General features: G+C 40.9%; 2 protein-coding genes, 7 long non-coding RNA genes and 1 pseudogene across 30 annotated transcripts; 5 read left to right on the top strand and 5 right to left on the bottom strand.

The window, feature by feature from the left end:
- Nucleotides 1-8,989: 8,989 nt before the first annotated feature.
- LOC144291964 (uncharacterized) lies at nucleotides 8,990-16,818 on the bottom strand. The gene is made up of 3 exons (XR_013359510.1): nucleotides 16,387-16,818; nucleotides 15,818-15,936; nucleotides 8,990-9,114 (listed from the first exon to the last, which is right to left on the bottom strand). It is a non-coding gene; the product is annotated as an uncharacterized LOC144291964 (long non-coding RNA).
- Nucleotides 16,819-79,615: 62,797 nt separating this feature from the next.
- On the bottom strand, nucleotides 79,616-89,080 carry LOC144290000 (uncharacterized). The gene is made up of 3 exons (XR_013357887.1): nucleotides 89,001-89,080; nucleotides 83,885-84,077; nucleotides 79,616-80,180 (listed from the first exon to the last, which is right to left on the bottom strand). It is a non-coding gene; the product is annotated as an uncharacterized LOC144290000 (long non-coding RNA).
- Nucleotides 89,081-119,377: 30,297 nt separating this feature from the next.
- LOC144291607 (dolichol-phosphate mannosyltransferase subunit 3-like) lies at nucleotides 119,378-125,553 on the bottom strand (annotated as a pseudogene).
- A 14,322-nt stretch (nucleotides 125,554-139,875) lies between these two features.
- LOC144289996 (uncharacterized) lies at nucleotides 139,876-143,074 on the bottom strand. The gene is made up of 3 exons (XR_013357882.1): nucleotides 142,711-143,074; nucleotides 140,323-140,452; nucleotides 139,876-140,121 (listed from the first exon to the last, which is right to left on the bottom strand). It is a non-coding gene; the product is annotated as an uncharacterized LOC144289996 (long non-coding RNA).
- Nucleotides 143,075-206,389: 63,315 nt separating this feature from the next.
- LOC144289995 (uncharacterized) lies at nucleotides 206,390-209,669 on the top strand. Its single transcript, XR_013357881.1, has 5 exons — nucleotides 206,390-206,557; nucleotides 206,679-206,762; nucleotides 207,714-207,884; nucleotides 208,623-208,745; nucleotides 209,495-209,669. It is a non-coding gene; the product is annotated as an uncharacterized LOC144289995 (long non-coding RNA).
- A 5,726-nt stretch (nucleotides 209,670-215,395) lies between these two features.
- On the top strand, nucleotides 215,396-222,761 carry LOC144291956 (uncharacterized). Its single transcript, XR_013359500.1, has 2 exons — nucleotides 215,396-215,603; nucleotides 220,563-222,761. It is a non-coding gene; the product is annotated as an uncharacterized LOC144291956 (long non-coding RNA).
- A 50,098-nt stretch (nucleotides 222,762-272,859) lies between these two features.
- On the top strand, nucleotides 272,860-292,122 carry LOC144289990 (uncharacterized). Its single transcript, XR_013357880.1, has 4 exons — nucleotides 272,860-273,147; nucleotides 280,032-280,134; nucleotides 290,542-290,683; nucleotides 292,052-292,122. It is a non-coding gene; the product is annotated as an uncharacterized LOC144289990 (long non-coding RNA).
- Nucleotides 292,123-305,539: 13,417 nt separating this feature from the next.
- TMEM232 (transmembrane protein 232) lies at nucleotides 305,540-551,629 on the bottom strand. 20 transcript variants are annotated; one of them, XR_013359432.1, is made up of 19 exons: nucleotides 549,708-551,627; nucleotides 549,051-549,121; nucleotides 547,249-547,330; nucleotides 544,592-544,755; nucleotides 530,252-530,387; nucleotides 517,277-517,388; nucleotides 515,761-515,866; nucleotides 513,200-513,357; nucleotides 509,082-509,181; nucleotides 505,391-505,557; nucleotides 497,819-497,973; nucleotides 487,207-487,330; nucleotides 485,917-486,169; nucleotides 460,833-461,011; nucleotides 443,965-444,209; nucleotides 321,493-321,622; nucleotides 321,167-321,305; nucleotides 317,447-317,571; nucleotides 305,540-306,101 (listed from the first exon to the last, which is right to left on the bottom strand). XR_013359432.1 is itself a non-coding variant. In XM_077861718.1 (18 exons), the coding sequence occupies exons 6-18, from the start codon at nucleotides 530,368-530,370 to the stop codon at nucleotides 337,311-337,313; spliced, it is 2,004 nt and encodes a 667-aa protein (XP_077717844.1). In that variant the 5' UTR covers nucleotides 530,371-530,387; nucleotides 543,360-543,434; nucleotides 544,592-544,755; nucleotides 547,249-547,330; nucleotides 549,051-549,121; nucleotides 549,708-551,624; the 3' UTR covers nucleotides 336,880-337,310. The 20 variants fall into 20 exon arrangements, 15 of the variants coding, with proteins under 15 accessions (XP_077717844.1, XP_077717817.1, XP_077717811.1 ...); XR_013359436.1 differs by lacking the exon at nucleotides 321,167-321,305 and adding an exon at nucleotides 341,126-341,219 and having other exon boundaries at nucleotides 305,541-306,101; nucleotides 549,708-551,624; XR_013359433.1 differs by lacking the exon at nucleotides 305,540-306,101 and adding an exon at nucleotides 313,798-314,099.
- On the top strand, nucleotides 318,991-403,075 carry LOC144291937 (uncharacterized). Of its 3 annotated transcripts, none has more exons than XR_013359489.1 (4): nucleotides 318,991-319,355; nucleotides 336,539-336,655; nucleotides 343,124-343,267; nucleotides 377,081-377,453. It is a non-coding gene; the product is annotated as an uncharacterized LOC144291937 (long non-coding RNA). The 3 variants fall into 3 exon arrangements; XR_013359490.1 differs by lacking the exon at nucleotides 377,081-377,453 and adding an exon at nucleotides 344,498-344,762; XR_013359484.1 differs by lacking the exon at nucleotides 377,081-377,453 and adding an exon at nucleotides 401,409-403,075 and having other exon boundaries at nucleotides 318,993-319,355.
- Nucleotides 551,630-552,659: 1,030 nt separating the features above from the next.
- On the top strand, nucleotides 552,660-575,760 carry SLC25A46 (solute carrier family 25 member 46). The gene is made up of 8 exons (XM_077861671.1): nucleotides 552,660-553,021; nucleotides 556,132-556,174; nucleotides 557,500-557,557; nucleotides 560,173-560,250; nucleotides 560,706-560,806; nucleotides 567,952-568,008; nucleotides 569,272-569,329; nucleotides 571,821-575,760. The coding sequence occupies exons 1-8, from the start codon at nucleotides 552,742-552,744 to the stop codon at nucleotides 572,397-572,399; spliced, it is 1,254 nt and encodes a 417-aa protein (XP_077717797.1). The 5' UTR covers nucleotides 552,660-552,741; the 3' UTR covers nucleotides 572,400-575,760.
- The last annotated feature ends 956 nt before the right edge of the window (nucleotides 575,761-576,716 follow it).

The raw sequence follows: 576,716 nt of genomic DNA, 5'->3' as shown, positions 1-576,716 counted from the left end.
TCCCCTCCCGGGCCTGTGTCTGTCCCCCAGCCCCAGACCGCGGGGAGGACCTATTTCCTTGACAGCTGAGCTATGTCGAGGGGGCGCCGGGGGCACAGACCACAGGTCATTCCGGGGATCCGCCGGCCTACCGATCCCTGAGCTGCAGTCACTGGGGGGACGGGACGGTGCTGCAGTCCCCTGCCTGCCATGTGGGTGCCCGGCGGTGGGGCCAGGGTCTGGGGTCTGGGGTCCGGAGTCTGGTGTCTGGGTCCAGGGTCCGGGGTCTGGGGTCCAGGGTCTGGGTCCAGGGTCCGGGCCAGGGTCCAGGGTCTGGGGTCCGGGTCCGGGGCAGGGCTGCACCCAGATGCCTGGGCAGCAGGGTGCAGTGTGTGCCCCCTGAGCTCGCTCCTGGGCCGCGGGGCACCTGTCTCCGGGCAGCTCCTGTTCTCGGGGGCGGCCCAGGTCCCAGGGGTGCAGCGGTGGCCTCGGCTGAGGCTGTGCAGGCCGCCTGGGCGGCGACAGAAGGCGGCAGCGAGCTGGTGCTGGTGTCTGGGGGTTGCGCACCGACAGGAGCCAACTACTGGTGTGGAGCAAGCATAGAATTAGTGACATGAAGGGTCCTCTAGAAGCTTCTGACCCCTGCCAGGCGGCTCACAGGGGAGCCCAAATGATGCCGATGAGGCCATAACCGCGTCGGTGGTGGCGGTGGTGTGGGGCGACTCCTGCCTCACGGGGCACCAGGCATGGTCTGGGGGGTGGCTCCCGTCCTCAGGGCCCGTTGTCACAGCAGCAGCGTCCTCTTTGGAGGATGAAGCGGCTTCTGGGGGCAGGAGGCCGTGCGCTGCTAGGCAGAGCTGGGACAGGTCAGCCTCCAGAGGGGTGGAGGCCCTGGGCCTGCCCAAAATGCATGCAGGCAGGGCCACGCGGGCACACGGGGGCACTCGCGGGCACATGGCCACCCGGCCTGCAGCCCAGGCCCCGGGGGTCAGCAGATCACCTGCTAACTGGCCTTAGGAGGAGCCCGGCCTTGGAGGCCCGCCAGTGCGTGCTGCGCTGCAGGGGGCTCCCCAGGCAGCGCGGGTCCCCCAGGCCGGGGCCCGACCAGGTGGGCTCCGGGGCCCGCGGCTCGGGGTGTCTTCCAAGCCTGGGGTGGAGGCGTCGGCAGAGGCTGGTGTGGGGCCGGGGACAGCAGTCCCCTCCGCGGGCCCCCATGGGAGGGCCGGCAGCCCGCCTGCTGCTCGTGAGCAAGACGTGAAGAAAGGCAAAGAAGGCACCCAAGACGGAAGTCACCTACTCCTGAGGGTGGCGCCCCCCTCACCTCTGCGCCCTGCTCGCCAGGAGCGAGTCCCCGAGTTGGGCAGAGTCAAGGAGAGGGGGTTACACAAGGGCACCATCGCTGGCACCATCGCTAGGGGGTGAGGCGCGGGGATTGTTTCCAAGCTGCCCACCGACCACCAGCCCCACCCGCTGAGACCCTCAGCACCCACGTCTCTGCTTGCACACTCGCCTATGGGAGGCTTAGTCAATTTGAGGCCAATGTTTCCATTTGACTTTTGAGATCCCTGAGACGGAATCAAAACCAGCTCTCAGAGTGGGCCTGTTTCGCTTGTGGCCGCCCAGCTTCTCCTTCCTTCCTGGGGCTGGTCCCTCACCTTTCCTGCGGAGGCCCGCTCTTCCTCCGTCTTTGGTCTAGATTCAGGTGGGCAAAGGGCCTCACCACGGGCAATCAGAATTTGGCGTCTTCTTGCTCGCAGGGATTGCTTACGGAAGGGTGCGTTCCTCAAGCGGGTCCAGTGTACACACCCTGAGATCGCTTTTCACCATTTCCGTGAACCACCTCCCTTCTCTACCTTGGGAGGCGCCCTCTACCTTTAATGTGTTCTCGAGGGCCAGCCAGGCTCATCCTTCTGAAGACCAGTCTTGGGCGACGCCAAGCACGTTGCCCCAGCCACAGACACCTGGAGGTGTTGGACAATTTATACTACGCGCCCCCTGTTTTTGTTTTCATTTTTCACGATTTTGACCAGCTTTCTAAAAAAAAAATGATAATAATTGAGCTGTAAGTCACGTATCCTACACGTCAGCCATTTAAATGTACAGTTCGGTGGTTGTTACATGTTCACAAACGCGTGCAGCGATCACCACGATTTTCGCACATTTTCATCACCTCAAAAGTAACACACGCACTCTTTAGCCACCACCCTTGTATCCGTCGTCCGCCCCTGAGCGATTGCTAATCAACTTTGTGCGTCTCTATACTTGCCAATTCTGGACATTCCACATGAACGGGGTCAAACGTGGTGTCCGGTGACAGGCGGCCTTCCCCGAGCGTAAGGTTTTGGAGGTTCGGCCACCGTGTTGCGTGCTTTATTCCTTTTAGGGCTTTATTCCTTTTTGTGGTCGTATAAACTTCCATCTTTCGGTCACACCACATTTTGTTTGGATCATTTCCACTTTCTGGCTGCCACGTCTAATGCTGCTATAAACGTGTACGTACGTGGTTTTCTACGGACAAGTGTTTCCATTTCCCTCGTACACATACTGAGGAGTAGGAGCCATAAGGCCATAAGTCGTGAGTCATAAGTCGCTGGGTCATAAGGTAACTGGATTTTAATTGTACAAGGACTTGCAGGACCACTTTTTGAGGTGACGGCACAGCATTTCACCTTCTTCTACCCTCAGTGTGTCTATCATGGCGGTTCTGATTTTCCCACGGCCTCACCAACGTTTGTTATTATGTGGCTTTCTCTGGTTCTCGTCATCCGAGTGGGTGGAAGGTGGTATCTTATTGTTTTATTATTATTATTTTTATTATTTTTATTTATTATTTTATTATTTTTTAATTTATCTTTATTTTTTAAATTTTTTTCATTGTGGTTTTAATTTACATTTTCCTTGAGGACCGATGATGTAGAACAGTATTTTTTTTTTTTAATGCACGTACTGGCCGTATGTGTATCTTTCTTGGAGAAATGTTTACTGAGGTCCTTTGCCTACTGCTTAGGTTGGGGTCCCCCACCCTGTTGACACCGTTGGGTGTAAGAACGTGAAGCTTAGCTGCAATCTCTTAGGCTAAGACAACTCTGAGGCAGGCCTTTCTCCCCACAGTTCCTTGAAAGAATCGGGTGGAAGCCAACACCCTGAGACTTCTGACAACCCTTCCCTATCAGACCCCTCGGGGAACATGCGGTGCTTGTCTTGAAAAACGCCTGCCTACCTTCAGCTCCTTCCCTGCCTGTGTGCACGTCCTTCCTCCTCGGGAGGCAGAGCGTGTGCCTCTACTGGCCTGAATCTGGGCTGACTTGTGACTGCTTTGTCCAACCCAGAAGTGGCGCTGCCCACCTGCAGACCTAGAATTGAGACTGGCAGCAGGTTCTACAATCGCTCTTGAATAATTGCCTAAGAAGTCCGAGGGGTGGTTGGAATCTTATCCACCCTCTGGGGTTTCCTTCTGAGTTTTCAGACCAATTCTGTTTTTATTTTACTACAAAATATTTTCTCATTATAAACTACAGTTTCTCATTGGAGCAAATTGGGGGGGGAACCCCAAAGTTATATGGGAGGGGGCAGGGAGAGGGATGAAATGTTAACTTGGAGGATTTCTAGGGCAGTAAAAACACCCTGTATGTAATATGACGATAGGAATGTGTCATTGCACACTCTCCCAAACCCTTGGGATGCACAACACCAAGAGGGGATCTGGGGTAAACTATGGACTTTGGATGATTATCATGTATTAAAGTCCAGTCATCAGAAAAAAATGCATTGCATTACTCTGGTGGGGGCTGCTGATATCGGGGGAGGTGATGCTTATTGGAGGCAGGGTATGTCTGGGAAACCTCTGTACCTTCCCCTCAATTTTGCCGTGAGCTTAAACTGCTCTAAAAAAATGATTTTTTTAAAAGCATACATAAAATAATAAAAATCATTGGAAATATACTCCTCAGTGACAATTGCTGCTAATGTTTTGCTATATATTCTTGCAATTCTGCATTGCTAATAAATCCATATCTGGCCATCATTTGTCTACCAATCAATTTATCTTTATGTATTTTATCAAAAATGTGCAGCTTGATTTATAGGTACCTTTCCAAACCCTGCCAAGTTTCTGACCAGGGTCGTTATTCTCATGGTCTTAGAAGCCTGGGACACTCTGACAAAGGACAATAAAGTATTTGGCTCCAGGAGTTATAAATTAAGAAAGAGAGCTTGGAAGAGAGAGCATTGTGGAGGAGGGATGGGGAAGAAAGGTCACAATTTCCCCCTGAATAATATATCAAGATCTCTGACCCTTAGCATAGCCAGGGTCCTTATATTTTATTATTATTATTTTTTTTGGGGGGGGTCTCCATCTTTTAATGCTCAAAACCTTTTTGTTTTGTTTTATCATTTCAGAGGACCCACTTTTGTTAAGGGGATGGAATGGATGAGCTACAGAAAAAAGTTCTCCAGGTTAAAGCACTTACTCAGTGGAGGCCCCATCATCGCCTGAAACACTTCACCTCATTCAAAGAAGAGATAGCCCACATCTACCTGCAAGTTTTACATGATGGGACTTTAAGGTAATGGGTTCTGCCTCAGGTAACACAGGTAGAAATAGAATCGCAGGAGAGGATTCTCGAATGCTGACCACAAGGCGTGGGGGTGAACTGCCTGGGTCGGGGGGGGGGGGCGGGCGGCGAAGGGCTGGGATAGAACAGGTGGGATGCTGTCCAGCTAGAGGTCCCTCGGAGGACAGCTGGTCCAGCAGCGGCACGTCACAAGCAAAGCCCACGCATCATTTGTTGCTCTAGAGTAACATAAAATACAAGATACAGCATCTGCTCTAGTAGGGTGGTGAGGGAGGGAGGGGGCACTGACGAGTACCAGCTATTGTCACTATGAAGAACCAATAGAAGGTGGATTGCAAATAGATCCCCACTGGGAGTCATGTAAAATTCAAGAAAATCTGCTTTGGCACCGTCTTGCGACAGCATACGTATGCAGCAGATGAGTAAAAGTGGCGAGTCCTTCTGGGAATGCAGTGGTTACCTTTCCCCACCCCATGGATATCGAAAATGTCACTTGTTACACCCAAGCCCGGGGGAGCGGAGGGAAGCGGCTCGCCCTGCAGCATCTGCTCTCCCTGCCGGCCTCCCGCCTCGCTGGCGGAGGCTGCTTCCGAGGCTTGCAACGCCCGACGCTCCCATGCCTGTTCCGTGGCAGTGTCGAATGGTGTAGGTGCCTACAACCCAGTGTGTCCGAGCTTCCCGCCGTTAGCCACCAAAGGCTACCATCTTCACGTTTCTGAAATAGGATTTAATGAATTTATATCCATTGAAAGAAACCCCTTTCCCTGACTGCGGCGATGCTGGAAAAGGAATACGTATTTGTGGCAACTTATCTGATCCAGTGCAGTTCCGCACAAAACAATAACTGCCTCGATTCCAGCACCACCTTTTTTTTTTTTTTTCCTCCTGGAGTGCATTTTTGCAAATCAGGGATTGCGGCAGCGTTAATTAGAGAGACCTTTGACTTTATTAGATGGCAGCCATTGACCTTGGTTGGCTTCCCAAGCTGAACTGAGTCCAAATGACTGGTTGACGGGCTGGGTGTTGTGACAGATTTCTTGACTGTGCCGGTTTGCCTCAACGAACGTCAGCATTGGGACAAAACAATGTTACGTGCAAAGTCAACAGGTATGTGTTAGAAAACGGTGAAATGGAGACACACAGACTCTTTCCAGGGAATAAATTCCAATCATAAATATTGGACCTTACAGACTGGATTTCGGATAACAAAATACAGGCCACGTGGTTCTCCCCATCGTTGCGCGTCGGCGCCCCTGCTCCCGGAGTGCCCACCGCAGCACCCTCAGGTATAGCAGCAGGGGCTGCCACCTCTCAGATGGGACTGCGGTGGTGGGGATGAGGAAGAGGGATCTGATGGGCGGATTCCACAGAGGAGCCCCCTGAGAGTGATTCCATGTAGGGGCGGAAGGATTTGGAAAACTGAGCTTTTCCTCTTGGAGACAGCATTAACGGAGCGCTGGGCATGTTCAGCTCAAGGTGCCAGGTGATGTGAAGGTGACAGAAAGTGAATGGTTGAGCATGGTATCCTGATGGAAGGGAGCCGCGGCCTGAAGATGTCCCTCGGCCCCCAGAGAAGCAGGACTGAGCCTCCGGGCTGGGGGTGGCCGTGGGATCCCAAGGCCAGTTGCTGTCCGGGCCTGGACTCGGTGTGTGCATGTCTCGGGGACACTGAAGAGACACTAACGACTGGGGGGAGGCACAGTAAAAGGCCAGCAGGGTGTCAAGACCCATATGGGAGCTCATTCCAATGTACCTCATTTGCAGAAGAAACTTGGGGTGTTCTGAAGACCAGCTTGATCTGGGAGCCTGCGTGGCCCGTCCTGGTCAGTTGGTGGCACACGCCGTCTCCATGCCTGGGGTTCCTGCTTCTCCCGGGGCTGCACCTGGCAGCTCGTGTGTCCACGCCACACGGATGCAGGCTGCTGGGCCCTCGGGTGCCCACAGAGCCACGTCTCTCTGAGGCCGCTGTACTGCATGGTGCCAGCCCCAGGTCTTCTCCGGGTGCCCAGCGGCGTGGGTCCCCGCCCAGGGGGACCCTGTCCTGCATGCGCCGCCTCCCCCCGGCTCCCCTGCAGCTGCTGTCAGGTGGCCTCCTCCAGGGGGCCCGGGGTGAAGGACCCCGACTCCAAAAATCCCACAGGCTTCTTGGTTCGGTCCTTGCCCCGTACCTGCCCTGAGGCAGCGAGAGAAGCACAGAGCTGGGGACCTGCTTGGGCTGCGACCTGGGGTGGGGATGGGGTGGAGCAGGCACACAGGAAGTTCTGGGTTTGAGAGCCAGCGCCCCAAAGCCTGGGGACCCACAGGCTGGGCCAGGTGGGGGGAGGCGGGGCCCAAGATCGCTCCTTCCTCGGTGCTGCCCTGGCCGCAGGACGCTTGGCTCCTGCAAATGCAGGGAGGGGGACGCATGGATTTCCCACTTCGACATTTCCTTCCAAGGAGCTGACACAGTAGAGGTTTACGCTCAAAAGGAGATTGGGTTTCCCTTGCTTTCTGTAGAGTGATCTGGCCTTGCAGGCTGTACCCCCCCCCCCGCCCTCCCCTGCAGGCCCCAGGTACACGGGCTGCCCCCCCCCCCCCCCCCGCAGGCCCCGGGTGCACAGGCTGCCCCTCCCCCCACAGGCCCCAGGTACACAGGCTGTGGGCCAGTGGGGATGCGGGGGCTCCCGGCCGGCGGTGACAGGCTGATGCAGCATAGAGGACACAGCCTATGGTGCTCTTCAAAATAAATCCGTATTCTGGGTACCGGAAGGGAAACCAGGCCTGAGGGGCTTGCAAGGCAGGCTGAGCAAGGATGCAGCCCAGGAGGGTGGGAAGCGCCATGGGGTCCTGGCCCTGACTGAGGGAGGCTTTTCCCTGAAGACTGCTGGCGAGGAGGGAAGACAGGGGTGGGGTTGGGGGGACAGCACCCCCTCCGGGCGCCCCATTCTAGTGTGGCCTGCCCCGCCGCGTGTGCACGCAGAGGAGATCCAGAGGAGGAGCCGGGAGCGGGTGAAAGTGGTGGCTCGGGGGCTCTGGGGTGACGGGCGGGGGCCCGGGCGTCGGAGGAAGGAAGCAGCGCCGCGGGGCTGCGAGGGGTCGCTCGGGCGTGGATGCCACCCTGGGGTGGGCTCAGGCTGGCGGAAGGGCCTGCTCTCCGTCCCTGCCAGCGGCGTCTAGAAATGTCACGGGGCCTGGGCGCAGGGCTAGCTTCCCTCCCCGCTGTGGGTGTGCAGGGGGTCCCGCAGGTGACGGGGTGACGGGGTGACGGGGTGAGGGCCCTAGCAGGTGCAGCCAGCGCCCACCACTTGCGTGGCCTCGCTCGGCCCTGGGTGTCTCGCCTGCACGATGAGGATGGCCTTTGGAGCTGCGGGATTAAATGAGGTCACCTAGCGATTTATTCGTTAAGTCATTCCTCTTTGTCCCCCTTGGGTAGCGAGGACACCAGTGTCGGGGGACAGTCTGCCTCCACAGAGGGTACAGACCACAGACAGCTGGATGTGGACATACAGAAGAGAGGGTCAGGCCCTCATCAGCGTCCGAAGCGGGTGGAGGAGACACGGTGATGGGGTGTGAGGCAGGGCCTCCTGACTAAGGGGGTGTTTGGGGAGCTGGGGAATGAGCGCTGGGAACAGGCCATGCCTCTCCCAGAGGGAAGAGCGCGCCAGGCTGTGGGGCAACAACAGAGGAAACTCTGAGACGGGAGCCCACTTGGCGCACTTGGGCAACGACCGAAGGCCGGTGGGACAGGGAAGGGTCGTGGGAGAGGAGGCCCGAGGAGGGGTGGCTGACGCAGGGCCTCGTTGGGGATGCGAGGCCCTGACATGTGCAGAGGCCGGAATTAAAGTCTACAGAAGGCGCTTGGTGTGTGTCGGCTCCGTCCTAGAGCCTCCCTAACTCAGTCCTCGCACGGCCCCGAGCTGGGCCCGGGACTGGGACGCTGCGTGAGCTGCCGGCCGGGAGCGGGGCCAGGTCTGAGCCGTCACTGCCGCCTCGGCACAGCCTGGGCCCCGCAGCAAGCAGGTTGCCCCGCTGTGTGCAAACCTCCAAGGACAAGGGAACCCACAAAGCAAAGCCCTTGACGGCTTCTCAGCGTCCCAGGAAAATATCCCTACCCCTCAGTAGGGTCCGTGGGGCTCGTGCAGAGGCCGCTGCCTCCGCCTGGAATGCTCTTGGCCCTCAGAGCCCCGCTCAGGGTTGCTCTTCCCGGGCGGCCCTACTGACCCCACTTCTCGGAGCTGGTCCACCCTCCAGTGATTTGCTTTCTTGGTTTCTTGTTCCTTCATGGCTCGCTTCACCCGGCGATGCTTTCATTTGTTTATTTACTCATTATTTTTATCTCTGTGTCTCCGTTCCCCTTGACCCTAAGCTCCATAGGAGTAGGCGCAATTGGCTAAGTATTCCTGGGGCCAGCACTGAAGACGTATTTTTTTGAATAAATTAATAAATGGACAAATTAATATTTTTTGAGCAGATTTTATGGGAAATTTCAATTTTTTTTCTTTTTAAACAATATAGCCATTTGGAGATGGCTTGATTGAAGAGTCACAGTCACTTACATCAAAGTGTTCGTGGTTTTTCTTTTCTGTAGATGAGAAGGGACAAATAGGACTTTGATGTACCTCCCATTATTTACATCATTAATTTCATGTATTGTTTATGGTTTTTTATGTGGCTGCTGCTTATGATAGGTTTCTTTCTAAGGGGGAGTATTCTAAAAGCCAAGAGGCATCAAAATGATGATTCTTTTTTAGCCTGAGCAGGTACTATTTACATACGAATATTTGGAAATATGGGAAATTACATGAATATACATGATTCTTTAATCATTAATTAAGGCATTGGTTCAAACAATAATTGAGCACATCTACACAGCTGACAATGTGGTACGTCCCGGAGCAAAAAGATAAAGAAGTCAAAGTCTTTCTGTCTGGGGAGTCTATAATTGAATGAGAAAGACAGCTAAACACAACGAAAACCCATTTCGACAGGTTCTACGCTAGAAGGAAGCCCAAGGCATAAGGGGAACCTCATCCCGTCAGGGGGCATTTGTCAGGGAAGGCTCCCTCCATGGGTAAGTTGCCTGGGAAGGAAGGCAAAGGACCAGAAATGGGATTCCTGGCTGAGGGAATAGTGTGTCCAAGGGTACAGGGGCATGAGGGGGCCTGGAACATTCTAGGGGCTGCAGGCAGAGCCATTAGAGTCCGTCCTACGTGGATATCCTGAAAAGGCTCCATACTGGTCACACGCAGGCTCTATCCCCCGACGTGCAGATTTCTCCCCAGGTTTACCCCCCTTTCCCCTGATAGCTGTCTTCCCCTCCGTTCAGGGTTAGCCTGTATACTCCATACTTACTCCAACCCACAAGTCCTCTCTCATGATGTCCCTAATCCCTAGGATCTTTCCTAGTCTCTTACGGCAAGTCGAGCTCTTCGCTGCCCTTCACGGCCTGTCTCCACTGCGGCCCCTTCCAGAAAGATTTCTCCAACTGCAACCTGTCCGTGGTGATCTCTCCCAGCTTTGAAATGATTTCACCCTTAAGACAACACCCTTAAGAGTCTATTCTATCATCTTCCATCATCTTTCAGGTATTTCAAGTGTTAAGTTCGCATTCCCGACTCATTCATGAGTTTAGCAATGGTCAGAACCCCTTTGTGACTTGAATTTATCTAGCTCAGTTGTGGGACACGATGAACACGTGTGGACATACTACAGTTTGGTAAATACTAGCTGACGCCTTTTTTCCCCCCGAGGGCATGGCTGTGTGCTGATTGTGGTTTGGCGTGCCTCGCCTCGTGAACCTGGGTGGTAAAATGAGCACCGGTGTGTCCTGTGACCTTGGGCAATTGAGAAGAATCAACTAGATCTGTATATGTCAATATGTACACGTCACCCAAATGTTGACGATGTTGAGTGGAGATAGCAACTTGCACAAAGGTACAGGATGACACTATCTGGGTAAATTAAAAATATATATATATACTATATCATATTTTCTAATGGTCATATATACTAAACATATTTAAAAACATGTACATACAATGGAATATTCCTCAGCCATTAGAAACGACAAATACCCGCCATTTGCTTCGACGAGGATGGACCTGGAGGGTATTATGCTGAGTGAAGTAAGTCAATCGGAGAAGGACAAACATTATATGGTCTCATTCATTTAGGGAATATAAAAAATAGTGAAAGGGAATAAAGGGGAAAGGAGAGAAAATGAGTGGGAAATATCAGAAAGGGAGACAGAACATGAGAGACTCCTAACACTGGGAAATGAACTAGGGGTGGTGGAAGGGGAGGAGGGCGGGGTTGGGGTGACTGGGTGACGGGCACTGATGGGGGCACTTGACAGGATGAGCACTGGGTGTTATGCTATATGTTGGCAAATTGAACACCAATAAAATATAAATTTATAAAAAAAATAAAAATTAAAAAATTAAAAAACGTATACATATATAAATATATACATACATATAAATACATACATACATACATACATACATACGTATTTTCTGATGGCCATATATATGTGTGTTAGAGTATACCCGACATCTACACATGCCAATTCATGTTCGTGGATTCAGAGGGCAAGGGTCAAAGATGATTGCAACGTGATCTATTTTAGTTTTAAAAAACAAAAAAATCCTGAAGCACGGAAAACATTTCCAATAGTTAATACGTTGCAGGGTGGTTTGTTGTATTATTTCTTCTACTTTTTCCCTATTTAAGGATTTTCCTCGAATGCGTGAATATGTATGCGCACATAGAAATTGCACGTGTGCTCAGGAGCTGCAACGTCCAGGAGGAACGGAGGCCACTAAGGTGCAGGCCTACAGCTTGAGCAGCTCTGTCACTGTGAGGAGGACGTTTTTCTCATAAAATATTCAAGCCCCTGTGTCTCCCCCATTATTGCACCTTGTAGCTCTGGAGATAATTCTTGTAAAAATAACTTCTGTGGCCTCTGCATGGTGTTTGGTTTTGCAGGAGGCTTCGTGAGGCGATGTGGGAGCTGTCCCAGGGGACCTCAGCTAGCTCGCTCTGAGTGAGCCGAGGCCTTCTCTCCACCTGCTCGGAGCTGGGATTTCAGGTGAGGCTAATGCGCTTTAGTTTTGCCGGTAGGTGGACTCCACGGGGCCTGGATTTTAATGCATGAGCCCCTGACGTCCCACGGTGAAGAGTGACTCAGGAGAGTTACTAACAGGGAGAAAGCGTCAGGGCCTGCTGTTAGGATTCCCGTTAGAACTGAGGGGGTGGGCTGGGTCGGGAGGTGGGGGCCACCCAGGGACCCCAGGACAGCGCCAGCTTCCGGGGTCTGAGCTGCTCTTGCTTAAACTCACGTCAGCGGCAACGACGGGAAGACCTTGAATGAACAGACTGAGCCGAGTCAACAAGGCGGTGCGACCTTGCAGCCCAGCAGCCGGCGGAGACCGCGGAGACGCGTGGCTCCTGACGGCAGCGCCAGGGTCTTACCACCAGCTCACAGACGGGGAGGTTTCCTTGAGATCCGCGGTGGCCTGGGTTCCCAAGGGTAGGCCTTGAGGTGCGCATCCCAAAATCTTGGAAAATTGTGCCCGTGGACCTGTGTGTACGTGCATGTGTGCGTGTGGAGATGCCAGTACGGCAGCGCCTGTGATCAAGCAACGGAGCAAAGCAGCACGTGGCACATGGCAGCTACTAAATTGCAGGTTCCTGTTGATGTTGTTTTTTTTTTTTTTAGGATTTGATTTGTTTTTTCATGAGAGACAGAGAGGGGCAGAGACACAGGCAGGGGGAGAAGCAGGCCCCCTGCAGGGAGCCCCATGTGGGACTCGATCCTGGGACCCCGGGGTCACGCCCTGGGTCGAAGGCAGATGCTCAACTGCTGAGGCACCCAGGTGTGCCCCCACTATTGTTATTATTTACAATATGGATGACATTTGTTGGTTTAAACTTAGAGGGGGAAAGCGCACCGAGGGGGGCCTCGGTAGAGGCGAAATGGTCCGCCCTAGTGCACACACCTGACTCACACACTGGCGGCACGGAAGGTCCCCTGGAAGCGGCCCCCCCCTTGGCTGTTGAACAAAGGCGTTGAGCTTCCACGGGGCTCGCTCCACAGTGCTCGCTGCCTTTCTCCAGTGCTTACACTGACCTTGCAGCATGTCGTGACCACCACCCCTCGAGAGCTTCAGAAACTGAGGCGCAGTGAGGTGAAGTAACCTTCCCAAGGCCGCAGAACGACCAAGTGGCAGGTCTGGGATTTGGGCACAAGGGCGGTGTCCCTGCACCCACATTGTGCAATGAGGTTGATCCGTAACCCCCTGGATGGTGCTCGAGCAGACCTCGTTTTGTCTTTGAATGAGCGGTTTCTCTCCAAACAAAGATTTCTCATTCCTGAGGGGGCCCACGTGCGCCTTTGTCATCGCGGATACACTCGCAGAAGGAAGAGAGCCGAATGGTCAGTGTTAACAGCTGATGTGCATTTGGCACCTACTGTGAACCGGGCACTGCTTTCGGGGCTGCCCCTGTGTCAGTCTTTCAATCACTTGATCCTTGCGATGCCCCCCGAGGTAGGTGCCACCATTACCCGGTTTTACAGTCGAAGAAGTGGGGCGTTTGGGGGCAGAGCTAGGATTTCAGCCCAGGAGTCCAGTGGAGGCCGACTGGCTGCTCGTCGCCCTGCGGGCTTTAGGTCACGGCGACACAGTCGTGCGCAAAGCCAAGCGGCAGTTGGCGGAAAGCGTTCCCTCTGCCTCGCAACCCAAGGGCTCTGCTTCCCAGAGTGAAAGACGTGCCCCCCCCAGGACGTGTCGCCGGCATCTAACGTCGGAGCAGTTAGGCAGCAGCAGGCATTCTAGCCCATATTTACTGAAATCAGGTTAAATGTCTGCCCGGTCTGTGATCTTGGAAATCTACCTGGCGGTGACGACCTGCTAAGCGGGTACAGTGTCCTGGCGGGATCACAGAGTGCCGTCTCCGGTGGCTCTGCACAGGCGGGCTTTTGCGATGTTATTTTTATGGAAAGTCGTGTTTTTGGTTGTCTGATTATGCGCACTCCCGGCTTCGCTTATGTTCCACGTTTTGCTTGTTCTCCTTTCACAAATTTGCCTTCCTTGTGACGGGACAGCGTATTTTGGGTTCCAATGGGTACGGTAGCCTGGGACGCTGCAGGCCCCAGGAGGCCTCAAGTAGTCAGAGAGAAACAGGTGGAGGGGGTGGTGGTAAGAAGCACGCAGGGGAGCACAGATGCTAAGTGTCATCCTGCTCATCACCCTTCCTCGCGCACCTGGAGGCAGGGCTTGGGCCCCGCGTGCGGCGGGACGGCCGGGGCTCCTGGCGCTCCAGCGGGGCTGCGGAAGCCAGCGGCCTCGCCCTTTCTCCCCACGGGGCGTCTGTGGTGCCCGCCGGGGCCCATCCGCTGCTCTACAGTCGCCCGGGGCCGCGTCCAGGGAGCCGCGGGTGTTTGGAGACCCGCCATCCGTTACCGGGCAGATGGGGATCCATGGAGCCGTGTTCCCTTGATGCCACGGTCTTTACCCTCAGATGGCGGAGGTCAGGAGGGCCTTGCCGGAGGCACAGACAGCTGCACGCGCACGCGAGGTGGGGACGTGGGTGGGCTGTGCCGTGTTGAGCTCCTCCGACGCGCACGCCCTGTTCCTGGGAGGACGAGGCCGCCGGGGGGGAGCGTGCCCACGGCCTCACCTTCCTGCTCCTCTCAGATGTGGGACTTGTGAGAATAATTCAAGACAATCGCTTGCAGTCGTGGGTGACCTGTTTATTTAGATGGTGTTCCGGGGCATCTGCATTTTAACCCAACTTCAATCTTCCTCCAAGGGCATTGATGCATTCTAGAAGGAAGAAACTGGGCAAGCAAGGGCAAGCAAGCCTATTTCTGGAACTGGACATTGCTTCCCGGTGCCCCTGAACCCACAAATGGCCGCATCGGCTGCATGCGTTGGGGACTGAGTGTGCGTAGTGAACACTCACGTGTAGAGGCGCCTGAAATGTGTGCCGAGACTCTGTCAACTACCAGACACAAATTATAGCAGTGACTGTAGCTCTTTCTTTCTTTCTTTCTTTCTTTCTTTCTTTCTTTCTTTCTTTCTTTCTTTCTTTCTTTCTTTCTTCTTTCTTTCTTTCTTTCTTCTTTCTTTCTTTCTTTCTCTTTCTTTCTTTCTTTCTTTCTTTCTTCTTTTTTCTCTTTCTTTCTTTCTTTCTTTCTTTCTTTCTTTCTTTCTTTCTTTCTTTCTTTCTCTTTCTTTCTTTCTTTCTTTCTTTTAAAGATTTTGTTTATTTGAGAGAGCCAGAGAGCGAGCAAGCACAGGTGAGCACAGGTGAGTCAGGGGAGGCAGTGGCAAGGCGGCAGCAGGTGGCCCAAGGGGCTCCAACCCCAGGACCCCGGGGTCATGACCTGAGCCCCCCGGCGCCCCCATACGTAGCTCTAGCTTGAAGGACCCACGCGACCAGGAGGGACTGCAGAGGACTAAGCCCTGGGCTCCCTCACGTCTCCGGTTGCTGGAAGGACCGTGCGGCCCTTCTCTTGGGGGCCCGGGCTGTCACCCCTTCCTGGCTCTGGGGGCCATGCCCGCCCGTGTGCTTCTGGCTGGGGGCACGTCACCACTGAAAATCATTCCCATGACAAGCCCACGTCGGGCAAGGGCCGCAGGACAGAGCTGTCCCCGGCGTGATGTGCCCCCTGGACACCCGCAGAGCTTGTGGAAGTGCAGACTGCTGGGCTCACCCCGAGTCCTGCGTGCTGCTTCCCGGGGGGCCCGCGTGGGTCTTTCCTGCTTTGAGAAACCTGACCCAGGCCTGCCTTCCATTCGCGGTGGCCAACACGAGCCTGTGGGATAACCCCCCCGGGCTGAGGTTAGAGAGTCCGGCCGCCCGAGAGCCCAGGGCTGACCCCACAGCCGCTGCCCCTGGCGAGCAGCACCCGTTTCTCATCTGAGTTCAGATCTTTGTGACAAAGATGATAACACTATGGGCAGGAGGGCTCCTCTGTCCTCCCTCATGAGACGTGACCTTTTTGGAAGCAACGCACCTCCTCTCGTAATGATGAATGAGAGGCAAGGCACCTGGAGGGGAGGTAGGAAAGGAGATGGGGGGTAGGGGTGTGGGGGGTTAAGGGCCAGCCCAGGGAAGCCCTGACAGCTTCCAGCAGGATGACCCACCAGCTGGGCCTTCGGGTAAGGTCCACGGGCTGGCCAGGGCCACCCACAGGGGTAAAAGGTAGGAGGAGACCTACCATGAAGCCTTGTCCAGAGCAAAGCGATGGAGAATGTTCCAGAAGGATAAACACTTACACTAATGCCTGAACGATTAGCCCTGGGATGGGGGCCCTTGTCACAGCTGCAAGAGCAGTGGTCGCCTGAAATGGGACTCCTCCATGGGAGTGAGGACGCAGCCGAACTGAGCTCCGGATCTGTGGATGTAGTGGGAGGAGAGTCTTGAGTGACGGGGGAGGTGGAAATGCAGACAGAGCACAAGACAGAACCCAACCACGTGCAACAGGAAGCACGTCTGCGTGTGGGGCTGGGGAGATGAGCGCCCCTCGGTGATCAACACAGAGTACAGAATAGGTGCATTTATATGTGGAAAAACCAACGCCATAGCCTAAAAGCTTTTTTTTTTTTTTTTCTTAATGAAAATTTGGAAATTTGGACTAAAGTTGGTGTCCCAGAGCATGGTTTTGAGAGAGGCCATATTCTGTATCCTTTCAACTTTGGGCTCTTTCAGTAAATTTTGGGGATAAGAAAATTTAGTCGTACCCTTGGTCAGGTCTCCCCACTTCTGTTAGTTCCCAATACAAAGTCACAGGATGTTTAAAAAAACAAAAAAAACGAAACGCGACACGGTCAGTCGGCGTACTCACTGTCTTGCCATCTCTCCATCCTTGGCTTGGAAGCCTGCTCGCCCCCACGAACCTGTCCGTCCGGTTCCTCCCAGGTGCCTGTTCAGTACAGGGCCTTGCACACTCCACCTGGTTTTGAAACAGTAGTGATTTCCATAGTTTCTAGGCTTCCTTCCCAACCAGACGAACTCCCTGGTTCCAAGCCCGAGGCTAACACGGGTCTAAGAGCAGCTCTGGGGAGAGGAGGGGCGGCAAAGAGGGTAGACTAATGTCTAGGGCGGGTGGGCAGGGGTAGCATCCCTGTCTACACCACAGCTATCCCGGCTACAGGCTTCCTGCCTCTGTCCTCCGAGCGACAGAGCAAAAGATTCAGATCAGTACATCCTCTCCCTTTCGCCCCCATAACGAACGATCGTGCTGTCGTGAAATGATAAGATCTGACGCGTTCTCTGCAGACCACGTCTTCCCAGGCAGGCATCTGCCTTAAAGCCATCTGTCCGCTTCTCTTCCTTATCTGTCACGTCTCCGAGAAACCAGCTGCGGAGTCTACTTCATCCTGAAAGGCCATGAAATATTATTGATCAGAAATTGGAGAGCATGAGGCTTAGTTGCTCCGTCTCCATCCATACAGTGTGGAATAAAATAAAGCATGGTGAATTCGATTAATTTTCATCGGTATAGAAAGCCAAATGAGAAAACTCATTCCTCAGGGTGTAGTTTTCTTTCTTTCTTCTTCTTCTTCTTCTTCTTTTTTTTTTTTTTTTCTATGTCTCTCCCTTTTCTTCTAGTTAGTTGGTGGGAATTCTCATCTGTTTTATGTCCTGGTACTGATTAGGATACATATTTTGGCCTAATTATTTTTACTTGCTTACTTGTCATAACTTCTGTGCACAAAGAGGTGATTATTCACCCAAGCCACTTAATCCTAATCCTTTCCCAAACTTGAAGTTTAATCTAGAGGGTGGTTTATTTTTTATTTTTTTATTTTTTTATTTTTTATTTTTTTAGAGGGTGTTTTGAAATTAGCATCAGAGAAAGAGCACTGGCTTTTTGGTCCGATAGCCTAGCATCGAGATTGGTTCTTATACTAACTTGCCCTGAAATCTGGGTAGGATATTTTGACACGATTTACTTTTTTACATATAATTTAAAACGAAATGACCTAATATATTCATTAATTAATGATCATTCAATCATGTACCCACCCATCTTTCCATTTATCTATCCCACCAAAAATTTGTTCTTTCAAAAGATATTATTTATTAGAACATGGGCCAGGAGGTAGGGGGAAAGCAAACTAACCAGAAAATGTCTGCTCTTGTAAAGCTTAAAATCTAGTAAAGAAAAAAGAAAACAGGTTACAGATAGTCATACAGTGTGTCCAATGATCATGGGGGCTATGGAGAAAAATTAAGTTGGAATGTGCTAGAGAGTTATGATTTTCAATTGAGCAAGCAGGGAAGGCTTCCCAGAGACGGTGGCACTTGAGCCAAGACCTAAAGGAGGTGAGGGAGTGAGTCATACAAATATCTGGGTACAAAGTGTTTCAACCAAAGAAACTAAAATACCTGAGGCAGGAATGCACCTGCCATTTTCAAGGAAAATCTGGAAATCAGTGTGGCTGGACTGGCTTGGGGAGGGGGCTGAGGGCGGAAGAGCGGGGAGACAGTGGGGGCGGATGACATAGGGTCCCACAGGCCACTGAAAGGATTTTGGGTTCATTTCTGGAGGAGATGGGGACTCACGGGAGATTTGGGACCAGGGAGGGACATGATCTGACTAGGGTTTTGGGGTCTGTGCTGAGAACAGGCTGTGCTGGGTGGGAGGTGGACGCAGAGAGAGTCGTCAGGGGAATAGGCCGGGGAAGTAGTGGTGAGGTCCCCGGTGAGAAGTCATAAATTCTGATGTTTTGAAAGTCGACCTGGGTAGATTTGCTATTGAGTAGTGCAGTTGCTGGGTCATGGGTGACGGGCACTGAGGGGGGCACTTGATGGGATGAGCACTGGGTGTTAGACTCTATGTTGGCAAATCCAACTTCAATAAAAATGAATTTTAAAAAATTAAAAAAAATGCTATTCAGGAAGGGGAAAAAAAGAGAAATTAGGGACATTTATAGGATTTGGGCCTGAGGGATTTGAACCATAAGCTGCCCGGTACCGGGATGGTAGCATGGGACCAACAGGAGGGAGGAGCAACTGGACGGGGTGAATCAAGAGGCAGGTGCTGGACTGATGGGCTTGAGATACCTGCATCCCGTCATGCTGCACGCTGGAGCCCAAGCACGCTGCGTCCTTGGGGGGGGATGGGCAGGGGAGCCAGCGGCAGGGCCGACGATGGGGCAGCCTCCCCAGGCCTCAGAGTCCTCATTCCTTATGAGCCTGAGTACCCATAACCACGACCAGTGGACACAGTGGCCCAGGCTGCAGGAACGAGTCATTTTTACCCAGAACTTTCCTCCAGGATACAGATGGGCAGCCCTCCCCGTAGCCCAGACTTTCCATCACTCATTCAGCTTTCAGACCAGGCACAGATGCCACAGCTCGTCTGATCCCAGTCCCTCTGTGGACACCGTGGGGCACGAGACTGGGAGACCCTCTCTGGCCCCATGCACACCTGCACGCCACACCTTGATGGGGATGCAATTAGGTACCTAAAAGTTTCAGGTGAAATCAAATCCCCCTGCTGGTATTTCTGATGTCCGCCTTTTCATTCTATGTATTTTTGCCCAATTTTTCGCCTGAAGCTAGGAGTTGTGCAGATTAAAGTGTGTATTCGCCAGCACGCCAACAGAAAAGAAATCGTTTTGCCACCATGCGCGATGACCACGGAGACCATGTGTTTTTGGAAAATTGTCTAAGATTGGTTTTGAATGAAATAAAGGGGTATCAAAAATATAGTTAGGGCAATTTATTTTATTTCTTTTGAAGATTTATTTATCTGAGAGAGAGAGAGAGAGAGAGAGAGAGAGAGAGAGAGAGATGGGGGGAAGAGGAGTGGAGATGGGGGAGCCAAAGAGAGAATCTCAAGCAGAGTCCCTATGGAGAGCAGAGCCTGACGTGGGGCTCGATCCCATGACCCTGAGAGCGTGACCTGAGCCAAAATGAAGAGTCAGGTGCTTGACCCACTGTGCCACCCAGGTGTCCCTACTCCAGGCAGTTTAAAATTCATGTCTACATCTGAGTGAACTCCTCTAAGAATTAAAGTAAATGTGCTGGGTGGTAGATTATAAGTGTTTTACTTTTCTCTTTTCAAGGTTTTTATTATTTGAAGATATACAGGAAAAAAAATACCCATTGCCATAGTTGTGTATTAGGTTGATAGCATGTGCTTGAATATTTGATATTTGAATATTTCCTGGAACCCCCAGGAAGAGGTTTAGAAGCAACATGCGGTCAAGAGCAGGAACAATGAGAAGGCATCTTTTTCGTTTCCTGGGGGGTCTCCTGTCCTGTGGGGTTTGGGGCTTGAGGTTTTTTAGAGAGTCTCTCTCTGTGTGTCTGTCTTTGCTGGATGCTCGTAAGACAACTTGGGCTCTGTAGACTCGGACCGTGATGGGCTCACTGAGGAGAGAGAGCTCGTGCTGCCCACCCCGGTCTCTGGCTCGCCCCAAGCTTGGAGAGGACAGCAGGTGCAGGAATAACTGTTGTGGCCTCTTCACTAATAGCACTCACTTCCCCAGCTAACTGGTTCTTTTCCACTCAGCGTGATTTTGCAAGAAATGGTACCCACAGCTCTTACGTCTCGGGCCTGACTGGGGGGTCTGTGGACCAGGCCTTACACAATCCATGTCCTGCGCTGCAACTGAGAGGACCACCGCCCGCACAGACAGGACTTCAGGGCCGCAGGTGCCCCAGACTGTGGGAGGTAGCAGATGGGATGAGGTCAATGAGGACAGAAGCCAGGTGAGAAATAGGGCCAAGTGGAGTGGATGGGGTGGAGGCAGTGAGAGTACGTTACCTCGTCTCAGGCCTGCGTCCCTCGGACTCTCCACCGCTTCCCTTCTGTCCTTCAGGTCTGGGATCCAGTAAATCACCTTTAATTTTTTTTTTAATTCTTTGAATTTTGCTGCTGTTATTTTTAGCCAAATAATAGAGGTGAAGACAGTGAGATGGCCACTTTGTTCTGGAAGTCCGAGTCCATGTCTCTAACATAGGCAGAGGCAGGCGAGAGAGAGAGTAAGAGAGAGAGAGAGAGAGAGAGAGAGATGGTGCATATGACTGGAGGTTTTCTGTGCTGATTTTTTCTTCTTTCCCCTCCCTTTCTCCTTCCCCTTCTCTCTCCTCCTCCCCTTTCCTTCCTTTTTCTTCCTTTCTTTTCTTCTTTTCTTCCCTTTCTTTCATCTTCCCTTTCTCTGTCTCCTCTCCTCTCCTCCCCTTCCTTCCTCCCTCCCTCCCTTCCTTTCTCCCTCCCTTCCTTCCTTCCCTCCCTCCTTCCCTCCCTCCACTCCTCCCTCCTTTCTTTCCCTCCCTTCTTCCCTCCCTCTGTTCCTTCCTCCCTTGCTTCCTTCCCTCCCTCCTTCCCTCCCTCCTTCCCTCCCTCTCTTCCTTCCTTCCATCCATCCTGAAATTGAGCATAAGAGGGCAGAAGTAGATGAAGACCCCGATAGTAGCAGAGGACACATGGTAATTAACTGAGTTAATCACATTTACTGGACTTACTAATAACTGTTTAATGTACAGCGTCCAATTTAAGCGAGGATTTAATGAAGTAGAAGCATTCGAGGGAGGAAGGGGCCTATGGTCGATGGGAAGGGGCCTATGACGTGGTCGACGGGAGCTAGACGCTCTGTATCCTTCGCCTTGTTCAGGTTTATGAGGGGCTCTAAGTAACCCTATAAATTACGTGTGCTTCCTGACCTACCTTAGGTGAGAAAGAAAACCTATTGGCTCCCATAATTGACTAACTCCAAGCTGAGAACTGATTTTGGGAGGGGCTTCACTCAGTGCTTAGGTGACGTCATCAGATCCATGTGTGGGTCAGGGCCCTGTGTCCTGTGGCTCCGGGCCCAGGGGTAATCACGTGGGTGGTGCTCCCTGGCCTCGAGCAGCTGTGCCCTCTCTTTCCCCTCACGTTGCCCTTGCTGTTCGGCCTACTGGGCGCACCCTGGAACCTGGAACCTGAGGTTCCTATTATGCCAGCGTCTGTAGAGGAGACTCGGTTTCCATTACAGCACGAACCAAAGTCCTAGAACTGAGCCTTGTTAGCCTTTCTCTACATTTGCAAGAACAGTTCAGATTATTGCAGTTCTTTGGAGCCGGACCACGGTGATGCTAAGTCCTGACACTGGCTGTGTGACCTGAGGTATGTCCTTGAGTTCTCTGAACCTCAGACATGGTCAGAGCCTTCCAGCTAAAATTGAGTGCCAGGCGTCTGCTATGAGATAATGAGCATCATATAACCTGATTTGTTTTCGTAGAGATCCGAGCAGCCAACACTTGGGGTCAGGACCTACAATATACTTAACTCAGGAAACTTGGTGCCTCGATTCTTCTGCTGACTTCAGATAGATTTTATTTTTTTCATCTTTAATTTGCCTTTGATTTTTATTCTTAGCAGTAGCCAGAAGACAACCTATTGAAAGACAAAGGTTATGGTTGCCCAACTTTTGCCTGAGAGACTCGACTCTGATGTTTTCTTTCCAAGTAGAAAGAAGCTTTTAGTAATTCATTCTAAACTTTTCTCCTCTCCTCAAAATCTGAAACTTTTGTATAATTAGCCCCCCCAGGTTGTTCTAACACTGATTTCAATTGTACACGTTTATTTTATTTATTTTATTTTTTATTTTTGTACACGTTTATTTTATTTTTTTTTATTTTTTTTTTGTACACGTTTATTTTAAAGGACACTATGGAGACTGTGATTTTTCAGTCTTGTACATGCTTATTTTAAAGGATCGCTATTTCTGTTTTTCTTAGATTTTTAGCTTTCCAAAGGCTACATCCATGGTAACGACGTATTAAAAACTGGACTCATATCTGTCATATGTGAAATTATACACAGGGAGGGACAGTAAGTAGCTCCTCGGCCCTCTCTAATCTCCAGTGTGCCCGTCCTGCCCAGAGAGGTCCCTGATGCTCAGGCTGTGTGACACATATCGTAAGGTGGGGTAACATCCCTTTTGATAGGAACGATCACAGAAAGATATTTAGCACAAACAAGTATGCTCTTGGGATTCATTTTGAAAAATTAGGGGGAATTTAGCATTTGTCATCTTAGATTCCCTTTGAAGTGAGTTTGGGTTATGAGAACACATACTCATCAACAAGGCTGAAGTAGCCGAGGCGCACCGTGAGGCTGGGAACTCACACAACATTGATGTAGTTCAAAGGTGGAGACGCGGCTTCTGCCCACTGAGGCATCCTCGTGTGTAAACGCTTCGGGGATCCAGTTCTGTGAGCTTGGAAGATTATCTTTCATTGTCAGAACTTTCATGTTCTTAGGACATAACCATAAAAAAGAGGAGATCTTCAGGCCTCCTTCCCCGCCTTCTGGTAGAGTCCTACATCACCGACAGTATCGCACACTTTGAAACCAGGCACATTCCCCTGTGGGGAACGTGGGCAGCTTTTTGTGAAAAACATCAGGGACTTCGGGCTTAGAGGAGATAGGAGAGCTGCCCCCAAATATTTGGTGAGTTTTCAAGTGAAGAGGGCCCCCAACGGCCAACCGGGTGGAAGAAGAACCGGTTGGATGGCAGATTTTAGAGGACGCCAATTGAATGAGAAGTTTCCTAAGACTTGTAACGGTTCAACAAAAGAACAAGTGTCCCCAAGGTCTTCAAGGAAGGGGGCCACCTGATATCAGCCAGGGGTAGAGGACAGAAGCAAGAGGTTCAGCCTAAGGTTCACGGGCCCTCAGCATCTCCTGAAAAGAAAGGATTCAAGTAATTTCTTGGTCCTGTTGGCTACATTGACATTCTGAGTTGTGAAGAAGGTCGTTTATCCTGTCCCAGTCTCAGAATCACCTCCGTGTATTATTTTTCCCCCAAATAGTGGAATGTAAATACCCCAAAGGGCACAGGGGGTTTGCGGGAAGGAAACATGAACAAAACGAGTCAGATGGGCATTGGGATAAAATGGAGCTAAAGTCTGTTGAGAAGGGCTTGTACCTCCTGCTTCCTTTTGCCATGTGGAAATTGAGACCCAGGGTTGCCAACTCTGAATTTTCAAGGAAAGCAGGAAATAAAGGTTTTTTTGTTTTTGTTTTTTGATGTGAAAGCTCTTGATCTTTGAAATGTTGGTGACTAAAAAACATTCAAAACACTGCAGGATTGAAGGGGGGGCAGGGTTTCAAACTGCAAAGCCAGTTTAGCCCTCAGGTCCCTTTCCTGTGACATCTGGAACAAGCAGGGAGATAATAAAGTGAATGAATAAGTAACTATCTTGGTCACAAATGAGAGCCACAGATGAGACTTTGTGATTTTTCAGTCTTGTATCACTAACTTTGTCATCATTTATGCCATGTGATACCTTAATCGTGGGGCTTGGGTCTCCTAAACACATTCGCTGTCCTCAGAGCAGGAAAGAGATCTCAGGAGTGTAAAAATATTCCAGGTGCATGTATGTAGTCAGGGCTCCTTTGCAGAATATCGTCAACAGCGTACCATATTGGGGGTATGATGGGGTGGTGCAGTTGGAGAGACTTGAGGTGACATTCCTATGTCCTCCTCACCAGTGGGTGACAGTGGGAAGGTCACTTAACCTACTTGAGTCCTAGGTTTTGGGCCCAAAAGTTGGGGAATAAGATACATACTCACAAGGTGGGTGTGGGTTTGAGTGGAAGGAGGTTTATGAAGCACCCAGCAGAGGGCTTGATGCAAAGTTGAGTTCCCTAAATTTTTCTCTGGAATCTTCCCTCTCACTCATTTAGAGGATTTTCTATTGAGGGGCATCTGGGTGGCTCAGCGGTTGACTGCCTGCCTTCGGCTCAGAGTGTGATCCCGGGATCCAGGGATCGAGTCCCGCGTCGGGCTCCCTGCATGGAGCCTGCTCCTCCCTCTGCCTGTGTCTCTGCCTCTCTCTGTGTGTGTCTCTCATGAATAAATAAATCTTTAAGAAAAAAGAGATGATTTTCTGTTGAAAAATATGAGCATTGTCGGAGTTCCTCCAGGAAAAACAAACGAATGAATCAAATAAAAACAAAGGACATAACCAACACAATTCATGTGATGGTTAATTTTATACATCTTAGCCGGGCCACAGTGCTCGTATTTGGTCAGACATTATTCTGCATGTATCTGTGGAGTTGTTTTTTTTTTGGGTAAGTCTAATATTTAAGTCGGTAAACTTTGAGTAAAGCAGATTTACCTCCATGATGAGTGTGGGCCTCACCCAATCAGTTGAAGATCTTAATAAAACAAAAGCTGGCTTTCCCAGAGCAAGAAGGGATTGTGCAAGCAGAGAGCCTTTGGGCTCCGACTGTGTATGTAGACAATACATGTGGATGTGTGTGCATCTCTACCCATCCCACTGGCTCTGCTTCTCTGCAGATCCTCGCCTGATAGGACCAGCAATGCCTCGACCTGCAGTATAGGATGTATAAGAGGGTAATTGATCCATTTCAAGTGGTGATGACTTATGCAGGGGCTTTGTTTTGTGATATTTTTGTGTCCTGAACTGTGTACCCCCACCTATGGTCCTGGAAGTAGGGCCAGATGCGTCCAGTGCCAAGTGCTTTGTTAGTGTGACTTCACTAAAAGTCCCAACCAGTGGGAAATACAGAAGACAGAGTCGCAGCTGCTGCCCATTGGATGACTCATCTTTCAAATCCTCCTTCCCCAGTGCTGGGGAAGAAGAAAAATTCCTGCTCTTGGTAGTTTATATCCTCCCCCTTCAGCAAAGGCTCCTAATGTTGCCGGGAGGGAGCGTGCAGAGTTGAGCTAGTTAGGATTTCACGTGCACGTGCTCACGAAGTCTCCATGTGAGGGAAATCTAATAACTGCAGAAGTTTCACATGGGGTCCTTTGGGGCCCATATATTGTCATGTTTTGTGTTTGAGCAGATTTCAGCAGTGATGATACTAACGGGATCTGCCTTATCCTGACTGCATTCAAAGTAAAAACGGGCGTGGGTGGACAGTCATCCAGGAATCATGCCATTGACACGGTGCTGAGACATCACAGGGTGAGGAAACGACAGTCACTTCGCTGCCACCACTAAACACACCCGTTTGTCCCACACCCACGCTACAAGGCATGGCTGGGTGACGCTCCTCACATGTAACCTGAACTAGCTATGGGTCGTAACCCAGGGCCTCCTTCCCACCGTGAACAGGATTGCACCAATCAACATTCGTTCTGTAGTTTATGGGGGATTGAATGTCTCATCGTTTGGGGGCTGGACGGGGATGACACTGGAGGTGGGAAGGAGAACCTTACCTTTCTTTCATAAAATGAGAGCAGCCCTACGGGGAAGGTGGATGTGTATAAACTCTTGAAAGAAAAAAGAAAGGCTGGCCAGGCGCTTGTAGAAAACCAGAAGGTGTTGAGGGGGTCATCAGGAGGTTCTTGGGGCTGAAAGAGGGTCTGAGTCTCTTAACGGAGCGAACCTTCAGTTTTGAACGTCGCTTACAATCCAGGGGCATCAGAGCCCCTTGACATGCCACGCAGGGCCTCCAGCTCCCAGCTGGACACCTACAGAGCCCTTGGAGCAGCGGCGCCCCAATAGGGATTCAGACCTCTATTAACTGGAAAGGCCTGGAAAGTTGCTCCCACCAGATGTTGGACGGCACCCATTAACTGAAAGCAATGGCTAGTCACCATTTTTACGTTAAGGCCTTATTAAATAGATTCTTCACTCTTTCTTCCTTCTGATGCTGCTTTTACACAAATTTCATCTCACATAATTCATTCCTCCTCAATTTCCTCCCATAATGTCAAGATTTTTCAGACATTTCTCTTAGTTTTGTTTTATTTTTTTCAATGTCTTCAACTCCTTCCACATCACCATGATAGGTCTTTTGCTTTGAATGTGGCTCATCATTGTAGCATCAGTCTTCTAAAATATCCGTACGAGGACCTTTTACTCACAGAGGAACGATCATCTACATTCAAATGTCTTCTCATACTTTTTACATCTTTTGCAAGAGGGTAAAAGAAGAGAGTAAACAGTTGTATCCGGCCTTGGCTTCGCTGTGTCTGTGGCGGTGCAAGCTGGCACACCCAGATGTGCACACCCCAGGCTTGGTCCATGGCTCCCGCCGTTCACCCAGTCACCCAACACAGCCACCCAGGCCTGAGCCCACTCCCTTGTTCCCCAAGTACTCCGTAACCCTCTTCCTGGACGCGGTTGGCTCCCTGATGTCTCTGTATCAGCCTCCAACCCTGCTGCAGGTGCCATGATGGGAAGATCCTAGGGATCTACCCCGCCCCCCGGACTATTTCAGCTGCCTCCTGTTTCTATCTCGCCTCCTCTATTTATTCCATGAATATTCTTGAGATTCCCTACCATCCGCTGTGTTGGGGCGCTCATCATGTTGGGCAAGACTGACGATCACACCGTAATGGATGTTCCAGTTAACGAGGGGAGGGAAACGTGAATTCTGTGATCACAAAAATGTGTGAGCATAGAGTCTCGGCTGCCACAGTACCCACTGCATCCCCACCACACCCAAGTCTCTTCCCAGTGTTTACAATCCTCTAGTACCTTCCCATTGCCTTTAGGATAAATCCCAAACCTAGTGAAGTGCATGGCATGTGTGTCCTCCGTGCTCTGGTCCCTAAGGTCTTTCCGACCGCTTCTCCCCACACCGGCATCCCCAGCGGCCTGCTTTGGCTTAGGCTCTTTTTGCTGCTTGAATGTTCTTAGCTGCACTAAAACTGATGACTTTCCTAGACTCAACTCAAACATCAACTTTAATTTTTGAAAGCCTTCTTACCTTTTGCATATCCTTTTTGTTTCTCCAGCATGTGACATGACCTACCTTTGTGTCCCTCTGTCCCTATTTATTTTTTTAAAAGACTTTATTTATCCATGAGAGACTCACAGAGAGAGACACAGAGACACAGGCAGAGGGAGAGGCAGAGGGGTCCTGCTGGGAGCCTGATGTGGGCCTCGATCCCAGGTCTCCAGGCTCATGCCCTGAGCCCCCCAGGTGCCCCCTCTGTACCTATTTAAAGGTGCATCTCACCCCGCAGCACTTCATTGCTCTTGCACATCCACGTGAGCACCTGACCCAGTAGATGAGAAATGCGGCGCGGTCCCAGGCCCTCCTTCATTCTGCACCTCTGCATCCTCGGGGCCGGCTCCTATGACTGACACCTGGCAAGATAGCTCACTGCAGACGAGCATGTGAATGAGTAATACAGCGTCAGCAAGGGGTGGCACGTGCTTGTTCTGCACACATGGTATCCATCCTGCCATCAACCCAAAAGGAAGGGTTGCCCATTCACAGATGGGCTCAGCAGGCCACACACGTGTAGGGGACGGAGCTCGGCCGTGAGCAGGAGTGAACGACTGAGCTCATCAGTGACTCAGGGGAGCAACTCAGGAAATCTACGATCGCGTCCTGAAGTTCAAGTGGTCTTTCTTCTGTGGCTTTGGCGGAAATGATCTGTAGTTGGGGCTGCTCCGACTCTACCCAACCGGCCGTGTGGGCAAGGCCTTTGGTCCTCATGTATCAATGAGGAGGCCGTGGCATTGCTGTCCCAGGTTTTCGGCGAGGACCGACCGAGATCCTGCATGGAAGGTGCTTTGCACCGCGGCAGGCACGTGGGGAGGGCTACAGGGCTGCAGCTCCCACTCTCACCTGCCCTCACGCCAGGCATTCTTTTTTTCCCCCCTCCTTCTAAAGTTTTAAAGAGAGTGCAGAAAACACTAACACAGACCTCGGTGCACACACAGGAACCCAGTGCAAATCTCATTTACAGATGGAGTCAGAACATCACAACACTTTACAGTTATTGCTGCAGTCGTCTTGTGCCTCCCTTCCCAGAGGTAAGGCCTCTACTGATGTTGGAGCTTGCTCTTCCTCTTAATTACTTTTTATACTTTTGTCACTCCTGTGTTTATGGAAGGACGATGTACACAATCGTTCTCTACGTGCCACTAAAATCTGTGTAAAAGAGTTATATTCTGTCTTTTTCCTGCAGCTTGCTTTTTCATGTTACACTTCTGAAGTTTACCTATGTGGGCACATCTGTCACTGGCTCGTTTATTCTATGTTGTGGAGATGCTACCAATTTACCCATGACGTGAACATATATTCATGGATATACATTTTTTAAAAATATTGGCTATTAAAACTCATTGACTATCCTCAATATACATCTTACTGTGCACATATGAAAGAGTTTCTTTTCGTCCTTTTGCAGCTAGGATTTTGGGGGAGAATTAAGCCTCCTCTAAGGCCTCTGTCACATGTAATGAATGAATACGCTCCTACGAATCTAGAATGGAACCAGCGATGTACTTGGGTGAACAGACAAAATTGTTACCCAAATTATTTTTCTATAGGACAGTTTTCTTACAGAACCCTGACTGAGAGGGGCTATATACAGAAAGAGAAATACTAGGTTATAGGGTATATATTGGTTCAACCATGTGAAATTGTCAATATGTGATCACCTCTGATCTTACAAAAACGGCAATTTTATATAACTTGACACGCATGCCTTTAACTCTGAAACACTTTGCCTGTCTGATGAGATGGCATTTTATTGTTTATGGTATTTTATTGTTTTAATTTGAATTTACTGAATTACAAGAGAGTCTAAGAATCTTTTTATATATTTACAATTTGGCTTTTCTTTTCTATTTATTATAATTTTTGCCTCTCCCTTCCTCCCCGCCCCCATTTCTCTAACCTTTTGCCTTTAAACATGCATATATGTATGTGATAGTAAATATCTTCTTTCTATCTTTGGGCCTTTACAATTTTTGTACATGGTATCATTTTATGCAGAAGTTTAAATTTCACTATGATCGAAATTGTCATTCTTTTCCTTTAGAAGTTTTTCTTGTTATTTAAGACTCCTTTTCTTTGAGGTCAAAGTCTTTTTCTGTATTTCCCCTAACAGTTTCAAAGTTTTGCTTTTTTATGTTGTTTCTTAAAATATTTAGACTTTAATTTTGTTGGTTCTTAAAATATTTAGACTTTGTTTTGTTTGGGATTTGGTAGTGATGTAACATAAGTTTTTCCTGCCACCCCACCTTGCCTCCTCAAACCCACTCACAATCTAGAAATTAAAGGATTAATATCTGACACACCCAGGGGCTCTGGGATCAGTGCCAGAGCCCTTCTGTGTGATAAGTGCCCTTGCTTTTTGAATGTTTGGGCTCACGTTCCAACCAATACTCACTATCTTCAGTGATAGTTTAATAATTTCTTAATATGTGGGAGAAAAATTGCCCATGCTATGTTGTTGGTCTTCAAAATTGTCACACAACTTCTTTGCTTTTTGTTCTGTAAATTTTTAAGATCAGTTTATCAATTAAGTTCCACCTAAAAAACATCTAGAGATTTTTAAGAAAATGGTTTGTTATTTGGATCAAAACTGAAAATGGAAATGATAATTTTTTTTTTTTTTTTGGTCCCTGTGTGTCTTTGAATCTGTAGGTCTTCTCTTGTTTGGTTCCTCTTGAAATGTATTTATTAGAACAACCACCACCACAACAAAACAAGCAAATGTGTTCTGTGTACTGTTCCTCACGAAAACAGACTGTTGTTTTCTGGTTGCGTTTTCAAGGCATCCTTCGACATGTTTCTCTGGCCCTGGTATTTCCTATAAATTGCTTGTTAGAGCTGAATGATTGATCAGATTCCGGCTTGACTTCTTTTCTTCAGTTGCATGACTCCATCAAAGACAGGACTATAAACTTTAATCAAGAAACAGAATGTGTTGTTACTTCCCTTATGCCATGGCATCAGCTTTGATGATTTTTGCCCAGATCCTGAATTGAACAGAGGTGGAAAAATGGTGATATTCTAATTCTATCTCATTCTTCCTTCATTTATGAGCCAGAATGCAACCATCGAGAAGAGCTTTCCTTTCCCAACTATTTGATTACTCTGAAATGCAGTTTGTGTACAAAAGGCAAGATGAGGTCTTAACTTTTTTTCCCTCTTGTATCAGTTTCCAAAACAATGGGTTGGTTATCTAGCAGACCTCAAGGAGATCTTTAGCATCATTTTTAACTCAGGGCTTTAAACATATTTGATATGTCTTAGTCCATTCCATTTTATCATCATCATTGATATCTAAACTGTCACTGAATCCTCATAATGGCTCCATCAGGGCTGGCTTCATCAGCACGTGGCCTGTGCAGTCCCACGGGTCCCCACACTCAGGAGGGTCCTGCATTAGTCTCCTGTGCCCGATATAACAAAAGACTACACGCTGGAGGTCTTACAACAGCACAAGTTTTATTTTCTCACAGTTCTGGAGGCCAGAAGTGCAAAATCAAGGTGTTGACTGAGCTGTACTCCCTCCAAAGGCTCTAAAGGCAAACCTTCCTTGCCTTTTCTGGCTTCTGGAGGCTCCAGGTGTTTCTTGGCTTGGGACTATGTAACTCTAATCTCTACTTCTGTCTTCACGTGGCACTCTCCTCCCCGTGTGTCTCATAGAGGCACAGTTGTCACTGGATGTGGGGCCCACCAGGATAATCCAGGATGATCTCATCTCAAGATCCTTAATTACACTGGCAAAGACCTTTTCACTAAAGATGACTATATTCGCTGGTTCTAGAGGTCAGGATGTGGGCCTGTCTTTCTGGAGGGCTACTCTTCACCCCACCATGGGCCATACGCTTGGGTTAATCTCAGTGTGGCTACATTTTATCATTGTTTTTCTCTAGGATGAGTGCCTTTTGTGTCCTATTTTAGGAAAGCTTCACTTTTTTTTTTTTTTTGGAAAGCTTCACTTATTCATAAGTCGTGAATATATATTCTATGTTTTCTTCCAAACATTTTGCTTATTTTGGCGTTGGATCTGCAATCCACCTGAAAGTATTTTTTGTGTAAAGTGGGAGATTGCATTCTACATTTGTATTTTAGTATATATTAATTTGCCTGACACAGTTTTTTGAAAGATCGTTCATTCTTCTTGTGCTACACTGTCATCTTCAGGAGTCATGGCACTGACTCTATTCTAGTCCACTGGCCTATTTGTATATCATAATTGTTTTTGAATCTTTGAGTAGAAGTTCCCCAGTGTTCATCTTCTTCAGGATTGCCTTGGTTTGAGCACCTGGGTGGTTCAGTCAGTTAAGCGTCTGCCTTCAGCTTAGGTCATGATCCGAGGGTCCTGGGATTGAGCCCCGCATTGGGCTCCCTGCTCTGTGGGGAGTCTGCTTCTCCCTGTCCATCTGCCCCTCTCCCCTGCTTATTCTCTCTCTCAAATAAATAGTCTTTTTTTTTTTTTTTTAAAGATTGGCTTGGTTTTGTAGGGTCTTTGCGCTTATATGTATATTTGAGAATATATGTGAAATATAGAATTTTAGAAGCCTGTTAATTTGCATGATCTGAGGGGATTTTGTTTGGGAGCAAACCATATCTGCAGATCAATTTTGACATTACTGACATTCGCAATGCCGAACTTTACAAAACTTGTATGGGATAAATCTCTCCATTTATTTAGAATCTTATTTTGTCATTGTATCATTCATTTTAGTGTAGAAGACTTTTGCAATTTTCTAGATATAATCCTAGGCATTTGATATATTTTAGTGCCACTGTAAATAGTATTGTTAAATTTTATTTGTATTAGTTTTCTATTAAATATGGCCAAGTGGCTCCTAAGATTTGCTTGCCACTTCTCTACAACCCCGATCAGCAAGCAAATGAAGCCAAACTGGATGTAGACCGTTTATTGGTCGTGGCACATGTTACACCACTTTCCTCAGCCACGTCCCTCCCCAGCTCCCCATCAAGTCCATGCAGGGGGTGGCAGTGGGGCCAACGGGAATTCAGCCCACATGGGCCTGTGTGGCAGCTGAGCAACACTGAGCATTGGCAACTCCTCAAATCTAATGAAACCTGCCCATTCTCCCTGCAAGAGATTAGGTTTATTATCCACGAGTGTAAGCAAATGGATCCAGAGAGATACATCTCCAAATCTCTCTAGAACCATATTTTACTCCCTCCAAAGTCTTTGCTATTCACACTTGCCTCCTTGCTTAGCACGTCAGGACTACGCAGAAATGAAGCCATTCATGGAAGATTTTTTATCAAATCTATGTAAATTCACTTAAGAATTCTAATTGTTGGTGGATTTTCAGTTGATTAATTAATTGAATTTTCTATACACACAATCATATCTTCTGTGAATAATGGCAGTTTTATTTTTCCATTTCCAATCGTTAAGCCTTTGATTTCATTTTCTCGCCTCACTGCATTGCTTGGAATCTCCAATCAGGGTTGCGTAGAAATGGGGATAGTGAGTCTCCGGGTTCATTCTTCACTTCAGGGAGAAACTATTCATTATGTGTGTTGTTAGGCTGTTGTAGATAACTTATGTCAGATTCAGGAAGTCCTTTTTTTTTTTTCTAATTTACTCACAGTTTTTTTTAAAGATAATAAATGGGTATTGAATTTTCATGGAATGCTTTTTTTTTTCCTCTATTGACAGATAATTATATAATGTCTCTACTTTTTGCTCTTAATATGGTAAATTACACTGATAACATTTCTGAATGTTAAATCACTTTTGCCCACCTGAAATTCCATTTGGTAGTGATGTATTAACCTTTTTATGGGTGAAATTTTCTAATATTTTGTTTGGGATTTCGCATCTAAGCTCATTAGATAATATATGGTCTATAATTTTCCCGTCTTGTAATGATCTTTTCAGATATTGATATCAAGGTTAGGCTGCCCTCAGGAAATGAATTTGAAAGCATTTACTATTTCCCTTTTCTGGAGGTATTTGTATGAGTGTGAGTTTTTTAAATATTTGAAATAATTCACCAGTGAATCCATCCAGACATGGGGTATTCTTTTTGTGGGAAGGTTTTAATGATGAATTCAATTGTTTTAATAGATATTAAACTAGTATTTCTTCTTCTTTTTCTCAGTTCTGATCAGTCTCTTTTTAAAGAAAATCATTCATGTATATTTTAAAATTCATTGAATTTTGAATGTATCTTTACTAAGTTCTTCCTATTTCCTTTGGGGTTGAGTTGCTTTATTTTATTTATCTTCTTTAATCAAAAGATCAGAATGTTGCTTTTTTTTAGCCTTTTCTTTTTAAGTATCTTTTTGAAGATTACAAATTTCTTTATTTTGAAGACTGTTTTAGTTGTATCCTTCAAGTTTCCAATTTTGGTAAATCGTGTCTTCATCATCATTTAATTTACAATCTGTTCTGATAATCTTCACGTTTTGTTGGAGGAGATAATGGATAAGGAGCACCTGCTGGTTGACCCTGGACCTGCACCTGGGCAGTTAGAGGCTCCCAATCCTCTGCACCTGCCCTTAGACTGTTGGCTCTGCCCACGTTTGCACGGGAAGAACCATTTTAAAGGATGCAGGCTTGAGTGAACACAGTGTTGCTGAGACTCTGGGGACGGTGTGTGTGAGGGAACCCAGGTAAGACTCCCATAAAAATTTTTAAGATTTGGCGGGGGGGAGATGCAGTCGTCTTATGACGCCCTCAACAAACCTCCAAAGTTCCCTTGCTTCTAAAAACTGGCGCCAACCAACGTGAAGCGGCGTCCCACTTTCTTCCATCTCCTTGCCCGCCAGGTGCAGGGCCGGTTTGCAAACCTACAGTTTTCTTTTTGATTTATGAGCATTTACAAGTGTGCTGCTTCGTTTTCAAGCAGTGAGGGGTTTTCTAGTTATGTTCATGTGATTTTTTTTTCAAGCCATTTGATTTATTTCTAGCTTGACCCCATGATGGGGAAAAAATGCTGAAATTATTTAAATCCTTTGCAGTTTGTTGAGATTTGTTTTATGGGGCAGCATATGGTCTGCCTTTGTAAATATTCCACCTGCGTTTCAGAGATCTTGTATTGTTCACTTGTTGGATGCAATGTTCTACATATATCAGTATCCCTACTGATTTTTTTTTATCTGCTTATTTTATCGCCTAAGATTGTACAACTAATTCTTCTTTATTTTGCTACATTTTTTTTTCAAATGTCAACCTGTGGGGGAGGGGCAAGACGGCAGAAGAGTAGGGTCTCCAAATCACCTGTCTCCACCAAATTATCTAGAAAACCTTCAAATTATCCTGAAAATCTATGAATTCGGCCTGAGAATTGAAGAGAGAACACCTGGAATGCTACAGTGAGAAGAGTTCGCGCTTCTATCAAGGTAGGAAGACGGGGAGAAAGAAATAAAGGAACAAAGGCCTCCAAGGGGGAGGGGCCCGCGAGGAGCCGGGCTGAGGCCGGGGCGAGTGTCCCCAGGACAGGAGAGCCCCGTCCCGGAGGAGCAGGAGCTGCACCGACCTTCCCGGGCGGAAAGGGGCTCGCGGGGAGGTGGAGCAGGACCCAGGAGGGCGGGGATGCCCTCGGGCTCCCGGGACACTAACAGGCACCTGCGCCCCGGGAGAGTGCGCCGAGCTCCCTAAGGGCTGCAGCGAGCACGGCGGGACCCGGAGCAGCTCGGAGGGGCTCGGGCGGCGGCTCCGCGGAGGGGGCTGCGGGGGGAGCAGGTCGGGGGGCTCGGGGACGGCTCCGCGGAGGGGGTTACGCGGCCCGGGAGCACGAATCCACCAGCGCAGGCCCCGGGAGCACAGGGCGCCGGGACACAGCCCAGGATCCGGCCTCCCCCGGGACAGGCAGAGGCCGGGAGGGCCCAGGACAGCGAGGACGCTCCTGCCCCAGCTGAGCAGATCAGCGGCCCCGCCCCGGAGCCTCCAGGCCCTGCAGACGGAGAGCTCCGGGGTGACTGCGGGGGCTGACTCCAGGGCTACAGAGCTGGCCCCGCCACTAGGGCTGTTGCTCCTGGGGCCCACGGGGTAAACAACCCCCCCTGAGCCCTGCACCAGGCAGGGGCACAGCAGCTCCCCCAAGTGCTAACACCTGAAAATCAGCACAGCAGGCCCCTCCCCCAGAAGACCAGCTGGACCGACAAGTTCCAGGGGAAGCCAAGGGACTTAAAGTACACAGAATCAGAAGATACTCCCCCGTGGTTCTTTTTCTTTTTTTCTTTTTTTTTTTTTTTGTTTTTTTTTGTTTTGCTTTTTGATTTGTTTCCTTCCCCCACCCCCCTTTTTTCTCCTTTCTTTTTCTTTCTCTTTTTCTTTTTTTTTCGTTTTTTTTCTTCCTTTTTTTTCTCTTTCTCTTTTCTTTCCTTCTTTCTCTCCTCTTTTTCTCCTTTTCCCAGTACAACTTGCTTTTGGCCACACTGCACTGAGCAAAATGACTAGAAGGAAAACCTCACCTCAAAAGAAAGAATCAGAAACAGTCCTCTCTCCCACAGAGTTACAAAATCTGGATTACAATTCAGTGTCAGAAAGCCAATTCAGAAGCACTATTATACAGCTACTGGTGGCTCTAGAAAAAAGCATAAAGGACTCAAGAGACTTCATGACTGCAGAATTTAGAGCTAATCAGGCAGAAATTAAAAATCAATTGAATGAGATGCAATCCAAACTAGAAGTCCTAACGACGAGGGTTAACGAGGTGGAAGAACGAGTGAGTGACATAGAAGACAAGTTGATAGCAAAGAGGGAAAGTGAGGAAAAAAGAGACAAACAATTAAAAGACCATGAAGATAGAATAAGGGAAATAAAAGCCTGAGGAAGAAAAAACTACGTTTAATTGGTGTTCCCGAGGGTGCCGAAAGGGACAGAGGGCCAGAATATGTATTTGAACAAATTCTAGCTGAAAACTTTCCTAATCTGGGAAGGGAAACAGGCATTCAGATCCAGGAGATAGAGAGATTCCCCCCCCCCCTAAAATCAATAAAAACCGTTCAACACCTCGACATTTAATAGTGAAGCTTGCAAATTCCAAAGATAAAGAGAAGATCCTTAAAGCAGCAAGAGACAAGAAATCCCTGACTTTTATGGGGAGGAGTATTAGGGTAACAGCAGACCTCTCCACAGAGACCTGGCAGGCCAGAAAGGGCTGGCAGGATATATTCAGGGTCCTAAATGAGAAGAACATGCAACCAAGAATACTTTATCCAGCAAGGCTCTCATTCAAAATGGAAGGAGAGATAAAGAGCTTCCAAGACAGGCAGCAACTAAAAGAATATGTGACCTCCAAACCAGCTCTGCAAGAAATTTTAAGGGGGACTCTTAAAATTCCCCTTTAAGAAGAAGTTCAGTGGAACAGTCCACAAAAACAAAGACTGAATAGATATCATGATGACACTAAACTCATATCTCTCAATAGTAACTCTGAATGTGAACGGGCTTAATGACCCCATCAAAAGGCGCAGGGTTTCAGACTGGATAAAAAAGCAGGACCCATCTATTTGCTGTCTACAAGAGACTCATTTTAGACAGAAGGACACCTACAGCCTGAAAATAAAAGGTTGGAGAACCATTTACCATTCAAATGGTCCTCAAAAGAAAGCAGGGGTAGCCATCCTTATATCAGATAAACTAAAATTTACCCCAAAGACTGTAGTGAGAGATGAAGAGGGACACTATATCATACTTAAAGGATCTATTCAACAAGAGGACTTAACAATCCTCAATATATATGCCCCGAATGTGGGAGCTACCAAATATATAAATCCATTATTAACCAAAGTGAAGAAATACTTAGATAATAATACACTTACACTTGGTGACTTCAATCTAGCTCTTTCTATACTCGATAGGTCTTCTAAGCACAACATCTCCAAAGAAACGAGAGCTTTAAATGATACACTGGACCAGATGGATTTCACAGATATCTACAGAACTTTACATCCAAACTCAACTGAATACACCTTCTTCTCAAGTGCACATGGAACTTTCTCCAGAATAGACCACATATTGGGTCACAAATCGGGTCTGAACCGATACCAAAAGATTGGGATCGTCCCCTGCATATTCTCAGACCATAATGCCTTGAAATTAGAACTAAATCACAACAAGAAGTTTGGAAGGACCTCAAACATGTGGAGGTTAAGGACCATCCTGCTAAAAGATGAAAGGGTCAACCAGGAAATTAAGGAAGAATTAAAAAGATTCATGGAAACTAATGAGAATGAAGATACAACCATCCAAAATCTTTGGGATGCAGCAAAAGCAGTCCTAAGGGGGAAATACATCGCAATACAAGCATCCATTCAAAAACTGGAAAGAACTCAAATACAAAAGCTAACCTTACACATAAAGGAGCTAGAGAAAAAACAGCAAATAGATCCTACACCCAAGAGAAGAAGAAGGGAGTTAATAAAGATTCGAGCAGAACTCAACGAAATCGAGACCAGAAGAACTGTGGAACAGATCAACGAAACCAGGAGTTGGTTCTTTGAAAGAATTAACAAGATAGATAAACCATTAGCCAGCCTTATTAAAAAGAAGAGAGAGAAGACTCAAACTAATAAAATCATGAATGAGAAAGGAGAGATCACTACCAACACCAAGGAAATATAAACGATTTTAAAAACATATTATGAACAGCTATACGCCAATAAATTAGGCAATCTAGGAGAAATGGACGCATTCCTGGAAAGCCACAAACTACCAAAACTGGAACAGGAAGAAATAGAAAACCTGAACAGGCCAATAACCAGGGAGGAAATTGAAGCAGTCATCAAAAATGTCCCAAGACACAAGAGTCCAGGGCCAGATGGCTTCCCTGGGGAATTTTATCAAACGTTTAAAGAAGAAACCATACCTATTCTCCTAAAGCTGTTTGGAAAGATAGAAAGAGATGGAGTACTTCCAAATTCGTTCTATGAGGCCAGCATCACCTTAATTCCAAAACCAGACAAAGACCCCACCAAAAAGGAGAATTACAGACCAATATCCTTGATGAACATGGATGCAAAAATTCTCAACAAGATACTGGCCAATAGGATCCAACAGTACATTAAGAAAATTATTCACCATGACCAAGTAGGATTTATCCCTGGGACACAAGGCTGGTTCAACACCCGTAAAACAATCAATGTGATTCATCATATCAGCAAGAGAAAAACCAAGAACCATAGGATCCTCTCATTAGATGCAGAGAAAGCATTTGACAAAATACAGCATCCATTTCTGATCAAAACTCTTCAGAGTGTAGGGATAGAGGGAACATTCCTCGACATCTTAAAAGCCATCTATGAAAAGCCCACAGCAAATCTCATTCTCAATGGGGAAGCACTGGGAGCCTTTCCCCTAAGATCAGGAACAAGACAGGGATGTCCACTCTCACCACTGCTATTCAACATAGTCCTGGAAGTCCTAGCCTCAGCAATCAGACAACAAAAAGACATTAAAGGCATTCAAATTGGCAAAGAAGAAGTCAAACTCTCCCTCTTCGCCGATGACATGATACTCTACATAGAAAACCCAAAAGTCTCCACCCCAAGATTGCTAGAACTCATACAGCAATTCAGTCGCGTGGCAGGATACAAAATCAATGCCCAGAAGTCAGTGGCATTTCTATACACTAACAATGAGGCTGAAGAAAGAGAAATTAAGGAGTCAATCCCATTTACAATTGCACCCAAAAGCATAAGATACCTAGGAATAAACCTAACCAAAGAGGTAAAGGATCTATACCCTCAAAACTATAGAACACTTCTGAAAGAAATTGAGGAAGACACAAAGAGATGGAAAAATATTCCATGCTCATGGATTGGCAGAATTAATATTGTGAAAATGTCAATGTTACCCAGGGCAATATACACGTTTAACGCAATCCCTATCAAAATACCATGGACTTTCTTCAGAGAGTTAGAACAAATTATTTTAATTTAAGATTTGTGTGGAATCAGAAAAGACCCCAAATAGCCAGGGGAATTTTAAAAAAGAAAACCATATCTGGGGGCATCACAATGCCAGATTTCAGGTTGTACTACAAAGCTGTGGTCATCAAGACAGTGTGGTACTGGCACAAAAACAGACACTTAGATCAATGGAACAGAATAGAGAACCCAGAAGTGGACCCTGAACTTTATGGTCAACTAATATTCGATAAAGGAGGAAAGACTATCCATTGGAAGAAAGACAGTCTCTTCAATAAATGGTGCTGGGAAAATTGGACATCCACATGCAGAAGAATGAAACTAGACCACTCTCTTTCACCATACACAAAGATAAACTCAAAATGGATGAAAGATCTAAATGTGAGACAAGATTCCATCAAAATCCTAGAGGAGAACACAGGCAACACCCTTTTTGAACTCGGCCATAGTAACTTCTTGCAAGATACATCCATGAAGATAAGAGAAACAAAAGCAAAAATGAACTATTGGGACTTCATCAAGATAAGAAGCTTTTGCACAGCAAAGGATACAGTCAACAAAACTCAAAGACAACCTACAGAATGGGAGAAGATATTTGCAAATGACATATCAGATAAAGGGCTAGTTTCCAAGATCTATAAAGAACTTTAAACTCAACACCAAAGAAACAAACAATCCAATCATGAAATGGGCAAAAGACATGAAGAGAAATCTCACAGAGGAAGACATAGACATGGCCAACATGCATATGAGAAAATGCTCCGCATCACTTGCCATCAGGGAAATACAAATCAAAACCACAATGAGATACCACCTCACACCAGTGAGAATGGGGAACATTAACAAGGCAGGAAACCACAAATGTTGGAGAGGATGCGGAGAAAAGGGAACCCTCTTACACTGTTGGGGGGAATGTGAACTGGTGCAGCCACTCTGGAAAACTGTGTGGAGGTTCCTCAAACAGTTAAAAATAGACCTGCCCTACGACCCAGCAATTGCACTGTTGGGGATTTACCCCAAAGATACAGATGCAATGAAACGCCGGGACACCTGCACCCGATGTTTCTAGCAGCAATGGCCACGATAGCCAAACTGTGGAAGGAGCCTCGGTGTGTCCAACGAAAGATGAATGGATAAAGAAAGATGAATGGATAAAGAAGATGTGGTTTATGTATACAATGGAATATTCCTTAGCTATTAGAAATGACAAATACCCACCATTTGCTTCAACGTGGATGGAACTGGAGGGTATTATGCTGAGTGAAGTAAGTCAGTCGGTGAAGGACAAACATTATATGTTCTCATTCATTTGGGGAATATAAATAATAGTGAAAGGGAATATAAGGGAAGGGAGAAGAAATGTGTGGGAAATATCAGAAAGGGAGACAGAACGTAAAGACTGCTAACTCTGGGAAACGAACTAGGGGTGGTAGAAGGGGAGGAGGGCGGGGGGTGGGAGTGAATGGGTGACGGGCACTGGGTGTTATTCTGTATGTTAGTAAATTGAACACCAATAAAAAATAAGTTAAAAAAAAAGAAAGTATAATCAGCATAAAAACAAAACAAAACAAAACAAAACAAAAAAACAAATGTCAACCTGTTATTGATAGCCAGACTATCAGTAAGTATTTGGAACCTCTGTTGTTGAAGGAATACAGATTTAGAACTATTATATCTTTCTGGTGGATTGGCTCATTTATCATTATAAAATACACCATTAATCTCTGCTAATGCTTTTGCCTTAAAATTTTCTTCACCTGACTCTGCTTAGGTTTCCATGGTGCATCTTTTGCCATCCTATTGCTTTCAACCTTTTCCTGTCTTTACACTTTAAATTTGTCTCTTGAAGCAACTTAAATACTGTATTTTTAAGTCTTAGACTATAATCTTAGTCTTTTAATGGTAGCATTAAATCCCTTTATGCTAATATGACTACATATATATTTGTATTTAACATTTTATTTGACCTCTCTGCTTTATATTCCTTTTTGCTTTTTCTTTTTTAAACCTCTCCTTCTTGGATGAATCAAAGATATTTTTATTATTTTTTTCTCCTCTACGGTTTATTCTTTTTCATTTTCTAGAGATTAAAGCATGCATATTCATTTTGATATAAGCTAATATTATTTTACTACTACTTTAAAACTGTATAACCTTAGAACACTTTAATTCACCCTTTTCTGTATTATTTTTGTCATTTACTTATTTTTAAAGATTTTATTTAGAGAAAGAGCACACATTATCCGGGGAGGAGCAGAGGGAGAGAGACATGTAGACTCTGCTCAGCCCCTCACCCTCCCTGCAGGGCTTGATCCACATCCTTGAGATCATAACCTGAGCTGAAATCAATAGTAAGATGCTCAGCCCACTGAGTCCCCCAGGTGTCCCTAGTTTTTGTTATTGAAAGTCTATTGGAAATGCTTTTTTTTAAACTTTGTAATAAGGGACACCTGGGGAGCTCAGTGGTTGAGCTGCCTTTGGCTCAGGGCGTGACCCTCGGGGTCTTGGGATCAAGTCCCTGCAGGGAGCCTGCTTCTCCCTCTGCCTGTGTCTCTGCCTCTCTCTTTCTCTGTGTGTCTCTCATGAATGAATAAATAAAATCTTAAAAAAAAAAAACCTTTGTAATAAAAATGTTTTTATTTTACCTTTGTTTTAAAATATTCTAGGTATAGAATTTTAAGTTGACAGTGTATCATTACTTTGTTTTCTGGTTTTCATTATTTCTTTGGAAAAATAGCTTCAATCTTTTCATAGCCACCTTTGAAGATGAAATTTCTTTTTTCAATCTGAATAGTTAATATTGTCTTTTTTTTTTTAGCACTTTTTAAATAGCCTGGCTTTAAAATAAATTCTTTTCAAAAGGATTTTTATTTTCTTCCCACTTTCATCTTCCACTAACCTAAGGTAAAGATATGTCTTTTAAATGTTTTGGGAGACAAAAACTTAAATCTCTGGAGCTGATGTTTAATTTATGGGTAGAGCTTTTAAAATTTCTCGTGTAATTTCTTTGTTATTGGACAACACAGGCTTTATTTTACTTATTCAGGTATCTGTTTTGGCAATGTATATTTTTCTATAACCTTTTATCTGGGTTGTCAGATTTACTGTTAAATGGTTCTTCGTATTTCCACCCTCCCTCCTTCCGTCTGTTTCCCCCTTTCTCTCTTCCTCTGCATTTTTTTTCTCTTTGCTTTTTCTTTGTAGCTCAGTTGTATGGTTACAATTTTTAAATATATTTCTATATAGCATTTCTAAAAATTTATTTTGCTAGGGAAGGCCATGTAACTCCAGTAATCTTAGTAATTTAATAGTCCTGTAACCAACAGTAACCAGGTTGCTGGAAAGTCAGACCCAGGCAGATTCAGCAGGACACTTTCACACTCTCAGGAAACAAAGCACAACTAGTTGTATTACTTTCCCAAACAACAAAGTTCCTTTTGTGAGATGGTTGTGGCTTATAATTTATTTATTTTCCTATCCTAATTCTTTTTTTATTGCTCTACGTTTTCATCTCTGTTTATTTTCCTCCTCTATTTTGGGGAGAACACAGGGGCATTTTCAAATACCTGCCATTGTAGGAAAAAGAATATACCTTTGGCCATTCCAAAAAATTAAGAAACATTAAATATGTCAAGATAATATGTTTCATCCAAACAGATGCATACTGTAGAGATGTTGTAATACTTTTTCTGATCTATTGTATTTTTAGCAAAATTTGTCCTGCAGTTTGAATAACTCCTCCCCATGTGCCCATGGGAATCCATCTGCATTGCTTCTCTTCTGAGAGACGACTTTTTTTCATACCTAGAAGGGAGCCAATTGTGGGCCAAAGGCTAGAGACAAGCTACCTAGTGATTCTTTTCCTTGGCTTTGCCATCCTAACAAACCTTGTTATTACGCAGAAATGAATCCCTTCAATAATCCTTTAGGGGCTACAAACAATCTTCCCAAACTATGAGAAATCATATTTTCTTACTTCTTTACCTATTTCTTAATTTTTGAATGGATTGTGGACAATTTTATGTTGATGAATACAGTTTCTTTTGGTCTTCCTTTAGAAAGTTTGACAGGTCAGTAAGCTACTTTTAGATTCCTCTGAGAATTATTTCAAAGCTTTTAGAGTATATCTAGAAGAGCTTTTATTCCAGGGCCACTTTAGTCCTACTTTTAAGCAGTGACACATCTGGGATCTCTGTTGAGTCCCTGGGTGGTCTCCCTAAGCTAAATGCCAGAATTAAAATATCTCCCAGAGCTGGGATCTGAGAATTGTTGAACTTCCTGCTTCCTTGCTGGCAGTTGTCCTCGATTCTTTACCCATTGGCAGTCTCCATCGGTGCATACACATCTAGAGATGCAGCCGAAGCCCCCAAGAGGACACCTGTGCACATATGTAGAGCTCATCCTCTGCGTTTCTGTTCTGCCTCACAAATCTCCCTGCATCCCTGACCACGGCCTTTCTGCTTTCCCAGCGAGGTGAGACCACCATGGTTGCTTGCATTCTGTCTTCCTGAACCCTGGTTTGCAAAGTGCCTCCTTGTAGGAAGCTCTAGGGATATCTCCAGGCTTCCTTATTTGTTCCTCCTCTTGTGGATCACATACTGGTACCACCTACTGTTCAATATCTGTGTATATTTGCTTCATCTATTTTGTTAAGTTTTTCGGTTGTTGATGCAGAGTTAAGTCTGATGGCCATTTCTTTGTCATGGATTGAAACAGAACCATTGGCCAGTATGATTCAAAGTCAACTAAGAATTTATTTTTCCTTGACTTCGGGAGGGAATTCTGTTACATTCTCCAAGGATACTTGGAAATACAAAATGAATTCCACATATGATACGAAAATGGATGAACTATAATAAAATTCATAGGTCAGGCAAACTCTTTAACAGTGTTTTCTTGCCTCTAAATCTTAATGGATACATGAACGGAATTCTTTCTCCAGTGAATGACCATCAGACTTTTTTTTTTTAATAGAAGGCCAGCTGTTAGCAATAGAATGGATATTGATTGAACTCAGTATTTCCCTTAGCAAACTATCAAAGAATTGACAAAACTAAAACCATGTTAAAAATATACATGTACAGCCCAGAGAACAGATGGAATAAATAACAGAGGAATTTAGAAATAATTTTTAAAATCCTTAGTGACTGTATTTCTCATGCTTCAGAATTGCCAATCATACTCCCTAAATCACAGTAATATTGAACTTAAAATAAAATCTGGTTTGCATATCTTTTCTATCTGATATGACACACTGTAGTTAACATGCCATTTGCAAAAAAAAACAAACATACTATTAAATAAATTGAATTAGTCATCCAGATAGCATCTACCTATTTCTTTCCTGAAACTTCGAAGAAGAGAAAGAGGAGATGGAGATATGAAGTGATAGCCCGGCTCTTCCTGGATGACAGTAGATCCATACCACACTATTACCCTCCCAACTCCTTAGCTGTATTATTTAGAAGAATATCGGTGTTAGGTCACAGGACTCTATCCACAGTTTGTTCTTGATTATCTAGTTGACTTAAGGGCTACTGAATATTGTCCTCTTCACTATTTTTCTAGCAGCCTGCCGAGGGCTTCCCATCATACAGACGCTAAGGGTTAAAGATCCCTATTAAATCGACAACATCTTGATAATTGTTGAAGTGAAGGGCTCATGGGGTTAGGTTCCCCTCTTGCTCCATATCAGCCTTTTGGTCTTCCTTTCTCTGCTTCAAGGGTTTTCCCTTTCCGCTGAGGCCTCATTATTCCCGGAGCTCCATAACCCTCTCCCCGTGTAACTCCACTCGTCAGTCTCTCCATTCTCCGATGACAATTCCTGGTCTTCGATGTCGTCCTCTTCCCTTCATCATTGAGAACCTACAGTTTGCTTCATCATGAACTCCAGCTTTGCCATGAACTCCTTGCCCCTTCTCAGGGTCCATTGTCCCTTTCAGCACCCTTTGTGTGCACTCATGTCTTATAGCCATTCACAGAAACCTTTATTAGAATCTTCCAAAACCTCAGGCCTGTGCTGTCTGGTTTCTTTATGTCTGATCTGTGTGTTGCTGAGGAAAATGTCTCCTGCACACTCACGCTAATTGTAAACTGGGTCCTTGCAGCTCTTTGGGAACCTATTAATTCATCTCCTTTGACTGGCAACTGTTCAGACACTGACCCTACTACTGATTTCCTTATTCCTAAAAAACTGCCTTATCTCTCACTTTAAAGATATCAGATGAATGAGCGTAAATTCTCTCAACTTTCATTTTTCTTTGTCAATTTCTCTGCACTGTTTTTCTTCCCCCCACCCTTTCTCTGTGTTTTAGAATGAGAGCCCTTCTCCTTTCTAGGGATAGATCCTCCATACACTGCTTGAGTCTTTAACAGTCTTCAGAACCCCCTCCGCAAACCCAGCTGCCATCTCCAGACAATGCTTTATCCAAATCTCTGCTTCTCGAACACATAGTACATATATACTTCTTGGTCCTTTGGTCACCTGGGGGCTCTTGGTCATCATATATAGTAACCCAGATCGTTGTTATCATTGGTGCTATTGACTTTCTATTCAGAACTTTTTTCCTTTCTACTTTTTTAGTGCCTGAATCTTCCCTGACTTCATGAAGGAATTGGCGACGGGCAAGAAGAACACTAACAAGGTGGCCAGACAAGGCTGTGATGAAATAGGCTGATTGTATTCACGACCCTGGTGCTGCCTGGGAATTGGAAGTGCGGGCTCCTGGGAGTCTGGAAGGCCACCTGCTAAGATAAATTTCAAATCTGAGGACACAAAGGAAGGATCATAACTGGAGTTACAGAGCCAATAATTTAGAGCTGGGAAGACTCTATCACAGCAGAAGCAGCTGGAACTGGACAGGGAATGTGGAGTTGGGGGAGTTCGTCCTGAATGACAGCTTGCACCCTGGCTGGTGTTTGAGGATTGCCTTTGTGAGCTGCCAGGGGCAAGATGCTTGGGCAGACCTGTCTGGTTCTAAGGCCATAGAAGAATCTACCGCCTAACTTTTCTGAGACTGTCACGGGCAGGGTTGGGATGGCCTCACCTTATGTGTTCCCAGTAGAAAGCCTTGATGTGGCCTAGTGCATTTTTAAAATAATACTTGTTCCCAAAAAATCCTTGAGCCCCTGTGTTTTTTGGTTGGTCCAGGTATTCGTGAATTAAAAATAGCCATCACTGCCAGATCTGGGTCCCTATTTCTTTCTGGTCGAATGGGCTGAATGTGGGTCTATATGTTCTTCAAAAGACAACCAAGTGAGGTTGAGGTCAGGTTAAGGGTAAGTTGCAGATGCATATTACCCGCTCACAGGGATCTCTCCCTTAGCACCTCAACTGAGGATGTCGTGTGCATCAAGGAGACACACCAGGGAAGGATATCATCCCTTATTGATCTGGGCGGTGGTGAGAGAACTGGAGGGATTGGATGAGAAGGCTGGCTGATTGGGCTCAGTGTGATGTGTTGTTCCACGACACTTCCTTATGCTCTTGATTTCCCCACTGGGTGTGAGGCCCTCATTCACTCAATTCCAAAGACCTATAAAATCTGGCCTCTGCCCCACTGGCAGCAACTAGCATTCACTGATCGGGAATGTACACTGGAGCCTGATGGCCTCCCCCTTTACCCATGGGCGGCATTTAAATGTGGGCGATATGTTTGTGTGTGGTTCCTGTTCCATGATTTCTTCCTGACTTTTTGCAAGCATTTTCTATATTACTGTTGTGCTCTTTGATAGCAGTAACCCTGACTTCTTCGTTCAAGTGAAGATTTTTTTTGTCACTCTGACAACAGTAACTTTGGTGTTCATCGGTCATTCTGGACACGGGGTTAGTGTGCATGAATGTGCTGTGATTTGATCAGAGGTAAAGAAAATAATCTTGCTGATAACCTTAGTCTCAAACACAGGTGAACCTCCATTTCTGAATTTTCAGTCTTTGTGTCAGTTTGTTCCCTTAATACATACTATTGTCTCCCGCCCCCCCCCCCCCCCCCCGTTAGATTCCTATGCAACCACCTGAAATGACTCAATGACTGTTTGATTGCCCAGGGCTATCCAGTGGTCCCATTGGATTATTTTATGTCCTTGGATTGATTTCCTTTGTTGCTGGTAGTGCTGCAGGTTCTCCTGTTCCCTTTCCCTTACCGTTGCCTCACATTAATTTGATTACCCAAGGTGGCTTTGTTGAGAGTACTATATACAATAAGGTGTATTATTAGCAGTCGTTTTTAAAATCATTTGGAAGCAAATTGCTATGTCAATGCCCCATAATAACATTGACGAGTTCTGTTCTTCGCAAAGTCCTTCTTATCCTTCAGAAATAAGTCCTACTCTTAAGAACTTTGGCTCTAAACTAAAATATGAGCCAACAGGCATCATCCTAGAACACCCTCCAGGGTAATAACATTATTTCCATCATAAGGTGACTGTACATTTAGTAGACCTAAGAAAAAGAGCCATTCTTCATGTTAGGGTTGTGTTCTAGTCTTCTCATTTTAACTTTTTTCCACTCTGTTGATGAGTGTGAGGCTTGTGTTTGAATTTGGAAGGACATTTCTGAGGACATTTCTTTGCTCCCTAATCCCTGTGTGAGCTGCTCGTGTCAGCCGTGCGGTCCCGACTCGTAGTTTATTGCCTTCATTCATCCAGCTTTGTTCTCTCAGTCCCTTTAAAACCTCTAAATTCTTTAAAGCACACAGTTCTGCTCCTACTCTCCTTTCCGTATGATAGCATCAAAAAACCCAAAGTGGAAATATTTTCCTTTCTAGGACAGCCTTTGAGTATCAGTAGAACAGGGGTAGAGGTCATGATAATGTGTGAAGTCAGGGTGAATTAGATTAAATTTCCTCAATTTGGGCTTCAGCTGACTCTTCAAGAACCATTGTGGGCAGAAGGGGGAACAACGTCCTCCCCTGGATCAGGAGCCCACGTCAGGCAAAATATATGAATTCAGCTTTGGGGAGTGAAGACAGACAGAATTTTAATTTGCCTCAAGAAGACTACCAGCTTGTGCCTAGTGGGAAATTGCATTTTTGACACTTTTGTAATGATCAGATCCTGCCTTGAGTTGCTTTCTAATAATAGGTTCCATTTGTTGAACTCCTATGATCCAGGTCTATATAAAAGTGCCTTCCGTATGTAGTGGTTGTGAATTTTAGTCTATAACTCAAATGTGCAAACACAGATCTATTTTATTGAGCTAATTCACATATCACAAAATTCACCCTTTTTAAAAGTGTATAATTTGGTGGTTTTTTAAATTATTTTCACTAAGTTGTGCAATCAACACCACTATCTAATTCCAGAAAATTTTCATCACCCCAATAAGAAACCCCGTGCCCATTAGTGGTCACCCTTTACTTCCCCTTTTCCTCAGACCCTGGCATCCACTAATCCACCTTCTGCCTTAATGGATTTGCCTTTTTTAGACATTTCACACAAATTGATCACACAGTATTTGAGCTTTTGTGTCTGTCTGGCTTTCTTAGTGTAACGTTCATTGCTATTACAGCATGAATCACTACTCCATTCTTTTTTATGGCCAAGTAATATTCCATTGTATGGATGTATTACAGTTTGTTCATTCGTCACTTGATGGACATTTGGAGTCTTTCCACGTTTTGTGGAAATGGATAATGCTGCTATGAAAATTTGTGTACAAGTTTTTGAACATTCGTGTACATATGTTTTCATTTCTCTTGGGTGAAATAGAATTTCTGGGCCATATGGTAACTACATTTAACTTTTCAAGGAATTGCCAAACTGTCTTCCCAAGCAGCTGTACCATTTACATTCTCATCAGCAACGTACGAGGGTTCCCCAATTGCTCCACATCCTCGCCAGTGCATCTTATCTTTATTATAACAATTATATCTTTATTATGTGTGTGAAGAGTATCTAATTGTAGTCCTTGTAGATCTTATGATCTTCAAGTCAACTTATTTTCTACTGTAAGCTTCCATCCTGCCAGGCTTAAGCTCAGTGATTCTCCGTGTTTGCTAACTGAGGTCACATCAAGATCCTAGGAGACTTCTACAATACCTGGATTTTGGCAGGTGATGAATGAAGCTATCTGGTCACTTGAATTACCCACACAGGTAACTCCTAAACATCCAGAGGTTGGGTCCACATGGCCAGGATGTGTACACAGTCATCTCGATCCCTCTTAGGACACTCAGACCTTTCGTGAGGGGACCAAGGGTTACGTCTGCATACGGACATCATGAACCGTGTATTGCTTTGTTTTACTCTGCCCATCGTGGAGTTTGAGTGGTTGAGTTTGAGTACACATCCCCCCTACCCAAGGATCTCTATAGTTCTCCTTTAGTCCCAAAGGAATCTAGCCTGGGGGAAATTTTTTTTCCCTTCATGTTATGTTTCTCCCACCCAAAAAAAAAAAAAAATCTTTTTTTTCCCCACTCTCCACTCAGGGGCTTAAAATTATATAAACAAAAACCATGAAGGCAAATGACTTATAAGCAAAAAAAAAACAAACAAACATTTCTGCCATGCTATCTACTTCATCTTAGGCAATAAGCATAGAGGCCATTCCCTGCTTTTGCAGGGGTGAAGGGGGGAATGAAACATTTTAGGGTAGGATAGGCCTTCATCTGGCTTCACTCTGCAGACCACTACCTAACACATAGACAACTAAATTTGCCATCTCAAAATGTTATCTGGTCACTGATGCAATTTATTATTGGATTCTCTTAACGTGAGGAGTGGGGATTATCACCCCTTTTGCAGATGGGGAAACTGAGAGCCTAAGTAGCCTATTAGGCAGATAATAAATATTGGTGTAATAATGACTTGGACTTAAACAGAGTTAACACAGTTCATAAGTGATAAAACTGAGAATGAAAACTCAAGCTTTCCACTCAGCCTCACTATTTAAACTTATTTGAGAGGTTGGTTCCGGATGACTACTTGCAGTCTAATAATGAATTTTGTCCCTGAATTCCCTAGACAGTGTAGTATTTCTTCTCTTTTGTACTGGAAACAAGGGTGATCAGTTGTACTATAGACATGAGTCTTCAGTCCCTCCTGTGCTGCTTCAAGTCAGGAAAAATGTAACCGGACATATGTGCGAAAACCATGGAATCTGGATTTTTGTTATGTGGTTATAGTGGTGGTGGTTTTAATCTCCCAAGAACAAACTTTGCCACCAGGGCTTGATTTGCAAAAGGCTGAATTGAACCCAACGTAGGAGCGATTAAGTGTGGCATTTTCCATCTGTGGGGAATGACTGCCTTGGTCACTGGAATTTGGGATGTTGGTGTTTTCTGAGACTATTTCCTGTTCCATCCTCTCAATAGCTGTGGCCAGTGACTTATGTCCCACTGCACTTGGCTCAAAAACCACACCCTCTCCTCAGAGTTTACCTTAACCACCGTGAAGCCAGGTATTACTGGCAAGCAGGTGAATTTACCTTTTGCAGAGGATGCCTTTTCTTTCCATACTTTAATTCCAGGAGTTCCATAGGCCCTCCTCTGCCCATATTTCTCCCTGACCAAAATGTGTGGGGTGCCTGGGTGTTCAGTGAGTTAAGCCTCTGCCTTTGGCTCAGATGGTAATCCCAGGTCCTGAGTTCAAGTTCCACATTGGGCTCTCTGAGAGGGGAGGCTTTTCCTCTCCCTCTGTCCCTCCTTCACCCTGCCATTCTCTCTCTCTCTCTCTCACTCTCTCTCTCTCTCTCAAATAAAATATTTAAAAAAATGTGCTCCTCAAAATGCTATCATCCATCATTCATACCTTCCATCAAGTCCCCTAAGGTTACTAGGAATGTGTTTGTGTTTTGAGAAGCTTTATTTTGATTTGGGAGTAAAAGACTTGTTTATTAGCAGAATTTTAACTTCAGTGCAATAGACTACCTTGTGGTTGGATTTTCTAGAAATAAGGCTTATGTTGAGGGTGGCAGTGAATGCTGGTATTTAGAGAAGACTTAACTCCAAGCCAGGAGAGAACTAATGCCTTCTATGTTTTACGTCATTTAACAAGAACAGCCCTTCGATGTAGGTATTATTGTCATGCTATTTTACAGATGAGAGCATTGAGGCTTAGTAATACTAAGTGATTCTTCCACGGTTACTCCATTAATAAGTGATGGGGCTAGAAATTTGATGCAAGGATTTCTGACTCCAAATATTCCTTCTAGCTGGCTGTTGACTCTTTTCATGCTTGCTTTTGAGATCTCAAAGACCGATCAGAGTGCTGAACCTGGAAACCAATGAATTCCCAGGAAAGGCAGAGCACCTATAGATCACGTAGAAGAGGTGTGGAGTATTATTTAAGAGTTACATGAGGACCTCTTATGGACTGAATATTTGTGCCCCAGCCCCAAATTCATACATTGGGCCCCTAACCCCCCAGTGTGATGGTATTAGGTTGGGGCTTTTGAGAGGTGATCAGGTTTAGATGAGGTCATCAGGGTGGAGCCCCAATGATGGGATTAGGGCCCTTATAAGAAGAGGAAGACACCAGAGCTCTCTTCTCTTCTCCAGGTAAGGATACAGAGAGAAGCCATCTGTTTGCAAGCCCTCACCAAGAACTGAATCTGTTGGCACCTTGATCTTAACTTCCTAGCCTCCAGAACCATGAGAAATAAATTCCTGTTGTTGAAGCCACTTACTGTGCAATATTTTGTTATAGCAGCCTTGGCTGACTAAGTCAGTGCTCCATCTGAAAATATCGCCAGCCCCAAATTCCTCTTAGCTCCCCAAGGAATGATTCAGGATTATATTCTTGGGTGCCGGAAGGTTTTGGATGCCCAGTGTTCATATTCCCATGTGTCTGCACATTTGTGTGTATGTTCATAGTAGGGCCCATCACGCCAATGGCCATTACCAGCCAGCTAGCTGCCACTGTAGCTGCGATTAATTTAATAAAAACCAGTGCTGAAGAAACGGAACACAGACAGACTTACCCTCTGAGGCAAGACGGGTAGAGGGTGAAGAGAGTACAGGGACTAGTGCGAAGTGCATGCACCCTCCGGGAGGCTGCCCTCTGCTCTACTGACTTGTCTATTGCTACAGACCATTGCAAGAGTAGTCTGAGGACTGACAGAGAATTTTCTGTAGACCTGTCAGGGTTGCCTGCCTTGCAGTGATGAGAATAGAATCTCTCATGAGTGCTGAGGTTTCTGCAGAAGCAGAGAGGTAATTTGGGGGGAGAGGCAACATAATGATAAGTTGTTGTATTTTCAGCCTAATCTTGTTTTAGCTTCTTTGCATTCTACAGCCCGACCCAGTTCTCCATCCTATAGAAAACTCCTTTGAAGGCTATAGACACGTAGGTCCTTTTTCCATAGTTTCCCTCTACTTGCTTGCTTCTCTTTGGACTCCTCATCCCCTTATAATTGGGCTTCTGGCTTCATTCTACGAAGGTGAGTGTCACTGAGAATATTCAGAAACAAAATACAACCAGACTCTGGAGAGTTAAGTCCAAAGGACATTTTCCCATCTCCTGCCACCATAACCATCTGCAGTATTTGGCTCTTGGGATTGTACCTTCCTCGAATTTCTCCTCCTCATGCTCTTGTAGTACTTTCTTCATTCTCTTTGGTTCAACACCTTCATATGTTTATTCATTCTATGTGTTAGTTTCCTGGGCTGCCATTACAAAGTACCTCAAACTGGGGGACTTACACAACAAATTTGTTATCTCACAGTTCTGGAGGCTGGAAGCCTTAAATAAAGGTGCTCCCAGGGTTGGGTCCTTTTGAGGGCTGTGAGGGAAGGATCATTCTAGATTTTTATCTTGGCTTGTAGATAACCATTTTTCCTTTGTGAATCTTCATATTGTCTTGTTTCTATGCATGTTTATCTATCTCTGTGTCCAAAATCCCCCTCTATATCAGCACAGCAATCATATTGGATTAGGGCCCACCCTAATGACCACATTTAACTTGATTACCTCTATCAAGACCCTGTTTCCAACTAAGGTCACATTCCAAGATACTGGCAGGGCTATGGCATATCTTTTTTTGGGGAGAGGACACAATTCAACCTACAACATTCAGTCAACTAGATTTGGTTGAACGTAATTTGCCTGACATTGAGCTAGGAGCTGGGGGTTTGGATCTTAAATGATGGATCCAATGATGGATGATCTTGGAAAGACTCAGAATCTAACGGGGAGATAAACCCAGACCTCGGGTTGTGTTGGGGGCTCAACAGGTGGTAGATTAACGTAACCTGCTATCTGGTTCCACAGCCCAACCCTGGAGATTTCCTAGAAGTAAAGGAACATCCGGGGTTCTAAAGAATGAAAGCAAAGCCTGAGAAACCCTTGGAAGGAGGATTGTGATTCTGACATTAAGTGTTGTTAGTGACAAAGGCAGAGAGAAGAGGTGCCACAGGGGGAGTCACAGTGTTGCCCCCTTCTCTCCATCACACTGCCTGGAATGCCTAATGGGCACTTCTGTCTCACCATGATGGGATAGGAAAACATTCCAACATCAGCTCAGTTGGTAGGGCAAAGGGGATTGTGGGATAATCTCAACCTAGGAGAAGAGTAGGTTAGGAGCAAAAAACATGGATGCAGGCTGATTGGCTTATTTTCAGGCATTTTCTTCTTTTACCCCCTTTTTACCTCACGTCTCCAGGCTGTTAGAGCTAAGGGTTTATGGCTTTCAGAGAGGAGCAGTGCTTGGGGCCAAGAAATGGTTTCCTCAGGTGCAGGATCACTTGATAAGCAGAAACCAGTCAGGGGTATGCTCAGACCAGGCTGCGAATATATTTCCAGTCAAGACAGTTGATCCCAGCAGAGGAGGAAAAAGTCACAGCCCAAGTCATCAAATAGTGGATAGCCTAACCAAGAAAAAAAAGATAAACGGTGAATATCCTATACAGCACCAGAATAAATGGACCAGAGATAAAAACTTTTAAAGATACGTAGTATCGTCAAGGAAGTGAGAGAAAGCGCTGTAATATGAAGCAAGGACAAGCATGGCTGTGTGTGGAGGGAACCCGGGTGCCCATTACTACGGGAATGGGAAGTTTAAATGAGATAGGTCTACCGGTAGCAAGCTCTAGCCAAGTGGGGAGCCACTAATTTGATGTAAAACACCCATTTGATTCTTACAAGAGAAAAAGAGCATTCAGTGGCCAAAGTAGAAAATAAGATTTTCACACCATGTTTATTAAAACTAAAAGCTCATATATTGATAAAACAAAAGTATACATTTTATAAAAAGCAGAGCGTGTATGAGATCGTGCGCGGAACACATTGAATGACTGTCTATGCGACATTTGTTGGGAAGGAGAGTGGAGATCTGGGAGAGAAGGTGAAAAAGTAAAAAAGAAAAAGAGAGGGACTCAACTCTGTGTCTTGAAATAAAACCCATTGCTCCCAGCTCTGTGGCCAGTGCTTCAAGGTTTCTGCCCTCTTCCCTTTCCTTCTTACCACTCCTTGGAATCTCGATGTTCCAGTCACTGGTAAGGACTTCCACTGTAGCTGAGGCATCAGCGCTAGCCGGTTGCTGCTGGGCGGCTCCAGCCTCCTCTGGTCTCCTCTCTGGTCCTAGAATTCCAGCTCTTGACTGTTCCACCCCGTGTCTTTAGACATGCCAGGCCCAGCTCCATGCTCCTGGACCTCGCAGAGAACATGGTGTGTGGAAATGGTGACCAAATGCTTGTTTGGGTTTCCCATCTTCTAAACTTGACTGTGGCCTCCTATGTGGTTCCTGATGGTGAAATGGTGCCAGGGAGGAGAAGGAGGTACAATCCTGACAGAGGTCAGACCATCTGATGGCTTTCTAATAGTTCTGAGACTTCCTACTGCCCCAGAAATGGGATTAGGAGCTGAACTTCTAGGACTATCTCTTTAGGGCTTTCTACACAGTTGTCCTCATGTTGTCCCAGTTGGTCTTAGGACTAGTTTGTTATAACATGGCCACAATCTGCTTGAAAACAGAAGTATGGAAGCATTTGGAGGTGAAGTAAATATTAGTCGGCATGGAATTTTATAGTTCTCAAACTCTATAGAGCCTCATGGCCTCCTGTGAAGCCCTAGAGACAGGCTTGTCACCTGCCCACATCACTTCACAGGTGCTTTGGTTGAGAATGGAGCGGCTGAGTGCAGACCCTGTTGTCTCAGATCTATGGCTCTCAGACTTGGAAAAGTTTCTTGACCTCTCCGTTCTTTATTTCTGCCTCTGTAAAATAGAATTTATAACCAGACTTAACCTCATAGGGATCTGTGAGGATTAAGACGAGGGAAATACACATGAAACATTTAGAACCAAGTCTCCCGCAGAGCATATGCTCAGTGAGCATTCTTGTTGTGACTTACTTCAGATAATGGGACTTGGGGTAAGATTTGACTTGACAAAGGAGTTTTTAAGAAAGTTTAGGACTTCTGCTTTTTAGTTCTTTCTGTAATTTCACAGATGGAAAGACTATGACTCATTCATAATCACCCAGTTAGTAGTAGAGTGTGAATAATGTCTTGCCCGCCCCCCCACCCCCAGCACCGTGCTCTGTGCCCGCCTCTTCTCCCATCAGCTACTTTGGATGTCTTCACTTCCTTCCTGTGTTAGTCATTTCCCCTGGGTCACAAGCAACAGAAAACAATGCCAACTTGCTTAATCAGAATAAAGTTTTATCTAGCTTTGGGGACCCCTGTATCCAGATCTACTAATTCTTATCTCCTTAGCTTCTCCTATCCTCCCTCTTCCCAATGAAAAGGTCTTTCCTCCTAATTATGGGAAAAATCCAGTGACACACTCATGCTCTCATTAGTCGGGTGTGTGGTATGTGTGCCCATTTTTGACCCAGATTTTGTGACCAAGGGGCCCACATGCTCTGGCTAGGAATGGATCAGATGTCTGATCCTGGAGTTGGAGATGAGTAGCTAAGTCCTCAGCACATTCTACAGTGGCTTTGAGTGGAAGGGAAGACGCTCCCAATGGAGAGTTGGGAACAGAGGAATGATTTCTGGGAAGACAGCAATGACACAGGTCCTCATTTCCAAAACTTGACTTAACTCCCACAGAACTGACTACCTCAAAGTAAGCATCTTATAGCTTATAGGAGCTGGGCCATGTCAGTTTACATTACCAAACAGTTCACTGCTGGTTTAACTCCATGCACCCTCACCCTTTGCTCCCCTTGGTGGTTGCCATTTCTTTTCTGCCCCCATGGCTCTCCTGATTTCTTGTTCCTTTCCCCTTTTGGGGTGGGGAGGGGCAGAGGGAGAAGGAGAGGAAAAAATCTTAAGCAGACTCCACACCCAGCATGGAGCCCAGTGTGTGGCTCAGTCTCACAAACCTGAGATCATGACCTGTGCCAAAATCAAGAGTCAGATGTTTAACCACTCAGGTGCCCCATCTTGTTCCTTTCTTTTTAATCAAAGATTCTCAGGTGGATGCTTTTGGAGACGAGTATCTAAACTTTAGACTGGGAAAGTGTGATTGGCATGGAACCTCTTAGGTGACTTTACATTGCCAACAGTGTCCCCTCGGTCTCTGAGTTTTTAGTTATAATTTGAGTGACAGTGTTGGGCCCTAGAGATCCTATGGGAATGTAGCATGTCCCCTATGGCCGCTAAGTGGGGTGAGCTACCTGCCCCGGTGAGTCAGGCAGCCTTTTCTGTGCAACTTTAACTAAGACACTGGCCTCTAAGTCCCTAAACAACCCCAGTCTTAGAAATTGCACCTCTTCCCATGTGCACCATCTCAATTAGCATGACTTGAAGCATTCCAGCTACAGTTTAGAAATTCAGGCTTCAGGAAAAGAACTGCAGAGGCTTCCTATGGAGGGTCCTCATTTGTGGAATCTTCTCTGCCTGCCCTGATTGCAAAGCCCCAGTGAGAAAAGCCTTCATTTTATTATGGGAAGTTATTGATGCTAATATATGGCAGTCGGTGTTGTTTGCAATCTATTTAAACATTATTTTGTACTGGCTCCCCAAGAGTCTGTATTGCAAAAAAAAAAAAAAAACACACAATTTCATAAATCTAATAAACAACTAAACAAATACATGCCTTTGCGGATTGACACCACGTGGAATGGCTGCATTTTGGTTAGTTTGTTCAATAGGATTGCGAAGACAGCTATTTGTACTTATTTGTGCATGAGTAATTCCTGTTTCCTTGGAAGTAAAGCCAAAGGCAGACATTGGCTGCTTCTCTGCGCATCTCTATGTGTACACGGGGATCTATAAATATGAATGCGCCTATTTCCAGAGTTTGAAAATAAAACGACCAAATATTTTTTGAATGAAACTGGTCTTGCTTTTAATTCATACCAGCTCTCTGGAACACATGCTAATAAAACCACTGCAACCATCGTGTGTTTCTTTGGAAACCTCCGTGTAATTAGCCCTTTCAAGAAGGGAACGAAACGGATTGGAAACCTCAATTTGAAATACAGTGAAGCCAAATACAGTGTCTGATTACTGTGATCCAGTTTTTTCCCTGTGCTTTGATTCCCCAGCAAGTCATTATTTTAGGCCTTTGTCCCCTTTCAACGACAGTGATAGTCCTGGCATAAATTTTGCCAGGTAGCTGAGAAACTTCCAATCCGGTGGGCGTGTTTCTTATTTTCTTTCTTTCTTCATTCTTTTCCTCCTTTCTTAGGGTATTCTTAGAAGTAACCAACCAGGTGGTGTGCTTAGAGGGTCACCCCTGGAAAGTCAGGAGTCCCTCTTGAGCCAGGCTCCAGACAGACCTTTCCAACTCTTCCCCTTCGTCTGTATCCCAAGATACTCAGACCCTTGAGTCTCCTCTTCCCCCTGGTTGCAATCCCTTCTGCTGAAGGGAAGGATTATATTGGGGTGAGCTTTCATGGTAGAGACCTTGGAGGAATCTGGGAGGGCTGATAGAGGTACCTCCTGGAAGAGTTGAGCTAGAGTCCTCAGCTGCCTCCTCCATGGGCTTCTGTCATTTGAGCTTTGTGTATGGAATGAAATCTTTTGTGTCCTGTGAAAGGAATCCCTCTGTGAGCCGATGGGAAAACTCTTCGTGCCTTGGGAGTCTTCCTCTGGGGGAAGGGAACTAGAAGAACAAATACCAAAAGCATAATAAATCCTGCCACTGAAAGCTGGAATTTCCAAGTGACTGCTCTGGTTCTCCTACGGGCTCTTGGGGTTAGGCCTTAAAACGCTTCGCTATGCACCTGACTCAGTGACTACCCTGAGGGAAGATTTGTTCTGACTGATTGAATTAGATTTGCCTGATTTACCCCAAAAGCATGCATTGAGTTGAGCAACGAGGATCCTCCATACCCCAGTCTCATTCCACCATCACAATGTCTAAAGTAACCCTGTTTCTACTATTACGTGGATTTCCACCCATTGCCATAGGATCTCAATGAAGGCTCTTACTGCAGATTATGGACTGTAGAGGAAAAACCAAACAGGTGGCAGCACTGAATTCAATTTATAGGAAACCACTCCTTTCAGGTTCTCCTTGTAATTAGTTTTCGTCAAATATGGCAATGGATTGCAAAATCTCAAATGAAAATTATGTTTGAAACCTGTCTTGAGACCCAAAGTACCATCATCCGTAGGAATTCTCTTTCCTCTGGAAATGATAATAGATGTCCTAAGCCGGTAGCTTCTGAGGCACTTGGGATAAACCTGAAATAATCGACAGTGGTTTCCCAGGACTTCAGCACCAGGCCCCGCCTGACACTTGGCCTTGTCTTGTTCTCACCTACTGGTCGGTGTGGCTTCTCCGTGCCCACAGTCTACCCTGTTTGTCTTGCTTCTGGGGGTAAGTGCTATTCCCTTAGGCTGGAGCACTCTGCACCCCCCTGTTCACCTGGGAAATCTCACTTTCCAGATTTCCTGTTAAACATGCTGTCCTCTCCTGTACTGCAGAAGAGGTCAGTTCCCTTGTCAGCTGTGCCTGAATTACAGGGGGCCCATCCTCCCATATTTGTGGTTACTTTTTCAGTATCTTTGTCATCAGAACAGAAGCTTCCTGAAGGCAGGCACTGTATAGATTTCTTTCTCTTATTTGCAAATTTGCAGCTGTCAGCACTAGCTTTGGTGTCTAGCAGTTACCTGGTAAATCTGTGTTGGACAGATGTATGCCTGGGACAAGAATTTACTGTATGTAAAACTTTTTCTCTGCTCTCTTTTTAAAAAGAGCACACACTGCACTCTGCATCATTTCTGTATGAGAGCTAATAAATTAAAAACCATGGCGTCATTTTCAACGTAATTAGCTCAAAATAGGCTCTGTTCTCTTTCAGGCATGATCTAGGGCCTCATGGGTTGCTCACAGGGCCTCTTGGTAGTTATTTCCAAGTTCCCCAGTATGAGCCCAGTAATAGATATCCCAAGAATGGGCTTTGACTTCACATTGGTCCTTTTCTCTGGTGTGTGTTGGAAACACTAATCTTATCCCCTCCACCCTCACCTCCAAACTCCAGGATATTCAGTTAGGTCTGGATAGAATGTTCTAGAAATTTTGACTGGAAAATGAAGTAGAGACGGAGCAGAGATGCTTAGTCCTCATTCATTTGATTATAATGGCACCAGACTCCCAGGACATCTAGAGCATAAGGAAGTCAAACTTTAGTAAATCCCGGGCATCCAACTCTTCGACCCTGGGAAGGCTGGCATGGAATGTTCTCACCAGGCTTGTGTCTCCACACTGACCACTTCCACAGCAGCTGCCTTGCGCCCGTCCCAGGAGTCAGGCTGAGGGCCCGGGCTTCCCTTTTGCTGGAAGATGAGCCATCCCAGCTGTAAAGAAGGACTCCCTTTACTCCTGATTTAACCTTAATGCTTTCTTAAATCTTTGCTGTGTACTCTTGGAATCCTCAGAACTTTTCATTCGTAATGCAGTTTTATTTTGGACCATTAAACTGCCTGAATTCTAATCAGCATTTAAAAATTATTAACTTCTCAGCTTCTAAAATGTTTTGAGGCACGTGGGTCTTGAGTCGTCTATACATAGCACTAAATCTCCATAGGCGGTGTGCACACAGAATCAAATGATGGTTTTTAATGGAAAGTTACACCTTTGAAAATTTACATAGGAAATAATTTTTTGATCAAGTGAAGGATATATGTTGTAATGATTTCTTTGGGTGGCACAAAACTTTACGGCCGTAGGAAATCTTCCCCCTGCCTTCCCATCCAAGCGTATCGTGGTGTTAATGACTTCTTTGGGAAGGGTGAAGTCTGGAACCAATTTATGAGAACTTCATCTTTGCAGCACTTATTGAACTTGCTCCGAGAAGTTAGAATCTTTTCAGGCTAAGAAAATAGACTTTCAGACAAACATCAGTTTACCAGTGAAGCATTTCCTAAGAATGGTACCCATCTACCCATTATAAAACCGTTGAACACAAGTTTCTTCTGCCTTCATACTTTCCTGGATTGGTTCTAGCCATGCAGGGCCAAGTCAACAGCTTCAGGGATAACCGGGAAAGGGCAAAGACTGTGTTGATGAAGGTGGGAGCTTTCTGACTGAACGGACTGTCTTCTGGATCCCCTTCAGTTTCCTAACGTTCAGCGTTGATTAAGCATTGCCTGTGTGCCCGGTGCTGTCTCGGGCTTTAGAAGGCTGCAAGGTGTATAGGTGCAGTCCTTGCACCCAGAGTTCCTTGCTTCTAGTCTTCTGAAGGCGTTCAGAGTAGGCCTTGTACGAGCACAGGTAATGGGGTATAAAATGAGGCCTGAGAGTACCTGGTGCGACCTCCCTGAGTTACCCTAAAGGGCATAAAGCCACTTTAGAGGTGAAGAAAGTTTTGGTTTAGGATTGGAAACACGAGCTTGAGGAATTCATCTCAAAGTTAATGTCTGAAGCTGGCAGCAACTTCTCTGGCCTTCGCTTCAAGTTTCCTCTGGGATGAGTTGCAGACTCTGTCTCTGAGTTAGCTCATTACCACAGTGGTGTCTGGGTTATTACTTCACCACTTCTTCCTCCTTTTAATCACGGCAGAGAAAGGACAGAGTGGCAGCCGGAGTGCAGAGACAGCTCCTTAGCATGAGGAGGTTGATAAAAAAAAAAAAAAAAAAAAGGCAAAATGTTAAGTCAAAAACATAAAAGCACCTTTCTTTATGAAAAATTCAAGTTGCACAGGGCCTTCTGGAATTAAACAATTGCCTATGTTTGTCAGTGTCTGGATTTATTCATTGATGCCCTGCCTTTTTCTAGAATGATCTCAAGTAGACTGAAGCACCGCGTGAAATACGCCAAAATAACACAGGTGAAAGTGGGAGAGAAGGGGACCTACAGACGGGTGAACGCAAGGTGCTTTTGGAATAAGCACCCGACAACATTCTTAGCACGTGGTGGGTGCTGAGTACACACTGGCTGGCAGGCCAGGAACATGAGGAAGTTAGGAAGTGTAAACCCAGGCATCTGCCAAGTTGGAGCAAGGGCTAATGGTTTTGTTTAGATGATCAGGGACATTCCGGGATTCCAGCAGATTGCAGTTTGCAGCGTTATATATACAATGAAGGTAGACTTGCAAATAAAAGTAAATATATTCCTAGAAATCACTTAGCGATTAATAAAATTAGGTACTAGTCACTCATAAAACTCTAGCATATAGCATTTTATTTTATTTTATTTTATTTTAATTTAATCTTTATTTTTATTTTTGCATGTAGCATTTTAATACGTCTTAAGAAAACCTCAATAGAGCTGGTTTTCACAATAAATTATTTTTTAAAAAGAAGGGATCCCTGGGTGGCGCAGTGGTTTGGCGCCTGCCTTTGGCCCAGGGTGCGATCCTGGAGACCTGGGATCGAATCCCACGTCGGGCTCCCGGTGCATGGAGCCTGCTTCTCCCTCTGCCTGTGTCTCTGCCTCTCTCTCTCTTTCTCTCTCTGTGACTATCATAAATAAATAAAAATAAAAAAAAAATAAAAAGAAAGCGGCTCATAAAAACCTGGTTTAAATTTTCTAGAAGGCAGAGCCGGAAGGAACCCTCCAGAATGCTTCATGTGCCCCTATCTCCCACCCTTGTTCTGCAGGTGAAGAGGCAAATCAGGGAGTTGACAGTTCTTGCTTAGGTTTGTGGAAGAGTCAGGTGGTGGCTCTGAGTAACTTTCCCTCTGATCCAAGCCCAGCCCGACCACCATTTCGTTGCCCCAGTTTGGTTGGCTGATGTGTGGCTCAGAAAGTAAAATGGAATAAAGCCTCGGGAGGTGCATGAGGGGATGCTGAAAACGTAAGGGTCTGTGTAATTGTTTGGCGAATTTTACCAGCGGTGATAGATCAAGATTTTAATTTGCCTGGTGATGCGTCTGCTCCCCCGTAAGCCGTATCCAGCTTGAATTTGATAGGATTTACTACCAGTGGTGATGACTTTGATTCAATAGCTGATGTATTTACAGAAATTCAGGAACAGGTGTTTGTGATTCGGCAATGGCTCCAGCACCTCATTCGATATGCAAGTTAGTAGGGCATGTATCATACTTATAAGAACCCCGTTACATTCCTAATAGGGGGATTTTTTTTTCCCCTGGGCAAAATCTTGAAGTTCATCGGGGAAGTTACTACATATTCGTGGCCATGTACGCGAAAGTTGGTGAATCTGAACTTAAATTTCCCTCCCTTTGTTCTTTCTGAATTATCTTGCTGTCTGAGAAGGAAAGCATGGAGGAGCTTTTACTCTCTAAATTCTCAGCTTTGTTTTCTAGCGGCCCAGTGGTGAGAGGTAATGCGTTAGGAAGTGCTTGGAAGTGATGTTAAGTGAAAATCTTGGCACCTCAGGAGAGGGGCCAGTAGGACATTTAGTAAGGCCTGAGTAATGCCGCTGGATGTTGGGATAAAGAGCTCATTCGGTCTCCTGGGTCTCTAGGCCTTGTTCTTGCTCCGGGGCTGTGAACAAGATGCTAAAATACATCGCTGATCCCCTGCCGCTGGGAGCTGCATCGAGGCTTAAGCTTGATTTAAGCACACAACACCTGGAAATGTTTTTATCCTCTTCACTCCAGGCTGGATTTGAACTGCTGACTCGGAGATGAAGTGTCCTACCGTCCGGATCCAATCCCTACCGTCAATCAAGCTCCTTCCTCAGACGTTTTCTATTGTGCTGGGTCCAAAAAGGTGATATTAAGTGGCCCTGCGGAAAAGCAGGAGGTTGCCGCTATGGTTGGCATCGATGGTTAATATTGACGTGCCGTGGTTTGGCTAGAGTTCTTTTATTAAAATAAAAAGTGAAAATGAGCTTGTATACCGTAAACCCAGACCAGAAAGACAGGCCATGGTCTGTGCAAAGAGGACAGTTTGTACCGTTTGGCACAAAAGAAACAGATGTATTTTTCCGAAGGGGCTTGGCGACCCCACACCTCGTGACCATGTGCACCACGGATGGTCTAATTTCTCATTTACGTGGGAGGCCACGCTGCTTTTCCACACTACTTCCCCTTCTGCCGAGTTTTGGATGAGACAGCGAGGTGGCCTTGCAGTCCCGAGGCCTGCTCGTCTTCCACATCGCTTCTGTCTTCACGACCAGTGTTTTATTGTCACTTCTGATAGGATTCCTAGTTTGTTCAGTCCGTTGTCTGTCTTTGCAGAGTTCACGAGTTTCCATGAAGCTTCTGAGAATAATTTTTAGACCCTTGAGTTATCCCGGCTCTTCAAAAGTGAACTCTATTCCTTTATGCGTGAATAAGACAGACTGGAAACAATCCTGTGACCTATTCATGTGCATTGGAACGCAATAATTTACGTCCGAATAATGTTTCCCTTTGTGCATATTGATCCATAAAACTGTTACAGTCACTTGGTTAGACAGGTAAGGCATTTGTTCATTCATTCGTTCATGTATTCAGCACCGACTGGGCATTGGGCTAGGTTCTAGGGATACAAAATATGAAAAGGAACCATCCCTGTCTTCTGGAAGCTTCTAGATGCTCCCTTCTAGTGAGTACTAACAAAATCTAATGCTGGAAAGTATATACAAAGCATAGATGGAGAAACAGGGAAGGATTATTAAAGTCTATTGGGAGGAAGAAGAAAAGACTTCATAGGGAGCACAACTTTAGGGTAAGATGTGTTAAAAAAAAATGTCTTCCAGACTGGCCAAGGGAGGATAGTGAAGTAGGGGTGCTATTACCATTGTTTTATAGATGAAGTAACTGAGGCTAGCAAAATTGCAAGACTTGCTACAAGGTATGAACCAGTAGATGAGAATTCAGGTAATTGAACTGAGATCTTCCATTCTGTTTTCATTATACCCCAGTTACCAATCAACAACTTAACAGATGGATTTTTCAAATTTCCATAATTCTTTTAAGAGCCAGAGTGCTATACACATTTGTCGTCTTTGAATATGCAAAAGCATTGAGGTCTTAGGCAGAGAGAGAAAAATCTAATTTCTATTTATAATTTTAATTTGTATATTATTTTTACTGATGTATGAACCATATATAATGTATAGCTTGATGAACTCTTAGAAAATGGACATACCCATAATCAAACACTTGAATACTACAAGCCCCCCACAGCCTCCCTCATGTCAACTCTTAGTAATTATACCCCCTATAAATTAACCATGATTTTGTCATCTATACAGACAGGTTTTTGAGTTTTAGAACTCAATACACACACACACACACACACACACACACACACATATATATATATATATAATTTATATATATATTTATATATATATAAAACTATACCCCTGTATAATGGGGTAAAAGTGTGCTTTTCCCTCATACGTGTGTAGTTGATCTGGTGCTATTAATTGAAAAGAGCATCCTTTCATGACTGTATTGTTTTGTCAATACAGTGGCACTTTTGTCAAATGTACTTTGCCAAATATATGATTTTTGTCATATAAATGTGAGTCTGATTCTGGATTCTCTGTGTCACTAGTGTCTAATTATCTATATATATGCCAAAACAATGCCCCCTTAATTACTGAAGCTTTATGATGTCTTAATATCTGGCACTATAAGCCCTGTCATTTTGTTGCTGTTCTTCGGGTAGTCTTTCCTATTCTTGGCCTTTGCCATTTCTACATAGAAAGCTGCATTTTAATTAGGACTCTACTGAACCCATTTGGGAAGAAAAGTTTTATAAAAATAGTCCAATCCATAAATGTGATTTATCCTTTTATGTACTTAAGTGTTCTTAAATTTCTTTCACTATGGTTTTTATTTTTATATGTAGAGGTTTTACATAAGTTTTATTTTTTTCTAGGTATTTGAGGATTTTTTTTTAAGAGAGCAAGTGAGTTGAGGGGTGCAGAGGGGGAGAGAGAGAGAGAATCTCAAGCAGGCTCCAAACCCAGCACAGAGCCTGATGTGGCTCGATGTCATGACCCTGAGATCATGACCGAGCTGAAATCCAGTGTTGGGCACTCAACAGACTGAGCCACCCAGGTGCCCCTTAAGGATTTTTGATGCTATTATAAAAGTTCTGAATTTAAAAACTTTCCTAATTTTATGCTATTTCTATCTATCTCTGTCTATCATCTATCTCTGTATCTACCTATCTACCTATATACCTACCTATCTATACAGGTAAAATGTATTGATTCTGAATTTCAATTAAGAAATCTTGTTCAGCAATCTTGGGGTGGAGTCTTTGGGGTTTTCTATGTACAGAATCATGTCATCTGCGAAGAGGGAGAGTCTGACTTCTTCTTTGCCAATTTGAATGCCTTTAATGTCTTTTTGTTGTCTGATTGCTGAGGCTGGGACTTCTAGGACTATGTTGAACAGCAGTGGTGAGAGTGGACATCCCTGTCCTGTTCCTGATCTTAGGGGAAAGGCTCCCAGTGCTTCCCCATTGAGAATGATATTTGCTGTGGGCTTTTCGTAGATGGCTTTTAAGATGCTGAGGAATGTTCCTCTACCCTACACTCTGAAGAGTTGTGATCAGGAATGGATACTGTATTTTGTCAAATGCTTTCTCTGCATCTATTGAGAGGATCATATGGTTTTTGTTTTTTTTTTCTTGCTGATATGATCAATCACATTGATTGCTTTACGACTGTTGAACCAGCCTTGCATCCTGGGGATAAATCCCACTTGGTCATGGTGAATAGTGAAAGGGAATAAAGGGGAAAAGATAAAAAATGAGTGGGAAATATCAGAAAGGGAGACAGAACATGAGACTCCTAACTCTGGGAAATGAACTAAGGGTGGTAGAAAGGGGGGTGGGCGGGCGGTGGTGGGTGACAGGCACTGAGGGGGGCACTTGATGGGGTGAGCGCTGGGTGTTATTCTATATGTTGACAAATTGAACACCAATAAGAAATAAATTAAAAAAAATTCCAGTTCTAAACAAACAAAAAAACATTGTTCAAATCATTTACTAATGTCATTCAAGAAGTTTCCAGTATACATAATTATATTATCTGAGAATAAGAACACTTTCTTTCTGCTACAGACTAAATGATTGCTTCCCCCTGCCCCCTCCCTGCAAATTCATATGTTGGCTCTGGGTGGCTCAGGATGCCTGGGTGGCTCTGAGGTTTGGCATCTGCCTATGGCTCAGGGTGTGATCCTGGTGTCCTGGGACCGAGTCCCATGTTGGGCTCCCCACAGGGAGCCTGCTTCTCCCTCTGCCTGTGTCTCTGCCTCTCTCTGTGTGTCTCATGAATAAATAAATAAAATCTAAAAAAAGAAATTTAACCCTCACTATGATAAAATTAGGAAGGGCCTTTGGGAGGCGGGTGGAGCCCTCATGAGTGACGTTAGTGCCCTCATAGAGGAGGTCCCAGAGACCTCCTTCTCTCCTCTTCCATGTTGAGGACACAGTAATAAGACAGCTGTGTACAAACCTGAAAGCGTGTCCTCGCCAGACACCAGTCTGCTGGTCCTTTGGTCTTGGACTTCCCAGCCTCCAGAGCTGTGCGAGAGAAACTTCTGTTGTTTATAAGCCACATAGCCTATGGTCTTGTTAGAGCAGCGTGGATAGACTAAGATGTTTTCCAGGACTTAAAAGAGTGTATTTTTATTTTCTGTTGCACTGTCTAGCACCACCAGTACATGAGTCAGTGATAACTGACATCCTTGTCTTGTTCCTGATCTTCGGCAGAGAAAATTTTAACATGTCACTATTGAAACTCCTATTAAATATGACATTAGTTATAGGAGTTTTCCATAACCTATAATCAGATTAAAGATGTCTGCTTCTATTCCTAGCTTGCTAAGAATAGAGTACCTACAAGGTAAATTGCTCCTCTCCTTCAGGGAGGAGGAGGAGGAGGAGATGGAAGTTGGCGAGAAGTTCTGGAAATGTCCCAATATGAGCCCTGGCCAGTGGCACCTGGGGGAATGGGGGCTTTGCCCAGAACAAAAAAGTAGAAGAGCAGAGAAAAGGCTAAGTAGGGATAGATACAAAGCAATTTCTTCTCTCTGTGATTTTTCTCTCCTGAGTCACATTTCTCCTGTCATGAGCCTCTCCATTGATTTGACTTCTCTCCTGATTCTTTTACAGACTGTAGTTCACATATGCCCTTGCTATTTTAAACAGATCTGCACCCTTTACCCATTCCCCTGTTCCTTTTACCTGGGAAACTACTTCTAATTTGTAGTGTGAGTGACTGGTGACCAGCCCAGCCAGTCCTGTCCCATGAGCCACAGTAGCAGATGTCTACTGACCTCACGTTTAGGGCAACGAGGTAAGCTCTGGTGCTTTGCAGCTCCCTTCTGGAACTTTCTGCCCCAACCCCTCCTATTTTCTAGCAACAGCTGTGCCATTGGAGTCTTGGTGATTAACAAAGTATCAAACCATTCCCGTGGAACCCTCTAGAATTGCCTCTCATGGGGAATCTACTGGATCTCTACCTCACAGATGGTTTATCAGTACATCAAGTAATAACTTGCTCTTCTGTCTCCATTCTCCTGGGTACATTTTAGAGAAAAAAAAATCTCCAGGTCTTATGATAGGTGTTTCATCTTAGTGAACACAAGCACCTGGTAATGAATCTTTATAATATTAGCTGCGTGCTGAACCAGCCCTATCCCTGAATTCACTTGGACATCCTATAACTCTACATTTGCTTTAGCTTTCTTACAAAAGCTTGAGATTATTTATTTTCTCTGTGTGTATTCTTGGCATATTTCTGCCTAGAGGAAGAGCAAAATCAATAAGTCCTACAGTTTTATTAAGTTTCTTAAAGAGCACGGTATCTGATCTGCCGGCTTAAGTTGGTTAATCACTATCCTGTATGAATCCATCTTTGGATGGTGGTTTTTTTTTTTTTTCTGCATGTTTTTAAGTTGTCTTCAGTAATAATGTTGTCTAACTTGCTAACCTTATTTAAAGAATTATTGTGGCTCCTAGCAGTGAGTATATAGCCTTTGGATGTAGCCCAAAGCAGCCAGAGGTAAAGACTGTCTTCCTACAAGCACATCCTTTTGCCCTTCAGCCTGCTGCACTGTCGTTCAGTTTCTCTTCTCTTTCCTCCTATGGGTCTAATTGTGGCTGCCACTCCTCCCACCCCAGTTTGCAATAAAAGTCAAGTGAGATGACATGATGTGTATCCAATTTCACTCTAGCATGGAGAGTCATGTACACGGGGCTTGGGATAAACGAGTCCGTCCCCAGGTTACCGTGCTCCACTGGGGGAAATCCCCCAGCTAGTTGCACAGACTCTTCTGTCTCAGCCCGACTCTTGGGGCTGCTTAGAGTCCTGCCTCACACAGCTGGCCAGCTGCTACTCCCTTTTGGCTCAGTAGCTATTCCAGATGTTCATTACTTTCTTCAGATCCCTTCCCTCGGCCCTGGCTTCACTTGCTCTTGGCATATGATCCTGCCTTCTCCTTCGCTCAGAAAGACGAGGAGTGATACACCCTCACAACCCAAACCACCCATAGAATGCATTTCCATCAAGACCAAGCGCTCAGTCCTTCTTGTTTTCTGTACAGGACTGTCCGTCCCACCATGAGGGTCTCCCTTATCTACCCAACCCTGCGCTGGAGTCTGTCCTCTGCCTTGACAGAGACCTGGGGCCATCCGCTGTCCACTTTGTATTGTTTGCTCCCTTCGACATATGAACATGCTCTCTCTCTTGATGCCCTCTGACCATGTGCCACCCTCTGGCTAGTGTTGTAGATCTCTTTTCATTTGCAGCCAAACTTATAAAAGAGCCATTTACATTTCCCAAGTCCCTTCCTCACCGGCCATTTACTGCTCAATGGACAGCAGTTTGTTTTCTGGCCCCAAAACAGCAATGAAATGATTTCCACCACTTCATATTCTTAAACCTGATGGCTATTTTCTTTTTCCTCTAATTATTTGGCAGTGCTAATTATGTTCAACCTCTTCTAATTTTCATAACATTTTTCTTCTCTGGTTGTCCTTTTATGTCTCTGGATACTCCTCTCAGTCTCCCTCATTGGTTCCTTTTCTTGTGATCCCTCTAAATGGTGGTGGTCACAAAGGTTTCCTCCCACGTGTGGGTCCGTTTTTCCATGCTGACTTCTACAACCACTTAGATACGGCTGACTCATAACTGTAAATATACAGCTCATTCCTCTCTGCAGCATTTCAGACTCACATTCACCTGACTCTTAGTCACCAGAACTCAACATCTCCAGACTAGTCTTATTGTCTTTTTTCCTAAGCAGGCTGCTTCTACATTATTCTTAAAGAAGAGCGCCCGGAGGCCTAGAAGGAAACCTGAGTCATCCTTGAATTTTCCTTCTTAGCCACTACATCTTTGTATGCTTTATCTTCTAGATGTAGCATAAATCTGTGTTCTCATTGTCACTGCCTTATCCTACCTAATTGTCTGCATAGCTTTCTAGCTGGTCTTTTAAAAATTCAGTCTGACCCCAGAAAACCTAATACACTTGCTTTTGCTAGAATGATGCTTCTGAAATGTGGATCCATGTAAATTTCACCAAAATTTATCTATAGAGTTGAAGCAAGTCCAATAAATATTGTGGACTTTTTTTTTTTTATGGGTTTAAAAAAGTGACCAAAGAGCTAGGACCAACCAAAACATTTGTGAGGAAGATTAGGATGGACACAATTTATTGATATAAACGTTTATTCTAAAGCCATAATTAAGGCAGTGTGTTACTGTCTTATGGATAGACGATCGACCAGTGATGTATAATAGAAAACTGAGGAAGAGACCCACTTATAAATGGAACTGTGATCTTTGACTGAATGAATTAGGGAAAATGGAAACTATCCCATATTCTAAGTATGAAGGATTAAAACAAGGAAACAGGAATATATAGATTATTGAAGGGCTGGAAGGGCAAAGGTGTGGGACACAGTGGTGGTGTTAGCTTTGCAATTCACAGCCACAACCATCAAGAGTGTCAATATTTGGCTGCTACTCAGAGGTCAGCAAACTACAGGACAGTCCTACTGAAGTCATGGCATCCCCACGCCTGACAACTAGCATAGGAATTCTGAGTTCATCAGGCTCCTGAAAATCCTCTTATACACCCACATCTGTATTTATTTTGCCATTGTTGCTGGGAATGAATTGTTTGTACCTCCCCACTGGTTTCCAAATTTGCATAAGTGCTTTTCTCTGACAGTATCTAAACTGCACCTCAAAGCTTGCTGGTAAAGAAGGTTTGAAAAGTCAATTCCTAGGTTTTCTAGCCTTTGTGATACTGGGGAGAGCAAGAAGAGGGAATCAATGGGTGCCAAGAGCCACAGAAACATCTAGCATAGGGAGCATTGAAGATCAATGAAGAAAAGAAGAACTATTCAGTAAATAGTGCTAGGACAACTGGATATCCATTCAAAAAACTGAAATTGAATTCCTGCCTCATGCTAGTCACAGGAGTCAACTCAGAGAGAGAAGGACTTTGCAAAAAGAAAAACTTTAGGAAGAAAATGCAGAAGGATATTTTTCTAGTTATGGGGTAGGGAAAGTTTGTCAAATAAGATATAAGAAGTTTTAACCATAAAGGAAATTATTAATTCGATTATAATAAGTTGTTTACCAAAAAACAAAGTGAAAAGGCAACAGAGTGATAGAACATATTCATCACACAGATAACACAGAAGTTTAATACCCAGAGTATATAAAAAAAGAAATTCAGTCAATAAGAAAGACACACACACACACACACACACACACACACAAATAGAAAAATGGGCAAATGACATGTTAAGTATATGGCCATGAACACAAAAAGTATTTAATCTCTTGTTAATCAGGAAAATAAAAATGATCAAACTTAAATACTGCACTTAACCTATTGGTAAATATTAATAAGTAAATATTGAGTCCTCCTGAATTCTTGTCCTTACCCATCACATCTTTGCATGTTTAATTTCCTAAATGCAACCTGTATTTTTTTTTAACATTTTCACCATGTTAACTCACAAAGTGTTAACTTTCCTATGGATCAATAGGAATTCTTATATAATGGCCTTGAAGAGGTAAATTAGCAAATCACTTTGGAAAAACCATTTGGAATCAGCTTGGGAATCTGAACATGGAAACACCACATAACTGAGTAATTTTGTGCCTAATAGAGACTCCAGAGAAAATTCTTGAACACAGGCTCATCAGGCTCCTAGAAAACAATTTGTAATTGCCAAGAGTTAGAATTCTTTAGAATCCATTCTTAAGAGAATCGTTGTACATGTTGTACTACATTTATATGATGGGATATTATATGGTGGTGAAAATGGAAGGATCCATGGCTATACTCAGTAACTTAAAAATCATGGAAATCTAATGTTGAATTTGAAAAAGTCTTAAAAGACATAATCACTATGACACCATTAAGATAATGCTCAAACACAACAATTAAGCAATATAGTTAGATATACACACACATATGTAATAAAGCTATTTTTAAAAAGCAAGGTAAAGATAGATGTGGAATTCAGAGTATCTTTGGCTTAGTGGGGAAGGGATGAGAGGAGGTAAAGGGAAAGTTCTTATTCATTTTGTGTTCTCTGGATGGTAGGGTCATAAGAATTTCCTATATTATGCTTTTCAGCATGAATGTAGGTGAATAAACTATATCGTATGTGTGAGAAATAACATGAAAAACTCAAAAGTAATCCATATTTTAAGAAATTTAGCTTAAGAACAAGAGCTATTCTACAATCTTTCATTTTTGATGTTCAGTAAATTAATTAAAACCTGTTCTCTGTCATATGTCTCCATTGCACATATGACCACACAATTGCTAAAAATATTAATTTTAGCTTCGTACCAGAACAGCTTTCTGCCCACCAAAATGTAAAGCCGTGTACGGAAAGCAAATAAACTCTGATTTACTAAACTGGAGGAGATGTAACCTACATTGAAAAGCACCTGGGGATTTTATGTGCTCACATGCAGCAAGGGAAGCAAACCTGTGAAAATGACAAAGCAGAGTTGGGATCAATCACTGTGGGTTTTGGTTTTCTTTTGAAATCTTAGCACATTTCACTGTTGGAAGTAGGGATGGGAAAAAGCCAAAAGGAAATAAAAGATGAAATTGCTCATTGTCTCTCTTTTTAATCCTCCATTATCTCCCTGTTCCTCTTTGGACAAGGCTCCGACGCCTTAGCTGTACACACAAGCCCCCTCCTCATAGGGTGTCACCTTCTCCTGCGGGTCCCGCCTTCACTACTCCTTACAAGCCACGTTCCCGGCCCCGGGGTGGGCCCTCTGTGTCACGCTCTGTGCCTCTGTCCAGGCTGTTCGCTTGTCCACTCCCCTCCCCTCCCCTCCCCTCCCACCGGGAGTCTTGTGACTGACCCTTCAGCGTGAGGCTCTGGGCCCTCGTGTAATTCTCACCGTACTCCTCGTGCCCCATGCAAGTTAATTTTCCTATCTTTTTTTTTTTTTTTTTTTTTAATGACACAGTGCCACCCGGTACTTAACACAGCGCTTTACAGTCGGTGATGTTAACTGAATCAACGTGTTTGGGGAAAGTACTATTTTGGGCTTAAACTTCTTTACCGCATTGAGCGCTCTCTCCTCCACTGCTCTTTCCAAGGGCTGGAGTCCTCCTCCCACTTACCTCACCTACGTATCCCTGTACTCATTTTCTCAGGAATCTTTTAAGATTTTATTTATTTATTCATGAGAGACACAGAGGCAGAGACACAGGCAGAGGGAGAAGCAGGCTCTATGCAGGGAGCCGATGCAGGACTCGATCCCAGGATCCTGGGGTCACACCCTGAGCCAAAGGCAGATGCTCAACCGCTGAGCCACCCAGGCGTCCATCTCAGAAATCTTTTATTTCCATGACTAGGTGATGTTCCCCTGTGTGTGCCCTTCATAGGACACTTTTACTCTCGTTGCATTTGTACCTTTATGTCAACTTGTTCTCTGAGTAATGTTAAGTATATGGCCATGAACACAAAAAGTATTTAATCTCTTATTAAACAATCAGGAAAACAAAAAGGATCAAACAAATAGTGCACTTAACCTATTGGTAAATATTAATAAGTCTCACTAGACTGTAAGCTCCATGAGGGTAGGGACCAGGTCTGCTTTTGTTTAGTATCTCACTTCCGTATGGCCTAGGGTAGAGCTGCAATAAGTACTGACTGACTGAATGAACGAGCTCTGGGCAAGGCTGGAATTCAGGACACAAGGGGCATGTGTGATGCACTGGGAGGGAACGTGCAGTCACCTGTTCCCTGAGTGCACGGCGAGCAGATGTGGCCTATTCCAGGATGGTTCCCGTGGGTACCCACAGGAAGGTGAACACGGGGAGTCCAGCATGGTACTTGTTTTAGGTGCCGTTCTCCATTTCTGGCCCGTGGACTTGCATCTGAGTCTAAAGGAGAGGAGGTTTACAGGCAGAGGGTAAGGGATCCACGAGGGAGACTGAGGTGAAGAGGAACGCGGCTGTGAGGCCCCGCTGACAAAGTCCTACAAGTGGGAGGGGAGGAGAAAATCCCCTGGCTGCTGCGGAGTCCAGGGCGGTGCTCTGGGTGGAGGGTGATTGGACGGCACAGGCTGGAAGCCAGGGCAGCCTTAGCTTGACCCTGAGGCCTCCCTCTGTGACGTCAGGCGCACCCCCAGGGCCAGACTTAGGGCAGCTACCTAGAGTAAAGGTGCGGGGCTGGGGTGGGGAGGAGAACCCTACGCACTTCTAGGAGATGACCCGAGGCAGAAGTGATGAATATCACGGAGCCCTAGGAATCCTGCCCTTTGCGCGTGGGGCATATGGCAGTGTAATTAGAAGGTTATAAAATTTTGAAATGTTGAGCCTTTTAAATCCGTAGGGTGCTGAGGTCTGGAAAAGTCAGGATAGGTCACCAGAGTTCTCGGTGTTTCCAGGTAAGAGCTAGGGTTTCTGAATTATTTGAAGTTTTACGCTGGATCTAGTTTCTAGCCTCAGTCTTTAGTGATGTGTTTTACTGGCCAATTTACATAGTTTATAGTCTGACTTGTAAAAAGAGCCCTCTAGTTTGACCATCTGGAAGTAGTACAAATTATTGATGTTAATTACTCCTCTTCCATATTCTATTTTTGTGATCCTCTCAGTTTTCAGCCTTTGGTGATACATATGACCATCATTAATATTTCATGTCACATAAGACAGCCTCTAGGTCTTCATTAAGTGAGCTTATATTGCCAAATAAATATGTTAAATCTGGGAGAACAAAGGCATTTATTGCCCCAGAGTTTTTGCCCGAACCGGCTTATTTTTTTCCATATTATCTTCACATTGAACCTCCTTTTATTCTTAAGCCTTCCATTACTCTGAAAGCAATCTTTATTATCTACAAGATACTTGACGCGGACAGACTTTCCCCTGCACGTGCACTTCAATCCAGTTATCAAGGACAGCGCCTCCCTCCTTCTCCAGATGGCAGGAGAGGGAACCCGAAATGTTGCTGGGGGAGGACACCCATGCCCACGCTGTCCTTAGGGGGAGCTTTGATGTGTTTCTGGCTCGTCCACTGACTCTCTGGGCCTCAGATCTTCCCCCAACAGTGAAGTTGATGACTGATGTAATCAAGCAAAACAGAACAGATCAGCACTCGGTAGTGGTAGGAAGGTCAGGACAGACACTGCAAAAACTCAATAAATACACGCAATGGACACACACGCGCACACCCCAAGTATGGAGAAGGCTGGATGCATTTCAACGTGGTGGAGGAGGCTGTGGCCCGGACCTAGAGTTTTGCTGTGGGGCTAAGTGGGTCCAAGCAAGTCTTACGCTGTTGCCTTCTCTCCCAGCTTCTATCCACAGAGAAATCCCATAGTTAAGCTAATCCTTCATACCTCTTCTTTCTCCCTCACTGACCTGCTTTCCTCCTCTGGCATCTCTTAGGTAGGATACTTTCCACTCTAGCTTAGACTTCTCTCTTCTCATGTATTTGAACCTACAGCCTCAAGTAGTTTGGATAAAGCTAGTCCTGGTTTAGTTCCCACGGGTCCCTGTGACCTTCATGAGCTCCATGTCAGTTGTGTCAGGCCATCAAGCCTACCATCTACCTTCAGAAAATCCAGCCACAGTGAATGCTCACTTGTTGGATCTTTCCAGAACCCAGTGGTCTAGAATTTCCGGCGCATGAACATTAATGTTCACTAAGACTCAGATTCACAAGCCCCAAGGGGGAACCCTAGCAATGAGTAGGAGATGAGAAGCTTTCCTCCTGTTCTAGTGCAGCCACCACTCCACCAGCGAGACCTACCAGCCCGAGTGGAGGCCTGAATTTAATAAGAGCATCTGAAGATGAATGTTAATTTTTTAGTGTTCACATTACTTAAACCCCACACCGAGGAAGGGATGTTTCCCTTCTTACGAGCCCTGTTCTTTAGAAACGATGGTCTCTGGCTATTGCTCTGCTGAGTATTGGGTTGTCGCATGTCTGCTCTCAGATCTGGAGGCACCAGCAAAGTCTTCAAGTGGGTTTAGTTAAATTATTTTAATTTTAAGCTTCTCTCTGGGAGGAGATCTATTGGTACTTTATTTTTTATCAGTTTCTTTATTTTCCACTTTCTCCATTATCTAATATTTTCCTTTACAACAAATGAAAACATGATATAAATGCTTTTTTAATGAACCAGCTTGGTTTTCACATAGATAGCATTTTGTTCCAACAATTTTCTGTGTAAGTTGTTCTAGTATTCCATAGATTGTATGTTCTATATTTATTTACCACATTCCGGATTGTTGATCACTTAAAAATACAGGCACATTTTAAAATCTGTCTTTGGGTGTATGATTTTGATATCTGCTGCACAATGTATATATAGTTCCATCACTTGGGTGACTCATGTAATTCCTGTGTTTGACTTATGCTCACCCAAGGTTCGGAGCTGTCTCATGCTATTGGTTTAAACTGACCCAGTGCCTCCCCTTTTAATGCAAAACTGGGATTCTTTCCCTCTCTTGGTCACCTCCATCGAAGGGAAGCCCGTAAACAGCTGAAATTTCCCGGGAAAGCTTGAATTCTGACCTATCTCATAGGGCCCGGGATGAGAATTCAATTTTCATAGTATTCAGTTTCCTGTTCTAGAAACCTGACACGTAAAAAACTCATCCCTGCAAACCCATAGGCAACAGACCAGTTGCGTTAGTTTCCTGGGGCGTCATAACCAAGACCCAGACTGAGTGCCATAGACTGAGCTCAACACGAGAGCCTCCTTTGGAGACCCTGTTCCGTGCCCCTCAATGACGTGGTGGTCGTTGGCAATCTTTGGCATTCCTTGGCTTCGGGTAAATTATTCCAGCCCCCGCCCTGTCTTCCTGTGCCATTCTCCTCTACATGTCTCTGTCCAAAATTCTCTCTTGTTAAAAAGATACAAGTCAAATCAGATTTCTGTCAAGCATTCCCCTGATCCAGTATTACTTCCTCTTACCTTGATTATATCTACACAAATTCCATTTCCAAATAAGGTTGCATTCGCATGTTCTGGGTACATACAAACTTGGGGGGACAATATTCAACCCCGTATGCTAACCAGCTTTCATTTGGCTTCTCTTCTTGAGGGCTGGGGGAAAGGGAGAGGGAGGATTTCTATCTCTCCCAGTTTTTAATGGATAACTCCTCTAAAAATTAGAAATAGAATTGGATGTAAGTCAAAGAAAACCCAAAGAACATTTTTTTTTCTTAGTATGTGACAGGAAGTCTGGAGACAGATGGTGCAGAGTAGGTACCGTGGCTCACAGCGCCAACTGGGAGCCAGGTGCTCCCTGTCTTCCTGCTCAGTTGCCCTTAGCATGTGGATTTTGACCTTATGCTTCTGCCTTTGGTCACATGATGATGACAACTCCGCTTCATCACAGTTGAACAAAAGGTACCCAACAACGGCTTCTTTTCAGAGAGCTTTCTCCTAGAGGTCCTATGAAGGGCCTTCCATGAAGATCTCATTGTTCAGAGACAAACTTATTTGCCAGGAAGATGGGAAAAGCTTTTTTTTTTTTTTTCCTAATTATTATTATTTTTTAAGAGCAAAATGACTGTCCTAGAACAAATTATGTTTCAGTTAGTAAGGAAAGAGGGAAGATAGATAATGCAAAAGTAAACTAGTACCAGCCACTGAATCCGAGTGAGGACTCTGGTTCTCAGTGAGGGATTAGGGCTGTTTGCAGGGGTCAGTGTCCACGTGTGTGAACAGACACGCACATGCGCGATATGGACCCACGACTGGCTCCTTACAGATCCTGGCTGGACATGCTGTTACCTACCACCTAACAACCACCTGTACAAGCTTCAGAGACCCCAACACTGTCACAGCTTGCTTAGGAGGCCCGTGTTCTGAGGGACATGATGCTGTAACTCAAAGCCACAGACCTCAATCACTGGTTGTGTGGTCTTCCGGTAAATGTATATTATACTGTTGATGGAGCCAGACCCCCTTTAGTGGACTTTTATATTCTGATAGATTTTTTGTCTTGCATGATTTTCTAATTGGGTGACTTTCAAAGTTGCCTCTGTGGTCCTGTAAGACTCAACTGTGTAAAGCTGAGATGTCTAGAGGGGCTTGATTTTATCCGGACTGGTGTCAACCTGGGTGGGATGTACTGAATTGTTCTATTTGGGTGCAGTGCTGTTCTATGCTGTTGGTGTGCAGGTTTAACCAGGCAAGGAAGCAGTGGCTGGGAGTCAACAGGGAACTGATAGGAGAGTAAAGGGAAGAGAATATTCAACAGTCCTCCTTTTCAGTTTTCCCTTTGTGTCTCCCCCCATGCTTGGCTTTGGGCCCAGTCGTCCTTCCCCATTATCATCATGTTACCTACCTCTACAATCACCCCAAAGGTCTTAGTGGGTAGTTAATTCTTTAAGGCAGGTTTTTAAAAAAATGAGTCTTCGCCACCAACTGCATTTCATCTCCTCCCCTCTTCAGCTCCTTTGATGCTGACACAACCAGCTGACCCCGTGCTTCAGACTTGGGCTCGGGCATCCAACAGACGCTGGGCTTTTCTGTATCTTTCTTCCCTTTGTTCCCGGGCATGTCTGCCAGGGACTGACTTCTAAGGCAGGAAGAAGCCCAGCATTGCACCTTTTCCCAGACCGCACGCAGCATACTAATGCTCGCTCCCCGGGCACTTGTAATTGCAGATATGGACTGTTTATGTCAGGGATGAAAGTGGGTGAACAGCTGCAGCTGCCAGGCAAGAGATAATGCAGGGATGAGACTGTCAGAGCAGCTTTCCTGGGCCTTAAATTAACCTCGCTTGTTTCCCTTCTCTCGCTCTCTCTCCCATTCAGTCTCTCCGCCTTGGCGTTCCCCGCATCCTTCCCCAGACGCACATCTGTTCTGCGGCCCTCACGGAGTTGGCTGCTGCGGACGGCCTGGCAGCCCTTGTGGGAGGGGGCGGGTAGAGTGTGGTGTGGGGGGCCGGCAGGTGGAGGTAGGCTGGGAGGGTGCTGAAGGAGAGTCTATCACGGATCACAGCACCTCGCTACGGGCACTGACGAGAGCACGTCTGCGATGGTACTTCTGTCCGGGTGCTCCCCCTCGGCCAGCACGTCGAAGGATACGCGGCACGGCTCCTGATGCGATGCCCACCCGGAATCTTAATACTGGCCGGTTGTACCTGCCTCCAGGGATTAAAATGAATGATGCGTTGCACAAGCAGTGAGGTTTTCTCCGCCCTCCTGCTCTGCACGGTGGGAGCGCAGCTCATCTGGGCACCCCTGGCTTGCTGACGTTTTATTCTTGCTCCGCCAGTCCTCGTCCCCCCTTATCGGGCAGGAGGAGAAGTGGCTATTTGTTCCTCTCTGTGCCTTGCAGCCCAGCACTGAGATAATTCACCCTTCCCGTCCTCACTGACAGACACACACGTCACTCTGGGAGCGGGGACAGAGACGAGCTAGCTGGCCGCTGCCCGAGCCTGACCTGGCTCCGTGCGGGAGGCCTGGCAGAGGTGCTCTGGGAAGCTCCGCGGGCCCCCCATCAGCGGCCCCTCCGCTGGTGCCTCCAATAGCTCTGCTCCCCCGTGACCTGGCCCTTTGACAGCACCATTTGTTGTCATCGATTTCTTGATGCTCGGAAGGCTGGTGCAATCCACAGGCAGCTGCTTAAACCTTAGAGGAAAGGCTGTGGACTAACCCTGGTGGGACCCGCGGGCTTTCATGGCTGGAAAGAGGCCCATCTAGGATCCGAGTAAGCCCACAGCAGTCGGATCCATTTATTTCCGCAGATATTTATTGAGAAGTTGCTTGAAGTCAGATGTCACGCGAGGCAGGACAAGGCATGAAAGATGAATGGGACCCCGGCCTCCTCCTCTGGGAGCCCCTCAAGGCCTGGCGAGGGTGAGAGTAAGACCCCTTCGTGAACAGCTCGCGGGTCTGACCACAGCCGGAGTCCTGCGATGCCTTGCACTTTGGGGAGACTGAACGTGGTACGTTTGCTCCGCCTGGGAGAAGAGCCGGGAGGTTTGAGAAGGCGGTGACGTGAGGAATGGAACCGGGAAGAATGTGTTCAGCAGGAGTGGGTGTGGGCATGCGGTAGGCAGGCCGGCGGGTATGAAAGACGGTGTTCCAGAGGGGAAGGGCAGGAATAAAGGGGCTTCTCGAGGATTGAATCCTGCAGGTGTGTGTGTCTTAGCTTGAGCTACCATAGCGAAATACCATACGTGGGAGCTTGCACGACAGACATTTATTTTCTGTTCTGGAAGCTGGAGGTTCAACATCGGGGTGCCAGCATTGGGTTCTGGTGAAGTCTTTCTTTTTGGCTTGCGCTTGGTTGTATCTTCCCTGCCATGTCCTTAACATAGGAGAGAGAGAAAGAGAGAGGGTGAGCTCTCTGGTGTCTCCCACAGGGGCACTAATCCCATCGGACTAGGGCCCCATCCTCCTGAGCTCATCTAAATCTTACTTCTTCCCAAAGGACCCATCTCCACAGAACCTTCATACTGGGGGTAGGGCCTCAACATAGGAATTCTGGAGGGACACAGACATTTGGTCCATCAGGATGGTTCAGAGACACCAATTTATTTTTTTTAATATAACTTTTTCCAGTGACTTACATAAAATAACCTAGACTATCCTGTAATCAATATAACACCGCTCTTTGCTGAGCATTTCTATCCCCCCTATACCTTCCCTAGGGTTTCTATTCTTAGAAAGCGCTGCTCTGTTCCATAGGTTTTGGAGTTGTACAACGGTGATGGAGGGCACCACTTTGCTCCCTCTGGTCAGCTTCTCTGGGTCTCAGTTATATACTTGAAAAATGAGAGAGTGGCACTAAGTAACTCCGTGGGCAACCGAATTCTTCTCCCTTCTGCCCTTTCCATCCCTTCTACCTTTTCTTTCTCCTTCCCTCCTTTTCTTTCTTTGAACAAATACTTGTTGAGCACTCAAGAAAAATTGGGTATTATGCAGTTGGTAATGGGATAGCGCTGCCGTGGTCATCTTGCTGTCCAGGTGAGCTTTTTGGAAGGACACATCGGTTGTGTAGCACCTTGTCTGACCACCTCTATCTAGTCCATATGCAGAGGTGGCCAGGCTCATTTCCTCCAGGGTCCACACCTTCCGTCTTTCAGTCTGGCTTTTGCTAGTCTTCTTACTGGGTGGAAATCTACTTTAGCCCATAAAGAAGAAGCCAGGAGAATCTTTTTCTGTGCATGCTGAGTTAATGGATTGGAAGACACACAATCTCCTCTGATGGTCTGCATGATCATGGAGTAAGAAGACTCCATTTCTCCATCGGCAGACTTAGAGATTAATCCCCTCCTATTAATTATCCAGGGATGAGCCTAGGCTGACAACTACAAAATATTAAGAAAATACAGCCTTTGTGGGTCCAGTGGTACATATGGGACGGGGTCACTAAGAAAGTGAGTGAGTTTTGTTAGAGTTACATCTAGTAGTGGCTGGTGCCTCAGTCCCCTCTCTCTTCCTGTGACACTCCCCTCCTAGACTTAGGTGGGACATCTTTACTTTCCTGTACATGAGTTTTCTAGGTAGACAAAACTTTGAGTTTCTGGTGTCTTAGAATTTTTCTGGACTGTCAGGAGGTGATTGCGCTGATGGCTACTACCTTCTCTAAAATGGGTAGTGCTCAGTACATCAGTGCCATTTCCACTCAGTTGAGATAAACCGAACTCAATTAGCAGGAAGGCTTGAGAATTCCAAGAGATTTTTCTTGCCAGTTTTGGCAAACAAAGTGGAAGAGCAAATCTGCACGACACATCCACGATGGCGCATGTATGAGGCTCTTTGGTCTTCATGTTGCCCATCTGCTCCGGGATGCCCCGTGGGAGCAGGGAGCCAGTGGAGACCTCTCTGTCCAGATCCTTCTCTCTGAAGAAGGAGGACTCCAGACACAGTTTGGTTTTACTCTTATCAGTTGCTGAAAACTCGTGATTAGCTGGAGACTGTCAATCATCTGCACCCCGGTCTCTTTTGGCACCACTATAGTCTTCTTGTTTTGGATCCGTCTCACTGCCCGAGGTTATTATGCCCTGGCTACTCATTACCCAAAGTAAAGCTCTTTCCAGCTCCCATTACTTTAGATCCCCTCTTTCATGGCTACTTTAAACACACAATTACTAGGGAAGAAGAGGTGGCTTTGAGGGATAATGTCAACATCGACACCTTGCTCTCACAGTAGTGTGACAGTGTCTACCTCGCAGAATTACAGGTTCTGTTTTGATAATATGGTTTCATCTGGTTTATTTTATTAATCTGAAATTTTGTATACATTTGCACACACACGTACACATACTTTCAGGACACCACGTACACAGGAGACCACAATAATGACATTTTTTATTGAACAAAATAGAAACCACATCACCTCTCAATGACTGGATAAGCAGTGAGCAAAATCATCTACCAGATAGTTTTTGCTTATACAGAATCTGATTATTCCTAATAATAATGATAATGACAATATCACTTGTTGAGTGTTATATGCTGGACACATTTCTAGGCAGTTGAATGTATTAAACTCATTTAAAGACTCTAAATCTGAAAAAATACTTAATGTAGGCACTGTTTCAGATCATCAATACTGTACTTGGAAATTTATAGGTCTTAAGTCTTAGGTTTTCAGGATAAGTTCTCTCTCTCTCTTTCTCTCTTTCTTTTTCTTTTTCCACAGGACTTAGACGTAGGTTGAGCAGAAAGGGCCTCCCTGAGGAGTCAGCTCAGCATGTGGCCCCGTCTCCCCCTGACAGGAGCCCCTCCTCACTGGTGCACACGGACATGTGTGTACTTCATCTTCCCCACGTCCAGTGCCCTGCAAAATGCGGCCCAAGTTTCGTGGCAAAACATGATGTGGCAAATTTGCAGTCCCCGCCCCCCTGCTTGTTTACCCTTGGTCTCCCGGCCACCACCCTTGAGGGTTTTACCCCGGATAGATAACATGGAAGGTCTAAGTGCCTGTGCCAGCCCATGTGGGAGTTAGCTTGTGGGTTGTCCTTCCCCAGAGCTCCAGCGATCTCAACCTGTGCTTTCCTCTCCTACTTTCTAGGATGTTTGTGGCTCCCGCAGCGCTGGGATTAGGGAACGGGATGGGAAGTAGGAGGTAGGTGTGTGTATGTGTACATTCTCACTGACTGACGTTGTCGTGTGTTGGCCTCGGCATGGTGTGGGTCACATTTGTGGAGCTTTCAGGGCCCTCTCCCGCACTGTCCCCGAGAAGGGCTCTCCTCGCACCTCACCTCCGTATTGGCAAGTGAATTTTTCAGGGAAGTTCCTTCTTATTCCTCAGCCACAAGGCATGTCGTCATGCACTTTCAGCTTTCCTCTACTGGGACTACTCTACCTCTACAACAGGGCCTCCGGAACAAGATGTAAGACCACCTCAAGCCTGACCTTGTCATACGCATGGACCACTTCTGGTCCAGAGAAATCTGATCCAATAAATTCTTTGTTCATGAAGATCTGGGAAAGGGCTTCCTTGTCATCGGCCTGCTGAGTGGCTGGCTACCCCTAGTAACCTCCTTTAGATTTCCCGGGAGTGATTGAGACCTCAGGCCCCTTGGTCCCTAAGACGTGGATTCAGTTTCAGGTTAGGGGAGGGTGTTTTTAAAGACCTTATCACTATTTTTGAGCAAGAGAAATGTGTCTTCAGTTCCTACATTTCCCTTGTCTCTCCTCCAAATCCCCTTCATTTCCACTCTTTCTCAGCCTTTCCAAGTTCTTTTAAGGGTTAGAGATAGATCTTCATCTAAATATCCCCAAACTGGTTCTCATCCACCTACTCTGAAAGTCCTGCTTTTGCTTTCTCATGGCTCATCTGTAAGTTGCCTCGATCCCACATCTTACGGCCCTGGTCAAAAATGTGCTGCAGTGGTTCCATTCGAACATTCTGTTTCACCTCCATCCAAACAGAATGCTGGCAAAAGTAATGACTAATCAATTCATAGATGCATTCATGTAAAGAGCTAACACACGTCGTACAAGATGCTCCGCATAATTATATAATCTTGGAAATGTGATCAGAGCAATTAGATAACATACTTATTTATCACATCGGTGGGACGTAAATGATGGAAAACAGCCAGTATGAGTGGCATCTAGGAATGTGAAGCACTGTTGGTAGGGTGTGCGTCGGTATAGTCTTCTCTGGAGAGCCCTCCGTCAGTCTCCATTAGGAGAAGAAAAGTGCACGTTCTTTGAGCGATCGCTTTATACCTCACTTTGTACCTTGTACCTACAAAGACGGGTGAAAAGACATTCGTCGCAGCATTACCTATGAGAACTAAACCTGGAAACAACCAGCCTATCAGTGGGCTATTATTTAACTATTAATAGTTAAATGAGCAATTTCCAAATCCCCCTCGAAGTTATTAGCATAACAATCGTGGAGGTCACGTGGGTCACTTCTAGGCTACATCCTTTTAAAAAGTAGAGGTGTCTCCTCTAGGCTCCTCTACTGGATGCAGATGACAGCAAGACCCTGGGAGGTGGCCAGCAACCGGGGGAAGGACTTGGCTCCTGAAAGGAGGGAAAGCTACCTCTTGGCCTGCATTACTCTCACGGGACCTGTAGGCGAAGAAGACATAAACTTCTGTCCCAAAGCCATTGATTTTTTGGGGGGATCTATTTGTTAAAGTAGCTACTGTTACCCTAATTTAAAAAAAAAAGTAACAGTTGTTAACTGGAAATCGATGACTATGTCTTGATTGAATTTTATTCCTATTAAAGAACACATTGCCTAATACAGGTATAAATGCACAGGAAAAGTTCCGGAAGGTAAAAACCAAACTAGTGATAATGGATTCCTCCAAAGAGGGGAGTGGGATGGAGTATGGTGGTCACTGGGGACTTCTGCTTCATGTTACTGAAATTTTTATGAGGAGGATATTTCTTGAATTACTTATGTAATTAAAAATCATAAAAGAAATTGGATTGCCTCCCTGGGCAATTGCTTGGCTTTAAGAACTCCTTTTTGTGTCTGTTCTCATTTATGTGAAGGAAATAGATAAAAACTTTTCATCCTGGCCCGTTCACCGATATCCCGTAATCGTGAGAGATTATTGGGAATAATTCCCAGATTAGGGTTTTTGGCAGTTATGAGGAAATTCATCGAAAATTTTTTTAAAAACCCCACAGAACACCCTAAAAGGACTTAGAAGAAAAATGCTAACAGATCAACCATGATAGCAAGAACAACTGTGTGCAAGTCTAGATATATTTCGGTGCGACTGGCAAGGTAGTGCGAGTGAATTCATAAATAGGTCTTTTAAAGAAAACGACACTCAACGGAACCGTCCCCCTTGGTGGTTGCATGAGCAGTCCTGGACAGCACCTTTAAGCTGGTGGCCTGAGGCGTCACTTAGGATGGCGCGTGACAGCAGTGGACTGCGAGCGAGCAGGAGCGCTGGGCCTCCGGGGAGTCATCAGGGCGCCTTGTGAGGCGGTAAGAATGGGGCAGGTGGCGGCCACGAGTGACCAGCAGTCAGCAGAACAAAGTGCCACCTCCTGTCCCAGCGCTCGGCTGTCAGGCCCTGGATGGCCCACTGTTTGCCGCTGTCATCGGCGTGTCCTCGGTGACCCCTTGGGCTCCGGAGGTGACTGCCTAGCCTCAGGTCCCTTGGGGAAAAAGCAGGGTGGCGGCCTTGGAGGCTGTGTGGTCTAGAAGCTGCTGGGCGCCTCCGCTGGGCACCCTTGGGTGCACGGCCCGCGGGCCCACCATGCCCACCATGCCCCAGGGTCACAGCCTGTTCCCAGGCCCAGGGAAGCCTCACCTTCCTGAGCCGGGCGCCAGCGGGCTTCCTGCTGCTGGTTTCCTTCCTCTTGGGGTGTCGGCCCTGCAGTTCCCACTGCACTTAGGGACCTGCAGGCTGGAGCTCGGGCCCCAGGGTGTTGGCCCCCCAGCTGCCACTGTCGCGCTTAGGGACCTGCAGTTGGGCCTTCGCGTTTCCAGAGCTGGGACATGAACCGGAGCACTTGCAGGAGCTCAGCAACCTCGCTGGCTCCTCGCGGTTCCTGGTGCCTTAGGTTCCGTGGGTGGGTTTTCCCCACTTGTCACCCCATCGCCTGCCGCCCTCGTGTTCCCGAGTTGGGGTCTCACGGCGCATCTCCCCGCCTGAGCCCCCGGCCGCCGCCTTCCCTTACCGGCCCTGTCACTGCCTCTTAGGGTCCCCGCGGGAGCGAGCCGGCCTGCACCCAGCAGGTGGCAGCCGAGATGTAGTGGGGTCACCAACGGGGAGCCCGGGAGCCGGGGCGGACGCGGCCTAGTGCGGAGGCTCTGGTGCCCGGGACCGCCCGGCGGGAGGCAGGCCTGGTCGCCAAAGCCCTTCAATTCCAGCACATGACAGCTGCGATGAGGGTCAGGGGAGAGCGGCAGAGAGGCTGTGCCTGGGATCCCCTGGTGCGGGCGGCGTCCCCGTGGGCCAGGCCTTGCCCCGCTCCTTGGGCCTCTGCTCCCCCCGGCCCAGGCTGCCTGAGGCCCAGAAGCGCGGGTGCCTGGGTGCTCTGGTGCCTCAATGCCTCGGTGCCTCAATGTCCTGCTGCCCCGCTGCCTTGCTGCTGGGTTCCTCGATGTCCTGCTGCCCAGTTACCTTGACGTCCCACTGACTCAGTGCCTTGATGCCCCGATGCCCCAGTGCCCAGGTGCCTCCATGTTCTGCTGCCCAGGTGCCCCGATGTCCCACTGCCTCAGTGCCTCGATGCCTGGGTGCCTTGATGTCCTGCTGCCCTGCTGCCCGGGTGCCTCGACGCCCAGGTGCCTTGATGTCCCGCTGCCCGGGTGCCTGGGTGCCCGGGTGCCTCGGTGTAGGGCCTCCTGCAGCTGCCGAGAGGCCGGCCGCCCCCCAGGCCCCTGCTCCTCGGTTCCCTTCCTTGAGAGAAACTCCACCCCCCCGCCAGGACCGCCCTGCCCGGGGGAGCCCCTCCCAACCTCTGAGCCACTGGTGCCTCCAGGGCTTCGGGAGCTCCTCGGTTGTCTCCCTGCCCCTGCCCCTCTCTGTGTCCTTAGTAATTTTAACACTTTGTGCATTTCTTTCTCTTCTGCCCTCTTGGGACTCGGGTGAACGACCCCAGTCTCCTCCTCCTGGGTTCAGCTCAACGCTGACATCGTCCCGATCTCCGTCTGCCCAAGTTCCATCCACTCGAGGGTCAGCTCGAAAGCTCTCGGTGTCCGTGGCCTTCCCTGATCCTGGCAGCGGGAGCTACGAGTCCCCAGCCTTCTCCGGGTGCCTGTGCTCCTTTACGCGTATGATTTTATGCTTTTAAAATGTTTGATCTTAAATGATAGCTCATGGTTCCCCTTGTTTAAAAAATAAGATGTTGAAGGACAAGAACTATGTCGTCTTCATATTTGTTATTTCTACCAACCGTGTCCCAGAACCTCACTTTACACTCGGCACGCGGAGCGCGCTTAATAATGTTCATTTGGAGACTGAGTGATGATGCTTCTTATCTTTCTGTGTCCTAAACTATGAGATCTAAATCTCAAGAGCTCCAGGAACTCTCTGGATCCCTGGATCGCTTCTGCGATGCTGCTTTGGGTTATTCGGTCATATTTCCAATCCCTGGAGGTTGTAGGTTGAGCCGTGTCCTAAACGGTGGTGAATGAGAGAGAGCGTGTTCTCCCTGGCCCAGCACGCAGCCAGTCTCCCACCCCTGCCTGGGGCTAGGCAAGGGGGGACCCCGCCGCCCCCTTGAACCGCGTCACCTGACTAGGCTTATAAATTAGGGGCAGGGGAGGCCCCAAAGAAGGAACATGTGTCGCCCACATTTCCCCCGCTCAGTTCCTTCCCTGTCTTCAGAGCCGCCCCTTCAGTCCATCTGAACAAGTCCTATTTTGTTGAAAATCCTTCCGTGGCTTTCTGCGTTAGGTTCAAGGACCCACTTGAGCAGATCCAGCTTTCTTGGGCTTCCTTCCTCTTTCACTAAGCCACATGTATGCCCACCCTTTAATCATGCCAGCCTCCTTTTAGTTCTTAAACCTGGCATGCTATCTTGAGCATCTGTGATTTCTTCACTTCTTATGTTTTTTTTTTTTCTTTCTAAAATGGTTTCCTTCTTTCCTCCCGCCCCCCCCCCCCCCCGCTAACTCCCCCCGGCCCATTTCAACCTAGTATGTTAGCCAGCTCAGGCTGCCATAGCCAACCACCCAGTCACCACCGACGGGGGGGCTTAACCAACAGACATTCGTGTCTCCCGCTCGGGGGGCTGTGAAGTCCAAGATCAAGGTGCTGACAGATGCCGTTCTTGCTGAGAGCCCTTCCAGGCTTGCAGACAGCTCCCATCTCCCCGGGGGCTTGCATGACCTCCTCTGCGTGCACTTGGCAGGGAGGGAGAGCACACGAGAGGGTGAGAGCGCAAGGACACTAATCCCCCTATAGGGACGCAGGCCGCGTGACCTCCCGCCTCCTAATACCATCTCAGTGAGGGTCAGGGCCTCAACATAGGAATTCTCTTTAGGGGTTGGGGTGGGGGCAGACATTCCATCTTACAGACTTTTCACCCTTTACACTCAGTCTAAGGATTGTCCTGGCAGTCCCCCGTTGACGGCCCTATTTAAATATCCCCTCTCCGTTCTCACATCACTACGTGGTTTGCTGTGTCAGAGCACTTGTCACACCCCCAGTAACAGTCTACATGTCTAATTTCATTTTACTCTGTGTCCTTCTGTTTTGTTCAGGTTTTATGTCCTCAGCACAGACTGAAGCCTGGCTCATATTAAGAACTTAGTAGCTTGCTTGTTTTATTATTTATTTATTTATTCATTCATTCATTCATTCATTCATATTTTTATTTATATTTTATTTATATTTTATAGTTTATTTATAATTTATTTTATTTTTTAATATTTAATTTATTTATTTTTAATAAACTTATTTTTTATTGGTGTTCAATTTGTCAACATTACAGAATAACACCCAGTGCTCATCCCATCAAGTGCCCCCCTCAGTGCCCGTCACCCAGTCACCCCCATCCCCTGCCCTCCTCCCCTTCCACCACCCCTAGTTCATTTCCCAGAGTTAGGAGTCTCTCATGTTCTGTCTCCCTTTCTGATATTTCCCACTTATTTTTTTCTCCTTTCCCCTTTATTCCCTTTCACTATTATTTATATTCCCCAAATGAATGAGACCATATAATGTTTGTCCTTCTCTGATTGACTTACTTCACTCAGCATAATACCCTCCAGGTCCCTCCACGTCGAAGCAAATGGTGGGTATTTGTTGTTTCTAATGGCTGAGGAATATTCCATTGTATACATAAACCACATCATCTTTATCCATTCATAAAGATGATGTGGTTTATGTATTTTTATTTTTATTTATTTATTTTTATTTATTATTTATTTATATTCACATTTATAGAACTTAGTAGCTTTAAAGGGTTGGACTCTCAGAGCTTTTTAGGTCCGTCCACTAAGTCCAGAACAAACCATCGCTTCGTTTATTTACCTTCCTCACTTTCGGAACTGTTGCTATTGGGCAGGTCTATCAGTTGGTTCTAGAATTTTGTGAAACGTCGTATTCCTTTCTGTTTGGATGACTATTGTGTTTGCAGTTGGATGATGATGAAGAGTCTAGTTGGATGATGACTAAGAATGATGACTATGCTGCTGTCGCCGCACTTGCAGGACGCACTGATGCCAGGCAGTCATGAGCTCGCTGTCGGTCGCGCTGGGTGGTGAGGCGCCCCTGGTGGGGTGCACGCCTCCTCGTTGTTGCGCAGCCAATGCCCGGCTCACTGAATGTTCACTAAAGGAGTACGAACACACGCCTCGGTTTTCCAGCGAGGTCCCCGCCGCCTTGAACTGAAATCAGCTCCCCTCCTTTTCACAGTCGCGGGTCCTACGTCTCTGCGGCCGTCAGGAGCTGCTGCCTTCACGGTTATCCCCCTCGTGTCTAACTGGGAAACCGAGGCACCGGGTGCAGCACGTGCTGAGGAAGCTCCACCACCTACGGGGCTCGGCTGGACACAGGGAGGTGCCAGGAACCCCGTGGGGCGACACAGTGGCTGCTGGCCCCGAGCACACGGCGCTGCGGGCTCTGAGAGTCCGGGCCGGACGGCGCAGAGGCCAGGGGCCCGTTTGGCCAGAGCCTCTGTGGCCGCCCTTGCTCTGCTGTTGAGGGTTAGGAGACGCCGTGCCTGAACGGACGGCCCTGGAGTAAGAGGCCGAAGGTGGGAGTCTCAGCAGCAGGTTTCTGGGGGCTTCTTTCTGCCTTGATGCCAAGTGTTGAGCAAGTCCCGAGCCTTGGGCCCCGTATCTCTGGTGTGGGGCGGTCGCACCTGCACCTCGCCTCACAGGCTTGCTTGTAGGATCAATGAGATAAGGGCTGTGCAACCAGCTGCAAGTCATTAATCCATTTATCAGTGTTAGAGCCGTTTCGGTCACAGCTGGTTTACAAAGAGGTGGCCTTGTCGCGGAGTTCCCGGGTCTACAGAGGGGACGACACTGCCTGCTTTGCAGGCTCCTACCACCTCCTGTCCTCTTCCGAGGAGGGGGTTTCGTCTCGTTCGACAGTCGCAGGGCATAAATGGCCGTCTAGGGTGTATTTCTATTTTTCCCTCTTCTTTTCTCTTCAGATTGAGTCTTTTCTCTTTTTTCTCTTTTCTTTTCAGATTGAGTCTTTTTTCTTTTCTCTTTTTTTCTTTCTCTTTTTTTTCTTTTCAGATTGAGTCTTTTTTCTCTTTTCTCTTTTCTCTTCTCTTTTTTTTCTTTTCAGATTGAGTCTTTTCTTTTTTCTTTTTTCTTTTCCTTTCCTTCTTTCTTTTTTCTTTTCTTTTCTCTTTTCTCTTTTCTCTCCTCCCTCTCCTCTCCTCTCCCTCTCCTCTCCCTCTCCTCTCCCTCTCCTCTCCCTCTCCTCTCTTTCCTTTTTCCTTTTTCCTTTTCAAGGTATTTGAGAGAGCCCGTGCACACAGGAGAGCACCAGTCAGGGGCAGGGAGGGGCAGGGGCAGAGGGAGCAGCAGAGTTCCCCGCTGAACAGGGAGCCTGATGCAGAACTCGATCCCAGGACCCCGGGATCATGACCTGAGCTGAAGGTGGCCCCTCACCGACTGGGCCCGTCTGGTTTTCAAAAGGTTTTACGTACATTGCAAAGGGAGGAGAAAGTGCTCCCAAGTTTTCTCAAGTGAAGGTCGGAGAAGAAGGAAGGGAGGAGACTCTGCCCTTATTTTCAACAGGGAGAATGAAGCCTCTTATTTCAGATTTTTATTTGTCCTACACAGGGCGCTAATGTAAGGATTGCAAAAGTGGAAAAATGTTCGCCTCGCAAAGACGCCGCGGGCAGTGTGCCCTCCTCACTAAGGGGTCAGCGCGCGGGGAGTTCAGGGCGCCCTTTACTCGGCAGCCCTGGCGTGTGTCTTAACAGGGTCGTCTTTCCGACTTGGAAGTTCGTGGTACATGTTAGTGCCCCAAACCACGAAGGCTCCTCGCCCCCCAGAAACTGGGGGCCCAGCTTCAGTGAGATTCCATCTATTGAAAGTGTTAAAATTCCACCCTATAAGCAAATAAGTGCCAGGCCCCAGAGCTGGGTGCTCCCCAGCCCGCGCCCCTTCTGACTTGGGACTTAGGGGTCGTCCAAATAGTGGCGGTGGTCACGGCCATGTCCTAACCCGATAGTGTCCCAGCCTCCTAACCTCGCCCCTCGCGAGTCCTGGGCCCGGGATGCGGTCGGTGAACCTTGGCTGGTCCAGTAGGTGCATGGGTGCAGGGGGCGATGTGTCTATATGGGGCCACTGCAGGGCTGCCCGGCTGACCACCCCCCGGCCCCTGCTGGCTCCCTGGGGATGGGCGCCTCGGCCTTCTCCTGTCCTTGGCCTACCCTTGGGGAGCTTCTGGGGGTGGGTGCACGGCCCCAGGAGGGTCCACAGCCTCGGGGGATCCACAGCCTTGGAGGGTGCACAAACTTGGGGCGCCCAGGGCCTCAAGGGGTGCACGCCTGGGGGGCGTCCACAGCTTCGGGGGATGCACGGCCTGGGGGGGTCCATGGCCTTGGGGGGGTGCATGGCCTTGGGTGGGGTTCCACAGACTGGGAGGGTGCACGACCTCAGGGGGTGCACGCCTGGGGGGGTCCATGGCCTCTGGGGTCCACGGCCTGGGAGGGCGCATGATTTGGGGCACCCATGGCCTCGGGGGGCGCATGCCTGGGGGCTCCACGGTCTTGGGGGGGCTCCATGGCCTTGGGGAGCTTCCGGGGCGCACAGCCTCAGGGGGCCCACGGCCCCAGGGGGCATGCCTGTCCCCACAGCCCCTCCTGCATCCACAGGGGGCGATCGCTCCCAGTTCACAGGCACGTGTGGGTAATTGCTGAGGGCCTCAGTTTCCCGTTTTGAAAATCGCAAAAGCCGATGAACATGGAGTTGCCTCGCGGGGACTCCCCAGGACTCTGCATAGACAGCTTAGCATTGAGCCGTCCCGTGGCGTCTGTGCCATTCTCACCCCGACTGGTGATGCCCGCCCTGCACCGCGGGTTCGAGCCCTCCCGGGGAGATGTGTGTCATCCTGCGGATGGGGATACAGGGACACCTTCACCCCCGTGATAGGGACACGAGGACACCTTCACCCCCCCCACCCCTGTGCCGGGGCTCAGAGCCTGTCTGGGCTTGGCCGACTGGGCTTTCGCTCTTAACCAACAAAACGGGCTTGAATCAGTCGCGTGTGGAGCGTTGCGTGAACCCGATGAACCAGGTGTAAACCAGGAAACGGATGCGGCAGGTGAACCGAGCAAGGACCACTGCTGGTCCCGGGGAACTGGTCCTGGGGAACTGGTCCTTTTAGTGACGACTCTTCAACATGGTTCTTGTTCTGCCTTGTAGGGTTTCTCTTCTTTGCCTTTTCCCCCCTGTGGAACCTGATGGCACGTCAGGAGCGGAGCAAAGACCATTGGGTCCTGGCCTCCTGACACAAGCCAGGTGTGCTCCGGGAGGAGGCGGGGCTGCGGCAGGTGACCCGGGCACCTGGTGCTCCTGGGGGGTAGTGGCACCCATGCCCCGGGGGAGAGGGGCACAGCACCCATGCCCTGGGAGGGGCTCCCAGTACAAGCCAGGTGTGCTCTGGGAGGAGGCGGGGCCACGGCAGGTGACCTGGGCACCTGGTGCTCCTGGGGGAGTAGCGGCACCCATGCCCCGGGGAGGCCCTGCCAAGGCCCATTGCCTGGCTCCCTAAGCCCGGGGCCGCCAGCAGCCGAGCTCCGCCGGGTACCGGGCCTCGGAGCCCCATGAAACTGTGTCATTCAGCTGCTTTCATTCACCCTGAAGACACCCTCCTCTATAGGTTATGCATGAATTTCTCCCATTTGTGGGAGTGAAGCACAGAAGCCAAAAGTCATCCATGTTTTATAAACTGTGACTAATCCCCTACATAGTCTCCCCCCTTTCCTACTGTTCAGTTGTAGGTTCTTTTTTCTGTATTTCCTGATACTCAGCTGCTGCTTTTCAGTGTTGTTATTGGTATTATTATTTTTTTATTTTTATTTTTTTTGGTCACTCGAGACCATGGCATACCCTGAGGTTTAGGATTGATAGGGTTATTAGGATAGCCTGCTCTCCCAAGCCTTTAGGTTGCTTTGAAATATTTTGCTTGAAAATAGCAACAAGTAAGGGCAGCCCAGGTGGCTCAGCAGTTTAGTGCCCCCTTCAGTCCGGGGCATGATCCTGGAGACCCGGGATCGAGTCCCACATCGGGCTCCCTGCATGGAGCCTGGTTCTCCCTCTGCCTGTGTCTCTGCCTCTCTCTCTCTATGAACAAATAAAAAAAAAAAGTAAATAAATCTGACGCTCTGCCTTCCGGAAGCAGCCACGTGGCGTATGTCCAGGGTCCTCCTGGTTTTCCGTGAGCTGTTGCTCGTGGGTGTTCAGCAGGTCACCGTAATGAACGTGGCAAGGACGGACGGGGCCGGCGTGTTTTCTTCATCGAGCACCATTCAGCACAGAGAGGCCTCTCCGCCGTTTGGGCAGATGACTCCTGAGAAGGGGAGGGCAGCGGGGCCCCGGCCCACAGAGCGCCGCGCTGCACCTGCTGAGGGAGTCGCTGCCGCCGCCCCGGCCGCCTCGAGCACAAGCGGGGCCCAGGGCACAGGGGGTCCTCCGCTCTCGTCCTCCAGGGTTTCGGTGGAAGGCTCGCCCGTCCCTGCCCGGCGTCCTCCGGGTTCCCAGGGCCCGGCTGCAGGGGGGCCGGGGCCATGACCCCCATTGCCAGGACGGTGGAGACCTCAGCCGCGGTGCCCCTGGCTTGGGGCCCGGGTCACATACGCGCTCCTGACATGCCTGCAACTCAGACGGGCTCCCTGCGTGGCGCCTCCACGGGAGGTCTAGCCGCCAGACGTGGTCCTGGGCCCGATTCAGAGACGAGTCGTCGGAAAGGGAAGCCCGTCTGAAGGGAGTTCCGAATGTAGTCAGTCTTCTAAGAAAACATCAGATGGGAAGCGGAAGGAGGAGGAGATGCACGTGAAAGCACATGTAGACGCAGCAAAAGTCCTGCTCGGCCTTTGTGGTTCTTGCAGCCTCTGCACCAAGGGCTGATGGCGCCCCGACTCCCCGTCAGGTGGTCTCTCCCGGCCGAGGGTCCCCCCAGCACAGCTCGCAGGCCAGAGCCACCGGCTGTTCCCGTGTCCTACCCTGCCTGTGCTTTTTGTTCTGTTACTGTTCAGTCCTTAAAAAAAAAAAAAGCATATATATATATGCATATATATATACACACACACACGCATATGATATATAGATTATATAATACACATAAATCAGGAATGTCTTTTTTGGTGCAAACCCTGTTTCCCTGGAGTTTCCCTGGAGTTCTTCCTGGTTCCCCCTCTTGACCCTTGCCCGAGTGCCGCAGGTTTCGGGAGCCGTCCTTGCTCCGTCGTTGAGAGGACAGAGGAATTCTCTTTCTCAGGAGAAAGGCTAGGAATACTTATATTGTGATAATTTTTTAATGGCTGCAGCCTTGTCCCTGGAGACACATGACCTTCTAAAAATAAGAAAATTGTACTGTTCTCTGCCTTTCAGTAGAGCCGGGGGGATGGGGGGGAGTGTCAGGTGTTTCATATGGTGCAACGTATCCCCCGAGACCTTTATGACTGGAGGTGGATGGAGTTAACAAAGAGACTTAGGAAGAATGAAGGCTTTTTCATATCATTTAACTGTGTCATTTAATCCTTAGATATAATTTTTTTAGAAAAGGTTTTATATATTGAGAGAGCACGGGCAGAGGGAGAGGGAGAAGCAGGCTCCCCGCTGAGCAGGGGGCCCGACACAGGGCTCGATCCCAGGACTCTGGGATCATGACCTGAGCTGAAGGGAGGTGCTTAACTGACTGAACCACCCAGGTGCCTCTGAAATATAATTTTGTGTATTTTGGTCAATGAATCACTCTATCTTCGTCTGTAAGAGTTGAACATTTTATTTTATTTTATTTAAAGATTTTATTTATTCATGAGAGACTGAGAGAGAGAGAGAGAGGCAGAGACACAGGCAGAGGGAGAAGCAGGCTCCATGCAGGGAGCCCAACACGGGACTCGATCCCAAGAATCCAAGGTCACGCCCTGGGCCAAAGGCAGGCGCTAAACCGCTGAGCCACCCAGGCTCCCAGAGTTGAACATTTTAAATAAACATTCTCGAAGCCTATGGATTTGGTTACTTGGTTGCTAAATGGTTCCGAGGACCAAGAAGTCCTAACCTCTTCCAACAGCGTTTGTGGGGGTGAGGACCCCTGACCTCCCGGAGAGCTTCCTTCGTGTCAGGTGCGTCTAGCAACTTTCCGAGTATGGATTAATGTGATCTTCATGACAACCTCGTGAGGAGCTTCTCTTAATTCGACTTCTCGTTGCAAGAAGACCGAGAAGCCTCTGTACCTGGTCAAGTGGGTTTGGTGCCAAGGTGCTCGCGCGGCCCCAGCACAAGCCGTGCCTCGCTCCTTAATAAACGGCCAAACGGAGCTTCTCCCAGGGCTGCCTTCGTGGGCTGTCAGCCAGCCCGCCGCCTCTGCTCCCCATTTATCTCTATTAGAAACACAGATTGCAAAGTTGCCACTGGCTTCTGATGTCAGATGGTGTGCCATCCAACTACACATTAATAAATAAGGACAGAAAATAGAATCAGAGCTTTGGGCCTATCTGTGGCAGGCAGACTGGCCCCGCGGGCACCCAACTGCTGAACAAATTAAAGGAATTGCTATAGAATGACGGTTAGCAGTCTTCAAATCTGAGCATCTGCTATTTTGTGCCCAGTCCTGTGCTGGATAAAGATAACAGAAAACACAAAAGAAAGAGAAAAAGACTATTATCGGCCTTAGAGCCAGCTGCAGTTTCATCGGGAAGACGGGCCGTCGCACTGGAAACGGATAACGGGACACGGTCTGTTCGAGGGGAGGTTCGGGGTCATCCACGAGCCCCGGGAAGTCCACGAGGTCATCCGGTGGTCACACCTTCAAGACCTTTGAATGTGGCCGGACTCCTGGTGTGGAGGCGCAGATCGGCCTGGAGTTTTCCCCCACGTTTGCTTTGGACTCTCCGGTGATGGAAGAATTCGAATCGGCAACGAGAAGTGTGGCGCGACCCCTCGAAGTGTCTTCGCCACTTGCCGGGAAGGCCTGGGCCGTTGTGCTTCTTTGGCTCTGCAACGTCCGGTGACACGGCGTGACCCAAAGGGCTCAGACGGGCCTGCGCTCGTTCCCGGAGTCCCTAATTAGAAGTCGCTTCTGTGGGCCCGGTTGGCAGCTCGCCTTCTCCGATTGCAAGTTCTAGGAAGAGAGAGCAGCGGAATTCGGGGTTGGGGACTCTGGGTTCTAATCCTGGCTCCGTCCTCAATTTATCGTGAGGCAGTGAAAGTCAATTTACCTGCCTTGGCTCCAACTCCCCATTTGTGAGAAATTGGCTACATCCATTGTTTACCGACTGTGCTCCACGGAGTTTGGTGATTCTTTCTCAAGGTTGCCTGGGGGATATTCTAGAACAACCGGGAGCAGCGCCTCACCCTTCCCCTCATCCCCTGTACAACAATTTGGGGTGGTGTCGTGGGGGATTTGTTTGCTCTTGGCATCTAGTGTAGAGGCCACGGGTGCTGCAAGAGGTGGCCCCCACCGCAAAGGATGATGTGGCCCTAATGCCCGTAGCGCCCGGGCTGAGAAACCCCACTGGGGGAGGTGTGTGGGAGAGTGTAGGGGCCTGAGCTGGTGAGGTACGGGGGCCCCCAGCCCACTAACCCCGAAGCACACCTACTTGTATTTGCCGGGTGCAGCAGGTGCACATTTGTCAGGCAGTGAACAAATGTGCAAACGGTACATCCTATAGCTGAGCTTAAATTCTGTCTTCGTTCCCCCACTTTGGTTCTCAGTCGATTCCGAGTCTACGCTAAGGGATTTCAAGGTTCTCCCCCTTTCTCTTTCCCTCTTCAGCTCTGAATCGGTCTCTGGGGCTTAAAACCCATGTCGGCATTGGGGACGGGCCTGTGGGTCCCGTCCCGCTGCCCCTTTGATTCTACACCCTTACCTGCTGTCACCCCTCCCAATCTTCAGCCATTGGGGCTTCTGTTCTCTTTAAGATTCAGTTTTTTTAGAGCAGGTTGAAGGGGTAGAAGGTGTAGAGACTTCCCACGGAGCCTCCCCCACCATCAAGCTCTCCCACCGGGCAGCATACTCGTTGCCGTGAACCTGCAGTGACCCATCAGTCCCCCTAGGGTCCAAGGTTTACCTTAGGGCTCCCCCTCGATGTTGTGCATCCTGCGGGCTTGGACAGACGCACGGTGGCCTGTACCCGCATCCCCCATCAGGGGCCATCCAGAGCGTCTCCACTGCCCTAAAAATGCCTTGATGCACCTGTTAGTCATCCCATCTCCTCCTCAGCCCCTGGCAGCCGTTGGTCTTCTTGCCGTTTCCGTCGTTTCTCCTTTCCCGGGTGCCCTGGAGTTAAAATCAGGTGGCCTGCAGCCCCCTGGGGCTGGCCGCTTTCACCCTGTGAGCCGACCTCCCTGTCCTCTGTGTCCTTCCCCACGTGACAGCTCATTCCCTCCTAGTTCCCAAGGACCCTCCCTCCCTAGGTATACGGCGGCTGGTGGCTCCTCACCTGCTGAGGGACGTCCCGGTGGTTTCCAAGTTCTGGGGGTGCAGGGGGAAAGCCCTGTTTGTCGTCCGTGTGCGCGTTTCCCTGTGTTCCCAAGTGTGCAGCCTGCGTCGCCCTCCTTCCGTCTTGCAGCTCTGTCCCTGACCTGCCGTGACCACTAGCTCGGGCCCGCTGCATGCACACCTGCACACCTGCACGCTCCCCCACGCTCGTCTGGTTCGTTCTCTCCCCACCTGCGCTCCCGTTTGGAGGTGTCCCTGGCAGTTCTCAGATTTGTTCTGTTACCCTTGAGGCTGTGGGTCCTGGGGTCGGGCTCTCCCAGCTCCTCCCGGCCCACCCCTGACCTGCCACCGTTTCTACTCCAGGTTCTGGTCCCAGCCTGGGGAGGAGGACTTCTCTGTGAGGCTCCCCAGCCCCCTTGTGGGGGCTGAGAAATGGGCACATTTTTCTCCAGCTCTCGGACTCCCCGATCCTGTCTAGATTTCCTTTGCGGGGCCCCGCACCAGCAGCCCTCTGTTGTTATTATTCCCCTCCTCCATCCCTTCCTGCTCCCAGCTGGTTGAAGCTATCTCTCTGTAAGAGTAGCAAATGCCTCCTACAAAATCTGGCTCTTTTTTTTTTTTCTAACCTTATTGTATATAGCATAAAATTAATGCTCTTATTTTCTTTTTTATCAAAACTGCTATTTCGATAAATGCTTTCTTTCAGAATCCTTCCTCTCAAAACAGACAAATTTTGTCTTTTAAGCTACGAACTCTACCATGAATTTCAAAGCCCCAAATGTAAGAATTGCCTTCTTTGAAGCTCGGCAGTGTCCGGCCTCTCCTAATGATATGAAGTGCCACTGACTCGGTGGATGGGTACGGTTTCGGTGCGCTTAAAAAATGTGATTTGATGCTTAAAAAAGGGAAAGGAAGAAGGGTGGAAGGAAGGGTTGGGAAGATCAGGTTTAATTTATTCTTGCTGTTTCATCCTAAAGTGGTTTGAATCCGTGCAGAGCCTGGGTCTGTCGTCTATGCCTGTTGCCGTCCTTCCTCCATGTGTATGCTTCTTCCCGAAAGGGACCGTGGGAATACAGGCCTCTGGAGTTTCCCTAGGAAAGTGAGGAGATCCACCCAGAATTTTTCCTTTGAAACTCACTGGGGAAAACAAGATTGGATAATCAGAAACATTCTACATCTACATTAGTCTAAATGCTACTTGTATATTATTTCCACCCAGAGGATTTGCTTCTGATCACCTGGAAATATTCCAAGAGAGAAAACGATTTTTCCTAAATGGGGAAAAATAATATAATTTCCCAAACTTAGGGATTAATGAATCACTCTATCTTCCTGAATCTTGAATCTCTCTTTTTATCAGGTGTCCTATTACTCTGCCATGATATATCTACTGAATATTAGGTATAGGTGGTGATTTCTGCCTATTATTTAGGAGACCAAGATGTAGGTCTCCAAGCGGTGGGGCAAGAGTTTATTTGAAAGGCACTGCATTTCATTCATTCATTACAAAAATATTTATTGAAAGTACACCCGATGGATAAACCCTTTGGCCTGGTTGGATGTTAGAAGACTAGGGCCTGGTCCTGCCCGGGTTATTAACGGGTGATCTGATCCTGAAAAAAAGTCATTTACTCTTTATATGGCTCAATTCTCAAATCTTTAAAACCGAGGGCTCTTTCTGTAGTCCTGTTTTAATGGTTAGAAATGTGTACCTTTTTCCACTCAGTACCCTACAATATACACAGCTTTCATGAAACCTAATGTGCGCATGAATGTAACTCCTACGGTTAATGATTTAAACTGTCAATGGTTAAATAGTCAATCAGTTCTTTTTTACCCGTGTTATCTTACTTAGCAATAATTATCTGATCAACCGCACAGCAAGTAACAATTACCGATCTAATGAATGGAAGCCATTGGAAACCCAGGAACTCAAATCCATTTTGACTACAAACAAACTTTCTGCATTTCAGATAAAGTCTAAACAAGAACATGTAAATTTTTATTTAAAGTAATCTGACAAATAAGACACTTGGGCTGAAAACCTAGTAAACCCAATCTTATTTTCCCTTTTCTTTCCATTTAATTTTCTAAGTTGGGCAAAATTTAATCAATGAAGGGTCATGTTGAAAGCTAACACATTTATCTGGTGGTCAGGCTTCTGATTAAAGAAGGAATATTGAACCTGTAGTCAGGACAACATTCTGGGAAATGCAGCTCTTCAGTCATGTTGTATCTGCTGTTGGAATCATTTATTATGAAATTCATTCATTTAAAAGAAGGTGCAGATAATTAGATTTTTTCGCCTCAAAGCTTTGCTGTCAGGTGGGAGCTAACATTTTTAAATTGAGGGGACTTTGGGAAGGGCACATTCATATGGGGATTGCTAGAGTTCCGAGGAAAAATAATCTACGTGCCATTGCCAAACCACATGGCATGCTATGAAAATGCTTCCCTGGGGGTTTTCCATCTGTGTTAATGCCATATTCCTATGAGCATTATAGGACTTGAGAAAGGGACTATCCTGTTATTGATCCTGGGTGATGATTCTCAGAGTTGGCATGTTCACATTTACCTTCAAATTAGAGTAGCTAATAACTCTACTCATTTTCCCCGGAGTTCTGGTTTAAGATAAGACCTCACTTGCAATCTCCAGATGGAACAGGTGCTCGTGTTTGAAAGTACGTGCATGTGTGTACTTGTGTATGTGAGAGGCAGAAATAGTGCACCAGGAGCGCAACATAGACCTTGCTGTAGATCCCGTTCTTATCCTTCCCACAGTCTAATAGATTGATCGCAATGCTGGTCTGAAAGCTGGCTCTACGTTGGGTTATTGTGAAATGCTGGCCAAGGCACTCACTTCCTCTCTCTTCCTTGCCAAAGTGTTTGTTGAAGACATTGATGGGCTCCAAAGTAATTTCTGTTGCTACTAGTCAACATGGAGTAAAACCCTAGTCTACTACTTTTTTTTTTTTTTTTTTGCAAACATGAACAAGCCAGGAGTTCCACCCTTTAAAAATTGACATGGCTTTAAGATGAATAAGCAAACTGACTTTGTCATATACCGCTGTCATCTGAAATTTCATTTGTGGCAGGGACTGTTGCAGTGTTTCTGTTACTACAGGCTCCATATTGCCTGGGTTGCATCTGGACCCCTATCGCCCAGCTATTCTGCGGGTGAGGGATAGAAGAACATTGGCTGGGTCACTCGGCTGCTGCTGCTGCTGCTTTACATAATCTGCTTTTATGCAGAGCTCTGAGTGCCTTGGTATTTAAAGTGAGCACAACCAAGGATCCTCTTTAGAACTAATAAGATCTAATCTCTGGAAGACTAAGCCTGCATTTGTTTCTTCTTCCCAAATGTTCAGAGAAAAAAAAAAAAAAACAGGGCAGAGAGTTGATGGATCCTCCGAAGCATGTCAGGACTGTTCGACGTGGAGTGGCATTTGGGGCCGCGTGCTTTCCATCGTGCAAAGGATGCCAGCAGGAGGTGGAGGCAGTCGGGGCTCCTCTGGAGGTGACCTGTGTGGCACGGGTCCGGCTGCCGCCCGCCGAGGTTTGCACGGCAGGAGGAGCTTGCTGCTGAGGGTCTGGTGGCTTCCGCAGAGGCCTGGCCGATGCGGCGCAGGGACGAGGTCTCGGGCACTGGCTCCTACCACGGGGCAGAGTGTTCCAGGACCTTGTGCTTGTGTGGCACCTGGCTCTGGGGCCCTCGCAGCACCCCCGCAGCGTCAGGGGGCCGGGTGCAAGCAGAGGCCAGTGGCGGCCGGCCCACTGGGGCAGGTGGCTCGGACTGGCCAGCGGGACGGCCTCTAGTCGCATGCCCCACTGAGTGCAGAGCTGGGCTCCAGGGGAGGAGGGCGGCCACGGTTGGTCATATTAAAAAAGATGCTGGGCTGTGTGGGTTCCCATCAAGAAGCCGACTAAGAGATCAGTTATCAAGAGGACGGTTGTCCGGCTCGTTGAGTCGGTCTAATGGCCACTTGCTCCCACCTGCCAGTGGCCCGACACGTGGGAGGGAGCTCTGCTCGTGGTGGCCTGTGTGGTTGCCAGGCGCTGCGTGGGGGGTGTGTGACCCAGGCGGAGGACACCTGCGGCCCAGGGGCCATCGTGAGTGTCCAGGTCCCCGGGCATTGGTAGGTCTCCCAGGTCAGCAATCTAACACACTTATTGGGAGTAATGGGAAGCACCTCTACATCACAGGGATGTGTCCTCAGTCTCCCACATCGTATTCCCTGGACAAGGAGTCGCAGTGTGTCCGCTGCTGTGCTGTGAAGCGGACAAGGTCCTTAGAGCCCAGAAAAGCACGTGGCTGAGATTTCCACTCAACAGTAATGGCCCAGTCTAGACGCTTACAACAAACTAATGATACTGATGTTGCTGCCCATCCCCTGCCCCCAACCATCACCACCACCTTTTTTCCTGGCATCTGGCACATGGGCTGAGGGCAACGATCCCTTATCTCCTTGACCGGCCTGGCCTGATATTTACAGGTGCAATGAGAATCCTCTCCTCTTCATATGTCAGAAGACCCAGCTAAACCTTTAGGAACCAAAGCATGATTAGGACATTGATTTGTATATATTTTTAAGATGTTTTTATTCATGAAAGACAGAGAGAGAGGCAGAGACACAGGCCTAGGGAGAAGCAGGCTTCCCTGTGGGGTGCCCAATGTGAGACTCAATCCCAGGACCCTGAGATCACGACCTGAGCTCAACCACCGAGCCACCCAGGTGCCCCTGGACATTGATCCATATTGAATGTCTTGCCAATATATTGTCATCACTCTCAGAGGGAAAGAATGGAATGAAATTCATAACTGTGGGTCATTATGACTGGAATAGGGACACTTCAGGTCTTTTTCTTCAGTACTCAGAATGAATGAATGTATAACAGACCAAAGACCATCTTAGACCTCAACAACTGTGACTCTTGCTCTAGGCTCGGGGGTTAGTAGAACCCCCTCTAGTCTTGTTCACTCCTCATGGGAAAAGAAGTGCCTTGAGGGCCAAGGGAACCTGTCTACTTAAAACCTGCTCTCCCCTTATAGACCATGTCCTAGGTACCCATGGTCTGCTATCAACTGGCCCCAGATCCACTTCCAGTGATTTTGTGTGCCTTTTTCTGAGAGGTCTCTGAGGATAAGGGACAGTTGTTTGAGGTGTGTGGATGGAGCTTGGGTTTCTGGGTTGCATGTCCCGGGTGTGCTTGTGAGGTCCTGCATCATGTGATCACGAGTAGTTAGTTACGAGATGGGGAAGCGGATGTCCTGTGAGCTGGGTCGCTATTGGTACTCTTGCCCTGTACCCTGCAAATAGTAGGTGTGGGTGAGTGTAGACACATGCCAAACAAACTCGGTCCCCTCCGCCATGTCTATCAGTATACTTCCTTAGTGAATTTCAGGCTTCTGGCTATAGAAGTTGAATTTTTACTTTTTTTCTTGAATTGCTTCAAAGCTTTGGCCCTCTTCCTTTTTGTTAAAACCCAAAGGCCAACCTCAGATTACATTCTACTTTTTCAATCATCTTAAATCTTTGTAGGGACAAAGAATGCCAAAGGCAGCACACATATACTCAATCAAGAAAGTAATTTTGGAAATGATGGTCTGCACAAATGGATAAGGCAATTAGGTAAGATGCCAGTAGGCACGGTTTTAATGCTCAGGGTGAAACTATGTTGAGGCATTTTGTGTATGTGTATCACTGATTGCCCCCTGGCCAGCTTCATTCCCTGCTTGTTGGAAATGGTTTTCATATCCTGTGTTTTCCGTCAATGCTTTCTTTCCTGTCTACATGCAAGTGTGAGTCTGGCAAGACTCAGTATCAGCAGGACTCCGAGATGAGTAGATAGAGTGGCTGTTGGGGGATAGCCACGTCTGTCCTCGTTTCAATCTAGGGCCTCTCCTAATCTGCAGTTCATGCCTTGGGAAGTGGGGGTACGGGACGGCAAAGGGAGCAGAAATGGAAGGCTCTGGGGACTTGAGAGAAGGGAAAGGGGATCAGTGAAGAGGCATGGAAGGGGGATGGCAACCAAACTTGGTCTTTGATAAAATTTTAACAAGGAGAGGCGTGGCAAAGTGAATACTTGTTTATAAATAATATCATAAGCATTTAGAATAATTTTTAGGGCGGATTTCCCAGAGTGAGCATAAGTGGGTCAGAGGATAGCAGTGTTTTGAGGCCCTTCCTGTCTTTGTCAGACGGTAACCTGCACTCCAACCAGAAATGTCTGAGGGTTCCTGTTCTATTGCATCTTTGCTGGTGTTAGCAATCGCTTCTTTCTTTCATTATTTAAAAAGTATTTTGCTTCATAGCCAAAACGTTACCTTACTATTTTCATTTTGTCTTCTACTATTATTAGTGAATCAAATGGCTTTCAAGCTGCCCGTTGCCTTATATTTTCTCTTTTAAAATTATTTGTTTACTTGACGGGATGAGCACTGGGTGTTGTGCTATGTGTTGGCAAATTGAACTCCAATAAAAAATATACAAAAAAAATTGTTTATGGGGCTACAGAGAAAAAAATTATCAATAAAGTGAAAAAAAATACTTTCTAACTTTGGCCATCAGGAAAAAAAAAAACTTTTTGTGTAGGTCTTTTAGTTTAGTATTTCAGTTAGGTAAAACTTCCTTTTAGATACCAAATGGCACAAGTAGTATATCTATGTACAAAACAGCGTGCCATGCAAAGTTCTATAAAGTGGTAAGATATCAAACGGCACAGCTAGTGTATGTATGTAAAAAGCAACCTATGTAATGTATTTTCAACCCAATGAACTTTTTTTTTTTTGATGTGTATATGCAGGCATGGTCTTTCCTATTATTATTTTTTTTAAAAATTCATTTGAGATATTATAGCAGTTGCATGATTTAGGATGAGGATAAAACTGATTTTGTCCCATTAAAAGACTGTTTTTAAAGACCGGTCGATTAAAATCCAGCCAGAAGTGACTGTAGGTCATCGACTGATTATAACTGTAGCTAATTCTAACTTGTTTTTAAATCAGCTAACAAATGCTTTTCATGTAAACATTGACATGTGATACATATAAGGTGATTTTCTGAGCAGTGAAAACATAAATTCAAAGAGCTTTTTGCTCCTTTGGGAAATAATACAGAGAGATCTGTTAAGAGGGAGGGAAGCTTGTGCCAAGGACTTTCCTCTGGTCCCCAGAGACAGTAGAAATGAAATGGCTACTTGAATCCATCTCCATCTGCTACAGGAGTTTATAATGAAACCCTCTTTCACTTAATTTTCTGGACTAGATTATTTCTAAATCATTCTTTTTCTTTTTCTTTTTTTTTTTAAATTTATTTTTTATTGGTGTTCAATTTACTAACATACATTCTTTTTCTTTAAAAGAATAACACCACATACCATGGGTGAAGAATGGTAAGACATGGTAAAATGTACTTGTATCTCAAACTAAATCAAAATATTTTCTGGATGGTTCCAAAGGTTACTTTTTTTTTCATTCATTTTTTTTTCATTTGTTCAATTAGTATTTATTGAGCTTTGTGCTTAAGGCATGAAGCTAAGGGTAATGGGGATAGAAAAACAAATAACTCAGGACGTTGCCTCGGCAGCATGTGTGGTTGAGTAGGTATGATGCGTGACACATTCTTAAACTGAAATAATCTAAGTAAAAGTCATAAACACAGAAGAGGTTCAGCCAAAGTGCCCGCCCTGGAAGTTCAATTGTGAGGAGAGTGTCCAAATAATCCTACCTGGACCAGACTTTGGAACTGTTGCTTAGTGTTCCATTTCCTTGAGCTTGTGAAGTCTGAGCAGCTACACTGCAAATAAAGAACTTCCTGGGTATGAAGCTCGACTGCCTGGTAGTCCAGCAGAGGATCCCTCTGTGGTTAAAGCAGACAATTGATGTTTTGTGGCAAGGTAGCATATTTTTCTTCTACTTTGCAATTGGGATATTATTTCTTACCCATTGAGTATAATCTGATGGTGCTGCATTAGGAATGTTGTCCTTCTTAGCTAAATTTTTAAAAAGATTTTATTTTTATTTATTCACGAGAGCCTCAGAGAGAGAGGCAGAGGGAGAAGCAGGCTCCCTGCAGGGAGTCCGATGAGGGATTCGATCCCAGGACCCTGGGGTCATGACCTGAGCCAAAGGCAGATGCTCAACCGCTGAGCCACCCAGGCATCCCCTTTTTAGCTAAGGGGACACATTAACCAGGCTACACTAAATCTGTAAATCCACTCTAGAATTTGAGTCTAGAATAAAGTGACAGAAATCATCCTCCTTGGATTATTCCTACAGTTCCTATTTCCAGTTTGGTTTCTCCTCATTTCTGAGTCTGGTTCTCTAACCTTCCTGAGGTTACATTTCAAAATCTTCACCTGAGGTAGGCTAGCTAGAGTTGAGTTTTTGGTACCATATGGAATATCTGCTGTTTCCTGTTCTGGACCCATTTGACTCTTCTCCACTTTTTCTATGTGTCGGTCCAGGAGGCTGACTTGAATGGATTGTATCAAGAAACTTCTCTTTGCCTCTGGTTTCTGACTGAGTTTTGACAGAGAGGAGTTTGTATAGGAGTCAGAAGGAGAGTGAGATATCTCTTGATCCCGTCCTTATGAGGTTAACCTTGGGTTACTGTGTCCACTAGGTTCTGATTATAAGAGATGAAGAACTGCCATGCTAAGTAAACACACAACACCGCAAATCTCTTATGCTAAAGGGGTGAGACCCTGAGTAATTGAACAGGATTAGACATGAACAAGGCTGAGAAAATCTTACTTCTGGTTTTCCCAGAATGCCTTCTTGAAGATGGAGCCTACTCTTACTCTTTTTCCATCTGAGGGAACTAGCTCTCCTCTGCTTAAAGTTTCTCAAGGATTGCCCTTGGGACAGCATTTCAGTTGCTTCAGAAGTTGATAACCATCTTCTTGAGCATTCACCCACCCACCCGCACATTTCCTTATGGTCATTGAAAAGATATCTCAACATTGACCAGAACTGCTTAAAAAAAAAAGAAAAAGAAAAAAAGCCTGTAAAGCCTAGTAAGAGTAAATGGCCTTATTAAATGAGTTTGGGAGTATTCTTTTTTTAAATTTCTTGAGTTTTAGAAAGCTTCATGTTGATTATTTTTAAAATGTTTGGTAGAATTTACCAGTGAAGCCATTCGGTCCTGGGTTATTCTTTGTTGGGAAAGTTTTTTTTATTTTATTTTTTTTATTTTTAGTACTTTATTTATTCATGAGAGACGCACACAGAGAAAGGCAGAGACACAGGCAGAGGGAGAAGCAGGCTCCATGAAGGGAGCCCTATGTGGGACTTGATCCTGGGACTCCAGGATCACGCCCTGGGCTGAAGGTGGCACTAAACCGCTGAGCCACCTGGGCTGCCCCAATTTTTTAATTTTTGATTCAATCTTCTTTTTAATTATTGGTCTGTTTAGTTTTTCTGTTTTCATAATTCAGTCTTATTAGGGTGTATATTTTTAAGAACTAACTTCTTCTAGGTTATCCAATTTGTGGTGTGTAGTTGTACAGAGTACTCTCAGCATTACTCTGATATCAAAATGAGACAAAGTTATTACAAAACAAGCAAATTAACAAACTGTAGGTGAATACCCACAATAAACATAGATGCAAAAATCCTCAACAAAATGCCACATTTGCTACATTAAAAGGATATCATATACCATAACCAAGTAGGATTTCATCCTGGGATTCAAGTAAGGTTCAACATACACAAATCAACTATCGTGATATACCACCTTAATAGAATGAAGGGGAAAAATACAAGCTACATGACCATCTCAATAGATACAAAAGAGCATTTGATAAAATCCAGCATCCATTTATGACAAAAATGAGGCATAGAAGGAATTCACCTCAACATAATGGAGTCCATATATGAAAATCCCACAACTAACATCACACTCAAAGGTGAAAAATCAAAAAGCTTTCTTTTAAGATTATGAAGAAGGCAAGGATGCTCACTCTCACCACTTGAATTAAACATAGTGCTGGAAGTCCTAGCCAAAACAGACAATAGCAAGAAATAAAAGGCATACAAATCAGAAAGAATTAAAATTATCTGTTTGCAGATGATGTGATTTTTATATACAGGAAACCCTAAAGACTCCATGAAAATAAAAACAGAATTAGATAAATTTGTAGAATACAAAATCAACATGCAAAAGTGAGTTTCTGTACACTAAAAAGGAATGATTCACAAAGGAAATTAAAGTCATCCCACTTATAATAGTACCAAAAGGAATAAAAATACTTAGGAGTAACCTTAACCAAGGGGATAAAAGACTTGTACATTGAAAACTCTAGAACATTCATGAAAAAAATTTAAAGACACAAATAAATGGAAAGATATTCAACGCTCACAGGTTGAAAGACTTAATATTAAAATGTTCATACCACCCGAAGTGATATACAGATTTGATGCAATCAAATCCCAATGACTTTTTTTTTTACAGAAATAGAAAAAAAAATCCTAAAATTCATATGGAGAGGCAAAAACCTAAAATAGCCAAAGCAATCTTAAGAAGAACAAAGATAGAGGCATAAAAACAGGCATATAGACCAATGGAACAGAATAGAATCCAAAAATAAACCTATGCATATAGAGTCAACAGATCTTTAACAAAGGTGCCAAGAATGTGTAATGGGGAAAGGATTGTCTCTTTAACAAATGGTGATGGGAAAACTGGCTATCCATATGCAAAAGAATGGAATTGGAACATTATCTTACACTGTACACAAAAATCAATTCAAAGTGGATTAAAGACTTAAACATAAGACTGAAACTGTAAAATTCTTAGAAGAAAACATAGGGGAAGGCTTCACGATATTGGTCTGGGCAACTATTTCTTGGATATAACACCAAAGGCACATGGAACAAAAACAGCAAAAACAGACGAGGGATTATGTCAAAGTAAAATGCTTTTGCTGAGCAAAAGAAATAGTCAACAGAGTAAATGGCAACTTAGGAAGTGGAAGAAAGTATTTCCAAATTGTGTATTTGATAAAGGGTTGATATTTTAAATGTATAAGGAACTCCTACAACTCAATAGCTTAAGAACCAATAATCTGATTTTAAAGGAGGTGAAGAACTTGAATAGACATTTTTCTAGAGAAGACCTACAAATGGCCAACAGATACATGAAAAGATGCTCTCATTGTTAACCGTCAGGTAAGTGCAAAGCGAACCACACTGAGGTATCACTTAACACTTAGGATGGTAAAATATTAAAAAAAACAAACAAACAAAAGGCAGCAGGTATTGGTGAGAATGTAGAGAAGTTAGGACCTTTGAATGCTTTTGGTGGGAATGTAAGATGTGCAGCCACTATGGAAAACAGTATGGAGGTCTCTTAAAAACCTGAAAGAATTATGGTATGAAATTTGCTAGAAAATATGCAATTGCTGGATCATATTTTCTATTCTCTCTGAGGATGTGTGTGTGTGTGTGTGTGTGTGTGTGTGTGTGTGTGTAAAGATTTATTTCTTTTAGGAGACTGCGAGCAGGAGGAGCAGAGGGGGAGGGAATCTCAAGCGCCCTCAGCACTGAGCACAGAGTCTAGCTCAGGGCTCCATCCCAGGGCCCTGAAATCATGATCTGAGACAAAACCAAGAGTTAGGTTCTTAACCAACTGCACCATGCAGGTGCCCCACGTCTGACTATATATTGAAATCAGGATTTTTAAAAAGATATTATTTATTCATGAGAAACACACAGGCGGAGGGAGAAGCAGGCTCCCTGCAGGGAGCCCGATGAGGGACTTGATCCTGAGACCCCGGGGTCACGCCCTGAGCTGAAGGCAGATGCTTGATGACAGAACCACCCAGGTGTCCCTGAAATCAGGATCTTAAAGAGGTACCTACACTGCCATGGTCATTGCAGAATTACTCACAATAGCTAAGATACAGAAGTAACCAAAATGTTCATTGATAGATGAATGGATAAAGAAAATATGGTATATAAATACATTATTCAGCCTTAAAAAAAAAAAAAGGAAATCCTGCCTTATTCAATAACATGGATGAATGTGGAGCACGTTATGCTAAGTGGGATCAACTAGTCCCAGAAAGACACATACTGCATGATCCCATTACTGTGAGGTAGCTAAAATACTCCGATTCCTAGAAACAGAGTGGATTGGTGGTTGCAGGGCCTTCAGGGGAGAAGGAAATGGGGAATCGCTATTCATTGCATATAAAGTTTCAGTTATATAAAGTAAATTGTGAGAACTGCTGGACAACATGTGTCCATAGTTAGCAATAGTAGATTGTGCACTTCAAAATTTGTTAAGATAGTTCATAACTGTTCTTACCACAATTATTAAAAAAAAAAGTTTGCTTCCAAACAATAAATACGTATTTCATTATCTGGGGAAAAATAATTATAGAGGATATTATCAGGACAAGTGGTGGATTTCAAATACAGATTAATGAATTATATCACCGGGTGTATCTAAATCAAATTTTCTAGTTTTGGTAATTGTATAGTGGTTATGTAAGAGGATGTCCTTGCTCTCGGGAAATACATACAGAAGTATTTTGGGGGTAACATTGCACGATGTCTGCAGTGTCCTCAGATGGCAAATGATTCAGAAAAAAATGGTGAATGAGGATGTTTACATAGAGAAAGAAGGAAGATTATAAATTGGGCAAAAGATTAATGCTCATTGAATCTAGGTGAAGGTTGCATTAAAGTTCTTCATACCATTCATGCAACCATAATGTGTTCTTGAGGTTGTATCTCCATAAAATAAATGAAGAAAAATACATTTGCCAAAAACAATACACAAAACCCCCACAAAACAACAAAATGGCCTTGCCATTCTCTATCATTGGGAACCTGGAAAGTAAGGTATGAGCGGTTTCTTGGTAGGTTTAAGCAACACTGATGAAATGTAATCAGAGAAGGCTAAATCCGTGGAAATGCATATACTCATTTGGGATTCAGAACGTAATATTTTGGCTTCAGTACTTGGTAGAGACATGAGTAGTTGCTGGACTGATTGATCTAAACTTGTACCCAAAGTTGGCTTCCAGTTAATAAGGTTAAAATGCTAGCTCGCTCCAGGTCTGCATTGTGAGGAGGGGGGAGTCTGTGCTGCAGGAAATGGGAGGGTCGGGACGGGTTTGTTACGTGCAAACAGCTCAGCCGCTTGCAATCACACATTCTGGGAAAATGTGGAGGGTGCTGTCTTCGTTGAAGCTTTAGGAAATCATTGGTAAGGAGCACACCACCATCTTTGAAGACTTCTGACTTAACCGGTTGTACTCTGTAGGTCGCATACAGTGTAGAGACATTTTAGTGGAATTTTTTTTTTTTTTATCTCAATGGGAATAATGTCATATGGAGTCCTAGAGAACAGGTGGTAGTACAATTGCTGCAAGAAAATCATGTCTAAAATGGTAATTAGAGGATTTTGACCTGCAGGAGTTTCTAGCAATTTCTCCTTAGAAATGATCTAGGTGGGCAGCCTGATAGAATGCTTTTTGAAATATTCTTTCAAAGATTTTATTTATTCATGAGAGACACAGAGGCAGAGACACAGGCAGAGGGAGAAGCCGGCTCCCTGCGGGGAGCCCGACGTGGGACTCAATCCAGGGACCCCAGGACCATGCCCTGACCTGAAAGCAAACACTCAACCCCTGAACCACCCAGGGGCCCACTTTTTGCAGTATTTGTAAATACAGAACAACAAAAAAGTGTATGTGTGGGGGGCTGCCTGGGAAGAAAACAGTTACCTACGATGGGATTTCTCCATTTCCTAAGTGAGAGCGCAGCCCTGAGCCCCTTAAGTGAAGGTGAAGTGAAATCCCCGTGAGAAGCAAGCATGTAACAGACCCACAAGCCTTTTGCAGAGATTCCTGGAGCTATTTTCCAGGGTGACTGTGCACGAGGGAGAGTGGAGCTCAGCTCTTTGGGGTTTGTTGGGTCCTGGCTCTGAGCTTAGGGTGCTCCCGGACCCCATAAGGATATGGTAATTCACCCATTGTAAGAGGAGCCCTGCACGGGCCTATTAGGGGGTCCAGGTCCAGGGGAATAGGACCCGGGCTGAGGGTTTTCCCCCAGTCATAGGACATAAGCTTAGTCGCTGGAAACCCTCAGTGGTGGCTCCCTGACTTGTGGATGGAGGAGGGGAGAGCGAAAGCGCCTGTGTCCGTCCGTGGGGGTGGCCGGAGGCTGGCGCTGCATTGACCCCACTCAGGACACGGGAGATGCTGGAGCAGAAGTCCCCCGTGGGCTGAGCCCGCTGCGGAGCACCTGGCGGTTCATCCTGCGTGACGAGGGGACAGCCTAAGGTATAGGCCTTGGTGGCTCGTGGGCAGCCGCTAGCGGGCCAGGGGACTGATGCTGGCTTGGGAGGTGACAGCGGCTCCCGGGAGAAGGGGCCTGAGCAGGTGTCCCGGGCCCGGTGCAGTGTGTGCAGGTGCCCAGGTTCTGCACTGCGTGCCTCAGAGGGTGCCCACCGCAGGGCTGGACGAGACGCTGTCCCCCAGCCGCTGATCTTTGTCCCTCGGTCGCCTTCCCCTAACCCTGTGAGTACAGCTCCCCGGTGTGTAGCGCCGGGTGGGAGGCACACACGGCTCACAGTGTGGTCTTCCCTTCGGGCGGCTGCTGTCGCTCCTGACCGCCGGAACCATCCACAGGATGCACCGACGCTGAATTCCTGAGAAGGCACCACTGTGTGTCTTTTTTTTTAATTTTAGATTTATTTATTTGAGAGTGAGCAAGAGAAAGAGAGAGAATCTCAAGCAGACTCCCCATGGAGGAGATTTGATGTCAGGGCCCTGAGATCACAGCCTGAGCCAAAAGCAAGAGTTGAGTGTGCCATTTTCAAGGGAGGCCCAGCAGGCCCCCCGGTGGCATAGTGGTTATCTGGGACCTCTCATTAGATAGGGAGGGCTTTCTCCTTACGGTGGTTGAGTCGCATTTCCGGAAAGCTCAACCCACCATCCACGTGTCTGAGGAGCTTTTTCCTCATTGCGGGGTTTACCAGATGGCCTCACCTCTAGCCAGGGCACACTTTTCACAGTAGAGGAAGTGCAGAGACATGGGCACGTGATCACACCCTGTGCCCCCCTGAGAAGCTGAGAGGCGCGACTTGGCTCCGTGGACTGTTGGGATGGTCTGCTGGAAGGTCACTTATGTTTCTAGCTAGGAAACATTGTGAGGCTGAGGTGCTACATGATAGGGTGCGGATAACAGAAACGGCATTGCCCTGGGGTATTCACACACTAGCTTCCCTGATAGCCGGAATACCTGCCTCCTGACCCAAAAAGCGAAGGAGAGAGAGAGTCTGACCATGACATGTAACAACCCATTTGGGAAACGTTTGCTCCTGATTGCTGCAATTTTGGCCTTGGTTGTTTTGGGGAACTTAGGGTGAAAAGGAAGAACTGTTGTAATGTAGGGGACACTCTGGTCATTTAGGTTTCCTTGTGGCAGAGAAGAGCAGCATTGTCCTATCTGGGGTGATGGTCCCAATTACCAGGAAGCAACATGATTTCTGAAAATCAGTGAGAGCAGAGAGTAGCAGGGGACCCAGGGAATTTCATGGGGGAATTTCTTGTACAATCAACAATATGCTTCAATAGTAGTTCTGGTCAATGGAAAACTAAAACAAATCCAATGAAAACTGCTGAAACCTTAGATTTTGTAGAAATAGTTTGGGTCACACTGTCATGTACAGCTTTGTCTAGTTGAAGTCCTGGTGGAGATGATGGCCCCATAGGATGGGAGATGATTATCAATTCAGGTTTTACGACCAGGTACTGAAGCAGCAACTGTAGCGTCATGTTTTGTTCTGTTTTTCTTCCCTCCTTTCCTCCTCTTCCTCATTCGATGGACAAAAATAGTGACTGACATTTTAATTTTGAGTAGCACTTGACTAAATAGATATGGGCCTACCGAGTGCATTAACGGAAGAGACCTCCTGTAACAACTGTACTGGGGACAGAGGACTTGAAATTTTTTTGAATTTAACTTTATCGAGGAAGAATTGATAAATATAATCCTACATACGTTAAGCCTTCAATGTGATGAAGTCTCCAATGTGTGGAATGATTACCAAGATCAAGATAATTAATACATCTATCATCTCACGTAGTGACTCTTTTCTTTCCTCCTGTGATGAGGATGATTAAGATCTACTCTAAGCAACTTTCAAGTATGTGAGTATTATTAATAGAGTCACCATGCTATCCATTAGAGCCTCAGAACTTATTCTAAAACTTATTACTAAAAATTTATACTGACATCACCCCATTGCCCTCTTTCCCAGCCCATGGCAACAGCCATTCTATTCTCTCTTTCTAAGAAATTAGCTTTTATTTATTTTTAGATTCCATCTATAAGGGATCATACTCCACAGTATTTGTCTTTCTCTGGTTTATTTCCCTCTAGTTGCATCCGCGTTGTCACAAATGCCAGGATTTTCTTCTTTATAGTTCTGAATACTATTCCGTTATATATCTATATACTTATATATGTCACATTGTCTTGATCCATCAAAGGCCATTTTAGGTTTTTTCCATATCTTGGCTGCTGTGAATTTGCTGTGGTGAAAATGGGTGTGCAGGTATCTTTTTTAGATACTGGTTTCACTTGCTTGGAATATATACCCAGAGGTGGGATCGCTAGATCATGTGGGATGGCTAGATCATTGAATTTTTAATTTTTTGAGAACCTGTCATACTGTTTTTCCAAAATGGCTGACACACTTTTTATCTGAATAAAGGAAAAGAGTAGAAGCTGGTGGAGAAAAAGGGAGGATCATTCTAAATATCTTCTGATATCTCCCCGGAGTCTCTTCATTTTTCTCCATCCTAGTGTCTACCTCAGAAGGCCATGACTTCCAGTTTGTTTCAGCCATTAGGAGTCTCTGTAGGATGGCTTCCGGTGTGCTGGTCCCTTGACTAGGGGTGGCCTCTTTTACACAGCTCCCTTCTTCCAGGTTTGGTTAACCCGTCTGTCTTTGTTATTGCACTTTCCTTTGTGGTCCTTCTGCGCTGACCCACAGCCGTGTGACTAGCTTCTGGACCTTCCTTGACATATTCCAGAATATGTTATCCATTTCTTGTCGAGTCCCTGACTGATAGAGTTGCTTAACACAATACAGTGGCAAATACAATAAACCACAATCCTAGTGTGCATCTACCTCCCCTTCATTTATATGTTGACCCTATGGTGACTACTGACCTTCTGAGTCATCAACAAGATTAAATTATGTGTAGTAAAAGTTTAAGATGTGAAACACTTTGATATCACATGCTTAATACATAGGATATTATTTTAGTACTTTGATAAACTTTAGAAATATTTTATAACATCTTAAGAACTGAGGAAATGGAGCCAGAAATGTTTTTTTAAATATTTTGTTTAAATTCAGTTTGCCAACATAGTCTAACACCCAGTGCTCATCCCGTCAAGTGCTCCCCTCAGTGCCCGCCATCCAGTCACCCCCGCCCCCCCACCTCCCCTTCCACTACCCCTTGTTCATTTCCCATAGTTAGGAATCACTCATGGTTTGTCTCCTTCTCTAATTTTTCCCATTCAATTCCCCTCCTTTCCCTTATGCTCCCTTTCACTATTTCTTATATTCCCCATATGAGTGAGACCATATGATGATTGTCCTTCTCTGATTGACTGACTTCACTCAGCATCATACCCTCCAGGTCCATCCACGTCGATGTAAATGGTGGGTGTTCATCCTTTCTGATGGCTGAGGAATATTCCATTGTAGCTATAGGCCAGATCTCCTTATCCATCATCTGTTGAAGGACATTGCGGCTCCTTCCACAGTTTGGCTATTGCAGACGTTGCTGCTGTGAACATTGGGGTGCAGGTGTCCCAGCGTTTCCTGCATCTGTATCTTTGGGGTAAATCCCCAGCAGGACAATTGCTGGGTTGTAGGGCAGGTCTATTTTTAACTTCTTGAGGACCCTCCACACTGATTTCCAGAGACAGAGCCAGAAATATTAAGAGACTTTAGCCAAAATGTGGAAGTAGTACCAGAAATGTGACTAGAATCTTGTGCTTTTCTTAGAATAACCTCTCTTCTTTGGCTCGTGCAATTTCAAAACCTTGGTGTTTTTATTTATCCTCGTTAGCAAGGCTTTTCCATAATTCATTTAGATCGGTTTGTTCTGTCTTTATGGATATAGTACAATTACTACAGTCAAGTCATTGGAAATGATTTCACAGAATCTTTAACAAATCTAGTGAATTTTAGATTGTAATTTTATATTTGTTTTTCAAATTATACACTGAACTTCCTGAGGTCTAGACTTTGATTTTGATTTCTGTGCACTGAATGCTTACTGTAACGTCTATCACTATACTAAGCATTAAGTATACTCGGATCTATTCAGTATAGTAGATTGTTGAATAAATAAGTGTCCATCACTAGCTGGGTAAAAAGTTGGATAAGTCTTTCCTGAATGGCCAGCTTTCCCTGTCTTTAAATGGTATAAAATCTTTTAAATTTGTTTTTCTGGACGTGCCGAATGTGGAGCCAAGAGCCTATGCTTTTATAAAGTGTCCTTTTCATCTTCAAAGTTTAGATCACAGCGCTGCAGTCAGCATTGTCTTATAACCAGGAACATACCTTCTTATTTAAGTTCCTCCTCATTCCCCAGGAGCTTTCTGTGACTTCACCCTCCGCTCTGTAATTATAGAATCAGGAAGCACGTCTTTGCAATTCCGAACTTGCTCTTCAGGCGGTCTGTTGGGACATCCTCAGGTGTTTATGTATGGTGAGATTTATTGATAAAATCCCCTCTACTTTCCTAGAGAGACGGAGAGCCTGGCCAGGCCCATACAGCCAGGGTTCTGCGTCAAGGGCAGGAGTCCCCTGAGGATACACGTTCTGGAGACTGAGGCACGCCAAGGTCATTTGCAGCCTGTCCCTGCAGGTAGCAGTGATATACATGCACACAAGCTGAGATTGTTAGAAGAGGGACCTGATACCTAATATAGTTCAGATCACTTAATTTTGGAACTTCTCGTCTTCAAGTGCAAAGGAGTAAAACGAAGCCTTTAGACCCTGTGTGTTGGGCTACCAGAGGCAATTGTATTTAGTGATCGCATGTACAGTCCACGTGAGAGTGCGTGTGTGAACATGTGAGGGAAGGACCTGCAACCCCATTAAATCCTAACAATCCAAGAGGCTGGGGAACACACGAGCGTGTTTTTGTTTTTGTTTCCCACCCCCAACCAGTCTTTGTAGCGCCTCTCACAATACATGAGCGTGCTGTGTTTCCTCACGGCAGCTGCCTAATATTGTTCTGTCTCTGCAGAGTCCCGGATAAAGGAATTGCTCATTCTTTTCAGTTTTCACTTTAAGCTGTTAAATTGCATCTTCCAGGAAAGGGAAAATGACAGTTGCTAAGAAGTGGCACCATCCTATGACTTCTTGATTTTCTTAGCCTGGTGCCGTTTAGGAGTCAGCAGCTGAGAGCGGCGGCAGGGAGTGGGGCGGCAGAGGGCGGCCGAGACCAGCGTTGGCAGGCCCGTGGGACCTTAGACAGCGCCACGCGGGGGGTTCACGCCTGGAGGAAAGGAAAGGACTCTGAGTGCTTGCAAAAGGGAAAACTAAAGTGTATGAAGAGTCATTCGGGGGGGAAAAGAAGTTGTTTCTGCTTTTGATGTTTGACCCGGAGGTCGTCAACTTGTGTGTGGCCGCTAGGACGTGGAGGTCCTTTTCCTGGCATTTGGCAGGGTAGGGGGGTGGGGGGATGAAACGGATATTGCTACTCGTCCGTAGAACCGACAGTAGGGGGTTCAGAAGGATGGGGACAAATGGCTTTCCCAGGTACACCTGCTGCTGTGTGCTTGCCGTGCCGGCGGGATGGAGTGAGCGGCGGAGGCGAGGCGCCCTCGCTGGAGGCAGAGGACGCGGGGCAGGCCACGCTGCTGGCCGCTGGAGGGGGCTGGGCTGGCCCGTCTACTTTCCAGGACCTGTTTGTTTGTTTGTTTGTTTGTTTGTTTGTTTGTTTTTTTAAAGATTTTATTTATTTATTCATGACAGACACAGAGAGAGAGGCAGAGACCCAGGCAGAGGGAGAAGCAGGCTCCTCGCAGGGAGCCCCACGTGGGACTCGATCCCCAAACTAGGATCATGTCTTGAGCCAAAGGCAGACGCTCAACCACTGAGCCACCCAGGCATCCCCCCTCCCTTTTTCTTTTTTTTTAAAGACCCAGGACCTCTTTGTCTTTGGTTTTCTCCTCACGTTCACAGCTGTGCACAGTGACATTTGGAAACCCCAGTTGGCCTCTTCTCTGGTTTGGGTGTCCATGGAATGCCAATGGCGTGAGGGGATGGGCAGTCCTGACACAGGTCCCCGGGCTGGTGGCTGCTCCGTAGGTGGAGGTTCCCACTGATGTGTTTACCATATGACCCCAGAAGGTGGCCCTGCCCCAAAGGGACACTCATGCATTGGGGCACCTCCAGGGCGGCGGCCGGCCTGGTGGGCAGAGGGCATGGCCCAGGCCGCTGTGGCTCATGGACAGCGGGCAAGGCGGTACCTGAGAGTGAGTCCAGAACCGGCCCATCCCTCGACTCCCCCAGCTAAAACCCTGGCCTCTGGGGACTCCGGCGTCCCAGGCACCGTTGCTGCCTTTGTGCGTCAGTCACTCGTGAAGTTGAGCCAGGTCTTCCTGACCCAGGACAAGGCTGCAGCACTGGGTGAGGATGGGGGAGCTCCAGAGAGGGCCGGGCGTGCAGGGAAGAAGGCTTTTTTTAGGGAAAATTTGGTTATTCCCTCATAAAATAGACAGGGATCCGTGGCTCTCCTCAGTCTATTCTTTCTACCTTATTTTTCACTCATTCTTTTATCAATCCAACATTTATGGAAAACCTACTTGGTCACCAAGTACGTAGAGACACATGTAGATGAGATTCACCATTGGAGTGTCCTGGGGTTCCAGGCACACACCTACTTCTCTATCAAAAATACTTGACCCCAGCTATGTGGTTGGCCAGTTCCTGAAGCAGTCTGACGAATTGTGTGTGTGTGTGTGCGCATGCGTGCAGAGAAGACCCATAATCATTCTAATTGTTGTTCCTGGCAATTTGAGTAGACACGGGGATGTGTTTGATTAAATCGGCAGATTTTAGACACACAGAGAAGCCAAAAATGGACAAACTAAAAGAGGTCACAAAACAGTTGTGCAAGAGTATCTAACTTCCGCAGAGCAGAGACTCTTGTTCACGCACTTCACTGGGCAACTGGGGCCTTGTAGAAGAAGTGATCGCTCAACACGTTGCACAGATAAATACCGCAAAACCGAAGAATTGGATTCACTGTCAGCCACTGCTCTACTTTCTACAAATCTAGCTATTTTTTAGTCATTTTATAACTTTCCTTTGACTTTTTAGAAACTAGGATGTTCTTTGAAGTCCCCGTTGTCTATGCTCCAACTAAACAATGTTGGAAAATAAACTTCTCTTTAACGGGCCGCGGGAGGAAAGGCTGTCGGGTAGGAATGGGCTGGGGTGTCAGAAGCGCATCCCCCTGCGGGCTAAGTCGGTGCGGGCCTCCTGGATCTGGCTCTGCAGCTCGCGGGTGGCGTCCTCACAGTTGTGAAAAGTGGCCACGCGGTAGCCCACCGTGCCCAGGGCATAGCAGCCGGCGGACACTAGCAAGTAGGCCGGAGTGGCCACAGTACCTCCCGGCATGGCGAGGGCAGCTCCAGGCCCAGGGCCCCCGTGGTCAGGGCCGCCCAGGTGGAGCCCAGGAGTGCCAGTCCCCAAAGCCACTGCAAAAAACAAAACAAAAAAAAAACCAAAAAAACTTTTTTTTTCAAGGTTAATACTTTTTATTAAGTCACTGCAAGCTTTGGCTAGGAAGGAAACTTGAAGAAATGAAGACATGTGGAAGAATATTTCCACATTATCATCTGTTATCTGTGTTTTCGCAGTATAGGCGTAGTCAAGGAACGCCTTCACGGCTTTGGAGGACAGGTTAGTGATGGTGACACTCCCACCGTCTCTCTCATGTTTACCTCAAACATAGCCCTGAAAAAGTCACCGCACGCTGCTAAGACACAGCGATGACATGGGATTATTTCATCTTTCATGATGATTTCGAAATCATAAAAGACATTTTGTTCTCTAAAATTCTGCAGTACGCTTAAGATTTTCTGTCCATGATCTTCGGACACAAGGAAGTTTTGCTACAGTTTACCGTCTAGGGATATTTATTGTTGTGATCTATTTTAAACTTTGCAGTATAAATAATCAATGTAATTCGGGATGACAGGCAGCAAAGTACTGACCTGGCTACTTCGCTGTTAGAAAAACATAACCATTGTTGACTTAAGAGTAGAAAAAGTCACAAATTATAAAATGTCTCCAATTTTATTTACCACCTTTATTGACATTATCTTAAGTTTCATGACAACCCTATTAGATAAGAACTGCTATCCCTGGATTACAGACGTGACACTGATGCTTAATTACGTTCAACCTGCTTTGAAATTATTAGCTATGCTTGACATTAGATAACCAAAGCAGATGGGTCCCCTTATTAGTCAAATCTAAATATAACATTTGCTGAATGTTTTATCTAATGTATTAAATATAGATGGCTTTACTGCATGCAAAAATCATGAGTTTTCAATACTGTGTCAACACAATCTTTGATTAATAAATGTGTAGTCAGTGTTCCTTGTTGAGCACACTTACCTTTTTATGCCTTTGTTCTGTTGGATCAGAATGTTGCTAGATTCAGCAGTTGCCTATCACAGAATTTTAGAGTAGATAGAAATGCTAGTGGTATTTTTAGGAAGCTAACAAAAACGCTACCATTTGCCAGGTGTACAGCAGGTGCTTTACACGCATGAACATGGACTTGTAAAAACAAGCCTTTGTGGTAGAAAATATTTCAGAGGAGGAAATTTGTGTTCAGAAAGTTGAAAACCTTTTTAAAGTTACTCAATCCATGAGATGTTCACCTGAGATTTCAGTTTAAATCCTTTTGATTCGAAAACTCCTCCCGTTACCCATGAGCTCTTCTAGGAGCAAATTTAGAGGAGACACTGAAAAATGAAGTTAACTGCTATGACTCTCACATTAGTTATCTGCCCACTGGGTCACGTGTTCTCCTGGAGACCAGTGATGGAAAGGCAATGCCAGCCCAGGCTGATAGAAACTGACCGAAGACATGCCTGTTGCTGATTTGTCTTTCCATTTCCTCCCCGAGAGTCGATGTAATGACTGCACAAACACTATCCAAATGTGAAGAATTGTTTAGGGTCACTCAAAATGAATAGCCACTATTAGTCTCTGACTCAAGAGGAGCAGGATAAAGTTGGCAAGTTATCTCTGCTCCTGTTCTTTGGCCCTGAAAGTCATCATCCCCAAAAGCATTGGTGCCTCAGTGACTATTGACACTACCGTTCTGAGAGGACTGCTGTCTGTAGAGGGTGGAGACACTGAAGCATCTCTTGAAGGATCTCGAGTAGCACTATGAGGTTTAGCAGAATCAGTAATTCCATATTTGAGTCTCTGAATATAGTCTTCAGGCGATTCCGTGTACGTGGGTGTTATGTGTGTTTATGCCTAGGTCATATTGACACACAAAAACACATGCCGTATATCAAGAACTAACGTTCACCAAATAAGGCCTACTTCTGAATATGCTGTATTTATGATCTTGATATTAAATCTGATCTTGATATTAAATCTGTAAGACATTATCATCCCAATTTTATAAATGAGTAAACTGAGTCCCATGAAAACTAATATTCCCCAGACCCCCTAGTACACTATTTTAGTCTACTGTGCTGCCTTAGACACTAAATGCATTGTTTGGTGCGGACCCAGATACGTACATGTAAACCCCCTTATGGATAATGTCAGGGACAGAACTTTTAAATTTATGTTTCAGAACAATGTCATTAGAATAAGTAGTCCTATATAATAAAAATAATTTCTATTTCTTCAATTATTTTTTATTTAACTAGTTTGCCTGAATCCATAGCAAAGTGGCAAAAGCATCGAATTTCAGTGATCAATTTGACATGAAAAGTTGAAAAAGAGATGAATTATTTTAATAAAAATGAAAAAAAATCCACAAACCCTCTCCATGACAAGTCATTTTCTTTAAAAGGGAAAAAAGAACGAGGGGTCTTTTTGCCTTGTCCTCTCTGAGGACACCTGTGAAATGTAAAGGTGCCTATGTGACAGGTATAGTGAGCTAATGTGCTGCAGATTCTATGACGGAATCTATAATTGCATTTTCCCTTTTTATTTCTTTAGAAAGAGAACTATAGACAGCTTTCATGTGTGAAATCACGTAACAGGGTAAAAACTTCATCTCAGAGATCTGAGCACAGAGAGAAGGTATTTGATATTGAGTGTTGGAAAGGAGGTTTGAAATTTCTACTTACACCAGGGGCAAGAAAGAAGTAGGAAGGAAGAAGGCCCAGCTTAGCCTGTAGTGGCCAAAGGAAGAATTTCATCCTTTAGTTTGTTAATATAAGGAGACCAGCTGCCTGATTACAGGAGCACGTACCATCTGCACTCCTCACTCGGTTGGTTAGCTGTGGAAAGATGCCTCTTTCCGACGCAAGCCCTGGATTCCCTGGGCTCAAACCAACAGGAGCAGGAATGGCAAACTCAAGGGCATGAGGAGGTCACACAGGGAGCTGCAGTGTAGGAGGAAACCTAGGATGGATTCCTCAGGGAGCCACATGGGCCTCCTCAGCCTCGCTCTTCTGGGTCCTGTGTTCTTTCTGAATGGAGAAGACCAGTGCCCACCTCATGACAGTACAGTAGTTAGCCGGTGGCCCTGCTACTTAACCTACCTGTAGTGGGTAGCTGCTGTCTATGGGATTAATTGGATTATTGTTTCTTGGTGTGAACATTAAAACAACAACAAAAACATCTTCTCCAAGTGGCGTCTGATTCTGTTTTTCTATTTTTTTTTTTTTTCTTGAGAGAGAGAGAGAAAACGTGTGAGTGGGGCAGGAGCAGAGAGAGAGGGACAAGCAGACTCCACACTGAGTGCTGAGCGCAACCTGGGGCTCGATCCCATGACCCCGAGACCATGACCTGAGCTGAAACCAAGAGTCAGACACTGGACGGACTCCTGGACATACAAAAAGAAGAGGAAAACATAGACTTGGTTCTTTGGAATAACTCATAATTCTCACCACCGCATATGGGATACCATGCACAGAGCCTGCGGTACCTTAACCTTCACAGTATCCTTGTGGGGTGGATATTGCATAATGGTCCCTGGCAGTTACTGTGGGCTCCGGGGTCTGGGCCAGTCGTGCAGGGTCTTTTGGCAAGTGACCTAACTTTTCTCAGTGTTTTCACTGAACACCTTCAGTGTTTTCGTATGGGGATAACAGCACGTACCTTGTAAAAGTAACCTGTGAAATGCCTCGCACAATGCCTGGCACAGTGGGAACTATTCATTGTTAGTTTTTATGACAAATACGGAAAGCTTAAACAATTTAGTCAAGGTCGCAAAGGTAGTGTGTGGCAGAGGAGAGATTCCCGTGCAGTTCTGGTTGGCTCCAAAGCTCCTTTTGCTCTCTGTGCCACCAATCGCATTTATTTCTTTGCTTTGAAAAATAAGACGGTTTCTTCTGAAAACCAAAACTCATGTGCAGAGATAGAGGGATGCTTTCAAATGGTACAAAATTCCAGATCTAGATTAGATATCAAACGCCATCCTTGGCCTCAGTGCTGAGAAAGGGAAAGAGACAGAAACAGAGACACAGAGAGAGGAGAGAAAGGGAAGGAGAGAGGAAGGAAGAGGAAGTTCATATTTAACGAATCCTATCCTAGGGCACAAGGATTCACTAGAAATGGCTTAGAAAGAATAATGAGGAACAGAGTCCTCCTAACCAAGCAGAATGCTTAGGAGGAAAGTTGTAGCTGACACAGATCTACTTCTCGCCACCTTGGGCAAAAAAGAGGGAGTTTGTGGGAAGGCTTTGGGAGTAAGGCATGTGCTCACATGTTGTGTCGAACAGGGGCAGTGATCCTTCTGTGCTCCAGCAACAATTGAAACCAGTAACCAGATGACACCAGAACTCCTTTGGGATGTTTCCCATCATCTTCAATCTGTATTTCAGCTTTATTCTGATTTTTAAATACAGACTTGTGGAGACCATGGCTGCGGACAGTGTCCACACACGTACGGCCTTGCTGCTTTCATCACAGTAGAGCCTAAATAAAGAAATTGGTCACCATTTCAAGTCCCAAGGAAGACCTCCAATGACCCCCTGAGGTCCAGCAGAAGGGCTGCGGGACCATGGCAGTAAGAACCCTTTAGAATTAGGAGAAGAGCAGCTCTTTACAAAATGGAGACTTGCAGATCGACGACTCTCCAGCTACATCAGGAAGCTGGAAAGCAGAAGACCATTTGTGTTCAAAACAGGTTCACCAAAGTGTAAACTTATGATTTGTGAGGCTTACATATGGGCATACATGTTTAAAATATGTGTGTGGGGACTCTTTTCTCGGAAAACTTAAAACATCATACTATTCTTGAGCAGATTTTCCTAAAATGCGTGACAATCAAACTATCTTGCTCATCTCATTTTGCAGACTTTTATTCTCGAAACGTACAGTGGAACTCTGCAAGAAGCCAAAGCATTGGGGGAGATGGGGTTTAACTTTTAAAGATAATGGTAAAAAGCACGGTTACATTTTTCTAAAACATGCCGCTGAGGTTTCAAATCCCAAACTTGATCGATCCAGTAACATACCTGTTGAAGCTCTTCTGTTTATTTGAAAATGCACACAAATTACCCCTGATCTTCTCTTTTCCTTTTTCCTGTTAATTCCCATCACTAATTGCCTCCTTTATGGGCATGTAGAACTGGTGTTTTCCAGAACCCCAGTTTACTCCAAATCCATTATATTTTTAAACCTGAGCTTTCCCCTAATGAAAAAATTAAAGTCAGAATGTGGTCTTTCCTTTTTCATCTTCTTCCTAAATGTGGATATTTCCCCAAAAGTGTTTGTTTTCATCCTTTTTTTTTCTCCTGTCTTTTGGTAAATGTATTAACTCCCATTGTTCTAACAATTCCCTTTTATTGGTTGACTCCCAAATCTACAACCCTACCTTTTCTCTGTTTCTCTGTCTTTCATATCCAGGGTCCATGAGTCTATCCACATCTACAGCTCAAGACATGCAAGGTAGGTTCTTCCTCAAGTTATGACTACTAATTGCTCAGTCACTGATGCTTGGGTCAGACTCTCAGATGACCCCTCGGCCCCCTACCAACCTCAGTGAGCATCGGATTCTTACCAGTTCTGCTTCTTGTTCTCCCAGTTCTCAAAGCCATCACCCTGGTTCAGAGCCCTATCTTCTCTTGCCTGGACTTAAGGAATAAAAGAAAACCTAAAACCTTTTTTTTTTTTTAAAGATTTTATTTATTTATTCAAGAGAGAGGGAGAAGCAGGCTCCATGCAGGGAGCCCAACGTGGGACTCGATCCCGGGTCTCCAGGATCATGCCCTGGGCTGAAGGCGGCGCTAAACTGCTGAGCCACCCGGGCTGCCCCAAAACCTTTTTATTTGAAATAAGTCTAGGCTTACAGAAAAGTTACATAAATAATAGAGATCTTACATCTTTCGTTCAGCTTTCCTAAGTTGACAACTTGTCTAACCACGATGCGGATATCAAAATTAACATGGGTCACCATGTTATCACCTGAACTATAGCCTGTATTTGAATTTCACCAGTTTTCCCATTAACGTCCTTGATCTGTCCCAGGATCCAATCCCGGATGCATACCGCACTTAGTTGTCATGAATCCTTCATTCTCAACAACCTGTCACACTTCCTCAGTCTTGTCTTTTATGACCTTGACCCTTTTGAGGAGGCCACTTATTTCATAGAATGCCCTTTCATCTGGATTTGTCTGATTGTTTTTCATGATTACATTGGGGGTGTGCATTGTGTTGCGGCCTGTACTTTTGCAGCCACCCTTTAAAAGGCTACTTTGCTTCTAGTTCCCGTTCCAGCTTCTTTATCACATTGCATATGCAGTTATGCTTTTGAAGTATGCAATTTATCCGTCTCCTTACTCTTGCACAAAATCACTTTTAGGGATATCCTATCATTTTTTAGATGAAGTCCACATCTTTTAGCCTGACATTCAAGGCCATGTATAGATGATCCCAAGCCATATTTCCAGACTACTCTTGACTCATCCTGAGCTGGTGATCCTGAAGGCAGACTGATCTGACTTTTCCATTTTCTGTGCTGGTCTCTGTGGCCTTGAGTCTCCTCCCTCTTCATGCTTAGCCTATATGATATATATTATTATTAGCCTCATTTTACAAACGAGGAAACCAGAACTCCGATCCATAAACTTACCCCAGGTTAACAACCAGACTTGATATGCAAACTCAGATTATTTCCCCTTCAGAAGTCAGGGGATTTAGCTTTTCTGCTATACTCTAAGCCCCGTTAGTAAAAACCCTAGGTCTTACTAATCTTGAATTTTCTCACAGAATCCAATACAATGTCTTGTCCATAGTATGGCTCCAATAGATGTTGGCTGAATGGATGAAGGAGTAAATATTGGATTTCAGGATTAAAAAAATATACAGTTGTGATTGTGAAGGGTGGAAAAAGAATCAGAAATTGCTTATATCAGCATTACACTCCAATAATGATTTATTGTCATGCGTCCTGCACAGCAGCCATGTTTCCTCACTAGCAAGGTGCATCCTGAAGCTGTGTCTATACTTAGTTCTTTCTCTAGTCATCTTTGGAATTTAAATTATTTGTAGAAGTCTGCGTATTTTCCTAATCACACTCGCTCTCAGCACAGTCCCTGGTGCATGACTGGCAGCTTGGTGACTCCCAGCAGTTGCCATGTTGGAATGGAGAATGGGCTTGCAGAGCTCCAGCAGAAAGATGCCTCAGCCTCTCCGTTCAGGCTGGGAGCCGGGAGCTGCTGGAAAGAAAGGGCTGGAAGGTAGAGGATGTTGATACCCCTGCAGGGAGCTGACCCTCTACCCTTTCTTTGTGTGCTGGCTTGCATTGAAACGTAGCTTCTGAGTGGCCTCAGGCCTGCGGGGGCTGTGGAGCACAGCGTGTGGGTGCAACCCTTCAGCGGCTGGCGGGCACTAATGTTTCCCTCAACAATTTTGATTTGTGTTTTAATTTTCCTTCAGAGAGCGTGTAATATATTTTCGGAGCTGGTTAATTCTCAAAACCTCTGGGTGCTATTGAAAAGTGGCATTTAAATACTCTGCTTTCAAAAGAGCAGTGCTTTCTCATTTTCAAACTTTCAGGTATCAAAGACCCAGCGAGGGTATTATAAACGCTGTCCTCTCGATGGCACCTTTGTGAGCAAATCTGTCCCCCAAATTAACAATGTGTTGACATTGGGTGAGAGAGAACATTGTACAATATATTTTACATCTACTCAGTGAATCGCCTTTTTGATTTTATGATTCTCCCCCAAATAAAAACTTGTTTGGGAGTCTATTGGCAGTGACATTTGTAATCGACCAAAATCAAATTTTCAAAAGTTATTCCTTTCCAGTGGAAACAAAGTTCATAACCCTGTATTAAAATGAGATTTGGTTTTGTGCTTGAGAGAGAATAATATTTTTCTTTTTTTACCTCATCATTTTGAATTTTTAGAAGCAGGAACTGTTATTGATAAACTGGGCAAGGTATGTTCGGATTCAGTCTAAATATCATCAAACTATTTGCTTTATTATTTTTTATTTTTTTATTGGCGTTCAATTTGCCAACATATAGCCTACACCCAGTGCTTATCTGTCAAGTGCCCCCCTCAGTGCCCATCACCCAGTCACCCCAACCCCCCACCCACTTCCCCTTCTACGACCTCTTGTTCGATTCCCAGAGTTAGGAGTCTCTCATGTGGTGTCACCCTCTCTGATATTTCCACTCATTTTCTCTCCTTTCCCCTTTATTCCCTTTCACTATTTTTTATATTCCCCGAATGAATGAGACCATATAATGCTTGTCCTTCTCCGACTGACTCACTTCACTCAGCATCATACCCTCCAGTTCCATCCACATTGAAGCAAATGGTGGGTGTTTGTCGTTTCTAATGGCTGAGGAATATTCCATTGTACACATAGACCACAGCTGCTTTATCTATTCATCCTTCGATGGACACCGAGACTCATTCCTCAACTCTATGGGCAACTGATATTTGACAAAGCAGGAAAGACCATCCACTGGAAAAAGGACAGTCTCATCAACAAATGGTGCTGGGAAAATTGAAAAGCCACGTGCAGAAGAATGAAACTAGACCACTCTCTTACACCAGACACAAAAGCTATTTGCTTTAAAAGGTGAACTATAATTGATGACTCAGTTGCTGGAGCTACCTCACTCCCGGAATTGCAAAACAAAGAAGAATGTGCTTCCAGTGATGCCTCATGGAAGATTCACATTAAACTAGATCAAATATCATTCAATGATCATTTATGGATTTTTTTCCTCACAGATACCTGTCAATTCAGCCTCTTCTTTTTATCCTGTGGTTGCTTTGATGATCCACGTTAACCTCTCCTCTACTCTGCTTGGTTGCAGCCTCCCATTTGGTCTCCTGCTTCTACCCTTGTTTGTTCTTACAGTCTTTCTCCGTGACCCCAGCCTCATCACCCTAACAAAATGCAATTCTGATCTATGTCATATGTCTGCTTAAAACTCTCTAAGGGGTTCCATTGTTTTAAAAAATAAGGGCCACAGTTCTTTTTCTTTCTCTAGCTTTATTGACATGACTGACTAATACCATATGTGTTTAAGGTGTATGAGGTGATGTTTTGGTATATGAATACGTTGCAAAAGGATTCCCCCGGTTGACCTAAATCACCTATCCATCACCTGTTTAGCTTTTTTTTGGGGGGGGTAATGAGACTTTAATATCTGCTCTCTTAATGCATTTCAAGCATTCAATGGATTATTAAACATGATTAAATATGATCTCCACACTGAACATTATACCTCCAGAATGTATTCACCCTAGAACTGAAAGCTTGTATCCTTTGACCAATATCTCGTTCCCTCCACTCCTCAGCCCCTGCCAATCACTGTTCTATTCTCTGTGAGTTTAGCTTTCTATTCATTTATACTTTTAAAAAAATATTTATTTATTCATTAGAGACACAGAGAAGCAGAGACATAGGGAGAGGGAGAAATAGGCTCCCTCTGGGGAGCCTGATGTGGGACTCGATCCCAGGACCCTGGGGTCACGCCTTGAGCCAAAGGCAGATGCTCAGCATCCCAAGTTCAGCTTTTTAGACTTCACATACAAGTAAGAGCATGCAGTATTTGTCATCATTGTTTAGTTTATTTTACTTAGTGTAACATTTCTTTCATTCATCTTGTGGCAAATGGCAGGATTTTCTCCTTTTTATGGCTGAATGATCTTCCGTTGCATATGTATACTACATTTTATTTATCTATTCATCTGTCAGTGGACACTTAATGAGATGGTTTCCAAATATTGGCTCTTATGAATAATGCTACATGAACATGGAGTACAGATATCTCTTCAATACATGGTTTCATTTGCTTTGAATGTATTTTTGAAGGTGGGATTGCTGAATCATATGGTTATTCTATTCTTAATTTTTTGAAGAAACTCCATTGCTTTCCGTGGTGGCTGTACCAATTTACGGTCTCACCAACAGTTCCAGCTTCCCCACATTCTCGCCAACACTTGTTAATTTTTGACTCTTTGATCATAACCATCCCCACAGGTATCAGAAGATATCTTATTGGTTTTTATTTTCATTTCCCTGACCATTAGTGATGTTGAATGCATTTTTATGGACTTGTTGGCCATTTGTATGTCTTCTTTGTAAAAATGTCTATTCAGGTCCTTTGCCCATTTTTTTTTTTAGTTAATTTGTTTTTTGCTATTAAGTTGTATGAGTTTTTTAAAATATAATTTGGATATCAGCCCTTTCTTGAATATATGGTTTGCAAATTTTTTCTCCTCTTCTGCAAGGTGCTTTTGTATTTTACTGATGGTTTTCTTTGCTGTGCTTTGCTTGGTTTGTTTGTTTGTTTTTTTGCTTTTGTTTCCAGTTCTTTTGGTGTCATATCTGAAAATAATTGCCAGTGCCAACATCAAGGGGATTTCCCACTATGTTTTCTTCTAGGAGTTTTAGTTTTAATTGCTATGTTTAAGTCTTTAATCAGTTTTGAATTAATTTTTGTGTGTGGGATGAGATAAAGATCCAGTTTCATTCTTTTGCTTTTAGATCTCCAGTTTTCCCTGTGCCATTTACTAGAGACTGTCCTTTCCCTAGTGACACAAATAAATGGGATGATGGCCCATGGTCACATAGATTGGAAGAATTGAGATGTCCGTACTATCCAAATTTATCTATAGATTCAGTGCAATCCCTAATAAAATTCTAGTGATATATTTCACTGAAATAGGAAAAAAAAATAACCTAAACTTCACATAATCCTTGTTTAGAACAAAGCACCTAATTAAAGTCAGTTTTTTTTTTTTTTTTGGAGAGGGGCGGTGCTTAACTTCATATTAATTTTGATGTGTAAAGTGTTTCCATTTGTTTATTGGTTCGTTCAACAACATGTTGAATGAATACCTACTATATGCCACATTGTGTCTCATCAGTGCCAGAAATGAAAGCAAACTAGAAATAGTATCCAGAGAGTACTTTAACATTTTCAAATTGCTTATACATAAATGAACTTATTTGATCCTTAGCACAGCCCAATGAAGAGGAAGCAGGAGTTTCTGGCACTATAGTGAGGTCAGTATTAAAAATGTTAACTTTGAAGATCAAGTTGGAGAGGGATGTAAGTTAAATGCATAACTGGAGTGACAACCTGATGAATTTAGACGAAGTGAGGGCAAAGAGTAAAGAGATGAGAGACACAAATGCGGAGGGGAGTGATCAGAGGGAAGAATTTGTCAGTCTCACTATAACCCCAAAGACCACAGACTCCAACGGCTCTTGAGTTTAATGGCTCAGGCTACCTTATAAGCAAGTGGCATTTCCATGGTGAGCATGGTGTTACTTGTAGTCTTCTGGAAGCCTAAGAGTCACTCACATTGGGATTCTGGTGTCCCAGGGAGATGTATGGCCTGCTTCATAGTCCACTTCTTAGCCTGGTCTGTTTATAAACTCTAGGAGTTTAGACATGAATAGGAATATGGTAATGGATTTTTACTGGTGTTACTCAAAACCCAAGAAATCAAAGGGTTAAAATGAGAAGAAGTAGCTTAATCTATCAACTTATTTTCATTTTAAGTTTCACCTAACATCCTTTTCTCAACTGATAAAAACCTATTCTATTTTAAATTTCTCCAAGCTCTTATGAGTGGTGGGGGAGGTGACTTTCTTGAAATGGGCAGGTGTGCTCCCATGACCTGGTGTGTAGGAAAAGTAAATAGTATTCTGATGTCAACATTTAGGTCAATGACTGTATCCAATAACGTGTTGACAATATACTTTCATTACTTAGTAGAACTCCTAGGGTGATACTGACCTATTAATAACAGCCTTGAGTTGTCTTTAGGTTGTCTGTGGTCAGACCACATTTGCCTATTCATTGATGAATATGCCAGAGGGGATGAAATCTAAGCCTCAGTAAAGTCAAAATATATTATCACTATCCGTTTTCGGGATGTCTCACTCTGTCAGAGAACATTAAGGTAGCCTGACCAAACATATTCTAAACATTACCCTGATCTTATTTTTCCCTAACTGTCCAAAAATGGGTCTTAGGATGATCTTTCCCAGTATCTTTTCAGTCCAGACCTTCAGGTGAATGCTCAAAATTAGCTTTTTTTTTTTTTTTTTTTGAGAGAGAGAGTGTGTGTGCGCACATGAGCTCATATGCACGGATGAGAGGGGAGGGGCAGAGGAAGAGGGAGAGAGAGAATCCCAAGCAGGCTCCACACCTAGGGCCAAGCCAGTGCAGGGCTCGATATCATGACCCAAAGATCATGACCTGAGCCAAAATCAAAAGTTGGACACTTCACTGACTGAGCCACCCAGAAACCCTTAAGTTAATTTTGTCTTTTCATGTAATTCAGGGATCTATGAGTGAATTATAAACATGGGATTTAGCAGAACTTTTCTCTGAATTTTTCCACCTGGGCCTCACCAATTTAATGGGGTAGATTTCCTCAGTGCCTAAATCAAAACTTTAAATGTTGCCCTTCATACCAAAGATGACACTTCCACAAGTCTATCCATGGAGGTTGAATTCTGAGTTTGTTTTCTCAGTACTATGTTACTGAATTTGCTCTGGTCTTGCTACATACTTTGCCCAGTATCCTTGTGACCATGGTGCATTGTTATGAGATGGTTATTAAGCCCCACTGTGACCTAGCCTACGCAGGCACAGATAAATTGATGCACTAACCACCTACGCAAATCACACGTAGCTAAGTTACCCCAAGTTAGGAAAGGAAAATGATAATGTTTGCCTAATGAAGCATGAACATATCCATTATTTAATATGTATAAAGAGCCAAAATTGGTATATATCATTTTTAGGAATGAGTATTTCAACCAAAATGCTTAGAATCAAGGGGAAGAGACCATAATAATATATGAGAAACAAAGAAAAACATATGATGCATATACTCGTGGCATGCAGAGATATTCTAATAGTAGTGGCCAGGTTTTAAAAAAAATAAACTGAGGAAGGAATGGGGTTGGTGTAATGCAGGCAGTTTCACAAAGGCACTATGACCTGAATCCCCAAAGAGGGAATAGAACTTATGCAAATCTAAGGGAGTAAGAAGAGTCCACATATTTTTACTATGGAAACAACTGCTTTGTTTTCCTTCTTATTTTCTGCTTCCCTAGAAGGACCCAACCCATTCTGGGGAATGCACTTCACTGCACACACCCCACCAACAGGGACAGATGCAAATATTTTCCCTCACCTCAGGGGAGTGTTTGAAAACACTCTCTTGGAAAGGAAACTAATTTATTTGGTCACTAATTATTTTGGCTCTGGTTTTAATGAGCCATCCACTGTAAAAGATAAAGAGGATAATAAGGTTTTTCCCTGTCTCTCTTTCTCTTTTTGGTAAAGTGATTAAAAGAGTATGGATGGGTATCATGTAGTGTTTAAAGTCATGGACCCTGGTGCCAGACTCTCTGTGTTTCTATCCCCACTTATTAAATGTGTGACCTTAGGGAAATTGTTTATCCTGTCTGTGCCTTAGAGTCATTGTCTATAAAAAGAATAATAATGACACCTATCTTAAAGATTTGTAATGAGGATGTAAACTGTGGTGATTATTGTTGTTGTTATTATTTATTGTTATATTATTGTTGGCTTGCAACCCTGAGAAAGGATGGGGAATAGATGGTATGGACAGATGAGACCACAGCACCTTCAAAATGATCCCAGTGAAATTGCCTATAGTGTGTGTGTGTGTGTGTGTGTGTGTGTATGTGTGTGTGTGTTGGGGAAGGATAGGCTAGGCAAGAAGCAAACTGTTGCCTGGAGAGTGTCTGTTGAGTGCACTAGAGAAGGGCTCCATGAAGAACACTATTATGGTTCCCAATCAGATTTATTCCCAGCAGCCAACTGCTTTGTCTGAGTCTAGTAGAGAATCTACTTTTGTCTTCACCTGGGATCCAGCCAATGGATCCCACAGCCTCTGAGGGAAGGAATATTATTATATCTGCTGTTTTCACCAGTGTTTTCTTGATCACTTGGTCATCTCACAGAAGCGAGGGTCACCAGTACTACTCGTAGAATCGGGTTTGCCTCCATCTGATTAACCTGGGGTGGACAAGTATGAATGTTGCAAAACAAACAGTAAAGCAAACCAACCAACAAAGAATGGAACACTTATCTCAAACGGGGGTCCCCTGGATCTGTGAAAGAGTTGGAGGAGTTCCTTTAAGCCCGTACACCTAGGGTGTCTGAATTACACAAGCTTGAGACCCTTCATATGCAATAGTATTTAGCAAATACCAACTATTAGCAAATAGCAAAGTCTTGAAATTGCAAAAGGACCTATTTTTAGAGAACTACTTGTTCTATGGAAGCTCCTCAGACAAGTACCTCAGGGAGTACCAAGTAGGGTGGCCCTTGGACCAGCAGCATCAGTGTCAGCTGGAAGCTCATAAGATATGAAGCACTCCAGCCTCCACTCTAGACCTGCCAAGTCAGAATCTCCCTTTAAAAGGTCCCAGGGTACCCTAAAAACTACAGAACACTCCAGAAAGAAATTGAGGAAGACACAAAGAGATGGAAAAATATTCCATTATCATGGACTGGAAGAATTAATATTGTGAAAATGTCTATGCTATCCAGGGCAATGTACATGTTCAATGCAATCCCTATCAAAATACCATGGACTTTCTTCAGAGAGTTGGAACAGATCATCTTAAGATTTGTGTGGAATCAGAAAAGACCCCGAGTAGCCAGGGGAATATTGAAAAAGAAAACCAGAGCCAGAGGCATCACAATGCCGGATTTCAAGCTGTACTGCAAAGCTGTGATCATCAAGACAGTGTGGTCCTGGCACAAAACAGACACAGAGATCAATGGAACAGAATAGAGAATCCAGAAATGGGCCCTCGACTCCGTGGTCAACTAAGATTCGACAAGGCAAGAAAGACTATCCACTGGAAAAAGGATAGTCTCCAATAAATGGTGCTGGGAAAATTGGACAGCTACGTGCAGAAGAATGAAACTGGACCATTCTCCTACCCCAGACACAAAGATAAACTCAAAATGGATGAAAGATCTAAATGTGAGACAAGAATCCATCAAAATCCTAGAGCAGAACACAGGCAACACCCTTTTTGAACTTGGCCACAGCAACTTCTTGCAAGATGCATCTATGAAGGCAAGGGAAACAAAAGCAAAAATGAACTATTGGGACTTAAGATAAAAAGCTTCTGCACAGCAAAGGAAACAGTCAATAAAACTAAAAGACAACCTACAGAATGGGAGAAGATATTTGCAAATGACCTATCAGATAAAGGGCTAGTTTCCAAGATCTATGAAGAACTTATTAAACTCAACACCAAAGAAACAAACAATCCAATCATGAAGTGGCCAGAAGACATGAACAGAAATCTCACGGAGGAAGACATACACGTGGCCAACAAGCACATGAGAAAATGCTCCGTATCACTTGCCATCAGGGAAATACAAATCAAAACCACAGTGAGATCCTACCTCACACCAGTGAGAATGGGGAAAATTAACAAGGCAGGAAACAACAGATGTTGGAGAGGATGCGGAGAAAGGGGAACCCTCCTGCACTGTTGGTGGGAAGGTGATCTGGTGCAGCCACTCTGGAAAACTGTGTGGAGGTTCCTCAAAGGGTTAAAAATAGACCTGCCCTATGACCCAGCAATTGCACTGCTGGGGATTTACCCCAAAGATACAGATGCAGTGAAACGCCGGAACACCTGCACCCTGATGTTTATGGCAGCAATGTCCACGATAGCCAAACTGTGGAAGGAGCCTCGGTGTCCATCGACAGACAATGGATAGAGAAGCTATGGTCTATGTGTACAGTGGGATATTCCTCAGCCATTAGAAAAGACAAATACCCACCATTTGCTTCAACGTGGATAGAACTGGGAGGGTATGATGCTGAGTGAAGTGAGTCAGTAGGCAAAGGACAGACATTATATGGTCTCACTCATTCGAGGAAAATAAAAAATAGTGAAAGGGAATAAAGGGGAAAGGAGAGAAAGTGAGTGGGCAATATCAGTGAGAATGACACAACATGAGAGACTCCTAACTCTGGGAAACGAACAAGGGGTAGTGGAAGGGGAGGAGGGCGGGGGTGGGGGTGACTGGGTGATGGGCACTGAGGGGGGCTCTTGATGGGATGAGCACTGGGTGATATGCTATATGTTGGCAAATTGAACACCAATAGAAAAATATTCAAAATGAAATAAGAGGTCCCAGGAGATTCATGTGCACGTTCAACTTTGGGAGGGTCCGCTCCAGTAGACTCTAATGGGTCACACATCCTTTTAGAGGCTCTAGTTCATCATCCCGACGTAACAAAGCATTGTGAGAGAATGTGGTTAATCCCCTCCCAAAATCCAAGGAAAAATACCCCCAGAAAGCAGAGGTAACGCCAATACGGATGGCAATTGCAAGAGAATCGTCTCCTTTGACTTAGCAGTTGAAGGCATATCCCCAGAAATGTGTGCAGTCCTTCATTTTAGGACCTTTTAAACCCTCAGACGACTTGAGGTGAAAGACGCCTCTGGAATGCAGCACAAGACTCCGATCCCTTAGAAATTCAGATCAAAGGTGAGAGTCATCAAAGTGTGTGTGGCCTCCAAGGCAGAAAGGCATCAGTCGTGAAATACAAGAGTTGTGTTGAGACAGCTACTGTCCCTTTGTGCATCTTTAGGAGGAAAGAGTGCTTCTTGAGGCTTTGAACCCTGGGGACCGGCCAATGAGAGAGGCAAAGGCAGCATGTCCCTTCAAGCTACAGGTTGCCTTCTGCTCAGATCCTCCAGCGTCAAGGTCGGGCCCTGGTCAGAGTAGAGTAACTGAATGCTAATTGACTCACCGAGAATTAATGTGCATTATCTTGTTTACGCCAACGTTTTGCTGGCAGTTTGTAAATCATTCTCGCCGGCAGGCTCTGACATGGACTTGGAGCTTGTTTGTGTTTTATGGGACTCGGCTTCATGTCTAGCTGTGCTGGAGGGTTAGAGAAATTAGATGGGATGAGAGAGGGGGACCTCTTGCCTGCGCGCTCCTGCATCACGAATGATCGTTAGAGCTGACAGGACTTGGGGAGAACGCATTTGCCTCCAGGTAAGAAACACACTGGCTGCGTAATGATGCCAGCCCTTTCCGGGGAGACCTTGTTGTCGTGGTTTTACCTTTGCTAAGTGTACACAGGCTGCTGCTTGCTTGAGCATCCCCTTGGCAGCACAACGATGCACATGGACACACATGCGCACATGCACACAAGCACATGCACATGAACACACGCGCATGCACACGCACGCACATGCACGCACGCACATGCACATATGCACACGCAGTCCCAGAGTGGCCGGCAGGCTCCTGGAGCTCACCGAGGTGGCCTCGGCATTGGCGCGGCCCGGCAGGTGGGGTGGGGCAGCCTTCCCAGGGCCGCCCTCGGGCAGCAGCCGCCTGCACTTGGGTGAACCCCAAGAGGAGACACACGTTTCCCTCCTGGTCCCACCAACTCCGTCCCACAGTTGTTTGCTTCCCTGGCCACGTGCTGGGAATTTGGGGTGAGTCTCTGTGGTTCATCTTCCTTCTGCAGCCCGCGAGGCTGCTGTCCTTGGCGGCCTGGCTGCCCAGTGCTTCTCCCCTGCCCAGGGCACCTGCGGGGGGCCACGGGGTGCAGGGAAGCTGGGGGCGCTCCTGGCCCCAGGCCAGGCTCTGGGGGTCCTCAGTGTGTCCCCATCCAGGGGAGACGAGCACCGGCTCAGGACCCCACATGCTGCGGGAGAGGGTGCGGGTACAGGCGCGGGCAGGCGCTGTGCAGGGCAGGAGCTGGCCCGTGTGCGGGTTCGTGTCCAGGTTGGTCGCCCGGGCCTGGCCACGTCAGCATCACCGCACCGGAGCGTCTGGGGGAAGGTGTCGGGCACGTGGGGTGGACATGGAGCTGGATCCGAGAAGCCCTGATCCAGAGTCAGGGGCATCTTCCTGCCTCCTCCACCCAAGAGCTGAAGATTGGCTGCGAGCAACAGGACAGCCGTCCTTGCAGCCGACCCCTGAAGTGGCTCCGGGCCCGACACCGCCTCCGAGGGGACATCGTCCCGTGGCCTTCTTCTCGAGCCCGACAGATTCATGACTTTCTTGCCCACGTGTTAAATGGAAGGACTCTCCGACGCGGCCGTTAGATGTGAACTTCCCGAGGACTGTGTATCTCCTGGGAACGGCCCAACTCGGGTTGCATTTGGTCCCCTTGCCAACTTTAGCCAGGGCACGGTTGAACTGTATCTTTGCCCCTTGGAGCGCTGCAGCCGGTAGTAGAGGGTGGAAGGCAAGGCTAGAGGAAGCAGAGCTGCAGCACGATGGGTTTCTACTTGGACAGTCTCGTTGCCCTTAGAGCAAGTCTGCAGCTGACCCTAGTAATATTCTGTGGTTCCTGGGCAACAGCGGTGGGATGAGTACCTGGGGTTGATGCAAATTGCTTCACAGGTGACAAAGGCTGAGGTTTGGTCCTTCCCTTCGCTGATCCGGCCCCACCGTGTCCAGGGATAGACTCGAGCTAGGTATTTATTTTAGAGCCACGATCCCAGGCAGGTGCCCATTAAGGACCCCAGGGGAAGCGGCAGGGGTGGAGGTGGGAGGAGAAAACAAAAACAAAAACAACCCCATCTAAAATACATGATGCAAAATTAAAGCAGCAAAGCAAACTCTCAGGAGGTAGACTTTTTGTCTTTATTTATCTCACTTTAGTTTTTCAGTGAAATAAGATAAGAACATCTGTCTCCTGCTAAAGGAGCCACATTCTTTCAGGTAAGAATGAGAATGCTGGGGGAGCACATTTTTGCAAACTTGCCTTAATCTGTTTCTGGGGTAATGGACTTTCACAGCAGCCTCGAGTGCTGCTCTTAATAGCTTCTTGCTCCTTCCAGCAGAAACACACTCGAGCTGCTTTCAGATGTGTGTTCACTTTGAGGAAAAGAACAACAGAACCTTCTCAGAGAGAAAGATTAAACCTTTTCTTTAATCTAGCAGGAAAGAAGAAGAAATTACCTCAGTGCGTGTCCCTACTGCTCTAACCCGCCGTCCTGGGGGAAAAGCTGCTTTCCGCGTGACTGAAGAACATTTAGGACGCAGAACTTGGTCCCCAGCTCCTCTCTATGTCCCCGGCTACTTTAATACAGTGAGCTCCAGACTCCAGGGAGAAAGCCTAAAAATACTAGAGCCTATTTGTTCAAAAGCAAGTACCAAAAGATGGCAAACACCTGCTTTTGCCTCAAAGGAAGAGAGGAATATAAATTCTTAATGTTTTTATTGTTAGACCCTAAATCAAAGTCAGACCTTGGAATATTGTTGTTCATTTTTATTTTAACAGGCAAGGTGAAGACCAGGCGACACAGATTCCAGTAGCACAAAAGGAAATAAGTTGTAAAGTCCCTGTTTCTCCCAGGGCTCCTGTTCCCTCCCTTGAGGCCACCTCTGATGCTCTTTTCTCAGGAAACCTTCCAGGGATGTTCCCTGCACACTGTGCATGAGCACGCGCATGTACAGGGCTCCTTCTCCCTTCTTTAACACGAATACTTTCATTGTGCACAGTCTCCTGCCCCTATGCTCTTTTCCCTGTAAAAGATGTCTTGGAGATGATTTCCTATCAGGCCAGAGAGACCAACCTTCATTCCAATCCCTCCTTAGGAGCCCACTGAGGTGTGTGTCATCATCCCCTTAACCAGCCCCGCCTGATGGGGGTTTAGGCCCTTGTGATCCATTCACCAGTACAGTGTTGGAATGAATATTCTTGCGTCTTAAAGCACAGAGTATTTTTGAATCATGAACGGACATCACATCCACTGGTTCCTACATCTCTCCTCTTGTGTGGGTGCAAGTTTCTCCCAGGCCTGGCAGAAAAACTTGAGCAGCCTTAAAATTGTATTTTATTTTTGAAATATTAGCTACAGACCGGAGCACAGCGCTGATTTCTGCATGTGGGATTTCCCTCTGATTTAGGTTAGCTGCTACCAACCTAGCCAGGGAAGACGCGAGAGCTGCTCCCACAAAGCTACCGGATCAGTTACGGAGCAAATAAGAGCCTCTCTGCTACAATAGTAGGGTCACAGAAGTCATCCTAACAGCCTGAGGAAATCAATTCCAGCAATAGTCTAGGAACCACCTCTGACTCAGGGCTTTCTGGATGCACAGAATTCCTGCCTCTGCATTGATAAGGTCATACATATGTATGCACCAGAACCCAGGGCTCCCCAGGGCTCTGCTTTTCAACTCTGAATAAACAGAAACTGGAGCACATTTGGAATGAAGACTGAAGGCTCTGGGAATATTGGAGCTTTGTACTTTTATTTTTTAAATAGCAGGCATGTTTTGGGGATGGATAAATTGGGAGCTAGCTACGCAGGGATGGTGAGGTAATCCTTCTACCCATCAGATGCAGCGCCATGCAAAGATAACCAAGGTCGTCCTTAGAAGCTACAAGCTTCCTATTCAGGGTACAATTGCCGGAGAAGATTTGTTCTTTGATTTGTTCTTCGATTGATAAAGGAAAAGGAAAACAGCACTGGGGAGGGGCAGGCAATACCTAGGGAGTGAGAAGAACACAGGTTGAGAGTTAGATGACCTGATGTTATCAGTTCAAGCAGTGCACGATTTCCTTGGAGTCAGAAAGCCCAGGTCGCACTTGAGTAAAAAAAAAAAAAAAAAAGACACGTATTCATTCTACATGATTACATGATTGTCTTGACTGGGATATAGAAGCATCATGCAGCCAGTCTCTCTTCACCTTTCAAGCTTTTGTCTTCTCCATGTTGGCTTTATTCTCAGGCTCCAAATGGTGTATTCTGGGCACCAGCAGCTCCTGCCCTGAATCTTCCCAGGCTCAAGGCTCCCAGACAGGAGAAGCTCCTTTTCCCCTAAGAGTTTAAACAGATGGCTAAGGGTCTAAGGTCAGAGTGCTCTTACCAAGTTCATGGGGGAATGGATATGGGGTGCCCCTGGATTTATAACTGCCCAAACCAACCTCTGAGGAATAGGCATATGGCTTTGGTTCAGCTAACTTCTTATTGTCTGACTTTCTCGTTTGTAAAGTATGGTCAACCTGGATCTTTTTTTGTGAACAGCTCCAGTTCTAAATTAATTTCCTTTCTTCTATGCATCCTTTGCATTTTCACTTATATTGAGCATTGATCCTAGACAGGCAATCTCCTGGTTCCTGTTCTTGACTGTTTGTATTTTAATACATATAAGAAACAGACGTGTACCTAAAAAACCTATGTCATCTAGGAGGAGCAAGCATAAAGGGCATCAGGACCATAGAGGAGAACAGCTAATTCACTTGTGATCATAGCATTTGAATCTAGTTTGAAACTTGACTCCAACACTAGGAGGCTGCATACATGGAAGAGAAGGGCAAAGTTGGAATTACTGGCAAGGAGGAAAGTGCATTGAGTTACTAGAGTCCTCTACACTGTTCCTCCTGGTGGTGTCCACAGGGGGTTGAGGAAAAACATAGAGATGAATCAGAGACGTCCACCAAATAAAGAGTGGACAAGCATGATTTCTGAGCATGAAGAAACTGAGTTAGGAAACAAATGCTCCAAGATAATTAGGTTATCCTATCTATAATTATCCTGTAATTATTATTCTAATAGGAGATTGTCAAGGAACAAAACAAATCCCACTTCATTAAGCCCAACTAAACCATGTCAACCACCGTCACACCAGGAAACAGCATAGCCCGTTGTATGAAGTTGGAAATCGACTGACAAGGGAGATTGGAATTTTTTTTTCCCCTAAAATTTTGAAACCGAAGAGAGTCTCCCTTGTGATGGATTGTGTGTTCATACCTGAAGTCAGACGAATAAATTAGAAGACCTCTTAAAGTCCTAGGGTCCTCACATTCTAATATTTGGTTTTACCTCAATGGCTGTTCTATGAAGTGACTTTACCCCAAATGAAAAATTGCTGCTGTTTAGTGGTTGATGCTGATGAAGGAGACGTGGGCCTGGGAACTATTTTAAAGAATACAAAGAGAATTCCATTCCCTCTAAATTGTGGCAGAAAATAACAACCAGAATTATCAGAAAAAAATAACATTTATCTTCTTGAGCATATTCTCGTCGAGAATGCCAGAAGGCATCCCAGGGAGGATCGCTGCAAAGACAGGAACTGTGGGAACAGAAGGGAGTTAATCAGGGTTGAAAGATTGAGTCTTCCTACTCTGACTTCCCTTTCTAATCCAGTTCTCCAGAGCACATTCTTAAGAGAATATATATATATATATATATATATATATATATATATATATATTCCTTTTTCTAGGCAGAGTTAATTGCAGTTTTATTTAGGAATAAGAGAGTGCCTTACTTTACCCTTTAAAGTTCCTTCTAGGACTATTGTGATTCTATTAGAATGCCTTAGGCATTAAATAGAGGCAGGAAACTAAATATGTGTTCTTGGCTCTCACATAAAAAGGAGAAAAATTGTTTCAAAGACAAGAAAGGGAAAAAAGGAAGTCTTTCCTCTTCAGTGTTTACTTTTCACAGGAATACAAATATTTAGCATTGTTGTGATTTTCACACTGGAGATGAATGTCAGTTTACTGCAAAGATGTGAATTAATTCTTGAAGTTAAGTCTTAATACTCAAAATGAATTTTCGATCACATATTAGGAAAAGCATGCTGTGCTAGGCACCATGGAGAATGCTGGAGACATAGTCAACATGTCAGGGGGCTTCCGCACTGATAGGGGTTAAGGTTTACACTGATGTAGGTACAATATGCTAGGAGACTTCCAAGGAGAGAAAACTGTCAGGATGAATTCTAAAGATGAATGGACACCTGGGTGGCCCAGCGGTGGAGCGACTGCCTTCGGCTCAGGGCATGACCCCAGAGTCCCGGAATCGAGTCCCACATGGGGCTCCCCGCATGGAGCCTGCTTCTCCCTCTGCCTGTGTCTCTGCCTCTCTGTGTGTGTCCCTTGAGAAAAAAATAAATAAAATCTAAATAAAAATAATTCTAAAGATGAAGTCAAATTTGGCATGGACCCTGAAACAAGTGTAGATTTTCTGACAAGAAAGAAAGCTGGGGAGGGTTTCAAGATGGAAGGCACATGGTGAGCAAAGAGACAGGTGGGAAAGACCAGGGGAACAGGTGTATCAGTGTGACTTACAAGGACTTCCTGTGGACTCTCCTAAGGATATCAGGCCTCTTCCTTCACCACCCCCCACCATCTTGTCCAGTCGACTCACGAAGTAGCCATTGTATTGGAGTTAGAGGTTATCTTCACACTCGGTGACGCAGATTTCCACTCACCAAGGCTGACTAGACTACAGCCACTGCTGAGTGCCCCAACCTGTCAACAGCAGACCGACACTCTGATAGCACACGTCCTCTGATAGCACGTTACTCCACGGGACTCAGCTGGTTACATGGGCCCACGTCCATCGTGGAAGAGACGCACGGTGTCCTCATGAGGACAGACACTAACTCTGGGCCCTGATTTGCTTTCCCTGCCAGAACTACCCCATTCATTGCCTTAAGGCATGTCTTATTCACTGTCACGGTGCATTAATTTTCAGTGTTGCATAACAGCTTGCCAGAAACTTATTGACTTGAAACAACACACATTTATTATCCCACGGTTTCCATGGGTCAAGATCGTGGGCATTGCTTATCTTGGTTCTCTGCTGTCTTAACAGTTTGCCAAGTATAGAGTCTGTGTTTTCATCTGGAGGTTCAGCTAGGGACAAATCTACTTCTAGTTTCATTTGGCTTATTACTGGCTGTCATCCGAAGAATGATCTCAGGCCGTAAAGGTCACAGGCAGTTCCTTCTCACGTGACTCACTCTCTAGACAGTTCAAAATAGGACTATTTACTTTTCAAGGCCAACAGGAGGATCTCCTTCTTCAGTGTGTTAAGATAAATCTTACATAATGAAATACAATCCTCAGAATAATATGCCATCACCTTTGTCATATCTGCAAAGGCCTTTGCATCGAAGGTAACATGTTTATAGGTTGTGGAATTAAATATGGGAATGTTTAGACAGCTATTATTCTGTGTACCACAGGGCTTCTAGTGATAGAAACCTTGGATGCTGTTCAACTTCTTACCATGAAGAGAATAGACCCCACAACAAAGAATTACCTGGCACAAAATGTCAAGAATATTGAAGTTTAAAAGTGATGTTATATGGTATTATTAGAGTAATTTGTTATATGGCATTATTAAGGCATTAGCTGAATAATGTGTTGATAGTGATGATTCCCTAAAATTCTTAGTCTTAGTGAATCTTGCAGGAAAAGCAAAGAATTAAGAGTCATCAGACTTGTTTTTAAATCCAAGATTTGTCATATATTAAATATCTGGAGGGTATGCCTGGGTGGCTCAGTAGGCCAAGCATCTGCCTTTGGCCCAGGTCATTATCCCAGGGTCCTGGGATTGAGCCCCATGTGCAGTACAGAAAATTTACTTCTAAATCTCAGTTTACCATTTATAAAATGGGAACAATAACACACTAGCTCATAGAGTTGCTTTAAGGCTTGAAAGAACTTATATACATAAAAGATCTTTGTAAGGAAATATATGAAACCAAGACAGGTTTTATTATTAGGATAACTGGAATTTAAAAAATACATTAGAAATATACATTGTTGTTGTTATAGGACTAATAAAAATAGGTCAAAATGTTTACCACCAGATAATATGGATTTCATTAACCTATTATAGCTGATTTTGTAAAAAAAAAAAAAATCACTGATATATTAGAAAAATCCTAAATAATAAATACACATACATATAACATATATATCATATAGTTTTTAACATATATGTCATATATTTAATTTGTATATATGACACAACTTATATATATCATTGAAAATCAGTGATAATTTTTACTAAAAAGTTTGGGTTCTCTCGACTAAAAAGACTGACTTCTTTAAGCTCATTTCCTTTTATTTGGTAATATTCTGATATACACATATAGAGAATTTCATCGGGTGAAATTGGATGTAATAAGCTAGCAAATCCAAAAGGATATGCATAGATTCAAGATCACACGTAAAAGAGCAGAGCGGCTCAGGAAGGTGAGCTGCCGATTGTAGAATGTGTGCTTTTTGGACCCTGGGTGGTTTGGTCAAAGGGACACGGGAATTGCTAGGATTGAACTGTGCAGGCCTCGTTCCTGATTGCTTTCACTACAGGCCTCTTCCCTGTGTTACCAATACCAAGATGAGAACGAGATTCACGCAAACAAAGTCAGTATTAATCTAGAGCAAACCAACTTGTCCTATAGGAGCTTCATCTTAGAGAAGGTAGATTGCAAAGAAGTTTAGGAAAGTTTTGCTAAAAAGAAAGGGAAGAAATTTAGGGTTTATTTAAAAAGGGATTTTCTCGGCCTACATGCTTTTGTACCTGGAAACCTAATTGTGTCTCCCATTGACCCGATACCCTCTTTGTCAAAGTATCCTAATGCACCTAAGCAGCAGGTTTCTGTAACCCTGCCGCTCCACGAAGAGTGTGAGTTGGCATTTTCCATTCTGTGTTACAGTAATGGTGTATATGTTTTGCCAAAAGTGCAGACCTTGGGCCACCTTTGCAAATTTCTAAACTTTGGGAAGGCAAGTATATCTTAAGCGCTACTCTTTTGGAGAGGAGGCAGTGTGCGCAGATAGATTCCTTCCTCTCCCATAGATAACGGTAAATGCACAGTGACATTATTAGCTTTTGATGCAAATTTTGTTTTCTCAGATAAAGACATTTCTTTACTCTAGAATCTTTAACATGGTAATACACAATAGGCTCCAAAAGAGGGATAAAGATAGAGTTTTCCAATTTTGTTTTCTAAGAATTCCTTCTTATTTTTCTTTTCTTTTTTTAAGGAAGCATTTGTTAAAAAAAAAAAAAGTTGCATGCTCTGGCTTTGATGGGCATGGTACTCATAAGGAAGCATTTGTTTTTCAGAACAAATTTTGGGACTTGCGGGCAGTGAGTACAAGTGCTTTAAAATACCAGGAATGACATAGTATCTGAAAATACCAGCAAGATTTTTCTTGAATTATGTTCATAGATGGCCAACATCCTTCTTCCCCCACCCTTTTTTTATTCAGAGAACCCTGAGTCTCTGTCTGGTCTGAAAAATGAAGTGCTCTTCTTAGGTGCGTAACCTTGCCTGGAATATGCAGAGCAGCACACAGTTTCCGCTAGGCATTAAGAACGCCTCTGACTGAGACTGAACAGAACGAAAAGCTGAGAGGAGGCCCCTAGGACTTTGAGCTTTTAACTCTCAAGAGCAAGAAAATTTGATTTTGAAGTTTAACTTTTTTGGACTTAAATGTTCTGGATTTAAACTTGCAAGTAAATTTAATCTCTGATCTCTTCTCTCTGGGAATTTGTTAATAGGAAGCAGTTTATATTGAATCTTGGTACATCTCTGTGTTGGCATTTTATTATTCAAGTATCTTCATGTTGTCATTTAATTTTGTCGCAGGATTTATGATATGCTGTTTTGGATAATGTTGCTGGAAATAACTTGAGAACCAACATAGAGAAGAGAAAGACTTATTATCAGCCTTGAGTACACAGTGGAATTGATTTAATTAATGCTTTCTGACAATTTCCAGAATATACTGGAGTCAAATCTAAGCTGTCCACAAGTTGTCCCAGAATAAAACACAAAAGAGCAGTGGCTGGCCTTACGAGAGTGGTTTGATGAAGATGGGAGCGGGGCTCTGCCCTGAGCGGGAGGACCTCAGCTCTAGTTGACCACTGGCTTAATGATTAAGCTCAATAGTTAAGAGAAGGAAAACCTAGTGAATGTAAGCAGCAAATACTTCTCAACTCCAGATGTTGTCTTCCATGAAGAGGGAGCACAGATAGTGTTGTTCTTTCTCCTTAATTCCCTCTACCCAAGAATAAGGTGGGGAGCGTTCATCATAAATTTTAGATATAAGTCCTTTTGTCTTATGTATGATTTCATATGTTTCCTCTCCTTCTGTGATTTTTCATTCTCTTAACAGTTACTATCACAGAATAAAATTTTTAATTTTAATGAAGACTAATTTAATTTTTTTTCCTTTATGAGTCCTTATTTTAGTATGTCTATGGGCTCTTCACCAAACTCTCGAGGTCATGAGTATGTTTCCTTTGTTGTATTCTAAAAGTTTTATGATTTTATGTTTACATTTAGATCTGTGATCTACTTTGAATTATTTTTTGTATAAGTGAGAAGTTTAGGTCATAGGTCACATTTTTTCCTGCATATTAATGTGTAATTGCTCTAATACCATTTCTTGAAAAGACCCTAATTTATCTATTAAATTTTTTACACCTTTGTCCAAAATCAGATTGCCACCTTTGTGTAGAAATATTTCTGGACTTTCTTCTGTTTGCTTGATTTGTGTGCTATTCCTTCACAATAGCACTCTGTTTTTGGTAAGTGTTAGATTCATTTGCTGGGTTTTTTTGAAATTATTTTAGCTATTCTAGTTTCTTTATTTCATATAAATTTTAGAATTAGTTCATATCTACAAAATATTATTCTAAAAAATATTCTAAGATTTTAGTTTGAATTCCAGTAATAGATCAATTTGGAGAGAATTAACATCTTTATCATGTTGAATCTTCTAATCCAGGATTATGATATGTCTCTTTGTTTAGACGGTCTTTTATTTTATTTAGAATTTTAAAGATTTTAATAAGAGCTCCTATACGTGTTTTTTTTATTTATAGTATTGGTATTTAATTTTTTTGCAACTATAAGTTTTTTTTTAAGTTTCCAATTATACATTGCTGGTATATGTGATTGATTTTTGTGTCCTGAACTTTTATCCTGTGATTTTGTTAAACTCAGTAATTCTGAGTAGCTTTCTTGTGGATTCTTAGGGATTTTTCACATAGCTAACCTTATAGTTCTGGAATCACGGTGTTCTTTTTTTCTTTTCTCTATGAATTTCTCTCTCTCTCTCTTTCTCTCTTTCATTTAATCAATTTTTGACAGGTTCATGGGGTTTGCATAAAAAAAATGGGCTTCAGGGCTTTCCAAGATGGTGATACCTTGGTCAGCTCTGTAGGTTGGAATTCTGAAAATTTGTATCTTGAAGGTTAAGAGTGAATTGGAAATAGACCTGTCCTCTTCGGCATTAAACCTTGCCTGAATCCTCCCTTTCTTTAAATAATTAAAGCTCTCTTGATTTGCTAGCATCCCTGGCATTGTGCCAGGGAAAAAATTAAATCCTCTGTGGGGGAAAAAAACAACATAACTCTAGATCTCAAATTGTCACTTTTAAATAAAATGGCTGACATTCAACAGAAAATACCTAAACGTGCAAGAAGAAAAAAATGTGGCCAAATCCCAGGAGGAACAACATACTGTAGCTAGGTGATACACAGAATCATACAAATAGTGAAAAAAGTCAGATATAGACTTTAAAATTACTCTGTCCAATATGTTTAAGGAAATGAGTGAAAATTTTGAAAGAGGACTGAAAACAAGAAGTAATAAATTATAGAACTTCTGTAACTAAAAAAAATATAATAGTGTAGGAATTTAATGAATAAGTTAAAAATATACAATACAATAATGAACTGGAAGACTTTTCAAAAGGAAATATCCAGAATGAAGCATGCAGAGGCAAAAAGAGGGAAAATACAAAAAACAGCATAAGACAAATAGGGATACATAAAGATTTCTACTAAAGGTTTACACTCTGGGGTTCCAGAAGGAGAGGAAAGAGGGTAAGAACAGGAGCAGTAACAAAGAATTGTTTTGAATTTTCTACAGAAGATGAAAGACACCAAACCACGGATTCAAGACACTATGAACAATAAGTAGGACATAGAGCATAGCAAACCCACTAAAACTAATGAAAAAGTAAAAATCTGTAAAAGAGCCAGGAAAAAAGATAGTTTATCTAAAAAAGATGTAACATTCAGTGTGTCAACTGACTTTAAGAGAAAGAATGGAAACCAGAAGGAAGAGAAATATCATTAAAGGATTAAAATAATTCATTAGCTAGAATTCGAAGTCTAGTAAATCTTCCTCCAAAATGGAGAACTAAAGACATTTGCATTTAAGCAAACACAGAGTATTTATTAATACTGGATAAACCACTAAAAAGCGTATTTGGGTTCAGGGTTTGTGGAACCTAGAATTCTTTACCTTTGGGTCCCTTTTTACAGGATAGAATTAAAATTTTGAGTATAAAGTTAATAAGTAAAATTGATTAGAATAAAAATAACGAAGAAATGCTTTCAAGAAACCACCCCACACAAATAACCCCAAATCCAAATTGTATATTTAAATTAAATAACTCTAAACATATCTATAATCCTTTTAAATATTTCTGAGTTACTTGCACCAATTTTGCCTATTGTTTCATTTAGACCACTAGATATTATCAGAAAAATATGCATCAAATACTCTAAAACACAATCCTTTCTGCTGATATGCATCAACACAAAAATAAATTTGATGTTTGTATATTACTTGTGTTTATACCACAAACAGAAATTCTGAAACATTTTACTTCACACATCTCCCATCAAGAAAGAAAATGTAAAAAAAAAAAGAAAAAGAAAAAAAAGAAACAAAGAAAATGTATATATTATTCATTTATAGTGCTTTCTTATTTAATGTATTCTTGATAAGGGAAACCTTTTGTTTTTATTAATCATCATTTAGAACTTAATCTTCCATTTATGATTTTGCATGTTTGATAAATTAAAGAATTTCCCACATACCCAAAGAACCATAGGATGTATTCTTGTGATACAACCCTGGCCCTCTATCTTTGTGTCATGATGCCAAGCGAATCAGCAAAACAGATGGTAGGAATATCCCAAGATGGTGAGAAATTATTTAACTATACACAGAAGTGACAGTGAATTGCAAAAATAGATTCCACTAAATCCAAGCTTAAGTGTATGCGCATCTCAGCCTTCTCTTAGCTTGTATTCAGTCAAGTACTATTTGTTGTGAAAGAAAGTTTGATGGGGAGGAAACATGAATGTAAGAATCTGTGGTCTTAACTCATTTCAGCTAAAACATCTTATTGTGCAAATTTTATACAAGTGTTTAATTGTATGGACAGACAAGAAAAGGCCGTTACCAGTAAGCTTTTCTAAAACTTAAGTTTCCGTTTCTTCACAGCAGATCAGCCTCTGAGAAAGCATCTTCTTCAGGCACCAAGAAATAGCTGGAAATTCTGACAAGCAGAGAAGAATGAAGAAGCAAAAACTGGCAGCTATTAAGGGTGACTCTAGAAAAAAAAACAAAATTAAGTCAACTGTCACTTAAAACAGGTATGGAATTAAAGTACATAATAATGATAGACTGTAAGTCAAGAGGAATGAGAAATAATTATCTAAAGTTCCTGAGTTGTCTTGGGAAAGTGGTGCTAGCAGTGGGGGAACATTTGACTTTATTAAGTATAGGCGGTATGTTTTAGTCTACTGAAATCATTGGAAGGATAGTAAAGGAATGTACAACTACTTAATAAAGAGGAAAATGGAATCTTAAAAAATACTAGTCAAGAAAGGAGAGAAAAAGGAACAGAATGTAGACAAGACAAATAGAAAACATTTAATAAGATGTAGATTTAATTGCAAATTTATTCATGATTAGATGCAAGTGAACTATCCAACACCACTAGAAAACAAAGATTGTGAGACCAGATTAGAACCCAGTAACTTTACACCGCTTATAAATGATATGCATAAACTAGAAGATAGGGAACATTTGAAAGTGAAAGGGTAGGAAGAAATATGTAATTCACTTGCCAACAAGAAAACTGGTCTTGCTAAGATTAATAACAGCCAATGGCAAGAAATATTATTAAAGACAAGCTGGGATATTTTGTGATGATATACTATTAATTTCACCAGGAAGCTGTAATAATTCTAAACATATATGCTATATAAAGCAAATATTGACAAAACTAAAAGGAGAAATAAATCACATTCATGGGGGGCATATTTTAGCATACCTTTCTACTGTATATTTAAGAAACAACACGGATCTCGAGACAAAGAAAAAAGATACAAAGCAAAAGAGGGAATACTTGCCAAACTCAGTTTATAAAGCTAGCCTGACAGGGATATTAAAAGAAAAATTATAGGTCAATCTCACCCATAAACATAGATGCAAAACTATTAAACAACATGCTATCAAATCCTATCCAGCAATACATAAAAATGATAATATGCCATGACTAAGTTGGCTTTATTTTAGGAACACAAGACTGGTGTAATATATGGCAGCCAACCAATATAATTCATCACAGTAACAGAATGAAAAAGAAAACTCCTATATAATCCAAACAGATGTAGAAAACACTTTTGAAAAAAAAAAATATATTTTACATTCATTATGGGAAAACATGTAGAAAATAATGATTAAAAGAGAGCTCTCTTAATTCTGATGATAAATAACTTAAAAAAATACATCAATTTTAGTTGATATTGATCCCTCTGAGATCCATATTAAGACACAGAAGCCCCATAGAGCGCCTTTCATTATCATTCTGCAAGTAAGTGCCAATAAATTATAGCACGAATGCATAAATAAATGATGGGATTGGAAAAAAATAAAAATAAAATTATTATTTACAGACAATGGTTACATTTCTACATAGAATTTAAAATTCACTTGTGAAGTTTCAGAAAATACTTGTTGGGATTTTGATTATGATTACAATAATTCTTTGAATCAGTTTGTGGATCAGCAGCTTTACACTATTGAGTGTTCCAGTCTATGAAATGTTTTATTTCTCCATTTATTTAGATCATATTTTATTATTAGTTCTTTTGAATTCTTGTTTTGCATATTTTGAGAGCATAATTTTAGATATAAATATTTTCCTGGCATATCGAATTTATCATTTTGAAATCTTTCTCTGTATCCCTAATAACACTTCCTCTTAATAGTGTAATTTCTTGGAGATAATCTAGCTATATCAGTTTTTCTTTTGGTTAGTATGTGTAGGGTCTATTTTTCTTTACAAATTTTCTGTATCTGTGTTTTAGATGTCTCTTGTCACATCAGGTTATGATTTTCTTTAGTCTGATCAAATTTTTCTTAAAGCACTTAGTCTGTTTATGTGTAATATAATTGTTGATATATTTCTATTGAAATCTGTCATTTTTAAAAGTGCATTCTATTTGACCTCCTTGCTCTCTATTCCTTTTGTTTTCTCCAGCTTTATTAAGATATAATTGCTATGTAACATTGTATAAGCTTAAATTGTCCAAAATGATATGATGTATGTATATATTGATAAATGATCAGCATATAAAGTTAATTAACACATCCACTGCAAATCATATAACTGATAAGGGTTTAATATCCAAAATATATAAGGAATGAATATATCTCAGTAGAAAAAAACAAATACTTTGATTAAACAGTGGACAAAGGACTTGAATACCCATTTTTTCAAAGAAGACACACCAGTGGTTAAGAGGTATAACCAGTCATCAGGGAAATAAATGCAAATCAAAACCATAATGACATATCACCTCACACTTGTTAAATGTCTATTATGAAAAGACAAGAAGTAATAAGTGTTAGTGAGGATGCAGAGAATAGGGAGCCCTTCCATTCTGCCGGTGGAATGGAAATTTGTGCAGCTGCTACGGAAAACAGTATGGATTTTCCTCAAAAAGATAAAAATAGAACAACCATATGATCCAGTAATTTCACTTCTAGGTGTTTATCTAAAGGAGACAAAAATCACTAACATGAAAAGATATCTACATCCCCATGTTCATTTCAGCATTATTTACAATAATCAAAACATGGAGGAAGCAATGCAAGTATCCATCAAAGGATGAAAGAATAAAGAAAAGATAATGCGTATGTACAATGGAATGGTTTTCAGCTATACAAAGAATGAAATCTTGCCATCTAAGGCAATGTGGGTAAACCTTGAGATCATTGTGGTATGTGAAATAAGTCAGGCAAAGACAAATGTTGCATGAGCTCATTAATATATGGAATCTAAAAGCATTAAAAAACACCTGAGCTCATAGATACAGAAAAACAAAACAAAACAAAACAAAAACTGGTGGCTGCCAGAGGTGGGGCATGGAGGTTGTGGGGATGGGCAAAAGCCATGAAGTTGATCAAAAGTTACAAACTGCCAGTTATAAAATAAACTAGTTCTGGGGATGTAACATAGAGTATGGTGACTGGAGTTCATAGTGTTGCGTATTTGAAAGTTAAGAGAATAGATTTTAAAAGTTCTTATCTCAAGAGAAGCGTTTGGCTAGTTGTGTGTGTGGTGCTGGATGTTAACTAGACTCATCAGGGTAGCCATTTTGCAATATATACAAATACCAGATCATTATGTTGTTCCCTTGAAACCATTATAATGTTAGATGCCAGTTAGACCTCAGTGAAGACCCACGTGAAGCCACAAGGAAAAGACAGCCATCTGTAGGCCAAGGAGAGAGGTTTTAGAAGGAACTGTCCCGGTTGACACCATGATCTTGGACGTATATCCTGGAGAACTGTGGGAAAATAAATGTTTGTTGTTTAAAGCACACACACACACACAGAGCACCACTGCTTTTTTCCCCATAAGTTAGGGTATCAATCTCCTGGAAGAATTTAAAGCTATGCCACAGCTCACATGTTATTACAGTTAATTGCCAGCCACCTAACCAGAAAAAAAAAAAAAAAAAAATATATATATATATATATATATATATATGTCTAAATGGTAGCACAATTGAAATTCTGATCCACGGCTAGTGAGCCTGTTGAGAGACTGAGAGGCAATAAATTCAATTCAGGGACATTTTCTGCATAGAAAATGACCCACCGTGTTGACCCTGAAATGAAATCAAGCTGAGAATTGATTGGGGAAAAATCATTTGGGATAGGTGTAACGCAGTTATTCATGATTTCATAGTCACTAAGAAATCAGAGGCCGTTTCTCTCATTACTGTATCTCTAAAATGACAAATCTCCATAAATGTTCTAGGACTACGTAGATAGGCACCAAAGGTGGGGCTTACGTGGTGTGAGGTCATCCTGTGTCGGTGTTTTCTGTGCCTTGCACCTTATGCCCAGTTTTCATCTATGGAACATAATTGTCAGCAAAATCTCAGCACAAGTCCTCTAGGGATTTGAGGCTTTTTCTAATAAATTGGATTCCTGATGAAATCACCTTACCCATCTGGCCATGAAAGTCCACGGGCTGGATGAGAAGGGGTTGGGGTCAAGGAGATGTGAGCAAGAAAGGAGTTGATGGAGGAACGCGTGCCTTCTGTTTCACTGGCAATGTGTAAGAAAAGGAAAAAAAAAATCTGTGGCAAAATTTGGCTTTGAAAGAAGCTTAGATTACTCATCAGAAACCCAAATCGGTCAGGCTCCAGGATGCTAAGGGAACTGGAGAGGTTTGAAATTGGCAGATTGGTGGAAATTTTGCAGTGGCACGAGTCAGAGAGTGTGTTACTTGTCTTTGTGTCGCCTGTGTCTGAGATACAGGAAGCACCGAACACGTGTTTGTGAAAAGGAGAGAGGGAGGGGAGAAGAAAGGAAAGGAAGGGTACGGCTTGTTTGTAAGGTTGTCGGAAGATTTCTCAAGCTAGTTAAAGAAAAGGAATTTGAAATAAAGATCAGATTACAGGTGAAGTGAAGTCTGTATTTGTCATCTGTGGGATAGATGTGCAAAAATATACCTTTTCTGAGCAAAGCGCAGAAGTGTGTTGTGCAGGTGTGGGCAACTTGACATGTCAAAGGTTCCTGCAGAACAGATGGAGACAACCCGTAGCCTTAAGCATCTGGTAATCCCTCTGGGATAACATCATTTATAATACAAGGGGATGTGGCCTGGAAAGCGTAGGTTCAAAGGGTCTTTGCAATCCCTGTTCCGTTTTGATATCGCAGATATTGTCCAAATCTGTATCCCAAAACATCTAAATTTGAAGTATTTTCAGAGTTTTCAGTTGCCAGGTTTGTTGGGAATGAGACTGAATCTGGCAATGTAGTAACACCATCCCATTTTCATGAGTTTTAGTCAAAGGTTGGTACACATTTAGCTATGCTTATTACTCTGAAAAACTGAAATCATTGTGAATGGGCTGTATTATTCCATGACATTATTAAACTCACTGAATAAGTTATTAATTAATGACGCTGATAAATCCACAGGGAAATGCTGTACACTCCTTTTATGTCTTAAAAACATAGCTCCTAGAGTCCACAATCCACTCCACTGGGCTCCCTAATTCATGGGAATGAGATTTAAAAAAGTATTTAAAAAATCACTAGACCTTTAGGATATGATTGTTCCTGCGAAGAAAATCACAAGCAGACAAATGGAAGTGTATCTCTGATTCTAATTCATTTTTAAAGAAAATTTTGTGTATATTAGAATCATGTAATGGGCTCATTTAATTCATATGGTTGGCTCCCTACATCTTTCAAAATAAATTTGACTAATTCAATCACTTTAACAGCCATGGTCCATCTGCATCTCTGTGTCTACCTCTTATGAACTGGTTCATGCCAGTTCATTGCCACATCATGATGGTTTATTCGATATTAGATGGAATAGTTGAAAAGGAGGCCATCCTCTACTGGGATGCTACAGGATGAAGGGAGGCAGAGGGAGGTGCATGGACCATGAATTTATTTGCTGATGTTAATTCCATAGTTGAACATAATGCCTAACATAATTGAATGTTTAAAATATAATTTGATAAGAAAATGCACGGATGAGTGAAAAGAAGAAAGATGGAGGCAGGTGGAACTGACATTAGACATTCAGATGAGGAAGCAAGACGTGATCCCCGTGGAATTTGATATTTTGTAGTAATAATATAGACACGTGGAAGACATCCTGATTTTAACTGTTGCTTCACATTTGGTGAAGGGCAGCATTTGTAAGTCAAAGGAGGCTAGCAGGCCTCACCCCAAAGGATTCATTGTTCATCAGTCTTTCCATGACTACAAAAGCCAAAGGTGGTGAGGGGGAGGGTATTGGCAAGAGCAAGGTCAACTTCCAGACCTTAAAGCCCCCATTATTTTATCATTTTAAAATAAAGTTTTAAAATTCAAGTATTGTAACATCATATAGTAATAATAAGAGTGTACATCTCATAAGCTTACAGTTCTATGAATGTTCACATGATGAACAAAAACATGCAAAAAAGCCTATCTCAACAAACAGAATATTATTCCAACACCACAGGAAATCCTTTTTATGCCCCGTCTAGTCATTATTTATCCCTCCCCACCAGGGTAACCACTATCATGATTTCTAAAATGTATAGTCGTCATGCCTTATGTTTATATGTTATAAAAATGAAATCATACAACATGCAATTCGTTTGCATCTGCTTTTTTTTTTTTTTTTTTGCTCATTATGTTTGAGGAACCCATCCATGCTGTTACATGCTGTAATTTGTTCATTCTTATTGCTGTATAGTGATTCGTTATGTGCATATAACACCTTTGATATATCCATCCTGTTTGGATTGTTTCCAGCTCTGGGCTGCTATAAATAGCATTGTTATGAATATGATCGTACAAGTCTCTTGGTGAACGTGCATACATATTTCTTCTGGGTGTGTAGTTAGAAGTATGATTATGGGACCATAGGTTGTGTTTATGATCCTTTTTAATAGATACTTGCACTCATATTTCCAAAGGGGTTATGTAGGTCCTCAGTTTTTGAAAGGAAATCTTCTGTAGCTGTAGTGTAGGCAAGTGGAGACCCAGACAGAGGCTACATTCTAAGACTTGCTGAATGTCCTTGTGGGACTCAGGGTCAGAAAATCATGCATCCCAGCAGTTTATTGGATTGAGAAGTACTGTGGGGAGATAGGGCTCAACTTGAGAAACACTAATTTAATGGAAGACATGATGAGACTGCATCCTAAAACTCATGGCAGTGAGAAGGACAAAAGCTACCGAGGGGGAAGTTCCAGCGATGAGCATCTTGACCTAATCAGCTGTGTGGTCTACTGAGTTCAGCTACTGCCCAGACCCAAGCCTGTCCTACGGACCTTAGCTAATTTCCTAACCCCTCCTGGATAGCTCGCTAACCTTCACCATCAGTGCACCCTGTATTTCCACACCTCAGACTCCAAACTAAACTAGCCCTGACCCTTAAGAAAGAAGCAGGATTCTAAGAGTCTGTTCTTCATATCCTCCCCACGATATTAGCGGTGAGGACATCCATTCCCTTGTAAGTGAACTACCCACTTGGGAGTGGTCTGGTTAGGTGACAGCCTGACAAAAAAAAATATTAACCTTCAGAAATACTTTTCTCACATCTGGGTTATCAATGTCATCCTTGTTTGCGGTATGAAAATGTTCTAGTGAGCTTAAATTTCTTTTTATTTGTTTTTATTTAAATTCCAGGTAGTGAACGTGCAGTGTAATATTAGCTTCAGGTGTGCAAGTTGGTGACTCAGCAATTCCAAACAACACCTGGTGCTCATCACAGTAAGTACAGTCCTTAACAGCCATCACCTGTTTAGCCCATCCCCACGCTTCTGATCACCATTAGTTCTCTTTAGTTAAGAGTCTGTTTGTTTCCTGGTTGGCCTCTTGTTTCCCCCCCTGTGATCATTTCTGTCTTAGATTCCACATATGAGTGCAATCATACGGTGCTTGTCTTTTTCTGACTTATTTTGCTTAGCATAAAATTCTCAGGCTCTGTCCAAGTCATTGCAAATGGCAATTTCATTCTTATGGCTGAGCAGTGTCTCATTGTGTCTGTGTACGGCATCTTCTTTATCCATCCATCAGGGGACATTGGGCTCTTTCTATAATTTGGCTGTTGTGAATAAATGCTACCATAACCACCAGCGTGCATGTATCCCTTCAAATCAGTATTTTTTTGTGGTCTCTGGGTAAATACCTAGTAGTGAAGTTCCTGGATGGTAGGGTAGTTTTATTTGGAACTTTTTTGAGGACCCTCCATACTGTTTTCCGGAGTGGCTGCACCAGTTTGCGTTCCCACCAACAGTGCTAGAGGATTCCTTTTTCTACACATCCTTGCCAACACTTGTTTCTTGTGTTGTTAATTTTTTACAAATATTTTAGAAGATTTTATTTGAGACACAGAGTGCATACGAGTAGAGAGGAGGGTCATTAGGAAGCTCTTGGTTTTAGTTGGTATTAATCCTGGCTCTGCCAGTTACTAGTTGTAAGTAACTTGTTTAACTGGATGAGTAACTATAGTTAATTGTTTAACTAGTTGAATAACTACTTGAGCAAATGTGTAGGGGGAGTTGCCTGCCTTCTGAGTTTCTTTTCCTCAGCTGAGAGAATTTAATTTGATAATATACATCAAGTAATTAACAGAAGGAAATGCCAAGACAGTGGTGGTGGAGTGGTCTGCTCCAGATGCACTTGGGGGGTGGGGGGGGGAATGCATTCCCTGAGAAAAATTTTCTTTTAAAGGGTTATTTATTTATTTTAGGGAGAGAGTGCACATGCATGCATGTGAGCAGGGGAGGGGCAGAGGGAGAGAGAGAATCCCAAGCAAACTCCCCTGTCCCAACCAGCTGTGGGGCCTGATGTGTGTCTCAATCCCAGGATCCTGAGATCATGACCTGATCTGAAATCAAGAGTCGGATGCTTAATGGTTGAGCCACCCAGGCATCTTTACAGAATTTAAAGAAATAATACCTACCAAAAGTTGGATTATAATTTATTAATACTCTGTACCATTGATTCTTAACAATTTCAGTAATAGAGTACTCCACCCTGCCAGATAACCCACCCTCATCATTTCTACGTTGGTATTACCAGTGAGTAGTTAGAGGATATCACCCTCTTATGAGAGATATTGGTGTGTGCATAGATTTTCTTGGGAGGCCAAGTGAGATTAGATAAAATAATCTCAGCCTTAGGTTCTCATCCATCTGCGTGGGTGTGTGGAAATGAGGTTATGGAAGACCTCTTTTCTTTCTTCATGAAGACACAGCACAGCTGTGGGTTAATTCCCAAGATTTGACTCATTCAGAAACTCTATAGAATAGTTCAGGAGGCAAAATAAATTCGATTTCAAATTATCTTTTGACCTAAATAATCTGATAATCTGTCAATAATTACAGTTTTCCAAATCTTTCTTCCAAAGGAATAACCTAGTCATCTTCAGTATCCTACCAGGACAAAAGGGTTTGTGTACCTCCCAGAACAATAACCCAATTAGCTCAAAAAGAAGTGTTCACTATTAAGCAATTAAAATAAGTATTTGCTGAAGGTAACTTTGTGTCTTCCTTTCTGAATGTGATTCAAAGGCATAATTAGCTCCGGGAGGAAGCAATGTGGTTATCGCTCAGAAGAGTTCTCACATTAATCTTTTATTAGATGACATATTCTTTTTATCCTTGCAGTTCACCCTGCAGATATAATGGATTCAAATAGACCATAATTCCTAACTTACCTTCCTTTCATTTCCATGGATCTGGATTGGAATTGAAATAGAGGCTGATGTTCATGGTTTTTCTTCTCTTGAGGAGAAAGTATAACTTCTGATTGTTGGCAAGCCCATTGTACCCATATGAATTCTATAGCACAGCTAAAATATCCACTTAGCTGATGCTTCCCCCTATTCCCCTTTGGTTGCATGTGCAATCACTTGCATAATGAGTAAAAATCCTGATACCAAATGAAAAATCAAGAGTAATTCCCATTTTTTTTTAAGCTGTAGTATTCTTTTTCCTCTAGGCACCAAAGTGCTGCTATTTCTCCTGCCCTGTGCTGATGTAATGTTTTTTGTTTTTTTTTTTTTTTCAACCTAAGGAGCTGTCACTTGAAGACACAGGTGTTCGACTTTATTCCTTGACAGAAGCAAAATGAAAATAATTTGCAATCTCCAGTAGACACTTGATTGTGAGAAAGGAGACATAACAATTTTGATAATCCCTATTCGTGTTATTTTTACTTTCCTCTGGACCATTTGAGCCAAAACGTATCTATTTCTCTAGCCTGATGCCCTTTGAAAGAAAAAAAAATCCCCAAATTTAACATGTACCTCAAGTCTTGATTGATGATTTCTGTGGCTTCAACGCACTCTCCCAGATGCTGGCGTCAGAGGCTTCAGACCCTCTTTTCCTGCCCTCGTCAGCCAGCTAAATGCCTATTGGATTTGGTGTTAAGCCACATCACCAAAGGAGTGAGAATCTGAATTGGCTTCCCTGTTGTCAGCTAGTCTCACACATTTATTTCAGAGTGAAAATTTGTCACTGCTTTTCCATTCAATTTTTGATATCATTCTCTGTTTCCAGAGCAGAGATTTATTTTCATCTTTGGAGTATTCTAACATAGAAGGAATAAAACACTTTGAATCAAGAGTTTTTACTGTAGCTCTCAAATGTTATTTAATGGAACAAGAGACTTGTAGGCCTATGACCAGACCAAGCCTTATCAATATATTTGAAATAAATGCTAAGATTCTCATGATAAGTCTCTCTGTAAAGTTCCTTTACCGATTTAGCAAGGATAAGGGCAAAATAACTTTCTATTTTTCTTTCTATCAATTTTTTTTTTTAAGAAAAGGTAGAACTAGTCATCCAATAAATGACAGTTTCTTAGGGGGAGAGCCTTAAAATGGGTGTTCCTGGATGTTACTGCCATCTGGGTGAAGGGAAACTGTAGGTCTGTTCTTGTTTTGATGGTACCATACTCTGCATCCAAGATAATGTTGAAAATGGTAAGAACATAGGAATTTTCTCTTCTACTTATAAAATCTGAAAGCGAAACTGGAAAACATGGTGCATAGGTAACAGACTGTCCAAAAAAGCATGCTCCTTTAGTTTATCATTATCTTGTTTGGCTTTACTATGTTGTTAAAAAAAAAAAAAAAAAAAAAAAAAAAAAGGATTTTTCTCCATTTTCTTTCTGCCCTTCCCAGATGAGTTGCTGTACACGGAAGGGCACATTCGTCAGCTCTCTCAGTGTAACAATTACCACAAAGTCCACACCGGCACCCTCCTCTTCCTACTCTCACATCCCATCTTGGTCTCATTTACAGCTACTTACTCTTCTTAGTTAAAATATCAGTTTTTCGGGAACCTTTCCCTGATCATCCACTCTGGTTTATGTTTGTTTATTGCATGTTTCCTTGGGAGGATAGTCCTAAAATCATTGGCATGATCATCTCATTAATTGTTTCTCACCCCCAAGATGGTAGGGCACCTGTGTCGTCTCCAACGTGGACTACGGTGTCTGCTTCACAGCTGAATCCCAAAAGTTGGTTGGCTAAATACCCATAACAATGCCATTCAGTCTTCCAGGTATGCCTTATGGATACAGCTGTCTTATTCTGTGCCATCGGACACTAACAAAAAAGGCATTGTTGGATGCTGAGGCCTATAGCTGAGCACTGCATTTTCTTGATGACTTCAGACATAGGCGCTTGACCTTGTTTATAGTTACTCCTTTAAATTTCTGGCTCTAATCCTCAAGAGATAAGAGCAGAAAGGAATGAATAATGACGAAGAGTCCACATCTCTAAAGCGGTATGTGGTTTTCATGGTCTTATATTAATGCAGGCCTGCTGGTCTTCTTACTACTTGCCCATCCTTTCCTTTTTACCTGTGTTCCAGGCAGGTAGAGCTTGGAGGCCATGGTACCTTGAAGCTGCGATGAATATCTAGTCCCTGTATATGAATGTGTTCATGACATCTCCCATTATATCTCCAAGCACTGGGGACTCGAGCAGGCATGGGAAAGAGGAGCAAAATCAAGGAAAGAGCAATTATGGTATTGAGTTAGGCCAATAAGCAGACATGCACATGCATGTGTAAACATTGTGGACCTGCTATTTATCCAGACCGTTATCAAAGGTACAGTTCTGCAGCCCATATTATTACTCTTTGAAATAGGAACTATGTTGATTTTGTTCTGCAGTAAATCCCTAGCGTTTAGTACAGTACCTGGAACATAGTATATACCCCTTAAATATTTGTTGAATGAATACAAGATATACTTTCTATGTGACAGGATCTAAGTGCTTTATAGGAACTGGCATGTTTAATACTATTGATAACTCCATTATCGTTAACGTGCCTGCTAGGAGTTCACGGCCTCCCAGGTTCTTGTGCAAGTTCACACAGCTAGGAAGCAAGGACCTGGCACCTGAATCCAAGCGGTGTGGCTTTGGGGCCAAGGCACCTCACTACTGGGTTGAACTGCCTCTTATATGTAAAAATAATGAATATATTGTGTTTCACCAAGTTCCCAATTGTGTGATACAAAGCACCCTTTTTATTCGCCGCTTGATGGTGATGTACGAGCCATTACGTCCGCATACTAGGACTCGGATTCCATAGCTTTCCACCCTGTATCGTGTTTTGTACTGCGATGATTCTGTGATTCTTTATGTTTTCAAAGGAGAGGTACCATTAAATCATTTAAAATCTTCACTTCTGCCCCCCAATCGTGTGAATTTCTCCACTTTAGTCACCTTTAGTTTTATTATGTAGATATATATGTTTTGTGGGGAAGATTTCTGTGCTTATATTACCCAGGTACAGGTTGTGTGTCCCTTTGAGTGTTTCTTCAAAGTATCCTTAGAATGAACCATACGGCCAGGCCACCATGGTAAAATCGTGGAACATAGATAATATGCTAGTGTGACTTTTTGATACCTTATTATCATTTTGCCCCAGTAGAATATAAAAAAAAAAGTTAAAAAAGAGTTAAATGTTGAAAGGAAACAGAATGAAAGAAATGGATTAGTTAGAGGTGATGGTTATTGGCAGCCCGGAAATGATCCCACCATTTGCAAATGGATAATCTTGACTTCATCCTCCACCTTTCTGGAATTTGCTCACTTAAAAAGATAAAATCTCCATGAGAATTTGGGCTTCCTCTGTGTCCTAATTCACATTGCTCTTTATATTTGGTTTCTCTAAACAAACAAACAAACAAACAAACAAAAAATTAACTGAAGAAAATTTAAGCTGTTAAGTCAATGACCTCTCACACTCTCAAAACAAAACTCCACAAAAAAAATCGTTTTCAGTCTTGTAATTTGGAGTTTTGCATACTCCCTCTGGAAATGTACAGGTTTACCCTCACCCCCCGCCTCTGTCCAAAACCAAAATAATTTACTGGCTTGAAGAAAAACAAAACTCTAAACTTTACCATAGAAGACTGTGAATGAGTGAGGAGTGTTCCCACCTGTCAACCAAGCCAACGCAGCATCTTCTAACATTTACCTCGGCTCTACAGCTCGTTATTGCTGCCATCATTATATCTCCAATATGACAGCTTTCGTTTTCTGAAAAGAATTTAATTGGTTTAAAAAAATAATAATGCCTGTCCATTTGCCAGGAGCATGAAACTGTGGAGTGGAGATACCCCTTTGGACCTTCCTACTGCCTTTTCATTCCTCAACAGAAAGATTCCACGGAGATAATGTAGGGAGCTGCTGTGAACCAGAGCTGAGCTCCTGCACTTAGTCATGTGTGATTCAGAAACAATTCTCTGGTAAGTAGAGCATCTTGTTTGTAATATTTTTGAATATAATTTTAAAGATCTCTGGATGGCTGCATTTATTTTTCATTGTGTATAGACACGTGTCCGAACCTATGTTTACATATGGGTATGAGGTGTGTGTGTGATGCATTAGTCTATGTTTCCATAAATGCAAAATGACTGTTCGAGGTGCTGCTTCCATTGTGGGGTACCTGTGTACTGGTTATTTTGATTTTTTTCCTTAACAGTGCCCAAAGGATATTACTTTTATCCATTTTCACATGAATAAGCGCATGTTAGTTTTTTTTTTCCATTTTGTCTTCTTTCAGTTAATTTTAACTTCATTATTAAGATGAATTGTAATGATGTTTAAAACCCCAGAGGCAAACTGGCTTCATTTGATTTCTTCTGGTAGATGGGGAAAAAAAAAAAAAAAAAAAAAACCTGTTAGCAGTTCCAATCTTCTGTGAAATGTGCCCTGTACTTTGTGCTTACATTTTTAATGTGCCTTTCAAAACAGAATTGATTTGGTTCTTTCTTTTAAAATATAAAATAATAAATATTTTATAAGGGAAAAGATAGCTTTTTTCTTTTGGGGGGTATGAGCAACTGAAACAGTAAAAAATAATCTCCCCATAATAACCACTTGAAAACAAAACAATACAGTTTTTTAATTAGTTTGAGTTTCCAAAAAAAATTTGTGCAATCAGGATGCAGCTTGTTTGGTATGTGGCATCTGAGGAAGAGAATCTTGTCATGGCACTTCATGAAGTCTGCACCCTGCTCAGGACTTCTGGTCTCCCAGACAAAAAGAGACGCAAGTAACAGATTATGTCTGGAATTATGTCTGTTCAAAGGAAAACATATTACAGATGTGCCAAGGATCATGATTTGTGATGGAATATCAGGCATCCCATGAAAGAAAGGGCACATTTTCATGAATGATGTAGGTTTTTATAATGTAAACTTTATGCAAAGAAGGGGGGCCGTTTTTTGCTAAGCTTCGTGTGGTCATCAGGATAGACCCTGTGTTACGTAGAACCTGCCCTCTTCCATTCATTTATATAAAAAAATATTTGTTGAACCTCTTCTCTGGGTCTTGTTCTGTAGGAGCTAAAAACATGAATTAAACACAGACTCTGCCCTCAAGGAACTTCAAGTCTAATAGCAGAGGCAGACCAGTGCATATCGTTTATCCTCCTAGAAGACCGAGAAAAAAAGGAAGAAGAAAAAGGATTTTTTTTTCATGCCACATGAAAGGAATATGAGTATTTATTGTGAGATCTCTTGGGGTGGAGGAGACCTGACTTAAAGACTGTTTCTTCTTTGCAGAAGGTAAAGTTTGCTTGGAAACTATTTTTCTGGGATGGAATTTAATCACACTTGAATATTTGAGAACAGAGGCATTTTCAGTTGCTTCTTCATCTTTTCTGTGTTGCTGGGGTGGAGGCTTCTGTGAACTCAGGGGCCCCTCATCCACCCTTTTGGTTGCAAACCCAAGCCTGCCTTCCCAGCCTAATTATTAGCAAATTGCTCTTGCTAGATCAATGGGCATGCTTTCAAGACTAATAAGAATGAAAAAAGTGTTCAAAGCTGAGATATTTTTAGTCGTACAGACTGACTGATTTTCTATGAGATTCTGAATTACCTTAAAAAAAACTTCTTTTAAATTCAAGCTAACATTTCTGGTTTGAGACTCATGATGATGAAAGACGGTTTTCTTCGATACCCCTCCTTCTCCAACTAGTTTCTCATGTCTCTAGGTTGGGAATTCATTCATGCTTTCTAGGTAAACATAACATCCTGATGGTATCAGCTTTTGCCATATTTTAAAAAAAGGGTAACTCAGATGCTTAAAATAAAAATATTTAGCATTTATCATAATTCTTCAAACTGTCTAAATGTTCTGGGCTGTGATGGGTCAGCTGGGGTGGGATGGCTGCATTTTCATGTTTGGAAACTCAGCTGGGAAAGCTGTGAGGGCTAGGATCTCTCCATGTAGTCCCTCATTATTGGAGACAGTAGGGGTCCCAGAAGCAAGCAAGGGCAGGCCCCAATGTATATTCTTGAAGTTTCTGCTTCTGGCATGTTGGCTAATGTCCCATTAACTAACGTAAGACATAAGACCAAGCTCAGATTCAAGAGTTGAAAAGAAGGCTGCATTTCTTGATAGGAAAGGTGGCAAAGTCATATTGCAAAAGGCAGTGCATAGGAGGAGCTGTGAACAAATTTGAGGCTCTTAACTGCTACAACACTTCGCTGTATCAGTTTACCCCTGAGAGATGAGCAGGGGGCGAAATCACAAGAGGGAGCTGTTTGGGCGTCGCCATTCCGTCATAGGCCTTAAGGAGCTCCCTCCACCTATAGATGGATGACCCCAAATCTCCCCTTTATTGAAAGCTTCGTCCTCCTGCAAATCATTGCCTCTTAGAGGTTTCGGAAGCCGCCCTGAACTAGATGTTGACAGAGGCACTCGTGGCCAAGAGGGAGGCTCTGAAATGAGAGTAGAGCTTGTTAGAGGAAAAAATGGCACCAGACTAGATGAGGAGACAGAAGTTGATTTTATTTCAACACTACTGCCAGCACCAGGGCAGAGAGCCCAGAACAAGGCTGGATACTTAGCTTCATGGAAACAAAAGGTGGAGGGTTTTTAACCCTGAGAAAGAGCTCCTGGAAAAGTACTGGAGGGTGTTAAGAGACGAGATTGGTCAGTCAATGTGTTGAGCACATTTAGTTATTCCTGAATTTACAAATGCTTTTTTTTTCTTTCCTTCTGGGATTAATCTACCTGTGTTTGCTAATTGGCAGCATGGGCGTTAGGCTCCTGTCCTCCACGGGGCCTGGGAGTGGGGGGTGCTGCCTTCGCCAGTGTTGACATTTCAAAAATGATTCCTAGGTCCTTGAGAAAAACATTTCCCAAGTTGTAAAGCTGGTAGGAGGCTGGGAGATTTACATATATTCCAAAGGGGCAGAGAAAGAACTTACAGTAAGTTCTCTAAAATACACTTTCTGGGAAAAGGGAGGTCGGGGCCTAGACTCAGGAATACGCCTGTCTACGGTATAGTCAAGCCGAGGGCATAATGAGGACCATCTTTATGATGCGGTCCAGGGGCAAAACCTGTTGCTTCCCTCTGCGTGGGCCTGCCTGGGCTAAATGTCCTCTTTGCCCCAACAACTGAGAGAATAGAATATTTCAACCAATTTCATATTTTAATAACCATTCAGAAAGTTTGTAAGGAATTTTAGGAAAGATCACTGTATGTATAATACTTTTGTTTTCTTTCTTTTTTAAAAAGATTTTATTTGTTTGAGAGAGAGCATGAGCAAGGGGGAGGGACAGAGGGAGAGGGAGAAGCAGACGCCCCCTTGAGCAGGTAATCCAACGTGGAGCTGGATCCCAGGACCCTGAGGTCATGACTTGATGCTTAACCAACTGAGCCACCCAGGTGCCCTCTCTGCTATTTTCTAACAAGAAGTTGATTTTGTTTTGTGTCCGTGTATCTCACCTGAGTGTCCCTCTGGGTCCCTCCTAGGGGGCTCTGACGCAGTCATATATCTATGGGGAGGTATCATTTACTGAAATTTGCATTAAAAGCAGGGTAGCTGGTATGTATTCTCTAGAAGAGGAAAGGAGGTCTAGAAACATTAGATGATTTGCCTGAAGTTTTCATACATGAGTAAGTACAACAAAGATGGAATTTGGACCAAAGTGTATCTGACTGTAAGACCCAGGCTCTTAGCACTCCTCGAATAAGCCAGTCTCAGAAGTAAAGCTGGAACTGGGTTCCTTGTGGGATACCCAACTATCTTAAATATCCTTTAACTTCCTCTTTATTTCTCATTTTTTCCCTCATTGTGGCATCTGTCCTTCCAAAATAGTTACCCTCTGGCTGACCCTCTGGCTTATTAAAACCCATAGTCAGGTGAGGTCTTGATGTCTGCCTTGCAGAGGAATTGGATTAAGGCATCCTTTTTAATTGGGAAATGAAATGTTGATAACCTATGAAGGAACATTTAATCAGCAGTCAAGTGGGCTGGGGAAACCTTGTTTCTGGTTGCTTTCTTTTTGTTTTTGAACTAGTGGGATGAAGAGGAGAGGGAAGACAGTGCCCTGGCAAAGGTGCCTGGAGACCTAGCTGAGGATCAAGCAGTGTATAAAGGTGTAGCCTTCATTACCTGGACCTAGAAGTTCTCTTGGAAACATTCTCATGCTCTGAGAGGTTGCATTTCCGTCTGTAAGAGAATATCTTTGTTTTGAACTTGCTTGGAGTGAGGAGATTTCCTAATTTTCTTTAAGAAAGTTAATGTCCCAAGAGTACGACTTTCTTCTGGTAGAAGTTGATCTTCCCTCCCATCTTAATGCTGGGAGTAGCAAGGCTATCCTTTTTTTTTTTTTTAATAATAAATTAATTTTTTATTCGTGTTCAATTTGCCAACATACAGAATAACACCCAATGCTCATCCCGTCAAGTGCCCCCTTCAGTGCCCATCACCCAGTCACCTCCACCCTCTGCCCACCTCCCCTTCCACCACCCCTAGTTCGTTTCCCAGAGTTAGGGGTCTCTCATGTTCTGTATCCCTTTCTGGTATTTCCCACTCATTTTTTTGCTGTTCCCCTTTATTCCCTTTCACTATTTTTTATATTCCCCAAATGAATGAGACCATATAATGTTTGTCCTTCTCCGATTGACTCACTTCACTCAGCATAATACCCTCCAGTTCCATCCACATCGAAGCAGATGGTGGATATTTGTCGTTTCTAATGGCTGAGGGATATTCCATTGTATACATAAGCCACAGCTTCCTTATCCATTCATCTGTCGATGGACACCGAGGCTCCTCCCACAGTTTGGCTCTTTTGGACATTGTTGCTAGAAATGGGTGCAGGTGTCCCGGCATTTCATTAACAAGGCTATCCTTAAAACCATCCCTAAAAAATAACAAGCCACCTGAACAGAAACTATGATAGGACATTTCTTCTTTCTCTCCGAAATTCTGTTTTGTGCCATTCCTGTTTGGAACATACGATGCAATTAAGAGTTTTCTAGCTGCTGTAGGTAGTAGGAAGAATGCTCATCGAACAGAGGCTGCAGATATGACCCTTCTGTATTTCAGGAATGGGGCAGCTGAGACTTAATTTAGTAGGACAGGGAGGGAAACAAGGTCCTCTCCTCTCGATGCCCCCATGTTTTATTTCTGAAATAAATAACCTGTAAATAATTGGCCTACAAATAGTACAATAAAATGGTTCAGTTTTATAAATGGTGATGTGTGGGAAGCACTATAGGACTTGTGCCTTTTTCCTAGTTTTTGGTTAAACCTTCGGAGGCATTGCTGCCCAGGAGGCGGTTATGTTGGTTCTGCCCTAATTATCTCAATAGGGGAGTCTGTTTGGCCCTAGGAAGGTGGCCAGATAATGAACGTGGACATCACTGTTCTCAGCTCGGATTCAAAAACCTGCCTTTCAGTGCCGCGTGGAAGGCAGAGGCTGCGGGCTCGCTCCGTGGAGCTGCCGTTACCCCGGGTGTAATCCCAAATCAAAGACCTCAGTTGTGAGCACTGTCCATCTGGCATCTTCCAAGATTAAAAAAAAAAAAAAAAAAAAAAGGAATGTTCCCATTTGTGAAGATTCTGGTTGTAATGAGCTGCAGATCGCTGGAGAGCCTTCCTTTGGGAAGCTCAGAAGACAGAGATGCAGCGCAGAAGATGCTATTTTTAGAGTTCCAGGTAGGCTCATCTCAGCCGGCGTCTAGGCCGCGGCATCAAAACTATGACTAGGAATGTTCCAGAGGAGGAGGAGGTGGCATTCACTGACCTTTGGACACTCGAGAACTCAAATTCTGTGTCTCGCGAGCTGCCGAGTCCTCTCCGAATGGCCTTTGTGAGGGTGTCACCAGGCAGAGGGAGGGGAGGCAGGCACTCGGAGGTCACTGTTTCGAGGAAGTGTTCACATAATCCTGGTTGGCGAGGGGACGTGTGAGTCGGCGCTGCGGCGGGTCGGGCGGGCAGCAGGGCGTTACCTGCGGGTCACCGAGCTGCTCCCGCCCTCAGGGCTGGCGCTCACTCCGCTGTCCGAGCCGTCGCCTCCCGTGTGCCTCCCGTGCGCCTCCCGTGTGTCCTCCCGTGTGTCCTCCCGTGTGTGCTCCCGTATGTGCTCCCATGTGCACTCCCAGGTGGGAGCACTCCCATGTGCCTCCCGTGGGCCTCCCGTGGGCCTCCCGTGGGCCTCCTGTGTGCCTCCCATATGCGCTCCAGTGTGTGCTCCCGTGTGCCTCCCTTGTGTCCTCCCGTGTGTGCTCCCGTATGTGCTCCCATGTGCACTCCCAGGTGGGAGCACTCCCGTGTGCCTCCCGTGTGCCTCCCGTGGGCCTCCTGTGTGCTTCCCATATGCGCTCCAGTGTGTGCTCCCGTGTGCCTCCCTTGTGTCCTCCCGTGTGTGCTCCCGTATGTGCTCCCATGTGCACTCCCAGGTGGGAGCACTCCCGTGTGCCTCCCGTGTGCCTCCCGTGGGCCTCCTGTGTGCTTCCCATATGCGCTCCAGTGTGTGCTCCCGTGTGCCTCCCTTGTGTCCTCCCGTGTGTGCTCCCGTATGTGCTCCCATGTGCACTCCCAGGTGGGAGCACTCCCGTGTGCCTCCCGTGTGCCTCCCGTGGGCCTCCTGTGTGCTTCCCATATGCGCTCCAGTATGTGCTCCCGTGTGCCTCCCTTGTGTCCTCCCGTGTGTGCTCCCGTATGTGCTCCCATGTGCACTCCCAGGTGGGAGCACTCCCGTGTGCCTCCCGTGTGCCTCCCGTGGGCCTCCTGTGTGCCTCCCATATGCGCTCCAGTGTGTGCTCCCGTGTGCCTCCCTTGTGTCCTCCCGTGTGTGCTCCCGTATGTGCTCCCATGTGCACTCCCAGGTGGGAGCACTCCCGTGTGCCTCCCGTGTGCCTCCCGTGTGTGCTCCTGTGTGCCTCCCATATGTGCTCCAGTGTGTGCTCCCGTGTGCCCTCCCGTGTGCACCTGTGTGCCCTCCTGTGTGCCTCCCGTGTGCCTCCCGTGCCTCCAGGGGTCATGGGCGTCGCCTGGGCGTGCGCAAGGCCGGGAGGTGGTGAGGCGTGGTGGCATGGTGGCGTGGTGCTGTGGGCCAGCCCAGGTGCCGGCGTGGGACGCGGGGCTGGGACAGCAGCTGTCGTGGCCCTGGTCCGAGCAGAAGGCCCCGAGCCCAGCCTGGGCAGTGACGCTCCACACACCATCGTCGTAGCAGCAGGAGAGGGAGTCTCGCCGGAGATGCGAACATGCCAGCCGCCACCACGTGTGTCCCCTGGGCCGCCAGGCCTGGTTGCATCATGCACAGCCCGTGTGACCCGAGGAGGGGACGTAAGACCGCTGGCCGCGCTGTGCCCCGGTCACTGAGCTCCCTGCTGGCCCGGGCCGTGTCTGGGGCCCCACGGCGGGTCTGGGGGGGGGGCGCCCCGCCAGGGCAGGTGCCTCTGGAGCAGGTGCACCAACCTGGGTGTCGTGGGCCCGACGGCCAAGGACCCGTGAGAGCCGTGGCAGCCTGCGGCCGGCCGGGCGGACGGGAGGGGGCAGCAGGGGCACAGCCTCCGGCCACCGCAGGGGACCGCGGGAGACACGTCTCTGCCCCCGCCGGCCGTGGCCCCCGCGGCCTAGGCCACACGCCTCCCGAGCTGGCCTCGCCGGGCCCTCGCCGGGCCGCAGGAGCCGCACTGCCCCGAGCCTCCTGTGCAGGGAGGCCCCTGGGCAGAGCCTCGACCAGAGAGCTGGCCTTCGCCAGCCGGCGCCCCCCAGCCACGCTGCCCTTGGCCCACAGGGCTTGTGCACGTGCTTTCACCCGAGAACAAGCTCTAAGTGTGGACCCGGCACGGCCACGACTCGGCCCCACTCGGGGAGGAGGCCCCGGCCCGCACAGCTTCCCTCCGGGCTTGACACCGACCCCGTCACATCTGTCACCTCCAGGACTTCACGGGCGCTCTGCCTCACAGGACACTCGTGTCTCTACCCGCGGCCCATCCGTCCATACACCCTTTGCACGGATTCCCCCCAGAGGCTCTTAAAAAGAGGGGATCTTTCTCCTTACGCCGTGTAACCACCTCCTGCCTCGTGGGGACAAGAGTAGTCCCCACTGACCTCTCTCTCCCATGTCATCAATTTCTATTCCATGCTCTTTCCCCTCGTTTCAAGGGGCTCGCCTGCCTCCGTGTCCCCCCGGCCCAGCCTCTGGGCTGCGGCCCCGCGGGTGTCCCCGACTCTCCTCGCCCTCGTCTCCCCGTAACAGTGACCGTGGTCTTGCCCACCACTGAGCCCCGCCCCCGGTGGGCTGTGGTCTGCCCCCCTCCTGCCTCCCGCCTCCCGCCCTGGCTGCCCCCCTACAGGCCCGGTGGGCCACCTGCACCGAGGGCCACAGCCTCCTGGCCGGGCACCCGCCTGCCCTCGCTCGGTGGTCACCCTGCTGTCATCCGGTCGCCCATCCTGCCCTGTGACAGCAGAACTGTGCCCTTCCTTATTGTTGACGGTCTCCGGGACCCCAGGCTTTTACCTGCTGCCCAGTGTCCTTGTTTCCCAAAGTCTCTCTTAGTGCTCCCATTGCACCCCAGCCCTTCCCCTGTGGCCTCCCAGCCTGTGTTTTTCGGTTCTACTTTTATTCAGGTCTCTCTCCACATAACCTTGTTGGTACTGGGGACACTCAGGGGTCCCACACACTCCTCAGACTCCTTACGCTCCAAATTAGACATCAGTTCCCCTAAAATGTAGTCTTCCACCAGACTCACTTTTCAGAAATTCAAAAGTGCCAATATTTATAAAGAATAATTTAAGAGTCCCCAGTGTACGTGAGCAGCAGAGAGATAGATACAACATAGGATCAGGTTCAGGGACAGGAGCGTTACCTCCGCTTTCAGCTTTATGTAAAAAAGGCTACATTGGGTTTTCTGTTATGCAGAGGTAGGCGTGACAACTGACTTTGGATGGATCTTAAAACCCTAGCATTTAATTAAGGAACATCTTATTCAGTTCCTCCTCCATCCTAGACTTCTCTTATCCCCTTCCCTAATCTTACCTCAAACTTCAAGTATGAAAGTCTGTCTCCTGGAGATTTTTTTTTTTAAATTAAAACGTAGTTACCCAGAATTTCTTTTTCTTTTTATTTTTTAAATGTTTATTTACTTGAGAGAGACAGAGAAAAGACAGAGCAGGGAGTAGAGCAGAGGGAGAGGGACTAGCAGACGCCAAGCTGAGCGCAGGGCCTGACGCAGGGCTTCATCCCTGAGCCCTGAAATCATGACCTGAGCCAAAAGGAAGAGTTAGATGCTTAACCAACTGAGCTACCCAGGCGCCCTTGTTACCTAGATTTTCTCTGTACTTGAAGTGTATGTGTAAGGAGTGGAGGAGACAATAGAGAGTTATTCTTTTTTTTTTCCATCAATATTTAATTTTAAAAAACGTGACACCTATACAGGGCTCAGGATCCAGACAGTCTGGATTATTCTTGTACCTTTGTCTGCAATTGCCAGTTTACATGGAAGTAGTGGCAGGCACCCAGTGAATCCCTGAGTTCCAGAGCCCCCCATATACCCCCTCTGTAGTACTTTCCTACGTCCTTATGGTAATCAGAACTAATTCTCAGTGAGTGATCAGAATAATTAGTAACTGGCATGAAGTAGCCTATAAGCACAAAGAGCAAAAAATGACTAGCAGCAACCATAACTTTGAAATAATGACTGATCCGTTAAGTTGAGTCATTAAAATCAACTTTAGTGAAGAATTATTTTTTTTGAAGGATTATTTATATCCAACAAAACGAGCCACCTTAAGTATGGAGTCCTATGAGTGTTGAGCTCATTAGGTCACCATACTAATCCAAATAAAGGTCCTTTTTACCACACCCCAAATTTCCCTCATGCACCGCATTAGTTCGCCAGGACTGTTGTCAAAAGCATTTCTGACTGGGGGACCTAAACAACAGAAATTTGTTGTCTCACAGATCTGGAGGCTGCAAGTCAGATAAGGGTTAGAAGGGTCAGTTCCTTCTGAGGAATAATCTGATCCATAGCCACCCTCTCTTACTTTCTTTTGGCTTCCTGGCAATCATTGGTGTCCCTTGGCCTGTAGATGTGTCACCTGGTCTCCGCCTTCTTCACATGGCCTTCTCCCTGTGGGACCGTCTCTGTGTCCTAGTTCCCTTGTTTTATGAGGACACAGGTCGTATTGGATTAGAGCCTCCCCTAACGGTCTCATCTTAACTTGACTACATTTGTAAAGATCCTATTTTCAAATAAGATCACCTTCTGAGACCCTGGGCGGCTGGAGGGTAAGGCTTAAGCATATCTTCTATCAACCCCCTTTTCCTGAAAGCATTCCCCAGTAGGCCATGTGAAAAAGAATTTCTGTTCAGTCTCTTTTTCTAGGAACCTGTGTCTTGGGTAGATAATATGGTCCAACAAGTTCATTGGTGCTCCAGGGGCATCTGAGGCTCTGCCCGGGGTCTGGAAAGCCCCCGTAGGAGAGTCACAGTGCAGACCTCTAAGACGCTGGGGAAAGTGCTGTGCTCTGGGGAAGAATAGGACTTACTGTTCGAAAAGCAGGTGGTGGTGTGCTGCGGTGCCTACTAGACAGTCTGAGGACGGAGCCTAGGTGGATATGCCACCAGCGGTGCTCATGATGCTCAGGGTGTTAACGGATCTTCTAAGGTGATAATGCCAGGCAGGTGCAGCAGGGTAGAATTTTATGATAGAACTATTCAAGCTGTTTCTGGAGGCACAAGCAAATCGCAGGAACAGGTGGTTCAAATTCCTGTCACCTCTCTCCAAAAAATCTACTGTTTCTGTGAAGTTTCCTTCAACAGCCAACAGAGCTCGGTACATTGCTGCTAGGCAAGAGTGGGTCCCCACAACGTTAAGGCCTTTTTAGACGTGGTGATGCAAGACGGTTATGAGGGGACATTTCCCCAGAGGGCAGAACCGCAAAGTGCACCTGAACGTTCATGCTGTAAGAACGAGGGCTTGCTCTAAGGTACAGGTGTACATGGCCATTTGCTTGGTTATTTGGGAATGTCGAGAGAGCAGGATGGTAAGATCGGAAATGAAGCAGTTTGAGGAAGAGATCCATGGACAGACTCATGAGACTGGTCACACGGATTGAGAATTTTTGCATCTCCTCTCCCACAGCACCTACGTCAGGGGCATCACGGAGTACCTGCTGAGTGGGAGGCCTCAGTTTGTGAACGTTAGCCCATCTTTCTCCTTGGTTATCTCCCCACCTGCACAATGGGCCTGTGAACAGAGCAGTGATTACGGCTGGCATAGAGGTTGCCTGTCACTGACGCTGAAGGTTTCTGGCTGCCCTCCTGCTGGCACAGATCAGCTGAGACCAACTCCTTGATTTAATATCATCCCTCAGGTCAGGCAACCATGTAGGGCCGGTTGATAATATCAGACTCATTTCAACACCAGACTCATTTCAACCCTGGCTCTGTCAACTCATTTCCCCTAACTCCACTTTCATAACCTGTAGTGCCTCTGCCAACACTGTCCTTTGAGGGCTTCTGATGGCTGACTCCCCAACATCAAATCTGCCCACTACGGCCTACACCACAGGGAACATTCTCATAAAGAAGGTATGATGACGGGTGCATGACACCCCCCCCCTCGTGTGATCCACTGCTACTGCCTTATCCACATCGTGTGGAAAAACTCGCCTAACAGGATGATAGAGTGGCTTATTAAGAACTCATTAAGGTACAATGAGCTTAGAGTATCATTCTCCGAAAGTTACAGGATCTTTTCACAACGTGGCTGTGTACACATGGAACTTAGGACCCATGTTTCATGCTATTGGCTCAATAGCTAAACCGCCTGGATTTGGGAACTATGTGGAAGTAGGATTGGTGCTCCCACTTTCGCTTCCAGGGATCTGCTTGTGAAATTGTATTTCTCATCTGTGCAGTCTTAGGATCTGCTAGATTAAAAGTCCTCATTTGCAGGGCTGGTGAAGGGATGCTTTCACTAAGGGATATAGTAACAGATCCATTGAGCCTGAAGCTGTGACTTCTACTTAGACCTTTTGGGCTCCTTGAGATACTGAACCAACAAAGAAAGGAATTGCCCTACCAGTTGGGGAAATTCACCCTAAATTCAAGAATCTTTATCCTTGTATCTCGATGAGGATTTAGGGTTATTGCTACACAAATGAGGACAGAAAGGAGTATATCAAAAATTCAGGGAACTCATCAAGTCATCTTTTGATACCTTTAAACTTAGTGTTAGTCATACATTGAAAATGGTAGCAGCACCGGCCCAACAAGGGTAAAGCACCTGAGGATGTGATGCCTCAGGGTTGGAAGGTCTGGGCCACCCTGCCAGGCAAGTAGGTTAGACCAACTTAAGCACCGGTTAAGGGTAAGACAATCCAGAACGAGTAATGAAATAAATAAAATACAAGAGTGTTCTTGCTTTGTGCTCTGATTTGGTTGAGCATAGGCGAAGACTTAAGACTTGACAAGACCTGTAGAGGGTCAAGCTAATGGAATTCACTTTTTTTTCATTCTTATCCTTCCCCCACCCCCATTCTTCTTTTGCTACTTTTTGTAAACTTTTTAAGTTTTATGCTAGTCTGCATTCATTGCCAGCTCCTTATTTCAGGGTTGGCGTGTTATTTGGAAGGCATTCTGGATCTTTGAAAAAATTTTAACTTAAGAAATCTATAAAGCATATAGAAAAGTATAAGGAATAATATTGCAGACATTCATTTTATCCACCAAATAAAATGTCTTAAATACAATTGAAATAATTTCTTAATGCTTCGCAGAACCACTCTGCTCCCCCTTCAGAGATAACCAGTGTACTAAAGCTGGTGCATATATTTCCATGTACATGTATTCATAAATAATATATAGCTACATACTTTTAAGTTAAATTATATCACATGGTATATAGTTTTCTGTGTAACTTATTTTCTATGCAACATGTTTTTGAGATTTATTTTTGTTGAGTAGGCTTGATTTTTTTAACGTCCAAAAGTTGGTTTTGTTGTATTTTGTTTTGTTTTTCCACCATTATTTTACTTATCCCTGTCCTAAGATCATCAACTCTTTTTATAACCCTAGAATGCTCCATTCTTATTAGCAGAGATCTTATAATCCTGGAACATAAGAGACACACTCTATTCCAGCCTAAGATATACACAACAGAATGAATGGCTGGCACTGAAGAGTGACTTGTTTTCTCTCCTCTGCAGTGTTGTGGTGGTGGTTTCAGGAAAACTCCTAGTTTTCAGCTTTGTAAGAGAATAAATTCCACGTTGAGACCCAGAATATTTAACAGAAGTTATTGACTCTGTTACCCAATTGCTTGCCAATAATTATATAGAATAAATTAGTTCTTTCTTTTGTTCTCTTTTCCAACAGAATGCCATTCTCATTGCTAAAAAATAGATTGTATTTGGAAGCAATAATAAAAAACAGGGCAAAGGATGAATAAGGCTTCAGTGGGTAACTGGGAAATAACTCTAAAATTCTTACAGAGAGCTACCACAGTAACTGAAAAGGATCAATAAACCCACAAGTAACATCAAACAACAGCACCTCTGTTAAACATAACAGCTATACCGTGGAGCTACTGTGCTAAATCCTTTCTTTTCCCCCTAAAAAAATGTGTTAAAACAGAGTTTAGAAGTCTAACAAAGTCTTTATAAACACGACTACTCTCCAGAAATTTAGGATCCACGTCCATTTTTGAAGTTTTTATTTTTCCTCCTAACTTAGTACCAAGAGCCTCCTCTGTACCTGCGCTTAACGATGGTTAGTAGCCCTCCAAGGAACAGCCTGTACTGGACACCTCAGGGCAAGTGGTGGCTGGAAATGTTGCCTCTCGTTTAGAGTCCACCGCCCTCTCACAGGAATGGCCAGGCATTATATCACACACACTCCATTCTATCAAGTCACATAGTGGTGAGCAGTGTAGCCAGGAGGAATTTGGATATTTAAAAAAAAAAAAAAGGTGTAAGAGCAACTAGTAGAGTTTCATGGAGCTCTGCTTGGTTATTTTGGTTTGATACTTTTGCACAAATGATGACAAGAAAAATTCTGGGCTTTGAATTGAACTCTGGGAGTTGGAACATTGTCAATTCCACGTAGAGAAGGTATTCACCTGGTCTTTTAAGTGTGTAGGGGTCAGATCTCCTGCACTTTTTAGCTCATAGATTCCCAGGTTGAGAGCTGCTGCCTACAAAGATCTGCATTTGAACATGATGTAAATCATGAAATCCTTTCCGTATTGGCTTCTTTCACTTAGTGATATGCATTTAAGCTTCTTCCATGTCTTTTCATGGCTTGATAGCTCATTTCTTTTTAGCACTGAATAATATTCCATTGTCTGGATGCAACACAGTTTATTTATTCATCCACCTACTAAAGGACATCTTAGGTGCTTCCAAGTTTAGGCAATTATGAAGAAAGCTGCTGTAAACATCTGTGTGCAGGTTTTTTGTGTGGACATAAATTTTCATTTCCTTTGGATAAGTACCAAGGAGTGCAATTGCTGGATCTTATGGTGAGAGTATATTTAGTTCTGTTAGAAACCACCAGACTCCCTTCCAAAGTGGCTGTACCATTCCCACCAACAGTGAATGAGTGTTCCAGTTGCCCTGCATCCTCACCAGCATTTGGTGGTGGTAGCGTTCTGGATTTTGGCCATTCTAATAAGTATATAGTGGTAGTTTGTGCTTGTTTTAATTTGCATTTCCCTAAAGACATATGATGTGGAACATCTTTTCATATGCTTATTTCCCATCTGTATATCTTTTTTTTTCAACTATATGTTTATTTTGAAAGGAATCCTCATATTTAAAAACTGCTGACTTAGGCATATTAAAAAGTACTGACTTAGGCAATCCAACCAGATATTAGAGTTAGACAGCGGCCCATGTTTCAGTTACTTAATGAGTCAGAAAGGTGCTAGTGTTGGAGGGATGAGACCAACAACGAGTCTGGGAGGCAGTTCGTCGGTACCCAGGACACTCCTAGTACTTGTATTCAACGATGGTAGGATGCAGGTGCAGTGGTCCCTCATCCCTCCTGGGCCGAGCTCCTGGTTATAGGAGGAAAGGGATAGAAATCCTGCTGTTGTAACAGTGCAAGAACAATTGGCAAAAGACCATCACTATTAACATGACAAATGCTTATTTTTGGCATAGAAAATTTCACTCTGAAGTTGCTAGATACTCCACCAGTGGTCCGTATGACAAGTCTGCCCTTGGCCCTCAGAACTGAACGTTAAGGGCTTGGATCCTGGCCGTGTTGCTAGTGGACCGTGGGGAACAGGAAGGCTGGGGAGGGAGGGAGAAGGACTAGGAAGAAGCGGAGAGGAATTAATTCCCAACTGAGACTGAACTTAATGACTGAAAGGTGATTTGACTGGAAGAGTAAGGAAATTTTGGCACCAATATCTGAACCCTCAGACTTTATCATCACTTAGGAACAGTGTGACGGAGTAATGTTTTTGAAATGTTGACTTCTGTTTGTCCTCCTTTTCAAGCAGATAATAGCCTGCACACATTGCCACAGGGACAAAGCACAGAGCAGAAAGCCCATTGATTTTAAATCTCTTTCTGGGTTATGTGTTCAAAAATCCTGGGGCTTCAAGGTAACATGGACAAGAATAGTCCCAGTGGATGCCATGCACTAGAGAACTCGAAGTTTAGGGAATGTGGGTCTTCCCTTGGAGACTTAAAAATCATTTCCCAATTAAAGGGAAGAAAGTTATAGAGGAAAACTAGTGAGATAAGAGACCTGAGTGGGTCCTAAAGATGTACGCTACCGGTCATCACTGTTGTTCATCCGATGGATCTGGTTAGCTCCCCACCCCCTCACTCCCTTACCCCCCACCCCGCTACTTTAGGAAACATGGTAGGATTGCATTTCTCAATTCTCTTCAGATGGGTGTAGCCGTATGACTTACAGTGACAAATGCAGTGTGAATGCGAGTGATAAGCGCAGCTTTAAGAGCTGTGGTGTGACTCCCCACCTCCCCTCCCCACTGTGGTGGTTTTATGGGGGCGCATGTTGAGAGGAACCCTCACTGGGTACCTCAGTGAACACAAGGAGCCGGAGCTTGTCCAGCAACCTGTGTTGGACATGGCACGAGAAGCCAACTTCTCTGGCCTCGAGCAGTTGAGATTTGGGAGGCCCGGGTGTGTGTGTGTGTGTGTGTGTGTGTGTGTGTGGTTAGTCTCAGCAGGCCTTAAAAATAGAACCCTAATGTTTCTTTTTCTTTTTTTTAAGGGTTGGAAATAGTATATATTTAAATTCAAGATCAAGTAATAAATTGCAATTTCAATTCATCTTTAAAAATTGGAAAGTTACTTATTTCTATGCATTGTTTAAAAATTCCACATTTATTATTGGACAATAGTTTTTTGAGGTATTTTTTTGTTTTTTGTTGTTTTTTTTAATAAATTTATTTTTTATTCGTGTTCAATTCGTCAACATATAGAATAACCCCCTGTGCTCATCCTGTCAAGTGCCCACCTCAGTGCCCGCCACCCAGTCACCCCCACCCCCCGCCCACCTCCCCTTCCATCTCCCCTGGTTTGTTTCCCAGAGTTAAACCCTAATGTTTCTATCAAAAGTCTAGTTGCTGAAGCTCTTAGGTTCTGAGGTCACATTTCCTGGGTTGGAAGCTCTGCTCTGCCCCTGACTCACTATGCATTCTTGGGCAAGTTATTGACCTTTCTGTACCTCTGCTTCCTCCTTTGTAAAATGGGAGTGATCATAATCCTACTACAGGGTTGTAGAAGATTAAATAAGTTAATATTTGTCACATCCGTTTGGGGCACACTGGTAACACACAAATGCTGGCTTTGTCCCCCCCTCCCCCCACAAGGCCCTCCCATCAGGCTTTCCCTAAGAGATAATCCAATGACAAAGAGATAAGCAAAATACTAATCTCCAAGGCGTTGAAATAGTAGCTTAATTCATTTGAAGTTTCAAAGAAGTATCAAAGAGAAGCCTTGGTGAGAATAAGAGAATGCCTCTTTTAATCATCTACACTTAACTGCATTTATTGCAGCTCTGTCTGTGTTCCCGTGAGGCAACGAGGCATTTACTGTTACCCAACTTCCACAGAGCTAGTCTCGTGCAAGAATTTTCCTCCCCTATTCGTGCTCTTCTCGACCCTCTTCCCTAGGAAAGGGGCCACCAAGCATTCAGGAAGAGAGCTAACTAACTTTTAGATGGTTTTATCTTCACACCCGCAGTGCATCCAGAAGCCTCCCTAAGCTATCTGGGTGAGTGCTGCAGCTTTTAAAGCCATCTTTTAATATATTCACTTGATTTTAAAGACAAAAACCTGCCTGGTACATCTAACCATGGGCACCACTTTGGCCTTTCTGAGTGGCTGCTCCCTGAACTTCTCTGAAGCTGGTGTTCGAGGTAGTTGGGATATATTTCCAAAGATTCAAGCTCTGTGCTGGACCATTAAGCCTTTGAGGTCCAAGAAAAACCACAAAGGATTGCCAGTGTCAGGACTGAGGGAGAAACCAGCTTTGAAATATGGGAGAGGATTAAAAGCAAAACCTCTGCAGGTAGATCATTCCCAATCAGATAAAAATACAAACCAAGTGGACAGTAAAGGTGAGCTTTGTAAAGCTGCTGCCCATGGGGTGGAAAAGTTTGGGAGGAGAGGGTCAGAGAAAGGGAGGATAAGAACCCCTCCTGCTACATTTAAACCTAAAACCTGCTGTTTAATTATACTATTACCACAAAAATTCGTTTGAGCCTGTGAAGGTAACCAAAAAGGAACAAAGTGGCACAGTGCACAGGTAGGCATTTTATAGGATTCTGGACACGGAGACCCTGTTCCCTGTTTAGAAAGTCTCAAAACCCTCAGTTCTAAATCACAGGTTTCATCTGCATGGCTCATCAAAAGAGCACAAATTTCAGTTTTTCCTCCAGGATGCTGACGAGAACATTTAACCAGAAAGAAGGTCACTGGTAAAGTGATTCAGGGTTTATTGGATTCTTAAGGTTGTTTTTCCAGGGATATTTATAAGAGAAATGTAATTTCGGAAAAGAAAAATATGTTGTGAATTGATGGCAATTCTTTCTGGCCACAGATCTTTATTAAGGGAAACGCATTGCAGCCACACAGAAGAATTTGAGTCTCAGCTTTAACTTTTTCTCACATAAAAATGCACCAGCCACAGTATTCTGTAGGAAGACCTGGAGTTTTTAATGCCTTTAGTTTTGTGCTTTCCTGATTTACATGGGGCATTGTGCATAAATATGCAGCGCCCCACTTCCTTGATGAAAATAGGCTTTCCTATTTTATGGGCCTGCATACATTGTACTGAATTTCTCCACAAGGGACAAAATTTATGTTGAAAGCTGATCCAAGGAAAATTGACTTGAAAGGATCTCTCCAAAAGTAGCAGAAGTGCTTATTTTGATCATAGCTCCTGGTAGCTGAGCTGAGTAGGTAAGATCCTGAGACATATATTGTCAATAATGTGAACACTTCCACACACACACACAAAAATCAATCAATTTAGGAAATTATAGATCACAGAGAACACTATCCATTTATCATGATTTTTTTAAAATATAGAATTTTCTATTTGCCTCCACTCAAGAGATTTGTCATGGTTCAGAATGTCTTCACACACATACTTTAGGAGCCCACGTACAAATTTTCCACAGTCTTGGCCTCACTTTCTAAGTATGGGCATATTCAACACACATCTTCTGCGACGAGGTCTTGTCAAGACCACATAGGACTCCATTTTTCTCTACAGCACGTTTCATCCAGCTCTTACCATAATTCCTGGGAGTAAGCTATTGTCCAATCCCTTAGTAGAAGTTTTATGCCATACCTCCTTCCCTTGCACCATCCTCCCTTTCTTGCTTGCTCTCTTCCTCCTCCTCCTCCTTTTCATCCATCTTCTCCTTTAGTGCGGCTATTGAGCGGCTTCCAAACACAATAAAATTCTAGGCTAAGAAACTTCCATCACTTCCAGTCTCTGTGCAGACTTGTGATACAGCAGCAGTGATATGGAGACTATTAGAACAGATTTATTCATCAAACAAGAGCTGTGGGAAGTGTCTGAGGTCCGTAGTATTGAGAAACATCAAGCACACCATCTGCATCCAAAGAATTTACAGACTAGTAGGTCATAAAGGCAGGATAGTTGGAAAGTAGGGTCAGTTGTTCAAAACTCCTTATGACTTTCTCCCTTGTAAAGGATTACTTCACCCCATTTATACCCACAAGTGAGAAGAGTTTAAGGGCTTCAACTTTTTTTTTTTTTTTTGCCATTTGAAATTTGTTTTAAACAAATTATCTTTCAGCAAGTGGGAATTTATATCAAAATCATTCTATTCATAATGCATTAAAGATCTAAAATATAATTTTCCTAAACCACGTAAGGCAAAAAGGTTGAAAATCAGATATGTGATGATATGAAAATAGTATTTGAGGGCAAACATCACCACGGAGGAGTACTGACTGCGACGGTTGTGGTTTGAGGAGACTCGACTGTAGGAGCTACGTGTGGGGTCCGTGTGTTGCAGCCAGAGCGACACTTTAGAAACCAGTAGGATTTCCTGCTTTTCATAATGATCTTATTGTTTGGGCAAAGGGTCAGGGTGTCTACAGGGTGTGTGTAGAGCAGCTCCAGACCGGGAGTGAGATTTGGGCAAGTGGCCCTTCACTTGACTTCGTATAACTTTGACTCCACTTCCGATTGCCTTTTGGTTCCTGGAGGTTGTTGGTAGTTTTTCCCGGTGCTCTGCGTTGGTGAGGCAACTCGGGGTACACCCACCGTCCCAAGACCGTTTTCCCTAACAAACCCTCTTTGCAACACAGTGTATTTTTCCATCTGCTTAAGGGACCCTGCTTTTTTGTTTATTTTTGTTTTAAAGGATGATGTCCTCGGCCTGGTTCTCAAGGCCTCATTATGACTGTATGTGGTGCCTGCGTGGGGAAGGGGTTAGGTGCCCGGCATCCATTCTCAGGTGCTTTTTCTACCTTATCCTGTGTGGCAAAGGCTACAAGCCTGAGAAGTGCATTTTCTAGACTTCGTCTCTAGGGTTTGGGATGGATTGACCTTCTGCCTCGTAGACACACTTACACAAGATTTGGAAAGAAAGGAGGCAGAAGCCATTTCATTCTAACTCTCCTAGTAGACTAGGGCTTCCCCGACCTAAGTTTCATAATGACCTCTGTTCTCCTTTGCTGTTTACCTGCCACCGGCATGTGGAGGAACCACGTGGTGTTATTGGTTTTCTGTAGGTTCTTAACCTCTAGACGTGGGTTTCTGACTTTGTCCAGGCCTTTCTATGGTTCATAAGCTCCGAATTTCCTGTATTATATCCTTTTCTGTTTAAAATACATGTAATGGCTTCTCTTTTTCTTTTTTTTTTCCCTTTTTTTCTTTTCTGTTTTGTTTTTGCTTGTCTTTTTCTAACTGAACCCTGACTTTGTAATATAAACTCTCCTCTTGAAAAAACCCCTGAAAAAGACAAAACGAGGACTGATGCCATGCTTTGGTGTATTCCCTGGCCTCTCCATTTCTTCCACTTATTCAAATCTATCTGTATCTGCCTCCGTGCAATATTTCCTGCTCCTGAGCCCCCACTTAATCCACATTTCTTAATTCTTTCGATGGTACCACCCTATAGTATGTTTATCGGTTTGTTTTTTTTAATAACAAATTTATTTTTTATTGGTGTTCAATTTGCCAACATACAGAATAACACCCAGGTGCTCATCCCGTCAAGTGCCCCCCTCAGTGCCCGTCACCCAGTCACCCCCACCCCCCACCCTCCTCCCCTTCCACCACCCCTAGTTCGTTTCCCAGAGTTAGGAGTCTTCATGTTCTGTCTCCCTTTCTGATATTTCCCACACATTTCTTCTCCCTTCCCTTATATTCCCTTTCACTATTATTTATATTCCCCAAATGAATGAGAATATATAATGTTTGTCCTTCTCCGATTGACTTATTTCACTCAGCATAATACCCTCCAGTTCCATCAGTTTCAGTTTTAATCCTCTTTTGTATGGCTATTTTTTAAAATCGTTTTTGTCTTAGTTAGTATCCCCCATTATATTGTAAGTTCCAGGAGAATCAGCCTATTATTTTATTTTTATTTTGATTCCCTTACAGAGGCAACATAGTAGGATACACATGATGGGCTTACTAAAAACACGCACATACACAAAAACCCTCTGTGGCTTTGTTTTGTGATTGTAAAAGTTATGTATGCTTATTATTTATAAAGAAGGTAACAGATAATGCTCTTAATTTTCTAATTCAGAAATGGTCACTGTTAACATATCAGTACATTTTATTCATGAATATTTAATTAAAATTTGAATTATATTAGGAATGAGAACCAATTTTCTTTGTATCTTTTTCCTACTAACATTTTAAGACAAATATTTTGCTATCATTAAACATTTCTCATGAGCGCTGAGCTGGCTTTATAGCACTTGATTGTATACATGTGCCACCATTTATTTAACCATTTTTCCAATGCTAAATATTTAGATTGTTTCTACATTCTTACTTTAAATAATGCCACAGTAAAAATAATTACACATTAATCTTAGCACAAAAAATTCTCAGTGCATCCTTTCCTTAAGATTGGAGATATTTAGGGGTTCCCTACAAAAAATAAATAGTATTATAAATGACTTGCAAAGAGCTTTGAGAATGCAGGGAAGAAAGCTTTCGATGATAGAGTGGCTTTCCTCAGGTTTTCACTTAGTAAATCAGTAAGTGAATAAATGATTGAGCAAAATAGTCCTGTTGCTAATCTATTTCACCTGTGGCACTTAAATAAGAAAGTCAGAGGCTGTATTTAGAAATGCATTTTGTATCCATTTGTGTCATGTATGCATGCACAGCTAATTTTACTCTCTCCTGTGTCTGTCACTGATTTTGAAGCTCCTCTTACATAAACCATTGATCAAAGTCTAGTCCATATTAACATTATCGAGTAAAGAATCCAATAAGTGACATTATTTCACTTCGTAATTTAAGAATGAATCACATAAGCTCAGTGAAATCCAGACTAAGGGGGATACTGAGGGCCCTTTGCAAGATAGATAGGTGGCACTTTGGTGTTAGAGTGGGCCTTATGCCCAGCAGAGAAGAAGAGTAGGAAGGGGAGCACCATTGAGTATCAATGTGGACCAGTGTAAGTGCTTTGGGCCAAAACAGAATTATTTCAAGGTTTACTCATTTTAGGGGACCACTCTCTGGACTAGAACCTAGATGAACAATATGATGAGATGATTTCTCACTTGAGGTTGTTTCAGTGGGTAAATGAAGATAGCTATTTCCAGGTTAGCCTCTGGGCGATCAATTCCCAGAATAGGCATTTAGCATATCAGACACTGTTCGTTTCTTTTTACCATATTGGTGCTTTCAAAAATGGAAAAGCACATCAAATACCAATATAACATAGGGGGAAAATAAAGGTCAGATTTCATATAATAAAGGAAATCCATTTTCTCTGCTGACAATCCCTAGAACTCGAACACTCCGGATGCTCAGAGATAGCTGCACGATGAAAAACATCAGAGGAGGAAGCTTTTTAAAAATTATAACAAATCTGATGAGCAAGATTGCTTTCAAAAAATGTTCCAGGAGGAAATCCTAAAGGAAGCAAAACACAGCATAATATAATGTTGGTTTAGGTAATGGAGTAAGGGTTCACCTTGCAGAAACTTGTAGACAGCCTTCTCTTTTGTTTGGCATGAGTGATTAATAGCTGGTTCTGCCCATAATTTGTCATCTCACACACTGGGCTCTCGGCACCCTGATGTATTTTCAGCCAACACGGCTCTTACTTTGGCACTGGCTCTTGACAGGAACAGCACTTAAGGCAGAGCGTATACTTTGTTAGTGCGCTCTGCAGGGTGACCTAGGAGTTAGGAAATGTGGGTCTCCCAAATACGTCTTAACAGGGGGTCACAAATGCGAAGGCCATTTTTGGAGACAGTAGTAAGAGATACGTTTTCTAAGCTACTTAATATGAAAATGCACTGTTTTAAGTCCTCTGCCTATGTTAGCTCAGTTGGTCCTTGCAATACCCGCAAGAGGGAGGCGCTGTTGGGGTGCCCTACAGCTGAGGAATCTAAGCATAGCAACAGAAAGCAAGGGATTTCCACAGGTCGTAGAGCTGAATTATCTGGGATTCACACAGCACTCTTTTCCCTGAAGTTTCCCTGATGACTTCTAGTGCATGTGCCAGCTAAGTCTCTATTAATCTGGCCCCAGCCATCTTTCCTATCTCCTCTTCTGTTACTACACAATATGCTTTCTACATACGAGGCATTTAGACATTTGCCATTTGCAAGATGTGCTTGGTCTCGCCCTCTCCACATCTGTCTGACATGCCCTTTACACCTTCCCCGGCTGGCAAATTTCAGCTTCAAAGTTCAACAAATATCTCCTATTCCTAACGTCATCATGGATGTTTCCTTTGTAGGACAATATAATGATTCCCTTCTCTGTTCTCTAATAACCTTTCTTCCTTGCTCTGATTGGCACTTACTATGTCATATTGTCATTCTGTGTTTCAATGGCTTTCCCGGAGCGGGAGCAGGAATGAAGCGCTGCCCCCCGCCCCCCTTTTTTAAAGATTACTCCACCTGTAGTAGAATGTGTGGCATCAAGTATGCAGTTGATAGGCCTGTTTTGAGTTAATAATTTGCAAATAAATGATCAGCAACATAAGTGATTACCAAATACCAGAAGAGTGGGGACATTATCAGACAAATTAGGAATAAATGGTGCTTATTTACCTGAAATTAAGGGTAATAAATATATTGATCTAATTATCTAATGCCGTTACTTATATGTATATATCTGGAGTTGGAAGCTACTAACATTCCCAGGATTGACCTTGAAGCCATTCTTCCCAGAAAGTCCTACCCTAACTTTTGCTTCACTGCCACCTTCTGCTGTTGCCTTCAATAATCCATGTCCCTCTGGTATAGTCATTTTCCATATTGATCACTGACTGTGAGGTCAGAGGAGCAGGTGCTGGTGAAGGCTCAGCACTGATCCCTCACCCTTGTCTCTCTCACTAACATCTGCTTCTCTGTGCAGTTTATTTCATCCTTCCATGAATATTTGTGGATACCGTCTGTTTATGAGACATTGTTCTAGGGGCTTGGCACTGAGATGTAAACAAGGAGGACACAATCCCTTCCCTCATGGGGTGGCTGGAGTGGCATTGGAAACATAGATAAAGAGCCACTGTTTTGAGGTCTTCACTTCTCCACCTCTTCTCTCCTGATTCCACTCTTGGGGAGATCAATTGCCAAGATCAGGAACTTTGGTGTTGAGCAGTGTGAGTAAAAGGGTTAAGAGAGAAGGCTAGTATGGCTGGTGTAGCTGGTGAAATGGGAAGAAGGCAGCCTGAGAGAGGCCTACCAAGCCAGGAGAAGATGTGGAGAAATTCAACCAGAATGTAGCCATACTCTCTTCTAAATGCAAATACTCATAAACTTGAGAATAGACACGAACAAAATACAAGAGATAAAAATAGAGACAATAGTAGGTAACATTTATCTACAACACTCTTCTAAGTATTTTGTGTGTATGACTTCCTACCATCTTCATAAGACCCTAGTGAGTAGATAGCAGTAGTATCTTCATTTCACAGGTGAGAAGACTGAGGTACAGAGAAGTGACTTAAGCATGTGAGTGACAAAGGTAGGACTTGGACTCAGGCGGTAAAGCTTCAGAGTCCTTGCTCTGAACTATTAAATAATATTGTGCTTTAGCAAATACTTCTTTAACTAAAAACAGATATAAGTGATCTTAGCACACGACAGGAAAATCAAGGACATTTTATATGTCTTGAAAGCTGGTTCAGCTAAATTTTAGTTATTATGAATTGATTTTCTGGTATATGGATTATTGAAGTGTTTCAGCTTTGCCTCCTCTCCTGCATCTTTGGGTCTGCTGATATGCCTTGTATGAAAGAGAACAAAGGAGGAAAGCTAATTGCACCCTTTCATAGAGGCCTAACCACTCAGTGCTCCTCCATGTCCTGCTGCTGGGCCAATTTTCAAAATTGTCATATATGAAAAGCAATTTTATGTAGAAATTTTGTTGAATTTATTAATAGAATTCTGGATGGTCACTGAAGTGGCCTATAGAGAGAGAGGGGTAGTTGATAAAACTGAGGACTATTCTCACATTGGCAACAGTCCCTAAAGTTGGGACATACCAGCTGTGGTAGGGAGCTGGAACTCGATCCAGCTCCCTAAGCATATGAGCATTCGTTATAAAATAAATGTGACAACCAGAGAAAAATGAGTCTTGATAATGGTTTAGAAAAGGGGTCAACAAACTTGCTCTGTGAAGGGCCCTATGGTAAATATTTTAGGCTGAGCTATTTCTGGCACACATGGTCTCAACTCTCTGGGACAACTACTCTTACTCTGCCTCTGTAGCACATGTAAAGCTAGAGGGAATCCTTGAATGAATGAGTATGACTGTGTTCTAATACAACTCTGTTAAAACAAATAGTGGGCCGGACTTGACTCGTGGGGGCCATAGTTTGCAGGATCCTGCTTTAGAACCACAGGTAAACAAAACAATTGTCACTAAAGAGTGTTGCTCACCATGATTTGTGTTTCTTCTTATTAAATGTTGTAGAATAAAACGGTATTGGCCAGGTTTTAAAGAGGAACTTCTCTGGTTGGAAGTCCAAGAAGTTCTACTTTGAAGAAAGGTATCAGGAAGGATGTTAGAAGTAAATATAAATCTGAAGAAGAATGGCCAAGAGTCCAAGAAAAGGAGTTGGGCAACAGTTTTAGGAAGCAGCTTTCTCACTTGTGGGTTTATGGCTAGGACCCTGACCATCAGTGGTAGGAGATGAGGAAGATGCCTAGCAATGGCCTCACAGTCTAAGGCCTGCAGACCTGACTCCATGGTTCTTATGTGGAGAAAAATAGGGAGCCTCCAGTGCTAGCTGTAGTGCCACCCCACGTTTGTCCCAGGAAAAAAGAGTAATGGGATAGAGATCAGAACAATTTCTGGGGCTTGGGTGTCTGGTAAAATGTGAGGCTGGCATAATTTTCCCACCTTCAGGCACATTTTATGTAGACTCATTGGCTTCTCTTTTTCTGTACTTTGTCTTTCTCTCATTTTTAAATGTTTTCCTCTGTTTTTTTTTTAAAGGATTATTTTAGAAAAATTGCAAGTTTCATCTTACCTATATCTTTGCCTGCTCCTCTCTATCAGCTCCCACTGCATTCAGCCCCTGGGGTTTCTAGCCTGGATTATTACTGGAACAGGTTCATAGCCAGCCTCATTGCCTCTAGCCATAGCCTTGCATCCTTGTCTACTTCTCCGGCATTTCTTTGACACTCACTACTTTGAATTTCATATTTGAGCAGCATCAAATGGCTGAGCTACTTCTAGCCTCTGTACCTTTGGTCACACAAAAATTCTCACTCCTTGACCAGACTGCCTAACTTCATTCATCATTTAAGACTCAAATTTAAAAAAAAAAAAAAAAAAAGAAAAGAAAAGAAAAAAAAAAGAAAAAAAAAAGACTCAGATTCTAGTCCCTTCTTATAGTCTGCGCACATTTCTCCCATTGTGCTAAAATATTCTGTTTCCTCACCTTCTCCTTCCCTGGAGTGTGAACAGGACCTATATTCTTATGTCTGTACCACAGGGCTTGATGCATACTATGTATGTTTTTAACATCAATCACAAATGAATCAGTATTTGTGGTAAGTAGGGGAACAGGATGTTCTCAGGGTTGAGATTCAAAACAGGAAAGGAGGAGCAAAGTCAGAACTTGGGATAGAGAAAATGGATAGAGTTTCCGTAATCGCTTAGTTACTTTCAGTGTCTGATGAGTTATGGATGAAAAATGATGCAGGGTAAGAAATAAATAAATTACCAGTCATTCCACATACTTTCTTCCTAATTATTTTTTTAAAAAAGGACATTTATTGTAAGATGTGGACATTTGTATGAGTTCTGAGCAACACATACTCATAGGAATGTACACCTAATTTTTCCCCTGTCATAATTAATTACATTAACTTTTAATGATGGCCTCTGCCCTTGAGTCTGCAGGCATTCAAAACAATTTGGTTGGGCATTTTAATTCACAGGGAAAAAAATATATGGACCTATTTGAAACAGCCAAATCTTTAAGCCTTTTCTGCATTTCTCTGTGGCCATTGCCACACTAGCTTATTACCATGGTGATAAATAGTTGGTGGTGCTATCCCTAAAGTTTTGTGTACAATTCAATGAAAATGTCAATAATAACTATTCATTATTGGTTATGCCTGGCATCATGCTAAGCCCTTCACATACATTATTCCAATTAATCACAATAGCTCTGTGATGCAAATTAGGACTCTGAGGCCCAAGGTCACCCAGCAGCAGAGCTAAGATTCTGGCTCCAGTGACTATGACCTTAATCATCACACTGTGCATTTGCTCTAATTTATTAATTTGTTTAGGTCTTTCTGTTTCAAATGCCTTTAGTCAACACAGACGGTATGGGATCTGATGCATACTGGAAATAACGTGGTCTGCTAACTCCAACCCTTTGCTCACCGTGTAAGTCACTTCCTAGTTCCAAGTTCAGGCTCAAAGTGTAGACTCATGAGATTTCTGGCAGGAAGCAAGTGAAAGAAAGAATTCAAAACCACTTCTTTTGTTGGGAGAGACACGTCAAGTAGTTGGGAGGAATTGGGGCTGCCTTTCTGACATAGCTCCATTTAGCTCACAATCTAGTCTCTTGGAGAGCCTCACTAAAGTCTTTCCCGTAATTGCCTGCCTGGAAGGTGGGAAATGGGATGTGTGATGTCACAGCAAATGAGGGCGTGTGGAACCCAGTAGAGCACGTCAGTGAAATGTCTCAGGATTAGCTAGGCATCCTCACCCATTTTCTCATTTAGTATTTCTTCAAAAGAATACTGCATAAAATATATCACAGTAACCCACAGCTTATTGTAAATTGCTGTCTTCTGGCAGCTCACGTTAGCACCTGCTTAGAGTTGAAAACTGAGAAACTAGACCTTCTTCATTTGCTGGCCTGCTGTGTGAAAGGCAGTCAGGTAACCTACCCCAGGACCAACCAAGCCATAAGCATTTATTAAATATCTATTAGCAATCCAGCATGCATTTTCATGCTTTGGATACCAAAAGAGTATCAAGAGCAAAGTTTCAGTTTAACCCTAGCAATTACATGAGTCAAAATAATGCATTTCAGTCTTAAATGGCTATTGGAGCTATGGCAGTTGAGAAGATAAATAGGTGAATGACAGCTGGACTTGTCAGGCATAATGGGCATTTGCTCTTACTGCCCACAATGTTACTCATCTTTCCTCTAATAAAACGATGCAGATTTTTCTCTGGGGAATCATGCATCATCCACTCTCAGGCCATTTAGTTTGATAACTAAGACAGGCATGGGCGCATGACTGACGACTCCCAATGAGATTTTTTAAAAAAAATTCCTAGATTGCTGATAGTTAAAGCCAGTCTTACACACATGCACTTTCCAATTAGGTAAAATGATAAATTCCTTTTTATTTATTTATTTTTTTAGTATGGCAGTTTGCATTGAGTTGCTAGCTACTTGCAACCAAAGGATTCCTAACTTGGGTTTTTCTGCTTCTAGATAGGGCATAATAGATCTCTGGGTAGGAGAGAGTTGATGCCGCCAGGGTGATGTTCCCACCACAACAGTTTGAAACGGATGGGTAGGTTACAAAATTCATATTTCTGAGTTCATGAGAGAGCTATGGAAGTAACAGAGATGAGATAAACCATAACTTGAGAGAGAAGTAAGCCGCCTACCTCCAGCTGTTTTTCAACCTGAGTCATCTGCCGAGTTGGAGCGTGCTCCGAGGACTGGTCTCGTGGAAGCAGCAGGACTCTGCTGACAGGAGGAGCAACTACCTAGGCTCTCACCAGTTAAGTGGGGGTGGTGTGGCAATATGAAAACCTGAGAGGATTCGAACACTTGTTTTCCCCCAAACAAGTTCTGGAGTAACAGGGGAGCGACGCTAAAAGCTTCTAAAATGTGGAGTAAAATATCCAGAGATTCTTGGTGCTTAGGAAGTTAGATCTCCTGGTGATGGAGCTTGCATCAGGACAGTAATTACCTGCCACGGATTCAAGATATTGGCTTGGGGGCTGGATAAATTGCCTGAAACTTACAAAAAGTAGAAATGAACAACATTTACTGTTCTAGGGCTTGGTAGGCAGAGTCCTATCAGGGTTCTAATAAAAAAATCTAGGAGATGCATGTCCTTAGAGCAGTGAAAATCAGAAATGTACTGAATATTATAAATATTGCAATCTAGTTTTATCCCAAATGAGTTTCTAATTGGATTGGGATGATCATGCCCTCACTATATTTACTTATATGTGGAAAAAGCACTCTTCGGTGAAAGATAGAATGATCTGGACCTTCTATGATTATTTTATTCATTATATCTGGCATACAATTAAACATTAATAGATCTATGAAAAGGCAAGATCATATGATTGGTAATTAAGAGGCAGAGAAATAGATGTCAGTCCACGGATGATCTAGGTAACAGAAATCACAGATAAAGTATTATAAATAACATATTAAAGAAATTAGAGGAAAGGACCAAATAGACAAAAGAGATCTATAAAAATCAAATAATCATTCTAGAACTAAAACAGCAGCACCTCCAACAACAAAACAATACCCGGAACTGTCTGGATATAATAGCATAGGGATACAACTGAACACAGCTCAACAGAAAATATCCAAACTGATCTACCAAGGAAAAGAAATGGAAAAAACAGGACAGAGGGCAAAAAACATAGGAAATGAACTTAAAAATATATAGTATGTATCATAGGTATAGGAGGACCCCTAACAGGAGAGCACAGAATGAAAGAGCAGTAATATTTGATAATGATTAAAATTTTTCAAAATTAAGATTCATCAACCCAAAGATTCAAAAATGTAGTGAATATAAAGTATAAAACAGATACGGGTACATCACAATAAATCTGGAAAAATATTGAAAGAAAAGAAAACCTTACAAGCATCCAGAGAAAGGTCACGTTACTTTCAAAGAAAATAAAATTAGATTGTTAGCTGCCTTCTTTAAAAACACAGTGGAAGCCAGATTGTGGTGGAATAGTATCTTTAAAGTGCTGAATGAAAATAACTGCCAAATAGAATTATGCATTCTGCAAGAATATCCTTCAGAATAGCACGAATGTTTTCAAAGATGGAGAGAACTTTTCTTTAGTAAGCCTGCAGTAAGAGAAAGCCTAAGTAAAATTCATCAGGCAGAAAGATTATTGTAGACGGAGACAAAGACATGCAGGAGAGAATGAAAAATTCCAGAAAGGTTGAAAGATAAATGTGCAATAAATATGTTAATAAATATATGAATATATATACTCAAGTATATATGAATATTGAATATCTGCGGAGGCTCATTTATATATAGCACTAAAATGTAGGACAATAAAAGTCAGGAGATTGAAAGTCCTGCTGCATTGACAGTACTACAAAGCGGTAAAGGTAATAAACGGAATTAACTATGAAATTCAAGGATGTGCTTTGTAAGGGCTATGAGTACCACTAATAGAAGAATATAAGAATATGTGAGTACATTTAATAGAAAGAAAATGAAGAATAATAAAATAGATGATTAAGTGAAAAGAAGAATGGAGAAAAAGTGAACAAATGGAAAAAATAGAAAATGAATGATAACACAGTAGATATGACCCTGTTATCAGAAATTTAACTGTAAATGGATTGACGCTCTGATAAAGATCTAAGGTAGGCTGAGTAACAACGAAAGTCCCATTATGTTGTGACCAGAGCCAGAGACTACTCGAAGGACATAGAAAGTTTTAAAGTCAAAGGGTGGAAAAATGTTTTAGACATCAACCAAGAGAAAATAGCCAAACTAAGAGACAGAGTAGACACAAATAGCAAGAAGCAAGGGTATTTCTTAGCAAGGAGGTTCATCCAACAGAAAGATATTCAAGCCTGAAATTTATATGCACTCGACATTATAGCTACAAAATAGATGAAGCAGAAAACGAACAAATTTAAACCAGAACTAAAATGACTTTGGACAATTCCTACGATTGAAGTTGATTTAACAAGCAGACAGAAACTCAGTAATGGGATAGATCTGAACAACAAAATTAATAAACATGACTCAATTGACATACATAGAACACTGAAGTCAGCTTTAATAGAATTCAAACCATTTTCATGGGCACGTGCCAACATTGGCTGTACGTTGGGCCAGAAAGAAAACCTCAAAAATTTGAAATGATGAAAATGATTCAGTCTGTTCTAGGACTATATTGACATTTAGCCAGAAACCAATAACAAACACATAATGAGGAAATTCCCGAGTTCACTGAAATTAAACAATCTTTTAAATAATCCCTGGGTGAAATGCACAATCAAAATGGAAATCAGAAAATATTTTACATGGAATGACAAGGAATATTAGCATATCAAAACTTTTAGAATGAATCTAAATCAGTGTTTGCAGGAAAATTTTTTGTTTAAATGCATTTAAAGAAAATAAGATGAAAATAAGTTTTTTAAAGCTTTTATTTCAAGGAACTAGAGAATTAAGAGCAAATCAAAGCTATGGAAAACATAGCTTTGGAAAACATAGCCACCCTGGGTGGCTCAGCGGTGTAGTGCCTGCCTTCAGCCCACGGTGTGACCCTGGGGTCCTGGGATGGAGTCCCGCCTCGGGCTCCCTGCATGGAGCCTGCTTCTCCCTCTGCCTGTGTCTCTGCTTCTCTCTCTCTCTCTCTCTCTCTCTGTCTCTCATGAATAAATAAATAAAATATTTTTAAAAAGCTATGGAAAACGGAAAAGAGAAATAATACAGTAAGGCCAGAGATAAATGATACAGAAAAAATGATACATGGGAGAAAAATCAACAAATATTTGTTTTTTCTTGAAGGATTCCTGAAATTGAAAATTTTTAACTGCCACCCATGATAAGGGAGGGAAGGAGAGACAGGAGAGAGAGAGAGAGAGTGCACTAGATTTTACTTTACAGATAAAAAGAATTTTGAACTTTAGGCAAATAAATTCAAAAATTTATAAAATGGCCAATATGGATGAAAATATCACATACTAATGTTAACAGAAGTAGAAGTAGACAATCTGAATAATCTTTTATCTGTTAATGAAATGGAAATCTGGTATTAAAAATTAGTTTTCAAAGATGCAGATGGCTCACCAGTGAATTCTTTTATTCACTCAAAAAGAAGAGCACTAACCTTGGACAAACCCTTGCAGAGAAAATTCAATGAGGGCTCTTTCTCTCATTCTGTCTATGGGACCACCTCACCGTAATGACAACACTTAACAGGGGTATTAAAAGAAAGGAAAATTATGGAGCAATTTCTCTTATGAATATGGATGCAAAAATCTTTAACAAAAATTAGGTAATTAAATCCAGTAACGTAGAAAAAAGGACAATACTTTACAATCAAACGTTGTAGACATTTAAGATTGATTTATTATTTGAAAGGTCAATATATAATTCACTACATTACTTAGAAGAGAGGGGAGTGCCATCATCAAGATGGTGACATAGATCATTCCACATTTTAGGTTTCCCCTGCGAGGAGACCAATTAGTGACTATCCACAGACAAGGTACTTTTGTGAAAATTCCAGAACCCAGGGGGAAGACTGAAGAAGCATCCTCCTTGGACAACAGAAACCTAGAAGAACCACATAATGTGAACAAGAGGAACAGTTTCCCTTTGACTGCATGGCCTTGCCCCCAGGCTGGGATAGAGCTGCAGTCAGAGCTCCCCTGTGCCTATGGCTGACTTCTAGTGGGAAGAAAACAACATGGGGTGGCCGTCTACATCCCCCAGCATTGTGGGACTCTTCCCAGGAGGCCTACCCTGGTCTCTCCCCTCAGGGATCATGAGGATGATGGGGAATCAGCGATGGAAGGTGGGGGTAGGGCTTACAGGAGGCAGAGCTCAGATCTCGGTGGACTGTGTGCTCCTCACAGAAGTGCCTGAGCAGAGATCCCAGCCAGGGGCTCCGTTAGCAGTTTTACTTGATTTGGATCCTCAACCAATGGGCCATACTGGCCATGGAGCCCATTGTATGGCTCCACCTGGGCAGGAGCAGATTCACAGGGAGCCAAGACAGCGGTCCTGCCCCCGTGGTTGACCATAGCCTCTGGAACCACAAAACCAGGGAGCCTGCTGAACGACCTGAGTAGCCCCAGGGCAGATCCTAAGGGGCGACCCCATCACACCAGAGAGCCCAAAGACTTTGTGTGACTGCATAGCCCAGTCTTGGGCCCCACTTGCATGTTGACTATGGCTACAGCCCCATTCAAGCAGGGGCCCAGCCAGTGGCCCCCCCCAGCAGAGCCCAGCTCAGGGCACAGCCGGGGGCCCCACCTGAATGCAGAGCATAGCTGGCATCACCATCTGGTCAGCGAGCACAGTCCGAGGCCTTCCTAGGCTGGGGGCAACTATGGAGCAGAGCCTGCAAGCCTGCCCTTTGCAGAATCCAGCCAGTGCTGCTGTCCTGCTAGGGAACGTCACCTGCGGCCCAGGCTGACTGGAGGGCGTTGGGGAAAGCCCAGTGGCTGGCCACCTCTGGCCGCAGAACGCTGCCTAGCCAGGGGCCCACCGGTGTCCCCACCTAAGCGTGGAGCCCAGTGTGCTGGGGATCTCACCCAGCGTGGTGACTGTAGTTAACAACATTGTAGAGTTGGAAAAAAAACAACAACAAAACAACAACATTGTAGACTTGGAAGTTACTGAGCGATCAGGTCTGGAAAGTTCTCACTGCAAAACACATATTTATCAAATTTACATTTATTACACGGTGCACCTAAACTTAGACAATGTACTATGTTAAATATATCTCCAAAAAAAATCTAGAAAAAAAAAAGAAAATAATTATATGGTCATCTTTATGTAAACTATAGCCTAATCAATTAAAAAACATTAAAAGAAATCCTAACTTATCCCTCGGGGAAAGCCAAATCAAGAAGTAATTTCTGTAGGCTCCTAACATGTGGATTATCATGTCCTTCACCGTTGATTTATCCAAACAGTGGAACAGTGTAAAAGACAATTTAGTGCGATTTTTTTAAGAGTGTGAGCTCTGGCACCAACACATCATGTCTTGCTCTGTTTTGCATGGGTTGTTATGAAAACTATTTTCCCTTTCTTTCTTTCTTTTCATTTTTTTGCTGTAGTTTTATAAGGGAGACCTGAGCCCTGGTGAACTCTATTACCTACAAGAAATTGTAGGTCATAGACACACACCAATTGAATTTCTACCCGCCCCCACCAAAAAACCCCCCAATTATTTTCTCATGTGTAAAACGAGAATACTAAATGTAATATCCTCATTGAACATTTATGAAAATTGAAGGAGGTCATCGATGTAAACTTTTAAGTCCGTACCCGGCACATGCACACATATTATGTGCTCAGTAAATAGTAACATACATAGTGATCCTTATTCCCATTTCCTTCCCCGTAAACAACAAAAGAAGCATAATTCTTGGAAATATGTTAAAGACATTTTTATTTGGCTCTGGCTGCCACTACTGACTTTCTCAACAATACTTTGTTTCTTACACTTAGATGCGGTTGTAAATTAGAGGTCATTTCATCTTGCGGGCCTCCTTACCTAGCTCGACCACCACGCCATCCTTAAGCACAGTGAGACTGATGACAAGAGCAAGACCCCCTGCCACTTAGGTCTAATTGGATTTCTAACAATGAGGACAAAATGGAAAAGGTGTTAATTAATGGATGCTGCTTTTCTTTGGTAGCTACAGGGAATAATGTGTGCTTTTTTAAAAGATTTTATTTATTTATTCATGAGAGACAGAGAGAGGCAGAGACACAGGCAGAGGGAGAAGCAGGCTCCCAGTGGGGAGCCAAGGTGGGACTCGATCCCAGGTCACCAGGGTCACATCCTGGGCAGAAGGCAGCGCTAAACCGCTGTGCCACCGGGGCTGCCCAATGTGTGCTTTTATTTGGAAAAAGGCAGGCTTCACATGTGGCCCAGAGCTGGGTGGATGGCACACCATCGTGGCTTGGTTTCCTGGAGGCCAGCTTCTCCATGTGCCAAGATACTCCCCAGCCCGGTCAAGACACGTATACATGAGTGGTTCCATAGAGAGGAATCGGAGCTGCTTTCGTGGATCTCTTGGTGGAGTTCATTTTCTCTAAATAGTTTCACTTCATGCACAAACACTTGTGATTTATGTGCCCAGCAATGACGGGGCGAGTAGGGTTGTTGGACTGGGGGGGGAGGGGGAGACTTTTTACCAGACTCTAGTTAAGCTCTCACCAGCTCGGGTATATGGTTGAAGATGTTATCAAAGGCCGGTTGGCCTACCTGACAATAGCTCTTTCCCGTCTCCAGGCCCTTTGCCTTAACTAATGGGGTCTGACTTTGGAGGTATCACTGAATGTTTGTGTCCCCTCAAAGTCCGTATCTTGAAACCTAATCCCTAAAGGGTATGGAATTTGGAGGTGGAACCTGTGGGGGTGGAGTCTTTGCCCCGGTGAATGGCATCCGTGGTCTTATCTAGACCCTGGAGATCTCTCCTGTTCCTCTGCTGCGTGAGAACACGGTGCAATGCCTGTCGACGAACCAGGGAGCTGGTCCTCCCCAGCCACATCCGCTGCTGCCACGGTCTTGGGCAACCGTGGGAATCAGGTGCTTGTGGTTTAACCCAGCCCGTCTGTGGTATTAGTTACGGCGGCCTGGCTGGCTAAGACAGGAAGGGCTAGGGAATGCTGTTCATGGCGGTAGGGTCCCAAGAAGATGACAGGTGTGTCTAGAACCTGCCCTGGCTCTGGGCCATTCCGGGTGGTGTGTGACTTGTGGATGTTGTTCCTGGAGGTAGGATGCCAAGAAGATGACAGGTGCGTGTAGGACCTGCCCTGGCTCTGGGCCCCTCTGGGCGGTTTGTGCCTTGTGGATGTTGTTGGTGGAGGTAGGATGCCAAGGTGACAGGTGCATCTAGAACCTGAGCTGGCTCTGGGCCCCTCCGTGGGGGGCGGTGCACACCTGGTGGGAGCCCAGGCCGGGTCGTTGTGTCTCAGGTGCTGGGAAGTACCTTCCCCCGACTGCGCAGCCTCCAGTTCCAGAACGAGCCTTGGCTGAGAGCGCCCCGTACTACTGACCCGTGACCTGGGAAGGCGGTGGATGCCGACCTGACCTAGGGCGTGGGGGTCCCGGGCAGGTCTCGCCGCTTGTCCTGGGGGAGGGAGGGAGGCCTGCGAGGGAGCGGAGCCTTCACCCGGCCTCTCAGCCTGCGGGGTGGGGGGGGGCACACCCGGGAAGGTGCGCACAGGGCCTGACCGCACTGCTCCGCCTGCAGACACGCGGGGTTCATGTGCTCCGGCCGCCTCATCACTAGCAGGGTGCCCCCGCGCCCTGGAGGTGCCCCCACACCCTGGGGGTGCCGCCTGCCCCGTTGGGTGGCCCATTTCCTGGAGGTGCCGCTGCCCGCCCCGCCGGTGGCCCCATGTCGTGGAGGTGCAGTGCCAGGTGCTAGTTGGAGAGGCGAGAGGAGGCCTGCTCTCAGGAACAGCAGAGGACAAGTGGCCCTGGGGTGAAAGAGGGGGACAGGAGCAGAGGGACGGAGCCACCAACCACCCATCAGGTGTGGACCTGGCTTGCAGGAGCCGACGGCTTCCCGGGGTGTGGAAGGCAAGGGTAGAAAGTCCTGCTACCTCCCTCCAGGTGCACTTGCTGGCTCCAGCTGGAAGGCGCTCGTGCCCAAGAAGTCAGCAACACGGCGATGCCCTTTGATCCAATCTGTGCCCGGTGGCCTCAGAGCAAATAGCGGGGCGTTGTCAGGAGCTGGCAAAGGACCCCACCTTGGAAACAGGTATCAGAGCCTCAGCTTCCCTGTTTGATGCTCTGCAAACACTCGTCACCTTCCAAGGTGACAGCTATGCCACATCCACGAACACTTTCAAGAACATCCGCATGCTCCCTTGGAGCCCCAGAAATGCGGACTCCCGTCGCCCCGCGATGGGGACTGACCACCCGCTCCCCTAGGTTCACGTGCTGGAATCCCGGCCCCCGATGTGGTGATCTTAGCTGATGCATCAAGTGTGGAGGGTCGAGTCCTCACGAGTGGGATTCATGCTTTCAGAGAAGGGACACAGGAGAGCTGCCTCCAGGTGAGGACTGGATGCGGGGTGGCCTGTGCAAAGCAGGAGGGGGCTCCCCAAGTGCCAAATCTGCCGGCACTTGGGCCTTGCACCTCTGAGCTCCTGACCCGGTGAGGAGCTGCGGGCCACACTGGGGCAGCCTGTGCCACTGCCCTGCGCCGCCACCCCGTGCCACCACCTGCACCAGCCAGTGCTGTGTCTGGGCCTGGCCAAGAAGGCCTTGAAGCAGGAGCGAGCTGAAGGCCTTGGCGGGGCCACAGCCTGAGGCCGCCCGTCTGCGCTAAGCAAAGACCACAACTCCCGGGGCTGAGGGACCCCCACTCACCCCAGGTGTGAACGCCCCTACTGCAGATGGGGCTGATCAGACTGCGGTAGAGCAACAATATTCTCGCAAGTGCGCTCGCTTCCCGTGCATACACTAGCAGTCTGCGTAGACGCCTCTGTAAATGCATCGGGTCCGCGGTCCTCGCTTCGGGTTCCCGCATATTTCGCACTGTTTAGTGGGGAACAAAAGAGTGTTGTTTTTCCAACTGGCAGCTAGTCTTGGTTCTTTCTAGTACTTCGCGGTGACCCCGTGCCTCTCCGCCACTTCAAGCCCGTGTGGTCCGATTGTCCCTCTCACCGCTGATTCAAGGGTCTCTCTCGAAAGTCGCCGGGATCCTCCTCTGCCCAGCCCGCTCCCCCTTAGCTGCGCCCTTGGGCCTTTGGCGGGCGGCTTCTCTGCACGGCCTCTGCCTGGACGTCTGTGACCTGATGAGTTCTGGACGCTCTGCTTTCTCTGGCTGCTCCTGTCTGTGCTCTGTTCTCCGTGCTTCTCACTTGCTTGTTGGGATCATCACGCTGCCTCAGCACGGCCTCCGCTTCTCTCTCTTGTCGCCAGCTTCTGCTCAGGTCGTTTGTTCTTGTGTCCGCGGTATCACTGTGCAGATGAGCACTGCCAAGTTGGGAATCAACAGCACCGGTTTTATCTTATTTATTTTATTTTTTAGAAGACTTTATGTATTTGGCAGAGAGAGCGCGTGCACACATACACAAGCAGGGGGAGCTGCAGAGGGACAGGGAGAGGCAGGCTCCCCGCTGCACGGGGGCCTACGTGTGCAGGGCTCCATCCCAGGACCCCGGGATCCTGGCCCGAGCCGAAGGCAGACACTGAGCCACCAGGCGCCCCAGGAGCCACTGTACTATGCCCCGGGCTTTCCAAAATGATGAACGTGTCAGTGTGCCTTAAAGTCAGCATAAATAATCTTTAAATGAACATATTTCCCCACAGATTTTGCTTTGTCTTCCAACTATTGCAGTTCCCATCTTTCTAGGACTAACCTCCTGTCGGAGGTCGTTGCCTTGCTGGCTTCTGGCCTCGCGTTCCAGCTCCCGCCCCTCTTTCCGGGCACCGGTGAGGTCTGTCCCACCCAGCTCACTCCCGACCCCACGGATCTCATCCGGGGTTCGTCTCTGTCTCGGTTGCGGCCAACCCCACTGTGGAGCTGGGGCGGGCTCCCAGCTGGCTCCCCAGGGGCTTGGGGCCAGGGAGACAGGGCCCTATGGTCCCATCCTGGTGGCCCCCTGGCCTGGGGCCACTTCCCTGGACACCCGTCCCGGGTCTCTGAGCCCTGTCCACCCCCGCGCGGCCGCAGAGAGGAGGTTCTGGGTGCCGCCGTCTCAGCTCCCACTGCCAGCGGGATGCCCGGGGGTGGGCGGGAGGGAAGGGGAGGTGGCCCCAGGGTGGCTGCCCCCAGCTGCCTCCTGAGCCACCTCTTGAGCATCACCATGGCTACAAGTGCGCCGGATGCCCTCCCCGCTGCCCCACGGACGCCCTCTCCTCAAGGCCCCCTGCCGCGAGCCCCTACTGCTGGATCACCTGCGGGCAGAGATGCGGCTGCTGATGCTCCCGAGCTGGTAAAGAGAAGCGATGGCTTTGGTGTCGCCCTTCCCTCTGCCAGGGGTGGCCTCTCACTGCCCTGCGGCCTCTGCACGATGTTCCCTCCTGGTCCAGGCTCTCCTCCTGCGCCGGCCGTCAGCGCCCCTTGGGTCCCACCCCTACCTGCTTAAGTTCCTTCAGGGAAAGTATCTTTACCCTCAGAAACCTCGAGCTACAATCACCAGTTATGAGGATATGTGCAGTGATCCCACCAGTTAAGGTGAGATATGCAGGTAACCCCACCAGTTATGATACATGCAGGTGACCCCACTAGTTATGGCGATGTATGTGGGTGGCCCTGCTAGCTACAGCCATATATGTCAGTGGGCCTGCTAGTTACGGCCATATACATGGGTGACCCCGCTAGTTACGGCCATATATGTTGGTGGCCCCATTGGCTATGGCCATATATGCTGGTGGCCCCACTAGCTGCAGCCATATATACGGATGACCCCCTGGCTATGGCCATATATATGGGTGGCCCTACTAGCTTCGACCATACATGCTGGTGGCCCCCCTGGTTATGTCTATATATGTGGTGGCCCCACTAGCTACAGCCATATATGCTGGTGGCCCCCCCAGCTATGGTCATACATGTGGTAGACCTGCTGGTGGACCCCTGGCTACGGCCATATATCCAGGTGGCCTCCCTGGCTACAGCCATATATGCGGTAGACCTGCTAACTATGGCCCTATATGCTGGTGGCCCCACCTGCTACGGCCATATATGCTGGTGGCCCCTCTGGCTACAGCCATATATACCGGTCATCCTCCTGGCTACGACCATATATGCAGTGGCCCCCCTGGCTACGGCCCTATATGCAGGTGGCCCCACTAGCTGCAGCCCTATATGTGGTGGCCCCCCAGCAACAGTGATCTAGTACCAGTGGATGCAGCACCACGTGTCCGCCCCTCGTCACTGGCTGTCCTCGGGGTGCGGTCCCCCCCGCTGTAAGCTCCCTGTGTCAGGGGTCTCCCAGCTGCAGCCAGGAGATCAGGGGGTCAAGGGCCGTCATTTCTTGGGGTCGGCCTGGCAGACGTGGCCCTTAAGGCACAACTGCGGGTGGCGGGGTCGCCCCATTCTGCAGAGGCCAAGTGCCAGGCTGTTCCTGAACTCGGTACCTGCGTGTCTGTGTCTAGTCCGCGAACCCGCGAGGACAGCGTGTGGGGCATGGGCCCTGCGCGGGCGGAGGGGGCCAGGGCCACCGCGGGCGTTGGGTCCCCAGCGCAGCGGGCCTGTGAGCCAGCCCTTACTGGTGGTGGCCCTGCAGCACTCGGGCTCCCGGTGCAAGCCGTGGGCGGGCCTGGGCCGCGGGTTCTGGCGGGGGACACGGTGGGGGCCAGGCCCTGGGACAGTGCGGTGCTTGGGCTGCCACCTCCGTGTCTGTGTCCTGCGGTCGCTTACGGGGCGCTGCCGTGTGCCCCCACCGCGCCCCTGTCCCGCTCGGCGCCTGGGGCCTGAAGGCTGTGGAGCCCACCGGGGTCGGGCAGTTGGGGCTGCTGCTGTGCTGGGGAGAGGAATGCGCGGGCGGCCGCAGTTTCGGGGCTGCCCCCCAGTACTTTTTTTTTAAGAATTTTATTTATTCATGAGACAGAGAGAGAGGGAGAGAGACCCAGGCCGAGGGAGAAGCAGGCTCCCTGCAGGGAGCCTGACGTGGGACTCGATCCTGGGACCCCGGGGTCATGGCCTGGGCCGCAGGCAGGCGCTCAACCACTGAGCCCCCCAGGTGTCCCCCAAGTACATTTTTTAAGAGGGAGAGTCATGTGCATTGTCCCCAGAAGCGCCACTGCCCTGCTCAGAGAGGTTGGCTTTTCGGTGGGCCCAGAAACTTTCGAGGTGTCTCTAGAAAAAGGTGGCGGCTCTGAAAGTGTCCCAGTCCAGTCTAGGGAACCAAGAGGTGCCCTGACCTTGGTGGCCCAGCCTCTCTCATTAGCCGCACTGTTGCCAGAGCCTGGGCGCTGGGGCTCGGTGGCCCGGGAGCTCCGTGTGGCCCGGGCGCTGGTCCCACGGTGTCGCAGGCCGCCCGTCTTCGGTCCCGTCCTTCTTCCGACGGGCGCCCGGACCTCGCTTAAACGCCATGTGTGTCGTTGCCAGTTGGCCGTTGAGTTCACAGAAGAGCCTCGAGAGACTCAGAGGCTGGAGGCTGTGCAGGGGCCACGTCGCTTCGAGCTCCCGCTCGCGCTGGTGCCCGCGGAGGACCCGAGGGCCCGGGCCGTGGGAGCCGCGAGGGAGGACGCAGGCACTTGCTGTCGAGTCACGCTCCCCCGGACGGATCTGCTGGACCCGCGCGACGGTGCCCCATGGACGGCGGTCCCTGCTCCCCACAGCACACCGAAAGCATAAGGAAAAAGGAATTACGAAGCGGGAGTAGCAAGGATGGCTGCCGCGTCCCTGGGCCCGCAAGCCGGGACACGGGGCGCGGGAGGTTCCTGCATCCCGGGGCTTGATGCTCCTGCCCGAAGGCACAAGAGGGTCCTGCCTGCGCTCCCAGGCCCAGGACGGCGGGCGGCTGACTCCATGGACTGTTGTCCGGAAATCCAAACTGTTTGCAATCCCGGTCACCCTAGAAGTAAGGAGATACCTCAAGAGGCCTCACACCTTTGTCCCAGAGCCACGTTGCAGCCAACTGCTGGAAAGATAGTTATTTACAGTTTTATTTTGGAAATTATTATTTTTTTTTTATATCAAGCCTTGACTTCCTACTGCGTCTGGTAGTGCGCTGGGGTGGCTCTGAGCTGAGAGAAGTAGGTGGTGTGAGCCCTCCTGGGTTGTGGCTCTGGCCGGAGCCTCGGTGGTGTACGTCCCTGGGTGGAGGGTGGGGTCCCCCTCCTCATGGGTGCTGGGTCCTCGGGAGCTGCTGCTGCGACACGCTCACCCATGACTTGGTCCCTGAGCATGGATTTGTCATTGAAGAATTAACCAGTTGCTGGGAAGGACGCCTTGCGCACGAGGAGGCGGGAAGAGTGCGCTGGGGGAAGGGTTTCCCTTTAAAATCGAGAGAGAGCCAGCAAGCGGAACACTCCTCATGTTTGCAATCAGACCTTTTCCCTTTCCTTTTTAGGTCTCTGTTGGTTCATGGGAAGAGTCATGCTTTTAGTTACATCATCTACACTTCATAATGAAACCACTAGACCTTGAAGCCAAGTCGTGTCAAGTTGAAAGTGTTTTTAAGCTCTTCATGCATCTAAAACCTCATCTCAACACAGAACTTTTATTTTCCCTGAAGCTTTTCAAATTGACTTCTATCACAGGGAAAAAAAAAAATCTTTGCATGCATTAAGTTCTTTGGACTTCCCTATTTTTATTTCCAAACTGGCACATTATCATTTCCTCTGTCATACACAATCTGGCCTTATTGAATTCTTTGCCATTTGATCCCCTTAAGTAGCTCAGCGTCATCAGCCTCTTCAGTGACATTGAGAGCTTTTGCCTTATGCTGAATATAAATCACCCCATTCCAGTTCTATGAGAAATTACAGAGTTTCAGATCTTATCTGGTTTGCTCGTAGCATTAGACTCCAAGAAGAGCTTCACAATAGCTGATCAGATGATCTGATCGGATCTAAATTGGGGTGAGGATCAAATTCTCATTCATTTGGGGAATATAAAAAATAGTGAAGGGGAATAAAGGGGAAAGGAGAAAAAAATGAGTGGGAAATATCAGAAAGGGAGACAGCACATGAGAGACTCCTAACTCTGGGAAACGAACTAGGGGTGATGGAAGGGGAAGAGGGTGGGGGGTGGGGGTGACTGGGTGGCGGGCACTGAGGGGGGCACTCGACGGGATGAGCACTGGGTGTTATTCTGTATGTTGGCAAATTGAACACCAATAAAAAATTTTAAATCAAAAAAAAATTTGCTGGCTCTTAAATGGTTCACTTGGGTGTACTGGGTAACGTAGGCATCATATCTCGGTTCTCCTTTCCCAAGACTTTGAGATTTCGTCTATCAAAAGAATAAATACCCTTTCTACGTAAGTGACTTCGTTTATAAAATGGAGCCATGAATAATACCTATTTCATGGGATTAGTGGATTAGAAGACATGCTACATGTTTGGTATTTAGAACAGAACCGAACGCATAGAGGCTGCTCCAAAATGGCAAGTTATTATTACTGTAATAATTATTAAGTAGGTGGTTGAAATTGGCGTGATGCATGTCCTTTAAAGGACATTTGGTTCCAAGTGTCGGATGTTCGGAATGTTGATATCGTTTATGACACAGTAGGATTCTCAAAACATACCTTGGTGGATGCCAAGGCCGTCCAGCCACGGTCCACAGGCATCTGCAACCAGTCACAACCACGTGGCATTAGTTTCCCCTCCCGACTAAGAGAAGGCCACTTTCTAACTCTTTTTCTTTTCTTTCTTTCTTTTTTTTAATGCTTTGTTCTTGAAGCACATGGTCTCGCTTAGTCTAATCTCTTTTGGTAATCACGTTGTGTTATCTTTGTTATCTTTGAAAATGGCCACTTTTTTAATAGACAACTTACACAACTATTTTCCATGCTTTAAAAAAAAAAAAAAAAAACCTATTTACCTATTTCACAGGGTCAAAAAAAATCCTTGAGGTCATTTCGTCCTCCGTCTGCCACTTCAGTCACCTCAAGTAGATGAGACACTCCTTTTAAGCAGGTACCTCCCGAGAAGGGCACTGCACATCGTTCTTTGTAATTTATGTTAAAATATGAAGGAAAGTTTTGATTAACTTAAATATTTTCAAGTTTTGTTAGCTTTACTATTTTTTGCTCCAGTATGTTTGTTTCTTCAAATACACTTAAAACGATTTCTTTAAGGAGCCTCTTATGCTGCTGGGTTGTTTTTTTTATTTCTATTTTTATTTTATTTTAGTTTAGTTTATATTTTATTTTATTTTTTATTTTTTTATTTTTTATTTTATTTTGTTTTATTTTATTATTTTATTTTTTATTTTATTTATTTTATTTTTTTATTATTTTATTTATTTTATTTTATTTATTTCGTTTTATTTATTTTAGGTATTTTATTTTATTTTTGCCTTTAAATAATGTCCCTACTCATTTTTCTGTAGTAAGATGGAATTTACAATATCTTAAACTCAGATGGCAGGAAACCCAATTCAAATGGACGTAAGAAAGATTTAATAAATAATTAATCGAGAAGAGAAGGGCTAGGGTGGCTTTGGGCTCTGTGTAAGGCAAGAATCAAACAACATCAGGATTTGTTTTCTCCTTGGAGTCAGTTCTCTGCCTTCCCGTGGATTCCATTCTCCTTCCAGTCATCTCTTCCCTCCATAGATGCTACAAAAGCTCTCCACTGTGGGCTCCACCGGTGGTCCAGAGGGAACAAGAGAGTCATAGTAAAACAAAGTTGGGCATGTACAGACCCCGTTAAGAACGATGGTAGGGAGTTCTCACCATGGTGAGAGGGTGAGTACTTGGGATAGACAGTAGGACACAAAGTTTTTAGAAGGAATTATTTTTTTAAGGCCTAAATGAAGAAAGAGCCATGAAAATATCCTAAGAAAGACTGTTTATTAGAGAATAAGCAACAGGTGCAAATGTCCTGAGACAGAAATGATTTTTTTCTCAATATTTTATTTATTAGAGACAGGGGAGGGAGGCAGAGACACAGGCAGAGGGAGCAGCAGGCTCCATGCAGGGAGCCCGACCACGGACTTGATCCTAGGACTCCAGGATCACGACCTGGGTTAAAGGCGGCGCTAAACTGCTGAGCCCCCCCGGGCTGCTCCGGAGATGATCTTGATATATTTTAAGGGTAAGCAGAAGGCTGGTGTGGCCAGACCCGTACGTGAGGAGGCTCCGAGGGAGAGGCGGCCAGGAGTTGGCAGCATCACGCCGTGCGGGTTCCTATAGGCCATCCCAGAAAGCCGTGGTAATGCTTTCAGTCAGGGGTGAATTGGCTTGAATTAGCCTTCGGAAGGTAGCTTTGGCTGCTTTGAGGAAAATGGACTCTGGTGCATGTGATATCCTGGTTTCCTCGCTCCTCCATGCTCCTGAACGTAGGGTGTTTGCGTAGCGTATGTGAGGGATGGTGACCCTGGGGACCCTGAGTGAGGGACCGAGGGAGAGAAATAGCCACATGGAAGTAAGCACAGCTTCCAGAAATGGTCCCCGTATTTCTCACCACCTCCGAGGAGGCTGTTTGCCCTTCTCTGTACCAGTCGCTCACCTAGGGACATACTCTGGATGTGACGTAGGTCACTCACTCCACTCTTGGGTCTGCAGCCAAACCTTTCCAGAGCACAGGAGCTAACGGGGGGGGGGGGGGGGGGCTATGGCTCTGAGGGCAACTGAGGTACAATTACCAGAAAAATGATGAATGGATAATGGAGGGCATACGCAACAGATCGTTGTCATAGTTCCTCTTCCCTTAAGTCCATAGAAAAATAGGGTCCAAAAAATAATAGCAGCTGGTTTTATATATTAGAATCTCTTTATTTTTCTATGATATTGAATAATGGGCCTTTGATTTTATTGGACCTAAACAACACAGACGAAGAAGCGCAGATGTGTAGCGCTGATGGTAGAAAAATGTTGAACGTAGGAAACCCAGAGCAGGTTTTGAGAAGACACTCTCTCTGCTGGACCTGACTAGATAACATTATTGTGATTTTTGGTGAGTAATTTACTTAAGGTGGGGCGTCTATTTAGCATCTGATGCATCTTATAAAAGGCTTATCTTTTGAAAGAAGCACTTTAAATATTTCATTATCTCTCAGTTAATTTGGATCTGAATCTCACAAAATAATCTTTGAGCTAATTTCAATTTCAGATTACTTTCGAATACCCTACCTCTTATTTGCTCTGGGGGAAAAAAAAAAAAGAAAAAACAAAGGAACCCAGGAAACGTTTTGAGACTGGAAGGTTTAACACCACAGGTGAAGATAAAAGAGTGACACATCTGTGTGTTTGTGTGTTTGGGATCGCTAACAAGGGGAGGCTCGGGAGAGACGTGCCTATCTTTCCATGGGGCAGAGGGTCAGCAAACACAGAAAGAACTCAAGCCAGGAAGCATTTGAAAGGATCCCACTAAAAGATAAAAAATAGGGAAGCGACCCCAGACTGCGAAAGATAGTATTGTTGACGGTATGGGGAAGCATTCCCCATGGAAGGAGAAAAAGAAACAAGAAATAAGGATACCCCAAGCAGAGAGGAATAATGTCGCTCGCATAACTCAAAGGTCAGATGGCTGAGCAGCATCCACTTGCAGGTGCTGAGCAAGGAAGGCGGAGAAGTATTTGAACTTGGTTCAGTGGGCCCTGGGGGCTGGCTCTCCCCTGGGAGACCAGTCGAGGTGTTTCCGTGGAGGCCTGATTTGCTAAAAATTAACGTCTTTATCCTGGTCTTATTTGCTACTTCCTTTAGTATCGCCGTGCAAGGATGAACGCTGGGTTTGTTATTGTTGGAGGACACACTTTCCTTCCTGAGGCATTTTAGATTCCGGCCCGCCCCCCACCTCTCTCTGAAGACCCTAAGGAATTTCAGGCCCCCAGACTTGGAGACTGTTTCTCCTAAAAAAAAAAATAAAAAGTCAGCGTGCAGGTGGATTTTGTTTTTCAATGTAATTCCCACTCTGGGCCCGGGGAGTCGGGGGGGCGGGATGCTATCCACGGAGATCCATTTCTCTAGGCCGGATCTTCAGTAGCCTCCAAGTTGGAGCCGAGGCTTGGGGATTAGCCAGGGAAGCAATGGAGCTGGACACAGAACACAGCCAGGACGCTTACTGCAAAGCGGTCAAACAAAAGAAAACCCGCGTTGATTTTATATTAATTGAGGTGACACAAAACCAGAAGCACTCATTGTTGGGACGGACCGAGGAGTCCTGAAATCGCAGCGATTTACCAAAGTAAAATGCTGTCGTTGCTCATCTCAGGCCTGTTCGGGTCGGCAGGTGAATGGAGGCCTGGTGGGTGGAGGCCCCAGCGGGACAGGACTCGGCCCCGCAGCGTTAAGGACCCAGGTGCGGGCTTCCTGTGCCTCTGTAGCCCGAGTCTGCTGGGTCTTCTCCTTCCGGCTGGGCTGGCAGATGCGGGGAGGGAGATCAGATCTCGGGTCCAGGGTGGGGAGCGTGTCCTTCGCCAGTTCTGGAAGCCGAGTGGTCACTGGCCAAACTCGGGGGGGCGAGGCCAGGCCCGGTGGGAAACCGCGCTCAACAGTCCCACGTAGGCTCCGCGCTTGCAGCTCCCCCTGCCCCAGCCCACCCATCACCCTCCCATCCTCCACGTGCTGCGTTAGGATCAATTCCAGTTCACAAGAGCCAGTTGCTAAGTTTTCAGGCATTGTGAAAGCCAGGTCTTGAACACAGCCATTATTTAAAAATAAATTTTATAAACCTACTATTTAAAAATATTTAAAACCTACTAATTAAAAATGAAGTATTTTAGAATTAGATACTGAAAACTCACCACTTTTTGCTGCTTCTCCACCACCTCCCCCCCCGCCCCCCCAGGTTGTATCTGGTGTGTCTGTGCGGTGTGGGCCCGTCTCTCCCCGGATTCATATGCACTGACTGCGCTGCCGGCCCGACATCAGCCCAGATGGGAACATGTCACTTTAGCAGCAGGCAAATGCTGCACATCAGGGGTTGATGTCTTGTTTTGTTGATCGCCTGGGCTTGAGAAAACGTCAGTACTTCCGGTTGAATTTAGAAGTCCTGTCCAGCCTACAACCTCTACGTAGTAGATCGCGTTCAACTTGAGGAAATATTCCCTCAGTGTTAAACATCGTTGCCCAATTCAGCAGAGACGTGGTTTGCACCGCCGATGAAAGACTACATTTCCCCCAAACACCGTCGTCCAGAAGCCAGAAGAGATTGGAGTTTAATGATTCAAATTTGTGTACGGGTGAGCAATAGTGTGAAAAATAGGTCACACATCAAATTCAATCGCAACACGTTTATCAGGTACAGTTACTGCACTGGGATGCGACTCCCAACCGCCACACCGCGGTCAGCTGAAACTGTAGACTGGCCAAGGGTAGAGGAGTGCCGCAAAAAATCAGGGAAGCAGTTTTTGAGAGTCAGCTGACTATATGGAATTTACAATAATGAGTCAGGTTTTATTATTATTTCCCGATCGTGGGCGGCACATCGTTCATATCAACACAATTCACAAAAACTTGCATGTTACGTAGGGCTGTATGGCTGTATCTATGTATGGCGCGTGCGTGCATGTGTGTGCACATTTCCCCCTAGAGACCACAGTAAACTTACACATTTATCTACATACATATGTCTATACACACATATGGTATGAGTGCGTGTGTGCGCACATTTCCCCCAGAGCCCACAACACGCTGACAGACGCCTGTGGGTGTCCTGTGTCTACGTTTAGTTGTGTGTGTGCAGGTGTTAGACATTTACCGGCGCACACTCACCATGGCCAGTCTCCCTCGTCTCTCGTGCTGTTCTCTCCCCTCCTTCCTTCCTCCTCCCTCTACCCTTTACTTGCATGTCTTACCTCTTCCCAGCTCACCTCAGGTGGTGACCGCTGTCGGGTCTACCCTGATCCTCCCAGAGGGATTCCCTTCTTCACGGTGCAATGCCTGCCTTCTGGGCCAACTGCTCTTTTGACTTTCATGGTTGGCACCGGCTCCCTTTCTGTTGTAATTGAAATGCATTCAAATGTATCTCTAAATAATACCGTGTTTTTAAATTTATGTAAATTATGTGATATCTATGAATTCTTCTAAATCTTACTTTTTCTTAACTCGACCTTTTTGTGTCTGAGATACATTGAGGCCCAGCGCCACAGCACGCTTATTCCACCTCCTGAGAAGCATGCCACTACGTAAGTCCACCACGATTTATCCATCCTCTGCCTACAGACATGTCGATTTTCTCCACTTTTACATTATTAAAGACATTTAACTCTTAGAATTGCGCACATTATGGCATGACTTTCCTAGTTTTCATGTGCATGAGGCCAAAATTAAACCCTGCAAGACAACACCAAAATATCTTTTGTGTTGGTTTTATTAATGATTACTTCTACCTACAGGGTATGTGTGTTCCTAGTGATCTGCATCCCCTGCATTGACACTTTTTATCAGAGCGTCTTTCTTATTATTTTGACAGTTTTTGAAGCTTCTGTTTTCACTTTGTGGTATATTTCAATAACCACAAGTTTGTGATTTTAATGTATTCAGTTATTTATCTTATGGCTCATGTGGTTTGTTTAAGAGGGGTTTTTTTGCCCTCAGTTTACAGAGATATTGTTTTATAGTTCTTTTAAAAGTTTTCAAAGCTTTGCTTTTCCCCATCAAGTCTAATCTAATTTTATTTATTTATTTATTTATTTATTTATTTATTTATTTATTATTTTAAGTCTAATCTAATTTTAGATGACTAATTCTTTCCTTGGCCCTATTCTTTCACCCTCATCCATCATAGGTCCTGTTTCAGTATCCGCATGAGTCTGTTTCAGGGTCCCAAATTCCAGCATCTTGCTCTTTATCTATCTCTGTACTAATACCACGTTATCATAGTTCTAATAATTAAAAATAATCATATCTAGAAAGGAGAGCTGTCCCTTCTTGGTCTTCTTCAGGAGTGTCTTAGTTATTTGGGGCCATTTTTATTCTATATCCATTCAAAATAGGCTTGTCAAGTTTTATGAAATACCTCATTGACAACTGATAGGACTTGCACTCAATGTTTAGTATAATTTTAGGAAAAGTGGTATCTTTATTATATTTTCCCCTAAGTAGACATAACTGTTCTCTCTTCTGTGGTCCTTTATCACTCTCACCTTTCTTGAATGTCTTTCAATAAGCTTTAATAATTTCTCCCATTAAGGTCTTGCAGATTTGTTAAATTTCTGCCTAAACACTTTATATCACTGTGACTGCTGTAAATAGCATCTTTTGAAAAATTATGTTTTAAACTAGTTGTGTGTGTGGGTATGTTGCATTAGATCACGCAGAGCAAGCTACCGTGACAAAGACGCCAAAGTGGTGTGAGGGCTGTTCACAAAACGGTACTTGGCAGGTGTGCAGAATGGAGGCAGGCCCTCCTTCACGCCTTTCCCTGGGCCCCGGGCTGCCGTGGGCCCTGGTATCCTCAACACATGGCTCCCACAGTCGCCTGGGGAATTCACTGCACCGAGGCAGAAGGGAAAGGAGCTTGCAGAAACAGTGCTGGGAGGCTTTGAACGCCCTGGCTGTAGATGGCGTGTATCACTTTTGCTTTTATTTTGATGATCAGAAGTAGGCACAGAGCCGCCGAACTGCTGGTGGCAGGGAGTATGAGCGGCGGAGCCTGTGCCTAGAAGGCCAGGTCCCAGAAACTCTTCATTCCTGAAGTGGGGACACGCGGTTCTTCTGAGGACATCCCTGTGTCTGTCAGAGAGAGTGAGAGAACTGCTGGTTCCACCCCCAAGGTCGCTCTCAAAGGGACTTCAGACTGATGAGCGACAGGGGGCCATGGATGGGCTCCGAGCCAGTTCCCGCGACGGGGCATCCACTACACAAACCGTGCGCGTTGCCTCCAGTCCCTCAGCCATTAGGACCGTCCCATGTTCGATCCCCAGGCCTCCCGTGGACCAGGCTGCCTGTACCCGTGAGCTCCCCAGAGGCCGCAGACTGGAGGGCCCTGGGAGACAGCAGGTAGGAGTGGGAGGGAATCCGGTCCTGTTCTCAAAGAGCTTATGATCTTATTTGGGAGGTAGATGGCCGCGTGAAAGGATTTGGTAATCTTAAGGATCACATGAAATAACCAAATGAGTACATTGGTAAATATTTTAGTATATGTGCTGCCGAAGCGAGCACTACATTGGTAAATAAATGTGGGGAAAGGCAGCAGAAGGGGTCAGGAGGAAACGCAAGGGCAGCACACAGCTCTCAGCCAACTGGCTTTAGCACGAACAAGGCCAGTTGGTTGAGTGGCGGGTTTGAGATGACCGGAAATTCTTTGGCGTCCGTCCCATCAGGACGTTGGCTCTCTCTCTCTCACTCCTTCGCTGAAACCGCTGTAACCAGCGAAGCGCCCCGGAAGGGAGGCCGTGCCAGCTCACGTAAAGGCAGCCGTTCCGAGGTCCCCGTGCGGGAAGCTCAGCCATCCTGAGGAAGAGCCGGCTTGCAGAGGCACAGGGCCTGGGACTCCTGGGACCCTCCAGTCTAGTCCACCTGCCTGCTGACTCCCATCTGGCGACCCAGCCAACACTCGCAGGGGAAGAATCACCCTCTTGAGCTCTGCCCGAGTCCCTGACTCGCGAAATTATGAGTTTGGTTGGGGAATGAAAGACCTGAAAAGAGTGATTTATCACGGAAACGAGGCCTTGTAACACTGTGAGGGAAGCCAGAGATGAAGTCTAGAAGGGATGGTTGAGGATCAGAGAAGTCACTAACTAGGATCACGAAGGGGCAAAAAAAATCTAAGAGTCTCAGTCTGTTTAGATTTCTGGAATGAAATACAACAGACTGGTAGCTTACAAAGCCAGACGTTTATTCGTCAGAGTTCTGGAGGTCGGGAAGCCCAGGCCAAGGCCCCTGCGTGGGTGTGCTCTGACCAGTACCCTCTCCTTGGTTCAGAGCCGTTGCCTTCTCACTGTGCCTCCCACGGTGAGCTTCCGTCTGGACTTCTGCAATGGCTCTGAACGACCTACTGAGGGCCTTCCTGACCTGATCACCTCCCAAGTGCCTCACGTCCTCAAAACATCAGCTTTGGGGACTACGATTTCAACTTGTAGATTTAGTGAGGGACCCAAATATTTTGACGAGAGCACTGAGGCGAGCTCTTGCTTCTGCAACAGGGGTAGGCTGAAACCACCGTAGGCCCCAGGCAGGCAGTGGAGAGAGCAAGCTGGATGGAAAGCTGGGACCCACATTAGTCTCACCCTATATCTAGCTGGGATCATGGAGAAAATCTGCAGAAGGATCTTGCTGCAGAGCTGCCTATGTGCTCAGAAAAAAATGAGAAATTTGGAGGGAGGGCTGCCGGCCCAAGTAGCTGCTGCCTAACTCAACAAGGTGAGCCATCAAGTCATCAGCAGAGTGCATGAGTTTTCGAGGCTTCATCTGACCTTAATGCCCACTGCTACACCCCACTCCCAGATCTCATGCAAATTCCACTGTGGCAACCCTGACCTGCACCTATGAGCCAGAGTACCAGTTTAGCTAAAACACCAGTTTCATATTTGGATCTTCTACGTGCTATTTAGAGGCTTATGATGGTCAGAATAGGGCCTCCTGGGCCTGTTGGAAGGACTGAGTGACTCGGAACCCACCACAACATCATGCATTCTAGAATTTAATAAATGGAAAACCAAGACAAGCGACAATGAGTTGGTTGCTCTTGGATGTTTTAATGAGCCAGAAGTATAAATGGGAATAAAAACTAGGATCCTTGGCTCTGAGTCCACCTGCCTCCTCTACACTAAGTTAAGGAAACAGCGAATTCATTCATCTCAGTCTGCTTTATCTCCTAGACCCTTCAGAAGCTTGGAATTATTTAAGCGGCTTCTTTTTCTCCATAGAGGTAGATTTGTTGCATTAGTTCTCCCTTCCGTGGCAGGATTGAAAGTCACATCATTAGCAGATGTCACAGTTTTCATTTCTCCTCAGGGGACATGATGGGTTGGAACTCAAGCGCAGGTGTTCAGTGAAGACCACAGCCTGTGATTCGGGTTAAATGTGACATAATTTTATAAGTACTCAGCTTCTTCACACCAAAGCAGCATTATCAAATATAGAAGGTCTTTCGTGGCTTTCTAGGATTTAGTGTGACCTCAGAATCTTGACACTTCACGTTTCTTTCGAGGGCAAACTTGAGCTCTCCTCTCTTGCTGTTTTCATGTCTAATGAATGTGTTTTTCTTGAGAGTCTTTGATGTCAGGTTATTTCTCACCCAGAGCTACACTTTAATGTGTTATCTGAGGAGGGCAACTACTAGAGCTCTACAGTGTCATTAAATTAGGTAGGCGTGGGAGTTGCTGCAGCAAAGGACGGCCGGAATCTTTCCATTTTACTACTAAAGAGTCCCCTTTGGAAAGGGAAGTGGGTTGTTTTTAATTTTTGTTTGACGAAAGGAAATTTTTATATGAAGAGTGGAAAGAAGAAGGTTTTCCATTTGCATTATGCCATTATGGGGTTTCCAATAATATACTGTACAAAGTGATTACAGTTAGTTTTAGTCCTTGGGAGAACTCAGCCAACAAGGCACAGTCCTCTCAAGGGGTTGGGGTGCACAGAGAATAGAAGGAATTACTGGTTTCATAATGGGGGGGGAGGGAAATTATATCAAGAAAGACAACTCCCAAAGACAACTCCCTCCCTTTTTTCTTAAGCTTGGGGAGAGAACTCCAACGCTGTTCTCTAGTGATTCCTGGTGCCAGTGGGATGACTCCAGTGGACTTTCAGGTCTAGGGATTTCTGGGCTTCTACAGGTTAATGAGCACCTAGACTAATAGCCCTATTGGGAATTCAATTTAGAGTTTTATGTAAGGTAATATCTACTTCCACGGGAATAAATATTTTTTATCTACATATAAGGTTTGGCTCTTCGGATTAAAGCAAAGTCATCTGCTGGGTAATTTTTTTTTCTCTGAGATTTCTTACTCCAGCTAAAACAGCAGCAAAGTCAAACCCAGTTTTATGATGATGATGATGATCATCATCATCATCATCATTAACACCTTCATTTTCTTTTAGTTCAGAATGGCTTATTCTTTAGAGCAAACATAAAGTGATCTGAGTCTATGCACAAGAGCATAATAAATGCTAAGAGAAATGCTACTCTGCATTAACGAATGGATTGCATTAGAGCCGGCTAGTAGTCTCTTGGCAATAGAGATGTTACTGGATGTCATTATATTTGGATTTAGCTTTTGTGACCTTTAGAGGCTAGCTAACATAGAGGAAGAAAGGAAGACATATCTTATTGTGCAGACAATGCACACTGTAAGTAAGACAGGTTGCAAAAAGCTATTGGTTTCATCACATAAATCTCTTTGCCTCAGAGAGGTTGAAAAGATCTTAGTAATTCATGGGCACAAACTTTAATTTACTATTTTTCCTGGGTGCCGCTGAGGGATGGTAGGAGGGAACAAAACTTATTATGAGGGGCACTGTTCTATTAGGGGAAAAAAAGAATGTGAAGAGAGGACTCCAGTGTTGCTGATCATGATGCGTTTGCTTGTTATCAAGAAAATAAAATTTCTTTGTACATGATTGTTTGAGAAGTCTTACAGCAATATTAATTTTCTTTTGGACTGCATATATATATATACACACACACACACAAACACACACATACACCGAGGCACTAGGCTGGTACTTTGAGTGGTTATATTTTCTGTTATATGAAGATAAATTAAAGAAAATTGTTTTCATGGGTATCTCTTTTTATGAGAAACTATTTTTTTGGAATATCCCTTAAGGTAATGTATGTGGTAGATGAAAGGATTTGAGAATCTGGTGAGTGACAAAGTAGATCGTCTACCCCCCTTTTCTTAGTGGTATTTCTCATGATTTGAGGGGAGAAGTTTTCAGAATATGAAAACTAGGTAGAAAAAGCAACCTCTCTGGATTATGATCTTGACCTTGTTTGTGGTGTACTAAGATGCCCAAAGCATCCGGACTGTGGTTTTGTTTCCCGTAATGCTCTGTGGTCCCATTTCCCAGCCCTGAGGTGGAGCAGCAGCAGTAGTTGTTATTATTTTTTAAAAATTATTTATTTATTCATGAGAGTCCCAGAGAGAGAGAGAGAGAGGCAGAGACATAGGCAGAGGGAGAAGCAGGCCCCATGCAGGGAGCCCGATGTGGGACTCAATCCCGGGTCTCCAGGATTAGGCCCTGGGCTGAAGGTGGAGCTAAACCGCTGAGCCACCCAGGGATCTATTATTATTATTATTATTCCCAGTTGTACTTGGGATGCAACAGCAAGTCATCTCTAGTAGAGACCAAACCCACAGCACGAACACTTCAACATCTCATTTAGCACTTGAGACGGCATATCAGAGATGCAAAACCACAGGCAGTTCCTTGGAAAGTGATTTCTCGGTGCTCACGACAGCACGAGAAGTCCTCCCACCTGCCTTTCAGAGGTGGCCCTGGTTCTGTTTTGCAGATCATAAGCCTCCTTTCCCAAGACGCTTCCTAACGAGAGGCTCTCAAGGCAACACTCTAAACGCCGCACAAACTCGACAATGTACCCAGGGTCTCAAGAGCACAAATCATGCTGGCAAATAACATTTACTATATAAATCAAATAACACATTCATTATCTCCAAGGACCTTGAAACCAGCACAGGAAATTAAGTTGGGTTTCAGGCTGCCTCGGTTCTGCTTTGAGGAGAGTGGCAGGGAATCGGAAATGTTGACAGGAGCACCAGTAATACTGTGGTTTGGGAGCATGGAGCCCTAGAGAAAGTAGTGATTTCTACATCCTGAAAACAGGAATGATGATTAAAACAATAGACAAGAGTTTTTCTCTTCTCAATAAGTGTCACAAATGAACAGGTGAGACCACGAATGAAGTTTCTCATATGCCCCCCCTTTTTTTTCCATGGCACAGCGGGAGGAATATTCTGGATTCAGGGCCCAGCCCTCAGGGGCTGATGAGCTAGTCAGGGCAGCTCACAGCAGCCACATGGTGGGGCTTGCTACTACACGGGCGCGTTTGCTATTTCACACTTTGTTTTTTCTTGAATAATAGATTGTTCTGAAATCATAAGCATTGTATGTGTGTGACAAGAGAGTGTATTAAAATGTTAATTTTGATTTGCTTTTCCCAAGTTTTTTTTTCTAAGTGGGTAGACAGCTCCTTAGTATTTTCTGTTCTTCCGAGTGTTTTCATAGAGCTAAAAGCAGACGCTGCGTGAAGTCAGTGGTGGTGTCTGTCTTCTGTAACACCAGGGACTCTGAAGGCAAGAGAGGCTGGTCTGGAGGGAGGCAGGGTTGGGGGTGGTGGGAACAGGCTTCTCAGGAGGAGGGGGCGCAGACACCCGCCACCCCCTGGGTGCTACAGCACAGCAAAAGGTGCTTGCAGAGCCCTAGAGAAAGGAGAAGCCACTGTAGTGACTGCAGTGGAATTCAGAACTGGATTGAAATGTACTTAAAGAGAACGTATTTGTTATTTCCCATACACTAGAGCTCAGGAGTGACATGCATACCTTCCTGGGTTTTTTAATGTGTCCTGGCAGTTATGTGATGCTTTGTATATAGTTTGTCTACATCGTTGGGCCAGATTGTAAGCTGAAAGGGTATAGTAATTCAAGAGCCACTGTGTTCGGCCCTGGGGGGCCCAGGGTGTGACCCTGGGGTCTCAGGATTGAGTCCCACTTCGGGCTCCTTGCATGGAACCTGCTTCTCCCTCTGCCTGGATCTCTGCCTCTCTCTCTCTCTCTCTCTCTCTCTCTCTCTCTGTCTCACGAATAAATAAAATCTTTAAAAAAGGATGAACCAGAGTCTGAGCATGGGCCACACAGCCTGACAGGTGCAGCAGAGAGTTCCCTTCGCCCTGCTGCCGCTCTCTGCATTAGGCCCTGGCACAGGGTGACCAGGCCGTGTGAGCCGTTGGAAGGGGAAAGGAAGGCTTCTGTCCCCCAGGAGCACCTCTCTGCTGCAGCTTATCCGCTGGGAGCTCTGGATTTTTCGTGGTCTCCCGGGCACCAGGGGCACCGCACTCTCCGGGGAGCAGCACCTGCAGGCCGGGCTCCCCCACCCCCTGCACCCCAGGCCCGGAGGCTCATCTCCCTGCGGGATCTGGCCACCAGATCGGGGTCTCCTGACTTCCACTTGACATGTGCTCAGGGATGTACCTCGGCTGGACTTAATTCATCGCTAAATACAGCAGAGCCTGGGGCAAGGGCCAAGAGCTCTGGAATTCGACAGGGATGGGTTCAAATCTCAGTTCTGCAACTTAGCAGCTGTATCATTTTAAGCAAGTTACTTGTTCCTTTGAAGGCTTTGTTTCCTCATCCGTAAAATGGACATAAATGAAGCGTCTATCTCCTAATGTTGTTGCCGGTATCAACGGGCCGCGGTAGGCAAAGCCCAGCACCTGGTCAGTGCTCAGTAAATAGTATAACACAGAGGAAGTTCCGAAGGAGAAGGGGAGTTTTCAAAGTCATGGGGCCTTGAAGGTGAAAGGGGAAGAAAAGGGAAAAGGTAAAGCACACAAGGAAGACGAGTGCATGTGGCAGGCTGGGGGGAGAATGGATGGTGATACAGGGAGGGCAGCGCACACCTAGGGGAGCAGGAACTGAACTGGTTTTCAGGAAAATGTGCAGTCTTATAATGAGGTGCACATCATGTGCTGCATCTCGTCCTTTGTCCACTTAGAAAATCCCGACAAGTCACAGAGATGTTTAATTTATGCAGTTTAAGGTAACTGAATTGCCAACTATCAAAAACTTCTAGGTATGCAACTGCTTGTGCTAGACACCTTTCTGAAGGAGATGACATATTTCATTACCTTCTTTTGTTCTTTCCACAGACTTATGCTTCGACAGAGAAATACTACTTCCCACCTTGATCACATGGCAAATGTTGCTTCTGGTCCCTTCCCGAAACCACTCCCTGCCTTTTCTGTTGAAGTGAAGTCTGTGCCCTTATGCACGTGTCTTGTCACAGTTCCATCACATCCTAAATTGTACTGTGGAAGCATGAAGTTACTTGCTCAAGCTGAGATTTCCATCTCAATTGTGTGGAATGACAAGCTGCAATTTGTGGATAGGTTCGCAAACTAATAATTGGGCTGAGCTCATATCATGTGATCGTTCTCCTGGTACATTTTCTAGTGTTTGTATGTTAAACGGGATGCCAGCTACGAGTTAGCCAGTGCCCATGCCGAGCACGGTGGCGAGTTTGAAAATAGTATTTCATGTCTTCAGAGGAGGTCTCCTGGGCCAAAGCACCCAGTGTATGTTGTCTTTAACAAATAAGTCAGTGAGGATGACTTTAATTTGAGCTGACCTGTAACAATTGCTCAGGTTTTTGTTTTTTTTGTTTTTTAAAAGGCACTTTGCTTGCCACAGCACAACATGCATAGCACTAATGCTGGTCACCATGAATGTTGTCCAGATTTGTTTGTCCTTATACTGAATTGTTCTAGGTGTCTGTGATTCATGAAGGCAAGGTCAATGGTAAGAGCAGACACAAAACCTGTAGCATAAAACTCAAGTCATACTAGTTTTTGTAGCATATGTGCATCTATGTATGTACACATACATGGGGAATATACAAATACATATGTATGTGAAGCACGTTTCTCTCTGCTATAATCCATTGTCCCCTCCTGGGAAACGATGGGAGAAAAGGGTATTGCGACTGCTGTAGGTCCTGTGAAACTACAGTCAGGACGAGGAAACAGCAAAAGTGTGTGTGTGCATGCATGTGTGTGACTACGGGCATGGGTATATGTGTGTGTAAGAGAGAGGGGGAGAAGAGACAGAGTTAATGGTTAAGCCAGAAGACGCTCAGAAGCATCAGGGCAACTAGACATGGGTATCAGGACACAGAGCCAGAAAGATGCAAAAGCAGATTCTGCTGTTTGTTCAGTCATTTGTTTTGTTTTTTTTTAGATTCCGCATATGAGTGAGATCATCTAATATGTGTCTTTCTCTATCTGATCTATCTCACTTAGCATTATACCCCTTAGGTCAATCCACGTTGTTGCAAATGGCAAGATTTCCTCCTTTTCTATGGCCAAGTGGCTGGGTCATACAGTGACAGACAATAGCTATGCCTGTGGTAAGCCCAGCCTAAGGTTTGAACCACTATGTTATATGCCTTAAATTAATGTAACATGTATGTCAGCTGTACTCAAAAAATTAAAAAGATACAAATCCAGTAGATGAGAAATGGTCAACAGAAGGCAGTCTCATTCAATATAAGTGACTGTCAATGACTTTGGCCTTGTTTTAATGGACAGGAACAATTTAAAGGACCTAGGGCAGGAAACAAATGTTGGTGAGGATGAGGAGAAAGGGGAACTCTCTTGCACTGTTGGTGGGAATGGGAGCTGGTACAGCCACTCTGGAAAACTGTGTGGAGGTTCCTCAAAGAGTTAAAAATAGACCTGCCCTACGACCCAGCAATTGCACTGCTGGGGATTTACCCCAAAGATACAGATGCAGTGAAACGCCGGGACACCTGCCCCCCGATGTTTCTAGCAGCAAAGTCCACAATAGCCAAACTGTGGAAGGAGCCTCAGTGTCCATCGAAAGATGAATGGATAAGGAAGATGTAGTCTATGTATACAGTGGGATATTCCTCAGCCATTAGAAACGATGAATACCCACCATTTTCTTCGACGTGGTTGGAGCTGGTGGGTATGATGCCGAGTGAAGTTAAGTCAATTGGTGAAGGACAATCATTATATGGTTTCACTCATACAGGGAATATAAGAAACAGTGAAAGGGATTATAGGGGAAAGGAGGGAAAATGAGTGAGAAAAAATTGGAGAGGGTGACAAAACATGGGAGACTCCTAACTCTGTGAAATGGGAACAAGGTGTAGTGGAAGGGGAGGCCGGTGGAGGGATGGGGTGACTGGGTGATGGGCATTAAGGAGGGCATGTGATGTGATGACAACTGATGAATTATTGAAAACTACATCTGAAACTAATGATAAACTACATGTTGTCTAATTGAATTTGAATTAAAAAAAAATAAAGGATCCAGGGCAGAGCAGAGTACAGTTTCCTAAATTCTTTTTCCTTACAGTTTTCTGCTTACAGTCCACCAGGGATTTAAGATTCAGATAACAAATTGTTAGACTATTGCTCACATTAAAGATAAAGCAGTTTTGGAGGAAATCATATATGTAGTAGAACATGTGTGGGATTTAACCCACAGATGGTTTGATATGTGTAATGGGTTCTCAGAGGTCTTTATTTTACATTCTTTCACTGGAGTTAAGATTTTAAGGAATGCAATTACCATATAAGGAAATAATGAATCATTATATTTTATTATTAAAGATGTTTGTGGAATAAGTCTAAGTTAAGACTGTGGAGAATTATAAAGCTTTTCTAATACAAGTATAATTTCACAATTATTTGGAAATTTTACATTCAAGAAGCTGTAAAACAATAATTAGGCATTTTATTAGGAAGAGTATTTATGACCACATGAAGAAAGAAGTATATTTAAAACAGTAACCTTTGCTAAGAACTTTATTTATAAATTATAGCAAACAAGAAGCTAAATATTTAATTAGAATGAAATAAAACTATTATGAATGCCCTGTAAAAGCTCTGCACTGAGCAAGAGGTTAAAACTCGGTGTCAATTTAAAAAGTCAAAGGGTAAAATCTGCACTTATATGAAAATTATTGGGAATGCAATTCCAATTAAGGACACTTTGAGTCTTTGCTCTGAATATCACCTTCTCATTCCCTCTAGTTGTACCCAAATGCACATTTATAAATTTCATTTCATTTATTCATTTATTCAGAACACGTTGCTGAGGTGTCCACCATATGCCCGAACTATTCAAGCCATCGGTAATAGAGCAGCGAACATGGCAGATAATGGTCTCCCTCCTCCTGGAGCCTATGTTTTAGTGAAGGAGACAGAAAATAACTTAGTAATCCAAGAAATACATCACGTGGATTCAAAAGAACTCAAGAGAGATCTCAGGGGAGCAAACAGGAAAAGGAATGTATGGGGACTGGTATGTGGCATATTAGACGCACCGGTGACTAGGGCCTCCTTGAGGAGGTGGCATTTGATCAGTCTTGAATGCAGTGAGGACATGAACCATGAAGGGACCCCCAACTTTCCAGGTATAGGCGGCTCCCAGTTCAAGGACCTGAGGAAAAAATAAGCCTGTCCTGTTCAAGGAAGAGCGAGAAGACCTTGGGCAAAGGTGGAATGAGGGAAGGGAAGCTGGTGGGAGATAAGGTTGGAGGGATGTATCAGTTATATATTGTTACCTGTTGTACGCTCTCAGTTTCCCCAAAATAGCAGCCATTTGCGTGGTCACAATTCTGCAATTTGAGCTGGGCTTAGCCGAGTGGCTCTTCTGCTAACCATGTCCAGGCCATAGTCACCTGCTGATGAGACTGAGCCTGGTGGTCTCAGATGGTCTCGCATATCTGCTGGCTGATAGTTTCTGCTGGCCCTTGGCTGGGTCATGTGTCCCCAGGCAGTTTCTCTACATGGTCATAAAGTTATTCCAAGAATGTAAGCCCCAGTTTCCAAGCACTTAACAAGCATCTTCTGATATGTTTGCTGATGTCCCAAAGGCCAAAGCAAATCACATGTCCAAGTAGAGTGTCCAGGTGGAAGGAGAATGTGCAGGCATTAGGATGCTAGGGGGCATGATTCACTGGGATGTGAATTCTGGGCATGAAGGGGCCATGTGACTTTATTTCTTCTCATCTTCTGACTCTTCTCTTCCTTTTTCCTTCTTAATGCTCTAGACTGTTTCACAGTTTTCTCAGGAATTCAGATAAAGGCCCTGCTATTTGAGCAATTAGAAACGCTCCCAACCCTGTTCGCATAATGCTACACATGCACAAATACCATTTCAATGGACTACTGGACTAATTAGATTAAATGTTTGCTGCTAGAAGTGACCGGCCCTGGTCAGCTCCTGTCAGCCCAGTGACAGCCTATAGACTCTGAGTGGCACACTAATTTACTCTGATGTGCTATTTAAGAGGTTCTAATGTAAAGGACTTGAACCCCAAATTCTCTCTCTAATACTTTACTTGAGTCCCATTACTTTCAGATAGTAAGAACAGCTAACATTTATTTGAAAGACACTTGTTCTGACCCAGTATTCATTATCCTCTTCTCTCCTGCTTAGTAGAATACAGATTTTGTTTGAGGCAGGAATGTGCTGTTACCAAGAAATGAATCCAGATAGATCCACGTCAATCTTAGGGATTGTTTCCTTCCCTTTCTCAGGGTTTGTTTGAACTAGGAGTTTTCATGCTACCTATCTAGGTAAGGAAGAAATAAGAAAAGGCTGCTAGGGGGTGGGGTGTCACTTAATGGAAAGCTTTAACTTGGCAGGATGAGCACTGGGTGTTATGCTCTATGTTGGCAAATTGAACTCCAATAAAAAAAAATTTAAAAAAGAAAGCTTTAACTTTCCTAATTCATGGTATAAATAGTATTTGTTGACATCCTTTCTCTATCATTTTTTTTTTCTTGAATATGGACATGACACCTGGAGCTGTGACAGCCATCTTGATAGAGGAGAGAAAGATTGGGAGATAGCCAGAAACATTGACCTTCAAATATGTATTAGTTTTTTAGGGCTTCTGCAACAAATTACCACAAACCAAATGGCTTGCAATATCAGGAAGTTATTCTTTCACAGTTCTGAAGGGCATGAGTCTGAAACCAGTGTGTCAGGAGAGCCATGTTCCTGCTGATGGCTTTAAGGACTAGCCTTCCTTGCCTATTCCAGCTTCTGGTGGCTCTGGGCAACCTTTGGCATTCTTTGGCTTGGAGTCGCATCCCTCCAATCTCCGCCTCCATCTTAATGTCACTATTGAGGCTTGACTCCCTCCCCCTCCGTTCTATTAATGTATCGCAGAAGCAGATTTTGACTCAGAGGTGCCATAGGATCAAAGGAGCGGAAATGCAGAGCTAAGACACGGAGGATAGGTCCTCAGAAACATGTCCACAGACAACTTGTCTGCCGAGGTGTTAGCCTGGAGGAGCTGTGGAAACGTTGAAGGATGTTTCCTGTCATAGAAAACCTAACCTGTCTTGACTCACACGCTGTCTTCGTTGGGTAAAGAAGATGGAGAGTCTCTAAATATTAATATGTTAATATTCTTCATACATACGTCTTCTCATTTAATCATCCAGACAAACCCATAGGTAAGCACTACTTTTATATCTGCCTTAGAAGCAAGGGTACAATGGCTCAGAGAAGTCATGTTGCACAAAGGCCCACAGCTACTAAGGCAGGAGAGCTGGGGCTTATACTCAGAGCCCAGGCTCTTAGGGTTCCTGCTCTCATTGCCTCCACCCCCACCCCAGATGAGCCACTGGACTCTTTCACACTCATCACCATCCTCCCATATCTGGTTAGTGCCATTTCTGTTCATGGTCTTATCCCAAATGATTGTCTACCAAATTTAATCATAGGTGTTTTTCTTGATTTAATGAACCGGTTACTTTCTGCTGGTTATAATGATTTGAGAAAACTAATGAAAAGAGAAATAGGCTGGTAGTTAATAATACTGTAATTATGCACTAAAAAAAGTTGGTAAAAGAGTAGATTTCATGTTAAATGTTCTTACTACAATAAACGTGAGAAACGAGAAATTGGCTCTCTCACAAAATCGTCACAGATATGCAAATACACACGTGTATTATCATGGTAAAAAGACTCTTTCAAGTACTGAATAGACGATGGTTATTATACTTAATGTATATTGTTTTTATTTCTTTTTTTGTTTTGTTTTTATTTCTAAACTGGACATTAAGTGATCACTCATTCATGGGTTTTAATACATATCCGTGATGTACACGTAACTAATCTATGGAAGGCAGAGGTAAAGCCAGTCCATGAAAATAAGATTAGTTCATGCGAGGTGAGGTGCATTCAAATGACCTGTTTCATTTTAGTCCCTCTTTCCAGTTGATTGGTTCAACAGAAATTTTCATTTGTCTGAACTACGCCAATGATCCATTCTGCTGACCTCTCTCTCGGTTGCCTTTAGAAGTTGTAAGTTTCCCTTCAAACTACTCCAACTCTTACAGTAACCACACTTCACAAAGCTTTATGAAACATCTAGTTCTTGTCCCTGAAATAAAAGTCTAGTTCCATTCATTGTGAATGTTTTCCTTCAGCTGGGTGGAATAGAAACTTTTCCGTTTTCATCTCTTCGAATAACTGTCAGGTCACATAAAGGCCACAAAGAAATCAACAGAAAAACTCGCTGCTCAACAACACATCAGTGGTTCTAGCCATTGTTGTTGGAAAGTGAATAGGATGCATTTTCCTGACCTAAGCTCCCTACTTTTTAGTTTTGCCTGTGCCTTCCAAATTCAAGAAGCTATGAGTCAAAACACAAATGCAGTTTGCATGTTTACGTTAAAAGTCTACTCCAAATATTCTCACTGAGTAAAAGTGCATGAGTTTCAGATACAGATAAATAGGACTATAGACTATGACCTCTGGCCTCTAGACTTGCTATTGCATTTGATAAAAATTAGAGCAGTCAGATCTGGAGCAGTCGGATTCGATTATTAGTCCCTGATAAAGTAAACCTTTATGTTTGAATCCTGCTTTAAAGGACATCAGGAAAACCAATTTAAATTTGTACAAGTATTCTGAACATTCTTACAAAGCAAGAAGAAGAAACACATCCTGAGTTTCTTGTTGCTTTTACTCTAACATAGGCTCCTTAAATTGCATTTAAAATATAAGGTGTTAACTGATATTTGAAGATGTCTAATTAAATGCTTACTGCTTAGAGCTGGTGAACATGAAATAAAGAGTCAGTAGAAAGTACCAATGGTGACTGCTTTCTACAAAGAGAAATTCAGCTAGTTTCATATTATAGCCCTATCCCAACTTTTTTTCTAACTGTACCTTTCTACAGGATATGGATTCAGTTTCATTCCTTTGTTGAGTGCAGTGAGTCAGGGTGATGTTAGCAATTGCCTCTAAAAAGATAAAAGATTCCAAATTCACATAGTGTCACCACAGGGAGGACCCAAAGGTGAGTGTGGAGCATTTTGGTCCTAGAATCCTGGTGAAAACAACATGTACTTTACAGCAAAAGTCATGTACTTATCAATAGAAATGAAATTGGTTTTGTTTATATATTTGACCATCTTAAAACCCCCAAAGAGTCTTGTTTATAAGAAAAACAATAAATCATAGGTCATTTGCTATTCATAGAATTAAAATTATTCTTTACATGATAACAAGAATAGGGATCTATTTTAAGTTTAGACTTTGATGTATGCTGTGGTACTCAAGTATTGCATAAAACCTACTCCAAAATTTAATGATGTAAAACAAAGCCAAGTGGAGTAGGAGAAAATATTTGCAGACCATATATTTGATAAAGGGTTAATATCTAAAATATTTAAGGAACTCAAATAACTCAATAGCAAGAAAACAAGTTACCTGATTTTAAAATGGGCAAAGGACCTCAATAGATAGTTTTCAAAAGAAGATCTACAAATGGCCAACCAGTATATGAAAAGGTACCCAACATTAATACTCATAAGGGAAATACAGATAACCATAGTGAGATGTCACCTAACACCTGTTAGAATGGCCATTATAAAAAGGACAAAAGGTAACAAACTAGTGTTGGTGAGAATGTGGAGGAAAGAGGACCCTTGTGAACTAATGGTGGGAATGTAAATCGATACTCTCGTTGTCGAAAGCTATGGAGGCTCCTCAAAAAATTAAAAACAGAACTACCTTATGCAAAGGAAATTTGTATCTGGAAGAGATATCTGTATCTCCATGTTTATTGCTGCAGGATTACAGTAGCCAAGATATGGAAGGAAACAACCTACGTGTCCACTGATAAATGAATGGATAAAGGAAATGTGTGTACGTGTGTGTGTATACACACACACACACACACACATATATATATATATAAAGAGAGAACGATTGATATATATAATGAAATATTATTCAGCCGTAAAAAAAAAACAAGGAGATCCTGTCATTTGAGACAACATGTATGAACTTGGGGGACATTATGTTAAGTAGAATAAGCCAGACACAAAAGGACATATATTGTATTACCTCACTTATATGAGTGAGGCATCTATGTGGCATCTAAAAAAAGTTGAGTTCATAGAAGCAGATTGTAGAATGGTGGTTACGGGGGGCTGGGAAGTGAGGGAAATGGGGATAATTTGTTGGTCACAGGCACAAGGTTTTAGATATGCAGGATGAATACATTCTGGGGATCTAATGTAGAGTAGTGCCTATAGTTAACAATACTGTGTTACATAATTAGAATTTTCTAAGAGAGTAGAAAATTCTCACAGAAGGAAAAGTAAAACCAGATAACTATGTGAGGTGATGGATGTGTGGATTATCTTGATTGTGGTAATCGTTTCAAAATGTGTACATATATTAAAAGGTCACATTGTGCACCTTAAATATAGGCAATTTTTGTCAATTATACCTCAATAGAGCTGAAAAAATTAAAAACAAAACAATTACTCTCTCATGAATTATAATTGGGCAGAATTGTATGTGGTCAACTTGCCTCTTTTCTGTCTGGTACCAACTGGGGTGGTGCACTGTGGCTGATAGATCCACTTTTAAGTTGGTTCACACCCGTGGGAAACAAATTGTTGACGGCTGTAAGCTGGGAAGCTCCACGAGGTTGTTGGTAAGAGACCTTGCTGCTTCTTAACATGGACCTGGCTATGCAGCTGCTAGGGCTTCCTCATAGCACTGGGTTTGGTTTCAAGAGGGAGAAAGGAAAAACCACCAGTCCTCTTAAAGCCCAGGCCCCAACCTGACACAACATCGTTCCTGCTGTATTTTTTTTATTGGAGTTCAATTTGCCAACATATACCATATCACTCAGTGCTCATCCCATCAAGTGCCCCCCCTCAGTGCCCGTCACCCAGTCACCCCAACCCCTGCCCATCTCCCCTTCCACGACCCCTTGTTCATTTCCCAGAGTTAGGAGTCTCTCATGTGTGTCACCCTCACTGATATTTTCCACTCATTTTCTCTCCTTTCCCCTTTAATACCTTTCACTATTTTTTATATTCTCCAAATGAATGAGACCATATAATGTTTGTCCTTCTCCGATTGACTTACTTCACTCAGCATCATACCCTCCAGGTCCATCCACGTTGAAGCAAATGGTGGGTATTTGTCGTTTCTAATGGCTGAGGAATATTCCATTGTATACATATACTACATTCCTGCTGTATTTTAACGGTCAAGCAGTCCCAGGCCAGCCTAGCTTCAAGAGAGTGAAGGAGTGGGCCCCATTTGATACAAGAGTGACATGCATGTACCTGGAAGGAATGAATTGATAGTGGCCATCTTTGCATCCAGGCCCCAATACTGTTTAATAGAAGACAATAGGTTTGAAAGCAAGAATGAGTAACATTAGACACTTGATCTTGGGTCAGTATGATCCCCTGTATTCATCTCAGGAGCTTTCAGTCATGCCTTTTCAATTGTTGAATAATTTATTTTTTGTAAGTGTCGGTTACCGGTGTTTATTTGAAAGATAGGGAAGACTGGTGTCCATCACAAAAGTCTATCAACACAGAGAACACTAGTTTGAAGGTGAGGCACTTGAAACACAGTATGGTTCTCCATTAATAACCATCTGACGTGATAGAGTTCAGGACTACCTGGAAATCTGACTAGCTTTCTGGATTGTCATATTTCTCAATATGATCATAACTAATATTAGGTACTTTTTTTGGCTAGAGATTAAAAAAGAATAAAGATAAAGATAAGAAATAGCAATATGTGAAACACGAAATAGTTGAATTTGCTAGATTTTGACTCAGAATAGAGGAATAAATACTTGCATCTCACAAAAGTAATTTTTTACCTAACTCCTTTGTAACACTTCCATCTGAGAGATGGTTTCTCTCCAGGCAAAATTTATATAATTTTTTTTTGTTTTTTTGGGTTTTTTTCTTTTGATACTGGTTTCAGTATCAACTTGGGCATTTTAAGCTTAATATAATATGGTCAGTAGCATTGAGAGGGTGGTATTAGGATCTCTCAACCTTGGGACTATTGACATCATAGGTTGGGTAATTCTATGTTAAAGGGAGCTATTCTGTGCATTATAGGATGATGAGTGACATCCCTGGCCTCTAGCCACTCGGTGCCAATAATTCATGCCAGTTGTGACATCAGAAATATCTCTAGACGTTGCCAAATGTTCTCTGGGGTAAAATTTTCCTTTTTGAGAACCACTGGGTTTTAATAAATTCATAATTAGAGAAAACTTTTTTTTTCTCTGAGGCCACTCTCTTTGTCTCAGTAGGTGTTCTTCTGTCTGCCCTTTCACAACTGGAGGTATCTTCATGAACTAGTTTTATCCTCCATCTAAATAATAATAAAACACTTCTTCAATTTAAATTTTGAATTGACATTTCAAGAAATATAAATGAATATGTTTGCTTATTCTTAATGCATTTTACCCCGGGGCTATTTGCGGGGGCCCCCAGTAAGTTACTTTTTAATTTAAGAATGCTAAGAAACAAAATTCGTAAAATAGAAAATAAAAGCAAGACATACGGATGATAGTGTTCAAGAGCACCTTCAATATCACCTATCACAGACTCACACGACGATGGAGCGTGAAGGGCTTTAGATGCATGTTGCTAAGCTGCTTATTTGCCGATGAAGAAGTTGAGGCTTAGAAAGATCATTTGACTTAGTCCCATCTTGAGGTAGACTCCAAAGTAGAAACCAAAATCTCCCCATTTTCAGCTCAGCTCTCTTTTCACTATCCCATGGTGCTTTTCAAGGGAGCCTTCCTTTATTATCTTCATGGTGCAGTATTTTTACATAAACATATGCTACAGTATTTTTAGACAGAGCCCAATAGCACTGTGGGTGTAAGATTGAGAAGCTGCAGGAAGGGAGGAGGTAGCAAGGAATGCTTATTTCAAGGAAATTCTATGTCTGCGGAGTCTGTTAAGGATGAGGTTAAACTGTACCAGTAAACACTTGTATATGTATTTTCTATTTCCAGTGTTTGGCTACGATTATATCTACTTATGAAACTATCTATTCTTCTGCTCTCCCACTCCCAGTAGCCTGGAGAGCTTATTTGGTATTGACACCGTGCTCTTGGGAGTATGATTTACCTTCCTATTTAAGAAACGGGCAAATCTAGTTCTGAAGTTATTCCCTAGGGTGACATTCACACTGTCGCTTGAATCTATTTTGACTATTCTCCCAGAGAAAGTAGGTCTGAATAACAAGATAAAAGGGGGTGTTCACAGCAGCCCACCTTGCAGTGATGGGGAAAAGCATCCAGAGAAAAGGCTGCTTCAGAGAGCTCTCAGAGCCAGAACTTTCTTCAACGAGGTTCTGCTGTCTCTACTTTCTAGGTTCCTCCCCAAACTCTCTGTGCTGCCCTTTTGCTATCCCTGATGCCAGAAAACTCTTCTTTTAGTGTAGCCAATTCATTTTACATTTAACCTTTAAAAATTTAGGATAACTCTTCTGAACATCCGTTTGTTGTGAGGCAATTTACTGACCTAGCAAGTGGCTCAGGATGGGCGTGCGCTAAAGGAAGGTAAGACATTCATTTTATTCTGCAGACTGGGGAACGCAGGCACAAGAAGTTAAGGATGTGTCTGAAGACTCAAACCATTTCAGCATCAATGCTGATGACTCAGTGCTTTTCCCCAGACTCTGTTCTTTCAATAATTTTTAATGCACCATCTTTAAGATGAGCTAAAAAGAAATATTCAGCATCTCGTCTGCTGAAAAGGAGAAAATCTGAGATGTGGGAGTCAAAAGCAAATGTTAATAGTGTGGGAGGAAGGAGTGGGTATTCTCCGCTATTTTTCATCTTCCTCTCTCTGAATAGTATCTGAAAAAAGTTTAAAGAAAAAATAGAAGAATTAAATGAAACTACCATTGTTAGAATCTAGAACTTGATTCAAAATTATCGGTTAGGATCAGTGCTGTGGTAAGGATAGCAATGGTCATGAATTCTCAAAAAGACAGTTTCTGAAACATCTGGTGAGTTAACCACTTCAAATTCTTTTATTTTTTTATTTTATTTTTTATTTATTTATTTTTATTTATTTATTTATGTTTTCACTTCAAATTCTTTTAGATACAGGCAGGTAACATATGCATTGATGAATGATAGGTAGACAGGTGAACTGCAGACAGGAAACATAGGCTTCTTATTACATCATTAAGTATGTAAATCAGCTTTCAACTGGTTGGAACTTTCTTCTGAGATTATATGTTTACTTTTTCATTCCTGTCTTGCCATTGCAAGGATAGGAATGAAATAGGAACATACTCCTGTTCCCTTTACCCCCAGATATGATCAATACCTGTTTCCCTGTTTCCTGGAAAGTGATAGAGACTTTGAGTTTCTGAACTCTTTCTACCCAATACCCAAAGAATCATGCTGTTCTCTGAAAGGAGCAAAGAAATATCACCAAAGAAAAGGGAAATACCCAGACTTCTTTCTTTTAAACATTGGTGATTTTTAGGGAGTCAAAACAACTAGGTACTTAAAGTTTTTAATGATTTCAAAAAGTTTGGATAATAAAGTCTCTATTACTGTGATGCTACTGTCTTAATCTTATTCTCACTTTGTATTCATTATTTATGTTTGATTTAACTGACAACCATTTTACTGATTTGAATAATGTGTACGGATCCCCGGGTGGCTCAATGATTTAGTGCCTGCCTTCAGCCCAGGGTGTAAACCTGGGGTCCTGGGATCGAGTCCCATGTCAGGCTCCCTGCATGGAGCCTGCTTCTCCCTCTGCCATGTCTCTACCTCTCTCTCTCTGCCTCTCTCTCTCTCTCTGTCTCATGAATAAATAAATCTTTTTAAAAAATGAATATATATGTGTAAACCTAGAGCATAGATACTTCTTTTTCCAGAAGCTTTGATTAATCAATAATTAACATCCTCTCTGTAAAAAACTTGTATATAATTGGTACCAGTAAGTTTCCACACATTAGTTCTCTGTGTGTTTCCATTTTTAATTTTATCTGCTCTTGAGACCAGAATAATTCTGTTTCGGTCATTTAGAATAATATGCTCTATTTTTAACAGTTTACATAAGAAAAATTTGTTGTTGTCAGTGCGACAAAATTGTTAGTCTTTTGAAATGACGGGGAAACATTCCTAAAGACTAATGTATGTGAACATTTATCATAGCCTTATATATAAGAGGCGGGAAATGGGCACAATTAATACTCTGAAATAGATTAATTAAAGTGCATCCAAACAGTGAAGCTATGAAAAAGCAAGCTTCAAAGATTTCATTAATTGACAAAATGCTCACCAAAAATGGCAGGTGCTGATCCCTGGGTTAGAGTGTGTATGTACAAAGATTATTCTCTGCACTTGAAGAAAGTAGCTTTCACAAAGGACAAGGCCACTGGTCATTCTGATAGAGGATAGATTTTTGAGTGTGGCCAAAAAACAAAAACAAGCAAAAAAACTCCAGTAATTCTAGTATTTGCATGGAAGCCATTCTTGAATTGCCTCACTCAGCTCTTAAAACACTTGTCTTCCTAGATTCTCTCTTGTAAAAGTCCATGGTAAGTGTAGGGGTCTTGGAGGAAGGGAAAAACAAGACCTGTTAATCTAATCCCAAACCAGAGGGGCTGACATGGTCCCTTATCGGATAGAGTTAAATTCCCTGGAGATGGGCTTCTATAAAGAGCCTTAAAATTAAAGCCTAATATTAATACTAAGAGTAGCTGCTTTGAGGCTTTGGGAGTTTATGGTCCTTGTTGTCTCTCAATCTCATGCATGATATAATTTTACATAGAAAAATTCAGTCTACCAAATTGTATGCATGATACATATGAAATCTATCAAAGATGTGATGGATTTAACTCAAAACATCTATAGTGACTATTTATGAATGGAAACAACATCGGTGGCTTCTATTATTTTTCTTGAATTTTTTTTTTATCAGTACAATTATACGTATGCAGACTTTTACACACATACATGCCTTAGGAATAAAAAGGAAGTGAGGGTGGAGTATATTTCAAATTCTAGGATCAAGATCAAAAAGCATACTTCAAATATGGTAATTGCTTATCCAAGAAAATAACACACTGTGATTTTCTTTGAATATTAGTTTAGATCAGTGTTCACCTGATTGTAATTCTTTTTTTTTTTTTTAAAGGATTTTATTTATTTATGAGAGGCACAGAGAGAGAGGCAGAGACACAGGCAGAGGGGGAAGCAGGCTCCCCACAAGGAGCCCGATGTGGGACTTGATCCTGGATCCTGGGATCACGCCCTGAGCCGAAGGCAGACGTTCAACCCCAGAGCCCCCCGGGCGCCCCTGATTGTGTTGCATTGTTGAGAGCTGCCTTATAATAGCACACCCTTATCTAAAAAGATTGGTCAGTCTCTGCTAAAGGATGGAATGAGCAGTTTACTGAACAAAGATAAAGATCTGTTTGCTTGGCTCGGTTTTCTCAGGGCCAATGATACAGGAGCTGGAAGCCAAGATGTCAGGAAAGCCAGCATTTCTCCCAATTTCTCATCTTGGTGAGGCCAAATGAATTCTTTTCAGTCAGATTTGGAGGGGCACCGTCACAGGAGGCTGTGGCCACACAGCATGAAAGCAGATTAGGCTGGCCCATTGTCCGCGCAACACCTCCGTCAGGGCCTGGAGGCCTTGGTAGCCAGATTTTTAGCGTGGAGAGCTTTCCACCTGCAAACTCCTGCCTGGAATTATGTCCCTCCTCTCTTCATAGGGGTCTCAGTGGAGCTACTGATACAATTCTGCACAAAATCCTAACCCTCTTGGCGTCCAGATGGAAAACTGAGCACCAAGAAAAAGAATAGAATGAGGAAAACTGGATTTTTTTCATATCTCACCCCTGAAACTCCTGGTCCATCCCCAGAAATATATAACTACCAGTGCCAGACACTATTCTGAGCGTTCATCAATTGCTCGTTTTGGTGTTCAGAAATCCTGGTGTTTCTAAGTCCTCTCCACATGGGTGACGTTTCCGAGTTAGCTGGGAGCCTGGAGAGCTGTGGGCATTGCTCTACACATTCCAGAGCCCACTTCAGCCTCCCCAGGAATTTGAAGCATCACCGACCTGGAGATGGTCCCACTGTCTCCGTCATCCTGAGGCCCATAGCAGACTATAAAATCAGCCCCCGGAGGCACACTTTGTTGGCCCAGAAAAGACCTTTAACTCGGTGAGAAACTCTAGGTGGCCATGGTGACTCGCATTTAGGGCTTTACGGTTGGAAAGCGCAGTGTGGTGGACAGAACTCCGAGATGTACCCCATGCAAGATCCCTGCCCCGTGGTGTACGTGCAAGGTGTGTAAGGCTCCCCCCTTGTGTGTGTCGAGAAGCTGTGACCATAAGGAGACAGCACTCCCATGGTGAGGTTATCAGTCAGTTGCCTTCACGTGACCCCAAAAGGGATATCATCTGGATGGTACTGACCTAATCACGTCAGCCTTGCAATGTTCTAGAGCCTTCTGGAAAGAGATTAGAAATATGGGGGTGTGAGGGGGCTTAAAGGGAACTGAGGGGAAGGACCCAAGAGTAGCGTCTAATAACCTAGAGGGACTCCTGGCCGAGGGCCAGGGAAGAAAAAAAGGACTTCAGTCCGAAGCCCGCAAGGAGCTGGACTCTGCCAGTGGCCTACATGAGCCTGGAAGAGGACCCCAGGCATCAGATGAGACCCTCGAACTAGCGGACTTGGAGAAATCTGGCTAATTCACATCCAGACTCCTGACGTATGGAAACTGCGAGATAATAAAGGTGTATTGTTTTATGTTGCTAATTGTATGGAAACTTGTTGCAGAGCAATAGAAACCCGATCTATACCACAACGTTCATTTCGTTTTTGAGGTAAAAACCATACAGTGTCCATAAAAGGTGACCATACAGCTTCTCTTTTACCTTCAGCTCATGGAACACATCCTCTCTCAAAGCAGCTCATTCAGTTGCATGAAAGCTTTGGATTATCTGGCATCACGGTCTTTCTCAGGTTGAGTGGAAACCTGGTCTGTGATTGTTACTCATTCAGCTTAGGTCTAAATTCTTAAACCGCCCTGACTTGGTACTTTTTTCTAGATATTTTGTCAACCTGTACGCTCAGACTTGTCAGACATTCTTTTTTTTTTTTAAGATTTTATTTATTTATTCATGAGAGACACAGAGAAAGGCAGAGACACAGGCAGAGGGAGAAGCAGGCTCCATGTGGGGAGCCCGATGTGGGACTCGATCCCAGGACCCCGGGGTCACAACCTGAGCCGAAGGCAGGTGCTCAACAGCTGAGCCACCCAAGCGTCCTTGTCAGACATTCTTAAAATATGATCCCCAACACATTATCTAAACTATGGTCCTGTGCTTTCATCACCTCTCTTATTTGCATATGGACCAGCTAGTAATATGCTCAAAATTAATTTTTTAAGTTATTCCAGTATCGTTAACATACAGTGTTGCATTAGTTTCAGGTGTGCAATATAGTGATTCAGTCGTTCTGTACGTTACGCAGCACTCATCATGACAAGTGTACTCTCAAAATCCTTTACCTATTTCACCCATCCCTCCCCCCGCCCTGTACACATCGTTCTGTTCTCTATAGTTGAGTCTGGTTTACAGCTTGTTTATTTTTTTTCTTTGTTTCTTAAATTCCACGTATGAGTGAAGTAATAGGGTATTTGTCCTTCTCAGACTTAGTTCATTTAGTATTATACCATCTACATCCATTTGTGTTGTTGCAAATGGCAATATTTCATTCTTTTTATGGCCCAGTAATATTCCTCTGTGTGTGTGTGTACACATCACATCTTTTTTATCCACTCATTCATCAATGGACACTTGGGTTGCTTCCAAAATTTGGCTATTACAGATAATGCTGCAATAAATATAGGGATGCATATATCTTTTCAAATTAGTGTTCTCATATTCTTTGGGTATATTTCTAGTAGGGGAATTACTGGCCCTTAGGGTAATTGTATTTTAAATTTTGGGGGGAATCTTACTGTTTTCCATAGTCCAGTTTGCATTCCTACCAACAGTACACAGAGCTTCCTTTTTTTCAACACCTTTGGCGGTACGCAGTACTTGTTTCTTTAATTTTTTTATTTCAGCCATTCTGACAGGTATGAAGTTATTACCTCATTGTGGTCTTGATTTGCGTTTCTCTGATGATGAGGGATGTTCATCTTTTCATGTGTCTGTTGGCCAGCTGGATGTCTTCTGTAGAGAAATGTCTGTTCATGTCTTCCACCCAGGTTTAATGGGATTTTGTGTGGGATTTTTTTGTGCTAGGTTGTATAGATTCTTTATATTAGGTATGCCATTTGCAGATATCTTCTCCCATTCAGTAAATTGCCTTTTATTTTAGTTTCCTTTGCTGTGCAGAAGCCTCTAATTTGGTGTAGTCCCAATAGTTTATTTTCGATTTTGTTTTTCTTGCCTCAGGAGGCATCTAGAAAAACATTGTTATGGCCAATGTCAAAGAAATTACTGCCTGGGCTCTCTTCTAGGATTTTTATGGTTTCGAGTCTCATATTTATGTCTTTAATACATTTTGAGTTTATTTTTGTATATGGTGTGAAAACATGGTCCAGTTTCATCTGTTTGCATGTAACTGTCCAGCTTTCCCAGCACCATTTGTTGAAAAGACTGTGTTTTTCCCATTGCGTATTCTTGCCTCCTTTGTCAAAGATTCATTGATGATATAATTATGGGTTTATTTCTGGGCTCCCTATTCTGTTCCATTGATCCACATGTCTATTTTTGTGTTAGTACAATATTGTTTTGATTACTACAGTTTTATGGTATGTCTTGAAATCTGGAATTGTGAGATCCTCAGTTTTATTCTTCTTCCTCAAGATTGCCTTGGCTATTTGGGGTCTTCTGTGGTCCACACAAACTTCAGGATTGTTTGTTCTGTGAAGAATGCTCTTGGTATTTTGATAGAGATTTCATTAAATCTGTAGATTGCTTTGGGTAGTATGTTTGTCATCTTCAGTTTTTTTCATCAATGTTTTATAGTTTTCAGAGTACAGGCCTTTCATCTCTTTGGTTAAGTTTATTCCTAGGAATTTTGTTATTTTCAGTGCAGTTGTAAAGAGGATTGTTTCCTTAATTTCTCTTTCTGCTTCATTATTGGTGTATAGAAATACAACAGATATGTGTGCATTGATTTTGTATCTTGTGATGTTACTAAATTCGTGTATCTGTTCTAGTAGTATTTTTGGTGAGGTCTTTAGGGTTTTTATATATATAGTATCATGTCATCTGCAAATAGTGTAAATTTTACTTCTTCTTCACCAATCTGGATAGCTTTTGTTTCTTTTTCTTATTACTGTGGTTAGGACTTCCAGTGCTGTGTTGAATAAAAGTGGTGAGAGTGGACATTTTTGTCTTGTTCCTGATCTTAGGGAAAAAGCTCTCAGTTTTTTAAAATGGAGAATTATGTTAACTGCTGACTTTTCAGATATGACCTTTATTACGTTGAGGTATTTCCCTACATACATTAGTGAGACTTTTATCATAAGTGGATGTTGTACTTTGTTAGATGCTTTTTCTGCATCTATTGAAATGATCATATAGTTTTTATCCTTTCCTTTATTGATGTGATGTATCCTGTTGATTGACTTGTGAATATTGAACCACCCTTGCATGACAGAATAAATCCCACTTGACTGTGGGAAACGGTTCCTTCTCATGTTTTGATAGTTCCAGTTTGCTAATATTTTATTGAGGATTTTTTCATTCATGTTAATCAGAGATATTGGTCTGTACTTCTCTTTTTGTAGTGTCTTTCTCTGATTTTGGTATCATGGTAATGCTATCCTCATAGGATGAATATGGAAGCTTTCCTTCATCTTCTGTTTTTTTTTTTTTAATAGTTTGAGAGGAATAGGTATGAATTTATTTTTTTCTTTTTAAAAAATATTTTATTTATTCATGAGAGAGAGAGACAGGCAGAGAGGCAGAGACACAGGCAGAGGGAGAAGCAGGCTCCATGAAGGGGGCCCGATGTGGGACTCGATCCCAGGACTCCAGGATCATGCCCTGGGCTGGAGGCAGATGCGTAACCGCTGAGCCACCCTGGCGTCCCTGAAGTTTTCTTTAAATGATAGAGTTCACCTGTGAAGCCATATGGTCCTGGAATTTTGGTTGTTGGAGGTTTTTTGATTACTGATTTGATTTCATTGCTGGTAATCAGTCTATTAACATTTTCTGTTTCTTCCTGATTCCATTTTGAGAAGTCATATGTTTCTAGGTATGTATCCCTTTCTTCTAGGTTGTTCAGTTTGTTGGTATGTAAGTTTTGTATAATAGCCTCTTATAATCCTTTGTATTTCTGTGGTATCAGTTGTTATTTTTCCTCTCTTGTTTCTTATTTTGTTTGAGTCCTCTGTCTCTTTTGAGTAATCTGGGTATAAAAGTTTATTGATTTTTTTCAAAGAACCAGTTCTGGTATCATTGATTTGTTCTGTTGTTTAATTAGTTTCTATTTTGTTTATTTCTGCTCCAATCTTTATTGCTTCCTTCCTCCTTTACTGGTTTTGGGTTTTGTTTGTTCTTTTTCTAGCTCCTTTAAGTTAGTAAGGCTTAGTTTGAGATTTTTCTTGCTTCTCAAGGTAGGGCTATATTACTATAAATGTCCCTCTTTATGTTTTGTTTTGTTTTTCATTTTCTTAGGCCATTATTATTTTGATGACAAAAAAAGAATTTTTATTGTGAGTGGGTATTATATTTTGTTGGATTTAAATGTCCCTCTTTGAACCACTTTTGCTACATCCCAAAGATTTTGAACCATTGGGTTTTCATTTTCATTTGTTTCTATCTACTTTTTGCCTGCCTTTTTGATTTCTTGATTTAGTAGTTATTTAACATCCATGTATTTGTGTTTCCAGATTGTTTTCTTGTAGCTGATTTCTAGTTTCATAGTATTGTGGTCAGAAAATATGCATGTATGACTTTGATCTTTAGAATTTGTGGAGACTTGTTCTGTGGCCTGATACATGATCAGTTCTGGAGAATGTTCCGCATTCATTTGAGACGAATGTGCATTCTGATGTTTTAGGAATGGCCTTAATACATCTGTTAGACATACTGGTCCAAAGTGTCATTCAAATCCACTGTTTCCTTGCTGATTTTCTGTTTGGATGATAAGGGGCCCATTAAGGTCTCCTACTATTATTGTATTACTATAAATTATTTTCTTTATTTTTGTTATTAGCTGCTTTATGAATTATGGTGCTCCCATATTGGGTGCGTAAATATTTACAAATATTATATCTTATGTTGGATTGCTCCCTGTATGATTTGTTTGGTGTCCTTCTTGGTTTCTTGTTATAGTCTTTGTTTTAAAGTCTATTTTGTCTGATACAAGAATTGCTACCCTGACTTTCTTTTCACTTCCATTTACATGATTAATGTTTTTCCATCCCTGTACTTTTAATCTTCACGTGTCTTTAGGTCTGAAATGAGCCTCTTATAGGCAGCATGTAACTGGGTCTTGCTTTTTCATCTGCTCTGTCACCCTGTGTCTTTAATTAGAGTGTTTAGACCATTTATATTCTAGTTATTGAGAGGTATGTACTTATCACCATTTTGTTACTTGTTTTATGGCTGTTTTTGTAGTTCTTCCCTGTTCCTTTCTTGCTCTCCTTTCTCATAGTTTGCTGGCTTTCTTTAGCAATATACTTGGATCCCTTTCTCTTTATTTTTTGTGTATCTATTAGTGTTTTTTTTTTTTTGATTTGTGGTTGCCATTAGGTTTGTATATAATACCTTTTTCATATAACATTCTATATTAGGTTGATGGTGGCTTAAGTTTGAACCCATTCTTTACTCCTCTCCTCTCCCATATTTTATGTATATGGTGTCACACTTTGCATCCTTTTATTTTGTGAATCTCTTGACTGATTTTTTTATATACTTAATTTCACTGCTTCCATGCTTCCTAATTTTCTTACTCCTGCTTATAGTCTTTCCTTGCCACTTGAAGTCCCTTTTAACATTTCTTATGAGGCTGGTCCAGCAGTAATGAATTCCTTTAGTTTTGTTTGTTTGGGAAATTCTTTTATCTGTCCTTCTATTCTGAATGGTAGCCTTGCTGAATAGAGTATTCTTGGCTGTAGGGTTTTTTTTTCTTTCAGCACTTGGAATATATCATACTGCTGCCATCTGGGCTGCAAAGTTTCTGCTAAAAAACTTTCTTGTGGGATAGCTTTGTGGGATTTCCCTTATATGGGACTATTTTCTCTTTCTGCTTCAAAAATATATTTATCACTACTTTTCCCATTTTAATGACTACATGTCTTGGGTTGATTTTGTTGGGGACCCTCCATGCCTCCTGATCTGGGTTTCTGTTTCCTTACCCAGATTCAGGAAGTTTTCAGGTATTATCTTTCTAAATAAAATTTCTACTCCCTATCTCCCTCTCTTTTCCTCCTGGAATCCTAATAAGGCAAATGTTATTGTGCTTAATGATGTCAATGAGTTCCCTTAGAGTATTCTCACTTATTATTTTTTCTCTCTCTTGTTCAGTGTAATTGTTTCCTATTACTCTGTCTTCCATGTTGGTGATCATTTCTTTTACTTCCTCTAGTCTACTATTTATTCCATCTCCTATATTTTTAATTTCAGTTATTGAGTTCTTAACCTCTGATAGGTTCTTTTGTGTTTCCTATCTCTTTGAGTGTCACTCTGGTCCTCCTTTTCTCAAGTCCAGTCAGTATCTTTATGAGCATTACTGTATTTTTTTAAAGATTTATTTATTTATTTTAGAGAAAGAGAGAGAGAAGGAGAGAGAACATGAGCAGGAGGCACAGAGGGAGAGGAAGAGAACATTCCAAGCAGACTCTGAGTGGAGTCTAATGTGGAGCTCGATCTCATGATGACCATGAGACCATGATCCAAGCCAATGCTCAATCAACTGTACCACTCAACCCAAATTATCTATTAGTCATGTTATTTATATCTATTTCTTTTTTTAAGAGATTTTATTTATTTATTCGAGAGAGAGCGAGAGAGAGCGAGAGAGAGACATAGGCCGAAAAAGAAGCAGGCTCCATGCAGGAAGCCTTATGTAGGATTTGATCCCGGAACTCTGGGATCACACCCTGAGCCAAAGGCAGACATCCAACTGCTAAGATACCCAGGAATCCCTATTTATATCTATTTCATTTAGGTCTCTTACTGTGATTTTGTCCTATTCTTTCATTTGGGAACCTTATTTTGTCTGACTCTCTGTGTTTGTTCTATGTGTTGAGAAAGTTGACTATATCTTCTACTATTGGAAGTAGTAGCCTAATGAAGAGGAGGGTCTGTAGCACCCTCTGTACAATGCTTCCTGTTCACTAGAACCTGTCACTTTAGGAATGTCTCCTATGTGTGTTGCATTTGCTCTACTGTTGTGGCTGAGCCACTTTTGTCTTAATTGCAACCATCTGCAATGGTTCTTTTTCCCTGTCGTGGGCAGGCTTTGGTTCACATGTTAACAAGCCAGTCTGGGGCTGCTTGGGCTTGAGATGAGTCAGACCAGGGGTTTGCCAGAAATGCAGTAGCACTGAACTACAGGGCATTTCCCTGGTGTTGTCCCTTGAAGAGCTCTTTGGTGGGTGGGGCCTGCAGTCAGACCTGATGTTGGACTGGTGTGTATTGTCTTCTGCTGTCCCCAGGAGTGAGTTTGGAGTGGTGCTGGTCCCTCCCAGGGCTGCTTACACACTGTTGGACCTGTGGCACTGCTTTGGATGGATTCTGTCCAAGGGTGTATTGGAGGGACAGGTCCCTAGGGAGATACACAGGTGCAGTGTACAGTGCCAACCAGGTCCATGAGGGTTCATTGCAGGAGAAGGGCCCTGCAGCTGCCTGGGAGAAGTCATGCCAAGGCCTGCTGGGGTTGAGGGACTGCGTCTGGAAAAGAGCAAGGGAGCAGGGCAATTGTTAGCAAGTGAGCTGTGGGGTAGGGAGGACATGGTACCTGCCAGCTCTTTTGTTTTTGAAGAAGTCTCCCAAAGATTCCTGCTCCTGCAGCAAATGCTCTGAGATTGGTAAATGAATCTCCTTTCCTTATACCCCCAAGAGCTTTTCAAACTGCTGCTTTTATGAGTATCTCAGTGGGGTTGTTTGTTGTGCTGTCTCTTAAAGAATGGGACTCAGTTTCCTATCACCCTCCAGGCACTTCCAGACCTCACCCTGCTGATTTAAAGTTCCAGATGTTAAGCTCCACTAATTTCAAGAATTTCTGGAGTTAGACTTCTCTGGTTTCAAAGCCAAATGTTACAGGGATTCATCTTTCCCATGTGGGTGCCCCATACCTGGGGTGCCTGGTACGGGGTCTGCTCATCATCTGTCCCTCCCATGGACAGTCCTAGCAGCCCGTTTGGCTCCCTGCCAGGTCTCCACCTTTGCTATCCCCTGTTATGTGGCCTCTCTTCTATGCTTAGCTGTAGAGAGTCTGTCCTGCCAGTCTTTGGCTCATTTTCTGGGTTATTTACACTGATGTGGGTATTATCTAGGTGTCTGTGGGACAGCATGAGCTCAGGGTCCTCCTACTCTGCCATTTTTCCTGGAAATTCTCAAAACTTATTTTAAGTTAGGGACCCTGGGAAATAGACCCTCACACAGAGTTTCATTTGCATCATGTTCAGTGATGGGTGCTCTGGGGAGCAAAGTTAGTGAGGAACCAAGGCAAGCAGAGTTAGGCAGAGGAAACGTGGAAGTGCGTGCAAGCGCAGCAGAGGCTTCCAGCTACTCCCCAGAGAGCTCGGCAACCATGATGGCCTTGAGGAGGTGGCCTAAATTTAGGCAGGAGATCAGAGCCTTTGTAGGCTCATGTCAGCCAATTACTGGATGTAGCCTGTTCCTGAGGAGGAAATAAATGTCCCTCTCTTCAGCTGAGGCTAATTTCCAGGGAAGGAATAGTGTATGAGCCCTTGGCTGACAACACCCTGGCAGCTGGGGAAGGAGTGTCCCTGGAGATCTGGGTGGCACCCAGCAGCAGTCATTACGGTCCACTTATTGTGCTCCTCAGATCCACATGCTTCATTCGGAAACTCACCCCCCAGGGAAAAGCATTTCCAAGATTCTGGGTTGTTTCACTTCCCGGGGAACTGAAAAGAGGAAGTTGAGTGGCATCAACTGCAGCCTTTTGCCATTGAAATTCACTGCAGGATACACTTTAGACTCATTTTTATTCCTGTGTTACTCAGTTAGATTCTCCTGACCCTCAGCTAGCATCTCCGCTCGTCTGGGTGGTGAGATGACCCAAACTTGCATCAGTGAAAGATTGAAGCCCCTGGTCACCATGGCTCCCTCAGGCCACACTTGGCTGCAGTTGTCCACTTACTGATCAAATTGGGCAGGAGGGTAAAAAAGAGATGCTCCAGGGGATCCCCCGAACGTCCAGGTGTTCTCCCCATCTCCCGCTGTGAAACAACAACGAGCCTGCCTCCTCCCCATGCTTAGCGTCCATTCACCCTGACATGGTATTAACTCTTCCTTGCCTATTTGTCTTTTAGTTCAAGGAACCTGAAGTAATCAGGTGGCAGATATAGCTTAAAGTTTAACATGACTCTTTCTGTGTCTTCTGGTAAAAAGCATTTCTTCTTTGGAACTAGGATCTGAGACAGAGCCTAGAGTTGTGGAGAGAAAATACCAAAATTCTCTGATAGGGTCACTTGAAATAATATTAAGCAGCTCTGGCTGTTGATTCTTGAACCTGTGAATTTCACATATTGGGAACAGCACTTTCCCAGTATGACTTAGGGCATCTACTCTGTTCTGGTGGGTGGGTGTCCCAGAGTATCTTAACCAAAAGGCCATATGACTTATCATATTGGGGTGAAAGATGTGATAGGATTCGTAGCTGCCATACTTACTTACATACCCAATACCACACTTCTTTTACTGTAAAACAGGACCCTTAGGCAGATGCCCTGTTATACAAGATCCTGTTTCAGTGAATCATAACTGTAAATCTTCAAATATGTGGGCAGAAAAGAGACATGTGGGCAGAAAAGACAAATCTTTACCCAGAACAAGTATCAGTTTTAGTCAAGAGAACATCCTGCCTCTTTCAGCAGTTCTACTGTGGTGAAAGAGGTTCGGTGTCATGAACTTGCTCTTCACGGGGTGGTGTCTTACGAGGACTCAGGATGAATATCCTCACCCTTGGTGCCTGTTTCTATAGGTATATGCACATGCCTCTGTTTGGATTTCCTTATCACAATCTTCCAGTCTTTCTCCATCCTGTCCCCAGATTAACAAGCCAAGCCACTCATCAAAGTCAATAAGTTAATATGTATTATTGTATCAGGCTACTTCTCTTATCACCATAAAGCGAATGACCAACTCACTATTACTTAAAGCCTTGCTCATTGGGAAGAAGTTCTCTCGCTACTGCCTTTGAGCAGCATACACCGGGAGGCCAGTGGTGCTTCAGCAATTCATTTTCTGCCTGTACCAATGCATGCAGGAAACCTATCCATGAGTCATTCATAGATGGGTTTTCCCCCTCCTCTGTAAGCTGGTCATAAGGACTCACGTGGCACCATGGATGCGAGGAGAGGAACAGAGGCAGTGTCCCGGTGGTAGATGTCATGGGGATTGTCATACCTGTATATGTGGTTGACTCCTGCCCTCTGGCCTTGTTCATGCTAGTTCCCAAATGTAGCTCTTCCATCTTATGAATAATAGCTGTTGGGCCCACACAACTTAAAACATGGTGGGTACACAAGAAACCAGCTCATGACAGTCTGGCTGCATGGCCACCTGTGTCTCCTGATGTTGCCCCACGCCTCCAGGACTGAATGACATGCCAGAAGCTATTTTTCAAATGCTAAAATCTTGCCATATCTTTTGTCTAAACCCAAGAGTTTTGTGTTGTGATTCAGCCCTTGGGGCTTTTGTAAATGCCAAAGGTTATCATCTCCTTTTACCATAGATACTTCTGCTGTCACTGAATCTCCTAGATTGTTTGCACCACCGCCAGGAAATACATTAGAAGCCTTTCCTGGCCTGCACCCCAAATTGGCAGTCATCTGTGTCACTCAAAAATGGTCAGAGCAGCATTCCTAAGAGTGAAGTATGCTGGTTGTAGAGCCTAATGAGGCCAATCAGACATTACGCTTCCTTCTTAGTAATGAGAATCTTTAGATGCAATAATTTGTCTTTTACTTTGGGTAGTGAAGTCCTAGTATGTCCCTGGTTAGTGAACCCCTAAAAAGTTCACTGATAGGACAGGAGCCTGAACCTTTGTCAGGTTTATCGTCTGCAATCTGCAGCACGTGTATCTTTCTAAAGCCTTCAACATTTTTTGCCACTCCTTGCTCATATAACTCGATTAATATGATTTCATAAACATATGGACCAATGTAATTTTTTGCTGGATGTCCAAATAGTGTAGATCCCTCAGAACTATATTATGCAGAAGGAAGGAGAATTAACATGTGCCAGGGCAAAACTATAAATGTATACTGTTGTAAATTTAACTTGAACATAAACTTTAAGTCCTGACTTCTGACAAGATGGAAAAAAATTCATTTGCTGTGACAGTGGTCATCTACTAGGTGCCTGAGTTCATGTTAATTTGCTCTACTAAAAATAACAGAACTGTCATAGCAGCAACAAGTGAGATGACAACTTGGGTAAATGTGACATAGTTCATTATTTCCTCCAGGATGGTTTTTTTGTTTGTTTTGTTTTGTTTTGTTTTGTTTTCATATAGGTCACCCTGATGAGGTAAATGGATATGATGTGGACCATCCCCCAGACAATCCTTTAGGCCATTCAGAGTGGCATTAATTTATGCCATTCCACCCAGTATATACTTAACTATGATCATTAGGAAAGATGGGAGATAGTTTTAAAGGCTAATTAGCCCTCTTCCATGCTAGCTTTGACCCTACAGACTAGGAAAACACTCCAGCAAACTGTCAACTACCAAATATGTCATTATATATTCAAGGACTTGTAAAATGACCTCTGAGAAGGTTTATGGATCCCCTGTAGCTACTATGAGCTGTACCAACTCAAGAGTCCATTTATTTCCCTATTTCAAAAATCCCAGTATAACAGGAGGGCTATAATGACACTTTGAGTCCTCAAGTCATATGTCAACTTGATACCTGTTAAACCCGTGTTTAACACTTCCTTCACTAATGTGTTAATCTTAGTCAGTTTGGGCCGCTATAACAAAATATCTCCAACTAGGTGGCTTATAAGTAACAGAAATTGATTTCTCACAGTTCTGAAGGCTACAAATCCAAGATCAGGGTGCCAGTATGGTCCAGTTCTGGTGAGAGCCTTCTGAGTTAAACATGGGCACCTTCCTCTTGTTTCCTCAACATGGCAGAGAGCAGAGAAAGGGAGAGCTCCCTCGTGAATACTCTAAGGTGTCTAGTCCCTTTCATGAGGTCTCTGCCTCTGTGACCTCATTCGATTTTAATCATCTCTTAAAGGTACCACCTTCTAATCCCATCACCTTGGGGGATAGAGTTTCGGCATTTTAATTTGGGGGAAACATAAATATTCAGATCATAACATGTGTGGTTAATGAAGTAAATGGTCATAGATTCCTTTGGGGAAGGTCTTAGTGAACCAGAGCCACGCTGCGATGTTCCACAGTTTTTCTTCCTGGGCTCTTTTTCAACCAGTGGGTTCTGGGTCTAAAAATGGGATCATATCCAGAGTTTGGGCAAAAGATGATTACATTTCATTGAGGTATCTGCCTTCAACTTCCTCGTCTTTCGTTTTTCTTTTTTTTTTTTTCCCAAATGTATAAATTAGGTACTAGACTTGTTGGCTACCATCTGTTTTGCTTCTAGCAACTCCATATTCCATATATCTCTGTGTGCCATTCGGGGCATGCCCCTCATTTAGACAGTTGTGTCTACCTTACTTCTGTGTCATCACTTAATTTCTAGTATTCTGAGATTCCTTCATCCCCATTGCTATCAGAGAGTAATAGCTTTTTGTATCATTAGCCTTGACCTACAAAAGAAAAGCAAAACTGAATTTCTCATGATTTTCATCCCTTATTCTAGTAAACAGTTTGGATTTAGGATATACTTTTAGATCTAACCAAAAGGACTTGCTGAAAAATCAGATGTGGGAAATGAGAAAAAGAGAAGTATAGTGAATGACTCCTATATTTTAGGTTCAAGCAGTGAACCCATTTACTGCTACATGGAAAAAACAAGAGTAGCAGGCTTGCTGGAAAGAGAAATTGGATGCGCTTGGACACTTGCATACGTGGGATTTACTTCTTGACTTGAAGATAAGACTTTGCTTATGTCCCTGCTATATTTCAGCAGCTTATTTTTGGTCTGCCTGGTTACCCTAATACATTAGAAAAATGGTTATCTGCCTTTAATCGGAACTTACCAACGCCTGAGTCAGAATCAAACCAACATCTGGGACAGTAAAACATGAGGTGAAGGAACAAGTCAAGATATTGGCACTCTTCCAGTGCTTCGCATTTCTCTCTATACCATATGGCTCTCTTTCTTGTGTTGCTGGAGGCAGCCTCCTTTCAGGGTTTAACATCTGCATGGAGAGTCGTTTTAGGAAGGAGATGGAGGAAGAAGGTGCCACCACTGCCATTATAAATCATGGATATTCAAAGAAATTAGATAAGACACGTCCCTGAAGAGCATACTCAACTGGAAATGGATCTAATATTATTCAGGCGCTAGAAAGCCTGACCTTCTCTGCTTTACTCATTAATGGGGTAGATAGCTCTCCTTACTGCACTTCTACAGCTTCCCTGAAAGAATTAACCATGAGATTTGAATGCTAGTTTGTCAGCAAGCTTTCCTCACACTCTGATTATAGAGGAGACCGAGCCAGCTGCCTCATTAAGAGCTTGGCTTTTAGACAGAGCATATTATGTCAGAGAACAGTAAATGGACACATCATTTTACAAATGGGAAAATGAGGGAGTGAGCGGAAGTTTTTGATTTTTCTAAATTCATATTTGAAAAATGCCAAAACTGTAAAAGAGGGGTACTGGCCAATTGTAGGACCAATTACAGGGAAATCTGCCCTGTGACACAGAAAAATATAGCAAAGAGATTGACTCTGGCAGCACCTGTGTTCATTGGCATGCTGATAAAATGACTGCAGTCGGACTGAAAATAAGATCCTACAGGCAAAAGTGGTTTTTAATGGTCCAGCTTCATTTTAACCCATTTATAAAGGATTATACAGGAAAGACCCTTTGCTGGAAGCCCTTCTAGCCCCCCCGTCAGCCTTTCTTCAGACAAATGTTCAGGCAAATTTCAGCTTCTATTTGGGATACACTGACTTTTTTTTTTTAAGTTCTCATTTTTCATTCACTAGAGATTTCGGTCTCAGATATCTTTGACATTTTGAAAAGCACCTACATTAGGCGGTTTCTTACATTGTATGATGATACTTTCTAATTTAGAAACATTTAAATTGGAAAGGATATTCTCCAAAGCAGCCAGACTCAGACCTTCAAGTTACTTGAGATGGCTAATAAAAAGGTACCATTCTCAGATGATAAAGACGTCAATCAATTCATACATTGGGAGGGCGAAACAGCTAAACACTGAATAGGGTAATTAGAATTAGGAGAAATCTTTCCTCATTGCATTCTATTTATTTTACAAGTCCCGTGTTAAATAATTACAGACCAACTGAGAAGCAATTAGGTCAAGAAACATATTATTAGAAATGGCTTCTCCCTTTGATGGTGTGGTAGGGAGAATAGCAGTTGCCCAAAGATGTCCCCATCCCACTTTCCAGAATCTGTGAATATGTTACTTTATTTATATGGCAAAAGGGATATTGCAGATGTGATTATAGTTGAGGACTTTGGGATGGAGAGATTATCCAGGATTATGTGGGTAGGTTAAGTCTAATCGCATGAGTCTTTAAAGTAGAAACCTTTCTGGCTGGGTCAGAGAGAATTGTGACGATAGATTGAAGGGTCAGAGAGATGTGATTTTGTTAGCTCTGAAGATAAAGGAATGGGCCAAAAGCCAAGGAATTCAGGCAGCCTCTAGAATCTGGAAAAGGCAAGGAAATAGATTTTCTCCTAGAGCTTCCAGAAAGGACCATAGTCTTGTAGGCTCCCAGGGAGACCTACGTTGGATTGCTAAATTCCAGAACTGTAAAATAATAAATGTGTGCTGTCTATGCTGATGAAATTGTGGCAGTCTGTTACAGTAACAATAAAAAAACATGCAGGACTTAGATACATTTTTCTATAATTGCGAAAATCTTTGTATAAATGTCATAATCATCAAGAGGTGAAGTACAAGAATGTGGGCAGATGGCTGTGGAAAATCCATTTTCTTTTTAAAAATACATATTTTATTGTGTTTATGATTCTAGAAATAATTCCTATCCAAAATAGAAATTATTAAAAATGAATAAAAACATAAATAAAAAAGAAAATATAGCGCCTTAGAAGTTTAGACATTCTTCATCAATTACTGTCAACATATTGTAATAACCCTATTTAAACTCTTCCTTAAGTATGTACACATACACATTTGTATGTGTACATATGTGTATCAGTGTTCGTATATACACATAAACATGCATAAATAGAATAATTAAATTTTATTACATATATGTAAAGAGAAGAAAAACCTATTTAGATTCTGTTTTCTGCTCCAAGAATACTATATCCAATCTGTTGTAAAGTCTTTGTTCCTGAGGCCCTTAATGGACTTATGAATATACTTGCATATGGTTTATATAGTCACCAAGCTAGAAATTTGGTAGTCATTCTAGACATGGTCTTCCTCATTCCTCACCACCAATCCGTCTTCAATCTCTGCCGATGTTATTGTTTTAAGATGTTAAATCTGTTTCTGTTTCTCTGTTACTACCACCTCTGTCCAGGCCACCATCACAGTCTCCCTAGACTACATCATTTTCCTTCTATGCTGTCTCACTCTGCTTTCAAAAGCAGATCTTCATTTGTATCCAGAATGATGTTTCCAAAATACATATCAAAATCATCCTGATAAAATATTTCAATGATGTTCCATCACTCTTAGGATCAGACCAACATATCCTGAATTTGACCAAAAATGACCTATATTATGTGTCTTCCTCCTGCTTGTCCAATGTTTTCTTGTGTGAATGAATGCTTTGGGGAAAATTTAAAGAAGTGTTAAGATTTGTGTCTTGATCACTCTATGTAGTGAGGAAACAATGCAAGAAAACATCCCATGGATTAATTTTGAGATTTTTACCAAAGATGCCCCTGCTGAAAATTAAGTTCTGTATTGTTTGTATTTCTTCTTAAAAAAAAAAATCACTTCCAGTATTTAACATAGAGTGCTATATTCATTTCAGGTATATAATATAGTGGTTCAATAATTACTCGGTGTTCATGATAAGTATACTCTTTAATCCCCATCAGCTGTTTCACCTATTTGCCCCACCCACCTTCCTCTGGTAATCATTAGTTCTTTGTCATTAAGAGTGTCCTTTTTTTTCCCTTTTTTCCCCTTTGTTTTCTTTAATTCAACATATGAGCAAAATAATGTGGTATTTGTCTTTCTCAGACTTAATTCCACTTAGTATTATACCTTCTAGATCCATCCATGTTGTTGCAAATGGCAAGATTTTATTCTTTTTTATGGCTAAGTAACATTCCATTGTGTGTGTGTACACACACACAACAGTCTTTATTGATTCATTTATTGATAGACCCTTGTTTCCATAAGTTGGCTATTGTAAATAATGCTGCAAAAAACATAAGAGTTCATATATCTTTTTGAACTAGTGTTTGGTATTCTTTGGGTAAATACCCAGTAATGAAATTACAGGATCATACAGTAATTCTATTTTTGGTTGGAACCTCCACACTGTTTTCCACAGGAGCTACACCAGTTTGCATTCACCAACCGCACGAGAGTTCCTTTTTCTCCACATTCCTGCAACATTTGCTGTTTCTTGTGGTTTTGATTTTAGCCATTATAAAAGGTGTGAGATGATACTTCATTGTGGTTTTGATTTACATTTTCCTGTTGATGAGTGATGTTCAATATCTCTTTAGGGGTCTGTTGTCCATCTGTATATCTTCTTTGGAGAAATTTCTGTTCATGTTTTCTGTCCATTTTTAAATTGAATTATTTGTTTTTTGTCTTGAGTTGTGTAAGTTATTTATATATTCTGGATACTAACTCTTTATTGAAGTTGTCACTTGCAAATATCCTCTCCCATTCAGTAGAACATCTTTTAGTTTTGTTGATTGTTTTCTTAACTATGTAGAAGCTTTTTATTTTTGCTGTAGTCCCAATAGTTTATTATTATTATTATTATTATTTTGCTTCTGTTTCCTTTGCCTCAGGAGATATACCTAGAAAAAAGTTGCTGTGGCTGATGTCAGAGAAATTACTGTCTATGCTCTTTTTAAAGGATCTTTATGGTTTCAAGTCTTACATTTAGGTCTTTAATCCATTTAGAATTCATTTTTGTGTGTGGTATAATAAAGTGATCACGTTTTATTCTTTTGCATGTAACTGTCCAGTTTTCCCAACATGATTTGTTGAAGAACTTTTTCCCATTGCATATTCTTGCCTCCTTTATCAAAGATTATTAATCATATAATATTGGCTCCCTTTCTGGGCTTTCCATACTGTTCTGTTGACCTACATGTCTGTTTTAGTGCCAGTACTATACTGTTTCAATAACAACAGCTTTGTAGTATGTCTTAAAATCTGGGATTATGGGGATCCCTGGGTGGCGCAGCGGTTTAGCGCCTGCCTTTGGCCCAGGGCGTGATCCTGGAGACCCAGGATCAAATCCCACGTCAGGCTCCCGGTGCATGGAGCCTGCTTCTCCCTCTGCCTGTGTCTCTGCCTCTCTCTCTCTCTCTCACTGTGTGCCTATCATAAATAAATAAAAATTAAAAAAAAATCTGGGATTATGATACTCACGGTTTTGTTCTTCTTTCTCAAGATTGTTTGGCTATCTGGGATCTTTTCTGGATCCATATAAATTTTAGGATTGTTTGTTCTAGTTCTGTGAAGAATGCTCTTGATATTTTGATAGGGATTGTATTAAATCTATAGATTGCTTTGGGTAATATGAATATTTAAACAATACTTGTCCTCCCAATCCATGGGCATGGAATTTCTTTGCATCTTTAGTTTCTTCCATTGTTTTTTTATAATGTTCAGAGTACAGGTCTTTCACCTCTTGGATTACATTTATTCCTAGGTATTTTATTATTTTTAGTACAATTTAAAGGGAACTATTTCCCTAAGTTTTCTTTCTGCTGCTTCATTATTATTAGGGTATAGAAATGCAATATATTTCTGTACGTTGATTTTGTGTTCTATGACCTTGCTGAAATCATTCATCAGGTCTAGTAGTATTTTTGGTGGAGTCTTTAGGGTTTTTATACATGTATATATAATTTTTATTTATAATAAATAATATATAATATATATAATATATATATATAATAAAATCTATATATATATAAAATCAATCATGTCATCTACAAATAGTGAAAGCTTTACTTCTTCCTTACCAATTTGAATGTCTTTTGTTTCTTTTTCTTCTCTGATTGCTGTGGCTGGCACTTCTAGTACTATGTTGAATAAAAGTGGTGTTGTTCCTAATCTTAGTGGAAAATCATGAATGGATGTTATACTTTGTCAAAAGCTTTTTTGAATATATAGAAAGGAACATGTGGTTTTTATCCTTTCTCTTGGTGTGATGTATCATGTTGATTGATTTCCCAATCCATCCTTGCATTCCAGGAATAAAGCCCACTTGATTGTCGTGAATGATTTTGTGTTATATTTTGGTGAATGATCCAATTATTGTTGAATTCAGTTTGCTATTATTTTGATGAGAATTTTTGCATCTATGTTCATGAGTGTGGCCTGTAGTTCCCCTTTTTTGTAGTGTCTTCATCTGATTTTGGTATGAGGATAATGCTGGTCTCAGAATGAATTTAGAAGATTTTGTTCATCTTCTGATTTTTGGAATAGTTAGAGAAGACTAGATATTACCTCTTATTTAAATGTTTGGTAGAGTTCACCTGTGAAGCCATCTAGTTTTGTCTGTAATTCTACTTTTTAACTAAAAATTATGTGATGAATGTTTTTTTCATGTTATTAGAAGCTTTCACATGAAGTAGAGCAGAGGAGGAGAGACTTTTGAGGTGGTGTGATCCAAGGTATGCCTTATATAAGAGCGTAAATAATGATGGAATTTGTAGATCTTGTCAAAACAAACTCGAGGATTCTGCAGTTGCTGCAGATGGTGGGGCCCATGGTAACCATTTAATCCAGTGGTCCCATGGAAGTGTCTCCTCTTCCTGCCTCAACAAAGTAAAGGAAAATAAGCTGCCATGCATTAAGAGTTTGTACTATGCCAAGCACTGTAATATTTAGAGATTATCTGAAGTATACAAGAAAGGCTAGTCTAATCATAGCCATTCTGTGAGAGAGGTCCATATTTAGTCATTCCTCTAAAGAGAAAAATCCATGGAGAGGTCAGGGGACTAGGGAAGACTATTAGGGCAAACTTTCACGCTTCAGATGTAGAACTGGGTGCCCTTTTGCTTTAGAAGCAGATTGAACCGAAAGAAAAGGGTGAGAATAAAACACATTACTGAGAGTCAGATACTGATGGTCTTGTAGCCATCTTATTTGCTGACATATTAATCTGATGGATCCTTATTATTTCCAAATTATAATTGGTTTATCCCATCTTGTTCTAGAAAGGTTTTAAAGTAGACTATAAACTATATAAAATACAAAGAGATAACATTTATTGGAAGCAGCTGAAAAATTAAAAAGAGAAGAGTCAGTGGGGCACCTAGGTGGCTCAGTGGTTGAGTGTCTGCCTTCGGCTCAGATCATGATCCCAGGGTCCTGGGATGGAGCCCCATGTCGGGCTCTCCACGGGGAGCCTGCTTCTCCTTCTGCCTATGTGCCTCTCTCTATGTGTCTCTCATGAGTAAATAAATGGAAATTTTTAAAAAAAAAGAAAGAAAGAAAAGGGTCAGGGATCATAAAGTGAATGATGAATTAAACAGAGAAAAGTTGTGTCCTAGGACATTTGTGGATTCTGAAGCACCAAACTCTGCCAGTGTCCCACCTTCAGGCAGTGGTGATTTAAGCTCTAATAAGGATAGGCTAGTGGGTCATCGCTGTAAGTTAAGGCCTATGTCTCATAGACTGATTCTCATCCTGTTTGCTCCTCAAGCACTTTCTGTTACCTCTTTCAAAATATTCATCATACTTATTGTTACCTGTGCAATGTTTAATTTTAGGGTTTAAGTCTAAGCCCCATAAACAATTCCTCTGGAACATGTAGTACTATATTTCATCATCTAACACAAAAATAGCATTTATTCATTACTCAATATATTTTTTAAAAATTAATGCATACTTGATCAAGGCAGGAGAAATCAGAAACATGGGGAGAGTTAAAGTGGATTGATCAAGAGCTGGGAATAATTTTTTTTTCAAAAATGTGACTTTATGGTTGTATAATAGACAATCCTATGGAGGGTGTCATGATATGTTGAAACAATCTCCTATTGCTGGATATCATGTTTATTCCCAGTAGCACTCTGCTGAATATCTTCATTCACAAAGCTTTACCCCCACCATAGCCAGGCTGGATTTCTAAAGTGAAATAATTGATCATTGTATTGAAGGATGTGAACTATTAGAAATGAAGCATTGCCTTCTCTCTAAGGAGTATCTGCCTTAAAATACTATCTGGAATTTTATATTCCTATGTCTTTTGTTATTCAGTCTCCACTTTCAGGGATCATTTTAAACTTGTGACTTCTCAGAAAATACTACATATTTTTGAAAGGTGCTATGTTCTGACCCTCCCCAGTTTTATACCGGCCACCATGACATACCTTTGAAGGCAGGATAATCCCTCCTTACCCCTCATATGTCCAATGCCCATTTCCTAATCTCTGGAATCTGTGATTATGTTATGCTGCATGCCCAGAGAGAATTAGGTTGTAGATGGAATTAAGGATACTAACCAGCTGATTTGAAATATCCAGAGATCATCCTGGATAATTTAAGTGGGGCCTATGTAATTATAGAGGTTCTTTAAATGCCAAAGAGGAAGGCAGAAGGATTAGTGTCAGAGTGATGGGACATGAGAAAGACACAAATGGCCATTGATGACTTTGAAGATTGAAAGGGGCCAAGAATCAAAAAATGCAGGCAGCCTCCAGGAGCCGGCAAAAGCAAGGAAGGAAAGTCTTCCTTAGAGTCTCTATGGGGAGCCAACTCTGACCATACTTGGATTTTTTTTTTTTTCAGCGAATCCTAACTTCTAGAGCTATAAGATAAATTTGTGTTGGTGTAAGCCACCAAATTGGTGGTAATTTATGAAAGCAGCCACAGGATGCTAATACAACACTCTTCAGCTTCCATGGACCCAGCTCTGCCTAAATGCACCTATGCCCTCTTTATCTTGGAAAATACCACTTTCCCATTCTGGAAGCGGATGTTCAGCCAGCCGTCCATGCTGCTGCACCTTCTGCTTTATGGTTGTGCCCCTTATGAGACGAAACAAGGAGGAATGGAGCTGTCAGTCTAAGCTGAAAACTCTAGTTTGAAATTTATATCCATTGATGTCTGCCCGGCAGAGCAACTGACGCTGCCAAACACCAAAGCTTGGCTCCAGCCCTATTCCTTTGGCTCTTGTCCAGAGTTCTCCCTCCTTAGATAGAGGCTAATCACATATTCTCAAGAGTCAAGAGTCATCTTTTAACACAGCTTCTTAACCTGTTTCTGAAGCATGCTCTTTCTCCCTGACGGATTCCAAACTGAAAAATCCTTACACATTTTAAAATACTTACAGCAGACTTGGGGACGGCAGATGACCTTAAACAAGGTAATTGTTTAGCCAATGTTTATTGCACCCTCTCTGTCAACCAGTCCCAAAGAGGAGATCAGTCTCTCTGAGAGTCTCACTGGGAAATAGATTATTGTTTTATGGGACTCTTGTTGCAAATCCCCATGAGGTCCAACATCAGTCATGGGCTGCAGCTGCAGTGAAGAAATTTAATAAATGAACACAGTCCTTGATTAAGAGCAACGCTTATGGATCAGATGCTTGGTCAGTGGTGCCATTGTCAGGTCCAGATTCAACTCATGTTTGACAAATACCCACGGTGTAGCAGACACTGTGCCAGGAGCCTTCCCATTATCTCACCGATCCTCACTACAGCCCTCATTTTGCAAAGAAGTAAACTGTGACTTATAAGCGCATTTCCCCAGCTCACATAAGCTGGTAAATGACAGTGTCAGCATCTGAACCTCCAGTCTTTGGATCTGGATTCAGTGCTCTTTCCACTCCACACAGTCCTGGTGGCCTCACAGCGCTTAGAGTAGGAGTAGGGGAAGCACAGGCATGAGACCAGCTCCCTGCTGCAGCCAGTCCCAGGCTTTGTACAGCCCCGCTCTTTCTGTTGATTTCCCTGCTCACAGGCTCCCATTGTGGCTAATGGAGAACAAGATACTGTTGGTACAAGCCATAAGGAAGGCAGCACAACTTCAGCAGTCTAGGAGCAGAAAGTGTGCCAAAAGAAGGAAGAACATATTTTGCAAAGGGAAAACTGATTTCTCCAAATGCAGCCCCATAGGGGGAATTATACATTAAAAAAAAATGGAACTGGAATCACAACATTATAGAACTGGAGATGACCATAGACATCATCCAGTTCTTTTCCTCACTTGGAAGATGAGGAAACCAGGGGTAGGAAAAATTAAGGTGCAAGGTCAAAATCTTACATAATACAACCATGGAGGCTGAATTAAAGCCTCACGATTTAGAACAATGGTTTTTGTTTATACGTGATGTTTTCTCTTGTAAAGGACTATGATTTTAAATAACAACCCTGTATAATTTGGCTATATAATATTCATGAGTCCTTATAAGAAAATTTAATTTCTTTATAGTAATATATCCTCTTAAAATGACTAAAAAATGCAATAGAGCTTTAGCGAATTTTGCAGCCATTTATTGCAAGATGCCAGAGTCGGATTGAAAAAAAAAAAAAAAGCAGATGAACATGATTTGTCTGCATGAGTGGAATCCTTTGTGGCTTTTCTTCAAACAAAACAAGGTGAAATAATGGTCATATACTTAAAGACAGATTTATCTTTCATAAAACTATAAACTACTGCTGCTAATGGTAATGACAACTAAAGAAAGCATAAAGATTTTGTTTCTAAAGCAGCCAAATGACCAGTAACTTCATCTTCGCTGCCTATATTTGTTATATGTAAGTGAACAATGGGATGAATAAGCCAGAACAAGGCGAACCGTCCATTCTGGAACAGTTTCTAAAGTGACTCAACACATCCATACATCTTAAGTTGACGATGATAATCCCCCACTGTGCGTTCCTTCATTGATCCTGAGAAGGACTCCGGTGACTTTTTATTGGAGGCAGTAAAAATAAAAACTATGAAGAATGAAGAACAGAACTTTGCATGGTACTATATTCTATTAAATTAAATTTGATGCAATTGGCTACTGAGTGTTCCTGTGATTTTGATTTATACGCACATTAGAAAACTTCATCTTTTTTAGATATACTATATAGAGTTGGTAAAATAGAATGTTCGTGGTAATTTCTATAAAGCTGGGTGGCAAAAATTTGTTCAGGAATATTAACTCTTATTATGCCACTTTATTTTAATGAGAAAATAAATTTTCAACTCCATGTAATTCTGACTTAGAGTACTTTATTCTAAATATGTAACCTGGTTTAAGTTTGATGAGCATTTGACTAAGAGTACCAGGTCCCAGCGCCTTAGTAAGTCGTCTATTCAGAAGGTTTTGTCTATGTCATCGTAGGACCCCAAAGAATTTTGGTTCAGAGTTTGTTTTAATCTGGATAATTTTTATAATTATAAATTCCCAGGATGGGAGCATCTTTCTCCCTTTCTCTCCATGGATAACAAAGTTTTCAATTCCTACCCACTGGGATAATTATCTGTAATTGGGTATACAGAACCCATTCATTAAGAGACAACATGCTGAATTCCTTGGTTTGGAAATGAGCCACCCTATATAAGTTGATGCAATGGAGAGTTGTTCCATTTTAGGTGGTCAGTCTAAAATCTGTTTTCTTTCATCTAGATCCATGGGGGATAGCAGACAGTTATTTTCCTCCTAAATTACTTTAATTCTCCCTAGATAAAATAGGCAGTTGTATTTGCATTAATTTAATTAATACAGCTACTTACAGATTCTTATTGCCTAGTAAAAGTAGATCAATTGCAGGGAAAACTAATCACATTCGAAGCCTAATATATTTTTATTCAAAACTCAATAGCATTTAGCTTTTTATTCTTAACGATTCAATGATACACATAATGATATTGCTGACCACAGTGATTGCTGTAGTTGGTGGAATGTGCATGAGTGAATGTGTGTGTGTGTGCGCGTGTGCATGCGCGCATGCGCGCACTGGATTGAAGGTATATGTCTGCGTACCCGTCTATGCTTGCATACCTGACAAGCATCAGTGTAAGTTGAAATCCGAACTAAAAAGCATGCTAGGTGTTTTCCAAGAGTCTTGAAAATTTGGATTCTCACTAACCCCACTCCTAGGAGGGGGATCAGGAATGATACTGAGAGTTCAAATTTGATTCCAAGTCACTTTGTGAGCTAGTAAGTTGTTCTCTGAGATTTTTCTGAAACTTTGTCATTTTTTTCCCCCAATTCCTTCAACATCCTGGCGAAGCTGCTGTTGTTTTCCATCTCATAGAGGAAACAATCTAAATATGGAATCCTGTAGGGATAGAATTATGTTTTTAAAAAAGGGGAGAATGGAGTGGGAAACGAAGACTCAAGATCTCTACACTGGAAAGTCTTGGCAGAGTCAGGCTGAGCTCTAATTCTGGGTAGAACGAGGACCTACTTGGCAAGGGCCTGTCTTCATGGTGCCAGCGCAGGAAGGCAAGATGTGAAAGTAGAGCGCGGACACATTCTTCTCGGGGGACTTTGATTCACTTCTTTGATTCTTTTTTTTTCTTTTGGCCAGATCTCTTTGCTTGGCTCAAAATTTTGTTTTTATTTTGGCACCAATGACTTACTTCTTAGGGATCTTCAGGAGATTATTCTAAATTTAAGAGTGTAGTTGAAGATGTTTCTACTAAGTTTAGTAGAGAGAAAACACTAAAAATGTCCACAAATAAAATATGGACGAGACGTATTCTTCAGTCATTGTAAAAAGAAAACATAATTGTGTTGATGTATATGTATTTATAGTCACTGCAGACATTCCTTCCCACACTAACCTCAGGGTCATAGATTATAGCTGATAATCACCCAAAATATTCTGCATCTTTAGTGGGACAGTATTAAAGTAAGAAGATTGGAAAGAAGATATCAGAAAAACACTAATACAAAGTAGTGAGAGAAACTACATTATAATAAAAATGAATAAATAAAATCACAGCGTTCTGAATTTGTAATATGGTGGGCTAAACAATGGGAATAAATTTCCAACTAAAAACATCTAAAATAGCCAAGTTTAATATTAAACACTAATAAAAATAGTTCAGATAGTCATATTCATTTCAGGCAAAATAGCATATAATGAAAAATCATTAATAGAGATAGAGTCACTTCATAATGATAAAAGGTTTAATTCACTAAGAATATATAACAATTTAAAATTTTTATGTACTTCTTAATGCAATTTCATATTTTTTAAACCCTAAAGTGCTGCCACTTCAAGAGAAATGTACAAGTCCACACTTCAATTGTGAGAGATTTTTTAACATCTCTCACAGAAACTGAAAGATCAGACAAAACAAATATGCAAAGATATAGAATTTTTAACAGCATAACAAAGAATTTCAATAACAGACATGTAAAAGGACATTTCTACTCAAAAGGCAGAGGCATCACTATTTTCAAAAATAGGTGAAAATTATAAAAATTGGCCATATACTGGGGCCTGACACCTAACTGGCTTTCTGGCCTTTGGGGTATTTTTTTAAACTCTGAGTCTCTATCTCCTCAACTTCAAGATGAAACTAATAGCAGCTGCCAGTTGTGAGGAGGGCATTAAACAATGTAAGTAAACACCTGGAACGTACAAGGCTGCTGAGGAAACGGTATCTGTGCATTACCCTCACCTGAGTATAGAGAGGAGACACTCCTTATAAAGCTGAGCTAATAATTCAAGGATTTAGAAAATAAGCTTATATTCAGTTTCTCTCTTTTTTTATGGCTTTGTACAATTTCAATTTTTTTTCTGCTTCTTTCTTGTGCTTTATAGTCTAAATGTTTCAAATATTTAGTACCAAAAGATTCTACTCCCGGTTCTTCCATCGCTGTAGTTTACAAAAGTTAAATTTGTAATTTTTTTTTTACAGAGTCTCTTGACTTTCTCTAGTTTTATTCTACTTTGTAAGCATAATAATGACAGTTGCTTCTGGATGGTGAGTGCACTAATGTTTCTGGAATGGCTCCAAAGTTCAGAAGAAGCCGTTTTATTCAGAGGTCACAAATTCTTCCCCACGTAGATTCTAATTCAGTTTTAGTGAATGCTTACAGTAGCCAGATAGTATCCATGTGGTTTGTTTATGGCATTTAGAGAGTTCTGATATTTTATTTGTTTACAGGGTGAAGATGGATGGATAGATAGATAGATAGATAGATAAAGACCTATCTCTACCTATATCTCTATCTATAGACCTATCTCTACCTATATCTATCTATCTATCTATCTATCTATCTATCTATCTATCTATCTATCTATCATCTATCTATCTATCATCTATCATCTAGTTAAGCTAGAATACAAACTCCTAGAAAGGCCCACAGTTAATATTCTCCTAGTATTCATCCACAATTCCTAGCAAGCATTATATATATTCAATGCTCAATAAGTACGTGTTTATTGGTAAAGGACTAATGAGACAATGGATTAGAGAAAGGTCAAGGAAGAGGAAGGCAGTAAGTGAGAGTTTGGAAGATAGCTTATGGAAAAGGGGAGATGGAAACAAACTTCAAAGGCTGAACATTTTGGAGAACCCTGCAAGTGCAATAACTTATGAAGTGCATGATGATGAGTGACTGCTCACAAGTCATTGATGATGTAGAGAGTATGTACATACAGTACAAACCAGAGCTGCAAGCCAGCTAATTTAATTTTTTCGTTAGCAGTGGCACACAGACTATACAATATTTATGTTCATATTCTAAATATGTATGCCTGGAGTAAATAAATAATTTACTGTTCAGGCTATAAATTATTTACTCAGTTATTCCAAATATATATACTATTTGCATTTTACTGAAAGTAAAACAAATAGACTGGTGGTCTTTTAGGGTTCTAAAATTTTTTTAAAAATGAGGGAAAAAATTAAGACTTAAACTACAGTAGGAAGTTTTCTGTAATGGGGGAAGAAATACCAGAAGATAGCTCCAGATATATTGGAAAACCAAGAAAACTCAGCCTTCCATGCAGAAAATATCAATTTTACTTGATATCTCAAATGCCCAACCGTGAATTATCTGAATTTTCATTGAAATTTCTGAATGAAGCTTCTGGATTGAAAACTCTGTACCACAAGAACCTCTTTTTTTTTTTTTAATTTCTTTAATTCCTTAAGGTTTACTGTGACTTCAGAGCAGTAAGCAAGATAATGTCCTATTTGGGTTGCAAGCTCAATAAAGTGTGGCTATATGGCTTGTTCATTCCTTGGAATCCCTCTGCCAAAGATTTCAACTCTCCAGCAGTGACTCAGAAGAAAGCTTCTTCTTGAATAAACTTGCTTTCTTTTTAAGCATATTATCTGTTGGTTGGCCAAACAATTCAGACTCATTTCCTTGGCAAGCAGAATTCTGAGTTAGAGTCATTTTTGGACACATCTGTTCCCTATCTCAAGCATGGACTCCTGCCTTCTTGTCTCCCACACACAGGCTGAGTGCACTACACCATGGTTTTTGAGAATTAAATCTACAGTGATAAAGGATGTGAGTCTGCTGCCCAGAGGTAGTAGACTCTACCAAACAGAATTTTTATCTTCATCCTTGAGACAGAACATGATGTTAATTTACAAATGAATGATTATTCCATATTAATGATTCCTCCAAGGAATTTCTCTCACACTGCATACTGACAAGGACATAGCCTCTAGAGTCTTCCCTATTTTATCTGGGTGATCTTGGGTAAGTTAACTTCTGTGTGTCTCAGCTTTCTCATTTTTGAAAGGGTGATAATGTTGTACACTATGGGCTTGTTAAGAGAATTAAAAGAGTTAAAATAGGGTCGCCTGTGTGGCTCAGTGGTTGAGTGTCTGCCTTTGGCTTAGAGCATGATCCTGGGGTCTCAGGCCTCACGCACATGTTCCCACGGCCCCCAGCGACCTGGCTCATACCCTCAGGTAGCCGATTCCCACTAAGGAATCAGGACTCAGTGCCCATACCCGTTGCCATGGTAGCCTTTCCTGGTGCCCCAGTGCAAAGCGTCCTGCCATGTGACTGTTTTACCGTCACCACAGTACCCATGGCCCTGAGGCTGACTCTTCTCTTTGCTTGCTTACCTATGTGCTACCTGTTGTCCCATTAGAATAGGAATCCCGTCTGTCTCACTTGTCACTGCACCTCCAGGGTCTACGGTGTCTGGCACATTCTGGACTTCCACTAATTAAACATTTTATGAGTTAACAAATAAAAACAGAAATAAGAACAAAGTCCAGTCCCAGTTACCACCACCTGGCAGTCCACTTGATGTAGAACTGGGACTAACCTGGCCGCAACCTCCTGTGACGATTGATTGCTCCTGACCCCCAGCGGCAAATCACTAATAACACTTAACAGATGACCCCCAAAATAAAATACTGTAATGCACACCATAAGGCTCTAGTATTTTTCATCAAGTGCAAGTCTTGGCTCATCAAAATTGAATATCAGAGCTAAAAGAGATCTTGAGTATATTATTGAAATGTAACGTTAAAAACAACAATAGCTGACATTCCTGGAGTATATACCATGTCTCCGTCACTGTCCTAAGTGCTCTGTAGGTCTTATCATATTTCATTTTTATCACAATTCCACAGGTTAGGTACTACTGGTATGTTCCTCTACAAATGGGAAAACCAATTTAGTAGCTCGTCCGTGGCCACACCGCTAATGAGAGTCAGAGCACCACTCGCATATGTGTGATACTCAATTTACAAACTCACCCTCCCATTTGGACAGCAGAAATCATATTCAACCCAAATATTCCCTTCTTGCTCGGTGATGTGGACTCCCAACTTGTGGAAGAGCAGCGTCCCAGGCAGGGCTTGCCAAAAGCATAGTACTGGTGCTCAGAGAAAAGCTCAGCCTTTACAATCTTAGAGATGATCTACTACAACCTTCCTGTTGTACAGATAGAGACTCAGTGGCCAGCAAAGTCAAGTAACTTTCCTGAGGCCGCGCAGCGTCAGGACTGAAACCTGACGAGTCCCTCCACTCTTTACAAAGTACCACAAGGAGTCATCGGGGGATGGTAAACATCAAAGCGGGCGTATTGATTTGGAGGTTAGAGAGAGTCACACCTAACATGAAGACGATGGCTGGGACCCACGTGGTGTGCTGTTCTACTAAGGGAGCCTAGAATCCTCCGAGCTGCTGTTTCTAAACAGACCCTGCTGCAGATATCTCAGACTCAAATGACTTTGTCTTGTTTTGATTAGTACAGAGGAAAACAGCACCACTGAGTAAAGTATACAAATATTTACTGAACACTACATGCCCAGCGCCCTACTAGGTGGTGGTATGAGCTCAGATGAAAGCAGGTGAGATGAAAATTGGTCCCTGATCTCCTGCAAGGCAAAGCAGAATGGTTTTCTCCTGCCAAGCAGAGAAGATAAATGCAGTGAACAGGAAGTGGGGATATTATCCTTCCAGGAACTGGTAATGGCCTTCAGAAGCGTAGGCAGCTGTGCATAAGCTTTCCAGATGAATTGTTTAAAAACTACTTAGGGTGCACGTTCTTTTCCTCATTTGTTCCTTTATTTGCAATTCTCCTGTTACCTTTGGAAATCATTAAGAGAAAGGAGCAAATCAAAGTGGGCAGGCTCTGTTTGCGTCCAGCTACCGAGTCAGCAAGATGAGCATAAATGCGTTTGGGGTGGAGCAAGTCCAGTATAGAGGGCGACATATGCTTCTTCCCAACGCCCCCGCCCCCCCCGCCCCGCCATATCATCTAGCGTAGCCCGCTCCTACCTGCCAAGGCCCTAGGATGGGACCCCTGATGGATTCTGGGAGTCTGACTTGTAATATCCGCTGATTCTTTACTGGCAAAAGAGAATTAAATTTCTGAAAGCTCTAGAGACCAGGAAGCTTTTCCTGCTTACCCAGTGCTTTATCTTCAAAAGTAACTATAGGGGAAAATCTTGGCCTAATTTACTGGAACCATAACAAATATTTATTGGATGAATTCACAGGTCAGTTGTGCCTTCTTAGGAATCACTATTAAACCAAAAAAGCCAGTGTTGTGTGTCTATGCAGAAACCTCTGAATCCTAAAAACACTTCTTGTGAACAATTCCCTCTGTAGCAAGTGGCCACATTGCTGTAGAGCACCAGCTTAATGCAAGTTCCCACCTAAGTTGATTTCTCTATTCTTTTATAACAAGAGAGTAAAACAAAACCTGAAAAATAAAATTATACAGCTGACTCCATTAAGGAGAAGAGAAAGCCCAGATTGCCTCATTTAAAAAAAAAAAAAAAAAAAAAGACAAAAAACAAAACAAAAAAACCCTGAGTAGACCCGTTATCCAAATATATAGCAATTTGCCAAGCTTGACAGAATGGCTTTTTGCCTTATTCCTGCCAAGGATTCTAACCCATAGCAGCATGAGTTCCAAGGCAGGGAGGAGGAGGACAAAGCTGATTATCATTCTTTTTAACATAGAAAACTAAAATTCAAAGTCCAGACCTTTTGTGGTTCTTAAACAGGGGAGATTTCTGTTGGCTGTCACGACTACCCAGTACCTTCGTAAGCCTGAGAGCTCCTCTTAACTCATTCATCAAGCATTTTCTGATCACCTACTATGTCGTATGCACTATGTTAGGTCCCTGGGGATACAGGAGTGAATAAATCATGCCATTTGTCCTGGAGGAGCTCAAAATCTGGTAAAAGAGAAGGGCCTAAAAACAAGTCATTACAATACATTGGGATAAATGCATTGAAGAAATTATGCTCTTCTAATCCAAGATGTTTTGAGAATGTAGATTAAAAAGCTACTAATTCTGCAAGCTGAGCATATTTGCTTTTGAATGTGGTAGAAAGGTTTAGAATCTTTCACCAAAGAAACACTTCTGTATCAAAATTCCTAACATGATTAATAATAATAAGGAGACATGGGTAATTACTGTTTTATTATTATTGACTTGTACTGGTGACCAAACACTACATTAATAGCTAAATTCTCACATTTTTCCAATGAGGAAATTGAGGTTCAAAATTTAATAAGTCCTTAACATAGAAATTGCCTTTAATTTGAGCTTCTTCAGGGGAACTCAAACTCCGAAAACATAGAAAGGACTTCATTTCTGCCACCATCATGAAAAAGAAGACCTGAGACACAGAGGAGAGGAACAAAGTACTACACGTGTTTACTGTGACCAATTCAGAGGATGTAACAAGAGGCCGAGGAGGGATCAAGGACTGCTGTGGGTCCTAACTCCAGCCACGCCACAGTCCCTGGACCACGTGGGGTGCTATCACCTTTCCCAACTGCTGCACCCATCACCAGTCTGAAGAGAAGAAGACAGGCAGAAATGGAAAAAGAGGCAGAAAGGGTAGTCAAATTCTATCACCTGAGATGCTGTGATTCCTTAAAGCTCTGAGATCATATCCTGGCTCCCGCTCGGAGCTAAGCCTGACAACTTTTCATTGTCACTGGTTGGCCAATTACAGCGCCAGTTGAGCCATCCATGTAGGAGTGGCGCGTGGTTGTTAAATACACAAAGATGCCCTGGTTGGCCATCCCAGGACCCAATATGTCAAATAAGGGGGAGGTTGCATTCAAGGAACTTCTGAGAAAGCAAAACTGATGTTTCCTAAATCTTGTCCATTTTCTCTCCATGCTCTGATTCTCTGGGAGGCATCTTTGACTGCAATTGCAGTGCTTTGCCATTCTGACATCGGAATATTCTTTTCCACAATTCAGGATAAGAATTACAGAGTCTACACGTTCAGTCACAATGTGAAAGAAATCGTTTTTAAAACTCCATGCAGATGACAACATCAAACCTATTGTTCCAAGGAGCAGTAAGAAAGTGGTGGGTTCCCAGTAGCCCCAAGAGGCAGAAATCTATTTTATTTTTTTTTAAATTTTATTTATTCATGAGAAACAGAAAGAGAGAGAGGCAGAGACACAGGCAGAGGGATAAGCAGGCTCCATGCAGGGAGCCCGATGTGGGACTCGATCCCGGGTCTCAAGGATTACACCCTGGGCCGAAGGCAGGTGCTAAACCACTGAGCCACCTGGGCTGCCCATATTTTATTTTATTTTATTTTATTTTATTTTATTTTATTTTATTTTATTTTATTTGTTTTATTTTATTTTATTTTATTTTTTATTTTATTTTATTTTATATATTATATTATATATATTATTTTATTTTATTTATTTTATTTTATTTTATTTTATTTTATTATTTTATTTTATTTTACTTATCTAGCTCTGTGAGCTTGATGGCTGCTTTAACTCCTCCTCTTTCTCTTAATTTCTTCAATTGTGACATGTGGAGTTTGGACTAGAGTAATGTTACCCAGATACAAGTACACGGGCAGCCATACATGGGTCATTTAAAAGAAGTTCCCAAGCTGTTACTCCTGGATATGTAGGGGGAATTCTCAAGAGCTTATATTTTTTCAAGCGCCACCAAAAGTGGTATGTATGGAATACCATAGTGGTTCTTTCACCTCATGTTTTGTCCTTGTCAAACAATGGTTCAAAGAGGTGAACAAACATGAGAAAGAACCAAGGAAGAAATAGCCAAGCTCACATTTTTCAGAGTGTTAAGACTGCATTAAAGGCATTAAAGCACAGCTTTCTAATAAAGCAGCAAACAACTTGCACAGACTTGATGATCTTACTACCAAACAAAACTATCTTCCTTTAATCACAAATGGATAATTCCCTCGTAAATCGCAGGCATGATACTTAGATTTTTTTTTTCATTTTAAATAAGGTATTAATAAAATACTACCTTATTTTGGTGATGACAAAACAAAAGGCAAAGTCAGCAACTGAGAACAAACAACTGTGCTGCAGCTTCTGATGAAGACAGAGTTTTACAAAGCCAAAGGCATGCCCAACCAGTGAAGCAGGTGCCTTGATCAGCAAGCACAGTTGAGAAAGAAAATTGAATTCTTTGAAAACAATTTGGAAAGGAACTTGGAAACCATATCCAAACAATGCTCAGGGGCTGACATTTCAAAAATGTATTTGCTCTTTATTCTAATCACTTTGGTACTTTCATCAAAGCGAAGACATGACATATGGAACAGAAGATATACAGTGAGATGAAGGAGTAGTCAAATGCAAATGGTTGGAAAAGGCCCAGAGATTACAATCTGGCTCACCTTGCACATCCAATCTCAGCTCCCAAAAGACGCCGAAGAGCTGTCATTTATGGAGAGCCTGTGAAAGAACAGGCTCTGCATGGCTTTCCACAATCGGCCGAGGAACGCTAGGGCGATTGCTGCCCAGAAAGATGAACTATTTTACACAAGGTCTCAGATGTGCTGAGAGCTGGAGCTGGGATTCGAACTCAGTTCGAGGCTTCTGCTGCTTCTGAACTCAATGCCCCGCTGACCATTATTCTAGTACCGTAGCTGCCCTACAAAGGCCGAGTACTCGGGCTCAGGCTCAGTGTCTCCTCATTGTGCGTCAGGGATCTGCAGATGGAACTTCCCCGGAATAGCTGAACGCCAGTAAGGAATCGCCATGGAAGAGGTGTCCTTTCCCTCCTGGGTTTCTTATTCTCGTTAGTGCCCGAGTGTCTTCTGATATCCAGTACAGCCCCCTGTTGCCTCATCATCTCTTCCTTGTGAGATGCACAGGCCTGGTGGAAAATGCGTGAAGAAGGTCATTTTCCCTTAAAACATCGCTTCTGCACAGACTTTCACATTTGTCTAAAATCTATTGTACTTATACACACAACCAACCAATTAAAACTACCTGCAGTAAGCGACTGGCCTACAAAGTGGTCTTGTACACCAAAGCCATAAACAACCGAGACCATTGATTTTACGTGGGGGCGGCCTCCTTGCATGTTGCGGAGCGGCCGAGGCTGGAACCAGCAGGGGCTGAAGGCAGAAAGCTGATGAGAGGGGACCAAGGGACCAGATTACTTGTCTTCATGTCACCACTTTCTTTTCTGGGGTGGGGAATAAACAGGCCATGTTAAACAGGCCACAGATCATGCCATTGATCTTGTCTGATATGAATGAAAACCAGAAAAACAAATGCAAGGGAAAAAAAGCATGGTCTCAATCAATCAAGAGCTGACATGGAATCAGTCACCAGAGCTTGGGCCTCGCTGCGGAGCACGTGGGCCTACTGTCCGCACGTTCCTGCCCCAGCAGGTGGATCCTTATAGTCCGGACCACTTGCCTCCACTGCACCTCATTTTCCCTTCTCCCTTGCCCTTGCTGGCCTCCACCCCGTCCTTCATCCTACCCTGAGAGCTGCCCCAAGGGTGGAAGAGTGAGCACCGGCGGGTCCTGCACGTAGAGGGGAGCTAGAGCCAGCTGCAGGTGTCTCAGATGCCATTTTCTCCGGAGCAGGCCTCAGCCTTGCCCTGCTGGGGCGGGCCTTCTGAAGGCCATCCCTCCGCGCTGGCCTCCTGCTGGCCTCCATGGAGCCTCTCCAAGGCTGGCATGGAAAGGCCCTGGGGCCAGTCTTCGCCTTGGAACTGAGGCCTTTCCCAGGAGGTCTGGCTCTGGTGCCACAAGGGATCCTCAGAGCCACCAGGATCAGCAGGGGTGTACCCCGTCCTCACCGGCGAGGCTGCAGAACCTACAGGCACCCCACCTGCACCCCACCAGTCTCTGATGCCGGTTCTTTTTATTTCCATGAAGCTACTTAATGAGATTCTTCATGCATAAAATTAATTTTTGCCCTCTTCTATCAGCTTGTACCACTAAAGGATTTACTTACAATTTTGTCAGATTTTATTTATACGTGCAATAAAGGGGACCCGAATCCTAATGAAGGCTTTTATGGGTAATGATGGGAGATACAGAAGGAAGCTGAAAGCGGGCAGACATCCAGGCCCCCTCTGGGTGCCAGGACGCACTCTGCAGGAGATGCCCCCACAGCAAGGCCCACGAGGCCCTGCCTTCCCAGAACGACACCTCAAGTCAGATCCTAATTTGTTGCTGGGGGAGAGGAGGAGGAGAGGGCTATTAATAAACAGTGCAAATAATTAGGCTTTACGGGAATTTGGTTGTTTCCTTACACACTAGATTTGCTCTCAAACCCTTCACAAAGCTGTCCTGTGTGACTGCTTCGCAGCCAGTGGGTGTCCCCCGGGAAGCTGTCTGGAGCTGGAATGGAGCAAAGATGGACAACATTCTGGTTAGTCATAAAGACCCTTGCTTACGGACTGTCCCCTGAGGCTGGGCTCTGTGCCAGGCCCTGTACTGACAGGATGTCACTTAATCTTCAAAACAGCTGGTAGGGTAGCTCTCATCATTCCCACTTTAAAGATAAGGAAACTAAGACCCAGAGACATTCCACAGCTGCCTAAAGTCACATCTTATTCTTTGCAGGATTCACCACCACCCCCAAAGTCACTCTTTGTCCCCGTGCACCGTGCTCAGTCGCAAGCCTTCCTCTCCAGGCTAAAACGTTCAGTTCACTGTGTTTAGAATACGTACTGGACTGGGCACGAGGAACCCGACTTCCAGTTCTACTTCCATTTTTTATTACTAAATGCTCTGTGACCTTGAGCAAATGACTTCAATTCTCTGGTTGTCACAGTCCTCTCTTGAAAAATAAGATTATGATCTCAAGGAGCCAGCTCAGTTCTAGCATTTTTATCCTGTGGTACTGTCTAAACCGAGTAACAAAAGAGTGTGTGCAAAGTGCATGTGTTAGCTCACACACAGAAACTGAGCTCATTTTTCAGAGCTAAAGCACTTGGAGCTATGTTGCTGCGCAGCCAACGTTGGGGTGGTCTCTGGATTTCCAAAGCTGCATGGGACTGCCAAGCTGCTGTGAAGCATTAGAGACTTTTTTCTAACTCACCCTTCTCTTGCCAGCACTGGAGATAAAGAATCCCGTAGATCAAAATTAAAGGCTGACAACTGGAAACCAAGAGCACGGTGGTGCAGTTTAACTCTTTCCATGAAGAGAACCTTGCTCTGGAGCTCCAGAGGCTAAAGGGAGACTCGACCTCCAGGAAAACCTGACTCCATCAGCATCTCACATTTCCAACGGGGAAAGAGATGTCACTAGCCATTTAAATCACAGGGAAGAACTTCTGTGACCTTGTCCTCTGCCATAGGTTCCGTGTCTTTGAAGCTGCAAAAGAAGGGCGAGAGTCACAAACTTCTATCCATTCAACAAACACTGAGATGCTCCTGTGCCCTAGGCTCATGCCGGGTATCCAGGGTAAAAAGGAAATGAAGACACAAAGCTTTCCCTGGATGCTTTCACAGCGCAGTGGCAAAAATAAACTATTTCATTGCAAGAGGATGAAGATGGTAGAGAGAGTTTGTGGCTGTTTGGAGGATGGTTCACCTCGTAAACGGGAGTGGGTGATGGGTAAAGGCATTTGTCGGAGTTGAGGGCGGAAGAAATAATTAATTCCAAGGATGACAGCTGCTTGGTTGAACCTTGAAAGACACGTAGAAATTGGTCCGGCTGGTATGTGAGGGGAAGGTGTTCCAACAGAGAGGACAGCAGGTGACTCTCCATTGACCATGCCACACCTAAGGGCATGGTCAAACAAAAGGTTTCAACAGAGTCAGGACATTCTTCCCTCAGACTGGTTTTTAGGAACTTCAGTATGGATTGTTTAGGTCTCTGACACATGCAGCTTTCTTCTTTCTAAAGGTAGCTCTTCTTCCTTTCTTTCATAGGCTCTGACTGTGAAACCTCGTTCTTGGAGTCTCAGTGAATTCTACTTAATAAGAAAGGACCCAGAAAAGTTATATTTCTAATAAATAAAGAGAATGAAAGCATGGGAAAGACAGAAGAAACTGAAACCCAGCAAAGCCTCACTCATGTCCAGACACTCCAGAGAGTGAGGTACCAGGTTCAGTAAAGCCAAGGCCCAAATCCCAAAAGAAAGACTTATGGGCAGGAAAAGCAGAGAAGTAGCTGACCAAGGCAGCAACCCTTACCCAGACCTCAAATCAGCAGTGAACACGGAAACTGTAAGTATAGAAAAGCCATCTTTGCTCTCTTTTGAACTATTAAGAAATAAATGTAAAATGTAAAATTTTAAAAAATGTAAAAGACTGAAAATCAGTTGCCATGAGCTAGTGGCCAGATACGCATGGAAACCAAGAAGGGGAAGGGTTTTCCATATATCGTGGAGAGGAGAGGAAGAAATCGAGCATGACTCAGAGCATCACTTTCAATGATCGTGTGCCTAACTAGACATGGCCCCAGAGGTGGAGGAGGTATCTGGCTTTCCCCTTTTATATTCACACTCGGTTACAAAATGTGATGTGAGGAGATGGGGGGTGGGGAAGGAGATATAGCAGAGAGTCTAGAGTAGCAATCCATGCCATAAAGGTGGAGAAAGTACTTCATAGCACCATTGACAAATAGCATCTTCGTTTTCCCCTCTACAAGCTATCCTGGTACAAGAATAGAAGCCGGGGTGATGAAATGGGATGGGGGTCATGTAAAAGAGAGAGACTTGATGGAAATAAGAATAAAGCATTGAGCAATTTCTGGTGACTTACATGCAGAGAGAAAATGTTTTCATGGAAGAAAGCCAGGGGAAGGCCTCACGGGAAGTATTGCGAGCTTTTCTTTTGCAATTCCATTATGACTTTAATAGTTTTTTTCTGATCACAACAGCGATGGAGGTCCTTTGTATAATATTTAGAAAGTACACAGAAGCACACAAAAGAAAATAAAAATCATTCACCATCTTAAAGGAAAGCATTATTAGTATTTTAACTCCTACAGATCAAAGAATTTTTTTAAAAAAGAAAAACAGAAGAGGAGGCCGAAACCGAGGTGAACTTTGAACTTAAATTAGATGAAAAAAAATTAGTGACATAAAGCATTATCTCTATTAATGACTATATACTGAAACACATAGATTCTCATTGAAAAGTTCATTGCTAAAAGTAAAAATTGAGACAAGGGTATTTTGATGCAGTGTTCGTTTATATCAGAATGTTGACACGGCTTTAGGGTGAAGTGTTAGTCACAATGGAGGTCCCTACCGCACCATCCCTGAGACTTACCCTCTCCTTCATCTCACCCAATATTCTTTCCCTTTTGGATAGTCCATTGCTGCTGTAAATGACACTGACTTGGTAAGGCTCAAGGATAGAGTGAATATCAAGGAAGAAATGAGGTTGAGCATCAAGAATGAGTTTTAGGCCAGATCAGAAGTTATGTGAATATCCTCCCCTGCATTCAGCCCTAATCCTTGTATATACAGAAATGAAGAGCAAGAAAACCTCCCTTTTGAGTCTTCACAGGACGAATTCTTTGTTGTTGGCTTCCACTCTCCCCTGTTATATTCAGGCTGAGGATAGGATAGCTTGTTGCTAACCTAGGCTGCTGCTTCCTCTTACCGTCAATGATTCTCACTCGACAATGCAGATTTATTAGCTATGGTCCAGGCCACATCTCACCCTACCCATCCATAGCCTGGCAAATGGATGAATCCTAGCCCAGATCTGGGCCCTGGATTGCCCATGGAAAACTCAAAAAAATATTGCCACTGCTTTCCCCCTTTGGCTGCCACAAGTTCTCGCCAGATCTACCTTCACCAGACTCCATGCACTCAGGGGATTTACTGGTAGCAGTATTACCAGCGAAGGAGTGGGAAGTTACGGTGACTCTAGAGAGGTAAGTACAGTTGTTCCTAGGACGGAGCCCTGTTGTCTACCATTCTATCACCCAGAGATTGTTTGTAATAGAGGTTCACTGGTGGGAATCTCATAAGGGACACCCACAGTGTAACACTAAAAGCCCACCAAGATGTTAAAGAGATTATCCTTTCTGAGGACACCATTTTTACAAATTTCTAGGTAAATGCATCAGCCTATTGCATGCGGAAATCAAAGAGCAACATTTTTTTCAATTCTTTGATTCTTTGTCAAAGTGGGATGAAATTTTATCTGTTCAGGATTGACCAAGGGATCTCTGGTTAAATGATACATACATTATCAATAAGTTATTTAATTATATGACAATTATATTATACAGTTTTATATACATATAGTATGGACATGCTAAAAGTCAGTTACCCTGAATATTCTAAAAATTTAATAACTCACTGCGTTGATGTACGCATCTCACTCCAACTGCTCATTTATGAATTAATTCACTTATTTATACACAACCACTTATTCATTTATTCAAAAAGTATTATGAATCATATGACATGGCCCGTACTATACTGAAATCCCTTTTTAAAAAATCTCTTATTTTATTTTTAAAGATTTTATTTATTTATTTGAGAGAAAGAGAGAGAGAGTGAGAGAGCACACAAGCAGTGGGGAGGGGCAGAGAGAGAGGCAGACATCCTGCTGAGCAAGGAGCCCGACATGGGTTGACCCCAGAATCATGACCTGAGCCAAAGGCAGACACTTAACTGACCGAGCCACCCAACACCTCTTTTATTTTTTAATTTTACCATAATTAGCATAGTGTTATATTAGTTTCAGGTGCACAATATAGTAATTTAGCAATTCTATACCGTATTCAGTGCTCATCATGATAAGTATACCCTTAGCCTCCTTCACCTATTTCACCCATTTGCCTACCCACTTCCCCTCTGGCAACCACCATCTTGTTCTTTATATTTAAGATTCTGTTATTTATTTTGCTCTTTTTTTTGTTTTGTTTTGTTTCTTAAATTCCACATATGAGTGAAATCATGTGGTATTTGTCTTTCACTAACTGACTCAATTCATGTAGCATTATATCCTCTAGATCCAACCATGCTGTTGCAAAGGACAAGATTTCATTCTTTATGTCTGAGTAATATTCCATTGCATGTGTATTGATGAAAAAAACCTGAAGATGACAACAAATGGAAAGATATTCCATGCCCATGGATTAGGAGGACAAATATTGTTAAAATGTCATATTACCCAAAGCAATCTACAGATTTAATGCAATCCCTATCAAAATACCAACAGTCTTCTTCACAGAACTAGAACAAACAATCCTAAAATTTGTATGGAACCAGAAAAGATCCTAGACAGCTAAAGCAATTTTGAAAAAGAACAACAACAACAACAGCAACAACAACAACAAAACCCTGGAGGTTTCACAATCCCAGATTTCAAGATATACTACAAAGCTGTAGTAATTGAAACAGTATGCTACTGGCACAAAAGAGATGCATAGGTCAATAGAGTGGAATAGAGAGCCTAGTAATAAACCCATGATTATATGGCCAATTAATCTTTGACAAAGGAGGCAAGTCTATGCAATGGGAAAAAGTTTCTTCAACAAATGGCATTGAATAAACTGGACAGCTAAATGCAAAAGAATGAAATTGGACCATTTTCTAACACCACACACAAAAATGAACCCAAAATGTATTAAAGACTTAAATATGAGATTTGAAACCATAAAAATCCCAGAAGAGAGCACACGCAGTAATTTCTCTGACATTGGCCATAACAACATTTTTCTAAATATGTATCCTGAGGCAAAGGAAACAAAAGAAAAGTCCCCTTTTTAACCTCAAAATTTAATAAAGAAAACTAATATGAACCCATAATAACAATAACATCTACACTCATTAAACACTATGTAAAAGGCATTATTAAAGTGTTTTGTGTATTTTAACTCTTATTTTTTAATTTTTTAAAAGATTTTATTTATTTATTCAGGAGAGACACAGAGAGAAGCAGAGACATAGGCAGAGGAAGAAGCAGGCTCCCTGCAGGGGCCTGGTGGCAGCAAGGAAAGAGGCCCAGGCACCGCCGGGGAGTGCCATAGGGACCCAATGGTTTGGGCCATGATCTCATCAGGATGAGAGCTGAGATTTTATTCCAAATGTATTAAGGAGCCATCTAACTGTTAAAAGCAGGGAAAGTGGCCCAATCTGATGGCGTTTTTAAAAACGTCGTCCCGGTTACTTTGTGACAAACGGATTTTTGCAAATAAAAGTGAAATCAGGGTAACCAGAGGCCGCTACGCCAGAGAGGGCCTGGAAGGTGAAGGGAATAGGCAGGTTTGGGGTACGTCTCAGAGGCAGAGGTCTCAAGATTTGCTTCCAGAAGTGCTTAATGTTTAATGTGACGTGGGTCTCAGATGTGAGCACTTCCTGAAGGGCCACGAACCTGCCGTTTCCTTGGGTGTTTTCATTAGCCTGTAAGTGTCCCCCTTGGTGTTACGGAAGCCTGAGTGCATGGATACCCCTTTTCAGAGTATTTATCTGAGTGTTTATCTTGCTCCCCTGCAACTCCCACACCAAGAACCTGAATCAACAGGCCCGGTCAAAGTAACTGGAGGTGGCTCTGTGGCTTTCGTGTCATGGATCAGTTGATTGATTGATTGAAATGCATTACTGAAACTTCACGGCAAACGACTAAATGCCCTTAAGATCCTCCCCCGTTAGGATCTTCAGCGCAGGGCCCCCAAGCAAGCAGCGGGGTGGCCCCCAGCACCTGGGTGCGGCCCTTGTTCCCACCTTCCGGCCAAGCCCTGGGGTGACAGGCCGGCTGCAGCAGCTAACTTCTCCCACCGACCGTCATCCCAGCATCCCCGTCGCAGCACCTTTGTCCCTGCTACCGTCACTCCCTTGTTTATTAAGTCTTTGGACTTAATTGGGGCCTAGCAAAGCTGCAGGCATGTGTTGGGGCAGGTGTAGGATGCCTGCACATGTGCTCTGCGAGGCCCCTCCCAGGCCAGGGGAGGGCTGCTGGCCACCAGCCCCCAGGAGTGATCGGCCCTGCGGGTATGGCCCTCTCTTATCTGGTCACCTTCACCTCGAGTGGCAGACGCATTTTCCAGCATAACTGGACCTTCCTCGTGGGCAAAATCTGGCTGTTCATTCGGAAAGCACAGAATATGAGACGTAATCGCCTGGCCCGGCGGTACGCGGATCGCTTGGACCTTCGTGTTGACTCTCTACATTCCTAACATTTCTTCTCTAGTGTAAGCGGAAGGGACATTTGCTGGAAGGGTAGCAGGTGGGTCTTGAAGGGGAAGGAAGGACTGCGGGACTTCGCGGAGGGGAGGTGGCCACGGGAACCGTGTGGCAGGAGCTGCCTGGCCCTGAGTAGGCCACCTGCCGGCCTTGGTGCCCCGGTGGCCCTGGGCAGGGCAATCATGCATTCCAGATGGCCCTGCTTCCCTCTCTGTTGCCTCTGCACCATCACATGAGGCTCTGGACCCTTCTAGCTCTGTGCAGCTACTTCCAGGCTGGGAGGCCCATGAGGCAGCCTTGAAGGAAACCGGGTTAGGGATGTGCCCTGCCCAGCTGGTGGGTGGTGCTCCCCTTTGGGTCTCTCATTTCGGTCTCCAGTTATTGTGGGAGAAATACTGTCTTTGGTAAAAGTCTGTTGGGAGGAACTTACTGAATGGAAGAGAACCTTAAGTGTCTCTTTCTCTCTTTTTTTCCAGTTTGGTTTCTAATTGACCTAACAAACTGCATGCGTTCGAGGTGTAGAATTTGACATGTTTTGAAATATATATTTACCTGTGAAATCATCACCGCAATCGAGAGCATGGACACATCTGTCACTTTGAAAAGTATTCTGCTTTTCCCTGACTCCTTCAAAGCAACTGTAGGTCGATTTGAATTTTCTAAAATCATATGAAAATGTTACCATACTGTATTTTTTTTTTTTTACTTCTTTCACTCTAATTATTTCAGGTTCCCCCTTGTTGTGTTTTAATAGTTCTTGCTCCATAGTATTCCATTGCATGTATGTGCGGGTATCACAACTTCTTTGTCCACTCACCATTTTTTGGACATTTCGGTTATTTCTAAAGGTTCTGGCTATTACAAATAATATCTATTAATATTTTGTACAAGTTTCCGTGTAGACCTGTGCTTTTATTTCTCTTGAGAAAATATCCAGCAGTGGAAAGTCTGAGTCGCATTGTAAGTGTTGTTTGACTTTTTAAGAAACTGAAAAGTATTTTCCAAAGCATTTGTACATTTTGACCACCAGCGGTGCATAAAAGTCCCAGTTGCTCCATATCATCCCCAACTTTTGATAAAGTCAAAAACTGACATAGTCTTTCACAGCTCTGGTAACATATATTTACAGTTCATGAGAGAACATCTCCTTTCTAATATCTTATATAAAATAATAAAAAATAAAATAAAAAATAAAATAAAATAATATAATATAATATAATATAATATAATATAATATAATATAATATAATATAAAATATATTGCCCCACCTTGTCTGTGGAGAATGTGTTCGAAGACCTCCAGTGGGTGCCTAAACCAAGAACCAAACCCTATATATCCTATGCGTTTTCCTAATATACATACCTAGCATAACGTTTAATTTATAAATTAATCACAATAAGTGATTAACAACAACAATAATAAAATAGAACAATTATAACAAGATACTACAATAAAGTTTAAATAAATGTTGTCTTTCCCTCTGCCTTTCTTCTCCTTGTGATGATACAAGGGGTTAAAATAAAATGAGGTGAGTGACAGGAGTATTGTGACAGAGCTGTAAGCTCCTATTGACCTTCTGAGAATACAAAAGGGCGTCAGAAGGAGGATCATTTGCTTGCAGACCACGGTTGACCATGGGTAACTGAAACCATGGCTTCACTCTCTGCCGATGAGAGGGGGGGATACTGTATTAAGAAATCATTCTTAAAAAAATAAAAAATGAAAAATAAAAAATAAAGAAATCATTCTATCAGTGTGCCACGCATTACCCTGTGATGCTCTTGTTTCAGAGAAGAGAGATACTGTGGTTGGAAGGCCCAACATGGCCGCAGCAAACAAGACAATAGATGTCTTGAGTTTAAAGAGCATGGAAAATGTTACCCTGGTAACATTATCTAATAAATCTTGCGAATAATACACAGAGTAGACAGTATAATTCTGGCTTTCTGTGTCCACAGGGATCAAGACAAGAAGGGGAATAGTGGTTCAAGAAGAAACAGCTGGAGTGTGCAGTGCTATCATTAAGGACCCCTGGGCTAACCCAGAAGTGCTCAACGGGAGGTAATCAATGAGTCCTGGAATAATTCTCTAAGCCAAGGAAAAAAACAAGACAGTGGCTTTTTAGTATATTGTTAAGGCCTAAAAGTGCCTGTTGGGATTCCGTGCTTCATCTCTTAACTGATGACTCTTACCCATTCTCTCAGTAATTACGTATAAAACATAGAAAGTACGGAGTTCAGGAAATATTCAGTTACCGCCCAATTAAAACACCTCAAGTCTTGGCCTTCGAAAATGGTTTGTGTTATCTCTACATATTCTTTTGTTTGTTTGTTTAGGTCTGGTGCTCCTTTGAAAAGGAGCTCAGCTAGTGGAGATATATTTGATATATAATTTCCTCAGTACAATCAAAGATTGTGGTGATTTGCTTAATATTCGCATAGAAACGTAGAGTGTTATTTTGAGGTACCAATTTGTCTTCTGCTTCTATAAGCCTAATCGTTCTGTGTATTTTTATCTTTGGTGTGGACATGACATTTTTAGTAGTGATATCAATGATATGATGTAATTACAGTTTACTGAGGCCTCATAGAAATAGTATAGTATGGGGTATTGATGCCTCTCCAGTGGTTCAGAACTTAGATCAATCAAAGTGCTTTCATCTCTTCTGAGGTTTGAGTAATTATCTCATGAAACTCATATGACCTTATGGCTACAAAGAAGTAGTTCACTGAGAGCAATGTGGATGTTTGAGTTCTGAAACGAAGATAAGGAACATCATTTGACAGGCAGTATTTCAGTGTCTGTCTTGACACTGAAATGCTGGTTTGTCATCCCTACCCTGCCAACCTCATTTCTCTCTTATCTCATTAAGTTTTGGTGATAGAGCAGAGCATGAAGGCCCACCCAGGTAGCACGAATCACACTTTGGTTCTTTCACTGTCACACCGCAATAGCTCTGTTCTCTGTTTATCTATTGATTGTTTTTATCTTGTCTTCACTACCAGACTGCAAGGGAATGACTTTTTTCCTGACTTTTTTCTACTCCTCTAGTTGTAACCACAGTTTTGAGCACATATATCTTTAGCAAATATTCAGCTGTGTCATCACACCATAAAGATAGATGTTGGTCTATTTAATGAGTACCTAACATTTAACTACAGGCAGTGATACTGTTGTGATTTGTTTAGCACCTTTATAGATGTATAACTGACATGTCACAAAATTTACCCATGGTGAGTGTATAGTTAGTTTTTAGTAGATTTGTCCAGTTATGAATTATCACCCAATCCTGTTTTAGAATATTTCTATCACCTGAAAAGTTTCCCACATGCATGTTTTCTAGTCAATTTCCACTCCTGCCTCCAGCTATACTCATTAATCAGCTTTCTCTATTTATAAATTGGCCTTTTCTAGAAATTTCCATTATGTGGAGTCATATGCAATCTTTCATGAATGACTTCTTTCATTTAGCATAGTGTTTCTGACACATATTCATATGGTTGCATGAATAAGTAATTTGACCTTTTGCTCAGTAGTAACCCATTGTTTGGACATGCTACATTTTGTTTATTCATTCACCATTTCATAGATATTTGGATTGTTTCCTTTTATGAACTATAATGAAAAAGGTTGCTTTAAACATTAGTGAACAAATCTTTGCGTAGACATACGTTTTCATTTTTCTAAGACAAATACCAAGGAGTGAAATTACTGAATCACATGGTAAATATATACATGCTCAACAATTTAAAAAACTGCCTCTTTTCCAAAGTGGCCCTACCAATTTGCATTTCCACAAGCAGTGGGTGAATCTTCCAGTTTCTCTACGTGTTGTCCAATACTTGTGATTTGCTTTTTGTTACGGCCATTCTTTTGTTTATGGCCATTTTGTCTATGGCTGTTTGTGATAGAATGTTGTCTTATTTTGTGGCCTTAGTTTTCATTTTCCTAATGTCTAATAGTGTTGAAAAACTCCATGTGATTATTGTCTATTTGTATGTAAACTTTTCCCCATTTTTAATTTTTTAAAAAAAAAATCTCACGAATGTGAGATTCAGAGAGGCAGAGACACAGGCAGAGGGAGAAGCAGGCTCCCTATGGGGAGCCCGATGTGCAACTTGATCCCAGGACCTCCGGGGTCACGCCCTGGCCCAAAGGCAGACGCTCAAGCACTGAGCCACCTAGATGTCCTACTTTTCCCCATTTTAAAAGTAATTTTTTCTATATCATTGCATTTAACACTTTTTAATACATTCATACAAGATATACAACATTTTTAGGTAAGTGATTTGAAAATATTTCCCACACTCTGTGTCTTGTCTTTTCATTTTATTGTTGGTGTCTTTTGCAGAGAGCCTGTTTTTAAATGTCTAATTATCAGTATTTTCTTTTATGATTGAACTTTTACTGTTACAATGAAGAAATATTTGTCTAACCTAAAATCACAAGGATTTTCTTCAGTATTTTATTTTAAAAGATGCAGAGTTTTAATTTTTCACTTAAGTCTAAGATTATTTTTGAGTTATTTTCATGTGTTATATGAGGTCAGGATTAAAGTTCTTTAAAAAAAATGGCTATCCTATTGCTCCAGAAATTTTTTGAAAAGACTTTTCCCATTGAATTTCCTCACCACCTTTGTCAAAAATAGATTATTCATAAATATAAAGATATATTTCTGGACACTTGATTCTGTTTCATTGATATAAATGTCTGTTCTGATACTGCAACTACCAGAAATCATGTAGCATGTCCTTCAGTTTTTGTTATTTTTCGAGATTATTTTCGCTAGTATAGGTGTTTTGCATTTCCATATAAATTTTAGAAATAGTTTGTCAATTTCTATAAGAATGACTTATGGGGTTTTGACAAGGATTTAATTGAATGATACAGGTTCATTTGGGAAGAAATGTCATCTTACAAATATTTGCTCTTCCTTTTCCAAATAGGATATATTTCTCAATTTATATATATTTTTAAAAATTTCTCGCAGCAATGTTTTATAGTTTTCAAATGTGCAGGTTTTGTTCTTTTTTGTTAAAAGTTTCCTAATTATTTTAATTCTTTTGGCATTATTTTGAATGTAATTTTCTTGATTGCAGTTTTGGATTTTTCTTTCCTAGTATGTAGAAATGCAATATGCCTTGATCTTATATCTTGATATTTTCTTAAGTTTGGTCATGGACTCTAGCAGATTTTGTGTGAATTTCTATAGACTATACCACCTACAAGATCATATTGTTTGTGAATAAAAACCCTTTTACATCTTCCTTTTCAAAATATACGCCTAGAACACCTTTTAGGATTTGACCTTTGAAAACCCTCCTTTTGTCTACTCCATTCTTCATTCATTACTCTCTGGCCGGCCCACTGACCTTTCTATGCTCTGAAGCTCATCGGTCATCATTTCTGTCTCAGGGCATTTGCATGAGTTACGCTTTTTCTTGCAATGCTCTTCACCCAAATAATTCAGGCAGCCTCCTGTGATTCTTGTCATTCTTGTCTCAAGTCCAAACGTTGTCACGTCAGAGAACTTCCCTGGCCAACGTAAGAAAGTCTCCAACATTACAACCATCCTATATCATTCTGTAGTTATTCCAAGCACTTACAACCCCTTTAAAATCTTTTCTTTTTACGTATTTGTTTTCTGTCCCCCAATCCTCATCTTGAATGTAATTTCCTGAAAGATAGTCACCTTGTCTACAATTTCTACCCCTTGATTCCGGGGCTTAGAATACTGCTTGTCTCACGGAAGGCACACTTTTTTTTTTCTTTTTCTTTTTGTCCTACGATTGATGGAAGAAGGGAAAAGAGAGAAAACTTTAAAGCATGCAAACAGAAACTATTCAAGAGAGTAACTTTCATGCTTTAGTTATTACCATCAAATGGACTGGAAATTATCACAGGGATTAACTGTTGTAAAGGGGAGGAAAGGACCTTAAATAAAGGTAACCTGATCCATTTTGGTTATGTATTCAAGCTTTGAAATGCTACCGGACATGCTATCTTAGAGTACTCATGCACAGTCATGGGGATTGGGGGTCATACTTGGAGTCTGAGGAAGAAACAGTCGGTTGGGTCCGTGCAGATTCTTTCTGTTAGCTTGGGATTAGGAGTGCAAGCTCTAGGTCTGGAAGTTTCTCCAAAGCAGACCAGTTCATGACTTCTGGGCCTGTGGCTTGACCTTTGTTCTTTCTGACTTATGCCCCTTGCGTCCTGGCTTCTCAGCCTGAAGCTGAAGCAGAGTGTCCCCATCATGAGCTGCGGCCTGCAGGGTTTACGGAGCTGACTCAGAGCCGCAGAGACCACTCAGGCGCGCAGTAGCATCGCTGTTGGGCTGCCAGCTTATTTACTGGTTTCCTTGGTGTCATTGTCTTGACAAGTAACTCTGGGAATTCAGCGCATTTTTCCCCTTCAGCTAGACACCACCAGAATATTTGACTCTCTGGATGTGTCAGGCTGGCTCTGTAATTAAATGGCTCAGCATTTCTGTTTGTCAGGGTGATATAAAATAAGGGGAAAAATGTTTGCTTTGTGAAGCCCTGCCATAAAGCCTTCAGGAAGGATTATACATCATCAGGCCTTTGGCTCCCACAGGAAGATGCTCTGAAAGACAAAACATCTTTAGTGTCAATTTTCAACCAGAAGAAAATTGAATGAAATGAAGTTTGACATATGGAATGGTTTTCATAAGTCGTTTCAAATGTGAGTCACCAGAAATGTCACTTTGAGGCTATGACAGCAGATCAGCTGAGATACTTCTAATAATTTGAATAGAGCCCTGAGCTGACTTACCTCTGTGTGCTCACGGGGCGTGCCATGGCCCACGTTCAGTTAAGGAAAAATGGAACCCATTCATCGGTAGTGACTGCAGAGCTTGTTCTCGTTGTCCTGGGGTTGCTTCTTCTGAAAGGGAGGCCAAAAGCAGCTTCAGAAACACTTTTGAAGACTGTCTCTAGCTTCATTTACCTAAACCTGTTGCCTGCAAATAGCCCTTTGATCAAACACTTCCATCCATGTGTACATTTTTTAATATTCTTTATACCAACAACGCTCATATATACGTCTAATAACATAATAAAATATGACCACCACAGTTGCGTGTTGAAGTCACATTAGAAATTCAATCTGTAAAATTCACTCTGATATGCTGTGATGTTGCTGCACAAAACCAAGACTATAAGAAGACTATATTTCTCAGGAACTATGGCCATGTAGACATTTTTGGGTGTTAATTAATATGATTCAGATATCACCCTGTAAAATATCCACTGAGACTGTTGGCTAGCCTCGGTTCTAGACTCAGTATACAGCCTAGAAGAGTTATTTCAGGTTCATTTTTTTTAAAGGAATAAGGATTTTTCAAGCTTTGTACCTGCACTTCTTTATGCATTTATGGGTTAAACTAGCACATCCTCTTCCTTGTCGGCTCTTTCGTCATTCTTCATCTCCAGTCTCCCCAGACACACACTAATAGGTACATTTGTTTCTGTTGTCCCGCAGTTCAGAGAGTTAAATGAAAAAAGATGATAAAACCAAGCATAGTCGTTCCCAATCCTGACTTACAGCCTCAGCAAAAGCAAGAAATGAGTGAATTAACCTTCCTTTGGAGAGTTTTGGCTAGAAGCTAGAAAGAATTGGGACCCCCAAAGTTTCTTCCAACATGTTGGACATAAGAAAAGAAAAGGGAACTTTTCATTTTATATTTATGAACATGGGTCACCGTCCCCTCCCCTACCATCTGAGCCATAATGGATTGTACTTCCTTTTTGGATTGCTGGCATGTCAGTTTAAGATTCATAGAGAATAATTGGTCCTCTAGGTGAGAGCAGCCCATCATCACAAGTAGCAGCAAGAAACATGAGATGATACAGGAGTGGATTGGCCTCCTGTCTGAGCTCCCTGCATCCCATTTCCTAGGGCTTTTTCTGTAGTAACTAGGGCAATTCTGTGTGAGAGCTTCTATGGCTGTGTTTCAGCCTCCCACACAGCCCAAATGCTAATCCTTAGTGGATTTAAAGCACCGGGCCCTTTAGTATTAGTCATGCTGATCAATTTTAATTGAAAAAGGGAAAGCACACATTTTGCACAGTATGGCACAAGGTACATCCACTAATGGAGTTGCTAGGAGGGAGGCCAGAGCATTTCCTACATGCTCCTCTCCTAAGAAGCCTGTCCCCTTTTGATGGAGTCTGTATTCTTGGAGGAGTACACAGAGAATACAGAAGGAGGAAAGGGGTCACTAGCCTGCTGGCCAGAGCAATCAGGTCATTTCTGGTTGCCTACATGAAGCAGAATGTCATAGCCATACCACACTCTCTGCTGCATCCCTGAAGAGAAATCCAGTTTGTGGGCAGTGGCTCTATTGTACCTTATTAATAATGAGCACCATTTGCTAGCTATGGGGGCTAAGCATGTAGAGTCCCATTTGCTCCTCATAGTGAACTGTGGCCATGGACCCATATAACCTGTGCCTACTTCCAACATTAGTGCCAATGACTTCCCCGCACAGTGTAATCTGGAAGGTTGATCTTTCCTAAATATGCTTCTTTCCCTCCTTTTCCATGACTTTGCCTCTTTTCTCTCATAATATTGGTCTTTAAAATCTTTTTTAAAGTTTTCCGGACATCTTTGCCTAGCTGGCTGCTGCTTTTTCTGTTCTTTTCTCAAATATCGTCTTTTCAGAGAGACCTTTCTGGACCACTTGATCTAAAATCATCCCTCACCTCATCCTCACTCATTACTACCTATCCTGTTACTTTCCCTTAGGGCACTTTCCTCAGAGTAGAATTGTCTTGTTTCTTTACTTTACTTGTCCATCTTCTTCCCCAGAATGTGAGCTCTGTAGGGAGAGAGAGTTTAGCTGTATTCAACAGCACTTTGGCACAGCTGACACAAACGTGACGGCACCTAGTATCTGTTCACCCAACATTCATGGCAAAACAAATCTACAAGTCCAGATGATGACTGCCATTGAGTAAGTTAGTAAATTGGATTTTAGAGAAGCCAACTAACTTGCCTATAACTGCTAAATGGCAGTAATAGGATTGGAACCCAGGTTTGCTCAGATTAGTTCTAGTTGTACAAGATGACTGCAGAGCTATAAACATCTTTTCCCTCAGAATTGCCTTGTAATTTCTCCAGAAATGTAATTCATTCATGTAGCTTCTCTGCCAAAAAAGTCTAATCAGCAGCTAATCATTTTTCAAGATAATTTCATTCTAAATTCTCAGAGCTCCATCTAAACATTATTTTTTCCTCCTGTGACTACTTGATGCTTTCATCTAACCCCATGAGCAGTCTCTTGGCATTTGCCTTCCCCCAACCCCGGCTCCTGGCAACCACTAATCTGCTTTCTGAGTCTTTTCTGGATATTTACTATAAACAGAATCACACAACGTGGGTCTTTTGTGTCTGGCTTCTTTCATGTTATATATATCCAAGGTTTATCCATGTTGTAGCGTGCATCAATATTTCAGTCCTTTCATATGACCGGATGTTCCCTCTCCTACATCATCTGTATGTATTTATCAGTTGGATAATTGTAAATAATAGTACTAAGAACATTGGTGCACAAGTTTCTGTGCGGACACGTGTATATAATTTTCTTAGATATATACCTGGAAATGGAATTGTTGGGTCGTACAGTAACTCTGTGTTTATCGTTTTAGGAAAATAACAAACCATTTTCTAAAGTGACTCCACCATTTTATATTCCCACCAACCAGTGTGTGAGGGTTTCAATTTCTCCACATCTCCACCAATACATTTATTGTTTGTCTTCTTGATACTAGCCATCCTAGTGGGTATGACGAGGTGTCTCTTTATGGTTTTGATTTGTATTTCCCTAATGACTTTGAGCATTTTTTCATGTAGTAATTAACCATTTATTTATCTTTGGAGAGATATCTATTAAATCCTTTGTTCATTTTCAAACTGGGTTAGTTGGGGTCTTTTATATTTGAGTTGTAAGAATTATTTTAAACTCTGAGTAAAAGTTGCTTATATTAAGGTATGGTTTGGATATATTTTCTCCCATTCTGTGGGTTGTCTTTTCATTTTCTTGACGATGTCCTTTGAAACATGAGGCTTTTTAAAATTTTTAGATAAAGTCCAATTTATTTTTCATTTGCCGTCTGTGATTTTAGTGTCATATCTAAGAAACCATTGCTTAGTCCAGAATCACATAGCTTTAAGCTTAGGTTTTCTTCTAAGACTTTTATAATTTTAACTCTTCCATTTTGAATCAATTTTCGTGTATGGTAAAAGTAGGAGTGTGGCTTCTTTTTTTTTTTTTTTCTTTTTGCATGTATCTATCTAGTTGACTCAGCATCAGTTTTTGGAAAGACTATTCTTTCTCTGTTGAGTTGTCTTGATACCCTCATCAAAAATCATTTCACTATTTAAGCAGGGGCTTATCTATGGTGCAAAACTACCTCTTATTTCCTTATCTTCTGAAAAGTTCTTGATTTTTGGAGATACAAGCTCCAGATCCCAAACCTAAGAATCTCAAGCCACATTCTCTGGACAAGAAATTCTTTATTTCTAGTTCTTAAATTTTGTTTTTGTTTGGATTTTCCCAGGAGCAGATACTAAAACCAGAATCTAAGTGCAAGTGGCTTACTTTTAAAAGGTACAGAAAGTACTGGTTGAGAGTGGAAACAGGGCACATGCGAGGGATGGAAGACAATAAAGAGTGTATTATTAAGTGATCCCCCAGAATGGGCAGCCGGAGCTCAGTCCTGCAGATATTTGTATTTAGAAAAGACTTGAGCATACCAAACGGTAAGGTCAGAGGGATATGGGAAAGGCATTGGTAGTGTCTGCTACACGAACAAAGGAGAGGTTCTCTTCCTCAGTAGGTGCTTCAAACTCAGGCTCTACCTAATCGGGCACAGTCTTTACCCCTTGCATCAACTCCAGAGTTAGCTAGAAGGAACACAAAGCAAGGGAAAAATATCAAGATATACTTGCAGCAAGATACCATTCTGAGCTGATGTGCTACAGAAAAGAGAACTTAAATAAAATTTAATATAGCAGGAGGGTGAGACACTTTTATATTTGAAGTCAAATATATATAAACTGTATGTGTGTGTATATATATGTTTATATATGTGTGTGTATATATACATATATATATGGTTTCGGTCAGTCTGGTTGCAGGTGACAAAAATGAAATTTACTTAAAATTTACTTAAGCAAAAGAGAACTGTATTGGCTTGTGTAATCAAACTACAGAAACAGCAGGGAGCAGCTGGCCTTTGGGACTTCTAGAACTAGGGCCTCGGACATCATTGTGATTCTGTCCCCGTATTGCAGGTTTTTAAAATCTTCAACCCTTTTAGCAGAAGAAACGTGGCTTTCTGCGACTCCTGGCTCTCTCCCTTTTAGCCACCCAATTAGAAAAAAATGGGCACTTCTCTGGCAACTACAATTTAAAACATTCCCCAATTTGGCTTGCTTTGATAGCATATCCTCATGCTAACCATTCTGTCCAGAAAGATGTTGCTCTGACTTGGTTCATAGTGACACCCCTGTGGCCAGAGGGCAGGGCTTGTTACCAGAAGAACCATAGAGCTGGGCAGTTGAAACAAAGAACCTTTGATTTCCGGGTGGGGGACTGGAAATCACGGGCCACATAAAAACAGAAAAAAAAAAAAAAAAAAGGTCTTCCTGTCCTCTGAGTCTTGTGTGCACAGCGAATATCCCAGGAACCTCTGCTCACCCTGGGATGCTGCTTCAAGGCCTTAGAGAGAAATACTTAGCCTCTTGCAATTCCTCTCTCCCCGCAGACCTACCCTTTGACATCACAGCGTCACTGAGGGCCAGCTGATTTCCTGGTTGGTGTGATTGCAAGGAGGCAATGAAAAATCGGGACCAATCTCATTGATTTTGCTCCTCCTTTAATTGCCCAAATATTGGTTCATTCGGAAAGACGTTGCAAATTTCAATGCTGCCTAGCTACCTGAGAACCATTCAGCTGTGTTAGAAATAAGTGACAACAAATATCAAATAATCAGTTTTTGAGCAAACATTAGAATAGGAAAGGGTTTTAAAAAGCTTGGGAAACTGCGGTGGTTACTTCATTGCTTCCAAATAATTATCACCATTCATATCCTTCTGGAATCCTGCAGACTGCCAAGGGACCCGCCACCCTTCTTGGGGAGGGAGAGCTTGGGCTCTCCGCTGTGAAGGAGCGGTCTATCTAAGTAAGAAAAAATAAGAATGCTGGAACTACTTTTGCTAGTGATGTGACAAACATAGCAAGTAGTCGCATGCTAATTCAGGCTATCACCTTTAATTAGGACTTGGGGAGGCTGAGTTATGCTGTCTACAGTCTTTGGAAATGAGCACTCATGATCAAAGAGCTACCTTCTTTAAATAATTTAAGTAGATATCCATTTTAATTAAAGTAGATATTGAATATTGGATATGAAAATGGCTGCTTTTTTTTTTTTTTTTAACCTTTAGATTTGGCAGCTGCTGCTTAAATGAGTAGGTCCCTGTACAGAAGGAAACAGCATCTGGTGCAGCCCCTCTTCAGGGCTGAAGATCAAGCGCCCGCTCCGCTGGAGGCCTTCTAGGATCCCGCTACCTCCCTGGGCTGCAGCAGGTGGGAGGAAGCCCCTTTCAGAGTCACCGGGTGGGTCCCTGTAGGTCTCAACAGCTGCCAGAGGACAAACCAGTCTGGTTCTGCTCTTCTGAAGGGCAGTGTTTCTCTCCCTGACTCAAAACGAGAGTGGTCTGGATTGGGGCAAAGCACCGGATGAATCATTAGACATATCCTCAACATTTCTTGAAAAGGTGTCAGCTGAAAAGATGCAGTCTTCAGCCCAGACAGACCTCAGTGTCCCTCATGCACACTCATCACGAGCACGCCCCGCGCCGCCCAGTAAGGGCGGGCGAAGATTCCTGCGGGAAGAGTCTGCGAAGCACGGTCAGACTACACAACGTCAGCCGCCTCCAAACTTTCCAGTAGTTCCCTCTTACCTTCTGCTTTATTATATCATTTTCTCTCTCCTCTCCGTTATCCACTGCTTTCTTCTTTTCTCTCAGATTCCCAGGCCACGAGAACATGGACACAATCGTCCGGACATCAATTCACAGGCATATTCAAAAGAAAATTAAAAAGGGGCGCCTGGGTGGCTCAGTAGGTTAAGCATCCGACTCCTGGTCTGGGCTCAGGTCACCATCTCGCCCTCGTGCAGTCGAGCCCTGCATCAGGCTCTGCGCTCAGTGTGCAGTCAGCTTCAGCTTCTCTCCCTCTCCTTCTGCCCTTCTCTGCTCATCCTCTCTATTTCTTAAATAAATAAATAAAACCTTAAAAAAAAGAAAATTAAGAACAGAAAGCAAGACAGGACAGAAAAAAGAATTGTGAAAGAGGGGCTCAATAGCAAAGGGCAAATTTCTCTTAGTTATGTGTCTGATTGCCATATCCCCACAAGCTTCCTTTTTAAAGCTGCTGGTGGTGGAATGGGGAAAGTCATGGCCTTTTTCTTCCTTCTCCTCCCTCTTTTTAAATGTTTACAGATCCCGGTTACAGATCCGAGGTGATTCCATTCATCTAACCTTCCATCGAAGTCGGAAGGACAGATTAAATTTTACTGCCACTCATTTTACAGAGAGATTCCATTAATCAATGAAAATCCATAAAAAAATCAATCCAGGATCATACTCTTCTTTTTTTTTAAGATTTTATTTATTGATTCATGAGAGACAGAGAGAGAGAGAGAGATAGAGGCAGAGGGGGAAGCAGGCTCCACACAGGGAGCCCACATGGGACTCGATCCTGGGTCTCCAGGATCCCGCCCTGGGCTGAAGGCGGCGCTAACCCACTGGGCCACCAGGGCTGCCCCATACTCTTCTATATGTTCATAAAAACCCAACAGCACACTGTGGCCCAGCTCCTCTGATGAGGTTTTGAGTTTTGTATCTTGTTCCTTTCACACTCTGACTATTCAATGTCTTCTTGTCCCCACAGGTCAGACTCCCTTGGCCTGGTTAACGCCTGGTGATCCATCACCAACTGGACACCCAGAACCTTCTTTGAGGTAGGCTTTAACAATTGTTTTCCGGCTTCATGCACTGCACCTATGGGCGAAAGTCGCTGTGTCTTTCAGTCAAAGGTTCAAACGCAAACACCCTTCTTCAATTCCCTACTTGGCCCTTACCCCGAAGAAGGAAGATCTTGTACAAAGGGTTGGAGACCATGCAAGTAACAGTTTTCTTAAAGGAAAATAAAAATAAATAGAATCTAAGACTTCCAAGCCGTGGTAGTTGAGGCGGTGCACGCAGAATGTGGGTGGGCATGCAGAGGCAAAGGAGGGATGATAGGACGAGAGTAAGCAAGGCATCTTAAGGGTGGCAGTGATATAGGGTGCTCAGTATCGCATCATCAAAAGAGACGGACGGTCATGGGAGCTCAGTCATGATGGAAGCGAGAAGAGTAAGGGAGGGATGATGGAAGAAGTCTCAACAGGAGAGAGTGGTCATTGTCAGGAATATCAAAAAGAGACCTTCAGGGCATCTATGAAGTTGTGATATATTTAGACCGGGCCTCTGTGTTTCCTAACATCAGTGAAGACTGAATCGGCATGTGTCTGAGCAAAGAACCTATACACCTGGGCCACGGGACGGTGAGTTTGAAAACATTTTCCTTTGAAACAAACCTCGGACGCTAGAGAGCTCTGAAAGCAAAGTTTGTGCTGAAATAAAAGTAAAGTTTGTTTTAACAAATGCATTCAATTCTGAAACGAAGTGCAGCGGGCGTGAAAATCCAGCATCAGTCCACACTGAAGCGAAGCCAGCGCCCCGAGGCCGACAGGCAAGCTGCAGGTGAGCGGGTGCTGTGGGTGCTGCTAGCCCAGCAGGTCCGCCCACCCCGCCACTGCTCGCTGCTAACCGCGGGGTCCCGTCCACTTCAGGATTCCCCTTGAGGCCTGGAACGAGACACTTTGGGGTGGAAAGGGGGTGCAAGAAGGACTCCCAGCACACGATACGTCAGCCTCAGTTCCGATTTTCCCATGTGGGGGACCTGACTTGGGGCTGAGCCGCGACCCTGGGCCGATCGGGACCCATCGTCGCCAAGAGCCCCAGTGACGGCCACTCTGCGAAGCGTGCGGGTCGGCACACTAGGGCCCGTGCTCCACGCCGGCCTCACCGCAGGGCAGACAGGACGTCTTTTTTGGCCAAATATCTGGCCGAGCTCTTGTGTGACGTAGGACTCTTCATGCAGCAAGATAATCATAGGGGAATTATAGAATGTAATTATAACCTCTCCTTCCAAATAAAGGAATAAATAAATATGCTCAAGCATATTGAAGGGATATCGCAAATATGATAGTTTCTCGATAAAATATATGATCTATTGATTAATTCTACTAATCTAATTCTAGTGAGATTGTTTTTTTCAGAAGAACGTGTGTTGATCATCAAGATGTTACGTAAATTTAGGGATTATTCACGTGGGGATTTATTGTGATATTATATTGCTTATTGAGGGATTAAGTCAAGATCAAAGCGTACAGACGGCGCTGCCCTGTAGTCACAAAAGGATAGGAGTTACTGAGGGGGGTTTGCAGGAGTTTGGGGGGTGAAGAGGAGTAAACTAGGTGGAGAAGGGCTTGCGGTGGATGAAAGAAGCATGCAGAGGTCGCATGCCTAAGGGTACACTGAGGCCTGTGTGCAGCCCCGTGCCTGCCACATAGGCTCCCGGTGGCACACGCATCACTCGCCCAGCAGGGAGGGAACCGGGAAGGGCTCACATTGCCTTGGCTGCTCTCCTGCTCAGTCTTTAGGGTTCCTTTGTCAGAAGAGGAATTCCTGAGAGGTGGCTGCAGCATTCTCCAGCTGGTACCGTTGAGTTGGGTGGCAGCCTATTGCTTCATTTGTTCCCCTAGCCCCTTACCCCCTCGCCTCCACAAAGAGCACTAAGGCAGCACGAAGGGGCGGGAGAGGGGTAGATGGATACGTAGATGAGGGAAACAGAATCTTGGCAAAATGAGTCGGTTGAGCAGAAGGCACAAGAAAGGTTGGGAAGTTCAGCGTCTTGGTAAAAAGAAATACGATTGGTGGATTGAATGAAATTGGGGAGCTGACTCCCCCCGACTCAGGAATGTGAACTGCCGTCTTCGCATTTCAGGCTGCTAGAGCAATACCGTGGACTGGGTGGCTTCTGTAAGGGACATTTGTCTCTCATACTCCTGGAGGTTGATAAATCCAAGATCAAGACTCCGGCTGAGGGTCCTGGTGATGGCCCACTTCCCGCTTGCAGACAGGTGTCCTCTCACTGTGTCCTCACATAATAGAGAAAGAAAGAGAAGAGGGATGGGGTTTGCTCTAGGGTCTCTCTCTCTCTCTCTCTCTTTATATAAAGACATGAATCCCATCCTGGGGGCCCCACACTCATGACCTCATCTAAACCTAATTACCTCCCAAAGGGCCAACCTCCAAATCCGGTGGCTTCAACATACGAATTTTGGAGGACAGAACATTCAGTTTATAAGAACTGTGTTAAAATCTTTTGTCCCAATGGCTTAACGTGGGGTCACTTTGTCAACCACAGTCAATGTACTTGCATGTCTGTACCTGGAAGAGATTGCTTGTTGTCCCTCAATATCTCATTTTCCCTCTATCAATAACAATGGACTATCTCACGTTTAGAAGTGAGTTGTTGAATTTCCATTTATCTTGTGATTTCCCAGATAGGTTTCTCTTACTGGTTTCCAGTTAGTTCTTTGAGGGTCTGAGAACATACCTTGAACAATTTATTTCACTTCTTTGAGTTTGTTGGGGGTTTTTTTATGATGCAGAATATGGCCCATTTTGAGGAACGTTCCACATGCACTGAGGAGAATATATATTCTGTTATAATTGAGTAGAATGTTCTAGAAATGCCAGGTGAAGTTTGTTGACAGCATTCTTCAGATCTTTTACATTTTCACTGATTTTCTGTCTCCTTGTTCTATCAACTGCTGAAAGAGAAGTGTTGAAGTATTCACATATAATTCTGGATTTGTCTTTTTTGCCTTTCAGTTTCATCACATTTTGCCTCATTATTTTGTAGCTTTGCTATCAGGTACGTAAATATCCTATTCTTGAAGAATGGACGCCTTTATCACCATGTAATATACCTCTTTATTCTGAGTATTACTGCTTTCTGCTGCTATTATCAATACTGCTGAGATTAATATACCTACTCCAGCTTTCTTTTGATTAGTATTTACATGGAACATCTTTTTTCCTTTTTTAAATTTTACTTTTAACCAGTCTATGTTTTTATAACTAAAAAGGATTTACCATAGATAGTGTATAATTAGAACTTGCTTTTTAAATCTGATGTAACATTTTTTATCTTTTAGTTGATGTCTTTATACAGTTTACCTTTAATGTATTATTATATGTGGATTAAAGACTATCATCTATCTAGCTGTTTCCTATTTGTTCCATCTGTTCTTTGTGTTCTTTTCTCTTTTTCTGCCTTTTTAAAAAAAATTGTTATTCCATTTTATCACCACTATCTGCTTATTGTTTATACCTCTTTTTAATATTTTAGCGGTTGCCCTAGAATTTATAACATACATCAGATAATTTATCACCCACTTCCCGATAGTGAAACATCCTTACAGTATATTCCCAATTCCTTCCTTTCATTTTATCTGCTATTTTGTCATGTATTTTACTTTTATATATGCTATAAACACCCAATACTTTGTTATTATGTTTGCTTTAGACAGTTGTTTCTCTTTTTTGACCAATTAAAAAATAAGACAAGGGCAGCCCCGGTGGCACAGCGGTTTAGCGCCGCCTGCAGCCCAGGATGTGATCCTGGAGACCCTGGATCGAGTCCCGCATCGGGCTTTCTGTATGATGCCTGCTCTCCCTCTGCCTGTGTCTCTGCCTCTCTCTCTCTCTGTCTCTATGAATAAATACAAAATCTAAATAAAAAAAAAAAAAGACAAAATGATCTTTAACTACATTTTAATGTATATCAAGTCCATTTCATTTGTTTGTAGAGACCTCAGTTCTTTTGGGTAGCCTATTCCTTCTACTTTCAAGTGTCAATCTTCATGCCATTAATTTGTTCATTTTTTTTGCTTCAGGAATCTTTATTGTTTTGCTTTTGAAAAAGAGGTTTTAACTAAATATTGAATTCTGAGTTGATAAGATTTTTTTACTTTCGTCGCTTAAAAAATGTAACTTCATTTCCTTCCTGTTTGAATATTTTCTCATGAGAAACCTATAATTCTCATACATATTTTCCCCCTATATGTAATATATTCTTTAGTTCTTGTCACCTTCAAGATTTTTTTCATTGTCTTTGATTTTCAGCATTTTGAATATAATATCCGAGGTGCCTTGGTTTGTTTGCCTGCTTGTTTATTTGTTAGTTTGTTTTTGTATTTATTCCGCTTGGTATTCTCTCATCTGAACTTTTGGATCTGTCATTTTGTGTGTGTCATTCATTTTGGAAATTCTTCAACAAATACATCTTCAAATATTTCCTGTGTTCTGTGTTCTCTCGCTCTCTTTCCTTTTCCTTGTGTTTTAGATTAAGCCATTTATTCTGACTCATCTTCAAGTTCACTGTTTTTTCTACTCAGCTATATTGTCTCTGATAAGCTCATTGAATGCATTCTTTGTTACTCTGCTTTTCATATCTAGAATTTATGTGTATTTCTTATATTTTTCTCTCTCTGCTGAATTATGTATTTGATCCATCACGTTGTTCATCTTTTCCTCTAGAGCTTTTGCCATTTTGGTGATATTTATTTTAAATTCTCTAATAGGTATTTCTAACATCAGCATCATATCTGAGTCTGGTTCTTTGATTGCTTTGTTTCTTGACAGAGGTTGCTTTATTTGCTTTACATGCCTCATAGTTTTTTGCTAAAGATGAAGCTGGCCATCTTGTGTAGGACAGAAGAGCCTGAGGTAAGAACTTCTGATGCCTGGAAATGGACACAGCTCTCCCATTGCTAGGCTTTGTTTTGTCTGTGTCTGTCTGTGTGTGTAGGGGTGTGTATGGTGGGAGTGGTTGGGTCATTATTGTTATGAGTTTAAATGGATTTTGGCGTTGTCACTAGGATTATTCTCAGTGCAACACAGGCTTCAAATCATTCAGGACTACTTTCTTTTCCCGTTTTAAAATATTTTTATTGTTTATTTATTCATGAGAGGCACAGAGAGAGGAAGAGACCGAGGCAGAGGGAGAAGCAGGCACCCTGTGGGGAGCCCGATGGGGGACTCAATCCTGGGACCCCAGGGTCACAACCTGAGACAAAGGCAGATGCTCAACCACTGAGACACCCAGGTGTCCCTCGGAACTACTTTCTATTTAACATGTGGACTGGCTCTCCAGATGGTTTTTGTTCATGACCTGCTCCATCCTCAATTTTGGGTCTTCCCTTTGCACTCTACCTGCAAGAGTGTCTCTCTGCATGCTCTCGCCCCTCTTCAAGCAGTAGACCACTGTTGTTTTGTTTAAGTGTCCTAGGCAGACACTGTGTTTCTGAATCTTGGGAGTATGTCTTTCTCCATTATCTTCTCCAACTCTCAACTGCAAGTCTGGTCCCAGCAGGTGTTTTCATACCTCTTTCAAGTGTATAAGGTTTTGTTTTATTTTCTTCTCCTAGAAACAGTGGGCTTTCATCAGTGCCTCAGGGCATCAGGTTTTCTCTCTCTCCCTCTAATAGCTTAAGCCCTTTCTTTCATAGAATATATAGGGGAGAATGACCTGTGCTTCCCAGTACCCTATGTCCATCATAAGGGGCATACTTTTAGTCCTCTTGTGTGATTATACCAGGTCCTTTGCAGAAAATCCTGTGATGAATGCAAGTTCTTCTTGTGCTTGTATCATCCAGGGGCTCTCTGTACCTTTGCCAGACTACAGTTGGCCTTTAGCAATCCACAAAAGAATTAAGTTGAATTCTTGTGGCAGATAACATCTATCCCAGGTAAGCAAGTGCTCACATCTTTAACTCTTGTTAGATGTGTTTTCCTTAGATTTCACATTAGTTGGTAATCATCACTTCTCTGCTGAGTTCAAGAAAAGTTATGAATTTTCAAATTGTGTGGTGTTTTTGCTGCTCCTGCTGTTGTTATTGTTGTAAGTGCAAAAGCAATGCTCCTTACAGCGTTCTACATCCTGAGCAGAAACTGAAAGTCCCAGAACACACAATATTTAGCTGGGCATGTGACCAGTTGGAATCAAGACTGTTTCCTGGCCTCTCTTATGCCTAGATCTGGCCAATTCTATGTACATGGAAGTTGTGCAACTTCCAGCAAATAATCTTAAAGGAGGGAGCATGCACTTCTCCTTGCTTTTCCTTGTTCTGCTGACTCAAATGCAGACATGAGATCTGAAACTGTGACTATCTTGCACCACGAAGTGAATTTAGGAAAAGAGGCCATACCTGGTAGTATAGCAAGACAAAAGGAGCCTCATACAGCACTTTACCTATGCAGATATTCACCTCAGCAAGAGAAAAAATAAATAACATCTTTCCTGTTTGATTTGCTGGATATTCTTTTACTGCTAATTCTAACTTATTTTATAAGCATTCATATCAGCAATTAACAATTGGCATCAAAAGGAGACAATGTTCAAGTACCAGTTTTCTGGTGAGCATTTCTGAAGCAGTAGACTTGCTCTCTTGCCTCCCTCCTGCCCCCAACCTTGAGCACCCAGCACCTAGCTAAGGAGCTCACACATCACTGGTGCTGGATAAATATTCATTAATGAAAAACGCAGGCATACCATCTGACTGTGACTTCTCCAGATGACAAATTTGCACTGATATTTTTGTTATTTTATGTAATCATGATTTATAAGCACCTTCCCACCTGCACCATTTAACTCCACCCTCAATCTTCAGTTAGAGATACATAATTAACAGAATGAATTCTTTTTCTTTCCTTTTGGTTTTTTTCCCCCTCTTAGGGAGTAAGGTGAGCTGAAAAGGCAACAACAGTCTTATACGGAAGAGGAAGATGAGAAGCAAGGAACTGAAAAACTCATACCAGAAAAAAAAATGGTTCCTTGTAACTAAAAGGTAGCTCTGGGTCATCTACTGGGATAACTCTTTAACTCTTTGATTCTGGTGGAGTGTCAGGCTGTAAAAATGTTCTTGGAAGAAATGCTTTCTTTCCTTTCCCAGAAAAATACTATCTTCAAGTTATTTATATCCCATGCTGAAGAGGAAAACAGTAAGACAGTTCTGCAATCTGTCACTGGACCATAGAGCAAATGCTTGAAGCTCCTACCAAGTAGCCAAATGTGGCCTGAGAGCACCTGTGCCATCTTAGGCAAACTCTAAATTCCTTAAGACCAGAATCTATGCCATCTGTTTAAATTTCAAATGTCACACCATAAAGAACATAATATGGAAGATATTTCTTACACCTACAGCTGCTGTTACTGCAAAAATACCAGAAGCTAACAACTTGAAGGATTTAATTGGAGATGAAGGAAACTGTATTGAGAAATAACATCTCTCCATGTAAGAAGCAAAGAAAAGGCATGTTTCTCTTTTCTGTGTATTATTAGAACTTGTCTGCCCTCCTCAGCACATCAGCACTAATGATGCTGAGGTCCATGAAAGATAATTGCCTTGAGTCATTCTCTAGCCACAGAGAAGGTAAGATTAATAAAGAACATTTGTTATAATTTTGCAACCAATTTATGTAATGGAACTCATAATAAATAACCACATTTAACACAAGCATTCATCAAAGCCAATTTACACATCAATTTGTTCACTATGTGTTAAACCAACCATTTGTAAGAATAAGTTGGTTTCTTCCTGTGTCCCCTTTTCTCTCTATTAAAGTAGAAATTATTGTTAGATATGGTAATTTGGGGGGCTTTTATAGAGGCAGCATTGATAGCGATATATGTTGACTTCTCAGCTGTTGCTGCATGATGTGTAATTTTGCACAGCATGTTGCTTCTGTCTGGACTAAGGGGAAATTATTGTTTTAAAAATATAAAACCATTATTGATAATCTTTTCTTCTCTCAGTAAATTGTCACCTCAGATGAACACAGTTCACCGTAAGAGAGGCTGTGTATTCCTATGGACTGTCACCTCTTAATGATTCATAGAAAGAGGGACAGGTGCAGTCTAGTAAATGAAATTCAAAAATTATCTCCAAGCATTTTATTAATTAAACACCATTTAATTAATAAGCCATTTTCAAGTTACCCTATTCCCAAGCTTTAGCCAACATTGTCACCTCTCCCATTTTTATTATCCCACTGTTGCAAGGATATGATGGCTGTCACCTGTGTATATCCTAGAAAATGCTGCCATTACATAGTCACTTACAAAGGAAAAAAAATGGGTACACAATCTTACATTCACAAAGAAAAATTGAAGTCAGAATGGTTGCTAATGTGTGAAACAAACTTCAGTAAGAGGTCATAAATGGTTAGTGGTGCTCATTGTGGTAAACTGAATAAAGCCCCACCTTAAAATGTCTATTTAATCCCAGGAGCCCATGAGTATCTTACCTTATATGGCAAAAGAAATTGGCAGATGTAATTAAATTAAGGCCCTTGAGGTGGGGAGACTATCCTGGGTTATCAGTGTAATCGCAAGGATTCTTATGAGAAGAAAGCAGAAGGTCAGCATTAGAAAAATAGAGATACAGTAATAGAAGGAGAGGTGGGAGGGATGTAGGATCATGAGCCAAGGAATGCGAGTGATTTCTAGAAACTATTAAAGCAACCATATTCCTACTGCATTCCTCTTTTATACCTTTGAACAAGAACCATGTATCGTTGTTCAGACATATAAAATATCTCTATGATGCCAGTGTATCAGATAGAGAGTTATGGAGGGGTAACAAGAGATAGTTGGGATCAAAGGCCCTGCTTGAAGAACACATTTGATGTTTCTAGAAATTGATGCTGTCATTATAAAGATGACAGTCATTTTGAGAATGATATGTGATTGAATTCTTTTCTCTTCTACCTCTTGTTCTTCAACCTTAGAAAGTCATTTTTACCATGAAGGCAATGCCTTAATATTCAAGAAGTCATCTCTGAATGATTCTGCTTTGGGAAGAGCATAAAATGCTAGTCTTTAAGATACTGAGTGCAATAAATTATAATCGAATTTACAACTTGAATAGGTCTTGTAATATCAAGTTTTGCCTGTTGCTAATCACTCTGGCTCTCATTGTATGAACTACAATGGATTCATCATCTTTTTTTTTTTTGCTGGTAGTTCCATGTGTGTTAATCTTATTTCCATCTAGAAGTAGAGTTTCTTAAAGATATAGACCGAGTGTTCCGAGTCCTAAAGAAGTTCTCTGTAAATTTATGATTGGTTAAAAATAGACTCTATTTTATTATTTAAAATATTTATTTATTTATTTTAAAGAGAGAGCATGCACTCATTCGGTGGGGGGAGGGGCAGAAGGAGAGAGAGAGAGAGAGAAAGAGAGAAAGAGAGAATCTCAAGCAGAGTCTCCGTGAGTGTGGAGCCTAATGCAGGGCTCAGTCTCGTGACCCACAAGGTCATGACCCAAGCTGAAACCAAGAGCTGGATGCTTATGTGACAGAGCTTCCAGGTACCCCTAGACTATTTCATTTTAACCAAAGTTTTATCAGTGCTTTTGTCTGGAACAGGTCATTAATTGTTCTTTTAGCTTAATGATACTGAGGTTAAGTGTCTCTGAAACAACATCTTCAGGATTAAGTTTCACACAGTTGCTTTTTTCTTCTGAATTTTTATGAACTCTTTTGACTTTTCTGTCTCAAAAAAGGAACTTCACTGTAGTAAACGATAACTGATTCTAAAAATAGGCCTTGTTCTCCCTTGAAAAGGAAAGAATGTTAATCTTTTTTCTTAGGATCTTCTTAATCCTTGTTTCAATATTTTTTTATGGCATTTTTAGGGCATGTTGACTTTTAACACCTTTCTAAGACAATAGCTTCTGACCCTGAGTCATGGACTCCAGGCGGTCTGTGAAGGTGTTGCTCACCGGTTCTGAGATGCCCAAGGCAGCTGCAGGTTTGAGAGTATTAGCAGGATCCATGGCTGGTGCCACAGAGCCTACGGCCTCCCTTGCTTCTTGCCCCAGACAGATTGTACAGGCCGTTTCATAATCCATGGACTTTCATGCCACATACCGGTTACTTTTATTGAGTTTGTTTGGGAGCCGTGTGCTAAGTGAGTTTGTAGAGCACATAGGATGTGATGGCCACAGACCCTGTCCATGTGCTAAAAATGCCAGATCTGTGTATCCACACGGTTCCATTAAGCTAAGAGATTCAAAATGATTTCTTAATCTCTCTCCAGACCTCTAGATACGAGATTTCTTCCCACCTCATAGAAATTCTCCAATGGACAATGACTACAGTCACTACAGTGGTTGTTTAGCAAGACTATAAGCCACACAACGCCGAGACTAATCATTATAAATTAACAAACCAGTAATAAAAATCAGAGCAGAAGCCACGAGGTCTAGTATTGGCAGCTACAGTAGTGACCTCTGGTGTGGCAGTCGCAGCAGCGTCCCTGGCCCCAACACAGTGTGGGCGTGGAGGCTAGCCTTTTCCTCAGTCTTCCAAAGATCGTGTGGACTACCTGCACCCTTTGGTTCACCCCAGTCTGCTTAACCTAGGGGTTCTGGGGTGTGCCGGGAAGAAGCCTCAACAACACACCATTGAATCCAGAAAAGATTAAAAAAAAAAAAAAAAGCTTACACGGCACAAAGGGCAGACAACTGTAGGAAGTGAGCTTTTGGTGACAGTTGCCTGTGTTCTGGGCCGGCCGTAATCCTGCCGTCAGCAGGCGTCCAGGTGCTTCCTGGAGGAAGTGCGAAGCCGCATTCCTGTAACAGGAGCAGCGGTGGCACCAGATGACAGGGAGCCGTCGGGCCGAGACCTCCTGTTAGCTCTGCTTCAAAACTTTGATAAAATCTCTGTTTTTTTCTTTTAAACTTACGGAAAACAGACTTAATCTTAGGGAGACACTGAGGCCACAGAAAATCCAAGGTATTTTTTCATTGATTAATTTTTAAAGAATGCTTGTGGGGGAAGAGGACAGATTTCGTAAAGAAAATGAGGCATAAAAAGAGAAAGAAATGGGTTCGAGTCCCCTGTGCTGTGACTCCGTGTCGAGCACGGAAACCACGATTTCCCGCAGGTCCTGCTCTGCCCCTCGTCACTGACCCACTCTTTGCCGGGGTTCCCTTTGCTGGCTCCCTCACCTCGGTGCCACCCCAACTGCTCTGCTCCGCACAGGCGGGGGCCGTCGGGCTCAGGGCCTTGCACCCCACTCGGAGGTGTCTCTCACCGCCAGCCAGCCACGGCCCCATTGCTGCGGCCCCCCTTACCCCGCCCCCGGGGGGCACATGCAGGCCTGGCCCCTGGCTCCCCTGTACCCGCTTTATCCTTCTTCCACAGTCAACCTGAACTCGTTCCTGCTAGTCTGAAAGCCATCTCAAGGTTACCCTGCACTGTCCTCCCTGCCTGTCCTCCCCACCCCTGCACCTGTCCTCCCCACTGACTTGAGTACCTGTGGGGCCAGTATTTTTTTTTTTAACAAGTAAAATGAATTTGAAATATGCCAACTTTTTAAAACTTTTGTTCATTCTTCATCTTTTAAGTAATAACTCAGTCTGAACCTGTCTGGCTGTGGGATGCTCTAAAGTCCTTCGAGGAGGCCGAAGGTTATGGGGTATGTTCAGATACCTGAAGAGTGTGCCCTTTGATACACACTGGGGCCAACCTGCACCTTCTTCCTGTTTTTTCTGCTATGAATATCTCTAGAGATAGAACACTGAATGGAAAATGGTCCATGGCTTGTAATGCAGGAGAAGGGTCCAGGTGAGAGCGGGAGGCAAGTCCAGACCCTGTGTGCAGTCTGGCTGTGCCCAACTCAGCGCCCAGCCACGTCGGTACCCTGAGGCTTTGCAAACTCCTGCACCTGTCCTCCCCACCTGCACGTGTCCTCCCCATCTGTCCCCCCACCCTGTCCCCCACACCTGTCCTCCCCACCTGTCCTCCTGCACTGTCCTCCCCACCTGCACCTGTCCTCCCCACCTGTCCTCCTGCACCTGTCCTCCCCACCCCTCACACCCTGCGATTCTCCCCAGTGTTCTTCCTTGTAGGTCACTGGAGTAGGATGTGGGCTCTGAAGCATTCTAGCTCTCTGTGATACCCATTGGCCCCTAAGTGACTCCAAAATAACACACATTAAACACAAACAGTATTCTTTTCACATATGTGGCCAATTCAAGACAAATTCCCTAGTTGTTCTTTTTTCTTCCTTGCTCACATGCCTATCCCCAGGACCTTTCTCTCTAGATATTCTAAAGCCACTGCTGAATTTTGAGCACACTCCCAATCCAAGGGTTAGTCTGTTCTCCCCAGACTCCCCACATTTCCTGACACTGATGTTTGATCAGCGCACATTCATCAGATTGCCTTTGGTAAAAGACCACTAAATTGTGTACTTTGTGGGGTGGACGTAGGAACACACACAAAATAATCCTTGGCCCTGAGTCCCTGGCATGCATTCTACAAAAGGAATTTTTTTAATGTGGCCCGTGGCCTGCCTTCCTTGGCGCTGTGCTGTCACGAAGGTTGCATGTTGACCGTCATATTGAGAACAGGTCCCCGCTCATCGTCCGCTCTCACTCACTCTTCCTCAGGTCGGGACAGAGGAGGGGAAAATGCACAGCTTGGAGCCGGAGAGGCTGAGAAGCATATTCCGGATGTTACACTCATGAAAGGTATGATCTTGAACTAATTATTTACCTTCTATGTATCTTGGTTTTCTTAGACGTGAAAGCAGAAATCATATGTCATGGTTTAGCTGCCATTTCGACATGAGAATTAGAACATAAATGAGATCATGAACATGTGACCGGCCACATTACCATTATGTGTGCAAATAAATAACATATTATTTTTCTGTATTAGTAAGAAGTCATATTTACTCTCAGAGAGCCCCCTTCGTAGAAGCCTGGATTAATCCAGATTAAAACAGGGGAGACACACACCTGCTCAGTGCCTCAGTGACCAGGAGAAGTCAATTTGCCAATTCTTCCATTTTTGCATAGTATATTTCCAGAATCCAAATTAATTATGTTATGGTGTGCAGGATGCCTGAACTACAAGGGAATGAACTATTTAAAACTAATAAATAGTGTGATGACATTTATTGGGGAAAAAAATTGTCAGGAATAAGCAAAATCTTCTACTTCCTTAGACACATTTGGGCCCAAGTGGCGTATCTTTTGAGGTCACTGTTTTATCACGCGCGTTGATTTCCTGCTGGATTCTTTTGTTTCCTCGATGATTTTTTTAATAACAAATTTATTTTTATTGGTGTTCAGTCTGCCAACATACAGAATAACACCCAGAGCGCATCCCGTCAAGTGCCCCCCTCAGTGTCCGTCACCCAGTCACCCCCACCCCCCGCCCTCCTCCCCTTCCACCACCCCTAGTTCGTTTCCCAGAGTTAGGAGTCTTCATATTCTGTCTCCCTTTCTGGTATTTCCCACACATTTCTTCTCCCTTCCCTTCTATTCCCTTTCACTATTATTTATATTCCCCATTCCTCGATGATTTTAATCTAGCCCCTAAGTGAAGTCAGGTTTTTTTCTTTCTTCTCTATAATCATTAGGATGCAGATGCTTATGTGTCATTTTACCTCCTCCTTCCAGTCTTTTTCCTAAAAGCAACATGTGTCAAAAACAACTTTTTGTCTCAGTATCTGGGAGCCTCGTGCCGCAGTAGAAAGACGCCCACTCTCCGAGGCTGCTGTTGGGTACGGATGAGGCTGGGGCGTTCTGGAGACCACCTGTCCACAGCCGCCGCGGCTTCACTAACGGATCTGAACAGCCACGTCAACCTTACTCCCTTCTTTGTTTGAAGATGCTCAGCGGCAAAACGGTGATTCGTTTTCCCAGGAAGCCCACGAGGTAAAACGCAGAGTCTAAAAGGAGCTTGACGTGAATGCAACATTCTTCTTTCAGCTTAGGACACTCCAGGATCTGAGATGAACAGGCTTCCTACAATTCAAGTAAGAATATTTAGGTTTCTCTAATTTATTTCTGTGTCTATAGCTGGATGACCAAACCGCTTACAGGCCAGGCATAAATCATGGCCTAGCACGTCCTGCCAAGCTCCCCGCAACAGATTCTTTTTCCCTTCCTCTGCTTATCCTCCCTCATTGGTTGGGCCCTGAAAAATCCCATCAGGCAACCCTTGGGGATTGGCTTAAGCTAGCTTACAAGTTTGACTTGAAAAATCATTTTGTTCGCTTAAATGTTGTGCTTAATAAGTATTTTTGAAATCGTATCTTACTACTTTTAAAGTTTAGTATCGTTGACATACGGTGTATATTAATTTCTCATGTACAATATAATGACTTAATTCTGTACATTGCTCGGTGTTCGTCATGATGGCTGCACTCCTAGTTCCCTTCACTCAGCTCATCTACCCTTCACCCTCCTCCCCTCTGCTAACCCTCAGTTTGTTCTCTTTGGTTAAGAATCTGTATTTTTGGTCTCTTTTCTTTTTCTTTGTTTTATTTCTTAAATTCCACATATGAGTGAAATCATATGGTTTTTGTCTTTCTCTGACTTCTCTTACTTAGCACTTTACCCTCTAGGTCCATCCATGTTGTTGCAAGTGGCAAGATTTCATCCTTTTTTATGGTGGAGTAATATTCCTGTGTGTGTGTGTGTGTTTGTGTGTGTGCATGTTTGTGCATATACATCCCGACTAATGCTGCGCTAAACATAGAGGTGTATATCCTTTCAAATTGGTGTTTTTGTATTCTTTGGGTAAATACCCTGTAGTGGAATTACTGGATCATGTGATGATTTTATTTATGATCTTTTGAGTAACCTCTACAGTGTTCTGCAATGACACACCAGTGTGCATTCCCGCCAACAGTTTGCATTTTTCCAAATCCTCACCAACACTTGTTGTTTCTTGTGTTTTTCTTTTAGTCATACTGACAGGGGTGAGATGAATCTCACTGTGTTTAAGGGAAGAGACCTCAGTTTTTCACCATTGAGTATGATGTTAGCTGTGGATTTTTCATATATGGCTCTTATTATGTTGAGATATGTTCCCTCTAAACCGACTGTGTTGGATGTTGTACTTTGGCAAACACTTTTTCTGCATCTGTTGACACAATCATATGGACTTTATCCTCTGTCTTGATGTGATGTGTCACACTGATTGATTTGTGAATATTGAACCACCTTGCATCCCAGAAATAAATCCCACATGATCATAGTGAATGATTTTTTTAATGTATTGGTGGATTCAGTTTGCTAATATTTTGTCGTTGAAAATGTATGCGTCTAGGTTCATCAGATATTGGCCTGCACTTCTCCTTTATTGTACTGTCTTTGGTTTTGGTATCAGTGTGATGCTAGCCTCATAGAATGAATTTAGAAGATTTCCCTTTCTTATTTTTTTGAAACAGTTTGAGAAGTTTTTGGTTTTTTTGGTTTTTTAAGATTTTATTTATTTGAGAGCGTGAGAGACAGGAAGAGCAAGCAGGAGGCGGGAGTGGGGGGGGTCAGAGGGAGAAGGAGAAGCAGACTTCCCACTGAGCAAGGAGCCTGACACCAGGCTCCATCCCAGGACCCCAGGGTCATGACTTGAGCCACAGGCAGATGCTCAACCGACTGAGCCCCCCAGGCGCCCCTGTTTGGAGTATTTTGGTTATTAGTTCAATTTCATTGCTAGTAATCAGTCAGTTCACATTTTCTATTTCTTCTTCATTCAGTTTTGCAAGGTGATATATTTCTAGGAGTTTATTTCTTTCAGATTGTTGACTTTGTTGGCATATAATTTTTCATGACATTCTCTCATCCTTTATATTTCTGTGGTGTCAATTGTCATTTCTCCTCTTTCATTTCTAATTCTGTTTCTCTCTCTCTCTCTCCCTCTCCCCCTCCCTCCGTCTCCTTTTTAAAAAAATTTTTTTTGATGAGTTTGGCTAAAAGTTTACAAGTTTTGTTGATTTCTTTTTTAAATAACCAGCTCCTGGTTCATTGATCTTTTCTATTGTTTTATTTTGTTTTTCAGTTTCTACATTGTTTATTTCTGCTTTATTCTTTATTATTCCCTTCCTTCTACTGGTTTTGGGTTTTGTTTGCTCTTTTTCTAGCTTCTTTAGATGTAAGGCTAGGTTGCTTTTTTTGGGAATTTTCATGCTTCTTGAGGTAAACCTGTATTACTCTAAACTTCCTTCTTAAAACCACTTTTGCTGCATCCCAAAGATTTTGGACCATTGTATTTTCATTTTCATTTGTCTCCATGTATTTCTTTAAGTTTTTATTTAAATTCTAGTTGTTAAAAAAATAAATAAATAAATAAATAAATTCTAGTTGTTAACATACAGTGTAATATTAGTTTCAGGTATATAATATAGTGATTCAGCCCTTCTATGGAATACCCAGTGCTCATCACTAGTGCTCTCCTTAATCTGCATCACTGATTTAACCCATTCCCTCTGCTAAATATCAGTTTGTTCACTATAGTTAAGAATCTGTTTCTTGGTTGCCCCCCCATCCTTTTTTTCCCCTTTGTTCATTTGTTCTGTTTCTTAAACTCCACACATGAGTGAAATCATATGGTATTTGTCTTTCTCTGATTAACTTATTAATTTAGCATAATACTCTCCAGCTCTATCCACGTTGTTGCAAATGATAAGATTTCATTCTTGTTTATGGCTGAGTAATATTCTGTTGTATGTCAATATGTGTGTGTATGTATGTAAGTATATTCATTCATCAATCAATGTACACTTGGGCTGTTTCCATAATTTGGCTATTGTAAATAATGCTGCTATATTGGGGTGCACATATCCTTTTGAATTAGTATTTTTGAATTCTTTGGGTTAATACCCAGTAGCACAATTGCTGGATCATAAGGTAGTTCTATTTTTAACTTTTTGAGGACCCTCCATACTTTTTTTTTTTTAGTTAAGACTCCATTTATTGAATTCATATTTTCTAATATATGGGCTGTGGTATTTCTTTTGCACTATTAGTAAAAATAGATTTTGCTAATCAAGAACCACTTGAACTCTGACCAGTATTTGGCATTTAAAGGCATCTTAACTTAGTGGTTAAGAGTATGTTTAAGAGTCTCTCTGGATTGGAGTCTTAGTTCCAGTTTAGACATACAGCATAACCTCCTTGTGCCGGAGAGTGCATAAAATGAGGTACAGTTGAAAGAGAGGTTATATGGTAAATAGCACCAAGCTTTCTCCTCCATATAGCCCTTCCTCTGTATCCTATTCATCCTCATATTGGGTATATCACTGCACTGTAATTATATGTATACTTGTCTCCTCTACCAAATTTTTCTTCAAAAAGTATCAAGGCCTTTCCCCCACCTTTTTTCTATTCATAACTCCAAATGAAGTGCCTGGTATGTAGATAGACGAATTCCATACTGTTTTCCACAGTGGCTGCACCAGTTTGCATTCCCACCAACAGTGTATGAGGGTTCGTTTCTCTTCACATAGACACCAACACCTGTTGTTTCTTGTGTTGCTAATTGTCCCCTTTATAATTATATAATTTCCTTCTTTTTCTCTTGTTATAGTCTTTCTTTTAAAACCTGTTTTGTCCAATATAAATATTGCTACCCTGGCTATCTTTTCGTATCCATTTTCATGATAAATGTTTCTCCATCCACTCACTTTTTTTTTTCTCTAAAGACTTTATTTACTTATTCATGAGACACACACAGACACACAGAGGCAGAGGGAGAAGCAGACTCCATTCAGGGAGCCTGCTGCAGGACTTGATCTCAGACTCCAGGCTCACATCCTGAGCTGAAGGCTGTCCCATCATCTACTCACTCTCAACCTGCACGTGTCTTTAGGTTTGAAATGAGTCTCTTGTAGGCAGAGCATATAGATGGGTCTTGCTTTTTTATTCATTCCATCACCCTTTGTCATTTGATTGGAGCATTTAGTCCATTTGCATTCAAAGTAATTATTGATAGGTATGTATTGTTGCCATATTGTTACTTGTTTTATGGTTGTTTTTATTTTTTTTCTCTTTCTTTTCTTCCCTTGCTCTCTTCTTTCATGTTAAGTTGGGTTTCTTTAGCTATATAGTTGGATCCCTTTCTCTTTATTTTTTGCATATCTATTACTGGTTTGTGATTTGTGGGTAGCATTAGGTTGGTATGTAACATCTGCATAGAGCAGTTTGTATTAAGTGGATAGTCGCTTAAGTCTGAACCCCTTCTTAGTCCCACTACCTCTTCTCCCACATTTTAGGTATATGGTGCCATACTTTACATCCTTTTATTTTGTGAGTCCCTTGACTGGTTTTTATGGATACCCTTAATTTTACTGCTTTAGTGCTTCCTACTTTTTCTTACTTCTTATATTCTTTCCTTTCCACTCAAAGAGTTTCCTTTAACATATCTTGTAGGCCTGGCTGAGTAGTGATGAATTCCTTTAACTTTTGTGTGTCTGGGAAACTTTATCTCCCCTTCTATTCTGAATGAGAGCCTTCCTGGATAGAGTATTTTTGACTACAGATTTTTCCCTTTCAGCACAGTGAATATATCATGCCACTCCTCTCTGGCCTACAAAGTTTCTGTTAAAAAATCAGCTGATAGCCTAATGGGATTTCCCTCATATGTAGCTGTTTTCTTTTCTCTTACTTCTTTTAAATTTTTCTCTTCATCACTACCTTTTACCATTTTAATTACTATGTGTCTTGGTGCAGACACATAGTTGACTTTGTTGGGGGAAATCTCTACCTCCTGTGTCTAGATTTTTGTTTCCTTCCCCAGATTCAGGACATTTATAGCTATTATTTCTTCAAATACATTTTCTGCTCGCTTTTCTCTCTCTTCTCCTTCTGGGATCCCTATAATGCATATGTTATTACTCTTGCTGATGTTGCTCAGTTCCCTAGGTCTATTTTCGTATGTTATTACTATTTTTTCTCTCTCCTGTTCAGCTTGATTGCTTTCCATTACTCTGTCCTCCAGGTTGCTGATTCATTCTTCTGCTTCCTCTAGTCTACTATTTGTTTATTTCATATAATGTATGTTTAATTCAGTTATTGAGTTCTTCATCTCCGAATGGTTCTTTTTAATATTTTCTGTCTTTGTCAAAGGTCTCACTGAGATCTTCCACTCTTTCTTTTAAGTCCAGTGAGTATCTTTATGGCCATTACTTTAAATTCTCTATCAGGTGTGTTGCTTATGTCTGTTTTGTTTAAATCTTTTGCCATGATTTTATTCTATCCTTTTATTTGAGACATATTCCTCTATCATGTTCAGTCTCTGTGTCTTTTACTCTGTGTTAGGAAAATCATTTGCATCTCTTCTTGAAAATAGTAGTTTATGAAGAAAAGTTCCTGTATTGCCCTGCAATGCAATGTCCCCTGTTCACTGAACCTGGCACATCGGAAGTGTCTCCTATGTGTGTTTCACACACTCTACTATTGTGGCTAAGCAACTTTTGCCTTCAGTCTAATCATCTGTGTTGGCTCTCTTTGCATGTTGTGAGCATGATTTGGGCCCTTTGTTGTTAGTGGGCCAATCTGGGGCTGCTTTGGGCTTGAGTTGAGTCAGACCATGTGCTTACCAGAGATTGGTATCAAAGTGCAGGCTGCTTTCCCTCTGTTAGCCCTAGAGAAGCTTTTCTTGTTGGGTTGGACCTGCAGTCAGACCCAATATCTGCCCACAACCCATTCCTGAGATCACAGACTGATTTTGTAGTTTCCACCCCCTCTTTCTGTGGAAAGAGTCATTTTGGGAGTGCTGGTCTTTATTAGAGCTGCTTCCATCCTGCCAGGCTTGTGGCACCTCTTTGGGTGGGCTCTGACCAAGAGCATAATGGAGAGGGTAGATCAGCAGGAGAACACAGGGCCAGAGCATGCAATGTTAGTAAAGTTTAAGTGGTCTGCTGTGGGAGGAGACCTGGAGCTGCTTTATGAAATTACCGCTGCAGGGTTGGAGGGGGTGTGTCCAGAGGAGAACATGGGGGTAAGCATGTGATACAGCATGGTCCTTGTGGGGGCCAATGGTCGAGGGGACCTGCACCCCCTCAAAACTCCTGCTGGCGCTGGCCAGGCTGGAGGGGGTATATATGTATAAGGGCTTGTGGGCAAGGCACACAATGTTTGCAAAGTTTGAGTGGGCCTGCTATGGGAGAAGACCTGGAACAGAAGGCCTGGAAGGGTATGTCCACAGGAGAACATGGCAGTATGGTGCACTGTTAAGCAAATTAGGCAGAGAGTGTTGCTGCTGCATTGGTTCCAGCTGGGAACAGGGCAGAGCATTGGTGCCTGCCAGCTCCCTTGTTCCTGGACAAGTCTCCCAAACACCCTTGGCCCTCCAGCACACACTCCGAGATTAGCAAACAAATGTTCCCCACGCATTTTTCAACTGCTGCTTCTATGCTGTAATTCAGTGAGGCTGTTTGTTGTGCTGTCTCTTGAAGGAATGGAACTCAGTTTCCTCTCCCCCTTCTGGCTCTCCCAGAGCCTGCTGAGCTTTAAAGATCCAGGTTTTAAGCTCTGTTGATTGAAAGAACTCACAGAATTATGGCCTTCTTGTTTTAAGGCCAAATGTCATAAGGTTCCCTTGTGGGTTCCCCATGCCCAGGCTGCTGGTGTGAGGGCTTGTTGTTCTGTGCCTGAGGTATCACCCCCTCCCATGGACAGTCCTGTGGGTCTCGTTGGTTCCCCATTATGTCTCTGCCCTTCAAGCCCTCTTCAGTGTGACCTTCTCTACAAAACTATACGTTATTTACACTGATATGGGTGTTATCAGGTTGTATGTGTGGGATGAGGTAAGCCTAGGGTTCTCCTGTTATGCCATTTTCCCCTAAAGTCTCTTAGTAAGTGTTTTATATGCCTCAAGTCTATATGGATTACCACATCCCAACTTTTAGTATAGGTCAGGAGTAGAATGCACACTGTTTTCCTGGGCTCACCCATATTTTTAAATATAATAAGCAGATTATTTGTATATTTTGGGAAAGCATCAAGCATCAATATTTTTGGCTACTTTTTAAAAGAAATCAGAAGAGCTAACATTACTGGGTTAGCCTTCCTGCAAAGCAGCAATTGGCCAGAGCCAAAGAGTGTTGCCCCATCTGAAGGGCATATGTTCTCCAGTGTCTGAGTCCTTATGATCCTATTATTTTTCTGAAAATGAGGGTGAGTTTCAGTTGCCTTTTATTATTGCACTGGCATTGGTATTTTCCTCAGATTTAAGCACTGTCTTTAGGCACATATCTTCATCAGAGGTAGAAAATGAAGAGGTAAAGAAATCAAAGAATAAAAATGGGCTGTTATTTCTCCGTGGAAGTGAAAGTATCACAGATGACTCACCCATTTGCATCCTTGCTCACTCCCTACAGATACTTCAGTTTGCAATCCTAGCTCTAAACCCTTCTCGATTAGGAACACCAAAACTGCCTTTACCAATCCATCATTTTCTCCACATAGAAGATTGCTGCTTCTGCTTGAGATTGTTTCCTGACTAAATCTTTCACACCTTGTTGCAGTCCCACAGAGTATTTAAACAGCTCTTTCAGAACTTTTATTTAAATATTAAAACAAATATTTGTATTCTTAGGAAAGCAGAGACATATTATAAAGTAGCTAATTACTCTTAAAATCATCTAGCATCTCATTAACTTAGCACATTTGTATGAGTTGGTTTTCTTTGGTGTAAACAACACAAACAAACTAGGTTATTTAATTAAAAGGGAATTTATTAGAAGGACATGGGATGGCACCATGGACAGTGAGAGAACTGAAGAAAACCAGGCCTCACTTGATAGGAACAGATACAGCTCAGAGAAGTTGGGCGGATGGAGCAAATGACAGTTTTATCAACATGCTGCTGATGACAAGTAACATCTCCAAAAGGTTTTTGGTTTTTATTCTTCTATTAACTCAAGACTCAAAGTTCAGATGTGCAGATGGCCTGGGGTGAATGACCCTTGTCTCTAAGCGGGGGAAGTCTATATACCTTGAATGACAGTCTCAACGAAACTACAAAGAGTGAAGGAGAGGTAATTTCATATTAGAAAATCCAGATGTTGGGGCAGCCAGGTGGCTCAGTGGTTGAGCATCTGTCTTCAGCTCAGGTCGTGATCCCGGGGTCCTGGGATTGAGTCCCACATTGGGCTCCCTTGCCTGGAGCCTGCTTCTCCCTCTGCCTGTGTCTCTGCCTCTCTCTGTGTCTCTCATGAATAAATAAATAAAATCTTAAAAAAAATCCAGATGCCTTTGATGAGAAAAAATAGAGAATAGTTGCCAGAATACAGCTAAATCCCACTACAGGATCCGTTAAACGTAATCTAGCAGATGACTTCTAATGTCTTTAAATTGTGCAGTGTTTCCATACAAAAATAAGGTGACTTGCTTTGTTCTTTTGACACGTCCTCTGCTTATATTTGTACTCAGTTTTATATTCTTTTTCAGAAAACTCCCCCAAGTTAAATAAGCTTTAGGGTTCAAATACCTACATCTCTCCTGAAAGAATTAAACACAGCATTCACAATGCAATTTTTTAAATCAAGGAGACGTTAAGACAGACGCAAGGTAAGTCCTACGTGGGATCTGCATCAAACGCTTTTTTCTCCCACTCCATCGTCTTTCACCTTCTCTTCTGCCACTTTCTATCCCTCTCTTTCTACTCAAGAAACAGAAATGAAGATAAGGGTAAGACGTCATAACAAGACAGGGGAGGGTCAGAAAGCAAGAGAGATGCCATGTTGGAGGCAAAGAATTAGGGCGGATATCAGAGAAAGAAAAACAATTTTGAGGTACACTACGATTCTAAGTTAAGCCTCCAGCAAATTTAGATGTTGAAACTGCATTCATATATTCAACGTTACTGCATTTCAGTTTTGAAACATGAAGAAGGCACGACGGCAGAGGGCTGGAGGTGGGCCGGCAGTCCACGGGGAGTGTGGCGGAAAAGAGGGGTGGAAAGGGAGAGGCCAGGCCGTGGTCGGGGGGCAAAACAGGAGGAAATTTCATGCATGGAAAAGGCCTACACCCAACCCACACCCACACCACTGTTTTGATCTTGTAACTAATTCTTCTTTGCTTCCCCTGTCTCCCAGCTCAGAGGATTTGCTTAAAGTTATAGCCAAGCCCTGCTCAACACATTCCCCTCTCCCACACCTTCCCTCCTCACTCCCAGCCCACACCACACGCAGCAGAAAAGCAGTTTAGAGATCTCCCGTTGCTCCCTCACAGGCCCACGCTGCAGCTGAATATTCCCAGCCCACTACAGGATCCGTTCGCTGTAATCTAGAGACGACTTCTAATGTCTTTAAATTCTGTGACGTTTCGATACAAAGAAAAATAAGATGACTCACTTCATGTTTTTGACACATCCTCTACTGATTGTCCTTCATGATTATACAATCATATACTGTCAGCCTGACTCCTTATAGGAAGGGTCCAAGTCCCTCGTATACACAGACAAGCCTCAATCTTGGTATTTCAATTCCAGGGAAAATTTTAAGTGATAAATCTCTTCTACTGTGCATGGAATTAGAAAGTCTACTTAAACTACCATAAGGCAGATGAATAGAAGATGAATAGACCTAAGTGTCAAAATGTATTTGGGAGTTTTCTCCCAATGTGTAGGGCCCTCTTTGCCATCACTTTCAGCTAGATAAAACCCACTAATCTACGCTGATGCTTCAGGACAGAACACTCGTTTCCCTCAGGATTTGCTGGGATAACTGAGGATGTCCCATATTCTTACTTTGATCCATGTGGCTTCAGCTATCCATAGATTGTCAGAAGCTAAAACAATTCCTTGGCAGAGAGCTGTCAGGGACCATTCATGGCTCAGGAAATTAAAAAAAAAATGGTATCAGAGAATATCTAAAGCTTATGAGCTGCAGACTGGCCGCACAGACTTATTAAAAGCAGAGGAATTATTTATGCTGGAGGGAAGAATTACAATAGAAACACAATGGGATTTGGGCTGATGAACTGGTAACTGAGTTTAGCATATACTATGAGCCCCTATTTTTTAATATAATTCAAAAATCTTTAAAAAGCAGTAAGCTGGAAGTGATCAGTGTGCAGCGTGGGCCTGTGAGGGAGCAACGGGAGATCTCTAAACTGCTTTTCTGCTGCGTGTGGTGTGGGCTGGGAGTGAGGAGGGAAGGTGTGGGAGAGGGGAATGTGTTGAGCAGGGCTTGGCTATAACTTTAAGCAAATCCTCTGAGCTGGGAGACAGGGGAAGCAAAGAAGAATTAGTTACAAGATCAAAACAGTGGTGTGGGTGTGGGTTGGGTGTAGGCCTTTTCCATGCATGAAATTTCCTCCTGTTTTGCCCCCCGACCACGGCCTGGCCTCTCCCTTTCCACCCCTCTTTTCCGCCACACTCCCCGTGGACTGCCGGCCCACCTCCAGCCCTCTGCTGTCGTGCCTTCTTCATGTTTCAAAACTGAAATGCAGTAACGTTGAATATATGAATGCAGTTTCAACATCTAAATTTGCTGGAGGCTTAACTTAGAATCGTAGTGTACCTCAAAATTGTTTTTCTTTCTCTGATATCCGCCCTAATTCTTTGCCTCCAACATGGCATCTCTCTTGCTTTCTGACCTCCCCTGTCTTGTTATGACGTCTTACCCTTATCTTCATTTCTGTTTCTTGAGTAGAAAGAGAGGGATAGAAAGTGGCAGAAGAGAAGGTGAAAGACGATGGAGTGGGAGAAAAAAGCGTTTGATGCAGATCCCACGTAGGACTTACCTTGCGTCTGTCTTAACGTCTCCTTGATTTAAAAAATTGCACTGTGGGGGCACCTGGCTACCTCGGTCAGTAGAGCATGTAACTCTTGATCTTGGGGTTGTGAGTTTGAACCCTATGCTGGAGGTAGAGATTACTTAAACATTTTTTTAAAATGTTTAAATGTTTTAACTTAAACTCAGAACCCAGAGATCAAGACCTGAGTTGAGATCAAGGGTTGGATGCTGTTAGTGAGTGAGCCATCCAAGAGCTCCTAATTTTTTTTTTTTTAATTGCACTGTGAATGAAGTGTTTTAACTCTTTCAAGAGAGACGTAGTTATTAGAGCCCTACAGCTTATTTAATTTGGGGGAAATTTTGTGAAAAATAATATAAAACTATGAACACAAATTTAAGGTCAAACATGAATGGTCTCTGGCTTCCGATTCTAGTTTATATGGGGAATAACCAAGGAACCTTTATGAATCATACTAAGAGCAACATCAACAAAACGGATTAAGTGAACATCTTTTCCTAGCAGGATAATGGAAGAGAGTAGATAGAATAAAGGCTTGATAAACTGATTTCCAGAGAAGAGCAAGTGCTGCCTCGTTGAACAGAGTAACATAGCAACTTCTGTACCTGAGGGATGGTTGTTCCTCTGGATATGGGTGGATAGAGATGTAGGTCTGCTGTCGGCAAAGACTCTGTGGGGGCAGAAACAGCTGAGTTTTTCATGATACTGAGATGGCAGGAGATGTTTACATCTGGAAGAGTCCAAACAAAGAACAAATTACTTAGCCAAGTAAGTTTCCCTAATCTGAATATTACTAAGAAATCAGCCATGGAGGAGGGGCTGAGAAGCAGAGAGAAATCACATGTTGTTCCTTGGATCTTGGAGCACTGCCAAAGCTGAACTCAAAGATAAAACAAAAATGCCTTACACTAAATCCCAACCTTCTTGCACCTGAAATATGGGCAAGATTAAAAAGGCAGTGATGATACAGGAAAACAGAGACAGGGCTGATCCCAGGTGAACTCAGGAACTAACGCTGTGAGTAGTTTCAGGTCACGTTGACTCCGTAAAGATTTTTAATGCCAGCACCTTTACCCTAACTGGCGAAGAGGGGCAGTGGCTTGCACTCTCTGGCAATGAAGCAAAATGAATTAAAAATTTCATACTGCTTTTTATATACAATATTCACAATATAGTAAAATATCATGATATATGATGAAGCACGAAAATTGGTTTCATTACCAAGGGGAAAAAGTCAATGTAAAAAAATTAGAAGTGCCTCAGATACTAAAATTAGCAGCTACAGAATTTAGCATAATTATGAAAAAGAAGGAATTCATGAGAAAAGATCAATAGAATGGTTCAAGAGATGAAGTATTCTGGGAAATGTGCAAATTCTAAAATAAAAGAAAAATGAATTCAATTTCTAAAATTGAAATTTATACCATCTCAAAACAAATTGGAGAGCATTACTTAAAGATCTTCAGTAGAAAATTTCTAACCAAAGAGCGTAGTAAGGAAAAAGGTAGGAGAAAAATAAATAGGGCAACTGTAACTTCTGGGAATTAATAAACCATCTAAAATGTGTGTATTTGGAGAATACACAGAAGGAGGGGGGGGGAAAAGAATGAGGCAGAAAGCATGTTTTACAAATAATGGCCAGAATTTTTCCAAATTTAACAAAAAATATCAATCTGTAGATCACAAAGCTTAACAAACTCCAAATAAAAACCTCAAGTAGGGGATCCCTGGGTGGCCCAGCGGTGCTTCTCCCTCTGCCTGTGTCTCTGCCTCTCTCTCTCTCATGAATAAATAAATAAAATCTTTAAAAGAAAAAAAAAAAAAAACCTCAAGTAGGATAAAGAAAACCACACCTTGGGATACATAGTCAAGTTGCTGAAAGTCAAAAGGAAAGAAAATATTTTTAAAGCAGCCAGAGGAGAAAAAGACATATTATCTCCCAAAGGAATCACTGTCAGGATGATAGCTGGCTTCTCACCAGAACCCTCGCAAGCCAATAGATGGCAGGATGACTGATTCTTCCAGATACTGCGGAAGATGTGGAGAAAACAGAACTTTCACGCACGGCTGGGGTGGCTGTAAAATACACCAACTGTGTAAGATGAGTTGTTGCTATGGAGGTCAACATTTACTATCTATGACCTAAGCGTCGTACCCTTAGCCACGGCCCTGGAGAAAGGTGTCGGATGGGCACGTGTGCTGCTGAAGCGGGAAGCGCTGGGGAGCAGGGCTGGGTGAGCACATGACGGGTGCGGCAGACACCTGAGAAGCCGAGCCCTGCAAGGGGCTGTCGTGGAAGCCCGCGGACCCTCCGCCGACCTCAGGCACAGGCATGACGGTGACACAGCTGCTGTGTTTGGCCAGCGTTGGGCGACGGTGTTGTGAAGGTCATCGCAGCAACGGGCAACCAGCCAACTCAAGAGGCCAACCCACCGCTTCCACTCACGTGCGTCTTGCTTCCGAGGCCCACAGTGCACCCTGTTGTTTGTTTCGCAGACAAACGTGGCGTTGTAGGTGAGCTCCCGGGAAGGGGCGCGTGTTCCACCAGCACCGGACCCCCGTCTCCTGTGTCTACCTCTCCTTCAGGGGAGCCCACGGTTGCCCGGGCGCCAAGGCCCGGTGCGGCCTTCCTGCAGGCGGGCCAGGTGGCGGGCCACGGCTCTTGCTCGGCTCACAGCAGTTGTTAGGGACCCTCCGCTGTAGGAGACACTCCAATTCTAAGATGCTAACATGTGGGTTAAATGTGCTTCTTAGAATCGCTGGAAAATGCCACATCCCCAGTCACTATATTTGCAGCCAGAGCTGCTGTTTCTGGAGCTGGACTCACCTTTCCCAGGGATGTCCATTCTCTTCAAAACGGCCTGATTTCAAGAAAGGCCTTAGAGAGGACTTCCTGTGTCTCTCCTACGCCTCTGTCTGCTGAGTACCTTTTGGCTCCCGCTGTATATTCTTTCTCTTTCTTTCTAAAATTCAGCATGTTCCAGAATTTCCTTCCTTTGCTGCTGCATAGCCTCCCATGGTCTGTACAGAGCACTACGTGCTCCCCCATCAGTGGCCACACGGGTTACTTCCAGCTTTGGGCTAGTGGGAATGGCCCTGCTGCCACCGGGGTGCCCACCCCTTCCACTACCGAATACTCAAATAATGGTGAGGGGACGCATATGGGAGGAGGAGGAGGGGAGAACAGGATCTACAATCCGTATTAGCCAAATATTTCAGAAGTATTGTTCCCGCTGGGAACATCTCCTTAATGCTGTGATCTCAGAGACACAGAGATAAGTCGTCAAACAAATCCACTCGGTTTTCAAGGATATTAGTGTGTATGTGAGAATGAATCTGTTATCAGTTCTCCTCACAGAGGAGTATGATCTTAACATTACAAATGCAAGTCAATAGAAGAACTAATTGCATTTGATGCTGGCGACACTGTTTTATCCCACTTCTTACAGCAGAAGAGGATTGGGAACTCAACCCCAAGCCGTCCCATCTCTTGAAAATACCGTTAGAGGAAAAGCCACTGCCAAATCCAGTCAAACCTGTTTTTTGTGCCATTGATATGGCAGCTGTAGGTGAATGAGGGCCACCTGAGGGCCACCGAAACACCCACATGCACCCATTCTGAGCCCCCACTGCGAATTGTGACTCTGCTTAAGGTCGGAGCAATCCTAGCCGTTGATGTGATCGATACATTCCTTTCTTATTGAGAAGAAATGAGAAAAATAGCCAAACTCTTTCTCTTTTTTGAATAGAGCACCAATAACACAAAGAGCATTCTTTTGCAGCATAAATTATGTATATTTTAATTAATTTATTTATTTTAAAAAATATTTATTTATTCATGGGAGACAGAGGGAGACGTGGGACTCGATCCCGGGACTCCAGGATCACGCCCTGGGCCGAAGGCGGGCGCTAAACCGCTGAGCCACCCAGGGATCCCCTATATTTTAATTTATAATGTACTTTTTTTCCAATACAACTTTAAGGTGGTTGAGTCAGTTTTAAGTTTTGTTGTTTGGTTTTACTTTCGTCAAGTTTTGTTTCCTACATTTTGTAAATCTCTAAACGTTTCCAGTAGGAAAAATATGTAGATTCATCTTTATGTTATAACTTACCCAAAGTGTTGGATTTAACTTGAAATCTTTTCAGCTCCTAAATCACCATTTTAAGTTCTCAGCACAGCATATTAAGCCTTTGGTGAGTTAAATAACAACTTCAAATGAGAAATCATATTTTTTAACATAAATTTCACAGATTAGGCTAACGTTCTGGGTTTGTTTCAACATCCCCCTGTGATAATTTCCCACCACTCAGTAAAGATTCCAAACCTTGAACCGTGGCTTTCATAGTTCTGCGTGATATGGTCCAAATTTACTTCTAACTTCACCTCCTTTCCGTGCCTCTGGGGCCTGCTCTTCTCCAGCCCCTGTGGATTCCTCGCTTCTCTTCGAACAGACTCATGCGCTCCTATCGCATCAGGACAGGCTGGGTTATTCTGCAGTAATGTATTAACTCCAAAATAAAAAACTCTTAAAACCAAAGGTTTTGTCTTGTTGGGTCTACCTTTTTTATTAAAGGGTATACAGGTGAGAAAACGCTCAATACCTTGACCACCGTTAATTATTGCTCTGAAAGGAGAAAAGAAGAAACGTACGTTTTCCAGCTGACAAGTAAATGCTTCAATCCAGAAGTGACACACATTATTTCTTTCCACGATTTGTTGGACAGAATTTGCCGTAAGACCCATCACAACACAAAAGGGCCAGAAACTACATTCCATGTGCCTGGAAGGGAGGAAAAGAAGAAATATTAAGCAAAAATAAAAAACATGAATTACTACTTCAGGCATTTTTTTAAACTTGTTTTTAAAACTGATGGGGATGCTCTTCCCTCAGGAAATCAGATGACACATTCTCTTTCTTCCAATTTTGCCAAAATCCTTAGAAAGTTCATCCCTAATAACCCCATCTAAAACAACTTTCCCTCATTACTCTCTCCCTACCTGCTTTATTGTTATCCTCACATATCCCTATCTGACATTATATCCTATTTTGTTACTTGTTTTATACACCTAGACATATATATACACACCTATATATATTTTAATACATAAAGTACTATATTTTCTTTCATGTTCATTGATTCATTGATATACTCAGTTCCTAAAAGAGTCTCAGGAACTCAGCAGACAGCAAATATTAGCTAAATGAGTTAATAAATGAATGCATGTATCAGATTGTTATGTAGTATTTAGATTCTCTATCCATCTATATATTTAAGAGTAGGTTTCATTTATATGTTGCAAATTTAGTTTAATAATACATTTTAAATATAAAGAAAATAGATTCTGAGGGTTTTTTGTTGTTTATAGTTTTTTGAGAGTAGCTTTCATTTATATGTTGCAGGAATGTAAATTTAGTTTAATAATACATTTTAAATATAGAGAGAAAATTTAGTTTCTGAAGGGTTTTTGTTGTTGTTTAGTTCCTGAAGTTTTATAAAACTACTTGGATCTTCCTCAAGAGACTCCCTCTGCTGGTTATCCTGGGGCAGGGCAAAACTGAAGCTCCGTCTATTTTAAAATTGTAGGAAAATCAAGGAAATCAAAGAAAATCTAGGAAATCGAGACATTCTTTTTTAAAATTTTAATTTGGGGTAGTTAGTACAATATAGTGATTGAACAATTCCTTATATTACACAGTGCTCACCAAGACAAGAGTATTCTCAACCCCCTTATTTCAAGCACCACCACCCCCACCCCACCCCTCACCTCCCGCTCCATCCACCTGCCCTCTGGTAACTGTTCTCTATAGTTAAGATTGTGTTTTTTGGATGGTCTTTTTTTCCCCCTTGGTTCATGTATTGTTTCTGAAATTCTACTTATGAGTAAAATCCTACGATATTTGTCTTTCTCTGACTGGCTTATTTCACTTAGCATCATACTCCCTATTTCCACCCGTGTTGCTGACGGCAAGATTCCATTCCTTTGTATGGCGGAATATTATTCCATTGTATGGATATGTTGCTCCCTCTTTATCCATCTGTCAGTGGGCACTGGGGCTGCTCCTATAATTGGGCTATTATCCATGCTCCAGTAAACAGGGGTCCCTGTGTCTTCTTGAATCAGTGTTTTTCTGTTCTTTGGGTAAATATGCAGTAATGCAATTACTGGATCATTTGGTAGTTATATTTTTAATTTTTTGAGGAACCTCTATACTGTCTTCCACAGCGGCTATACCCGTTTGAATTCCCACCAACAGTGCATGAGGCTTCATTTTTCTCCATTATCTTCACCAATACTTGTTGTTACTTGTGCTTTTTATTTTAGCCATTTAGCCAGATGTGAAATGCTATGTCCTTGTGGTTTTGATTTGTGTTTCCCTGATGATGAGTGATGTTGAGCATCTTTTCATATGTCTTGACCATCTGTATGTCTTCTTTGGAGTAATGTCTGTTCATGTCCTCTGCCCATTTTTATTTATTTTTTTTCTTCTGTCCATTTTTAAATGGATTGTTTTCTTTGTGTCAAGTTGTGTGAGTTCTTTATATATTTTGGATACTAATGATCAGATACGTCATTTGCAGATATCTTCTCCTATTAGGGTAGGTGTCTTTTAGTTTTGTTGGGTATTTCCTTTGCTATGTGGAAGCTGTTTATTTTGATGTCATATTAATAGTTTATTTTTAATTTTATTTTCCTTGCCTCGGGAAAACATATCTAGGATGATGTTGTTGTGGCTGATGACAGAGAAATTACCACCTATCCTCTCATTGAGGAGTTTTATGGTTCCAGGTTTGCATTTAAGTCCTTAATTCATTTTGAGTCTACTTTTGTGTGTGGTGTAAGAAAGTGGTCCGCTTTCATTCCTTTGCATGTTGCTGTCCACTTTTCCTAACTCCATTGTTGAAGGCACTTTTCCCACTGCATATTCTTGCTTCCTTTATCAAAGAGTAATTGACCATATAATCCTAAATTCATTTCTGGGCTCTCTACTCTTTTTCTCTTAACCTACGTGTCTATTTTTGTGCTAGTACCATACTCTCTTGATTACTACAGCTTTGTAATATAACTTAAAATCTAGAATTTTGATACCTCTTTTTCAAGATTGCTTTGGCTATTCAGGGTCTTCTGTGGTTCATACAAATTTTAGGAGTGTTAGCAACAGTTCTGTGAAAAGTGCTGTTGGCATTTTGATAGGGATTTAATTAAATCTGTAGATTATTTTAGGAAGTATGGACATTTTTACAATATTTGTTCTTGCAATCCATAGGGATGGAATGTCTTTCCATTTGTTTGTGTCATCTTCAATTTCTTTCATCAATGTTTTACAGTTTTCAGAGTTAAGTGCTTTCATCTCCTTGGTTAAATTTAGACCGAGGTGTATTTTATTTTTGGTGCAACCATAAATGGGATTGTTCTCTTTTCTTTCTGCTGCTTCTTTATTAGTGTATAGAAATGCAGCTGATATGCGTACATTGATTTTGTATCCTGCAACCTTACTGAATTCATTTATCAGGTCTAATTGTTTATCAGTGGAATCTTTAAGGTTTTCTATGTAGAGTATCATTTCACCTGCAAAGAATGAAAGTTTTACTTCTTCCTTACCAGTTGGAATACCTTCCCCTTTTACTTTCTGATTGCTATAGCTATAGCTTCCAATACTATGTTGAATAAAAGTGGTGACAGTGGACATCGTTGTCTTGTTCCCAACCTTGGATGAGAAGCTCTCAGTTTTTCACCGTGAGAATGATGTTCTAATGCTATGGGTTTTTCATACACGGCCTTTATTATAGTGAGACATGTTCCCTCTAAACCTTATTTTATGGAAGGTTTTTATGAAGAATTCATGTAGTACTTTGTTAAATGCTTTTCCTGCATCTATTGAGAGGATCATAGGGTTTTTACCTTTTGTCTCCATTGATGTGATGTATCATGTTGATTCATTTGTGAATATTGAACCACCCTTGCATCTAAAAATAAATCACACTTGATCATGGTGAATGATTTTTAAATGTATTGTTGGATTCAGTTTGCTAATATTTTATTGAGGATTTTTTCATCCGTGTTCATCAGACATATTGGCCTGTACTTCTCTTTTTTTGGTTAGTATTTTTATCTGATTCTGTTATCAGGGAAATGCTGGCCTCGTAGAATGAATTTAGAAGCTTTCCTTTGTCTTCTGTTTTTGGAATAGTTTGAGAAGAATAGCTATGAACTCTTCTTTAAATGTTTGATAGAATTTTCCTGTGAAGCCATCTGGTCCTGGAGTTTTGTTTGTTGGGAGTTGTGGATTACTGACTCAACTTCATTGCCGGTAGTCAGATTGTTCACATTTTCTATTTCTTCTTGATTCAGTTTTGGGTGGTGATATGTTTCTATGAATTTATCCATTTCTTCTAAGTTGTCCAATTTGGTATATAATTTTTCATTATTTTATAATCCTTTGTATTTCTTTAGTATCAATTGTTATTTCCACTCTTTCATTTCTGATTTTGAGTCTTTTCTCTCTCCCTCTCTCCCTCCCTCCCTCTGAATTTCTCCTATGAATCTGGCTAAATTTTATTGATCATTTCAAAGAACCAGCTCCTGGTTTCATTGATCTATTTTTTTTAGCTTCTATACCATTTATTTGTGTTCTACTCTTTATTATTTCCTTCCTTCTACTGTTTTGGGTTTTTGTTCTTTTTCTAGCTCCTTTAGGAACATGGTTAGGTTGTTTGAGATTTTTCTTGCTTCCTGAGGTAGGTCTGTATTGCTATAAACTTCCTTCTTATAACCACTTTTGTGACATCCCAAAGATTTTGGAATGTTGTGTTTTCATTCATTTGTCTCCATGCACTTTTTAAATTTTTCCTTTGATTTCTTGGTTGACCCATTCATTGTTTAGTAGCATGTTATTTAACCTACATGTATTTGTGCTTTTTCCAGGTTTTTTTTCCTGTGGTTTGTTTCTAGCTTCATACTATTCTGGTTGGAAAAGATATATGGTATGACTTCAATCTCTTTCAATTTGTTGAGACTTGTTTTGTGGCCTGCTATGTAATCTGTTCTGGAGAATGTTCTGTCTTCACTTGAATACAGTATGTATTCTGCTTTTTTAGGTTGTAACGCTCTCGATATATCTGTTAAATCCATCTGGTGCAATGTGTCATTCAAAGCCATTGTTTCCTTGTTGATTTTCTGTTTGGATGATCTTTCCATTGATGTAAGTGGGGTGTTCAAGTCCCCTACTATTATTGTATTACTATAGATTACTTCCTTTATGTTCGTTATGAACTATTTTAGGTATTTGGGAGCTCCCATGTTAGATGTGTAAATATTCACACGTGATATATCTTCTTTTTCTCTTGTTATCATTTTTGTTTTAAAGTCTATTTTGTCCAGTATTAATATTTCTGCTCTGGCTTTTTTTCACATCGCTTTACATAATAAGTGTTTCTCCATCCCCTCACTTTCAGTCTGCATATATCTTTAAGTCTGAAATGAGTCTCTTGACTATGAGGCAGCATATAGATGGGTCTTGAATTTTTATTCATTTCATCACCCTTTGTCATTTGATTGAAGCATTTAGTCCATTTGCATTCAAAGTAATTATTGATAGGTATGTATTGTTGCCATTTTGTTACTCATTTTGTGGTTGTGTATTTTTAATTTCATGCATTGTGTTCTTCATCTCTGATTGGTTCTTTTTATCTCTTTGTTAAGGCTCTCACTGATGTCCTCCACTATTTTTTAAAGTCCATTGAATGTCTTTATGATTATTACTTTGCCTTCTGGATCAGGCATTTTACCTATCTTCATTTCACTTAGGTATTATACTGTGGTTTTGTCCTGTTCTTTCTTTTGGGACTTATTCTTCTGATTCTTCATTTTTGTCTCACTCTCTCTTTTTCTGTGTTAGGAAAGTCAGCTACATCTTCTGCTCTTGAAAGTAGTAGCTTTATGAGGAAGAGATCCTGTAATGCCTTGCAGAGTCATCTTTGTACCAGAACCTGGCACTTCAGGGGTGTCTCCTATGTGTGTTGCATGCAGTCTGCTGTTATGGCTGAGGCACTTCGGCTTTTGGTCCAATCATCTGCAATGGCTCTTTGCTTGTTGTGGTCAGTGTTTGTTCCCTGTGATATTAGTGGACTCGTCTGAGGCATTTGTCAGAGATGCAGTAGCACCAAACTACAGGGTGCTTTCCCTGTGTTGTTCCTGAGAAATTTCATTGCTTGGCAGAGTTTGCAGCCAGACCAGCTTTCTTCCTCCCAACTGGCTACTGGGGCCACAGTCTAACCCACGTGTGTGGTTTTGTTTCCCTCTCCCCAGGGCAGGAGTTACTTTGGAGGGGTTAATGTCCATTAGAGCTCTTTGTACACTGCGAGGCTTGTGGCCCTGATTAGGATGGGGTCCCACCAACAGTGTATTGGAGGGGGTGGATCCACAACATGCTTGGGGGTGGGCATGCAGTTTTAGCAAGGTTCACATGATGGCCCTCTGTGAGAGAGGGTCTGCTGCTGCTGCTGCTGCTGGGACCACATCTGACTGGATTGGATTGGGCAGATCCACAGAGTGCATAAGGGCAAGGTGCCCAGTGTTTGCAATATTTGAACTGGTCTTCTGTGGTAGGGGCCTGCAGCATCTGGACTGAGGCCGGCCTGTTGAGAGAGGCCTGATCCACTGAAGTGCTGTTGGGCAGGTTGTGGTACAAAATTTAGGTAGGGAATGCTGGCACCGCGCTGGTTCCTGCAGGTGACCACAGCTGGTTCTAGCTGTTTATGCTGAGGGGCAAGGGAGGAAAATGGTGCCTGCCAGGTCCTTTGTTCCTACAGGAGTCTTCCAAGGTTTCTTGTTCCTCTGGAACATGCTTTGAGATTAGTAAATACCTCTCCCTTCTGTGTGTGTCAGGCAGTTTCCAACTGCTGCTTCTATGTATGATCTCTGTGGGCTGTTACGCGGTCTCCTTAAGGGCAAGGATTCAGTTTCCTGTCACCATCCAGGCTCTCCCAGAGTCCAGCCCACTGTTTCTTAAAATTCCAGGTTTTGAGTCCTGCTGGTTTTAAGAACTCACAAAATTTGGCCCCTCTGGTTTCCAAAGCCAGAAGTTACAGGGATCTGTCCTCCCTGTGCAGACACCGCCCCCTCCCTCCCCCCCCCCCCCCCACGGTGAGATCGTCTGTTCCTCTTCCTCCCAATCACCCATGGATCCCTCCCTCCTGAAGACAGTCCTGGGGTCTGTTTTGCTTCCCACAAGGTCTCCACCCTTCCTACTCTCTTCTCTACAGTTAGCTGTGGAGTCGGTTCTACTAGCCTCAGGTTATTTACACTGATGTAGGTGTTATCTCGTTGCATCTGCAGGATGAGGGTCCTTCTACTTTGCCATGTTCCTAGAGAGATTATGTAAATATTGGCTTGTTTCTTTGGGGATAACTGCTTTGCCTTTTAGACCCTCTCCCTCCCATTCTCTTTTCTAAGATAGCAGTTGAACACACGGAGGAGAGATATGGCTCATGTAAGGTAGTGGGGGAGCAATTGAGTTCTGAAATCTCTCCAGGGTCTGCTGGGTTTTCCCTGACCCCTACTGCAGAGTGGACAGGCCAGTACACGTGCTGTACCAATGTGTCCCGACGTGTATCTAACCCTCTCTATTTGGGTTTCTTGTGCTAACACCAGAGCTCTGGCTTCTCATCTCACCCAGACATCACACTGTCTCTGAAAATGGCTGTATGTAATACCTCCCCCTACTTAACAGTTCCTCGGTGGTGCAGCAGGTCATGCACTAGCCTCAGGTGCTCAGGCTCCTTATCTATCTGGATATTTACAAGCACCCCTAACCTTGAGGTGGGAGGGCGTTAATCACTCTTAAGTCTACTGCTTCTAGTCCTTACTCTCCACAGTCTCCCTGCCCAGTGTAGGGTTGGTCCCTCTCTTCCTCAAGACCCATCTTTCCTCTCTTCTCACAGACCACAAGTCCTGTGACCTGGGAATCATGTTAGGAGGTGAATGTGGCCAAAGGAATTCTACTACAGGTATACTATGACCTTTGGTTTTGGTTGAGAAACTTTCGATAGAGAAGCCAAATGAGACATTAGAGCTAAAGATGGACAGGAGTTGATATATTTGTACAGTATCAGAAGCATGCCAGTATTTATAATACCTGTACAAAATTAATTTTCTAAAGGCTTTAATGTGCTCACAAAAGTAACGTGAATGTGAGGAAGAAATGTAACAGACTCTGTTAATGAACTTGGAGTCAGATAACCTGGGAAGGGTACTACCTTTTCTACACAACCCGGATGATTCTCCTTTCTCACAGAATCTTCCCCACTGTGTCCTGACTCCAATATTATAAATCCTGGCTTTGATGTCAGTTACAATGGTGTTAAACTACATCCCGTTTTGTGTGTTATGTGTGATGTGCAAGCCTTTTGCACTTATAATGGACATGGAGCCAGCAAGTAGATGGTAAGCTCCATGAGAGTAGGCCCACCATGACACCCACAGCACAACAGGCCATGGTGTAAAGGGGTACCCATTCACTGCTGTTTAATGAGCACGCTTCTCTAAATGAGCTTTTTAGTTTTATAAAAATATTTTAAACCCTCTCTCATGTCATTCATTCATTTATCCATCCATTCAATAATTCCAGAAACCTGTACTGAAAACTTGCTGTGGACTAGAAACTGTTATAAGTTCTGAGCAATAACATCATTGAGTAAAAATACAAAATCTTGGCTCTCAAGAAGTTTATCCTCTTTCTTTCATCATCCTTGTGACTGTCACTATTTTTAATCCTAACATTGCTATATCATTGCAGAGTCACTGTAGCACATTGCTTAAGAACACAGGCCTGGGAGTCACATAAGTCTGATTCAAAAGTCCCACTTCTTAGCTCTGCAACCTTGAACATGTTGACTCACCTCTCAAAGCCTGGATTCCTCATATGTAAGAAGAGATAATAGTACATATGTCCAGATTTGTGCAAAACTAATAATTAAATGTGAAGCATTAACATGGTATGGCCTACAGTAAAACATAAGGATTCAGTACACATTGGCTTTATCATCCTCCTCCTCCTTTTCATCTTCCTCCTCCTCATCACCATCCCCACATTCACTTGCCTGCTTATTATCCTTCTTTATAATTTGTGCCGTGCTATTTGGTTATCCAGGGCGATTTAAGGAGGCAAGTGAACAGGAAATGCAAGCTTTAGAATTATAGCAAAAGGTAAAGAAATAACAAGACCACCTTTGTAAATCCAGATTTTAATACCTACTTTAGTTTCCAAAACCTATTTCACTGTCCCCGGGGAAACAGACAGTGCTACGTCTACAGGCTTGGATTAATACTCCATTTCGCTTTTCACAGGCACATTTAAAATATAGCCATCTGTGTTCTTGTGAGGTATGGTGGTGCTTAAAATTACCTGCATTATATTGATGTAGAAGTGGTACAAGACATAAGAAAAAGAGTTAGGAAATCTGAGTTAAAATCCAAGGTTTGCCTTTTGAATTATTTATGCCTTATATCTAGTTGCAACTATTACCAAAATCCCTTTCTTTAAATTGTCTTTATGTGTATAATTGACACACAATGGCACATTAATTTTCAGGTATACAACATAGTGACTCAACTTCTCTGTATTTTATGCTGTGCTCACCACAAGTCTAGTGCCATCTGTCACTACACAGCAGTATTACAAGATATTAACTATATTCCCTATGGTGTGCCTTTTATTCCCATGACTTATTCATTCCATACCTGGAGGTTTCTGCCTCCCACTCACTTTTACCTATTTTGCCCATCCCTCCACTCATCTTCCCTCTGGAAGTTATTCAAAAAATTAAAAGAAATAACCATATAATCCAGTAATTCTCTGGGCATTTACCCAAAGAAAATGAAAACACTATTTCAAAAGGAAATGTGCACCCCTGTGTTTGTTGCAGCACTATTTACAGTAGCTGACATACAGAAGCAACCCAAGTGTCCACTGATAGACGAATGGATAAGGAAGATGTGATACAAAAATCCTTTTTAAAAACTGATTTTCTTCAAGGTTCAAACAATACCTAGTTCACAAATGCAACATGTCAGTAAAATAGAGTCAAGGAACAGGCAAGAAAATCTCCATTTGCCTGAATTGAGTGACTCTACAAAGAACACAGAAATGGCACAATCAAAACTTTTTCCTATTGGCTATACCTCTGCTTCCCAGATACAATTTGTTGTTTCCAAACCATCATAATAATAACTATACAATGGGATCAATACAGAGTAGTGTCTCTGAATGATCACTGAAAACAGACATGACCTCACTTGGCATTTCATGAATTGTCAAGCTTTTTAAGAATTTTAACTTTTTAATTCTTTTGAGACTCATTAAAACTTTATTATCAATTCAACTTTATATACTTGTATTTTTTCTTCTATATTCTCTAATTCATAAGTGGCATGATATGAGAACCTCAGAATGGTATCATAAGCAGAACTGTCCTTTGGGTAAGACTCTTGATTGCTATTATTTTTTCCAGATCTGTAAGGAAGTGCAGTGAGGTCGCTAAGAGCTCACAGACCTAAGTAACATCGTTGCACATTACTTCTAAAAGTCTCTGTTTTCTTGGGTTTCAGTAGACATGGTTGTACCAGCCATCTAGTTTTGCTGTATTCAGTGAACTAATAAATATCTCATGTTTAGCTTGGTGAACTGTAAGGGCTCAGTTTTCTCATCTGTAAAATGAAAGTGCTGGATTGTTGATTCTAAGCACTAGCACTAACATCTTATGAGCTATTTCATTCCTCCTTATCATCTCCCTATTTTCATGAGTATTGGTTTCATCCGTGTTGGCCCCAAGGGTCGTCATTGGTTCTAGGGTTTTTCTTCAAGGTAATTAAAGAATAACTAGGTGTTAGACTTATTTTCACCCTTCTCCTTAACCCGGGTATGGGGAATGATTGATGGCTAACTTAAAAGAAAGATGATTTCTCGGCAATATATTTCTCTTTGGCTTTTGGTTGTGTGGGCCCACCAGGAAGCTACCAGTGGTCAGTCCTCCTGAGAATTTAGCATTTAGTCAAACTCAGTTTTCCAATGAAATGAAAGAAATGTCTTTAATAGGAAACTTGAGAGTAAATAATCAAGGCATCACAGAAATTCTAGTAGTCTATGTTTAACCCCTACCATGTTCATTAATTCATAAAAAAGAACTTGCCTTTTCCAATGTAGAGTAGGCTTGGGAAATTTCACTAGAAAGTTGGATACCACAAAGATCTTCCAACTAAAAAGTGCTCTGGAAATGCATTTCTTTTTGTTTACTTTTGACTTTCCAATGAAGCAGGAATAAAAAAATAACAAGGCACTAGGTATTATATTATGTAAATAGGTCCCTTAGCTAGAATGATTGGAGGAAAAAGTGAGCTTGAATAACATTAGAGCCAAATTATCCTTGAAATCTATGTCACTATGAAAAGTGCATGTAGCTCAAAAGTAACCAAATCATCAACAAAATTTGCAAAACTATATAAATATGTGAATTTATGCTATAGAAGATGATAATTTAAAATGAGTTTTTCTCTAAATTTCCAAACACATCCTACATGTCAGAGAAGATACCTAGAATTAGTACAAGGAGACTTAGAAATACTTTGTCTTAAGTGGCCAGCCTAAGACTGTGAAGTACAGTGTGGGCTGAGTTTATTACTAGACGTGTCTTAAAAAATTTTTTTTTTATTTATTCATGAGAGACACAGAGAGAGGCAGAGACACAGGCAGAGGAGAAGCAGGCTCCCTGTGGGGAGCCCAATGCCGGACTCGATCCCAGGACCCTGGGATCATGAACTGAGCTGAAGGTAGATGCTCAACCACTGAGCCACCCAGGTCCCCCTAGACATGTCTTCCTATACAGTCATTGGCAGAGCAGGTTTTCAGGACTTCTGTCTTTGTGTTCAGCCCACAGGAAAGGTGATAAATATCACCAATCACATATAAAATAAATAGGGGTCTTCTTGTTCGTATTTCCACTTCAGCAAATGGAGACAAGAGGAGGAATGACGTGACTTCATGAGACCTATGGTGATTTTAAGTGGGAGTCACCAGCTCATCAAAAGCGAGAGCTTCCTGTATAAGCAGTTGGACAAAATTTGAAAGCAATCACCAAGAAATTAACTTTGGAAGTCAAGGTCCGTGAAACTACAGGCCAGTCATTCTCAACCAGGAGAAATTCTATTCCCCAGGGTACTTTTGATGGTCTGAACTGGCAAGAGGGGGCGTGGGGGGAGGGGAGGCAGGGCTGCTACTTATATATTGTGGGTAGAGACCAAGGATGCTGCTTAAGTAGCTGAAAATACACAGAAGGCCCAACGCTCATTAAAATAATTTCCCAACTTAAAATGTCAAAAGTGTCACTACTGTAAATCCTTGCTATCGGACTATGTGGTATGGACATAGCAGGATGGTTGTGGTGGTACATGGAAAGAAGGAACTGCATTTACTACTTATACACTGTAACTTTCTTTGGATTTACTGATATAAAAGATTCCAAAAAAGTGAGAAAGATCATCATAATCAACTAGTAGACAGTTGCCATAGTATGTCCCAGAGAGGATTTTTACTGGTAAGAACAGAAGAATCAATTACTTGTATTATAATTGCTAAACATTATGATAGAGTTTCTAAAATTGTTGCTCTGAGTTTGTTTTTCTACTACCTCTTCATGCCCCCAAACACCCACTTAGTAATGTCAGAGTACAGATATTTATTTTGGGTGTTTTCTTCCCTAAACTTGTCTTTGGCATGCCCCACAAACCTTTCCAAATCTTTTGATTTACCTTTACTAAATAGCACTAGGGGAAATGCTAATTTTCTTGCTGCTGCTACTCAGAATTTATTTACTATTTGTCTTTTCTCTCTTTGTCCCCTAATGTATGTCTTTTAATTTCTAATACCCTAGTAAAACTGGCTAAAATTCCTATAAATATTTCATTCTCAGTAAGGTAAAACATTTATTAGGTAGTTTATGTGGAAAAGAAGCTGCTCTGTTAGTTGTTAAGAGAGATCTATAGAGAATTCATAGTAAATTAATGTAGGAAGACCTGGTTTTCTTCTTTCAAAATAAGTGTAAACATAGAGTGAAAGTAGCATAGAAACGAGTCATGGAAATGAGTTTTAGGTAGAAAGGGATTTAGACCCAGGGAAGGTAACACTTCCAAGCAATGGAGGCACTTAAAGATGAGTCAATATACACGGAATATGTTTCTCCTTCTTCTCTTTCTTCCTCCTACCAACTTGAAGTGAGAAGACTGGGAAAATAAGTAACTAGGGCTCAGAAACCATCAGCCGAACATACTGGAGTCACTGAGAGACTCCACCTGGTGCCCAACCCAGCCTGAGACTCAGACAACACTTGGGGAATCGTGAGGCAAAATCAATACGAAAAGTAAATGACAAAGAGTTCAGTTCGTGTTAGATTAAGTGCTTACTGGAAGGATAAGGGTTAGTAATAAAGATAAGTTATAATAAACTTGCTTTACATTTACATTAACTTAAAAGAAAGTGATCCTTTCTTCCAAGTTTGTTTGTTTGTTTGTTTGTTTGTTTGTTTTATTTATTTATTTATTTATTTATTTATTTATTATTTATTTATTTATGGTCTGCAGAAAGCTTACAGAAAAGAGGGCCAAAAATGCAGAAGAAAAAAGGGGTTGGATTAACTTGTAGTGCATGGACTAGTATGTTCTACATATATATCATACTACGTGTTTTTCTTTTTCCAGTTATTTAACTAATGTCTTTCAGCCCCAAACCCCCCCTTCCATCTGCTTTGTGATACTGGGGACAGGGGCACTGGAGGAAGAGCTCAGGATGGCAAAGGAAGACTCTGACTCTTCCCATTTTCTTGCTCTTCTGCAGCGTGATTTGAGCCATAGACGATTTGTTCTTGTTCCCTTTTCTTTCCACGTCCCCCAAACTGCTTTATTGTGCCCTGTCAGGTCCCCGCAGCAGTAGGGCAGCACCTTCCTGTCAGAGGGCTGGGCCTCACTGTCTGCAGCTTGTCTTTCATGCTTCTGGACTCTAATAATCCAGCCCTCTTTCTTTCTGATGCTCGGGCCATAGAGGTGGAAGCAGTTTCTTGCACTTAGTGTTGTTTTTATGTTTCTTTTTCATGTTCTCAATTCTCTAACACCTTTCAAACAATTCCTTACATTGAATTCTCTCCTAAAATGACATTTTCCTCATTAAGTTCTGACTGAGGCCACTCTTTACACAAATTGTACCCATCTTATAAATGAGCAACCTGCAGCTCCAGAGGGTTCGGTGACATACCCAATGTTTCACAGCTAGCAGGAGGCATAGTTAGAATGGGAACCCAGATCCACAAGCCCCAGCCTTTTCTAACATTCCAGGGTATAGGAGGAAAATGAGGAGAGATGTGTGTTGCCAGATTCAAAGACTTTTAAAGAATAAGAATAATTTTAGAGAATAATTTAAGAATAAAGGTATAAACATTCTGACTAATCATCTCTCTCCCTCTCCATATGAGTGCGTATGTACACACACACACACACACACACACTATTCTTTTTTTGCTTCCTTACAAATCTCCACTACTATGATAGAAAAAGAATTACTTTTTTTAAAGGCATAAATCCATAAGGAGAAAATACGATAGTACACTGGGAAATACTAAGAAAACTGTGGAAGTCAGGAAGCAGATGAACAAGTGGGAACAGACTAAGCAGGGTAGAAAAATAATAAAAAAACCTGCCTGCAGTGGGGGAGCCTTAAGGCAGGCTAATCCATGCCCCAGAGCACCTGAATGGTGCAGGAATTGGAAGCACCAGGTTTGTGTGAAAGTGGTTCTGAAACAGCAGGATTTGCTGACATTCTTCTAAGTGGTAGTGAAGTTTCCAGAGCTCCCTGCCCACAACTCCCAGCCCAGGGGTTTCCTCTCTCACAACCTATCAGAAAGGTTATGACCTAAAAGGGCGGGCTGGTGAGGCTGCTACCACTGCAGGGCCGAGGAGAGAGCAGTTGGAATGGAAGGACGGTAGAAAACTGTGGGTGGAAGTGAGGGATAAGGGATTCGTTCCTTCAAGGGGGATACTGAATAGTTGATGGAGCAAGATTTTCCACAGGATGAAATTCAGGAAAAGGAGACTGACTGGCCTGCTGTAGGAGAGATTTCCTTTCATATGTGAAGAAAGCACAGACTAATGAAGATACCTTCATTGGAAAGGTGCACTGGGAGGTACTGTCTCTGAGAACTGACTTAATCTCCGTAAGAGGAGACAAGGATGACATAAAAGGTTTGGGGAGAGCAACATATATTTGAAACATCCCTATTGGGAATCCATATAATGAAGACACCCTTCCTCCCTTCCATATTTCTATGGTGTTATTGTTGTCTTAAAGAATGATACTGTCAATTCACATAATATGGGTCACAAATTTATCCCAAAATTATGTGATTTTAAGAAGTCAGTTGCCAACGTTTTTAAGACTTAACAACTTTTATTTTAAAAAGTAACCCTATTTAAGATCTCCTTCTTGAAAGACTAGTGTAGCTGGGAACTCTACTTGGGTGGGGTAGGTAGTCCATGGCCCCTTTGACTTATGCTACCTTCCTAAGCTGGTAGGCATTTGAGTTTAACACCCCCTACAAAGTAACTGTTTTTTGAGTATCAGAGAAATTGAGGTGTGATCATTATCTATATTTTTCAGAAAAGGAGCGTGAGCCATCATGGGAACACCAACCCAATATTCTTATCCATTGAATGGGAGTTACAGAAGAATTGAAATGCGATTTTAAAAATGACTCCTAATTGGCTGAATCCCTCGGTAGGTGTTCCTGTACCTTCCAAGACCATCCACACCCATCCTCATAAACTCTTCTGACAAAAGGTAAAACCTGTGCCTCTCAGTGAGCTCCTTTGGTATCCACCAAAGACCAAATCATCTTGAGATGACTGATCTGTCCAAAGTTGTTTCTCTACTGCATCTTTTCAAATTCAAGTTTCTGACATATAGTTTGATGTGGTGTTGAGAAGGAAATACAAATCCAAGCAGGTGCCTTACTTCTTTAATTTGTATAATAGTTAATATAGGAGTATCCATTGGTGCGCATTCTATTTTCAAGAAACAATTCTTAATGTGGCTCATTAATAATTTGCAATTCGTTTCCATCTAACTGTCCACTGAAAACCAATGCTCTGAGAATCATTGATTACATAGGCTGTATGATCACAAGAAAAAAGTCAATTATGAAAAGCTCTAGCCATTTTTTTGAAAATGTTTAGTAGAATCACTTCACTCAAATGCAAGTAAGAACTGCTAATTTAGGACTAAGGTATAACTATTCAAAAGTCTGCACTAGGATAACAATTCCTAAGAAATGGCTTCCAGTTAATTAGAAGAAATGTTTGCTAACATCTAGCTATCTTGGTCTCTTTCATGCAATTTCTGTTATATGAACTTCAGTTCTTTGTGGGGTTTGTCACTTTATTTCTAATGAAACTACTTCAGTCCTAGGAGGAAGTTCATAGGGTTTGGTTTGCTTATGGAGTTTTTCTTCTCTTCTCTTCATAATTTCTCTGAAGTGTTTTTCTTCCTGTAACTCTTTGTCTTTACGTTCTTGGGCCTCACATGCTGCATCTTCTTTCTGTCGAATCTCAAGCTCTTTCTGCCACTGTCACAGAGAGAAAGTGTCATATGATTTTCCATGAAAAAAATGAAAAAAAATTACTTTAGCTTCTCAAAATGCAGATCCTATTATCCAATTATCTCCTCAGTTTTTCTCAGAGATTCTTGGACTTTGAACCCAACCATAACTGGAAAAACACTGGCCACACTCAGGGAGGCTATCTCACTCCCTCCCCTCAAAAAAGAGAAAAAGAAGATGGTGTTCCCTCTTAACATTTTTAATAATAGTAATTCAAAGGAAGAAATAATAGGATTTACTTTTTATATTACAAAGGAATTTCATTTCTTCATCAATATTGGTATTTACATGACATCATGGAATTGTAAAGTGAAAAATCAAGCCAAAGTAAAAAGAAAAACCAGATTAAGGCAGAAGGACAATTTTGATATTATTGTAGATGAAGTGGAAAATGAAATTAAAGGGAAGACAAATGCTGATTCTGTAACAGACAAATGTGGAGACTTCTAAGGGATTCACCTCAATTGAACATGTTAATTAATGACAATAATAGCATTATCTGGAGGCAAAAGTTCTAAAACTCAGTAGTTGGAAGTAAGAACCATAAATCAACCAAACATCATCAGGAGGACCCTTCTTCCCTCTATCTTTAATGAACAAAGTGGTGAAAGAGATGATAATCTGTCTTCAAGCTGGATAAAAACGTCCAGAGGAGAATGACCTCAGCATGAAATGTTGGAAATTTCTAAAGACACTTCCTACCTTTGCTTATTTCTTGTTTTGTTACCCTAAGCCCACCAGTACTCACAGACAACCAAACTATTCTTGATGACCTATCAATTAACTTATAAATTACTATAAACTAGTGCTATGGATTATAACTGTTATTTAAGGTATATAGATATTAATAAGCAGGACTAAACCACAGAATTCACATCAAATCTCTTAGTAGCCTTCCTTTTGAAACATACTCAGAGTAAATATTGAACAAGAGATTTTAATAAAACTATATTCTTCATTGTTCTTACCCCCAGTTAAATTTTAAAGACATAAGAAATACAAAGTTACCTTGATAACTATAATACCCATCTGTGACATATAATTTTTGTCATAGAACAAACTAAATAATACTGTTTGGCAAAATGACCAATTTTATGTTGTAGCATGAGAGTGGTAGTTGGTGTAATAATGACAATATCTATAAACAAAGACAACTAATCTACCTTATAGGAGAGATTTCACTGTACTTCGTGACCTTGATCATTGTGAAAAATCAACAGAGGACTAATTCTTAAGAACTCTCAGTAAAATAGAATTCTTTGGTTTCCCAAACAGCATGTACAAAAGCAGTAATGGGGTGTATATTGCTAATGCCTGGGAGGTGGCTTCTGTAACGCTGGTATGAGAAGGTGGCATAGCTGAAATTCACCATCATATTATGATCCTTCTTTCGGTTATCCCCGGGAAAAAAGTAAACTTTTCTTCCCCCTTTATGTCTCTGTTGACATGACAAATTCAATCTGGTTAAACCATTGTCTTGTCTTTACTTTTATCTGCCATTATTATCATCAGTTGTGAATGCAGCAAGCAGGACATAGGTATGCTTGATGCTGATGGGAAACAGAAGCACCATTTACTGCTTTATTTAGCCCATTCCGTCAGGTTTTGATCACCAGGCTGTGGAATACCAGCAGTGCATCAGGCACCTTAATATATGCTGATGTAATAATTAGAGGTATGTGCCTGACTGTTTGCCTATTGTCGCCACTTGATAAAATTCAATTGACTTCATGGGACAGTTAAACTTGGAGTCTATGCGTGTTTTTGCTTCTTATCAATACCACAGATTCCACCTTTCCACCCCTGTTGGATTAGGAATTTTAAACCAAAAAATTAAGCAACTATGAAAACCTGAATAGAAAGGTGGGTTTGGAGTCTGGAAATCTGGTTTTGCGTGCCGACTCAGTCACTTACTAACCTCAAAACCTTGGGCAAGTAACTGCACTGTATACTACCATTTTTACTGATATGTTTTACAGGTTGGGAGGATCACATTAACTAATACAAAAGCAAATATATGTACAGAGCACTACTGCTGAAGCTCTCTGAAGGGAAATGAGACATACATGAATTATTTTTTAAAAATGTAGTATTTGGAAAGAATTCCACAAACCTTCCCAAATCAATACTACAAACTATTTGCTGAGGCTAGCCACATATCAAACAATTTGGATACACTATCAACAGATCCAAGGCAGCAATTACCTATCCTTGGAAAGCAAAAAAGGTAATGTTTTTTATTTCCTGGCCTCCTCTCTACCATTCAAAAGAATGTCCTCTGTCTCTTTAGCCCTAGGAAGATGTGTTTAATTACAAAGTGATCAAAGTCTTATTAATCTTTCAAGAGTAAAGACTGGTCACTGTAAATTGAGTCAAAGACTTTTGTTCTGTGGAGTTTTTTTTTTTTTTTAAGATTTTATTTATTCATGAGAGACACAGAGAGGCAGAGACACAGGCAGAGGGAGAAGCAGGCTTCCGCGGGGAGCCCGATCCGGGACTCGATCCCGGGACCACAACCTGAGTTGAAGGCAGACACTCAAGCACTGAGCCCCCCAGGTGCCCCTGTTCTGTTTTTAAAACTACACTACATATATTTATATATACACATTGGCAATTTCCTATCCCTTGTAATCTATCCTAGATAATTTAGTTGAGGTGAATAGTAAAATACAGATGCTGTAATTTACGAACCCTTACCGATTCTTGATAATGCCCTGAATATATAATATACTGGTTTAGCAGAAACTTCATTAGTGAATAAAAGAACAATACCACAGCTCCCGTTTTGTGATTCCAGTCTCCAAATCCCAATACTTTTGCTAGAGTCACTTCAATGTTAGCTACATGATAACTATTCAGTGGAATCTGTAACTGAAATAATCATTTTTCTTTCTCAAAAGATCACTAATTCAATAGTGATTAATCATGGAAATATAAATAGTATTATGATACATAATACTGAAATGCTGGTGATAAAATTAATTTAAAACACATGTTGTATGCTATTTAGACCATTCTGTATTCAAAGAAAAACAGAAAATAAATACTTTCTCTCATATTCCAACTCAACTCCTAAAAAGAAGCAGTTATGAAATGATTTTATAAGAAATAATTGACTCAATATAGCTCAATGGATTAAAGTGTCTTAATTAAGTGAATGGCCTTGTATTGCCACTGTTTGTTTAACTCATACCAAGAAAAAGTAATTAAAGTCCCTCTAACATTTCAAGGGTAAAGAATGGTCACCAAAAATTGAGTCAAAAGATTTTTGTTCTGTTATTAAAACTACACTATAAAAGAAATCAGTGTTCAATATCAGATCCTTGTCACAAGAAATCAGTAACGAATTCAGGAAACAGGATAAGGCTAGTATCTCACAAATGATAGAAAACCAAATTTTATGGAAACCAATAAAGGCACTGAACTAAATAGATAGCACAGTCAGATATAATTAAGTTTGGCAAAGCCCAATCATGGTTTTATGTGTATGTTCCACATCTTAATGTTTCAATCTCACAACCACACTTTCTAATTCAAAGTGCCTTTAAAGAACAAAGCTTTTGCTGCTAATTTAAGGAAGTAAGTCTTACATGATGGTCAACAATTCTCGTCAACTCTTCATCAGCCTTGGTGAAGAAATCCGGATAAGAAAACAGGGGATGTTCTGATAGAAAAGGACGTTCCCTTCAAAATAGCACAAGAACAGAGCCAATATTAGGTCTAGATATTCCTCCTCCAAGGGATATATGGATTTGCAAGTCATTTCGTTACTAAGCATTTTGATGCTAAATTGTTAACATAAAGTACTATCTTTATTCTTTGTAGACTATTATATATAGCTTTTAATTTCTGTAAGTCATTTTGGGATACCTTAACTGACATTTTTTTATTTTTTTATTTTTTATTTTTTTATTTTTATTTTTTTTTAACTGACATTTTTTTAAAAGATTTATTTATTTGAGTGAGAGCATGAGGGTAAGAGGGAGAGCGAGCTCGAGTGGGGCAGGGGGCGGGGGGCAGAAAGAGAAGCAGACTCCCCACTAAGCAGGGAGCCCGATATGGGACTCCATCCCTAGACCCCAGGATCATGACCTGAGCTGAAGGCAAATGCTTAACTGAATGAGCCACCCAGGCACCCTAAACTAACATTATTATGGGTACAGAATGATACATAGTACGAGGACTAGAAAATAATAAAAAGGTCATCTTTTCCTGTATAAATACTACAGTGGGTCAGTAACACAGGAGATGTTGGGATATGAAGATTTAAGGAAGCCTGAAATAATTTTGCTCAATAGGGAGATGAAAGTGCCCACAGCCATATACAACTCCATGACCCTGGAAGTTCCGGTGGAAGTCTAAGCCTAAGAATTTGCTCTAAGATATACTAAAAAAAACAAAACTTTGATTTCAGTACTTCTCCAAGGCCTTTGTAGTGCTAAGGGTGAAACTATGGCAGAGAGTTTAGTGACAGTTCAATAGAAGTGTTGGCAATGCAAATCTAGGCCCCAAAGTAGTGGGGATTTAGTGTTAAACTGTCCATGTAATAGTTGTATTATATTAAAGTTATTATAAAGAAATGATTGTGAGTCCAGAAATACATAAAGCAACAAAATGGTGGCAGACAATGTGGTTTTAAAGGAAAGAGAGTGGGTTTAAAGTAAAAGCTCTTAGGAGACCAAGAAGAGACATAGCTCATGAAAATTTTCCATGGTCAAAAGTCTGATCACTTTTTAAGACTGCAGAGTCTAAATTTTTTTTTTCAATTTGCTGCCTCTACCATTTTAGCTAGCTTTATATGTTTGATATCCTATGCTTCCCTCATATCACCAGGTCCTCTTGCTTTATGCTGCACCAAATGCTTCTCAAATCTATTTATCTTCATCTCCACTGACATTTCCCTGCTCTAAACCATCATCTTTCACCTGCACCCACACCTCCTTTTGGGAATCCCTGCATCCACCAGGCCTCACCCTTTTAATTCTTGTCTGTATACAGTAGCCAGAATTTTTTTTCCCCAAAATACAAAGGGTATCATGTCAATCCTGCACTTGGAAGTGTTCATAACTCCCAATTAATTTTATGATTGAGATCCCATTTGTCATTGAAGAGGCCTGAAGTAGACTGTGCAGCTGGTAAAGGGGCCTTGGCATGTTTTCCCCAGACTCATTTCTCTCCCTTCTTGGCCGAGGCCTATGCATTCCTAGCACATGGGCTTTTCGCAGTTGCTGCAGTGTTCCTTGCTCCACGCCACTATGGTTTGTCTGCATGTGCTCTCCTCCATTCTCCAGGGCTCTTCTCACCCACCACTCAAGCCCACTACCCTTGGCTTTTCCTTCCTTGTCCTTACTCAGTTGTAACTTCATATTGGTCTGTGCACCTGTGGGACTTCTGTTTTCCTGACTAGAGCATGAAGTGCTTGAAGGTGAGGACTCTCATTTGGTTACCCCTGGTCCCCTGGTCCCCTCGGTGTCCAGCGCAGTGCCACCAGACACTGAGTGTCTACTCAGTGAGTGCCTGTGTGTTTGGTGGATTTTTGAATGAATAAATGAAAACTGTGATATGCTTTCATCCCCCTTACATTCCAGGCCATGAGTAGGAGTCTACCAGATGGCACTTTTCTGTCAGCGGAACAGTGAACAGCATCCAGGGCAGCAAGAGGGTGACAATCTCAGGGGACAAGTCACAGAATGAAGCCAATAGGAGGAGTTCAGAGGAAAACAACTCAAGTGGTAGGTCAACATAGCTGGTCCCCTCTCCTAATTCATAAGATTCAGAAGTATTGTGGGGAAGAAGAGCAATGGGCTTCCCACGGTACGTTCAACAGAGGCCTGAGTCATTCTATTGAAAGATTGAAGGAAAATATGGCACTAGAATGCTGGAAATTGGGAGACCACTGGGGGCTGGTACTTGGCTTAACTATATTCATTCAATAAAATGTGGGCACTTCTGACATTCAAAGAATTGTGTTAAATGCTGTGAAAAGATAAATAAGACAGAACTTTCAAATTATTTAAAGGTTAAAAGTATTCATGCAAGTTGCCTCAATTCCTTCTTGAATTATAAAAGTTGAAAGAAATGTATTACAATGTAAATAATATTAGAAAACCTTTAAAATAGGAAGATTAAATGGATATCCTTGTGCATCTGTGATTTTTAGTTATCTCAGTTGAATAGTTTGTACTAAAAATGTGTAGATATTTATAATAGAGGCAACATGAGACATAAACATTCAGTAATATAAACAAAAATAAAGGAAATGGGTTAAGCACGTGAGCCCTGCAGTCAGATCTCAAAGCAGATTTTCATTCTGCTACTTAGTACTATTTAATCCTTCTGTTCCTCAGTATTTTCATTTTAAATATTAAAAATAATAGTACCTGCCTTATGTTTTTATGAGGAAAATAAACAATAAAGCATAAAGTATGTTTGATGGGGCAAACACTAGCCACATTTCAGCTGTATTATCCTTATCATCAGCATTATCCAAAGAATGCAGAGAAAAAAAAAAAAAAGAATGCAGAGGAAGCAGCCATGGCTTTTAGCTGGTGCTAAAAAAAAAAAAAAAAAAAAAAAAGGAAAAAATAAAAGAAAATAGAGGACAAAACAATGAAGTCATTGATGAGATGTACAGTTTTGATGTTTGCAGTTAAATGGGAACTGGAGAGAAACCTGTTAGAAAGCCTCGTGTAACAGTCCAAGGTCTGCCATGACAAATGACCCCAAATTGATAGACTTTTTAAAAAAATCCATTTTCTTACAGTTCTTGAATCCAAAAGACCTAAATCAAAATGTTGGCAGGGTTGGTTCCCCTGGAGCCGCAGGGTGGGGTGGTGGAGGGACACATTCCATGCCTCTCTTGGCCTCTATGGCTAACATTCTTGGTTTACAGACATAACAGTCCCATGTGTCTCTGTCTTCACGTGACCTTCTCCTGTGTCTTTTCTGTCTTTCTCTTGTAGAACACAAGGCCCAACTGAGCAAGAAAGCCTTAACTTGCCCCTCAGGTTGACTAATAAACCTTCGACAAACCTCTTCCTCACCCTAGGCCCTTGGCCATCCCATGCAATCAATAAAGACAGTGCCTCTACCTTCTAGTCTCTGCGGTAGAGTAGGAGCCTAAGTTTGAAAGTGACAGCAAGCACCGACGACCTTATCACATTGACCACCCCTCCTCTAACATCCACTACAGCTTTTCGGCTACCTCCCCTCAGCACTTAAAAATCCTCCTGTCTTCTGTCTCAGAGGATTTGAATTCAGTCTCTGTCCTCTATCCAAGACTTGAATAAAGTCGTCTTCATTTAATCTCTGGGGCAATTTTTCTTTCACAGACTATTTCAAGATGATCTTTATTATTATTATTTTTAAGTTTTTATTCTAGTTAGTTAACAATAGTCTACTATTGGTTTCAGGAACAGAACTTAGAGATACAGCACTAAGACACAACACCCATCGCTCATCACAAGTGCCCTCCTTCATTCCCTTCATGCATTTAGCTCAACTCCGCTCGCCTCCCACCCAGCGATGATTAGTGTCTCTCTAGCTCCATCCACATTGCTGCAAATGGCAAGATTTCATTCTTTAGGATGGCTGAGTCCTATTCCAGTGTGTATACACACCACATCTCCTTTAGCCATTCATCAGTTGATGAACACCTGGCCTCTTTCTATAATTTGGCTATTGTTGATAATGCTGCTGTAAACACTGGGGTGCAGGTGCCCCTTTTGACACAGTATTTTTGTATTCTTTATAAATACCTAATAGTACAATTGCTAGGTCATAGGGTAGGCCTATTTTTAACTTTCTGAGGACCCTCCATACTGTTTTCTAGAGTGGTTGCACCAGTTTGGATTCCCACCAACATTATAGGAGGCTTCCCCCCTTTCTCCATTCTGACAGGTGTGAGGTGATATCTCATTGTGGTTTTGATTTGTATTTCCCTGATGATGAGTGATGTTGAGCATCTATTCACATGTCTGCTGGCCATCTGGATGTCTTCTTTGGAAAAATGTCTATTCATGTTGTCTGCCCCTTTTTTTCAACAGGATTACATCTTCTTTGAGCATTGAGTTTGATAAGTTCTTTATAGATTTTGGATACTAATCCTTTATCAGATATGTCATTTGTAGATATCCTTTCCCATTGTTTAGGTTGTCTTTTAGTTTTGTTGATTATTTCCTTTGCTGTGCAGAAGCTTTTTATCTTGATGACATCCCAATAGTTCATTTTTGCTTCTGTGTCCTTGCCTCCAGAGACATGTCTAGAAAGAAGTTGGCACAGCCAGTGTCAAGGAGGCTGCCTGTGTTCCTCCCTAGGATTTTGATGGATTCCTGTCTCACATTTAGGTCTTTCATACACTTTGAATTTATGTTTGTGCGTGGTGTAAGAAAGCAGTCCAGTTGCATTGTTTTGCATATTGCTGTTCAGCTTTCCCAACATCATTTGTTGAAGGGACTGTTTTTCCCCCCATTGGATATTCTTTCCTGCTTTGTCAAAAATGAATTGAGCATATAGTTGTGGGTTCATTTCTGAAATGTTCTCTTTAGTTCCCTTGATCTACGTGTCTGTGTTTGTGCCAGTACCATTCTGTCTTGATGATCACAGCTTTGTAATAGAACTTGAAGTTGGGAATCATGATACCTCCACCCTTGGTTTTCTTTTTCAACATTACTTTGGCTATTTGGGGTCTTCTGTGGTTCCATACAAATTTCAGGATTGTTTGTTCTAGCTCTGTGAACAGTGCTGGTGGTGTTTTGACAGGGATTGCATGAAGTGTGTAGATTGCTTTGGGTGGTAGAGACATTTTAGCAATATTTAATCTTCCAGTCCATGAGCATGGGATGTTTGCCATTTCTTTGTGTCATCAGATTCTTTCACATGTGCTCGATAGTTTTCAGAGTACAGATCTTTTACCTATTTGGTTAGGTTTATTCCTAGGTATCTTACGGGTTTCAGTATAATTGTAAATAGTAATAGTATTTCATCTTTTTCTGCTGCTTCATTATTGGTGTAAAGAAATGCAACAGATTTCTGTGCAATTGATTTTGTATCCTACAACTTTGCTGAATTCATGTATCAGTTCTAGCAATTTTTTGGTGGAGTCTTTCACAGTTTTTACTTAAAATATATCATCTGTAAATAGTCAAAGTTTGACTTCTTCTTTACAAATTTGAACGCCCTTTATTTCTTTTTGTTGTCTGATTGCTGAGGCCCAGACTTCTATTATTGTGTTGAGTAACAGTGGTGTGAGAGGACATCCCTATCTTGTTCCTGACCATAAAGGAAAGATTGTGTTTTTCCCCATTGAAGATGATATTAGCTCTGGGTCTTTCATACATGGCCTTTATGATGTTGAGGTATGTTTCCTTTATCCCTACTTTCTTGAAGGTTTTTATCAAGAATGGATTCTTTACTTTATGAAATGCTTTTTCTGCATCTATTCAGAGGATCATATAGTTCCTATCCTTTCTTTTATTGATTTAGTGTATCACATTGATTAATTTGCAAATACTTAACCACCCTTTCAGCCCAGGAATAAATATCACTTGATTGTGGTGAATAAATGTACTGCTAGTACATTCGCCAGTATTTTGTTAAGAATTTTTGCTTCCATATTCATCAGGGATATTGGCCTGTAATTCTCCTTTATAGTGGGGTCTTTTTCTGGTTTTGAAATCAAGGTAATGCTGGCCTCAGAGAATGAGTTTGAAAGTTGTTCTATTTCTATTTTTAAATTTTGTTTTAATTTTTTTCTTCAAATTTTTAGTTAAATTCTAATTAGTTAACACAGTGAAATATTGATTTGAGGAGAATTCAGTGATCCATCACTTACATGTAATACCCATGTCCAACACAAGTGCCCTCCTAAACACCCATCACTTCTATTTTTTGGAACAGTTTGGGAAGAATAGGTATTACCTCTTCTTTAAATGTTTAGTAGAATTTCCCTGGGAAGCCATCTGGTCCTGGGCTTGTTTGTTCAGAGGTTTGTTTTTTTTCCACTAAATCATTTTTTTTTTTGCTGGTTATGGGTCTCTTCATATTTTCTATTTCTTCCTGTTTCAGCTTTGGTAGTTCATATGTTTCTAGGAATTTATCCATTTCTTTTGGATTACCCAATTAATTGGCATAAATTTTTCATAATACTCTCTTATAATTGTTTGTATTTCTGTGGTGGTGGTTGTGATCTCTTCTCTTACAGTAGTGATTTAATTTATTTGGGTCCTTTCTCTTTTCTTTTTGATAAGCCTGGCTAGGAGGTTATCAATTTTGTTAATTCTTTTAAAGAACCAGCTCCTAGTATCATTGATCTTTTCTGCTGCTCTTGTTTGTTCTGTATCATTTATTTCTGCTCTAATCTTTATTATTTCTCTTCCTCTACTGGCTTTAGGCTTTATTTGCTTTTGCTTTTCTAGCTCCTCTAGGTGTGAGGTTAGGTTGTGTTGAGTCATTTCTTGCTCCCTCACCGTGGAGCCCACCTGAGCCATCTGAGCTGCTCCCTGGGCGGCGCGCACTCCAGCCCTTTAGGGAGCTCGGCCCGCGGGGTGTGGCGTACTCTCCCCGGGCCCAGTTCCTCCATTAGTGCCCCTGGGAGCCTGAGGGCATCCCCGCCCCTCCTGGGATCCCGCCTGCTTCTTGGGGCAGCCTGTGCTTCTCTCCTGTGACCACTTTTGCTGCATCCCAAAGGTTCTGGACCATCGTGTTTTCATTTTCATTTGTTTCTGTGCATTTTTTTAGTTCTTCTTTAATTTCCTGGTTGACCCACTCATTTCTTTAATAGGTTCTTTAACCTCCATGTATTTGTGGTCTTCCCAAATGTTTTCTTGTGGCTGACAAGTACATGGCATTGCGGTCTGAAAATATGCACAGTATGATCTCAATCACTTTGTATTTGTGGAGGCCAGATTTGTGACCCAGTTTGTGATCTATTGTGGAGAATGTCCCATGTGCACTAGAGAAGAATGTGTACTCTGCTGCTTTTTTTTGGGAGGGGGATGTTCTGTATCTATCTGTGAAGTCCATCTGGTCCCACGTGTCATTCAAAGCCATGGTTCCCTTGTAGATTTTCTGCATAGATGATCTGTCCATTGCAGGAAGTGGGATGTTAAGCTCCCCTGCTATTATCGTATTGTTATCGATGAGTTTGCTATCGATTTATATATTTGGGTGCTCCCACATTGGGGCACACATATTTACAATTGTTAGATCTTCTTGTTGGGTAGACCCCTTTACTATGATCCATGCCCTTCCTCATCTTTGTGACAGTCTTTGGTTTAAAATCTAGTTTTTCTGATAGAAGGATGGCACCTTCAGCTTTCTTTTGATGTCCAATAGCCGGTTAAATGCTTCTCCATCCTTTCACTTTCAACCTGCAGGTGTCTTTAGGTCTAAAATGAGCCTCTTGCAAGCAGCATATAGACGGATCTTATTTTTTATCCGCTCTGATGCCCTCTGTCTTTTGATTGGAGCATTTACACTCAGAGTGATTACTGATAGAAATGAATTTAGTGCCATTGTATTATCTGTGAAGTCGGTGTCCTTTTGAGTCTTTGTTACTCTTGGTCTGTCTTTCCCACTCCAAGTCCCCTTTAATATTCTTTGCAGGGCTGGGTAGTTGCCATGAACTCCTTTAGTTTTTGTTTGTCTGGGAAACTCTATCTCTTCTTCTATTCTGAAGGACGGCCTTGATGGAGAAAGAATTCCTGGCTGCATAGTTTTCCCATTCCACAGGCGGAAGATACCACGCCGCTCTCTCTGGCCTGCCAGGTCCCTGTGGAGAGATCTGCTACTAACCTTATTTGTCTTCCCTTGTAGATTAGGGATTTCTTTTCTGGCTGCTTTCAGGAACCTTTCCTTATCTCCATTTTTTGCCAATTTTACTAGGACAAAAGGTCTTGGTGTTGGCTTGCTTTTGTTGATCTTGAGGGGAGTTCTCTGTGCCTCCTGGATTTGGATGTCCATTTCCTTCCCCAGATTAGGGAAGCTGGCAGCTATAAACTGCTCAAATAACCCTGCTCCCTTTCCCCCCTCTCTTCTGCTGGCACGCCTATGATATGAATGTTATTATGGCTTCTGGAGTCACTGAGTTCCCTAAGTCTACGTTCGTGATCCAATAATTGTCTTTCCCTTTTCTTTTCAGCTTCATTGTTTTCCAGAATTTTATCTTCTATATCATGTATTTGTCCTTGTGCCCCTTCCATCCTTGTGATCTTTATATCCAGTCAGTTTTTCCTCTTGGTTATAGCATTTTTATATTTCAGCCTGACTAGTTTTGAGGACTTGTATCTCTGTGGTAAGAGGCTCCCTGGTGTCTTCTTTGTTCAAGCCCCGTTACTCTTCCTTATGATTGTTGTTTTAAATCCTGGTTCAGGCATATCACTTACATCTGTTTTGATTACATTCCTGGCTGTGACCTCTTCTTTTGGGATGAAATTCCTCCATCTTGGCATTTTGTCTTGGTCTCTGTCTCCTGTGTGTCAGGAAAGCCTATTATGGTTCTTGCTCCTAAGAGTAATGGCTACAGTAAGAAGAGGTCATATGCTGTCCACTGAGCATCACGCCCTCCAGGTCAGCCTATGCTGTCACAAATGGCACCTGCCCCCCCCCACCTTTACGGCTGCTAATATCCCACTGCGCGTCTGTACCACCTTTCCTTATTCATCCGTCAGTGGACACTTAGTGGCCGAGACATGGACACACTTCCACACCTTGGCTACTATAAACGGTGCTGCAGTCAATATGGGGGTGCAATATCTTTGGAAGATAACGATTTCTGTTTCCTTTGGATATATACCCCAAAGTAGAATTGCCGGATCACACTGCAGTTCTGCTTTTAATTCTTGAGGAACCTCCACATTATTTTCCAAAGCAGCTGTACTCAATTTACATTCCCATCGAGAGTGCACAAGGATTCCCTTTTCTCCGCATTCTTGCCAACACCTATCCTTCGTCTTTTTCATAAAAGACATTCTATAAATGTGAAGGAATCTCTTATTGTGGTTTTGCTCTGCATGTCCCTGATGATTAGTGATGCCGAGTACCTGTTTTTGTACCTAACGGCCATTTGTATGTTTTCTTTGGGAAAAAAGGTCTATTCAAGTTTTTTTGACCATTTTACAGTTGGATTTTTTCTTTTTTTGCTACTGAGTTGTATTAAGCTCCTTATACTTTTTGTATATTAACTCCTTATTACACATCGATGGTTTGGAAATATTTCCTCCCATTTTGTAGGTTACCTTTTCATGTTTTGATAGTTTCTTTTTCTGTGGAGAAGCTTTTTTGTTTGATGTACTCCCACCTGCTTATTTTTGTTTTTCTTCTCGTGTTTTTCACATCAGATGCAAAAAAAAAAAAAAAAAAAAAAAAAAATGTTGCCAAGACCAATATCGAGGTGCTTTTTTTGTTTTCCCCTAGAAATTTTAATTTCAATTCTTATATTTAAGTCTTTAATCCATTTCAGGTTAATTTTTCCAAGTGGTATAAGAGGGGAATCTTATGATTTTGAAATCTTATGATTTCATTCTTTTGCATGTGAATACCCAATTTTCCCAGCACCAATTATGGAAGAGCCTATCTTTTTTTCCATTGAGTATTCTCGGCTGCCTTGTCAAATATTAGTTAACTGTATATGCATAGGTTTATTTCTGGGCTCTTGATGCTGTTCCATTAGTCTGTATTTCTGTTTTTATGCCAGCACTATACCACTTTGATCATTATACCTTTGTAATATAGTTTGAAATTGGGAAGCATAATGCCTCCAATTTTGCCCTCAGGATTGCTTTGCCTAATGGTCTTCTGCAAATTTCATACAAATTTTAGGATTTTCCCTATTTCTGTGAAAAATTTCTTTGAAATTTTGATAGGGATTACATTCAATCTGTAGATTGCTTTGGGCAGTATGGACATTTTAACAAATGTTAAAATCTTCCAATATAGAGGCACAGGATATTTCCCATTTACTTGGTCTTTCTCAGTTTCTTTCATCATTGCCTTAAAGTTGTCAGTGTACAGAACTTGAACCTCTTTGATTAAATTTATTCCTAAGTATTTTATTGGTTTAGATGCTTTTGTAAAAGGTTATTTTTTACAGTTAGTTCACTGTCAGTGTGATTTTGTATGTTGATTTTCTATCCTGCAACTTTACTGAATTCATTTATTAATTCTAATAGTTTTTCATGGATCTCTTTTGTTTTCCTATATATAAAATCAAGTCCTCTGCAAAACAGAGACAGTTTTAAGTACTTCCTTTCTGACTTTAATTTCATTTTCTTGCTTAAATGCTCTAACTAGGACTACTGGTAGTATGCTTTCACCATTGAGTACAACGTTAGCTGTGGGCTTGTCAGTTATGGCTTTATCCTGTTGTAGTATGTTTCTTCTATACCCAATTGGTTGAGCATTTTTATCATGAAAGATGAAAAATCTGAATTTTGTCAAATGCCTTCTCTGCATCTATTGAGATGATCATGATTTTTATCTTTTAATCTATTAATATGCTGTATCACATTTATTGACTTACATACGTTAAAATATCCTTGTATCCCTCCCACTTCATGATATTTGATCCTTTTGATGATGTGCTATTGAATTTGGTTTGCTGGTATGTTGTTGAAAATTTTTGCATCTATAGTTATCAGAGTAAATGGCCTGTACTTTTGTTTTCTTGTAGTAGCCTTATCTGGCTTTGGTATTAAGGTAATGCTGGCATCATAAAATCAGTTTAGGAGTGTTCCCTTCTTTTTAGTTTTTTAGAAGACTTTAAGAAGGAGTAATGTTAATTCTTCTTTAAATGTTTGGTATAATTAACCAGTGAAGTTATTTGGTCTGAGATTTTCTTTGTTGAGAGATTTTTCTTTATTTTTTGATTCCTGATTCAGTCATCTTGCTTGTTATTGTCTATTCAGATTTTCTATTTCTTCATGACTCATTCTTGGTAGATTTTACAGTTCAAAGAACTTACCCATTTCTTCTAGTTTATCCAGTTTGTTGGAATACTATTCATAGTATTTTTTATGATCCTTTGTATTTCTGTGGTATCTGTTATAGTACCATGTTCTTGAGTTTTCTCTTTTTTAGGGGGGAGGTCTAGATGAAGTTTTGTCATATTTTTATATTTTCAGAGCAAAAGATCTTAGTTTCATTAACCTTTTCCTAGTGTTTTCGGGTCTCTGTTATTTCATTTGTTTCTACTTTGATCTCTTATTTCTTTATTTCTGCTAACTTTATACTTCAAGGAATTAGATAAACAACAAAATAAGCCAAAAGTTAGGTCGAGATCCTTTTTTCTTTAGATGTTTATCACTATAAACTTCCCTCAGAACTGCTTTTGCTGCATACCATAAATTTTGTTATGTTCTGTTTCCATTTTCATTTGTTTCAAGATATTTTTTTGACTTCACATTTGATTTCTTCTATGCTCCACTGATTGTTCAGAAGTATGTTGTTTAATTTCCACATATTTCTGAATTTCCAGTTTTTCTTGTTACTGGTTTTTAGTTTTATATATCATTGTGATTGGAAAAACTACTTGGTATGATTCCAGTCCTCTTAAATTTCCTAAAGACATGTTTGTAGCCTAACATAGGATCTCTCCTGGAGAATGTTCCATGTGCACTTGAGAAGAATGTGTATTCTGCTGTTAAGTGGAATATTATGTAAATGTCTGTTAGGTCCATTTGGTCTAAAGTATAATTTAAGTACAATGTTCCTTTTTATTTTTTCTGTCTGTTCTATACATTGTTTAAAGTGGAGTATTAAAGTCTCCTACTATTTTTGTACTGTCCATTTCTCCCTTCAGATCTGTTAGTATTTGCTTAATATATTTTGGTACTCCGATGTTGGGTGCATATAAATTTACAACTGCTATATCCTCTTGATGATTTGACCCATTTTTCATTACGTTATGACCTTCTTTGTCTCTTGTTATAGTTTTTGACCTACTCTATTTTGTCCAATGTAAGTATAGCTGAGCTTCTTTTTCTAACTTCATTTGCATGGTCTATCTTTTCCATCCCTTTAACTCTGTGTGTGTCTTTAGAATTGAAGTGAGTCTCTTGTAGGCAGCATATAGTAGGTCTTGTTTTTTTTTTTTTTATCCATTCATCACTCAATAGCTTTTTATTGGAAAATTTAGTACATTTACATTTAAAGCAATTATTGATAGGTAAGGATGAATTAATAATGCCATCTTATTGTTTCTTTCTTCCACTTTTGCTGTCTTCCTTTGTGAACTGACATTCTTCCATTTTGATAAGCTTTAATTTCACTTTTCTTTACCTTTTGTGTATGTTTGCTTTGTAGTTACCATGAGGCTTATATAAAACATCTTATTAAAAAATACATCTTAAAAAAAAATAAAAAATAAAAAAAATAAAAAAAATAAAAATAAAAAAAATACATCTTATTGATATAATAGTCTATTTTAAGCTACTAACAACTCTGATCACATACAAAATTAGATCTTAAGTAGAACTGTCCTTTAATAGTTCAGCAGCATTTTTCTCAATTCCATTTCAATTCAGTAACCTTAGGATCCCTGGCACAGTCAAGAAATGAAAAGTTTCAAGTCTTTAGAGATACATTCAGGTATAACTTTCACACTCAGAACCTATTCAGATTTAATTTTTCATATACCTTTTTAAAAAGAAATTTTTAAAAAATGATTTTCTGGGCACATGAACGGAAGATTTTTATCTCAAATAAATAATGTTGGTTTTCCATTTGGGAAAGGTGATTGGTTCAAGTAGTAAATCACAACTAAGTATTCTTTGAACATTATTTTTATTTTCTTTCACCACAATTAGCTTGCCCAAATCACAGAGCCTCAAGATTACAGCTTCCTACAAAGGGCAAGATTTAAAGCATATTTACAAGAAAATTATCCAAAATAGGTAGTAAAAGCAGACTAGTAAAGAAAAAAATTGTTCTCAACTTAACCATTACTATTATCATTACTTAATCCTCCATTTAAAAAAAATCTGAAATCTATTTAGTTGCTACTGTTTTGTAGTTCCTGCATTTTAGACCATTCTATAAATACTGTCTTCTCAGTGAGAGTTAAAAAATTGTTCTACTCTCCCCCTTCAGCCTGGGCAGTGATTCCATTTCTGCTGGGCATGAAGAATTGCCAGTGAGGAGAAGCTCCAGGGTCATTGGGCTTTTGCCACTCCCAAAGATCCCATCCGAGGGGCTCTGTCTCAGACATCAGCTTCTAAAGTTTCAGTCTCACTTTCCTTTGCCAGTCAGACTATTGATCTGTTGGTTTCCATATACAGTGTCTGCTGGAAAGTTTCAGGTGTCATTTTCACATTAACTAGAGCTTATAGAGCAACTATGGAACTCAAAGTCAAGGCTCTTTGAATTTTAATATCTTTTAAGTCTAGTAAGTCAAAATTTCCAATAAATATGTTCCACTGAAATAATTCTTGCATTTCCAGATCCAAAATTCAGTGCGGAGCCAGGGATGGTCCTCTGCCCCCTTAGCATTGCAGCTTCATTTTCTACTTTAGTTTCTCTACAATCCCCTAAATCAATTTAGCCATTAAAGTCTGGGGTCATCTCATTATGTTCATGTCAGACATGTGTGATCATCACAACAGGATTGTGATGTGATTAACTGAAAGATGCCAAAATATGTGGTAAAATGATGTTAATGTTTAAAGATGTTAATTTTTTAAAGGGCACTTTATAGAAACTTATGTCAATGGTTTCACAAAGCAGGGGAAAAACTATAATCAGCTCCTGGGCAGAGATATGGCTCTAGGAATACCCCTGAAACAAATCTAGAAAGATGAGTAGGAGTTAGTATAGTGTTAGTGAAAATAAGGGTGCATATAATTTAACTGAGTACATGTTAGTCCCTGAGGGAACAGATTGCATGGAGAACAAGGGATAACTTCAGGTTTGAATGTGTTGAGTTTAAGTGTCTTTTTTACACCATTTGGAGCAGGTTGCTCTCTAGACCTGCTGTATCACTGTCATCCCGGAAACACCCTTGCCACTGTTCTCTGTTAGGGTCATTGTTTCCTAAACCCACTGTGTTCCTTTTCCTTGATTTTTTTTTTTTTTTTTTTTTGCCTCATTTGGGGGATATTCTCAAGAAGCTTCCAAAGACATGGTGAATAGAAAGTAAACTATTTGAAAATATTTTACCCTCACATTTAATAAGCTGAGGCAGGAAAATATTCAGGTGTCATTTGTTATCTGGACTTTATCCAAATTGAATAACAGAATAGATTCAGCTAAATTTTTATATGAATTATTGTTACCTATTTTCCAAACATTATGAGCCAAATATATCCAGTACCAAGGGATGTTTATGATTCTACATTGGATTACTCCATTGTCTTCTTGTTTCTGATGCTGATTTTGTGGCATCTGATGCCATCTTGATTCCCGGGCATTGGTAGTAGCTTGTTTAGTCTCTTTGGGGCTATATTATATACTTACTGCTAACTCTGTCAAGATGAACACTAAAATTTCAATTAAGAAACAAAGCTTTTTTTCTTGTTTATATAAAGTCTGATATGTTTCATTAGAAGCTCTTCTCCATCTAGTGACCCATAAATCCAAGTTCTTTCCATCTAGTAATGCCACCATATCAACATGTGGCTTTGAAGTTCTCTTTGACAAAGGAAGAAAGACTTGAAGGAAAGATACTAGGTCCTAATTGCTTTGGCACAGAAATGCCATATAATTTCAGCTCATAGTATTTTGGTAAAATATACATGATTCTAAACCAGTTTCTAAAGCTTGACCTATTTTTTTAAAAATATTTTTATTTATTTACTCATGAGAGACACACAGAGAGAGGCAGAGAAACAGGCAGAGAGAGAAGCAGGCTCCACCCAGGGAGCTCAATGTGGGACTCGACCCCAGGACCCTGGGATCATGAACTGAGCCAAAGGCAGATGCTTAACTGCTAAGCCACCCATGTGTCCCTAAACTTTGACCTATTAACATTTAGATATTGCTTTGTTATGGGGGCTGTCCTGTGTATTGTAGGATATGTGGCAACATCTCTGGTTTCCACATGAATGACAATAACACCCTCCAGTTATTAATGTTGGCAGGGTTCCCTGGGAGGCAAAATTACTCTTGACTGAGAACTACTACTCTAACTGCAAGGAAGTCTTCTAGAAAAACAAAAACACATAAAACATCTTATGATTGCTAATACTTTCTGTCACAGGAAGTTTTAAGCTTCTTTTTTTCCACAGTTTTTCAGTTTTCACAATGAAGTGTGCAATAGGCAGATCTCCAAAATGACCTCAGTAATCCCCATCTTATTCTACTCATGCCCTGGGTAATTCTCCTAGAGTATATATGGGCTAGCCCAATGACTTGCTTCTAGTCAATACAATATAAAGAATGTGATGGGATTTCACTTCCATGATTAGGTGTGACTTCAGTCTTATTAGCAAACTCTTTCTTTTGCCTTTTTGGCATTTATGAATTGGTAAATCAAGTTGCCATACTGAAGAGTCCTACAAGGCAAGTAACAAAGATGGTCTATGGCTAAGAGCAAGCTGTTTAGATTCTCAGTCTAACAACCCACGAGGAACTAAATCCTGCCAATAATTTGTGAGTGATCTTGAAAGTGGAGTCTTCCCAGGTTTGCCTTCGGAGGAGACCCTAATCTTGGCCAACACCTTGATTACAGCCTTGTGAGAGACCTTCCAAAAAGTGAACCCAGATAAATTATGTCTGATTCCTGACTCAAACTGTGAGATAATAAATGTGAGTTTTTAGTTGCTACATATTGTAGTCATTTATTACATACAATGGATAATACAAAGTGCCTTACAATAGGTCTTTAAAAAAATTTTTGAGCACTATTTGGACACCTTAAATGTCACTATGGACACGTCATTGATAAATAATTTCCGATGCTGTTTGTTTTCTTTTTCCTCTGGAATTCATTTTATTCTAATGTTAGACCTCTGGAACTGTGCTCTCATTTCTTATCTTTTGTGTTCCTCTTTTCCTCCTCTTTTACTTTCTGAGAGATCTCTTCAACTTTATCATCCAAACCGTCTGAATTTTTAGCTTCCACTATTATGTTTTTAATTTCTAAGAATTCTTTCTCTCTTATACTATTCTTTTTATCGCCTCCTTTTTTTTTTCATGGATGAGAAAATTTTCATTTATTTCTCAGAAGATAATTAGAGATTTTTAAATTTTCTTCTGTCCTTATGCATGGTTTCAGTTTTCTGAATGACTTTTACATTTTATTTGGGACCCTGCCTCTTATATTGGGAGTATTTTTACAAATAATTGGTGACTTTTATATCTCTATTCACATTTTAACAGCTTTATTGAGGTATAACTAGCACACAATAAGTTGTGCATGCTTAAGATAATATGTATAATTTCATACATTTTGATACTACATATATACCCATGGAAACGTCATCATGTTCAGGAAAATAAACATAACCATTATTTTGCAAGTTTTCCTCATGCTCCATTTCTCAATTATTTATGTTTGAAAGCAAAATAGTTAGAAGGCAATGGGAAGCTCTGGGTGGGTTGTTGGAGCTTGTTGAATAATGGCTCTCATCATGGTGTGATTAGGGAGTATATTAGTTACATATTACTGCATAAAAATTACCCCTAAATTAGCAGTTTTCATACATCTTTAGAAGCAGGAAGTTAATCATCTCATAGTTTCTCTGGGTCAGTAATTTGGATATGGCCTTAGGTTCAGTGTCTCTCACGGGGCTGAAATCAAGTACTAGCAGAGGTTGCAGGCATCTCACAGTTCCTTGGAGGAGACTTCACTTTTCAAACTTCTTCATATGACTCTTGGCAAGTCTTATCCCTTGCTGGTTATTGATAAGAGACATCAGTTTCTTACCACTTATGCCTCTCTTTGGGGCAACGTGGCAGTTGATTTCTCTCAGAGTGAGTGGGTGGGAGTCCCTCAGACAGAAACCTCTGACTTTTTGTATCCTAGTCTTAGAAGTGGCTTCTCCATTCAGCCACAGTCTAGTCATTGGAAGCGGAAACCTAAATCCAGCCCATACTCAGGGGGAAGGATTACACTGGGGCACGAATATCAAGAAGCATGGATCGATGGAGGACATTATAGGGGCTGCCTAGCACAGGAGCAAAGCCATTTTCTTGAAGAACCCAGAAATAGGATTTTTAGGCCTTTTCTTGCATGTGAGACAGAAACATGAGACTGTCTGCTATGTGGGGCATATCATTCTGGTCCCCGAGAAGAAGAGAGAAGGGAAGAAAGTGGAAGTGATAGAGATGGAAACTAGGGGCTCTGAACCTGACTCTTCTGTATGAAGATTTTGCCTTCATTTGGCACAACATCCTTGTAGTCTTTGAAGGCTTTTGAGCAGTAAAACAGTCTGATCAGAATTGTGTTTCAAAATGATTACTCTGACAGTTGTGCAGATTGAACAAGAAATACTTAAAGATGTGGGACCACTTCAGGGGTTATTAAAACAGAATGGAGGCAGAGTATGAAAGATTGGAAGAGTTGTCTTACCTGAGGAGCAATTAATTGCCATAGCAACTCTATACATTTGGGGTGGGCAGATGGGGACCTGTAAGAGACCGTGTTTTTTTTCCTCTTTCCTGCTTCTGAAGGACTCAACTGTTGCTAGAGAACATAATAATATAGGACTCTAGGCTTGAAGCTAAACAACTGAGAATGCCTAAATATTAATAATCCACCAGCATTTTATTCTACAAGTTCTCAACTATTATTTGACACACTACCATGTTTCCATAACTATGAGATATACTACAACTATTTTGTTATTAATAATAGCTAAGGAAAAAATTCTGGAAATTATTCCTATTTTAAAAATACACTATGCTAGGTTTGCAGCATCCCCATAGTGATACTCTTACTCTTGTCCTTTGTATTGTATCTTTGGGAATTGATCAATGGAGCAGGCTAAAACAATAGGGTATAACCCAGAATCTTTACTTACTGTGTGGCAATCTTTAGTAATAGAGGAATCATGGGAACTGTATTTCAAAATGGAAGTGAGAACCCACTAGCAGCCTTCATACAGAAATAGGGAGAAATGCTTACAGGAAAGCAGGTAGTCCTTGCTCTATAACTGTTTGCTCACGATATCTTTACCAACCAATAATATAGGTACCAATTTTTACAGCACCTAAAGGGTTACTTTTCTCCTTCCCATATCCCCGATATATACAGTTAGCTTCTGCAGGCCATAAAAGTTAAATATTTAACAAAATTTAAAATTTTTCTTCTGTTTCTCTTTTGAGAAGGTAGGAAAGAGAAGCAGGGAGAGATGGAGGGGAATGGAGAAAAAGAATCCCCCAAGCAGGTTCCATGCCCAGCGCAGAGCCTGATGCAGGGCTGGATCTCACAACCCTGAGCTCATGACCTGAGCCGAAATCAAGAGTTGGACATTAACTACTGAGCCACCCAGGCGCCCCAAGTAGAAGAAAGTTGATGGGCAGATATCCTAGAAAGGCTAGTTTAACTGAAATTCTACTGAGGGTTAGAAGAATCTTGCAGAGATAGGAAGGGCCCTGTTTTCCAAAAAGAGAATAATAGTATGAAATACAGGTAGAATGGATAAAAAAAAAAACAAAAACAAAAACCTCTCACATTCCAGCGTAGCCACATTAGATAAAAGCCGACTGAAACTGGGAACCATGCTATCCAGCTACTGATCTACCTTGGGGTATCCACTAGCATGCAAACATATGGTAAATCCTGTCTGTTGGCAAACACCAGTCCCATACAGACCTCTCCTCATTAAATGGCAAGTAGAAGAAAACTTCCAAAGCAACCTCTAACTTAGAGAAAGCCAAGAAGGATGGACCTCGTCACATGTATCTACAAGAAAATAAACTTTTAAAAAATTATCGACAGCAGGAATCTGAAAGTAGGTACAGAAAACAACTTGGCACTCAATAGGATATAAAATATATCTATGAAATAGGAACTAAAAGTCATAAGAATAGAAAACAAAGGATGATATGAAAAGATAAAAATGCCATGGTAAAAGACCAAGACATAAGAAAGCATTTTAAGAAAACAGAAAAGACATTATGAAAAATAAACCAGTGTTAAGGATCACCAATTCAAGATTTCCGGAGATAGCGAAAATATAAAGTTCAAGTAAAGAGAGAACTAAAATGGAATAACTGTTACATAACTTCCCAAGAATTATCAAGTTTTTAAAACCTGGAAAATTTGAAATAGAAGCAGTATTCAAAAAAAAAAAAAAAGAAGTATTCAAAGATATAGCCACAGAAAACTTACGAGCTAAAGCAGACCCACGTATGTGTATTTAAATGACTTTCTAAGCCAGTCCCAAAACCAGTGAATAGGGACCCAAGAAAAACACTAACTATAAGGATAAAAGCAAAATCCTACAAATACTAAGAGCATTCACGCTGCAAGATAAAATGATCAAATGATGATTTTTGTTCCCAAGAATTTTTAGGTTTCCAAGTACTTAAGTTCTCCACAAAAAATGTTATATTGTTTTTAATTTATTCTAAAATGTTCTCTAATTGCATTTTTATTTTATTTTTTTTCTAATTGCATTTTTAAATGTTAATTCCGGTATACTTAACATACGGAGTCAAGGTAGTTTCAGGTGCTCAGTACAGTGGTTCAAGGATTCTTGTTATGAAAGTCCACTCTTAATCCTCTCGACCTGTTCCGTCCATCCCCCACCGATCTGAGGATAATGCGGGCCTCACAGAACGAATTTGGAAGTTTCTCTCATCTATTTTTTTTTTTTTTAGAATAATATGAGAAGAGTATGTATTAACTCTTCTGTAAACGTTTGGCAGAATTTACCTGTGGAGCCGTCTGGTCCTGGACTTTGGGGTATGGGGAGTGTTTTGGTGGCTGATTTCAGTTCATTGCTGGTAATCAGTCTCTTTAAATTTTCTATTTCTTCTTAATTCAGTTTTGAGAGTTTACATGCTTCTAGGAGTTTATCCACTTCTAGGTTGTCCAGTTTGTTGGATAATAGTTTTTCAGGATAGTCTCTTATAATCCTTTGTAATTCTGTGGTGTCCGTTGGTATTTCTTTTTCTTTCTTTCTTTTTTTTTTTTTTTAGATTTTATTTATTTACAAGACACAGAGAGGCAGAGACACAGGCCGAGGGAGAAGCAGGCTCCATGCAGGGAGCCCAACGTGGGATTAGATCCCAGGTCTCCAGGGTCGCACCCTGGGCTGAAGGCGGTGCTAAACCACTGGGCCACCCGGGTGTCCCTCTCCTTTTTTATTTCTGATTTTGTTTGAATGTCCCTCTCTCTCTGTTTTAATGAACTTTTGAGTCTGGCTAAAGGTTTATCAATTTTGCTGATTTTTTTTTTTTTCAAAGAACCAGCTCCTGGGTTAATTGATCTATTGTATTCTTAGTTTCATTTTATTTCTGACTTACAAAAAAAAAAAAAAAGAAAAAAAGGTAAGTAGGCTCCACGCTGGACTCAATGCAGGGCTTGAACTTACAACCCCGAGATCAAGAGTTGGATGCAAAACCAGCTGAGTGCCCCTCTGCTTTACTCTTTATTATTTCCTATCTTCTACTGGTTTTGAGTTTTGTTTGTTCTTTCTCTGGCTCCTGGAGGTATCAGGTTAGGCTATTTCACATTTGCCTTGCTTCTTGAGGTAGGCCTGTAATGCTATGGAATTTACGTTAGCACAGCTGTTGCTGAGTCCCAAAGATTTTGGACCTGGAGTGTTTTCATGTTCATTTGTCTCCATGTATTTTGGGACTTCTTTGACTTCCTGGTTATTTCATTCATCATGTTAGTAGCATATTATCTGATCTCCATGTATTTGTGCTCTTCCTAGATTTTTTTTCTTGTGGGTGATTTCTAGTTTCTCTTGCGCCCTGCAGTGCAGTATCCCCTGCTCGCCAGGACCTGGCACTTCAGAGTGTCTGTGTGTGCTGCTTGCACCCTGCTGTCGTGCCTCCGGTCCTCTTGTCTATGATGGCTCGCTTTGCGGGTGCTGGGCAGGGTTCATTCCCTGGGGTGTCGGGGTGGGGGGATGCCGCCTTGGCCTTGATCTGGGCTCTGGGGGTCTGCCAGAGGTACAGCCCCACTGAGCTGCAGGGGAGGGTGGGAGTGGGGGGCGTGGGGCGCGCAGGGCCAGGAGCTCTGTGCGGGAGGAGGGCACCTGCCGTCGGGCCCAAGGCAGGACAGCTCGGAGGCTGCGGATGGCAGTACGGTGCTCGCGGGGCCCGGGGTGTCGGCAACGTTTGGTGAGGTCTGGTGTGGCAGGCGACCTGGAGCTGCAGCCTGGCTGGAAGGGCCCCGTCTGAACCGAGAGGTGTGGCCTGAGCAGGCCCCCCAGGTGTCCCTGTCCTCAGCGGGGATGCAGGAGAGCGTGGCAGCTGCCAACCCCTTGCAGCTGGAAGGGTCTCCCAGTGGTCCTGCCCCGCCAGCCCCCTGCGGACATCAGTGAACATACCCCCTTGCCACATACCTGGTGAGGCTCAAAGTGCCACTTCTGCGCTGCGCTGTGTGTCCCTCGGGCTGTTGGGCCGTCCTCTCGCCCTCGGAGCTCCCCACCAAGGCTGCTGACTTTAGGATGTTAGGTTTTAAGGCCTTGCTGGCCGTCAGAAGTCTTGGAACTGGGCCCCCATGGTTTTCACAGCTGCATGTGGTGAGGCCTGGCTTCCCGTGCAGGCCTCGGCCCTCCTGAGGCCTGGCCCTTCTGCATCCCATCCCTTCCGTGGCCCGGCCCTTCTGCGGCCTGGCCCTCTGCGTCCTGTCCCTTCCGTGGCCTGGCCCTTCTGCGGCCTGGCCCTCTGCGTCCTGTCCCTTCTGTGGCCCGGCCCTTCTGCGGCCTGGCCCTCTGCATCCCGTCCCTCTGCGTCCTGTCCCTTCTGTGGCCCAGCCCTTCTGCGGCCTGGCCCTCTGCATCCTGTGCCTTCAGCGGCCTGTCCCTTCTGCGGCCCGTCCCTCTGCGTCCTGGCCCTTCTGTGTCCCGTCCCTCTGCGACCCATCCATTCTGTGGCCTGTCCTTGCTGTGGCCTGGCCCTCTGCATCCTGTCCCTTCTGCAGCCTGTCCCTCTGCGACCCCTCCCTCTGCATCCTGGCCCTTCTGCGACCCGTCTCTCTGCGGCTCGTCCCTTCTGTGGCCCATCCCTTCTGCGGCCCATCTCTCTGCATCCTGTCCCTTCTGCGACCCGCCCTCTGCGACCCGGCCCTTCTGCATCCTGTCCGTTCCGCTGCCCTCTGGCCCCTGCGGGCTCGTCTCCACTGAGCTGTCCAGAGTCTGTTCGCAGCTGGGGCCGTGCCCCGGGGGTGCACACTGCTGGCGGGGGCCTTCATCTCACTGTATCCGTGGAAGGAGATGAACTTCGGGAGGTCCTGCTACTCTTCCATCTTTTTCCAGGAATCCAACGTTGAGATTTCTAAAAATTGAGTGGCTTGTTTTCAGTAGAGTAATTAAGAAATCTTGCACAAACCACAAAAGGTTTTCTTCATTTTTTTCTGGCAGAAATTTTATGATTTTAAATGTGTTAATTTGTTTAACAAACAAATTAGATCCATTTTGAGTTAATTTTCTATATCATACAAGGGTATTTGTCCTTTTTTTGTTTTGTTTTTGGACATGGAGCTCCAGTCATCCCAGCACCATTTAGAGACTGTCCCTTATCCATGGTCACTACATTTGCACCTTGGTCAAAATACAAACGTGCAAATGTGTATGTCTCTTTGTGCACGTCTATTTCTAGATTCTTCTGTTGATCCGTGTGTCTGTCTTGATGCCCATACCAGACTCTCTTGCTGTAGTTTTATAACAAGTATAATATTCTTATTTTTTCAAAATGTCTCTTTAAATTCTAGTTGTTTTCTTTTTTCACCATGTAAGTTTCATGATCAATTTTATGAGCCATGGCTACAAAAACACTTTTGAGATACTGATTGGGATTTCACTGAAGCTCTGGATCAGTTTCAAGAATATCCACATCTTCACAATATTGATTTCACCAATTCATGAATGCCATCTCTCTCTCCTCTGTAGATCTTTTTTGTAACTTTCTGCATGTTATATCTAATTATTGCATGGTTTGGTTTTGCTGCTATTGTAAAACATTTTTATTGTGGTTTCTAATTATTAATGACTAGTGTATAAAATTATAGATTTTGTATATTGGCCTTTTATTGTGTAATGTTGCTAAACCCAGTATCCTGGTGACTCTTGTAGATTTCATAGGATTTCAGCAGATAATTTTATCAGCTGTGAGTAGTTTTAAGTGTGCCTTTTCCTTTCTCCATTATATAGAATGTAACTATAGGTTTTCATAGAGTTCCTTTATTAGATTGAGGAAGTTCTACTTCTTGTTTTAAAAGAGCTTTTATTTTGAAGAAATATTTTTGTTAAATGTTTTTCTTCATTTATTTTTTTCCTTCTTCAGTCTAGAAATAACAGTTTTTATAAAGATTGATAATTTTCACTGTTCAAATGTCATTCCTGGAATAAAACCCACTGACTCATAATTTTTTTTATGTATTGCTGAATTTGATTTGCTATCATTTTGTTAAAAATTTTACATCTATGTTTGTGAAAGAGTCATCACTGATTTTTTTTTCTTGTAACACTTTTTTCCTAGTTTTAATATCAGGACATTTGCTAGCCTCATAATATGAATGAGGAAATGTTACTTAGATGAAGAGCTTTTGTAGAGTAGATATGATTTCTTCCTTAAAAGTTTAGGAGAATTAATGAATCCATTGGGCTCAGTATTTTCTTTCTTGGAGGATTTTAACTATGATTCAGTTCCTTTATATTCATCACATTAAACCCATTTCTTCTTGAATGAACTTTGATAGTTTTTTGGCTTTCAAGTAATTTGCCTATTGCATCTAAGCCATTCGATTTATGAGCATTAGTTTTTAATATTACATTATTATCCTTTTAATGTCTGTAAGATCTGAATGATGTTTCCTTTTTTAAATTTGATATTGATAATTTGTAACTTCCATTTTCATTTTGTTTTTTACGGTAATCCTGGCTAGAGGTTTATCATTCTTTAAAAATATTTTACTTATTTATTTGAGAGAGCACACAGAGGGAGAAGGAGAAGCAGGCTTCTCGTTGAGCATAGAACTGATGCGGAGCTTCATCTCATGACTGGGAGATCTGAGGTAGTTGCTTACCAATTGAGCCACCCAGGCACCCTGAGGTTTATCACTTTTATTGATATTTGCAAAGAACAAGCATTTGATTTCCACTTACTCTATTGTTTGTACTACTTTCAGTTTTATTATTTCAATTTTATTTATTATTCATACTTCTATTTAATTTGCTTTTATTCTCCCATTTTCTTAAAGTGGAAGCTTAGATCACCAATTTAAGATGTTTTGTTTTCTAATATAAAAATGTAATGTTATACATTTCCCTTTAAACATTGCTTTAACTGCAGTTTACATTTTTATATTAACTGCATTTTACATTAAAAATTTTTGTTTTCTTTTGAATTAAAGCATTTTCTCCTTTTCATAGGACTTCCTTTCTCATAAAATTAAAGTACACACTTCTAGATAACCCACATATTTGGGTTACCATGTATTTTCCAGACACCTGTGTTTTCTATAATTTAAGGGTTTTTTTTTTTACAGTCTTAAAATAAACCTTTTATAATTTTTATTAAATGTCAGAATATTGACATCTTAGTGAATTTTTCATGTATATATGACAATAACTTTTATTCTGCTGTTGTTAGTTGGAATATTCTATAATGTTAATTACATAAAGTTAGTTTATAGTGTTGTTTCAGGCTTTGATTTCCTTACTGATTTTCTGTCCACTTGTTACATTAATTGCCCAGAGAGAATTGTTGAAGTGTACAAGTATTATGGATACTTCAAATCCAAAGTATGGATTTTTCTGTTTCTCTTTTCAATCCTGTTATTTGTTTCATGTATTTGAAAGCACAAGTTTTAGGCCCCTGCATTTTTTGGATTTTTTTTTTTTTATTCTTAGTGAATCAATTTCCACCCCTATCAGTTAGTAATGTCCTTTGTTAGTTTAGCCCTGGTAATGTTTTTTGTTCTGAAGTCTATGTCACACTGTTTAAGGTGTTTACCTTTTCTAATATTGGCCTTTATTTCTTGCCTTACAGAATTAAAACTGAGTCTTGGTTTTTATAAATTGAAAATGTAAAAGAACTAAACAGGTTGACTAAGTTGAACAACTCAGATGAGGAAACCAAGGCTCAGAGAGTTCAGACAAGGTAATAGAGGCTCAAATGAGAGTTTGAGATGCAGAAATTAAAGTGCTGAGAGGTTGGAGGCTGTGTCATAACCAGCTAGTTAGTAGCAGAACCAGAGCCAAGATCCTTACACTGGGACATCTCGAGCTTCTCCCAAACTAAAAACGTGTCTGCCAATGAATTCGCTCTTAACAAGCATCTTATTATCTAATAGTTCTAAAGGTAAACAGTAGACATTTAAAGTCAAGTATCTTATGCCTGGGATTTTAAGGATGGGGATTCCGACCACCCCCGCCCCCCCCCCCCCCCAAAAAAAAAACTACAGGGAACAGCTCATTGTGCCGCAGGTAAATGCACCAAAAGAAACTGTAAAGTCATTTCCATTTTCTATATTCTGGTCTCATGACACCAGTAAAATAATAAGTATGAGATAGCAATGTGACCCTCAAACAGCTCCAGGTTTTGGTGCAGTGGCTTTATGAATTAGCTCTTACTTTTTGGTTTTCCAAGTGCTGTGCTTTACAAAAAAGCTGTCTGTTAAGCACCTCACACACTGAAGAGATTATGTGCATGCATTCAAATACAGTGTTTTCCATTATATTTGGAACTGAACACTGCCCTTTATCACTTTTGAAGGAGAAATTATGATTGACAAGTGCTGTTGGCATAAAGTCATTAGTAGATTGCTCTCTGACTTTTTCTTTCAATGGTGTCATCCTTCTAAACCGATTAAACAGAAAATTAAAACATCAGGCTGTATATTGGGAAATTCTTTTATCAAAATATCTTTTTTATTTCCTGTCCTTTCTTCCATGTTCTCTTATTCAAATTGCTACAGTATTCTTGGAATTTTTATAGCTGTCCCTTTTAAGATACATTTTCAGAATTTGCTTGGAGAAGACTTGATGGAATCTATTTTCAGTCTCAGTAGGAGAATCCTAATTTGCATCTCCTCTTGGGTTGTCCTGGCCTAAATTGATCTACACTGACCTACTTCATTTTAAATCAATTCAAGTTTTTTTGTGTGTGCACACAGAACCAACTACTACCTGTACTTAGAGGCTGCAAAATCAATCCCAGGGAAATTTAAGCACTCTGGACAAGCTCTTCAAATAAAAGTGTACTGTGTTGTACTGTTCAGAATTCTGAAGGGCACTGAGGTGAAACTAAGAAGTTAGAAGAGTTTAATCAACCAGCTAGTCAAAATTTGTATCAGCTGTCTGTGATCCAAAATACATTTTGTTCCTTCTAATATCATCTGATGCCGTTGCTATAAAATCAAATCTAATGTCATGTTATTATATTTAAGTATACTTAATATTTTTGTGGCAAGAGGGACAAATGTTATTCTCCTACAGTTGTTAGGATTGTACTAGGCTATTTCTTAAGTCAAATTCTGTAGCCAACTCTACTTTAGAAGTGAGATGCTAAAAAAAAAAAAAAAAAAAAAAAATCTAAACTAAATAAGGGTCATTGGTAGTTCACTTTGCTCGAACATGTTGTGCTATTTAGCCAGAGTCAACAAAAATAATAGTTGAAACTTCTCAGTATTTTAGCGCTTGCTTATAAACAAATTTTCTCCTAAGCTGCTAAACTATAAGGAGATAACAATTATAATTCCTGTTGTGTTTAGAAAAAGATCCCATACTGGAAATACATCACACTGTTGAGCTTTAAAAATATCAGAGGTACAATAAATGCTGTTCATAAATGCCCATAATATTAAACATAAATAATAAATACTGTAAGGAAGGTAGGGCTATAGGACTTCCTAGACGGGAAAGAAAACTTCTTTCCAGAAGGAATTAAGAAATGTTTAACTGATAATAAGTCACTTCCACAATTTACCTGCACTTGTGCGAAGCCAGGAAGAGTGAGAGTGAATCCAAGAGTTGTATACTTTAGCAAGATTGAATAAGCAATAGATTATAGAATGAGTCAAAAGTGCAGGGATTTGTAGGTAATAAGATAATTTAGGAGGCTATTTCAAAAGTACAGATGAGGTTTGTGAAACATGAATAGAGAGTAGCCAGTAGAGATGAAGACCAAGTAGAAAAATAAAAACGTAACATCAGGCCACTATTTGGCTTTGAAAAGCAAGAGAGGGAGAGGAGTAAACTAACCAACTGACTAACTACCTACTAACTAAAGCAAGCCAGAGATGTTGAGCCTAGATAGATAGGTCAGAGGTTGATAGTGCTTTTACCAAAAGAGAGAACAAGAAAGAGGGCCAAAATTTTTAAGGACACATTAAATGTTTAGCCTTTTGAAGGCTAATGTAGATACTCATTTAATTACTGATGAATAACACTAATTACTTCAGTTTTAGACATAGTGTACTAAGTTTTCGTGTCACCAAGATGTTCAGGTAGAGGTGCTCACCATGTAGTTGCAAAGATAGAAGCACAGTAGAGAAGTAATAAAAACTTCGTGGGGCAAGGCAGTAGTTAAATCCACATGATTACGAGAAGGGAGGTAACAGCAAGGAAAGAAAATGTTGGAAGAATCCCTGTAGTTGGAGGGGAAGAAAATCCAGAGAAGACACAACCACAGGTGGAAGAGGAAAACTAGAAAGAAAAAAATGTCTTAGAAAAGAGAGAAGCAATTTTAAAAAGGGGTAGTTAGGCAACAGATCTCAGTCCACAGCCATGGATATATATGTTAAAAACAAAGAAAAAAGTTTAGAAACCAGTTACGTTTATTTGGTAGAAGGTTTTATTCTTTCTTTCACTTCTTTCCTTTCTAAATGTTTATGGGCATGAATCCATTAACAGTATGTGCCATGAAAGGGCAAATTGTCTATGATCATACCTCCTTGAGATAATTGTGGTTTAATTTGGCATATCTTCTTCCAGGCATTTTCAGTTTATGTGGAAATAGTCAATGGAGAATGCATTAGTTGTCAAATGTGCCATTTGTCAATATAACACTATGGTATTTGAGCTATTTAAGGATTTCTGGCTAAAATTGAACTTTGTATGAAAATAGTGTTGCAACTCACCATATTTTAATGTTTGATGTTTCCCAACAAATCATTTGCATTCCTTTTCTCTTTTAAATTTAATCTCATTTTTAACAGTTTCTTCTCAGTTACACTTAGATTGATTTTTTCCTTTGTCTACTATGGAATTAATGGCATTTACTTTTCTTATTACAATTTCTATTTTTGTCTTTTTGTTTTATCTGATGTCTTGTATGATCTCTTGTTTTTACTGTGTATATTTTCTATTTAGAATTTTGTTATTCTAATTTACCCCCATGATTAGGAAGGCATATATATTCTGTTTTTAATTCATTACATCCACATTTCTAAAAAAACTCTATATATCAAAAGTTATTAGGGTAAAAAATATATTTTGAATCATATCCTCCTTTTGATTCTTTCCCCATTCTATATAAGAGGGGGGAATGTAACATATTTTTACTTCTCCATTTTCTCAGTTTTCTCATTAAAACTATAATGTATATTTTAAGAGCCACACTATTGAAACTTATTAAATTATAATTTGATCTCTATTCAATACTATTTTTATTCAATTTTATAACAAATTTAAAACAATTAGACTGAAACCTATGTTTAATTTGATTCAGCGTTCACTGCTAGTGTTCGTAGAATTATTCACTGGATGATAGTTTCTAGGACTACATAACAGATCATTGTCTTCAAAGAACATAGAGTCTAATGGCTTTCTTTCAATGGCATTACTTTCTTGTTCTCTATTTTGGTTGAAAGTATTCTGAAGCTTTAAGTCCATTCTTAATCTCCTAATTTAGGCACTTTTTAGAAATATAGAGGTGTTCCAGTGAAGATGGTGGAGTTGGAGGATACTAATCTCACACTGTCCCATGAATAGAACTAGATAATAGACACATCAGTGTTAATAACCTAGAAAATGGCCCAAAGACTAGAGGAACATACTCTTCACAGCTAACTGTAGACAAGAGTCTACATCAAAGAGGATAGGAAGAGCAGAGACAGGGTCAGGAGCTAAACAGACCAGCAGAAACATCCTCAGGAGGGAGGCACAGAAGGGACAGAAACAGACCCTCAGACTTGAAACTCCAGGTACAGGGAACTAGAATGGGATGGATGAGTCCCTATAACATTTGGCTTTGAAAACCAGAGGGGCCAAATTTTGTGAGTTCTTAGGATCAGTAGAGCTTAAAAGCTGGAATTTAAAAGATCAATAGGTTCCTAGGAGATCTGGGAAGGGAAGGGAAGCTGACTCTCCACCCTTAAAGAGACAATACAACAAACAGCCCCACAGAGACACAGCACAGAAGTGGCAATTTGAGAATCACCTGGAGTATGTGGGAGGGAGATTTGTCTACTGATGTCAGAGGGGGGGGGCTGGAGGGGCAGGGGTCACTGGAAGACCCAGCAACAAGGGGTTGGCAGCTGTCATGTCCCGCCCCTACTTCCCAGCCTAGAACAAGGAAACTTGTGGGAACCTCCACAGCACAGTACTCACTGCCTAACTTGCCAACTGTGCAAATCACACCACCTTGTTCTGCAGACATGGCCCTTCCAGCCAGGCCTCAGCTCCAGGTTACCTCCCACAGCACACTGTACAAAACAAGGCTAAACCTAGCCTCCCAACACTGTGGGATTCTTTAGATCTGCCCCCTCTGATCTGGCCTGCTTAGTTTCCTGGCAGCTACAGATTCCCTCCTGCCAGTGCAAAACAACTGGCACTGCATGCCCCACCCCTGCAATTTCCTGCTGTTGATACTATTGCATCACTGGCAAACGCCTGGTCTGACTCAACTTAAGCCCAGGTGACCCAAGACTGTGCACTAACAGGGGACCAAACCTTGCTCATCACAGGCAAAGAGAGCCATCACAGGTGACTAGACCAAAGGTAAAAGTAGCTCAGCCACAACCGCAGAGTGCAAGCAACACATGCGAAAAACACCCCTGAAGTGCCAGGTTTTGGTGAACAGAGGACATTGCACTACGGGGCACTACAGGAACTCTTCTTCATAAGGCCACTACCTTCAAGTTTAGGATACATACATTACTTTCATAACACAAGAAACAGAGTGAGATAAAATGAAGAGTCAAGGCAGTATGTCCCAAATGAAAAAACAGGACAAAAATCACAGCAAGAGACCTAAATGAAATGGAGATAAGTAACATGCCTGAAAGAGAATATAAAGTAGTCATCAAAAAGATACTCACTGGATTTGAGAAGAGTGAAGTATCTCAGTAAGACCCTTAACAAAGAGATAGGAAACATGAAAAGGAAACAGAAATGAAGAACTCAATAAATAGAATTTAAAATACACTAGATGCATTTATTAATCAGTAGACACTAGCTGCAATATATAGTAGACTAGAGGAAACAGAAGAATACATCAGTTACCTTGAAAAACAGAGTAATCAAAAGCAAACTAAACAGGAAAGACAATAATATATGAAAATAGACTAAAGGAATATAGTGACACCCTTAAGCATAATAACATTCACATTACAGGGATCCTAGAAGGAAAAATGAGATTAAGGGATGGATTGTACTTCAAGAAATAAGAGCTAAAAATTTCCCTAATCTGGAGAAGAAAACTGATACCCAGATCCAGGAGGCAAAGAGAGAGAGAACCCTCAACAAAATCAACACAAGGCAGTCCAATCAAGACACACAGTAATTAAAATGGTAAAAAGTAGTAATAAAAAGAATTTTAAAAGTAGCAAGAGAAAACAGTTACATACAAGGGAAACCCCAGCTGATTTTTTCAGAAGAAACTTTGCAGGCCAGAAGAGAGTGGCATGACATATTCAAAGTGCTGAAGGAAAAAAATCTGCAGCCAAGAACACTCTATCTAGCACAGCTATCTTTCAGAATAAAGAGGAGGTGAAGTTTCCCAGACAAACAAAAGCTAAGGTAATTCATGACCAGTAAACCAGCCCTACAAGAAATTTTAAAAGGGGGACTCTGAAAGGAAAGGAAAGACCATAAGGAGAAAGAAAATTAGAAGCACAAAAGCAGTAAAATTAAGTATATCTATAAAAATCAGGGGATTCACAAAATAGAAGGATGTAAAGACAAGAGGTGAGAAGAGTAAAGAATGGGTTTAAACTTAGGTGGCCATCAACTTAACATAGACTGCCATATGTAGAAGACATTATTTCCAAACCTAATGGTAACCACAAATCAAAAACCACTACAGATATGCAAAAAAATAAAGAGAAAGGACTCCAAGTATATCACTAAAGAAAGCCAGCAAAGCATAAGAGAGCAAGAAAGGAACAGAAAAGAACTGCAATAACAATCATAAAACAAAATGGTAAGTATATACCCATAATAATTACTCCAAATGTAAATGGACTGACTGCTCCAATCAAATACATAGGGTGATGGAACGGATTAAATTAAAAAGATTCATTTATATTCTGCCTACAAGAGACACATTTCAGACCTAAAGACACATACAGATTGAAAGTGAAAGGATGGAAAGCAGTTGGTTTGCAAATGGACGTAAAAAGAAAGCCAGGGTAGCAATATTTATATCAGACTAAATAGACTTTATTTTATTTTTTTTTAAATAGACTTTAAAACAAAGACAGTAACAAGAGAAAAAAGAACACATCATAAAGGGAATAATCTAACAAGATACAAACATTGTAAATATTTATGCATCCAACATGGGAGTACCCAAATACATAAAACACATAACAAACATGAATTAATAGTAACACAATAATAATAGGTGACTTTAACATACCACTTACATCAATAAATAGAGCATTCAAACAGAAAAATTACACAGGAAACGATGGCTTTGAATGACATATTGGAAGGATGGATCTAGATAGGTTCAGAATAATTCATCCTAAAACAATATACATTCTTTTCAAGTGCATATGGAACCAGAATAGATCACATACTAAGCCACAACACAGTCTCAAATTAAAAAAGATTGAAGTCCTACCATGCATCTTTCACAACCACAATGCTATGAAACTAGACATTAACCACAGAATAAATCTGGAAAGAGCATAAATACATGGATGTTAAATAAGTTATCTGATTTGTTAGTATATATTTGGTTATAGTAATCTGTTACTACACTGGCATTTCTGTGTTTATCTGCTGTATTTTTCTCTTCTAGTTCTCATTTTGATTTTTGAGCCTACTTTCTTTTTTTCTTAGCTAATGTAGTTAAAGCATTGCAATTTTATTTTATTGGAAAAACTGGTCGTTACTTTTATTTTAAAAAATAATAACATGCTATTGCACAATGTGGGTCAACAAAGAAATCAAAAAGGAAATAAAAAATACTGGAGACAAGTGAAAATGACAACATGACAATCCAAAGTATCTGGGATACAATAAAAGCTATACTAAAAGGAAGTTTATAGCTATATGGGCCTATCTCAAAAATAAGAAAAAAAACTCAAAAAAAACCTAACCTAACATCTAAACAGAAAAAAAGAACAAACAAAACCCAAAACCAGTAAAAGGAAGGAAGTAAAAAATAGAGCAAAAATAAAATAGAAACTAAAAAAACCCAGTAGAACAAATCAGTGAAACCAGGACCGGTTCTTCGAAAAGATCAACAAAATTGATAAACCTTTAGCCAGACTCATTTAAAAAAAGAGAAAGAGGACTCAAACAAAATTAGAAATGAAAGAGAGATAACAACAGACACCACAAAAATACAGAAGTTTATAAGAGGATATTATAAAAAAATTATAAAGCAACAAAGTGGAAAACCTAGAAGAAATGGATAAATTCCTAGAAACGTATTACCTGTCAAAACTGAAGCAGGAAGAAACAGAAAATTTGAATCTGTAATATAAAAACTCCCGATAAGCAGATTGGAGGAGACACACAACTGACATGTCTTCTTACCATGACTCTTACAGCCATTTCTCTCTTGGGCACAATGACAACCCTTTCTTTTTTCTTAAGATTTTATTTATTTATTCATGAGCGACACAGAGAGAGGCAGAGACACAGGCAGAGGGAGACACAGGCTCCCTGCGGGGATCCTGATGCGGGACTTGGTCCTAGGACCCTACGATCACGACCAGAGCTGAAGACAGTTGCTCAACCACTGAGCCACTCAGGTGTCCCTCCCACAGTGGCAACTCTCAAAGAAAAACTGATAGCACCAATTGCAGAATAGGCAACTGTCCCCAAAAATAATATCACTATAGTGGATGTTGGGCAAATCGGTATGGTATGTGCCATCAGAATTCTGAGAAAGTCTCTGGCAGATGAACTTGCCCTTTTGGATGTTTTGAAAAATAAAGGAGAAATGATGAGTCTGCAATATGGGAGCTTATTTCTTCAGACTCCTAAAATTATGGCAGATAAAGATGCCTCTGTGACTGCCAATTCTAAGACTTTGGTGGTAACAGTAGGAGCCCACCAGCAGAAGGGAGAAAGACATCTTGTCTGGTGCAGAGGAATGTTCATGTTTTCAAATTCATTATTCCTCAGATAGTCAAGTACAGTCCTATTTGTATCATAATTGTGGTTTCCAACCCAGTGGATATTCTCACATATGTTACCCAGAAACTAAATGGACTATCCAAGCACAGTGAATAGAAATGGGTATGATCTGGATTTCTGCTGGATTTCACTATCTTATGGCTGAAAAATGTGGCATCCATCCCAGCAGCTGCCACTGATGGATTTGGGGGAAACATGGCAATTCACATGTGGCTGTGTGGAGTGAACATGGCAGGCGTTTCTCTCCAGGAACTAAATCCAGAAATGAGAACAGACAATGACAGTGAAAACTGGAAGGAAATGCATAAGATCTAGTTAAAAGGATATACCAGCTGGGCTACTGGATTAAGTGTGGCTGATCTCACTGAATCCATGTTTAAAAATCTATGCAAGATACACTCAGTGGCAAGAATGGTGAAGGGAATGTTTGGCCTTGAGAACAAAGCGTTTCAGAGTCTCCCATGTATCCTGAATGCTCAGGGATTAATCAGTGTTATCAACCAGAAGCTGAAGGATGATAAGGTTCCTCAGCTCAAGAAAAGTGCATACCTGTGGGACATCCAGAAAGACCTAAAAGATCTGTGACTTCAGGCTTCTAGGCTGTAGAAATTTAAAACTATAATGTGATTAACCATGAGTCTTTAGTTTTTCATCCATATACATGGATCACAGTTTGCTTCTTTCTTCCTAAATATATTAATCAGGGCTCACAGAATCAAAGCTCATGCTCTATTTAATGCTTGCACTGGGGGCCCTTGAATAAATAAGATTAAATATTGTCGTGTGCTTATAAAAACAAAACAAACAACAAAAACTAAAGTCTAGTCCCAGAAGGTTAAAGTTCACATATATTCTTCACAAACTATTCTAAAAAATAGAAGACAAAGATAAGCTTCCAAATTCATTCTATGGGACCGGCATTACCTTGATATTAAACTGAGATAGAGACACTGCAAAAAAGAGATCTAGAGGCCAGTATCTCTGATGAACATAGAGGCAATAATCCTCAACAAAATATTAGCAAGCCAAATCCAACAATACATTAAAAACATCATTCACTATAATCACAAGAGATTTCTCTTATGCAGGATTAGTCAATGTGATACATCACATGAGCAAAACTAAGGATAAAACCCATATGATCATTTCAATAGATGCAGAGAAAGCATTTGACAGAGTACAACATAGATTCATGGTAGAAACCCTCAACCAAAAAAAGAAAAAAGAAACCCTCAACAAAGTAGTGAGAGGAAACAGGTCTCAACGTAATAAAGGCCATATATGAAAAAACCAACAGTGAACATCACTCAATGAGGAAAAACAGAGCATTTCCCCTAACATCAGGAACAAGACAGATGTCCACTCTCACCACTTTTATTCAACACAGCACTGGCTAGTCAGTCCTAGCCACAGCAACCAGACAAGAAAAACAAAAGGCATACAAATTGGCAAGAAAGAAGTAAAACTTTCACTGCTTGCAGATGACATGATACTATATATAGAAAACCCTAAAAACTCCACTAAAAATCTACTAGAACTGATAAATGAATTCAGTAAGGTCTTAAGATACAAAATCAACATACGAAAATCTCTTGCATTTCTATACATTAATAATGAAGCAGCAAAAAGAGAAATTAAAAAAGCAATCCCATTTACAATGGCACCAAAAATAATAAAATATCTAGGACTAAACTTAACCAAGAAGGTGAAAGAACTATATACTCTAAAAACTATAAAACAGAGAGAAAAGATATTGAAGATGAGACAAATAGATATTTCATGATCATGAATTAGAAGAACAAATATTGTTAAAATGCCCATACTACCCAAAGCAACCTACAGACTCAAGGCACTCTCTCCTAAAATACTAATAGCATTTTTTTTTTTTTACAGAACTAGAATAATCTGAAAATTTGTATGGAATCATGAAAGACCCTGAATAGCCAACAATCTTGAAAAAGAAGAACAAAACTGGAGGTCTCATAATCCTGGACTTCAAGATATACTACAAACCTATAGTAATCAAAACAGTTTGATACTGGCAGAAAAGTAGACCCATAGATGAATGGAACAGAATAGAAGAAGTCCAGAAATTAACCCCCAAATATATGGTCAGTTAATATTTGACAAAGGAGTCAAGAATATGCAGTGGGAGAAAAAACAGTCTCTTCAAACTATGGTGTTGGGAAAACTGTACAGCTAAATGCAAAAGAATCCTAACTCTGGGAAACAAAGGGTTGTGGAAGGGGAGGTGAGTGGGGGGATGGGGGGACTGGGTGATGGGCACTGAAGAGGGCACTTGATGGGATGAGCACTGGGTGTCATACTGTATATTGGGAAATTGAATTTGAATTAAAAAATGTAAAAAAAATGAAACTGGACCACTTTCTTACACCATATACAAAAATAAACTCAAAATGGATTAAAACCTCAATGTGAGACCTGAAACCACAATAATCCCATAAGAGAGCACAAGCAGTAATTTCTCTGACATTGGCCATGGCAACATTTTTCTAGATAAGTCTCTTGAGGCAAGGGAAATAAAAGCAAAAGTAAACTATTAGGACTATATCAAAATAAAAAGCTTCTGCACAGCAAAGAAAACAACAAAACTAAAAGGCCACCTACACAATGGGAGAAGATATTTGCAAATGACATATCTGATAAAGTGTTATTATCCAAAATATGTAAAGAACTTATAAAAGTCAACATAAAACCCCCCAAATAATCCAATTTAAAAATGGCAGAAGACATGAACAGACATTTAGAAGACATACAGATGGCCAGCAGATCCATGAAAAGGTGCTCAACATCACTCACCATCAGTGAAAGGTCAACCAAAATCACAATGAGATATCACTTCACACTTATTGGAAAGGCTAAAATCAAAAACAAGAAATAACAAGCATTGGTAAGGATATGTAGGAAAAGGAATCCCTGGGTGGCTCAGCGGTTTGGCGCCTGCCTTCGGCCTGGGGTGTGATCCCGGAGTCCCAGGATCAAGTCCCATGTCAGGATCCTTGCATGGAGCCTGCTTCTTCCTCTGCCTGTGTCTCTGCCTCTCTCTCTCTATCATGAATAAATAAATAAAATCTTTAAAAAAAAGAAAAAGAAAAAGGAACTCTCTTACGCTGTTGGTGGGAATGCAAACTGGTGCAGCCACTGTGGAAGACAGTATGGAGGATCCTCAAAAACTTAAATACAGAATTACCATATATGTGAGTAATTCTACTACTAGGTATTACCCAAAGAATATGAAAACAATAATTCAAAAAGATACATGTACTTGGATATTGACTTCATCTCTGTTTACAAGAGCCAAATTAGAGAAGCAACCCAAGTGTCTGTCTGTAGATGAATGGATATTGGAGATGGTATGTGTGTGTGTGTATAATATATATATGTGTATTATTAATATATAATACACATATATACATGTATATATACATTAATATATTAACGTATATTTATATATTAATGTATTAATGTATATTAATATACAATATATACATATAATACATATAACATGTATATATAATTATATAATAATTATATATGTACATGTGTGTGTGTACATATATATATCTATATATACACACACACATGCAAAAGAATATTGCTTGGAGCACCTGGGTGACACAGTCATTTGGGCATCCAACTCTTGGGTTTGGCTCAGATCATGATCTCAGGGTCATGAGATCAGGCCCCACCTCAGGCTCCACGCTCAGCGCAGTCTGCTTAAGTTTCTCTCTTCCTCTGCTCCTCTCCCCCTTGCATACACTTGCTCTCTCACTAAAATAAATAAAACTTTTTTTTTCTATAAAGTTTGAGATCTTGCCATTTGCTGCAACATGGATCTACAAAGCATAATCTTAAGTGAAATAAGTCAGTCATAGAAAGACAAATACCCTATGATTTCACTCATAAGTGGAAATCAACAAATGAACAAAGAAAAAAGGGACAAAGGAGAAAACAGACACTCAAGCATCATAACTGATGGTTACCTGAGGGGAGGTGGGAAGGGGAATGGGTGAAATAGGTGATGAAGATTTAGAGTGGACTCATGATGAGCACTGAGTAATGTATAGAATTGCTGAGTCACTATCTGGTACACCTGAAACTGATATAACACTGTATTTTAACAATACATAATTTTTAAAAGTCATTAATTGGACTTCATCAAAATTAAAACATTTTCTTTATGAAACATACTGCCTTAGAAGGTGTAAAGACACACCACAGATAGAAAATATCTGCAAAACAGGTATCTAACAACTTATATCCATGATTTTTTAAACTTCCAAATATTTTACAAAACAAGATAGATGCTAAATAAGTACATGAACATTTGCTCTGCATTAGTAATCATTAGGCAAAGGAGATTTAAGAATGTCTACAAATAAAAAACAAAGATTAGGAAAAAAAAAAAAAACCCTGACAACTCACAACTAGAGCTTTGTTATGTTCCAGAGGGGAAGGCAAAAGAGTGGAGCCACTTTGGGTAACAGTGTGGCTGTTTTTTATAAAACTAAACATACTATAAACATAAGTTTTATAAAACTTTACATACAGTCCAGATATCTCACCATTAGGTATTTATCCAGGTAAAATAATAACACATTTATCCAAAAATGTTTATGGGTACATTTAGAGTGGCTATATTCATAGTCACCAAAAAACTGGAAACCAGATGGTCCTAGACTGAGGTATAGATAAAAACTTGCTCTATTCATGTGGTGAAATCTAGTCTGCTACGTAAAGGAATATACAAATATATGCAACAATGCGGACCAATCTCAAACACTTCATTTAGAGAAAGAAGTCACTGAAGACAACTTAGGGGCCATAGGCTAAAAGAATTCAAATATCTTCCAATAGAAATAATGCTATATGTTAGAGGGAACATCTCATCTTTTTTGTAAAAATCACTGCAAATGCCACAATTAGATAATAATAATGCATTCTAAAATTTGCATGTATTTTGACTGGACAAGGCAGCAAAGTAATGAAATACATGTATATAATAGTCAATAAAGTCAGATGTTATATATCATATATAATATACATATATATTCACTCTTTGCTTATGGTGATAAAGGCACTATATCCATATCTATCATCTACCCAAAGACAGAGAGAGAATCTTTATCATCATAGACTCCTTGAGGATGGGAATTGTGTTTTTCTGCCATTCTTTATCATAACTTCTTTAATATTTTTTTATTTATTTATTTATTTATTTATTTATTTATTTATTTATTTATTTATTTATTTATTTATGAGAGAGAGCACAAGCAGGGGAGGGGCAGAGTAAAAGGAAGAAACAGACCTACCCCCTGAGCAGGGAGTCCGATGCGGGGCATTCCCAGAACCTGGGATCATGACCGGAGCCAAGGCAGACTCAACCAACTGAGTCACCCAGGCTCCCCTATCATAACTTCTTATAAATAAAGGAAGTTCTCTCATCAGTTGTATCTTGAAGATCTGTGTGTGCTTATTATTTTTAATTTTCTTTCTGTTATTGTAGTTTCTTAATCCATCTTTCAACTGCTCATTTTCTTAATTCTCTTATAGTATTCATTTGTGGGAATTTTGGTTGCAAGCTAATTTTAAGTTAAGGTCTTAATTTCTCTCTCTCTCTCTCTCTCTCTGTCTCTCTCTCTGTCTCTCTCATCCTTCACTCTTCACTTGTTTTCCTCCTCACTCTCTTTGCTCAGCCTCTCCTGGGTCTTCAGGTCGTCCCTGTGATCTGGTTTCTAATACAAAACAAGGTCACCTGTTGGTTTTGTGGAGCTCTCCTGCTTTAGGTACCTGGAGATACTGCAAATCAATGAGCCAGCAGAGTCTTAGCTCAGTTCCTAGCTTAGAGGTTTGAGCTGTGTCATCCTGATTTTCTGGGAATGCAGCCTGATATAAGCCATGGGCCCAGGCATGATTAATAGCATCTATGGTCAGCGCCTTTCAGGACAGCAGGGGAGCTGACTGAAATTATGGCAGTTGGTCACAGCCCCCCACTCATGTTGGGGTGCTCTTATTCCCTGACACCCCACAGCAACTGAACCCAAGGAAGTCTACACCCGCTTTTGGCCACCATGCTAAGCCCCACTCACTACTCCAACTATTTTATGGTTTTTATTTATGGATATGTTTTCCTCATTTTTTGCATGACTATGAATTACTTACTTTTAAAAGCCATTTTTATACACCTTCTATGTGTTTGGAGCAGTTAGAAGGGATGAAATAGTCTAGGGCTTAAAGTACGTACCTACTGTGCCAGCTTGGTTAGAAGTCCTGTATGTAAAAGACTCCAAGTATTTGCTAAGCTAACTTGTATAAAATTTCATCCCATGTGAAACATTACAGTTATGTTTCACTGAATTCCTTTTTTCCCATCCTGCATTGTGTATTGCATCAAATCGAAATGAATGTCTCTGTGAGGCTAATAGGAACTTATCCCTGGGGATGGTCATCAAACATCTTTGAGGAGGTAGGGCCACTGGATGGCATGGTAGCGACTGACCCGGGCACATTTCTTTTCCAGCTTTATTATTTTGCTTACATACTTCCCTGTAACAAATACAGATATTAGAGATCCTACTTTATGCTATTGCCTTGGAAACATCAACCTTCTGCTATTTTCAATGATATCTGTAGCAATCCTTGCCCCCGATGCTAGACAGAGTAGGACTCTTTTTAGACTACGTGCACCAACTCTTATTTGCACTAAAGCTTTTCTTCTTTGATCCATTAGCAGAATTGATGTCTCCTAATGTCAAAAGGTACACAAAGCTTCAAAGACACATAGCACTGAGTTTGATCTTAAAAATACAAAATCAAAGGTTTTTTTTTTTTTTTAATCTTAGGAATAAGTCCTGCCTTTTACCTCATACGACTGAATTAAAAAATATTACCAGCTCATGCCTACTGGCCATTGGTATTAAAAATAAGTTGCTGTGAAGTAGGACTTCCAAATATTCTTCAAAGTATTTGGTGATCTATGAAGAGCCTTGGTTTCTTAATGGTTTCTAAATACTATTCCTCACTAAAAGGAGCCAGGGCTCATTGAAGAAATGGCTGACTTCAAAACTGAGGAAGGAATGATATAAAGTGAAAAGTATCTTGTCCCACAAGGTCTGGAAGCACTTTAAAAAAAGACTGAGTCAAAATGACACAGGAACTTGACCGAAGGGCTCTGATTGGCAATAGATAGAACCAAGTACATGATGAGAATAATAGATTAAAACTCATTGAAGAAAATAGTGATATAATAAGTAAATGAATAGATAAGCAAAGAAGGAAGAAGGAGAAAGCTCTTTTTGGAAAACAGTGGACTCGTAAGAAACACTAGAGGCAGAAAAATCACAATTTTGCAACTGTGATCGCTATGCAAGAAATATCATACAGAAGATATCCATGAACACTAAAACTAGTAGGTAGAGTTAGAATATAGAGTAACTCTGTGGTGGAAAAATCTATTAGACACAATCTTACCCAAGAAACAAAAAATCACCAGTAATGGAACTAATATCATCCTTGATATGATACACTGAGAAGGACACATCTTCTCTGTGCTTCTGTTGCTGAAGATGAAATAACCTGCATCTAATTATGAGGAAAATTTAAACTCACACTGTGTTTCATTCTACAATGCAGTTGCCTGTAGTCTGTAAAAATGGGCAAGGTAAAGAAACAAAGAAAGGCTGGAGAACGGTTGCATAATAAATGAGACAAGAGAGCTAGGACAATCAAGTGCAGGTATGATTCTGGACTAGATCCTGGACCTAGGGGGAGAAAATAGCTATAAAGGAATTTTCAGAAAAATTGGGAAATTTTGAATATGGATTATGAATTACAGGACAATATTATATCAATTTTAATTTCCTAATTTCAGTAATTTTTTTGTGTTTATATAAGAGAATATTCCTGTTCTTGGAAAATACCCTATAGTATTTAGGGATAAAGGGTGTCTACAATTTACTTTCAAATGGTTTGGTAAAAATGTATGTTGTGCCTGACATACATACATCATATGTGTGTGTGTGTTTGTGTGAAGAGACAGACGGACAGATAACAGGCAATGCATAATAAAGTAAAAGCAGCAAAACGCTAACAATCTGTGATTCTGGAAAAAGGGTGTATGGATATCCTCTGTATTCCTCTGGCAAATTTTCTTTTGCTTGAAATTGCATCAGAACTAAAAGCCATCCCCCCAAAATACTTGCATTAGGATGCTAAACATTTATTCTAAAACTATTGCAAATCTTATTTTTGCTCAAATCATTTTTTGAAGTACTTAAAAAAATTATCCTTAAAGATACTTTGCCCCTTCTCTCCGTCTCCCTCTGTCTCATGCGCACAAATGCTGCTATACATATCACAGCTGGATGTTTAGTAGATATCTTAAATGTGACATGTCCAAGCATACTGTTTTTGCCCATTTAGTCCTGTCTTTTCCCTTGATCTCATTCCAAACCATTCTTATTTTAGTTAAACAGCATAATTCTCCCTTTGCTGAGTTCAAACACGTGGGACTTATTCCCAAGACCTCTTTTCTCTTCCTTTTCTCCATCTTCAGTTAGTAAGTATTTACTGTTCTACCTTCAAACACTTCTCCAACCCCACCTTTCCATCCTTACTCCAGACCCTCCATTGCGTCTCACCTGTCCTAGGGTACCCACCCTCCCACCGAAGCTCCTGTATCTCCTTTGGCCTCTGTGTTCTCCATCCCAGGGGCTTTCTTTCTGCCCATTCCACAGGGCAGGCTGACAATTCTTATCTGAAGGCCTTTGTGCTTGCTATATGAGATACTCATCCTCTAGGGATTCACAAAGCTATATCTATTCATCAACCAGGTCTTCACTCAAATGTCACCTCATCTGAGAGGCCTTTCCTGACCACCCTGTTCAAGAAAGCCATATTCCACCTAATGTTTCTTCCCACTACTTGAACTTTTTCATAGCACTTCCCACACAGTGAACTTATGATAATACAGTTTTTTAAAATATAGTTATTTTTATTCCTACACTAAAAGAGCCAGAGGAGGGAATTGCCACTTCAGTGTTTTTTTTTTTAATCAGAAGAGTACAGTACCTGACAGATTGTAGACGCTCAATAAATATCAAATGAGTGAAAATGGACAAGAGCTGCACAAGAAATACAGACTTGTAATGTTGCTACTGGACAATAATATCTCACTACTCAATGCTTGAGTCAGCAACTTGGGACTGTGTTGATGGGGGCTGAAAAGTAGAAAAGCTGGGGAGAAGAGAAGGAAAAAAAAGCTGCAAGGCTAGACAAGACATTAGGGGGCCAGACTGAGTCTGGGATCTAAACTTATGCTGCCAGTTTGCTCAAAATGCCATTAATTAGTAGGCGGTTGCACCTGGAAGAATGGGATAAATGTAAATGACACCCAGGCGGCCAGCCCTGCTAGCATATGGTATGACCTTTAAGCTCAAATTTATTCAGGTATAACACAGCCATCAGTCAGAGGATATACAGTTCTCATATTCAAAAACATCTTTATAGAACAAGAGAAATCATTCCATATGAAATATAAATGAAGAAGAACTTTACATTTTGAACAAGAGACATAGCTGAGGACAAAATCAGAGAGGGAGACAAACTTTAAGAGACTCTTAATTATAGGAAATGAACTGAGGGTTGCTGCAGGGGAGGTGGGCGGGGGGCATGGGGTCACTGGGTGATGGGCATTAAGGAGAGGACTTGATGTAATGAGCATTAGGTGTTTTATAAGACTGATGAATCACTACATTCTATCCCGAAACTAATAATACACCTATGTTAATTCAATTTAAATTAAAAACAATTTTTTACAAAGGGACATAGCTGAGATAATAGGAATCCATAGCATTTGGAAAGACCTGAGAGCTAAACTTACATATAGCATGAAACCAGTGTATATTCTGTATCATGAAACGACTATTAAAGTTCCATGCTTCCAGCGCACTAACTACAAAGGTTTTCCAAGGACTTTGAGGCAGGAAATTAAAAGCAAAGCATGCTAATGTCTGTCCTGGTAAAACACGGGAAACCAGGCTCCCCAGGTCAGTAAGATCCTTATGAGCAGGCCACGTTCCCGAAGAAACCTGAGGCCATCTAACAAACCACGCCAAGAGAAGCACTCCCAAAGGGCAGAGATCTTCAGTGTAGATGCAGAGGGAAAAATCTGTCTTCACTCTCTGCCCCTGCGTTAGCACGCTGTCAAATGAATACGCTGATAGACAAAGACAAGGAAAACCAGGTCAAGAAGAGCAGCCTGGTTGGGAAGCTGTCTTGATAAAATAATATATCAGTGAGGCATCAAACTGGAAGCTCCTCAGCGCTGTGGTTGTGTCTAGTTTTCTGCTCGTCACTGGGACCTCTACCTGACAAAGCTGTCACGTTCAACTTCTTAAGACATTCCTCAGTGTCATCTGTGATTGGTAGTTAACATCCTATGACAAGGCAGGGCCCACGAAAGGGTAGTCTGGAGCCCAGACCCTTTACCAGCCTTGAAGTTAGGCTGCCTACTATTTTAGCTGGATCCAATTTTCAGTAAAGGGATCTGAATACCACTTTCTTTCCTTAGAAATACCTCTCGTTGAAAGAACATTTCTATTTCAATTTGCTGTTTAAATAGAACCGCCCCTATCAGTGTTTTGGTATATAAATAAACATTATAAAGGTTGCTTTAACAATTTGGCAATTCCAAAAATTTAACACGTGTACAAAACTGCTAATTTAGGAACTTGAACTAAATAATAAAATGTGCCCAACCATGTGTCTACAAATTCAGTCGTCAGTGCATTTTTGGTAAAAATAAAACAGGATGTAATGTCCAACATGATGACTGTAGCTAACACTGCTGTATGATATATAGAAAAGGCACTGGGAGAGCAAATCCTAAAAGTTCTCATCAAAGGAGAAATTTTCTTCTTTCTTTCTACTTATATGAGAAGATGGACGTTAACTGAACTGACTGTGGTAATCATCCCACAAAATATGTAAATCAAACTATCACTTTGTAGGTCTTAAAACTTATACAGTGATGTATGTCAATTATTTATCAATAAAACTGGGAGGAAAAATGAAATAGGCTTTTCAGAGCAGACTTTGGTGTAACAGCACCACTTCCAATCTGAAACAGCTGCAGAAATGTTAGGAAAATTCTATTTCTAATGACTCATAGCAAGTTTCTGAAAGGACACATTCAACGTTATCAAAATTATGTATTTTCTCCTAATAGGATATTAGGTATATGTATTATGAACAAAATGCAACAATAAATTATACTTTCTTTTAACTTAAAAAAAGTTAGACATTTGGATATTAACTAAATGACCAAGGACAGAGAATTGGTTAAACGAGCTAGGACTCCTGCTGGCAATATATGGTACTCAATACTACTAATTGACTAGTAGTCAATAGTTAAATAATAGTTCACTTATTGATTTATTCTCCCAATATTTGCTGAGCATGTACCATGTTAGCAATGAACAAGACATAAAAAAAACCCTACTCTCATGACATTTTCATTCTAGAGAGACTTAATGAGCCGGAAAAACCTTCACATTCTAAGAATAACTGAAAATAGCAGATTACAAAATTGTATATACAAAATAATCTCAACTAAGTAAAATAAATAAGCTACTTACTAACTAAGTAAATACTGCTATTTGAGTAAAAAGGCATCTGTGGACAGATTGGGTGTTTGTAGTTAGTGGGCTGGAAGCATGGAACTTTAACAGTCATTTCATGATACAGAATATATACTAGTTTCATGCTATACGTAAGTTTAGCTCTCAGGTCTTTCCAGATGCTATGGATTCCTATTATCTCAGCTATGTCCCTTTGTAATAGAACAGCAACTACCCAGACAGAGCCCCACCATTTTATTCCCTCCGTACCTCAGAGACAGATGCATGTTACATCAATGCAGGAAGGTAGATCAGTCTCTAATGTAGATTCGTATAAACTAATTTTTAAAAATAGATGCACAAGAACAGAATGCCAGATATTGATTTACAAAAAGAACTAATTTAGCAGCATAATCTCTCCCTATAGGCAGTTCCACACAGGAAAGCAATTTTGTTTTGTTTTCAAGTTTGCATATCGAGCAAAAGATCAGAGCAAAGGAAATTAGAGCTGATTTCCGCAACACTCACTTTTCTCTGCTTCCACTGCTGACTAGACCCCTAAGTTGACCCATTCTTTCTTTAGATAGATGAGTTTTTTTTTTCACTCAGAAGAGTAAAGTACCTTGATTGAATGAGGACTTTTTGATATTATAATCTTACCCCTTATCCATTAATGTATATTTATTTCTAGGTTTTGAAGTTCGTGGGGCCACAGTGATCCCTTAGTGGTTGGCCAAAGTATGTGGGTGTGTGTTTGTGTACTGGGTAAACCACCTCCAAAAAATAGATCTGGAAAGGATTATCTAAGGTTGATAGGAAAAGGGTAAGTGAGGGCTTATTTCTTTTTCTCAATTTGAATGAAAAATACATATTATGTTTATAACCAGAAAAGCAATTAAGATGGTATCAGACCTATATTCCCACCAAGAAAATGGGGGACACAAGTTTAGATCATTCACCTTGCTAAAGGCATAGTGCTGCTAAAACAACGAAGACCAGATAAGAAAGGTCTTCAAGGGAAGAAAACCAAACAGATGTGCTAATCCTTCCTGCATACTATTTCTCCATGTAGCTTGTCAATGCAGAATAAGAGGCTAAAAATCTGGGCTTTGCTTGCATGGAGGGACAGAAATATGATGAGAACTTTTGGTGGTCTGCTCAGGCTGGAGAGATAAAATTAAATAATTAATGAGTTCAGAATCCAGCCAGTTTTCCTTTAGAAGTATTGCCAAATTCCCGAAGTATGCAGCGTGGGAAGCTAACACTAGCAGAACACCTCTGAAAATCAAAGGAGCATTTGCAGCGTAGTTGCAAAACGATGAGAGCCATCCGTTCTAAAACTCACGAAATATTTCCAAAAAGCTTGCAAACAAAAAATAAGACAAAAACAAAGAAAATAACAGGCATATCATATTTAAAACTACTGAACACAAAAGATAAAAATCTTTCAGTGAGATCTGTTTAGCTCACTTGAACTCCTGTAAAGAAGAAATGTCACAAACTAAGGAGCATCAACAATAGAATTTTATAGTCTCATACTTTTGGAGGCTATTAGACAAGATCAATGTGTTGGCAAGGTTGTTCTCTCGTGAGAGCTGTGAGGGAGAAATATGTTCCATGTTTATATCTAAGCTTCTAATGGTTTTCTGACAATCTTGGCATTCCTTGGCTTTGGCTGCATCACCCTCCTATATGCCTTTATCTTCACCGCGCATTCTCCCTGTGTATCTGCATCTAGATTCTCCCTTTCTCTACAAACATTAGTCCTATTGATTTAGGGGTCCACTTCACTCAGCATGACCTCATAACTAATTCTATATGCAATACTTCTGTTTTTAAATAAGGTCACATTTTGAGGTACTGAGGGCTAGGACTTCAACATATTAATTTGGGGGAGATAGTTTGAGCCCATAACAAATTATTGCCTTAAATAAATTTATAGCTTTAAATATGAATGTAGAAAAGAAAGAGTAATAATTAATGATATTCCTTATGAGTAGGGATGTAATAATTGTAAATGAAACCTAAGCAAATCTTTTTGAGTGGTATATAAAAACTATATCATGATCACAAGGGTATGATTCCAGGAATACAAGTTCAGTTTATCAAATCTAAAATCAAACAATGTAATTTGTCAGTTTAACAGAATTCTTTTTAAAAAAATCATCATTTTAAGAGATGCATGAATATATTTGATAAAATCCAAGATCATTTCATAATTTAAAAAATCTTAGTAAATGAGGAATATAAATTACTTAACTTGATTAAAGATGATTTCTAAAACACACAGCTAATAAAAAAAATAATGGTGATTTATTGAAAACTTTATCCATCTTAATTTTTTGAGGACCCTCCATACTGTTTTCCAGAGTGGCTGCACCAGCTTGCATTCCCACCAACAGTGTAAGAGGGCTCTCCTCTCTCCACATCTTCCCCAACATCTGTTGTTTCCTGTGTTGTTAATTTTAGCCACTCTGACTGGTTGTGAGTTGGTATCTCATTGTGGTTTTGATTTGTATTTCCTTGATGATGAGTGATGTTCAGCATCTGTTCACATGTCTGTTGGCCATCTGGAAGTCTTCTTTGGAAATATGTCATTCATGTCATCTTCCTCTTTTTCAACAGGATTACATCTTCTTTGAGCACTGAGTTTCGTAAGTTCTTTATTGATTTTGGATACTAATCCTTTATTAGTTGGAGAAGAAGATATCTTCTTCTCCCATTCTGTAGGTTGTCTTTTAGTTTTGTTGACTATTTCTTTTGCTGTGCAGAACCTTTTTATCTTGATGATGTCCCAAGAGTTAATTTTTGCTTTTGTGTCCCTTGCCTCCAGAGACATGTCTAGAAAGAAGTTGGTACAGCCAGTGTCAAAGAGGCTGCTGCCTGTGTTCCTCCCTAGGATTTTGGTGGTTTCCTGTCTCACATGTAGATCCTTCACCCATTTTCAATTTATTTTTGTGTATGACATAAGAGAGCGGTCCAGTTTCATTCTTCATTCTGCACGTTGCTCTCGAGCTTTCCCAACATCATGTGTTGAAGACACTGCCTTTTTCATTGCATATTCCTCTCTGCTTTGTCAAAGACTAATTGAGCATACAGTTGTGGGTCCCTTTCTAGGTTTTGTATTTTCTCCCATTGATCTACGTGTCTCTTTTTGTGCCAAGACCATCCTGCCTTGATCACTACAGCTCTGTAACACAGCTTGAAGTATGGCATCATGATGCTCCAGCTTTGGTTTTCTTTTTCAAGATGGCTTTGGCTGTTTGAGGTCTTTTGTGGTTCCATACAAATTTCAGGATTGTTTGTTCTAGTTCTGTGAACAGTGCTGGTGGTATTTTGACAGGGATTGCATGAAGTGTGTAGATTGCTTTGGGTGGTATAGACATTTTAGCAATATTTAATCCTCCAGTCCATGAGCATGGGATGTTTGCCATTCCTTTGTGTCATCAGATTCTTTCACATGTGCTCGATAGTTTTCAGAGTACAGATCTTTTATCTATTTGGTTTATTCCTAGATATCTTACAGGTTTCAGTATAATTGTAAATGGTATTCATTGCTTGATTTCATCTCTTTCTGCTACTTCATTATTGGTGTAAAGAAATGTAACCAACTTATAAATGTTGATTTTTTTTATCCTGCAACTTTGTTGAATTTGTGTATCAGTTCTAGTAATTTTTTTGGTAGAGTCTTTTAGATTTTCTACACAGAGTATCATGTTGTCTGTGAATACTGTAAGTTTGACTTCTTCCTTGCCATAGAAAACTACCCTATGACCCACCAATTGCACTACTAGGTATTTACACAGAGGATATAAAAATACTGATTCAAAGGAATACATGCACCCTGATGTTTACACCAGCATCATCAACAATAGCCAATTATGGAAAGAGCTCAAATGTCCATCAACTGATGAATAGATAAAGAAGATGTGGTGTATATATATATATATACACACACACACACACACACACACACAAATGGAATATTATTCGGCCATAAAAAAAATAATGAAGTCTTGCCATTTGTAACAATGTAGATGAGCTAGAATGTATTATGCTAAGCAAAAAAAGTCAGATAAAGACTAATGCCATATGACTTCACTCATATGTGGAATTTAAGAAACAAAATAGATGAATGTGGGGGAAGGGAAATAAAAGAGGGTAGCAAACCATGGAGTCTCTTAGCTCTAGAGAACTATGGAGGGGAGGTGGGTAGGGGTGGGCTAAAGGGTGATGGGTATTGAGGGCATTTGTATTGAGCCCTGGGTGTTACATGTAAGTGATGAATCACTTACATAGAATTTAGTTACTACATGTTAACTAGAATTTAAATAAAAATTTGAAACAAAAGTCTATGGCAAATAAAGAAAAATAAAAAGATAGTTACTAATAAAGAACAAAGAAATCTTTATCCATGATAATGGGAATTATTCAGGAAATGTACTCTATCATCAATTCTATTCAACTATAACTTGAAGGTCCTGGCCACTATAATGAGGCAAGACAAGTACACAAAACACGTAAGTACTAGGATGGAGAAAGAAAAGGGAAACAGTATTATTATCCTCAGTAACTTTTGTATATAGCAGATAAATATATCCAAAGATATATTTTTAGACTTATTATCTATATTTAATAAGGCTGCTGTATACAAAATGCACAAAAACATTGCCAGTTCTTTATGACAATAAATAGCAAATACAATTTTAAAGATACTATTTATATATATAAAAAAAAACAAATATCCAGAAGAATAGTAACAAAAAATATTTAAGAGCTCTATACTGAATATTATCAGAAATTAAAGAACATCTTAGTAAATTTAGGAATATACTATGATTATGAACTGAAAGTCTCAATACTCAAGATAGTATTTTTCCCAAAATTAACTTCTGTATGCAACATTCATTAGGCAATGGTAAAATCTGTGTGAAAATTAAAAGGGCCTGAAGAGCCTTAAGGTAATACTGAAGTAGAAGAACAAATATTTTAAACAAGATTTATTATACATACAAAAATATTTTTGATACAATCACAGAAATTCAGACGATGATATTAGTTCAAGATATAGTTCAAGATATTAGTTCAAGATATATTAGTTCAAGATATAGAAGTAAATCAATGGCACAAAACACCGTCCAAGAAAAGACCACTCACATACAGTCACCTGATTTATGATCGAGATGACCCTGCAGTGCAATGAGGAAAGGCTATCTCTTTTTCTTTTTGAAAACTATGCTGGATCCATTGGATATCCATAGGAAAGAAACATTTTGATATCTATGGCACCATTTACAAAATTCTATCCATTATAGATCGTAGTTTTAATATGGATGACAGTTTCTAGGCAGGATGAAGTAACTGAACTTAATGTATGTTTCTGTTTGAAAAACTGATTTTTTAAAACAGGAAAATTTATATAGATTTTTAAAAACCTATTGTCAACACATTAAACATCAGAAAATGATAGACAGCAATCCTCAGAGACAGGAAACAGAAAAGGCCCCATTATCCTAACCTGCCACCCAGGCAAAGTCATCAAACTAGGGTGTAGGGAGGGAGAATCCAGCCAGGACTCATCAGTTGCCTGCATTGAAGAAATGGAGGTGGCTATAAAAGGAGGCCAAAGCAGCTAGTTTGCAGGGCAAGTTGCTGGAGAGCTTAATAGAGAGGGAGCCCTGGAGATCTCTAGAAGGCCCCACTCAGCTGAGTAGTGATCAACATATGCATTTGAGAGAACTACCAGAGACTGGAAAAAGAACCTTTGGGAGGAAAAAAAAGAGAAAACAATCCTTGGTGCTCATACAGGAGCAGAAACAGTCCATTTCTAATTATATTTTTCCTTCCTTTCATTATCCCACCTCAGTGGCTAAAAATGCAGAAAGCAGTGATTATATTTCTATCTTTTGTTGTATTTACTATTTACAGTAAAAATTATAACATCTATTGCATGATTTGCAATCTAGGCAGAAGTAAAATTCATGACAAGAATAACACAGAGGCCAGGAGGGGAGAGATAAAAGTATAGTGTTCTTATATGATAGGTCAAGTATTACAATAGCACTGGGAAGTTGACTATGATGAGCTACAGATGTATACCGTGACCCATCTAGCAACCACCTAAATTAACACAGCAAAGAGCTATACCTAATACACCAACAAAGGAGATAAAATGCATCATAAAATGCTCAATTAATTCCAAACTAATTCAAAAATAAGGACAAAAGCATAGAACTGGATACATAGAAAAAAAGAGAAAGAGAGTAAAATTAAACCAAATCATATTAATAATTATGTTTGATGTATATAGTCTGAACATCCCAATTCAATGGTAAAGGATTGACAGATTGGCTAAAGAAAGACTAAAGTAAAATCTGCCAAAAGACACACACGCCTACCTACAAGTTGGTTGAAAGTAGAACAGAAAACCATATTCCATGCTAACACTAATCATACAACATGTTAACATTAATCAAAAGAATGCTGGAGTGACTATAAAAATGGCCATTTGAGGGAGAAAACACAGAAAGGCTGTTTGTAGCCTGCCCCAATGATCACGAGTGATCCTAAAGTGTAGACAGAGGTCAGTGCGAGCCAAGGTGACAGATGTGAGCCCATCAACTACATTCTCTCTGTCATTATTTCACCTTCCTCACTGGAACTACAGCAAGCAATTATTGAGTTTCTTTTGTTGTAACAAACATTGTATTTGGGCTCTTGTTTATAAAGACTATTCACCACGAGGGACAGGGTACTCAGAACAGAAGTTCAAGAGGCCACTGTCTCCATAGCCACATCTCATCTGGCTGCATTCAGTCCCCTCTATGCAAAACTATTATCCAAATACAATAGGATACTGACCTTTCATGAGGTTATAATCTATGTAGAAAATCTAACATGAGCTCTTTCACAGCCTTACCTGGAGCAAAGAGAGACATTGTCATAGTTTTTGTTGTAATTAAATTATTTATTTTATCTTGTTGTCAGAAGGCCTAGTTAGCAGATCAAGGGATGCATGAAAGCGAGTTTCTTAGTTAGAATAAAGGTGTTTTTATTTATAAAATACATTTCAGGACATGACTTTTTTATAGTCTAAAATAATAATTTGATATTATTAAAATGAAATTAGCTCTTGAGGTAAAGAATTATTTTTCTCTAGAAATGCTGTTAAGTGTAGAAATGCTTTCATAGGCACTATTTCCTTTAATCCTTATAATCTCATGAAATTCAGGAGGCAGACAAAATTATTCCAATTTCATATTCAGAAACAGAGCCTCTGGTGAGTCCATTGCTTAAATTCACATAGCTAGTTGTGAACAAAAACTGGAGCTAAAGTTTTTCAATAACAATTGAAGTGTCATTAATGCTATATCACAGCTGCCTCATAACATATGTTGCTAATGAATTTAACCTGAACAATTGACCCTTAAAGTGAAAATTATTTTTTAAACTATAATCTCTTTAAATTTGAAGGAGAGTAATGAGAAAAATGTAGGCTTATTCAGTATTGATTTTAATGTCAGAACCAGGGTCTATATTTAACTATCAAATTGACTATTTTATTTTTCCAGACATGTTAACCTAATTGAGTTGCTCTAGGACCATCCATTAAATTTAATCAAAGGCATTGGGAAAAACATTTTTCATTCCTGTAAAGACTCAAATCATGATTCAGTGGCTCACTCTTTCAAACATATTTGCTCCAATGTGTTATGTCCCCTACTTTTTCAAAATAATATAAGGTACCTCAAATTATGATTACTTATATACTTAAAGGAATTATTTGACCCAGGAGTTCCATTTTAGCCCTATCAATAAATCAATTAGAATGCTCGTTGAACATTTATTATCAGATCAATACAGAAAACACAGGAATAAAATATATTATCCTAATTCTCAATAGGTTTACAATCTAGCATTAGAACATAAAGGTAAACACTAAGTTAAATAAAAGAATAAGGAGATAATGAAGGAAAAGTAATTTTAAACTAAGGGAAGTAGGGATCCCTGGGTGGCTCAGTGGTTGAGCGTTTGCCTTTGGCTCAGGACATGATCCTAGAATCTGGGATCGAGTCCTACTTTGGGCTCCCTGCATGGGGCCTGCTTCACCCTCTTCCTGTGTCCTTGCCTCTCTCTGTCTCTCATGAATAAATAAATAAATCTTTTTTTAAAAAGAGGGAAGTAATAATAAATATGAGGTAATAAAATTATCAGCATACAAACCATGTAAAATAACATAATTTTAGGTCTAAACTTTGGGGCAAACGCTAAGTGCTATAACATTTCTGAGTTGGGAAAATAATGTAGGGTGGGATATCCAAGAACACTTCGTGAACTCCAAGAATTACTACTGAAATAGACATTACTCAGGACACAAGGTAAATGAGGGCAATTTTGTCATTGGATGCAGTGGTTCTTATTACCCTTGTAGAGATCAATCATACGTCAAGATTCCCTCTACTTCTCTTCTTAGAATAAAGAGATACCTCCTAGGTAAAATCATTCACTCAGGGAGGTAAACTATTAGTCCAATAGTAAAGCACAGATTGGTTTCAAGAGGGTCAAAACTGGAAGTGGAGAAGTCACTATAATAATCAAGGAAAGATGATGGTGGCTTGGACTTAGAGATTAACAGTGGAGAGGAGAAACATCTGTGTATTCAAATATATTTTGTTAGAACTCTCAAGAGTGCCACTGAACTGAATGTAGTGTCAAAGAGAAGATCTGCAGAGGAAAATGCACATCTTATTGACTTCTACTGTTTATTTGAGAAATATAAGTTTCTTAGCTTCAGATGGTAAAGACCTTCCCTTTGTTTTTCTATTCATTGTTCTCCTTCCATTTGGTTTACAGCTGAAGAACACAGCTGATGCTATTAGTAGTTAAGACCAAAAACAAAGTTTTAAATCTCTTGTAGCTAAGGAAGCTCCAGTACTGAAAAGTCAAGATTTGGGTCATACTTAAAAAGTGGAGAATAAAAAAGAGAAAAGACTTAGCCAGGATCAACATCCATCTTCAGACTGAAATTATGTGAAAAATAAAATTCATGGGGATCCGGGGGGGGCTCAGTGGTTGAGCGTCTGCCTTCCGCCCAGAGCATGATCCTGGAGTCCCGGGGTCGAGTCCTGCCTCGGGTTCCCTGCGTGGAGCCTGCTTCTCCCTCTGCCTGTGTCTCTGCACCTCTCTCTCTGTGTGTCTCTCATGAAAAAATAAATTAAATCTTTAAAAAAAAGAAAAGAGAAGAAAAGAAAAGAAAGAAAAGAAAAAAGAAAAGAGAAAAGAAAAGAAAAGAAAAGAAAAGAAAAGAAAAGAAAAGAAAAGAAAAGAAAAGAAAAGAAAAGAAAAGAAAAGAAAAGAAAAGAAAAGAAAAAGAAGATTATTTAAAGACTTGTTTGAGAGAGAGAGTGTGTGGTCGGGGGGGGGGGGGGGGGGGAGGGGGCGGCGCAGAGGGAGAGGTAGACAGAAACTCAAGCCCTTACACAGGGCTCCATTTCAATCCTGATATCATGACCTAAGCGAAAACCATGAGTCACATGTTCAACCAAGTGTGCCACCCAGACACCCTGAAAATTAAGACTTAAAAATCAATAACATTTCTACTCAGGTTTGCTGTGAATTTAAAACTGCTCTTAAAAAATTGCATTCAAAATAAAAAAAAAATGAATAATATGACCCTGAATCTAAACAGCCAGGTTATTCTAAAAAAAAAAAAAAAAAAAAAAAAAAAAAAAAAAAAAAAAAAAAAAAAACAAAGAATATTTCTGGAGGAAAATTTTTAAAACAATTGAATTTTTATTTTTTAAAGATTTCATTTATTTGTTTGAGAGAAAGAGAGAGAGAATGAGCAGTGGGGAGGGGCAGAGAGAGAGAGAGAGAGAAAAGCAGACTCCCTGCTGAGTTTGATGTGGGGCTCAATCCCAGGACACGGAGATCATGACCTGAGCTAAGGCAGATTCCTAACTCACTGAGCCACCCAGCTGCCCCAAAACAATTGAAATTTTTTTAATAGAATAAAGGGCAAATTGAAGAGGTAACAGATACCTACCTAAAATAGCTGCCATTTTTCGAACACTTACTATTTAGCAGGAATTATTTTAAATATTTAATCCTCTTGGCAATAAAAACCTGTACTTTTAATTATGTTTTAAAAAAGAAAAATATTTTTTTAAGATTTTATTTATTTACTCATGAGAGACACAGAGGGGAGGGTGGGCAGAGACACAGGCAGAGGAAGAAGCAGGCTCCATGCAGGGAACCCAATGTGGGACTCGATCCTGGGTCTCCAGGATCACACCCCGGGCCGAAGGTGGCACTAAACCTCTAAGCCACCAGGGCTGCCCAGAAAAAAAAATTTAAATATTAAAAACTAAAAAGGGGCACCTGGGTGGCTCAGTCAGTTGAGCATTAGTTTTTGGCTCAGGTCATGATCTCAGCTTCACGTTTGCCTCCACACTGGGCATGAAGCCTGCCTGGGATTCTTTCTCTCCCTCTCTCTCTCTCTCTGCCCCTCTACCTCCCCCCATTAAAAAAAAAATCACTTAACAATCACACTTAAACAATATGGCTTTCAAAAAGTAAGCAATGAGAAAGGAAACTTATTCACTTAACCCTAAAAAGAAATAGATGCTGAGATTGGAAAAATATAAAATAAAATCCCAAAATACTACTTTGTTAAAGCATACTGAAAAAAAGAAAATATAGAGATACTGAGAAAACAGAATGCAAAAAAGATGCTAAAAATTCCAATAAATCATAAAAAGCAGTGTTGGCAATATTGATAAAAAATGAGGTAGAATAGATCAATAATGCAAGGAGAGCTCAACATTTAAGATTTTTCTATTTAATTTAACATTTATAAGGTTAGAGGGAAAAATTATTATTTTATCTCAATAGATGAAAAAAAATGATTCAGTCCCAAGATAAATGCATCTTAAAACTCTGTGAATTAAAGGGGGACTTATTTTTTTTTTACAAGATTTATTCATTTGAGGGAGGGGGGGAACAGCATGAACAGGGGGGAGAGGCAAGGGCAAAGGCAGAAGCAGACTCCCCACTGAGCAGGGAACCTGATGCAGGACTCAATCCCAGGACCCCGGGATCATAACTCAAGCTGAAAGCAGGTGCTCCAAGGGGGACTTCTTTAACTTAAAAAAATATACCTCTCCAAAACTGCAGAAAAAAAAAAGAAAAGAAAAGAAAAGAAAAGAAAAGAAAAGAAAAGAAAAGAAAAGAAAAGAAAAGAAAAGAAAAGAAAAGAAAAGAAAAGAAAAGAAAAATACACTTAATAGTGTGACTTTAGAGAAATCTCTTTTGATTCAGAGAAAAATGTCAAAGATGCTCATTATCACTTCTTTTCAAGATTACAGACATCCTAGTCAAGATATTAAAAGAAGGAATAGCATATAAATAATATTATTTGCATGTGATAAAATCTATACATAGAAATACAAAGGAATCCAAAAACTATCAACTGTAGTAAGATGTAGAGTGCTCAGTAGTTTATGCAGTATCCAATTAGAGGTTTTTCAAGAAATTTATATAATTTGATGAAGGAACAAAAGATCTAAGTAAATGGAGACCTATCATGGAGATTACAACATTCCCAAATGATCTATAAACTCATTACAATTCAAATAAAAGTTTTAACAAGACTGTATAGAATTGGACAAATTCAACCCAAAATCTATAAAAAATAAAGGATTGAGAATAGATAAGACCATGTTATACTTGAGAAACTAGAAAGGAAGATTTGCCCTGTCACCATCAAAGACTCATTAGAAAGCTATAATCATTAAAGCAGTGAGTAATTGGGACAGAAACATAAAGACAAAGGACCAAGTAGAGAAACACGAGATGTGTATGGTAGATGACATAACATTACAAATTTGTTGCAAAGAGTAGACTATTCAATAAAAGTATACCAAGACGATTTGTGATCCAGAATGGGAAATGGTAACAGATTCTTATTTTTTACTATACACAAAAATAAAGTGTTTTAACCAGGTGGGCTAAAGACCAAAATGTGAAGAACAAAACTGTGAAGATTTCTCAAGAAAATAAGGGAGAATAGTTTAGGATAACAAGAAAGGGAAGAATTTCTTAAGCAAGATACACAAATGCAGAATACTTAAAACTGTAAATTGAAAACAGTATGCAACTTTTATACCTCAAAACACATTTAAAGAAAATTAAAAGAAAGCTTCTATTTTGGGAAAAATCTGGGCAACACTTAAATTTAAATTTAAGAAATCAAATTAATGAGAAAAATTCAAACAACAGTAGAAAATGTAGCACAGGATATGGTCAGATATTTCATGAAAGAGGATTCAAAATGGCCCATCAACATATTAAGAAATGTACAACCAGAGAAGATAATGCAAATCAAAGCAACAATGGGATGCTCTTTCACATACTAGTGAAGAAATTTAAATCTCTTTAAGTTTTGTCAAGAATTTGAATTATCAGGAATTCTTACACATGCTCTGTAAATTAAACAATCACTTCAGAGAACAATTGGCAATAACAAGCAAAGTTTAATACCCACACCTGTATGACTCAACAGTTTTCTTCTGGGTGTGTCTCTCTTGGAAACTCTTACTCATGTTCCCAAAGAAACATGACCTAGAATAATTATTCTAACACTAGAAATGAGATATTTAAAAAATTGGAATTACCTAATTGTCCATTGGTAGCACAACAGATGATCTGAGGTTTGTATACACTGTATATAGCAGCAAACTAGATCTATAACCATTAGCATAGGTAGTTCTAAAATACATAATGTTGGGGAAAAAATAACTGGCACATTAGATAATTTCAGATCTACAATTTTGAGTAAAAAGTTAATTTCAGAACTACAATTTTGAGTAAAAAGATTTGTTGCAATATTAGAATGTTAATAAAAATTTAAAACATTGGAACAAAGCAAGTAAATTGCTTATTGATATATCTAGAACATGTATAGACACCTGGACACAAATGACACCTGGAAATCTTAGGATAGTGATTTCTTCTGAAAAGAGAGGGAAGATACATGGATGGAAGTAAGAAAATGTCCTTGCAACTATAATTTCTTTTATCAATAAAAAAACAAAGAAAAAAACGAATATGAGCAAAGTGAAGAAAATGTGGAAAGAGCCCACCTCTTTTAAATACCCACCCTTGTGTGTTCTATTATTTTTACTATTTGACAATTTTTATATTTTCAGTTATATTTAAATGTAAGACTTAAGTATAAAATATAGGCCATATGAAGGTAAGAAGGCCAATCTAAGTTTGACACCAAAGACAGAAAAACATATGTGATAATACTGACTCATTGGACTAGAGAAAAACTGAAAATTAGACAAAATGTGTGTATGGCTAAGACAACAAAAAAGAAATTTAAATATAAATGATAACCAGGAGAACATAATACCAACATTTTAAAGTTTTAAAAATTCTTAGTAAATCAAAAGAGTTGAAACTCAATTAGAAATAAATTTAGACTATCTTTTTTAAACAATGGGCAATAGAAGGAAGCTGTGGGCCAATAAAATTAGTAAATAAAAATATTATGGCAGGTAAATCAGCAAAACACTGCACCTGCAAATCAGTAATAACCAGAGACCTGTAATTTTTAAAAATGTATAATTACAACCAACATTATGTAGTACTTTTCACTTTAAAATTGGAAAATATCCTCAAGAGTTAGTAACACATTAAAAGTTAAAAAGAAAATTTATATGGAACCACAAAAGACCCTGAATAGCCAAAGCCATCTTGAAAAAGAAAAAAACAAAACTGGTGGTATTGGAATTCCAGACTTTAAGTTATATTACAAAGCTGGAGTACTCACAACAGTATGGTACTGGCACAACATAGATACATAGATCAATAGAATAGAGAGCCCAGAAATAAACCCATAAGTATATGGTCAATTCATCTTTGACAATGAAGGCCAGAATAGGCGAGGAGAAAAATGTCTCTTCAAGAAATGGTGCCGGGAGAACTGGACAGCTTCATGCAAAAGAAGAAACTGGACCACTTTTACATCACGCACAAAAATAAAACGGATTAAGGACCTAAATGTGAGACATAAACCATAAAAATCCTAAAAGAAAGCACAGGCAGCAATTTCTCTGACATTTGCCATAGCAACATTTTTTAAGATTTATCTCCTAAAGCTAGGGAAACAAAAGCAAAAACAAACTATTGGGACTACATCACAACAAAAAGCTTTTGCACAGCAAAGGAAACAAAGCTAAAGACAACCCACTAAATGGGAGAAGATACCTGTAAACAATATAACCAATAAAGGGTTAGTATTCAAAATATTTAAAGAGCTTATACGACTTAACACCCCCAAATCAAATAATCCACTTAAAAAATATCAATGAGGGTGACAAAACATGAGAGACTCCTAACTCTGGGAAATGAACAAGGGGTGGTGGAAAGGGAGGTGGGTGGGAGGTTGGGGTGACTGAGTGACAGGCACTGAGGGGGGCACTTGGCAGAATGAGCACTGGGTGTTATGCTATATGTTGGCAAATTGAACTCCAATAATATATATATATAATAATAATAATTTTTTTTAAAAATAGGCAGAAGATACGCAGAGATGTTTCTCCAAAGAACACCTACAAATGTCAATAGGCTCATGGAAGCATGCTCAACATCACTCATCATCAGAGAAATATAAATCAAAACCAGAATGAGCTATGACCTCACACCTTCAAAATGGCTCAAATCAAAAACACAAAAAGCAAAGTGTTGGGGACGATGTGAATAAATGAGAACCCTCATGTAGTAGAAACGCAAACTGGTGTGGTCACTGTGGAAGACAGTTGGGTGGTTCCTCAAACTAAAAATAGAGCAGCCCTCGGTAGCGGTAATGGCGCTACTGTGTATCTTTCTTTCCAAAGAATGTAAAACCAGCTCATTCAAGTGGGTATGCGCAGCCCTGCTTCCTGCGGTGTTGTTGAATGATCATTTAGAGCAACTGTTCAGTGACTGCGGTCACTCTCTAGTTTCAGTACTTGGAACATGCACTCTCGCGCTGGGGACCGACTTGAGGTCACAATAACGTCTCCGTCCTCCTTCCGGCTTGGAACCCATGCTGAGGACAGAGGACATGAGCCACATCTCCTGCTCCGAGAGCTCCGTTCCCGGCCGCCCGGACTTCTGGTCTCCCCGGGGTGCAGCAGCAGCACGACAAGCACCATGGCACTGACACCCAGGCTCACCTGGGCCTGCCTCCCACCTGCTGACCACCTCCAGGAGGTTCCTGGGAGTCAGGGCTCCTGTGGCCACACTGACTGCCCCCCACGGCCCACCCACTCCATCTGCTGCAGGTGGCATGGTCACATCCCCACTGTGAGAAGCCCTCGGGCGTTTCCTCTGGCCTGGCAATGTACAGGGTGTTCCACAAGAGGCACCTGTCCCCCGGACAGCCCAACGTGCACGGGGCACCTCGCTCAGCTGCAAGGCGACACGGCACAGAGAGCAGCCTGCACCAGAAGAGGCCCCCTTGGGCTAGAGGACACGTAGTCAGCGGTGCCCGGAGGCCACCTGCGATCACACCTGAGACGGCCCGGAGAGGGGACACACGGCTTACCGAGCACCTGCGTCCCTGCAGCCCTGCACATCCTCCTGGTGCCCCAAGCCGAATGAGGCAGGAACAGGCTCATTTGTGTCGCTGTGGATTTAACACACACACACACACACACACACACACACACACACACACACACACACCTGAGGATATGTCCAGGTTAGGATGTCTATTCAATGAATGTTATCAGTAGTTGCCACCAGGAAGTAGAATTACAATGACTGTAGCTTTCCTTGTGTCTTTTTGTTTACCTATGTTTCCTCATTTTTCCATAATATACATATTTTTTTAATTCTCTTGTTAAGCTTAAGATACAGGTATTTCCTGGTGATGGGGGGGAAAGTCCCTAAAGACGGCATATAAATTTGTGCTCAAGGAACAATGGTGGAGAAAATGAATTAATGGAAACACCTCTCCCAGCTTGCCCCCCAGACTACTGAGGATTTACCGTCTGGTTGGAGCTACACATATGTTAAGTGTTCACAGCTCTACCTCTGCCTCTAATTCAGAGGCAGACTGGCAACTAGATGGATGTTTAACAAGGAAGTATGTGCAAAACCCCACCTGGATTTCAAGACAGTATAATTTCATTTCCTTTCTATTTTCTGCTCAGTGTCTTTGGCTGGTGGCCATGCAATAAAATCTTTCTTAAATCTGTTTGGTGGTCATATTTTAAGAGCTAGTTTTATGCATACACTAAAGGATAATATTCCTGACGTACCTTCTGCCATGATTGAGAGTTTTTTCCTCATCAGCCATAAGCCCGGGTACAAAATACCTAAATACCAGCCTTAAATTAATAAGTGACATACAAAAAATATCATCCATCCATCCACCCATCTGTGCATCCATCCAATTGTCTATTTACTTCCCTGATATTTATAGAGTGCCCAGGTCCTGTGCTAGGTGTGAAGTGCAATATATACTTATATAAATCATAGTCTCTCATCTCAAAGAACTTACTCCTCATAGGAAAAATAAGACGTAGAGTAGAAGGGGAATTCAATACACAGATAAATCTTTATCAGTGTAAAATTACAGTACAATGATATATTTGGGGTTCTGGTCAAAGATCTAGAAGAATAAATGTGACAATCCTTTAAATAAAGAATTCTTTTTTATGTTTTTTGAAGATCATATATTGTTATGGCTTTATCGCTAACTTTATAGTTGGTGTTGGGAACCTATTTTCACTTAATGCTTCAGGTTTTTTAATGCATGATATTAAATTCAAAGGATATCTTATTAGTATGTGTTATAAGCTGAACTATGTCTCCTAAAACTCCTGTGTTAAAGTTCTAACTTGCAGTTTCTCAGAATGTGAGTATAATTGGACAAAGGGCCTTTAAAAGGATAAGGTTAAAAGAGGTCATATAGATAAATCCTGGTCCCATCTGACTGGTATCTTTATAAAAAGAGGAAACTGCGAAATACAACAAGGCGTCAGGAACGCCCTTGCACAGAGAGAAGTCCATGTGTATGTGAGTCCCAAAGAGAAGGCAGCCATCTGCAACCCAAAAACGGATATTTCAGGAGCAACCATACCTTGCTGACACTTGGTCTTGGACTTTTAGCCTCTAGAACTGCCCCAGTCTGTGGTACTTTTTTTTTTTTTAATCGAAGACATAGCAAACTAATATAGTATGTGATGATAAAAAATGGAATCCTAACAAAATTACCCTAAAGATTTATTTGTGATTAATAAAGAAGAAATATTGTCATAATGACTCTAGGTCTTCTTTTCATAAAAAGAAGTAATCAGACAGTGGATGGCCCATGTTATAATGAACAACTTGACAAGAGTATGACAAGCGTTATGGGAGACTAGCTCAACTCGGCCAGCATTTTCCAGATGTTATTCCTTCTGATTTTTCCTGAATGGCCTGTAGGATATATATGCTTGATGATTTGCATTTTTAGAAAAATAGCTTTTTCAGTTACCTTATTTCTTGTTTAGTGAAGACTGAACTTTTAATTTTCAGATTTTTGGCCTTGTATACAGCACCAAGAAACAAAGGATGATAACACAGATGGTCTCAGAAATACAAAATTCACTTATTTTAAGATAATCAACAAATAGGACAAGAAGGTATGGGAAATCAGACCTGCCTTTGTACTAGTCCATTTAAAAAATTGAAAAGCTTGAAAAGCAAACCCAAGGCCTATTTCAGATGTTAAAGAGTAAATATAAATGAAACACAATATTCTAAATACATTCAATAGAAAACATCCAACTACCTTGGCATTAAAGTATTTCTACAATGGAAAGCAAGCAATGGGTTTCCATTTTCCTCTTGAAATTATGGTTGGTTTGGCTTAGATGGTCGAGCTTCCACAAGAAGTCAAAAGCTATCTTACACAATGGGTCTTTGTATTATTTTTTTGTTTTGTTTTTAATTTTTTGTATTATAGGAGTATTTAGAAATATGGACTGATGCTATAGCCTTAATGGTATCACTGTTACTCACCAATCACTCAAAGTGACAAAACTAGTTTAGTCTAGTGAAGTAAAGCACTTTGAGAATGAGTTCAACTTTGTGTTGTGGTTTTCTGCTCAAATAATGATATTTATTATGTTTTGCCTGTCAGCACATTAAAATATGGAATAATATTAACAAGACTATTACATAAACTTCTTCGAGTATGTCAATCATACTGTCCTTCAGTTGTTAACTATTACTTCTTAAGGAAAACCAACCTCCAGCTAGTCAGAAACCTCTGTTGCCCCTCAACTTGAAAGTTGAATATCCTAAAACATCTGTATTTTCACTAATAAACTGCCTACAAGAATACAACAATTTCATAATGATGATAAGCCACTGTCAATTTACTACATCAACATATATCAAATGCATTGATTAAATCTACATGCTCATTTTGTATAATAGAAATACAATCACTGCAATAAAACACTGTCACGGGATTAATGTCTTCTACTCTGAAAATGTAAGTCTTGCCTTTGGCTTGGTATTTTATGAAGCAGCAGGAGACCATTATCCTGTGACAACATTTTATTTCATTGACGTCTCAAATATTCTTAATATCCTTTATATTTATGTTCAGTTTAGAATGAGAGGATTAGAATAGGTGTTATTATAGTGGAAAGGCATTCATTATTACATTCTGAATAGCATTATCATGTGACATGTCTCAGCCATCGAATCTCCCGGCAAGAACTGCATTTTTTATTATATATTCACAGCAAAGCTGACTATATCCCATGCTATGATTTTTTCCCCATGTTAATCATCAACACTGATCCAGTTTTGCTGCTATATGGTGCCCACTTTAATTTACATACTATGAAAATCAATCTGATCACTAAAATGTTAATGAAATATTAAGAAGAGCATGTTTTCTAACTTTAAGCCAAAATAATAACCATAAATTCAAATTCTTACTCTACTTTAAATAGATCCCTTCCTTTCATTTTGAAATCACTGCCCTCAGCACTTTTCTACACTCTGAATTCTAAGGATTTGCCTATGCATGTAAAATACAGAATTGCAATAATTATCCTTATAACTCCAACTAAGAGAAACACAACTTCATCTGAAATATCTAGGCAACTGGGGCCATTTTTTGGCTTGGATTATCCAGAAACTGACTTCAGTTTTCTACCACATTTTGCGTGTGTATATATAGAAACAGATACAGGGTAAATTATACAAAATAAGATTCGGAGTGTTAAAATGAAAAGTGGGAGATAGAATAAGAAACTATGAAAATTCATTTGTGGACATCGATATTGAAAGTTGATGCACAGCAAAGGGAGTTAACACAATTTTCAAGATGCTGATATCCTAAGGCGACGTTTTTAGTTTATGGAGCTTTTACTTGCCAAAGTTGCCTTGTTTGTGTTAGACCACTGCTGCAATTACAATTCAGCTAGCTCATGAAATGCTAAGCAGAGTTTTGTCTGAAGAAGTAGAACTTCTATTGTTACAGAAGAAGTAGAACTGTTTTAAGAGCAAATGGAGACATTGATTTTTTGTTTTTTTTTTGACTACTTCTTTGTTTTTGACTACTTCTTTGTGGTTTAAGAATAAGGTAGTAAAAACCCATGGATTGGTATCCTTGTTTGAGACTTCAAGTGTCCGTGAATTTACGGTTAGGTCTACATGGCCATGATAGAAATTTTTAAAAAATGGTTGGCTAGTTCCAATATACCATGGCCAGTCTATATAATTTTATGACTTCCCTTTTCTTCTAAAATATCCAAGAAGAACTCACGAGTTACAGCAATTAATGTCTTAAATAATCTGAGGTATTTATTTCACTAATTTTTTTTAAAGTCCAGCTGTTCCTGTCAAGATATATTTAGATGTAAGTCATAGTGGAGGTAGGAAGATTTCTTTTAGCCATATATCCTAGATATTTTTCTCCATGTAGACCCAATTAAATTATTATACAGAAAATATTGCATAAGTGTACAACTTGATATATTACCACTAGGTGAATGCGCTCTGCATTATATTAAACAACACCCTTATCAAGAAATAAAATATTGCCAAAGTAACAAAAGGCCCTTTGTGCCCTCTTTCCAGTCACTGGTCCTTTCTACATTACAATACTTCATACCAGTTATGATTCTTTTTAAACTTTATGTAAGTGGCATTATAAGGTATACCATTTTTTTTGCATCTTGATTCTTTAGCTCAAACTTATTTAATAATAAGTTTGTATTATAGTTTATAGTACATAATTTATATGTAATAATTTATTATAGTGCATAATTTATATGTAAATATAATCCATTCATGTTCATTATGTAACATCTGATGACTATACTATGGTTTGGTCTACTGTCCATGCAGATTTGGGATTTTTCCAGTTGTCCACTAGCTTTTACTTAATAATCTCTGTTGTGTAGTAGTTATTCATTAAATGCATTATTTTCAAAATACGATTGTGTCAGTATCTGCCAAGGCACTAGCGAATACAACTGACTTTCTGTGTATAGTCAAGGGCTATATCCTAAAATCCAATTTTTTTTAGTAAAGGACTTAACTTCATACCAATTTGTATTAAGCATGTATTATACATATATCAAATTCAATATAATATTTAAAATGTATGATTTTTTCAACTGAGAGGAAGAATAGATAATTCTTAGTTTTCCTTTAAACCTGTGCAATTAATATACTAGTTCCTTTTCACATCTTAAACATTCATCCTTAAAATGGCTAGTCTTATTTCTACATTCTTTTTCTTTTAGTTCTCAGTGACATTTACAACTTGTTTTACATCCTATAGAAATAAAAATTGGAACTTAAAGTTAAGTAAGCACAGTCTACTTCGGTGTTCCTTAAATAAATAGCAATGGAAGAAAAGGGAAACATCTACATTCTACATGAAAGAAATCATCTCCAGAGATTAAGGAATGAATTACTATTTCTTTTTTTAATACTCAGCTCTTACTAGATTAGTCTAACAGTAACTTTCATCATCTTTTGTTTATATCCATCTTCAAGCCTCTGAGCAATTCACCACACCAGTATGAAGAATTAAAAGATATTTTTCCTCCAAAGTAGTTAGAGATCATGAAAAGGATGAACAGTTAGAGTTTGTATTAAGCCACTGACCACAGCTAAGTAAAAGATTTGAGGATTTTTTGTTGTTGTCTACCTGTTTTCTAAAAGAATGAAGGGGAAGAAATTCTTCCAGATGCCCATTTTCCTACCCAAAACTTATAATACTTTTATTACAATGGGATTTATTTTTCCCTCATTTCCTTTGATAATGATGGGGACTCTACTTCAGCTGGTTCTCTGGAGCATGATCCAAGATTTTGAAAACTGGCAGAGACCTTTATTTTTTTTTATTTTTTATTTTTTTGGCAGAGAGCTTTAAGAGGAGTTCTTGGGGTGCCTGGGCAGCTCAGCGGTTGAGTGTCTGCCTTTGGCTCAGGGCGTGACCACGGGGTCCTGGGATCGAGTCTCACATCCGGCTCCCCACAGGTAGCCTGCTTCTCCCTCTGTCTGGGTCTCTGCCTCTCTCTGTGTGTCTCATGAATAAAAAAATAAAATCTTTTTAAAAAAATTAAAAAATAAAATAAAAAATGAAAGGAGCTCCTATTCTGTATAAGAAAGAGATGTAGAGAGTAAGGTTAAAAGTCAACTCTCCATCATCATCTATAAAGGCATCTACTGAAATAAAATATTCCATTTTCTACTTGTATTTGTAAAATAAATATCAATTCATTTCACAATAACATATAATTAATAATTGTGCTCTCTGTAGTATTAAAGACTGATCAGTGCTGGCAAGTAAGCGAATGGCTTGTTTTGAATCCAAATGCCTGCTTCTCTGATTTATACTTGTTTTATACTTTAAGTTAGAAGATTACTACATATCATTTTTTCTTATATAAATAATATGCACTTGATATCTGTTATCTTTTAGCAGATATCTGTTACCAATAAATAACTCCTAAGTATTTGATAAAGACATCTGTTCTAATTTGATGCATGGACCTTTATTTCTACATATTTTAAATGTTTTGTAATGAAAGTTTGAAAAAGATAAGAGCAAAAAAAACTGGAAATAAATCCAACAAAACATGTTTATTACGAAATTTAAAAAACTTTATTGAACTTATTTGAAAATCACTAAATGAAAAGCTATGCTATGTTCATAGAGTAGAAACTTAGTGTCATAAAGGAGTAAATTCCTAAAATTGTTCGATAAGCTCAGTGCAATTTTAGACAAAATCCATTAAAAAAAATTGTTCAAAAATCAATCTAATTCCGAAATTTATACAGGTTCAATAGTAAAAAAAAAAAAAAAAAAAAAAAAGCAAAGAAGTGAAAGAAACTGTCTTATAAAATGTGAAGACTCACTATCAATTTGTAGCAAATAACTAAAGTGGCATGATTTTAACAAAAGGATGAATAAATTCACAAATGGGACATATCTGAAAGCCCATATTAAGTCCATTGTATATATGGGAAATATAGAACATATAGAACATATCTGATAGTGTGAACAAAACAGTTTTCAATAAACAGTATAGGACTATTGGCTAACTATTTGGGGGAAACCCCTAGATTCCTATCCTAAACCGTAATCACAAATTCTTTAATGACCTTAATATGAGAGGCAATTTCACAACTTTGGGACTAGATATACAAAAACATATTTTTTAGGATATAGATGTGGGGAATGATTTTTAGAACTGGACAAACTATTTGAATAAGGAGTAAATTCAACCTCATTGAAGTTAATAACTTTCACTCATCATAAAATAGTCTAACGAGTGTGGAAAGGCAAACTGAAATCAGCAAAATGAATAAACCAAAAGATAAATGGGCAAATGACAAGAACAGCCATTTCAGAAGAAGCTATCCAATAGGGAAATAAATATATAAAAATATATTCAACTGACTAGAAATCACTACAGTGAACTATTGTTTTTACCCACTGGATTTCCCAAAATAAAGAACTCTGAGAGCAGTAAGTGTTGGGGAGACTGTGAAGCAGTGGAAAGTCTTACAACTGCTGGTGAGTGTTCAATCAACACAACCGTCTAAGGGACAGGGAGGGAACCAGCATGTTCTTTAATGGTCTGCATAGACATATCCTATGATCCAGAAATCCCACCCCTAGCTGTAGCCTAGGAAAATGGTATCATACATACACCAGGATCTGCATGAAAATGTTCATAGCAATTCCGTTTGCAATAACAAAAATTTAAAGGAAGTCCTGAAGATCCATTCAGAAGCGCTGAAAAATAGATTATTGCATATTGCCACAATGAAAAATTTTACCTCTGAAAATAATTGAATTACTATGGCTCCATGAGAGGAGCCATAGCATGAGAGGTCTCTTACATAATACTAACTGAATAAAAAGGGTAAGGAATCCCAAATACTACATATATCAAGGATTCTTTTTTCAAATATTTATTTAAATTCTAGTCAGTTAACATATAGTGTAAAAGTGATTTCAGAAGTAGAATTTAGTGATTCCTCGCTTATATGTAACACCCGGTGCTCAACCCAATGCCCTCCTGAATCCCTATCCCCCATTTAGCCCATCCCCTCCCCACATCCTGTCCAACAACCCTCAGTTTGTTCTATAGGTAAGCATCTCTTATAGTTTGTTTCTGTCTCAGTTTCCCTCTTATGGTCATCTGTTTGCTTCTAAATTCCATATGTAAATGAAATCATATGGAATTTGTCATTATCTGACTTATTTCACTTAGCAAAATATACTCTAGCTCCATTAATGTCACTGGAAACGGCAAGATTTCATACCTTTTCATGGCTGAATAATATTCCATTTTCTATAACTTTTTCCATTCATCTTCTTTATCCATTCATCACTTGAAGGACATTTGGGTTCTTTCCATGATTTTGCTATGGTTGATAATGCTACTATAAACATCGGGGTGGATCTGCCCCTTTGAAATATTTTTGTATCCTTTGGATAAATACCAGCACTGCAATTGCTGGGTTGTAGGGTAGGTTTTTTTTTTTTTTTAAGATTTTATTTATTTATTCATGAGAGTCACAAAGAGAGGCAGAGACACAGGCAGAAGGAGAAGCAGGCTCCCTGAGGGGAGCTCAATGTGGAACTTGATCCCGGGACCCCGGGGTCATGGCCTGGGCTGAAGACAGGCACTCCACTGCTGAGCCACCCAGGCGTCCCTCTACTTTTAACTTTTGAGGACCCTCCATACCATTTTCCACAGAGGCTGCACCGGTTTCCATCCCCAACAACAGTGGTAGGAGGGCTCCTCTTTCTCCATGTCCTCCCAACATCTATGGTTTCCTCTGTTGCTAATAATTAGCAACAACAAAAATTTTTTTTTATTAGTACAGTCTGGTTTTATTAACACAACAATAATTCATCTCCATTTCCTGATAGCTAAGTAGGACACTAACAAGGCTCCAACGATTAAGATTCCAGAAAGGCCTGCCATCCACAGAATTTGAGAGTCCACAGGAAAACTTGAGTATTTATGGAGCTTTTCTGAGTCTTTAGTGGCTCGGAGTAGAATCATGGGACCCTTGCTAGAAATGCTAGCAGTATGGTTGTGAAAATGGATGTTAGAGTTTCTTCTTCGCCTGGCAACAGGACAGGTTATCATACAGGACGGTGTTCCAGCAGGCTGGCAGACGGATGCACTACAGTGCAGATACACCGGTCCCCTGAGTGCCCACTTTGTCACCGAGTCTACAAAGCGAAGGTAAAATGCTGAAGCACTGGTAGTAAGATGGAAATGGAGGATCCAGGACTTTCTGGACAGGAATCAGCTGCGTCTGATAGTTGTCTCCAGTGTAGGGGCACCCTTTCACTAGCATGAGCCACTGGGGCTGAAGGAGCCACCCTTCTGACTGGAGGGAGGTGATATCTCACTGTAGTTTTGTATTTGTTTTTGTATTTCCCTGATGAGAGATGTTGAGCATCTTTTCATGTGTCTGAGGGCCATCTGGATGTCTTTTGGAAAAACATCTATTCATATCTTCTGACCATTTTTTAATTGGAGCATTTATTTTTGGAGAGTTCAGTTTGATGACTTCTTTATAGATTTTGGATACTAACCTGTTTTCAAATGTGTCACTTGCAAATATCTTCTCTCGTTCCATAGGCTGCCTTTTAGTTTTGTTGTTTCCTTCCCTGTGGAGCTTTTTATCTTGATGAAATCCCAAGAGTAAGAAGATCCTATGGCTAAGGTCAAAGAGGCTGCTGCCTCTATTCCTCACTAGGATTTTGATGGTTTCCTGTCTCACATGTAGATCCTTCACCCATTTTCAATTTATCTTTGTGTATGACGTAAGGGAGCAGTCCAGGCTCATTCTTCGTTCTGCATATGCTGCTGTCCAGCTTTCCCAACATCATGCATTGAAGACACTGTCTTTTTTCCATTGCATATTCCTCCCTGCTTTGACAAAGACTAATTGAGCATATATTTGTGGATCCCCTTCTAGGTTTTGTATTTTCTCCCATTGATCTACGGGTCTGTTTTTGTGCCAAGACCACCCTGCCTTGATCACTACAGCTCTGTAACACAGCTTGAAACACGGCATCATGATGCTCTGGCTTTGGTTTTCTTTTTCAAGATGGCTTTGGCTATTTGGGGTCTTTTGTCGTTCCATACCAGTTTCAGGATTGGGTGTTCTAGCTCTGTGAACAGTGCTGGTCGTATTTTGACAGGAATTGCATGAAGTGTGTAGATTGCTTTGGGTGGTAGAGACATTTTAACAATACTTGTTCTTCCAGTCCATGGGCATGGGATGTTTGCCATTTCTTTGTGTCATCTTCAAATGCTTTCTTCAGTGTTCCATAGTTCGCAGACTATAGATCTTTGGTTTATAGATCTCTTTGGTTAGGTTTCTTCCTAGGTATCTCATGGCTTTTGGTTCAGTTGTAAATGGGATTGATTCCTTCCTTTCTCTTTCTGCTGCTTCATTATTGGTGTAAAGAAATGAACCAGATTTCTGTGCACTGATCTTATATCCTGTGATTTTGCCGAATTTGTGTATCATTCTAGCAATTTTCTAACGGAGTCTCTCAGATTTTCTACAGTGTCAGGTTGTCTGTGAATACTGTTAAGTTTGACTTCTCCCTTGCTGATTTTGGATGGCTTTTATTTCTTTTTGTTGTCTGATTGCTGAGGCCAAGACTTCCAGTACGATGTTAACAGTGGTGAGAGTGGACTCCCTGTCTCATTTCTGACTGCAGAGCAAAAGCTCTGTTTCTCCACATTGAGGATGATAGTAGTTCTGGGCCTTTGGATATAAGGTAGTACATTTCTAGCTCCTCTAGGTGTGAGGTTAGGTTGTATTCTGAGTCGTTTCTTGCTTCTTGGGGCAGCCTGTATTGCCGTGTGCTTCTCTGCTGTGACCACTTTTGCTGCATCCCAAAGGTTCTGGACCATCGTGTTTTCATTTTCATTTGTTTCTGTGCATTTTTTTAGTTCTTCTTCAATTTCCTGGTTGACCCACTCATTTCTTTAATAGGATGTTCTTTAACCTCCATGTATTTGTGGTCTTCCCAAATGTTTTCTTGTGGACTTCAAGTACATGGCATTGTGGTCTGAAAATATGCACAGTATGATCTCAATCACTTTGTACTTGTGGAGGCCAGATTTGTGACCCAGTCTGTGATCTATTGTGGAGAATGGCCCATGTGCACTAGAGAAGAATGTGTACTCTGCTGCTTTTGGGGGGATGTTCTGAATCTATCTGTGAAGTCCATCTGGTCCCACGTATCATTCAAAGCCATGGTTCCCTTGTAGATTTTCTGCATAGATGATCTGTCCATTGCAGGAAGTGGGGTGTTAAGCTCCCCTGCTATTATCATATTGTTATCAATGAGTTTGCTATTAATTGATTTATAAATTTGGGTGCTCCCACATTGGGGCACACATATTTACAATTGTTAGATCTTCTTGTTGGATAGACCCCTTTACTATGATCCAGTGCCCTTCCTCATCTCTGTGACAGTCTTTGGTTTAAAATCTAGTTTTTCTGGTAGAAGGATGGCACCTCCAGCTTTCTTTTGATGTCCAATGGCAGGTTAAATGCTTCTCCATCCTTTCACTTTCAACCCGCAGGTGTCTTTAGGTCTAAAATGAGTCTCTTGCAAACAGCATATAGACGGATCTTATTTTTTTATCCATTCTGATGCCCTCTTTTGATTGGAGCATTTACATTCAGAGTGATTACTGATAGAAGTGAATTTAGTGCCATTGTATTATCTGCAAAGTCGATGTTTCTGGAGATGTTCTCTGTTCCTTTCGAGTCTTTGTTGCTCTTGGTCTTTCTTTCCCACTCAGAGTCCCCTTTAATATTCTTTGCAGGGCTGGGTAGCTGCCAGGAACTCCTTTAGATTTTGTTTGTCTGGGAAACTCTATCTCTCCTTCTACTCTGAAGGATGGCCTTGCTGAAGAAAGAATTCCTGGCTGCATATTTTTCCCATTCTACAGGTGGAACATACCACACCACTCTCTCTGGTCTCTGTGTGTTGTCCCCAGAGGGGGGAATTTGGGCCTGCTGCTATTCAGGGAGTCTTCACAGAAGAAGGGAATAATGTCTCCTCATTTGTCCCAGACATCCCTCGGATTTCTGCTTCATCCTGCCTGTGTCTGACCCATCTGCCCACCTGGAAGCACAGTGCTCCTATTTTTTCTTTTAATCTCATGCATGTTGACTCGGTTTCAAAACTCCAAATTTTAGGGACCCAGCATGGACCCACCCTGATCCTCTGGGGGAGGCTCTCTCTGGGCTGTCACTGGTGTTGGTTTATCCCAGAAGGGTAGTCCTATGGATGTACAGGGGCTTGGAGCTTATGTTAAGGTGTAGCAAAAAGCTGGCCCCCAGGTTAGCCACCCTCAGCAGCTGCCTCTGCTCCTATACTAACGAGTAAGGCAGCTCAATGATGCCCACTGGCTCTTTTGCCCCCAGAGAAGCAGTTCTCCTCCCAAATGCACTCCAAGAAGGGGAACTGTCCCAGCACAACCCAGGGGATACTCAAAGCTTACAGTTTGCTTCTGGGCCTCTGCCCAACTTTTCCAGAAGAGCACTACTACATCTACCAGTCTCAACCCTGGCATTGGCACAGACTTCTAAAACTTTAGACTTTCAGCTCCACTGATTATAAAAACGTGGGATAATCAGCCACTCTTTCCCAGTCCATGGTTTTTGGCAAGTGTTTTTCTTGTGAAATCCCCAGTGTGCTGCTTTATCTCTCTTTCTATTTCTCTCTCTCCTCTCTCAATGATCAGGGCTCCCTCCTCTCTGCAGCACCCATAATTCTTTTTACCCAAAATTAGGTCTCCACACCTCATACCTTCCACAGTGTGGCCTCTTTTCTCCCCCTAGTTGTGCAGTTTGTTCTCTCAGTCCTCAGATCGATTTCCTGGGTGCTCAGAATGACTTGATCATTACCTATGTTCAAGGGAAGAGGCAAACATAGGGTCCTCCTACACTGCCATCTGAACTCCTCCTTCCAATAAGAAACTTTTTAATAAAGCCTAAAACAAAGCTAAACTAGATAATAAGCTAGTCCTAGAATATGCGTGTTATAAACATTTTCACAAAAAACAAATGAAAGATAAACACAAAATTCAGGATAGTGATTACCTATGAACTCAAGCAGGTAAATGAGACTGTGAATAAGAACTTAGCACACATTACAATTTTTAATACTGAAGTAATATGGTAGGCTGATTGGTATTATTTTAATTGAACTTTATAACATATTTACATTGCATATATTTCTCATATATCAAATATTACATATTGTGAATTGAAGCTTAGAAAAGGTAGAGAAATCAGAAGTTCATTGAAAAGCAAAAGACCTATGGTTTCAACTAGATTAGTCTTATCCTTACACAATGTCAACATTCTCCTACCTTTCCAGTGGTTCTCAAACTTGGATTCATATTGGAATCCTCTAAAGGATTTTTTAAAATAATGATATCTGGATTCAACCTTTAGAGAGTTTTATTTAATTGGACTGAGATAGGGCTTTGACATAGGATTTTAAAGATTCCAGATAATTCTATATGTAACAAAGTATACACATCAAATAATTATGTTACAGAAACTATCTCACTTGGTTGAAAAAACAAAATAAAAATAAACATGTTGACTAAATAAAAACAAACTCCATTTAGCCCAAATGCCTTACTTGTATGAAGAAATGTTGAAATTAAAATAGAGTAAATAATAAAAGTGCAAGATGTGAAAAATCATAATTTTCTTATCCAAAAATCTAGACAGAGGCAAGAGGTATATATATATATATATATATACTAGTATAACCATTTTAGTAACAAATGTAAAATAAAATTGAATAAATTTTCTATTTAACTCCAGGAAATAAATATAGACATTGCTGAACTATGAGAATAAACAGAATTAATGTCATTAACTTAATGCCACATTTGTAATTTTTATATTTGCTAGAACCAAAATGAAAGTGATCTGGTCTTTTTGGAAGAGTAATGAATCAATTATTAAGTATCAATTAAAGGGAATAAATATTTGTTAAATAAAAATGAGAACAAACGCATGCTCCTTTTGCTGGTAAAGAACCACTGAGCTATAAATACAATACCGACAAGGTGTAACAATTTAAATATTTCATGAAGAGGAGACACCCTGTTTATATTATTTTTCAAGTTAGATATGGTTTTTGTAATTTAAGGCTGTGATTTCTTAGTTAAATTGCATTCAAAGCACAAAATTAGGACAAAAAGAATTCTACTCACAAATTATTGGAAATTTAGAGGTTTTATTTAAAACTTCTGTAATCACTTTGGTAGTTCTATTCTGTAGTCCATTATAATAAGATTTTCAGTCCCTGCATGCTAAAAATTATGTAATTATATTAAATTTACTTATAGTATAGAATCGTTAAGCTCTTTAGCAATTTAAAATGATAGTGAATGCAGTTTTATTTCATAAAAACAATTGCTACTTTCTTCATATCAAGTTCTGAACAAAGAAGCTGCAAATAATTTTAATGAATTGAAGCTCATAAATAATGTTACTCATCTAGATTTTTGGATTAAAAAAAGCATAGGTTTCAGAAATGTAAAGCCTTATGTTTTTTACTTCAGTGTTGCGTTATAGAAATTGATTTAGGATGCCATCGTGTGGTATAATGACTGTGTTCAGAAGGCAAATGCATACCAGAGTAGAATATAGATTCATTATAGCAATGCTACAGTGTTCTTAATAAAATTTAATTCTCTTTAAGAATTTATGAGAAAATAGGTAGTTCAGATTAGAGGACAAATTCTGTTCTTTCACAATCAGCATACTTCCTTGTCTGTAAGGCTCATAAAGGGAAATAGACACTATAAAAATCAAAATCTTATGAACAACAGAGTTAGGCTGATTTATAATCTTCTCCATTACCAAACTTAAGTGATTGGATGAGGCCATCAGATATTCTCAATTCAAGGGGAAAGATATTTTACATTATCTCTTTGGCTCTAAAGAATCTGACTCTGTCACTCAGATATCTTAAGGAAAAAGAACATGCAGGAAGAAACAGGATAAGTCCATCTTTTGATACTAAATGTAAGATACCTCATCCTAAATCTACTCAGTGCTAGGTCTTTGATGGAAAGAGAAACAAGAGGTTTGGAGTACTGGGATCTGGCCATCACCTTTCTGGTTGCTCATTGGTAAATCATTTAACTTACTGGGCCTTAGTTTCCTCATTTACCAAATAAAGGGCTTGCCTGGATGTATCTATGATCTCCAAATCAATAATCCTATAATTTCCCCTTCCCTCCCATTTCAAAAAAGCCTTATGTATCAACACCAACTATAAATTAATAAAAGAAAATTGAAAACCTACGGGAGAAATAAAGACACTGGGAACTGAAACACAATTCACAGTGTACAAAGGCAGTAAAATTAAGCCATAAAATGTTTTCTAAGACTATAAATATTGTAGATTTCACAGAAGGAGAAGATGAACAATGAAGACTGGAAGACTCTCAGTAGCTTTATGAGGATGCAAAACTTAAATTGCATGCATAGAAAATAGGACTTGGTAGATTTGCATGGGGGAACATTCCAAATGAATGAGGGAGAATAAGCAAATGGAAGACAAGCCAACAGCGGAAACATGTAGGCAATTAAAGAGACAAGACTTCTGTACGCTGAATGCTACAAACTCAAAGTCTTACGTTGAAACCGTGTCCTCAGTGTGATGGTCTTCAGAGATGGTGCCTTTGGGACGTAGGTAAGTAGTAAGAACAGAGCCCTCATGAATGAGATCCATACCTTTATTAAAAAAAAAAAAAAAAAAAAAAAAAAAAAGGTCCTACAGAGCAACCTTGCCCTTGGTGCCACATGAGAACACAGCCAGAACCTGTCTGGCTATAAACCAGGAATCAGGACTCACTAGACACTGAATCTGCCAACACCCTGATCCTGAACCTCCCGGCCTCCAGAACTATGAGAAAGAAATGTTTGTTGTTTAAGCCACCAAGTCCACGGTATTCTGTTGTAGCAGCTTGATTAAGACATTAATCAAATATGTTTGATTTGACCTGAAAGGTATTTTATTAATAAGGATATCTCACAAAGAAATCCTTATCTTCAGCTTCTCTTAGAAGTGGAATATCTGGTAACAAGGCCCATAGATCCCTATATGCCAAAAGCTGATAAGGTTGACCTTTTATATAATGCATGTTTTCTTTACCTCATTTCCCAGAACTCTCTCATGTTCCCCCATGCTGGCCTGCTTTACGCATTTATGTTGTTTGCCTAGGCCTGCAGGCATTAGTTTGTTGAGTATGGAACCCCTAGATACAAAGTCATATCACCCAAGGTAGAGGGCATGAGAACGGAGGACAGTTAGAAAACAAGTGAAGAGAGCGGGTACTTTCAGTGTCTGATAACAGCTTAAATGCATCTATTTTATAAAACCTAAGTTAAGGGCCTTTGAAATACACATGGGAAATTATATAGAGTATATATAAAGTAAGGAATCACCAAAATTTGGAAGCTTTTATACTCCCTGATCTTATAAAATGAATTTTATATTAAAGCAAGAAGAAAACAATACTGTCTGTTTTCATCAATAAACCGTGTCCCTGTAACTGCATCACTGGATTCAACCTAAGCATGAAGAAACCAATGATAGAACTGACTTTAAAAAATAAGCAGGTTGAAAATGAATGAATGAGTGAATGAATGAATGCAGGTTGATCATGTCACTGCACAGATATATATTGTATATATTTAGATCATATGACTTGCTAAGCCCTGTGTGGCTCAGAATCTTCTTCGGCTGTTTTCTTAAGGGAGCCTTGATATAATTTTTCAAAAGTCATTTTCCAATTCCTCTTCTTGGCATTACAAAGTGGTGTAATTTTAGTTACCCTCCCAGAGATGATAGTCATTAACTCTAGATAAAATATGAAAACCAACTACTTAAAGGCACCGGAGAGCAATCAAAAGTAGGCCAACTGAAGGGAGTTGAACTCTCAAAAGAATGAGAACACAACTGCCCGTTTCTTGAAGGACACCAGTCTTCCCAGATCCAGAATAGCTAATACTTGAGCAAAATCTTCAGGTGTCAGAGGATGGAGTCTGAGGCTGTCATTGTGGTTGGAAATTAACAGGGGAAATTCCAGAAAGCAGGATTCCATAAAGGATGGAAGCCCGAAAATCTGTATACAAACTCCCTTTAATTCTTGGACAGCCCATGAACTGTACTCATTTGGAAGAGATTCTGAAGAGCAGAGTGGAAAGTTAAGAGCTTAAGGCTGAAGAGCTAAGCAGAAATTTAGGCTGACCACTGCAAGAGAGAATTTGGAATTTGCACATTGCTAAATCTAAAGAAGTTGGCAAAAACTGTTAGCTGGCCATTAAACTTCAAAAAGCCCACACACCTCAGGAGTAAAGAAGTTTCAAGACTAAGGAATGTTTCTTAGGATTAAAGGCTACAATGTAAAAGACCCTGCTAATAAAAGGAAAACCAAAGCTCCACAAGTGTAATGTGATCAGTCGGCAAATTGCGAGCACTAACAAAAATCAAAACTCTGCACAGGAAATTACCAGAATCCAGAGTTTCAACAATGTTCTTACATTTTATATGAAGTGATACAATACTAAAGATATGTTAAAGATGGATATTATAATACCTTAAACACCATCAAATAATATAAAAATATGACAAAAAAAGGCCATTGGGTAATATAAAATGGAATAGTAAAACATATTCAAGTAACCCAAAATAAAAGCAGGAAAGGAGGAACAGAAAGGGAGGAAGAGACGCAACATATGGGAAACAAATAGAAAAACTAGTAACAGAAAATTCAACCACAGCAATATTTACATTAAATTTACAGAAGCAAAGGGGCACCTGGGTGGCTCAGTCAGTTAAGTGTCTGATCTCAGTGTGTCATGATCTCAAGGTCCTGGGATCCAGGGCCAAGTCAGGCTCGGTGCTCAGCAGCAGGTCTGCTTCCTGCTTTCCCTCTCCTTCTGCCCCTCACCCCCACTTGTGCTTTCTTTCTCTATTGAATAAATAAATAATCTTTTTAAAAAGTTTACAAGAGCAATGAAGAAGAAAGAGACCGAGAGAGAGAAACTAAGAAACAGACTCTAACCTAGAGAACAAATTGATGGTTACGGGGTGGAGTGGAAGAGAGATGGGTGAAATAGGCCATGGGAGGTCAAGGGGTTCTCTTGTGATGAGCACGGGGGCATGTATGGCGTCGGTGAATCACTATAGCATACACCTGAAGCTAATATAACACTGTGTCAACTTCACTGGAATTAAAATAAAATTTTTTAGAAACCTTTTATTATGAAAGAAAAAAATATTGAATTGGAAAATTTTTAAAAAATTAAAAATTTAAGTGAAAGATTCCAATTAAATGTCAAACTAGATTTTTAAAAAAAGACCTAACCATATGCTATCTACAACATATTTTAAATAAAAAAAAAATTAGGTAAAGTGAAAGAAAAATGAGTGGAGAAAAATATAGAAAAATATATCATAAAAAAGTAAGCATTTAAAAAAATGGTGTAAATATTAATAACAGACCATGTAGATTTGTAGATGAGGCAGATTAACCAGAAGTAAAGAGGGATATTGGATAAATTCCTCAGGAAACATTAAAATAATAAATGTATGTGTACTTAATAGAAGAAATTCAATAAACACAAAACAAACTCTACAGGATAAAAAGGTGATATAATCAAAATTTATCATCAAAATTGGAGTTTTTACACCATACTCTAACAGATACAGCTATAAAAAAATTGTAAAAAAAAGTAGTAATGGTAGAGAAGATTTTATTTATACTACCAATCACTTTGAGCTAATTTGACATTTTACATATTACATACAACTGCAAAATACATGCTATTTTCAAGAACACATGGAGTGCATTTACCAATATAGATCAAATGTTTGAGTGTAAAAAGAATTTCATCAAACTTTTAAAAATTGAATTTCACTCTAATAACAGTGGAATAAAATTTTATATGAATAAATGTTATCTATAAGCCTCCACATATTTTGAAATTAAAAGGCATAATTCTAAATAACCATGACTTGAAGAAGAAATCACAAGAATAACGAGAAAATATTTTGCACTGAGTTAAAATGAAAATATAACATCTCAAAGCAGAGATTAGAGGGAAATTTGTAGCTCTGAAGATATCTTATAAAAAATACAAGTTTTTAAATGAATGACCTAAGTTTCTAACTTATAAAGCTAAAAAAGGAGACCGAGTATACCCAAGGTAAATAGAAAGAAAGTAATGAGACAATAATCTAAGAAAAACAAAAACCAAAATACTGTGGGATCATGACACCAAACAGCCACAAAGCTAAGGCAGGATTAAAGGCAAGGGAACACCTGGCACAGAGAGCCGAGGACAGCCGACTCCGGGTGAGATATGCAAACTCATGGTGCTGTGGAAGTACAGGGCTTTCTAGGCATTTAAGTGGTTGTTTCACTCTGCAAAGAATTCTGAACACTCTTCTAAATTCTCAAACTGGTCACAATACAAGGTGAAGTTTGAAAGCAAAAAGTCCTTCTTCACCTGTTTTATAGGAATATGCATTTTATTTCTGTAATACCTGTACATGTTAATATCCCACTAAAATTTTCTCCAAAGAAAGCGACTTTCTCCCCACTGTTTCTAGAACACCTGCAAGCACAAATGGGTGTGATAAGCGGTCCAAATACCTTTTACCAGCTTACCGTGGAAGAGGAAAGAAAACCACCTGCCTTCTGTTATACTGTACACTGCACTAAATAAAAATGCTGAAGAAGCACTTGAGCTTGACATGAATCATAATCTAAAGCACTAAACTCTTTGAAGACAAAATATCAGCATCTAATCTATTAATTAGCTTATGTTTCTAAAGGAATTGCAAGAGAAAAGTAGAATGTAAATACTAATTAATCTTACTATAATTAATCATTATACTTCTTTATCCTTATGATAATGTTACATAACCCTTAAGAGGAAATTATGATGACATTTTAAGTATAACCAAGGACAAAAACTTTTGAGTGCCTACCTTACAAAGTTACAGGATAACTTTCCATGAGACAAATTTATCTCAGGCAGGTGTGGCCTTAGGATGAACGCAGCAGTAGATGTAATTTAAGGAAAGAAAGGCATTCCAGATCCCAAATAGCCCCCACATGACTTGGCTAGGTTCCTGGAATGTCCCCCATTAAAAATTCATTCTGTAGGGTCAATGGCTTTCAGGCCTTCATGTGACCTCTATGAAATTTTCATTAACTGTTGGAAGAAAAACCCCTTAAGACATTGTAAATTAACATCTCAAAAATCATTGGTTGACACTAACAAATGCTAACACAAGAGGTGGTTGTAGAAAACAAGAACCATCAGAAGTGGGAAAGGGCTCTAGCATATTTGGCTAATTTGTGTAGGTCTCATCTGTATTGAAAATATATTGTAGGGAAGTAAAGTTTTGTTTAGGGTCTAATAGATCGGTGTTGAATTATAGCCAGGAGCTATACCTAGGAGAAAATCTCAGAAGCTAAAGTATAGAAAGTGCATGCAATAGATGATAAGGGTTATAATTGAAATCACTATCAAAACTGGAATTTTCCTTGCTTATTGCTTGAAATTTTATGCTAACAGGAAAAGAGATGACTACCAGAGAAATGCATGTTATTATTGCCCTTGTTGGGATAGCAAATTTCTTAAGCATAAAATAACAGAAATGGTCACTAAAACAGAACTTCTAAATTTGTGAGTGTGTACGTTTTATTTTGTTTTTGCTATAAACTCCCTATGGACTGTGTGTATTTATGTTATGTATGTGTATGATTTTTAGGCAAGTTAAATACATGCAAACATCTCCATTAAAGCAAAACATCTAAAAGACCAACCTTAAAAGTCTGATCTTTAAGATCATAATTTAAAAATATCAGTATCATTTCATAAATGCTATTCTATTCTTATTATGCCAATCCCATTGAGTGAGTTGATCAAATAAATATTGCCCTCATCAGGCCAAAAATGGTTTACCAGCAAATTTTTGCAGTTTTAGGTGTTGAAACTATGGCCAGTTAATAGAGCTGTAGATGAAAATGGGAATTTCAATGATTGGGAAGGATGAGTCCTACCAAACGAATTTTCAACAGGCATTTATCATAAACCTAGGTCATTTTCAAGTCGAGTTTAAATCTTAAAAAGGGGATAAAAGGAATAAGAGCAATGCCAACTTAATTCAGCCTTCACCTTCAGACCATAATCTGTTCTCTTTAAAAGGTAAATTAGCTCTGTTACACCTCTGGTTAAAACCTTCCAGTGACTTGCTTTTGCAAGAGAACTAAACCAGGATTCCTTATCTGGATTGACAGCCTCTAAGGTCTGGCTTCAGGGACAACGTCACCTGCTCCCCCCTCACCTCACTCATTACCCTGCTACCACACTGAACACCATTTTCATTAAGTGGTGGGTGAGTGCTTTCCTTTCCCTGGGCTTCACACTCACTGTTCCCTCGGTCTTATATTCTCTCCCACAAGGCATGCTCCTTCTCCTCCAGCAGGTCTCTGCCCAAAAAATAAAAATAAAAATAAAAATCTCCACTCACAGAGATCTCTCCTATTCCTCCAATTACTTCCAATCTTATCCCGTGGCTGATGGTTCTTAAATCAATAAACAAACTGAGATAATCACAGATTATTTTATCAGTCTGCTATCTTAGATCATGAACTTCCTGAAGGTAAGCAGCACATTTGTCTAGGTCACCACTCTACCTCCAGTACTTAGCACTGCGTCTGGTCTACAGAAGAGATTTCAGCTCTGTTCGGCTTCCTACCACTTTTACTCATATTGCAAGGCTTAAAAGAAGTCCAAGATAGACTATCCGGTCCCAAACATCAATTTGGGTTTTTTTTGTTTGTTTTTGGTTTTTTTTTTTTGTTGTTTTTTTTTTTTGAATCAAGTGGAAACAGCAGAAGTAGTGAATGAAAGACCTTGGAAATATCTTAAAGACTACAGGGTTATCTGACAGAGTGTACAACACGAGTGAATTTAGAGCCAAGGATGGTTTCAAAGTCTGAATTAACAAAAGGATTAGTTTTCCATTTATTGAGAATTGATGGAATAGGCAGGTTGGGACAGAAGGGAAAGGGAAAAAATTTGGTACGTTAAATTTGAGATGCTTACAAGACAGTCTAAGTGAAAGCAATGTGTCGGTGATTGTACACCTGAGTACAAGACCAAGAGGCGAACATAAAAATACTCCTCAGTCTGAATGTCACTAACTTGATTTATTTCACTTTTTATCCAGAAGTGTCTACTATATGCACCCAGATCCGAGTTTACTCAGGTTTGCATAGATTGAAATTCTATGGGATAAATTTGGCCAAGATCTTTGTTCTTCTCTATCTTTGTTCCTCTCTTCTTTGTTCTTAGCTATTAGCTCGTTTTTCTAGCCCTGAACAAAAATACAGAGCAAGCCTTAAATTTTGCTGAATTCATAGCAAATGTTTTCCCTTCACCTTATCTTCTAGTTCCAAAACACTTATCCATGTGGTTGTCAAATGCCTGAGCATTAAAGGGAGCTGTGTGACCTTTTTTTTTTTTTTAAAAGGAAAATGATGGATGACCTTGACTTCTATACCTAAGAAACTGACCCTTAAAATTGTATAAGAGCATTGGATAATTGATCCTTCATCTTTTTTCCTTTCTTCTCCCTGTTTGTTGCTTGCAAGTCATACCATGTATCCCTTGGAAGATCCTGACAGCTTACAAGCCTGAATCAATCATGCAGTCTATAAACCTTAAACAAGTTGTATATGTGCAGCTATAGATGAAAATAGCTATTTGTCTATCTTTAGTTATAACGGTCACTTTAGAGAGTGTCATTCTAATTACTGTAAGTTCTGGTACTAGTCATCATCTTATAATGTGAATATTTTACTATCCTCTATTAAAACTCTCCTTTGAGAGTTAGAGCTAAAGAATACAATAAAAAAAACACATGCAAGATATATTTTAATAAATCTGCTTGAGCATAGGAAAGTGGTTCCCTGTAAGTTTAAAATGTTGGGCTTTCCATGAGAGGTGCTGAGGCTGGGCTACAGGAGAGCATAGCTGGAGCTCAAAGATAATATAAAAAAAATTGCCACAGTAACGATGACTAGGCATTTATTTTCATACAAGAATTCCTAAAGATTTTGGTTCAAGAAAGTCAGGAAAATTTTAATTGATAACTGTCCTTTTGAAAAAGGTCTATCTCAACTATTAGAGTGTTGCTACATCTCTGAAAATTACAGGAGTTTTCCAAAACCATCCTGGGAATGAGGAAATCTTGAGTTCTTATCCCAGATTTGCTGCCTTATTCCTTATCTTCTGAGTGATCTTGGGAAAGTCAGTTAACCTTGTGAAATCTTAGGTTCCTCAAATACAGGAAGAGCACTGGTCCAAATAACCCCTGTGGCTCTTCCATGGGAATGGCTCTTGAAACTGATGAGAGCTTTGCCTGCTTGGCCTCCTCATAGGTCGACGTGAACTTCCTAGTTCCTAGCTGAAAAGTCTTTGCAGTGGGCATGAGGTTAGCCGAGCAGAAGAGGCAAAGCAACACAGCCTGTTACCCCAAATTGTTTACACTGGTCGTGGTTGGCGGAAGTAGGTCTGCGGGACCTTTGGATGTTCTCAAACAGGATGCCTGGCCTCAGAGAATTAGAATTAACCTATTCTTCTTTCTTGATTTCCTGGGGTTTTTTTGTTTCAGTTTTTGCTTTTATGGTTATTCCACTTAAATGTGTTGACCAGGGAGAGGGGAGTGGTAATGAGGGGAAAAAGAATGAGAGGTGGAGGGGCCTGATTGGTGCCATCATGCTGCCTACTTGCAAGCCTGAATCAGACCTGCACATCTAATTCCTTGAATTTCCCCATCACTAAAACACAGAAGATATTTATTGTTCTGAAATACTTTCACCCCCAGTGATTCCCCAATAGTAACCTGGGGTTTTTATTTGGTTTTTAAACTCTAATATAATTAACATAGTTTTCTATTACTAATAGCAACCTGGTTTTTTCCCAAGGCAGTGCCAACACAGTAATCTTTTGCAGTCCCCGCAATATGAAAAGACTAGAAGCTTATTTTCAATCACACCTTAAAAATGCCAGTGGGTATTAAATTGACCTAACTTCTTTCCACCAACCTTACATTGTGGTGGTGGTGGTGTTTTGTTTACTTTTTTGTCTGGGGTTTTTTCTATTTTTGATTGTTTGGTGCAAGCCTATTTTCCTTCAGATTAAGTCTAGTTATGTTTTAAATCTACTGAAACTTGAACATATTAATGTATTTTATGGTCCGTTTTACCCCTCATCTTTTGAGTCCCCAATAATATAAATGCAAGTAGGCTGAGAAAACAGTATTGAAGGTGGTTTGTCCACAAAAGAGAGGGAAAATATGGCAATTATCTCACTGCTGTGATGCACTGAGACAGTCAAAAAGGATCATTGAAGTCCTAAAGGGAATTTCAGGGGCCTGAAGTGCCCACTTGGGCTGTCTACATCAATCAAATTAACTGCCCTCTTCTCCTGTTCTCAGTCATGCGATAATATATAGCCACAATTAAAGGTGAACGATACGGAATGGCTCTCTGACAGGGAGGTGAGCTCGGCAACACAGCATATGAACACTGACTGAATAATTGCCATCTCTGATGACTGGAAACCCCATTGAGTCACCGTTGGATTAGATGCATCCCTGAACATGGGAAGAAAAGGGAGAAAATGCCTTCTTGCAAACTTCAGTGCTCCAATTTAAGTACATTCTTAAGTACTAAATATATAGGGTTATATTTATATTTAAATATACATTTATATATGCAATTTTTATATATATTTATATAAATATATGCAATTTTTATATATGCAATTATTTTATATATTTGCCATTATATATATTTTTTATATATATGCAATTATATTTTTCTTTCTCATATCTTGCAGCCCAATTACCACTACTTCGGGCCTATCGCTTTGTCTCACTCCTGGACAGAATCTGACCTAGTGGCAATAATACTCTAAAATACCGCGCTAAAGTGACTGCTTCCTCAGCCAGGGGGCGAAGAACGTAGAGTCCTACTACTCACTGCTCCGATCTGGACTCATGTGCAGGGTCAGCAGCTTTCTGGATGTTGTAGCATCCAAAATTTAGAGACTTTCATAACATTGAGCTTATTCATAGAGTAGAATAAGGAATTTAACAAGAGAGGGGGGAAAGGGAGCTTGAGAATTGTTATTTATATAAAAATAATTTTATATAAATTTTTATGTAAAGTTTATATAGACATTTATATAAAATTTTATATGATTTTTATATAAATGCATTTGCCATAAACTCTCCCCACCTGTTATCCGTAGGCCCGGCGTGCCACTGATTCTTTGGCCAGCTGTGCTTAAGACTGCGTGACAGCAGGTGCTCTGTGAGGACTGAGGACAATTAGGATGAAGACAGATGCTGGAAGCCTTTCCCCAGTGAAGCAGAGGGTCTTGCAGGTGGCCCAGTTGTCTCGCCCACTCCTGCCCGCATCTGCCCTGCTCCATCCTCTCCTGCACCTCTACCTGCCGCCACTACCTGCTGGGATGCTGGACAGACTGGAACCTTCAGCCTGGGCCAATCCAGTTCACCCCTGATGGAACTTCCTGGGAAGCTGCTACACAGACTAGCGGCAGAGACGCACTGGCCCGGGCTCCCAGAGTGGGGCTGCCTGCCCGGCCTCTGCCCACGGCCTGGGTCCCCTCCAGGCCCCCCCCTACCCATCAGATACGCTGCTTCCAATCAGGGAAGGTGTCCCGAGAGCCAAATGGAATTCACCATGGATTATCCTTCCTCCTCTATCTTATCTATGGATAGAAAGGGACCATTATAGGAAAAAGATGCATGGGCATTTGGGAATTAGGGAGGAGGAGTATGTTACATTCTTTTTTTAATGCTTGCCCTTTGGAGACAGACTCCTGGAAAAAAAAAATCACTGTAATACGTGCTATTTATAGCTCAGCAAGAAAAGCTGCCGAAATTATTCGATGTGACTTTTTTTTTTTTTTTGGTACAATTCACTTATCACAGCTCTCCTTGCTTGATATTAGTATGCTAATAGGTGGTTGATTTGTCAGCCAGCTGTGCTTAGACTTCTGTGTGACAATATTCGTTTGCTCATGTAAATGGTTTAGTAAGATTACAATGCTAAAGAGAGGCTCTTTCCTTTGAATAGCTTTATGTAGTGGGGGGGGGGGGAACCAGAAAGGGGACCACTCGACCTTAGTTCCAGCTTGACAAGACTCAGGTTAGTGAACTTTTGGGAACAGCCAAGAATTTAGTGACATATCACTTCAGATATGATGGATGCTTAGTAATTACTGATCTTATATTGCGGTGACAGTGTTGGCGCTGAAAGTGGAAGCTGTTCAGAATGATAAATGGATGTGACAATTTATTAAAGATAGAGGCATGATTAGTGTTGGGTGTAGATGTACCCTTTTAAGAGGGAGGTAGAAGATGAAAGAAAAAATAAAAAGGCATAGAGTGTGAGAATTAAGATTTAGGGAAAATATATTGGCAGCACATAACAAACTTATAAAGAATGCACAAATCCTAGAAATGGGGCAGCAAAATAGTTTGGGGATAATGAAGACATGCAGAAACAAGTGTCCCACAACTTTCATACATTCATGGTACCGTCTCCTACTTTCCTGATTGGCTTCTTCCAGCATATGCTCCCTTTCTGCCTTGCTCTTCTCCACCGGGCTCCATAGTGCACAACACCTGAAGCCTGTTTGGGAACGACCCCTGATTTCACTGCAGCTCTCACCATGAACATTTTCACAAAATTCAGTTAACTTGTTAGGGCGGAGAAACCTTTACTTTCTCAAGTGAAAGTGGAGGCTGTGAAGTACTGGTTCTAAAAGTGCTTGTGGAGAGGAATTAATCCCCTAAATATACATCTCTGCGCCTTGCTTATTGGATAAAATGATAGAGGAGATGTACTGTGCCCTCGCTAATGATATAAATATCTCATTAACAAGTCTTACCTTAAAAATAATTGGAAGGACTAGGATATTTATTTATTTATTTATTTATTTATTTATTTATTTATTTATTTATTTATTTATTGGAACACTTTTAAAAAGCCTGTACGCCTGTGAAGTAACCAGAAGGGCCAGTTGCATTTTGCTTCTATGTGACAATCTATCTCTATAATTTTTTGGTGTTTTGGTACTGATCTTAGGGTTTCTTGATGTGTACAAATGTTTGATTAGAGGATAGAAATTCATTACTGCTATGAGTACATAGATAGACGTATATTATGAGCCATCTACCATACTACTGCCCTTCCTGACTAATGGATCTTTTCTACAAACTTGGAAAGCTTCATGCATTGGTTGGGCACTTAATGGTTTTCATTAGGTAGATACTGCAGGTTCTTTGATAGTATGCTTCACGTACAATTCTTTGCAATGTTTTTTTTCACTTGTACTTACATTTTTTGTGCAGCGAGCACAAAGTGCTGCTCAAAGATACTCAAGGGAGTTCTAGCACTATTTGGGTAGATTCTTTAAGAAAGTTTCATTATATGTCCTTGATATCAACATCTCCATATGCTTAAAATTTTTAAAAAGCATTACTGTACCATGCTTTACAGTTATCACAACCATCCACAAAGGTTTTTTTTTTTTAAGTTGTTATAAGTCCTCCTGGATTTTCTCCTTCCTCTTCAACTGTACTTAAGGTTTGGTTTGTTTATTTTGCTTTCATTATTTTTTCAGACATTAACGGTGGTAATCCTCAAAATTCCACCCGAGCCTTGCCTCTCCTCTCATTTGTTCTTTACCAAGGCAGTGTTGCTTATGCCCATGACTCAGTCAACACCTTCATTCTATGACTCAGCTCAGCTTCTCTGAATTACAGAAATGAAATTCACTGCCTACAGGACATCTCCACTTGAATAACTCAAAAGCAGTACTTCAAATTCAACATGGCTAAACCAAATACAGTCTTCCCCTATCCCCAGCTACACCTTGATCTCCCCCACCATTCCTCATCTCAGTGAATGGCACCATTATTGGATTAGTTCCTCAACCTGAAAGAGACATTTCCGTCTCCTCACTCGTGTCACTTTTTCAACTCTAATCATCCTCAAATTTTGTTGCTTTTTCTTCCAAATATCATGCAGACCCATCTACCTCCTATCCATTTCTATTGCTACCAACATAGTGCAGGTTATACACAACAGCATCCTATGCTCTTTCCCTGTATAACAAAGCCACCAACAGCAATAGTGAAAATGGTTATGACGTAATCATATTGAGCAATATTGATCAATAGTGTATCATATATTTTATGTTTATTTAGTATAATTATACTACCATATATTTCATATAATAATGATCATTTTTGTGCTTTCCTTGTGCCAGACACTGTAATAAGTACTTTTAATTGACCTTTTCATAGTTACCCAATAAGAAAGCTGCTATTATTACCCAATTTTATAGAGAAAGACATTTAGGTTTAGAGAAGTTAAATGATTTGCCCAATATCACTTAGCTACAGTATTTCACACCTATGATCATGCCACAGCTCAAACACACACACACACACACACACACACACACACACACCCTTAAGCCATCCACTCCTCACTCCACTTTAAGAAAACATTTAATGCCTTCTTTGGCTCTAAGAGAAAGCTGAAAACTCTGACCATCTCTCCAGCATCAGCCACCCATGGTCTCAGTGACCCAGCCACACCAGTGTTCTTTTAGCTCTTTAGATGCTTGATAATCCCTTTCAACAAGGGGACTTTGTACATTCACCTTCCTTCCCTGATCTCCTGTCCCAGCTCCAAGTCTTCATAATACCATGTACCTCTCCCTCAAGGCACTTATTTATAGCACAGGTAATTCTTCATAGCACTTAACCATTATAAAGACTTAACACATATGTGTGATTTTAATTAACATCTAACTGCTACACTTGCTTTTAAGTTCCACCGGGAAAGAGTATAACTATTTTTACCCATGATTTTGTCTGAGATATATTCTTTCATAGTATTTGACCTATATTAGTCATTCAATAAATATTGAATAAATGAATACATTAAAAAAATTTTGTGGGTGCAATTCCCAAATACAAAGTGGAGAGACTATCCTGATCTGATTAATGCCATACCAAAGTTTACATTCTAATTAAGTGGGTAATACTCAGTTGTCAACCACTGCAAATGCATTTCATCACAAGCTGCACAGTGTCCTTTTTTTCTGAAAGAGTTAAGTGCTGACATCAGCACCATGGGTCTGTGAGTTATTCCTTTTTTTTTTTTCTCTCCCCTTTGATTTACAACTAATTAGGCATCAATAACCAGGAGGATGTACACAGCATACCAGGACACCCAAGGAATCTATCCATCTGTGAACTCAAAAGTGTGTGGATTGGACTGTGGAGGAGGTGGCAGAGGGAAGTGGCAGTGTTGTGCACAACAGCAGAGGCAGTGACAACAGAGAAAACAGCGGAGGGTGTAGAGTAAGCCACCTCAACTTGTCTAACAGAGGAGGTAATGGATGGAAGTGGCAAGTGGGAGACTGCCCAGCCATAGGCACTGCAGTTGAAGAAACCAGTTGCTGTCTCTAAGGGAGACCTCAGTGACAGAGGGAAAGAAAGGAAAGGGAAGTAGGCAGACAAAGACTATGGAGGGAAAGCATCTTCTGCTGTCATCCCTGGGAGGCAAAAGGAGCATTCACACACCTCTTGCACCCCCTCAACTGAGAATCCCCCTACCAGACTCTGGGCAAACTCAAAGGCCCAAGTACTGAGGGTACACCCTCCTTCTGACTCCTGCCACCAACCCTCTTTTTTTTTTTCCTCCCATGTGTACCACTCCCAATCTTAGTTGGCAAGAGAGACCAAAAAATTGTACTATAGCACCATCTTCTGGAAAACAAAGGAAGGCTCTTAACTATCAACCTGTTGAACTATTAAAACCAAAGTAAACAAAACCTTACTTAAACAAGAAAGGTGCTCACTACTTCAAATGCAGGGACAGAAGCATTTCTCATCAAACACAATGAAAAAGTCACAGTGATATAGTATCACAAGAAGAAAATAACAATTTTCCAGCAACTGAACCCAAAAATGCATGGAATATTGCAATCTGACTGATAAAGAATTTAAACAAGCCATTATAAAGAAATTCAATAAGCTATAAGAAAACTCAGAAAGGCAATACAATGATCTCAGAATAAAATTAACAAACAGAAGGAACACTTTACCAAAGAAATTAAAATTCTAAAAATGAACCAAGCAGAAATTCTAGAACTAAAAAACCTAATAAATGAAATGAAGAATGCATTAGAATGCACTGGAAATAGAGCAGATCATATGGAAGAGAGAATTAGCAAGCTTGAGGACAGAAATACAGAAATGATTCAGGTGGAAGAAGAAAAAGAACTAAGATTTTTTTAAAGTGAACCCTCTAAGAACTATATGACTCCATTACAAACGCCAACTTAAGAATAATGGGTATACCAGAAGGAGAGAGAGGGGAAGCAGAGAGAATATTTAAAGAAATAATAGCTGAGAACTTCCCATATCAGAGAAAGCAACTTGACATACACAAGTTCATAGAGCTAAAAGAACATCTTCTCAACATAGAAAGACCTTCTCCAAGAAACACTTTATTAAAACCATCAAAAGTCAATGATTCAAAAAAGAATTTCAGAGACAATGAAGAGAAAAGACAGTAACATACAGAGACACCCCCATTAAGCTATTACCAGATTTCTCAGCAGAAACTCTACAGGCCAAGAGAGAGTAGAACGACATATCCAAAATATTGAAGATAAAAACCACCAGCAAAGAAAATTCTCTCCGGTAGTTATCCTTCAGATGGAAAGAAGGAAGCTTTTTCCTGACAAGAAAAGCTTACCACAACTAGACCTGCCTTAAACATTGCAAGGAGTTCTTCAAATGGATACAAATAGACAGAAGTATGAAAAACTCTGATTAAGGTGATAAAAAGAATCAGAATATTATAACTTTTTAAGAATAGTATATTAAACTCAACTATTGCATGCAGGTTAAAGGAAAAGGGCATTAAAAATAACTTTAGCTACTACTACAACTTGGTAATGAAATCACAGCATAAAAAGAGATAATTTGTGACATCAAAAATACTGAATGGGAAGAGAAAAAGATGTAACTTTTATATGTGAATAAAGACAAGTTGCTATCAGCAGAAAAAGGACTTTTTTTTTTTTAAGTAGGCTCCATGCTGTGCCTCCAATGCAGGTCCTGAACTCAGGATACTGAGATCAAGACCTGATCTGAGATCAAGAGTCAGATGCCTAATTGACTGAACCACCCAGGTGCTCTGAAAAAGACTGTTTTGTCTGAGATGCTTTATGTAAACTTCATGGTAACCACAAAGCAAAAATCTATGGCAGACACATGAAACGTAAAAAGGGGGGGGGGTGGGTACATACTGAGCAAATCACCATGGAAAACCACCAATTTACAAAGGCAGGCAGAGAAGGAAAAAGAAACCATGGGGAAGCAAAATAACCAGAAGGCAAAAGACAAAATGGCAGCAGTAAATACTTCCATATCAATATCACCCTAAATGTAAATAGACTGAACTCACCAATCGAAAGGCACAGAGTGGCTGGCTAGGTTAAAAACAAAACAAAACAAAAGCCAACTATAAGCTGCCTGCAAGAGATTTATTTCAACTCTAAAGACACACATAGGCTCAGACTGAAAGCATGGTAGACAATATTCCAAGCAAACAGAAACAAAACAAAGGCTGATAAAGTCAAAATAGCAAGGCAGCCTAGGTGGCCCAGCAGTTTAGCGCCTGCCTTTGGCCCAGGGGGTGATTCTGGAGTCCCGGGATCTAGTCCCACATTGGGCTCCCTGCATGGAGCCTGCTTCTCTCTCTCTCTTTCTCTCTCTCTCTCTCTCTCTCTCTCATGAATATATAAATAAAATCTTTTTAAAAAATAGCCTTGAAGCCAAAAAGGGTAACAACAAAAAAGGTCATAGTATAATGATAAAGGGATCAATATATCAAGAAGATATGTCATAGACATATACACTCCCAACACCCAAGCACCAAAATATATTAAGCAACTAATAACAGACTTTAAGGGTGAAATGGACAATACAATAATCGTAGAGGACTTGAATACATTACTATCAGCAATCAATAGATTATACAGACAAAAAAAAAAAAACCAAAATGTTAGAATTGAATCATACTTTAGAACAAATGAACTCAGTAGACATCTACAGAACATTCCATCCAACAGCAGAATACACATTCTTCTCAATTGGACATGAAATAGGCCACTAAACAAATCTTAGCAAATTTAAGAAGATTGAAGTCCTATCATCTTCTCTGACTACGATGGTATGAAACAAGACATCAACAATAAGAGAAAAGTGAGATCTACAAATATGTGAAAACTAAACAACATACTTCTAAACAACCGTTGGGTCAATGAGTAAATCAAAAGCAAAATAAAACAAATTATATCAAAATAAATGAAAACGCAACATATCAAATACTGCAAAAGGTTCTAAAAGGAAAGTTTATGGTAATAAATGCACATACTAAGAACTTAGAAGAATCTTAAATACACAACCAAACTTTATACTTCAGGAAACTAGAAAAAAAAAAAAAAAAGAAAAAAAAGAACAAAGGAAGCCCAAACATAGGAAAGGAAATATCAAGGATCAGTGCAGAAATAAATGGGAGAACTGAAACCAAACCAAACCAAACCAAACCCAAACAGTAGAAAAGATCAATAAAGCTAAGGGCTGGTTCTTTAAAAAGATTGACAAAATTAACAAACCTTATCCAGACTAACTTTAAAGGGTTGGGGGTGGGAGGGGGAGGAGAGGGCTCAAAATTAGAAATGAAAGAAGACATTACAATTGACATTACAGAAATACATGGAATCATGAGACTGCACCATGAACAATTACATGCCAACAAATTATATAACCTAGAAGAAATGAGTACATTTCTAGAAACACAAAATGTACCAAGACTGAATCAGGAATAGAAAATCTGAGCAGACCAGTAATAAGCAAAGACATCTGAGTAATCAAAACACTCCCAACACAGAGAACTCCAGGACCAGATGGCTTCACTACATAATTCTACCAAACACTTAAGAAATACCAATCCTCCCCAACTCTTCTAAAATATCAAGGAGAAGGGAACACCTCCAAACTACTTCTACACGGCCAGCACTACTTTAACAAAACCAGACTGGATACTATAAGAAAGGAAAGCTACAGACCAATATCCATGATGAATATAGATACAAGAATTCTCAACAAAATATTAGCAAACCAAATTCAAGAACACACTGAAAGGATTATACATCATGACCAAAAGAGAGTTATCCCTGGAAGCAAGGATTGTTCAACAGATGCCAATCAATAAATGCAATTCATCACATTAAAAAAATGAAAGATAAAAATTACACAATCATCTCAATAGACCAAGGAAACGCGTTTGACAAAACACAACATCTTTTCATGATAAAAACCCTTAAGATAGTGGGTATAGAATGAATATACCTCAACATAACTAAAGCCATATAAGACGAACCCACAGCTAACATTATAGTCAATGGATAAAAATTGAAAACATTTTCCCTGAGAGGAGAAAAAAGGCAAAGATGTTCACTCCCACTATTCATTAAAGAACTAGAATTCCTAGCTAAAGCAATTAGGCAAGGTAAAGAGATACAAAGGATCCAAACTAGAAGGGGAAAAGCAGAATTGTTGTTCCTATATATGATCCTATATGTAGGAAATCCCAAAGAGTCAGTCAAAAAAATGCTGGAATTAATAATTTCAATACAGTAGTAAGATACAGAAATTAACATACAGAAATCAACTGTATTCTTTTACACTAATAAAGTCTCTGAAAAAGAAACAAAATACCACTCACAACAGCATCAAAAACAACAAAATACTTAGGAATAAACCGAGCCAAAGAAGTGAGAGGTCCATACGATGAAAACTATGAAACTTTGCTGAAATTGAAGACACAAACAAATGGAAAGATATCCATGTTCATGGATAAGAATTAATACTGTTAAAATGCCCATACTGCTCAAAGTCAACTACAGATTCAATGCAATTCCCATGAAAATACCCAAGGTATACTACACACAAAAATACGAGACACAATTCTAAAATTTAAGTGGAACCACTTAAGTCCCCTAATAGCCAAAGCAAACCTGAGAAAAAAGAAAGAGGTACCATGTTTCTATATTTCCAATGTACTACAAACCCACAGTAATACAACAGGTTGGTACTGGCACAAAAATGAGACATCGACCAACAGAACAGAATAGAGAGCCCAGAATTAAACCTCAGCATATGTGGTCAAGTAGTGTTCCCCAAGGGAGCCACAAATATCCAGTGGGGAAAGGAAAGTCTTAATACATGGTGCTGGGAAACTGGAGAAATGCAGGCAGAATAATGAAACTGGACCCTTATCTCACACGATTCACACAAAAATTTAACTCAAAATCGATCAGAAACTTAAAACATAAGACTTGATACCATAAACTCCTAGAAGAAAACACAGGGAAGAAGCTCACTGATACTGGTCTTGGCAATACTTTGGGGGGAATGACATGAAAAGCCCACACAACAAAAGAAAAATTCAACAACCTGGATGACATTAGACTTAAACACTTCTCAACAGCAAAAAAATTAACTTAATGAAAAGAGACAAGGTACAGAATGGGAGAAATTTTCTGCAAAGCATATATTGAATAAGGAGTTAATTCCCAAAATATATGAAGAGCTCAGTCAACTCAGTAGCAAAAAAAAAAAAAAAAAAAAAATCAATTTTTAAAATGGGCAAAAGAACTAAAGAGACATTTCTCCAAAGAGGACATCAAAATGATCAACAGACACATGAAAAAGGGCTCAGCATGACTAAATAGGAAAATGCAAACCCAAACCACAATGAGATATCACTTCACCCTGTTAGAATGCCTATCATCAAGACAACAGGTGTTGAGAAGGATGTGGTGAAAAAGAAACCATTATGCATTGTTGGTGGGGATATAAACAGGTCCAACCATTATAGAAAACAATATGGAGATTTCTCAAAAAATCGAAAATAGGTCTACCATACAATCAATCCAGCAACTCTGGTAATGTATCCAAAGGGAATGTAAATAGGATTTCAAAGAAATACATGCACTCCTGTGTTTACTGAAGCATTACTCACAATAGCCCAGATATGGAAACACCCCAAATGTCTACCAATGGATGAATATATAAAAAAGACGTGGTATCAGTACACAATAGAACATTATTCAGGAGAATATCCTCCCATTTGTGACAACATGGACAGACCACAAGCACATTATACTAAGCAAGGTAAGTCAGAGAAAGACATACTATATATTCCTTGTAAGTGAAATCTAAAAAGTCAAACCTGTACGAAGCAGAGTAAAATGGTAGTTAACAGATGATAGAACGGGAAGAGTGATGATCTTCTGGGTCCACACTTGGAATGAGAAGCAAGTAAGCCATCAGCTATAACACCCAGTATAATGAATAGAGACAATAATATCCTACTATAATTATGTGCCAAATATCACTCTGTTGGCAATATTACAATTTATAAAGTGTATCAAAGTAATACCTGTACATCTTAAACTTATCCAATGTTACATGCCAAGTTTATTTTTTAAAAAAAACACAGGGGATCCCTGGGTGGTTCAGTGGTTTAGCACCTGCCCTTGGTCCAGGGCGTGATCCTGGAGACCTGGGATCGAGTCCCATGTCAGGCTCCCTACATGGAGCCTGCTTCTCTCTCTGCCTGGGTCTCTGCCTCTGTCTCTGTGTCATAAATAAATAAATAAATAAATAAATAAATAAAAATAAATAAAAATAAATAAAAATAAATAAAAATAAATAAAAATAAATAAAAATAAATAAAAATAAAAATAAATAAAAATATATAAAAATAAATATAAATAAAAATAAATCAATAAATAATAAAATCTTTAAAAAAAATAAAAAAAGAACACAATTCACATGATAAGCCAAACAAAACACAAAAGAAAACAAAAACAGATTTTATTTTTGTTTTCTGTCGCACAACTTTGTCTTCGCATAAGGCTATCCTTTTGACTCTACTTGACCTGCATTTGAAACAGGATCTTTTTTACACCTCACCTGTGCCATTTTTAAGATCCTACCTTCCCATCATGATACTATGAATGGAAAACTCTTGGGGTTGATGATGTATTGAAGCCAGACACCTGTCATCTGCATATAAAGACACTACAGTGAAGTGGCAGCTCAAGCTATAACCCCAATGACGCCATCCCTGTGCAGACCAAGGCTCCAGTGGAAAGGCAGGAGAGGACAGAGAACAGTACAGCTAGGTGAGGACTGACTGATCTCTCAGGCAAGACTGCAGGTCAACTGTAGTCGCGCGTGCTGGGGACGGGGTGGGGAGGGGGGCAAAGCACGTTTCTGTCACTGGGGGCTGGAGTTCACTTCTCACACCCCTTAGGTCTCTAGAAGTCTTAGCCCTTTAAATGACTGATGGGAGCTGATGATCTAACCAATTTTTTAATAATTAAATCACAAAGCCTCAAGGATCAGGAGCTCATCTCTGAAGACCCGTTCAGGCTCTTTTTCCTCTCTTAAGCTGAAAATTATGGTTAAGCCATGCTAACTATCAACATTTCCAAACTTTACTCTCCATAATGGATCTTGACACCATACCTTCAAAATGCATGTATGACACAGAACCACTGTCAACTGTGTTTTCATTCTAAAACTAGAAACGAGAAGGGAAACAAAACAGAACCAAAAAGGGAATCATCATGAAACTGTAAGCGTTCTTTGAAAAGTTGCTAGCATCAATTCATAGCTTCATATATAGGCACCACCATGTAAATCTTCCAGTTATTAATCATAATTTTCCTAAGAATTAAATATTATATTATAAAGAAAAAAAAACCTTTTTAGAAAATCTACTAAATTATAGAACAGAGGGAAAAGGAACTAATGTATCCAGGCTCTTTATCTAGAGGTTTTCCTTGTAACTTCAAGACAAACCTGAGAAGATGTACAGTTTTTACAATTCAAAGATTAGAAGCTGAAGGCTCAGAGAAGTTAAATTACTTAATCTAAATTAATCAGAAAGCAACTATAAACAAACATATTTGATGTTTTGTGAAGGAGATACAGATTCCTTTTTTCCTTTCGTGAACTAGAAGCAGGAAGATTTAAGACATTTAGGAATTTTTTGCAGATCTTTTTTTTTTATTATTTTAATCTCCCTCTCTTCATATATATGCACTCCACATCAAGGAGGAGGCACTATCTAGTAAGTCACTATGATTTTCACTAAAGCCAGTGGAGGGAAAAAAAAAAAAATCATACCACTTTCTAAAAGTGCCTCCACCTTCACATAGATTTCCTAATAATAACTAGAGAGATGCAGAGCGCAGAAAAAAAAAAAAAAAAAAAAGTTCCTTAATCAAAATGAAGTTCTGAAAATCAAGAGACAGAAATTGAAAAAAATAAACATAAAAATCTTTTTCTTAATTTTTTTTTTTAACTGCTCAAGGCTTTGCCATCAGATAAATTTCCCACGAGGGGAAAGAAAGCAGCACTGTAGACTCAGAAGTCAGGAGGTACCCAAGTTCCAACCCCTACACTTGAAGGTCGTTGGGTCCTTGGGCAAATTACTTAGCCTCTCAGATTTCACGTATATAAAAGTGGAGATTTTTATAGGTCTGTAAAATCTACAAAAAGGACAAAATAAACAGGATTGTTCAACTATGACCTCAGAGATTCATCTTAACTTGCCTGGCAACCAGCTAGCTAGAAGTAGGGGGCCTACGAGTGCTTCAGCTGGTGGAGTCCTCCTCCACCCCCGGGGCCTGGGCAGCTGGCACTTCCCGCCTGAACGGCCACAGGGGCTCTCAGCGTGCTTTTGCCAGGAGCACCTGGGCTCTCCTGCCAGCCGGAGTCCCGAGTCTCCTGATGCAAAACTTGTGAGCCAACTAAGCAGCATCAGAGACAAAGTTTCAGGTCAGAACTTTCCCAGTCTTTGCAGATGTGCAAAAATCAGTTATTTGTCAGTTTACAGGGATTCAAGGCCTAAGCTTAGAAAATATGTTTATGAGAAACTTCAGAAGCAAACAGTAGATGTGGGAACTGGTTTTTGAAAGTTTGGCCTTCAGAGTTCTCAATCCTTAGCCTTAAGGTAAATTTATGGTATTTTTAATAACAGAGAAAAGGAAAATACTATGCTTTGAAGTAGAAGAATTATATGCCTGGTTTTTTGGCTGTCGTTTTAGGATATAGTAAGAGAACCATAATGATTGTTTTTTTTAATGCTGAGGGACAAAAAAACATGCATCCAATAGCATGCCCCACTAACTTAAAGCAAACCCCTGCCCTAAAAAAAGACAATATAAAGTAGAAAAACAATGAATTTCCTTTTGAAATTTTTCAAAAAAGAAAGAAGTCAGATCTGCAAATCACTCAGAGTAAAATATCTGTTTATCAACATACAAAAGGCTGAATTCTTGGTTTCAAAGAAACAGGCTGAAAACACAAGTGAAGAAAAATATTTCTGGAAAAAAATTATAGGTCATGAGATGCAGCTGATGCTTCATCAGTAAGGAAGCTCCATTTTCTCCTTAATAGTAAATTTTCAAATTTTCACACCGAAATAAGTACACTTTAGGGCTCCAGGGCAATAATGAACCCTATTCTCCCAAGTTCCCTGTCCCCCTACCCAGCCTGTGGGGGGGGCTACTTGTGGGGGGGCTCCTTGCCCCCCGACACTCCAGGTATTTTAATGGCATGGATCTCAAAAAGTGAAAAATCATTTTTTCAAGATTAATGATGAATGATGGTCATCAGTGGACTGTAGGCTCTGATGGGAAGCTTAAGTCACCAATAAAAACCTACAAAAATAGGTTCAAACCTATTTCAAAACCTACAGGACTGGGAGTCATAACCTCACCCCACTACTCTTTTGTCTCATTTTCCTCTGCCTTTGCATATTCGCCTCACACCCCCCCCCCCCCCCCCGCAACCCTCGCCCACATCGCCCCATTGGTAACTGGCTCTAGCAGACCTCTTCTCAGTTGGTTTCTCATCTTTCCTGCTGCTCATAACACCTATTTCTCTCTTCTGGGGTTTAAGATTGGTTGATTGATTTGAGAGAGGGAGAGAGGATGTGCACGCATGAGAGAGAGGATCTGGAGCAGTCATTCACACTGGGCTGGATCCCACACCCTGGAGGCCGTGCCCTGAGCCAAAACCAAGAATCAGAGGCTTGACCCGCTGAGCTACTTGCCAACACGGCTCCTCTTCTCTCTCTCTCTCTGCTTTTCCTTTGTGTCCCAGCAGGAACCATTCATCTCCATCTGCCTTTTATTCTTTTACTATTTTATTGACCCTTTCCCCTATTTCCTTCATCTTCTCTTATCAATATCCAGTTTCTTCTGTTTTTCTAGTTTTCTATCTTTTCCTTTAACTGGCCATAATGAGAAGCCAAAGTCACTTGTTCAAGGTCCCCTCTCTGGTCCCAGATTGATTTTCTCCCATGTCTTTGGTCCTTGAGAATGTACGGAATACATTCGGGGATCCTAAAGTAAATCTCAATACCCCTGATATTTGAAGCTGGCATTTTCATTGTACTTTGATATATTGCAACCTAACAAATATTTATAGTATATGCTGAAGAATATTTTTATGATATTTATTTCTTTCAACGAGACTCCCAAAGTCCAGGCTGTGAGATCCTTCAATTCAAATGTATATGTCCTCCTCACTGATTTTAGAATTCTGGAAAAAATGCTCAAGACTATGTCAGAACTCCTCTCAAGCATTTGTCTATTTTTCTGTGGACCGTTTATGTATACAAAAGCCAAGCCTGCCCACTGGCCTTATTTCATCCAATTATTTTACCTCCAATAGAGTCTGCCTTTGGGTAGCAAAAGTCTCATAATTTTGGAGCACAAGTAATGAATTAGACAATGCTGAGTTCGAATCTAAAAGCTGGTTCATTGGGAAAATAATATAAAATGAATAAAACACTAATTAAGAAGAATCAAAGGGACAAAATGCAAATACACAAAATGAGAATTGGTTGAGGAAGAAAATAAACAGAAACAGAAGAATCTTAATATACTACTTTGGTCTTGTGGCCAAATAAATTCTGACAAACGAGGTAATATTCAAAGAGCATAATCTGCTAAAATTGACTAAAGAAGATAGAGAAATATCTAAAGAGAATGACGTTCAGGAATGGCATGGATCTCAAACAGCAATAACCGAATTTAGCTCTACTGTGCATTCTGGCTGAATCGGCCTTGCCAATAGCCATTTAAAAATAGAAAAATTTAACAAAGAGTTACCCTAAGAAGAGGCATTAGGTACCAAACCTTGAATGAGTAGATATTCCAGATTACTGAAATTCTTTTAATTCTTTTAGATTAGTAAATACTTGCAAAGCTAAGTAAAAAAGATACAAACTCAATAGAAAAATGGGCAAAAGGAATAAAGAATTGATTCCCATATAAACAAAGGCTCTTAACAAATGAAAGTTATTTAAACCACTCACTTTAAGAAAACTATATTTAGAAACCACATTTCACTTTTCAGATTATCAAAGCCCAAAAGTTTGTCAACAGCTGCTATTGGAAAGACTAGAGAAACAAGTACTCCCAGATATCGCTGGTGGGGATATAAATGTGCACAATTCCTCTGAAAGACAATTTGGAAATATCTACCAAAATTATAAAGGCATATTCAGAAATCACACTTCCAAGAATTTATCCCACAGGCACTCTTCCACATGTATAAAAAGACAGATGACTGAAGGTTAAATTCTGTGATAGTACATAGTAGTAGACAATCTAAAACAACCCAGATGCAGGCCAATAGGAAGCCGATTTAATCAGTTACTGATTAAATAAACTATGGTACATCCATACTAAGAAAAACATTGTAACAGATTTAAAAAAATGATGAGAAAATTCTCTATATATTGGCATGAAAAAAAAATCTAAGAAATGAAGTTAAATAAAAAAATGTAAGATGCCACATGGTATATTTAGTATGCTAACTTTCATGTAAAAATGGAGAGAAAAGGTAAAATATTCTTATAATTTATTTTGTTTTTACTTTATAGACCCTTGCTAATATACAAGCAATTAATGGTAGGGACAGATAGGGGTAGACTGGGCAAATGAAGGTTGGTAACCGGAGGGAAGCTTTCACCATATTAGAACATTGATGATATGTATTATATATATATATATTTCTTTTTTCTTAAACACAAGGAAATAGCTGCTTAGAAGAGAGTGCTTGCCTATGCTACAAGAGCTACAAGTTGTTGAAGCCAAGATTCGAATTGGAAAAGAGAAACTGAGTTAAATAACGTGGCATAGGGTTATTTATAATTTGTGTGACTTTGAAATGCAGGGTATTAGAATAACAGGACTATTTTGAATAATGCTTCACTTTACCTTACAGTAACACGTAGAACTCTCTTCTTCACGGAATCCTTCTTTTTCAGATATTTCACCGAATCCTGTTTTTTCGATGGTCCTTTCAAAGGAAGAAGGTGGGCATCGGCAGAAGAGAAGAACAGTTTGGAAAGAGCACTGGCAATTCTCCAGCCTATATATTTAGAGAAAATTTCATCCCCGACATCTGATGAGACTTTTGTACTATGATTAGTGAAGGGGTCAGTTGGATCATTTAACTCAGCCTATTGAAAGAAAAGAAAGGAATCAGTTGAAATAAATAGATGAGAGGGAAAATGATAGATTTTTAAATAAAAGATAAATGTATATTCATCTTCTCTAATGTTGCATTTTTTAAAGATTTTATTTATTTATTCATGAGAGACACAGAGAAGGAGAGAGAGAGAGAGAGAAGAGACATAAGCAGGCCCCATGCAGGGAGCCCAATGCAGGACTCGATCCCAGGACTCCAGAATCAGGCCCTGGGCTGAAGGCAGGCACTAAACCGCTGGGCCACCCAGGGATCCCCTCTAATGTTGCATCCTTCTTGCTAAATAAAAATAATCTTTATAAGGAAAAAAGCAGATTCCCCAAAATTATAAATTTTTAATGAAATAAACAATTAAGCCTGAACAAAACTCATCTTGAATTTCAAAAACTTTAAAATCCTTTTTAAAAAGGAAATTTATTGAGGGAGAGAGAAAGCACTAGCAGGGGGAGAAAAAAAAGGGGCGGGGGGAAGAGAGGGAAAGAGAATCCCAAGCAGACTTTGCACTAAGCACAAGGCCCACTGCCAGGCTTCATCTCACACCTGAGCCGAAACCAAGAGTCAGACTGTACCTGGTTGGACTGTGCCACCCAGGCACCCCTTAATTATATAATTTCTATTTTAAATTTGTATGGTTCTCATATGAATTTCATACTTAGAGTATTTATTAGGAAATTAAGCAATTGGTTGAAGTAATGTACAGGTTTCATTAAATCAAAATTTCTCTGTGCATCATCTAAACTTTGAAGCCAAAAAATGTCTATATGTCTATTGAACACAACTTGTGCTAAGCAAAAAAACAAAAAAAACAAAAAAAACAAAGGGGGGGGCTTTGTATTTGGCTCACATTGAAGATGTTCTAAGACTCAGACTTTAATATGTTCTAATCTTAAAAAAAAACCTAACAAAAAAATTCCTCAATATTTAAGTAATTTTGTTAGGAAAGAGCTATTTTCTGAAATTTCCTTTTTATGTTCAATAATGTCCATGACTGATTTTTTAAATTATTTGAGAGAAGAGGGTGAGTGAGAGAGAGAGAGAATGGTGGTTCAAGTGGGGGAGAGGAGCAGAGGAAGGGGGAGAGGCAGGTTCCCCCCTGAGCAGGGAGCCCGATGCAGAACTCGACCCCAGGACCCTGAGATCTGACGTGACCCGAAGGCAGATGCTTAAAGAACAGAGCCACCCAGGCACCCCATCAGGACTTATTTTTCATTACATCTTCTCTTGAAATGGCTACAGGCATGTTTTTTCCTGCTAGAATTGGTAGTGATAAATGAAGATGTAAGTTCCAAAAGCTCACGTGTCACTTTTTTTTTTTTTTAATGTTCACCATATGTTCATGTTAGGAACTCTTTCTTGTAAATAAATTGGATGCTGTCTCCTTCCATTAAGATCTTTATGTTTTTCTATTCAATATTACCCATCTTTAGGCAGTTTATACCAATCACTCAAGATTCACTTTTTTTTGTGCCTCTTGATCATATGGTTAGAAAATTAAGGAACAGAAAATGTTTTTCTACATATGAACATCCAACAAACTTTTTAAGATTCCAAGAACAGGTGTGGCTCAATCAAATTACTGTTTGACGACTGACTATTGCATTATTTAGACAAAATTATAGTGGGGGGGGGAATGAGAGCAATCTCATGATAAAAACTGAAAAAATATGAAGGGTTAAAGCAATGAAAAAAATAGCAAAAGGCAGGTAAGTAAGTGGGGAGGACTGTGAAAGCTCTGGGGGTGGGAAAGAGTAAAATGCAAAAAACATGTAGGTTTATAGTATATAGTCAAAAGAACAATTATTTTAAACTATTCCCAGTTATTGCATATCTTGATTATTTACTAGGTTGAAATCACAGAGCATTCAATGTGAAGAAATTAAACTGTATAGGACACTTCGTAGCTGCTGTGACTTTGAGGAAATTAATGCCTCAAAGCCTGCAGGTTTAGCTGTTAAAAGGTAATTACAGTCCCTGTAGGTTTTTAGCCATTTCGTTTTATTTACAGTTTGTGTTCAATACAAATCCATTCCAGAACATGAGAAGTTACTGTGAATAAAGACATAAATACCCAAACACAATACATAACCCAAAATAGATGCACGACATTCAGGTAGGAAACAAAAGGTCAGGTTCAATCACACACTCAGTAGCTGGAGATCTGCTGAATGTGGGTTCCTGGGGAGATGCTAACGATGAAAAAAAAATGACCTTAGTTATCAAGACTACCGCGGAGATAGTAGACACTGGAACACGTAAGCATCAGTGTGCGACCATGGGAACAAAAGACTTTAAGGAATATCTATTTTTAAAAGGTTTCTGTGCCTCGAGGCAGCTGTGAAAGACTTCTTTCCAGAATTCAGCCCGTGTTAGGCTTCGGGCCAGGCTCTATCTAAAAATATTGACTGATAACAGAAAGCGTTCCAAATGAGGCTATTCTGATTCATAGAGTTTCTTCAAAAAGTATTTACAAAAAAAGCACAAAAATTATTCCACGCTTCACTCCCCAAATAGTTGACTTACCGTTTGATTCACATATTTGCCTTTTTAATTTCAAGGCGAGTCGATTTTACCTTCAAAACAGATCATCTTCTAAATTGTAAAAAGTATTCAGCATATGCAGAAATAAAGAGCATTTTGAAATTAGTGGAGGTCAGTGCACTTTTTTGGAACCATTTTATCTACGTGAACTGGACGCTTTTGTTGCCCAGGAAGTGGTGGTATCGATCCCGGGTCTTGGCACCAAAAAAAAAACCAAAAAGAAACAAAGAAAGAAAGAAAAGAAAGAGGTGATAAAGATTAAAGCAAAGTTTACCCATTATGCTTGGATTTGAGGTAGACTTAGTCCATCCCTATTGCCTGGTACACAGCAGTTACTACAGAAAAAAGGCCAATGCGATGTTCAATCCAGAGCCTAAAAGCCAAGAGTTCAGTTCTCGAGAAACAGTGAGACCCTAACAACGTAAAGCTGCATCCAGAGCATCTTGGCCTTAAATGCGCCCGGCTGAAGCATCAGGGCATCACGGCCACACCTGGGAGCACCTGCCAACGTACCATCTATAGAAGCTTACAAGCTTTGTGTGTTCTCTTACGGCCCTGCCGAACCAAATGAAACCTGATTCTCTTCCCCATCTCATCCTTTCTCTCTAGAGAAGACAAAATCTACTCTCGTTTTCAAGGTAGGATTCTAGGTGCCTTGTACTTCTTAAACCACATTTAAGAAAATTATCTTCACTAATTTTGGATGTTGTTTCCCTTCATCTTGTACTTGCAACTCCAGCAGATTTAATATTGGGATTCACCATTTAGTCAAACGCTTCACCTGCTCTCCAAACCATTCAATTTTGGGATCCTCCACATTTTCTGTGTCAATAAAATAAGGTATGGAATTAGCAGATTCAATGAACACCTGTTTATTCCTCCTTGCACTGGAGGTCTACACACCATCTGGATAGAATTTATTTTTTAAATCTTTTTTAAAGATTGTTATTTATTCATGAGAGACACAGAGACAGAGGTAGAGACACAGGCTGAGGGAGAAGCAGGCTTCATGCAGGGAATCCGATGTGGAACTCGATCCCAGGGCCCTGGGGGTCATGCCCTGAGCCCAAGGCAGGTGCTCAACTGCTGAGCCAGGTGCCCTGGATTGGATTTAGAAAAGAGAACCCCCCTCATCCATAGGGATGCGTTCCAAGACCCTCAGTGGATGCCTAAAACCATGATAGTATGGAACCCAATATGTATTATGTTTTTCCCTATAATCGGGTTTAAATTACAAATTAGGCACAGTAAAGATAAAAAGTTAACAATAACAAAATGGAACAATTATAACAATATTCCACAATAAAAGATAAGTGAATGTGGCCTCTCTTTGTCTCTCAGAATCTCTCTCTCATAGTCACCGTTCTTCATGCGATGATGTGAGATGTTAAAACGCCTACGTGATGAGCTGGGAGGTGAAGGACGCAGGTGTGGTGACAGCATTTACATGATTGGTTGGGAGCATCAGCTGCTTCCAGACCCCAGGTGGCCACAGGTAACTAAAACCCCTGACGGAAAAGCTGCTGATAAAGGAGGCCTACCCTATAAATGGGTCTTGGCTTGAGCCTCCTAAGACTAGAGATCACAACAGTTGCTTGATTTGAATAAATCTGCTTGAGCAGGAGCCGCACCAGAAGCAGCAGCCCCGGGCTGCATCTGGCCCCCAAAGCTATGCCCAGGCTCCCCTCCTACTTGCACCCATGGGGCAGTCTCATCAGATGCCAGGTGCATGGACAACCTCCAGGCCGGGTCGGCGCAGCCAAGGTGGTCAGGACCCATACAATTTATCCTGCTTACCTTCCCTGGCTCAATTTTTTTATAAGAAGATGTACTTCGAAACCAATAATAATGTGTAGTATTATACAAATACATTGCTATGAGCTCTTCTTCCACTGTAAGAGTGATGGATGAGGGGCACCCGGGTGGCTCAGCCGGTTAAAGACTTGCCTTTGGCTCGGGTCATGATCTCAGGGTCCCAGGACAGAGCCCCGCCTCCAGCTCCCTGGTCTGTGGGAGAGTCAGCTTCTCCTTCTCCCTCTGCCCCTTCCCCCACCACCCCCACTCCTGTTCGTGCTCACTCTTTCTCAAGTTCTCTAGCTCTCTCTGAAATAAAAAAAATCTTTTTTAAAAAAGAGTGATGGATCAATAAATGTGAGAGTAAATGAATAAACCAACAAAAATAATTTTTGGTAAATTTCTGGTAAAATACAGTGTTTCCAGATGCAACGTTACCCTGCATCACAGGACATTACAGGACGCTGATGGTGTTGTCATCATGATCCCTTTGGCAACTCGTTGCTTTCTTCCTTCCCCCTAACAGAAATAGTCTCAAATATCAGTCAAATGCATATTTGCCGTATCTAGAAAAGATTTTGTTTGCTTTCCTGGAGGAAGAACCAGCAAATCATATGAACTTTGCAAATGGATCTGAAACCAGCTGTGGGGGATCCCTGGGTGGCGCAGCGGTTTGGCGCCTGCCTTTGGCCCAGGGTGTGATCCTGGAGACCCGGGATCAAATCCCACATCAGGCTCCCTGCATGGAGCCTGCTTCTCCCTCTGCCTGTGTCTCTGCCTCTCTCTCTCTCTCTGTGTGTGTGTGTGACTATCATAAATAAAAATTTTTAAAAAATAAAAAAAAAATGAAACCAGCTGTGGCTTTTCCCTTGATTAGTTGAGAACGCAAACTTCGGGAGACGGTACCTCTCTAGGCCTGTGTTGTGTTTAGTTCAGTTCCGTCACGTTTTCCAATCGTGATATGGAGACAATAATAACCACTCTCAGAGTTCTGTGAGGGTTAACTTAACAGGCGGAGGGAAGCTCAAGTACCCGTTCCTGTCAGGAATTCCTTGAGACTAAGAGCACCAATGCTGCGGCCTTTGCGGGTCGCCCCAGAGAAGACTCGCTACAGCCTCTCTGCAAGGCTGAAAACGGTTTTGTTAGATTGTCCCTTTTACATTATTAGCAAATTTGTGAAACAGAATCATGATTAGACTACCATAGTCATCTCTTTTTTAAAGAGTCTTCCTTCTCTTAAAGCCATTATTCTAATGTTATAATCCAGAGACTCAAAGGCCAACTACACATAAATATATATCTATACTTCTTGGAAGTAGACAACATATTAATGACCATTCCTTACATTAAATTCCAAATTCATGAATTTACTACTGCTTAGCCTACCAGTAAAACATGACCTCAAACTCCATTTTTTGACGTTATTCATTACTTACATTTTTATCATTTTTGTCCCTATCTTTTAGCAATGCCCATGTAGGCTTTAAAATTCAGAATTTTCCTTATGGTATTATTGAAACTTGACATTTTTTACTAAGAAAAGACTATTGCTAAATTTTTATGTTAACTTTACTAATCTAGTATTAAAACTGGGAAAGTGGTGTTAAAGAATATTTCTCTCACACACATATTCTAGCCGTGTTGAGGAGAGATGCCCACCCTGCTGTTTTTGTATTGGGCATAATGGTGGTAAAAAACAAAAAACAGAAAACAAACAAACAAAAAACCAACATTCATGTAGGTTAGCAAGAAGATGAACAAATCAGCACAAAGGGAAATTCTCCAAGGCATTATGTTGTAGTAGCAAATGGCAAATAAATAAATAAGAGCCTCTCCAGAGTTTTTAATTTTCTATCAATAATTCAGGAAATGTAACAAACACATCAACATGTAAGCTAGTTCACACTCTGTTTGATATGAAAGAATAAAAAAGAAAGGAACAGGGTGGTAGCCATTGCAGCAGAGTTTACAGCAAATTCTGTTTCTCTCATCTCTCTCTGTTGTGTCTCTACATCTCCTCAAGTGATCCTAGAGCTGGGAAGATTCAACTTGTTTGCAGGAAAAAAATGACAGTTTTATTCTTTAAATTTCAAAATTTAAATAGAAGTGAGTCACTGGTAGATTCAAAAGATCATTTCCTACAAGAGCTACAAAATCTCACAACCGAGGACAGCATGAGAAACTCCTATTAAAATAGTGATCCTTAGATCATCATCACCATCACTACTTGGGAGCATGTTAGAAATACAGAATTTCAGGGGCACCTGGGTGGCTCAGTGGTTGAGCGTCTGCCTTGGGCGCAGGTTGTGTCCCCGGGGTCCCGGGATGGAGTCCTGCTTGGGCCCCCCTGCTGGGAACCTGCTTCTTCCTCTGTGTCTCTGCCTCTCTCTGTGTGCCTTTCACAAATAAATAAAATCTTAAAAAAAAAAAAAAGTTTCTTTCCTTCTAAAAAAAAAGAAGAAGAAGAAATCCAATTTTAGGTCCCAGTCCTATATGTCTTAAAGTCTAAGAAGAACTGATGTAGTAGATTAAGAAAAGGGCTAAGAGGGGAATATCTGTCTCTCCACTTGTGTGATTTTTGCACAAGTTATTTAACGTCTCTGAGCATGCTTCCTTATTCCTAAAACGGGATGATCAAAATATTCTCCTTTATAGTCTTATTAAAAAGGTTAAACACAAAAACTGAATATATTTTCTAGCACGGTATCTGATAGACAAAAGCTCTTCAATAAATATTAGTGCCTTGTTCATATTTAATCTTGGAGCGAGGACACAGCAGAATGGAAATAGCAGAGCCTTTGGGTTAAGCTCACTCATTGAGGTATCCACCACTAGCCACTTATTTAATGTGTTTAGGCTCAGACATTCCCATCTGTGTGGGTGATGGTGGCAGTGGGAGACTTACAGGGTATAGATGAGTTAAAATACGTAAGACACTTAGCATAGTGAGCCTGGTGCACTGTAAGTTCTACAAATAGTTTTGTTCTCTTAAAACAGTGTATCTGTTACATTACACTTCTATCGGTAAGTGTTTAAGAGACTGTACTCTTCCAAAAATACATCTCCCTTTCTACACTCAGAGTTTCCATTTATGTCAAAAAAAGAGCCATATGTGGAGGAGGAGAGAGGTAGATACTGAGAGAATAGAGGCTAATAGTGTTGTTTGTTCTATTTTGCTGCTTTATAGAGTGCCTTAGGAGTATGGGAATATCATTAAGAATAAAAATAAATTTTAGTTTAAAGATCCCACCATGAAATGTGAACCACGAAGTGCGTTACTTGAGGAGTCAAAGGTACTCCGAGTAAAGTCACATATTCATTTTAGCTGTACATCTTTCTTTTTGATATTTTAGGTCATATACCAGATGGAAGAAAGCATTTATACATGATGACTTTTCCTAGATGTGCCAACATATGCTGCTGAATTGCCTGTACAGAAGAGCCTTGCTCATTGCAAGTCTCCCTGGAAGTATTTCAAACAAAGCACATCAATTAACATTTGTTTATTATGCCACTATGAGTATATGACGGTTTTTTATTTCTTTCCCAAGTACTCAGGCAACAGTTGGGTTTATATTGATTTTGTCAGATGAAGGGCTCATGTTTAGGGATCTATTTAGAATTGTTTTTCATTTCAAACATGCTATTAAATATTTCACCTCTCCTGTAACCTCCATTAAGCATCAAATTTCATGAACAGATAAAATCCGAATTATAGGTGATAGAATGCTATCATGGATTTAAAAAAGCATGCAAGACATGAGAGATTCCATAATAGAGTCAGTAAAAGATTTGCCAGGGATTAGATAAATTGAGGTATTAAGTACAAAATTTTATTCATTAAATTCAATAGTTTATCATATGAATTGCATATTTATGTTTAAAGTATAATATGAGAAAATTTCTGCTTAATTCCATCAACATGGAGGCATATTCAGTCCTTCTGAAACAAATCCTTCCCATTGTAATGTATGATGATTTATAATTAAGGCTATGTTTCACTCTGTGTCGGTGATGTGATGATTACCTCATGTGAGTGAAGGTTCTGGCAACAAGGTGTTAGGAAGAAAAGAATAAACGAAGGTTATCCTATAAACACAGTCATTTGCATTAACTGAAATAAGAGTAGACTACATATTTGATTTTAGATGGAAGCATGTGAGACACAAGCCTTCATCGGTTTTTGTTCTTTTGGGTATCCTCTATTCACACTGAGCAGAGAGGGAGCACCTCATGAGTTATTAAAGTTATTAAGTTATTATATAAAGTTATTAAATTATTATTAAAGCTAAAACTCTTGGAGTTAAAAAAAAAAAAACTCTTGGAGTTTTAACCACTTGTAAAAGAAATAAAAGAAAGCTTCTGCCCATTTTATACCATAGAACCCGTTGCCTAAAGAAGTATCACACGCTAGTAATATAAGTGGTTCAGTGGAATTTGGGAATTAGTAAATTAATAAGGAAAACTAAAAATGTTTAGGTATAAATAACCTTTGTAGTTTTATTACTGTAAATACGTGTTGCCGATGTAGTGTCAAAGAAGGAAAAAAAAAGGAAGCCTTGATTTTATCATGCTCATGTTGTACTGTAAAATTAAATATACTTCAAAGATCAGTTATATAGAAAGTGTTCAGACTATTCCAGGTAAGAAAGCACGATTTTAATACAATCAACATATTTGCTGTAACGCATTACATCTATAGACCGAATGTGCTCATTCTATTGAAATCATTTTGCTCTCGTCTTATTTAGGTATCTGTTTAGTTATTTAACTTATTCTACAGTATCACAATTAACTTCCTTAAAAAGGCAGCTTTTAAAATCTGAAATAAATAAAATCTGAAATAAATAATCTCTGACAATATTATTTTCGTCACAGAAATTAAGCATGAAGGGAAATAAAGATCAGGTGTGGAATTTAGGAAAGAAGATCACACATCAGAGTAACACAAGAACAGAGCACAGAGACCACACAGAGAGAAACTGAGACCTGCATAGATGCTAATCACCTTGGTCCTTTGAATAATTAGGTGTGGGGAATTTAAAGGAGTTAGTTTAGCCACTATTATTCCCTAAACGACTGTGAATATGTTAATATGCAATTTAAACATTAGAATGGTACGAACTAATAATAAACTGAAAAAAAAAAAAGCTTTATGACTAAAGTCCTAAAAATGATGCAAGGAACCCCATTGCCTGGAAGAAGAATAAACAGAGCAACTGATTAGACACTTAGCTTTTTGTCATATCTATACCAACACCGAATTCTTAGCCAATAAAACTGAATAAAAACCTTTACAAGTAAATGAAAATTGACAGAGTTAGCCACCAGGAGATACTTACTAAAAGAATATGAAAGGGTTTTCTTTGAGCAGAAGAAAAATAATTCCATGCAGAAGGTCTGAGATTTAAGAAGAAAGAGTAAGGAAAGAAACATGTAAATATGTGGGTAAATTTAAAGAATATTGAGTTTAAAATAATAATATATTGATATCTATAAACCTACACACACACACAAACAGCATCCATATACACACACAATTAAAATTTCAACAGGAAGATTATCTAAGTAAAAAAAATAATAAATGGAGTTAAAATATTTTAAGAGTCTAAGGCCTAGGAAAATATTAAATTTATTTATATTAGACTTCAATAACACAAGAATTCACTTTGTAACATCTTGGGTAACGAGAAAAAGGTGTAATCACAGATAGATAGAAGGGGTGGGATGAAATTGTATAATAAAAAAATCTTCCCAAAAGAGGCACAAAATGAGACTTGAAAAAGGAAAGGATGTACAAATAGAATGGTAAATGACAATCTACAGAAATAAACACAAATATACTATAATGATTTTAAATGTAAATACAATAAGGGTCGAAATTTAAAGACCATAATCTTTGGGTTAAAAAATACTGCTTCTCCGGGATCCCTGGGTGGCGCAGCAGTTTAGCGCCTGCCCTTGGCCCAGGGCGCGATCCTAGAGACCCGGGATCGAATCCCACGTCCGGCTCCTGGTGCATGGAGCCTGCTTCTCCCTCTGCCTGTGTCTCTGCCTCTCTCTCTCTCTATCATAAATATTATAAAAATAAAAAAAATACTGCTTCTCCAAAGAGCTAAACATATAAGGATTCAGAGAGCTTGAAATAAAAAGATGGAAATATGCAAACACTGATCAAAAGACTCCTCATGAAAGAAAGCTAACATGATTATACTCATAACCAAAAGGTAGACTTGTTATAAAGAAGAACATTTTATAATAATGAGAGCATCGTCACTGAACACAGTAGAATTGAACTAGAAATCAAAATTGTAAACATAACAGCAAAACTTCCATATGTGTGGATATTAAGTTATGAACTTGGGTAACCTGTGGCTTAAATAGAAATAATAGAAGTTAGAAACTCTTTTGAATTGGATGATAATTAAAATATTACTTTTCATAACTTTCAGGATACATCTAAGTTAACGTGTAGAGAGAAATTAATAGTATTAAAATCATATATTAGAAAAATGCTACAAGTCAGTGACAAGGAATACAGTTCAGTAATTTTGGAAAAGGAACAACAAATTGAATGCAAGGAAATTAGTAGAAAGAAATATAAATCTAATATTAGATATTAAAGAGATTAGAAAAACAACAGAGAATATCAATATCAAGAGAATCAAATTATTTTTTTTTAAAGATTTCTTTATTTTAGTGAGTGCGCACGTGCACGAGTAGAGGGAGGGGCAGAGGAAGAAGAGAGACTCTGGAGCAGACTCCATGCTCAGCGCAGAGCTGGACGGGGCTCCATCTCAGGACCCTGAGATCATGACCCAAGCCAAAATCAAGAGTCAGGTACCTAACTGATTGAGCTGTCTTTTAAAAGACAAAGAAGTTGATTAAACCCTTAGCATGATAGATTAAAAAGGAGAACAAAAGCAAAAATAATAAGAGTCAGGAATGAAGGAGAGAATACCGTGTCAGATCCTTTTTTTTTTTTTTAATTTTTTATTTATTTATGATAGTCACAGAGAGAGAGAGAGAGAGGCAGAGGGAGAAGCAGGCTCCATGCACCGGGAGCCCGATGTGGGATTCGATCCCGGGTCTCCGGGATCGCGCCCTGGGCCAAAGGCAGGCGCCAAACCACTGCGCCACCCAGGGATCCCACGGTGTCGGATCCTAAAGACACTGAGGTATCATAGAAAGATATTGTGAGCAACTTCATAAAATATTGCAGATGAAATTCCTAGGGTAAAAAATAACAAGGGAAGGAAAATTAAAGTCTAGGAAGGTATACATCTGTAAAAATACTCCACAGGGTACCTGGGTGGTTCAGTTAGTTAAGTGGACTCTTGAGCTCAGGTCCCTGAGATCAAGCCTTGCACTGGGCTCCAGGGCTGTGGGTGTGTGCAGCCTGCTTAAGATTCTCTCTCCCTTTCCCTCTGCCTCTCCCCTGCTGCTCTCTCTCTCTAAAAAAAAAAAAAAAAAAAAAAGGATGATCAAAGGATTGATCAGTGAACTTATGGAAAGGATGTCAACCTTTCCATAAGTATCCATGACAAATGGCTTCTTGTGTCAATACTACAGAATTTTTAAGGAAGAAATTGTGACCATACTACAAAATTCTTCCAGGGAATTAGGAAAAAATAGAGAATCACTTCCCAATTCATTCCATAAATCCAGCATAACTTTGATGCAAACCTTATAGAAAATATTGTAAGAAAAAAAATTATGAAACAATTGTGTTCATTAGCATGGATGCAGAATCTTCTTTTAAAAAAAATATTTTATTATTTATTTATTTGAAGGAGAGAGAGGGAGAGGGAGAAGCTGACTCCCCACTGAACAGAGAGCCTGATGTGGGGCTTGATCCCAGGATCCCAAGATCATGACCTGAGCCAACGGCAGACAGACACTTAACTGACTGAGCCACCCAGGTGCCGCAATATGGATGCAAATTTTTAAGCAAAATATTATCATAGCAAATAGGACAATATTAAAAATGTTATTACATCCTCATCAAATGTTAATGTAATTTCCAAGAGTATTCCTGGACAAGTTGCTTCACCTTTCAAAAAGTTTAAATGTCCTTATTTAAAGTTTCAAATTCCTTATCTGTAAAATCAAGAGTATGAAAATACAAATAACATATGGTTTTTATGAGAATTAAATAATTCATGCATGTAAAGTACTTAGCACATGGCGCACAGTAAATGCTCAACAAATCTATTACTGCCAATGCCTTTTAAAAAATGACAAAGGTGAAAGAAACAAAACATTTATATTGAATAATTCAGCAGACTAAAATCTCACTTTTGCAACTCTCTTACTATGCCAAAAACAAAAACAAAAAGTCACCCTAAAACTTAAGTGGTTTAGCACAACTATTGATTTAGCCCACAGTTGCACAGGTCAACAATTCAAGGGGGGCACAGCCGAACGGTTCCTCTGGCCTTAGGGGGGCTCATTCATGTGCCCGTAGTCAGCTGTTTGATCCATGAGGAGCTGGTGAATCTTGGGCGGGGGCCATGGGTCAACCATGACAGCTTGTCTCTGTGCCGTGTTGTCTCTCATCTTCCAACTGGGTAACTTGGGTTTGTTTGCAGGGCAGTCACTGTTCCAAGAGAATAAGGGAGCGCAGGCCCTAATACATAAGCGTTTTCCAAATCTCCATTTGGGGGCACCTGGGTGGCTCAGCTCGCTGAGTGTTTGCCTTGGGCTCAGGTCGTGACCCCGGGGTCCTGGCATCCAGCCCCGCCTCCAGCTCAGTGGGGAGTCTGCTTCTCCCCCTCCCCCTGCTGCATCCCCTGGCTGATGCTCTCTCTCTCTCTCACTTTCTTTCTCTCAAATAAAATCTTAAACATAGATAAACAAATATATTGTAAGTAAAAAAGGTAAAGTCTCTGCTTGGGTAACATTGGTATTGCCTTATTACTCCAATCAAGTCAAGTGGTCAAGCCAAGGTTTTGGGTATATCACGTCGGATATGAATATAGGGAGTCATGAATAAACTGGGGACAATTACTCTGACAATGAATCAAAAGTTCCAAAGTGGGAGCTAATCATTTTAAAAAGATATAAGAAAGTGTATACATGATTCACCTATACACAAAGTACCCACCTATTAAAATTCAATCAGAAAAATTTTCTCCCAAAACTAATTGTTTTACTTAGCATCTCTATTTTTATGAATCCATCTCTAAGTTCCTAAGACACGAACTTAACCCAGACCTAACTTTCAAATGTAATGCCTACTACTGCCCAACCCAAAGCTTTTTCTTCAACTAGGAAGAAAACCAATGGCTTTTTTCTTACAGTGTTTTTATTTCTGCTCCACTCACAACTTTTCCTTATCTAAGGGACGTGCTCCCTGACCCCGCTCCCTTGAGTCACTTAACGTGGACTCATCATTTAGATTTCCGGCTCAAGTACTACTTAAAGATGACAACAGCATATTCCTCATTCATATAAGGAAAAAGTCGGAGACCAAACATTTACCTGAACTCCCACTGTGTGCCATGAACTTTGAGGGGACTGGCCATATACATAATATCCCATCTTCTTTTTTTAAAAAAAGATTTTATGTATTAATTTGAGAGAAGAGAGAGAGAGCACTAGGAGAGGGAGGGGCCGAGGAGAGGGAGGCTGCCCACACGGGCTCGATCCCAGAGCTGAAGGCAGACACTTAACCGACTGAGCCCCCCAGGTGCCCCTATAATATTCCATCTTCTGAATCTTCTGTCGTCTGAATGAGACAGTAAAAATTATTGTATAAAGGTCATTTTTTGGACTCCCTTGTGTCTTCCATGGAATTTAGCATAGCAAAATAGATCTAGGACACAATATGTACGTATTTATTTCATATTTTCTACTGAATTTGGTGGAAATTTTTACATAATTTCATAGTGTATATACTGTAGTATTATAATATTAAATAAGGGAATTCAAACTAAATTAAGTGATATTTCAAAGTCAGTGGCTAGGCACTCTATCATTTATACTCATAAATTACATATTTTGTTACTTAATAATCTCAATGTCTCTATCTTTTAGTTAATACAGATCCAGAGTGAATTTTATCTTTTAATTAATCTATCTAATGCAAATAAGTGTATTTCTTATGTTAAATATGTACTATATTTAAACTAATTCAGCTGCCTCTAGAAATTTCTAGTTTAAGGGCCCCTGGGTGGCTTAGTCGGTCAGTTAAATGTCTGCTTTGGCGCAGGTCATGATCCTGGGGTCCTGGGATTGGGCTCCCTGCTCAGGCGGGAGTCTGCTTCTTACTCTCCCTCTGCCCTTCCTCCCTCTCCAGTGTGCTCTTTCTCTCAAATAAATCAATAAAAAAAAATCTTTCAAAACAAAAAAGAAATTTACAGTTTAGTTTCTTTTTCCTGAGGAAAACTTGCCTTCCCACACATTTACTATTTAAAATGAATGAAAGCATCCTTAGAAGTCTTCCCACTAAGCATTAAAAACTAATTAGCACATCTAGTGCTAGCACATCTAGGTCTCCTCAGACCTGACTGCTTGATTAATGGGTTTTTCCTTGGACCTAGTAACTAAAAAATATTTTCTATGTCTGATTAACTGATTTACGTATTTCAAATGTAACTATCTATAGGTATTTCCTAAAATTTTGAAGAAAGAAACTATCCTATACCAAATGTTTGGCCCTGAAAACAGGCCCATGAATAGAATTCTAATTATAGAAATGGCAAATTTGATTTGGCTTATTTATTTGGTCACAGTATACAATCTGCCTGAGATGTGAAGTGGCGATCTACAAAGATAGATGCAAAACCAGAAAATAATATGAATGATTGAAAATTCACAGAAAAGGGAGAAAAGGAGAGAATAAAATGACTCGCTGAGATGAATACATTTGTCCTCTATGTCTATTTAGAAACTAGCTAAGATCTGACTCTCATATTTTTAAGACATTATTGAGCAGCTTATACAAAGTAAGGTTCAGAGATCACATGAAAATAAGGAAGATTTATTTCTTACATCGCAACAAAAGGGATACTGGGTGATATAGTGGTCATCACCGTAATAGATACAATAGTAATTATTTTTTTCTTTTTCTTTCCATGTTCTGTCCACAACCAAGAATAAAACTGAGGCATGTTTGCATAAACTCAAGCCCGTGGCATCTAAACCAATGTAGTTCAAGTAGAGGGCTCTTGATTGTCTTTCTCTATAAAAAAATATTAGATGTCTAGAGAAAAGGAATGCATGTTTTTAGAGAGTCCTCCATAAAGATTATTACTCCAAGTCAGATTTATGATTAAAAATCAAGGAGTTTAAGGTTCTACTAAGAATCTAGAGTGTCGACACTCTGTCGCAATAATGGCCCGCCCATATGCATTGCCAATCCATTAGGTAGACTGAATTCATTATTTACTCTTCTTACTTGCTAACATTAATTCACATCTCTAATTATTATTAGAAAGCAGGATATTAAGAGTGTTGGGATAATTGCACCTGTGAAAGCTAGAAAGAGCCAGAAACTTCAGTGACAGGGAAAAAAAAGTCTTCTTTAGGATAACAAACAAATTAACCTAGCTCCAAATAAGACATAGAAAAAATTTTAGAAAATAAAAAAACTGGTGAGAGTTTTAAAATATCATAGGATACCATATGGATAAAGCATTCTGGAAAAAATCACATTTGCATTTCATGAAGAATGGATAGCTAATTTCACAATGGTTTTCTTTGAATGTGAGGAAAAACGATATATGGAGTCATTCAGCTAGAACTAGAAAAACCAAGAACTTGTAAGATACATATTTAACTGTAGAGAAAAAGAGTCGTGGTAAGTGAATCTAGAATGGCGATTTATATTATCTAATGCTGGAAGGAAAACCCTACAAGCAAGATAACCAAATAATTTATCATCCAAATTGAGACACTTGGAGAGTGGATTAATTCACCACTAAAAAGCAAGCTGGAAAATTTCGGCATAGACCCGAACTGGAACTTTGCATACCTAATATGTCTCTCAGCACAAACCCAAAGCAGGACCGTTACTCTTCCCCCAAAGCACCCCCTCTCTTCAAGCTTCTCAGATGACTGCCGACCCTCCTATCTTTAGCTAAACGGAGATCAGTATTAAATTTTATCTTATTTATTTTTTCAGTATTAAATTTTAAACACGCTGCTCTCAGCTGTGAGTCGCTGACCCTCCCCGAGCACAGGCCTTCCCTGGCCCCCAGAGAGAGAGGACAAGCACTTCCAACCACACAAGTACCACGTGATGCCTGGGCTTTGAGCTCACCTGAGCTATGTTTATGGCATTGCGGATTCGCCCATCTTTCTCCTGATCCTTTGTTCTCCGTACTGTTTGCCATATTTTGTTTCTAAATCCATCCTGATCATCATCTCCCCGAAGTTCCCATGACATTTTCACCAGGTTATACATTAAGCCGTAGTATCCAATCCATATCACTTGATCACCTGTTTGGAAAAGATACATCCTTTAGGAAAAACATCACTTTATTCACCTTAGAAAAAGCACAGTTTTGTGAAAGAGGAAAAAAAAAAACACACTTGATTTTGCTGATATTTTAAAGTCTGAAATTCTGAGCTTTGGAATTTGTTTTACTCTTCACAGCTCTTACTCCTTTCATTTTAAAAGATTCACAGATTATCTTAAAATTTCCAGCCATGAGAAAAGATCTGCAACTAACTAATACTGCACCTCATAAATTTAAAAGTTGGACAGGTAGATTAGGAACTATGTATTTAAAAAAAAAAAAACAACTTTGAGATTCAAGGAAAGAGGCATTTTTTCAAGGCAATATGAACACTTAGACCACCATGGTGAATTTTTATAATGAATTAGAGAACAGGAGAAAAATCACTGCCTTTTATAAAAATGATCAAGCTCTATGAAACTATGGCATTTGAACCAAGAAGAAAGCCTTGAAAATAATGTGAAAAGCAGACAAAAACTGCCGATATAATTATACGCTGGAAGAATTTTTTTTGTTAATAGAGACATAAATCAACTGAAATAGAGGAAAAGGGAACAATGAATCCAGAGGAGATTTTTAAAAGTCTAAGACACTCCTCCTTCTAAGACTTATACACCAATTAGTAATTTATATAAATTATCAAGGTCCAGTTTTTAAAATTTTTATTTAAATTTAATTATTAACATACAACGTATTACTGGTTTCAGAGGCAGAGGTGGGTGATTCATCAGTCTTCTATAAGAGCCGGTGCTCAGCACATCACATGCCACCCCCAGTGACCCCGTCCCCCGTGCCCCCCCCCCCGCCTCCCCTCCAGCCGCCCTCAGTTTGTTTCCTGTGATTGAGTCTCTGAGGGCTTGGCTCCCTCTCCGATCTCGTCTTGCTGTTCCTCTTCCTCCGGATCCTTCATAGGGCACCTCATTGGCTCAGACAGTTAAGTGTCTGCGCTCAGCTCAGGTCAGGATCTCAGGGTCCTGGGATCAAGGGCCTGTCCAGCTGTGGGGCTCCCTGCTTCTCTCTCTGCCTCTTGCCCCTCTGCCCACTTGCTCAAGTGCCAGGGCTTGCTCTCTCTCTCTCTCTTTATCTCAAATAAATAAAATCTTAAGAAATTTAAGAAAGGTCCACTCTTGAAATACACTTCTCCCATACAGAAAGGAGGAAGAAGTTCCTCTTTACTCTTTACCTTAACTATTTCTTACTTCTTACCTAGGAGGTACATCACCAGGCAACAGTCTTCGGGAAAAGAGAATTCTAACTTACGTACTAATGGGATAAAAGTGGAGAATAAAAAAATACGGCAGGTCTCAAAGGGGATATGAACTGAAGTTAGCCAAAGAGCAACATGAGAGTACCAAGTACGTGTGAGAAAAACAAGAGGAAGAGAAGGTTCAGGAGGGAAGATGGAAGGGTTTCAGAGTCCATTAAATTCTGTCTTGTATTGTCCCCTAAATCCTGCTGATAGCCTATATGACGCTGGAGCTCGTCAGTGCTCTTCTTGAATAAACATATAAGTACAACATGAAAAAATCAAAATCTTTAACTTTTCCTAATTCCATATAGATTTTTATGACCCAGTAATAATTATTATTATTAGAATTATAACCAGACAACGAGGGCCTTCCTGCTGCGTGCCCTCATTCTCGTCCTCACCACAGTCCTGCCATGAAGATCCTATTAGAGTGGAAGGGACAGATGACCTTCCCCTGGGTGGGAAGGGCCCGAGCATCACACAGCCCAAGAGGGATGAGCCAGGTGGCGGCGGGCCTAATCCTATCCCACGCAGTGCAGCCTTTCCCATTCAGACAAGTGCCTTTCTTCCCTTCTACCCCCTCATGGGAAAGTACACATTTAAAAGTGGGAGGAGGAAGGCAAGTGTCCAGCTTCCTAAATTCCGGCATCTTTCATCCTTTCTATGACACTTTGAAAGAGACGGTATAAACTGCAAATACAAGGCTACGGGTGAGAGGCCCATTCTTTTGAAAATGTAATTTTCCCCCATAAAAACTACAAATTACAGCAGGCATGCTGCAGTATTCGAAGTCATACGCATGAACTGATGTCAGCAACATGATAGAAAGGGAAGTCCCCAGCCCTCGTCCCCTTGTGGAAACAACCATTGGGCAGCCATCCAAAACTAAAAGTGCCTTCTCGGGACCTTGGCATCCAAGTAAGAGGTTGGGAAACCCAGTGGAACCCGAGACTGAGAAGGTAGTCCCAGACCCCGGGGGCATACCTGTTGGCAGGTATGAGCCAGGAGGACCCTTGCCCGTTGGGGACCTGACTCCAGCCTCACTCTACCGTGGTCCAGAGGCAGCTCTTCTCACCCAGGAACCCACCCCTGGACCTGGCAGGAGCGTGCTCAGGGGAGTGGTGGGGGCCATACCCACTTGCACCCCGGGTATCAGGCCTAAGATCTGCAGATGCAGACGTGATTCCATAAGCAGGTTTCTGCCCTGCTCAACCATGGCCTGGAAGTAGTCCTATCTGCTTTGGGGCATCACAGGAACTGTGCCCTACTCATTTCTTTGGCAAAGGGCCACTGACTCCCAATAGAGAGGTAGCGATAAGGAGAGAGGAGGTAGAGGATGACAGTGAGGATCTCAAATTGAGGTGGATAAGGGGCACCTGGCTGGCTCAGTCAGCGGAGTATGCAATTCTTGGGTTGTGAGTTCAAGCCCCAAGTTGGGCATAGAGTTCACTTAAAAAAGAAAAAGGACTTGTTGGAGCTCCTGGCTGGCTCAGTCGGTAGGACATGCAACTCTTGATAACAAGGTTGTGAGTTAGAACCCCCAGTTGGGCACAGAATGACTTAAAAAATGATAAGGTAAAATAACTAAAGATAAAAGGGGGGTCAGGTTGAGTGATAGATATTTGAGCAAAATAGTATTCAAGCAATAAACTGGGAAACCAATGAGGGAATTTTATCAGGTACTTTAGGTCTTTACTGTGATGAGCAACAGGAGCTTGGAAAGTAAAGGACAAAAACAAGACAGTGTGAAAAAGATCTAATATTTCTTAGCTATGGAGGAGGAGAAAAGCATGAAGTGGAAAGGAAAAGACCGTTTTTTAAGCTAAGGAACTTGAAATAATAACGAAATCAGCTGTAGAAAAGACACTACTGTAGAGAAGCCAGTTTGGGGAGAAAGGAGAAAAATAATATTTGGAAAATGTGGCATGATTGAGTGTGAGCAGGATCTAATTTTCAGAGGCCTATAGCTTATTGTAAAAACATAGCTAAAATTTAAGTGAAATTATGAATTTGTGAGTCTATCAGAAAAGTAAGTCTTGAAACCAATATAACAAAACAATTTTGAGTTTTTAAATTAATAATTCTGGAGTTGTGAACCTCAAGAATAAAAAAAGCAGCTTTGAATAACAATATGATAAATAAAACATACTGTGAATTTTAACCTGTCTATGTATTTGTTTATAGACTCCCAAACTCTACATTAATAAGAAGGGTTGACCAAAGTACATATAAACCACCTTCATTTATTTTAAATTATTGGTTATTTTAAATTATTGGTTATTATTGGTTATATATAGGCAAATATATTTTATAAGCCTGTAATAGTTGGCTAATTGAACTAAATTTGGGGGTTTTTTTAGAATCCACAAGACCGGTGATTAATGCATAAGGTATATTCTGGTAACCTGAGTTCTCAAAACTCACTAAACTCTTAAAATGCCATTGATGATTTTTAAAGTGAGCTGTTCACCTGTTGATTACAGTGAATTACTGCTTACAAATAATATTTGTAGGGAAAATCTACTGCATCCACTTGACTGACAGTGAAAAAAAAAAACTTGTTAAGACAGATGAAGGGGGGCCTGGGTGGCTCAGTCTGTTAAGCCTTCTGCTCAGGTCATGATCCCAAGGTCATGAGATGCAGCTCCAGGTCGGGCTCTCTGTTCAGGAGCCTGCTTCTCCCCTCCCCTCTACCTCCCGCTCCCCGTGCCTGTGCTTTCTCTCTCTCTCCCGCTCTGTCAAATAAATAAGTAAAATTTCAAAAAAAAAAAAAAAAGACATATGGAATGTGTTACAACTGTCATAAAAGGCAGACTGCAGTCTAATATGCATGCTAAGAAGACATGCATATTAGACACTTGCTAAGAAGCATTCCTGCTCTGAAACTCCTCATCCGGGGACCCAGCTAAAGAATAAGGCCCTCTTCTGTTCTGCTTTGAGTGACCCTGTGGCAGCTATCAAAGATGTTACTTTAAATATCCTGAGAGAAAATGTGTCTGCCTGCAGCTAAGCAGACAGCACCCTAGGAAATAGCAAAACAAACCAAAACAAAATTCTTAATAAATCTTGAAAACTTATTAAGAAAGTCTGCTGTTTGGGGGACCCCTAGGGGACTCAGCGGTTGAGCATCCGCCTTCAGCTCAGGGTGTGACCCCGAGGTCCTGGGATCGAGTCCCACGTCGGGCTCCCCACAGGAAGCCTGCTTCTCCCTCTGCCTGGGTCTCTCATAAATAAATAAATAAAATCTTAAAAAATAATAAAAGAAAAAAGAAACAAGAAACTATGCTGTTTGAAAACCCATATCATGATCCTTTCTTTGCAGCAATGCTTTATTTTAGTATTTGAACTCCATAGAAGCCTTTAATTGCCAGTCTAGATATTTAGGCTCCAAAAATTCAGTGAATGTGTAACATGAATGAGTATAAATGAATATGGCCTTTACAATTTTGACAAATATAATTTGGCAGAATCAAATGTACCACTAAAAGGTAACCTGAGTGTAAGATGTTGTTTAAAACATAGTCTTTGTGAAATGTTACATAAAGGAAAGGAACTAGATCCATGCCAAGAAACCAATGGACAAGAACCAGTCAGCAAGCCAGCCATTTAACAAATATTTACTGAGTCAATGCTATGCGCCAACAGCTGTTCCACTGTGCCGAAAAAAAAGACGACGTTACTGCTCCCAGGACACTTTATTCTAGTAGAAAATGACAGATACTAAAAAAGTAAATAGTGTAGTATCAATTCATAATGAGTGTTAGGGAAATAATAGAAGGTGGTAATGTGTGCGACAACAACTAGAGAAGAAAGCCACTACAGACACAATGAGAGAAAGGCCACCTGAAGACATAGTATCCAAGGTAAGATATGATGGATTTTTAAAAAGTTATTCATCCAAGAAGCTGGGGGAATTGCAGCATCTGTGAGCACAGAGGCACACACTGAATTATTACAGCCAATTTGTAGGCATGAAAAGGAGTTTGGAATTTATGCTTCGTGCAATGAAAAGTTAACACAGCATTTTAAACAAGGAAGGGAACTGACCTGCTTTATGTTAACAATCTTTCTGGCTTCTTTATGGAAAATGGATTTTAGGGAGTACAAGGGAAACAGGGAGAGACTTTCAGTTTTTGCAGCAGCCTAGAAGCAAAGTGATGACCACAAGACTCAAGAGTCGTACAGTAAAGAGTCAACAATGTCCAAGGGGGGCACTGGCCTTCGCCCTTGCTTTCTGGGAGGTGATGCGGAGGCATCAGAATGTCCTGTCTGACAAGAATGTCTTTGTTTACCTGGTATCCTTAGTCCATGGCATCAATTTGGCCTCTGGAAGGACCAGAGACTGGGGTCTACCATGTGTAACGTGAATGAACCCCAATAAAAATTCTCAATACTAAAACTTGATGACCTTGCATAGTTGGCAATACTCTCTGCAAACTGTCATATGTCTTTGCAGGGAGAAGTAAATGATCTCTGCCCCATTCCACTGGGAAAGGACAATAGACTGTGCACCTGTCCTCGACTCTGCTTTATTCACCTTTTCCTTGGCTAACTTTGATCTTTATCCTTTTAGTGTAATAAACTATAACCATGAGTAAAACGGCTTTGTTGAGTTCAGGTAGCTCTTCTAACAAATCAGCAAACCTGAGGGTTATCTTGGGGATACTCAAGCTCATAGGTGATTTCAGTGAGAGTTGTCTTACAGACTCTTGAATTTCATAAGAAATAATGACAGACATTAGAGGGGGGTATATTTTGGATGACTAGTAGAATAAACAGGAATTCTAGGGTACTCTTTATTTTCAGAATTCTACTATAGTAATAATTATCTATGTCTATATACATATTAAATATTGATAGAGTTATTTTGTATATATCATCATATTTGATCCTTACACATATTAAGCAAATACCCAACAGAATCAAAGAGAATCAAAGAATTACTGAAGAGAATCAAAGTATTACTAATTTAGTCAGTGTTTGTTGAGGTAATATGGAAAACAAAAAGCAAAAAAGCAAAAGTCAACTGATTCCTATATTGGCATGGAGCAGTTAACTGAAACATGATGGCAAGTCAGATGCCACAGTGAATACAAAAATTTAAGGAAATGCATAGAACTTGCCTTGCTTAACTTTTATGATTTTTTTTTGCCATAGTCAGGTATGGACATCTGTGTATTAAAAATAATTATCTTCTAGAGCTATAACTGGGAACCAAAGAAGAAAGCAGTTCATTGCTTCTCAAGAACAACTGTGAATCTTATAAATAAATTAAAGAAATATCACTACCCAGGGCAACTTACACATTTAATGCAATCCCTATCAAAACACCATGAACTTTCTTCAGAGAGTTGGAACAAATCATCTTAAGATTTGTGTGGAATCAGAAAAGACCCCGAATAGCCAGGGGAATATTAAAAAAGAAAACCAGAGCTGGGGGCATCACAATGCCAGATTTCAGGTTGTACTACAAAGCTGTGGTCATCAAGACAGTGTGGTACTGGCACAAAAACAGACACAGAGATCAATGGAACAGAATAAATGAAATGAGCCCTCAACTCTATGGTCAACTAAGATTCAACAAAGCCAGAAAGACCATCCACTTGAAAAAGGACAGTCTCTTCAATAAATGGTGCTGGGAACATCGGACAGCCACATGCAGAAGAATGAAACTGACCACTCTCTTACCCCAGACACAAAGATCAACTCAAAATGGATGAAAGATCTAAATGTGAGATAAGAAGCCATCAAACTCCTAGAGGAGAACACAGGCAACACCCTTTTTGAACTTGGCCACAGCAACTTCTTGCAAGATCCACCAATGAAGGCAAGGGAAACAAAAGCAAAAATGAACTATTGGGACTTAATCAAGATAAAAGCTTCTACACAGCAAAAGAAACAGTCAACAAAAGTAAGGGACAACCTACAGAATGGGAGAAGATATTTGCAAATGACCTATCAGATAAAGGGCTAGTATCCAAGATCTATAAAGAACTTATTAAACTCAACAGCATTGTTTGTACAATGCAATCATGAAATGGGCAAAAGACATGAAGAGAAATCTCACAGAGGAAGACATAGACATGGCCAACAAGCACATGAGAAAATGCTCCGCATCACTGGCCGTCAGGGAAATACACATCAAAACCACAATGAGATCCCACCTCACCCCAGTGAGAACGGGGAAAATTAACACGACAGGAAACAAGTGTTGGAGAGGATGCGGAGAAAAGGGAACCCTCTTACACTGTTGGTGGGAAAGTGAACTGGTGCAGCCACTCTGGAAAACTGTGTGGAGGTTCCTCAAAGAGTTAAAAATAGACCTGCCCTACGACCCAGCAATTGCACTGTTGGGGATTTACCCCAAAGATACAAATGCAATGAAACACCGGGACACCTGCACCCCGATGTTTCTAGCAGCAATGGCCACAATAGCCAAGCTGTGGAAGGAGCCTCGGTGTCCATCGAAAGATGAATGGATAAAGATGTGGTTTATGTATACAATGGAATATTCCTCAGCCATTAGAAATGACAAATACCCACCATTTGCTTCGACGTGGATGGAACTGGAGGGTATTATGCTGAGTGAAGTTAAGTCAATCAGAGTAGGACAAACATATGGTCTCATTCATTTGGGGAATATAAAAAATAGTGAAAGGGAATAAAGGGGAAAGGAGAGAAAATGAGTGGGAAATATCTGAGAGGGAGACAGAACATGAGAGACTCCTAACTCTGGGAAACAAACAAGGGGTCATGGGAGGGGAGGTGGGCGGGGGGTAGGGGTGACTGGGTAATGGGATGGGCACTGAGTGATATACTATATATTGGCAAATTGAACTCCAATAAAAAAATAATTAAAAAATAAAAATAAATATCAGACGTCTGATTTTTGGACTTCTTTTAAATTTCATTAAACTAAATAATGCCACCAAGATTTTTGGACTGTCTCTAGGGAAATAATTAATACTCACAGGTTTTTGTATCCAAGGGGTAACAAAGAAAAAGGAAAACAAAATAACAAAGATTCTTTTGGAAATTAGGAAAAAGGAATAATTACTTTTACAAGCACGGTACATGCAACATTTCTTTTGAGATCCATAATCTTGAAGAAACTAAGATTCTGAAAGATATAACAAGCTGCCTAAGATTATGCAGAACATGACAGCTGAGCTGAGACTCATCCTAAACTTCCGACACTCCAAATTTCTGACACCAAGTCTAGTCCAGTGCACGTATAGCACATGTATTCATCTACAACCGAGCCAGTTTGGTGCTGTTTTCCCTCCTCTTCTTACTAAATTTCTCAACCTTCACCCTATTTGGGGGACTTCTATTTTTCCTTCCTGTAAGTACTACTAAGAAAGCCTTTAGAAATTAAAACAACTGTTGGGGTGCCTGGGTGGCTCAGTTGGTTAAACGTCTGGGACTGTGTTTTCTGTTTTTAAGATTTTTAAGTTTAGTTATTGTGAGAGACACAGAGAGAGAGAGGCAGAGACACAGGCAGAGAGAGAAGCAGACCCCCTGCGGGGACCCCGATGTGGGATACTATCCTGGGACTCTGGGGTCACACCCTAAGCCTAAGGCAGATATTCAACCACTGAGCCCCCCAGGTGCCCCAAAATGTCTGACTTTCCATCAGGTCATGATCGCAGGGTCTGGGGATCAAGCTTTGTCAGGCTCCTCCATGCAGGGCTCCCACTGGGGAGGGAGGGAATCTGCTTCTCCCTCTGCCTCTGCCTCTCCCCCAGCCCGTGTACTTGCTCTCTCTCTCTTGCTCTCTCTCTCTCTTCCTGTCTCTCAAATAAATAAACAAAATCTTTAAAAAATTTGAAGTAACTGTTCACTCAAAACAGTAGGAAACATCTGGGTCAAACAGAGGAATACTGTATTAGATGAGAGACTTCTGTACCCCTGAACATATTATCAGGTTACTTTTGATAGGTGTGAAGGGTAAAGAGCATCTCTGGACCAAGTTAAATACAAAAAAAAAAAAAAAAAAAAAAAAGAAAAAGAAAGAAAGAAAAAGAAAATATCAGAAGTGCTCTGGAGGATCTTAATATAATTCTGGCTGGTATAACAAAGGAAGTCACAAGTATCTAATTGAGTTATTTTCATTAGCATATATACATTAGCCTCTAAATTAATTTGAATAGAAAGCCAACATGTATCTTATTCTTTTTCTTCTCTGCTAAGATATTATAAAAAGGTATTATAAAAATTGATTTCTAAAATGGCATATTGTAATAGACCTTAATATGACTAATGCTTTCTTAAAATCTCACATGATTTCTAGTCCTTTTTTCACTAGGTTCAGCCACAGACAGATTCGAGACCTTTGGCTCAAATGTGATATATCTTTGTATTTATGCCTCAAAAATGTGAGGAATGTTCCTATGGGATTTTCAGCTCCTTTATTTGAATAAGTAAAGGCTTTTACGTGGTCAAAGGCTTTTGAGTGGAAAGTCCAGTGTGTTGTTTTAGCCTGCCCCCCAAACAGAGGAATAGTAGCAATCAAAATAGAGAATAAACAGAATGAGATGTTAGGAATCCTCTAAACGTGTACAGAGCTAGATTAAGATTCACTTGTAGGATGAGAGCAAAACTTCCGGAAAAGCGTAGCAACACTTAACTTTCCAAAATAATGGCAACCCTTTATCCTGGTTATTTGTGCTTTATGATGATCCTCATGTAAACTTAGAAAATGAGGTCTTGCTTCTATAATCAATGACTATTGTCTACAATCAATACAGATTAAGTTTTAATTGCTCAGGCAGGAGTGACAGAGAAGAAAATGGTTCACTTTTCCATATTTATTGGGTCTAAGGTAATCTTAGATCCCAAAACACAGATCCTATCCAAGAAGTGTTTGACCACAGAGACTCTTCTTCCTTCACCTCATACTTAACAGTTTTCAGCTCTTCTGACACATTCTCAACTGAAACTACTGTCTTCTGCCCCCAAGGGCGCCAATGGCAGCTCAGCCAAAGGGAAAGACTAGTGCCTGTAGCCCTTCCTCATCCCGTCCCCACGGTCTCTGACACCCAGTCCAGGGCCAGCTGCCTGGCAACTGTCCTAACTCTCTCCCGCCCCCTCCCCCGATGAAGTTCTAATATAAAGAAGAAAGAGCAAAGGATCCTGCTGCATCCTAGAGATTTGAACACCTCTTTTCACACTGGACTCTTCTCAGAGAAAGGTTGTAGCTTTGGGAAACTATCTGGAGTTCCACGCTATAGACTTGGAGCCGAACCTGTGACACGTAAGGGCCGAGGGGCCAGTGGAGAGAAAGAAAGGCAGGTCAGATGCAGGTTTAGTCCTGGTCCACCTGTGGCCACCTGATAAGTTCTGAAGCCACACCGAGAGCTGAGGCTGGAGATAGTAATGCCAGTGATACGGCCGTTTATCATTATTATACCATTTCATATATGTGTGCGTACAATAGTTTTCAACTTTCACATGTATTTTAACTCTCATTTTTTCCTGCATGGATCTTACATTTTTCTGTAGTTATCTTCCAATCATGTCTTTCATGATTTTTTATTTTTCTCTTTTGTTCATGAAACCCTTTCCTGCGTAACTTGTAAAGGTACTATGCCATATTTTCTTCTAGTTATTTTAAAGGTTTTAATTCATATGGAAATTATTTTTAAAAATTTACTGTGTGGTTATAATGCATGGTACTTAACTGTTAAAAAATCAAATATATAACTAATTGTCAAGACAAAAATCATTGATAATCCATTCTTTCCCACTTTATCAAATGCCAGGATAGACATCATATTCCCATATACGTCCTCACATCCAATTTCACTATCCTCTTTCTTTCACACACACACATTTAAATGTATACCAAGATTTTGTTTACATCCAAAACATTCTTTTTATTTTTTTAAGTTTTTATTTAAATTCCAGTTAGTCAACATATACTGCATTTTGTCTAGGTCTGTGTCTTCTTCTGTGTGTTAGGAAAGCCTGTTATGTTTCCTGCTCCTGATTAATGGCTTTATGGAGAAGAGGTCATACACTGTCCAGGGTCTGGTGCTTCAGGAAGTGTCTCTGGTGTGTGCTGTGTGTACTCTGCTGCTCTGTTTTGGTCAGTCCTTTGCAGAGTTTCTGCTTGCCTGCAGTGGGGAGCATTTGGACCTCAGCCAGAGTGTGGTGAGTTTTAACTAGCTGTGCCCTGGTCTGCTGGTTAAAAGAGATTTCATGCTGTTTCCACTTAGTAAGAAGAGATTTAAATTTTGTAATATTGATCTCTCTTTTGGTTCTTAGAATGAACAGTATAAATATAGTATATTATTCCTTTAACACACTGCTGGATTTGGCCTGTTAGCATTTTACTTAAGATTTGTACATGTCCATGCATTCATAAGAGAGAGTGGTCTATTTTTAATACTCTCATCGCCAAGTTTAGGAATTGGGAGAGAACGCATTTTGATTTATCGAAATTATTCCCAAAATTTTTCCTAAATTATGAGTTTAATTTGCCCAGCACATTCTAATCATACATGCAACGCTAGATATGTACATGCATGCAGTTATATAAAGATAACACTGGCCTGTGGCAACAAGTCAAGAGCTCTTCCAAATTATAATTGAAAATAAAAGTTGTATAAAAATTTTTAAAAAAAGCTGCTCAGTATATTCTTCTGTATTAATATACTTTTTATTACTTTTCCCTAAAAGCTAGTTGTGAGGATACCCAGAACAAATCATTTTGTAATGACAAGATTTGGGACTAGCAACCACACTGATGCATTCAAGAGGAAAAGATATATTCATTATCATTCAAAAATAATTTAATAATAACTTTAATTATTCTTCAACTCTATTTACAATTGTTTTTGCTAACTATAATTATCCTCAACACATTGAATAGTTTTTCTCAGTTACCTAAGAGGCTGGCAGATACTAAATTTAATTCAATAGACATAAACTTGATAGAATATTTACTGGATGTAAATGTTAATATTAATATGCAGGGTGGTTATGAGTTGCTAGTATTTAAGTTACTTCAACCTACGAGGCAGATTTAGATTTTATAAGAGGTAAAATGCATATAATCTTGAAGCCTTCTTTTTCAAAAACTATAAAAACTTTTTATTTTTGCCAATTCTAAAAAAGACATTTTTCTAAGAAGAGATATTCTTACTGTTCTTCGTAGGATATTAGAAGAGTCCTATGTGGTGAAAAGCCCTGAAAATTAAATGTCATTAGTTTCTCTGCAAATAAACCTGTGCTCATCAGGAAATTGAAGACTTTTGTGCAGATAAATTGATGATATTTTTGAAGTAGCAATCCATAATCATCACAACAAGCCCTGCCTCCAAAGAACTGATAGAAGTCCAATGTTCAAGACAGGAGTAGAATGTATTTACTTAGCAAGTCTAGATATTCTGATGTCCAAATGAATTTTCCTAACATTCAAGTTTTGTCAAGTGCTACCAAAAACGTCCAATATTTAAAGAGAAATATAGACTCATCCTGAAACCCAATGCATTTAGTATTGTATATATCAAACTTAGGTTCCAGGACGAAGGATCCATTTCTTTTTTCTTTTTTCCCCAAGGATCCATTTCTGATCAGCTCATTTCCATAATGGCTTCTTAACTTTTCATGTTTATTTAGCACTCACCATCCTTACTTCCCCCACCAGCATCTTCTTCCTTTCAACAAATTCAGATTTAAACAAAATAGACCCTTCAAGCTACAGTTTGAGCCCACTTTCCATAACCACATCATAGCCATGTTTATCCAAAGTTGTTCTTAAGTGACTTTGATGCTCCATGAGTCATTAATATAGAATGATACACATAATGCACATTCACATTGTAATGAGCAAACAAATGGACAACTCTTCTCTTGTGAATTGAACAGAACTTATGCTAAACATTTTTGGAAAAAAAATGAGAATAAATAGAGTACTTATACATGCAATGTATAAAGATGATATTTAATGACCATTTTAAATTGGAAATATCATCTCATCAAATCTCAGTACAGCATCCATTTCCTTTCCTTCATCCATTCATGTATTTGACGCTTGTTTATTGAGAGGTTACTCTGAACAAGGCAATGCATTAGGTAATGTAGGGTGGAGCAATAAAAGCTAAAACATATTCCCTGACCAAGAGAGAACAAAATTTGGTAAAATAAGCTTTGTACAGATTGTAAGTTACTTCACAATATCCATTCTCCCTTTCTTCCTTTTAGTAATATGAAACACTACTTTAGGCTTGGCTGATTGATACTTAAAAAACAAAACAAATTCTCCTTAGATGTGGCCATATGATTACATTTAAGCCAATGGATTTACAGCAATAATGCTATGTGTACTTTCTATTAAGAAGATTCAGCAGAAAATGATTATTCTTTCCTTCTGCACCTTCAGAATAGTAAAAGAAAATGGACCTGCTTCCCTGAGAACCTCTTAAGCCCCCAAAACCAACCTTAGACAGCCTATTTCTGGGTATATTTTATGTGGGAGAGAAATGAATTTTCATTTTGTTTAACCTAATGTACTTTTTTTACTACACGTAGCCAAACTCTACTCCTAATTAACAAAGAGATATAAAACAATTATTAAAAGCGCAAGCTACAATTTGGTTAAGTCCATCGCATAGACACAAAACAAGTTCAGAGAAATATGAGGTTGCATTTAAGCAAGGAGTTGAGGTATTACAGAAGATTAAAGGTTTCATGTTAAAGCTTGTAAAAGTGAGTAAATTGGCTTTTCTGTTTCCACATGTTTATCTCATATGTTCACAGCAGGTAGCACATAGAAATATGAGGGGCAGAGAGAAAAAATATCTAAAATCCTTATTCAGTTGGACTGGGCTATCTATTTGTTCCTTAAGAACAACTGATTATCCATTTATTCTCTGTATTCTATACAAATAAAAACCAAACAGGTACATTTTATGTTTTCAGCATCATGGCATCAACCAAATATTCTGCTTTTTTTTTTTTTTTTTTTTGTCTCAGAAGGTTGACAGAATTGATAATTTTTTCAGGGTAGGGTTTAATTAATTTTCAGTGAGTGATATTTGGCTGCATTAAGTGGCACATGCCACCTACATGAACAAGCTGACAGATTATTTCAGCTGCATAGGGCTTTTAGAGAAATTGTGAGGTGGTATCTCTTTTGAAAATTATATTTGATTTAAAAAGACAACAGAAAGAAATAAAGAATGATATACCAAGCAAGGTGAGTTATAGACCTACAAGTACATCCAAAAGAAGGCAGGGCATGTAGATTTTATAGATTGATGATTTCTGAATTCTTCTTCATTTTAAAAATACAACTGTGTTTTCTAAAAGATACAGACTAAACCTAGAGATAGCATACCTGAGAATAGGCCAACAATAAATCTCCAAATACACATCCTACATTGGGTAGTAAGAAGTAATAGAATCTGTCCTGGAATAGCTAAAAGAGGATTATTGCAAAAAGTTTTTAAATCACTTTTGTAATCTTATAACTAAAATTACAATAGAGCCAGTGGATGAAGAAAATGCAGTGTGCATCCACAACAGAATACTGCTAAGCCTTAAAAATGAAGCTGATTTGGTCATATGCAGCACCACGGATGAACCTTGAAGACATCATGCTGAGAGAAGTAGGACAGCCACAGAAAGACAGATGCTGCACAGCCTCACCCATATGAGGTAGCTAACGTAGTCATATTCATAAAATCAAAGAGTATAATCAGAGTGTGGTTTCCAGAAAATGAAGGAGAGGAGAAAGTTGAGTCACCAACCAATGAACACAAAGTTTCAATCAAGTAAGATGAATAAGCTTTAGAAATCTATTGCACAACTGTACCCACTGTCAACAGTGATGTATTATACACTTAGGCTTTTAAGAAGGTAGATTTCATGTAATGTGCTCCTCCCACAATAAAATAATTTTTTTAAAAAAGAAAATGACAAATAGATACATTTGGTTAACTTCCACATTTATATATATATATTATTATATAAAATAATAAATTATATAAAATAATAATATATAATTTATAAATAATATATATGATTTATATAAATAGAAAAATATATATATATAAAACACTCAGGGATACTATACTTCTAGATTTGCCAACACAAAGAATTGTGAATTATGAGGATTGCTTGAATTTTATCACTAACATGAATGTGGATTTTTAAAGGAGTTAAATATTCCCCATGTAATACTAAACACAATCTCGTTACTGAATATTTTTCTGAATAACCTTCACCAAGATAAAAGGTATATTGAAGATTTAATAGGGTCCCATTAAATGTTTAAATTGGTTCTAAGATTTCAATTGACTTGCATTTGCTTTTTAAAAAGGAGTTATTGCTCTGTGCTAATGTTTTTTTCCTAAGATAAAATGAATGAAAATGTAGCATTCATTATTTTACAACTGTGGTGTATATTTCATTCACTAAATCATTGCAGAACCAGGTTAAGAAAGTAATTCTCAACAAAAGAAAGAAAAAGGAAGAATGTCCTATTTACTCTTCTCATTCAGAGACCACAATGAACGAAAAAATACTTAGGTCTCATGTGTCTTCACGTCATATTATAACGCGGGATCAAATTATTACCAATTCAAAGTTTAACAACATTACAGCCTTCCAGCAATCTTAAGAAGCTAATTATAAACCACACTGAAAATATGTTTTTCATGTATTAGGAGAAGTTAGCACAGGAGCTTGTCACTAAGCAGAGACGGGAGATGACGGCAAAGTACAGAGGTGGAGAGAGAGAACCAATGTAATTGTCATCGAATATTTGAAGGGCTTGCATGTGGGAAACAGAAGAAGTTTTTCTTTTCTTATTGTCTCTAGAAGAGAAAACTTAAAACAAAGTTAGAAAAATAGATTTCATTTTAATATAAGGAAGAATCTTTCATAGTGTTTAAAAGTAGAATGACCTAATTAGGAGAGAGGGAGTTTCATACCCCTGTTGGCTTTTAAGCAGAATGTGACTGTGGACTATTCACCAGTGGGTCTAGGAGGGATTTGTGCTTTGGATGAAGACAATATGATCAACAAGATTTTTACTATTCTATGATATAACTGATTCTATCACTCTCTACACATTTCCTGTACAAGGCACACTAAATCAGCCGCTGGAGCTTGCTCACAGAAAATCCCATTTTCAGGAGTTAATTTCATAACACAGATTCCAGATAATCAAGACTTGCTTAAAAGCCCATCATTCTAACATTCTGAAAAACAATGTAGGAGCATAGAAGATGGCATTTCAAATATGGTGTACAACACAAACTATGTTTCCCTCTTTGTAAAGCTATAGATAAATGCTCTCTGATTGGATGCGTAAAGGTCTGCAAGAACAAGTGAGAAAGGTATTTTCCTCTAGGATTAGAACAGCATTTTACCAGCTTGCTTAACAGCTAAATTTATAGGCTAGGTCTTTTCTAGGCTTAATAACACAGATTCCTACACTCCACTTTTAGGATTTTTGAACCAAAATTCTAGAACAAGGCCCAAGAATTTACATTACAAATAAGGATTGCATGTGATACAAAGTGTATGAAAATGCTTTTACAAACAGTGCTATAGGATAATGACGGTCAGAATTTCTCAGAGTCATCTTTTTTGCATTCTTCAAAATGCAAATAGGTAATTTTTTTTTATTTTCATTCAGTAGGTCAACTAATCTAGTTAGTTCAGCATAGGGAGATAGTTGGTATAGACTCTGACGTCAGCTGCCTAGGTTGTCTCAGATGTACTGTTTACTAACTATATTTTCCTGGACAAATAAACTCCTAGTACATCAGTTTTCTTGTCTTTGAAAGAGGATAATATCAGTATCTAGGCATACTCTTGTTGCAATGGTTAATGAATTAGCCTAGACTAGTGCCTGACATATAGTAAGAACTCAATAAATGTTAACTATTATCATCCTTTATGACCCATCAAGCAAAATGTTTCTCAAAATTGGAATTTCAAGAGATCAAGCAAAAATTCGGTGCATTTAAATACATTTTTATCATCTTCCCTCATGTTTTTCTTTTTTTTTTTAAGATTTTATTTATTTATTCATGGGAGACACAGAGAGAGGCAGAGACACACAGGCAGAGGGAGAAGCAGCTCCCTGTGGGGAGCCCAATGTGGGACTCGATTCCAGGACTCTGGGATCACACCCTGAGCCGAAGGCAGACTCTCAACTGCTGAGCCACTCAGGCGTCCCCCCGTCATGTTTTTCCAGCTCAAAATTGTCTCATCTAGAGACTATGCTACCAATGTATCTCACACCTGAAACTAATATAACAGTATGTTAACTAATTGGAATTAAAAATTTATAAATAAGTAGAAAGAGAGTTAAGTAAATAAACAAATGAAAATAATGGGTGCCTGGGTGGCTCAGCACTTGACCATCTGCCTTCAGCTCAGGGTGTGACCCCAAGGTCCCGGGATCAAGTCCTGAATCGGGCTCCCCGCAGGGAGCCTGCTTCTCCCTCTGCCTGTGTCTCTGCCTCTCTCTGTGTCTCCCATGAATAAATAAATTAAATATTTTTAAGAAATTAAAATAAGTAAAAAATAGAGACCATGCTACAAAACTTTTTGTTTTGGCATTTGAGCACATGCAGACCTTCCTATACCACAATACCCATGGGGAGGCATATTAGTCTTCTTGGGCTGCATTAACAAAATACCATGGACTAAGAGTCTTAAACATAAGAAACTTAGGTATTTTCTCACAGTTCTGAGGCTAGGATTTCCAAGATCAAGTTGCCAGTGGATTCTATTTATGGTGTGGGCTCTTTTCCTGGCTTTTAGATGGCTGCTGTCTCACTGTGTCCTCACTTAGGAGACAGTGAGATCTCTAGTGTCTTTTCGTATAAGGACACTACTAATTCAGACATGTCAAGTCCTACCATCATTACCTCATCTCCAAATACAGTTACATGGAAGGTTATAGTTTTAACAAATGAATTTTGGGGGACACAATTAAGTCCATAGAAGCAAATGTTAAATACAAAATTGGTATTTATAAGCATACATAGAAATTTCTGTTCAATCAAAAAACACTAAAAGGCAGCACTTTAGTGACTGGCCAGAGACCTCACTCTAGAATTAATAGATGTCTGACTCTGTGAAAAGCTTGTTTGATACAAAATCTCAAAATGAAAACGGAACATGCTGAGTAGTCATCCATTTTTCTAGATTCTTTAAGTTCTGCTCCCATATCAGATCAAATCACCAGGAAATTATCTTCACGAAAATTATTACTTTAGCTTTCCATAACACTGCCATCACAAAAGTATGATTTTAAGTGTTTTTTCATATTAAAGCCTTTATATAAAAATAGTCCATAAGAACACTATTTGACTCATTCATAAAAAGACTATTTATATATTTATATACCATTTAGAAAATATTTTTCACTATCATTTATATCTTTATATATAAATAAAATAGGATCCCCAGGATATAAGGTGTACATAGTAATAAATGTTAGGAAAAAAAAAATCCTTCCTCACTGACATTTTCTCATTATAACAACATTAACAACCACATTAACAACCATAACATCTATTAACATTTATTAGACCTTTACTATGCGTGAGGTGCTATGCCAGGTGTTTATATGCTTCCATGGCTTTTTCTCACAAAAAGTCCTATGATTTGAATGGCAGTCTTTTAATAATTATCAGGTAAAGAAATAAGTCAGGAAAATTAAATAATTTGACCTAGGATTCCAAGATATAAGTTGTAGAATTGAAATACAAATCTGTGTGACTTCAGACTGGTTCTCTCACTCTAAACTAAAAATTCACTTACTTGAAGGATAAAATTATGAGAAAAAATCATTTTCAATTAAATACAGCAACAGCTCCAAGTTCTTTAAATCATCTTCCAAAAAGACAAACTTATCTTCCCCCATAATCATGTTGACAACACCCGCACAGATGATACTACTTTTGGAGCTCTTTTCCGTGATCTTGTAAAACTGGTGATCATTATCAATGATCATGCACACAGGGCAACCAAGACAAAATCATTTTCCCCATGTGGAAAAATCAATCAGGGATGCTACAAGAATCAAGTTATAATGAATCACATCAACAGTTTTTAAAACCTATTATTTGACAGTTAAAATATTCAACTAGGCATTTGTACAGTCATGTTAAGTAATGTTTTTCCATGGTAATGACTGATACAGGAAAGCCAAAAATCCAGTATGAACATGAAGAGGAGACTAAAAATTTATGTCCAGAGGTTATACGTTCTTTGATTCTGACAAAGATGGAGAAAATTTTCTCATTCTTGACAACATGTCTTTAACAAAACAGTCATCAGATAATCAACGTACTTCAAACATTTCCCACAAGAAACCACAAAGATGCTGTAAGTATTGAGGACTTCAAATTATTCAGAATCATTAATGAGACAAATCTTACTTATACTATCTTTGGCTTGTACAATAAGTTTGATGTCATAGACTTTTGATTGTAGGGGAGGCAATTTTGATACGTGTATCCTCTTTATTGCAGATCAAATCTTTAAATATATTGTACAACCAGAAACATCTATTTGTCCACTTGGATTGAGAAAATATTGACAAAATACTGGTTATTTATCTCATTGCTGACTTTAAGTATAAGCATAAAAAGGACAAAAATGAAAGCAAAAGAACCATCCATTGCGTCAGCATCATTTGTGAATATACAAAGGTCAACTCCAACCAGAATTCAGTTTATTAGAGCTCTCTACTGCTCTATTATAATACCAGTTAAAGAACAAAATAATGATACCATGTGATCTGTAGGAAACACTCTGTGATCTATAAATTGTTGGTTGGTTCAATGAGATTCAGAAACTCCTATAAGATTTAATCAATTACCAGAAATTAAACAAAAGTATCAACCTGAATGAAATATCATTTATGAATCCAGATGGCTATCTCACCTATGGTCACATATGAAAATATTCAGAATTTGCTGTTTTTTAGATGCCCTGCTTTTTCTTTGGTACTGATTTCACATCAAGCAGAAAGAAGTATGCTCATTCAGATTTACAAAGATGAGAAAACAATGACCAAGGATGAATATATGTTTGACAAGTTCAAGCTCACAGATAGATTTCTATAATGTGTGCATTGCTTGCAAGGAAGAAAACTCACATAAATGTCAGTGAAATTCTCAATAGGTCTGCTGTCGACAGAGAAACAATTATAGGGAAAGAGTATAACATTTGAGCTAGGACAATTTGGGGTGTGTTGTCTAGGAAGCCAAACAATATAAACCTATAGGTGATAAGCAGAAAGACAAAAATCTCTTCCAAGAACTCACCCAAATTCTGTATCTGTACCATTAAAATAAATTATTCAGGAGAAGATGAGAAACTTCAAAGAAGATCAGCAATTAGCAGTGAATGCAATGAAATCATCAACTGGCTAGAGAAAAAAAAAATCAGACTAAGGAGGAAAAAAATTTTGAGTATCCACAAAAAAACACAACCCGTCATCGTGAGATTATGCCAGTGGTCAGGGGTCATGGCCAGCAGGAAGCCAAGAGGCTGATGGGAATAGATATCCTCCCCATGGAGAAATGTCTACTGGACTCATCACTGAAGAGAACAGTTAAAGAAAACAGAAATAAATAATTCTACATAGCTAGAGAAAAAAAAATTGAAAACCTAAAATTTGTAGACAAATCTGTTCAGTGGCAGTTTTAAAATCATATATTGAGGAAGATTTCTGGTCATTTTGAATCCTTAACAGTGTGAACAGCAAAAGAGGTGAATGCCTTTTCACTTTATCAATACTATAAAAATGGAAGAAATATATATACTGATTTGTATACTAAAGACTAAGAATCTATTCAAAATTAACAATCTTAAAAAAATTGAAACAAATGAAAAATAATCTTCCTATAAAGTGGGAAAAGGAAGGACAAGCAAATTACACTCAGAAATGACAGGTTCCAAGTTATTGTATAAACCAAAAGTGTATTAAAAGTTATTTCAAAATATCAAGCAAGTTTTTTAAAAACTGAGATTAGTATCTCCTACTAAGTTCTTACTATTTAAAGTTATATTTACACATAATTTATGCCAAACCAGTGATTTAAGTTTCTGCAGTCAAATGCTCTACCACTGAGCTATATCCCCTGAATTATGGTTCTGAAGAAAGAAACTATATGCTGCCTCCTTCCATACTTTTAAAATCTTACAATTATATTTGAAATTCGGTGATTTAATTACATAATGAATCCACTATTATTAACTACCCATATAGTTAACTATTATGTGCTAGATACTGCTATGTTCTAGATGCTGGATTAATACAAATATACTTCAGACATGATTCAGTCTCAATTGTCTCATAATTTAATGGAAGTTAGAGTCATCTATACAATATACTATAATAATATATAGATTGCAATAATATTCATAAAGAAAAGGTCTAGTAATCCTAAAAGGAAACTTTTGAATTAATATTGTCCCTATAGGGATCCCTGGGTGGCGCAGCGGTTTGGCGCCTGCCTTTGGCCTAGGGCGCGATCCTGGAGACCCAGGATCGAATCCCACATCGGGCTCCCAGTGCATGGAGCCTGCTTCTCCCTCTGCCTGTGTCTCTGCCTCTCTCTCTCTCTCTCTCTCTCTCTCTCTCTCTGTGACTATCATAAATAAATAAAAATTAAAAAAAAATATTGTCCCTATAGTACTCTTTTATTTTTATTTTATTTTTTTAAAGATTTTATTTACTTATTCATGAGAAACACAGAGAGAGGCAGAGACACAGGCAGAGGGAGAAGCAGACTCCCTGAGGGGAGCTTGATGCAGGACTAGAGCCTAAGACCCTGGGATCACAACCTGAGCCAAAGGCAGACACTCAACCATTGAGCCACCCAGTTGTCCCAATATATAGTACTCTTTTAAAAATAGAAGTATTTTATCCTAATAGTTGCCTTAAATAATATCAAAATGACCTTTAATCTTGAGACTCAAGACAGGTATACTTTGATGGAGTATAAAATGTCAGATGTGAAGAATGTACTACAATATTTGAGTAATTGAAGAGAAATCCTCTGAATGGGAAGAGAACAAGACAAACAGTAGATACCTAGAGAAAATAGAGAAGATTGATAGAGAAGTCCTTATGGGGAAAAGAATAAAAAAACTTTATACACATTTCCTAAATTTTCCTACGGTTATCTTTGTTTTCCAGGAATATAATGTGAATCATAAACAAACTGAATCTACTTTATATTTAAGTTGTTTTAATATTGTCAATTAAAAATTTCCATGTTATGGAATATTCTTTCTGCATTTGTAAAAAGTCCAAATAAATTGAAAATTGTTGCCCACTTCACTTTGTGAAAGGCTTATTGCTATAATATAATAAAAGCCACATATGAAAAGCCCACAATGAATATCATATTCAATGGTTTCCCCCTGAGAGCTTTCCCCCTGAAGTCAGGAACAAGACAAGGATGTCCAGTCTCAGCACTTTTATTCTGCATAGTACTGGAAGTCTCAGGCACAGCAATCAGACAACAAGAAGAAATAAAAGGCATCCCAAATGGTAAGGAAGAAGTAAAACTTTCACTATTTACAGATGACATGATACTGTATATAGAAAACCCTAAAAACTACATCAAAAAACTATTAGAACTGGTAAATGAATTCAGTAGTCTTAGGATACTAAAATCCTATGAGGATTTCCTGTGAGGAAATCTGTTGTATTTCAATACACTAATAATGAAGCAGAAAAAGAGAAATTAAGAAAATGATCCTATTTATAATTGCACCAAAACTGATAAGATACTTAGGAACAAAGCTAAGCAAAGAGATAAAAGACTTGTACTCTGAAAACTATAAAACACTGATGAAACAAATTGAGGAAGACACAAAGAAATGGAAAGACATTCCATGCCCATGGGCTGGAAAAACAAATATTGTTAAAATGTCTATACTACCCAAAGCAATCTACACATTTAACGCAATCCCTGTCAAAATACCAGCAGCATTTTTCACAGAACTAGAACAACAATAACAAAAATCCTAAAATTTATATAGAACCACAAAAGACCTCAAGTAGCTAAAACCATCTTGAAAAAGCAAAGCAAAGCTGGAGGCATCACGGTTCCAGACTTCAAGTTATTTTACAAAGCTGTAATAATCACAAACACTATGGTACTGGCACAAAAATAGACACATAGATCAATGGAACAGAAAACCAGAAATAAGTCCACAACTAATCTTCAACAAAGCAGGAAAGAATATCCAATGAAAAAAAGTCTCTTCAACAAATGGTGCTGGGAAAACTGGGCAGCTCCGTGCAGGAGAAATGAAACTGGACCACTTCCTTACACCATACACAAAAATGAATTCAAAATTGATAAAAGACCTAAAGAAGACCTATACCCATAAAAATCCAAAAAGAAAACAAAGGCAGTACTGTCTCTGACATTGGCCATGGCAATATTTTTCTAGATATGTCTCCTGACCAAGGGGAAATAAAAGCAAAAGTAAACTATTGGGACTATATATATATATATATATATATATATATATATATATATATATACATTTGCACAGCAAAGAAAATAACAAACAAAACCAAAAGGCCATCTACAAAATGGGAGAAGGTATTTGCAAATGACATATCTGATAAAGAGCTAGTATCCAAAATATATAAAGAATTTATACAACTCAACACTCAAAAAACCAAATAATCCAATGAAAAAAGTGGGCAGATGACATGAACAGACATGTCTCCAAAGAAGACATCCAGATGGCCAACAGATACATGAAAAGATGCTCAACATCACCCATCATCAGGGAAATGCAAATCAAAACCACAATGAGATATCACCTCACATCTGTTGGGATGGCTAAAATCAACAACACAAGAAACAGGTGTTGGTGAGAAAAATGAACTTTTGTGCACCATTGGTGGGAATGCAAACTGATGTAGTCAGTGTGGAAGACAGTATGGAGGTTCCTCAAAAAGTTAAAAATAAAACTACCCCACAATCCAGCAATTGCACTGGGTACTTACCCCCAAAATACAAAAACATTAATTCAAGTGGACACATGCACCCATGTGTTTCTAGCAGCATTATTTACAATAGCTAAATTATGGAAGCAGCCCAAGTGTCCATCAATAGATGAACTTTCCTATTCAAAGATGATGCAGTAAATATACACAATGAAATATTATTCAGCCACAAAAAGAATGAAATCTTGCCATTTGCAATAACATGGATGGAACTAGAGAGTATAATGCTAACCGAAATAAGTCTGAGAAAGACAAATACCATGTGATTTCATTCATATGTGGAATTTAAGAAAAAAAAATGAAAAAATGAGCAAAGGAAACAGAGAGAGAGAGAGACAAACCACAAAACAGACTCTTAGCTAAAGTGAACAAACTGATGGTAACCAGAGGGGAGATGGGTAGGGGGATGGGTTAAGTAAGTGGTGGGACTTAGGAGGGCACTTGTGATAAGTGCTGGGTGATGTATGGCGTTGTTGAGTCACTATATTATATACCTGAAACTAATACAACATTGTATGTTAAAAAATAAATAAAAGTAAATAAAAACAAAATATAAAATATAATAAAAGGCTTATTGCCATATGTAGACAGAGACATTGAGAAATAATTTACTTACAATTATCTGACATTCTTGAAGAGAAATATTCCAAAAGACCTAAAATACTTGTTTCCTTCAATTCTGGTGGTTCTTCTGATTTATCAATGAGCAAAATATTTTTTTGTGAAATTTTACAGACACAGAAACCAATAAAAGCAGTTTTTCGCAAATTAGAAGTGGTCGCATACAAGCAGATTTCTGCAAGAATTGTCGTATATATGTAGACTACATTCCAGGCCCAGGAAAAATTATCTACCTTGCAGCTTTCTTCCTAAAAGGAGAAAACGGTTATTAGATAATCAAAGTACATTCTGTCATAATTAAAACTGTATATTGTACTTGTGATAATAAATACCTTCAAATTCTATAGAGTTGTTAAAGGACCATAATCAATGGATATTTCTAAAATGTACTCATTAAAAAACAGATTTTCTGGGGGTAGATTGCATAAAATCTAGCTCAAAGGATAAAAAATACAAATAGCTAAAAGGAGTATAAAGAATAACTTTTCAATTTCCTTAGTAATCAATAGAATAAAAATTAATGCAATGAGATACCAAAATGGTATTATATTATATAATATTATTATATTATATAATATAAATAATATAATTATTATTATAATTATTATATTACAAAATAATCTTTTTTATATAAAATTCAATTGTGTGTGGCACTGAATATATTTTTCATAGGAAAGCAAGACAGTTATATCTTCTGCATAGAAATCTGGAGATCTATCTACAAAAGTCTATTATTTAATAGACTATGCAATTTAATTTTATGCATCTATTCTGAAGTAACAGTCATAAACACAGATAAAAATTTTATGTTTGAGAATGCCAGTTCAACATTATTTGCAATTAGCTATGAATAATTAGAAACAAACTCAATGTTCAACAATGAAGAAACAGTTAAATTATCTCATGTACACCAAAATATAAATTTTAATAATATATAATTATAATGAAAAATGTTTTCATGATATGTTTTAAATTATAGGGAGCTAAACCATATATGACTCTATGATCTCAAGTTTGTGAATAAAATTCAAAGTCCCTCTCATGTATATGTGTGTGTGTGTGTCTATTATCTACCTTCATATCTCTACATCTCTATCTAACATCTGTCTATCTATCCATACTGGGATATACGGCAAATGTGCATTTCCTTTTATATTTAATTAAAATTTTTATTACAAGGTTATTCTCATTATAAGCCTTGATATGATATACAGTTTAAGTAGTGGCAAAAATAAAATTTCTCTTCAAGTCTTTTAAAACACCTAAATTAACGATATATTGTTACCTGATTTTGAACAGACGTAATGCTTAAAAGAAAATCTCTCATTAGTTCCATTAAAGCTTTCAAGCAGGCCATGTTTAGTTTGGCAGCCTCCCCAAGGACCAAAAAAGCCAGTATTGAATCCAACCTAGGAATTTGTGAATAAAACAACAAAGACCTTAATTAAAATAACAATAAATAATTTTTAATGAAAAAGATGGCCAGAGTTAATGAATATCTCAGATTACCAGATACATTTACTTTTAATAAAGACCAGTATTGGTCGACACTGGTTGTGATTTAAGTCTACAAGAAAGAGCCACAGTTTGACAAGATACTTGCATTCAGATACGTGTCCTGTCAAAACTTTGAGAACAATAAATACTACAAAAGATCACATTTCTTCATAGATCCTGTATAACGAGCAATCAAGGGCTCTGGTTCTACAGTGTTCCCCAGTGCACCTAAGAGGTGAATTTCAAGAGTGTTTTCCTTTATAACAACAACAACAACAACAACAACAACAAATTGTAAAATGGTCTTCCTAAATACTCCAAAAGTTCAGATTCATTTTATAAAAAGTGTAATTTCTCAAAACCCATATTTCAGTTTGAAAAGAAGACTGTCAAGATTTATCACTCAGAATATTGTATAACTGGGAAATCACACAAGAATTTATTAGTCATAAATGTACATATATTTGATAGTTTCAGGAAATTACACATTTAGTGTTATTTTGACCCAAGTGAAAGAGATACAGTTTGAAAGAGACTTGGTAAGAATGCAAATGTAAAATTGCCTCTACCTACAACTGCATATTGCCTTGATTTATCAGCCATTGATAAAGAGTTAGCATATTTTACAACTATATTTGAATTTCACAACTGTGATATTTCAGGCCAGTAAGTCAAGTTCATTATCATTTTCAAAAGGAACCACCTCTAATCCTGGGGAAAAAAGACAATTCTTTATATTTGAATAGAGCTTTAAAGATCTCAATGTGCTTTCACATGAATTATCTCACTCATTGAACCAATTTTTTGACATATTCAAGACCTCTTTGAAATCTTTTTTTTTTTTTTAATATTAGAAAACTGAGACATAAACAGATCTGGGAGATTTATCCAGGTTCCTGTTTTAAACGAGGTTAATGATAACTAAAGCCTTCTCTCACCTATGGGTATTTCCTGTACTCCTTTTTCCAAGCCATTATTTACATACATAGAAACTAAACCTATCGTGGTGATCATTTCACAATATATACAAACATCAAATCATTATGTTGTACACCTGAAACGAACACAATGTTTTATGTTAATTTCACCTCAAAAAAAAATTAACCTTAATCTGACAATGCTGCCTATTGCCTACCTAATATTGTCTGTTCCTTCCTCTCAGAACTAAACCTCAGTTTTGTTCAAGATGGCAAAATGCTCGGTTAACATTGCTCCTCAAAATGGAAATACTCTGCATCTTGATTGTGATTACACAAGTGTATGCATTTGTCAAAATTCATAGATCTGTATACATAAAATATATGAATTTTATTATATGTAAATTACATCTTAATCGATTTGACTTAAAAAATGAATCCTCACATTCCCTTGAAGCTTGGAATAGCCACAAACTGTAGATTTAGTCAATGAGAGATACAAACGGAAGCCTATTATGAAAGGCTTCTGGGTAAACTATCATTTTTCTGATTAAGAAAAAGATTAAATTTAGATAACAGGTGATTTTTTCCCCCTTTGCTCATCCTTTCCCTGCCCCTTGGAAAACATACATGGTGCCAGATGGTAGACCAGATGTCTTGCAACAAAGCAGGTGCATGTCCAACACTACCAGTGGAAAAAAAGGAAGCTAGAAGGAGCTTGGGTCTTGAGTTTCTTAAGAATCTGCATATCAGTAGTGCACTGCTTGTTATGTGCAGTAATTAAAGCCCTACCTGGTAATGCAGTTGTAGTTAGGTTACTGTTACGTGCAGAACTGAATCCTGACTGATAGATTCGACATGATGCTTACCAGCATGATCTTGGAGTCAAAAATTACAGATGGAACCATAGCTCTGCCACTGATTAGGTATAGGACCTAGGGCAATTTGCGTAGTCTACCTCAGTCTTAATCTAGTCATCTAGTAAATACAGCAAAACCTACTTCTCAGAGACGATTATAAGATTTAAATAAAATACTCTATGTGAAATGGCTAGGTTCAAAACATTGACCTGAATCGAATTGCAGAAAGACTGTTCCTTCAAAGTCAAAGGCTATGAGTTTGGTAACTTTTCTCTGTGAATTCCAAGAGTGACTGAGGTCCAGATACCCTCCAAGGTGAACAGCCGGTGAGTCATTCTCTGAGTACTCCTCACCCCACTTCACAAGAAGGTCAAGCAAAGGAGAGGATAGCCTCGGAGTTTACAAAAATTCCTTGCCCCTGAATATACCTCACTGTCCTACGATTTAGGTTCTTTTGTTCTCTTTTAAGTCAAGAAAATATTAACTAATGTAGGGCAGGCACTCGCACTAAAATAAGGATGAGAAAAGATCCATGAGTGTCAGCCACCTATAGTAGAAAAGTGTTTCAACACAAACACACTATTTTCAGTCAATGCTATTGAATGCAAAGTTTTCTGTAAGTGTAAATACCTTTGCCAAAAATAGCATAGAAACACCGATACTTACAAATTGGAGTTGGTTAAAATTCAAAACTTAAAATCAATGCACATGTTGATGAGGTTTAGGAATTTTGCACTAGCTTCTCTGTGAACTCACTGCAGTGCACCAAGTCTCAATTATTAGTAGACTAACCTGGTTTGACAGTGCTGTGAATTAAATATGCATAAAGTAATTAAAAATATGATAAATTCATATTTATGATAGATAAATATTATAAAATTTCCCCTAATTTTATAAATAAAGAAACTAAGGCAGAGGTTTACTGGCTCACCCAAAATAGCATAGTTACTTGATTCATTCTACCTTTAATTTTTTTCTCACTTTTAAAACTAATATGACTCACCGCACACTGGTAAATACCTCAGCTAGCCTTACTCCAGCCCAGTGTTCCTTCTGCACTAATATGAGCCAGCTAAAATATTTCAAATAAATAAATATGTAGATAGATCGGCTAAAATACAGTAACAGGAGGCTTTATAAAAAGCTACCGATCTATCTATCCGTCCACACACACCCTTATAAAAAGGTTAGGAGCATCAGCATTTAAGACATTTTCCTAGGTTCTCTTTACTCCTCTCTATCGCTTCTTCAATGACCAAATTCCAGTTTTGAAAGATGGAATGAAAATGTCTCCAAGTCACAATCCTTACAAGGGTTCTCTCAACCTTTCAGTAGATACCTCGGAAAACACTGAGAACGTCAAAAATCCATATAACCCTAAAAACGAGAGAGATGTCACTAAGAGCAGCACCTCCTAGGGAATTTCCAGAAGAATTTCCAGAATGGAAAATGGGAATTTCCAGAATGGAGCTGGATTAAGAACAGCAACAAGGAGCACACACGGGCCGCCACAGCAGCCTGGTTTGCCCCAAGGAAGGTTAAAAGGAAAAAAAGAGATCCCTACCATCTACGGGGTTTTTCCCAGATCCAGAAAAGGAAAGCCAGTCCCTTACTTTGGAGGGCTGGTTTTTTAAGGAGCCAGAGAATTGTTTCTGTGCTTCATCCTTGTCTCTCTCATCTGGCAACTTCCAGATGACGAAAAGGGTAGAAAACCAGGCGGTGGCAATGTGTGTGCAGGAGGTGGGAGAAGGGGAACACTGTGATGGGAACTCTGCAGGGCACCTTCTCCTCGAAAGCAAAATACCAAAATGTAGGAAGAATGCGGGAAGGTCCCTGAGGACCTGCGTGTTGAGTGTTGCTGCATTTAGCAACTCTGTGATGGAGGCTGTGAATACAAACCTCTTGTTTTAAAATACCAAGTTTTTACAGATTTCTCCTAGGTAATGAGGTAAGTAAAATAGAAAATGGGGGATATTAAAGCAAGGGCGAAGGGGACTAGCAGTCTGAATGCTCAGGGAGGAGGATCGTGAGGATCTGAAAATGATCCTTTACAGGCACCAGAAGACATTTTTTATTTTTAGAAGACTCTTAAGCACCTTTCCATAAAGCCAAGGAAGGGGAAAAGACCATCAAGAGCCTTGATCCCGACATGAAAGGAAGTGTGGTCAGAAACCAAGAGATTGCGAAGAGATTAAAATTAAAACATATAATTCAAATGCACGAGGAGGAAGTTACTGCAAAAGTTGCCTGGAAGGGAGCCCCCTGCCCTCCCCCTGCTGGAGTGCTCTGGCTCTCTCTCTCGCTCTCTCTCAATAAGTAAATAAAATCTTTTTTTTTTTTTTTTTTTTTTTTAAAGAAACAACCAAGGAAACATAGAACCAAGGGGGGAAAAAATCTGTAGTACCATCAAAAAAAAAAAAAAAAAAAAAAAAAAAAGGCACTTTAAAGATTTTAAAGTTCTGAAGAAAATGGAAAAAGAAAACCTTTCCAATGAACGATGAGAAGCCAAAAATTAAATATAAACTTTAGCGCGGGCGTATACGGCTGGTCCACTGCGGGGTAATGTATGATCCCAGCAGGCAGAGGAGCTGCCCACTGAGCACGGGCATGATGGGCATTCGGCGGGGAGGTCTCCAGGACCCACGGCGCCCACGGGGCCCACGGAGCCAGGCCTGTGCACAGCCTCCCGGGGCAGGCCCTGCTGGGCGCAGGGAGGATCGGGCCCAGCAACGTCCTGAGGTGGCCAGTGAGCCAAGGCGATGCCTTTCACATCCTGGCTGTCAAATCACAAAGACGCTCCTTAAAAATTAAATTAAAAAATCTGAATTGAGAATAAAATAGAAAAAAAAAAAATAGAAGTCAACTGGCTTTGTTTTTTTTTTTTTTTTTTTTTATTGGTGTTCAATTTACTAACATACAGAATAACACCCAGTGCCCGTCACCCATTCACTCCCACCCCCCGCCCTCCTCCCCTTCTACCACCCCTAGTTCGTTTCCCAGAGTTAGCAGTCTTTACGTTCTGTCTCCCTTTCTGATATTTCCCACACATTTCTTCCCCCTTCCCTTCTTTTCCCTTTCACTATTATTTATATTCCCCAAATGAATGAGAACATATAATGTTTGTCCTTCTCCGACTGACTTACTTCACTCAGCATAATACCCTCCAGTTCCATCCACGAGTCAACTGGCTTTGAACACCTAATCATAACTGTAAGTTAGGAAATGACACAGCAACATTTGGAGATTTAAAGTGGGGATTAGAAAAAATAAAACTGTGAGCGCGGGAGTCTGTTTCCAGACAGAAGGAACATTCGGCTTTTCAGGGGGAAGAACAGTGACGAATGCTACGCTCGGGCCACAGCTGTGTGTCAGCAAGGCCGGCCCCATGCGGGGCTGTCCTGGCCCACGTGTCCCTGCCTGGTCGAGTGCACCCAAACCAACCAAGAAACGAACAGTACTTCACAGTTTCTGAGTGGGAAATCCCGGTGGTAACAGGAGGACAGTGAGGGGGGAAGACAAGGTAAAGTTTAATAAGTCAAAAGAATTTCATAAATATGACCCAGAAGATATGACCCTTACAAGTTAAATATAGATCCATGAACTCCTCCTTTCCAGAGGGGATGGAACACGTTCCCTAGTGATCTGACCTTTACGTTTATCAGAAACTCCAGGTTGTATTAACAGTCTCGGAAGGAAAGGTTGAGCCAAGTGAATGAATCTCGGTCCGCATTGCCCCTGACCAAGGCCCCGCGGAACTTGCTTCCTGATGTTGACCATTTAGGGAGCCTGATGAGCAGGATGCCTCTCGCCTGCGTGGCCCGGGTGCTGGCACTCAGAGACGACAGCCTCGTGGGCCTGGTGGTCTGCAGGCGGGCTCCTCCGGCTGGCCCAGCGTCATTCTCGGAGCCGCAGGGCTGGCACGTGGGACAAGCCAGGGAGGCTCAGGTGGGCCACCGATGGTCACCCCCCCCATACCGCAGTCCTCGCAGGTACTTCATCCGCTTGGCTCCTGGGGGGTAATTAATTGCAGTGATAGGACCTTTCAGGATGTTTTTGCTCCTCTTGTTTTGTTTTGTTTTTTGGATCATGGCAACTTATGAGGCCCCGATGTCCTGTCAAAATAGTGCATACAAAATGATTTTTGGCTGGAGAGTGGTGAAATCACGTGGAGGTTGTAACCCTGGGAGCAGAGGAGGCCAGATCATTGAGGGTAGGACATGGGCAAGGAGGCCAGTTCAAGAGCTCCAGGAGTCCCGCCCGGGACAGCAGAGGCCTACACCAGGGTGCGACAGGGCCGGTGGAGAGCTGAGGGACAGCCTGAAGGGCAGCAGCTCGGGGAAGAGGCCATGTGTCAGTAGGCAGAAGAAAAGACAAATCAGCTGTGACTCAGTAGGACATGGGGCGCTAGGAGAGCCCCCGAGGGTGCAAGGGGCCCTCAGAGCTCGTCCCCTCCACCTCCCTAAGGCTCTCCGAAACAGCAGCTGCCTCTGCCTGTCTGCCAGCCGATCTGCTCACAGGGGATGAGGGACTTAACCAAAATGACACACGCCGCAGGTGAGAGTACTGGAACCCAGGCCTTGTGACCTGAGGTCGAATGGTTCCTGCGGCGGCACCTTGACCTGCGGACCAAGGCCTGGCCACAAGTTCACCCCTGGGTAGCCAACGTGGGCAACTTAGCCAGGGGATCGGAGGTGTGCTTAAAAATGCAGTAAAGGGACGTGCGAGTGAGGACCGGGCTGCCACCTGCACCTGCACGCCGGGCGGGGCCGGCCTGACTGAGCCTGTCGCTGTGCTCGGCGCCCACCGGGCCGGCCACGTGGCCATCGGTGACTGAGGCACAACCGAGGGCCCTACTGCCACACAAAGCAGGCGACGCTTGGCCCGATTCATTTCAATGCAAACCCAAATACTATACCTCCGGAAACCACTTGCACGTCTACATAATTTCAAATTGTCAAGCATTTTTTTTGGGAATACATTCACGGGGTGCATTAAATCAGCTATTTTGCTTTGGGAGATATAATTTTATATGTTATACGGCTCTCCTGAAATGCCATGCTGCATTTCTCAGCAGTCTTCATTGGCTAATAATTCAATTACAAACACAATTCATTATTTTCCTGTTAGATTAGAAAGCCTTTTGCACTGGCTCGAGATATCTTCCCCGAGCAAATGGGGCAGTTTATAAAAGGCCAAACCGCAGGGTGGAGCATTGAGAGGAGAACGCCTCATAGAAAATTTAACCATATTAAATGGAAATCTGCCTTACAGCAAGCGGCTGATCTGCAGCTCAGGGCACCTAACCTTCCCAGATAAAGGCTGGTGCAGGATAGCTGGGGGGGGGGGGGGGGGGGCTCATGTAGGCCCTTCTCCCCCCCCCCACTTCTTCACCCTGTTTTAGAATCTATTGTCTTTAGTGCATTTCCTCTTTCCTCTGCAGGGTTTCTGCGCCATCCGCTGGTGAGCAGAGGTCGCTCTAACTGTGATGCCTCTCCTGGGTCCTTTCATGGATCCTTTGCTATGGTAAAATCTTCATAAAGGGAGTTTTGAAAAGCAAGGCAGGGACCTACGTGATGAATTATTTACTGATGGAGAACATCAGAAATGGGCAGATGAAAACCACTCACTCGTCTGGGCACACGCAACTTTCGCCACTATGAATCAAAGATCTTCTGATCCATCAGTTGAATGGTCTCCCCTCTGCATTTTAAATCTCTGAACATTGATTCATCATCATTGTAACTTTACTGATACGCACAGAAAACAAAATTGTTCAGGTTACTCCTCTTAATGGTCTTTGGCATTGAATTTCAAGTACTACACCAAATTTATCTTCCAAGTGTCATGACTCCAGGGCTATTAGGTCCAGCAAATCCTGGCAAAGTCTCAATTTACGATCAAGGCCTGTGCCCCAATATTTCTATCTCATTCTAAATACATTGTTCATTTTCTTAATTCTTTACACGTACCCAATCTTAGGAGTATGTAAGATCAATATTCAAGTTTCCCCAGAAATGGAAAGCATTTCTGGTTTGATTTTCATAATTACATCACAGTTTGTTTTGCTTTATCTGGAATAATGACTTCTTGATGGCTGTATAGGCTATTACATAAATAAATACTTTGTAAGAAGAAACTTAATTCTTTAGAATTTGGTATAATATTAGCATTACAACAGAAAAATTGACTAGCAGAAGTTAGGCAAATTGCTAACTTGAACGTTAATCTTTTAATGCCAATGGATTATTTTTGTTTACTAGAGTCATCACTTTTTAAAAATAAAACGGCCATCATTTAAAAAAAACAGTATAAGAAACAGAATCAAAATTATTTGGCACGTTTTTTTTTAAACAATTGTCTTCTCTTTTGATTTTAAACAGTCACTGTGTTTCACAATTTTTTCAGCTTACCCCTCTGTTCATTCAGCATTGTCCAAACACTGTTATCCCCTCCCTCACTTAATTTCCACCATGTCTTCCCAGAACAGAAGAAGTCCGGATTTAGTGACAAGATGCCTCAAAATGGTCATCTCCTTACTCGTGCAGCCAGAATGATAGAGGGATGACGTACTGAAGCAGGCTATACTGCGACCCTAAAAATCTCATTCTGCTCACTAGTAAGCATAATAAACATGGCCCCCGTTTCTCCATTTGCAAAGTCAGAATAGTTATGCATGATCTCCAGTGGCCCCAAATATGTAAAACACGAAGTATAAAAAACAACTACCTTAAAGATCGTTAAGTAGCAAAAGTCAAGCAACTAAGTTTGTAGTTCCATGGATTTATTAAGTGATTCATCAACCAAGCAGCACCCAGAGCAAGTAGAGAGGAGCTCCAAGGAGTTGGAAGCTTTTGATAGAGGGAGGGTCACTGGGGCAAGAAAGTTATTTGCAAAAGAAAAGCATTGTTCCAGGCAAGGCTGCATCTAGGGAGACAGAGAGGGCCCAAGTAGCAGGCTCATTGGTGCAGACTGAAAAATTCCTAGCTAACCTTTTTTTAAGACTAAATTTCAGGGGGAGGTTGAAACTGCAATTCGAGTCTGTATTATGCACCAGTTTGGGAACTTGGTCTAAGTGAACACCAACTGGGGCCTGTGGTTAGTTGGTTTAACAAGACAAATCGTTAACAAATTGAATCAATGTTGATGGAGTCCAGTCAAACTGAAAGTTGGTTAAAGAAACAATTCCTTGACTTTTGGAATTAGCTATTCTTATCCACTTTTACTATCTTGGTAGTTCCTTAAACTTGTTTATTTGGTAATTATTAGAGTGCTTTGAAAATAAACTTTACGGTCGTGAAATACATATTTTTATGTTAAAATGTAATTTCTCTTATTTTTTTAAATCAAGTTAGAGTCTTCCAAGAGCTAAAATAGTTCTAGACCCTTTTGAAAACTAAATTGTATATGTGAATCCTCTACAACTTATTTTCTAAGGTACGAGTGGTCTGAAAGAACCACCATGGCTTTCAGAATAACCTACTTTGTACCAGTGAGGATCCCTAATTTTTGTTATATTTATCAGCTCTATATTATTATTTATTAAAATCTTATTCTAATTGCATTGTAATTTTCTTATTTAAAGATATTATCCTTAGTTTTAAGACATAAAAGAATCACAATCTTTGTTAGCTGCAATATTGAGTAGATGTCTCTCATCACAGGACAAGACAGATTTAAGTTCTTGATGAAACATCATCTGAACTAGTCTATTTCTAGGAAATTAAGCAAACTCTAAGCCACCTTCCAGAAATCTTTACTTGATCTAGAATTCCAAAAACTTCCAAACGAAAGTAGAAAAATAACTTTCCTTTTAAGGAACTCTCCAGACTCTTAGAATTTACATACATGAAGACCTTTGGTATACAGTGGGCAGCCAGAGGCTTAAAAACAGGAACTAGTTTTAAGAAAACTATATGAGGATTAAATTTGCAACTTGGCTATAGCATGACACATCACTGTTATTGTTGTTGTTATTATTATTACCATTGACATTGGAGGAGGAATTCAAATGTCCCCAAATATTGAAAAGGGCTATCTCCTCTGATCACTTTCCTCAGAAATACTGCTTTAAAATTATTCTCTCCTCCATTGAACCCATGTCCTCTTTCATAGTAATTTAAGATTTCTTTTTCCTTCTCAAATTAATATGTATACAGGAGGAAATGAACACTTACCAGTCAAGATTTATTTTTGTTATACTTTACAAGTAAGGCATAAAGAAACAGACTCTCCGTATACTTCCTCCAAGGATAACAAACTAGTACCTCACTGTTGTTGTTTAGCAACTTAAAAAAATAAATGATATTTTTAACGGGGGGGGGGGGGGGATGCACTTCTTATCAATAACAAATTTCATTTGCCAAAGATAAATTATGCAATACATGCATGCAAGCTAGCAAAAAAAAAATGAGATAGGAACAATTTATTGATGAAATGAACTAATACAAAATATATAAATTGCACTTGCATTTGGAACTGAGATTATAAATTATTTTCGTAGTCAACTAAGGTGTGATTAACATTTAAATACAAAGGTTATTTAACATTTAAACACAAAGATTTCTCCATGAATTACTTTGGATTTATAGAATGAATTACTTTGGATTTATAGAATCCCTCTTACCAGCATTTCTTTTGAAGCTGCATTTTATGAAAGATGAGATGTTCCAGCACCTTATTCAACTGAGGACTATTCTTCTGAACACATGACCAGGCAGCCACACAGTGCCAGAGCAGGTGGTTAACTTCATATCCTCCCTGATTAACCTGCAAGTGTTCCTGGAATTAAAACATAAAAATAAAAAATAAATAAATAAACAACAACATAAGAATATATCTGGGAAAGAGTTATTTGACTTGAATAAACATGAAAATAAATTTTAAATGTTCAAATGAAAATGCATTATTTTCTTAAACTTCATGTTACACCAAACAGAGCAATTTACTCAAGTATATATTTTGTAAGTATATATAGTGTGGAGGAGGAAAAGATAATTTTCCATCTACCCTTCCAGGTTCTTGGTTGAAACGTCTGCATCCCCTGTAATAAAAACATAGATTAACGGGAGAAAACCAAAGAGAAGATTAATAACATGTATACCTCCTGTACCCATGGGGGAGACCCAGGAATACTTTTAAAAATGGCCCAGGCCACCATCGTCTGTAACATGTCTAGCTAAAGACAAAAAGGGGATTTGGGCAGTTATGGATGGTTAACAGGAAAAGCCTACAGTAAACAAGGGTAAGGTTGATATGCAGATTTATCATCGCCTTCTCCACTGATTAAGAGTTTCTAGAGACTCAGAGTCATCCTTCTCTTCCTGGTCCAGAGGGGGAGACACCCACACAAATGCAGACTTCTCTTAAAATGTAAATATCTCTTACAAAAAGGGTAACTTTTATTCAGTTTTCACAGCTTCTCCTGTGTTTGTGATTTCTTAAAAAATAACCAGCCTAAAATATCCCTATGCCAAAGAGGCCTATTTCGGGGCAGCAAATTTTGCTTCATTTGTTAACTTGAACCTAAGGTCTTCATTGATTTTCACATGGGTCCCTTCTGTTCAATGACATCAGTTCCACAGTAAGATAAAATCCTCTATCCTCTACAGGACAATCATTCGAATAATTGTGCTTCTTAGACCCTATACGACTTAGTTCTTCCTGACATCCAAAGAGGAGGGTAGCGGGAAAAGTTTGAACAATGATCAAACAGTAAATCGCGTTTTAAAATGTATATTTCCACTTTAAGGGCTAAATATACATGCCTAGCTGGACAAGGTCAATGTGTGCTAAGTAACTGTTTTAAAAGTCTACAAACTCAGGGAAAAAATAGGCTGTTATCTGTTTTTTCTTGGCGTGCTTTCTAATAGTTTCTTAGATTTAATTGGTCTAGTAAAGTAACTGGTATAAAGAAACCTGATTTTATTGTTAGATACTGATAGCATAGCACTCTCATTGAATTTTTGCCAACAATACAGATTCAAACACATATCTTGTGATAGGTACTTCATATCAGATGATATTTCATTCTTTTATGCTCAAAAGAAACACTTAAAGAGACTCCAAAAGGCTTTATAATTCTCATTTATTGTATAAACAACATCATATCTACAATTTAAAGATAATTTTCATGGTAAGTATTCTTAAGTTGAAAGGCCAGAAATTCATACATAAATCTTAAAGTTTCTAAGTAAACTATTTAGTTAAGTCCCACAGATGTGTATTGATTATGTTGGGAACTCAGATGCTGGAGATAAAAAGTCATGAGGAAGATAAAGTCTGTGCACAAGGCTACTGATTGTGGGGAACACTCACTCAGAAAGGCAAATGAAAACAAGCCAATGTTTAGAATGTTAGAATATTCCATAGAAAAGCTTTATATTTAAAATAGTGTACAGGGTGCCTGCATGACTTAGTAGATTGTCTGTCTTTGGCTGGGGTCATGATCCCAGGGTCCTGGGAATGAGCCCCATGGCAGGCTTTCTGTTCAGCGGGGAGCCTGCTTCTCCGTCTCCCTCTGCCTGCCAATCCACCTACTTGTGCGCAGGCTCTGTCAAATAAATAAAATCTAAAAAATAAAATAAAATAATGTAGGATGAGGGCACTGAGTGGCTCAGTCACTTAAGCTCCAACTCTTGATTTTGGCTCAAGTCATGGTATCACCGTCATGAGATCAAGCCCAGTCAGGCTCCATGCTCAGGGAGGAGTCTACTTGTCCCTCTCCCTCCCCTTATTTGTGCATTCTCTCTCTCTCAAATAAGTAAATAAAATCTTTAAAAAAAAAAAAAAAGTTGAAAGGGCCCTTATAACACAGATTGAAAAATACTGAGCGGAGCATTAAATGACTCCCGAGAACCTTTTCTTTTTACCCCCTTACCACCTCCCCTCCCTCCCTCCTTCCTTCCCTTTCTCTCTTCCCTTTTTCCTTTTTTTCTTGGCTTTATGACCACTTCTTATAGGTCTTTCATTTCCCTGTCTTGCTGTCCACACAGAGGCCAAGACAGAGACAGGCCATTCCAGATTGGTAGGTGATAGGTCTAATAAGCCAGGGAACTTACTTAGGAAGCTTGTGTTAGGAGGTTGCAAGACAAGCAAATCTCTGGACCCACCTGTAGCTTAAAATTTATAAGGAGGCCTTAATGGGGTTCCATCACTTATACCACCCAGATGGTCTCAAGAACACATTGTTCTCTCAAGGCTGCATCCTTAAAAATGGCTCCAGCTGTGGGAAACGTGAGCAGAATGTGCATCCCAAGGAGGAGGCTCAGATTGCCCAGGTCCAGCTCATGGATCAACCAGTGGCCATATCCTCTCGCTTACATCCTCCAACAAGCTATCAGTTGCAGCTTATACAACACCTACTTTGAGAAGTCCACCTACAGAAGTGCTGTTCATCTAGTGTTGGCTGAAATTTCACATAACCACATCACATCAGCTTGGATTTTATGCAAATTTGAGTGCACAAGCTCTGAATGTCAGACCGGGCTCTCTTCTATAGCAGAAATGAGTTCTGAAGGATGAGCTGTATTTTTGCTGTTCAGAGATAGCTTTTGATCCCCCCATCATAGTGGGGATGGTTGAGATTGCCAGGATAGGAGCTCTCAACACAAATGTGCTACTTAGATAATAGGACATGAATCATCAGATAATACTCTTAATTTTAAAGGACCTGTGTCTCAGTCTAAGCCAATTCCTAGTAACCATGTACAATTGCAGTATAGCGTAAAATGTCCCAAATTTGGATAATGCCTTTGGCTTCCCAAGTACTTAAAGCATTAGAGGATGAGATTGCTAACCACATTTGAATGTAAACTCTGTTTATTTCCTAGTTTTCAGAAAACTATTTGTCCTTTAGGACAGATGCAGCTATTTAGTAAAGGGTCTACTGGATTTCACTTGAGTTTTAATCTACTATCTCCAAAAAAACTATGTTGTTATTATCAGGTGACAACTGTACTCAGCAAATTCAGCTCTGCTAGTGAGCAACAGACAGAGTGGAAAACTCAATCCAGTGTTCTGGCTCTGAAAGCCACAGAGCTAATTAAAGTGCACCATTTGTCAAAGCCAATGGAAACCTCGCGTCTGGATCAGCTTGAAAGGATATTAGAAGAAGAAATGGGTTCTAGCGGCAGGGAAAGGAAATTTCCTATTCTTAAAGAGAACCAACACCCATATTGTGTGTATCCTAATACGTAAATCCCACAGAATTATTTTTTCAGCAATATTATGGCAGCACTTGGAAAACAAAATGCTTAGGCTTTTACTCTAATGCCGATTAATACATTAAAAACAAAACATTTTGCAGTGGCCAAAAAATGCTGTCATGGACCTTTTAGCATTATTGGAGAATGATGGGCTGTAGGAACTAACCCACAAATCCTCTACTATGGCATGTCAATAACAAAGAAAGGAGGGGGATGAATACAGATGTATTATTTATATTCCCATTTTCCTCTCGGATTCCTCCTGTCTTCTCCTAGTAGGTGAGAGAGATGGGTATTGAATGGTAAGTACTCACTTGGAGAGGCTGGCTCAGACCACGCTACCCTGAAGAAGTTGGGCTGAAAATGGAGAACAATGCTCAAATATGTAATCAAGCACTAAATTAGTTAGCTGAACCAGAAATTTTAGTAGCTACACTACCTCTCAAATTCTTTATATTGTGTGGGAATGAGAGGGAGAAAAAGGAAAGCAATAAATCTAATAAGCTACAATCTGTTCTAATACCTTCACAGAATTGCAGGTATAGAGCTGAAATAGAACTTAGAAAACATTGAAATTATGCTCTTTGTTCTTTGAAGAAAAAGGCACAGAGACTAATGACTTGTTCCACTCTAGGCAGAAACATTCTTTTTTTTTTTAATTTTTAAAAATTCATTTATTTGAGAGAGTGCAAAGTGAGGGGAGGTGCAGAGGGAAAAGGGACAAGCAGACTCCATGCTGAGTGCAGAGCCCAACTTGGAACCCAGTCTCAAGCCTCTAAGATCATGATCTGAGCTGAAACCAAGAGGCGGACACTTAAACAACTGAGCCACCCAGGTGCCCCTAAGCAGATACATACATTTTTTAGATAGCATCTTTCTTTTTTTAAATTTGTTATTTAAATTTAATTTAATTAGCATATGTTGTATTATTAGTTTCAGAGGTTCATCAGTTGCATACAACATCCTGTGTTCGTTACTTCAAGTACCCTCCTTAATGCCCACTGCCCCTTTGCTCTATCCCCCCTCACCACCACCCCTTCAGGAGCCCTCAGTTTGTTTCCTATAGTTCAGAGTCTCATATGGTTTGTCTCCCTCTCTGTTTTCATCTTATTTTGTCTTCTCTTCCCATCTGTTCATCTATTTTGTTTCTTAAATTCCACATATGAGTGAGATCATATGGTATTTTTCTTTCTCTGACTTATTTCTCCTAGCATAAAACTCTCTAGTTCCATCCATGTCATTACAAATGGCAAGATTTCATTCTTTTTGATGACTGAGTAATATTTCATTATCCATATATGCCACATCTTCTTTATCCATTCATCTGTTGATGGATATGTGGGCTCTTTCCATAGTTTGGCTATTGTGGACATTGCTGCTGTAGGCATTGGGGTGCACGTACTCCTTCAATTAGTAGTGCAATTGCTGGGTCATAGGTAGTTCTCTTTTTAACTTCCTGAGGAACCGCCATAGTGTTTTACAGAGTGGCAGCACCAGTTCACATTCCCACCAATAGTGTAAAAGGGTTCCCCTTTCTCCACATCCTCTCCAACATGTTGTTTCTTGACTTGTTCATTTTAGCCATTCTGACTGGTGGGAGATGGTATCACATTGTGGCTTTGATTTGCATTTCCCTGATGCTGAGTGACGTTGAGCATTTTTTCATGTGTCTGTTGACCATTTGTATGTCTTTGGAGAAATGTCTGTTCATGTCTTCTGCTCATTTCTTGACTGGGCAGAAGTTTTTGTTTTTGTTTTTCGGGTGTTGAGTTTGATAAGTTCTTTAGACTTTGGATACTAGCCCTTCATCTGATAAATCATTTGCAAATATCTTCTCCCATTCTGTAGGTTGTCTTTTAGTTTTATTGACTGTTTCCTTTGCTGTGCAAAAGTTTTTTATCTTGATAAAGTCCCAATAGTTCATTTTTGCTTTTGTTTCCTTTCCCTACAGACAAATGTCTAGCAACAAGTTATTGTGGCCGACGTCCAAGAGTTAGCTGCCTGTGTTTTCCTCCAGGATTTTGATGGATCCCTGTCTCACATTTAGGTCTTTCATCCATTTTGAGTTTGTTTTTGTGTATGGTATAAGAAAGTGGTCCAGCTTCATTGTTCATTTTCACAATACCACTTGTTGAAGATACTTTTTTTTTTCCAGTGGATATTCTTTCCTGATTTGTCGAACATTTAGATTCTTAAATATAAGCAGAATCAACATTGAAGGTTGCCTGCTTCATAACCAAAACACTCGTATTGTCAAGATTTCACAATATCTTATTTTTTTAAGCAAAAACACTCAAGTCACTACATTAAGCACAATTAACTACATAGTAAAACATAATTATTTAGTCAGCATAATCATGTCCTTAGATGAAAATCATATTTTAACTGCCTAAGTTAAAGTGAGTTCCTAAATATAATATTCAATAATCATTGTTTAAATTTTCATGGCACTTAATTTACAAGGTACATGCTTTTTTTGTAATCTTCACCACTATCTTATAGACTAGTTAGGGTGAATATGATGATTATGATGATGACGATGGTGGTGGTGGTGATGATGTCTTTTTTAAAGATAAGCAAATGGGGATGTAGAGAGTTCAACGGACCTCTAAATCATATAGTCAGTTGCTAAGCAGGTCTTTCTTCCTCATGATCAATGTCCTTACCATTGTTCAACATCTTAGATTATAAATTTATTGTTAAAGTAGTCTTTAAACTTAAAAACAAGATCCCTTTGTGCATGAAGTGATTGGTGCTCGTTAGTAATTATAACTGAAAGATTCAAATTATTTAGCATATGTCACTTTATGTCAGTGATTCACCAAATAATGAGACAAAGAGAAAACACAAAAGCCTTTAATGATCACAAATAGATGTGGTTAAATGTGTTTCCTTAAGTACTTATATTTTAGTTGGTTTAGTTGGTTTCCCAAGAGAAGCATGGAAAACTGTGAGGCAACTCATAATACAACTATTTGAAAAAGGAATCTTAAATTTTTTTGTTTCAACCTCCCTTATGTTAGACATATGTTTTCCTTTTTTTCCTAAAGATTTGTTTATGTGTTTATATATTTTAGAGAGAGAACACGTGATCGGGGAGATTGGGAGAGGGAGAGGGAGATAGAGAATCTCAAGCAGACTTTAAGCTGTGTGTGGAGCCCAGCACAGGGCTTGATCCCACAACCCTGAAATTGTTACCTGAGCCAAAACCTAGAGTTGGATGCTTAACCAACTAAGCCACACAGGCACCCCATTATGTTTTCCTTTTTAAGAAATTATTAGAAAAACAAATTTTCTGTCCATAAACTATGAAATAATAAGTATATATAATGAAAAATAAAGTAACAAAAGAATCAAGGTTTCAGTGTTTTATGGCTCATTGTAGCTCTGTTCCCATGAGACATATTTTATTACATAGCAAGGAATTATATAACTGGACAGTTTTCTCTAATGTTGATCACTAATGTCCAAGTTAGAAACTAAAAGAAAATTTTTCATATACTAATGATTATTTTATTTTCTCAATTCTGAACCATTTAAAAACATTTTAGTTGATTTTAATAGCATTTTAAATGTTATTATATATGAATTATGGAAGCTTCCAGTATTAAAATTGCTCTCATTAATTGCCTCTATTTTATGTACTTTCCTTTAATACAAATGTAATTATCTTAAAATCCTCATTTGTGAGTTAATCTAAATTGCGTTGCAATTTCCAATTAATTAAATAGCTGAGATGGAATCTATAAGGAAAAAGGTAGTATGGCGTTGCTCTATTTAAAGTAGTAGTGGTACATATTGATGCTCCACTCCTAATCCTATTAACTACTGTCCAGGAAATGTACATATGGTTTAGTGTTTTTGCTGTTCACTCCTCTCGCCCTCCCCCCCACCACCTAAACTCAACTTCAACGATGTTACATGTATTGGCAAGCACAATTATTTCATCATAGTAATATTACTTGACTCATTATGGACTAGGATATACTCACCATCTCAGCATCTATGTTCTTATAGCTTTTCTTGTTTTCCACAGGGCTAAAAACTGACCCAGAAAGGAGCCCTCTTTTGCATATAATCTCCATGGTTTTCAAAATGAATTGCACATTTGAAAAGATGTTTGGATACTTGTAATATGACTCTCCAGAGGAAGAAAGTGCTATTGTAAGAAAAATAATTTATGATAAACATCTCATTAATATCTTGCATTGTGTTTCATTTGTCTTTTAGTTACTAAAATATAATTAAATTCAGTTCTTAGATGCTGAAACTGCTATCCGTGTCCCCATCTATTCAAGATTTATAATGTTATGTGTGACCCCTGGTGGCATAATAAAAAACTACAAGGTAGATAGTTAAGAGTTTATATAATTCAGAACAGCAATTGCATAATGATCGAATGCCCAATTAAGTATAGTTACTGTACAACAATGCTTGGAAACTTTCAGGCGAGAATAAATCAATTTATAACATACTCTATTCATAAACGGATACTTTGAAACTGCAATCCTACAAACAAATCATCATTTTTAACCCTACATTCTCCAGTTTTATTCCTTTTTTTTTTTTTTCAGTTTTATTCTTTTCAGGATGTTATTGCTGTTGTTTTTTTAAATATATTTTAAGTATAGCAACAATTATATCATTCAACATAACACTATATCATACCTAACAGAACTATCTGTATTCTGTTCTTTTTGTACACCTTTAGATAATTTCTGAGTTTCAATATTCTGACATTGGAAAAATTAGTAGTAACTACCCTTCTACTGGATGGCTATATGGATAGGTAGCAATTGCTTCCTGCTATTGCAGGTAAAAATCACTCTGTTGCTAAAGACAGAAATGTAGCGTAAGTAAGGCTGTGTTTAACAATATTTGATTGAAGGGGCAAAATCTGGGGATTTTATCCTTATATGAAACAAGCTTATCGGTTTTCTTGGGATAGATCTACAATAGCAAGCTAAAGTGAGATCTTGAGGTTTTATTCAAATCATTTTTCAAAATTTATTTGCCACTATCATTTGATTATTTGATGAGTCATGCTGAACACAGTAAAGAGTAAAAAAGAGGATTATAATGTATGAAGAAATCAAAACAAGTGATACGATAGATATAAATTCTTATTCTGCTAAGTCTCCAGGCCTGTCTGGGTTTCATACCTGTCAGAATTTGTAGTAGTGGTGAAATTTATTGGTCAGTCTCCAAAACACTTCCACTGTTATGCCTATTCCCTCCTCCATGATTTTTCCACCAAATATTCCCTTTCTTATATCTTGAGTCCTTTTATCTCTTATCCTACAACATACTAATCTTTTCCTCTTTGACCTTTTTTTAAAGATTTTATTTATTTATTCATGAAAGACACAGAAAGAGGCAGAGACACAGGCAGAGGGAGAAGCAAGCTCCCTAAAGGAAGCCCGATGTGGGACTGGATCCCGGGTCTCCAGGATCACGCCCTGGGCCAAAGGCAGGCGTTAAACCACTGAGCAACCCAGGGATCCTCTGATATTTTTTTAATTCAATTAAACTAAAAAGTTTATTTAAAACTAAAAAAAAAAGTTTTTGAAAAGATAAATTGATAAGCCTAGTCTAGCTAGACTCACCAACAGAAAATAGAGGACTCAAATAAATTAAGAAATGGACAAAATACTAGGAATATACAACCTACCAAGACTGAATCAAGATGAAATAAAAAATATGAACAGAGTGATTATTAGTAAGTAGACTGAATCAGTAATGAAAAACCTCTCAACAAACAAAAGTCCAGAACCACAGAGCCTCACTGATGAATTCTACCAAATATTCGAAGAGAGTACCAATCCTTCTCAAACTCGTACAAAATATAGGAGGAGGGAACTTTTAAACTTATTTTACAAGGCCAGCATTACCCTATCAAAATCATACAAGGATGCCACAAGAAAAGAAAATTATAGGCCAATATCCCTGATGAATATAGATTCAAAATCCTCAACAAAATACTAGCAAACCAAATTCAGCAACATATTAAAAGGATCATATACCATGACTAAGTGGGATTTATTCCAGAGACTCAAGGAGGGTTTAATATCCCCAAATCAGCCAATGTGATACACCACATTACCAAAATGAAAATTAAAAATCATACAATGATCTTAATCAATGTAGAAAACGTATGTGATAAAATTCAACATCCATTTATGGTGAAAAGAACTCACAATGAAGCAGGCATAGAGGGAGTGTAACTCAACATAATAAAGGCCGTGTACTACTAGTCCACCGCTAACATCATGGTCAAAGGTGAGGAGCGGACAGCTTTTCCTCCAAAATGAGGAACAAGACGAGGATGCCCACTCTCACCTACCTTATTCAACAAAGTACTGCAAGTCCTAACCAGGATAATTAGGCAAGAAAATAAATAAATAAATAAAAGGCATCTGAATTGGAAAGGGAGATGTGAAACTCTTTTTTTATTTTGTTTTTTCATTCAAACTACTGGCATATTTCTCCTTCTCTTTATAGCTTAGTTTTTTTTTTTTTCCTTTATAGCTTAGTTCTTTGTAATAGTTCACCATCTCTGTCTTATGCTTAAACCTTCCCTTCACCCTTTGTTTACCTCCAGTCTGAGTTTTGCTTCCCCATCTCCCCTGGGAATGCTCCCAAGATCAACAATGACTTTCTGCTTACAGAAACCCATAAACTTTTAGACCTTCTACTATTTCATATTTTTATAGCTCTTGATAATGCTGACCTTCTTGAACCTCCCCTCTTTTGATTTCTGTGTCACTATTCTCTCTTACTTCCCTTTCCTGATATATGGCACTCCAATTATCTATTAAATGTTTATGTTCTCTAAGCCTTTTCCTAGAATTAATTTCTCCCCTGAAACATCTTTCACTCTGAGGTTATTTCAGCCATATTAACGTGGATGACTGGCAAATCATCTGCATTAATATCTGTGATATAAGTGAATCCCAGCCTTCGTTTATTTCCCTACTTCCAAATCTGTATTTCCAACTGTTCACTGGGTGTATATATATATGTGTGTGTGTGTATATATATATATATACATATATATATATGATATATATATATATGATCTTCAAAATCCAATATGTCCAATGTTTCTCCAAAATTTTTTCAATTTAAAGTACCATTATCTTGATCCTATTTGTCACTATGTTAAATTTAAAGATTCCTCCTGAATTCTTCATTTCCCCTTATATATAGACTAGATCCAATTGATCACCAAATTCAGTGTCTTTTTTCTTTTAAACATTTTTCAAAACTATTTTACTCTATCTCCTTCTCATTTTAAAAGTTCATAACCTTTAACACCTCCTGCCCAACTACTGTCATAGCTAACTGACACCCTGCTTCACCTTCTCCTTACTCCAGTTCAGCATCTACACTGTCACTAGTGTTACCTTACTAAAATATAAAATTAACTTTCTTGAAATCTAGAAAGGTAGATTCTATTACAGATGAGGAAACTGAGTCACAGACAAGGTCATGCACTTAGTTAAGTAGGAAAGTTAAAAGTAAAACCCATGTAGTCTGGCCCAGAAACTGTGTTCAACAATACTGTACCTTTTACTTTTCATGAAAAATAAAATACAGCTTATGTTCTTTATAGTGATAGTCTGAGCTTCTCGAACTATAACATAAAACATTTATAAGTGCAGAAAATAAAAGAGAGTCTACCGTATAAATATGGTTGAAGCCTAAGTAAATGCTGTTTAAAACTTTCTAGGTGACCATGCAGGTAATATATAAAAAGTCGTAAGAAGACCAAATAGCCAATCTGTCAAAAGAAAAAGAAAAAAGTATATTTGTGTTGCATCAATAAATGTTTAGAAACTATAAGGAAACTAAACCATTTTATTATTACATTTCCTTTTGATGAAGCAATTTCAAACTCTCTTGAGTTCATGCGCTTTTGAAATAACTTTAAAACATTTATATCAAGGTTGAAATACTGGTTCAGCCAAGAGACTTTTATAAATCATCTCTACATTATATATAATGACCAATACTGAATGCTATTCTGTTCTGTGTCCTATAGAACAGTATTTTTCAAATTGCAAGTCATGCCCCTTAAGTGAGTCATGAAATCAATTGAGAGTGGATTTTTAAACAAAATGAAAGAGAAAAGAAAATTTCATAGTGCATTGCACAGTTCCTTGTTTTAGTATACAAATCAGTGTGTATTATGCATGTTTTGGTTTGCAATGCAAACGTCTCAGTCAAAACATTTTTAAAAACATTGATTTAGATGGTTTTGAGAAACATTCTTCCTGGGTATACTAGGCTACACTAAGATCCCAATTCCCTTATGAACACTACTAAATAAATAAATAAACACTAGTATCTTATCTCCGTGAAGTTCCATGTATAGCAAATTTATTTTACATAGAATACAGAAAGTGGAATATCTGCAAATTTATGATATGCAAGTTTTCACAGAAAATGGGACAAAACCCCACAAACCATAGAAATAAATGGAACAGAAATTCTTAGGTTGCTCAATCATAAGATTGTGGAAACAAAACAAAACAATATCACTATCAAGATACATGTAGTCAAATCCTCTTAACAACAATGCAGGCTATTGTCAGATCCATACGTAAAAAATAATAATAAAATTAAAAAGATCATTCTACCAAGTCTCTGATTCAACCAAGATAATTTAACAAATAAGTGGCATGATTGGACTTTGAACCCAAGACTGTGTTGCACCAAAAGGCATGAACTCTCTATTACAGCAGTGTTTCCCAAGTACTTTTATCATAAAATTCTGTTGGCAAAATAAATTCTAAGAATGCACCATCAATATTTATAAATATATCCATAAATTATAAATATGCACCATTTACAGACTTAAATAAAATTAAAAAACATTTATAAAGTATATCCAAGGGATCTCTTCATACAGACCACTTTGATATAGTATCGTGCTTCTCTAAGAGACTGAAGTTAGATGGAAAGAGGAAATTGTCAGATCACTTAAAAGAATACTGCAATATTCTAAGTGAGAATATTAAAATAAGAAATACTCATTGTTAAAGACAATGAATGAAAAATTAACCAAAGGGAAATAATTTGCAAGGAATTAGATGGATACTGAAAGGAAAATTCACGTTCAAAAATTTGTAATATCATACAAAATAGAAAAATATATGAAAAACAGATGTTTGAATGATCACTGTATTTACACCAATTTGGTTGTTTGACCTGACCCAGAGGCTATCCTTAGTTATAACCATGCTTGGAAAGCAGTTTTCATTTATAACATTCTGAAAAGCTAAATTTTTATTTCAAAATCTGCCTTTCTGTATCTCTAAAATATTCTGGGACCTTCTGTGCATCTTTCCTCATGTCTCATTTTTGCACATATTCTTTCTGCAGCTTGACAGCTTGAGCTGTGCCTCCTAGACAGAATCTCTGCTTTTAGATGTCTCTTCACTCTATCTTTCCTTCCTTTATTCTTACTCTCCCTTCTTTCCTTCTCTTTCTATGGCTTATTCTCTTCATTTCTCTGTTTCTATTATCTAATTGTGAAATAAAAATGCTGAATAATATTTATTATGTGTTATATTTAATAGTTGGTTATGTGCTCCGTGTTTTTTTATAGAAGCTTGAAGAACACTTTATATTTATATCTAAAATATATTGAACTATTGTTGCTTATATATTATTCTCTACACTTCAGTAAGTAGACTTTAATACTTAAGATGATTCTACGCTCAGGTAAATAATGAGGAAAGAATGCACACAAAATGTGAAAGTAAATAATAGTAGGGAATTCAGTATTTCTGGCTCTTCCTAATGCTGAGCTTTATCAACAAAATGGCGCCCATGAAGGTGGGTGATGCTTCCCTGGCAATACCTTTCAGTGTAGCATACTGAAGAAAAGATCAAAACCAAAGCTTCCAACTGACTATCAGATACATAATGAAAATTCTACAAAGTCAAGGAGGATAACTGAAATGGCTTCTTGCCTGAAATCAAAGGTACTTATAGAGCATGCTTACTTCCCCTAGCTAATTTATATTTTCTAGAACAATAAGAAGTAGACTTTAAAAGTAGTAAATCTGAGAGCCAAAATAAATGTGTAGTATTATGGCTGAGAGTCCACTGGACTCAGTTTCAAAATCTTCTCTGCTGAGAAACCTTGAATAATTCACTTATATGCCTTGGTCTGTAAAATAATGTCCAATAACAGCACCTACTTTTTAGGTTTGTTATAAGGATTGAATAAGTTAATTATGTCTGATACATCTAAAGCACTGACCACTGTGCAAGGTGTTGTGCAAGTTAAGTTCTGTGTAAGTATTCACAGGTGTTATATGTGCAAATTGTTTAAACTGTCAGATAAGAAGATATAGGAATCTTTTAAAAAATAAGTGACATAGTAATCGGGTGCCTGGGTGGTCCGGTCAGTTTTAAGCATCTGACTCTTGGTTTTGGCTTAGGTCATGATTTCAGGGTTGTGGCATCAAGACCCATGTCAGGCTCCATGTTTAGTGGGGAAGCTGATTGAGATTCTCTCTCCCTCTTCCTCTGCTCCTCCTCTCCACTTTTGTGCTCTCTCTCTCTAAAATAAACGAATAAATCTTTAAAAATAAATAAATAAATGATGTAGTATATATAAATTATAAGTGATTTGTACAATGGCTAAAGCTGTATTTTATAGCATTTATTGGTAGCAAAAATATAAAAGGCAATGAATGGAAAATGGCCACTAAAGAAAATGAAAAGAAAAGGGGAGAAAAGCCAGCTTTGCTTTGTTTCTCCTTTCATTCTTTATTCATTAGAAAATATATAGAGATGTAGATACTTTTTAAATCTCTATAATAATTGTATAATCTTTTCTATATCTTCATAATGAATAGTTTGGGAAACAGAGGAAAAAGACAGAAGAAAAAGTCATCATGGTAACATCTTGTCTTTCTACTCCCATCCTCCTATGCAAAGCCTCAGTTCTTTGCACGCTCCATTTCTATTATGTGCTCTCTGAACCTCTCCTGGTCACCAGAAATCTTTTACCCCCAAACATGTCAGAGAGGATCCAGGCTTGATTTCTAAGGACTAAAATATAGTATCTTCCAAAAACGCCCTGGTTGACTTATGGACATTTCCATGGTAACTTTCTAACACTACATAGTGAAATTGAGTAAGAAATTCTTTTTGCAAATAATACTTAATAATTTTTGCAAATAATTATTAAAATATGCATATCCTAAAAATATCTATGTTTTTAAAGTTTTCTTCTAGCTTTATATTTTCTTTGAAATAAAACTACTACATAACCTAATTTTTTTGACTCATAATAAATTTTGCCACAGGCAACCATAATCATCACAGGGAACAGAAACAAATAACATCCAAGACCTTGTAAAACATGAACCTCATGAAGATAGTTTCCCATCTTATGGCTTTAAATGCCACAGAATATTGAGAATAACTCTTCTCAAATTGGGCAACTAGCTAAGGTTATTGTCAGCATTTTTAAATGGAAAATGGCATTTAAAAATCCTTAAAATAGGACAAAAGTTAAACACATGCATACATAAATACTAACTTGATTTCAATTAAATATTATTTTCTTAGATGGTGAAGTTATATTTTCTCAAACTATCTTCATTTGGATATTAGGTAATAATGTATTATCCACATTTAAAGAAGATTAACATAAACTACCAAACGAGAATATTCCATAATAAAACCAAATGTCCTGTTTAGATCTTAAAACAGGGGTCATATGACTACATGTACTATGTGTAGTAATTAAAACACATTAAAAATATTTTACAACATACCTTTGTCAGCTTTATTTCAACTGAATATAAGTATGTCTTTTGGAATGCATCACAACAGAGTCTATATAAAACTGATTCCGCAACAAAAAATAAGGTAGGCAGATGCTCATAATCAAAGGAAGCATAGTCCAGGGAAGCATAAAGCATATTTAAAGCTTCTGAAATATTAAAAAGGTAGAAACTTCACAATTTATAGGTCATGCTTTTGTCTACATGCTATAATTAAGCCTTACAATTAACTATTTGCTGTCACCAAAACCAGATTATGGTTTTAAAATATTAAAAATTTAAAAGGTTAAATATTTACAAATTCTTTGACACTCCTCCCATCAAAAAGTGAAGCCTACACCCCTTTCCCCTTGAACTTGAGTAGGTCTTGTGACTGTTTTAATCAATAAAACACTAGATCAGAAAAGTCAATACACCTGCCACTTGGATCTCTTTCTCAAGACAACAGCTCTGGCTAATGTAGGAAAGCTCTGGCTAGTATAAGAAAGACACTTAGCTCCATGTAAGAAATCTAATTACTCAGAAGTCACTAAACTGGAGAGACTACAGAGCTAGAGATAGAAGTGAGAGAAAAATGCACAAGGAGCTCCAGATGTTCCAGCCAACACAAAATAGATCACCAGACCACACAAATAATGAAGGGGCAAAGGGGCAGAACTAGATGACAAAAGAAAGCACTAAAGACAAGTGCTATAAAGAGCAGAGTGGAAAACTAGAAAATCAAGACAGACGATCTAGGCCCCAGGGGAGATGAAAGAGGAAGAAAATAGAGCTAAGGCCCTAGAGAAAATTACACCTCAAGTTATTGCAAAGATTTTGAAAAGAGCTGTCATGAAATATCTGAAAAGAACAGCAAATGCAGGGACTTGAGGAAGGAAAAGCCCTGACACATCCAAGGAATAGGAAGCAGACCAGTATGGCTGAGCATAATGAATAAGTAGGGAAGGCAGGCAGGAATCAAGTCAGACATAGTCGGGGCTTATTTTAAGTGTAATCAGAAGACACTGGAAATGATTTAAGCTTTAGTATGATCACTGCTGCATGGAGGGAGGACTATAGAATGAGCAGCAGATGAGAGAGGGAGGGGGGCGGGGGAGAGAGGCGCAAGACACAGATGTGGAGGGTTTTCAGTTGGGGAGCTGGTAAGAAGAATTCATATTTAGGGGTTTTATTTGGAGTTCAATATCTTGGTAAGCGAAAAGCCTTTGGCTATGTGTAACAGGAAATGCAAAGAAATATCTTCAAAGTGAGTATGTTTATTATTTCACAAGATCATAGGTGGAAAGACCGTAGGGCTGGCACTCACCTAACTGCCCTCTGTATGCATTTTTTTTTTCATCTTCTAGTTCTGATGTACATGGTGACTGTGATGACCACACAAGCTCCAGGCATCTTTTTCTTACCAAGCCATTTAGAGAGGAATCAAAAGGTATAGGGAGGGAAGAGGTGCTTTCTTCCCAGAGGTGGGAAGAGGTACTTTCTTTCCAAAAGCAATTCAACAAAAAGTACTCCAAATAGATCTATTTTTACATCTCTGGGTAGAACCAGGTCTTGTGACCACTCCTAATCCAATCACTTGCAAGAAAGAGGGAATTCCCATGATTAGTTTAGATCAACCAGCCTCATTGCCCCTCCCATCCCCCCCCCACGCTGCACCCAGGCTGGGAGGCTCAGTTCCCTTCTGAACCACATGACCACCTCCAGACACCTGAACAAAACAGGTTTAATGGACAAAAAAAAGCAAGTAGATGCTGGTTGTTGATAAGCCAGGGATGTTTACTTCAATATCATTTAAACATTTAATAGAGGTCAAGCTGTGGATAGCACTGGGATAAAAGTGCCATAAACTCAAGTCAAATACAAAATTGTTCTTAACTCTTCCTGTTGCTTGAAATCTCCCAGAAAGCCCTATAAAACTCAATTTACATGGGGCAATACTCTCTGACCTCATATGGTTAACATTCTAAATCTCATTTTAAAACGCATACACATAAAAATCAGGATAATGATAGGAGAAATTTTACCTCCTTAAAAATAATGTTTTTTAATTTCTTTTTGAGAGTGGTAGGATGATGCTTTGGAAGGAGACATATAAACGAGAAGTGATAAATGGAAAGGTAATGAGTAAAATGGCTGTTTGAAATAAGTGAAAAACAAAGGACCGTTTGGTTAACGTTTTATGAGTAAGACTTATAAAATGCCAAAACAAGTTTCTCCAAATGTATATAGTGCCTATTGTAATTAAAAATCACTTCAATGACACTTTATATTACTTTTTAATTAGTTACTAATTTTAGAAAAAAGCAATGAAGACTGTGCTGAACAAAAGTTTAAAACAATTTTGTAATTAAAAAGTTGAGCAGTCAAATTCATAAATTCAAAATTACAAAAGGAGCTTTCACAGTGAAATATTACAAGATATTTCTATAGAGAAAGGCAAATTTTCCTTGGCTCCTGCACAATTTCTAAATATAAAGGTCACAAGTTATACCTTTTCTGCTAATCTAGAGAACACTCAGGGAAACTGAGAAGAGCTTAGGAAGAGTACATACCATCTTGGATTTCTCCTTTGCACTGAGCGAGATACATTACTTCCATCCACGCAGTAGGAAGATGCACATGCTTTCCAGAGCCTAACGTTTTGAGACCCAGTTTTCTCTGTTATGGGGAAACATGAAAAAGGCAAATCAAAATGTATAGTTTCTTACAAATTTATTTGCTTATTTATTTTGATTATCCCTTACTTATATTCTGAAAGTCACCCTATGAGGCTGTGCTCTATAGCCAGGGTTATAGAAAACTTTATATTTTTGCTTTTATTACTTTATTTTTTGACATTTTATGTCAATGTATTAGTGCTAAAGTATAAAGAATGTTAATATTCTGAATTATATCATTATTTGCTACAAATAATTTTTACTCTTCACTTTCAAGGGATTATTTCTATTTCATTTCCCTACCTAGAGAATGCATCTCTGATTCTAGAAGGAAAAGTATATTGAATGTGATTCAACTGAAATTAGCTTAATGCCAACTTGCTGGAAAACTCTGGCTACTTCACTGTGAATGGTGTGAAATTAATGAGCATGCATTATTGGTGCCAAAGATTGCCACTCTTCCCTTAATGGGCCCACTCCTGGGGCTTCCCCAGGGAGCAGTTGGCCATTTGGACAGAAGCTCACTGATGAATGTACCTGCTAGCACCTCCCAGCATGCATACTTGCCAGAGAATATTCTTTTTTTAATTAATTTATTTTCAAAAATTTAAAATATATGAGCAAAAGTAAACTAAAACACTGGGAAATAATCCCAGCACAACAAATAAGATGGCTTAATTTATGCTCCATTTTTGTATGACTTTTATTTCATGAATATTTTGGTATATATTTTGGTAATATGGTATATTTGTACCATAGGTATATATAAATATACTATATATATACATGTATTTGTACCACATATAAGTATATTAGTATATATAGTACATTAGTATATTATTTCTCTGCCTAACATAAACTGGATCTAATGTAAGAAAAGCAAAACAAGGACTTACTTATTTCACTTCCTGTTCTGTTTTGATATGTGTTTGAAAGTTTGGAAACTAATAGCATTCTCTTAAAGAATGTATTTTCTAAGTTAGGGGAATAGTTTCTTATGGAGAAAGAATAGAGTATACTGTGCATGTATCATGAAGGTTTAGGGAAGCTTCCTTTCTTCTTTGGGACATTATGGTATATCAATCAACCCTTTTTTAGGAAAAAGTGGAGTTATCATAATCACAAGTTTATTTGCCAGCCTTTCACATTTTATGGTGAGTTCTTGGACTAGTGTCAACAGCTGTATCCCTCAATAATTTATGGAGAATCTTCACCAAAAAAGCCATTTGATGTTGAATTATTTGCTTATAAGCTTTAACTTTAGTTTTTACTTTGCATTAATATCTTTAATGATACTTAATAATCTAAAAAGGGTATTTCTTTTTATTTTTGATATTTCAGAACATGTAACCACCCACCTGACTAGCCTAGAAAGTCCATATACTGAATAATCAAATAGTGTACTATTTACCTTACACCTGAGAATGTTTTTTCTAGCTAGGTCCAACAACTCTTCTTTCTCTTTTGGATTTTCGGTTTGGTTGAATCTCACGATGAATTCTTTTGTGATTGAAAATGATGGACTAAACCAAAAACAAATCAATAATTATAGTTAACAGTTCCCAAATTTTAATTAACTTCCAGCGACTAAGTGCAACTGTTTTCTTTTTATTTTTTTAAATTATTTATTTATTTATTCACGAGAGACACACAGAGAAAGAGGGAGAGACACAGGCAGAGGGAGAAGCAGGCTCCATGCAGGGAGCCCGACGTGGGACCCAATCCTGGGTCTCCAGGATCACGCCCCTGGCTGAAGGCAGGTGCTAAACCGCTGAGCCACCCGGGCTACCCTCTTTTCTTTCTAAAAAGTACTTTACCTTAATAAAAATGTTTCATATACACACAGAGTAATCAGTAAAATTATTCTTATATATGTATGTATTTATATAAGAATACATATATAGGCTTCCTAGATTGATCTAATCATACTCTTGAATTGAGAAACATAGTTCTCATGATGTCAAAGAATTTTGTAGTCTCTGAAAAAAAAGTTTCTGAAATGGTTGCCAGAAGTCTTGTTGGTATATGCCTTCTTCAAAGGTAAAAACCAGCACAGCTCCATTATGTTGCAGGCTGATTTATCTCCTCACATATATCAGTGTTGGTTCAATTTAGCTAAAGTTTTGTTCCCTCCATGCAAGTGAAATCAGTCCAACTATGGCTGCAGTAAAATAAACAAAGGAGGAAAGGTGTATGTGGGAAGGCCAGAGAGGTGACAAGAAGCCAGATTAACTCTGGACAAGATGGGAAATTATTGCAGGGTTTTGATAAAAGGAGTGGCATGATTTAAATTTAAGTTTTAATAGGATCATTCCAATGTCTATTGAGAGTTGGAGTGTGGAAAGGTGGGAGGTAGCAAGGCAGGAGACACATGTACACTTAGGTGAGTCTAACAGTGGCTGAGATCAAGATGATAGCAACGTCAGTAAAAAGAAGAGTTTGGATAATGGGTATATTTTGATGTTAGCTCCAACAAGACTGCCCAAAAAATTAGAAATTAGGCATGAGAGGAAAGGGAAAAAAAGGAGTCATGATTTAACTGAGTAACTGGAAGGATGGAATTGGGATTTTCTGAGATGGGGAAGATTGTTAAGAGAAGCAGATTTGGGATAAGGGTAGAGAATGAGGTCACTATTGGACATATTATGGTTGAGACAGCCATAGCCATCCCAGTGGAGACATAGGATAGGCAGTCAGATATAGGAGTTTGAATTTCAGGGGGGAAAGTTCAGGCTAGATGCATCAATTTTGGATTCATTTTTGAGTCATTAGATAAACATGTTGTATTTAAAGCCTTACAAATGGGAAGGAACTCCTGGGGAAAGTGCAGAGAGAGTAGACAAGCACTTCAAAGAGAAGTGAGAAAAGTAAGTTGACGGTGTATGCAAGAGAATGAGCAGAGTGATTATAATAATATTCTACAGGATTTAAGAGGGATGTAGAATAAAAAGTGACATCAGAGGGATAGTGAATGGGTAGTAGAAGCAATAAGTTGTTTATTTGTGTGGTCAAATAACTGTTGTCCTCATGCTATTGGTAGGAGTGGTCTGGAGGAATAAAACACATTTTTTAACAACTTACTATACATTCAGAATTTATGTGAGAAACAAGGAAAAAATACATGAACAAAAATCAGACTTTTGCCCCTGCATAAGTCACAGTCCTATTGAGACAGATGTATGTTAAAGTAATGACGGTGCCTCCAGATCACAGAATAAGCAGAGGCAGTGGCACAGTGTCCTGTAAACTAGAACCCAGGAAAGAACAATCATGAAATAACCAACTCTTTAACTGCCATCCCAGAATGGGCATTTAGTCAGTCACCATTCAGTAACCATTTATTGATCATCTCCTAATAGGCCTGGAAGTGGGGATATTTGGATGAAATAGAAAGCTCTGCCCTCAAGGAGCTTGTAGTAGAATAGAGGGAGCGTTGAGGTGTCAGCACGCACAAACGCTGCTGGAACTGGACATTCTGAAATGAGTAATTTCATTCTTGATTTCGTTCTCTGTCCCACGCTCGCTCTGGGAGGTACCTGCTTAGATAGATAAGGGGAAGGTTGACAGAAAATTTTTTCAACCATCATCCGGGATGATGTACCTTGGATCCTCATGAAGAGTCCCAAAGAGTTTTGATCTTCGCATCTGTTCAAAGGACTATGGGAATTACAAGAAGGTGCCCCTTTATCCATTTACTTTTTTAATAAATTTCATTAGAAATTATATTTTTTAAACTATTAACATTACAGTGTTGTTTATAACAAACCGAGCATGTAGGGGATGCATAAGAAAACGTCAACAGACTGCCTCCCAACAGACTGCCTCCAGTTCTACCCGCCAGAAATAGCCACGATTAATGGTTTAGTGTGCATCCTTGTGTGCTCTTCCGAGCGCTCACAAACATAAGCTGGCCTATAAATGCTTACCTTTAAATAAGTGGGAACACGTATACAACACTGTAGCATTCTTTCTTCATTAAATTTATCAGACATTCCTCAAATTCAACTGATGCTAACATGTGGTAATACGATGTGACAGCAAATGTAGCAACTCCTTTATGGATTGACATTTCCCATGACTTCTTGTATAATTTTGCCCACCCTAACCGAGGCTGTAATTTTTAAAGACCCTTGGACATGGCCTATTCAACAGGTACACATGATTCAGATTTAGCAATTCCCATACTATATTGACATTTAAATATTTTAATTAGCACCTCTGCTTATAAATATATTTATATTTAAAAATCATGAGAGAATGAAAAAGCAAAACTTCAAGTGATAGAACATATTTTCCACACGTATCACTAACTAAGGGCTCGTATCCAGAATATATAAAGAACTCTCAAACAATGGAAACATGGAGAAGAAACTCAAACAGGCAGTTCACAAAAGAAAACATCCACATGGCCAGCGCATCTGTGATGGATGATTGACATCATAAGTAGGGAAATCAAAACTTAAACTACAGTGAGAGGTTCCTGTACCTCGACTGGAATGACTAACATCGAAAATAACGGCAAGGCCAGGAATTTGAAAGGATGTAGGGTAACAGGAACTTTCATGAGCTACTTGTGGGCTTATAGAAAGCATTTACATCATTTTATTGCCAAAGTGAAATAAAGTCTTGGGGTAGAGATAATATAGGATTTGACTTCTATATTATGCTTAGGGTAGATTTTACAAATAATTTTAGTTTTGTCAATTATTTTTCGGTATGGTTTGTAGCCTATAATGAATCCTTGAAAATATGGGAAGTGAATGTCTTTCAGCTTTCTGTGTAGATATTGAGTCCCTTAATTGGTCTCCCATAGCTCATGTCAGTAAATACTTAGTGGGAAATAAATATAGCTATTTAAACCATGTATAGCCCATCACAAATAAACTGAGGTTGTCACACCAATTATTATATAATGATATACAAAAACACCTAGACAGCAAAAAAGACACTTGAAAGATTAATATAGGCATTTGAAAAGAAAATATGGTTTAGCTTCCCACATTCCAATTTCTTCACACATTCTACTTTCCTCAAAGATAAATGTAATGTGTTATAAGTATATAAGTGCAGGCCTGTGGAACACGTGGTACATAAAGAGCATCATTCTAATTTTACATATAAAGAAAATATACTTTGCATGAATACCCGACCTAAACTATTTAATAGAATTTTTATTTATTTATTTGTTTGTTTGTTTATTTATTTATTTATTTATTATTTATTATTTTTATTTTTATTTTTAGCTGAGAACTCATTTGGTTCAGTTAATATTTAAGGGAAGACTCTTACACACAGATATTTTGCTATATACAATGTCAGCCTCAGCCTCAGAAGGTTCCCAATCTGGGAGGGAAGTGAGATGCAACAAAGAGGTATATTAAAAAAAGAAATGAGGGACGCCTGGGGGGCTCAGCGGTTGAGCGTCTGCCTTAGGGTCCCAGGATCGAGTCCCGCATGGGGCTCCCCACAGGGGGCCTGCTTCTCCCTCTGCCTGGGTCTCTGCTTCTGTGTGTGTCTCTCGTGAATAAATAAATTAAATCTTAAAAAAAAAAAGGTTATGAACTCCTGTGGGAGTTTAGAAGTAGAAATCATAATTCCAATGGTTCCTAGTCATACAGTCTTTGCTTAATCACTTATAATCTGTGTGAACCATCATTTTTCGTCTGTGGAAATGAGGATAAAATCCTGTAGAATTCCGAGAAGTATCGAACCAGAACACAAAGTCTGATTCCCAGTACACATCCAGTGCTGGGTAACTGTTAGTTATAAGCATTACTGTTTGGGGTTAAAGATTCAGGAAAAGCTTCTTGGCAGAAATGGCACTTGAGCTGTAACCTGAATAGTGAGGAACTGGAAGGCGACGGACTGGCAGCTGTCCTTTCAAAATTCTTTCTCTGCCTTTTCTTTGGCACACGGTCACCTCGCTACTCTAGATCTCCCAGTCCTTCTGGCAGCTAGATGGGGGCACATGGCCAAGCTAGTGGGATGGGAGCAAATGTGATATAAGCGAATCTCAGGCCACCTCTAACTTCAAGACACACCATCTTCCCTAGGATCATACTTTTTCCTCCTTCCTGTGGACTGGAGCACACATGTGGTGCCGAATCAGCTTCGATTAGGCAGATGAGCACAACACCCTGTGAGATAATGACGAGCCTGGGTTTTTCACTGACCCCAAAAGCAGAGCTGTCTTGTCAACCTGGACCCATTGACTTCTTATGTCACATAAATACATTTCTATCATATATAAGCCACTGAAATTAGAAGCGTCTTTCTATAGTCATTTCAAATTTACCCTAATACAAGCAGGAACAAAGAGAAAACAAATTATTTGGACTCGGCATCCATAGACAGACAAAATGCTTAAAATCAAGATAGGAAATGAAGACAGAACTTCTGGGTTGAGAACAAACATAAATGGCATTGAATAGTGGTCTGTGGCAGAGATTTATGGCTGCCTACATCAGTGTCTATTCTTCTCCTTTTCTCATGAAAATATTCTTTCTTGTAGTTAGGAATGCCTGTCTATGTCTCAGCCAGGAAATGTAAGTAAAATTCAGATAGTAGTTCTGGGAAGTTTACTAAAAAAAGAGCAGAAGCCCATCTACCCTTCCTCTATTCTGCTGCATGAAGCATGACTGTGAGAGCTGGAGCTTCAGCAGCCCCGCTACACACATGAGGTAGCCTTACGTGTGAGCCATGTGCAGCAGAGCAGCTAGTTAAATGGAACTTAGGTCCCAGATCACATCACCAGCTCTGGACTGACTACATTCAGAGAAAGAACCTTTATTTTATTTAAGTGGCATTGCTATTTTAGATATTCTTAGTTGCAGTGGCCACCAATTCTATATTATGCAAAGACTTCTGAATTTTATTTGAAAAATGAGGAATTATCGTGCAGAAGAGTTAAGAGTACACTGTACTGCAGGATGATTAAACTGAAAATCATATATTGAATGGGTTTTTTTTTTTAGATTTTTTATTTATTTGAGAGGGAGAGGGAAATAGCATGAGCACACACAAGAGGGAAGAGCAGAGGGAGAGGAAGAAGCAGGCTCCTGCTGAGCAGGGAGCCCGATGTGGGACTCAATCTCAAGACCCCAGGATCATGACCTGAGCTGAAGGCAGACGCTCAATCAACTGAACACCCCCAGGTGCCTCTATTGAATGGTTTTAAGTGAGGAATGACTGTTAGTAAACCACTAGGCAATTATTTCAACTATTTAGGTAAGAAGTAATAAATGTCTGAACTGCAGTTTGCACGGTACAAATAAGGAAGAGGAAATGAATACAAGAGATTGGTGGAAGCTAAATCAATAAGGCTTGAAGACTAATAGGATATGAGAAAAATTGTGAGGGTGGACATAAAATAATCTGGAGGTTTTGAGCCTGCGAGATTAGAGGTAGAGAGTTGACATCAAGACAATAAGATAGAGAAATGGGGCAGATGATCCATGCTGTTCTGGACAACTGACTATCATTTACCTGTGAGGCATCCAAGTGGAAAGGTCTGTAATCCAACAGACTTGTGAGGCAGGCATTAGGAAGTGGATAGGATTTCGAAATAAAGATTTCATATTTGCTTACTATCAGTGATAGTCACAGCCACAAAATTTCAAGAGGAAGGGTACGGAGAAAAAAAAATGGTCAAGGGAGATCTTGGGACATATTGCACAAATAGAGGCAAGAGGGAGGGAAGAAACAATAAAAATAATAGGAGGAGATTTGGGGAAGCATATTTGGATTTCAAATATGCGTATAATTTGGGTTGTAAATTCCTTCTCTGAGAATTGTTCATCACTCATATTCCCTACTGAACCAAAGGGTCCAACTTCTATACTAGGACTAGATGACTCTACCTCCCTGACTATAGATGAGGCAGACATCTAAATCAAGCTAGCAATCTAGTCCTCTCTCAGGGATTCTGAATAATTAGCTGATATTTTAATTAATTGATGTTAGAGCTGAATGGTCATGTAAAACCAAGAGGTGGCTTTTGCTGAGAGGTCATTCAAGACAACAAAGCACCCCATTGCAGAAGGCTACTTGCTCACCATCGTAGCATCCAATCAACATTTGTTGGATAACTTACTAATGTATAGCCAAAGCCCCGACCCTTTTCATGTTTAAGGTCTAGTAAATGTGGACTACATCTGTCCGGTTGACCATTTCATCTCCGATATCAATCAGAGAACATAATGAGTCCTGAATGAATAAACAAGGCCTGGCTATGCCTTCTGCTCTCAGGTTCCACAAGACAGCCTCTTATCCTTCCATTATATTTTTCTTTCACTTGACTTAATTTGAACATGTGTCTGTTCCATGCAAACAAGCAATTCTAAGACTGAGATAACAAAGAACAGAATGAATATATAAAGAGCATGACCAAAAACACGTATCTACAGGAATACCAAGACTGTGGACAAAGAGGTCAGTAGAGTTAATGTTCAGAAAGTGGAAATCACAGGGTGCCTGGGTGGCTCAATTGGCTAAGTGACTGACTCTTGGTTTTGGCTCAAGTTCAGATCTCAGCCCCATGTGGGGCTCCACACTCAGCGCAGTCTGATTTGGATTATCTTTCCCTCTGCCCCTCCCGCCACTCGTTCTCTCTCTCTCTCTCTCTCTCTCTCTCTCTCTCTCTCTCCATAAATAAATATTTTTTTAGAGAGAGAGTAGTTTCACTAGTGAATTACTGATACTGAGTTGAGTTTAGGGATAGGAAAAATCTGATATCTGAAAACATTCTGCAAAATACAAAGCTCGTAAGGTCTCCTTGATTCGTGCCTGTATTGTCCATAAATATTGTGCAGAGTCTCAGATTCACTTGATCTTCATGGCCCAAACAGTGAGATTCCACTCCCCTTCTACACTGGGGTGGGGGGGTGGGGAGCCACATGCTGGATGACACAAACTAGAAGTATGGATGAGTTAGCATGTATGAGGTGTATCCTGACCAAGGAAAATACTAGACAGAAAGGAACAGATGAGATGAATAGTCCTCTTCTTTTTTCCATTCCATGGACTACTGTGAGATGTGGCTTCTTGAAAATTGTCTTAATAAGTCCCATTATGCCAAGTATGGACATGTCTGCTATATTTCACTGTGGCAAGTTGTGATTTAGTGCTCTAGGTAGTAATGTATCAAGGTTTCCCACCTCATTTTCCTTTTTTTTTTTTCACCTTTAGTGCATTGACTTTGCATACCCCAAATAAAATATTAGAATTTTAATCCTCTTCTAATATTCCACCTTCTAGATACTTGGGCTAAGACAGTGGTATAAGCCCAAGTATAAGAGGACTGTGGTTTCTATGATTTTGTTAAGACTCTACATACTTTGTACAGATGTTCTCATCAGGAGCTACTGATCTCTCATTTGGGGTACTACATTCTAAAGGAAGCTACATTTAATACATAACTGCATGTGTTCATGCTCTTTATGGCCATCCAGATCCTAAGTCACCATATTTTTGGCTAAATCACCCACTGTCATCTTCAAATGCCACAATATAGATGTCTTAGCTAAAATTAACAGATCTGATTACAAGGTCTTAACCATTTAGAATTTTACTTTCTAAAGCCTTATAATAATTCAAACAAATGAAAAACACATTATAGATAAAATGAGCAAATGATAAGAATGTAACTGTACATCTAGAAAAGTGTCTCCTTGCTGCTGATAGCACATATTTACAGTGCATACTACAAAGCTATATTGTATTATAAACGTATGTTTGTCAAATATCAGTAATATTATACAGATATGTACACATATAGCATTTCAAAATATTTAGAGCATATATTTGTGGAGTATATTTTACAAACCATAAAAGTGTCAAAAACATTAATAAAAAGGAAAAATTTCAGGTTTATTAACATTTTAGGAAACTTTAAAGACTACAGTCTCCCAGATGTAAAAAAATAAGCAGCTTCTGTGAGAATGATGTAAAATAATCTAATATCTTGACTAAATCTTCCTAATGCAAGCCTTACATTCCCTTTCATTCTTTCCAGTCAGCTCAAATAAATGTATATATTTGATGTAAGTCTTCAAAATCTTCTGGTCTTCTCCATCTCTGAGATGAGGTAGAAATAAGTCAATCGGAGAAGGACAAACATTATATGTTGTCATTCATTTGGGGAATATAAATAATAGTGAAAGGGAATATAAGGGAAGGGAGAAGAAATGTGTGGGAAATATCAGAAAGGGAGACAGAACATAAAGACTCCTAACTCTGGGAAATAAACTAGGGGTGGTGGAAGGGGAGGAGGGCGGGGGGTGGGGGTGAATGGGTGACGGGCACTGAGGGGGGGCACTTGACAGGATGAGCACTGAGTGTTATTCTCTATGTTGGCAAATTGAACACCAATTAAAAATTTTTTTTATTATTAAAAAAATAAAAAAAGAAAAAGAAAAACAGACTATGCACAATAAAATAATCTTCATCATAAAAGAAAATTGTGACAAAATAGTATACTCTGAACCAGTAATCCACTGAAAGATTGTGTGATTTTCTCTTTGATTCAGAATAGACTTCAATACCTCACTTGAGGGATTTACAGGGAGCTCTAACTGTATCTCTAAAAGAATCCACACGAGGCTTACAAAAACCCATGTTTCTAAGGAAGAATAAGTGAAGCAAACACAATATGAGGCGTATGACAATACATGTGACACCTAAGAAGTAAAACAAAGGTTATGTCCCTTCATTCGAGATGGGTCTCTACTTCATCTCAAACAGCTGGTGACAGAAACAGAATCTGGTTTCCCCTGGTACCAGGGGCCATGGAGACAAGACCAGGTATGTTGACCGTGCAGTAAGCAAAAGCCAGGATTTTCAAGGTGTGGGAAACTTGGGTTCCCTCCATGTTGTCTGCCTAGATGCCTGAGGTAAAAGCAATCAGAAATAATCCCAATTCCTTCTCCCCAACCCCATGGAGCTGTAGAGAAGGCTGCCGTGGTGCTCAGCAGAAAAGGAGAAAGAAAAGGAAAAAAGTGTGTGTGTGTGTGTGTGTGTGTGTGTGTGTGTGTGTGCGCGCGCGCGCGTGTTGTCAAGATCAGTCTCCAGGCCGATGTACATGTCAGGCAGATTTTAAAACTCAGTGTGTAAATTTGGTAACAAGAGAAGTAGTCACACGGAAAATATCACAAATCAGAATAAATTAATCAAAGTACAGACCAAAAAAAAAGGAAAATGGAGACGAAAGAGTAAAAGGTCAAATATACAATGAGATGATTTAATACACATTTATTCAAGATTCCCAGAAGGAGTGAAAAGAGAAAATGAGTTGTCAAAGTAGTTTCTGAAGAAACAATATCGAATGACTTTTCAGGAATCATATAGTCCACAGATTTAAAAGGTTTGAAAGACCCAAGCAGAATAATTTCTTAAAAGTACATTCTGACATATCATAGTAAAACTGCAGAAAATGCAAGACAATGAGAAATTTTTGAAAGCACCCAAGGTGGAGGAACACAGATTAATATTACAGAAATGGCATCAAAATTTCACCTAGCTTCTCCACAGCAATAATGGAAGCCATGAGTAGAATAACAGCTATTTGCTGAGGAGAAAGAAAGGAATAAAAGTGATAACAGACCAAAGATAATTCCATATTCAGTTTTAAATTTCTTTCAAGAATAAAAATAAAATAAAAAATATTCAGAATAACAAAACCAGATTTTCTCAGCAACAAAATCTCACAAAGGAAAATTTTAGAAGTTGTTTATCTAGCAAAAGAAAAACAAGGTGTAAGAAGCAAAAAGGAATGGAAAGCAAGAGAAATGATACAGTAAGTAAAATGTAAAGGAAAATTAATTGCTTGAATTAGTAATGAAGTCTAGTGGAATTTTTAAAAAACCACAAATTAGAATTAAATTACTATTATAAGGTTTAGGACAGTAATTATATTTAATCATAAAATGTTCAGAATATTCTTTTTAAATCCGGATGGATTTGTATTTCCCTGATGGCAAGTGATGCAGAGCATTTTCTCATGTGCATGTTGGCCATGTCTATGTCTTCCTCTGTGAGATTTCTGTTCATGTCTTTTGCCCATTTCATGATTGGATTGTTTGTTTCTTGGGTGTTGAGTTTAAGAAGTTCTTTATAGATCTTGGAAACTAGCCCTTTATCTGATAGGTCATTTGCAAACATCTTCTCCCATTCTATAGGTTGTCTTTGAGTTTTGTTTACTGTATCCTTTGCTGTGCAAAAGCTTATCTTGATGAAGTCCCAATAGTTCATTTTTGCTTTTGTTTCTTTTGCCTTCGTGAATGTATCTTGCAAGAAGTTACTGTGGCCGAGTTCAAAAAGGGTGTTGCCTGTGTTCTCCTCTAGGATTTTGATGGAATCTTGTCTCACATTTAGATCTTCCATCCGTTTTGAGTTTATCTTTGTGTATGGTGCAAGAGAGTGGTCTAGTTTCACTCTTCTGCATGTGGATGTCCAATTTTCCCAGCACCATTTATTGAAGAGACTGTCTTTCTTCCAATGGATAGTCTTTCCTCCTTTATCGAATATTAGTTGACCATGAAGTTCAGGGTTCATACTTGCCATCAGGGAAATACAAATCAAAACCACAATGAGATACCACCTCACACCAGTCAGAATGGGGAACATTAACAAGGCAGGAAACCACAAATGTTGGAGAGGATGCGGAGAAAAGGGAACCCTCTTACACTGTTGGTGGGAATGTGAACTGGTGCAGCCACTCTGGAAAACTGTGTGGAGGTTCCTCAAAGAGTTAAAAATAGACCTGCCCTACGACCCAGCAATTGCACTGTTGGGAATTTACCCCAAAGATTCAGATGCAATGAAACGCCGGGACACCTGCACCCCGATGTTTATAGCAGCAATGTCCACGATAGCCAAACTGTGGAAGGAGCCTCGGTGTCCATCGAAAGATGAATGGATAAAGAAGATGTGGTTTATGTATACAATGGAATATTCCTCAGCCATTAGAAACGACAAATACCCACCATCTGCTTCGACGTGGATGGACCGGGAGGGTATGATGCTGAGTGAAGTAAGTCAATCGGAGAAGGACAAACATTATATGTTCTCATTCATTTGGGGAATATAAATAATAGTGAAAGGGAATATAAGGGAAGGGAGAAGAAATGTGTGGGAAATATCAGAAAGGGAGACAGAACATAGAGACTCCTAACTCTGGTAAACGAACTAGGGGTGGTGGAAGGGGAGGAGGGCGGGGGGTGGGGGTGAATGGGTGACAGGCACTGACGGGGGCACTTGAAGGGATGAGCACTGGGTTTTATTCTGTATGTTGGCAAAGTGAACACCAATAAAAAATAAATTTATTATAAAAAAATTGAATACAGTAATAAAGCCAAATTACTTAAAAAAAATAAAATAAAATAAATAAATAAATCCGAATGGAGATAAGCATGTTTACAATTGATAGCAGTATAACTGCATGTAAAATCAATGTTTAAAATCAACTGTATTTCTCTCTTCTGGAAACAGCTAGAAAAAAATCTACTAAAAAATATATGCATAAAACACATACTAGTATAAAAAATACCAAATACCTGGAAATAAACCTAACAAAAGATGCACAGCCATTAAAATGAGTGAAGACATAATTATCAATAATAAAACATAATTATCGGCATGGACTGAATTAAAAATCTAACACTGACTTCTTTTTTAAAAAATAAAATCACAGATAAATGAGTTAGTATAATTACACTGATATTTATATGGAAAAGGCAATTTCATATTCATGCATATCAAAGTGGAAAAATAAACTGAAATGTTATATACCACAATTATTTTAGTTGGGAGGGCAGGTCCTCAAAGAGCTTCAAGCTTATATGTTGATCTAATCTTTATCAAAGAAAAATATTTGAAACAAATGTAACCAAATGTCACCATTACATATTCTATAATTCTCATTTTTAAGTTCTTAAAAATTTCTTAAAGTCACACACAATTTTTAAATTATCAAAACTTTGATCTAGTAACTTCATTTAGAAACTTTATCCCAAGAAAATAATTTGAAATGCAGAAAGACATTCTATTTTGGCTTAATTTGAAATAGCAAAGGACACAAAAATAACTAAAGTGATCCACAATACAGTAGTTGTGAAATACTTTCTCTTATGCATTTCACAGATTATTATAGCAACTTAATAGACATATCTGATTATAAGAAAAATGCATATTTCAAACGAAAAGCATAGAATTCAAAATTTTAGAAATATATGATCATTGTAAATTATGAATTTATTTATTTGAAAATAATAAACCTTATAGAACTATTTGTGATTTTAAAGAAATTGTTCATAATATTCTGTACTTTCTAAATTCTATAATGCATATGGGTCTGCTGGTTTAATAATTCAAAAAAATTTTTCAAACTTACTTTGATTTCTTATTCCTTCTTTTCCTTAAATTTTGAAAATTAAGCCTCAAGAGTTTTTCATGATAAGAGGAAGATATCACTCCTAATTTATTGGTCGTAGGTGATTTGTTAACAGGCATATTCACAGATCATAAACCTAAAGAAAAATATTAAATTTTATGTTAGAATATAAATGTACTTACAGTACCAAATAATACATTACATGCAAATTCCTGATTCATGGGGAAAGAGGTGGCAAGAAGGAAAATCAGGCTTAAGGAAGAAATTATAGTAAGGAAGAATTTAAATTTAAATTTAAAATGTTAGATGCAGGAGTCTAACCCCACTTTGAACTGAAAATCCATGCTCTTTCTATTATGTTACTACTAAAAACTTATACTTTCATATAATATTTAGCATTTATTATACTTTAGCTGTTTCATTGCAAAACCATTGGAAAAACATCATGGCATAGTAGTTAAGAGGATACAATCAAACTGATTTACTTAACTGTTCTGTGCCTCAGTTTCCCCACTTGTACTATGGGAATAGTACCTCTTTACTATAAGAAATAATAGGTCAATATATGTAGATTGCTTAGAATAGGGCATGGCACATATGAAGCTAAAGCTTGTATGCATGTAGGAGCTCGTGATCATTATTAGATTACTATGCTTACTCTTCTTTATTTTTATTTTTGCTTTCTCTTTTTTAAAATTACTTGTCAATTTTTTTTGTCTTCTTTTTACCAGTTAGATTATGCTTTCTCAGCTTGTTCTCACATCCAGATTTATTTTCCTTTGCGAGTACACTTGAATACATTTTATGAGTGTAAGACCAAAACTAGAAGACGCTATTTTTGTTTAATGCAGTATTTAAGTAGCAGAGTGAAGTAATGAAATAGGTAGTCAGATTTACATTGAATTATTTTTTCACTTCGTTTTTAAGCTAGGTAATTTTTTAAAACTGATCATTAGTCAAGGTTCTGGCAGGGAGTCGACAGTACAGTCAAATGAAGTAACTGAATAAAGAGACTCCAAAGAGATGGGCAGAGTTATTTTTTTTTTAATTCAATAAAATAAAACCCGGAGATGGTGCCGTTCTTAGGGTCTGGAAGAAGGGGGTGAGCTTGCCACTCTCGGAACCACAGGAAAGAGGCACTCAGAAAGAATAGCTGTAGGAGAGTGGTGCTTAATTAAAAAACAAAACAAAAAAACAAAAAAAAAACATTTTGGCATTTGGTCTGACCTGCAGCCCACCTGAGGTCGCCTGCTGAGAGGGAGCCTGGAGAGCAGGAACTTTGATCTCACTCTCCTGCCCCCCACTCCAATCACCTGCCTGTGCTTCCCATTAGCTGAGCCAACTAGAAGCCAGAGAAGATGTAAGGCTGAGCGGAGAAGGATGGAAAATGGATCTGGAAGGGCGATTGTAAAATATCCAGCACAAAATGGATTATGAACATAAAACATTATTATCTATTGCTATTGGTTATAGCAAGGTCTGCTTCTAATAATCTATATCCATTAGAATATAAAGCAAAGCTATTTTTAAGTCGGCAGCTATATACTGGGCTATATATAAGGATGTCATTTAGAGTGGCCCTAATTTTAAGGCATACCTTGAAGTAAATTACTTTTAAAAATTTAATTCCAAAAGAATAAAAAAGAAAAAATAGAGGCCATCTAGGAAGAAAAATAGTTGAAGGGAAATGGAGTGGAAAGCAAACTGGTCTTTGTGTGCATGTGTTAGATGTACTGACCTAGAGCTCCCAGCCACTTGGTGATAATATCGTATAGGATCGACTACAGTCAGTCATATTTTTTGAAATTTCATGGTTAGAGACAAATTGTTTGAACTAATCATTGAAGCTATTTTCCAAAGACCCTGCACATCTGCTGGTACTGGTGGTAAGTATTTGCACCATCTGCTCAACATGAAGTTCCACAAAACCCTGTTGATGAGACTACGATGGGTAGAAAATGTCAAATTGCTGTAGAAGTTTCTACAGGCTTGCTCTCTATTCTGCTTTATCTTGGGAGAACCAATCTTGAAAGTAACAGCGCCAGTGCTTAACCAACAATACTTTGTAATTTAAATACTATTTGAATATCACTGTGATATAGAAGAAAGACAGTATGACTACCCAGTATATTTTATTAGTTAAAATTGTTTTTGTTAAAGTTGATAACATTTTTAGATTCTCTATTTTGATGTATCTTTGGGGGATGGGGTGGGGAGAGAGTCATTTTAAACCTTGTTTTCTTTATTTACCCCACTGAGGATTTAATTCTAACATCTTATTGGGAAACATTTTTGAAGACATTCATCTTTTCTTTTTTTTTAATTTTTTTAATTTTTTTCATCTTTTCTTTTGAGAAAATTGAGATTATTTCGTTGCTGTTTCCTTTAGTCTCAGCAAGAAAAAAAATTTTTAACTAATAAAATACACTGGGGAGTCATATCATCTTTCTTCTATGTAAATCTAAAATAAGCTTTTTTATAAGTTAAATAGATCTTTAGGATTTAAGTACCCTTGAATTCTCCATAGTACCCAAAACACATGGTGATGACGGAATTTGTGGATTGAAATGAAAACAAAATCTTAAGTGAATAAAAATGATCTTACAGATTGGATTATTCTCCTCTTTAAACAAAGTCTTATCTCAAATACTGAAGTGCAAGGTAAAAAAAAAAAAAAATCATTCTTATTGCCAGCAACTACCTCTTCATTCTAATTTTCTTGATTTATACAACACTCCACTAAGGATGGTCTACAGTAACTCACATCTTTTCTATCACTTTCCAGGGATACTTTTCAATAATTTAAACAAATTCCACAGATTTACCTTGCATATCTATGTGAAGTGGGCAAGAAGACGGTGTAATTTTACCTTTAACTTACATCAGATACGATTTTTAAATTAAATTATATCTACCCTTAAATTTATTCCAGTGCAGAACATCCAGTATCTGGAATCTAGTCTCTGCTGTCCCAAGGCTGACGATGATTTCCAGGTAAATAATATCAGTAAGAGCTCTTCAGTCCTGATCTCACCTGGTCCTGCTGTAGTATCCCTCCTAGAAATAAATGTCCCCTGTTTTCATGTGTCATGACACTTTCCCCGTGGCTTGTCTCCATATTCTGTGAGGGACCCTCCTCACCCTCCTGTGTGGGCAGCGGGAACCAGGGAACTGTGCAAGTGTAGGAGTCAACGGCTCGCTTTAAATTCTGGCTCCAGCGCAGGTTATACCTGTGCAAACCACTTCACTGTCAGCTACCCCGGGTTCCTCATCTACAAATAGGGCTTCTAGCAGTTTAAGGTGATGTGGCCACAAGTGAAGGAGTGCTGGCAGCCACGGGGCAGAGTCCCAGGGAGAAGCGCAGCTCTGCTAACACCTGGCCTTATGCCTCCTGACACTGACTTAGGACTTCTGGCTTCCAGAATTGCGAGAAAATGAGTTTTACGCCAAGTTTGTGGTGATTTGTTACAGCAACCACGGGAGACTAATATACTATTCACTGATGCCTTCATAAAGACAGCAAATGTATTCTTTTAAATATTCATGATTAGCTGAAATGGAAAATTAAAATAAAAACCTTAGTTGTCCAAAATAATAATAATAGTGTCTCTTGTGAATGGGTCATTACTTTCCAAGTGAAGAGTAATACTCATTACTCACTATTTGTTCTTTGTATAATACTCTTCTAATTAATCGTATAAGTGCATTAATAAATACTTTAGACATAAAAATATTATATAATTAATACACCACAATGTATGAACTTAACTGATAATTATTAAATTATCAGTTGAGCTAAAAGTAAAAGGGGACTCATTTACTAATCTCCCAACTTTCCTGTATGATTGAAGCTTTCTATAAAAAAAATTTTTAAGGGGATCCCTGGGTGGCACAGAAGTTTGGCGCCTGCCTTTGGCCCAGGGCGCGATCCTGGAGACCCGGGATCGAATCCCACATCGGGCTCCCAGTGCATGGAGCCTGCTTCTCCCTCTGCCTATGTCTCTGCCTCTCTCTCTCTCTCTGTGACTATCATAAATAAATAAAAATTTAAAAAAAAATTTTAAGATTCACACTTACATAGACTTAATTTCTTCTTGGCATTTAATTAATTAAGGCCACCATATATATCATACAGACAAATAAATATGACATGATATGTATCCTTCTCTCTAATCATTTAATCAACTCCAAAACAGACAAAATACCTAATATTATAGCCAAAAGAATAAACAGAACACTTAAACAAAAACTGCTTTTAAAACTGCTAATATAATTATTTAAATTAGTTTGTCATTTCCTTTTATTCTTATGCTCATTCTTTCTTCCCAGAACACCTTCCTAAAGTTTTCCATAATTTTATTATTTTTATGCCTTTTTAGAGTTTCAACAATCTTAGCAGACCCTACGCAAAAAAGATAAATTTTAAATCACTTAAAGTTACAGGATTTGGATCAGTATGGGAAAATTAATTTATAGAAAAATCTTGCCTATTAACATAGCTGCAAAAATTCTAAAGCACAAGGAAAACAAATCCAGTAATGTCAGTAAAAACTAATTCATTATAAGTGAGAAGAATTGGGATCCCTGGGTGGCGCAGCGGTTTGGCGCCTGCCTTTGGCCCGGGGCGCGATCCTGGAGACCCGGGATCGAATCCCACATCGGGCTCCCGGTGCATGGAGCCTGCTTCTCCCTCTGCCTGTGTCTCTGCCTCTCTCTCTCTCTCTCTCTGTGACTATCATAAATAAATAAATATTAAAAAAAAAAAATAAGTGAGAAGAATTAGTCTAGAAGAGCATAGATGATTTAATATTATAAAAATCTATTATCCTGGACCATAACATTAATGGACTTACAAAAGTAGGAGATATTTTTATATACACCAAAGATTAATTCAATTAAATTCAGTTTTCATTCATGATTATTAAAAAACAAAACAAACAAAACTGCAATCTAGGGATATCAGTTTTCCTTAATTTGATTAAATTAATTTTATTAAAGGTATCTAAGAAAAACATGATAATTAACAACAAAGTTTTAGAAGCTCTATCTGAAAAGCCAAGAACAATACAAAGGATATTCATATTCTTACTACTTAAGTCAATATTTTATAGGCAGCTCTAGCCAAAAAATATATATATAAGAAAAAGAAAAAAAAAGATAAAAATGTGGGAAAAGAGGGATAGTATATTGATTTGAAAAATACATAATCTCAGAAGAATCTGCAAATACAAACAAAAATAGATTACATACAATTTAAAAAAGATTTGTGAATAAACAGTATAAAAAAAGTAGTGGTATGGGATTCAATGCCAGTAAAGATGACTAATTAACACAAGCTTTTGGCTCCTGTCTTTAAAAACAACCTTATAGGAATAAGAAATTTGAAATCCAAGAAATTATAGGGGAAAGGCCCTGAGCTAAGTGCTGGGGTGCTGAAAGTCCATTGAGAACTGGTATGTACATCGGTGGAGAAAGACATAGACAACGTGGCTCTGAGAAAATAAATTAGTAACAAGTAGTTTGAGTCACACTTTCCTACCTACTAATAAGTCAAGTAGGCGACAAAAAAAGAAAATCAGCCAAAGTACAAAAGATTTAAACAACATAATTAATATAATATGCCATACACACCAAATCGAATTCTGCATTTAATCAAAGAATATGCATTCTTCCCAAGCACACAAGTATAATTTCTAAAACTTGATCACATTCTAGCCTAGAGAGCAAGTCTTACTGTAGTACAAAAAGTAAGTGATGTATGTAAGTAGATTATATTTCCTGGCATCAAAACATGAACAAGTTAGCATATTAGAATAAAAAGATCAATTAACCCTCTATATAGTGAGACACAGAAAACGAAAATCGAAGTTACCTCCAGATCAAAGAGGAAATAACAATGGAACTTCAAAATACTTAGAACTAAATGATAATAAAAACATTGCATAGAAAAACATACACAGTACTATTCTTCTCGGTTCTACAAAACCAACTACTGCTACAGGCACCAAAAATACACAGAGTGAGCGAAGCCAAACACAAAAGCGTACACGCCGCGTGGTTCCACACACATGAAGTTTAACAACAGGCCAAACTGCTGGGTGGTGATGGTGTGGGGGGCGCAGAGACTCGGGGCTGGAGATTGAAAGGAAGGTACGGACAGGAAGGGGAGATCTTGGAGGGGCTGATGTGAGTGGAAATAGGTATCAGGACTCAAGGTCGCAGATCACACTGTTTTCAAAATGACACAGCAGTATCTCCCATCCCACAGGTTGTCGTGCAGTGTGGGCCTGTCACTCCCTCACAAGAGAGGAGTCTAATTTACTCTCCCTGTGGATCTGGGCCTGACTTAATGACTTGCTGGACGGACAGGATGTAGCCAAAGTGACACGTTGGCACAATGAAGCCAGGCCATAAAAAAGCCTTGCTGCTTCCTTCAAGGTCTCCCATGCATGTTCTCTCAGAGTCGAGCCACCACGCTGAGAGGCCCACGGCCGATGGAAGGCATGCACAGGAGCTCTCTGGTCGACAGCTCCAGCTGAGTCCCCAGCCTAGCTCCTGGGCGACAGCAAGTAGCAACTGGCATGTGAGTGAGTCATTTTGCGTGTCTAACCCAGCAAATCTAGTAATCTCTTGGATTACTAGAGACCCGGCTGACTTCCACCTGAAATCACAGGACAGCTCCCAAATGAGTTACCCAGTTGTATACGATCAACTCCAGGACCATGGGAGATGGTTTTTTTAAAAAAATATTTGAGCCACTAAGTTTTAGAGTGGTTGTGACCAGAAATAGATCCCCAGAATACTCATCATACAAGGAAGATTCACGCATTTCACCATATGCAAATTCTACCTCCATAAAAATAAGATTGAAAGAGAATATACTGTATTAGGATTAAATTTACTGACATAAAACAGAAGTAAAAATGACAATGGCTCAGACAAGATAGAGGGTACGTCTCTGATGTTAAACATTCTTTTAACCCCAGAGCTAGACAATTTGGGATCCATTTGGCAGCTTCACACTCACAAGAAACCAAGGCTACATCTGAATCTTCCTTTCAAGGTCATTGTCAGACCTCACCTTGCTTGGGTTTTTCACTGGCTTGTGTAGCATCAAACCAATGGGGAGGCACTATGTGTCACTGTGTTGTATTGATTCCCATTTTCTAAAGAGCTCTGTTAATCAAGGCTCCTTCTAATCCTTTCTGCCATTCTCCTAAATCAGGACGCCATTACCTTGTCCTAGACTAATACAATAACTTCTTATCTTCCTCTAGCCTCATCTTTTACAAGGTCGCCAGAGTAACTTCTCAAAATATAAATCTACTGATCGTTTCCCTCTTTCCCCAGATCTCCTCTTCTGTTTAAAACTCTTTAGTATAGCCCTACCGCCAGCGATAAGAATCCAAACTCAGACTAAGGAATGTTTAGATTGCTGGAGCATAAAGTTTGAGTATATGGATCATATTGACATTGACTATGTTTTTTAAATAGCTAATCATTCATTTGCAATTGCAAAATTAAATTATATGTATCAGTTACAAATCTTAATTACAGACATTTTGTGTAAAATATGATGGGAATTGGATTATCTCCTCCATTCTGGGGTCCTTTCACTTATATCAGAAACAAACAATTGATCTATTTTAACAAATGGCATGAGGGGAAAAGTGAGGAGATGTAAAACCATGTCCCTTTTGGAAATGGTGAAAAGATTAAAAATGTTCAGTTTGTAAAAGAGAAGTAGGAGTGATGGAGTATCATGGGTGCCTCTTAAGTACGATGGCTTTATATATTTTAGGAACTCTCCCTTTTGGTTTGTACTTCTCTATTCTAAGGATATAGATATAGATATAGATATAGATATAGATATAGATATAGATATATAGATATATTCTTTCTTTACTGCCGAATTTCTCCAAAGCGGAAAGCTAAAACTGCCTTCACTCTCTGGCTCCATACCATCTTTAAAAAGCAAAAACAAAAAATTAACCTCACTGAAGAGATGACACTGGGTGCCCTGTAAAAAGGGAAAAAAGCTTTGGGGATTGTGGAGAGAGATGTTTCCTGGAAGGTGACAGAGGGCATTCAGAGAGCCATCTCCCATCTTGTAGCAGCATCCCCTGGAGGTGACGGTACCATGGAAGAAATGTCTGGGTACCACATCTTGAGAAATTAGACCCCACAGCATAACAAGAAGCATAAAAATCTTCTCCTAGCCTCATTGTGGCCCAAATAGAGGACCACATAGATGTGACAATTGCTCCAGTGCCCCACGGTGACTCTCCAATGCTCTCATGATACATAAGTACCTAGGATCTTTGTATAACCCCAGGGCAGGGGCAACACTGAGCAAAACTAAGACTGAATATCTAACCAGTCAAGCAGAACAGAGGCTTGGAGTGTACATAGTCAATCCTAAAAATTACAGAAATATTCCATGCAATACATAAGTCCATTGACTATGATTCATCACTAGCACATGTATTTTAACTTTGTAGTAGCAAGCAAAATAAGTATTCACAATTAGTATGAATAGGAATATTCAAAATACTGGAAACTGAAGTGGTTAAAGTATTTGCAGATGATTTACAAAGCCTTGGACAATGAGGAAAATGAACTAAAAAGTACCAGTGAAGTTTAAACAGGAGCTACTACACTCATGCATCACTCATCAATCACTTATTTACTCATTGATTCAGGAAAATTAAAATGCCCTGGCACTTACATAATAAAGTCTTGTTCTGACTGACCTGTCTTAAATCTCTTTTACTCACTGTGAAAGGATTTCAATCTAAAATGGAACCAGAGGATATGGAATGGAGACACATAGGCCCTCAGGAAAATGAAATGCAAGAAATGAGAGACCGATTCCCCTGTGAATGCCTGGCTTTCAGAATATGTGAAATTATTTTCCAACCAATAAACATCCGCCAAGAATCCTTCCCCATCCTCAAGCCAATGAACTGACCGCTTGGCCTCTGGCTAGACTTCCCTCTTCTCTGCACTCCTTTCCCTTTAATCTAGCCTGCCCAAAACCTTCAACCAATTCATCTCTAGTTTATTATAGTTTGTGTTTCCCAAATTGCAATTCCTCTGCTATTCTTAAATAAACTCAATTTCTGGCAATTCAAGCTTGCCTCAGTTTACCTCTTTATTTAGGTTGATATTCACCACAGGGAAAACCATTTGGCTTTGATACAAACTACTAATGTGATCAATGGTCTGTGAAGGAATTGTAAAAATGGATGCAATTGTCCATGGATTCTTTTATTGGGTTTATGTTCTATGCCAGTACTTTTTATTCATTTGCAACATTCAACATACAAGATGAAATAAAGAAAACTACACACACACACACACACACACACACGGACTTACATATAAGCAAGAGATAAGAGAATATCTTAGACCATTTTATATTTAGCACTGTCAAACAATACTCACATTATTCATTGTAAGTGGTTGCCATTTAGGGAATTCAATTTGGTTCAGTTTTTACGAAAATAAAAGCGGTAATGATGTCTAAGCTTCCTGTGTTTGAAAGATAATTAAAATATGGTCTCTTCCTCAAGAAATTATAATCGAGGGGAAAAAATATGGGCCTATAAACCAACATTAACATATTCCAAGATGCTGAATTCCATGATAGGACTCCAGGTAATTTTAGGAGGGAAAAACTGCCCAAGAAAAATATGGGGTCAATATGATATTCTATAAATACATGCCAAGATCTAGAAAATAGTTCAATTTCTATTTAAATATGAATAAGATATGCTTTCCACCTGTCTTGTCTCTTTTCAAAAATATCTTATTTATTCATGAGAGACACACACAGGGAGAGAGGCAGAGACAAAGGCAGAGGGAGAAGCAGGCTCCATGCAGGGAGCCCGATGTGGGACTCGATCCCGGGTCTCCAGGATCACACCCTGGGCTGAAGGCAGCAGTAAGCTGAGCCACCCAGGCTGCCCCACCTGTCTGTCTCTTAACAGGATTCCCTATTTTAGCCCTGAGTAAAAAGAATGTAAATATATTTACTTAATGTGCAGTACTTAAAAATTGAAAGTACTTAACTAACAAACTATGAATTAATATGGTGGTCTTTAATTGTTCTTTTAGGAATGTAAAATAAGCATAAATCAAAATCTCCATTCCTGAAGGAGCAAAAGAATCCTGAGAGAAGAAACAGGAATCAAAGGAATAACGGAAAGGGGCCTGGGTGACTCAGTCGGTTAAGTGTCTAACTTCAGCTCAGGTCATGATCTCTGCTCCCTCTCAGTGGGGAGTCTGCTTGTCCCTCTACCACTCCCCCTGCTTGTGCACATTCTCTCTTTCAAATAAATAAAATCTTTTTAAAAAAAATAATGGAACAATGTCCCTGAAGGATGACAAATTTTGGATTGAGAGAGAAAAAAATAATAATAATAAAATAAACAAGACTATGAAGAGTAAAAGCAAATGACTAATAAACATATAAAACATATAAAATGATGTTAAGCTTTCCAAATAGGGGAAATGACTGATTTGTGGCTCAATAAGATAGACTTGACCATTAGAAAACAAACACTGAACATATCAATATCCAGAAGACAGACTACAGAAATGTAAAAAGCTTCATGGTATAAAAATATCTGCATGAAAAAAAATTTTTTTAAGATTTATTTATTTGAGAGAGAGAGAGCATGGGCAAGAGGAGGGGTAAAAGAAAGGGAGAGAGAGAATCTCCAGTAGACTCCCTGCTGTGCTTGGAGCCTGATGCAGGACTCCATCTTACAACCCTGAGATCATGATCTGAGCCAAGAGCTGGGTGCTCAACCAGCTGAACCACCCAGGCACCCTTGCATGCAAACATTTCTGCTGAAAATTACATTGTTGCATTTTCTAAGGTGATATCTGCTGAAAACCTTAGTTCTGAACCTGATGAAAGAGTTCTGTACTGCTGCTATGTTCTGGAAGAAATTAACCATTGCTGGGGAAAGGAAGGTGGCAGGTGTTAAGGACGCTAAGCACTGGGGTTGGCAGTTCTTAGGGTACTAACATAGGATGAACTTGGCAGTAATTAGAAAGCCTCAATGTCCACAGTATTTGAAGGATATACATGATTTGTCTATGCATCACTAAGCAAGCAAAGAAGTCTGAATAGCCAGAGAAGTAGTTCAGTGACCTAGGAGCTAAATGACCACTGTACCAGGTGCTCGCTGAAGCCATTATAGCAACCTGTACTGGAGGAAAACTGTCAAGTTCATTCTTCTCAACAACTGCTCTCTGTATCCTCTCCTGGACTTCTTGTAAAAAGTAATGTTTTCAGTGTTTGTTCAATATTTCTTTCCACTCCTGATACAATGTAACATTAGTGATAAACACACGTTGCCATAAAATTTTATATCCTGTAAATATAAGTATAAACTTGTCTTAACTGTGGACTTGCTGATACAGAGATCCAAGAATTCAAGAGGATCTGAATGAGTTCAGTCTTAGTGATTCCATTAATATTATTTACCAGTTTATCTGTGTACATATACTTCCAATTCTCTTGAGTAAATGCAAGGAATAAAAATACTGGACCATGTGGTAACTCCACATGGTTTAACCATTTGAGGAACTACCAGATTGTTTTCCAAAGTGCTGCACTATTTTACATTCTCACCAGGAGTGTGTCAGGAGTCTAATTTCTCCACATACTCACCAACACTTGTGTTTTTATTATTACTTTTTAAGTTCAATTATTTACATTATCTCTATAACAACCAGTGTCGGCTCAAACTCATAATCCCAAGATCAACAGTCACATGCTCCTCTGACTGAGCCAGCGAGGTACCCTCAAACTTGTCTTTTTAATTACAAATATCCAGTTTTTTTTTCAAATATCCACTTATGAAAATGTTTTATTTGAATTTTCCTGATGGCTAATGATATTGAACATTTTCTCATGTGCTGACTAGCCATTTGTATGTCTCCTTTAAAGAAATGTCTATTCAGATCCTTCGCCCATTTTTAATTGGGTTGTCTCTTTTTAACATTTTTATTAATTTATAAAATTGCAATTGTTTCTTATATCTTCTAGATACAAATCCTTTATCAAATGTATGATTCCCCAAAATTATCTCCCATTCTGTAGGTTGCCTTTTCACTTTGTTGATGGTGTCCTTTGAAGCACTAGGGCTTATAATTTTGATGACACATCAGCTATTTTTGCTTTGATTGTATGTGCTTTTGTTATAGCCAAAAGATCATTTCCTAAATCAGGGTCACAAAGATTTATACCTTTGTTTTCTTCTAAAGGTTTTTCTTAACTCTTATATTTACATCTTTGATCTATTTGAGTTAATTTCTGTATGTAGGTAAGATAAGAGTTCCAACTTCATTCTCTTGCATGTGATTTTTGTATAGTAGTCTTTATGCTGCAACCTTGCTGAACTTTTTATTAGACTTAATCATTTGTTAATGAATTAACACTTCTATATACACCATCATGATGTCTACAAATATAGTTTTACATTAAAAAAATAATCTAGTTGTTTTAATGGAAATACAAGCAAAAATAAAGAGTACAGTTTTTAGTTTAGAATAATAATTCCCAAATACATTTTGTGGAACACAGGTTCTTGGGATGCAATTACCTCCTAAAAGCTTTTTGTTGCGAAAGAAGTTTGGGAAATACTGCACTAAACAAAATTAAATTAGGTTTGCACACCCTCTCTAGGAGTGGTTATTATGTCCCTGTGCACTGCAAATCTCTCTGAGCAAGCAGTATAATGTATAATTTTTCCTACACTTGACCAGGAGAAACCTTTAGAACACTATCTCCTAGAGTCATGTGCGTGACACATTTTGTGAAATTCTAATGGACAGCACTAAACTATTTACTAAGCACTTGTGACCATGCCCTTTACTAGAAGCTCTGGATGGACAATGAACTTCAAGAGAGTAACACTTAACAAAATAACCATGGTAGCGAATGCTTCTGATAATGAATCAGATGTTCAATAAGAAAAGAGCATTAGTCACTAAGATCATAAAGGTTCATACAGAATAGTTCTTACTGAAATAAAAATCTGGTACCTTAAATCTAAATATTTATGTGAGGAGGCAAAACAAAAATATTTACACGTTGGAGAGATACGTTTCAGCTCTTAAAATGTCTCCAGCAAGCTAGCTGAGTGATTGGCAGTTCATCTGCAACCTGGCATAAACCCAAAATTTAAAAGAAAAAAAAGAGTTTTTAACACTCAGCGCTAGTGGTATTTTTTTAAGCTCTGATTAAAATGGTGTTGGAAAGGTATACTTTAAAAGACAGTTTCTGAGAACCAGATAATATTAAAATTATATTAAGCCTTTGGGTAGGTAACATGAGTACAGAATGCAAGATTTAGGCTATAATCTTAAAGGTCAAAAGAGAATTTGATTGGGGGCACCTGGGTGGCTCAGTCACTTGAGCTTCTGACTCTTGGTTTCCGCTCAGGTCATGATCTAGGGCGGTGAGGTCTGGCGATTGCCAGCAGGGGTGGTGGCCAGAGGGGCCATTGGCCTCCTGTGCTCACTGGGGAACCCATTCCGAGATTCTCCTCCTCTGCCCCTCCCCTCACTCACACATCCCCCTTCTCTCTCTCTCTCTCTCAAATAAATCAATAAATCTTTCTTAAAAATAATAATTTGATCAAAGACCACCAAAAAGATAGAGTCCAGTAAGACATATTGTTGAGATAAGGTAAATAAGGTGATCCTACCACCATCACTTTACCCCACACATACATGTAGATTTTTCCTAATCAGTAGCTTACACTTTTTTCTCAAGATTACCTTTAAAAAATCTTTTTATTCCACATCCTCAAGGTACACCCCATCTCACCCCCCCCCATACACACAGAGTCACACACTTCCCCAAACTTTTGAAATTTCTCTTTTGAAGTACAAGAGTCTGCATACCAAAAAAGGCAGGGGGTGGGGAGGGGAGAGGCGAGGCCAGAGGTGGGGATAATTTCACCAAGAACAGAAGGACTTGGAAGGCCATCCAGCAAGGCAAGGAGGGCTCTGAATTAAAGGTTGCGAGGAGGACAAGCGAATCCAGCCCAGAGAAAATAACAAGCCTCTCCCTCACTAATGGCAAAAATTAAGTCATCACACCCCCTCTGGTCTCCCCAGCCAGGAGGCCACGGCCCTTTCCACTGCCCTGGGGCTGATTCCTGCCCCCGGGGGCTCCCAGCCAGACTCCCTGGAGGTGGGGGCCGGGGTAGCAGAGGATCCTGCCAACAGCCGAGCTATGCAGTCCTCCAGGAGGCTCCCAAATGCGGCCTTGGTGGGGATGTGGCTGCCCGGGGCCTCAGATCCAAGGGGACTCACCCAGGTTCTCAAGGGTGCAGCCTGGAGGCTGGTTGCTAAGGACGCTGTGTGAGTCACTCTCAGAGTCGGAAGGTTGCTCCGTGAGCCCCAGGGCTTGGCCAATCAGGACCCTTGAATCCAAGTCCACGTTCTCTCCCCTCCTTCATTACGTTTGTGTTCAGCTTCTGAGGAATAGATGGGATGATGTGTGAAAGGCCTTTATTAGCTTTAAAATGCAATCACAAAGCGTGCAGTTAGGATTCACTGTAAACACTGCCCTTGCTTTGCTATGCAGCCAGGAGCTCCAGCAAGAAGAGGCCTGGGGGTGCGTTAGTGGCTCCTCAACCTCTAAAGGCTTCCTCCAAAACCTTGCCTGCCCCCACCTCCATCTAAAGTTTAAAAATAAAGACAACATGATTTTACACGATTGCTATATAGGGGAGTTATGTCTTCTCATCAAATTGCTGTCTCTAAGCTCCTTTGACATAGGCCATCTACACCTGCCAATGTCCTCTGCATTTAGGAGAGTGGGTAAACAAAGATGTTCTGTATGTTCTAAGCACAAGAGGGCAAATTTAAACACAAAAGAATGCCTCCTTTAAAAAAATAGGATCCAATAAAATTAATTTAAATCCTTATAATATTCCTATCTACCATTGGGCGAGGAACTTCAAATAGTCTATGAATGTTCGCAAATATTTCAATGGAAACACATGGAAAAATAGAAACAATATGGAAGAGCAATTCTGATTAAATTCAAAGCTAATGTGCAGGTATTATCCTGGTGAAATAACTGCTTTAAAAATTTGAGAACTTCAAAAGAGAATTTAACTAATGGAAATGTGAAATACATCCATCTTGAATTATTTCTGTTCATAATAAGCACCAAATAAGTCTTCCCATTTTTTTCAGTACATTTTGATATTTAAAACAGAAATTATTGGCCCAAAGCCACAGAACGTATAACACCAAGAGTGAACTTTATTTATTTATTTTTAAAGATTTTATTTATTTATTAATGAGACACACACACACAGAGAGAGAGAGAGAGAGAGGCAGAGACACAGGCAGAGGGAGAAGCAGGCTCCATGCAGGGAACCTGACCTGGGACTCTATCCTTGGTCTTTAGGATCATGCCAGGGGCCAAAGGCAGTGCTAAACTGCTGAGCCACCCGGGCTGCCCAAGAGTGAACTTTAATATAAACTACAGACTCTGGGTGATTATGATGTGTTAGTGGAAGTCCATCAACTGTAACAAATTCTGGTTGAGGATGTTGATAATGAGGCTATGCATGTGTGGGGCTAGGGAGTGTATGGGAGATCTCTGTACCTTCCTTTTAATTTTGCTATGAACCTAAAACTGTTCTAAAAATAATAATACTCTTTAAAAAAATAGCTAATTCTAAAAATTGATAAAATTTAAAAAAGCAGAAATTACAATATCAGATCCCAGGTTTTTCTGAAACACATTCTTCCTAGATCAGTAAGTTGAGAGTAAGAATAAAAGTGAAAGTGATGAACACTATAAAAGATATATCTTAGAAAGCAAATCTTAGAGTGCCAACCCACTTAGAATGAGTTCCAAAAAGAGAGAACAAAGATATAAATAATAATAAAGAATAGCTGGGGGAAAACCTCTTTGATCAAAAAAATACATATATTTGAGACAGAAAATCAAGAGTGCTTACCCTATTCCAGCCATAGCAACATTTTTGTAGAAATGTGACAAGGAAACAAAAGCAACATAAACTGTTGGGACTTCATCAAAATAAAAATCTGCACAGCAAAGGAAACAATCAATAAAACTAAAAGACAACCTGCTGAATGGGATAAGATATATCCAAATGACATATCCAATAAAGGGTTAGTATCAAAACATTCAAAAAACAAACAATCCAATTAAAAATGACAAAAGATATGAACAGGCATTTCTCCAAAGACAGACATCTGGATGACCAACAGACACATGAAAAGATGCTCAACATCATTCATCATCAAGGAAATGCAAATCAAAACCACCGTGAGATATCACCTCAACACCTGTCAGAGTGGCTAAAATCAAGAACATAAGAAATAAGTAGCGTTGGCAAGGATGGGGAGAAAAAGCAACCCTTGTGCACTATCAGTGGGAACACAAATTGGTACAGCCAATGTGGGAAACAGTATGGAGTTTCCTCAAACTATCAAGCATTACATTACCCTATGATCCAGTAATTCCACTACTGGTTATATTTACCCAAAGAATATACAAACACCAATTTGAAAAGATATATGTATATATGTACTCCTGTTTATTGCAGCAGTATTTACAACAGCCCAAATATGGAAGTAGACCAAGTGTCCATCAATAAATGGATGGACAAAGAAGGTGTGATACGTATATCATTATTTTTATATAATGGAATATTACTCAGCCATAAAAAAGAATGACATCTTGCCAGATGCAACAATATAGATGGATCTACAGCCCATAATGTAGTGAAATTTGCCAGTCAGAGAAAGACAAATACCAAGTGATTTCACTCATACATGGCATTTAAGAAACAAAACAAATAAACAAAGGAGAAAAGAGACAAAAAAAATAGTAGACTCTTAAATAATAGAGAATAAACTGATGGTTACCAGAGGGGAGGGGGATGGGGGGATGGGTGCAATAAGAAAAAAAAAGGAGTGCTTACCATATTCCTAATAAAATTAATATGGAAAGACTGCCGTACTCAAACATAGCTTGGTGGATTTTTTTTTTCTATTTCCTGAGATCTAGGAAAAATACGAGAAGCATTAAAAATACAAACTGTTAAATGGATTATTCACGATAAAATTTTGAATTAAAAACTCTTCAAATTTAAAAATCAGTTGATTCTGCAGAGCATGCATAGTTAGTCATGAATTCTACAGGGAAGACAGCTAAAGGGCATGTTTATATAAGGGAGAATCCACAAATTCTTCTCCTACTCCTCCTACACTTTAAGGTGAAACTACTAAAACACTTAAAGAAGACATCACTTAGACATTAACCAAAAATGCAAAAGTTGTGACCAGAAAGAACTGACATTGAGCTCCGAGACCAGATATACTAAATGATTAATGTTCCTTTGGTCACAAAATGAAACGACAAAAAAATTTTAAAGAGATATGTTTATAGCTTTTGTAATCCAAATAAAAATACAGAAGTGTGAGAAAAAAGTGGGGACAGTTCTCAATTTTCATAAAGAATTATAAAACAAAGATATTACACTATTGTTAGGAGGAGGAATTCAGTTAGATTTTCAATTCATACCATACACTAAAAGATGGATCTCAAAAAATACAAGTATTTAACATGTTTTTGGAAGCGAACACTTGGTGGCATAAATATAGACCTCAGCAAATAGAAAAGCATGCATCACAAAAGGAAATATTTCATAGAATATTTAAAAAAGAGTCTAACCTCTTAGAGTTACCATATAAATTTATGTGAGTACGCCTCAAATCCAAAGCATGCGTTTTTGTGTTTTAAAAGAATGGGAGTACGGTGCATGGAGCCTGCTTCTCCCTCTGCCTGTGTCTCTGCCTCTCTCTCTCTCTCTCTGTGACTATCATAAAAAAAAAAAATTTAAAAGAATGGGAGTAAAGAATGAAATGTGTTTTTAAAGTTCATTTGGAAGAATAATGGGAATTAGTCAAGAAAATTATGAAAAGAGAAGCAAGGATACAAGGGTATGGCTTACTACATATTATAACTTATAGTGAAAACTTTTTCTTGGTCCACATAAATATTTGAAATAAATATTTTCATTATCTTCAAATTCCATCCTTGAGAAAATATACAGCTGCATCATAGTACCTAACAAAGGGACTTGTCCATAGTAGCGCTTAAGAATATTGCCAGGTGAATTCCTACATAAAAATGCAGATGATTTTGTTTGGCCTGGTGAGCTAAATTCATTCCATGTATGAATTTCTGAGTAAAATATCAGTATGAATGAATGATCTGCTTCTTTTGTACTTTTGTTTAGCAGGTCGAATCATTTTGTGCCGATTCTTGAAGTCCATCAAAATAATCTGCTATTCTTCATTTGTATTTCAACTTAAATCTAACTGAATAGCAACTGGACTTTTAAAAATACTAAACTATTTCGTGATTATAAATATTTCCATCATATGATTCTTTCCAATGCAATCTAATCAATCCTTCAAACCTATTTACTAAGGGAAAAAGTAAAAAAAAAAAAAAAAAAAATCCATGTCTTTCTATGAATAATATAAATTTTGCGAAGTTTTTCCTGATCTTTAATTTTTGATGCTTTCAACATCCTCTAACCATTCATTGCTGTGTAGTAGTTTAATAACTGTAGTTCTTTGAAAACATGAACATGAGTTGTTCGATCATCCATCCTGCAGAAGATGGAGCCAGATTCTTTCCACTGGAGTATGGAGCTGGGTTTAGTAACTCACTTCTAGAGACCTGAATGTAAGGGGAGTAAGGAGGTGGACTTACATCACAAAGACAATGTAGAATCCTCCTTGCTGTGTCTCACACCATGTGCCCAGGGAGGATGAGCCAGAGATCTGTGGAGAGAGGGGCCTGGGTCTCCGGATTTGGGCCCAGGTCGATAGGCAGGGCTTTGAGAGCAAGCCCTGGAGTCAGGCTCTGCGCTGGGCGTGGACCCCGCTTAAGATCCACCCCCTGCTCCTCTGCCCGCCTCCCCACAACCTCCCCTCCTAAGCTAAAAACAAACAAACAAACAAACAAACAAACCACAGTCCTATGGGGAGCTCCACGTGGCAAGGAACTAAGACTTCCTGACAGCAAACCAGCAATAAAGGGAGGCACTCTCTCCACCGTTAGCTGAGGGAGATATCTTGGAAGTGAATCCTCCGGCCCAGTCAAACCCAGTTAGGCCTGAAATAGCTGCACCTCCAAGTCTGGACAGCAGCTTCCTGAGCCCTGGGCCCTTCAGGGATGCCTGATCCTGCGAGGGTAGCACACCCCACATATGCCGTATTCTTAGGATGAAGTTTCATATATAAGTTAGGTGCAGCAAGAGATTAGCAGCAATAATTAATAATAAAATCAAACAATTATGACAACAGGCCATAATAAAAGCTTTGTGAATGTGGACTCTCTCAAAATATCCTACTGTCCGGTACCCACCCTTCTTGTTGTGAAGATGCGAGATGAGAAAATGCCCTGATGCTGCCATCCAGTGAGACAAGGGACACAGGCCTTGTGACAGCGTCAGGCTCCTGCTGCTCTTTTGACTGCGCTTTGGGGGGCCACCTGCTTCCTGCCTGCAGTTTGCTGTGGGAGACTGAAAAGCCCAGGAAACCGAAAACCTGGGAAAGAAAAACAACACTGTTTTGCTGTGTCTCGCCCAATTTTATTAAATATATACGTGTCATTATTTGACGTTGCCTTATATGTTTGTTTCATCATTTGACATGATATCGTTATCTGTTATCTCCCAACTGGAACGTGAGTTCCAACGATGCAAAGGCTTTGGCTTATTATTCTAAACCTCATTGCTCAGAACGGTAACTGTACACAGAATAGGTGCCCAATAAATACACTTTGCTTAAAAAAAACAGATGGATGAATCATTTTAATAATTAATGGATGACTAATATTCAGTATCCTGACAATTTTTCTTGCTATGAGCAGTTATATCATGAACATGTACACAAGTAAACATATAGTAAACCCTATTTTTGTTTCCTAAGATTGAAGAGTCAAAAGAGCATCATTTTCATGGCTTTTTAGACTATTGCCAAACAGCCCTCCAAGAAAGAGTTGTTATATTTTATGCCACTCCATGAGTCACAGCTACTTTCTTCTCACATTGCATGAAAAGGTGTATTTTCCCTTTTACACATTGTCCTTTAAATGGGGGAAAGATAGTCATTAACCTTTCCTTTCCTCAATCACTGGAGGGCAGACATTTCTTCATAGAACTATTATGCACTTGTGTTTCTTTCTTTATGACTTGCCTCTTCATGTTCTTTGCTTGTATTTCTACCGATACACCCTTACTCGTGACTAAGAGCTTTTCTTCAATAATGTGACTTATTGTTTTTATCGTGTTAAAACGTAATCTTCCCCAGTTTGTGGTTTTTCTTTCAACGGTGGTTACAATGTTTTTCCTTTTTTAATTTGCAGAGAGAATTTTATATGCTCAACTTGATTAGTCCTTCCCTATGTGGTTTTGGACCTTGCTGTCATTCTTAGAAAGTTTGTCAATTGACTGAAAAATAATCACCTACTATTTTCTCCCAATATTAAATCTTTCCAAAAATAAAGGAAAAAAAATATATATCGCAGCTGGAATTTCTGCGGGGTGAGCTGTGAAGGGGGCTGTTCTTGCTCCCTCCCCTCAACAGGCTGCCCAGCTCTCCTTCTACTACTGTATCCTTTCTTCATTGATATGGGATGTGAAATTGTGAAATGTTATTTTTATTAGAAGTGCGCGCGCGCACACACACACAGCTGCCTTTTCCTCCTTCTCCTTTTAAAAGTTTTGGACCTGGGCCTGTGGCATCTTTAATTCAATCGTTTGTAAGGAACAGAGATATACTTTGCCTCACCAGGGGGCACAACTGGTTAGAAGTTAGTCGCCCAGTAGATCGGTCTGGGCTCCTGCGCTCCTGGGCAGCCCTAGGGCCTCGCCCAAGAGCCAGGCCGCCTAGCAGCCCAGGCGGTGGAGGCACCACCTGCAGGAAAGGGTGGCGTCGGGGTAGTGGGGGGCTCCGCTCACAGGGCCTCCCAGTTGTCCCCCGCGAGCCTCAATTTTCAACAGGATCATTGGGCTTTATATACACGGACTGATTTAGATGCACCCGGAAAAAAAGAAAGAAACCCGTTTGCAACTGTATTGTGGCCTTCGGGAAGCAACATGCTCGACTCCCCCGTCCGGCGAGCAGTTTGTGCCGGGAGAGCCGACGGGGAAGGGGTTCCCTCCACCTAGGCCTCGACGGCCCCCCTACGGGCAGGACGCGGGGCGGGGCTGCACCGAGGCCAACAGCCCGCAACGCTAACGCCTGCGCGCTCCTGCACGCCCCCTGCAAGCTCCCAGCGAGCCAGCTGCGCACCCCCTGGGCGCTCCCTGAGCTCCCAGCGAACTCCCCGCCCGCCCCCTGCACCCCCCTGAGAGCTCCATGCACGCCCCTCGCGCGCCCCCTGCGCGTCCCCTGCACGCCCCCTGCGAACTCCCCGCGCGCCCCCCGCACGCCCCCTGCGCGCTCCCTGCACGCCCCCTGAGAGCTCCCTGCACGCCCCTCGCGCGCCCCCTGCGCGCCCCCCGCACGCCCCCTGCGCGCTCCCTGAGAGCCCCCTGAGAGCTCCCTGCACGCCCCTCGCGCGCCCCCTGCGCGTCCCCTGCACGCCCTCTGCGAACTCCCCGCGCGCCCCCCGCACGCCCCCTGCGCGCTCCCTGAGAGCCCCCTGCGCGCTCCCTGCACGCCCCCTGAGAGCTCCCTGCACGCCCCTCGCGCGCCCCCTGCGCGCCCCCCGCACGCCCCCTGAGAGCCCCCTGCGCGCTCCCTGAGAGCCCTCTGAGAGCTCCCTGCACGCCCCTCGCGCGCCCCCTGCGCGTCCCCTGCACGCCCCCTGCGAACTCCCCGCGCGCCCCCTGCGGCCCTGCGCGCTCCCTGCACGCCCCCTGCGAACTCCCTGCGCGCCCCGAGAGCTACCCGCGCACCTCCTGCGCCCTCCCCGCGCGCCCCCTGCACATTCCGAGAGCTCCGAGAGCTCCCTGCGCGCTCCCCCGCGCGTCCCCTGCGAGCTCCCCGCGCGACCCCTGCGCGCTCCCCGTGTGGGCGTCGGCGGCCGGGCCGGCCCGGAGTCAGCGGCACCGGCGCGTCCCGTGCCTCCGCGGACCGTGCGCAGCCAGCTTCCAGGCGGCCCGGGCCTCCGGCAGCTCGTCGGCACCCGCCCCCCAGGCCCGCGGCCCCTCCGCCGCCCCCCGCGAGCAGCCCCGGCCTGGCGGCTCCGCCCTAAGCTGCCGCCGCGTCTCCCTGGCAACCCCGTCCCGCGAGCGCCGGAAGACGCTGCGGTCACGTGGCCGGCGCACTTCCGGGTGGGCGCCGTGACTTCCGGTTGTCAGATTTCCCCGGACGCGGCGGCGGCGCGGTGTGGCCCGAGGTCGCGGCGGCCCCAGCGGCGGCTCGGGGGGGCGTCACCCTGCCGGCTCGCGATGCACCCGCGGCGCCCGGATGGCTTCGACGGCTTGGGCTACCGGGGCGGGGCCCGGGACGAGCAGGCTGTGGGCGGCGCCTTCCCCGCGCGGCCGTTCGGCTCGGCGTCCGACCCGACCCACTGGGTGACCAGCCCCCCGGACATCCCCGGGAGCCGCAACCTGCACTGGGCCGACCGGAGCCCGCCCTACGGCGCGCCCGGGCCCTCCACGCCGCTCGACGGCCCCGAACAGCCGTGTCCCGGAGGCGGCGGCGGCGGGGCGCCAGGGCGGAGCAGCGGTGAGGGCCGCGGGGGGCGGGGGAGGGAGGGGGAGGGGAGGGGAAGCAGCGGTGAGGGCCGCGGGGGGGTGGGGAGGGGGCTGGGGGGAGCCCGGCTCGCAGCCTGCACACCGCGCGGGGCGCCGACGGTCGGTCCCGCCTCCCACGCCCTCTGCCCCCGTCCGTCCGTCCGTCCCCTCCTGTGTCCCCTCCTGTCCCCGCCCATTCCCTCTCGTCCCCTCCCCCTCCAGTTCGCCCTCATCCCCTCCGGTCCCTTCGCCCCGTCCCCTCCCGTCCCCTGTCCCCCCTCCTGTCCCCCATTCCCCTCCATCCCCCCCGTCCCTCTCCAGTCCCCTTTCCCGACCCTCCCCTTTCTCCCTCCGTTCTCTCCCAGTCCCCTCTCCGTCCCTTCCCCCATCCCGTTCCCTGTCCCCCCGTCCCTATTCCATCTCCTGACACCCCTCCCGTCCCCCTCCATCCCCTCCTCCCGTCTCCTATCCCACCCCCTCTTCACCTCTCCCGACCCTTCCCTTTCCCCCTCTGTCCCCTCCCAGTCCCCCCTGTTCTCCGTCCCTTCCCCCATCCTGTTCCCTGTCCCCACCTCCCGTCCCTCCCCCTTCCCCCCTCCCATTCTCTGTCCCCCCTCCTCCGCCCCCCGTCCCCTGCCATCCCCTCTCCCATCCTCCTCCATCCCCTCCCCCGTCCCCTGTCCCACCCCTCATCCCTCTCCCGTCCCCTCTCCCGACCCTCCCCGTTCCCCCTCCGTGCTTTCTCCCCTCCCGTTCCCTGTTCTCTCCTCCGTCTCTCATCCCCTCCTGTTCCCCCTCCCATCTCCTGTCGCCCCCGGTCCCCCTCCTCCGCCTCCTCCCCTGCCCCGTCCCCCTCCATCCCCCCCCGTCCGTCCCTCTCCCACCCACCCCCCAGTCGGTCTCCCGACCCTCCCTTTTCCCCCTCCGCCCCCTTCTCGTCCCCCTCCCATCCCGTTCCCTGTCCCCTCTCCCTCTCTCATCCCCTCGCGTTCCCCCTCCTGTCCTTCCCCCGTCTCCCCTCCCATCTCCTGTGCCCCCTCCCCCTCCTCTACCCCTGCGTCCCTCTGTCCCCCCTCCCGTCTACCCTCCTCCGCCCCCCCTCCGTCCGCCGCTCCGTCGTCCCTTCCCTGCAGCGCCGCTTCCTCCTCGCCCCACCCACAGCCCTCTCCTCCCGGGTGCTGTCAGGGAGGCTGGTGGTGGGAGGTCCCCGGGCCTCCATCCGGAGGGAGGAGATCGGGCTACTACCTGCTGCTTCCTGGGGAACGTGAGCGATACCTGGTTCCCTGCGCTCCGCTGCCTTGACCTGCTGCCGAGCTCTGCATCTGTGCATCTGTGCTGGAGAGTCAGCCTCGGCAGCCCTGCTGCGAGCCCGGCTCTGCCTCCCTGGGAAGCGGAGGCCTTTTCTTGGCGTCTGGAGCCCTTAAGGTGGAGAGAAGAGTCATTCACAGCGCCAGGTGCTCATGAGCTGTGGTGGAGGCTTAGTAAGCCGGACCTACCCGGTTCCTTCCTTTTCTCTTAGTCTTAGCAATTGTATCTGTTTCCTAGACTCTCACACGCCCCCTCCGTGTTCCCATCCCCTGCTTTCCTATTTCTCACCTAGAAACACCACCAAAGAGTAAACAATTTCAAGACTTTGGAATCAAGGCGTAGTTATTCGCCCTGGGACGTCAGGAAGCCTGGGTTTTCATTGCAACGCTGTCGTCTAAACACTCTCAACTTTTTAAAATTCATAAAATGGGAATAATCACTGCCTCTTCCCATTTTGAAGTCATTAGACTCGACCATTCAATATTAAGTATATTCTCGACATGTTCGTTCTTCATTTTAACTTGGAAGTACAGTGATTTTTATTTGATTTGAGTCAACTGGGAGGCGTAGACTTTAAATATCACATAGGAGCAAACGAGGATGTGGAAGAGGATGCGTAACTTAGTGTCAGACACTTTGCTTTTCCACCCTGTCTGCTTTTCTTTCTGTAAGGTTCCAAAAGGAGTCCTGGAAGGTTATTAAATAATTCAAAATGCTCGTGCACACAGTTACTTTCTTAGGCAGCAAAGCTGATTTTTATCTTTTTATGATTTACACGGTTAAAATGAGGCATTTTCTGTTAATACTATGATCTGTATACTCAAAAAGGGAAAAGCTGAAAGGAGGAAAGCATGTTAATTGACAGAAGAAGCTTCTATCTGGCCTGTGCATTTTCCAAAGCAAGAGTTAACAAAATAGTTTCCCCAGACACCTGTTTACATGGCCATATTCTGACCGTAAGGAAATAGCGTATGGTATTATGATATAAATACTGTATTATAGTAGAAATTTATAATGTCTGGTCCCCCAAGGTTGCGGTATTTCACGATCACGATTTTGAGATTTTTAGCCAAGGAGAAATTTTGTGTGTTTTGACAGATGATAGAAATGTTTCCAGCTATAAACTCCCCTAATCAGACAGTAGAAATGCCATCGGCACTAACACCTGGTCTCTCACAGAGATCCAACTAAGCAATTATTCTCAAAATATTTAAAAAGTTTGAGACAGAGGAAGAGAGCCTTATTCAACCATTTTGATTACCCTAAGTACTCCTTCCATTTAATAATTTTGAGGTGTCTTGCTTGCGACCGTCACTTAACATAGATGCTTTCCACCAAAACAGCAAATGACTAATTTTACAAGATGGGAAGTCAAGTTGTTAGTATAGGACAGTCAGAGCCTTCTATAGAAAGAAATATAAATTGTAGTTAGAAGTTGAAAACTGGTAATCCTTAGGTTCTACTTGCAGACATGTTTGATTTGGCTCACACAGTGTTTGAATACTTTTTAAAATAGTTCCAGCATTTTAAAATTGGAAGATATTATGTAAAAATGACTTATCTTTTTAGAAAAATAACAGTTTAGAAATCTTGGGCCTGCAGTCCCACATGTCGACCGTGAATTGGAGCTGGAGAGCAGCTCTGCCTTGCAACTTCCCACAACTTCCCTGGCCTGTATGAGAATTTAACTTCAGGACCTGGAACTTAAATAAATATGGTGTTAATTAAAGGAAAAAAATGTTTTACGGTGAACCTAAATATTGGTTATGAGTAATCTTATTTTTTCTGTTTTAGAGCAGTTGAATAGATTTGCTGGATTTGGTATTGGCCTTGCAAGGTAACGTTTTTTTCCTAAAGATTTTTAATTTAATGTGTTTTATTCAAAATGTTTTAAAGTAAAATATTAAATGATTAATATTGCTTCCTTTAGATTTGAGTCTTTGGAGCAGTAGATTAAATGTCAAATAATATTTTGCAGAAACACTTATTTAAAATTTATAACAATTTTTTTCAAGTACAGATAGAGAATAGTCATTCAATTTTATGATCACAAAATAATTTCGTTAAGTCATATTATACGACTTTCATGTGTCTATCCAAAAAATCTGATCTAATCTTCTCTTCCAAGAGAAAGTAGTTGTGCATCGAATCTTTTCCTAAACATTCTAAATATTATATTTAGCAACATAGAGTCTAGGTTTTGCTTAAGATCAGCATCTAATGAAGTTATTTTTTAAAATTATTTTTAATGATCATTCTGTGGAAGAAAAACCTCCTATCTTGATTATGTGATCTCTAGTGAATATTATTTCGAATGCATCAGAATTGCACAAAAGGGTGCATGCCAGGGTAACTCATTGTTTTAAAATTATAATCAAGAAAAAATTATCTTATTTGCATAATTAAACCTGAAAGTATTAATGTAAATAAGAACAAAATTGTGTATTAAAGTTTTCCTTCTCCTAGAATTAATTTTTCTTTAGCCTCATTGTTTATACATAAAACTGTTGTTCACTTGATGTATTATTTATGTACATGGATGTGCGCACGCACATGTGCGCATGGCTATGCATCTGTCGCTGTCAGTATGTAAGCCCACAGTTGTAATTATTTTGTAGGGAATGCTTTTAGAAGTATCTGGTACCCAAAGTAGTAGCCAATTAGCAGTCATTAAAATCCCTATAACTTAAATGCAGTGTACACCAAAACTAAAACTTATAGAAGGGGGTTTATGAAAAATAGATGACTTTTCTGATGGGAACTTTGTTCATAGGACATCTTCTAAAATAAATGGAAAGGAGCGTTTAAGTTGTCTAGGAAAGGAGTTTCCCATATCAGACAGATGGAGATGTAATTTCATCTTTAGACTATATATTCTACTGTTTTATTTTATTTCCCCTGCTTACTATATTTGCATTTCTGGCATTCTTTTCATATTGAATTTTGTTATTGGTAGAATGATTTGCAAACACATCTAGACCTTTTTTTTTTTTTTTTTTACTTTTAGAATAGGAAACAATGCGTGATTCTTCAAGAGTAATTTTAGATATATATATATAATTGTAATTTAAGGTTTGGTTATTTTTTATATATACACACAAAAAAACTGTAAAAATTATTTCATATGTGTCTTTTACATATATATAAATTATTCTTTTACAGTCTCTTTACCGAAAATGTACTGGCCCATCCTTGCATTGTTCTACGCCGCCAATGTCAGGTAAATGTACTTTTCTGTGATCTTCTAAACCATGACCCTGACTCTGATTTAAAAGACAACTCAGAAAAAAAAAAAAAAAAAAAGAAAAAAAAAAAAACAGAAAAAATAAAAGACAACTCAGGGGGATCCCTGGGTGGCGCAGCGGTTTGGCACCTGCCTTTGGCCCAGGGCGCCATCCTGGGGACCCGGGATCGAATCCCACGTCGGACTCCCGGTGCATGGAGCCTGCTTCTCTCTCTGCCTGTGTCTCTGCCTCTCTCTCTCTCTGTGACTATCATAAATAAATAAAAAATTTAAAATAAATAAATAAATAAATAAATAATAAAAGACAACTCAGATAAATGGCTAAAACTATGTAACCATTAGTCCTTGTGAAATTTACCAGAATCTACAATATGTCAGTCTCAAACTTTTTGGTTTTGAAAACTCTTTTAAGTTGTAAAAATTGGTTTTGAAAGAAGAAGGTCTAACCTTATACACATTTGTATTTGAAAATAGAGTATTTTCTATCTTTTTCAGAAAATTGGCAGATTTTCTTCTTTGTTACTACACCAAAACTTATTAAGTAATCATATATTAAAAGTTACTTGCAATGAGACATTCAAGCCATGTAAGCTAATTTTTTGTACTCTGTTACATTAAATCTGTTGACCTATACTGTATGTTGAATGGATTTTTTTATCCATGTATGATTCTATAATATCATGTGTTGATTATTTGAAAAATATGGATTTACTGAGTTCTGTAGATCTTTTAAATGTTAAGACATTTGGTTATACAATATTTTTTTTAAATGTCATTAATTTACTACCAATCCCACCAGAAAAGTGTTTTAGTATTGGTAAGTTCTTGATGGTAGATGCAGTTTTTTCAGAATTCTAATTTTTGGGCAGCCCTGGTGGCGCAGCGGTTTAGCGCCGCCTGCAGCCCAGGGTGTGATCCTGGAGACCCTGGATCGAGTCCCACGTCAGGCTCTCTGCATGGAGCCTGCTTCTCCCTCTGCCTGTGTCTCTGCCTCTCTCTCTCTCTCTCTTGTTTCTATGAATAAATAAATAAAATCTTAAAAAAAAAAAAAACAATTCTAATTTTTGCTTATAAAGTCAGATTTATCATTGGCAGCATATAGTGCCAGTTTTTTTTAATCAACAGGCTCACTTTATTTATTCATTTTCATTTTTACTTTTTTTTAAAGATTTATTCCTTTTCGACATAGAGTAAGGGGAGAGGCAGACAGAGAATCTCAAATGGACTCCCTGCTGAGTGTAGAGTCCAATGTACAGCCCGATCCCGTGACCCATGAGATCATGACCTGAGCCAAAACCTGGACTCAGACATTTAGCCAACTGAGCCACCCAGGCTCAGGTGTTAATAACTATAGTCTGGCAGTCAGTTTTTGCAGAAGAAATGGTATTCCATAAAAAAAGTGGCTAGTTCAGCTTGCAGCTCCATCAGACAAGTGCTTTTACTCATAACAGCCATCTTACTTCATTATGCAACACATAGAATATTAATCAGAAAGATGTATACTTAAGAATCGAGATTTTTTTTTAAGAATGAAGATTTGATAAAATTATGTATTACTGTTTTACCAAGGACATTCTTAAGTGAAAGTGGCTTTTTCCTCCTTCCAAGTGAGTGGGATGAAGAATAAGTATGTACAAAAATACAGTTTGCTGCCAACTACCTTGATTCGTGCTAAGGAGTTAGCAACGTTAGCTGCCGTTGTTTTGCGCTATTATTGAAAAAGTCAACACAATAAAAAAGACTTTTATATGATGACTTAGTATCACTAAGGAAATAATTTTAAACTTGTAGATCCCATGAAAGCCCCCAGGGGTTAAGTGGACAACACTGCGGTGGAAGCTCCCATAATCTAACTTAATCTTCTTTGAAAACTGAGTCAGAAAATATGTAAATAATTACAAATTAAGCTGTTCATGCTTAGCACCAAAAAAAAAAAAAAGTCCTTTTAACAGCATGGACAGTGTATAGACCCTAGCACAGTGGATTTCAGACATATATTTTACAATCCGACAAGATCACATTGTAATCCACTGTATATATCTATATGAGTAACTTAAATGTTTTATGAAATAATGGCATTAGAATGTGTGATGCATTCTGATACTTTCTTTCTTGTTATTTTACTTAATAAGTATTGGTCCTTACCCCTTTACTGATTTCATAATTTACCAATTGTTTATGGCTTATGTGAAAAATGCTTAATATTGGAAGACATGAATCTACTGTTCCCTGAGTTCTTCAGTGGTTCCTGTGTGTTAAATGGCATGAATGTTTTGCTACACTGAAGGTAATTCCAGTGTTTATGGAAACAAATATCAAATGGCATTGCCTTCTTTATTATATATTCTAAATTACTGTATATATTATGCATTGATTTTCTGTGTTGCATATACGTGTAACCACATGTATCATACTTTTAATGTTATTTAAATGTACTTTTAATAGTAGTAATTTTGTTTATGAGTAATTTCTGGTGAATTTAGAATTGAACTTTTGTTTATGCTGTGACTCCATTGTATATCTTTGATGGCCTTGTTATTTCTTGACAAAACAATAGCAAAAATAATTATGATATAATATCATTTTTATAGGTTAATTATCATGCCCGGCATTACCATCTCACTCCATTTACAGTGATCAATATTATGTACAGCTTCAATAAAACTCAGGTGAGAATTAGTCTCTAGGTTCTATTAAAATTATTTGTAATGTGAGTACCATTTGGTCTTAGTAATAATTAAAGCAAGAGTAATTCCTTTTAATTTAGTTAATAAAAATATTTTAACTCTTGTTCTAAAACTAACGTAAGATGGTAATGAAATCTTTCGATGTCACCGAATGATCAGTGAATTCATATGTTTGCCAAAATTAATTAAATATTAGGGCTATTTAATGAATATTAGAGGTGTAGTTAATTATAATATTCGTATTGGCCTAAACGTAGACCACTCAACAAATATTAAAATGATAGGAATTAATATAGTTGTATTTCTCTACTAAAATGTCTTAGAATAATGCCTTATTGGAAAATATCAGTAAATATTCAATATCAAATTTTATTAAGACATTTTATGTTTCTTATTTAGGCATTAACAGAAATAACAATATATTTTGTTCATTTTAGGGACCGAGGGCCCTTTGGAAAGGAATGGGAAGTACGTTTATTGTCCAGGGAGTCACACTTGGAGCAGAGGGAATAATAAGTGAATTCACACCTTTACCAAGGTATCTTTTTGTCATCTTTTCAATATTAGCTTCATATTAAATTTTGACAAAATATGATAGTTTCTAAAAAAAAACCTTGAATTGGAAAACTTGCCTGAAGTAGCTAAAGAGAAAAAACAGAAACTAAAATTAGTCATATCTTTTTTTTTTTAATTTTTTAAATTTATCTATTCATGAGAGAGGCAGAGACACAGGCAGAGGGAGAAGCAGGCTCCATGCAGAGAGCCTGACCTGGGACTCGATCCCAGATCCCAGGATCACGCCCTGAGCCGAAGGCAGACGCTCCACCACTGAGCCACCCCGGCATCCCTAAAATTAGTTATATCTTATTAAATCAGTATGTGATAAAGAAGATGAATCCTCACCTAGTATCTATTGAGATAGGTCTTTGAGCTCCTGCTGCTAAGTTTCAGCAACTGTCTGCGAAGGAGCAAACATGAGTATGTGAGCAGTTCTTACTGTTTAAGTAGCCACTTGGGTGAAGGAGACACATGTAAACAAGTTATAGTATATCGTGATTAGTGCTATAATTAAACCCTTTTCAGTGCCCAGAGGACACTTTGCATTAAGTTATTGGCAAGGGTTTCAAGAAAAAACTGAAACCTGAGCTGTATCTTGAATTATGAGTAGAAATTAACGTGGCAGAGAAGGAGAGCATTCCAAGTAGAAGTGACAGCATGCCCAATCTTACGGAAGTTGGAAAGTCTGGGTAATAAATGTCCTGTGCTTAGAATAGTGGGCATTGATGGAGTGGAATAATAGGAAAAGAGTCTGAGATGCTAGATGGAAGCCTGGCTATGCCTTTGTAAGGGACTCTGGCTTTATTTTCTATGAGTTTGGAATCCAAGGTGTTAGTTTCAATATATGGGTTCTTTGATCAAGGATTTACTCAAGTGGCAGTATTAAGTAAAAAAGTGGATTGGTGTAGCTAGAGACTTGTGGAGAACTGTTATAATAATCTAAGCCAGACTGAGAGGGGTCTGAAGTGTGGGATAGAACAGAAAGTCTAATAGATAATTGGTGATAGATTAGGGATCAGGGGATGGGAGAGAATTTTCAGCGGTGATAGATTTCTAGACTGGAATCAAGTTGGAGAATACATGAAGAAGTTGGAGTGGGAAAGAAGATACGGAATTTAACTTGATAGATGAAGTTTGCGGTTCCTTCAGGACTCCTAGGAGGACATGTGTAATATGTAGTTGGCACCATGGATTGGGGTCTTAGAAAAAACTTGAAGCTGGAAGCATAGCTTTGAATGTTGTGGCATAAAAGTAGCTATTGAAGCATTAGGATGGATGAATTTTCCTCAGGAGAAAGTGTACCCTAAATGACAGGAAGCGGACCAAGGACAGTTAGTAACGTGTGAAGACACATGTGAGTGCCATGTGTATACGTGGATGTGTGTGTGGTAGGAGGGGTAGTTGGGGGCAGTTGTAAGAGATACTCACAAAACCCATCAAGCATTGCAGTAACCTAGGATGACAGTGTCCTAGAAGCCAAGAGAAGAGAATTAGAATTGTACATACGTCTGGAGGGAGACAGAAGAGAAATTAGGGAAACTTGCTTGTGAGTCTGTTTTCTCTCTGAAATAGAATATAACGTCGTTAGATGAAAGAAGGGTGAGCATTGCATTAAATTTTATTATCTGACTTTCTTACTCTATAGACTTAGAGATATGGCAGTTGTGTGGGGATGTATTTTCTCTTGGTCGTTTTGGATCTTATTAAAGAAGAAACAAAAGGCTATCTTTGTTGCATTCTACTTGGATAGTATTTCAGATAAATCCCACTCATTAATGGATTTATTTACTTAGCTGATATTTCGTGAATACCTACTATGTGCTAGGTCCTGTTCTAGAAATCAGGTATACAGTGAAGAGAAGAAACAAAAGACACCTGTGACCATGAAGCTTAGAATCCAGTGTAAGGGACATACATTCAGTGAAATAATCCTATTAATGAATAAATAATTACAAATTGGGATTTGTCCCCAGAGGGAAAAGAAAAGGTTTTGTGAGATTATTAAAGGGTGAGGAACCGTGTCCCTAATGAGATAATACTTGAGCTGACACCTGAGTGGTGATTAGGAGGCTCAGACCAGCCTGTGTGAAGACGGTGTTGCTGAGAGAAAGCTCATAGGGCTGAAGCTCAGAGAGCAAGGAGGAGAGCATGTGACAATGCTAAGAGACAGGTGAGAGCCGGGTTTCTGTACGGCCTTGTGGGCCACTTTAAAGATACTGAGAAGTTCTAAGAAGAGATCAGTGATATGATCAGGTTCATGTTTTTCAGGGGTCATTATAAATGGAGGTGAGAAGATTGCTGGGGGACCACAGTGGATAGGAGGACACGTGCTCGAATGCTACCACAGTGTTCTAGGTGACCAGCAATGGTAGCTAGGACCAGGGTGGCATCCGATGGACCCGAGAGGATACTCTTGAAATGTATTTAAGTAAAACTGATGGTCCTCAGTGATGGGCTAGGGATGGTAGGTGATAGGACGAGCTGTCCTGGAAGACGTCTAGGATTTGGCTTATGTAATTGATGTTGAGTAAAGCCATTGTCTGAAGTATAGTGTAAACTTTTTTGTTTTTTAATTCTGTTTTGGTCAGGATTGACCTTTCTTGGGGGAAAGCAAAGACATAGCACACAAGGCAGCAAAGCAGCCACCCAAAGTGATTCACAGAGGAAAATGAGCTTGGGGGTGTCCTAGGCTGAGGCTCCTAAATTGCACAGTGATCACTAAGTAAAGCAGGTGAGACAGTATGGATTCCCCATGATTTAGATTTTTATATTCATTTTGATCACATCTGAGAGAAAAAAGAGCAAGTTTGTAGCGCTCATGAAGTCACTAAGTTTAGAGTTTTATGCTATTACCACTTAAAAAAAAAAAAAAAAATAGGTAACCCAGGATCATCTTTCTTTATCTAGTGCCCAGGTCCCTCCAGTCCTTCCTCAGATCTCCCAGGTGGAGTGAGTGAGACTCTGTGTACCCTTTACTTTACGGGTCATTTCTCATAACAATGTAAGGCGCACCTGTACCCAAGGCTACCCTATGTATTTCAGTCTCTCACAAAACCAGTATGGTTGACCTCCAACTTCATTTGACACATCTCACATTTGTGGTTGTACCAATATAAACACGTAGAGTTTCTCCTCACCACTCCCTGAATTCTCTGACTTTGAACATACTCTGTTTTAAGCACAATGAAATCTTTCTCCAATTTAGTAGGTTTTCTTTCTGATTAACAGTTACTGAGTAGGGAACATGAAGAGTCTAAGAGTAGGGAAGAAGATCATTAGCTTGATTTTGGACAAGTTCATTTTTAGATGCTTTGCCATATCCAGGTGGAGTTGTCAGGAGACAAATGATCCACATGGTTGACATACAGAGAAATCTAAACTGGAGCTAGTGGATTTGTTTCGGAGGTGTTGGAAGCACCATCTTGGTTAACATTGCCTCAGGAAGGACCATAACATGTAAAGAGAGGGCCTGAGCCTTTAGGAACCCTAGAATAGATGGCTGGGTCAAGAAAATCCTGCTGCAAAGGAGTCAAGTGTAGAGACTAGAGGGGAGGAGCAAAACCCAGAACGTACAGAATAGGGGAATACAGGGGCAGAGACGGCTTCAAGGAGCAGATGGAATGGCTTCCATCTGCTTTCTCTGGAGACATACCTGTGGGAGCCCTGAATTGGCATGTAAGAAGCTCGGCTATCCTAAAGGTGCCATCGTAGAGTCACCACATGGAGAAACTACGTAAAGTAAGGATATATCCAAGGAGTCCCAGCTGTTCAAGGCTTCCCAATTCAGGTGCCAGACAAGTGATGAAGATGCTTTCAAGATCTTCCTTCTGAAATCACTCACGAGGGTCCTGAGCCAAAGCTGTGCAGCCAAGCCTGACCCAAATTTCAGACGAATTGAAACAGTGAGTGATGATATGAGCATCTTACAAAATATCAAGTGGACAAATATTGGAACAATGCAAGAGTGATGGGGGGGTGAAGTCAAATGTCATTAAACAGAAAGTAGTTGCCTTATGTTCCAAAAATAGCATCTTCTAATAAATATCTAATATATTAAAAAAAAAAAAAAAAAAGCCCCAAGGGCCTGATGGCTGTCGAAGGGGCAAATAAGGTATATCCAGCACAAGTATATCCAGCACCCACTGCTCCTCACAAGCGCCCTCCTTAGTACCCAGCACCTACTAAGCCATCGCCCTGTCCACGTCCCCTCCTGTGACCCTCAGACTTAAAAATGTCTGTTAGATTCAGTGGCACAGAGATGATGGGGACCTTGACAAGAGCTGTCTTTGTAGAATAACGAGGTGGGTAAAAGCCAATTTGGAGTGGCCTCAAGGTGAATGGGACGTCAGGACATGGAAAGAGTAAGTTGGCAAGTTGGCTGTGCAGAGCAAAGATGAAGAGATGCGGCCCGAGGATGGGTTTGGTCGAGGGAAGATTTTTTTGAGGAGGGCAGCTACCCGAGCAAGTGAAAATGAGAGAGAATGATAAGTAAGGCCTTTAAAAATAGAGTTCTCTAAAACTCCATTGCCTTTGTGTATTGATTATGCATGGAAGCATGTATATCAATCTGTCAAATAGAGAACTATTTTAAGAAAAAGCAAGTCATGTCTCTTAACTTTGTTGCTCTTCTTCAAGGGCAGGTTTCACTTGTGAAAATAGTGCCTTGAGTTTATTTACCCATCTTTTGGTATTTGATAACGAAATATGAAGAGGTTTATTCACAAGCAGAATTTTATACTACTGTCTTTCCTAAAGCATTTCAGTGCGCCGATTTAAATTTCTAGAGTTATGACAATACGTTTTATCCACAGATAGAGATACAAGGAGGAGAGTTCTCATGATTTTATACTTGATTCTAAAGTTCATTTTTCCCACTTTTAAAAATCTTATTAAGAGTTGGCAGTAGTAATTAGTATTGTATTCCAAGGTGAAGTAGCCCTGTCCTTACAGGAATACTGATCGCAGACCCATCTATCTCTAATGTTAATGCTGGTTTCATCCTTAGAAGCAGTGTCCTAATACCCTGTGATAATACTCTCTGAGGCCAGGTAAGATAGGAGCAGTGCCAGATGATTTATAAACCATGTAGTATCTACTGTTTTAGAATCAGTAGAAAAAAAATGGAAAGCGATGGGACGTCCAGGTGGCTCAACGGCTGAGCTTCTGCCTTCGGCTCAGGATGTGACCCTGGGATCCTGGGATCAAGTCCCACGTCGGGCTCCCTGCATGGAGCCTGCTTCTCCCTCTGCCTGTGTCTCTCCCTTTCTCTCTCTCTGTGTCTCCCATGAATAAATAAATAAAATCTTATTTAAAAAAATAAGGAAAGCCTAACCTTTTTAATATTTTTCATCCAAATCCTTGGTGGTCATTTCAGCTATATTTTTCTGGGGTTGTTCAGGCTTAAATACTGGTCACTTTAGTATTAACTTAATCAGAACGCAATCCAGAAGGCTCTCTATGTTTTATTGATCAGAGGTGGTCAGTCTGTTTTCTAAAAGTTTCTCTGCAGATCTTTCATTCTCAGAAAGTCTGCACACCACCCATTGTAATTGTATGGAGTTTTTTAAAGGGCTTATTAGTGATTATTTCCTATACCTTTTGAATATAAAAGTATTCCCTACATCCTTCGGTTGGTCATATTCTCTCATTCCAGGTAGAAGCGGTTTCCTCAGCTCTCTGCTGTGGCCGTGGTGCCGTGGGTGCCAGTTTCATGACGGGAGCTTGGCAGTTCTCTTTATTTCACACTTCATTTATTTCACACTTGCCTCTCTGCTGTTCTCCCCCCCACCCCCCGCCCTCTCTCTGCCTTCCCAGTTTATTCTGCTTTATCATTTACTTTTGCTCTTTCTCCATACTCTTTTCTCCTTTTTCACTTTCCTCTTGGTACAGCTTTCTCCTCTTGTGTTTTTTTGCAGCTTGCCTCTCTTCTTTTTCTTCTCTCTTTTCTGGTTTCTGAGGGTGACCTAAATAGCCAGGAGCACACAGTGGGAGACCTTGGCTCCAGACCTGGCACCCTGCCTGTCACCTTGAACATCTCCCTGTGGGTCTTCCAACCTTCCTTTCTCTCATAAGTAAAACAAATTGGACGATACCTGCTCTGCTGACCTCACGGGATATCTTCCTGTATCAAATGGGATGAGAGGCAGTGCAGGCAGAGAGTGTGCGGACTTCCAAGTCCTAGAGACCAGGGTTTATTTTATTTTATTCTATTTTTTTAATTTATTTTATTTTATTTATTTTATTTTATTTAAAGATTTTGTTTATTTATTCATGAGAGACACACAGAAGCAGAGACACAGGCAGAGGGATAAGCAGGCTTCCGGCGGGGAGGCCTTTGTTGGACTCAACCCCAGGACCCCAAGATCACAACCTGAGCCAAAGGCAGATACTCCATCACTAGCCACCCAGGCTTCCTGAGACCAGGGTTTAGAACTCAGTTCCACCATTAACTATTTGTATGGCTTTGGCTGAGTTATGAACCCTCTCTGAGCCTATTTCCTCACCTGTGAAACGGGGATAACAAGGTCATTGTGAGGGTTAGAAGTAAGTCATGCAAAGCACTTTGCACCATGCCTGGCATTATAGTAGGTGGACAAAAAGATGATATAATAAAAGTCCCAAGATTAATGTCATCATAATAAGGAAAGGCACTTGACAAATTTGGTGCTACACAAATGTCATGTGTCATTCAGTCTGCATTATAGTTCATTTTGTTTTGTCTTTAAATTCTTTCTTATTTTTTAAAGCTTTTTCTTCCTTTATCCAATTGCTTGTTTCCCTCCCCCCCCGCAACTATTCTTTCTTTCTCAACCTGTCATTTTTATATCTTCTTGAAGTTTTCGTGTTCCTCCTTTAAGTTTTTTATAATCAGTGGTAGCTCTTCCTCCTCTGTCAGCCCCTCCTTTTGGCACATAGAAAAACACTTAGTATGTTTTTTACTTTTTAAACCACCGTAATTGTCTGAAGCGTGACCCAGAAAGGAAAATGTTCATCATTAGAGTATCTCTCTCCTCCATATATATATATATTTTAAATTACCATCGATTGATTACCTTTTTGAAAGTTGGGCTAATTCAAGATGTTGTAAATAACATGGTTTTTGTTTCCTCGAAATTTCTTTTTTAGGGAGATTTCACATAAATGGAATCCTAAACAAATAGGAGAACACCTTCTGCTGAAATCGTAAGTATCAAAAGTGGCACATACATTGAAAATTTGCATTAATTTCTATAGCATTAGAACTGGAAAAAATCTTAATACAATGAAGAAAATTAGGGCAATAAAATATTTGTGGGACTAGAACTTCAAAAGACAAGTAACATTGAATTGAGGAATAAAATCCTAAAATCTATATTACCTTTAAAATCAATCTTTCTAGTTTGAAAGGCTGAAATCACAACCTAATTTTTCTGTCTTCTTAGGAAGTTAGCAAAGGTCTTCAACTTATTTAACCCAAACTCTCAGAAAAATAGACAAAAATTAATTTGTATAGTGATGAGCAAACTCAAACCTTAGTGTCCTTAAAATGTAGTCACTTCATGATTTTACAACGCTGACATTTTTATAGATTAGAATTTTACTCTTTACTTCTTAATTTTTTTTGAAGATTGTGAATTGGAAATCCCCCAAGCTTGCTGGCTCCCTCTGGGAGACATTCCAGCACATTATTACTTAGTGATGTTCCATTCACCTTGAAAACTACTACTTGCCAGGACCTGGCCCATAGGGTTAGGTAAGTCCCACCTTGATATTATTTTAAATAACTATATTTTGCAGGCTTGCAAAGTTGTAATATTACATTTATGTCTAAATAGTGGCGTTAGGAAACAACTTTGCAAAGCTGTACAATATTGTTTCTTAATAATAAAAGGGGACTTCACTCACCATTGAAGACTGGCTTAGTCCTGCTGAGTGGGAAATCTGGGAATGGATAATGAGAGTCCATAGGATAATAGCAGAACAGTATACTTGTTCACATGTCACTAAAAAGGCAAATAATGGAATGGATCCCTCATCCTAACTTTTAAGTATCAGATTGATAGGCTATGTTAGCTCTGTGTAGGTAGACAACAAGGCTACATTAGCTACGTGCAGGTTGGATAATGAATCATAACCAACCCCACATTTTACTGCTCTGAAATAAAATCTGTTTTCTTTGAAGCCTTTCCCTGTGTTATTGTTAATACTTACATTTTTACACTAACTGATGAATAAGGCATCTTAATGATACAGGTCTCTTTAGTTATCTCTAGGCTATAAATATTAATAGTTGAAAACTTAAAACTTATTCAGGCTTGAATATGAATTATGTTGATATATTGAAGTCGATGTTAAAAATTTAGTGTAAGCAATAAATAAATAAATAAATAAATAAATAAATAAATAAATAAATATTTAGTGTAAGCATGTTTCAGTATACTGATAATTGTGTTTTAATTTCTGCAGCCTGACTTACATGGTGGCAATGCCTTTTTATTCGGCAAGTCTAATTGAAACAGTACAGGTGAGCTACTTTTTATTGCCATTTTTTAGTTAATAAATATTTTTTGGAATAGTCAATATATTATTTATACAAGATCTGATTGTATACCAAAAAAATGTAAGACAGTATACTTATAAAATATTTCTCTTCCAGATACCACACATATCCCAACGATCATATAGTAGACAAACTGCTGTGTCTTTCCGTTGCAAACTGACTTCATACTTCTAGTTCTAATTCTTTTGATCCCTTCCATAGGCAGATGTACTCTTCATTGAGCTGAGAACACAGCTGAGAGCTTGTACTGAATACAAAGAATCTATAGAGTTTTTTTTTTTTTTCAACTTTTTAAGACCAGTATGTACAACTTCAATGCAAATGTGTATGGCTTGTCCCCAGACAGTGGATTACTAGTTACCAGAGCATAAAACATGCTGGATAATCATCCTGATGGTGAGCAGGTAGTCCCATGGTAGCCTACTAACCCCATGCTTTTTAAATGTGCCTTTTAAGGAGAATTTGATGCCATGGTGTGTTGAGTACTCAACTACAAGGCTAAAGTGCTCTTTTCAGCATTGTACAGTGTCTTACCATTTCCAGCCACTTGATGGCACTTCCAGCATATTGTATTGATCTACTTCTTCCTGTAGATCCCTACCCTCCAAACTGTAAGATGAAAGTACTTGAACTTCACATATACACAAAGTCCAATTAACTGTACACTCCCTATCTTTTGTCTCTAACACTAGGTCCTCTAGCTTCTTTCTTGTCTTCAGTATGGATACGTTTCCTCTCTGTAAAAACCTTCCTGGATCCGCCTTTGCTTTTCTAATTACTCTTTTCCACTTAGTTAATTTTCTGGCCTTAACGTTGACTGTTCACTTACTTATTTAAAGTGCCCAGCTCACTGTTGGTTAGTTTGGAAGTTTTTTACCCAGTGTCCAGTCCCTGTTTTTCCTTGTCCAGGTTCCACTTGCTGTCTCCTTTTGACTCCTTTTGTCTACTTTCTGGAAGTTTTTCTTTTACTTCTTAGAGTTTTTATCTTTTGAGCATCTTCCTCTCCTTTTAATAAGGTCTTTGCCATCTTTTCTGCTTTCCTTCAAGGTGTAATCCTTGGCCTGCTCTGCTTTTTATCCTATATTCACCATCCTGGACAACTCATTCCTCTTGTGAATCATTTTAATTCTAGTCTCTACAGGAATTAAATCCTCTTCCCCTTAAACTCAACTGCTGTAAACACTCTCATCTTATTACCCTGAAAATTAACTTCCTTTTAAGCCTCTTCTCCTTTCCTGTTCATGGTACTATTGATGTCTGCACCCAGAGACTCAAAACTATGCTTTCTTAGTTGTAACTGCAGCAAGTACACGAGATCTGTCTGCTTCTCCCCACTGACAGGCAGTCATTCTCATCCTTCCTTTAGCGTACGCTCAGCTTACATTAGCTGCTTGCTTCCTACTTCATTCATGTTCATTGGTATTTTTCCCTCTTCTGGGAAGCTCAGATTGCCAAGAACACTTTTTCTCTTGAAAAATACACACACATATATAGAGACATCTCCTGTTGAACATCTCCTGAAGCTCTTAAATATGAGGTTACTAGTCTGTGTCTTCATTAAAAATCTGTGATCTAGTTCCTGCATTTTAAAATCATTCTGTACACTCACACCATTGTTCTCAAGTTACAGTGCTTATATCCTTTTGCTGATCAAGAATATGTGTTGAGGGATCCCTGGGTGGCGCAGCGGTTTGGCGCCTGCCTTTGGCCCAGGGCGCGATCCTGGAGACCTGGGATCGAATCCCACGTCGGGCTCCCGGTGCATGGAGCCTGCTTCTCCCTCTGCCTGTGTCTCTGCCTCTCTCTCTCTGTGTGACTATCATAAATAAACAAAAATTTAAAAAAAGAAAGATTTAAAAAAAAAAAAAAAGAATATGTGTTGACTCGTATTTCCTAATGTCAGTTGTAAAAAGACAGAGACGTTGTACCTAATGATGACTAGCACTGAGCGAATGCCTCAGGAAGCCAGGCCTGTTTTCATGTAATACTCCCAGCAATCCTATGCCTAAAAAGTAGGTCAGACTAATCCTCTTTTTATAGACCAATAAACTGGTTCTTAGGAGAAGTAACTTCCCTAGATTAAGTAGCGGAGGGAGAGTTTAAACCTGTACCTAAGAACTCAAAGCACTCCACGGCTTCTTCGGGTGTCCAGTAGCTGTTGCTTTTCAAAAATGAGTTCTGAGGAGCTTCTTGACGACAGGGAAGCCAGGTATGGCGTGTCCACATCTCCTCCCTTGTTTTCCTTCCCAATAAGAATAGCTCCCAGCTTCACTGCTGTTAGGAAATTTCACTTGTAAAAAGAATCTAATGCCTATATAATACGTGAGGTTTGCCAGCCATTAATATTTTCCCTCTGTGGTCATAAATTAGGATTTAAAATGGACCAACAGAGTTCTTTCTCATGGCGCAGTAAGCAAGTGTTAACTTTTACTCGTTTCATCATTTTTTATTTCAGAGTGAGATAATTCGAGATAACACTGGAATTTTGGAATGTATAAGAGAAGGAATTGGAAGAGTGATTGGCCTTGGAGTGCCTCATAGCAAACGACTGCTCCCACTTCTTTCCTTGATCTTCCCTACGGTGCTGCATGGGGTTCTTCATTACATCATCAGCTCAGTCATTCAGAAGTTTGTCCTACTGATTCTAAAGAGAAAGACTTATAGTAGCCATCTAGCTGAGACCACTAGCCCGGTGCAGAGTATGTTGGATGCTTATTTTCCAGAACTGATTGCTAACTTTGCTGCCAGTCTTTGCTCTGATGTTATACTTTACCCATTGGAAACAGTTTTGCACCGCCTTCACATTCAAGGAACACGCACAATCATTGACAATACAGACCTTGGCTATGAAGTGCTTCCAATTAACACACAGTACGAGGGGATGAGAGACTGTATCAATACTATAAGGCAGGAAGAAGGAGTGCTTGGTTTTTATAAGGGGTTTGGTGCTGTTATAATACAGTACACACTGCATGCAGCTGTTCTACAGATTACCAAAATTATTTACTCCACCCTTCTTCAAAATAGCGTTTGAGGTGTAAGTTCCTGGTTAGTCTAAAAGACATAATCTGGATAATTTGTTATGAAATTATGAGGGATAAAAGTTGAAATACTGGGGGAAAAGTGGATTAGAAAGCAAAACTGGTAGAAAAAGCCCATGCTGATTATACTGACTCTTCATTTTTTAAAAGGCATAGGTATATATTTTGGATGAAAAGTATTCCAAATTTGGAAACTCAATGAAAGTAACACTCATGAATTGAATTCTAGCTAGTGTAGCACTCATGCTAAACTAAGAGTGATCCTGGGCAGAAGGAAAAATTTGTCAGCAAATATAAAACAAAATTTCACAGAGCCTGAATTTATTCCATCTGGCTTTAATACTTATTAGAAGTTTATTTCACCTTCTAGATTGGTATTGCGATGTCATCCTTAATATAGTGTACAGTATCAGTACACTTTAAGTAAGCCACGTCCTCGGTGATAAAGATGAGGAGGTTAGATTGGGCCACATGTATGCAGGACTTGAAGAATTTTAAATTTCATTGTTCCTGTATAACTTTTCAATGGCTGTTATATTTATTACATAACGCCATTTATGCACACACATGTAACTTGGAACTTCCTTCATGTCTGCAAATACCCCACTCTTAGATTAGCTTATTTCATAGAATGAACTCATGTACTTTCTGCTTGAATATCAGAATAAAACATTAAAAGACAAGGTAGCCGAGAGGTTCAAGGCAAACTGTGTACTTATCCATATCCAAACCCAGCGTTTCAATGCCAGCAACTGAAAATTCATCATAGGTTTATAAAGTTTGATTTGCTTACCTAGAGATCAGGATCATCAGGCTGTTTTAGAGCCACTCCCAAGAGAGAATAGAAAATAATCATGACAACTATTACTGTTTGCACATTTACACATTGTGTACTGAAAGGATGTCACTTGCCTTATGTTTCTGAATGACTATCTTAGAGAAGACACAATTAAAATTCACGTGGGAAAGTGTGCCTCTTTGCCTTCTGTATGGTCCCCATTAAATAATGGTTTCAGTTTCCACTTCCTTCTAGTTTTTGTTTTGCAGTTTCATTCTCCAAACTAGATGCACACAAAGGGAAAAGCAAGTTTATCCTTACCACTTTTATTTAAACTCATTTGAATGAATAATGAAGAAAAAATGAAAACCTTAAAGGAAGCTTGTCCCTGCTTTTTGTGGATGAGGAAAAGAAGTAAAGCTCAACAAATAATAAGCAAAAATATTATCAGTTTTTTTTAAAAAAAAAAAGTGCTGCCTGTTCCTGAACTGAAGCTGGTGGGTGCAGTTCTTTGTATAATAAAATAATAAGCATTTGATCATCATTAAACATTTTAGAGTTGCCTTTCCTCACGTGAGTGGCCACAGTTTTACTGCAAACCACTTAATGCATCTTAATGCAGATGTGCAGGGATTTTGCACTGGTGTCCAACCCAGAACTGAGATTTACTTGCTAAACGTCAGTGAAGCAGTTTTTTATGATTAGTAGTTTTAGGACCAGATAACGATACCTTAAAAAGTGTCGAACAGTATGTAAGTAGCGACTCTGTCTAAGATCTTGTGTGCTATGTGTGTGGTTTTCTAAAAATCACTCAAAATACGTATTTTCCATTTTTAAATTCCTCCAAGAGGGGAAAATAAACGTCACTGATCACATGTTGTATTTTATAGTTAATTTTTCGGTTACGGTTTACTTTGCCCTGCCTATGGCACTTAAATTGTTTTCAATACTGTTGAACTGCTAAGTAAATTTTTAGATGTGTGTAATCTGTCCAACTTCCAATCATTTTTATTATAATCAACGATGGTTTCAAATAATAGTAAACTTCAGAAAATTTCAAGTTTCAGAAAATTTCTGGAAGAACAATCTGGAATTAAGTATTTACTAATAAAGACCCATGAAATCCATCATGTAGTTAAAAATGAGATTATTTCAAGATTATTTGGCAAAAATTAGTCTAAACATTCAGTTATATAAATCTTTCTCAATCATTACAAGATAGACTGAACCACACACAAGTGAAGTTGATCTTCTCTCTCTTTGTAAACAATACAAATTAATATTAAATATGGAATGTGGCAAGTAAAATACTAATTATTCTTTATTGCCATTTCAAATTAGTTGAAATATAAAAGTCATTTAAATTCAAGAACTTAAATGCTGGCCAAATACACTTAAATGAATTTAGAAAGGAATAAATATAATACACATTAGGCACACACTCCCACTTAAAAATTGTTCTGTTTCCTTAGCATACACGTGCCAAAGTCAAATATCCATTGGCTACATTTTTAAAGATGATAATAGCTCAGAATAATTTTTAGCTCAGTATGATAAATAGTAATATGAATAAAATTCTATTAAAATGTGCCCACAGGCCCAGTGGTCCTCTTAAGCCAGATTTGGCCGTGTACCTGAAGTGTGATGATGCTTGCTTTCCATATAGGATTTCTGTCATCTGAGTCAAATGGTATGAAAGCAATTGAGTTAAAAACTGAAAAACCTGGAAAATACTTAGTATCTTAAGTGAATTTATTAATTGAGTACATTTGCATATAAGTCTCTTCCCCTTCTCTATTTGAAGGGCCATCGAAAAATAACCCCTAGGTTTTTAAATTTTTTGAAGCCTCCAAACTCCCAGCACTAGATTTACAAATATGAAACAGTGAAAACAAACTGATTTCCCAAATGGCTGAGGTTTGGTGGATTTGATAACCGAGCCAGTGTTTTCAGAAACAACTGGAGAGTGAAGAAATCTCACTTTTGCCAACACGCCTGACTACTTACAGCTGTCCTTTGAGCACTGGCTTTGTTACAAGTGCACAAAGCATTCACTTTACCTACTGGGCCCCAGTGCTTCAATATTTGAATCTGTATCCATATATCTGCTCACAGAATTAAACACACTGCCCTAGTTTTTGTGGATCGCCCTCAGTTTGCTTCCTTGATCTTTTGGCACATGAAAGACTATTCGGCCCGCCCTTAAAAAGACATATTTGAATTAATTATTTTCAATAATAATAAGTAAAATCCTCTTGGTAGCAATTGACATCACATTAGAATTTGAGTGAGGCTTTGGCATTTCTGCTTTCTCTTCTCTTTCAAATAATTGCACATTTCTCTTGCTCTGATATAAACTGGATGCGTAATGTCTTTGAGTCATTGAGTATCATTAATATCAAGTTGTGTAGCAGAGTAAAAAAAAAAAACTTGTGATACAGTGAGTCTTACACAATATTACCTCAGCTAGAAGAGGTGTTTGTCTGTGTGTGTTTAAGTTGTTTTTGTCCAGTATTTTAAATGTTTTCAGCAAATTGTGTATTATGAAAAGGTTCAATAAAATGTTGAAATAAAAACAGTATTTTTCTCTTACTGATGCTAGAGGATAACTCAGGCTTCTGAAAAAAGAACATCAGAAATGAAGATCACGAAAAATAAGTAAAACTTTTTTTTTCTCCACCATTTAAAAATGTCCTCGTGATGTAACTGTGATGTGGTTCACAAAACCAGTCCTCTGGTTTTCTAAAATAAGGTTTCATATGCGTTGCGTTTTGTGAAAGTCCTCCACGTTCCCATATTTGATCCTTACAACAGCCCTCAGGCATTTTCTGAATTTTGTTTAGGGAAAAAAGATACAGGGAAGTTGTGACTTGTCCAGTGTTACATAACTAGAGGAGTGATGACCGCAAGATGGCAAGTAACCAGTTCTAAACTTCCTTCCCTCCATAGAAACTTAGAAAAAAAACCAGGCAGTGAGAACCAACTTTGTCAGAACTCCAGAAAAACAAGTTTAGGGAACCAAGTGAATGCAGAATAGAGAAAAAGGCAACACCTTACTGTAGGCCACCTCCACGGTGTTATCATCCTCGCTGCGCTCCTGGCATCCGCGGAGCCCATGGACCACTGTGGGACACGATCTTAGTTCTGGAAGAAACGGAGAAGTTACTTGCTAGTCACAGTCTTTGTGTGAACTAACCTCCGGAGGGGGCTCCTGCGGGACGAATGCAAGGTGCGCATCTGTTTTCCCGACCCGGAGCTCTGTCCAGGCCAGAGAAGACGGGAGGCGTGGCTTGAAAACATTGTAAGGTGACCAGAAAAGCCTCAGCCGCCTTAGGGCAAGGAATTACGGCTGAGCTGAGCGCACAAGAGGTTGTCCGAAGCCAGAGGGAGGTGCTTTGGGGGATCCGGGCACTGGAAGGTCATCACGTGGACTAGGGGATTTAGAGAGCCGCACACATGCTCGGGCCGGGACACACGCGCGGAAAAAGAACTGAGGCGACCTTCAGCTTTCACCACTGGCTCATCTGTAGGG

Source organism: Canis aureus, chromosome 2, assembly GCF_053574225.1.
Source record: "Canis aureus isolate CA01 chromosome 2, VMU_Caureus_v.1.0, whole genome shotgun sequence".
Taxonomy (NCBI): domain Eukaryota; kingdom Metazoa; phylum Chordata; class Mammalia; order Carnivora; family Canidae; genus Canis; species Canis aureus.
This window is presented reverse-complemented; position numbering and strand designations above follow the sequence as displayed.

Bases quoted from the DNA above. Each gene is read 5' to 3' on its own strand.
- TMEM232 (XM_077861718.1), bottom strand. From the start codon at position 530,370: ATGCCTGTTAACAAATCACCTACGACCAATAAATTAGGAGTGATATCT. The intron at 513,358-515,760 runs GTATGTACTCTT...TTAATATTTCAG, and splicing joins CAAAGGAGAAATCCAAGATG to AAGCTTTAAATATGCTTTAT. The intron at 461,012-485,916 runs GTAAGTAAATTA...TTTTCCAAACAG, and splicing joins TTCAAGAATGTCAGATAATT to GTGATCAAGTGATATGGATT.
- SLC25A46 (XM_077861671.1), top strand. From the start codon at position 552,742: ATGCACCCGCGGCGCCCGGATGGCTTCGACGGCTTGGGCTACCGGGGC. The intron at 553,022-556,131 runs GTGAGGGCCGCG...TTTCTGTTTTAG, and splicing joins GGCGCCAGGGCGGAGCAGCG to AGCAGTTGAATAGATTTGCT. The intron at 560,807-567,951 runs GTATCTTTTTGT...TTTCTTTTTTAG, and splicing joins GAATTCACACCTTTACCAAG to GGAGATTTCACATAAATGGA.